The sequence below is a fragment of the Oncorhynchus nerka genome, linkage group LG20 (genome assembly GCF_034236695.1).
Source record: "Oncorhynchus nerka isolate Pitt River linkage group LG20, Oner_Uvic_2.0, whole genome shotgun sequence".
In the NCBI taxonomy this organism is placed as follows: Eukaryota; Metazoa; Chordata; class Actinopteri; order Salmoniformes; family Salmonidae; genus Oncorhynchus; species Oncorhynchus nerka.
In genome coordinates this window covers 74,927,957-75,504,672 of record NC_088415.1, presented here as the reverse complement: position 1 = coordinate 75,504,672, position 576,716 = coordinate 74,927,957, and the positions used below count along the sequence as shown (strand labels likewise).

Sequence of the window (576,716 nt, the reverse complement as noted above, 5' to 3'; positions counted from 1 at the left end):
GATACGCCTTCCATTTCAATATTATCGCTTGCACAGTGCTCCTTGGGATGTTTAAAGCTTGGGAAATCTTTTTGTATCCAAATCCGGCTTTAAACTTCTTCACAACAATATCTCGGACCTGCCTGGTGTGTTCCTTGTTCTTCATGATGCTCTCTGCGCTTTTAACGGACCTCTGAGACTATCACAGTGCAGGTGCATTTATACGGAGACTTGATTACACACAGGTGGATTGTATTTATCATCATTAGTCATTTAGGTCAACATTGGATCATTCAGAGATCCTCACTGAACTTCTGGAGAGAGTTTGCTGCACTGAAAGTAAAGGGGCTGAATAATTTTGCACGCCCAATTTTTCAGTTTTTGATTTGTTAAAAAAGTTTGAAATATCCAATAAATGTCGTTCCACTTCATGATTGTGTCCCACTTGCTGTTGATTCTTCACAAAAAAATACAGTTTTATATCTTTATGTTTGAAGCCTGAAATGTGGCAAAAGGTCGCAAAGTTCAAGGGGGCCGAATACTTTCGCAAGGCACTGTATGACACTAATTTTGACCAGAAGCCTAAGGGCCCAGGGCAGAAGTAGTGCACTATAGGGAATAGGGTGCCGATTGGGACGCACTCATAGCTATAGTGCTGTGTTGCGTCTATCCAAGGTAATAAATGATCTCCAGTTAATTATGCGCGTCCCACATTATATGACCGTCAGGTCGAGGTCGACGTCTGTAATTTACCTGACATTTTTAAATGCGCCAGACACAAATAGCTCACCAGAGACTCATGAAAAACAGGTGGCTCTCAAAGGCATCGGTATGGTCTCACCATGGTTGCATCCCAAATGGTACTCTAGAGTTTTCCCTATAAAGTGCACTACTTTTGACCAGGGCCCTATAGTGCACTATATAGGGAATAGGGTGCCAATTGGGATGCAGACAGGGATTCAGGCTGCAGCATTACCTGTTGACCAGGAGCCTAATGAATGATCTATGAGGGGAGTCGCAATGAGACTTTTGCCTGTGTGATGTTCTCTGGCACGTTGACTCTATTTGTGCTTCATAGACAAGAACATCTTTCCCCTCTCCTCCCATTAAATGTTAATAAAAACCTTGCCTTTAAGATGCAAATCAAGAAGTCATGGTAAATAGTGTTGGCCCCTTTTATGTTGCTGGCTTTGTATCCCTTTGAGGGAGTTTTATTGAGCGTGCTGCTGTCTATGTGGCACGTAGTCTTTCTGTTGTCTTTCATTTTGCATTTTTACGGCTCTCCTGATGGTGGTTAGCTACATTATTGAGCATCTTTTTTGGAGTAGATATTTTCTGATCACTCATGCAATCTTAAAGTCACAGGGGACACACTGACAGTCTTCAATAAAAAATGTCTGCACAAAAAAAGTAATTTCATGCCTTGTTTGGCAGACGCACCTTTGATGAAATACATTTGGTTTGAGAGGGAGATAAACTTACCAAGTAAAGCAAGGGAATTCATTCCTGTATTATTTGTTTATAGCCGCACTTTCTAGTCCCCTTCCTAAAAAAAACTCTAGCTGTTTTGTGACGTCTGTGATGGCTTTACATGGCAATGGAGCCCCTGGGGAGAACAAGGAGCCAATCAAGGACTGTCACTGAGTTAACATCGCCCGTCAATAGGGCTGCAAGAGTACAATGAACGACACTCAGGCAATTCAAACTCTGGGGTTCGACTTTGGAGCCATAGCTTTTTTTTAAATACGAGACACATGCTGTTTGGTTTCCAAAGTGGTACGAGGAATTACTGCATATAACAGTGATAACGAGTGTCTGCATATTGGGATTAATATTGTTCTGTGAAGTTCTTGGCACTGCCCATTAATTATGCATGAATGTTGGAGAGATTAACATTTATTTGGGAATTTTCGGCAACATTGTCAAAGTATATAATGATATTCCTGTCTATTATAACTCTAATTAATAATTTACATTTATGACAACACATTGCATTAAAGGAAGCTTTTTAGAAACTGCCACAAAGGTTTGCCTTTCATGACCATGGCATGTTAAATTGATATCGCTGTCAACTATTCCTAAAAATGTCTATGTGTCACTTCAAATGTGACACAAACACTGGCATTCATCAAGGATACAATGTCAGATCACATCACATATACTATTCTTTGTGATTACCATTTCAAAAACAACTGTTGGCAACCACATGTGGAGATGTAGAGTACACAAGGCCTACTATTAAAAAGGCTACACTACATGTGTTCATAATTGTACAATAGAGAAAGTTCACACCAGAACAGCAGGCAAGGAAGCCCAGAGCCAAATCCCCGAGCTGACAAGATACAAATCTGTCGTTCTGCCCCTGAATAAGCTCACTTAACCCACTGTCACCCATCTATCGTCGCCCATCTATCGACCTGGCCAAGGCTTCCGACTCTGTCAATCACCACATTCTTATTGGCAGACTCGACAGCCTTGGTTTCTCAAATGATTGCCTCGCCTGGTTTACCAACTACTTCTCTGATAGAGGAGTTCAGTGTGTCAAATCGGAGGGCCTGTTGTCCGGACCTCTGGCAGTCTCTATGAGGGTGCTACAGGGTTCAATCCTCGGGCCGACTCTCTTCTCTGTATACATCAATGATGTTGCTCTTGCTGCTGGTACACCTCTACCAAGATGACACCATTCTGTATACTTCTGGCCCTTCGTTGGACACTGTATTAACTAACCTCCAGACGAGCTTCAATGCCATACAACTCTCCTTCCATGGCCTCCAACTGCTCTTAAACGCAGGGAAAACTAAATGCATGCTATTCAACCGATCCCTGCCCGCACCTGCTCGCCCGTCCAGCATCGCTACTCTGGACGGCTCTGATTTAGAATACGTGAACAACTACAAATACCTTAGACTGTAAACTCTCCTTCCAGACTTACATTAAGCATCTCCAATCCAAAATTAAATCTAGAATTGGCTTCCTATATCGCATCCCTACTCATGCTGCCAAACATACCCTTGTAAAACTGACCATCCTACCAATCCTCAACTTTGGTGATGTCATCTATAAAATAGCCTCCAACACTCTACTCAACAAACTGGATGCAGTCTATCACAGTGCCATCCGTTTTGTCACCAAAGCCCCATGCACTACCCACCATTGCGACCTGTACGCTCTCGTTGGTTGGCCCTCGCTTCATACTCATCGCCAAACCCACTGGCTACAGGTTATCTACAAGTCTCTGCTAGGTAAAGCCCCGCCTTATCTCAGCTCACTGGTCACCATAGCAGCACCCACTCGTAGCACGCGCTCCAGCAGGTATATCTTACTGGTCACCCCCAAAGCCAATTCCTCCTTTGGTCGTCTTTCCTTCCAGTTCTCTGCTGCCAATGACTGGAATGAACTGCAAAAATCTCTGAAGCTGGAGACTCATATCTCCCACACTAGCTTTAAGCACCAGCTGTCAGAGCAGCTCACAGATCACTGCACCTGTACATAGCCCATCTGTAAACAGCCCATCTATCTACACACCTCATCCCCATACAGTATTTATTTATTTATCTTGCTCCTTTGCACCCCAGTATCTCTACTTGCACATCTACCATTCCAGTGTTTAATTGCTATATTGTAATTACTTCGCCACTATGGCCTATTTATTGCCTTAACTCCCTTATCTTACCTCATTTGCACTCACTGTATACAGACTTTTTGTTTTCTTTTGTTCTACTGTATTATTGACTATGTTTTGTTTATTCCATGTGTAACTCTGTGTTGTTGTATGTGTCAATATGCTATGCTTTATCTTGGCCAGGTCGCAGTTGCAAATGAGAACTTGTTCTCAACTTGCCTACCTGGTTAAATAAAGGTGAAATAAAAAATAAATGTAAAAAACTGCTCCTAGGCCATCATTGAAAATAAGAATTTGTTCTTAACTGACTTGCCTAGTTAAATAAAGGTAAAAAAACTCCCTGTATTTGCTTCCCGATTATTAGCATACATGTTACACCTGGATTGTATAATATTTGACCATTTATTCTTTAAAAAAAATATTTAAGCTCTGTCAAGTTCGTTGTTTACTAGAAAGCCATTTTCAATTCTTGCCATAGATTTTCAAACAGATTTAAAAACTGTACCTAGGCCATTTTGGAACATTCAATGTCATTTTGGTAATCAACAGTGTAGATGTGCCCTTGTGTTTTCAATTTTTGTCCTACTGAAAGGGGATTTTGTGTCTGTTGGAAAGCAGACAACCAGGTTTTCCTCTAGGATTTCGAATGTGCTTTTGTTTCTTTTATCCAGAAAACTCCCTAGTCCTTGCCAATGACAAGCATACCCATAACATGATGCAGCCACCACCATGCTTGAAAATATGAAGTGTGGTACACCATCATGTGCTGTGTTGCATTTTCCCCAAACATAACACTTTGTATTCAGGACATAAAGTTCATTTTTTGCCACATTTTTTGCAGTTTTACTTTAGTGCCTTATTGCAAACAGGATGCATGTTTTGGAATATATATTCTGTACAGGCTTCCATCTTTTCACTCTGGCATTTAGGTGAGTATTGTGTTGTAACTACAATGTTGTTGATCCATCCTCAGTTTCTCCTATCACAGCCATCAAACTCTGAAGCCGTTTTAAAATCGCCATTCCTCTCTGGCATCTGAGTTAGGAAGGATGCCTGTATCTTTGTAGTGACTGGGTGTATTGATACACCATCCTGTCACGCCCTGACCTTAGAGATCCTGTTTATGTCTCTATTTTGGTTTGGTCAGAGTGTGAATTGGGGTGGGTATTCTATACTCTATTATTTGTTTTTCTATGTTTTGGCCGGGTAGGGTTCTCAATCAGGGACAGCTGTCTATCGTTGTCTCTGATTGAGAACCATACATAGGTAGCCCTTTTTTCCACCTGTCTTTGTGGGAAGTTGACTTTGTTTAGGGCACATAGCCTTTAGCGTCACGGTTTGTTTTGTAGTGTTTATTGTTTTGTTCGGCGTCCAAATAAAGAGAAAATGTACGCCTACCACGCTGCACCTTGGTCCTCTTCTTTAACGGCCGTGACACATCCAAAGCCTAATTATAACTTTACCATGCTCAAAGGGATATTCCATTTCTCCTTTTGTTTATTTTTACCCATCTACCAATAGGTGCCCATCTTTGCGAGGCATTGGAAAACCTGCATGGTCTTTTTGGTTGAATCTGTGCTTGAAATTCACTTCTCGACTAACGGACCTTTTAGATCATTTGATGTGTGGGGTACAATCTTAGTAGTAATTAAAATATCATGGTAAGCACTATTCTTACACACAGAGTGAATCACAGACCTCTCACTCCTCTTTCTATTCTGGTTAGAGACAGTTTGCGCTGCTCTGTGAAGGGAGTAGTAGTACACAGCGTTGTACGAGATCTTCAGTTTCTTGGCAATTTCTCACATGGAATAACCTTCATTTCTCAGAAGAATAGACTGACGAGTTTCAAAAGAAAGTCTTGGTTTCTGGCCATTTTGAGCCTGTAATCGAACCCACAAATGCTGATGCTCCAGATACTCAACTAGTGTAAAGAAGGCCAGTTGTATTGTTTCTTTAAGCAGCACAACAGTTTTCAGCTGTGCTAACATAATTGCAAAAGGGTTTTCTAATGATCAATTAGCCTTTTAAAATTATAAACTTGGATTAGCTAACACAACGTGCCATTGGAACACAGGAATGATGGTTGCTGATAATGGGCCTCTGTACGCCTATGTAGATATTCCATAAAAAATCTGCCGTTTCCAGCTACAATAGTCATTTACAACATTAACAATCAATCAACAATCTGATCAATTTGATATTTTAATGGACAAAAAAGTAGCTTTCTTTAAAAAAAGTCATTTCTAAGTGCCCCCAAACTTTTGAACAGTAGTGTAACTCCACTTTGACATTATGAGGTATTGTGTGTGGATCAGTGAAACAAAATCTGAGACAACAAAATGTGTAAAAAGTCAAGTGGTGTGAAGACTTTCTGAAGGCACTGTAGGGAGTAGGGTGCCATTTGGGGGACACGCATGGAGATACGCAGTATCCGTTTATGGCTCCGAGGCAGCCCATGCAAAGCAAACTGGATTGGGAGCTCCTGACTGACTGAATTAATCTTTAGGGATCTGTTTTTGATCAAACAGAAGAATGAGACTGTCATTGGGGTCCAGTCTGAGGAGGATGATCCACTAGTAGTGAAACACAGCTTACTTTAATAAAAGTAATGTGAGAAACTGGTGAGATACAGTACAGTAGCTAATGGTGAAGCATGTGAATTTGCCTCAATGAAAATTTGGCTCTGAGAATTTGCTCTACCTTTATTTTTGTCACAACCAAGGCTGCTGTGAATGCTTGAGATAGCCAGGACATTTTAACATTTGAATGAAACTGGTCACAGACAGGCATTTGAAGAAGCTATTGAACTCTATCAATCTACCTGGCTCAGAATACAACAAGGGAAAGTGACTATTGGCAGTGGTGGGAAAAGTACCCAATTGTCATACTTGAGTAAAAGTAAAGATATCTTATTAGAAAATGAATAAGTCAAATTGAAAGTCGCCCAGTAAAATACTATTTGAAAAAAAGTTTTAAATAAAATAAAATGTTATTTGTCACGTGCTGAATACAACAGGTGTAGACCTTAGAGTGAAATGCTTACTTGCAAGCCCTAACCAACAATGTAGTTTTCAGAAAAAAAGGAATATAGATGTATAAAAAAAAAGATTGTAAAAAATGTTAATAACAAATAATTCAAGAGCAGCAAGTAAAATAACAGTAGCGAGGCTATATACAGGGGGTCCCGGTATTGAATCAATGTGCGGGGGTACTTTTTCTATATTTCTCGGGCCTTCCTCTGACACCACCTGGTATAGAGGTCCTGGATGACAGGAAGCTTGGCCCCAGTGATGAACTGGGCCGTACGCACTACCCTAGTCAAAATAAAACATAACAAAAAGTATGTTTGAATGACACTGAGGGGTAGTGTTGTTACAGTCCATGCCGGTTTGCCTGAGGCTGATGCCATGCAGATGTTTTCACACATGCAATATACACGCACTATCATTCACATGCACACGTGCACATACACACCCTGGTTGCTTCTGTGTGTCGCTCTGGATGAGAGGCTGTTTAGTTGTTGAGAGTCTTCACTGCAAGTATATTGTATGTTTTAAATATTCACAAAAAATAAAATAATAATAATAATAAAATGATGGTGCTGGAGTCCCACCTGGCCATGCAGTCCTGGGTGAACAGGGAGTACAGGAGGGAACTGAGCACGCACCCCTGAGGGGCCCTCGTGTTGAGGATCAGCGTGGCAAATGTCTTGTTACCTACCCTTACCACCTGGGGGCGGCCCGTCAGGAAGTCCAGGATCCAGTTGCACAGGGAGGTGTTTAGTCCCAGGTTCCTTAGCTTAGTCATGAGCTTTGAGGGCACTATGGTGATGAACGCTGAGCTGTAGTTAATGAGTAGCATTCCCACGTAGGTGTTCCTTTTGTCCAAGTGGGAAAGGGCAGTGTGGAGTGCAATAGAGATTGCATCATCTGTAGATCTCTTAGAGCGATATGCAATTGGGGTGGGTCTAGGGTTTCTGGGATAATGACATGCCATGACCAGCCTTTCAAAGCACCTCATGGATACAGACATGAGTGCTACGGGACAGTAGTCATTTAGGCAAGTTATCTTAGTGTTCTTGGGCACAGGGACTATGGTGGTCTGCTTTAAACATGTTGGTATTACAGACTCAGTCTCAATTAGACCATTTCCCTGTCCTGCTAAGCAATCAAAATGTAACGAGTACTTTTGGGTGCCAGGGAAAATGTATGGAGTAAAAGGTACCTTATTTTCTTTAGGAATGTAGTGAAGTAAAAGTAAAAGTTGTTAAAGATATAAATAGTAAAGTACAGATACGCCCCAAAAAACGACTTGATTACTGATTACTGGGCAAAAAAATATTTTTGGTATGTCAGATTGTTCTCCTGGTGATTTGCTACATGTACAATCTTAAACGAGTGTTGTGATTGGTTAATAACCTATAATGTACATTTCTATGTACCCACCTAAAATTGGTCATAATTAAAAGCACCAGAGAGCCCACTAGAGTATATTGTTACAAACAATAATGTATAAAAACAAGCTAAATCAAAAAGGGTGCTATTCATATTTTTTATTTTGGATAAATTAATGTGAACATTTTTATTTCAGAATCTAGACATACTCCATATTTTACAGCACAATATAAAGAGTATAACGACACAAAGATGTTGTCTGTATCATGTACAGTTCACAGATCATAGGATCTTACAGGAGGCAGGTATCAGTCTAAAAAGGGCCTAAAATTGCCACTTTCATTATGATTTTCTCAAAAATGGTTTGTGATACAAATGTAAAAAGCATGTCAAACATCCTTCCTCCCAATGAAGTTTACATGTGAGAATTGCCTCAACAAACTGAACAACCTGAGATGCCAAAAAATATTTTTGGGTTACGCAGTTCAAAACCCTAATAGGTTTGAACTCAAATAAAATAAAATCAAATTGTATTAGTCACATGCGCCGAATACAACAGGTATTTCACCTTACAGTGAAATGCTTACTTACGAGCCCCTAACCGACAGTGCAGTTTCAAAAAATACGGATAAGAATAAAAGATAAAAGTAACAAGTAATTAAAGAGGAGCAGTAAAACATAACAATATATACAGGGGGATGCCGGTACACAGTCAATGTGCGGAGGCACCGGTTAGTTGAGATAGTACGTACATGTAGGTAGAGTTAATTAAAGTGACTATGCATAGATGACAACCGAGAGTGGGAGTGGTGTGGAGAGGGGAGGGGGGGCAATGTGAATAGTCTGGGTAGCCATTTGACTAGATGTTCAGGAGTCTTATGTCTTGTGGGTAGAAGCTGCTTAGAAGGCTCTTGGACCTAGACTTGGCGCTCCAGTACCGCTTGCCGTGTGGTAGTAGAGAGAACAGTCTATGACTAGGGTCGCTGGAGTCTTTGACAATTTTCAGGGCCTTCCTCTGACACCGCCTAGTATAGAGGTCCTGGATGGCAGGAAGCTTCGCACTACCCTCTGTAGTGCCTTTCGGTCGGAGGCCGAGTAGTTGCCATACCAGGCAGTGATGCAACCAGGATGCTCTCGATGGTGCAGCTGTGGAACGTTTTGAGGATCTGAGGACCCGTGGCAAATCTTTTCAGTCTACTGAGGGGGAATAGGTTTTGTCGTGCCTGCTTCACGACTGTCATGGTGTGCTCGGACCATGTTAGTTTGTTGGTGATGTGGACACCAAGGAACATGAAGCTCTCAACCTGCTCTACTGCAGCCCCGTCGATGAGAATGGGGGCGTGCTCGGTCCTCTTTTTCCTGTAGTCCACAATCATCTCCTTTGTCTTGATCACGTTGAGAGAGAGGTTGTTGTCCTGGCACCACACAGCCAGGTCTCTGACCTCCTCCCTATAGGCTGTCTTGTTGTGTCATCGGCAAATTTAATGATCGTGTTGGAGTCGAACTGAGTTACTTCACATGCTATTGACCTCTCTGCTCTCCATTAAATCTCAATCTCACAAGCTACTGTTCATTGTGCTCTTACAATCTGTCAGATTTCTATATAGTGCCACAGTATGGTTTTTACTGCGTCCAAATGAAAGAGAACAGGACCCAGGGCCATTCGTCAGAGAGAGAAGCCATCTGAGGTCCATATGTGTTGAGTGGCTGCGGGAGGATATCTGTCCTGATAAATGTCACACTGAGATCAACTATAATATTTCAAACCAAACACATCATATAGAGAGAGAGCGCGTGAGAGAGATGCGTTCGGCTTGTGTGTGCACAGTGCAAGTAAGTGCATACTTGATAACCTAAAATGGTTGATTCTCTTCATTTATATAGTTGTGGGCGGGCTAGATGTGGATCAAACAGCTATAGCTCACAGGAAGACAATATCAGAATTCTGATCAATGCACTATATTGCGCAGATGCCTGAATTAAGATCTTGGGAGTCTAGACAGGCCTGTCCTGCATAGCACTGGCCATAAAAGCTGACTGTGCTAGCCTAGAGAGCACACTGTTAAGCACACCAATAATTATTGGGCTCTAGAGTTGTGTTCGAAAATGCTGCACTACAGACACTACTATGTAGGTTTCTACATAGGGGGGCAACTTTGGTTTTAGAAATGGGGGGGTACATAACTATTCAATTTTTGTTTTTTAATCCAAAACACTCCAAACAGCCTCCCCGACCGCTCTGAGGCATCCACATGGTCCTAAAGCACACCATTACCTCATTCACATTCCATGACATTCAAATGATAAAACTCGGAGGGGGGAAATGCTATTTCAGAATGTGGGGGGCGCCCCTGCTTCTACATAATCTTTAAAGGCCCACTTTTCTGAACAAGTTGTGCTTAATTTGTCAAGATTCAAAATATACAATCTGATTCCTCTACATACAACCTCTGTTGTACTGATACTGTGGTATTTCAATGGGATAGCTCATGTGTAGATGTCTTGTGTGTCAGAGGTCCTTGTATGATAACGTATACTACTCACAGGTGTCCACTCGGCTCCTGGCAGTGGCTCCATGCCACCAGCTCAAGGTCTCCTCATGCTGATGGTGGAATAACTTCAGTTTGCTGTCAATGGAAACGCACCGAATAACCCTGAGTGCATCCATCATGTCCATGCATTACATTCAGACCTAGTGAATACAGTAGGGTATTATATCATTAGGGGCTGTGATGAAGAGTACTTTATTTTCTCCAAGAAATAAACTGACATATTTGTAGTGTATGAGCAAATAGCCTAGTTTGTGACCTGCATTTGCATAAAGATACACACTTCAACATTACACACTGCAGAGATATTGTAAACAGTAAAGCAACAACTGAGCATGGGCTACAAAGTAACATGTTCTGCGTACTTCATAATACAGAAATGGACTGAAATTGCTACATTGCAGAGTCACACGAATTGACAGACATGACCCTCTGCCTTCATCTGCTGGTAGAAAGAGCAACTAACAGCCAGACTGAGAAATGGGAAAAGAAGACTGTTTATCTAGCTACTTTCTCTGCTGGGAACATGACTGGAAAGTGTGCACAAAATTAACACTGAAAAATAGAAAGATAGGCTAAGTATTGACTTGGTATTGTTCGATTGAATACAGTGATTTTACATTTGTATTCATCTGTGCTCGCAGAGATATTTAAAAGCCTGATACGGCAACTTTACTGTCGCTGACCGCAAGGCTCTACAGAGGGTGGTACGCTCAGCCAAACGCCCGCCCCCCCCCCCCCCCCCCGCCCCCCCAACAATGGTCATTTCATTATTGTTACAGTTGTAAATATGTATTATTATTTAATTCACTTCTCAAGAATGTCACTGTACCCTGCAATTACATCTCTAACTTGTGCATTGAGTTTCCACTAGTTACCACAAACACAAAGTCACAATTGGCTATATCATAACATTTTATGAAAACAAAATGTTGCTTTTTTGTCTTAATTTAAGGTTAGGCATAAGGTTAGCAGTATGGTTAACCATAAGTCTAAAATCAGATATAAGAAGAGGAATTGTATAAATAGGCGAGGTTTATTACTTTGTGGTAACTAGTGACGACCCTTTGCATGTGACTCCCTCAGACCCATCAAGCAAGGACTTGTTGTTTGGAATGTCGAATTTGGTCAACAACAACATGTCTTGTTTGCTAAGTGAGGTTTATTTGATTGAATCGAAGTTTTGTAATGCTTAGGTTGTTACGAGTGTGACATCTCCACAACTTTGAGAAAAAAAAACACTTTATATCGGAGTTATCTTGAGACGGCTATGAATGAGGCTAGTAATCAAAGTCCCTGTCTACTTTGAAAACAGGTTGCTGACGTCAACAACTCTCATCGAATATTCAAATATATATACAAATATTGAGATATATATCCACCAATCCAGAGAAAGAATAGACGGGATCTAGAAACTATGCCGAGTGGATTTGTGGACAACGACTACCTATAGTTTGGGTGGAGAGTACATCCACAATCTTTGTCTAACCATCTAATTAAATTTAGGAAGGTGTTCCTGTGTTGCGCGCATATTATTTGTTGTGCCCATGAAAACTGCGACAACGACTCGTCTTAATCACATTTTGTAGCAACAAATTAAAACGGGTGAAATAATAAGAACAGTCATCAAATTTGCGAGAATTAATCACAAACTCCACAATTAAACAATCCCCCTTCACAACGACGCCATATTGGTCCATTTTTTGCCCTTCGAAAACTTCCCGACGTATTGAATGTGTCATAATCGTCATACCCCGTTTACCCAATCATATTTGGTGTTATTACCAGTTTAGCCAATAAAAAAATAGATTGTACAACACTAAAAGCAATAGCCAGCTAGCTCTAAAAGCAAACCGCAGCTTGTGTAGATCTATAAACAGCATGAACCCACTCATACCTATACGAGCGTGTGACTTGCCCCATTGCATGTATTGGTTTGTCTGTAATATGCGCAGGTGTCACGTTAACATGTCCACTTCAATTTCAATGTGTCAACTACTGACAGCATGAGAGGATATGTATGTGCAGCAAACCAAATCGTGCTGACATTATGATAGTAAAGCTGTTCAGCGTATAGTATTCGGATATGCACGTTCATTGATAAATACCAATTAGATATATTGTCACTAAATTAAGGAAATAATGTTTAGGCAGAGTAAAACAGTTCTCCAGAAACTTCGAAATCTACGGTGAGTATACATTAGCTAGCCAGCTAGCCCTGGTCATGACTCGGTTACATCACATTGCACATAACCGTAGGATCTTTATGAGTAAATCTCACGTCCGGCACCAGAACTCAATCCGTTGAACGGGCATTTGATTTCCATAGGGGGATGGGGACATTTTATGTGGATATAGGCTATAACCTGGTGGGGGAAAAATGTACAGTTGAAGTCGGAAGTTTACATACACCTTAGCAAAATACATTTAAACTCAGTTTTTCACCATTCCTGACATTTAATCATAGTAAAAATGTCCTGTCTTAGGTCAGTTAGGATCACCACTTTATTTTAAGTGAAATGTCAGAATAATAGGAGAGAATGATTTATTTATTTCAGCTTATTTGTCACATTCCCAGTGGGTCAGAAGTTTACACACAGAATTATTAATTGGTAGCATTGCCTTTAAATTGTTTAACTTTGGTCAAACGTTTTGGTTAGCCATCCACAAGCTTCCCATAATAAGTTGTGTGAATTTTGGCCCATTCCTCCTGACAGAGCTGGTGGAACTGAGTCAGGTTTGTAGGCCTCCTTGCTCGCACACACTTTTTCAGTTTTGCCCACAAATATTCTATAGGATTGAGGTCAGGGCTTTGTGATGGCCACTCCAATACCTTAACTTTGTTGTCCTTACGCCATTTTCTACAACTTTGGAAGTATGCTTGAGGTCATTGGCAATTTGGAGGACCCATTTGCGACCAAGCTTTAACTTCCTGACTGATGTCTTAATATGTTGCTATAATATATCCACATGATTTTCTTTTGTCATGAAGCCATCTATTTTGTGAAGTGCACCGGTCCCTCCTGCCGCAAAGCACCCCCACAACATGATGCTGCCACCCCCGTTCTTCACAGTTGGGACGGTGTTCTTCGGCTTGCAAGCCTCGCCCTTTTTCCTCCAAACATAACGATGGTCATTATGGCCAAACAGTTCTATTTTTGTTTCATCAGACCAGAGGACATTTCTCCAAAAAATACAATCTTTGTCTCCATGTGCAGTTGCAAACCATAGTCTGGCTTAATGGCGGTTTTGGAGCAGTGGCTTCTCCTTGCTGAGCGGCCTTTCAGGTTATGTCGATATAGGACTCGTTTTACTGTGGATATAGATACTTTTGTACCCGTTTCCTCCAGCATCTTCACAAAGTCCTTTGCTGTTGTTTTGGGATTGGTTTGCACTTTTCGCACCAAAGTATGTTTATCTCTAGGAGCAGTATGACGGCTGTGTGGTTCCATGGTGTTTATACTTGCGTACTATTGTTTGTACAGATGAACATGGTATTTTCAGGCGTTTACAATTTTCTTTTCTGAGGTCTTGGCTGATTTCTTTTGATTTTCCCATGATGTCACGCAAAGAGGCACTGAGTTTGAAGGTAGGCCTTGAAATATATCCACAGGTACACCTCCAATTGACTCAAATGATGTCTAGCCTATCAGAAGCTTCTAAAGCCATGACAATAATTTTCTGGAATTTTCCAAGCTGTTTAAAGGCACAGTCAACTTGGTGTATGTAAACTTCTGACCCACTGGAATTGTGATACAGTGAATTATAAGTGAAACAATCTGTCTGTAAACAATTGTTGGAGAAATTACTTGTGTCATGCACAAAGTAGATGTCCTAACTGACTTGCCAAAACTATAGTTTGTTGAGAAGAATTTTGTGGCGTAGTTGAAAAACAAGTTTTAATGACTCCAACCTAAGTGTATGTAAACTTCCGACTTCAACTGTGTATATGAGTGATTCTACAACTACGGGCACTTCTATGTCCTCGGGGTCAATAAAAAAAATATACATGTTAAATTCATACTACAATCACCCCGAATGTTTTAACACATCAAGTATCTTATCTACTTTTCAGTTGCATTTTTTTCTACCTACATTTCACTGTTTTGCCCTTGTCCCTGACCCAGACTTTTGAGCTTCTACTATGTTTTTCTATGAGAAAACATTAATAATTACTCATATAATGTTATCTACTAGAGAAAGAGTCAATTAAATAAAATCTATATCAATATTTATTGTGAGTATGCCCTTTATCTTGTTATTTACACAAAATATACCTGTCCTTTGGTAATGGTGTAATTTACACCACTGAGGGCAAGTTCCTCATTAATATGGTTTTGTGAAGAGCATGTTAATTTAGCTACCATGGAAAATGGCTGCAGTGGGCAGTTGTCCAAAAGTTGAAGAAATATCTAGGTAAATATTGCTTGTGTAGAGAATATTTTTTTGTCAGTAATTTCCAAGCAGTCTATGATTTCTTTAATTTGTGGTATAATTTAGAAAAAAAATGTGTATTATGTATTTATTGTAAACTACAGTACTTGTCAAAAGTTTAGACACACCCACTCATTCAAGGGTTTTTCTTTATTTTTACAATGTTCTACATTGTAGAATAATAGTGAAGACATCAAAACTACAAAATAACAGCAATGGAATCATGTAGTTATCTAACCTCTACAGAATTGGTGGGTCCCCCGCGGGACGGTTGAGCTAAAGTAGGCTAATGTGATTAGCATGAGGTTGTAAGTAACAAGAACATTTCCCAGGACATAGATAGACATTTCTGATATTGGCAGAAGCTTAAATTCTTGTTAATCTAACTGCACTGTCCAATTTACAGTAGCTATTACAGTGAAAGAATGCCATGCTATTGTTTGAGGAGAGTGCACAGTTGTGAACTTGAAAATGTATTAATGAACCATTTAGGCACATTTGGGCAGTCTTGATACAACATTTTGAACAGAAATACAATAGTTCACTGGATTAGTCTAAAACTTTTCACAAACACTGCTGCCATCTAGTGGCCGAAATCTAAATAACGCTTGGGTTGGCATAATACATGATGGCCTTTTTCTTGCATTTCAAAGATGATGGTACAAAAATAATCTTTAAAAAATATATTTTACCAGATCTAATGTGTTTTATTCTCCTACATGAATTTAACATTTCCACAAACTTCAAAGTGTTTCCTTTCAAATGGTATCATCTGATGCAAGCCAGCAATAATCTCTCTCTTGGCAAATCCAGTTTCCAGTGGCAGAATCCTTCATGGAGGTTCAGGAGCACCTCAGCAACAGAGAGGGCATTGCAGTACCAGGAAGGACAGAAGATCCATGGCTTCACAGTTAAGGAGGTAAAATGCCAGGCCAAAAACTCAAATGTGAATCCCTTTGGGTCAATAGGATTGGAAAACACTGACCCACAACAAGAGTAAAATCCTGATTCTGATAAATTCACATACACTTCTAGTCAAGGTTTAGCATAAAGTCAGGATAAATGTGATATTATCCTCCTGTGTTTCTGCAGGTGGTTACTGTTCCTGACCTGTTCCTTACAGCTGTCAAACTGACCCATGACAACACAGGCGCCCAGTATCTACACGCAGCTAGAGATGACAAGAACAATCTCTTTAGGTAATAATCCCACATTTACTTTATTTGGCTAGGTTTGTATGTTAAAATGGAACCTTGTCCCCAGATTCAATTGCTTCCCTGATAGAGCCGGCTAGTTGAAGAGATTAGATCAAATTAAATGTTCTAGTTTAGTAATAAAATACTTATTCTAAGCCAGTGCTTTTTCTAACGACAGTGTTTCCATCTCTTGTCGTAACACCTCTGCAGTGTTCAGCTCAGGACGACCCCAATGGACAACACGGGGGTCCCACACATACTGGAACACACAGTGTTGTGTGGCTCAGAGAAGTACCCCTGCAGAGACCCCTTTTTCAAGATGCTCAACAGATCCCTCTCCACCTTCATGAACGCATTCACAGGTTGTGTGTGTGGTGTGTGTGTGTGTGTGTGTGTGTGTGTGTGTGTGTGTGTGTGTGTGTGTGTGTGTCTGAAACGTCATTGTTTTTTCCCCCCACAGCTAGTGATTTCACTATGTATCCATTCTCCACACAAAACGGGAAAGACTTCCAGAATCTCCTCTCCGTGTATCTGGATGCAGTGTTTTTCCCTTGTCTACGAGAACTTGATTTTTGGTAAGTGTGGTGTTTAAATAGATGCCTCTTTAATCAAAATCATTGACATCAGAAGTCTGCATTCATATCCTTGTGTTTTGTTAAAGGCAGGAGGGATGGAGACTGGAGAATGAAAACCCTACAGATCCTACTTCCCCTTTGGTCTTCAAAGGAGTTGTCTTCAATGAAATGAAGGGCGCTTTTGTGAGTTACTTCGTTCCAAGTTATTTATTTAGAGATTTGTTATTTAGATTTATTGTGATTAATTTGTGAGAATTACAGAATAATTTGGTCAGGAGATGGACAAATAGAAGTCACATTGGAATCTTACATTTCCACTCTGTATGTGATTTCAGTCAGACAACGAGAGGGTATATGCCCAGCACCTGCAGAACAAGCTGTATCCTGACCACACATACAGTGTGGTGTCTGGAGGGGAACCCCTGGCCATCCCTGACCTCTCCTGGGAACAACTGAAGCACTTCCACGCTACACACTACCACCCCAGCAATGCAAGGTACAGTACACTATGACATGCACAATACACCACCACCACCATGCTTCAACACGAGCTACTGCTCATTGTGATACGCCATGACCTGTACAGTACACTGTCACACATTACCACTTAGCAATGCACGGCACAACACACTGTCACACACCCCAATATTATATACTCGGCACAGTAGCACTGTGTCTCACACAACTCTGTTGGGCCTTGGCAGTAACAGGGTTTCCCCTTTTCTGCTCCTCAGGTTCTTCACCTACGGGGATCTGCCCTTAGAGCAGCACTTGAAACAGATCCAGGAGGAGGCCCTGTCCAAGTTTGAGCGCACTGAGCCTGACACTGCTGTCCCTAACCAACCCCACTGGGACAGGCCTGTGCGTCTGCCCATCCAGTATCACTGTAGCTCTTTCAGTACCTGCTGTCAGATATTACTTTATTCATCATCAGCTCCCACATATTACAAATCTATGCACTCCACTTGAGCAACTTTGGCAAGGTCTATGGTTTGGAAGTTTGAATTAATTTCACCATAATGCTTATTTGAATGATCTTGATAAGATCCTGTTTGATGTTTTAATGTCAGTTTTTTTTTATGTCTGACGCCAAAGACTTTTCCACATTTGTGTGGACAGAAGTGTTTCTAATTGTAATGGACTTTTCCACAGAGAGAGGACCATGTGACCTGCAGTCCCGATGCTATGTCTCCTGATGCAGCCAAACAGAACACGCTGTGTATGAGCTACCTGCTAGGAGAGTATGTAATACTGAGCTACTGCAACACTATCAGTTGTTTCTCTAAACTTGTTTCTGGGATAGTATACATTGATTTGTTTTAAAGTGACTTTAACCTCAATTGTTGCAAGTCGAGATTTACGTATGCATTTTGGTCATTTAAAATCCGTAAGCGACGCAGTAGTGGTCTCATTCAGGTGTCCTTCTCTCTGCAGCATCACAGATACATTTGAGGGTTTCACCCTGAGCCTGCTGTCCTCTCTGATGATCTCTGGACCCAACTCTCCCTTCTACAAGACCCTCATAGAACCCAAGATAGGAACAAACTTCTCCTCTGTCGTAGGGTGGGTTAACCTCTTTGGAGATGGATTTAGAAGCCAATGAACATTTACATTTAAGTCATTTAGCAGACGCTCTTATCCAGAGCGACTTACAAATTGGTGCTTTCACCTTATGACATCCAGTGGAACAGCCACTTTACAATAGTGCATCTAGGTCTTTTAAGGGGGGGGGGATTACTTTATCCTATCCTAGGTATTCCTTAAAGAGGTGGGGTTTCAGGTGTCTCCGGAAGGTGGTGATTGACTCCGCTGTCCTGGCGTCGTGAGGGAGTTTGTTCCACCATTGGGGGGCCAGCGCAGCGAACAGTTTTGACTGGGCTGAGCGGGAACTGTACTTCCTCAGTGGTAGGGAGGCGAGCAGGGCAGAGGTGGATGAACGCAGTGCCCTTGTTTGGGTGTAGGGCCTGATCAGAGCCTGGAGGTACTGAGGTGCCGTTCCCCTCACAGCTCCGTAGGCAAGCACCATGGTCTTGTAGCGGATGCGAGCTTCAACTGGAAGCCAGTGGAGAGAGCGGAGGAGCGGGGTGACGTGAGAGAACTTGGGAAGGTTGAACACCAGACGGGCTGCGGCGTTCTGGATGAGTTGTAGGGGTTTAATGGCACAGGCAGGGAGCCCAGCCAACAGCGAGTTGCAGTAATCCAGACGGGAGATGACAAGTGCCTGGATTAGGACCTGCGCCGCTTCCTGTGTGAGGCAGGGTCGTACTCTGCGGATGTTGTAGAGCATGAACCTACAGGAACGGGCCACCGCCTTGATGTTATTTGAGAACGACAGGGTGTTGTCCAGGATCACGCCAAGGTTCTTAGCGCTCTGGGACGAGGACACAATGGAGTTGTCAACCGTGATGGCGAGATCATGGAACGGGCAGTCCTTCCCGGGAGGAAGAGCAGCTCCGTCTTGCCGAGGTTCAGCTTGAGGTGATGATCCGTCATCCACACTGATATGTCTGCCAGACATGCAGAGATGCGATTCGCCACCTGGTCGTCAGAAGGGGGAAAGGAGAAGATTAATTGTGTGTCGTCTGCATAGCAATGATAGGAGAGACCATGTGAGGTTATGACAGAGCCAAGTGACTTGGTGTATAGCGAGAATAGGAGAGGGCCTAGAACAGAGCCCTGGGGGACACCAGTGGTGAGAGCACGTGGTGAGGAGATGGATTCTCGCCACGCCACCTGGTAGGAGCGACCTGTCAGGTAGGACGCAATCCAAGCGTGGGCCGCGCCGGGAGATGCCCAACTCGGAGAGGGTGGAGAGGAGGATCTGATGGTTCACAGTATCGAAGGCAGCCGATAGGTCTAGAAGGATGAGAGCAGAGGAGAGAGAGTTAGCTTTAGCAGTGCGGAGCGCCTCCGTGATACAGAGAAGAGCAGTCTCAGTTGAATGACTAGTCTTGAAACCTGACTGATTTGGATCAAGAAGGTCATTCTGAGAGAGATAGCGGGAGAGCTGGCCAAGGACGGCACGTTCAAGAGTTTTGGAGAGAAAAGAAAGAAGGGATACTGGTCTGTAGTTGTTGACATCGGAGGGATCGAGTGTAGGTTTTTTCAGAAGGGGTGCAACTCTCGCTCTCTTGAAGACGGGAGGGACGTAGCCAGCGGTCAGGGATGAGTTGATGAGCGAGGTGAGGTAAGGGAGAAGGTCACCGGAGATGGTCTGGAGAAGAGAGGAGGGGATAGGGTCAAGCGGGCAGGTTGTTGGGCGGCCGGCCGTCACAAGACGCGAGATGTCATCTGGAGAGAGAGGGGAGAAAGAGGTCAGAGCACAGGGTAGGGCAGTGTGAGCAGAACCAGCGGTGTCGTTTGACTTAGCAAACGAGGATCGGATGTCGTCGACCTTCTTTTCAAAATGGTTGACGAAGTCATCTGCAGAGAGGGAGGAGGGGGGAGGGGGAGGAGGATTCAAGAGGGAGGAGAAGGTGGCAAAGAGCTTCCTAGGGTTAGAGGCAGATGCTTGGAATTTAGAGTGGTAGAAAGTGGCTTTAGCAGCAGAGACAGAGGAGGAAAATGTAGAGAGGAGGGAGTGAAAGGATGCCAGGTCCGCAGGGAGGCGAGTTTTCCTCCATTTCCGCTCGGCTGCCCGGAGCCCTGTTCTGTGAGCTCGCAATGAGTCGTCGAGCCACGGAGCGGGAGGGGAGGACCGAGCCGGCCTGGAGGATAGGGGACATAGAGAGTCAAAGGATGCAGAAAGGGAGGAGAGGAGGGTTGAGGAGGCAGAATCAGGAGATAGGTTGGAGAAGGTTTGAGCAGAGGGAAGAGATGATAGGATGGAAGAGGAGAGAGTAGCGGGGGAGAGAGAGCGAAGGTTGGGACGGCGCGATACCATCCGAGTAGGGGCAGTGTGGGAAGTGTTGGATGAGAGTGAGAGGGAAAAGGATACAAGGTAGTGGTCGGAGACTTGGAGGGGAGTTGCAATGAGTTTAGTGGAGGAACAGCATCTAGTAAAGATGAGGTCGAACATTGAACATTGATAAAATACTTTAAAAAGACATAGACAGTCCCAGAATACAGGCACTTTATCTCAACGAAGTTAAAGAACTGTTGATATATACTGAACCGTAAAATTCTTTATTTACCCGTATCTTATTTTCCAGATATGATGGGAGCACCAAAGAGGCATCATTCAGCATAGGCTTGCAAGGAATGGCTGAAGAAGACACTGAGAAAGTCAAGCAAATCATTGTCCAAACCATTGATGAGATCATTGCGTAAGTATACTGCTGATGTGTTATGTACAGTAAAAGTATCATCACAATAATGTAATCTTACCTGTACCTCTCTCCTAACGATGCAGCAATGGATTTGAGGAGGAGAGGATAGAGGCCCTGCTTCATAAGATTGAAATCCAGATGAAACATCAGTCTACCAGCTTCGGGTTGTCGCTGGCCTCAGTGAGTACAAGGCCACAGTTTGTCTGGTGTCTCCACTGTGATGTTTTAACCATGAAAATGTTATTGTTTTCTATACACACACACTCTAAACAGAGGTGAAATGTGAAGGGAATTGAAAAGTATATAAAGACAGACTCACGAATATAAACATACCATAGTGATTGTCCTGGGAGCTGCATTTCCTGTATACAGTATGACCATATTAACCCTCTGGTAAGTTTACTATTCCATTAGTCAGCACCTCTCTAACTACACTGAACAAAAATATAAACTCAACATGTAAAGTGTTGATCCGATGTTTCATGAGTTGAAATAAAAGATCATAGAAATGTTCCAAATGCACAAAAAGCTTATTTTTCTAAAATGTTGTGTCCAAATTAGTTTACATGTGGCGGCAGGGTAGCCTAGTGGTTAGAGCATTGGACTTGTAACCGGAAGGTTGCAAGTTCAAACCCCCGAGCTGACAAATCTGTCGTTCTGCCCCTGAACAGGCAGTTAACCCACTGTTCCTAGGCCGTCATTGAAAATAAGAATTTGTTCTTAACTGACTTGCCTTTTTTAAATAAAGGTAAAATTAAAATAAAATAAACATCCCTGTTAGAGAGCATTCCCCCTTTGCCAAGATAATCCATCCACCTGACCGGTATGCATTTCAAGAAGCTGATTAAACCGCATGATCAATACACTTGTGCTGGGGACAGTAAAAGGCCACTCTAAAATGTGCAGTTTTGTCACAAAACGCAATGCCACAAATGTCAAGTTTTGAGGGAGTGTGCATTTGGCATGCTGACTGCAGGAGTGTCCACCAGAGCTGTTGCCAGATAATTGAATGTCCATTTCTCAGTATGGCAGTATATCCAACCGGCCTCACAACCACAGACCACATGTAACCACTCCACCCCAGGACCTTCACATCTGGCTTCTTCACCTGCGGATTGTCTGAGACCAGCTACCTGGACAGCTGATAAAACTGAGGAGTATTTCAGTCTGTAATAAAGCCCTTTTGCGGGGAGAAACTCGTTCTGATTGGCTGGGCTCCCCAGTGGGTTGGCTGTAGCCCTGCCCAGTCATGTGAAATCCGTAGATTAGGATCTAATGAATTTATTTCCATTGACTGATTTCCTTATATGAAATGTAACTAAGTAAAATTGTTGTATTTTTGTTCAGTATATTTTGGGTGCGTGTTGTCAACTCATGCTTTATACTTGTCTCTGCAGAACATACAGTAGCTTCCTGCTGGAACTACAATGGACACACACACACCTAGGTGCTGCTCATTAAATGAGTATGACCTTTTACCCTGTGTGTTGTCTCTCTGCTAACAGTACATAGCTTCCTGTTGGAACCATGATGGAGACCCGGTCCAGCTGCTGAAGATCAGTGACAGTGTGGCCCAGTTCAGACAAGCCCTGAAGGACAACCCTCGCTTCCTCCAGGAGAAAGTCCTACTCTACTTCAAGGTGAGAGACCAGACAGGATAAATACATTGAGTTTCTTTCAGTATACATAGCATCTAAATCTGAATAGCCTATGTAACAGTAAATTGTAATGGGATAAAGCAGTCTAATCAAGAAAGTTGATGTCATCATGCAGGGGTCATAGACCAGGGGGTTGTTGAAAGAAGGAAATTACATCAGTTTAATCATGTCACTGACTTTAGTGTAATGTCATGTCACATTAGCATCTTGTTTGTGCCCATGCAGGACAACACTCACAGGCTGACTCTGTCTATGAGTCCTGATGAGGCGTACCTGGAGAAACAGGTCAAAGCAGAGGAGGAGAAACTCCAGAAGAAGGTACAGGCTCTGTCTGAGAGTGACAAGAAAGACATCTATGAGAAAGGTAAGTTATACGCCAACAGCTATAGACTGGTTGCCTGACAACATCATGAAAAAGATGCGTTCTCATCGATGGGGCAGAAGGTTGTGTGTTATGAACCTGAACAGTCAGATGGCAAGCAACAATGACAAGAAGCTGCCTGTATCTTGTTCTTGGTACTACACTACATGACCAAAAGTATGTGGACACCTGCTTGTCAAGCATCTCATTCCAAAATCATGGGCATTAATATGGAATTGGTCCCCCTTTGCTGCTATAAAAGCCTCCACTTTTCCACTAGATGTTGGATCATTGATGCGGGGACTTGCTTCCATTCAGCCACGAGCATTAGTGAGGTCAGACACTGATGTTGGGCAATTAGGCCTGGTTTTGAGTCAATGTTCCAATTCATCCCGAAAGTGTTCGATGGGGATCAAATCCAAATTGATTGGTCACATACACATGCTTAGCAGATGTTACTGCGAATGCAGAGAAGTGCTTGTGCTTCTAGTTCCGACAGTGCAGTAATATCTAACATGTAGTCTAACTATTCCACACAACTCCCTAATACACACAAATCTAAGTAAAGGAATGGAATAATAATATAAATATATGGATGAGCAATGACAGAGTGGCATAGGCAAGATGCAATAGATGGTATAAAATACAGTGGGGCAAAAAAGTATTTAGTCAGCCATCAATTGTGCAAGTTCTCCCACTTAAAAAGATGAGGCCTGTAATTTTCATCATAGGTACACTTCAACTATGACAGACAAAATGAGAAAAGAAAATCCAGAAAATCACATTGTAGGATTTTTTATGAATTTATTTGCAAATTATGGTGGAAAATAAGTATTTGGTCAATAACAAAAGTTTATCTCAATACTTATCTCAATGTTATATACCCTTTGTTGGCAATGACAGAGGTCAAACGTTTTCTGTAAGTCTTCACAAGGTTTTCACACACTGTTGCTGGTATTTTGGCCCATTCCTCCATGCAGATCTCCTCTAGAGCAGTGATGCTTTGGGGCTGTTGCTGGGCAACACGGACTTTCAACTCCCTCCAAAGATTTTCTATGGGGTTGAGATCTGGAGACTGGCTAGGCCACTCCAGGACCTTGAAATGCTTCTTACGAAGCCACTCTTTCGTTTCATCTTCAATGCGCCGCCTTCACCACGCTGTCTGTGTGGGTGGACCATTTCAGTTTGTCTGTGATGTGTACGCCGAGGAACTTAAAACATTCTGTCCCGTGGATGGGGGGATGCTCCCTCTGCTGTTTTCTGAAGTCCACAATCATCTCCTTTGTTTTGTTGACTACGGTTCAGTCATGTGGTCAGGTGCCAGTCAAGTTCTTCCAGTCAAGTTCTTCCACACCGATCTCAACAAACCATTTCTGTATGAACCTCACTTTGTGCACAGGGGCATTGTCATGTTGAAACAGGAAAGGGCCTTCTCCAAACTGTTGCTACAAAGTTGGAAGCACAGAATTGTCTAGAATGTCATTGTATGCTGCAGCATTAAGATTTCCCTTCACTGGAATTAAGGGGCCTAGCGCGAACCATGAAAAACAGCCCCAGGCCATTATTCCTCCACCACAAAACTTTACAGTTGCCACTATTTATTCGGGCAGGGAGTATTTTTTTCTGGCATCCACCAAACCCAGATTAATCTGGTGGACTGCCTGATGGTGAAGCATGATTCATCACTACACTACAGAGAACGCGTTTCCCCTGCCCCAGAGTCCAATGGCGGCGAGCTTTACTCCACTCCAGCCGATGCTTGGCATTGCGCATGTTGCTCTTAGGCTTGTGTGCGGCTGCTCTGCCATGGAAACCCATTTCATGAAGCTCCCGACGAACAGTTATTGTGCTGACGTTGCTTCCAGAGGCAGTTTGGAACTCAGTAGTGAGTGTTGCAACTGAGGACAGATGATTTTTACATGCTTTAGCACTCTGTGGTCCCGTTCTGTGAGCATGTGTGGCCTAACACTTCGCGGCTGAGCCGTTGTTGCTCCTAAACATTTCCATTTCACAATAACAGCACTTACAGTTGACCGGGACAGCTCTAGCAGAGCAGAAATTTGAAAGGTGGCATCCTATGACGTTGCCACATTGTCACTGACCTCTTCATTAATGGTGTTTTACTGTCAATGTTTGTCTATGGAGATTGCATGGCTGTGCTCAATTTTATACACCTGTCGGCAACGGGTGTGGCTGAAATAGCTGGATGCACTAATTTGAAGGGGTGTCCACATACTTTTGTATATATAGTGTAGGTCTTGTTTTGAGGTGTTTTGACTGATGTCATATCTATGCTAATAAATATGCTAGCTAGCTAACCAATATCTGTAACAATGTATTTGAGAGACACCAAGTACTCATTGTGCAAATGTATTTGTTTTCAATACACATTTGGAGATAATATAATTCACTTTTTCAATAATCCTTGTTTTGCCCCAAAGTTGGGCACTCATTGGTTTTGTTGCTTAACAACCCACCTGTCTTTTGAGGAAAATGGAGAATACTCATTCACTTCATTATCAAAACTTTATAAACATTCATGATCATAACATTTTTCAGTATTTTTGTACTAATTTATGACTTTTTATTCAGGTCTTGAGCTGCTATCGGTTCAGAGCAAGATCCAGGATGCCTCATGTCTCCCTGCCCTGAAAGTGTCTGACATTGAGCCAACGATAGCAGTCACACCTGTAGAGATGGGCACTGCAGGTACAGTACTACCTGTAGTACACGCAGACGCTACACTCTAGTTACTCTAGGCTCCGAGATAACACTCTAATAGTGTTTCCCATTTCCAGTCCTCCCAACACTACATCTCCTCCTGTCCTCCAGTACCCCCGACACCACATCTCCTCCTCTCCTCCAGTACCCCTGAGACTACATCTACGTCGTTCTGCCCCTGAACAAGGCAGTTAACCCACTGTTCCTAGGCTGTCATTGAAAATAAGAATTTGTTCTTAACTGACTTGCCGTTAAATAAAAGGTAAAAAAAAACAAATTCAGGCCAATCTTGGTTTCATCAGACCAGAGAATCTTGTTTCTCATGTTCTGAGAGTCCTTTAGATACCTTTTGGCAAACTTCAAACAGGCTGTCATGTGCCTTTTACAGAAGAGTGGCTTCCGTCTGGCCACTACCATAAAGGCCTGATTGGTGGAGTGCTTCAGAGATGGTTGTCCTTATCGAAGGTTCTCCCATCTCCACAGAGGAACTCTGGAGCTATGTCAGGTTTACCATCGGGTTCTTGGTCACTTCCCTGACCAAGCCCCTTCTTCCCCAATTGCTCAGTTTGGCTGAGCGGACAGCTCTTGGAAGAGTCTTGGTGGTTCCAAACTTCTTCCATTTAAGAATGATGAAATCCACCACTGTTCTTGGGGACCTTCAATGCTGTAGAAATGTTTTGGTACCCTTCCCCAGATCTGTGCCTCGACACAATCCTGTCTCAGAACGGACAATTATTTATACCTCATAGCTTGATTTTTGCTCTGACGTACACTATCAACTGTGGGACCTTATATAGATAGGTGTGTGCCTTTCCAAATCATGTCCAATCAATTAAATTGACCACAGGTGGACTCATATCAATTTGTAGAAACATCTCAAGGATGATCAATGGAAACAGGAGGCACCTGAGCGCAATTTCGAGTCTCATAGCAGAGGGTCTAAATACTTATGTAATAAGGTATTTCTGTTTATTTTTAATGAATTTGAAAAAATGTCTAAAAACCAATTCACTTTGTCATTATGATTATTGTGAGGAGAAAATGTAATTTAATACATTTTAGAATAAGGCTGTAACTTGACAAAATGTAGATATGTTTTGATGTACAATTTCCAAATAAACTGGTCCACATGTCAAGACAGAAATTTTTGGAGTCATGGTTTAGTCTCCCTCTGACATTTGTCCTGTTCTACTCTCTTCACCCCACTAGGAGGCGTCCCAGTGCAGTACTGTGAGCAGCCAACCAATGGGATGGTCTACTTCAGGGCTATGTGTAGTCTCAACACCCTCCCTGAAGACCTCAAACTATATGTGCCCCTCTTCTGCAGTGTCATCACCAAGTGAGTCCAGACCCCATATACTATGACCAATCATTTGTGTATTGTCTAGAAGGCATAGCTTGTGTGGTTTGGTTTCATAATCATGTGTTGAAGGTAATGGAGTTAGTTGCAATTGTGATGATTATTGAGTTTTTGTCTTGAGAATGTGTGTCCGACTGAGTTACTAAGGTGATTGTGGGAAGGCATGCTGCGTCGGTCTAGGTTGAGCTACCGGTAGGTAGTATTTGTGATCAGTTAATGATCCGTGTGAATTGTGATCAGGTAATGGAGGTGTGTGTTATTTTAGGATGGGGTGTGATTTGATAAGGAGTATGTGTTGGTCCAGGCTGTGAGATGAGACATGCTAATGGGAGTGTGTTACCAGGATGGGCTGTGGAGGGCTGGACTACAGGCAGCAGGCCCAGCAGATGGAGCTGAAGACAGGAGGCATGTCCATCTCCACATCAGTCAACCCGGACTACTCTAACATGGACATGTATGAACAGGTCAGTCCTAGGGCTGGGTGGTACGTTGTATTCATCCGAATGTATGTTTTTGCGTGATATTCCAAATGCCTGTATCACAAGAATCAAGGTTTTGATATTTTTCATTTTTCTGAGTGTCTTCTTCGGTGCTGTGTGCAACTTCCCATTTACACCAGAGATCTGTATATAATGACGAGATGTACGTCTCCGCCCTAACAATGGGAGACGTTGTCCCAAAGGCGGGAAGGCAAGCTACAAGTTTAGGTCCAAAATATGCCCATACAAACGCATTGGCCTTACTTTGGACAGATTTTATTGAGAGCGAAACCTATTGCTTCGCCTCTTCTATGGTTTACACACCAAGCCCCTCCCCCTGCCGCTCACACCAACAAAGTTGAGAGATCACATTCTCCTCTCTGACATGCGGTTTCAACTCGCTTTTCCATTTGAGGTTTTCCAACATAATCGGTCATATGGACACAAACACATTAACACATTATTTAAACTTTTCGAACGATACCCTTTGTATGTCTCAACTACTCAAATTGCGCATCGCAGACACTACTAAAACGAGAATATCAATGAACATTGATTCTGTCAAATGAATGCGCAGTTTGTCGAGCGCTGCATTGGGGTACCACGTACTGCTAGCAGCATTTTAGCCTAAGACTGTTATACTAGCTTTCTAGTCTGTTTTATAAATGTGCAATAAGTATTAAATTATATGAATAATTTACAAACTCGTTCTAATTCTGAGAAATAAGGTAGGGCACTTGATTTCAACATCTGAACAAAGTGGACAGGCTAACATGCTGTTCAAACAGTTGGAGGCAGACAGAAGGCTGTGTTCATAGCAATTCAACTGTTCAACCTTGTTAGCTAGCAAATAGATCCAAGTTGGCTAAACTTGAAATATAAACATTAGCTGGTTATTTACTAGCACGTGGGCTTGAGAGATTGTTGATGAGACCTGTGTTCATTTTCTGTAGCCTAATGCCTGCTACAAGAGTTTAGTCATTATTAGTGAATGTGCATTATGCATGGTAATAGTTACATTTGTAACAAAAAGGGCATTTTCATAGACCGACTTGAAAGACAGATCAGGGAATATTGCAACAACAAAAAAAGCAGGTTAAACTATACTGAACAAAAATCTAAACGCAACATGCAACAATTTCAAGGATTTTACTGAGTTACAGTTCATATAAGGAAATCAGTCAATTGAAATAAATGTATTAGGCCCTAATCTATGGATTTCCCATGACTGGGCAGGAGTGCAGCCATGAGTGGGCCTTGGAGGGTACAGGCCCACCCACTTGGAAGCCAGGCCCACCCACTCGGGAGCTAGGCCCAGCCAATCAGAATTAGTTTTCCCCGCAGGTGAAAAAGCCAGATGTAGAGGTCCTGGGCTGGTGTGGTTACACGTGAGCTGCGGTTGTGAGGCCGGTTGGACGTACTGCCAAATTCTCTAAAACGAAATTGGGGGCAGCCTATTGTTGGTAGAGAAATTAACATTAAATTCTCTGGCAACAGCTCTGGTGGACATTCTTGCAGTCAGTTTGCCAATCTCACGCTCCCTCAACTTGAGACATCTGTGGCATTATGTTGTGTGACAGAACTGCACATTTTTAAAGTGGCCTTATATTGTCCCAAGCACAAGGTTTCTGTGTAATGATCATGCTGTTTAATCAGCTTCTTGATATTCCACACTTGGAATGGATGGATTATCTTGGCAAAGGAGAAATGCTCACTAAAAGTGGTGTAAACAAATTTGTGCACAAACTTTGAGAAGCTTTTTGTAGGTATGGAACATTTCTGGGATTTTGTATTTAAGTTCATGAAACATGGGAACAACCATTTACATGTTGCGTTTATATTATTTTCAGTGTATTTTGATAGAATAATGAAATTATTAGTCGGTCTTGTTGTGGAAGACTTATATTTAGCCTAGGTATGATTTTACAAGCCCTGAATTCATTAGATTATTGCTGACTGTTTGAAATGCAGTGTATTGACCTTTAATTTTACAACAATGCTTATTTAGAGAACGTTTTTTCCCCCGATATACTGTATATTGTGACTCGCCCATAAGTTTAAAAAAAAATCGAGATATGATATTTAGGCCATATCGCCCAGCCCTAGCTCAGTCCCCAGCCAGTCAGTCAGTTATAATGAAGTCTAATATATACCTTTACACAAGTATAACACAATTCGCTATAAGAAAGAGCATTGTTCATTCACAGTCTGGTCCACAGGGAGTCCTCCTCTCATCTTCCTGTCTGGAGAGGAATCTTCCTGATATGTTTCACCTGTGGAGTGACATATTCAACAGGTAGGGTCACATGTCCATCAGAATAACGCCATGGCACGTAATCCATCTATGGTCGCATGGTGACTAATAAACCACATGTCCATAGTTTTTTAATGACTCATTTGATTGATATTATTTAAGCCCTTCTCTCTCTGTGCTCTGACCTTTGAACCTTTAACTTGACCTACAGCCCGCACTTTGATGATGAGGAGCGTCTGCGTGTGCTGGTCATGATGTCGGCTCAGGAACTTGCCAATGGAATCTCTTACTCTGGTCACATGTACGCCATGACGAGGGCGGCTCGCAGCCTGACCCCAACAGGAGAATTACAGGAGACCTTCGGAGGGATGGAGCAGGTGCGAAGGGGGAGGACAATGAGGGTTTGGAAGCAAAGAAAAAGCTGTATGATGAAGGAAAATGGTTATTGTAACATCTGAATAGGAATATAATGCACTTCTGTACCCTCAAATGAAATGCATCTGTTTTCTTGTGTATCTTGAATATCAGGTCAAGTTCATGAAAAGGATTGCGGAGATGCCAGACCTCACCCAAATTCTACGGACACTTCCTAGAATAAAGAGACACATTCTCAACCCACTGAACATGAGGTGGGTATAGTCTTTACACGTGACAGCTACTTCAAGATTTTACTATAATTTCTCTATTTTTGACTTGAGGGTAAAGTATATTACAACTTCTCGTTGTTGGGACAGATGTGCGGTCAACTCAACTCCTCAGAAGATGTCTGATGCCGCTGGACAGTTAGATAACTTCATGTCTAACGTTGCTTCCAATAAGAAGGATCGCAAACCCGTCCGGTCCGATATCACTGAGGTATGAATTTGTCAAACTATCTTAGTACTGTACTGAGACTGCACTGTAACAAAGTGAAATACATACTTGGGATATGTCCCCAATGGCAGCCTATTCTCTACATAGTGCACTACTTTTGACCATGGCTCATATGAAGTGCACTATGTAGGGAATAGGGTCCCATTTGGGACATACCTGAATCTTGCTGTGAGTTGACAGGTTCTTTTAATCCTAACAGAGACCTCTTGACCCACTGGCAGCTCCTGGATCTGGCCCAAGTAGAAAACTAATCACTGTGCGTACCGCCTCCACTTTTAAACTAGACCTATGTGTCAAGCATCTCAGTAGGAATACTGATTGAGGATCATGAATAAGATTACATGTTGGACAGGGGGGACCTGATCCTAGATCAGCACTCCTACTCTGAGACACTTGATCCATACGGCCTCTGAACATTAGTTTGGTCTTCCTTTCATTATTGTTGAGTAAGACTTTTATCATTGGTTTCTGACCTTCTTAATCTACCATTGAGCTAATGTAAGTGTGTTTGATCATCACCCCACAGGAGCCCAACTTCAAGCCCTGCCAGATGAAGACATTTTTCCCAATGCCCTTCCCAATCAACTTTGTCAGCGAGTGTATCCGCACCGTGCCCTTCACCCATGAGGACTATGCGAGGTGACTGTCTTAAAGGGATAGTTTGGGATTTTGGCAATGAAACCCTTTATCTACTTCCCTAGAGTCAGATGAACACATGGGTACCATTTTTATGTCTCTGCGTTCAGTTTGAAGGAAGTTGCTAACTAGCATTAGCACAATGCTAGCTGTTTCTGTAGATCCATGTTCATATTTACTAGGGTTGCAAAAAACGTACTTTCCACAAATTCCCTGATGTTCCAGAAATCTGGTTTGGATATTCCTGGAATCAGGAGGGAATAAGCACAACATCCAGAATCCTCAAACCAAGATTTCTGGAAAATGTAGGATATTTCTGAAAGTTACAAATGTTGTAACCCCATATTTACCCATGCTCGTTCCCCTCTCTTTCCCTCAGCCTGAATATCCTGTCCCGGATGATGACTGCTAAGTACCTGCACAGAGAGATCAGAGAGAAGGGTGGGGCCTATGGTGGAGGGGCCAGGGTGGGAGGAGGACTATTCACCTTCTATTCATACAGGTGTGTAGTGTATTAATGTACTGTAATACAACAGGATTATACTGTAATTAAACAGGTTTTAACAGTAGTCATACAGCTTAAGACATGACAAAGCTGCAGAAAGACATGTTGCGGAAAATCTCAAACTAGAACTTTTCAGGAAATTGAAGAAACTGCCATATTTTACCATTGAACACACAATCACAAAACATCACAAGCTATTTTGAATATATTTTCTTGATCCTAGAGTCATGAAATGTTCAGAGTACATTAAGGGGAGTTACACATTTTAATTAATGTACTGTTTGAATACATGTATTAGATCACTTCTTGGCATATTTCATTAGCTTTAACCCATTGTTCCATGTCCCTGTGTTGATTTCAGAGACCCCAACTCGGTGCAGACTCTGTCAACCTTCCGTAAGAGTGTGGACTGGGTCAGATCAGGACAGTTTACCCAGCAGGACATCGACGAGGCCAAGCTGTCCGTGTTCTCAGCCGTGGACTCTCCCGTCGCCCCCTCCAATAAAGGTGAACAGGGTGTGTCCCAAATGGCACCCTATTCACTATATAGTGCTACTTTTGAGCGGAGCCCTTCAGGCCCTGGTTAAAGGTAGTGCACTATATAGGGAATAGGGTGGCATTTGGGCTGGGTGCCATTTGGGATGCTACCAGAGCCCAAATGCCAGCTCTAAACCTCTTCACCTGACATTTAACATTCTGTTATTTTATGTCCTGTTAAGTTTTACTGTAGTAACTTGTTATTATAACACATGTATAACATGAGGACAGTTCTACAGAGAGTCATTTACTTCGAGGTTGTCCCTTACCAGGGTCTCACTTTGGAAAGAAACATGACTGTCTTCTAAATTACATGTTTTAAATGGACCATGATAAGAGATGAAAAAGACCAATTGTCAAACCTTGTCTTGACATGTGATATCACATTATCATGTTGCAGGTATGGGTCGTTTCCTGAGTGGAATCACAGATGAGTTGAAACAGGCCCACAGAGAGAGACTCTTCGCTGTCACAGACAAGAGCCTGGTCGATGTGGCTGGCAGGTAATGTGGTTTTTGGTTTAATATTATTTCAGGTGTTGAATCTGTTTTTTTTGTGCTCCAACTCCTGTTTACCATGAATCAGTCCTTTTTGGATGTTCATTGAGCATGCCCTATTTTGGGACTTTGAATGAAAGTGAATATGAAGAGAATGGCCATTTTCATATTTTATATCCATGTTTTACACAGGTACCTTGGCATTGGACAGAGGACATGTGGAGTTGCTATTCTTGGTCCTGAGAATGACACCATCAAGAAAGATCCGTCATGGGTGGTAAAATAACATCAGGGAAAATGATCCACATGTATCTTCTCCAATTAAGAGACTTCAGATGCACTGTGTTTGATGGTAAGTGATCAGTGGTACTTGATTGTCCTAAAAAACTGGACTGTTGCTACAGTGTTATAATATACATTTATTATTGAATTAACCAGACAGTTGCTTTGGTTTTTGATGTTGTTACAGCTCTGTGTTACAAAGTTTAATATTCCATTGAGGTATGTGTGTAAAGCTATTTTGTAGGCAAACTGAATGCGCACAACAGTAAACAGATATCACGTCTAATCTCACCTGAATACCATATTCATAATGTATCAAATATGACAACGTACATTTCATTCAAAACATCAGAATTTCTTTATGGCATAGAACCCTACCTCTGGCTTCAGAATGTGTACAAGTATGTACAGCGATGGCTCCTGTTTACTGAAATATTGTATTTCTATAGAGTACATGTGTATACAAAAATATGACCATTAAATTATCATGTTGTAATCAATGTGTTATTATCTAATCCTGAACTCATATTTTCTGTACCAGACACAATGCTACATGCAGCTTTATCCTGTGAGATTTCCATGCCCATCCTCTGACCTCAAATGTTGAATAGTGTGGTGAGGAGAGGTGACGTGAACTTCACATTGAGGTTTCACAATTGTCATCACAATAAATATTCTTTAATACTTGGAGAAAACACTCGGATCACACAGTGAGTTAACATTCAAATGGGTTTCACAAACAGATCCTCAACTAAGCCACAAAATACAGCAGCGGAACTAACATGACCTACTCTTAGATGCCAACCCAGGATTGATACAAAGTGCAAGTACGGAGTGACAACACAACGTAACAATGGAGTAGACCTACAGTAGGTGGCGGGATAAACAGCTCTCCCTTCAGAAGAAGACGGAGAGGGAAGAAGCACCTATGGGAGTAGACTAGGGCTACATCCTGGTTCTCCACCCTTTTCCAAAAGTGTGCACTTGCACAAAGCCCATCATGAATTTAAAAGCATAGGATTGGTGTAAGCATTGGCTGGAAGCAGTTTCTACCAGTGTAAAATCCATATGAGAAAGTGTACAAGTGCATACTTCAGAAGAAGGGTGGGCATTTGAGCCCTAAGTAGCTTCTGAGGGGACATGAGTATGGGACGGAGTGAAAGTGTTGGTAAGAGTTACCATGATTGGAGCTAAGTTACACTGAAAGGGCCGGTCTGCTCTGAGCTGATCCAATCTAAAGACTAGCCTATCCAGACTATGTGCTGGTCTAGCCTACCCAGACTAGGTGCTGGTCAGTTCAGTCCACCTTCTTGGGCCTGACCCGGGTCACATGCTCCAGCTGGCCAGAGTCGGACACGTCGTAGCTGGTCTTGTATTTAGCCAGGATCTTCATCAGGGGGCGGAGCTTCAACCACCACTGTTCCTTAGGGATCCTGTGGCTGATAGGGTAGAATAGGACAAAACACACACACACACGAGACCATGATGACATAAAATAAACAGTTTGAAGCTTTAGTTAATGCACTCAATTTGGCACTTTGTTTTATACGGGTGGACATTCAGTTAAACTGAAAGAAGAATGTTTTAACCTTGTGCTACCATGGTCTACACAACATGTAAAAGTTGCCTTACACAAAGTCTGTTTGGTCTTTGAGCTGCACCACTGGTTGGAAGACCATGGCTCTGCGACGCATCCCCAGCAAACAGGCAGTGTCCTCTGTGTTAGCAAACACCTTCCCTGCACAAGGAGAACAAATACAGTCAGGCACACTTATTAGAGTCCAAATTACACCCTATTCCCCCTATGGACCATGGTCAAAAGTAGTGCACTATATAGTTGTATTTTTATTTTTTTTGTAATATTTTTAGTATTAAATTCAGAACATGTACTCTACCTTCTTTATATGACTCCTTGAGCTTTCTTGAAATCCATTGAATCGCTTTGGCTGCAATCTTCGTTCCAAAGTTCCTGTCGAATGGGGAAGGAGCACCTCCCTTTGGAAATAGAATAAATAATCTGTTTTACTCAGGTCAGTTTATTATGACATGAACCTAAGGTAATATGTGGATTACACAGTAACATGATCAATATACAGTATGCTGTCATTCAATTCACATCTGAGTGGTATCAATTGCAATCGGGCTACAGTGAGTGTGTCTGTAACCACACCTGCTGCATATGTCCAAGGACATTCTTCCTGCAGTCGAACACTCCTTTCCCCTCCTCAGAGTACAGCTGGTAGATGAAATCTGTGGTGAAGTTCTCATTGGAGTTCTCATTCCTGTAACGTCACACACACAATGTCAAGGTTCCATTTGTCCTGCTGCTGCGTTACAGGGTGATTCTTTCTATTGTGTTGAGTAATACTGAGAAATATTGAGTGGTCGCTATAGAGCCTCGATAGATCACCACAAAAGGTAGAGTATTTTAACATACAAATAATTTGTATTAGTAGCCTACACAGTGTGGCATAAATATAGTAAGACTATCATACATAGCTGGCTACGTACATGTGTGCCTTTATTGTTAACATACTGTACATTTGTAAAGAGGTGATCATGCCAGACATGAGCTCTTCCTTACCTCAGCACCAAGCCCCTCTGGATGCCCGTCTTCATCTTCTCTGTCAAATGCTCGACGTTGGACTGAAGCAGAGAGAAAAGCCTCACGTTATCTGTGATAAGTCTGAAGTATTCTAGAGTTTTCCACCTCCATCTGTAACCTACGTGAGCTTTCCGAGCTGCAGAACGAAGCTCATTTCTCTGCTGTGTCCCAGGGACAGAGTTCTGCAGAGTGCTCTGGTGACCAGGAGGTGGCACACTTCTTACTGCTGTTCTGACCCCTACTTGGATGAGTTGTCGCCATTCACTTCAATTAAAGTAGGCTACAGTATACAGCATGCCGATGGAACATATGCTAGACCACTGAATTACACTCAACCTTATCTTTTGTTTATAATGAGTGTGTGCACTTTGCAACACATGGGTAAATATCGACATCACCTTGTTCCACAATGGAGCATATATATAACATTTATTACCTTAAATAATAATGTAGCATATATATATAATATTCCTTGCATTAAACAATACAAATTATTTCATCTGTCATTGGACCAGGTCTTAGGAGACTGCATATTTTATCCATGATCTGAAGGGTTCTACAACATTTGTATACCTGACAACAGCAGAATGTCTCAGACAATAACTAGCACGACAACAACACTCTAGTGCTGTTGAGTAGGCCTCCTCAAACCATAACAATGAGATCTGTCTTGATCAGAGCTTAACACTCCTGGAATGATGATGCGTTCTACCTATTAATAACCACCATAGCTACGTACTGTAATCTGGGTAACTTGAGCACTCCTAAAATAGAGGACCTGTTGCACCGAGGGAGGAGAGAGTGATTATATGTACATCAGTTACTATAGATTCCAATGAGGAATTAACTTTGATGTAAATATTTAAGTTTATAACAGTGTATACTGTATAAAACTGAGATTCCACAATTGCCAGGTTTTCTATAATTCCTGGTTGGAGGATTCCAAATCAAATTGTATTTGTCACATGCTTTGTAAACAACAGGTGTGGACTAACAGTGAAATGCTTACTTACGGGTCCTTCCCAACAACGCAGAGAAATAATAGAAAAATAATAACACAAGGAATAAATACACAATGAGTAATGATAACTTTGCTACTGTCAGGGGTACGAGGTAATTGAGGTAGATACTGTATGTACATATAGGTAGGGATGAAGTCACTAGGCAACAGATAATAATAAGTAGCGGCAGCGTATGTGATGAGTCAAAAGAGCTAGTGAAAAAAGGGTCAATGCAGATAGTCCGGGTAGCTATTTAGCAGTCTTATCCAGCATATTCCCTCCTGATGCCAGGAATCCTCCAACCAGAATTTCTGTAAAACCTGGGAATTTCTGGAAAGTTACTAGAATTTTTCTACCTTATGTAAAACAATGTCCCTCACCTGGAGGTCTCTGATGTCGAAAGGTTCCTCATAGATGTAGACAGCGTCAGCCCCCGCAGCCAGCCCCCCGACACTGGCCAGGTACCCACAGTACCCCCCCATGGTCTCAATGATGAACACACGCCGCTTGGTCCCACTGGCAGACTGCTTGATGCGGTCACATGTCTGACACACACACAGATGCTCATAGTCAGATCAAATAGGCACACAGGATGTGTCCATAATGGCACCCTATTCCCTTTTTAGTGCATTACTTTTGACCAGGGCGAATAAGGCTCTGGTCAAAAGTTGTTCACTATAAGGGAATAGGGTGGCATTTGTGACACAAACCAATGTTACAATTATCAATAGCATGCAGACAATGTTGTTTTGTTAGGTAATAGCTACTGTACATACAAAATGCTCTGTATTGGTATCAAACATGCTCACACAATTACCCAAAACATGCTCCATGTCACAATATAATACGATCATAAAATACAAACAGCATTTCAAGATTTACCAGGATGCAGCTCTAGTCTCAAAGAATTCTTCCATAACATCAAACCAGAAACCAGTTAGTAAAGGAACAGGAAGTCTAATTCTAACTAGTAAAGCATGTATGTTCTAAGTGTACACAAATGGGGTTGTTTACATTGTGTGCGTGTGAATGTGGAAGAGAAATCATGGGAAATATCTGTCTGTTGCCAGTCTATATTCCCACAATAGTTTCACAATGTCAATCATTTCAACCCTGTTAAAAGCTGTGTTCTAGCCTGAGTGCCAGTCTGTTTGTGCTATCATGTCAACTCATTGCCACTCCTTGTCATGCTTGGCTTGACAATGACACCAATGGAGTTGGCAAAAAGCATAAACAGATCTGGGACCAGGCTATGTGAGTTCTACCTTACCTCCACGATGGCATTGAGGGAAGTGTCTGCCCCGATACTCAGATCAGTACCAGGCACATTGTTACTAATGGTGGCAGGCAGCACACACATCGGGATGCAAAAGTCCTCGTGGCTGGTCCGGGCCTCATAGAGCTGCAGCAGACACTCAAACGCCTGGTGAAGTGGTGCGGCACAAACGCGTTACACCACTAGGTGGAGCATCTCATACTCAGAGAGACTCTACTACACGGTACCCTAGTATGGGTCTTGTCCCAAATGGCACCCTATTCCCTATGTAGTGCAATATATAGCCCATAAGGCTCTGGTCAAAAGTAGTGCAGTATAAAGGGAATAGGCTCTCATTTGGGAGGCAGATCATACTACATGTTACCCTATTAAGGCCTGATGTACACCCTACCCCATGTAGTATCTGTGTGTGTAAGGCTCTTTCCGTGCAAGAGAGGAGTTGGCTTGGTATCCCATTGGCAAAGACGAGACCGAAGAGGGGCGGGGTTGGTTGGTCACCCTAGCTGGCAGACAGACAGAAGTGTTGTCGTGGAAACTACAGTAGACTCAGTCAGTCACAATGCAGCCTGGCGATACTGCACTTGACCTCACAACGTGAGGGAACTTTTGTACGCAAGTGGCAAAATGCTGGTCGTTATCCGTCAGGTCCACTACCCATGCAGACAATCGTGTTCAAAACAAAATGGTGGTCTGTCCTGGTTGAAAACAACAATTAGATAGGCTATTACTGTTCTATGAATAATTTAATCTCCCTTTATTAAAGTTATTAAAGTGAATTAACTTCTTTCTCCAATATAGTATAGTGTATATTTGTTTCAGATGCTTCGTGAGAATCTAGCTTTTGTTGATAATAGAAATAAAATCAACTAGATGGGTAAAGTAAAATGATTGGTTAGAGAAAACATCTAAATGTTAGTACAACTACGACTTCTACTTCATTCATACCCTTCTCTTCCAAACCTCCACCTCATCCACCTGGCTTGTAGCCATTTGGATAGCAGGATAGGAGTGTTATAGAGCTACGGGTTGTGTTAAACCAGACCAGGGACCAGACATCTCATCATGTTTAGTAAACAAGGTGCAGGGAGAACAATGGAAGTGGCAGGGTGCAAAACATGCCACGTCACTAGTGCATGCCCCTATCTACCACTTACCTGGGACCTAACTGAGAGCTCCACTATGACATTTACCAGCAGAAACAACAGACATCAGAGGCCTCAGACTGAAAGAACTAGCCCTAATATAGTACTACACTCCTAATATTACCCCAACCCCTAATACTACCCCTACCCTTAATATACAGTGCCTTGCAAAATTATTCATCCCCTTGGTGTTTTTCCTATTTTGTTGCATTACAACCTGTAATTGAAAAATATTTTATTTGGATTTCATGTAATGGACATACACAAAATAGTCCATATTGGTGAAGTGAAAAAAATAACTTGTTTCTAAAAAATAAAAAACAGAAAAGTGGTGCGTGCATATGTATTCATCACCTTTGCTATGAATCCCCTAAATAAGATCTGGTGCAACCAATTTCCTTCAGAAGTCACATAAATAGTTCAATAAAGTCTACCTGTGTGCAATCAAAGTGTCACATGATCTCAGTATATATACACCTGTTCTGAAAGGCCCCAGAGTCTGCAACACCACTAGGCAAGGGACACCACTAGGCAAGGGGCACCACCAAGCAAGCGGCACTATGAAGACCGAGGAGCTCTCCAAACAGGTCAGGGACAAAGTTGTGGAGAAGTACAGATCAGTGTTGGGTTATAAAAAATATCAGGAACTTTGAACATCCCACGGAGCACCATTAAATCCATTATTAAAAAATGGAAAGAATATGGCACCACAACAAACCTGCCAAGAGAGGGCCGCCCACCAAAACTCACAGACCAGGCAAGGAGGGCATTAATCAGAGAGGCAACAAAGAGACCAAAGATAACCCTGAAGGAGCTGCAAAGCTCCACAGCGGAGATTGGAGTATCTATCCATAGGGATTGGAGTATCTATCCATAGGACCACGTACACTCCACAGAGCTGGGCTTTACAGAAGAGTGTTTGTTTCACAAGAAAAAATATTTTTTTCATCTTCAAAGTGGTAGGCTTGTTGTGTAAATCAAATTATACAAACCCCTGAAAAATCTATTTTAATTCCAGGTTGTACGGCAACAAAATAGGAAAAATGCCCTACCCCTAATATACCTACCTCTAATATACCTACCCATAATACTAACCCTACCCCTAATACTACTCCTAATATACAGTGCCTTGCGAAAGTATTCGGCCCCCTTGAACTTTGCGACCTTTTGCCACATTTCAGGCTTCAAACATAAAGATATAAAACTATTTTTTTGTGAAGAATCAACAAGTGGGACACAATCATGAAGTGGAACGACATTTATTGGATATTTCAAACTTTTTTAACAAATCAAAAACTGAAAAATTGGGCGTGCAAAATTATTCAGCCCCTTTACTTTCAGTGCAGCAAACTCTCTCCAGAAGTTCAGTGAGGATCTCTGAATGATCCAATGTTGACCTAAATGACTAATGATGATAAATACAATCCACCTGTGTGTAATCAAGTCTCCGTATAAATGCACCTGCACTGTGATAGTCTCAGAGGTCCGTTAAAAGCGCAGAGAGCATCATGAAGAACAAGGAACACACCAGGCAGGTCCGATATACTGTTGTGAAGAGGTTTAAAGCCGGATTTGGATACAAAAAGATTTCCCAAGCTTTAAACATCCCAAGGAGCACTGTGCAAGCGATAATATTGAAATGGAAGGAGTATCAGACCACTGCAAATCTACCAAGACCTGGCCGTCCCTCTAAACTTTCAGCTCATACAAGGAGAAGACTGATCAGAGATGCAGCCAAGAGGCCCATGATCACTCTGGATGAACTGCAGAGATCTACAGCTGAGGTGGCAGACTCTGTCCATAGGACAACAATCAGTCGTATATTGCACAAATCTGGCCTTTATGGAAGAGTGGCAAGAAGAAAGCCATTTCTTAAAGATATCCATAAAAAGTGTCGTTTAAAGTTTGCCACAAGCCACCTGGGAGACACATCAAACATGTGGAAGAAGGTGCTCTGGTCAGATGAAACCAAAATTGAACTTTTTGTCAACAATGCAAAACGTTATGTTTGGCGTAAAAGCAACACAACTCATCACCCTGAACACACCATCCCCACTGTCAAACATGGTGGTGGCAGCATCATGGTTTGGGCCTGCTTTTCTTCAGCAGGGACAGGGAAGATGGTTAAAATTGATGGGAAGATGGATGGAGCCAAATACAGGTCCATTCTGGAAGAAAACCTGATGGAGTCTGCAAAAGACCTGAGACTGGGACAGAGATTTGTCTTCCAACAAGACAATGATCCAAAACATAAAGCAAAATCTACAATGGAATGGTTCAAAAATAAACATATCCAGGTGTTAGAATGGCCAAGTCAAAGTCCAGACCTGAATCCAATCGAGAATCTGTGGAAAGAACTGAAAACTGCTGTTCACAAATGCTCTCCATCCAACCTCACTGAGCTCGAGCTGTTTTGCAAGGAGGAATGGGAAAAAATGTCAGTCTCTCGATGTGCAAAACTGATAGAGACATACCCCAAGCGACTTACAGCTGTAATCGCAGCAAAAGGTGGCGCTACAAAGTATTAACTTAAGGGGGCTGAATAATTTTGCACGCCCAATTTTTCCGTTTTTGATTTGTTAAAAAAGTTTGAAATATCCAATAAATGTCGTTCCACTTCATGATTGTGTCCCACTTGTTGTTGATTCTTCACAAAAAAATACAATTTTATATCTTTATGTTTGAAGCCTGAAATGTGTCAAAAGGTCGCAAAGTTCAAGGGGGCCGAATACTTTCGCAAGGCACTGTACCTACCCTTAATACTACCGCTAATATACCTACCCTTAATACTACCTTTAATATACCTACCCATAATACTAACCCTACCCCTAATACTACTCGTAATATACCTACCCTTAATACTACCGCTAATATACCTACCCTTAATACTACCTCTAATATACCTACCCATAATACTAACCTTACCCCTAATACCACCCCTAAAATACATACCGCTAATCCAACCCTACCCCTAATACTACCCATAACCAACCTAGCCCTAATCCAATCCTACCTCTAATATACCTACCCCAAAATGACCTACCCCTAATACTACATCTACCCCTAATATGCCTCCCCTAATACTCTCCCTGCCCGTAAATGACCTACCCCAATACTTCCCGTACCCCTAATATACCTCCCCCTAATACTATCCTTACCGCTAATATAGCTACCCCTAATACTACCCCTACCCCTAATGTACTTACCCCTAATACTATCCCTAACCATAAATGACCTACCCCTAATACTACCCCTAATACACCTCCCCTAATAGTATACCTACCCTTAATACTACCCCTACCCCTAATACTACCCGTACCCCTAATACACCTCCCCTAATAGTATATCTACCCCTAATACTACCCCTACCCCTAATACTACCATACCCCTAATACTACCCGTACCCCTAATACACCTCCCCTAATAGTATATCTACCCCTAATAGTATGTCTACCCCTAATATACCTAACTTAATATACCTAACATGCTTCTACACCTGCATTGCTTGCTGTTTGGGGTTTTAGGCTGGGTTTCTGTACAGCACTTTGATATATCAGCTGATGTAAGAAGGGCTATATAAATACATTTGATTTGATATACCTACCACTAATACTACCCCTACCTCCGATATACCTACCACTAATACTACCCCTACCTCCGATATACCTACCACTAATACTACCCCTACCTCCAATATACCTACCCCTAATACTATCCCTACCCATAATATAGTACTACTCCCCTAATACGACCCCTAACCCTAATATACCTCCCCCTAATAGTACCCCTAATCTACCTCCCCCTAATATACCTACCCCTAATACTACTCCTACCCCTAATACTACTCCTACCCCTAATCTACCTACCCCTAATACTACTCCTACCCCTAATATAACTACCCTAATACTACTCCTACCCCTAATCTACCTCCCCTAATAATACCCCTACCCCTAATATACCTATCCCTAATATATCTACCCCTAAAACTAATCCTACCCCTAATTACCTACCCCTAAAACTAATCCTACCCCTAATTACCTACCCCTAAAACTAAACCTACCCCTAATCACCTACCCCTACCCCTAATACTACCCATACCCCTAACACACCTACCCCTAATACCCTCCCTACCCATAAATTACCTACCCCTAATACACCTACACGTAATACTACCCCTAATATACCTATTCCTAATACTACCCCTACCCATAATATACCTATCCCTAATACAACCCTACCCCTAATATACCTATCCCTAATACTACCCCTACCCCTAATATACCTACCCCTAATACAACCCTACCCCTACCCATAATATAGTACTACTCCCCTAATACTACCCCTGTCACTAATATATCTACCCTTAATATACCTCCCCTAACACTACCCCTAATATACCTACCCCTAATACTACTCCTACCCCAAATATACCTCCCCTAATACTACTCCAACCCCTAATATAACTAACCCTAAAACTAAGTCTCACCTACCCCTAATTACCTACCCCTAAAACTACTCCAACCCCTAATTACCTACCCCTAAAACTAATCCTACCGCGACCCTTAATTACCTACCCCTAATACTACTCCAACCCCTAATCACCTACCCCTAAAACTAATCCTACCGCGACCCTTAATTACCAACCCCTAATATACAGTGCCTTCAGAAAGTATTCACATGTTGTTGTGTTCCAGCCTGAATTTAAAATGGATTACATGTAGATGTGTGTGTCACTGGCCTACACCCAATACCCCATCATGTCAAAGTGGAATTATGTTTTAGAAATGTTTACAAATTAATACAAAAATGAACATCTGAAATGTCTTGAGTCAATAAGTATTCAAACCCTTTGTTATGGTAAACCTAAATAAGTAAAATGCTTAACAAGTCACATAATAATTGCATGGTCTCACTTTGTGTGCAATAACAGTGTTTAACATGATTTTTGAATGACTACCTCGTCTCTGTACCTAAGGTCCCATGTCAAGCAGTGATTTTCAACAGATTTGACCACAAAGACCAGCAAGGTTTTCCAATGCCTCGCAAAGAAGGGCACCTATTGGTAGATGGGTAAAAAAAAATATGACATTGAATATCCCTTTGAGCATGGTGAAGTTATTAATTACACTTTGGATGATGTATCAATACACCCAGTCACGACAAATATACAGGCGTCCTTCCTAACTCAGATAGGAAGGAAACAGCTCCGAGATTTCACTACGAGGCCAATGGTGACTAACACAGTTATATAATTTAATGGTTGTGATAAGAGAAAACTGAGGATTGATTAACAACATTTGGAATTACTCCACAATGCTAACTTAATTGACAGAGTAATAAAAGGAAGCATAATATTTGCAACAAGGTACTAAAGAAATACTGCAAAAAACCTGGCAAAGCAATTCACTTTTTGTCCTGAATACAAAATGTTATGTTTGTGGCAAATCAATATAACACATTACTTGTCATGGTTCCTCCTGACAGAGGGCGGCAGAGACCGCCCTAGAGACTTTTATTGGACTCCGGTATGTCTTATTCTTTTTTTTCTGTGGTCCTTTGCAGAAGCTTGAATTGTTTACTGTGTGTGGTCGTTTCCTGAGTGAGTTTTTGAGACTTAGTGTTTTTTTTGTTTTTTTTTCAAGTGTACTGTGGTCCTGCGGCTACTGTTTCTCAGTAAAGTATTATGTTTATCCTTAACCACTGATTCCTCGTCTGGTCTCTTCTCTGCACCTGGGTCCAACCTCACCACGTCACATTACTGAGCACCACTCTCAATACTTTCAAGCATAGTGGTGGCTGCATCATGTTATGGGTATGCTTGTAATCGTTAAGGACTGGGGAGTTTTTCAGGATAAAAAACTACATGGAATGGAGCTAAGTACAGGCAAAATCTTAGAGAAAAACCTTGTCAGCTTTTCACTAGACACCAGGAGATTGTTTCAGCGGGACAATAACCTAAAACACCAGGCCAACTCTACATTGGAGTTGCTTACCAAGACGACAGTGAATGTTCCTGAGTGGCTGAGGTAGTTTTGACTTAAATCTACATGAAAATCTATGGAAAGACCTGAAAATGGTTGTTTAGCAGTGATCTACAACCAATTTGACAGAGCTTGAAGAATTTTGAAAATAATAATAGGCAAACGTTGCAAAATCAAGGTGTGGAAATCTCTTAGAGACTTACCCAGAAAGACTCACAGCTGTAATGGCTGCCAAAGATGCTTCTACAAATTATTGACTCACGGGTGTGACTACTTATGTAAATGAGATATTTCTGTATTTCATTTCCAATAAAACTGCAAAAGTTTCTAAAAAACAGGCTTTCACTTTGTCATTATGGGGTATTGTGTGTAGATTGGTGAGAGAACCCCCCCGCCAAAATGTAATCAATGTTGAACTTAGGCTGCAACACAACAAAAGTGGAATAAGTCAAGAGGTATGAATACTTTCTGAAGGCACTGTACCTACTCCTAATGCTACTCCTACCCCTAATATACCTAACCCAAATTACACCCCTACCCCTAATATCCCTAATCCTACTACCACCACTAATCATATACTACTCCGCCTCTTTACATGGGTTGAACTTTAATGAAATCACTGTTAACTTCTTGCTGTTTGTACAATAGTCTCTTGCAACTGATCAGAGGATAAGTTGTCATACTATATCTAACTCTTTCACTTAGTGTTTACTATGGCTTTTTAAACTCTACCTAACTCTTTCACTTAGTGTTTACTATGGCTTTTTAGACTCTACCTAACTATTTCACTTAGTGTTTACTATGGCTTTTTAAACTCTACCTAATTATTTCACTTAGTGTTTACTATGGCTTTTTAAACTCTACCTAACTATTTCACTTAGTGTTTACTATGGCTTTTTAAACTCTACCTAACTATTTCCTTTCAGATGATCAAGTAGCACATGCATACCTCGGTCAACACAAATCAGTTTGGTGCCTTTAGGTAACGCTCAGTTACATTCAGCCAGTTGTGATGCTGGTAAATGTCACGCCCGAGCTGCGATCAGTGAAGCCCCCAATTCTGATTGGCTGGAGGGTGTTCTTAAAACACTTGCGACCTCTGACCCCCAGCCAGACTTACATCAGTAATAGCATTCAAAGCTGTGTCTGCGCCAATGCTGAGGTCAGAGCCCGGTATATTGTTGGAGACCGTGGCAGGGACCATAACCATGGGGACACAGAACTCATTATATTTCTCCCGGGCAGCGGACAGTTCCATGACTCCCAGGAAGGCCTACAGTACAGGGCAGAGCCAGGGCTTTAGAGCGGAGAGTTAATTGGGTAGCATCCCAAAATGGCACCCTATTCCCTATATAGTACACTACTTTTGACCAGGGCTGGTCAAAAGTAGTGCAGTGTATAGGATATAGGGTGCCATTTAGGACACAGCCATAAAGACAGGACAAGGTGGGCGGAGCCAATGTGAGGGAGCCGGGCCTATCAAAACGGACAGTGTGACATAGGAAGCACCACACAGTGTAACTGACACAGATATGGGGGACACAGGGAGGAGAGCCTGAAGGGTGCTAGGAATTGTGGAGAAATATGTTCTTAATAATCATAGGAGGGAATAATGGAGAATATTTTGTCACTTTAGATTGTGAAATGAATGAATACAACAGTGTGACAAACGTAGAAAAATATATGAGACAGGAGTATATTCCAGTGTATTTCTCAAAGATTATTATTAGTATTACTATTAGAGTGAATTACTATTACTAAAATGCAAAAAAAAAAATTCACATTTATAAAAAGTACTATATACAATTTTGTAATGCATAGTAGTGGTATAATACTGTAATAATATTAAACTGCTATTTCAATGTCCAATGCATTTGATGCTGTGATGAGCTGTACATACCTCAAATCCACCGATAACAAGCAAAGCATTGATGTTATGTATCCTGATTTGTTCAGCTATCTTATCAAGATGCTTCGCTGGAAGGGTTCTGAAATAAGGAATGAAAATCTGTGTTACTCTACAGTACCCGATATGTCAGTGTTGACTTTCCATGCTGCACGTTTTGAAACACTTGTTGTGTCCCAAATGGCACTCTATGGGCTCTGTTCATTGGCCTACCTCTTTGTTCCCAGTATGGACCCCCCTTGTCCAGTCCAACCACCTACATCTCCCCATTTAATCTCCTTTATCTGTGTGGACACAAACACAATAAAACTACGTTTGAGATTGAGGTTTCAAATGTGTTCTGAGTAGTCTCCATAAAGCTCTCCTAATTGCTAACATCCTCATTCATTACGTTCATTTCAATGGGACACAAAACATGCTAAAGGAAGGAATGACATTCTAAAAAACAATCACGCACATCAGATTTGCAGTCAATGATATAGACATATAACATCTATCCTGCTTTGTATGATAGCTTGATTGTACTGTATTATTGCTCATTGAAGCACACAGGCTCTAATCTACCAACAGTACTCTACCAAGGTCTCACTCATCCCTCAGTGTTGGGCAAGGTAAAGTAGCATTTGACCATTATTTTCAATCACTTATCCCTGCCATCATGCTTTCCTCCAGCTGAGTGCCCAGGGCCCTTGAAACAAAGACTGACCCAGCCAGTGTTGTTTGAGGTCTGGTGACAGAGAGCGTGGGTGACAGAGAGAGTGGGTGACAGAGAGAGTGGGTGACAGAGAGAGTGGGTGACAGAGAGGGAGTGACAGAGAGAGTGGGTGACAGAGAGAGTGGGTGACAGAGAGAGGGGGTGGGTGTGAGGGTGAGAACGTAGGGGTTAGAGGCCTAGGAAATGGGGATGAGAGTGGAAGTGAGAGAGAGGCCTGCATAAAGGAGAAGGGGTGAGAGAGAGGCCTGCATAAAGGAGAAGGGGTGAGAGAGAGGCCGGTGTAAAGGAGTGGGGGTGAGAGTGGAGGTGAGAGAGAGGCCTGTGTAAAGGAGAGGGGGTGAGAGTGGAGGTGAGAGAGGCCTGCATAAAGGAGAGGGTGTGAGAGAGAGGCCTGTGTAAAAGAGAGGGTGGGTGAGAGTGGAGGTGAGAGAGAGGCCTGTGTAAAGGAGAGGGGGTGAGAGTGGAGGTGAGAGAGGCCTGCATAAAGGAGAGGGTGTGAGAGAGAGGCCTGTGTAAAAGAGAGGGTGGGTGAGAGTGGAGGTGAGAGAGAGGCCTGTGTAAAGGTGAGGGTGGGTGAGAGTGGAGGTGAGAGAGAGGCCTGTGTAAAAGAGAGGGTGGGTGAGAGTGGAGGTGAGAGAGAGGCCTGTGTAAAGGTGAGGAGGTGAGAGAGATGCCTGCATAAAGGAGAGGGTGTGAGAGAGAGGCCTGTGTAAAGGAGAGGGGGTGAGAGTGGAGGTGAGAGAGGCCTGTGTAAAGGAGAGGGGGTGAGAGTGGAGGTGAGAGAGGCCTGCATAAAGGAGAGGGTGTGAGAGAGAGGCCTGTGTAAAAGAGAGGGTGGGTGAGAGTGGAGGTGAGAGAGAGGCCTGTGTAAAGGTGAGGAGGTGAGAGAGATGCCTGCATAAAGGAGAGGGTGTGAGAGAGAGGCCTGTGTAAAGGAGAGGGGGTGAGAGTGGAGGTGAGAGAGAGGCCTGTGTAAAGGTGAGGGTGGGTGAGAGTGGAGGTGAGAGAGAGGCCTGTGTAAAAGAGAGGGTGGGTGAGAGTGGAGGTGAGAGAGAGGCCTGTGTAAAGGTGAGGAGGTGAGAGAGATGCCTGCATAAAGGAGAGGGTGTGAGAGAGAGGCCTGTGTAAAGGAGAGGGGGTGAGAGTGGAGGTGAGAGAGGCCTGTGTAAAGGAGAGGGGTGAGAGTGGAGGTGAGAGAGGCCTGCATAAAGGAGAGGGTGTGAGAGAGAGGCCTGTGTAAAAGAGAGGGTGGGTGAGAGTGGAGGTGAGAGAGAGGCCTGTGTAAAGGTGAGGAGGTGAGAGAGATGCCTGCATAAAGGAGAGGGTGTGAGAGAGAGGCCTGTGTAAAGGAGAGGGTGTGAGAGAGAGACCTCTTCTGCATAAAGGAGAGGGGGTGAGTGAGAGGCTTCTTCTGCATAAAATAGAGAGGGGTGAGAGAGAGGCCTGCATAAAGGAGAGGGGGTGAGTGAGAGGCCTCTTCTGCATAAAGGAGAGGGGGTGAGTGAGAGGCCTGCATAAAGGACATGGGGTGAGAGAGAGACCTCTTCTGCATAAAGGAGAGGGGGTGAGTGAGAGGCTTCTTCTGCATAAAATAGAGAGGGGTGAGAGAGAGGCCTGCATAAAGGAGAGGGGGTGAGTGAGAGGCCTCTTCTGCATAAAGGAGAGGGGGTGAGTGAGAGGCCTGCATAAAGGAGAGGGGGTGAGTGAGAGGCTTCTTCTGCATAAAATAGAGAGGGGTGAGAGAGAGGCCTCTTCTGCATAAAGGAGAGGGGGTGAGTGAGAGGCCTGCATAAAGGACATGGGGTGAGAGAGAGGCCTGCATAAAGGAGAGGGGGTGAGAGTGGTGGTGAGAGAGAGGCCTGCATAAAGGAGATAGGGTGAGTGAGAGGCCTGCATCAAGGAGAGGGGGTGAGAGAGAAGCCTGCATAAAGGAGAGGGTTTGGAGTGGTGTTGAGAGAGAGGCCTGCATCAGAGGGTTTGGAGTGGTGTTGAGAGAGAGGCCTGCATCAAGGAGAGGGGGTGTGAGAGTGGGGGTGAGTGAGAGGCCTGCATCAAGAAGAGGGGGTGAGTGAGAGGTCTGCATAAAGGAGAGGGGGTGAGTGAGAGGCCTGCATAAATGAGAGGGGTGAGAGAGGGGCCTGCATCAAGGAGAGGGTGAGTGAGAGGCCTCTTCTGCATAAAGGAGAGGGGGTGAGAGAGAGGCCTGCATAAAGGAGAGGGGGTGAGTGAGAGGCCTCTTCTGCATAAAGGAGAGGGGGTGAGAGAGAGGCCTGGCCTGCATAAAGGAGAGGGGGTGAGTGAGAGGCCTCTTCTGCATAAAGGAGAGGGGGTGAGTGAGAAGCCTCTTCTGCATAAAGGAGAGGGGGTGAGAGAGAGGCCTGGCCTGGATAAAGGAGAGGGGGTGAGTGAGAGGCCTCTTCTGCATAAAGGACAGGGGGTGAGTGAGAGGCCTGGCCTGGATAAAGGAGAGGGGGTGAGAGAGAGGCCTGGCCTGCATAAAGGAGAGGGGTGAGTGAGAGGCCTGGCCTGCATAAAGGAGAGGGGTGAGTGAGAGGCCTCTTCTGCATAAAGGAGAGGGGGAGAGAGAGGCCTGGCCTGCATAAAGGAGAGGGGGTGAGTGAGAGGCCTGGCCTGGATAAAGGAGAGGGGTGAGTGAGAGGCCTCTTCTGCATAAAGGACAGGGCGTGAGAGAGAGGCCTGGCCTGCATAAAGGAGAGGGGGTGAGTGAGAGGCCTCTTCTGCATAAAGGAGAGGGGGTGAGTGAGAGGCCTCTTCTGCATAAAGGAGAGGGGGTGAGTGAGAGGCTTCTTCTGCATAAAGGACAGGGGATGAGTGAGAGGCCTCTTCTGCATAAAGGACAGGGGGTGAGAGTGGTGGTGAGAGAGAGGCCTGCATAAAGGAGAGAGGGGGGGTGAGAGACCTCTTCTGCATAAAGGAGAGGGGGTGAGTAAGAGGCCTCTTCTGCATAAAGGAGAGGGGTTGAGAGAGAGGCCTGCATAAAGGAGAGGGGGTGAGTGAGAGGCCTCTTCTGCATAAAGGAGAGGGGGTGAGAGAGAGGCCTGGCCTGCATAAAGGAGAGGGGTGAGTTAGAGGCCTCTTCTGCATAAAGAAGAGGGGGTGAGTGAGAGGCCTGGCCTGCATAAAGGAGAGGGGTGAGTGAGAGGCCTCTTCTGCATAAAGGAGAGGGGGTGAGTGAGAGTCCTCTTCTGCATAAAGGAGAGGGGGTGAGTGAGAGGCCTGGCCTGGATAAAGGAGAGGAGGTGAGTGAGAGGCCTGGCCTGCATAAAGGAGAGGGGGTAAGTGAGAGGCCTGCATCAAGGAGAGGAGGTGAGTGAGAGGCTTGCATTAAGGAGAGAGTGTGAGTGAGAGGCCTGCATAAAGGAGAGAGGGTGAGTGAGAGGCCTGGCCTGCATAAAGGAGAGGGGGTAAGTGAGAGGCTTGTATTAAGGACAGGAGGTGAGTGAGAGGCTTGCATCAAGGAGAGAGGGTGAGTGAGAGGCCTGGCCTGCATAAAGGAGAGGGGGTGAGTACGCAGCCTGTATAAAGGACATTGGGTGAATGAGAGGCCTGTATAAAGGACATTGCGTGAGTGAGAGGCCTGGCCTGGATAAATGACAGGGGGTGAGTGAGAGGCCTGGCCTGTATAAAGGACAGGGGCTGAGTGAGAGGCCTGGATAAAGGACAGGGGGTGAGTGAGAGGCCTGGCCTGGATAAAGGACAGGGGGTGAGTGAGAGGCCTGGCCTGGATAAATGACAGGGGGTGAGTGAGAGGCCTGGCCTGGATAAAGGACAGGGGGTGAGTGAGAGGCCTGGATAAAGGACAGGGGGTGAGTGAGAGGCCTGGCCTGGATAAAGGACAGGGGGTGAGTGAGAGGCCTGGATAAAGGACAGGGGGTGAGTGAGAGGCCTGGATAAAGGACAGGGGGTGAGTGAGAGGCCTGGATAAAGGACAGGGGGTGAGTGAGAGGCCTGGCCTGGATAAAGGACAGGGGTGAGTGAGAGGCCTGGATAAAGGACAGGGGTGAGTGAGAGGCCTGGATAAAGGGCAGGGGGTGAGTGAGAGGCCTGGCCTGGATAAAGGACAGGGGGTGAGTGAGAGGCCTGGATAAAGGACAGGGGGTGAGTGAGAGGCCTGGATAAAGGGCAGGGGGTGAGTGAGAGGCCTGGATAAAGGGCAGGGGGTGAGTGAGAGGCCTGGCCTGGATAAAGGACAGGGGAAGAGTGAGAGGCCTGGATAAAGGACAGGGGGTGAGTGAGAGGCCTGGCCTGGATAAAGGACAGGGGGTGAGTGAGAGGCCTGGCCTGGATAAAGGACAGGGGGTGAGTGAGAGGCCTGGATAAAGGGCAGGGGGTGAGTGAGAGGCCTGGCCTGGATAAAGGACAGGGGGTGAGTGAGAGGCCTGGCCTGGATAAAGGACAGGGGGTGAGTGAGAGGCCTGGATAAAGGGCAGGGGGTGAGTGAGAGGCCTGGTCTGGATAAAGGACAGGGGTAGATTGAGAGGCCTGGCCTGGATAAAGTAGAGTGGAGGTGAGAGTAATTGGCTTAGTTACTGACTTACTTACTGACTTTATTGTCCCCATGGGGATCATTTTGTTGCAGTGTCATGTACATGTTTAAATACAAAATACAAAACCAAATTGACAATACAATTGTAAGTAGTCCTGTTTATCTCCCCACACAAGTCTTATCTGAAAAACACCATCAGTGTCTGTGGCAGGGGACACAAGAGTAAAGGTGACTTACAGAGGCCAGCTACTTTTCTACTCTGCAAAGCCAGTCAACAAGGTCACTATAACCTTTAGCTTATCTGGCTTCGCTGTCATGTTTATATTAATCATTTTAAATATGTTCTTGTTATTCTAATGGCTTTCAAAATATGGTGTAGACTGCATTTCAAGGTTAATGGTGTAAACAATACTAGGGGACAAATATGATCAAATGTGTTTAACAGTGAGAAAACAACCTGGGGCCTGTTGCACAAAAGTAGAATTAAGACATCCGGGATAAATGACTCAGCTGAGCTCAATGAAGCCAAAACATGTGCGTCCAGGCTTAATTGGTTGCACAAAGACCAAGCCAGGATGAGCAGACACGGATTCATTAAGCCAGGTGAAACCAATCCTGGATGGCTCACGGCTCACTCAAAAGGACAGATCACAGATTAACTGATTTACCATGGTAGAGCCGCGTACTTTTCCCCGTCGGAAGCACAAATCCTCATGGAGGCATACGAGGAGGTAAAAGATATAATTAAGAAGAAAGGCAACACCGCCACAGTGATAAAGCAAAGAGAAAAAGCGTGGCAAAGTATTGCAGACCGCCTGAATGCGTAAGTAGTGCACAATTACACACTCACCGCTCCGCTGAAACATCACAATTACAATTCAAATATTTAATTCACATCTCCAAAAATGCAGTTGTACTGTAATTATGAAACGGTTAAATTTTTAATTGAAATGCACTGCAGATATGAGTGAAATTGTGTAAAGTAACTCCATCACACTGTATAAAGCTATGATACATTTTTTGATATTTTTACTGAAAACAAGACAAAAATACCAAGTAATTTTTTGCAGTGTGACTCCATTAAATGTGTGTGTGTGTGTGTGTGTGTAGATTAAACATGAACGGGCCAAAACGGACATGGCAGCAGGTCAAAATCAAATACAAGAACATTCTGCAGAATGGTATGGTCCCTGACTAATATTTAACAAAGCACAAGCATATATTGTACCCAGAAGGTGCCTGCTCACACATTGTCTGTACTGTTTTAGCAGTGAAAAAGAATACCCACAGACAAGGCACGGGTGGTGGGTCACCAAAGGCTGACCTTACCCCAGCAGAGGACATGGCCTTGAGCTAAATAAAGGCAGGCCCGTCTTAGAGGGGATCCCTGGGGGAAAGAGACGAGCATAGGTTCCTCCCAAGATGCCACCCGCCATTCAAGGTATGTCCTTCCATCTCTACATGGGATACAACCACATTCATATTGAATCAATTTGGACTGTCTGACTTTGGTTTACCTATTGCCTTGCAGTGCCTGGCAGCACTGTGTTCCTGTTAGAGCCACCAGCACAAGCACCAGACGATGCTGATCCAGTGAGTACTCCATCAAAGGCATACTGTAGGCCTGGCATGTCTTGTCTACTAGCTTCAATATGAATCCGATTAAATGTGATAGGGTGAAGGCCCCAGTGCAGCAGCAACAGCACATGATGAGGAGGAGACCATCTCTCTGGATTCCAGAAGGCATGAGGTATCATGTTAAGACTGTGAAAGTACTATTTACTCTACAATGGTGAGGAGTCTTCATCAAAATCGAATTTCTTTTACAGGACCCAGATGCTATACAGTGGGAAAACCAGCCTGGCAACATAGTGCGTATTAATAAAAGGACACCACATCCTGCCAAATTCCAGCTGCGCTAATTGTATTGTGTTCACAGAGCTCACAAGCTATCAGAAAGTTGTATGGCAACCACCTCCGGCGCCAAATAGAACTGGCAAACATAGACATTCAGTACAAGAAGAAAAAGATGGAAAATCTTGCACTGGAGTCCGAAATAAAAAAGAGGACAATTAGGAAACTGGACCTTGAAATAAAAAAACTTGAGAGGGAGGTGAGATATGCCTTCAATGTACACTGTATGCTAACTGTAACACAAATGTATTAATCATTATTTTTCTTTCCTCCCCCAGCTCCAAGAAGATGACACAGCTCAAAATAAAAATTAGGTATATTCTCGTAAAGTCAAGTGAGCCATGACATATGAGCTCTTATTGTGAGCACACAGGACGGTGGCATCTTTCTAAGTTTTTTTTTATTTTCCCAGCAATCAGTACAACCAAGTCATCGTTATAAGGCATCGCCCTCTTTTGCCCACCCCCCCAGCACCAGGTGTGGCCACTAGCCTATATGAAGGCCCAAAATGGTGTGTTCCTTTCTGCTCTGACAATGGCATGCCCATTCGTGCGAGATGTGGTGGATGAAGAAGCACTTGTGCTGAGGAGAGCCTTCAGGCGAGAAAGGGTCTTCAGGGACCGGTTGGACCCACTGGCCTTCCCTGATGACCATCTATATGAAAGATACAGGTTTTCTGCAGATGGCATCAGGTATCTATGCAGACTACTGGGTCCCAGGATTAAGCACCGCACTGCACGGAGCCATGCACTGAGTGTGGAGCAAATGGTTTGTGTGGCCTTGCGCTTTTTTGCTAGTGGAGCCTTCCTGTACTCAGTGGGGGATGCTGAACAAGGCCACAATTTGCCGCACAATAAGGAGTGTGTGTCTGGCTATCAAAGCATTAGCAGATGTCTTCATCTCCTTCCCTGGCCACAGAAGACTCTGTGACATCAAAGAGGAGTTCTATAGGATTGCAGGTAAGAGGATCTACAAATTACAGGACAACTGTTAACACATAGTAGGATACTCATTACTTTGTGTGACAGGGTCATTGGTGCAGTGGACTGCACACACATAAGGATAAAAGCCCCCTCAGGTGCCCATGAGGCCGATTTTGTGAATAGGAAATCCTTTCACAGCATTAATGTTCAGGTGAACATAACTTTTTGATATTGTCCATTGACGAACACTCTGCATTGCCAGTGATGTGCATTGATTGGTGTAATATTCCTCATCTTATGATTTCAGATGGTCTGCAATGCTGACTGTGTGATCAGCAATGTTGTGGCAAAATGGCCTGGCTCAGTCCATGACTCCAGAATCTTTCGGGCCTCTGAAATCTATCAGTGCCTATCACAAGGTAAGCCACACAACCCCTATTTATAACCATCATGGCTGTGTCAAGAATATCACTGTGTTTATGAGGTAGTAATGATGAGATTTTGTGTTGACAGGTGAATTCTCTGGTGTGTTGCTGGGAGACAGGGGTATGGCTGCCAGCCTTTTCTCCTGACACCTTTCACAGACCCCCAGGAAGCACAGCAGGCCTACAACCATGCCCATGCCAGGACCAGGGCCAGAGTTGAAATGACCTTTGGCCTCCTGAAGGCACGCTTTCACTGCCTTCACAAATTAAGGGTCAGCCCTGTTAGGGCATGTGATATTACTGTGGCTTGTGCTGTCCTCCACAATGTGGCCTGCCTGAGGAAGGAGAGGGCCCCCAGAGTGCCACCAGCCATGGACTGGGACAATCCGGCAATCTTCCCTGATGACGACAGTGGTCGGCTGCTGAGGGACCAATATGTGTTGAATTATTTTAGTTAGTATGTGTGCTTTCAATTTTGGTTAAATATGTCCTGCGGTGGCAGAGGAATTTGGGTTTTTTTTTTGGGTTCGTTTTTTGACGAATTTGGCCTCTTATGATCGGTATACTGTGTGTAATACAAGGCTGCAGGGAGGCTACTGCATCCATTCATTTGTCTGTTCAGTTGATGTGTATGGATTTGTCCTGCATTTATTTTAGTGTGCAGACATGCAGGGTGTGTTATATACAGACCTTTGAATGTGTATGTATCATTTTGTATAATATGCTTGGATTCTGTGCTTTCCATCTTGTAGAGTCACTGTGACTTCAGTTTCGAAAGGAGCTGATGGTTTACCTGCTTTGTTTTGTCCTTATTCAATAAAGGAACATAATGTTACACATTGTGTTTTTATATTCATATGGAATGTGTATTTGTTTATATGACAGAGTACTAGGGCCACACTGAAGAAAAAGGATAAAGTCATAAATTTATGAGGCTGGTTCTTTCTGCAGAAAAGCTACATATTGTTTTTACAGTTTTGATACTTATGACAATGTGATACTTAATATTCTGGCACATCAGCATGTCTTTGTTTATGAAACCATACTGAAGTACAATTTCACGAAATGCCCCACATCTGTCATTTTAACAACTGTCCTCCTTTAAAACAACTGGTTACAATATTATGACTTGTGTTTTTTTCCCCTCTGTGGCCCTAATATTCTATCATTTTATATATAGCCTTATAGTCTATGGGAAACTGTAAATTATCTAATGATAGCAACATCTAAAAATCATTGAAATTAATGATCACAAACGTTTAAATAATAACAGTGGGTCTAGTTATATGTGATAACAATGTATAGTGAGCAGTGAAATAACTATTGGTTTCCATTTGTGGTGACTGCTGACTGACATTAGGGATGAGATTAAATAGATCCTGGAATTTAGCCTGGTCTGGAGCAGGCTAGCTCCACAGAATAAATCTCCATGGTAATTTATACCATAACATATCCTCCTGCCCCCTATCCATCTTTAGTGCAACCGGATTACGGATCAATTGAGCCAGGATCACCAAGATATCCTGGCTTAATCCCTTATCCTAGTTTTGTGCAACAGGCCCCTGTTGATCATGTGGCAGTAAAACCATCATTCTCATTGGGCAAGAATACAATGACTATAATCATGTGTCTTAACTCCAGTACCTGTCCCTTGTAGAATCCCTCGAAGCCGTCGTTAACGGCGAACATCTTGTGCCCCTCGGTGATGCCCACCCTGACGGCCGAGCGGACAGCTGCGTTCATGCCCGCAGCAGGGGCACCCACGTTCAGCACCGCCACGTTGAAGGAGCTCTGAGGATCAACAGCACAGTCGTCACACACACACATTTAGAAATACACACACACAAAAATACATACACATTTTAAACCAGGAGAGTTGGGGTCATTTCAATTTCTATTCAGTAAATTCAAAATGCTCATTGATACCCATATCACCAAACCCCTCTGTATACATACATCTGCTCATAGTGGTTGATACTGGGTAGAGATGCTCTACAAGCCTGGCAAAGCTGTTGTCTCCGTGGAGAATGGAGCAGCATGCAGAGACAAGCCTAGCAAGGCCTCATGCTACGGCCCCAAAATGCTGCATCTGTATAGGCTGTTGTTGTACTTCACATAGACCACTGGCTCTGAGCTCAATCACATGATCACAGCGTGCTCATGGACAGATAGACCCCACGTATATGAGTGCCCTCATAGGCGTGGTAATCTCAAAGTAATCTCTTACTTTGAGCAGATCACAAGCATGTGTCTGATACTGATACTTCTATGCAGCAGAACTAGTTAGTAGGCTACTATGACAACAGCAAGCATACTGAAAGTGCAGGAACAGGGCACTTCTTAGAACACAGATCTACTGTGCTTCTACTAAGCAGAGTCATGACGAAATAAGCAATGAGGCTACAGTCGTTTTGTGGCACTATTTATGTTCAAAATGGTCTAATCCAACATGTACTGCGTCAGAAGCTGTCTAGTTCAATCATGGCTCTATGGAGGTATTATTCTATTCAAATAAATATGTTGTTAGAGAAAATGTAACCTAAAAGCTGTTTGTTGTTCTATTCTACAGGGCCATTGATGCAGCAAATTAGTATTTCAAACGAAGCCTGGTCCCAGATCTGTTTGTACTCTTGCCAACTCCATTGCTGTCATTGTCAAGCCAAACACGGAGAGTTGGCATGTTAGCACAAACGGTATACATATAGGAGAACTTAGCACTGATCTAAAGCTGGTATATTATAGTAGGTTACAGTACAGTACGTACATTATTTGGGAGCTCATCCTCTTCCTATCCCCTCAAGACAGAAAACAATTTAACAAACACACTCTGTTAGTGTCACAAAAAGACCTCAGTATGAGCCACAATGCACCTCAACAGGAAGTACCTGATCCTAACGCACAAATCTGAGAAACGCTGGAAAGACACAAACGTTAGGGAAAACACATGTGAATGTCACAGTAACTTTGTCAATGTACAATATACAGTGGGGCAAAAAAGTATTTAGTCAGCCACCAATTGTGCAAGTTCTCCCACTTAAAAATATGAGAGAGGCCTGTAATTTTCATCATAGGTACACTTCAACTATGACAGACAAAATGAGAAAAACAATCCAGAAAATCATGTTGTAGGATTTTTTATGAATTTATTTGAAAATGATGGTGGAAAATAAGTATTTGGTCAATAACAAAAGTTTATCTCAATACTTATCTCAATGTTATATACCCTTTGTTGGCAATGACAGAGGTCAAACTTTTCTGTAAGTCTTCATAAGGTTTTCACACACTGTTGCTGGTATTTTGGCCCATTCCTCCATGCAGATCTCCTCTAGAGCAGTGATGCTTTGGGGCTGTTGCTGGGCAACACGGACTTTCAACTCCCTCCAAAGATTTTCTATGGGGTTGAGATCTGGAGACTGGCTAGGCCACTCCAGGACCTTGAAATGCTTCTTACGAAACCACTCCTCGTTGCCCGGGTGGTGTGTTTGGGATCATTGTCATGCTGAAAGACCCAGCCACGTTTCATCATCAATGCCCTTGCTGATGGAAAGAGGTTTTCACTCAAAATCTCACGATACATGGCCCCATTCATTCTTTCCTTTACACGGATCAGTCGTCCTGGTCCCTTTGCAGAAAAACAGCCCCAAAGCATGATGTTTCCACTCTCATGCTTCACAGTAGGTATGGTGTTCTTTGAATGCAACTCAGCATTCTTTGTCCTCCAAACACGACAAGTTGAGATTTTACAAAAAGTTATATTTTGGTTTCATCTGACCATATGACATTCTCCCAATCTTCTTCTGGATCATCCAAATGCTCTCTAGCAATTTTCAGACGGTCCTGGACATGTACTGGCTTAAGCAGGGGGACACGTCTGGCACTGCAGGATTTGAGTCCCTGGCGGCGTAGTGTGTTACTGATAGTAGGCTTTGTTACTTTGGTCCCAGCTCTCTGCAGGTCATTCAGTAGGTCCCCCCGCGTGGTTCTGGGATTTTTGCTCACCGTTCTTGTGATCATTTTGACTCCACGGGGTGAGATCTTGCGTGGAGCCCCAGATCGAGTGAGATTATCAGTGGTCTTGTATGTCTTCCATTTCCCAATAATTGCTTCCACAGTTGATTTCTTCAAACCAAGCTGCTTACCTATTGCAGATTCAGTCTTCCCAGCCTGGTGCAGGTCTACAATTTTGTTTCTGGTGTCCTTTGACAGCTCTTTGGTCTTGGCCATAGTAGAGTTTGGAGTGTGACTGTTTGAGGTTGTGGACAGGTGTCTTTTATACTGATAACAAGTTCAAACAGGTGCCATTAATACAGGTAACGAGTGGAGGACAGAGGAGCCTCTTAAATAAGAAGTTACAGGTCTGTGAGAGCCAGAAATCTTGCTTGTTTGTAGGTGACCAAATACTTATTTTCCACCATAATTTGCAAATAAATTCATTAAAAATCCTACAACGGGATTTTCTGGATTTTTTTTCTCATTTTGTCTGTCATAGTTGAAGTGTACCTATGATGACAATTACAGGCCTCTCTCATCTTTTTAAGTGGGAGAACTTGCACAATTGGTGGCTAACTAAATACTTTTTTGCCCCATTGTAAATGTTTGCCTTGGGTTATCTGAGGATACTTACATTTGGGAGTTCAGAGTCTGCTTTCCGGTAAGACAGGAGTTTGTAGGTGTTCAGGTTGTTTTCGAAACTCCTGCAAAATATGAACGAAACATACTGTTATTCATCCATCTACCTTTTGTCCAGAAACCTCCATTACTAAGTTGCATAAACTTTTAAAGGCAAGAGGAAAATGAATCTGAATCCTGTAACGCGGTAATGGTCCTGCTAGACTAGACTGCTGGCCAAATAAAGATATGCATCTTAGAAATACAGAGATATCACTTTATTTGATCAAAGAATGTAGAATTGGTACAAGAGTCAGATAATGTACCTGCCACGCAGTCTCACAGCTTCCTCAAAATTCTTCTCGTCCATGGCTTTCTGGACATCTTGTGTCTATTGAGAACATAAATAAGAGTGGTTAATGTGTCTGGAATCAACAGCCTATCAATCGTCTTTATTCATAATAGATATATAATGTATACAGTAGGTAGAAGTACTTGATGCATTCTGTGAATGGTGTAGAACCTGAAAACATCACAAAGGGGTAGGCTATTACTTCATACGTGTTCATTACTATTGAGTAAAGCAATCTCACACCCACTATCTTGGCTGGCGGCCATCCCCATCTGTACCCTGTACAGAATACTAATCCAGGGTCCCAGCAGGGCCTGTATAGCATGTGAACACACAGTGTAAGTGTACCATCTGAACACACTCCATGAGGGGCAGACGGACAGCCTGGTTCCCACACAGAGACACTACGCAGGCCGGTGTGCTGGCTGACGCCTCCAACAGGGCCAGGACCGCCTCCACTCCCATACGACTGGCCTGGACAGACAGGGTGGAGGGCAAAGGTCAAATAATATTTATACTGGGGTCAACTTAGAATTAATGGTGATTTGGGACACTGGGAAAATAACTTCAAGTTCAAGTTAGAAATTGCATAACAGTATGAAATGACATGCTCTTTAAATTATGATTATCATACTGAAACTTCCTCATGGTTACTAACCAAAACAAACAAACCAGGGATATTATTCAGCTATTAGACAGACGGCAGCACAAATGGCTGTGCCTCTAACTGAAAAGTAGTGCATTATATAGGGAATAGGGTGCCATTTAGGAAGCAACCCAGTCTATAAGTGCCTTTTCATTGTATGTGAGTATGTGGGTAACACTCACCAGGATCCGGTCAAAGGCAGAGGGGGTTCCTCCTCTCTGGACGTGACCCAGGATGGTGACTCGGGTGTCAAAGCCCAGACAGCTAACAACCAACTATAGTAGGAGAGGAAGGCCAGGTATTGAGCAATGTACATTTCCTCAAATTAGCAGAGTAATCAAATAAAACGTACGTCCCAAATGGCACCCTATTCAGTACTACAAAAGTAATGCATTATATAGATCAGTGTTTCTTAATCCTGGTCCTGGGGACCCAAAGGAGTGCACATCTGATTCCACTAATCAAAGATTTGATGATGAGCTGAATCAGCTGTGTAGTGCTAAGGCAAAAACCAAAATGCGCACCCTTTTGGGTCCCCAGGACCATGATATAGAGAATAGGGTGCCATTTGGAATGCAACAATTGTCTATTTGTATTGTATGGTAGAAAGAGAATGACAATGGCATGCTATACCTTAGGAAGAAAGAGAGTAGGGGAAAGCACAAGCACTGTACACCCATGCAAAACAGTTCCTGTCATGTACACTGTAAGTGAGTCTCCAACACTTACACATGTGTGTTCCAAATGGCACCCTATTCCCTATATAGTGCACTACTTTAAACCAGAGCTGGTCAAAACTAGTACAGTATATTATAGAGAATAGGGTGCCATTTTGGACTCAGACCTTGTTCTTTTGTTCTGCCAGGTAAACTGTACTGTATGTTCTGCCAGGTAAACTGTACTCTTACCAGAACAGAGATCCTATAAGTTCTATATGAATTTCTATGCTTACCAGGTTAGGTATGCTGATGAAGAACAAGGTTGCAAAGGCACAAACAGGACAAAGAATAATTCACAGAAGTTCACATCACTAAGAAAGATCCAATAAAATACTTAGATGAAGAGTTAAAACATGGACAGCATGTTGTTAATGGGACAGAGAGATGGAGAGATGACGATGTGCAGCCAGAAGTAACCACGGCACACAGAAGTACTGTACCAGACCTGGGTTCAAATACAATATGAAATCATTTCAAATACTTAATGTGGGCTTGATTGAGATTGTCTGGCGCAATTAAACCAATAGAAAGTCGCAAAAAGATTTAAAATAGGATTTGAACCCAGGTCTGCAGAGGAGTACTCCACCAGTACAGGACAGCTGAGTACTTACTTCCTTAATATGGTCTGTAGTGATAGGCTTGTTGTGAGAATCTATCGCCCCCTCTGCTACAATAATGATATTGAGCCGTTTCTTATCTGCACGATTCTATAAGAATACAAACAAAGCACAGATATACAGTACATGACAGATCATTTTTGCATTTGGCTTTTCAAAAGCTGGACCTGGTTTATGCTGAAACAGCTGCATGCCTATCAGAGAGAGAGAAAGAACAGATCTGCCTACTACCTCTGTCCATCTCTCACCTTTCATCTGTAAAGCATGGAGCTATTCACACATCTGTAGGGCCTGCTTTTGGTTCCCCCTACGTTGCATATTCAGGTACTCACATCCTTGACATTATTAACAGTAATAGCCTTTCCTTGTCTGTCAATGGCTCCTTCAGCAACTATGATTATATTCAGCCTTGAACCCCTGGATCGGCTCTGGACATTAAGAAACACAATGAACACTGCTGCTTCTGCTATGGTTGAAGGAAATACAATACACTACAACGTGTTATCACTAAGCAATAAATCCTATTCAATGTGAGGTATAGATTGAAATGTATTTGTTAGATCTGCAGATGTCGGATGTTACCTTTGTGTGTGTGTGTGTGTGTGTGTGTGTGTGTGTGTGTGGTTACCTCAGACAGTTTCTGACACATCTGTTCCTCCCACCCGTCCTCAGGGGGCATCTCAGGGATCAGCACCCAGTCAGCCCCGCAGGCCAGAGCACTTACTAGGGCCAGGTACCTACACACACACACACACACACACACACACACACACACACACACACACACACACACACACACACACACACACACACACACACACACACACACACACACACACACACACACACACTTTTGTATGTATTATGTACAAACATTTTCAAAGCAGGACTGCTGAGAGTCCATTGCTAAATTGTAGCAAGTACAAGAATAAAGCAGGAAATGAAAGCAGAAATGAAATGCCATTCCATACCCACAATGTCTTCCCATGACCTCCAGCACAAACGTCCTCTGGTGGCTGAGAGAAAGGAGATAAGTTTGTAAATGTTGTATGTGTACAAACAACACCACTGAGCTAAATATGCCACTGTATCTGTCAGTACCTCTGTCTGTGTAAATGTTGGCTCATCTAAAAGTTAAGAAATGTACCATTCAACAACAATCATCTATGTCAGTACCTCTGGGCTGTAGTCATGATTGCGTCCACCACCTCTATGATTCTGTGCAGGGCAGAGTCTGTCCCGATTGTCATGTCAGTGCCACAGAAGTCGTTGTCGATGGAGCCCACCATTCCCACGATGTGCAGCTCTGAATTGTTCTGGGCAGCCTTCTCATCAATCAGACCTTTATTCACAATGCAACGCAACATGAACCCACTGGCTTCACTACTGAGTAGTGTACACTCATAGATGGAATGGCTGTATACAGGCTTTGGTAATACATAGTAGTACATGTTTTACTACAACATGTCAGGCATATAAATAAAAACATTTGTGTAGAAATTAATGATGGAGTAGATTACTGTGAACATTTGGTCCACTCCATTGACTATAACATTGAGATACCCTGCTGGACCAGTTCCTCCAGTAGTCCGCTCCACTCCTCTCTGAAGAGGTTGGCCCCAGTGAGGCTGCCGTCCCCTCCGATCACACACAGGTTGGTGATGTCACGCTGCACCAGGTGGTGGGCAGCCTTCAGACGCCCCTCGTGGCTGCGGAACTCCTTGCAGCGGGCACTGCCAATGACTGTGCCACCCTGACAGGAAAACACAACAGTCAAGAATTCAGATGAATGGATGAATGACAGTTGGAAAGATGGATTGATGGATGGATGACAACTGAATTGATGGATGACAACTGAATTGATGGATGGATGCCAACTGAATTGATGGATGGATAGGTTGAGGTTGGTGGATAGATGAATGAAGATTGGATGGATGGGTGAAGGATAGATGGAGGGATGGATGGATGACTGAATTAATTAATGTTAGAAGGATAGACGGATGAATGTGGATGGATGAAACCAATGGATGATATTATCTGACACAATTGAGCACTGCTGCATTGATAGGTGTCATTAATTCAACATCTCACATATTGTTTTAGTGTTGTGTTGTGTTGTCATTAACTATCAGGTTCATGCAGAATCCACCTTCCACTCTGTTTAGCATCGGCCAGAAATGCAGCTGCGCTCATCTGTCACATGCAATTTGTCAATTCTGGGACCACTGATATATTCAAACCATTAACCATCATATACTGTATAGTATACTGTATAGTATACTGTAGCCTCTGGCCAAAATATTCATTAACCCCTACGTATACTATATATATAGCCTGTGACTGTGATGATAATGTTAAACAAATCCATAGTATATTGCCTAAAGGCATTCATTGCACTACTTACCACTTGCAGCATGCTGGAGACACTTTCCCATGATGCCTCTTCAATGTTATCCCCACCATCTACCATACCCTGGTAACCCTGCATAGAGAAAATACATATTAACATCATCTCACAGCACAGGCCTATATTTCCTAATAGTAATATGAACATATTAACATTATCTCACAGCACAGGCCTATATTTCCTAATAGTAATATGAACATATTAACATTATCTCACAGCACAGGCCTATATTTCCTAATAGTAATATGAACATATTAACATTATCTCACAGCACAGGCCTATATTTCCTAATAGTAATATGAACATATTAACATTATCTCACAGCACAGGCCTATATTTCCTAATAGTAATATGAACATATTAACATTATCTCACAGCACAGGCCTATATTTCCTAATAGTAATATGAACATATTAACATTATCTCACAGCACAGGCCTATATTTCCTAATAGTAATATGAACATATTAACATTATCTCACAGCACAGGCCTATATTTACTAATAGTAATATGAACATATTAACATTATCTCACAGCACAGGCCTATATTTCCTAATAGTAATATGAACATATTAACATTATCTCACAGCACAGGCCTATATTTACTAATAGTAATATGAACATATTAACATTATCTCACAGCACAGGCCTATATTTCCTAATAGTAATATGAACATATTCATGAATTATAATGTTGTTACATAGTAACAGTCGTTGACTCTGCAACGCATCTTTGATAACATCAGGGATATTGGCTTACATTCATTTTGAGAGGACAATGCTAAATCATGCTAACTGCTACCTGTAGCAAAAGTAAAGAACAGATTATCATGGATGCTGTCTCTCAGTACCAAGTCGATGTGCAGGGGTAATTGAGGTAGATATGTACATATAGGTAGGGATGAAGTCACTAGGCTACAGGATAGATGATAAACAGTAACAGCATGTGATGAGACAAATAGTTAGTGCAAAAAGGGTCAATGCAGGTAGCTAATTAGTTAACTATTTATTTAGCAGTCTTATGGCTTGGGGGTCAAAGCTATTCGGGATCCTGTTGGTTCCATACTTGCATTGGTAGTGCTTGCTGTGTGCTAGTAGAGAGAACCCTTTGACTTGGGTGGCTGGAGTCTTTGCTTAAGTGTCGTCTATTGTTAGAGACTCCAGTGTTTGATGACCGATAAAAGGTATTCCATTGAGCAGGCTCACAGCACACTCACTGTCTGTGTCTCAAATGGCACACTAGTCCCTATATAGTGCACAGCTTTTTACCAGAGCCCTATGCACACCAAAAGTAGTGCACTATACGGAATAGGTTGTAATTTGGGACATACGCTCTGCAAGAGGCTAACTGTAACATGTTGTTATCTACTCTGTAGATAACTCAATGGCGGCGGGAGGATAAGAGCTCTGGTGTCAATGTCTAAATAATTGGATTACAGGAAGCTTCAGACGTCCCTGTAGTGCCATCGCCATGAGTCTGAATAAACAACAGCATGCTGTGAGATACATCAGTGTAGCTTTAATGAGTGGGCATCATTTGTGCTAGTGTTAAAGGGATGGCTCATCTCATTTTCATGTTTGGGCCAAATTGATCTTACCTCGAGTTGTCTATGTATGCCGGTACCCCGTGTATATACAGTAGCAAAGTTATCATTACTCGTGTATTTATTCCTTGTGTTATTATTTTTCGATTATTTCTCTGCGTTGTTGGGAAGGACCCGTAAGTAAGCATTTCACTGTTAGTCCATACCTGTTGTTTACAAAGCATGTGACAAATACAGTTTGATTTGATATTCTCACACAGTATTCCATCATGACCTCTTATGACCAGGCGTTACGTCATCCTTATAAAAGCATTAAGTGAATGTAGAGACAGAATCTGTAGAGACAGAATCACACCTAAGTTAATTCTTAAGCCCTGAAATGATTTTATTTGACCCCATTGTTGGGAAGGGCCTGTAAGCAAGCATTTCACTCTAGTCTACACCTGTTTATGAAGCATGTGACAAATACAATTTGATTTGACCCCAGTGGACAGGAACATTATTAAATAACCTCCAGAGTATGATTTCCTCAGCAAATGAATTAGCTGCTTATGTATGGGAAACTGCTCCCGCTACCAACACCATGACTTCACAAGTTTCCAATTCAAATACTTCTCATTTCCATGACCCTTAAATAAAATAAAAGTCATCTCGTTGAACATTTATGCCGAAGAATCGCTCCTCCTCTGTTTTATTTAAACATTACACATTCTGCATAGAGATCCTTTTAATCACCAATTTAATTTAGTGTTCTATTTCATTCTGTAACATTTTGTTTATCCAAACCACTACTGCTCAAAGAAAAAGCTTTGCCCTATGAGCACAGAGCTTGTCGGTGTTGATTTGTCTCAGTGTCAGTGTCAGTGGTAGGACAGTACAAGCCCGCGGGAGTGTCTATCATGATCTCACCTCATGGACGAAGTAGACTTTAGCTCCCACATAAATACCCATGCGGACCACAGCCCGTACAGCAGCATTCATACCTGCACAACAACAACAACAACACAGAGGCAGAGAGAGTCAGAGAGAATGAAAAATACATTCATTATATGACAATGCATGTTATATTTGGTAGGCTACAGGCTGAAAATACAAATCAGGGAGATGGGATGAATCATGTAAATCAAGTTAACATGGTGTGCTCCGTCCAGCAGAGAAAGATACTTGCATAGGCATTGACCTTGATTCAGTATCTAGTACATTTTCCATTGACAGTGTGGAAATTGGTCATAATGATTACAAAGACTTGCATCTTAGTTGCACCAAAACTATGTTAATATTGTTATACAAGTGTGGGAATAATTTTGAATGCAATATCTTTGGTCACCTTATTACGGACAAGACAATACACTCTAATCTAGTACCTACAGTAAAAGGGTTATCTGGCTGTCCCCATAGGAGAACCCTTTAAGGAACCATTTTTGGTTCCAGGTAAGAACCCTTTTTGGTTCCTTTTTGCTTCCCCTTCCACAGAGGGCTCTACATGGAACCCAAAGGGGTTCTACCGGGAACCAAAAAGGGTTCTCCTATGGGGACAGCCAAAGAACCCTTTTAGAACCCTTTTTTTCTAAGAGTGTAGCACTTACTGCTTACAGCTACATTCTCATTAGTCTGTACACGCAGCCAAGAACAGTAGGGCAGCCCTGTGGTGCCAAGACTGCTCTATGCTGATGTCCTTCCACTTCTCCCACACCACACAACAAGGCTGCTATTCACTGGCTTCCCAGAGCACTCTGAGTGTGGGCGGGAGCAGGCGCTGCCTTGGATGTCATTATTGTTAGTGTCAGCCTCCAAGAGCTTCTTAGGCCCACAACAATGAACTCACGTGCGTCTGAAATGGGACCCTATTCCCTATAGTGCGCTAGTTTTTTACCCCTATTCCTTATATAGTGCACTTACTTTGACCAGGGCCCACATAGGGTACACTATATAGGATATAGGGTTTCATTTCAGAATCAGCATGCCTTCACAGTAAACAGACTGTAGAGAGACCAGAGTGCATGGTTGGTCTGGCACAGATATTAAGGGTCTGTTGTCTGGGTCGATGCTAACGAGCACGGATTCTGGTACTGTGGGTTGGCTGGTGCCAGTCACTGTTGCTAGGATACCAGTAACAATATAAAATGAAGGAGACCTGTGTGTACACAGAAAATGGTGCATATATTAGCCAATGTAGGTTAACAATGATAAACACTGAATCCCACTGGAAGATTTCCTGAAGCATGGCCAATGGTTCTGTAAGTAATTTTAGGAATCACCCTATATACAGAACCAACTGATCTTTTCTGGCAGATAAGACTGCCAGAAGTCTTAGTGGTTTTTACTTACATCATGTGAATGTTCTAGTCTTCAGGGTAGGCTACAGGATGCTTTCTAACTTTGACCACAGCTGGATTCTGACGGGACTTTTGCACTATATTCCTGCTGTGTAGACAATGGTAGATTTCATGGTAGGTAGTCTCGTACAAAGTGCTTGGTCTAATGGTAGCCCACTGTTGACACAGCAGGAATGTTTGATTCGGGTGTTTATTTGATAGCGAGGGACAAATGTATATTTACGACGGCCAAGTAGTGTTCGTAGAGATTATGGATTAGGTATGTTTAGTTATGTTTGATTTCTCTACAGCAGGCAGTGGTGTGTATTCATGAATACCAAGGGACACCAGGCTTCCCCCAAAAACGTACCAAGAAAAAAATAAAAACACATAAAATAATGTATCTTTCATCTCTCTGTGTTTCATAATTTTCTCACAGGAGAAAGCATCCGAGCGATCAAAACAGTGCTCCTCTGTCTCTCTACGTGACAACCATCTACAGTTGAAGTCGGAAGTTTACTTACACTTAGGTTGGAGTCAAGAAAACTCATTTTTCAACCACTCAACAAATTTCTTGTTAACAAAATATAGTTTTGGCAAGTCAGTTAGGATCTACTTTGTGCATGACACAAGTATTTTTTCCAACAATTGTTTACAGACAGATTATTTCATTAATAATTCACTGTATCACAATCCAGTGGGTCAGAAGTTTACATACACTAAGATAACTGTGCCTTTAAACAGCTTGGAAAATTCCAGAAAATTATGTCATGGCTTTAGAAGCTTCTGATAGGCTAATTTACATAATTTGAGTCAATTGGAGGTGTATATGTGGATGTATTTCAAGGCCTACCTTCAAACTCAGTGCCTCTTTGCTTGACATCATGGGAAAATCAAAAGAAATCAGCGAAGACATAAAAAAAAAAATTGTAGACCTCCACATGTCTGGTTCATCCTTGGGAGCAATTTCCAAATGCCTAAAGGTACCACGTTCATCTGTACAAACAATAGTAGGCAAGTATAAACACCATGGGACCACGCAGCCATCATACCGCTCAGGAAGGATACGTGTTCTGTCTCCTAGAGATGAACGTACTTTGGTGCGAAAGTGCAAATCAATCCCAGAACAACAGCAAAGGGCCTTGTGGAGGAAACAGGTACAAAAGTATCTATAGCCACAGTAAATATCGACATAACCTGAAAGGCCGCTCTGCAAGGAAGAGGCCACTGCTCCAAAACTGCCATGAAAAAGCCAGACTACGGTTTGCGACTGCACATGGGGACAAAGATCGTACTTTTTGGAGAAAAGTCCTCTGGTCTGATGAAACAAAAATAGAACTGTTTGGCCATAATGACCATTGTTATGTTTGGAGGAAAAAGGGGGCTTGCAAGCCGAAGTACACCATCCCAACTGTGAAGAACGGGGGTGGCAGCATCATGTTGTTGGGATGCTTTGCTGCAGGAGGGACTGGTGCACTTCACAAAATAGATGGCATCATGAGTGAGCAAAATGATGTGGATATATTAAAGCAACATCTCAAGACATCAGTCAGGAAGTTAAAGCTTGGTCGCAAATGGGTCTTCCAAATGGACAATGACCCCAAGCATACTTCCAAAGTTGTGGCAAAATGGCTTAAGGACAACAAAGTCAAGGTATTGGAGGGGTCATCACAAAGCCCTGACCACAATCTTATAGACGATTTGTGGACAGAACTGAAAAAGCGTGTGCGAGCAAGGAGGCCTACAAACCTGACTGTTACACCAGCTCTGTCAGGAGGAATGGGCCAAAATTCACCCAACTTATTGTGGGAAGCTTGTGGAAGGCTACCTGAAACGTTTGACCCAAGTTAAACAATTTAAAGGCAATGCTACCAAATACTAATTGTATGTAAACTTTTGACCCACTGAGAATGTGAGAAAATAAATAACAGCTGAAATAAATCATTATCTCTACTATTATTCTGACATTACACATTCTTAAAATAAAGTGGTGATCCTAACTGACCTAAGACAGGGAATTTTTACTAGGATTAAATGTCAGGAATTGTGAAAAATGCATTTAAACTCAGTTTTTCTAAGGTGTATGTAAACTTCTGACTTCAACCTACTCATCTTGTTGGCTGACAAAAGTAAATGTGGACAGTTCTTCCAATATCTTCAAAGTTCACCTCGGAATTGGATAAGGATGTGCGCAGTTGTGTCCCTGGCCACAAAAGGCATGGATTCTTTTAGGGTGCATTACGGCCACACAAAGGGGATGCCGCCATGAAATTCTAGACATGATCAAGTGCTTGTCAAATTGTGAATGAGTGATTGATGTAGTGTGTACAGCCTAGGCAAAAAACAAAGCAGAGATCAGGCCTTTCAAGCAACTTTTTTCAAATCATCATTAGAGTCGCATCATGCAGCCTTAAAAATACAAAAATAAAAACATCCATCATACCGCTCAGGAAGGATACGCGTTCTGTCTCCTAGAGATGAACGTACATTTGTAGAACAACTAAAGTTACATTAATAACTCTAAATTAAGCATATAATAATACCCATTTCTTTGTTAACCGCTCAACACAGAATAGCTGCATGTGCGCACTCCCTCAAATCGGTTGGAGAAAATATTATTTCTGTCGCACCCTGATTTGTTTCACCTGTCTTTGTGATTATCTCCACCCCCCTCCAGGTGTCGTCCATCTTCCCCCTTATCCCCTGTGTATTTATACCTGTGTTCTCTATTTGTCTGTTGCCAGTTCGTCTTGTTTGTTCAAGCCTACCAACGTATTGTCTCAGCTCCTGTTTTTCCCTAGTCTCTCTTTTTCTCGTCCTCCTGGTTTTTGACCCTTGCCTGTCCTGACCAAGTACCCACCCCCCCCCTGATCACTCTGCCTGTCCCTGAGGCTGCCTGCCGTATTGTGCCTTTGCTCCTACTCTGGATTATCGCCCCCTGTCTATCTTGACCTGTCATTTGCCTGCCCCTGTTGTTACAATAAACATTGTTACTTCACACAGTCTGCACTTGGGTCTTACCTTGATTCCTGATAGTTTCTATTTTATTCAGCTTTGTTCAGTTGTATTCTTCATACTATAAAATAATGCCATGGAATTCTAAGCAAATCTTGTCTGCTAAATTCACTTTTGTAGCCCACAGCCATTTGGCTTAGCCAGATCAGGACCTAACATAAGGACAACTCAGAGTATGCTATTCTGTTCTTCTGAAATAGACAACATTTTATCATATCATGTTTCTTTAGACCTGTCTAAATTAAATCATGTATTTATTGTGGAGGTGTAGGCTATATTACATATATTTATTAGATTTTTTAAAATGTAGATGTTCAGAAGGTCAGCATCAGTGACTTGTGAAAGCCAGAAGATGGTAAACATGTTTATGTTAATTAACGGCCAATTACCGTGAGACGACAGTTATTTTCGTGACCGCCACAGCCCTAGGTGCGCCAGGAGGTAGCTGGCGGGGGGGGGCGCTTTGCTTCCCCAGTGATTTTACCCACGCACGCAACAGACAGCAGGGTTCCCCAACTGGTAGTTTATTTGGCCCACCCAAATTTCTTTTTTTGCATTTTCATTGTTGGACATAGAAGACAATAACAACACCAGGAAATCAGCCCTAGTGATTTTAATTTTGGTCATCTGTTCCCATGTATTCCCACACATAATAGAGATATCGTATACAACTGTAAGCAAGGTTTGAAATGATGTTTTAGTCAAATATTATGGTCTTCTTGTGGTCAATTTGCAGTAAAAAAAAGAAGTGTTATTATGTTCCGGCCAACTGACCAGCCACTCCAAGAAATACATTTGGACGCGGCTGAATCTAGTTGATGATCCCTGCTCTACAGCAACAGGATGCAGTGTATTTCTCAACACAGACATATGCATACAACCTCTTCCTTCCAGCACTACTGACCCTTCAAGATAGGATCAAGCAAATTAAAGAACAGCAGGGCAATGAAACAAAGCGACACAACAGTGTGTTTGAAGGCTTTGAGCAAGGTGAAAATATTTGGGCCATGCCAGTAACAATCTTTAAAGCTGTGAAGAGATAAAGCGTCATTACATGGTTACACGTGTAGGCATTTTAGAACTAGTACTCTGATGAGAAAGGGAGTAGCCTACTACTCTACTCCCCACTATGTCACACTTTAATGACAGATACAGTAGACTATTGTTGCAAATGTACTACAGTATCATAAATTCAGTGGAAATCTCAGCCTGCTGTAGTCTGCCAATAAGATAGTCCATGTAAAGAGAGTACAACATTATTAGTGAATGACAGCCAGGGCCAGGCATGGAACAATGAATGGCTGAGTCACACTTATTACTACCACAGTCCTTTACTGAGATGTCAGTTGTGTTTCCACATTATAGTGACGCATAGAGGTAGCCAAATTTCTCAACTCTGTGAGAGGTAGGCTACATTTCGGAGTTAAGAAACCCAGGGGACAACTCCACTACTTGCAGCGCCTCACGTAGGTCTACCCTATTCTTATCCCCATCCTCCTCTTCCCATGCTTGTCTGCCCATTAGTAATGCCATGCGCGCTACAATAGTCAAGATGTGTTTTAATTGGCAGCCACCTCTCCTTGTGTCCCATGATAAGGTGCACTGTGGTTGTGTCCCAAATGGCACCATATTCCATGTAAAGTACACCAATTTTTATCAGAGCCCTATGGGTCCTGGTCAAAAGTAGTACGCTGTATTGGTCATTTGGGACACAGACCCCGCCACTTCCTGCCAGGCTGGCACAAACGTTAATCCTCAGATGTTTTAATGCACAGGGAACTTTATAATGATAGTCACATTGAAATAGGCTGATATAAAATTAAATACATTACAATATTGATAGGCTAGTATGCAGTGGCAACCCATCATTCAGGACAGGTGGGGCAGAGCTGAAAAAAGTGCCTGTTTTGCATGCTATTGTGGCATTAACACGTGCTAATATCAGTTTGCAAACAATGTAAAAAATAAAAAATCATTGAGGTAATAAAGCCGCACACAAACATGGTCTGTTTTTTGCTTTCTTGAGTAAGGCAGCTCCAAAATTAAGGTGTTTCAGCCTAGCTCAGTGCTTTCTGTGGTGGTGAGGCAGCTAGTGGAAAATACAGAGCATAGGGGTTGGTAATGTTCTCTTGTTGCGCCGTGATTGGCTAAGTGTTCTGTCACTCACGGGGACACTACGTCACCGCAAAATCTACGGAGAGAACTCGAAAATTCTAGGCCCTTTGGTGCTGACATACAGTTACATTAGAAGTGCCCATCAAAGGCTCAAGGTCATTGACCACAGATAAAATTACATCAAATCACATTATATCTAGTGTAGCTTAGGTTGGACTGATCATGTCAACATCAAACTTTCAAAATCTTAGCTAGTAAGCTAGACAAGCAGTCATCCTCATGAATCAAGTCTACAATCTACTGGCAAATCCTTTTCATATGAAGATAAATTATAGATAAAACGTATCGGTGCTCATCGGCCATTGAACATAAACATTACACAACAAGATGGAAATTCAACAATGAGAGGCTTCGAAGGAATCAGTGGCAAACTGCAAGCATTGCTAAGCAATCACTAGCCTGCTATTCAGTGGAGTGGGTGTGTTGTCCAAGTCTGGGTTTAAGGGTCTCTTTTCCAAGCTTAAAAGGATACAAATTCACATGCAACAGACTTCAAGAGAAATGGGAACGCTGACAAAAACTAGCTCGGACTTGGAAAATACATTTTGAACGATTATCCAACTCGGATGTCGGGAACTTGGGCTTCTTTCTAGAGCTCCGACCTGAAGATCACTGACGTCATGAATCGGCCTTGTTTTTTTCTGAGTTCCCAGTTGTCTTGAAAGCAGCATAAATCCAGAACATGCCAGACTTTGATGACTAAATTTGCCCACAAGAAGGACCGCCGTGCCACCTTCCTGTTCAAGTGAGCACAGCACAACAAGGTGAGTCCCAAAAAATATTGTATGCTGCTGCATAAATTATGTAATATGCCAGGGAGATATGTATACTGTAGCTACGAAAGCAATACTAAGTGTATGTTGTGTAAATTAGCTATTAGTAGCCCATGTGGCGCACCCTATACATTTGGTCCCTTTCCCCCTCATAGCCTAGCCTACTGTTCTTACTTGGTGGTGCACATGTAGCCTATAGCCTGTTTGAGAGAAATGTAATCATTGAATATTTTAAGAGCTTTCATTGTCTGCTTATATGCCCCCTTCATTTATCCCACGGTTCTGTCATGGTGTACAGGGAAAATACTGTAAGAATGGCCCATGAACTTAATTCTATTAATGCGCATTTCAAAAGTGCTGAACAAATAGTTATATTGACTACGTCCGTCCAAGCTCGCTCATTAATGTCTTAATCAAAATGAAAAAAGCCTCTTATGCGCTTGTCGTCCCCTTATGCTATAGTTTGTACATCTCAATTGTTAGTAGAAACCACATTTGTTTAAGCAAGTCAGCTATATCAGCTGTTTTTTTAAGGCAGTAAATGAGGCTGAATTAACTGTTTAGCTGCCAGACAAGGCTCCTCTGATAGCCAGGTGTAGCAGTGGTAAGGATTCACTCCATGATGCTGAAAAGAAAGCTCTGCTCTTGGGACAGCTTTATGTAGGCCCTAACAGTTTGTGGGCACCGTTTGTCAAGGTTATAATGCAATTAATGTATTGTGTTGTGTAGTGCCTTTGCTGGCATGGATCCCAATTTTTTGTTTTTGTTGAGTTTGCCCCACCAAGATTTACATGCAAAAATCGCAACTGCTACTATGCACATATGCTTAGCTCTCTGCAATTGGCATGTTGAGTTTAACATCCAGGGCGTGCGCCTGCAGACGTGATGACATATCTGCGCCATAGGTTATCAGCGAATGGAATTCCGCAATGCAGGCTTCGGTGTCGGATAGTGCTATCCGGGATTCTTGGGACGTCCACACTCTTACCCTCACCCTAACCTTAACCATAAATATCCCTTACCGGATAGCACCAACCCTTCAGTATGATACACTTTTTTGCTCCGTGTTTTTGTTGATTACAATAATGCATCATCTCCCTTTTCCAATGGTGTGACAATTCTAACCAAAAATAGCCTACCAATTGCCTACATACTCCACAAATAATGTTATTATGAATTTTTATTTAATGTTGAACAGCTTTTTTTGGTCAATACTCAACTAGCCTACCTTATCTTTTGAATAATTAAGTCAAACATATGAGAACAAAATTACTAAGTTCCTTTAGGCTAAACACAATGACAGCACTTGCAATACTGATATTAACTCGACACTTTGTTTCCCTTTTAGTATCGTAATGATTACACAATTCCAGCGTTTATTTCAGTATCACTCTAATCCACTTGTAGCCTAACAGTAACTGATACCTTGAGCATCTCCTCCGCTTGTCAGAACGCCGATGGATTTTCCAGCACCGGAAAGATTCTCAAAGAATTTCTTGGTGTCCTGCCGCTTCGCCATGGCTCCCTCTTCTACCCTTCACAAGATTATATACGAAAAGTATTATTTTTTGTTGGTATGTAGGTTTTGAAATTAAATAGGTGTCGGTATTTGAGAGACCGACTGTAAATTAATGCAGTGGTTAACGCCCCCTTCCTTTCCCTGCTTCGCTGACTCGCTTCTGACAGTCACCGATGGCAACAGTGAGGTCAGGCTAGATGGGATACAGTTTTTGTCAAATTAACGTCTAAAGTATTTTTTTTTGGGGGGGGGGGTAGCTAACCCTAAACCTTTTCATAACCTTAACCTAATTATCATAACCTGATAAGTTAATTATCTTAACTTGCTGCTTAAACAAAATCTGTTGAATTATGATATAAACTGTATCCCATCTAGTCAAAACCCAGCGGAGAGCCTATTAAGCAATCTTCCTGTAATTAATTGACAGCGGTGTCATCCAATAGAATGCTGCATCACGTATATTCCTCCAACTATTCTGACCAATTGGGCCGGTAGAAATTACTAGCGCGACAACGCTAAGGCAGGGACAACGATGGGGTAGGGACTAGGAACAGTTAAACAGGGAGCAATGAAGTAGCTGGCATTTTACTCGTTTTTATTTTATTTTTTATAAATCTGTCCATAGGCATAGTTGAGTTTTAACCTCAAAGTGAATTTACTATGTAATGAAATATAGTCTCTAATATTGTCTGATTATAACTATTTTGTCCTGCATCACTCCTTCAGCCTAGACCAACTGCATCATATTACATAACAGGCCACAGCCCCATCATGAGCAAGAAACCAAGATGGCATCTCAGAGACTCAGACGATCCGCTGTCATACTAATAGCCCCCACCAAGCTTGTTACCATCCAGGCATCCTTATTTTCAGATTTCATCCAGACTGAAATTATACTACTCTGGAGAGGGGTGGCTATAGAATATTTACGTGAAGAATCAATTGCTTGGCCAGAAAAGAAAGAGTGGCACACCTACCTGGTAGAAAGGACATGGATGATGAAGAACAGACACAAGGATGTCAGTAGCATGCAATATTCTTCTGCCCCACACCACATTACCTAATTGGTTGTATTTACACAGGCAGCCCAATTTTGATACTTTTTCCACTAATTAGTATTTTGACCAATCATATCAGATCTTTTCACGTAAACTATTTTTCAGAGCTGATCTTACTGATAAAAATAACAATTAGTGAACAAGTTCAGATTAGGCTGCCTGTGTGAACGCAGCCGTACTGACACAAAGCTATTGTCTGCCTAAATGTTATATTATTCCTGGAAAGCCTCTCCTTACAAAGCCCTAAAATATTAATGAAAGTCCAGGTGGGGGAGTAGTAGAGCCTTTCGTGTGTATGTTATTCTCTGAGTCGACATGACAAGCAGTGATGCAGAACTTCTAAATATAGAGTAGCCTTGGGTCAGGCTGGTGCTGGAGAGGGAGAGGAGAGGGGAGAGCCCACACAGGTCTTGGAATGCCATGGTCTGATATTGCACATACAGCACCGAGCAGTTTTGGTCCTGCATTTCACAATGAGCTGTCTCTCGTTGACAGGCTTAACTGGCCAGGAGTTAGTGCTCACCCAAGATTAGGTTCTGGGTGCTACTCATATTTACTCATATTGAGTAAACATCTCCTTTGTTTTAATGGCCTGTCGCAGGTTGGTTGTTCAGTGTTGGTTATTTAACCCTGTCAAAAAGGGCAAGCAAAGCAGGCGTGAAAGTCCTCTAAACACTGGGTCTGAAATAATTTGACCAGCGTTGGTGTGATACTGCTAGATTTAATTAATGAATCAGCATATTGTCAAAAAATGTAAGAAAAAAAGGCATCACTGTTTTCCTCAATTTTACTGTTTTCCTTCATGTGCACATGAAGTCCAAATTCATTACTTTTGTCATAGAATTCCAGTTCATTGGTTTGTTTGAGGTTTGTTTGATGATGCATTTTTTTAAATGTGCATCTGTTTTTTTACTGTCAGTAAAGAGAGACATCTAGTGGTATATTGCATCTCTGCAGGCTGTTGTGGCCTTTTATGAATGTACTCTGCTTTCCAACCAGAAAGGGGAGCTCAACCCCCCAAAAAATTACTCTAAAATTAGACTTCGGAAAACTATGAGTGGCTTATCTTTTGTTGCTAGGACCAGGTTTGGGTAGGTTACTTTCTAAATGTAATCTGTTACAGTTCCTAGTTGCCTGTCCAAAATTATAATCAGTTATGTCATTTTTGGATTACCCAAATTTAGTAACGTAATCTGATTACTTTATGTTACTTTTGGATTACTTTCTCCTTGAGGCATTAGAAGACAAAAATGATCATCAAACACATTTGGTGTGTCATCATAGTGGTCTCTGACTTCTGGTCAGACTCACTCAGGTGGAACAAATTTAAACTTGTGCCTTTTTTCAATGCTGAATTCAATGTCATTGAGAAATCAGAAAGGTGTCATAATGGGTTTTTTTTCTCGAAAACATTCTTTCTGAATTTTAAAGTAATCCAAGGAGTAATCATTTAGTTTTTTTTAGTATCTGTAATCTGATTACAATGTTTTTGTTACATGTAATCTGTCACACCCTGATCTGTTTCCCCTGTCCTTGTGCTTGTCACCACCCCCCTCCAGGTGCCGCCCATTTTCCCCATTTTCCACAAACCGTGTTCTCGGTTTGTCTGTTACCAGTTTGTTTTGTTTTGTCAAGTCTACCAGCAGTTTTCCCCTCAGTTCCTGTCTATTGATTGTGCCTGTTTTTCCCGATTTTGACATTTTCTGTCTGCCTTGAGCCTATCTGACGTCCTGAACCTTTGCCCCACTACTCTGGATACCGACCTCTGCCTGACCTGACCCTGCCTGCCGTCCTGTACCTTTGTCCCACTACTCTGGATTATCGACCTCTGCCTGCCTTGACCTGTCGTTTGCCTGCCCCTGTTGCTGTAATAAACATTGTTACATTTGGGTCTTGCCTGAAACGTAATAGTAATCAGTTACTCTCCAACCCTGGCTGGGACAGTAGGATTTATCTGGAAAAACAACAACAAAAAATTTAGCCAGGACCCCCAAATAAATATTTTTTTCTGTCAGATTTTGTATCTGTGCCTGTATCTTATTGTCTTCAGGTTAAAGATGAGACAGACTGACTCTTTCTAGAACCAGCTTCTCCTAATCATGCAATCTTGCATCAACACACCCCATTTGGTGAGTCACAGGAAAACAACATCCAACATGCAGACTAAACATGAGATATTCAATGACACGTATTCTCTATTTATATATAGTTGTCTGGAAATGTTGCATCTAGAGGATGATCTTTCTCTTATGATCAACATAAAGTTGTCCTGCTTAAATGTCAAATGCTTGGTTCTGATCATCCCAAGCTGAGGATCGTATTCATTAGTGCACATTGTTACAAAACATTTTGCATGGAAAACAAAGCCTTTCTTATTGGATAAATTCAAGTAGGTGCCTCACAGTTTTGGCTCAATTGCTGCCATTTGGTTCCTAGTGAATACAACCTAAGCCACACATTCAAAGTTTACAAAAGTCAAGTTTCTCAAGTACAAAATGCCTAAATTTGCACATTTAGATGAATCTGGTTTGTGTTTTGTCTAAATCAGACAGTTTCTGGTCCACTTCTGCTCTAAGGATGTATTATTATTCAGAGCATGAAGGACTTTTTTTTCTCATCAGGTCAAGTGGTCAGGAAAAACTCAGGGCCAAACCTATCAACTATAATTTTGATATATTGTTTTTAGACAGCTGTAAATTATTTATTGTAAAACTCATGAAATTAAATAAATATTTGATAATGCAATAACAGAACATAAGAAATACTACGTAACTGTACACATCTGATCATCATGAGTTAGTAATAGAGACAGAGATACAGTAAGGAGTTTGCGAAATATGAAATGATACCTCACACCTCTAGAATTAAACTGCCTGTAAATATTTAATCAGCAATTTGATATGCCTTTCAAATATTCAGGAAATGTAATCAAGCTAATCATAATCTTTACTCCGTGTCTTAATGAAAGATCCTAGTATGGAATTTTCAATCAAGCATGACATGATTAGTTGACTAGTGGCTCATAGATAGAAAAAAAACAACCTTTGACAACCGTCTCCATCCAAAATATGAGGAACAAAGTCTAAATCTAATTCTGACAACTGTAGTAGGTTACATATGAAAATAGGTTAGAGTCAGGTTTCATGCCAAATGCTGCATTTAACTAAATAGAAAGCATTTTACCTTCACATTTCCACTCTGATGCCAAATCTGGTTGAAAAAAACTAAGAGATAATAGAGAGCCAAACATTATAGGGTAAACATCTCTTTAAAGAGAAGCACTTTTCCTCATATCTTGGAGGAAGAGACACTTCCATTGGAATTGAGTCAGATCTATATTCTCTCATCTGCTTGGCCTCAGGAGAGCGTATGCAAGATGTTGTACCCCATTTGGCTGAGCGGCCCATGGGCTCATTGTGAGAGCAGCTCATTCCCCCTGCCTATCCTCTGGGGTCTCAGACACTGGTTGGAGCATGTGTTCTCTGTTCCTTATGAGGCACGATGAGGCTTGCCTCTGATGCCAAAACAATGCTGATATCTCATAATGAATTCAATCTGAACTGAGGGGAAGAGAGGTCACATCACTAGCTATGTCCCAAATGGTACCCTATTTCCTACCTAGGAAATATAGGGAATAAGGTGCAATTTGGGAGCATCCTGGCAGTTACAACTAGGTGTAATTCCATAGGTTGTCTAATACAAAATCTGGGTAACACTTTATTTTAAGGTACACATTTTAGCCACTAATTTGTAGTTTCTAAGTATGTATACAACATATCTGTGGCCACTCATGTGTGTCTGTCTCCTTCAGTCCTGTTGGCATAAACATGAGGTTGGTTTGTTGTCATAAACTCTTGTGATTCAAACTGAAACAAAACAAATGGAAACGTCTGCAAACCACACACGGAACCTTAACTCATAATGCGATCTTGAGAACTCTCTCATGTGTCCCTTTTTCAAATGCTTCCCTTTGGCTGATATCTGGAGGCATGTCACTACTTGAGCTATTTCATGTGTCCCAATCGGCACCCTATTCCCTACGTAGTGCATTCCTTTTACAAGGGTTTATAAGGAGTAGGGTGCCATTTAGGATAGAGATATATAAACTACAGCTAAAATAATCTTCATGGCGTGGAGAAAACTACTCGTGCCTCTCTTACAGTCTGTGTCCATGTGGAATAATTTCAGGATACAAGGATAAGTCCCAACTTTGGGATGGAAATGGAGGGACAGGGTGAGATGAGAGATGGGCTGCATCACAAATGGTGCCCTTTTCCTATATAGTGCACTACTTTTGACCACTTCAGAGTGAAGTGTCAAAAGTAGTGCACTAAATATGGCATAGGGTGAGATTTGTGACTCAGTATCTAAAGGAACTGTGGGGTACAGACCACAGGAGGCTGCTGAGGGGAGAACGGCTCATAATAATGGGCAGAACAGAGCAAATGGAATGGCATCAAATACCTGGAAACCATGTGTTTGATGTATTTGTTACCGTTCCACTCATTCTGCTCCGGTCCTTACCGCGATCCTGTTCTCCCCAATTAAGGTGCCACCAACCTCCTGTGGTAGAGACTAAAAACACACAAAGGCAGTGAGGTAAAATGTTATCTGGAAGAAGGGTTCCAAAGGGCCCAACACAAACCCCCAGACACATAGCCAGAGGCAGAGATAAAGGAGGAGGTTACAGTATCAAACTAATCGCCTCTAGGAGGCTTATAGTTATAGTCAGCACCCAAACAACCTGAACCTGCATCTCTCCTCTCCATACAGCTGGAACTGAAACAAATATGACAGCCACAATTAGAAAGATATTGATGTGGTATTGTTACATCCCTGTGTACAAAGTGTGCCATAATTGGAACAATAATTGGGATATGATTTATGATCATTATCATTCTGAGGACAATAATGGTATGTGACTGGCAGGGATTAAACACCTGTTAATTAAAAGTAAAGTTTGAATGGTATTTATTGGGAGGATTATTCAAAATAGGTATTATGACACAAACGACATGAGTTGGAGGATTGCATGAACCACATTCAAACATGCGTCCACTGAAAAGTGATTGCTTCAGCATTCTTCATGGATGTGGTTTTTTAAAGCTGCGGATAAATGATAGCAGGTAATGGTTCCACCATTACGATAATGACTGTTTGCAATGCATGATTCAGGTAGGAAAGCAAATATGATTGCCTTAAGCCTGAGTTTCCTTGACCGGGAAGAGGGACTAAACTCTGAAACTATCAATGAAAACAGTTTCCTATTTACATGTCATGTGTTAATTCATTTGAATGGATGGTCCCTTGATTGTTGTAGGAGAAAATAATAGTCATGAAAAAGTGTTAAACAAATCAAAATATGTTTTATATTTGAGATTGTTTAAATAGCCACCCTAACAGCTATACACACTCTTGGCATTCTCTCAACGAGCTTCATGAGGTAGTCACCTGGGATGCATTTCAATTAACAGGTGTGCCTTCTTAAAAGTACATTTCTGGAATTTCTTTCCTTCTTAATGCGTTTGAGCCAATCAGTTGTGTTGTGACAAGGTAGACGACCAAGTCCATATTATGGCAAGAACAGCCCAAATAAATGCTTCACAGAGTTCGAGTTGGACCAAAGAATGAAGGAAAAGCAGCTGACAAGTGCTCAGCATATGTGGGAACTCCTTCAAGACTGTTGGAAAAGCTTTCCAGGTGAAGCTGGTTGAGAGAATGCCAAGAGTCTGCAAAGCTGTCATCAAGGCAAAGGGTGGCTATTTGAATTTATAAGTCCAAAATGGATGTAGCAAGTAGATATTTCCCCTTTAAGTCTATCAAAAGTGTGCGAGTTTAAACATGTGTCTATTAGGTCTATGGATTGAAACAATGTATCAGCATGAATTAGATTGAGCAATAATAAAAGCCACACTTTTATTCCATAGTCTGTGATCCGCAATGTGCAGCTGTTGCAAGAGCCATTTTTCACTGGCTGTCCACTGGTTTAAAAAACAATGATTGATAGGCAGCTTCTCCCATTATTGGGTTCAAATACACATTTAGATTTGTGAACAGCCACAATCTGTAAGGCGCAAATAGCTAAATGAGAGAGCAGCAGTGTGATTCACGTCAATGAGCTATATAGATATCAATAATAAGTGATATCCGTATCGCCGTAGACTACACCACTGCTGTCATCCATACCTCCAAGCATCTATTCAAATTGGATCATTTTTGGATACCGACAGCAGTCGTAACATTGGAAGACATAGCATGGACTGTAGCCTACAAAAGCCTATTCCCGCTCTTTTCCCGCGATCCATCAAACCCATTATGTGTGTCATCATAGTGTTCTCTGACTCCCTCAGGTGCAACAAATTTCAACGCAATTTTTTTCAAAGCTGATTTGGATGTCATATTTTTTTGCAAACCACCTTTCTGAATTTAAAAGTAATCCTCGAAATAATCATCTAGTTTTTCAAAAGTATCTGTAATCTGATTACAATATTTTTGCTGGTAACGTACCGGATTATAGTTACTGTTTTTCTGTAATCCATTACTCTAATCCGTTACTCCCCAACCCTGAATACACTTGCGCTATCCTGAGGATATGTGCAATTGCGCACATTCCCCCCAAAAACAGCATAAATGTGTTGCGTTCTTGCACATAAAACTATGTTTAATGCATATTATTGTTCATTTTGAAAAGGGAACAAAGCACACATCACTTCGCATTAGAGCAAAATACAGTGCTAAACCCTTCGAGCGTGTGCTGGTTCTCCTATCCAGTCTAAATGATGTCACTTTATAAAAAGCCTGTCACAGCAAGAATGTAGGTGGCCCCCCAAAACAGCAGCAGGGAGATTCCGGCGGTAAAACTCACACATCACTACCGCGCTTCAGCGAAATAGTACGGGACTTTACTTGGAAAGTCTCAGTTTCTCATTTCACCAGTTCTCAACAAGGGAACAGCCTTCCACGGCCACTGTAGGAGATCATTCTTGTGCCTCATGGCTGCGGTTCTTGGAAACAGCACCCGAACTATGGGAACTTCAGATTGTGAGCTGAGAAGCCAGTTCAAAAGGAGAAGGAGGAGGTCGACAAGAAAAGGTCAGTAGACAAATGATGAGTTGTTGCAAGGAGTTGAATGTGGACAGAAGATCAAACAATATACCATTTGATTTGTTAAGATTATAACGTATAATTGTCACAATAATTTGTCACTGATGGTTATTGTGAATATATTTATGTTATTTATGTTAAGGTTTGCCAGTGGCCATAAAAATAAATCTACATACATGATTACAAATAGGATCACCGTAAAACGAATCACCTGTGTAGCACAACTCATTTCCACAAGGATTAAAGTGATTTAAGAACTGTATAAATGTATCTCATGTTGGAGGCAACAAAAAAATGCACTGTGATGAATTTGATTCTCATATTGTTATACTGTAAGCAATGTTCACGCTAAACTGTGCGTGTGCGCGGTCGCGCACTTCCTCCAGTACTGCCGCGCACAAGAAATGCCATGCTGCGCAGAGACGTAAGAGATTGAACTTCACTGAGTTCGCCCCTTTAATTTGCACTATTTAAATACAGAAAAATCTGTGATCAACAAACCAAAACAAATCTAACTTTGCAAGATTGATTTTATTGTAGGCAGAGCCAGAGCGCAACGGGGTAGAATTCTATTGGCTGGGGTAGCCCACGAGCGGTCTTTCAATCACACGCGAGTGAATGCGCTTTTCAGATCGGTTCAGGTCACAGCGCAAAGCCAAGCGTGTGCACATTTGTTGATATTCTTTTATAGTTATCAAGTTATTAGCCCAGTTATGAATAATTATAGGTCATTAATAGGGAGTTACTGCTTCCTAGAAGAGCACAAAACGTGTAGGCTACATTTCAAGCTGTCTTTGAAAAACCCGTCAGATAAAAACTGTATGTCTAATTAAAGGGGCCGTGTTGTATTTTCAGACAGGGTTGAATATGCAAATAAGCCAATAGGCAGAGGGGTAGCCCACACTGTCTAATTATCTGTGTGGTAATAACAATCCATTGTATTTCGTAAACACAAAACAATGCCATTTACAATGCCATTTTATTTGGCCCATGGTTTTACAGACCAAGTAAAAAATCATTAATTAATGTCAAACCCTTCATTTTTTAAATTTAACTAGGCAAGTCAGTTAAGAACAAATTCTTATTTGCAATGACTGCCTACCCTGGCCAAACCCAATCAACACTGGGCTAATTGTGCAGTGCTCTATGGGATTCCCAATCACAGACAGATGTGATACAGCCTGGATTTGAACCAGGTACTGCAGTGACACCTCTTGCACTGCGCCACTCGGGAACCCCTTCATAATGTAAAAACGTTTTTAAAAGTCTCATGCAATGTAGGCCCGCAATGACCACCACATATAGGCTACTGTAGGATATATCATAGAAATCAAAAGCTATTTCCATGTGAAAATGTTATGTGATTTGCTCCATTTGTTTTGTTGGTAGGCCTACATTATGCTCAAATAGCCACAATAGCCTATTGGCTACTGTCTAAAACTGTAAGGGTACAGCCTCAGTGTTCACTGTAAACATGTGCAGGCAGTTGCACAAAATTGTCACAGTGTTCAAGTTTCCGCTCACAAGACCCAACATTTTCTCAGTGCCCCAAAATAATAGAGGGAACATTGACTAAGTGCTTTTGGCCCTGAATTGATCAGTAAGAATAGTATACAAATACGCTAACTCCAATCAACAGAATGCCTTTGAGCAATAATTCAAATGCTGAGGGTTGGGATGTGGAATTGGAGACAAGTGGGAGTGGAGTTGCTGTGTGGGAGATAGAATGATGGTCAAAGATAAAAGTCAAAAATAAAGTCAAAATAAAGATTTAAAAGTAAGTAAGTTTGAATGACACTGAGGGGCCGTGCTTTTTACAACTAATGCCGGTTTGCCTGAGGCTGATGCCGTGCAGGTGTTTGTACACATATACGCATATACACACACTCTTAATCAAATATACGCATACATTGACGGACGTAGTGCCAGACATGCACACAAACATATACAGTTGACATTGCTGTTATGATTTTAGTTGTCCTTGATATCCTTAGTTTATGTATTTATTTGTATTTATATATTTTTTTGCATTGCTGTTGGATGTTTTCTTTTGTCTTTTTCTTTTTAGTTCATTTTCTTGGCTGTTGGATGACTTGTGTTATGTAGTTGTTGGATGACTTGTGTTATGTAGTTGTTGGATGACTGGTATGATGTAGTTGTTGGATGACTGGTGTGGTGTAGTTGTTGGATGACTGGTGTGGTGTAGTTGTTGGATGACTGGTGTGGTGTAGTTGTTGGATGACTTGTGTTATGTAGTTGTTGAGTGGCTTCACTGCAAGTATATTGTATGTTTCGGATATTAAATAAATGGTCAAATATATATACAAAAATATAAACAATTAAAATGGCTTTTCACAGTTCTCCGCCTCAATCTCCTGTTATTTAAATTCACTCATTTTCATGAAAGCCCTGACAATCATTTCTATTGTCCTCTTGGCAACAGGTCATATTTTAGGATTACACAGCCGTTTGTTCTGGACACACTAATCCTCAGAACATGCTACAGATTATTTCATAAGGGGTTTTATATTAAAACCTATGCTCATTCAAAGTGCTTAAGCCTATTCTCTTCCATCTATGATCTATTGACCTTTTGCTGCTCAAGGTGAATTAATGGGAGAGTATATAAGGATACACAGGGTGAATGCATTGTATGCATCCCAAATGGCACCCTATCCCTGATTTACCTTTGCATTAGGTACATTTGTTGAAACAGAGCCCTGTGAAACCAAGGATACATCCCAAATGGAACCCTGCTCCCTATATAGTGCACTACTTTTGACCAGAGCTATTTGGGATGCAGCCTTGGTTTCACAGGGCTCTGTTTTAACAAACCTACCTAATGCAAAGGTAAATCTTAGTGCTGCATTATTTTAGGTATCCCCAAGGCAACAGCTACTCTTCCTGGGGTCCAAACACATTAATGCACTTACATCACACATAAAACAAAATATCAGATTCAGATGGTTTAATAGTCACATGTACAGGGTTGCAGGTGTGATTGCAGGGTACAGTGAATATCTTAGGCCTTGAGCTCCAACATGCAGGACTAGTGAAATAAAACATTTAAATGATAAAACAGTACATCATATACCATTATTACACCACTTCATATCTACAATACAACATGTATAATAAAACCATTCAACAATATTACAATGTACGCGTGTGCTAGCGTGGGTCTGTACCTATGTGTGTGTCTCTTCACAGTCCCTGCTGTTCCATAAGGTGTATTTGTATCTGTTTTTTGTTATCTGATTCTACTGCTTGCATCAGTTACCTGACGTGGAATAGAGTTCTATGTAGTCATGGCTCTATGTAGTACTGTGCACCTGGATTTGGGGATGGTGAAGAGACCTCTGGTGACATGTCTTGTCTTGTGGGGTATGCATGGGTGTCCGAGCTGTGTGCTAGTAGTTTACTTGTCAACACTTCTTACAAAAACAAGTAGTGATGAAGTCAATCTCTCCTCCACTTTGAGCCATGAGAAATTGACATGTATGTTATTAATATTAGCTCTTCATGTACATTTAAGGGCCGCCTGTGCTGCCCTGTTCTGAGCCAATTGTAATTTTCCTAAGTCCTTCTTTGTGGCACCTGACCACATGACTGAACAGTAGTCAACAAAACAAATGAGATGATCGCGGACTTCAGGAAACAGCAGAGGGAGCACCCCCCCCCCCCATTCACATCGACGGGACAGTGGTGGAGAAGATGGAACGTTTTAAGGTCCTCGGCGTACACATCACGGACAAACTGAAATGGGCCACCCACACAGACAGCGTGGTGAAGAAGGCACAGCAGCGCCTCTTCAACCTCAGGAGGCTGAAGAAATTTGGCTTGTCATCTAAAACACTCACAAACTGTTACAGATGCACAATTGAGAGCATCCTGTCGGGCTGTATCACCGCCTGGTACGGCAATTGCACCACGCTCAACCGCAAGGCTCTCCAGAGGGTAGTGCGGTCTGCACAACGCATCACCGGGGGCAAACTACCTGCCCTCCAGGACACCTACACCACCCGATGTCACAGGAAGGCCAAAAATAATCATCAAGGTCAACAACCACCCGAGCCACTGCCTGTTCACCCCGCTACCATCCAGAAGGCGAGGTCAGTACAGGTGCATCAAAGCAGGGACCGAGAGGCTGAAAAACAGCTTCTATCTCAAGATCATCAGACTGTTAAACAGCCACCACTAACATTGAGAGGCTGCTGCCAACATACACACTCAAATCTCTGGCCAATTAAATAAGCAGACTTAATAAAGGTATCACTGGTCACTTTAAATAACACCACTTTAATAATGTTTACATATCCTACATTACTCATCTCATATGTATATACTGTATTCTACACCATCTACTGCATCTTGCCTATGCCGCACGCCATGGCTCATCCATATATTTATATGTACATATTCTTATTCATTCTTTTACATTTATGTGTATTTGTGTGTATAAGGTAGTTGTTGTGAATTTGTTCAATTATTTGTTCGATTTTACTGCATAATCGGAACTAGAAGCACAAGCATTTCGCTGCACTCGCATTAACATCTGCTAACCATGTGTATGTAACGAATATGATTTGATTTAGTCCAGGTGCGACAAAACTAGGGCTTGTAGGACCTGTCTCGTTGATAGTGTTGTTAAGAAGGTAGAAACTAGGGCTTGTAGGACCTGTCTCGTTGATAGTGTTGTTAAGAAGGTAGAAACTAGGGCTTGTAGGACCTGTCTCGTTGATAGTGTTGTTAAGAAGGTAGAAACTAGGGCTTGTAGGACCTGTCTCGTTGATAGTGTTGTTAAGAAGGCAGAGTAACACTTTATTATGAACAGACATCGCCCCATCTTAGCTACTGTTGAATCAACATGTTTTGACCATGACAGTTTACAATCCAGGGTTACTCCAAGCAGTTTAGTCACCTCAACTTTCTCAATTTCCACATTATTCATTGCAAGATTTAGTTGAGGTTTATGGTTTAGTGAATGATTTGTCCCAAATACAATGCTTTTAGTTTTTGAAATATTTAAGGCTAACTTATTCCTTGTCACCCAGCTCTTTGTTAAGTGTTGCAGTCATTTCAGTCGCTGTAGTAGCTGACGTGTACAATGTTGAGTCATCCGCCTACATAGAGACAAAGCCAGTGGCATGTCATTAGTAAAGATTGAAAAAAGTATTCCTGATTCTACCTGGATTATGTTGGAGAGGCTTCCATTAAAGAACACGCTCTATGTTCTGTTAGATAGGTAATTATTTATCCACAATATAGCAGGGGGTGTAAAGCCATAACACATACATTTTTCCAGCAGCAGACTATGATCGATAATGTCAAAAGTTTTTATCATTAATTTCTCTCAGCCAATCATCAGTCATTTGTGTAAGTGCTGTGCTTGTTGAACATTCTTCCCTATACGTGTGCTGAAAGTCTGTTGTCAATTTATTTACTTAAAATAGCATTGTATCTGGTCACACACATTTTTTCCAAAAGTTTACTAAGGGTTGGTAACAGGCTGATTGGTCGGCTATTTGAGCCCGTAAAAGGGGCTTTACTATTCTTTGGTAGGGGAATTACTTTTGATTCTCTCCAGGCCTGAGGGCACACACTTTCTCGTAGGCTTAGATTGAAGATTTGGCAAATTGGAGTGTCAATATCATCCGCTATTATCCTCAGTAATTTTCCATCCAAGTTGTCAGACCCCGGGTCTTGTCATTGTTGATATACAACAATATTTTGTATTTTATTATAATTTTTTATATAATTATTGGTCCAGGGGTATGTCAGAAATATTCTTCACAGCTGGATTAATGGCCGGAGTAGCTGGCGGTGGCTCGAAGGGAGTTTTGATAAATTAACAAGTTGTGGGTGTGTAAGGCTTGGCCCCTCACTGGCCAATCAGAACGTGCTCCATGACTAAATATGTGGTTTCTTCAAGTTGTGTATTTATAGTCTTTTATGTATAGGGTTGTCATCAACTCCAATTTGAATGTTAGTCTGTTATAGCCTAGTTCATTTATTAACCTGCCCAATATTTGCAAAATATTTTAAACATGTTTGCAGTCCACATTGTTCTAATTACATTGTTTCAATATGGATACAGTTACAGGCACCATAATTGCTCCCTTTGGGCGTATAATCCAGACAAGGCAACTTAGACTATGGAGGGGTTTTTACGCACATCCAAACTTTTCACAGGAGTTGGAAAAATATCCAATATAAAGAGAATGGGTGAATGCCCACTCACTGTTATACTATACTCATGTTATTGGGAATTAGAATACAAATGTAATCCATTTGGTCTCAGAGTATTTCAGATTATTCTATTCTAAATCCGAGACACTCCATTTAGTATATGTTATTTTTCTTATGGTCTGCAGTACAGTGGAGACTGCTGGGGGGAGGACGGCTCATAACATGGCTGGAACGGCGCAAATGGAATGGCATCAAACATATAGAAACTATGTGTCTATGTATTTAATACCATTCCACCTATTCCGCTCCAGCCATTACCAAGAGCCTGTCCTCCCCAATTAAGGTGCCACCAATCACCTGTGATGTAGTAATTTGCGGATATCTATCACCTATTTTGTGTAATATGTTTTGAATTACAATTCATATTATATGCTATGAATTAGCAAAATGTACAATATGTTACGAATTTGCAAACCTAGTTAGTTGGTTAGGTGGCTAAAGTTAGCTAGGCTATGGGTTAGGGTTAGGGTGATGGCTAAGTTTAGGAGTTACGCTAAAGGGTTACGGTTAGGGTTAGGGGAAGGGTTAGCTAACATGCTAAGTAGTTGCAAAGTAGATACAAAGCAGTAAGTAGCTATAGTTTAAAAGTTGCTAATTAGCAAAAATGTTGTCCATGATGAGATTTGAACTTGTAACCTTTAGGTTGATATACAGTGCCGTTACATGCCAACCCATCCACCCCGACCAACAAGCCTCATTTTTCGTTTTTGCATTAAGTAACCTTCTGTCTTATGTAACCTTAACAAACTTAACTTATCATACTAATTTGGGTGTCTCAGAGTTTAGTTTACTATATTACATCTAATGTATGAGACCAGGCTGATTTAATAGGATCTCAATGGTCATACTGCTCAAAAATGTTACGTTTTATAACCGTCATGGAACCATAGATCATATTTGCACTTCTCCAGAAATAGCAGACAAAATTGCATTGCATTCGAGCAATGTATGTTCTCAACATAAACCCATGAATCTTTCGAATAAACAAAAAACAATCTGTTTTTAAAAACAAAACAACATTTCTAAATAGGACATTTATTAATTTAAATAGTATACAGTAACCCTACAATAGGCCTAGTTATAACAAACATGTTGCTAATTTTATTGGCTTCAACATGGAAATATTCGTCATTGCGTTCGCATTTCGAAAATGCACTGCATGTTTGAGCCATGGACATTTGGACATTGTCCCAAACATTATAATAAGATTAGTCTACCATCGTTGTTGATATGGGCTGTTAGAGAGTTAGCCACGTAAAACATAAACAGAGGAACAGGACAATAGCCTAGGTTACAAGCAGATTCAGCTCCAAGGACAGCAGAATTCACACCATTTGACAGTTAAGTCCAACAGATGAAAGTTGAAGTTGTCATATTTGAACTAAATGATAAAGGATAAACAATAAGCCGACCATTGTCTGAACCATCCATTCAATGGGCATCACACATATGCCTAATGAGTCCACAGAAGCTACATATGGACAAAAATTATATACAATATATAATGAAAAAATGGGAATGTCTGACTGTTTTGTTGCTTGTGATATTTCAATAAAGCATTGGTTATAGGCTACTGAATAGGCAACTGTGCGCCTCCACTGGCAAAATCGATACCATAACCAATTGCGTTACCGCTAAGACCAGCTTTTGGTGAGTTATCACTGGTAGCGCTGCTTGAAATTGGCACACGTTTGTAATTTAAAGACACACCTCACATGTTGACATTAGCGCCGCATTAACGCCAGCTGAACATAGAGCACATCATGTCTAAAAAAGTGGCATTCCATTGGGGTATTGTGCTGTAATGATTTAACTAAAATGTTAATCTATTTTGAATTGATATATTTACAGAAGGGTTGTGGGTGTGAATGTCATCCTTACAGTGTTCATCAAGAAAGAGCCAATTGGATGTTTGGTCAGAGGAGGATCCATCCAAAAACCGTTATTCCCAGTATGAGCAATTATGTATTGTGTTGTTGTGGATTCCTAAAGAGTGTTTTCCTACATTCAAAATACTTAAAAGCAGTCCCAGTCAGATGCGGTAAACATTTGAGTATACAAACATGCAAATTATGAGACAAATGTATGGCCTTGGAACTTTCCTTGGACATCATCTAAGTTTTCTTCAAAGACAATAATGGTTTGATGATTGGCAGAAGTTACTGTTAATTTGGAAAATGACTTACCATTTTCAATGATCAGACTCTCATGTTACAGTATATACACCATGCAGGGACTAGAGACTATTCAGTGCTATATACTGTACTTGGTTTATTTGGGAAAGTTGTGCAATATTGTCCTAAATTCAGGGCAGATTATCATGATGGAAGAACATGGAACAACAGCTGTGTTCTGTCATCTGTTGCTTCAACAAAATGTATTATGATTTGTATCCATATTTGTTGATTGGGCTGCTATTTTGATATAAAGGTATAGTATCAGAAACACAAAACCATTACTAGAGCAAGTCAACATGCAATTTTACTTCTGCTTTGTTTACAGATCTGTATAGTGAGTGCATCAGGTCTAGACAGGGAGGGAGGGAGACAAAGGCTTTTGATATGATTGCAGTGTTAACATGTCAGGTCTGCATTTAGCTGTATTGGTTGTGTGAAGTTGCAGTGAAACCAGACATAAGTGCAGTCAACTAGGCTGCATGCTTTCAAAAATACTGATGGACGGACGGCCAGACAGACAGACAGACAGACAGACTGTCTGTCAATCAGCACAAGGGAAATGTTTTCCTCTTATTTCATGCATTAGGGAAACCAGTCAACTTTAAATCTATATTGATGTAATAAAGCTGTAATTATTACTGTCCACTGTAACAGACGACAACTGAAACAGACTTTTACTCTTATTCTATTTGCTGTTACTCAACAACTTGTTGTATTATTCATTAATTAACCATTGCTGTAGTAAAGAAACCCATAACAATATCCTCAATATGTTATCCCAGACAGTGAGTAGATCGTTTGAGAGAGTGATGTTGTTTTGCAAAAAGAAAAAAGGTTCAATCAAGCCTTTCTTATTGATTGATTTCACTGACATTAAAAGCTACATTTAATCAGATGTTCTTATTCAGAGTGACTTACTGGAGCAATTAGGGTTAAGTGCCTTGCTCAAGGGAACACTGACATATTGTTCAACTATTTGGCTCAGGGATTTGAACCAGCAGCCGTTTGGTTACTGGCCCAATGTTCTTAATCACTAGGCTACCTGCCACCCCATTTGTTAAATTGCTCACTGTACTAGAAGGCAACATAGATTAGAGGAAATATAGTATTTGGTTTAATGGTTTGATGTCATTGGTGTTACTAGTTGAAATGAGGCCATTTTCACAGCTGTTGTATCAGCGGGGAGCCACAGATTTGTGCCACAGTATGCCATTGTTATTATCCCCTATTACAATGAAATTCCCATCACCATATGTTTTAGGAAAAATGTTCATAATTCAGTTCCAAGTGTTTGTGAGCGCTTTGATATAAGGTTTGGTTTTGAACGGCTTTTGTCTGTATTTGTTTTTGATTTGATCTACTGTATGATTGATTTGAGGAACAGAATGTGTGTGATCTGCCTGTCACAGTGAGGGTTTGCTCAGATATCAGACATCTCACTGCATGACTGGTTTTTACAACAATCACCCAGCCTGAGCCTCTGGTTGAGTGGACCTTATGAGATATTCTCCTCTCTAGTCCAAAGTTATGACCGCACAGGGTTCAATTCTTGGGCCGACTCTCTTCTCTGTATACATCAATGATGTCGCTCTTGCTGCTGGTGAGTCTCTGATCAAACTCTACGCAGACGACACCATTCTGTATACTTCTGGCCCTTCTTTGGACACTGTGTTAACAACCCTCCAGACGAGCTTCAATGCCATACAACTCTCCTTCCGTGGCCTCCAACTGCTCTTAAATACAAGTAAAACTAAATGCATGCTATTCAACAGTTCACTGCCCGCACCTGCCCGCCCGTCCAGCATCACTACTCTGACGGTTCTGACTTAGAATATGTGGACATCTACAAATACCTAGGTGTCTGGTTGGAATGTAAGCTCTCCTTCCAGATTCACATCAAACATCTCCAATCCAAAGTTAAATCTAGAATTGGCTTCCTATTTCGCAACAAAGCATCCTTCACTCATGCTGCCAAACATACCCTCGTAAAACTGACCATCCTACCGATCCTCAACTTCGGCGATGTAATTTACAAAATATCCTCTAATACCCTACTCAATAAATTGGATGCAGTCTATCACAGTGCCATTTGTTTTGTCACCAAAGCCCCATATATTACCTACCACTGCGACCTGTATGCTCTCGTTGGCTGGCCATCACTTCATACTCGTCGCCAAACCCACTGGCTCCGGGTCATCAACAAGACCCTGCCAGGTAAAGTCCCCCCTTATCTAAGCTCGCTGGTCACCATAGCAGCACCCACCTGTAGCACACGCTCCAGCAGGTATATCTCTCTGTTCACCCCCAAAGCCAATTCTTCCTTTGGCCGCCTCTCCTTCCAGTTCTCTGCTGCCAATGACTGGAACGAACTACAAAAATCTCTGAAACTGGAAACACTTATCTCCCTCACTAGCTTTAAGCACCAGCTGTCAGAGCAGCTCACAGATTACTGCACCTGTACATAGCCCATCTATAATTTAGCCCAAACAACTACCTCTTCCCCTACTGTATTTATTTATTTATTTAGCTCCTTTGCACCCCATTATTTCTATTTCTACTTTGCACATTCTTCCACTGCAAATCTATGTTTTACTTGCTATATTGTATTTACCTCACCACCATGGCCTTTTTTGCCTTTACCTCCCTTATCTCACCTCATTTGCTCACATTGTATATAGACTTATTTTTCTACTGTATTATTGACTGCATGTTTGTTTTACTCCATGTGTAATTCTGTGTTGTTGTATGTGTCGAACTGCTTTTCTTTATCTTGGCCAGGTCGCAATTGTAAATGAGAACTTGTTCTCAACTTGCCTACCTGGTTAAATAAAGGTGAAATAAAAATAAATAAATATAATATGGGTGGGCTGTTTTAAAAAAAGATCCAGGACTGTATGTGTCAAGCGTCTCAGAGTAGGACTGCTGATTTAGGATCAGTTTTGCATTTTAGATCACAATCAACAAGATTACATGGACGGGGGGGTTAGGGTTAGGGTTCCTACTCCTATTATGTAGCTCAGTTGGAAGAGCATGGCGCTTGTACCGCCAGGGTTGTGGGTTTGAGTCTTGCGGCCACCCATACGTAAAATGTATGCACGCGTGACTAAGTTGTTTTAGATAAAAGCTTCTGCTAAATGGCATATACTATACTTAATACAGACAGCCCCTGATTTTTCTCTTAAATACCAACTAAACTGGAAAGCCATTTTTTTCATTAGCTATGTTCATTGTGTAATGTCTGGTACATAACCAGTTCAAACTGAACTAATAGTGTCCGCTGTTGATGTGTCTAGAGTGACATATGGCTCCTTCTCTCTGAGAATATTATCATGAAGTTCTCTTCCTGTTTCTCTGATTCCTGCAGATGGGAACAACCTGCTTGTGAACAACAAACATCACAACTACATTAATAGTTTGCGGTATATTATGTATTATTATGTATTACTTGAGTCTGGGAAAAGTGGCATCAAAGTGAGCCCACGGAACTCACTTTGGCTCCCAACCATGACAGGCTGGCTGTGTGTCCCCCCCCTTCATTTGATGTCACTCTCTCGGTGGAGATGCAGACTTTTGGCAGACAGTAGCCTAGCCAATTGTGTCAGTTTCATAGTTTCATTCATGTTACTTGACTGTGTGGGTTTCCTCAGAGAGGCTGTTCACAGGTAAATAAGAGGAGGTTGTCAGCTGATTGTTCCATCACCTCTCATCAACATATGCAACAAAGTGATCAAAGAGGTAAATACGCTTCAGGAAAGATCTGGATGGGAAGTTTTTTTAGTGTTGGGGGACTAACAGATAGGAGACGAGCTTCATGTTCTGAAAAAACATGTTGCTTCACCTCTTCACCATATTGAAGTTGAATAACACTTTGTTCTTTCCTTATGAGCCTTCGTGGTTCCATGGAGTCTGAACCTCACTACAATGGGAAAACTGGATTGAGAAAAAGAAAAGCACAGAATTGGTGCAAGTTGTTTTGATGTACTCTCATGCCCCATGTACTCTACCTTGGCAAATAAAGGTGCAGCTCAGGTATGATTGTCTGTGAGACATTCTTTTTCAGTCATAACCAATACCAGGAGTATCAAATTCCAGTCTTTGAATGATGCTGTGTTTGCATGTATGTATTACAATTATACACTTCAACAGTATTTACCAATCCTGGTGCTGGGACATTAATGGTTACACATTGTAACTATGCAATAGACTAGAAACATGATTTAATGGGTTAAAGGCTGATTTGTAATTCCTATATACAGAAACAGAATAAAAAGAAAACAGTACACTACACTTCTTATTCATCATGTCAATACTCTAAAACCGGTTCATCTCAATATCTCATTTCCTTCATCTGCATTGATCTGATAAACACAGGATAACTGTAGTATTTCATCAAATGAGAGACTTAATTTCAACCAGTATAGAATGTGGAATGCTTTATTGAAAGAAGTTAATTAACCAAATATTATAAACACATAATACATGCATTATAAATATTCTAATTGTCATATTATATTATAAATACAAGTTCAAGTGCAGATCTGTTGTGCATTATAAAAACAGAGGAAGAAAGTGGTGGTGAGAGGTGTAAAAGACAGAAAGGGAAAGAGGTAAGAACATAGGAGCAGGGAAGGCAGCATATGATTAATGAATCACAGTGCTACCCTAATATTCTCTCAGTTCATCACAATTACATAATAGTGACTCTAGTGGTGTCTCTTAACCAGCCTTGGGCTCCCAGTCAGCCCGAAGGTTATCTTAAGAGCGGGTGAGGTGGCGATGACGGGACTGGGGGTTGGCATCCACTCTCACATCAAAACATGCCTGCAGACGAGAGGCAGAATGGAGAGAGAGAGAGAGAGAGAGAGCATGATTTAGCCTTGTGTTTTTTGTATTCTATCACTGTCAGTCATCATAATCAGGAGGTGAAATGCAAAGCTGACCTTGGATCATTAACTCTGGGACTACTACATCTCTATCTGTATTTCAATGTAAAGTATCTCTTTAATAATACTTCCTGTTGACCCAACCAAGTGATCTCTCACCTCTGATCATGCTGTGCCCTCTATGTGTCAGCCAGTTCAGATGCAGGAGGTGCTCACCGACACAGGTGATATAACCTAGAGGACTTAGGGAGAAGGGGGGAGAGGGATGAAGTAAAGGAGAGAGACTGTTATTGAAAAAAATAACACTGTCAGAGACAGTGTTCAACAAGAATCTGTGTGTGTGTGTGTGTGACTTCACTTGGTGTCCACACTAAGTGCCTGCAGAGTACTTTATACTGAAAAGTATAAAGTACTCCATTCTCATGAAGTTAGTCTTTGAAGGTGGAATGATTCACAGTTATACACCTGAGCTTGCTTACTGCACAACGAGCCATAAATCAGATTGATACATCAGTGTGTGGGTTATAGGGTGTGTAATTGTTCAAAGACATTTCTATACGGGAGACTTAAAATAGCCTGTTTTGTTTTTGTACAGACATCCCCCTTACCTAAACAGCACCCTCACCTGAGAAGTAGACATCAAAGGGAGAGAAACTGGGAATTGAATAACTGCAGTTGACATAGCTAAGTAAATGGAACATTCTGCAGAGCAGCTGACTTCTCCTCTGGCACATGGCGCGAGCTGCAGATCCCCTCCTGCTCCTCATGTCCATTCTCATGAAGTTATGCAGGACACAGGTAGCCTTCACACGCCTGAATACCTCCAGGAGGCAGTCCCAGATGGCCCTTGTCACCCAACCTTGTAACTATCAGCAATTGTTTTGAAGGAATCTCCAATTGCAAGGTATCTGTAGGTATATGGAAGATAATGTCATTATTAGACTTTTACATCACCAGGTCATTGTGAATGACTAAAGTATAATATTTTTTAATTTACTCTTATTTTACCAGGTAAGTTGACTGAGAACACATTCTCATTTATAGCAAAGACCTGAGGAATACTTACAGGGGAGAGGAGGGGGATGAATGAGACAATTGTTAGCTGGGGATGATTAGGTGACAGTGATGGTATGAGGGCCAGATTGGGAATTTAGCCAGGACACCGGGGTTAACACCCCTACTCATATGATAAGTGCCATGGGGTCTTTAGTGACCACAGAGAGTCCGGACACCCGTTTAATGTTCCATCCAAAAGAATATCTCTTATAACAAACCATGATAACATTGGATAGATGCATGTGTAGCATGTGACAACAACAGGATCATATCAAGGATAGCATCACAAATGAATACATAAATACCACTTGAAGCTTGATGATGAGTTGATCATTTGAATCAGCTGGGCAGTGCTGAGGCTGGTTTTGTTTTTCAAATCTGAAGTTACATGTGTGCAAATCAGATTTTTGTGTGTTCAGACAGCAAATCATTTGCTGACATGGCTACACTAGTTGTCATAGTAACTACGGGTGTGTCCACAGTGGTGTAGGCTGATTGGTGGTGGTGCTTGTGCTTACTATCACTCGGAAGTCATGTAACAAGCTAAGGAGACAACAATGCCTGCCAATGTCGTTTCCCAGTTGTTTTGAATGTTCAAAATCATAGTACAATAACGCTTTTAAAGCCTCAAAGTATAAGATGATCCAACTTTCAAAACAAGTAATTTTTTGCCACAGCACTGAGCTAGCTAGCTGTTTAGCTTTCTAGCACGTTCACTCATTTGTTTGTAAACAATTAACAAGCTAGTTAGCTACCACATGTTCTTGTCAAACTGTCAACAGAATAGCTAGCAAGCAACAAGATATGCCAAATAGCAGTCTAAAAACCACTTGAGCACATATTAATCAGAATTGCCCATTCAGACACAAGTCGCATGGCCAGGAATTAGATTTGCTTGAAATATTAGATTCCATGTGCTTTTTGTCTGTTCAGACTGCAGGAAAAAGAACAGATTTGGATATGCCAGAAAATAGGATTTGAGTCACTTCAAACTGCCAATATGAACAAGGCTTAATTGATATCAACTCTTGCAGAACAATATATATTTTGTTCACTTAGCAAGGGAGCTCCATATCCATCAAGGGAAGGGAGCCCCATATCCATCAAGGGAAGCGAGCCCCATATCCATCAAGGGATGGGAGCCCCATATCCATCAAGGGAAGGGAGCCCCATATCCATCAAGGGAAGGGAGCCCCATATCCATCAAGGGAAGGGAGCCCCATATCCATCAAGGGATGGGAGCCCCATATCCATCAAGGGAAGGGAGCCCCATATCCATCAAGGGAAGCGAGCCCCATATCCATCAAGGGATGGGAGCCCCATATCCATCAAGGGGAGGGAGCCCCATATCCATCAAGGGAAGGGAGCCCCATATCCATCAAGGGAAGCGAGCCCCATATCCATCAAGGGAAGGGAGCCCCATATCCATCAAGGGAAGGGAGCCCCATATCCATAAAGGGAAGGGAGCCCCATATCCATCAAGGGAAGGGAGCCCCATATCCATCAAGGGAAGGGAGCCCCATATCCTATACAGAGATCAAAATGGAAAGTCTAACAGCATCTTTGCAGCACTCTGTGGATATTTCCACCTTGATGAACAGAATACACTGGTGGTGGTGGTAGTGATGACTGACTTTCTCAATTTTCTTATCTTTTCGCCCACCAGGTCCTTTTGTCCACCATCCCCTCTTCATCCACTATAAGCCCTGGTCAAAAGTAGTGCACTACTGTATATAGAGAATAGGGTGCCATTTGGGATGCAGAAGCGGTTTATTTCTCACCTCATTTCCCCTTCCCCCAGCCAGACCCAAACCTGGCCCTGCTGAGCTGGTAAATTCTACTGAGGAGAAATGATGACCAATTTGTCACCGTTAAATGTGAGGCTGGATCAACTAAAAGTGGATCAACTAAGTGGATTGAAATGTGAAAATTGAATGTATGTACTGTATATTTAAACCATGTTGGCCTCAGCAAACCCAATTTGAAAAGATGATGACAATGCAAATATGCAAATCTTAAACTAGAGACATATAAACCCCGGTATCGATGTTTGTGCAAAGTAAAGTATTGTGTCTGTGTATGTTTCTCTGATGTTATGACTAGCACTAGTGACATATCAAAACATGTCAATTAAATTTTATATTGATTACTTTATGACAGTATATATTTTTCATATAATGAAAAGTTAGGCTGGAAATATTTTTGGAAAAGATCCGTGGATTTTTTTCTGGTCAGCCAATCAGCTCAATCAATGCATTTAGCCAGGAGGTGGAGGGTCCACTATGAGATAAAAATGAGTTATTTGCTCAACCTCTTAAAAAGAGGTACAGGAGGTATCCTTATCTCCCTAGCAGAACTGTCAATCAGGGTCTAGCAGAGATTAGTCAACTGAGCCACAAAATATATGCGTCCCAAATGGCACCCCATTCCCATTTTAGTATACTACTTTTGACCGGAACCCATAAAGTAGTGCACTAAATACGGAATAGTGTGCCATTTAGGATGCAACCATGGCCTTTCTACTCTCTTTGTGCCTGAACTGAATGAGAATGGCTTCCAATGTATTTAGATGTCTACAGGTTCAACAAAAACTAACTTGAAGAGGTGACACTGGGATGCTGGCCTTCTAGGCAGAGTTGCAAAGAAAAAGCCATATCACAGACTGGCAATAAAAATAAAAGATTAAGATGGGCTAAAGAACACAGACACTGGACAGAGGAACTCTGCCTAGAAGGCCAGCATCCCGGAGTCGCCTCTTCACTGTTGACATTGAGACTGGTGTTTTGCGTGTACTATTTAATGAAGCTGCTAGTTGAGGACTTGTGAGGTGTCTGTTTCTCAAACTAGACACCGTAATGTACTTGTCCTCTTGCTCAGTTGTGCCCCGGGGCCTCCCACTCCTCTTTCTATTCTGGTTATAGCCAGTTTGCGCTGTTCTGTGAAGGGAGTAGTGCACAGCGCTGTATGAGATCTTCAGTTTCTTGGCAAGTTCTTGCATGGAATAGCCTTCATTTCTTAGAACAAGAATAGACTCACAAGTTTCAGAAGAAAGTTATTTGTTTCTGAAAGTTATTTGTTTCATTTTGAGCCTGTAATCTAACCCACAAATGCTGATGCTCCAGATACTCAACTAGTCTAAAGAAGGCCAGTTTTTTTACTTCTTTAATCAGCACGACAGTTTTCAGCTGTGCTAACATAATTGCAAAGGGGTTTTCTAATGATCAATTAGCCTTTTAAAATGATAACCTTGGATTGGCTAACACAATGTGTCACTGGAACACAGGAGTGATGGTTGCTGTTAATGGGTCCCTGTATGCCTATGTAGATATTCCATTAAAAATCAGCAATTTTCAGCTACAATAGTCATTTATTGCCTGCATCCGTAATGGGTCAGCGGTCAAACGACCTCCACTCATCACTGTCAAACGCTCCCTGAAACACTTCAGCGAGCAGGCCTTTCTAATCGACCTGGCCGGGGTATCCTGGAAGGATATTGATCTCATCCCATCAGTAGTGGATGCCTGTTTTTTGTTTTTTTAAATGCCTTCCTCACCATCTTAAATAAGCATGCCCCATTCAAGAAATTTAGAACCAGGAACAGACATAGTCCTTGGTTCTCTCCAGACCTGACTGCCCTTAACCAACACAAAAACATCCTATGGCGTTCTTCATTAGCATCGAACAGCCCCTGTGATATGCAACTTTTCAGGGAAGCTAGAAACCAATATACACAGGCAGTTAGAAAAGCCAAGGCTAGCTTTGTCAAGCAGAAATTTGCTTCCTGCAACACAAACTCAAAAAAGTTCTGGGACACTGTAAAGTTCATGGAGAATAAGAGCACCTCCTTCCAGCTGCCCGCTGCACTGAAGATAGGAAACACTGTCACCACCGATAAATCCACTATAATGGAGAATTTCAATAAGCATTTTTCTACGGCTGGCCATGCTTTCCACCTGGCTACCCCTACATCGGTCAACATCACTGAACCCCCCACAGCAACTCGCCCAAGCCTTCCCCATTTCTCCTTCTCCCAAATCCAGTCAGCTGATGTTCTGAAATAGCTGCAAAATCTGGACCCCTACAAATCAGCCGGGCTAGACAATCTGGACCCTTTCTTTCTAAAAATTATCTGCCAAAATTGTTGCCACCCCTATTACTAGCCTGTTCAACCTCTCGTGTTGTCTGAGATTCCCAAAGATTGGAAAGCAGCTGCGGTCATCCCCCTCTTCAAAGGGCGGGACACTCTTGACCCAAACTGCTACATACCTATATCTATCCTACCCTGCCTTTCTAAGGTCATCGAAAGCCAAGTCAACAAACAGATTACCGACCATTTCGAATCCCACCAAACCTTCTCCGCTATGCAATCTGGTTTCAGAGCTGGTCATAGGTGCAGCTCAGCCACGTTCAAGGTCCTAAACGATATCTTAACCGCCATCGATAAGAAACAATACTGTGCAGCCGTATTCATTGACCTGGCCAAGGCTTTCGACTCTGTCAATCACCACATTCTCATCGGCAGACTCGATAGCCTTGGTTTCTCAAATGATTGCCTCGCCTGGTTCACCAACTACTTCTCTGATAGAGTTCAGTGTGTCAAATCGGAGGATCTGCTGTCCGGACCTCTGGCAGTCTCTATGGGGGTGCCACAGGGTTCAATTCTTGGACCGACTCTCTTCTCTGTATACATCAATGAGGTCGCTCTTGCTGCTGGTGAGTCTCTGATCCACCTCTACGCAGACGACACCATTCTGTATACTTCTGGCCCTTCTTTTGACACTGTGTTAACAACCCTCCAGGCGAGCTTCCATGTCATACAACTCTCCTTCCGTGGCCTCCAATTGCTCTTAAATACAAGTAAAACTAAATGCATGCTCTTCAACCGATCGCTACCTGCACCTACCCGCCTGTCCAACATCACTACTCTGGACGGCTCTGACTTAGAATACGTGGACAACTACAAATACTTAGGTGTCTGGTTAGACTGTAAACTCTCCTTCCAGACCCATATCAAACATCTCCAATCCAAAGTTAAATCTAGAATTGGCTTCCTATTTCGCAACAAAGCATCCTTCACTCATGCTGCCAAACATACCCTTGTAAAACTGACCATCCTACCAATCCTCGACTTTGGCGATGTCATTTACAAAATAGCCTCCAATACCCTACTCAATCAATTTGATGCAGTCTATCACAGTGCCATCCGTTTTGTCACCAAAGCCACATATACTACCCACCACTGCGACCTGTACGCTCTCATTGGCTGGCCCTCGCTTCATACTCGTCGCCAAACCCACTGGCTCCATGTCATCTACAAGACCCTGCTAGGTAAAGTCCCCCCTTATCTCAGCTCGCTGGTCACCATAGCAGCACCCACCTGTAGCACGCGCTCCAGCAGGTATATCTCTCCGGTCACCCCCAAAACCAATTCTTCCTTTGGCCGCCTCTCCTTCCAGTTCTCTGCTGCCAATGACTGGAACGAACTACAAAAATCTCTGAAACTGGAAACACTTATCTCCCTCACTAGCTTTAAGCACCAGCTGTCAGAGCAGCTCACAGATTACTGCACCTGTACATAGCCCATCTATAATTTAGCCCAAACAACTACCTCTCCCCCTACTGTATTTATTTATTTTGCTCCTTTGCACCCCATTATTTCTATCTCTACCTTGCACATTCTTCCACTGCAAATCTACCATTCCAGTGTTTTCCTTGCTATATTGTATTTACTTTGCCACCATGGCCTTATTTTTGTTGCCATTACCTCCCTTATCTCACCTCATTTGCTCACATTGTATATAGACTTATTTTTCTACTGTATTATTGACTGTATGTTTGTTTTACTCCATGTGTAACTCTGTGTTGTTGTATGTGTCGAACTGCTTTGCTTTATCCTGGCCAGGTCGCAATAGTAAATGAGAACCTGTTCTCAACTTGCCTGCCTGGTTAAATAAAGGTGAATTTTTTTTTTTTTTTTACAACATTAACCATGTCTACACTGTATTTCTGATCAATTTAATGTTATTTTAATGGACAGAAAAATGTGCTTTACTTTCAAAAACAAGGGCATTTCTAAGTGACCCCAAACTTTTGAACGGTAGTGTATTTTTAAAAATATAATACCTTCTTCATGGACTACAATATTCTCCATTATTTAACCAGGGTTCTATCCTTTAGGACCATTCCCCTGTAGTCCCACAGGGACGTTTAACACATTACTGGTGCAGCAGTGCTATGGGATGGTCTGGGTTGTTACATTACTGGTACAGCAGTGCAATGGGATGGTCTGGGTTGTTACATTACTGATACAGCAGTGCTATGGGATGGTCTGGGTTGTTACATTACTGGTACAGCAGTGCTATGGGATGGTCTGGGTTGTTACATTACTGATACAGCAGTGCTATGGGATGGTCTGGGTTGTTACATTACTGGTACAGCAGTGCTATGGGATGGTCTGGGTTGTTACATTACTGATACAGAAGTGCTATGGGATGGTCTGGGTTGTTACATTACTGGTACAGCAGTGCTATGGGATGGTCTGGGTTGTTACATTACTGATACAGCAGTACTATGGGATGGTCTGGGTTGTTACATTACTGGTGCAGCAGTGCTATGGGATGGTCTGGGTTGTTACATTACTGGTACAGCAGTGCTATGGGATGGTCTGGGCTGTTACATTACTGGTACAGCAGTGCTATGGGATGGTCTGGGTTGTTACATTACTGGTACAGCAGTGCTATGGGAGGGTCTGGGTTGTTACATTACTGATACAGCAGTGCTATGGGATGGTCTGGGTTGTTACATTACTGGTACAGCAGTGCTATGGGATGGTCTGGGTTGTTACATTACTGGTACAGCAGTGCTATGGGATGGTCTGGGTTGTTACATTACTGATACAGCAGTGCTATGGGATGGTCTGGGTTGTTACATTACTGGTACAGCAGTGCAATGGGATGGTCTGGGTTGTTACATTACTGATACAGCAGTGCTATGGGATGGTCTGGGTTGTGGCCCCTGAACCCAGAGACAACAATTTCACTGGGATTTACCTGCTGCCGCACCACCACCTAGCAGCACTGGGAGTCTGCATCCCAAATGGCACCCTGTTCCGTGTATGGTGCACCACTTTTGACCAGGGCCCAATATCGGGAATAGGGTGACATTTGGCATGCACATAGAGTCTGAGAGAGAAAGAAGATCAGGAGAAGTAGGAAAAAGAGGTGGCTGGATAGTAGGTCATATCCAACGTTTGCACCAGTTAAACTTAATCTTAGACAGAAAACCCCACCTCACCAACAACAGCATGTTTTTATTACTGTCATTTTCACAAATGAAAATTCAGATTTTTGCATGTCAGCAGACCTGATAAACTAATAATTATATTATAGAAAAGAAATTGGATAAATAATGCACATACTTTACTGTGACACCTTGCAGTTCCTGTGAAATTTGAGTAAATTAAATGCAGAAAAATGAAATGGGAACCAAAAACACAGAGAAAATTTGATGTGAATGCAATGATGTAATTCTAAGGCTTTTCAACTGGTGCGGCAGGGGACAGTTGTACTTTGCTCTTTCCTGGCCCTCATTCTTGCAGTCTATGGTGTCATTTACTCTGAAATCAAAAACGTATAACTTTATTTTGTCACGTAGCTGCTTAGCTAGTATCTCTCTCTGAACTCCATCATTGTTAACTGACTTGATAGAAGAGAATGCTTACTCAATACAAGCACCAAATTGTCAGTTTGAAAGCCAAACACGCTAGATAGAACTCTAGTCTCAATTATAAAGAATGTGAGGGTTAACATGAAGACTAGATACAACCAGTAATACTATAAGCTGACAGTAGCCTAGGCATTTAGCTCATCCCCATTCTGGGTGGATTACACGTGCATTAGCAAAATGTGTATTAGACTGTGCCTTTAGATTGAATTCAGGTTAATCTGACTATACCCTCACAGGAAACAAGGACTTAACTGTATACACTACCTGTAAGAGTTTAAGCTTAATGCTGTTAAATACAGTATACAATATTGAATACACTAAATACAGTACAGTGAATTCAAGGCAAACAGTCATATTTCTAATGAAACATTTCCCTGCTGCGTAATACAATACCTCAAAGACACTGCACTCTAGAAAGTAAGTAAGGCCCCTTACCACCTTGAAGTAGAGACATGTCAGTCGTTCTTCACCATAAGTAAGTAAGTTTGATTTGATTTAATTTGAAGTTGCCGCTGTCCTCCACCTGTCAAACATCTCGGCCTAGCCCTATCTCAGATATTTCTGGAGATAGGATCCTCTATTATTCTCATCTTGTGACAGTCTCCTAGTTGTTATGTTTAGTTATAGCTATGAGGCTGAATTGACATATTTCTCTCTCCCATGCATTGCCTTCTCAACCTAATGAAATGGCACCATTTGTTCCTACTCTAGGGCACTGTTTACACTTTTCATAATTTATCATCACACGATCACAGCTCCACAAACCCGAGGCTTCATTGGAGAATCATATTATGTACATTACATGTTAAGGGTAAAATCTGATATCACATCATCATATTCCAGTTTGATTATTTTAAAACTCCTGAGGCAAACGTGGTTAATCCCGTCATTGTTAATGAAGCATGTTTAATATAATAATGAAATTAGGCATGGCAAGGAAAGTGAAAAGCGCCCGCTTCCCATCCAATGTGTGAGGCCTGACAGCTTTGGATAATCTCATTTGCTAAGCATAATTGAAAATGTTTTGTGTGATTTTCTCTAATGCGTACTGTCTTTCCTCAAGGGCAAGAACATGCTGAACTTCTTGGACACTTTATAGCTGATGGTAGCTACAACAGTCACCAATGTTATCCATCTACAGAAGTTAAAAGAATTTGAGAACATTCCAGATGCAATATTATAATACACATCAACATAATACATATATTGTACATATATAAGTACATACAATATAAGTACATACAATATAAGTAATATACAATATACTTTTTTTTACCACCCTGTGCTTTTAACTTGAAAATTCATTGCGTTCAACTATTGGTCACTAAGGTGACCCACAATTGTCATCAGCATGCGATTTTTCCTTCTATCTGGTAAGATAACACATCTGCTCAAAAGAAGTGTGAGCAGATTGACAGTTCTTTGTCTATTAAACAAAGCATAATTGATAAAACAAACAAATAAACTGTTTGGTTGTCCATACAATCTGCAAACATTTAGGAGAGAACTAGGCTACATAAAACTAGTTTGATTTAGCTGATTTGTCATAAGGGATTCCATTAATGGGACACAGCCCCTGTGTGAAATCCTCTGGTCTTATCGGCCACACCTTTCAATTACTCCAGTTGGCTCTAAACCTGTGTTTTGTTTTCTCTCTATCCCTTCAGCCAGCATAAATCTAATGGACATTCAGATTTACACATTGAGTTTGCAATTATTACCATAAAAGTGTTTCAGTCCATTTCATAACTTTTATAGTATTTTTTTCTGGAAGTAATATTTGGGGTCTGAATATATGGAGCTCAATATAGATCATACAGTAGAGGTATTTCATATGTACATTATATGAATCTATATCTAATCCTCTTCCATCATGACAACTATTTTGGAGATGACATAATGGTGCTGTAATCCACTCTTATGTGGGTTAACATATCTGGGATTTTGTCATGCTTTGTGTGAATTCCCCAGTAACTGCTCGTCTCTGTTGTGTTTCAGAGAGAACAAGTATGTTGTCATCTTTCATCGGCCCCATGAAGTTTAGAGACATTGGGACAACAACATCAAGAGACCGTGGAGACACTTCAAGTCAATTATTTATATATTTCCCTTTCCATGTTATTCACTCACACTTTCACTTTCAATCAGAGTAACACACCAGCAATGTATCTGTTTATCAATTCTTAAAGCTTTAACAAGAGAAAGGTATTGTGATTCATTTGAAAACAGCATCACATTTTGTAAAGCAGAATATTTCAGGTCATCCCATCCCCGTAACCTTTTGCTAAGCTCTCCCATATCCTGTAGTTTACTTTTCTTGAAAATCTCATCAACCAAATGTGACAAGTCATAAAGGTTTCCTCAACTATGTTTCTTCTGGACTTGATTCGGGAACAGGTACCAGCAGCGTTGAGGTGAAGGAGAACCGCGACAGCAGAAACCAAGTGGACTATTCCACCGTACTACAACCTGGACATCATACATCATCAGCTCTTTGCACTGACATCTCCAAAAGAAAGACGACAGTGGACTGTACCCTGGTACCTGCACATCATACACCAGCTCTTAACACTGACATCTCCAGAGGGCTCTCCAGGACCACTGCTCTACAGAGGAAGCAGCCATTGGTGGAAGGAAAAGACAGGCTTCTCTACAAACTCCAGTTGATTTGTAAGAGGACGGCCCATTGTCTCACGTCAGATAGCGCCACGACTCCGTCTGCACGGTGGGTTGGGGGACGAGCGTCGCATGGGAGTGATGCCACCTGTCAGAAGACAATGATGACTTCCTGGTCTGGCACAAAGAAGAATGCCCTGGTGCATTTGAATGAGCTGAGACCAGGTCTACAGTATGAGATAGTGTCTCAGACAGGGCCAGTTCACGCCCCTGTGTTCGCTGTAGGAGTAGAGGTCAACGGACTCAGGTTCGAGGGCCAAGGCCCCACCAAGAAGAAGGCTAAGATGAGGGCAGCAGAGCTGGCTCTTAGGTCCTTCATCCAGTTCCCCAACGCCCATCAGGCTCACATCACCATGGGAAACCTCAACTTCATCAACACCACAGCACCAGCAGACTTCACCTCAGATCAGGCTGATCTCGTCCCCGACACGCTCTTCAAGGAGTTTCAGCCAGAAGCACAGGAAGACCAAATCCTTAATCACAGAACAGGGGGAAAGGAGTTGCAGTTCGAGGAACCACCAGCACAAGGACAACTCTACAGAGCAGTGAAAAAAGGACAGGAGTTGCTCTCCAGTATCTGTAACCATGGGAGACTAGTGCGCCTGACCCTTGACCTGATGTCCTCAGCCAATCAGAAAAGGCAGAGGATCGGTTCCTCTATCGTTGGGGAACTGAGGCCCGTGGCTCTGCTCAATGAGTTGATGCCAGGCTTGAGGTATGTCTGCCTGACAGAGAGAAAGAAAGGCAGGCCGATCAGGAGCTTTGTGATGGCAGTACGGGTGGATGGAAGGGTATTTGAGGGCTGTGGGCGCAGTAAGAGGCTAGCTAAAGCCGAGGCAGCAGCCTCAGCCCTACAGGACCTGTTTAACATCAGTCTGGGTCCTGAGAGGAGCATCAGCAATACTGCCAGCTGGGCCAAGAGCGCACAGCTACCTCAGGTGAGTACCATTACGAACTTAAAAGGATACTTCGGGAGGCCCATTATCTACTTCCCCAGAGTCAGATTAACTAGTAGATACCCATAGACTTCCTGTCATTGCTCTTACTTCCTTCATACTAGATGTAGAGACATAAAAATGATATCCACAAGTTCATCTGACTCTGGGGAAGTAGATAAGGGTTCTGAGCTGGAAGGGAAATTCTACTGTTTTATATTGCTATGGGAAGATAGAATTGTTAATCTTGCAATCGGTGTCAAGCCTGTGTATTCAATTTTGACTGATATTCAGTATTTTCTAAAACAAAGATAATGTTGAGATACAGTGTTTAAATTTGCTGTAAATTGGATATAACAATCACAGTGCATAACATTTTTTATTATTACTTTCATTCACATCCTCCTTGAAGTGCTCAGGTTGAACAGGGTTTTTGGACATATCCAGTCCTTTGTCTCTGTTGCTGCAGTATGAGCATCCATCCCATCTTTTAAATGGTCCTACTGAATTTGTCTGAGGTGCTCTGACTGCCACCAAATGTAGTGTATCGTATCAATATGCCTTCCATGTCCAGGAGCCTAAGGACTAACGATGTCCTGTCCTGCATGCCCAACCACAGCAGCTAAACAACCCTGTTATGTCTGTCTGGCCTCAGAAAAGCTGCACCTCTTGTCATCTTTTGCTGCTATGCACACGTAAAAAAATACAATAGTATACTATGGTATAAATACTATAGTATTCACCATTGTGTTTTTGCATACTTTACTGTAATATTCACTGTAGTGTTTTTGCGGCTTAAAATCTGCAGAAAGACTACAGTGAATACTATAGTATTTACTGTAGTATACTGTTGTATTTACGGTTAACTATAGTATAAATACTATAGTAAAAGAACTGTACTATATACTAAAGTAATTAATGTGGGGTTTTTGCGGATTGCAGTATACATTAGTATTTACTGTAGTGTTTTTGCTGAATGTAATTTAGTGTAGTATTTAATGTGGTGTTATTACAGACATTACTGTAGTATTTACTATAGTGTTTTTGTTTTATTATCTTTAACATAGAAGTGGAGGCTTTCTCCTTGAGGATACTCAAAAAGCTAATTAATATCCTAAACCTGTGTTTTTGCAGACATTACTGTAGTATTTACTACAGTGTTTTTTTGCAGATAATACTGTAGTATTCTACTACTACAACATTCTGTAGTAAGTACTACACATGATCGAGGGATACTTCAGTGTGTACTACAGTGCATTACAGAATTCTATACTAAACTGTAGTATTTTTTCATCTGGGTGCTTTCAGAATTACATTTGAAGACGATTTGTCCCAGAAGTTTAGTTCCATGATATCTGACATGTCAATGGAAAGGAAGGCAAGCTTTACCATGATGGAGAGTTTGTCCACAAGACATAGGCTCTTGTTTGGCTACTAGCAGACAAACTGGCTCTATCTCAAATAGTCTTTCCTTGATTCCTTGCATCCTATCTCCTCATCTCCTTCTCAAACGTATTGGAGGAGAAGATTTAAAATCCCTCCCTTCTGAACTTCTTCTCCAATTCGAGAAGGAGGTGAGGCGAGAGGATGCAAGGAATTCAAATCATATCAGACTTTATTTGTCACATGCGCCGAATACAACAAGTGTAGACTTTACCGTGAAATGCTTACTTACAAGCCCTTAACCAACAGTGCAGTTCAAGAAGAAGAAAATATTTACCAAGTAGACTAAAATAAAAAGTAATTGTAAAAAGTAACACAATAAGAATAACAATAACGATGCTATATACAGGGGGTACTGGTACCTAGTCAGTGTACGGGGGTACAAGCTAGTTGATGTAATCTGTACATGTAGGTGGGGCTGAAGTGACTATGCATAGATAATAAACATCGAGTAGCAGCAGTGTACAAAAGGGGGGGGTCAATGTAAATTGTCCATGGCAATTTTATTAATTGTTCAGCAGTCTAATGGCTTGGGGGTAGAAGCTGTTGACGAGCCTTTTGGTCCTAGACTTGGTGCTCCGGTACCACTTGCCGTGCGGTAGCAGAGAAAACAGTCTATGACTTGGGTGACTGGAGTCTCTGACAATTTTATAGGCTTTCCTCTGACACCGCCTATTAAAGTGAAGTACTGGGCCGTTGGCACTACCCTCTGTAGCGCCTTACGGTCAGATGCCGAGCAGTTGCCACACCAGGCAGTGATGTACTGGGCCGTTGGCACTACCCTCTGTAGCGCCTTACGGTCAGATGCCGAGCAGTTGCCATACCAGGCAGTGATGTAACCGTTCAGGATTGCATCACCTGGGTTTTTGGACACATCCTGGGTTTTTCATCAGACGGATCCCTAGCCCTCCAAAAAGTGCCTCAAAGTCAGGCATCTAGCTAGACACCTTAATGAACATTATCATCACAGCCTATTAGTGATCAAGGAGGAGCCCCAGACTGAAGGAGATTGAAATTAAGAGCGGAGGAGGTGTGAAGAGCATATTAATCTGACAGATAATTATTTAACACGCTCATTATGCATCATTACACATGACCTTGTGCATCCCCATTTAGACAACATATTTCCTTTCCATTCATCTCTCCAAGCTTGATATCAGGGGATGGGTGGGATGATAACTTGAATTATTATGTATTGTATGAATTATGTAAATAAAGTGGATGTGTTAGCCTATTAATTATTATTGTTAATCAACTAGCTACTAAAATTGTCAATATATCAATATATAAATATATTGTCAAAGTATCTCTCTTCTGAGATATACTTACCATATAATGCTCATGTAATACTGTATGTCCAGTATGTCTCCCGAGTGGCACAGCGGTCTAAGGCACTGCATCTCAGTCATTACAGTCCCTGGTTTGAATCCAGGCTGCATCACATCTGGCTGTGATTGAGAGTCCCATAGGGCGGGGCACTATTGGCCCAACGTCGTCTAGGGTAGGCCATCATTGTAAGTAAGAATTTGTTCTTAACTGACTTGCCTAGTTAAATAAAGGTAAAAAATATATATATATAGGAAATAGGGTACCATTTTGGATGAACCCTGTGACAGCTTTCAATAAATCTGACAGAGGTTTCTTCTTTGTCAACTCTCCCTGAGACATCTTTTTTTATTCAACATTTAGTTAACTAGGTAAGTCAGTTAATTAAGGATCCACACCTTCTTTTCAATTTTTGCCTAAAATGACATACCCAAATGTAACTGCCTGTAACTCAGGCCCTGAAGCAAGGATATGCATATTCTTGATACCATTTGAAAGGAAACACATTGAAGTTTGTGGAAATGTGAAAGGTATGTAGGATAATATAACACATTAGATCTGATAAAAGATAATACACGGGGAAATCAAACCGTTCTTTTGTATTTCTTTTGTACCATCATCTTTGAAATGCAAGAGAAAGGCCATAATGTATTATTCCAGCCCAGGTGCAATTTCGATTTTGGCCAATAGATGGCAGCAGTATTTGTGAAAGTTTTAGACTGATCCATTGAAATATTGCATTTCTGTTCAAAATTGTGTATCAAGACTGCCTAAATGCGCCTAATTTGTTTATTAATAACTTTTCAAGTTCAAAATTGTGCACTCTCCTCAAACAATAGCATAGTATTATTTCACTGTAATTGCTACTGTAAATTGGACAGTGCAGTTAGATTAACAAGAATTTAAGCTTTCTGCCAATATCAGATGTGTCTATGTCCTGGGAAATGTTCTTGTTACTTACAACCTCATGCTAATTGCATTAGCCTACGTTAGCTCAACCTTCCCGTGGAGGACCTACCAATCCTGAAGAAGATTTATTAAGAACAAATTCTTATTTACAATGACGGACTAGCCCGGATGACGCTGGGCCAATCGTGCGCCGCCCTATGGGACTCCCAATCACAGTCGGATGTGATTCAGCCTGGATTCGAACCAGGAACTGTAGTGGCACTTGGGAGCCCCTATATAATGCACTACATTTGACCAGAGCCCATATGGGATAATGTCAACTATTATCTGGTTGTTTTGGTAGGTAAATGTTTGTTTGATCCACTATGTGGATGTTTATGTGGATGTGAAAATAGATGTTATCTTGGCCGCTGTCTGTCTGATTTGACAGTGATCCATCCACTTGTGTGATAACAGTGCTTTGCAGAGTATATCTTCCACTTGGTGAGAGAGAAACACAGTGAGCTGGCTGACTGTTGCTGCACTCCCTCCCAGTCGCACAGGCGTCACAAAGTACTGGCAGGCATCGTAATGACCAGAGGTAGGCTATGGACTGCGTTCAAATGGCACCCTATTCCCTATATATACAGTTGCAGTCAAAAGTTTGGACACACCTATTCAGTCCACCTATTTTCATTATTTTTACTATTTTATACATTGTAGAATAATTGTGAAAACATCATAACTTTGAAATAACAGATATGGAATCATGTAGTAACCAAAAAAGTGTTAAATAAATCAAAATATATTTTATATTTGAGATTATTCAAAGTAGCCACCCTTTGCCTTGATGACAGCTTTGCACACTCTTGGCGTTCTCTCAACCAGCTTCATGAGGTTGTCACTTGGAATGCATTTCTATTAACAGGTGTGCCTTGTTTAAAGGTCATTTGTGGAATTTCTTTCCTTCTTAATGCGTTTGAGCCAATCAGTTGTGTTGTGACAAGGTATGGGTGACATACAGAAGATAGCCCTATTTGGTAAAAGACCAAGTCCATATTATGGCAAGAACTAGAGGTTGACCGATTAATCGCAATGGCCGATTAATTAGGGCCGATTTCAAGTTTTCATAACAATCGGAAATCTGTATTTTTGGACACCGATTTGGCCCCAAATTTTTTTTACACCTTTATTTAATCTTTATTTAACTAGGCAAGTCAGTTAAGAACACATTCTTATTTTCAATGACGGCCTAGGAACAGTGGGTTAACTGCCTGTTCAGGGGCAGAACAACAGATTTTGACCTTGTCAGCTCGGGGATTCAATCTTTCAACCTTATGGTTAATTAGTCCAACGCTCTAACCACCTGCTTTACATTGCACTCCATGAGGAGCCTGCCTGTTATGCAAATGCAGTAAGAAGCCAAGGTAAGTTAATCGGTATCGGCTTTATTTGGTCCTCCAATAATCGGTATCGGCGTTGAAAAGTCATAATCGGTCGACCTCTAGCAATAACAGCTCAAATAAGCAAAGACAAACGACTGTCCATCATTACTTTAAGACATGAAGGTCAGTCAATGCAAAAAAATGTAAAGAACTTTGAAAGTTTCTTCAAGTGCAGTTGCAAAATCTATCAACTGCTATGACGAAACTGGCTCTCATGAGGACCGCCACAGGAAAGGAAGTCCCAGAGTTACTTCTGCTGCAGAGAATAAGTTCATTAGAGTTAATTGCACCTCAGATTGCAGCCCAGAAAAATGCTTCACAGAGTTCAAGTAACAGACACATCAACTGTTTAGAGGAGACTGCGTGAATCAGGCCTTCATGGTCGAATTGCTGCAAAGAAACCACTACTAAAGGACACCAATAAGAAGAAGAGACAGACTTGCTTGGGCCAAGAACCACGAGCAATGGACATTAGACCAGTGGAAATCTGTCCTTTAGTCTGATGCGTCCAAATCTTAGATTTTTGGTTCCAAACGCCCTGTCTTTGTGAGACGCAGAGTAGGTGAACGGATGATCTCTGCATGTGTGGTTTCCACAGTGACGTATGGAGGAGATGGTGTGATGGTGTGGGGGTGCTTTGCTGGTGACACTGTCAGTGATTTATTTAGAATACTAGCATGGCTAACACAGCATTCTGCAGCGATATGCCATCCCATCTGGTTTGCGTTTTTCAACAGGACAATGACCCAACACACCTCCAGGCTGTGTAAGGGATATTTGACCAAAAAGGAGGGTGATGGAGTGCTGCATCAGATAACCTGGCCCCCACAGTCACCCGACCTCAACCCAATTTAGATGGTTTGGGATTAGTTGAACCGCAGAGTGAAGGAAAAGCAGCCAACAAGTGCTCAGCATATGTGGGAACCCTTTCAAGACTACTGGAAAAGCATTCCAGATTAAGCTGGTTAAAAGAATTTCAAGAGTGTGCAAAGATGTTGTCAAGGCAAAGGGTGGCTACTTTGAAGAATCTCAAATATAAAATATATTTTGATTTGTTTAACACTTTTTTAGTTACTACATGATTCCATATGTGTTATTTCATAGTTTTGATGTCTTCACTATTATTCCACAATGTAGAAAATAGTAAAAATAAAGAAAAACCCTTGAATGCGCAGGTTTGTCCAAACTTTTGACTGGTACTGTATAATGCACTACTTTTAACCAGAGACAATTTGGGATGCAACCATGATGACACATTTCATTGACTTTTAATATGGTAGTAAAATATTCAACAAGTCCAATTTTAAAATGGTGCATCTCTCCCTATACAACTGTAGATACCAGCAGAAGTCGTAAATTAATCAAGACTCTGAATATAGGTCTGTATAGAGTACAGTAAGCCAGTCGACTGGGAGTGCACATAAGAGACTTCAGTTGAAGCCAGCATGGGAAACTCTCATTCAAAAACATTAGAGATCCCCGGATCTTATAGAATACCTAAAAATGAGAGTGTGGGCACAACCATAAATTAGAATGAATTACTTTCTATTCATTCTATTTCTATGGGCACCGTGCTTCCCAGATATTGCTGCCCCAAAGGGCAGTGGTTCCAATAGGAATCCCTGCCAGCTCATTCATATAGAATTCCTCACAGGAAAATAAGCAGTTGCTCAGCTTGCTCTGCAACACAAGATGCAGCTTTATACCACTACCATTGATGAGATAAGACTGTCATTACGTCTTTGTAAATATTTCATGAGGTGCTGTAACAAGACAACAATATAGTAGGAGACTGGTGCATTATGTTCTGTCCTGTTAAGAGTAATTTCTTATTCAGAAGCCATTTATTTTGCCATCTTAGTCTATTACAGTAATATTTTACTGTAATATTTATTTTAAGTTCTTTGTAGAGAGAGCCACAAAAAGACAAGAGTTGGGTTGCATCCCAAATGTCATCCTATTTGATTCCCAATGTAGTGCACTACTTCTGACCAGGCCCATAGGGTCCAAATAAGTCAAACAAAAAAACAGTGCACTATAAAGGGAATTGGGTATCATTTAGATACTCACAAATCTATTGTATATGTCTACTGTGCTGATTTTTGTTTGTTGTTGGCTAGTAAGAGGACCTTTTGTCTCCTATTATGGTCAGGTTTTGATCTGAGGCGAGCCCAGGTGGTGTCTTTGGGGACAGGGACCAAGTGTATCAGTGGAGAGTGTGTCAGTGACCAGGGATGGGCGGTTAATGACTGCCATGCTGAGGTCACCACCAGGAGGGCTTTCCTCCGCTTCCTCTATGCCCAACTGGAGCTTTTCCTCTGGTAATATACTGTATACATACTGTCATACACTGTATCTGTACACAAGGGTTGCATTCCAACTAGCACCCTATTTCCTATGTTGTGCACTACTTTTGATTAGGGCCCTGGGCTCTGGTTAAAAGTAGTGCACTATAAAGGGAATAGGGTGTAATTTGGGATGCAATCAAGGTCGTAGCCTTGAGGATGAAGTTGAAGAATCTTTGCTTTTGTACCTTTGAATTGAAGTTACAAGTGAACAATGTAATATCAGCTATTACCTATCTGCGCTGATGTTTTGGTGCCATTTTAAAAAGAGCCACTTCATGTAATTGTTCTGTTATGCCCCTGAACCATCACTTCAAAATCACCTCTAGTATAATTTTGTACTAGAGGTTCTTTTTAAATACCTGAATAATTAAACGTGTATTCCCACCAACGTCAAGTGCACAAGGATGATTGAAGTAGAGAAATGTTGAACGTAAAAATCCCTTTTAATCTCAAAATATCTTTATTTGGGTGATTAGGCGACACACAGGGGCATCATTTCAGCTAAACCTAGGGTACGACAAAGTGACAAGGGCGCTGAGGGGGGGTGAGCCAAAGCCATTTACTACAGTCATCTTTACGTGTGTACTGTTTTTAGAAAAAGTTGCGCTGTTCCCTGCGAGATTCCCTAAAAATACCCCACTTCAATCCAGCTACGACGAGGTTGCGAGTTCTGTTCTCTGCAGCAGTCGCATTTTCCAAATGACTAACAGCCTCTCCTCTCGCTCCCGGGCGTCTGCATGGTCCTAAAATCAGTCCCTAATGCCGCTAAATTGCATTTGCCTTTCAATCAGGATTGCAATGATTTTAGTAGCCTATTTTAAATTGTTGGTGTTGAGCTAGGCTATTATACCCAATTAAGGCCCCTGGCTACACGTTACCACTTCTTAAAAAGTTCATACTCAAAATGATCATAACAACATCATTTCCTTGTTTAGCAACCGGCCAGGCAGTTTGGAGCAGTCGATTTTTGTGCGAGACAAAGAGTCAGTATACAGACTGAGAGACGGTATTCTGTTCCATATGTATGTGAGTTCATCGCCCTGCGGGGACGCACGCCTCAACTGTCCCTACGAGATCACAGCTACACGTAAGAAATATTGACATTTGTTAGTTCATTTTATTTAATTCATACTCACAGTCAACAAGACTGAATTATGCGGAATGCACAGTTACATTAAGACTATACTATAAAATGCTCCACCTGTCTGTACTGTGCTTTGTAGAGAAACTTAGCATTATATCAATTGTCTCCTCTCCCAGACCAGAGCGGGTATAGATTTGTGAGAAAGTTGCGCTGCCATCTGAGGATGAAGATGGAAGGCGGTGAGGGTACACTTCCTGTCAGCATACTGAGAGCCAATCAGAAATGGGACAGGAGGTTGCCGAGGGAAGCTCCCATAACCATGTCCTGCACAGATAAAATTGCCAGGTGAGCTCCAGATAGACAGTGAGAACTTTCCCACTGATTCACAAAAGTATAACATACTGTATAAAAGGGGGCTTGTCTGCTTGGTGTCTAGCCTCATTGTTTGTGTCTCCAGGTGGAATATTCTAGGTCTCCAGGGCTCTCTCCTGTCTCACCTGGTGGAGCCAGTGTACCTCCATAGCCTCACAGTGGGCAGCCTGTGCCACACGGGTCACTTGGGAAGGACCATGGCACGACGCATGGGGCACATCGCCCCTCTGCCCTCGTCCTATAGACGCAACAGGCTACTGCTTGGCTGTAAGTCACGCCCCCTGCCCTCGTCCTATAGGGGCGGCAGGTAGCCTAGTGGTTAGAGCATTGGACCAGTAACCGAAAGGTTGCAAGATCGAATACCCGCGCTGACAGTGTAAAAAGATGTCATCCTGCCCCTGAACAAGGCAGTTAACCCACTGGCCATCATTGAAAATAAGAATTTGTTCTTAACTGACTTACCAAGTTAAGTAAAAATAAACACAATAGACTGCAAGTCATGCCCCCTGCCCTCGTCCTATAGACACAATAGACTGCTCCTCGGCTGTAAGATACACCCCCCTGCCCTCATCCTATAGACACAATAGATTGCTCCTTGGCTGTAAGATACACCCCCCTGCCCTCATCCTATAGACACAATAGACTGCTCCTTGGCTGTCAGATACACCCCCCTGCCCTCATCCTATAGACACAATAGACTGCTCCTTGGCTGTAAGATACACCCCCCTGCCCTCATCCTATAGACACAATAGACTGCTCCTTGGCTGTAAGATACACACCCCTACCCTCATCCTATAGACACAACAGGCTTTTCCTCTGCTGTAAGTCACCCAGATATAAGAGGTTGCTTCAGATATTTAGGTTCACGTTACATGTCCATGAGTCACTTCATTTGGCAGAAGACTACTTAGTGCTAGAGACTTGACAAAGATAAATGTTAGTAGGAGGCCTGGTGGAGATGTTCCCTACCAGGACAAACAGCTTGTTCTTCCAGACACTTTTCATGGTCCGGTCTCTTCCTCTAACGTTATGCCTCTATTCTGGCATCTGAATAGGCATGTTAAGTATGTACCTGCCCCTCCTCTCGGGTCTCACTGAGTCCTGACCCCAGTCTGGTCTCTGTGTGCTCTCCAGGCCTCAGCAGCAGTGAGGGTCGGCCGCCAGGGAAGTCCCCAAGCTTCAGTGTGAACTGGAGTGCTGGAGATGGAGAGCTGGAGGTGGTGGATGTCTCCACAGGCAGGAAAGACTCAGGGACACCATCCAGACTCTGCAAGAGATCCTTCTTCACTCGCTGGGAGAGACTACACCACCAGGTTAGTTATGTATAGGGAAGCTGTAGATTGCTTCCCAATTGGCACCCTATTCCCTGCATAGTTGACTATTAGGGTAGTTTGACACATGTACAGTATGTATTGGATAAAGGTATTAACAAATGATTTGCTTACTGCAGATAGTAGAAAAGATCAATCTTCATTAAAATGTAGATGTGATCCATCTTTCTGTGTCCATCTAATGCTAATTATTATGACAATGTTTTTAAAGTACAGTTTCATTTCCATCGTGAAATTAAATATGTATGTGGAAGCGCGTTCCACTGTTCCAAATGGCAGCGGTTAAATTTTGATGACATTACAGAGTCATAATTATTTAGAAAAGCATTTGAGTAGCTTCCCACAGAAAGGCTTCCTGCACTCAGTATCACATGCAAGAATACACACAGTCATCTAAAAATCCATCCTGGCTGTAGTCCATTAAATATGTTTTTGTAGAGAGGGAGAGAGACAGAGCAATAGGGAATATAAAGCAAAGTCCACAGAATGTTAATTTGTTTGGTGAAATTTAAATGGAGGAGATAGCCCAGCTGTTGAAGTTTGCAGTTTATGTTGGCTCATTAGTTTTTATTCTGTCTGGGTGGTGTATTTTATTAACCCTTTCTTACTGTCTCCATCTACTCAGCTTAGCAGTCCAGGAGGAGTATTGGATGCAGAGGAGGCCCATTTTCTTATGTCAGATAGCACAACGACTCTGTCTGCACGGTCGGTTGAGGGAAGAGTATCGCCTAGGAGTGACGCCACCTGTCAGAAGAAAATGGAGGAGGCCATGAAGACGTACTGTGGTGCTAAGATGGCAGCAGGGGCCTACCAGAGAGCCAGGCAGAAGTTTGTCGTCTCGCTGCAGGAGGCAGGTCTGGGCATCTGGAACAGGAAACCACCAGAACAGGAGCATTTCCAGAGCAGGGTGTGAGGGGCTCTTCTAGAAGAAGCAGTCCAGGGAATTTTCTTTAGCCAAATTCCCACCCACCCACACACACACACACACACACACACACACACACACACACACACACACAAGCTGTTCCAATCATGGTAACTAAGAGGTTGTAAAATACAATGTCACCACGATAGGAACAGCACATACAGTGCCTTCGGGAAAGTATTCAGACCCCCGAGACAGGATTGTATCGAGGTACAGATCTGGGGAAGAGCACCAAAACAATTCTGTAGCATTGAAGGTCCCCAAGAACACAGTGGCCTCCATCATTCTTAAATGAAAGTAGTCGCTCTGGATAAGAGCGTCTGCTAAATGACTTAAATGTAAATGTAATGTAATGGAACCACCAAGACTGGGGGAGAAGGGCCTTGGTCAGGGAGGTGACCAAGAACCCAATGGTCAACCTGACAGAGCTCTAGAGTTCCTCTGTGGAGATGGGAGAACCTTCCAGAAGGACAACCATCTCTGCAGCACTCCACCAATCAAGACTTTATGGTAGAGTGGCTTGACGGAAGCCAACCCTCATTAAAAGGCACATGACAGCCCGCTTGGAGTTTGCCAAAAGGCACCTAAAGACTCAACAACAAGATTCTCTGGTCTGATGAAACCAAGATTGAACTCTTTGGCCTGAATACCAAGCGTCATGTCTGGAGGAAACCTGGCACCATCCCTATGGTGAAGATTGGTGGTGGCAGCATCATGCTGTGGGGGTGTTTTTCAGTGACAGGGTCATGGAGACTAGTCAGGATTGAGGCAAAGATGAATGGAGCAAAGTACAGAGAGATCCTTAATGAAAACCCGCTCCAGAGCCCTCAGGTCCTCAGACTGGGGCGAAGGTTCACCTTCCAACAGGACAACGACCCTAAGCACACAGCCAAGACAACGCAGGAGTGGTTTCGGGACAAGTCTCTGAATGTCCTTGAGTGGCCCAGCCAGAGCCCGGACTTGAACCCCATCGAACACCTCTGGAGAGACCTGAAAATAGCTGTGCAGCGACGTTCCCCATCCAACCTGACAGATCTTGAGAGGATCTGCAGAGAAGAATGGGAGAAAATCCCCAAACACTGGTGTGCCAAGTGTCATGACTGTCCTGTGAGGATCACAATGGATCAGATCAGCTTGGCAATGGCTGACAATAACCAGACCTTCTCTCACCCGCAGAGGGGAGGAGGGAACTGGTGTGGGAGTTTTGACACCTCCACACCCGGTCGTAAATTTAAGTAGAAGAAGACCTTCTTTCTCCCCCTTTAGTGTCGACCAAAGGAATGTCTTTGTGTCACAGTCTGTTCCCGCTGAAACTCTAACATGGTCCAATGTGGATAATGGAACAATATTTCTAACATAACAATGTGGGGAATGGTCAGTGGGGAAATATGGAAAACCAATGTAATATTGGTTTTCATTTTGTGATGTCATTATAAAACTGTATGGATGAAATACTATAACTTGGAAAGTATGTCCTCTTTATCTGTCAAGGTTTCATCCAATACATTGTGCATTTGATATGGTCAGCGACTTCAATGAGTTACGATGTTTTTTCATCCAACTTGGTCATTGTGTTCATTAATTGGATTGTCTTTGGTCTGCAGCATTTGGACTAGAACATTACTGAGTGTTGTTCATCAAAACTGCATGCATATTATCAAGTTGCAAGACCCTGTTTGTAGATAACTCGTCCGATTTATCTAGTTTTGCGTGGACTTCATTGTATTTAGTTTTGGCTAAATTGAGTTGTTCTTGTAGAAGACGATTTTGTTGAAGAGTTTGTGCTCGTCCGTCGTCATAAGTTTTTGTCATTACTTTTAATTGTTCAGTTTTCAAACGCAGTTCCACGGCTAGCAGTATTGTTCCCTTTTCTGCTTTTGTCATTCGTTTCCCGGTTCTCTCCAGCTGTCCCTTCATGTCAGCCGTTTCTCGTGCTTCTGCTGTGCACTGCGGTACTGGACAGATGTCAATCTCTGCTGGCGGCTATATATCAGGGCTAAACTGGAGAGAACCTTTACAGGGCCTGTGTCTGATGATCTATTTGGGAGGGCGTCTGTCGCAATTTCTGCTGTTTTCTTGCGTATGTCATAGTTTGGGTTTATATCGCTGCTGAGGTCAGCGATCAATCTATCTATGGGTGAGGGTTCACTGGGGGGTGGGTGGGTGAGTCGTTGGAAGCTGCAAAAATGATTTTTTATCTATCAGCAATGTGGGGGTTGGACGACAATGAATTTGCCAAAGCAAATTTAATTTATTAAGCAATGTTAATGATTAATCATACCTGATTAACCTGAAAGCGTTCCTGTATCTAGGTTAATGTGGAAAAGTTTAAAATGTCTCATTGGTTGGAACAAATTAATTTGGTCCTTATCCAAATGATCAACCTGGTAAAATGTTTGTTTGGCAATTTAACTTCCTTGTTAAATCGAATGAGACAATGATATCCAATCAGTTGAAATTGGTTGGACATTATATAAGTGTAACCAGTTGTTACAAATGTGAGAAGACATTGGCCCTCGCATTGGAATTCTTTAAAAAAATGTACTGTCGATTTTTCACCACAATGGGTCACTCACCCCTAAAATCTGAACTCACAAGGGATTCCAGCAGAGGCAGGACTTCTGTCCCCCAAGGCGCAGGATTTCGCTGTGAACAAAGGGAAATGGATGCTTCCTCTTTGTTAGCTTAACATCTAATGCAAAGCTAGCCGTCCTTGTACAAGAATGTTAACTTCCAAGCACACACAGTGTAGTGTCCCCTTCGATACGGAACCTGGGGTTTACTTACGACGACTCACGTTCAACCCAATCAGCATTTGGTGCTAGCGATGTTATTGGAACATGTGATAACATAAATAAATATTAGCTGTGTATACTCACGCTTCTGAAGCGCCATAGACAGATATAATAATCCACTTTGGCCAAACGAATATATCCTTAATTGGCCGGCCCATATGTCCTGGCTCTAGGAATTAATATTCCACCTTCTACACTGATCCTTACTCAGTATGCAACACCGGAGGCAATCTTTCTAGTATCTTGGTCAAAAGGAATCACAGTCCCCCCTTAACGATAATCCTTCCTACGGCTCCAATGGTGTATAACGTAATCTGCTACACAATTCATATAGACTGAATTCAACAGCAAGGCCTATTTCTGTTTTAGATTCCTCACACAGGGGCTCCAATATGTTGTGCCTTTACTTTCATTAATCTGATGATTTATTTAATCCACTAACTATGTTTAATTGTTACCCGATTAAATTAATCATGTAACAATTAACTCATTAGGAATTTGGGGCACCACGGAAGAGGTTGTTTAAAGAGTTACCATCTCCCGAATTAAAAACTATAAGGTATATATCTATTTCATCGATAAACAGTCATAATATTAATCATTACCTCTTACCATATCATCATTCTGAACAGTCGTAACCTCCTGCATCTCCCAAAAACAACAGCCTAGCTCATGATTCATTACTACACCAATTGGTTAATTATTTATTTACTAGCTAACTAAAATGAGAGATCAGGATAACATACACACATAATACATGAGACAAAGGTCCCTAATGGACTTTTACAATATGGTGGCTTTCCTCACCACAACATGGAGAGGGAGATAGAGAGATAGAAAAATACACATTATTCTCACATTAATCATATTGTTTGCATACGAACCGACGCTCGTTTGGAATAAGAAATCATTAATGTATTTACGTATGGGTGTCTTTGTCCGTCATGTAGTCCTGAACAGAAGTACAGAGTTCACTCTTCCATTCGCTTCTGAAGCTGCTTATTTGATGATAAGCCAGCCGTGCCGATGGTTCCAGTGGGGTGAGGAGGATAGCGTACGGTGATTTGAGACTCATAGTAGGATGGGATGGTTTGAAGAGTTTGAGATATTTGACTGAGGACAGCTAATCAGCTATACAAATGATTGTCTGAGAGGGGAGTTTTCTTTCTTCTTCCTCCTCGTGTTGATTATTCAGGATTCAGACCACTATGTGCTGCAGCTCTTCGTCTCTCTAGTCTAAAGGAAGGTGAGTTTATTTCTTCACCTCGTGTTGAGGTTCAAAGTTCCAACCATTTAAAAAATGTAGGTACCGCTCCACACTTTTGTGGTCTAATGTTAATTTCGTTACAAAGGCTTTTTGGGCACTCTGGCCAAAGGGGATGTCTCCATCAGTCTGACACGCTCTCTGACCTCACTTGGGGCGTGGCTACTTACTTATGCATAGTTTATAGGAAAGACTATATTATACCTTGTATACCTAAACAAAACTACTTTCATCATTTGTCATATTATATGCACAACGTATTGGATGGAAACTTGACAGATAAAGGGGATATACTTTCCAAGTTACAGTATTTCATCCATACAGTTTTTAATGACATCACAAAATTAAAAACAATATTACATGAGTTTTCCATAGTTCCCCACTGACCATTCCCCACATGATGTTAGAAATATTGTTACATTATCCATGTTTGACTGTGTTAGAGTTTCAGCAGGGACAGTCTGTGAAACAAAGACATTCCTTGGGTTGACACTAAAGAGGGAGAAAGAAAGTCTTCTTCTACTTAAATTTATGACCGGTTGTGGAGGTGTCAAAACTCCCACACCAGTTCCTTCCTCCCCTCTGCAGGTGAGAGAAGGTCTGGTTATTGTCAGCCATTGCCAAGTTGATCTGATCCATTGTGATCCTTACAGGACAAGCTTGTAGTTTCATACGAAAGAAGAATCAATGCTGTAATCACTGCCAAATGTGCTTCAAGAAAGTACTGTTTTTTTCTTTATTTTGACTATTTTCTACATTGTAGAATAATAGTAAAGACATCAGAACTATGAAATGTCACATATGGAATCATGTAGTAACCAAACAAGCGTTAAACAAATTAAGAAACATTTTATATTTCAGATTCTTCAAAGTAGCCACCCTTTGCCTTGGCATTCTCTCAACAAGCTTCACCTGGAACGCTTTTCAAACAGTCTTGAAGGAGTTCCCACATATGCTGAACACTTGTTGGCTGCATTTCCTTCAGTCTGCAGTCTAACTCATCCCAAATCATCTCAATTGGGTTGAGGTCAGGTGATTGTGGAGGCCAGGTCATCTGATGCAGCACTCCATCACTCTCCTTCTTGGTCAAATAGCCTTACACAGCCTGGAGGTGTGTTGGGTAATTGTCCTGTTGAAAAACCATTGATAGTGAGACTAAGCACAAACCAGATGAGATGGCGTATCACTGCAGATTACTGTGGTAGGCATGCTAGTTAAGTGTGCCTTGAATTCTAAATAAATCACTGACAGTGTCACCAGCAAAGCACCCCCACGCCATCACACCTCCTCCTCCATGCTTCACTGTGGGAACCACACATGCAGAGATAATCCGTTCACCTACTCTGCGTCTCACAAAGACACGGCGGTTGGAACCAAAAAAACTCCAATTTGAACCAAAATGACAGATTTCCACCGGTCTAATGTCCATTGCTCGTGTTTCTTGGCCCAAGTAAGTCTCTTCTTCTTATTGGCGTCCTTTAGTAGTGGTTTCTTTGCAGCAATTCGACTATGAAGGCCTGATTCACACAGTCTCCTCTGAACAGTTGTTGTTGAGATGTGTCTGTTATTTGAACTCTGTGAAGCAATTTCTGAAGCTGGTAACTCTAATGAACTTATCCTCTGCAGCAGAGGTAATTCTGGGTCTTCCTTTCCCGTGGCGGTCTGTTTTTGCTTTGTCATTGTGGGGTATTGCGTGTAGATTGATAAGGGAAAAAAAGGCTGTAACATAACAAAACGTGGAAAAGGTCAAGGAGTCGGAATACTTTCCGAAGGCACTGTAAAGTATACATACAGACACTTTATATTATTTATCTTATCTTGATTGAATACTGCATTGTTGCAAAAAAGCTTTGCGAGTAAGTATTTCACTGTACTGTTTACACCTGTTGTATCCTGTGTACATGACAAATAAACATAGAAACTTGAAACACATGTATGTCGTGAGTGTGAGGGAATTTGGCTAGAGAAAATAGTCTGGATTGCTTCTGTGCACTCTGACTTATCCATAACGAATATGTAGTCCTGAGGGGTATACTATAAAGCAGGATCAATGAGTTAGCTAGCTAACTTCGAGAAACAACCAGAAATAACTATTGATATTCTAATTCAATAAGAAAGCTAAAGTTCTGTGTGTTTTTGATTGAGTCAATTAAGCCATGCCAATTTCAAGCTTTTCTCAACTAAAAATCTAAACAGCCTCCTGAGTGGCGCAGCGGTCTAAGGCACTGCTGAGGTGCCACTAGAGCCCGGGGTTTGATCCCAGGCTGCGTCACAGCCAGACGTGACCAGGTGCCCCATAGGGCTGGGCATAATTTCGGGAATGTTCAATAAAGTATCAGGATCCTGCTTACATCAGTCACATGTGGGATCTATTTCTTGTCCAAACCTGGATCATTTTTCCTTTGACCAATTTGGGCGATGAACTATTTTAAATTGAATTACAGCATGTCTTAGATTACGAATGTATTCTCTGAAGCATACTCTGTTGTTCACCTAAATCCTCTTCCCATTGGTTCTTAAGAGAGTCCAGGGACTTCGCATTGTGCAAATGTAATAACATATAGACAAAACCTTTGATATAAGGATTCACTTCAAAAACAGTCTAGAAGGGAGGTAGGTAGATGTGAAGTGACTAGAGTGTGAAGATACAAAACTATGCAGTACCTAACCTAAATAAATGTGATCTGGGAATATTGAATTTATTTACTACCTGTTGAAAAGATGCAAAATCCATATCAATGTACAAATCGTTCAGTGAGATCCGTTTTCTAGGACAGATATGAAACGCCCTGTCTACTAATGGTGGAGAGAATGTATGGTTGTTTAATAACGGGGCAGAAGTTGAAAATTCACTTAGAGCAAACGATCGGCTTAACCATTTCCAGATTTTTTGAGAATGTTTCACAATAGGGGTTTTAGTGTATTTGGAAACAGGCTCGGCTAGTTTTGAGTAGAGTAAGGCAGCTAATGAGGTGGGGCCATAGGATGAAATCTATAAGGTCAACCATTTATGGCCTGCAACATCAGGAATTTCTGTCATCAATATATAATGATTATTATATTAGCTGCCCAGTAATAATATTGAAAGTTCGGAAGTGCTAGACCACCCTGGGGGCCGAGATCTCTGCAATAAGCTTTTACGTATCCAAGGGGTTTTCTTGTACCAGATAAACAAAAAGCTAGCAGTGTGTTGGCCTCTCCCGAGCCAGTTGGTGAGTTGCAGCGATGAGACAAGATCGTAACTGGATATTTTTTATTTTACCTTTATTTAACTAGGCAAGTCAGTTAAAAACAAATTATTTTCAATGACGGCCTAAGGACAGTGGGTTAACTGCCTTGTTCAGGGGCACAACGACAGATTTTTACCTTGTCCGCTTGGGGATTCGATCTAGCAACCTTTCGGTTACTAGTCCAACGCTCGCACTAGGCTACCCTGCCGCCCCATCACAAAAGTGCGGAGAAAAATATGGTAAAATTACAAGTTATTTCAGAATATTTAAGTAAATTAGCTGGCTAACTCCTTGATCCTGCTTTGTAGTATACATACCCCTCCACTTGTTTCCTCCACTGTGCAGTCATATACAGTAACAATACAGTAGCCCAAAGATAAACCTGTTTTCCTTTTAGCAATCCTTCACCTACACCTGTTGAGTTACTCACTTAAGCTCCCCTTTTGTAGTCTCCTTGCATTGCATACCATTTATCCTTTGAAACATTCAGTCAAGTATTTCTTTGTACTTTTTTGAGAAATTATCATTGTAGTACTGGGGAGCAAGTAAACTACAGAATGTGAATCTGGCCCTGAGAAATATGAAAGAGCAGGGACATCTAGTGGCTCAAAGAGAACATTGCAGGTTCTGAGATTATAACAATATTAAAATAGTTTTTTGCGGACAGACAGTTTTGACAGTAATTTACTCTCGTTAGTATTTTCCCTCTGTTACAATTGCACACATACACCTATAAACACATAGCAAATTAAACGTTATATTCATGTATTTCCTCTTTCCACAAGCAGTCGTATTGTTTGATATTTATTTCCACACAAAACAGACAACACCATCTCACAGACCAAAATTATTGAATGCTAACAGTAATGCAGAAGTACTTTCTATCTAGATCATTGAATGTAAAATGTAAAAGAGTAATTTATATTTTTATTAAAGTGAGTCAAATTGGCAATTTTAGAATAATCTACTTGGTCTTTGTCTGTTTTCTGACAACTGGGTGATAAAAGACAATTAATTAATTAAACAATTAATTTAACACTATCCTCATATCGCGGCACCAAAGCAATTGTCAGCCTTGCAAGACTCGAAGCAAGGCTGAACTATGACAAAGAAGAGCACACAATTCTGAGGGAATGAAACAGCACAACATTTTATTTGATTTCACAAGCTGCTGTTCCTTATGAATAGCCACCATGTGCGCGCACGCACACACACACAGCTAAACTGTTTAATGTTATGAGATGTGTACTTGTGGAGCTCCTCTTGTTAAAATTAACCTATTTTACCACATAAAATATCATTAGGTAGGTAAACCACAGTTTTACTAAAGCTTTTACACTGTTGATTTCTACTGCTAAGTTTGTATGATGTAATGAGAGTATGCGTCTCAAATTGCACCTTATTCCCTTTGTAACGCATTACATACGGAATAGCGTGCAATTTGGGAAACAAGCAAGCACTGTACTCCATTGAAATGAACACCAGGACCACATTTACATGACCAGCTGATAAAACCATGAGACTGAAATGTAAATAAATCCATGAAGAAAGTGTTGATAAACATGGTAAACTATCTATGCATGGTGGCTCAGGAGGTCAGGTAGTCTGAGTGGCAGTCTGTTTGTGCTACCATGCCAACTCCTTTTCATTCATTGTCATGCCAAACGACCAATGAAGTTGGCAAGCTCACAAATAGATCTGGCACCAGGCTAGACTTCACATTCACAGGCCATACTTCTTTGATATTTCAAACAAATTTGTTTCACTTAAATCACGGATTACAATCCTGGACAGCTACGGTCCAAGATACATCTCTTATTATACCAACCCATGTAACAGATTACTATAGTCACTTAATCAATGCCTCTAGTACTACATCATGTGGTATTAGTCATGCATAGAACTGCACAACCACATCTGCAGTAGCCTATTTTCAGTGCCAATATGTTTGTGCCATCATGCCAACTCCTTGTCACTTACAGTAGTGTCATGTTTGGCTTGACAATGACCAATGGAGTTGGTAAGAGCACAAATGGATGTGGGACCAGGCTAGGAGTAACCCCTAAGACATCCCTGATATAAACGGTACATGAGAAAGACTACATGCAAACCACTATAGATTAAAACAATACTTCAGCCAATGAAACCAAAGAGATCCAACTGATTTTAACTGCACAGGATGAAGAACTAGTGGAAATGAAAAGATCACCTCAAAGTTAAAAGGATAATAAAATATGCAGCAAGAATACACCATTAAGCCAAATAGGCCCCTTTGAATAGAGATGATTACATTTAATTTTCCCCAGATGTGAAATTTATTGTGGAAGGAAAGTTACGCTCACTTAGAACCGTGGGCCTACACCTGGAACCACTTTATTTTGTCACAATAACGATTCCATAATGGGATAAAAGATGTTCAACGTGACTTCTTGGATAAATATCAATAGTTAATATGTTGTTACAAGTTAGCAAAACACAAAGCATATCTAAGTCTCTAAAGAAGCATTTACGATTGCAATAAAGCTGGCTTGCCTCATGAGATACAGATGCATCATTTTGTATCATTTGTCTGCGTAAGAGCAGGAATGTAACCAAGTCAACTGTGCTGCCTGCCAAGTGACTCTCACAGACAATTACACTCAAAATGTTTTCAAGTCAAACATGGATTCTCTTTCTCTAAAAAACAGACACAGCTACTTTATGACATCACACTTACCTCAAACACATAATAATCTCTTCTTCTTTTAGTTTCCTATGAAGAAATTAACGCCATGATCACTGAGCACACCAAGCATGTTACAGCTATTGCATTAGAACGCTCTTAGAGATCCCACTTACTTACGCAAGGAAGTACCACGTGGTAACAAGTTACTGACCTATATATCCCTGTAACAGGTTCAATACTGACTAATTCTAAGAAACACTTCACATGTTATTATTGTTTGTAAACTCTACAGCAATTTCATGACGTCTTACTTTCTAAGACTCATTTATGATTATTACACATGAATGAAGTGCCTATTAAAATGGTGAAGACGATCAACCTCAACCTGAATGAAGTGCCTATTAAAATGGTGAAGACGATCAACCTCAACCTGAATGAAGTGCCTATTAAAATGGTGAAGACGATCAACCTCAACCTGAATGAAGTGCCTATTAAAATGGTGAAGACGATCAACCTCAACCTGAATGAAGTGCCTATTAAAATGGTGAAGACAATCAACCTCAACCTGAATGAAGTGCCTATTAAAATGGTGAAGACGATCAACCTCAACCTGAATGAAGTGCCTATTAAAATGGTGAAGACAATCAACCTCAACCTGAATGAAGTGCCTATTAAAATGGTGAAGAAGATCAACCTCAACCTCTAAACATGGGGTGTTTACACAATTTAATCCACTGGTACAACATACTGTCTAGGACTCAAGAGTAGGATTCTGTCAAGTCTGTACAAAAGCTGCAATGGTATTTAGGCTAAAACAGTTTAACAACAAATACAATTGTAACAGCTATTGGTTCTAAAAGGTGCATGACAGAGCCACTTGAACACTGTACTGTAGCAGCTCTGCATGTTCCTTATTCAGTGCTCAGTTGATCACCAATAGATGGTCAAAGTATGGCTCTGCCGAAATGGCACAGAGATATGCAGTAGACCTTGACAAAGTATGGCTCTGCCGAAATGGCACAGAGATATGCAGTAGCTTGGCTAGCTGTACTTCTGAGCGGTTAAGGTGGGTTCGAAAGCAGATGTGTGGCATTTCAGTACTAACACAAGTCTCCATGAAATGCTGCTCATTATCAACGAGGCTACACCATCAAAAAGGTGCCTGACCTATTCTGAACTGAAAATTAGGGTGACTACAAAATCCCCCCGTACCTTCTTTATGTCAGTGCTATTTATCTTCAGAAGGAAAGTCATGAATAAACTGATCAAAATAAGCCCAACAACAAAGCAGAGAGTAGTCCTTTACATTTTCTGTACATACATGGGCAAGTTTGAAAACCACCACACACCATCACACATGTATGTAGTATGGTATGTATATTCAAACTATGCAGACCAGACTGTGACCACATTTGGAGTGTGAGAAGAACATGAATACTTGACACAGAGAGAGAGAGTGGTCCTCGATCGATCTTCTCCCCTCCCTGTCTGAGGGTGGTGGCATCTGACTGAACTGACCAGGGATCAGCTCTTAACATGGGGTTCAGTGAGCAGATGGGCCAGGCGGATGGCTCAGGGCTGACACACAAGAAAACAATACAATGACATTTACATTTTGTAAATCACATCCCCCTTTCAGATATGTATAGAAAAGAGAAGTAATGTCAAAAATATATAAATATATGCAGTTGCAAATAACACAGAGGCGGTTTCGCGGGCACAGATTAAGCCTAGTCCTGAAGTATAAAGCACCTTCTATGGAAATTCCCCATTGAGTCTAGGACTAGGCGTACCAACAAAAAAACACAAGATAGTGAGTGAGGGGGAGAACAAACCTGTCTGGGCTGGGCTCACTTCTCCTGCAGCAGAGCTGGGATGTTGATGTTCCATCCGATGGCCTGCCTGTCGAAGCCACAGCTGAAGAGGTTACAGAAGGAGTTGTCCTCACACCAGGCTGAGCAGCACACCATGCGCCGGTGGCCCTGTGAAGCAACAGCCACATTAGTACACTAAAGGGTATACTGCAAAGCAGGATCAATGAGTTAGCCAGTGACCTTTGATAAACAACCAGAAATAACTGTTGATTTTCTGGTTCATTAAGCTAAACGTACATTACCAGTCAATAGTTTGGACACCTACACATTCATGCGTTTTTCTTTATTTTTACTATTTTCTACACTGTAGAATAATAGCAAAGACATCAAAACTATGAAATAACACATATGGAATCATGTAGTAACCAAAAAAAGTGTTAAAGAAAACAAAATATGTTTAAGAGTCTTCAAAGTAGCCACACATTGCCTTGACAGCTTTGCACACACTTGGTGTTCTGTCAACCAGCATCACCTGGAATGCTTTCCCAACAGTTTTGAAGGAGTTCCCACATATGTTGAGCACCTGTTGGCTGCTTTTCCTTGACTCTGTGGTCCAACTCATCCCAAACCATCTCAATTGGGTTGAGGTCGGATGATTGTGGAGGCCAGGCTACTTTGAAGAATCTCAAATATAAAATGTTTGATTTGTTTAACACTTTTTTGGTTACTACATGATTCCATGTGTTATTTCAAAGTTTTGATATCTTCACTAAATTCTACAATGTTGAAAATAGTAAAAAATAAAGAAAATCCCTGGAATGAGTAGGTGTGTCAAAACCTTTGACTGGTACTCTATATACACACAGTGTACAAAATATTAGGAACAACCCCGAAATATTGAGTTGCACACCCCTTTTTTGGGGAGCGCTTCAGCCTCAATTCGTTGGGGCATGGACTCTACAAGGTGTCGAAAGAGTTCCACAGGGATGCTGGCCCATGCGGACTCCAATTCTTCCCACAGTTGTGCCACGTTGGCTGGATGTCCTTTGGGTGGTGGACCATTCTTGATAAACATGGGAAACTGTTGAGTGTAAAACCCAGCAGCGTTGCAGTTCTTGACACACTCAAACCAGTGTACCTGGCACTTACTACCATACTCCGCTCAAAAGCAGTTAAATATTTTGTCTTGCCTATTCACCCTCAATAAAGTTAGCTGGCTAACTACTTGATCCTACTTTGTAGTATATGTCTCAGGGTCTTATTCACCAGGAAGTAAACTGGTCGAAACATGGAGGGACCTTTCTGAATTTGTCCAATAAAACCAACATTTTTGGTTACGGTGCAAAAGATTTTACTACGTTGTAAACTAATGAATATGATCCTGACTTATTATGTGCTATGATATAAATATCCAGCCCAATCTATAGATCAGTACAAAACCACTACAGATGCAGATTACAACTGGAAATGTATGTATTTGTTGCCTCTGTGTGTTGGTGCTGGTTACCTGTCTGTTGCTGTGTGGGAGTCGAGCCAGCCGCACTCCTGACATGTCAAACAGCCGAACTTGTCGATTGTCGTGAGGAAGAGCAATGATTCTTTGACTCACCGACACGCTTATCCTGTAAGAAGTAGTTCAAACTACAGTAAAAGGCTTCAAAACATGCATTTTTATTGAACCTTCTAAAAACAAAATTCCCAGTAACATATTTAGATTAGTTGGCTCACCGACATGCTCATCCTGAAAGGGGTTAAAAAATATAATATCAATTCTTAAATACCAGTCTTGACAGGTTCAAACCAATACTTGCCTACTATCTCAATTTGAAAGTCCTCGCTCTCACCTATTGACTGCAGAGTCTGTGCGGATTGTTGCTATGGGTGACCTCATGTTCTTGAGGTCCCAGACCTTGACGGTGCGATCGTCACTCCCAGACACCACATTGTCCCCCACAGTGAACACTGCTGATGTCACCGTGCTGGAGACGCATGACATGGCGGAAGACAGTCATTCAAAACAGTCATTCACGTGCTTTCCTTGCTCTTTGAGGCTTAGGCCAGATTACTGGAAAGCACTTAGTGAGAACTGTTGACGTTAAAAGTGCTTTATGAAATGAATGAGATTGAAGTTGACTGAATCACCCACACACTGATGTTGTCCTAGTGGAGGAACGCTGACAACTAATATCCTAGGAAATGTTGACACTTAATAGTATTACAGTTAGTTAGGGTTGCAAAGGGAGGGTATATTAGCAGAAACTTAAGTTTACCAATAAACTAACAGAATTTTGGTAACTTTCAAGGACTTTATGTAATTTACAACAAGATATCTAGTGGCCCTTTTGGGTAATTCAGAGGGTTTTTTTATAGGCAAAGGTTTCAGCATGAAATATCTTTCTTTTTATTTATTTTACTATGTCGGTATGTATTTGTTGTCAATGTTTTGGCGCCAAACTGGAGGCAGTTGCGAAGAAAAGTCAATAGTTGGAAGAGTTGCAGTTAATTGAAAAATAACGTCATTGTTGATTAGATGCTTTTTTTCATTAATTAGGCCATTTCCTCTTGAACCATATGGTCACAATCTTCTAGAAACTCATTAACAATATGGATACAGGTTACTAAAGTTAGCATAGTTTGCAATCTATTATCTGTTAATTACCCAAATTACAGAAGAATCTGGAAACTTTGGTACATTTCCAGTAGCTTTGCAACCCTAGATACAGTAGATTTGCAGTATGAGAGGAATACCTAGATATTTACTACAACACACGGATGCTGTCTTGGTAGGAATATTTGAGGCCTGAAGGTCACCAGCTACTTCATCCACTTGACTGACTCATGTATCACAGTATCATTTGTTCTGGATACTAATGGCTGATTAGCTGTGCCCTCATCCGCTACTGTTGGCAGACCAAATCAGCCCCCTGTAATCTAAACAGACACATTGATAATGACTGCAAATTAATGTCTAATTAATGTCATTCATATGGGTGGTGAGATGCTTTTTGCATGAATTTAGTAGGGGTGCTAGTGACAGATTGAAAGAGTGGATAAGGGGTCTCTGAGGTCCCACAGGAAGGTGGTGTGTGTGTGCAACTCACTCGGTGTGTCCCTGGAACACGTTGACAGAGTGGATGGAGGGGTCTCTGAAGTCCCACAGACGGAAGGTGGTGTCTCTGGACGAGGTGACCACCAGACGCTGGGTGGGGTGGGTGCAGCAATGGGTCAGCTCCTGGTCGTGGCCTGCGCCCGCACACACACAGAGGTGAGGTAGAGACATACGGCAGAGCAAAAAACTGTTGTAGAGTCCTCTTAAGGGAACATTGATTATGATTGAAAAGTGATCAGAGGCTCAATGGAAGACATACAATGCCAGAAAACAACCTAAATCTATTGATTACTCTACAGACACTTACACCACACATTAAGGGGTTAACCCTATTCCTGGACTAAAGAGCATTTTCAATAGATATTCTCCATTGCGCTTGCTTTTTAGTCCAGAACTAGGCTTAATCTGTGTCCCAGAAACCGTCCCTAAGAGAACGGCTGGTTCGTACCAGTGAGTGAGTGGACAAGCTCAGAAGTCTCCACATCATACAGGTTGGCAGCCCGGTCCCAGGAGGCAGTAACCACCTGCTTGCCCCCCACCAGCCAGTCTGCAGCGATGACAACCCCCTGGTGGCTCCTGAGGGTAGTGGAAGCCATGCGGATGGAGGGACACTCGTTAGGGCCCTCACCGTCCCCGTCAGCCTCGTCCTTATCTGAGAAGTCTATGTCGTCATCACAGGGCGTCTGCTGTGGAATCGGAGACGGAGACGGAGACGGAGACACACACACACACACACACACACACACACACACACACACACACACACACACACACACAGATCAGCATTTAGAACTAGACATCTGTAGATGCAGTGGGTTATAAGATATATGGTTTTGAGTTGCTTACACTGATGTCGGCTACAGGCTGTGGGGTGGGCAGCTGCACCATGTACCTCCAGATATGGGCTGTCTGGTCACCAGACGCTGTGGACAGAGCAGAGAGGCCTCAAACACCTCCAAACCAATAGACATCTGAACATACAATGGACTAAAATGTTTTTTTTCTGACCATTTTGGACATTGAGCATAATGTAAGAGCCACCTGTAAGAGCCATCTGTTCCGTGGGATGGAACTTGATAGAGTTAACTGGAAAGAGAAAACATAGGAGGTATTTGTTCATATATTTATTAATGAATAAAACTTTGGGCCCATCCCAAATCACACCCTATTCCATATTTGTATTTATTAGGGATCCCCAAGGTAGCAGCTACTCTTCCTGGGGTCCAAACACACCAAAGCAACCACAATACATATACAACAACAGATAAAACAGTCAACTACGTTTGTACTGAATGAGCTAAAGATAAAACAGTACACCATATAGCATTCCTACACCACCACATGTCCACAACACAAAATGTTCAATACCACCATAGAACAATATCACAATATGTGCATATGCATGTGTCTGTACCTTTGTATGTGTCTCTTCACAGTCCCCGTTGTTCCATAAGGTGTATTTTTACCTGTTTTTAAAATCTGATTCTACTGCTTGCATCAGTTACCTGATGTGGAATAGAGTTCCATGTAGTCATGGCTCTATGTGGAACTTTGCACCTCCCATAGTCTGTTCTGGACTTCTGGTGGCATGTCTTGTGGGGTATGCATGAGTGTCTGAGCTGTGTGCTAGTAGTTTAAAACAGACAGCACAGCACATTCAGCTTGTCAACACCTCTTACAAAAACAAGTAATGATGAAGTCAATCTCTCTTCCACTTTGAGCCATGAGAGATTGACATGCATGTCATTAATGTTAGCTCTGCGTGAACTTTTAAGGGCCAGCCATGCTGCCCTGTTCTGAGCCAAATGCAATTTTCCCAAGTCTCTCTTTGTGGCACCTGACCACACGACTGAACACTACTCTAGGTGCGACAAAACTAGGGCCTGTAGGACCTGCCTTGTTCATGGTGTTGTTGAGAAGGTAGAGCAGTGTTTTATTATGGCTAGATTTCTCCCCATCTTAGCTACTGTTGTATCAATATGTTTTGACCATGACAGTTTACAATCCAGGGTTACTCCAAGCAGTTTAGTCACCTCAACTTGCTCAATTTCCACATTATTCATTACGAGACACAGTTGAGGTTTAGGGTTTAGTGAATGATTTGTCCCAAATACAATGCTTTTAGTCTTTGAAATATTTAGGACAAGCTTATTCCTTGCTACCCATTCCAAAACTAACTGCAGCCCTTTGTTAAGTGTTGCAGTCACTTGGTTAAGGGCACTGTTGAAGTAGTGCACTTGCAAGTAAGCATTTCACGGTAAGGTCTACACTTGTACACTTGTATTCGGCGCATGTGACAAATAAAGTTAGATTTTATTCGAGTCATCACACACTGTCCTTACTCAAAGCCAGTGGCATGACGTTAGTAAAGATTTTAAAAAGCAAGGGGCCTAAACAGCTACCCTGGGGAATTCCTGATTCTACCTGGATTATGTTTGAGAGGCTTCCATTAAAGAACACCCTCTGTGTTCTGTTAGAAAAGTAACTCTTTATCCACATTATAGCAGGGGGTGTAAATTCATAACACATACGTGTTTCCAGCAGCAGACTATGATCAATAATGTCAAAAGCTGACTAACAAAAGTCTAACAAGACAGCCCCCACAAACATTTTATCATCAATTTCTCTCAGCCAATCATCAGTCATATGTGTAAGTGCTGTGCTTGTTGAGTGTCCTTCCCTTTAAGTGTGCTGAAAGTCTGTTGTCAATTTGTTTACTGTGAAATAGCATTGTATCTGGTCAAACACCATTTTTTACAGAAGTTTACTAAGGGTTGGTAACAGGCTGATTGGTCGGCTATTTGAGCCAGTAAAGGGGGCTTTACTATTCTTGGGTAGCGGAATTACTTTAGCTTCCCTCCAGGCCTGAGGGCACACACTTTCTAGTAGGCTTAAATTGAAGATGTGGCAAATAGGAGTGACAATATCGTCTGCTATTATCCTCAGTAAATGTACATCCAGATTTACAGACCCAGGTGGCTTGTCATTGTTGATAGACAACAAAAAAATTCACCTCTTCCACACTGACTGTAGTGTCAGCGTTTGCTACTGGCATATAATCCGTAAATGTGCTTTTCTTGCCAATTAAAAAGTAATTAAAGTAGCTGGCAATATCATTGGGTTTTGTTATGAATTAACCATCTGACTCAATGAATGATGGAGCCGAGTTGGCTTTTCCCCCCAAAAAAAATCATTTAAGGTGCTCCAAAGCTTTTTTTAACTATCATTCATCGTTGTTTCATAGTATAGTTATTTTTTCTTCTTATTTCGTTTAGTCACATGATTTCTTAATTTGTGGTACACTACTTTTTACCAGGGCCCCATAGTGCTCTGGTCAAAAGTATTGCACTATATAGGGAATAGGGTGCCATTTCAAATCAAATCTTATTTGTCACATACACATGGTTAGCAGATGTTAATGCGAGTGTAGCGAAATGCTTGTGCTTCTAGTTCCGACCATGCAGTAATATCTAACAAGTACTCACCTAACAATTTCACAACAACTACCTTATACACAAGGAATGAATCCTGGGGTAACAATGTAAGAAATAACACATAAATAAATAAAATACTGCATAGTTTCCTAGGAACGCGAAGCGAGGCGGCCATCTCTGTCAGCACCGGAAGTAAACATTTGGGACGGTCTCTATGAATCATTTAGACCAGTCACTTTCTTCATGACTCCACATAGCATGGATTAAATAAAAACAGTATTTTACCTGATCCTGCATGACCCACATACTTCAGGAGGCACTTCCCAGTCTCGATGCTCCATAGCATGGCACTGTGATCTGTGGACAGACATGTGGTGTACACACACAGTGGCTTAGAACAGTAGGCCATGCTCGCTTCATACTGTAATCCTTTGAGAGTCTCAAATGGCACCCTATTTCCAATATAAAGCACAACTTTTGACCAGTAGCACTATGGGCCCTGGTCAAAAGTATTGCACTAAATAGGGAATAGGGAGCCATTTGGGATACAGATCATGATTAATTCAGCCCGCACTACCATCATACTGTAACCATTGCCAAATTACATTTGTCCCCTCTTAGCGTATTAAAAGCACAATAAGCTCTCCGGTCTGAAGGCAATCATTACTAGACCTTATGATCGCTTTATCACAACCTTAACACAGACATGTTGACAGTTAAATGGATTGAATATTAAACCAAAGTCTGCAGTGAATTTTAAAGCCCTGTTAGGTTGTGACTCACTAACATGATTGTTAGTTTTGGGCCAGGAGGACAATAAGGCCAGCTGCCAAGACATTGGGAAGCACTGTAGCTAGCTAGGCGTGCAAAATTCTAGCTTGCAAAAACTTGACAGATTTTCCAGAAATACTGGTTGGAGGTTTATGTTTCTCCTACTTATTTCCTCCTGATTCCAGGAACCTTACATCTGGGATTTCTATAAAACCAAGGAATTTACTGGAATTTTGTAACCCTACCACAATGGCATTGGGATGTACTGTAGCGATCTACCTGCCGAAGCTGTGCCCAGCACCACGGGCTGTGTCCTGGTAACACTCAGGTCCCATATGCCATCCCTGTGACCTACATATTCCTTGACCAGCTGGCACACGGCTCTGGACGTGGTGGCTTTAAAACTGGAAACGATCTGAAGGGCAGCAGACAGGAGATGGTGTTAACACACAGGTGAATGAAGAGGAGGAAGCATAAATGGAAGCAGGGAGGGACAGCAGCACTGGGTGGGTGGGGGGGTCACAGGGTCATTAGGGTTACAAACAGTTAGCATGATACCTCTGCGATGGCTAAGAAGCTTAGGTTGTTTTAGGCTATGTCCAAAATGGCACCATATTCCCTATATAGCGCACTTCTTTAGTGCTCTGATCAAAAATAGTGCCCAATATTAGCGAATAGGGTGCCAGTTGGGACACAATGATCATTATTTATTTATTCACATCACCTCAGTATCATGTTGGGGACACAATCAATATGCAGCATTAATCAAAACTCCTTTTAAATGCAAAGCTGTGAAAGAAATAAGAGGGGATAAAGAACATATTAAGCAATATAAGGTTAAATAAAACAAAAAGACTTCAAATAACAATAGCGAAATGATTATCATCAGTCAGTATTCATGTTTACATCTAAAATGGAAATAAAACAAGTTGGACTTCGGAGTGGCAGGTGTTTGAAACAAACCACTAAATAAGTTCCCACTGTAAAAGCAAGAGGGCATAAAGTAGCAGGTCAGTTATCTCACCAAAATAATTCAACAACATACATAAACAGGGCTGCACAACTCTAGTAACTTTCCAAATATTCCAAGGTGTCCCAGAAATCCCAGTTGAAAGATTCCCAGAATCAACAGGGAATAACCAAGAAATCCAAAATCCTCAAAACAGATTTCTGGAAAACCAGAATATTGCAACCACATACAAAAAACATAAAATCATCCTTGAGAAAACTATGGAAAATAAAGTGTAAATTCAACCCTATGTGAACTTACAGTAAACATATAGGCCTAGTAACAGCATAATGGCACGATAGAAGACCAAAATGTTACCCACAACTTTGATTTGTTAAGTTGCAGGTAGTTCAGCGATTGGTAAACCAGGGGTTGTTTGTAAGCACAGAACAAGCCAACAGCACAACAGCCTAACCACACATAGCAGCAGCAGCTCTGTGTCTCAAGGCTGCACAGATAAAACATCTGCAGATACAGTAGCTGAGGGTCTCTCTCAAATAGCACCTTATTTCCTAAATAATGCACTACATTTGACCAGAGCCATTTGGGACGCCCCCTGAGGCTTTGGTGCGAGATACATGTGATGGTGTAATACAAAAAAAATAATATCAAAGGACTAACATACATATAGACATTTTAAATGTTCCCAGGTGTGATTTAATACACAGTTCCCTATGAAACAGGATAAGTCACATCCATTTTAAAAGGTGTGCATAAACTAAATGAAGAGCTATTAACAGTCAGTCGTGAATGGAGGCCATAGGAAAGATAGCAGTTCAGTTTATACTCAAAGAGCTGTTAAGGATTACAGAACCAATTTAGATGTAACACTGGCATAACATACTATATTTAACCATTAGGCAACAGGCAACAGGTAGTGTGTTAGATTCTGTAAAACATCGTTAAATCAGTAGGTAGGAAACTGGCCAAATATCTATGGCTCCCTGACCCAGTTTATGGGCTATAGCCTATTCAGACAGTGAATAGTCTGCAATGAGCATATCAAATTGTTGCTTGTTTTACATCAGTAAATCATCAGCATTCCAAGAAAGGATTAGTGGGTGCTTGAGGCCTTCCAAGAGGCATTTCTGAAAATGACATATAGATCATAAATGTTTTAACATAGAATGCAATGAATGCACGGTTTAATAGCATACATTGAACAGAGCAAGCTGTCAGCCTAACTTATTATTTGTAATGTTTGAAAATAATAACAATAATAATAATAATAGCCATTTAGCAAATGCTTTTATCCAAAGGGACTTACAGTTAAGCATGTATACATTTTACGTACAGGTGGTCCCAGGAATCGAACCCACTATCCTGGTGTTGCAAGCACCATGCTCTATCAACTGAACTATAGAGGAATAGGCTAGTTCTTTCTGGTAATGAGATTGTGTGACTGACTGCAGCTGAAAATCAACGGGCTGATGCTCAACGAGGTAATACCAAGCTGTTCCTAACAGACCATCACACTGTTGCCATGATAGCGGCTACTTCAAAGAAGAGTCTAATTTCAGTAACTGTGGTAGGTTTTTTTCTACTAAATGACTCAAATGTAAATGATAGAAAGAGCACAATATCATCGGTCATTGCACTGACTGGGAAACAAAAGAAGGCCCACAAATGCTATTTCACCTAAAACAATTAGTCAATAAAGGGATACTGCGAGATTCTGGCAATGCTACAGGAAGTCTACAGGTATGCTAGCATATGCTACTGTATCTGTAGTCATTGCGCTAATGCTAGTTAGCACTGGCTCGCGAATCTACCTAAACTTACTTCATACTGCATGCAAAGACAAAATGCCAGAATCTCAGAGTATCCCTTTAAGACATGTCGTGGCAGAATCATAATTGTTTAGGTAACATTTATAAATAAATGTTTTATTTATTTTATTTCATGCTTATGTGAGATATGTCATTAGAATGTCTATTTTTGGATAATACTGTTGGCCGGTTGCAGTTATCTGTTTTCTGTCAGGGTTCAGTTACTTGGGCCGCAGAGAGGGGAGAGGTCAAGCTTGTCTTCATATGTAAACATATCTTTTAAACCATGTTAAAGGATGATTGAGGGGGAACTAATTATCTCTTGGCTCCACAATGTCTGTGTGCCAGTCACTGTGTCTCTGTGATCTTGTCCAGGAGGGTGTATTTGATATATGCCTGTTGATGAGGTTTTGTTTTATGGTCCTGAGAGCGAGATAAGAACATAGTTTAGGAGACAAAGCTAAACGATAATTTATAGCCAATGCTGTCTGGCTATGTGTGTCGTTGCTATAAAGGATCTCAGTTGCAATGTGTAAGGACTCTCAGAGAAATCATTTATAGACACTGAATTGATCTGAGAGTCACAGGGTTGTGAAGGAGCTCATATAATTAAAGATAGACTTTATGATAACTCTGACTTGTGTGTGGTTAGCTCTCATGATTTGGTAAATACAGGAAATTTCCACTACAGACATTGAAGCTCAAGACATTTCACAGAGATCTTGTCAAACTTTCGGCCTAAGTGCTTGACAGCTTGGAAATCCAATTGAAATGCATTCTAGGGAATGCAGAAACAAACAAAAAACAAAATGCGTAGCCTTAATTGCTTAGAAAGCTTTAGTTAGTGAGATATCAATTGGTGTCTTTAATAAGTCTCACTGAAATTAGTCTGGAAAACAACAAGTCATACATTTCAATCACCAAGTGTCTTGGAGATGGTGCATCACCCCCATGGCTGGGCTGCATAGTGGTGGGGGGACACGGGGGACATGAAGAACCTGTTACCCATGAGTCTCTACCCCACACCTCCGCAATGTTTCCCACAGTGAAGGTGAGAAGAGGTCCATCACCTACTTTGTCATGGAAAGAATGTGAGCGCTATGACCCAGGTAAAAAAATAATAATAATAATAAATTGACAATATCACCACTTTCATATCTCCTGTTCAATGAAAACTTCACATACAGTACAAACCTAAAGCGATTGTATTTCAAATATATCCTTATATCTATTTCCTCAAAAATAAATAGAATAATTTTCATTTAAGATTGTGTTTCAATAGAACAGTGGGCTTTGTCCCCTCTAAGTCACCCCTTTGCCAAAATAATTATTGTAATAGAGAACAACTAAATTGTAAGTAGTGCTGAGCGATTAGTGTAAAAAGAATCACGGTTTTTGATTTCGATCATGTTTTTTTTAAACATTAAATGCACTATGTATTATGTGGGTTGAATGCTGTAATAAAGTAATAAAGTCTCATGATGGTAGTGACTGCCAATTACTGATTATCACCTAATAACCATAATTTATTTACATGACTTAGCTTTAATAAAATGTTTAAGTTGTTGTGTATATTACATTTGATGACTTTATTCATTTCTTCCAAGTAATCATCGCTCTAGAGCTGCCTATACTGTCTGACAAAATCACTATTTTAGTAGTTCTTCAAAGTAAATAAGGTTTACTTTTATAACTAACTGAATCACTTAAATCATGTATTAGGACATACCTCACAAAGCAACTGCACTATCCCTTAGGATCACACATTCTGTCCCTTCTCTCTCCATGTCTGCCCCACACTAACCTAACGTAGCAGGCGTAAAAGAAACACAGACAGGACAAGTAGGCGTGCAATGGATTATGGGCATTGCAGTTAATTACCATATTTTCTGAGCTAAACTATGTAGAATATTGGCCTGTTGCAAACTACATTTCTCTACTTAATCGCAGTTTGGGCTTGATGTGATCTCTACAGAAACTGCACAATGCACGCATTGAGCTCACAGAAAAAAACTGAAAGAAATCGAATTAAAATAATTTCACCAACTTGAGTCAATTAGTTGTTTTAAAACCCCCAAAATAACTGACATTTCAGTTAAATCGCTCAGCACTAGTTGTAGGTACTCAACAATAGTAACCCTTTTCTTTTAAACATCAGGACTAGTAACCGAAAGGTTGCAAGTTCATATCCCCAAGCTGACAAGGTCGTTCTGCCCCTGAATAGGCAGTTAACCCACTGTTCCTAGGCCGTCATTGAAAATAAGAATTTGTTCTTAACTGACTTGCCTAGTTAAATAAAGGTAAAATAAAATAAAAATGCAAGTCAGAGAGAAAGATAAGGCATTTTACCTTGCTTGTAGATGCCTTATAAGTAGTCTTCAGTTTTTGTGAAAGTTGACTTGTGCTATGACTTGCTGTGAGTAAAGAGAGAGCACATTATGAAAACAGAATAAGAAGTCAGAAGTCTCTAATCAAAATATTGTGGCTCCCTATCTAATTTTCTTTATTTGGCATTAAGGCCCATCACAGCAGTATTAACATATGTTGAACAGAAATAATGCTAAACTTTCTAACGTCAAAGGAAATTCTACTGTCTATAAACCTTTTGTTTTAAGTGCCCCCTTTGTCAAATCTCCCCCATCGATGGTTTGTCCTTCAGCTGTCAAACGATCGTTCAGTGTTTCAATCTCTCTACGCACTGCAAATGAATAGAAATGGGATTATCAAACAATCAATCAACACATTTTCACATATGGTTAGTGGTGTACACAGAGTGACATCCATTCCAATGATGACCACACATAAAAAGCTATAGAAATGTTATGCACCAATTCGTGTGCTATACTTACACTCAATGTTTTCAATGTAGAGGTTTTCAAACTCCCTCTCAATCTGGCCAAACAGGTCCAGAAGATTGCTTCTCAAAGACAATGGCAATTTGGAATCCTGCAGATGCATAAATGGGGGAGAAATTGATCATATTAATATTTTTGGTAAAATAAGAAAGAAATAACAGAATAAGTCACCCTTTGGTTTATAATGAGAGCAAGACTTCAAATTCAAAATGTGTGGGCCCCAGTGCTATAACAGCAAAATATTTAGCATAATATTCCTGCAAGACGACACTGAAAAGGTTATAATTTAATAGTGCTAAGGGGACTGTAACCCCTATTGGGTTACAGTCCCCAATAGGGGTTACAGTCCCCTTAGCACTATTAAATGATAACCTTTTCAGTATATATAGTTTTTTTAAATAAAAAAACATACATACATACATACATATAGACAAGCTTTTAAATGGATAGTAATTGGCTCAATGATTGGAAGTCTACGGGAACAGCTAGCATGTCATTGCGCTAATAGCAATGGAGAGATTTGCAATACTGAAAACAGATTTTCTGGATAGGAGCACAGAACATGTTGAATGAAGCTTGCTGTAGATTTAAAGGGATACTTCTGGATTTTTCCGCAGAGTCAGATGAACTTGCGGACACCATTTTTATGTCTCCGTGTCCAGTATGAAAAAAGTTAGAGGTAGTTTTGCGAACCATTGCTAACTAGCGTTAGCGTAGATACCCGTAGACTGTCATTACACTAGCGCAAACTGCACGCAGACATAAAAATGATATATTGGAGTTCATCGGACTCCGAGGAAGTAGTTAAAGAGCCTTATTGTCAAAATCCCTTTAATAGAACTGAACGTTTTGGCAAGGAGAAAGGAACTGCATAGTATGTGAATGAACCTAGGGAGAGAGAACACTACATTACACCTAAACTATTTAGTATGCTATTGAGAAGGTAATCTACATTATTTTTTTACCCCTTTTTCTCCCCAATTTCGTGGTATCCAATTGGTAGTTACGGTCTTGTCTCATCGCTGCAACTCCCGTACGGACTCAGGAGAGGTGAAGGTCGAGAGCCGTGCGTCCTCCGAAACACAACCCTGCCAAGCCGCACTGCTTCTTGACACAATGCCCACTTAACCCGGAAGCCAGCCGCACCAATGTGTCGGAAGAAACACTGTATACCTGGCGACCATGTTAGAGTGCACCGCGCACGGCCCGCCACAGGAGTCGCTAGTGCGCGATGGGACAAGGACATCCCTGCCGGCCAAACACTCCCCTAAACCGGACGACGCTGGGCCAATTGTGCGCCACCCCATGGGTCTCCCGGTCGCGGCCGGCTGCGACAGAGCCTGGACTTGAACCCAGAATCTCTAGTGGCACAGCCTTAGACCACTGCGCCACTCGAGAGGCTGGTACTCTACATTCTGGCACAGCTGCAGTGTTTCTGAACACCTAACTTACCTCAGGTTTCAAATGGTGACGCAGATTATCAGCAGAGTTAGACTAATCAAAGTAGCCAGAGTAAAAACAAAAGTTGGATTAAGTGGTTTGCCCCATGTCCCGAATAATTTAAGAGAAAGGTGAATTATTCCTCTGAAGTAACCCAACATGCTACCACAATAATATGCAGAAAAAGCTGAAAACATACACTACTATGAAAAAGGCATACTGAAAAAGGCAAGTGGCATTTTACAGTTGATCCCCATAGTTATCTGGGCATCAATTATCGTCTGGGCATGCCTTTAATGATCAGACATAGAATTGATCTTAATCTGTTTGTTCAGTGTTGGAGTGTAGAAAGTCTGAAGAAAATTCAGCAATAAAGCCCAAGGGAGTGTGGTATATGGCCAATATACCACGTCTAAGGGCTGTTCTTAAGCGCAAAGCGGAGTGCCTGGATACAGCCCTTAGCCGTGGTATATTGGCCATATACCACAAACCCACAAGGTGCCTTTTTGCTATTATACACTGGTTACCAACGAAATTAGAGCAGCAAAAATGTATGTTTTGTCATACCCGTGGTATATACCACAGCTGTCAGCCAATCAGCATTCAGAGCTCGAACCAGCCAGTTTATAATAGCTAACATAGAACTAAGATAATTGAATAAACAATTCCACAAAAATACCTACATTAACTTACTACTTGGATTACAACTGTTAACTAAATCAATGTTAGGCTAATTTATATTTTATGATAAGGGAAAGTATATTTTGGCTGTTGTATCTCATGTAGCCTGATGTATCATTCAACTGAATATGTTCTGTTCTTATAACTGCATCCATACACTTTATATCATATAATTGACTTAACTAAGTGATGTTGAAATAGATTAGCTTGAGTCCACTTGCATCACTTGGTCAGGGACAGAAGAGCACACATTGATTCTGATGGTTAAATAGCACAACAGCATTTCATGCTCTCTAAACTGATGGATCACAGTGTAAAGGGATTAGGCCTATTTTAGACTAGTGAACCTATTGGTTCAAACGACAGGGCCATTAGTGCACCCAAGATAAGAACACAACTACCACAGACATGTGGATTGCCTCATTCTATTCTATACCATTTTGAAATCTGACAAGGATATCCTGGTTTGTGTTCAGATAGGAAAATCTCTCGTCATGTTGAGAACATTCAGACGGATAAAAGCAAATGAAAACTCTACTAATCTGTGTATTGTTCTCATGCTCCCCCCCAGGCCAGTCCTCACCTGTCCCTCCAACATCTCCCTCTGTAAACCTGTGCGCTCCTGCTCTGTGCTGTTGGTCCGGCGGATGGACAGGCTGTGGGACTTGCGCTTCTGCTTGGCCTGGCGAGAAGCTGCACTGCTTCCACTTTCGACAGGCATCCCTACTCATAGACTCCCAACCTTCCTATGTGAAATTGTAAAGGAGGAAACAGAGTACATGGTTAAAATGATTAGCTATATTCGTTCAGAGCTATTCCAGAGGTCTTTACACAAGGCCCTATCCATACTAAGAGTGTCTTCCTTAGTCAGTATGGCCAAAGATTGTGGTATATACTGTTGCCTTTGGAGGTGTTCAGGTACACATACCCCACATGCAAACAGTATTTCTCATATTCTCATTCATATCTTTACAGCTCCCAGGGGCATCTCATTGATTTAAAGAGGACATCTTGAGGAGCATGTCTGACAGGTACTGGAGTCATCATAAAATAAATGGAATAGATAAAACGTTAGATTAACTTAATATCATGACTGATAATAACTATGTGATGTCCACATGTCAATATTGGAATCATGTTGCCCTTGAAGGGGTGTGTGAAGGACTGATGTTAGGCAAGAAAACGTTCAACGAATGTGACACAATACATACTAACAAACGTTACTGCAAGTTAACAATTACTGTTGGAGATTAACCTAAAACCAATCCCTGTCAAGCCACCCTGCCTGATTCCCTAGTAAGAACGTAGTTAGTTAACCAGACTAGTTAGTTGTCAAACTACCTAGCTAGCTAGTTATGACGCGAAATAACTCATGCTACCCATCTGACAAATGTTCATTGATATTACTGAGGTGACAGAACGAAGACTGTCTACTATCTAGCTATTTTGAACAAAATGTACACCGAAAATGACAACAAAAAATAGCTAAGGTGCGACCTACTACGACGCTAACTAGTTAACTGAATTGACGTACCGAGCTAGTTAGTGAGCTAGCGAACTCGCTAGAAGAGAACCGTGCACATACAATAAAATAAAAAATAATACATATTTACTTACAATACTAGAAATCCAGATATTTGTTCCAAGTCGCTCTGAAATTTATTCTGCCATAAACCCATTTGCCATTATCTACATTATTTACTGAGGTTCTTGTTGACGTCTAGCTTCCCTTCTTTTGACAGTCTATGCAGCTACCCACTGTCAAACAGATAGCAGCTAACTGACTGGCCGTTTCATCCGGGCCACCGAAGGAAGTTACGCCTAGTTCCGGGTTTATTACCCAATTTTTGTTTTCAACACCCCCTTTGGACAAACCCCATGAGTCAAGTAGGACCACAATATTTTTCTCATATACACAAGCTATGATTTTCCTAAAATTGTAGATATATCTATTTTTTCATCACACTGGAATTAACAGACAGCATAAGATAGTAAATTATTCACATTTATTTTTAATAAAGCACCAGTGAGACACATTTTGGTTTATACATGTACTCACTTCCCCCACTGCAGTGTACACAGTAGAAGAAACTCACATTTGTTGAGAGGACTTAACTGTTACGGTGTGTGCAGCTTCATCTTCTTTGTTTCTAGCTACACCAAAGCAATACAATTGATACATTCTAGGAGTTAAGGCAATACGTTCCATTTACAGTTTACAATTCAAGTACACTTCACTTGAATGCGCTTTGAGATTATTTATCACAATTGGTAGCCACAGCAATTGGAAGCTTTGACAGTGGGTGTTCATGTAAGTAACACAGAAGTCAAACTACCACTAAAATTGCTGGCTGATACCTTGTGGTGAATTTGGTTTGTGCTCCACTATGCAGCTTTCCAAAACCAGGAATGTCACTTGTGTCACTCATTACCTCAATATGATGAAAGAAAATTCAGAAAAAGGCAAACATTTATTTTCAGATTTACTCCAGTGAAAAGTATACAATTCTGACAGAAGCTGGATTACACTGAAAACTGCATCAACCTCATCGATCAATGCCTTTATCTGTGATCGTTTGTTCCGGACATTCTCTTGCCAGAGAAAAATAGGTTTTGGCTTGAGGTCAAATACATGTCTGTCTGCCTCTCCCTTCTTCCCCTGGCAGTTCATGTCCTTCTGTTGGCTCTTCATCAACTTCTTGGCCTTCTTTGCTATCTATACAGGAAAAAATACTTTCAGTAAACCCTTAGTAAAACACAGGTTGTGTCCCAAATGTCACTCATATCCCTATATAGAGTAGTACTTTTGACCTGGGCCCATAATAGGGTGCCACTTCAGACACACACAATCATAACATCTCCTAAGACTAAGTTTCTTTAAGCCAGGGGACTAACACTTTCCCAATATGCATTGTGCATATTTTTAACACAAGCCAATTCACCTGATGACAGGAAAAGATGAAGTAGCCCAGAGCTGCACATTTTGAGTTATGCCAACTTTTAGAATATTGTTCTAATTCTATACATTCAGTTACATAGCATTATTTAAATATTCCCCCATGTAATTTTAATGGGGAGCTAATATGGCTGCCATATAATGTTGTAGTGTGACGTAAATGCATTATAATGCTCATTCTAGACATTCAGTTTTATCGTATGTTTTTGTACATTCCCCATGTAATCGTGATGGGGAGCAAACATTGCTGCCATATAATGTTGAAGTGTCAGGTAAATGCATCATAATACATAAACCGGATAAACTCTCTAAATAGCCATCACAAAACTTAGGATCACGAACACCAGATTGCCTGTCGTCCCCCACTCTAACAATCTGGCTGCGGGTTCGAGAGGTGGGAGCTATGGATGCCTCACGCTTGCCTTTCTTGGCAACACCAACACTCCGGGATCTACGGGCATTCACCGCATAGTGGCTCTGAATGGGCATGAGCAGAAATGTGTGAATACACTACAGCCCTCAAACTAAAATCCGGACCTCGAAGCCAGTTCCAATGCTTTTTTCATTATTCCGCTCTATTCGGGCACTTATTTAGACCCCTGCACTACAGCATAACAGCTGTAGCATGTGAAAATATATTGTCTTTTACATACACAGGGAAAAATTAAAACAAACTTACATCATCTTTGCCAGTCATGTCCAGACCAAGGTCTCCCATTTCTTTCTCCAGAGTTTCTTTCAATCTGTAAAGGTATAATACTTTTTTTTAAAGACAGGCTATAAAACAAGATTAACTGTAAAAGTTATATTCATATAAACAAGATCTCAATCCACATCACCTTCTTGACAGTTCTGGGTAGTCTGGGGCAATGCACATCCTTATCTTTGGAGCACACAATCTTTAGCTTCCTCTTCTCTCTGATCTGTTTGGCCAGCTGGCGGATCTCCTGCATCTCCTCATCCTCACCAGTCTTGTACTCCCCTGCCTTCTCCTTCAGCTCCTCCTCCTTCTCCAGATCCTCCAGTATGGGCATGAGAGAGATGTTCAGGGAGGTGGCAATAATCTGAAAAGTTGTGACCCTCCCATTTTTCGGGAATCACATCATATTTCTCCTCTTTATTCATCAGACAATGATGAATGTCAATGTCCAAATACATACTCTGTAGGTCCAGGATATAATCATCTCCATTTCCCTCTCAAGGAATCAATGATGGAAAATTGGCAATTAATTAAATAATACCTTATTATGATAGCTAGATCTTGACAATGAACATTTATTACAACATAACCCACTTGAGTGAGCGGATTACATCCAAGGCTTTTCCAACATAATCCTTCTATAAGTGTTAATAATATATGGACATACTGTTTTGCGTTTGGGTGCATCCACCTCCACTGTTTTCCTGCCAATCCTAGTTCCCTCTGGAATGAATGGTGGTCTCACCTAGTGTTGAGAAAACAGTCTAATGAGCATACTTAAAAGGACATGCCCAATTTCCCCTGTTCACATTCAAATTTATATACCATAAAAAAAATATATAGTACAACATTAGTAAAATCATGCATACATGTTTAACTTTGGTGTGGAAAGACATGCACCTCTACAGAAAGTATAGTATTTTGCCTACCTTTTCATCCCTCTTAGCAGGTACTGCTAAATGCAATCTGTTGAGAACATCATGCACCTTCTTGCCCTTCATTTTGCCATGGACACGATCGGCCAGAAGTTTGCCTGAAATTCAAGAAAATATTAGTACGAATTATTAAAAACAAAGTCCAGAAAGGACATATGAATGAGAAAAAAATATATTCCCTCGTTATGTCGAGACGAAAACTTATTGATTTCATGATTACTACACAAAAGTTGTTTTGTCGAGATCACAAGATAAACTCTAAATAGGAGTGGACGTATTGATGAACAACAGAACGGCTGAGGTGGCACAGCCCAGAGGATTAACGCATACGGTTTTATTGATTGCTACACCAGTGCATTGCAATCAATGCAGTCACAGAGCTCCTTGATGAAGTGGTTATCGTGTATATGAACAAATGAATGGGTGATTTGTGGTACTTTTGATTGTCTCGTGATCTCTGTAGTGATTTGTTCTGTAGTGATGAGATAAATAAGCTGATGGACTTTTTAAAAATGTATTATTCATACAGTGCCTTGCGAAAGTATTCGGCCCCCTTGAACTTTGCGACCTTTTGCCACATTTCAGGCTTCAAACATAAAGATATAAAACTGTATTTTTTTGTGAAGAATCAACAACAAGTGGGACACAATCATGAAGTGGAACGACATTTATTGGATATTTCAAACTTTTTTAACAAATCAAAAACTGAAAAATTGGGTGTGCAAAATTATTCAGCCCCCTTAAGTTAATACTTTGTAGCGCCACCTTTTGCTGCGATTACAGCTGTAAGTGCTCAGCATATAGTTGAAAAAGAATTCCAGGTGAAGCTGGTTGAAAGAATGCCAAAAGTGTGCAAAGCTGTCATCAAGGCAAAGGGTGGCTACTTTGAAGAAAATCAAATATATTTTGGTTTAAAACTTCTTTGGTTACTAGATGTTTCCATATGTGTTATTTCATTGTTTTGATGTCTTCACTATTATTCTACAATGTAGAAAACAGTAAAAATAAAGAAAAACCCTTGAATGAGTAGGAGTCCAAACTTTTGACTGGTACTGTATGCATGCATATATGCATGTACACACACCTCTTTCCAAAGTATTCCAGCCAGATATAGCTGGCGTGAGGATCGTGTAAGTGCATCATGTTACCTGCCAACAAAGGTATTTGTAATCCATGTGGCCGACGAACAAGGACTTAGTGGTGAAGGCATAGGGCTGGACTTCAACATCAGCTCTGGTGACCTTGGAAAGACAGTTCAGCTCTGTCAACATCTTTTCTTGCACTACTACAATGTATTGTATATGTAGGGTTGCAAAGGGTCAGAAACTTTCCAGAAATGTTCCATGGGAAGTTAAGCAAAATTCCCAGAATTCACAGGCTTAAAATTCATCAAAAAGTTAGTTTATAACAGTGAAAATAAAATTGTGGGATACACAAGGCAATTCTAGGTCTTGAGGCATATTTTGGTTAAACTATCCCCAATTCAATGGAATTGCAACCCTCAATGCACAGCGCATTCTACCATCACATGTGCAGTGAACTCTTCTATCGCATGTACAGCCGATTCAAGATCTTGCACACTAATGAGATGCTATTGAGCCCACACTACTACACTGTCTGAGCCAAGGACTACATGCTTTCTGGTAAGTTTTGATTACAAGACTCGGTGGGGTGAATATGACAATCATGATTTTTTCTTTACTCGTAAATAGTAGTCTACAGCAGTGTGTTTAAATTATTTCTAACTTGTTATCAATTTCTGCTAGTTTGTTTTTTCTACCATGTGTGTTTTAGCTTGCTTGAGCCTGCTAACTGAAGAGTGATAATTCACCTGTTTCAATACATGTTTCATTGTAAAACATTTATCTTACAAAGGAGTTGTTTAATCTAACTAAACTATTTATCTGTACATGGAATTGTATTAGTTTATTTTTTAAACTAATTTATTTCTAATCTTTACAGGAAAATGCCACGGGCACTATCTGATGTGTGGAGACATTTCAAAGTGGTGTACATTTGCAAGTACTGTACCAAATCATATGTCAAGAATGCAACAAAGATACAGAATCATCTGGCCAAGTGCATAAAGTTCCCTCAGTGCTCACAACAAGCAACCTCTGACAAAAGTCCCTCTACTTTTATTCAGGGTGAAAATTATTAATCAGACACCTTATCGATAGCAACAGCTCTTGGTCCTCCTGGAAGCAGGAATGTAGTCAGAGAAATGCAGAATAATGTCTTACTCGGGCTGTGTATGCAATGTGTATGCAACTGGTTCACCTCTGATGCTCACAGGTAATGTGCATTGGAAGAGATTTCTGAATGTTCTTCGCCCAGCATACACCCCAGCATACACCCCCCAACCAAACCAACAGAGTTCACGTGAAGGTTAAGCAAATCATAGAGAAAGCAGACTGTGTTGCAATCATCTCTGATGGGTGGTCGAATGTTCGTGGGCAAGGAATAATTAACTACATCATCTCCACCAGTATTCTACAAGAACACAGACAAGGGACAACAGGCACACTGATCTCTACATTGCAGATGAGCTGAAGGCAGTCATCAATGACCTTAGACCACAGAAGGTATGTCCACTGGTGACAGGCAATGCTGCGAACATGAAGGCTGCTTGGTCTAAAGTGGAGGAGTCCTACCCTCACATCACACCCATTGGCTGTGCTGCTCGTGCATCGAATCTGCTCCTCAAGGACATCATGGCACTGAAAACAATGGATATACTCTACAAGAGAGCCAAGGAAATGGTTAGGTAAGTGAATGGTCATCAAGTTATAGCAGCAATCTACCTCACCAAGCAAAGTGAGAAGAATAAGAACACCACATTGAAGCTGTCCAGCAACACACGTTGGGGTGGTGTTGTCATCATGTTTGACAGTCTCCTGGGAGAGAAGGAGTCTCTCCAAGAAATGGCCATATCACAGTCTGCTAATATGGACAGCCCCATCAAGAGGATCCTTCTGGATGATGTATTTTGGGAGAGTGGTAAAGCAGCCTGAAACCTAAAGCAGTAGCCATTGTACGCTATTGAGGGAGACAATGCCATCCTGTATGATGTTCAGACTCTGCTTGCAGATGTAAGAGAAGAAATCAGTAGTGCCCTGCCAACTTCACTGTTGCTCCAAGCAGAGGAAACTGCAGTTCTGAAATACATCAAAAAACGTGAAGACTTCTGCCTGATGCCCATATATGCCGCAGCGTACATGTTGGACCCCAAGTATGCTGGCAAGAGCATGCTGGTGCAGAGGCCTATGGTGTCATCAACAAGGCCTATGGTGTCATCACTACCGTGCCTCGCCACCTTGTCCTGGATGAGGGCAAGGTTCTTGCCAGTCTGGCGAAGTACACTTCCAAGCAAGAGCTTTGGTATGGAGAGGCGATATGGCAGTCGTGGCAATATGGCAGTCGTGCCAATATATCTCATCAGCCACCTGGTGGAAGGGACTGTGGATCTGAGGCAATTTCCCTTGTTGACTCCATCCTCCAAATCCCACCAACATCAGCCGCCTCGGAGCGCAACTGGTCCTTGTTTGGGAACACACACCCACCAAAGCACGCAACAGGCTTACCAATACAAGGGTTGCAAAATTGGTGGCCAACTGGGCAAATTTGAGGCTTTTTGAGCCTGACAACGAGCTATCCTCAACAAGGTTGGAAAGTGACAGTGAAGATGAGGCCTCAGAGTCTGATGTTCAAAAGGTGGACATTGAGGAGGTCCAGGGAGAAGACATGGAAACCTGAGAGGAAGACAACTAAAGCTTTAGTTTCTAGACTAGATATATTGGCACGACTGCCATATTGCCACAACACGGTAGATGTATGTTGAAAACGTTTTTGGGAGATGCGATGGATCATTGGGGATCATTCAATATTCCCTTTTGTTGTTCAGTGAAATCATCCCATGTGAAGAGTCACCTCATTTAATTAAAGTTAAATTCGTAACTACTTTTTCTATTGGAAGGATTTAATCATTTGCAATTATGTCTACTTATGATAAGGTAAAAGGTTTATGTTTCTGTCTCCGTATGATATGTTACAATACCATCTACAATTAAATGGTATTAATATTAATTTGCATATATTTCCATTCATTCCCATATATTCCCACCGAAAGTTTCCATCTCTGAATATTCCCCAAAATGTGCAACCCTAATTGTATGACACATTTTTACCCATGTTCTGCAAATGTAACAAAATGTTCAAATAAACCTAAACCTATTTCCATTTAACAAGGTAAGCCATTGACAACACATTTTATAATTACGATCTGACCAAGATAAGTGTGATCCATCGTGCAGCAAAGCAGACAAGAACTTATCGCAATGCCTCTAACAATGGTTGCCCAAATTGTGCCATGAAACCATTGAACACTGTATTATAATCACAAATTACACAGCAAGGTTGTATCAACCATTGAAATGACAAAGAATAACAGCAATAGGGATGTGTACCTTGTTGATTAAACTAGACTTGCCCACATTGGGATATCCACAAAGCAGTAGAGTCCGAGTATTGGGATCAATCGTTTGTAAACAGGAAAGATGCTGGTGCACTAGTAAAACAACCATTAGATGTAAACAAGACACGAGTGAGAACACCAAGTTGAACAGTGTACATTATCAGTGGAAGCAAATAAATAGTGGAAGAAGTCAGCTTCTTACTTGTCAATCAAATTCTTTGCGATGTTGATCTGTCCCAAAACCAGCTTGTAATGGTTTTTGTCATACAAGACATTCATCAAATCAGCATAGAACAGATAAGTCATAGTGGGCAGAACAAGCAAGTAGGCATGCAGAGCCAAGCACGAGCTAGCGAGATCCTATTGGCCCATTCCAGCAAATATCTGCATATTTCTGTTAGGGAACGCCTACTCTGTGAAATGCGCGTGTGCAGTAACTCAATTCTACTTTGCGCTCCATTTGAACAACGCAATTTTTAAAATCAAATCAAATCAAATCAAATTCAACCATGCTGGTCATTTATGAACATTTGAACATCTTGGCCACGTTCTGTTATTATCTCCACCCGGCACAGCCAGAAGAGGACTGGCCACCCCACATATGCTCTCTCTAATTCTCTCTTTCTTTCTCTCTCTCGGAGGACCTGAGCCCTAGGACCGTGCCCCAGGACTACCTGACATGATGACTCCTTGCTGTCCCCAGTCCACCTGACTGTGCTGCTGCTCCAGTTTCAACTGTTCTGCCTTATTATTATTCAACCATGCTGGTCATTTATGAACATTTGAACATCTTGGTCATGTTCTGTTATAATCTCTACCCGGCACAGCCAGAAGAGGACTGGCCACCCCACATAGCCTGGTTCCTCTCTAGGTTTCTTCCTAGGTTTTGGCCTTTCTAGGGAGTTTTTCCTAGCCACCGTGCTTTTACACCTGCATTGTTTGCTGTTTGGGGTTTTAGGCTGGGTTTCTGTACAGCACTTTGAGATATCAGCTGATGTACGAAGGGCTATATAAATACATTTGATTTGATTTGATTTTTAAAACTTCTCCCACTGCCCGCCAGTGGGCTTGGAAACGCTTCATATTTATGCATCCAGTGAAATCACTGGACACTTTAATAAATGGATCACTTTAAACAATGCCACTTTAATAATGTTTACATATCCTACATTACTCATCTCATATGTATATACTGTATTTTATACCATCTACTGCACCTTGCCTATGCTGCTCGGCCATCGCTCATCCATATACTTATATGTACATATTCTCATTCACCCCTTTAGATTTGTGTGTATTAGGTAGTTGTTGGGGAATTGTTAGATTACTTGTTAGATTTGTTTGTATTAGGAAATTGTTGGGGAATTGTTAGATTACTTGTAAGGTATTACTGCACTGTAGGAACTGGAACCACAAGCATGTCGCTACACTCGCATTAACACCTGCTTACCATGTGTATGTGACCAATAACATTTGATTTGATTTGATTTGAAATAAAGGATAAAAAAAATTAAAAAAGTATTGAATAAAGCACTGGCAGTTTTTTAATTTTTAAAAAAACATTTATTTAACTAGGCAAGTCAGTTAAAGAACAAATTATTATTTGTTTGCATGTAGACATTATAGCTTAATTATTCATTGCAGACAACAAAGAAAGACTGACTGTCATTCCCTCTGGCTCCCCATTTGAGAATACTGCAGTGTCTTATTGACTTTATGTCATCCACCCACAACTTCAGGGGGTTGAGTCAAGATGGAACCTCTGTTGTTTATGTGTGCTGCATGTCCTACTCTATCTTCGTGCTAAATAATGCATGCCTATAGACCTATTGCCTCCTTCGTCGTTATCTAATTCCTATTCAGAAATGTTCATGAAGCCTGTTGCCTAAGAATCGGCCTATATTGTGCTATATTGTGCATGAGCACATGTATTGTTACGAGGTTGGGAATGTGTAAAAACATATTACACAAAACATTGGCTGGTCCAGTTTAATGTGATTTATTGAAAGACTCTGTTATTGAAGACACTTCAATTCAACCACCCAAACCTATACAAAAACAATTACATCAGTAACAACAACAACAACCTCATTCAATTGGTCCTGGTATTAATTATGCTATTAATTAATTACCTATTTATTTATTCATTATTTATTTATCAGAAATTTTGCTAGAATAAGTCTCTTGAGATGCACCGTCTTTTTTGCAAGTGTCCAAATACAAAAAAAATTACATTAACAACTACTAATACAACTAATAAAAACTACTGCCCCAACTTGTTACATCCGTCGTTAGATGAATTAGACCAAGGTGCAGCGTGGTAGGCGGACATCTTCCTTGATTTAAAATGAACACCGAAAAACAACAAAATACAAAACGAACGTAAAGTTCTGCAGGCTACACAGCACCTATACAAAATCAAGATCCCACATCCTAAAGGGGGGAAAAAGGCTGCCTAAGTATGATCCCCAATCACAGACAACGATAGACAGCTGCCTCTGATTGGGAACCATACCAGGCCAAACAAAGAAATAGGAAAACTAGAATGCCCACCCAAATCACACCCCGACCTAACCAAATAGAGAAATAAAAAGGCTCTCTAAGGTCAGGGTGTGACACAACTACTAATACAACTAATAAAAACTACTAATACAACTACTAAAAACTACTGCTACAACTACAAATACAACAAATAAAGTACCTATAATATACAGTATGCATACATACATATTTGCAAATATCTTCACATGGTTATGTTTCTATTAGTTGAAAACACAGTTTGTTCTTAACATTTGAAAAATGGCTTTCTTAAATTGAATGTGATTTTAATACCCTGATTTCAATAGGTAAATTATTCCAGTCAGTTGGGTCTTTGTATCTGAAAGATCTTACTCCATATCACGCCCTGACCATAGGAGCCCTCTGGGTTCTCTATGGTGTTTTAGGTCAGGGCGTGACTAGGGGGGTTTCTAGGTATTATATTTCTATGTTGGTGTGTATGTATGGTTCCCAATTGGAGGCAGCTGATAATCGTTACCTCTAATTGGGGATCATACTTAATGTGTCCTTTTTCCCACCTGCGATGTGGGATATTGTTTTGTGTGAGTGCCTATGTAGTGCATGATCGTTATGTCATCGTTGTTGTTTTGGAAGTCTCACTATCATTAAAATGTGAAACTCTACTCACGCTGCGACATGGTCCAATTATTCATACGACGGTCGTGACAGAATATCCCACCAAAGCAGGACCAAGCACCGTGCCCAGGAGGTGAAGGAGAGTTGGACATGGGAAGAGATACTAGGTGGATGGGAGACCCTTCCTTGGTGGGAGTTGCCCGAGGAGTAAGGGAGGACAGAGACAACACCGGGGTCCGTGACCACAAACAGCCCAAGGGCAACCCCAAGTGTTTTTGGGGGGGCACAAGGGGCTGTCTGCTGAGCTGAGGTGTCGGCTGAGCCCGGTGAAACCTGTGCCGGCTCCACGCACCAGGCCTCCAGTGCGCCTCCCCAGCCCGGTACGTCCTGTGCCGGCTCCCCGCACTCACCCTGAAGAGCGTGTCAACAGTCCGGTGCAACCTGTGGCGGCTCCCCGCACTTGTCCACCAGTGTGGGTGAATAGCCCGGAGCCTCCAGCGACGGTCCACGGCCCGGAGCCTTCCACTGCGCCGATGTCCAGGCACGGTGTCCAGTCCCGCTCCATGGCCGGAGCCTTCCTCTGCGCCGTTGCCACGGCCCGGAGCCTTCCACTGCGCCGATGTCCAGGCATGACGTTCAGCCCGGCTTCATGGCCGCCACCGACGCAAGTTGCCCACCCTAACCCTCCCCATCCTATAGTATAGTAACCCAAGCTTATTGGTAATTGTTTTTTCTAGTATAATAAACTGTATTTGTCACATGCGCCGAATACAACTTTTAAAGTAAGAAATAATAGTAAAAAATAATGAAAGAGCAGTAGTAAATAACAACAGCGGGGATACATACAGGGGGTACCGGTACAGAGTCCATGTGCAGGGTCACCGGTGTCGAGGTAATTGAGGTAATATGTACATGTAGGTAGAGTTATTAGAGTGACTATGCATAGATAATAACAGAGTAGCAGCAGCGTAGAAGGGGGAGAGGGCAATTGAAATAGTCTGGGGAGCCACTTGATTAGCTGTTCAGGAGTCTTATGGCTTGCGGGTAGAAGCTGTTTAGAAGCCTTTTGGACCTAGACCTGGCGTTCCCGTACTTGGCACTCCCGTACCGCTTGCCATGAGGTAGCAGAGAGAACAGTCTATGACTAGGGTGCCTGGTGTCTTTGACAATTTTTAAGGCCTTCCTCTGATACCGCCTGGTATAGAGGTCCTGGATGGCAGGAAGCTTGGCCCTGGTGATATACTAGGCTGTTCGCACCACCCTCTGTAGTGCCTTGCAGTCGGAGGCCAAGCAGTTGCCATACCAGGCAGTGATGAAACCTGTCAGCATGCTCTTGACGGTGCAGCTGTAAAACCTTTTGAGGATCTGAGGACCCATGCCAAATATTTTTTGCCTCCTAAGGGGGAATAGGTTTTGTCGTGCCCTCTTCACGACTCTCTTGGTGTGCTTGGACCATGTTAGTTTGTTGGTGATGTGGACGCCAAGGAACTTGAAGCTCTCAATCTGATCCACTACAGCCCCGTCGATGAGAATGGGGGCATGCCTTGTCCTCCTTTTCCTGTAGTCCACAATCATCTCATTTGTCTTGATCACGTTGAGGGAGAGGTTGTGATCCTTGCACCACACGGTCAGGTCTCTGTCTCATCGTTGTCGGTGATCAGGCCTACCACTGTTGTGTCATCAGCAAACTCAATGATGGTGTTGGATTCGTGCCTGGCCGTGCAGTCATGACTGAACAGGGAGTACAGGAGGGCACTGAGCACACACCCCTGAGGGGCCCCCGTGTTGAGGATCAACGTGGTAGATGTGTTGTTATCTACCCTTACCAACTGGGGGCTGCCCGTCAGGAATTCCAGGATGCAGTTGCAGAGGGAGGTGTTCAGTCCCAGGGTCCTTAGCTTAGTGATGAGCTTTGAAGGCACTCTGGTGTTGAACGCTGAGCTGTAGTCAATGAATATCATTTTCACATAGGTGTTCCTTTTGTCCAGGTGTGAAAGGGCAGTATGGAGTGCAATAGAGATTGCATCATCTGTGGATCTGTTTGGTGCGGTATGCAAATTGGAGTGGGTCTAGGGTTTCTGTGATAATGGTGTTGAGCCATAACCAGCCTTTCAAAGCATTTCATGGCTACAGACATGAGTGCTATGGGTTGGTAGTCATTTTGGCAGGTTACCTTAGTGTTCTTGGGCACAAGGACCATGGTGGTCTGCTTGAAACATGTTGGTATTATCGACTCAGACAGGGAGAGATTGAAAGTGTCAGTGAAGACACTTGCCAGTTGTCAAAATGCTTTCCAAATTATTTGCTAGAAACCATTTTTGTAACATGTTTAAATCATCTTGAGAGTTGCTTGTACTGTATTTGCAAAATATTTGAACCTGATGTATAGAGCACTGTATCATCAGCGTATAAATGATCATGTTCTGACAAATTAGATAAATTAATATATAGAAAAGACGAGGGGCCAATACTGAGCTTTGAGGTACACCTCTACTGAGAGCAGTAAGTTTGGATTTGTGTCCCATGAAAACACATTGCTATCTTTTTTTTGTATTTTACCCCCTTTTTCGTCATATCCAATTACGAGGTGAAGGTTGAGTCATGTGTCCTCTGTCGTGTCTTTACTATCATTAACTGAAGACTGATAGTTTTTTATCAAAGATTCTCTGTAATTAGTTATTACGCGATTAGACTGATTAATCATGTAACCGTAATTACTAGGAAGTCGGGGCACCAAGGAAATATATTCATATTACAAAGTTATCATTTCCTAAAATAACTTTTCAGATATTTTATCTGATCAATTAGTCTTCGAGTTAATGAATTATTTACTTTACCTCACGTTAGTCTCATTCCAAACGTCGTAAATTGTTGGTTATCTGCACGAACCCAGTCTCCACTATGAGTCATCCATACATCAATTGTCTTAAATCATTTATTTATTACCAACTAAGTAATTCACAGAAATGCATAAACAAACAAATAAACAAGGTAAATGTGGTTACATGAAATGATAGGAGAATGTGTCCTAGTGGGCTAAACCGGCATGGCGGCTTGTTAAACAAAAGGGGAAGTGGGGGTCGACTAAGAAGTCACTACAGAGTGATAATTATAACAATTGAAATGCTAATCCTTTGCACATGAATGCTCACTCATTCGGGAACACTTGCAATCAATCAATATATTTACACTCAGTGTGTCGTCTTGATCACTGGTGAAAAGTTCATTTCTTTTGTAGAATTGTTCGTCTTTCTCCCTCTCTCTCTCTGTCGTGGTTATAGTGGATAGTTCAGAGTGACATTCATTTGTTTCGTTATAGAATGGACGTTTCGGCCGTTGTCGTTCTTCGCGTTCAATGATACCGAATTCCTAGCTGCAGACTAGTAATTCATATCAAAGACTTGATCTTATTCTGTCGGTATCGATAGTCTAAGAGTTTAACCATGTGGTATGGTTAAAAGATTCAGCAATGGTCTACAACCTTTGGCCTCCTAATGGAGAAAAACATGGTCTGCAACCTTTAGCCATCTCGTAATAGAGGTAAGCTCGGTCTGCTGATCGAAAACCCAAGTGGGGGTTTTATTCGGAAGGGCCAAAAAGGGCTGTCCCAGGATGTCTGACCCTAACTGGGCTCAGGGGCGGTCCTCTAATTTAGTTCAAATCAAAAGGGAATTGTATTTTCCTTCATTAAACAGTCCAAAATCATATTACACAATTATACAAACAATATCATACTCACTCATTCATCTTATACAACAATTAGATGTAAACCTAATATCTGAGGCTATTATTTAAACAGCGTTATGGTAATGTGGCCACACCGTCTCCCATGAGCTTCCCCAACTTGTGACAAATGGACCAGTTTGTAGCTGGAATCTTCACCGATCTTTTATACTTTCTCCGGAACATGAAATTTGTTCGTACCTCAAGTTCTGTGAGGTGGAAGGATTTCCTTTGTCCTCTATGAAAATGTACTCTCTCTATACTGTGTGTCCATGAGGAGATCCTCAGGAATTGACGATGTCTCTCTGACCACAGCATCCTAGTTGAAGGAGTAAAGGGGGAGGCAGGGAGAGGGGGATGGGGATTGCTCTACCCAAAGAGGCCAATGTCATAACACCTCCGAAACATGACCCGCCAAACCGCACTTCTTAACACCCGCCTGCTTAACCCAGAAGCCAGCTGCAACAATGTGTCTGGAGAAAACACTGTTCAACTGACGACGAAGTCAGCCTGCAGGCGCCTGTCCCGCCACAAAGGGGTCGCTAGAGCGCGATGACTCATGTAAAGCCACCCGGACGATGCTGGGCAAATTGTGCACTGTCCCATGGGCAGCGCTGTGAAGTACTTAAGTAAAAATACTTTCAAGTACTACTTACAGTGCCTTGCGAAAGTATTCGGCCCCCTTGAACTTTGCGACCTTTTGCCACATTTCAGGCTTCAAATATAAAGATATAAAACTGTATTTTTTTGTGAAGAATCAACAACAAGTGGGACACAATCATGAAGTGGAACGACATTTATTGGATATTTCAAACTTTTTTAACAAATCAAAAACTGAAATATTGGGCGTGCAAAATTATTCAGCCCCCTTAAGTTAATACTTTGTAGCGCCACCTTTTGCTGCGATTACAGCTGTAAGTCGCTTGGGGTATGTCTCTATCAGTTTTGCACATCGAGAGACTGAAATTTTTTCCCATTCCTCCTTGCAAAACAGCTCGAGCTCAGTGAGGTTGGATGGAGAGCATTTGTGAACAGCAGTTTTCAGTTCTTTCCACAGATTCTCGATTGGATTCAGGTCTGGACTTTGACTTGGCCATTCTAACACCTGGATATGTTTATTTTTGAACCATTCCATTGTAGATTTTGCTTTATGTTTTGGATCATTGTCTTGTTGGAAGACAAATCTCCGTCCCAGTCTCAGGTCTTTTGCAGACTCCATCAGGTTTTCTTCCAGAATGGTCCTGTATTTGGCTCCATCCATCTTCCCATCAATTTTAACCATCTTCCCTGTCCCTGCTGAAGAAAAGCAGGCCCAAACCATGATGCTGCCACCACCATGTTTGACAGTGGGGATGGTGTGTTCAGGGTGATGAGCTGTGTTGCTTTTACGCCAAACATAACGTTTTGCATTGTTGCCAAAAAGTTAAATTTTGGTTTCATCTGACCAGAGCACCTTCTTCCACATGTTTGGTGTGTCTCCCAGGTGGCTTGTGGTAAACTTTAAACAACACTTTTTATGGATATCTTTAAGAAATGGCTTTCTTCTTGCCATTCTTCCATAAAGGCCAGATTTGTGCAATATACGACTGATTGTTGTCCTATGGACAGAGTCTCCCACCTCAGCTGTAGATCTCTGCAGTTCATCCAGAGTGATCATGGGCCTCTTGGCTGCATCTCTGATCAGTCTTCTCCTTGTATGAGCTGAAAGTTTAGAGGGACGGCCAGGTCTTGGTAGATTTGCAGTGGTCTGATACTCCTTCCATTTCAATATTATCGCTTGCACAGTGCTCCTTGGGATGTTTAAAGCTTGGGAAATCTTTTTGTATCCAAATCCGGCTTTAAACTTCTTCACAACAGTATCTCGGACCTGCCTGGTGTGTTCCTTGTTCTTCATGATGCTCTCTGCGCTTTTAACGGACCTCTGAGACTCTCACAGTGCAGGTGCATTTATACGGAGACTTGATTACACACAGGTGGATTATATTTATCATCATTAGTCATTTAGGTCAACATTGGATCATTCAGAGATCCTCACTGAACTTCTGGAGAGAGTTTGCTGCACTGAAAGTAAAGGGGCTGAATAATTTTGCACGCCCAATTTTTCAGTTTTTGATTTGTTAAAAAAGTTTGAAATATCCAATAAATGTCGTTCCACTTCATGATTGTGTCCCACTTGTTGTTGATTCTTCACAAAAAAATACAGTTTTATATCTTTATGTTTGAAGCCTGAAATGTGGCAAAAGGTCGCAAAGTTCAAGGGGGCCGAATACTTTCGCAAGGCACTGTAAGTCATTTTTTTGGGTATCTGTACTTTACTTCACTATTCATATTTTTGTCTACTTTTACTTTTACTTCACAACATTACTAAAGAAATCAATGTACCTTTTACTCAATACATTTTTGCTGACAACCCAAAAGTACTCGTTACATTTAGAATGCTTATTAGCAGGACAGGAAAATGGTCCAATTCACACATTTATCAAGAGAATATCCCTGGTCATCCTTACTGCCTCTGATCTGGCGGACTGACTTAACACAAATGCTTAGTTTATAAATGATGTCTGAGGGTTGGAGTGTGGCCCTGGCTATTCATAAATTAAAAAACAAGAAAATCATGCCATCTGGTTTGCTTAATATAAGGAATGTGAAATGATTTTTACTTGTACTTTTACTTTTGATACTTAGGTATATTTTAGCATTTACATTTACTTTTTATACATAAGTATATTTAAAACCAAATACTTCTAGACTTTTACCCAAGTAGTATTTTACTGGGTGACTTTCACTTTTACCTGAGTGATTTTCTATAAAGGTATCTACTTTTACTCAAGTATGACAATTGGGTAGTTTTTCCACCACTGCCTATGGGACTCCTGGTCACGGCCGGTTGTGACACAGCCTGGGATCGAACCCGGTCTGTAGTGATGCCTCAAGCACTGTGATGCAGTGCCTTACATGTTGACCACTCTGCGTTGCAAAATAAATTTACACATGCATGTTATTCATTCATTGCACCCACACTGCCCGTGCTCGTCAACGAGCGTCTGCGTAGCCAGGCACTAAAATAGAACTTGTTTCTATCTGTGACACTGGATGCGCTGCAAGCCCGCCTCTCCCATCTCCTCATTGGTTTTTAGGAGCATAGATTGAAAGATAAACTGAGGTCCACACTCCATTCCAGTAGGTACTGATAATGCACCTTGAAGTTGGTTGCCAACTGCCATACAAAGTCTGAAGAAGAGGAAGAGAAAGGAATATGCGGAGATGAAGAAATGGTAAAGGAGTTATGGACAGCATAAGGAAACACAGAGATGGCCCCCCCTCTTAAGGCTGTAGAAGGCGATCCCAAGTTAAATACACTCCAAACCAAATGGCTACTCCAATAAATGTTCTACATATCAACATCAGAGGGTTAAGGAAAAACGAGCAGGAGCTGAAGCAACTTCTTCTAGAAAAGCAAACCAGCATTGCCTCTATCAACGAAACCTTCCTAAGTACTAATGTAAGACTCCGTATTCCTGGCTTTAACATTCTAAGGAAGGAGCGACTAGAGGGATGCAGAGGGGGGGGGTGTGGCACTGCTTTTAAAAGAAGGAATAGAGTACTCTGAAGCCGTTTTCAACCTCACCAAAGAAGAACTCAACAACAACGAGTACACTGCAGCGAAAATACTCCTAAATGCACAAACAACTCTTCTGGTAGCCACCATATACTGTCCACCCGCAACAACACCCTCTGAAAAATTGATCGCCACCCTTGCAGACAACAACTGCCACACCATCATAATGGGAGATTTTAATGCCAAACACATCGACTTCAACTGTAATACTACAAACACATCGGGAAGAGTACTAAGGGATATCCTCGACAGCACAAACCTGGCCATCCTCAACACCAACGAGCCCACACACATCCATTCTGCAAACTCCACGGCAGACATCCTTGATCTTGTCCTCTGCTCCCCGGACTTGGCTGCTAAACTTCTTAGCTTCTCGGTCAGCCACGACGTGGGAAGTGACCACCTTCCTGTCCTTGCCTCCTTCTCTCTCCAACTCCAACAAGCACCTGAAAAGCAAAGATACAACTACAAGAAAGCAGACTGGGATAAATACAGAAATTGCATTACAGACAACATAACAAATATTGCAGTACCAACGCAGAACCCCAAAGATCTGGACCAGCTGGCGGAGAGAATAGGGAGTATCCTCATCCAGGCCCGGGAAGAGACCATCCCACTTACCACCACCAGACCACCACAACAACTCCCACCACACATCCTCAGTCTCATCAAGCAGAAAAGAAAGATCCGGAGAGACTTTATCAGAACAAGAGCACCCAACCTACAGAAACAGTGGACTGCCTTCTATCACCAGCTAGATACAGACACCAACCCCCAGACCTTCTGGCAAAAAATCAAAACAATCAACGGAGACAAATCCAATAACATCATACCTGTGCTAAAGTCCCAAAACCAACTCATCGAAGACAACAAAACAAAAGCAACACTATTCAGAAACCACCTACAAAATGTTCATTCTTGTCCCGACGATCCTCTCTTTGACAAAGACTGGAAAACCATTGTCGACAGAGAAATGCAGAAAACAGTGTACACCTCAAATCCGACACCAGTAGACCATCCCCTCACCCGCTCTGCGAGCATTGAAGAAATCAAGACCCACCTGAAAAAAACAAAAAACAAAGCACCAGGGGAAGACAACATTGACAGCACACTCATCAAACAAGCACCTGACGAATACCTGCACCTTCTTTCCAACCTCTTCACAGCATGTCTCACGGAAGGCTACTTTCCCCTACCCTGGAAATCTGCAGTTGTCACAATGATCCACAAACCTGGCAAAGACCCATACAACGTCACAAGTTACAGACCAATCAGCCTCCTCAGCCATGTCGGGAAGCTGTTTGAGCGAGTACTCACCCAAAGACTGAGCGGCCACACCGAGGAAATGGGCCTCCTTGGAATCCACCAAGCTGGCTTCAGGAAAGCAAGATCAACCACCGATAACATTCTAAGACTGTCAGAGGACATCCTTCGGAACTTCAAGAAAAAATCACTTACCCTGGCGGTTTTCTTTGACATAGAGAAAGCATTTGACAAGATGTGGCACAACGGACTATGTTACCGGCTCGCAGATTCCAATCTCAAACTACCGCTCTCCATCAGAAACATCATCACCAGCTTTCTCCACAACCGTACAATTAAAGTGAAGGTCTCCACAGCAATATCATCACCCTTCACCCCGGAGGCAGGTGTCCCACAGGGGGCAGTTCTAAGCCCGCTACTTTTTCTACTCTACATATCAGATATCTACTACCCTCCACCCACCGTAGAACAAGTCTCACAGTTTGCCGATGACCTCTGCTACTGGTCCAGCTCCAAATGTCCTCAACTTGCTGCAAAAAAACTACAGAAGTCTATTGAAATGATCGAGTCGTGGTCCAACATGTGGCGAGTAAAATTGAACCCACAAAAGACCCAATGTGTCCTCTTCACAAAAAGCACAGGGAAAAAGACCAGGAAACCCATAGATCTCAAACTCTACGGTGAAACAATAAAAGTAGGAAAAGAAGCAAAATTCCTTGGAGTCACCTTCCAGAAGAACATGAGCTGGACAACCCATATAGCGAACATAGAGAGAGAGGGACGAAAAAGACTAAACCACCTAAAAACGCTGTGCGGAAGAAAATATGGAGCCTCACCTCAGACAGTGCTGAAAGTCTACACCAGCTACATCCGCCCCCTCTTTGAATACGCCCTGCCAGCCTGGATAACAGCTTCACCGCAGCAGATGAATCGGCTACAGACAGTCCAAAACATGGCAGCAAAAATGGCTTACAGACTACCAAGATACATCAGCAACCACTACGTTAACAGCATATCTGGACTGACATCAATCAACAACAGACAGTCAGTCATTGGCCAGAAGTTCATCAACAGAGCCACTCACAACCCATCATTGAAGGAAGCCGTGGGACAGGCCAAATGGACCACAGATACACCCATGTCCATAATGCTAAAGCTGACCTAGAAGAGCGGAAAAAAATAAAAAATAATAATAATACAAAAAAAACACAAAAAAAATAAATTGCAAAAAAAATGTGTGTGTATGAAAATGTGTAGATATTTGTGAAAATGTGTAGATATATGTGATTGCACTCCTTAGCAGCCCGACCCCTCTCCCCATGCACAGCTGTAAGCTACAACTCTAATGAAGTCATTTTATCCCTCTTTTATTCCTCCTTTTTTAAAACATTTTTTATAAACAAAACACCACGAACTCATGTCGGGAAAAGCAAAAAGGTGAAACTGACCGTTCTGATAAAAACCCTAGGGCATTCAGCCTCGGGGGATGCCCTGCTGACCACACCCTTCTTCCTTGTTCCTGGCCTGCCCTGCCTCTTCCACTAATCCAATTGTTGCTTATGGACAGAAAAGAGCAGAGGCTCTGAGCTGTCCGATCAGGTCCATTGTTTACTAGCGGCAAATTACGTCATTAATTCAAGCCTGAAGGAGGAGAGATTACTAGAAACGAACTCGGTTTAGCCGTTTGTCTGTGGATTAATTGTTGCTGTTGCTAGCTGATTTGTCCTGGGATATAAACATTGGGTTGTTATTTTACCTAAAATGCAACAAGGTCCTCTACTCCGATAATTAATCCACAGATAAAAGGGTAAACTGAGTTTGTTTCTAGTAATCTATTCTCCTTCAGGATTCTTCTTCTGATTTTGACTTTTTATGTTGGTTGGCAACCAATTTTAAGGTGCATTACCACTACCAATTGGACTGGATTGTGGACCTCCTGAAAACCAATAAGGAGATGGGAGAGGTGGGACTTGCAGCGCGTCTAGCTTCACAAATAGAACAAAGTTCAGACCCTTGCAGAAGCTTGTTGGCCGTGCGAGCAGTGTGGTTGCAATGATTGAATGTATGTGTACATTTATTTTGCAATGAGCAGTGTGGTCAACATGTTAGACCGCTGAGCCACTCGGGATGCCAACACATTGTTTTCTATTGCTAAGATATGAATGGAACCAGTTTAGTGATCTGTTCGTGAAACCAAAGCATTGAAGTTTTCATAGTAAGATAGAATCATCAACTAAATCAAATGCTTTTGATTAATAAATAATAATAATAATAGATTGGGACTTAGCGCATTTCAAGGATCCAACGTCACTTTACAATTGTAGAAATCAAGATGACACAAGTAGTTCGCCTTGGTCCAATTAAGAATGTTTATCATCAGTACGTTTCACTAATGCTTGAGTGGCAGAATGGTTGGGTCTAAAGCATGATTGAAAGGGTGAAATTCAACAAAATGTATCTAGGTGTTGATACATTTGGGAATGTATTAATTTCTCAAATATGTTTTACTTTTGAACAGATTGCTGTTATTGGTCTGTAGTTATTTCGATCTAAGGAATTTCAGTCAGTTAGGCACATTTCCAAACAAAAGGTATTTCACCAGTCGTTAAAGACATGTTGAATCGATCTGCTAGAGAATACATTATAACATTAGCAGACCACTTTATAAATGTGGGTTCCATTCTATCTAGGCCAGCTACTTTGTCGATATTTATTTAATTGAGGAGGCAGTATATCAGTTGGATTAATATTTCTAAAGTTGAATGTCTTTCAACTTTGATTTGGGGTGTTGATCTCCTAGTTTCATGTATACCTAGCATTGTTGGAATTGTCGGTGATAAATTAGGCTAGATTTTTTAAACAACACTTCTGATTTCTTTATAATATGGTACAACCCTTTAAATTCAACCAATCCACGCCCATGTGGCCTGTGATCCACACCGTTGATCACGAGTGGATCCGTGAGCCACTGAATTTCGACCAACCGAGGAGCATGTTCATTGTGGTAGGAGGCGGGAGTTCCTTGCTTTTGTGACAGCTTTGGCTTTGCGTTCGGTGGTGTCTGAACTACTCCCAAAGGGAAGGGAAACTGCATTTTCTCCATTCCCCACTGGTATATCGTTGATGCAGCTAGCAAGCGAACGCTTCAAGTTAAATCCAGTATTTTAAGAGTTCAGGGTTGATGTTCCTTATCCACTTTCCCACTCGAAGAACCGCCGTTCGATACATTTCGAAGAATAATATTATTTTAGTCCGACTGAACAAAACAAATTGAAGTGCAAAGTTAATAGTTACATTTCTATTGATTTGCTAGCTTGCATTGCTAGTTGGGAAAGCTAAGGTTAGCTACGATATTTAGTTTTCTAAGATTTAAAAGGGCGGGTATTATTTTTAGCCATTAACAGTTTGTTGTTGCTAATTCGAAGACACCGGCTAATTAGTTAATCATAGCTAACTCGTAACTAGCTCGCTTTAATACTGTGCGTATTCAGCCTGGAAGCCAATTCAAGGCCTTGCTTACCACCAGTTTGCATCGCCGTGCAGTGAGAGCTGAAAGGTGAGTATCGCCCATTGCTAACTAACGAGTTTGCTATCTCTGCTAGCCAGCTCGCTCGCCGACTCGATGTTGGTAACGTAAACTAGCTACACCTATAATATTTGGCAAAGACGATGGCCTCGTAGCTAACGTTAACTAGCCAAATTCCAGTGAACTGAGGTGTCTGGCTAGCTACTGTACTAGCCATCTACAGTAACGAGTTGCTTGATGTGCGTTGTTTTTAGCATTGCATAGCTAACAGTAACTATCTAACTTAGCCAACGTAGCAAGCTACGTCTTCCCACGTCGTATCTTGTTGCTACCTAAACTAATATGAAGTGGTTTAGTTAGCCAAATATTTATTATAATGATTGTTACTAATTAAAATAATTTATTGCTAAACTGGCGAGCTTAGAAAAGTGTCATGCATGGCTGTGCACATGAAGAGTTGAAGACTATCCGTTTTGCCGTTGGACAAGTCTCCATCAACGATGCGAGGGGGTTGGAGGACCTGAATCACGCCGGAGGTCGCCATCTTTCACTGATTGTTGGTGATGGCATCTGTTTCTTCTAGCAATTTGTCAACTTTGTAGATTAACTGGCTTGACTCTGCTTTGCTTTATTGTTATTTGCTATGTGGCAGTCACATGCCACCACGATTCTAACCTGGTCCCAGATCTGTTCTTTTCACAAATATGTTTGTTCTTTTCACAATTCCATGGGGAGTTGGCAAGAGAGCAGACTGCCACCCAAGTTACCACGGCCATGTTCAGTAGTCGGACGTTGCAGATATGAATGCCACGAAAAGAGCTGAATTGTTTCCTCATTCTACATGTCAGATGCATGTTTCTTCTACATAGCGTTGGTTGCTGCGTTTGAACGCGCCCCATGATCCACTGTCTAATTGGCAAGTTTTTAAACATTGCCCTAACTAGTCAGGTAGCTAGGTTAACCATCGTCCAGTACACACACACACAATATAAATCCTCCTTGCTAGACTGTAGTCTCCCTAGGAGTTTTCTTGAAAATTTACTGAGAATATCAAAACTAAGTGCAAACAAGTTTGGTAGTACCAATCAAAGATGGAATTGTCAAATTGTCTGTTTACACTGATATGGGGAATGTTCAATAGGAACTTGTGAACTGTTGACAACCACTGGTAGGCTCTACCAAACACATCATGCCATCTATCACTTTGGGGGCGGCAGGTATCCTAGCCCATAGAGAGGCGAGCCAGCACCTGGAGAGTTTCCAGTTAGAAAACTGCATCCCATTATGAAAAATCTGGTGGGAAGTGAGCTGGCAACCAGAAGGTTGCTGGTATCAAATCCTAGATGCCACTGCCTGTTGTGCTCTTGATTAAGGAACTTAACCTCCCCCTCCACAAGTGTGTCTTTCGGAGTGGTTGGGTTAAAAGCCAAAGTAACATTTCGGTTGACCTTGTGTGCAATTGACCAATAAAGTGATCTTAAGCTTAATGTATTGCAGTCACCACCACAATTATGTAGTGAAAATATTTGTGCTAAAATGGCCATTTTTGTGGAGACCAGAACTATGCTTGCTTGCCTACTGTACAACAGCACAATCCTAAAACACAGATACACATTAGTCAGCAGAAAAGCAACAGGTTTATATGAATTTAATCTGTTGGCTTGTCTAATCCACAGGGGAGTTGGTAGAGCAAAGTTGGCACTTTCTATAAACACTTTTAGCAATTTGGCCACCTTTCAGATAGCATCTAGCTTCTGTTTCACAGAACGAGCAGGAATCGACTAAAAGACAGTTATATACATGGTCAACATTAAAACGATAACCAGTTTGGCCCATATATGTCCATGATGACGCAGTATTAAGTATGAGAGTTGTTAAATAATAGTGTGGGAATCTTGCAACCGTTGGCAAGGATCTCTCAATTACTCTCGTAACTGTGGTTTTCCTTGTTGTGGCTTGCTTGATGGAAAAGCATCTGTTTTGTCACGATACCAGATTTTGGACATCGACACTGATACCAGGTTTAGTATCATAATACTTGATACCAAAACGATAGTCTGATAGTGAATCAATACCATGGCAATAAAAACAAAGTGTATTAGCTAGTCACAGAATAACAACTGGGCTTTGTCTTAAACGTTGAACAATATTTAAAAATATATATTTTACCTTTATTTAACCAGGTCGGCCAGTTGAGAACAAGTTCTCATTTACAACTGCGACATGGCCAAGATAAAGCAAAGCAGTGCGGCACAAACAACAGTTACACATGGAATAAACAAACGTACAGTCAATAATAGAAAAGTATATATACAGTGATATGGTTTTGCATCAGGAAAATTGTTGATAACTGAAATATATTTTATTCAATTTCTTGTCAAAATAAAATGCCATATTAAATTACAGAATACCTTCAATTTTCTTTGCAAAACCATATCGGAGACAGAGTAGATCATTTTCCAATTACATTTAAGTTGTTTTAAAATGTAATTTGATACATCAGGGTTAATTTGCTGATCTTTGGCCATAATATTGTGTGAAATTACATTCATTACTCATTATAGCTAAATAATTTTAATGTATTAAGTAAATATTTTGCTTCCAAAACGACAACACTTTGAAGCTCATTTCTGAAGCTTGTTGCAGTTGTCTACACACCTTAGAAATACAATTGATTTTGTGCTTGCTGCAATTATTTTAGACTGGCTGGCTGGCTAGTGGCTACTGCTAACAAACCCAGACAAAAAGTCTAAATATATTAAATATATATAATAAATATATATTGCTGTCAAGTTATGAGTGCATTTGTCATTACATATGGTTTGTGTAATCATATTATACTGTCATCAACCAAAAATTAGTAGAACGTGAGACACATTTGACAGAATTACCAAAAGTAACAAATTGTAGTACAGAAGTGTTTCTTTATGTTCTAGTATGGAAAAAGTATGTACATTTTGCAATACTGATCTGTGTAGTCAATTACACTGGCCTGTTTAGCAGAGTTCGCACTGTCTGTGGGATTGAGCATGTATATCAAAGGTGGTATGCTTTACAGATATGCCATTATTTTTCTGTCTTGTTTGCAAACACAATGAGAGCTCATGTTAGACATGAGCAATTATCATTTCTTTACAAATGGGATCTATTGGATAGAAAGACATTCCCAATGGTGTTTATGCTATTTTTCTTTTATTTATTTATTTAAATGTATTTGACCTTTTATTTAACTAGGCAAGTCAGTTAAGAACAAATTCTTATTTTCAATGACGGCCTAGGAACAGTGGGTTAACTGCCTGTTCAGGGGCAGAACGACAGATTTGTACCTTGTCAGCTCGGGGATTTGAACTTGCAACCTTTCGGTTACTAGTCCAACGCTCTAACCACTAGGCTAACCTGCCGCCCCTCTTATAGATCTTATAGATTGTTTAAGTTTTGTTGACACTCATCGTGATGTCCAGCATGGTTCCTCTATATTGCGGCTTTCTTTTATTTGGCCCCCTAAGTTTTCTGAGTACAATAAGTTGTTTAATTTATTGTTGGAGTGTGCAAAGCTGTCATCAAGGCTTTAAATTGAACCTTTATTTAGCTATTTAAAGGGTGGCTACTTTGTTAAGCAAGTAAAACATTTTTTTGGTGACTTTTTTTGGTTACAACATGATTCCATGTGTTATTTCATAGTTTTTTTAATCATTATTATTCTACAATGTAGAAAATAATAAAAATAAAGAAAAACCCATGAATAGACTAAGTAGACTAGTAGACTAAAAACGCACCAGGAAATCAGCTTCAAGGGATTTTAATTTTGGTAATGTATTCCCACTCATCATTGAGAGAGGCATGTGATCATATACAAATGTAAACAAGGTTTGAAATGTTATCTTTTAAAAAATATGATCTGTTTGGGCTTCTTATGGTCAATTTGCAGTCTACTAATTCATCATTTGTAATTTCCGGTCCCCTGACCATCCGCTCAAGAGAAAAGCCTCCCTTTGTGGAATCTAGTTGATGATCTCTGTTAGTAATTAATACATTTTAAACTTAAGGAAATATTTATTTGGACCTCCATGGAGAGCTACAGCATTGGTTGTTGTAGGGTATTTTCTGTGCGTAATTCACAATAAATGAAATGGGACGAAACGGGGAGGCAGCTACCTGAATTTGTCCAATGAACACTTGGTTTCGTTTTTGCAATGGTGTGTGCTAATGAATAGAACCTTGGTAAGCGTATTTGTTTCTCTATCCACAGATTACTTGGTGACAAAGAGACTTCTCCCTGAGGAGCCAAGAAGTAGACGGCTCATGACTTCTGACCAGGATACAAAAGTTGTAGCTGAACCACAGGTGCAGCAAGTACAAGAACCAAAAGAGAGCTCTCATCTGGTAGGTACCCAATACTTGTGCCTGTAACAAAAATTACCTCTATCACCTGAACTAGAAATGCACATTTTCGTAAATTTTGCTACCGACTAACCAACCCTCATTAATGACCGTTTGGTCGATTTACATTTTTTCCAAACAGTAAAATGATGTAACCAACAGAAAATCCTATGCAAGCATACAAGAAACTGACATTTTTCATTAAAGGAGAACTCCACCCAAAACGATATTTTGGTATTTGTTTCATTAGTCCATTGTTGATATCGTCCCAAAATGTTTTGCGTGTCAACAATCAAGTTTTTGTTGACATATAATTTTCAAACATTTGCCAAGATGCAGTTCGCAGGAAACACACTTCTAAACAGCACACATAATGTGAGCGGTTCCATGTGTTAGAAACTTAGGAGGGGAATCTAATAGCAATAACTAAGATGGGTTTTTATTATGACTAGGATTGTGCCTTTGGCTTCTGGACAAAGAAAGATGTTTGATCTGAAAACCAATAGAACAAAAGAGAAATTTTGGTTAATGCCACGTGGAAGTCTTTGTAAAATAATTACCACCATATTTCTATGGCTGGAATTCGGCTAGGACATTTTGAAGAAGGTAAGACATGCCTCATTATTTGAAGTCAAGTAAAACATTCAGGTTTCAAACAATTATACTGCCTCAAGAATAAAAGTGATGGTGACATGCTGATAGCTTCCCTACTGTTGACTATAGCCTATGCACTCGAATGGCGAATGGGAGGAGCGCTTTAATTACGAGTTGAGATTGAGGAATAAAAATAGTAGGTATTTTTTAATCGTGGCCATCAAAACATTTTAACACACGATTACATTTGGAATTGTTATTTGTTGCACAATGACAGATTACAAAAGTACGTTTCATTCCAGTACCAGATTTTTGAGGAGCTGCTCTTGCGCCACCATAACCACCATAAACCACCATAAAAAAGCCAGCCTACGGTTTGCTACTGCATCTGGGGACAAAGGTTGTACTTTTTGGAGAAATGTCCTTTGTTCTGATGAAACAAAAATAGAACTGTTTGGGCATAAGGACCATTGTTATGTTTGGAGGGAAATTGGGGGAGTCTTGCACGCTGACGAACACCATCCCAACCGTGAACCACGGGTGTGGCAGCATCATGTTGTCCGTCCTGCAGCAAAGCACCCCCACATCAATCAGGATGGTCGCAAATGGGTCTTCCAAATGGACAATGACCCCAAGCATAATTCCAAAGTTGTGGCTTAAAATGGCTTAAGGACAAGAAAGTCAATGTATTGGAGTGGCCATCACAAAGCCCTGACCTCAATCCTATAGGATATTTGTGGGCAGATCTGAAAAAGCGTGTGCGAGCAAGGAGGCCTAGAAACCTGACTCGGTTACACCAGCTCTGTCAGGAGGAATTGGCCAAAATTCACCCAACTTATTGTGGGAAGCTTGTGGAAGGCTTCCTGAAACGTTTGACCCAAGTTAAACAATTAAAAGGCAATGCTACCAAATACTAATTGAGTGTATGTAAACTTCTGGCCCACTGGGAATGTGATGAAAGAAATAAAAGCTGAAATAAATCCTTATTGCTACTATTATTGTGAAATGTCAGATTCTTAAAATAAAGTGGTGATCCCAACTGACCTAAGACAGGGAATTTTTACTAGGATTAAATGTCAGGAATTGTTAAACTGAGTTTAAATGTAATTGGCTAAGGTGTATGTAAACTTCCGACTTCAACTGTAGCTCTCAATAAATAATTGAGTACTCAAACGGACGTCAAAGCTCGATCTTTAAACAGATATTATAAAACATTTAAATACTGTAAAACTATTTGGGGAATGTGCATTGTGGCTGACAGTTACATTTTGTCTTGAAGACACTGTTAATTTGCTTTGACTTCGTGTTCCATTTGTGCGTATGTGGAGCACAGCTAAAAAGACACTAAGCCAACCATCCAGGCCTGAAATGGTTTAATTTGAGGGGCAAGGCCTTGTGGCCTTCAAGAGGTGCCCAATCTGCCAGGGCACCAAGGCCATTAGCCAATTAAATTGATTTGAAAACTGAAACAGTAGCCATTTTATTAAGAAAAACAAGTGTGTGAAAATGTACATAAATAATTAGCCTACTTGTAGCCTAAGTGTAGGTGATGGGCTGTAGCCAATACACACAGGCTGTCATGTCCTGACCAATGCTGCCATGAGGGAGGCGCCTGAAAATGTAGCCAAACTTAAATGTGTGCATGCATGCTAAAACGCCAGTCATATGACAAATATAATGTAGGATAATTATTAAAATCTAAAGGCTTGATTGTGTCGACCATACTTGAGGCACTGTTTGTTCAGATCAAGGCCAGTGCCTGTTACACACTGCAACATCACCCACCTTGTGATCTGAGCAGTGGCAGTCAACATTTTGAAACGATTTGACCATAAATGTAATTGTTTAAAACCTGGATTGTTTTTGTTGTCCTTTTTATGAAGCATCTCTTACCATGTTCCGATCATAGGAATGTTAAAGGCTTTTGTATAAACACTTCCTCTTTTATGCCATTGAAACCAGTATTTCTCTCATGTTCTCATCTTTCTTTCATTGATGTCATCTGTCAGCATGCATTTTGGTGCGCTTTTGAGAACAGTGTTCCTGCTAATTGCATTTTGAAACACTTGCGCTTATAGCCTACTGCCGTGTGCGCATTGCTGTGACTATAATGTGAAGAAATAGCCTAATAGTTTATCAACATTTTCAACTAAACGTTCTGATCTGTTGCATCAGCCTGATTGCTTTTAAAAGTTTTTTTTATTTTTATGTACAGTGGTGGATTAATTGGGGATCTATCGCATCCACAACTCCCTGAGTACAGTATGTTTGGAATATTTATTTCTCGCACAGAAGGACAAGCTCACCAATAGAATAGGTCAACTTGTGTACTTTGATAGTAGATTTGTTTTTGCTGTTACTCCTCTTGTTTGCTGACAAAAGTAAATATGGACAGTTCTAATATCTTCAATATGAAGGCCGCGTGCCGTTGTCTGTCTTCACTTGTTGCCTACTTCGGCGCTGTGATGCCTTTGAGAAGGACCAGATCATGTGACGGGCATTGGCTAATAAGAATTGAGATCTGAGTGAGCCATGTGGAGTGAGGTGCTTTGGAGGGAATTATAATTATATTCAGCCCAAGGGCACAATGGCCACTTAATCAAGAAGCAAGTGGATGTAGGTAGGCGACACATTCATTGTGATTCCCCCTTGTCTTCAATCTCTTAAGTTGGAAAGAATGCTTAGTAGCCTAAATGGAGGGCCAACGGAAAGCTTTTTCCACCAAAGACCCAAAATTATGAAATGGAAAGACATTGCTGCCCTTTTCCAGTATCATTTAACACATGGCGAAAGATGTGAAACCAGTTTGGTGGCAAGTAAAAGTCCCCAATGGAGTCTTGAGTATAAGGTATTCACATATCTCAATCAGGGACTTTTGCTGTTTAGGAAATGATTTATGCCTCCCACAACTCCCCTTATTAAATAACCTTTATTACAACGTGCTTGTTAACATGTAGCGTGTGACGTTAAACATCTCATTCTGTGCTTCTAGGCACAGCGCTACTGTGCCATATGCGTTTTATCTTATCCAAACATGAAAGCTGTTACATTAATGAGTCTAATGCTACTGGTGTGCCTTTTAGGGTTGTTACGATTTAGAGGTTGACCGATTTTAATCGGAATGGCCGATTTTAATTAGAGCCAATTTCAAGTTTTCTTAACAATCGGTAATTGGCATTTTTGGACACTGATCATGGCCGATTACATTGTACTCCACGAGGAGACTGCGTGGCAGGCTGACTACCTGTTATGTGAGTGCAGCAAGGAGCCAAGGTAAGGTGCTAGCTAGCATTTAAACGTACCTTTATAAAAAACAATCAATATTAACATAATCACTAGTTAACTACACATGGTTGACGATATTACTAGTTTATTTAGCTTGTCCTGCGTTGCATATAATCGATGCGGTGCCTGTTAATTTATCATTGAATCACAGCCTACTTAGCCAAACGGGTGACTTAAACAAGCGCATTCGTGAAAAAAAGCACTGTCGTTGCACCAATGTGTACCTAACCATAAACATCAACGCCTTTCTTAAAATCAATACACAAGTATATATTTTTAAACGTGCATATTTAGTTAATATTGCCTGCTAACATGAATTTCTTTTAACTAGGGAAATTGTCCCTTCTCTTGCGTTCTGTGCAACAGAGTCAGGGTATGCAGCAGTTTGGGCCACCTGGCTCGTTGTGAATTGTGTGAAGACCATTTCTTCCTAACAAAGACAGCCAACTTCGCCAAACGGGGGATGATTTAACAAAAGCGCACAATCGTTGCACGAATGTACCTTACCATAAACATCCATGCCTTTCTTAAAATCAATACACGGAAGTATATTTAAAAAAAAAAACTTTCATATTTAGTTAACAGAAATCCAGGTTAGCAGGCAATATTAAACTAGGGAAATTGTCACTTCTCTTGTGTTCATTGCACACAGAGTCAGGGTATATGCAACAGTTTGGGCCGCCTGACTCGTTGAGAACTAATTTGCCAGAATTGTACGTAATTATGACATAACATTGAAGGTTGTGCAATGTAACAGGAATATTTGGACTTATGGATGTCATCCGTTAGAGAAAATTACGGAACGGTTCTGTATTTCACTGAAAGAATAAACGTCTTGTTTTCGAGATGATAGTTTCCGGATTTGACAATATTAATGACCCAAGGCTCGTATTTCTGTGTGTTATTATGTTACGATTAAGTATATGATTTGATAGAGCATTCTGACTGAGCGGTGGTAGGCAGCAGCAAGCTCGTAAGTATTCAACGTTTGCCAGCAGCTTTTCGCTGTGCTTCAAGCATTGAGCTGTTTATGACTTCAAGCCTATCAACTCCCGAGATTAGGCTGGTGTAACCGGTGTGAAATGGCTAGGTAGTTAGCGGGGTGCGCGCTAATAGCATTTCAAACGTCACTCGCTCTGAGACTTGGAGTAGTTGTTCCCCTTGCTCTGCAAGGGCTGCTGTTTTTGTGAAGCGATGGGTAACGATGCTCAGAGGGTGGCTGTTGATGTGTGGGAGTGAGGAGAGGGACGGAAGCTATACTGTTACACTGGCAATACTAAAGTGCATATAAGAACATCCCAATAGTCAAAGGTATTTGGAATACAAATGGTATGGAGGGAAATAGTCCTATAAATACTATATTAGCCACAGCCTAAAACCTCTTACCTTGGAATATTGAAGACTCATATTAAAAGAAACCACCAGCTTTCATATGTTCTGAACAAGGAACTTAAACATTAGCTTATTTACATGGCACATATTGCACTTTTACTTTCTTCTCCAACACTTTGTTTTTGCATTATTTAATCCAAATTGAACATGTTTCATTATTTATTTGAGGCTAAATGGATTTTTATTTATGTATTATATTAAGTTGAAATAAGTGTTCATTCAGTATTGTTGTAATTGTCATTATTACAAATAAAAAAATCGGCCTCTTATTTATCTGATTTTTCTTTTGTTGGCCTCAATCAGTATTGGCGTTGAATAATCATACTACGATAACAGATTTCCTATGGTGAAAAAAAGAACGTAAATTAGACTAATCTCTCGTCCTATAAAATCCTTATTTTATTTAAAAATGTTGGTGCTATAGCTTGCAAAATAATCTAAGTCACATAATGCTCTTTTTCTTACATTTAGTGTTGTCACGATACCAGAATTTTTACTTTGATACTGATAACCGGTTTTGTATCACAATACTTGATACCATCACAAAAAAGGCTTATCATCCGAAGTCACAGAATGGCACTTGATCCAGACAGATGAACTCAGTTACTGCTCTGTTCAATCGTTGGGCGTCTTGAGTCCAAGTAATTACATTTTGAGCATTTTTATGTCCATTTTTAGACAGCCATGTATGCAGTAATTTAATCCATTATACAATCGATTAGACTTTGTTTTGTAGTTAGGTTGTATTTTAATAGTATCTATTGATAAACTGGGTAAATCAAGATGCAGCCTAGGTCTATTCACAATACAGGTGAGTACATATCATTCAATAGGAGTGTGTGCATGCATTGAGTGAAGCTTATTTTAGCTGATTTCATGGGTCTCCAGATGACAAACAATCCCTTCCATTTAGGACTTATTTTATTGGCAACTTCTAAGAGAACATAGCTTTATTATACTGATTTAACAACATTTGCATAGAAGAAGCAATCTCTTTTATAAAAGTGCGTGTAGTCTTTTAAAGAAATGTATGACACCAATTGCGAGGCGGAATGTGGCTATGGAATCTAGTGGAAACCAGAGCGGAGGCAAAGGAAGACTAAGTCAATTCAGTTTTTTTTTTTTTGTGACAATCCGCTTTGAAATCAGCATGTTTTGCATATTATCACAAAATAAAGTATTAGGGTAGTGTATTCAGCCGTCAGCTAGCAAGTGAAGGTGACCTACTATTAAAGCAGGAAGCTACCAGTGTCGTTTTGCATTGTAAAAGTGTTCTAACCTGTATAGACATTGTTGAAGTTTTTTTTCCCCCTGGATCATTTGAATCCTGGGTGCTCAGCTCAACACATTTCCAGTCCACTGTCTTATCTTCCCTGGGTCTGGAGCTCAACGTGACCGAGGCCTCCCATCTATAGACGGGCGGATCAGTCCAAACTGTGTTTAGTATATAAGGGACTTTGACCTATCCCAGTCAACAAACAAAAGCTTCCCTGGCCGTTTGCCTAACTAGAGCTATAAAACCATGCTGTGTGCTCTGTCCACTATGACAGTGACAAAATCCTCCCCCCTCCCTGTCTATAGTTAGTTAATTATGATTCACATCCTCCCCAAAATAACATTTCCCATCAGGCTACTGGGGAAAAGTGAATCTCTCCCCTCTGTGACGGAGGGAGGGATGCACTGAGGCTTTTTATTGGGAAAGGTCAAGCGGACCTGAAATGCTCGGAAGCATTGACACTAGTCAGTGACGTCTGCCCAGTTTCTATAGCAGCCAGGTCAGATGTGAGCGGGAGAGTGGGGAATTATAGAAATGGATCGTGGGTTTGTCGTTCCTCCTTTCTTGGTCTCAGTGGCACTTGTTTGGTTTTGATGTCAGATTTCAACTTGCTCTTGGTGTGCGTGTGTTTTGTGTATGCTTGACTGGACAGAGTCCACTGAACTTGTAATGCAGCATTTGTGAAATATGACCCGGGCAAACAGACAGAAGCGCTCAATTCAAAGAAAGGGGCTTGTTTCATTATTGTATCAAACTGAAGAAAGACCCAAAGTAAACGTCTCCCTCTTGAATACTCACAGCCCCATGAATTGCCCACAGCTGAGAATCATTACTAAGGTTTTCCATTAAGGGGTTTGGCTCCAACTATGACTTTAACCTTGTAACTAGATTATGGATATTGGTGTGTTACTTTAACAGGCTAATCTAAGTCACACCTAAAGGCCTATTGGGTGTGGATTGCAAAAGGAGTAGCCTAGCGTACACAATGTGGATTATCCATTCCTCAAGCTGCCTCTGTCTGTAAGCTTTGGCTCAGGTGGATTTAACCATAACTCCTTAGCCGTCAGTCCATCTGTGTTCGTTTGTGACGTGGGGTTTGATGGAGAGAGAATGACTCTGAGGGTAGCAGCCAGCACAGAAGTGATGAAACCGAAGCCCATGAAATGGAAATTGGTCACTGCGACGAATCGGCAGCCGCCAAGTCAGAAGCTCAGACAGCCGTGTCTTTCTCATCAGAGTGCTTATTCCCTGACAATCTGATGCTTATCCGCTCCTCAACTCCTTGTGAGCCAGTTTGACAGCACAGATGGACAACCACCGACACAGCCTCGGAAGCATCAGAGAGGTCACAGTGAAGACGATGGGAGGTCATGCTGAATGTGATGTTTCTGAAAGCTCTGGGAGTACCCAGGTGATAATAGTAAACTATTTGTTGTGCGTTGACTCTGCCTGTGGTTGAGAAGGGTTCACAGGGACCGTCACTGTGTGAAGCTGGTGGAATGACTGAGCCCAGCGTGTGCAGGACTGGTGGAATGACTGAGCCCAGCGTTTGCAGGACTGGGTTGGATGCAGCGCTGGACCCTTTTCTGACAGCAGCCAGTGGAGAGTAACTGTTACAGACATGCTCCTTTGCCTCAGGACTTTCAGGGCTCTAATAGTAGAGCTTTCACCACAACCCTCCACTACAGTCTCCTCTTTATCCCAATCAGTTGTGCTCTATCTGATAGTTAGTAATAACTATTACCCCCCCCTGTTTTTAATCCCGACCTTCAGCTCCACTCAACCCCTCCATCTATCTCTTAACACCATCCATTTTTTTGTTCTATTTACTGTGATGTTTCACAAGTTGTAAGTTCACATACACTTAGGCTGGAGTCATTAAAACTCGTTTTTCAACCACTCCACAAATTTCTTGTTAACAAATTATAGTTTTGACAAGCCGGTTAAGGCACAAATTCTGTCCAAGACACAAGTAATTTTCCAATAATTGTTTACTGTCAGATTATTTCCCTTATAATTCACTGTATCGCAATTCCAGTGGGTCAGAAGTTTACATATACTAACTTGACTGTGCCTTTAAACAGCTTGGAACATTCCAGAAAATGTCATGGCTTTAGAAGCTTCTCATAGGCTAATTGACATCATTTGAGTCAATTGGAGGTGTACCTGTGGATGTATTTCAAGGCCTACCTTCAAACTCAGTGCCTCTTTGCTTGACATCATGGGAAAATCAAAAGAAATCAGCCAAGCCTCAGAAAAAAAATAATAATTGTAGACCACCAGTCTGGTTCATCCTTGGGAGCAATTTCCTGAACGCCTGAAGGTACCACGTTCATCTGTACAAACAATAGTACGCAAGGTTTGCTACTGCATATGGGGACAAAGATCGTACTTTTTGGAGAAAAGTCCTCTGGTCTGAAACAAATATAACTGTTTTTGGCCACAATGACCATCGTTATATTTGGAGGAAAACGGGGGAAGCTTGCGAGCCGAAGAACACCATCCCAACCGTGAAGCACGGGGGTGGCAGCATCATGTTGTGGCGGTGCTTTGCTGCAGGAGGGACTGGTACACTTCACAAAATAGATGGCATCATGAGGATTGAAAATGATGTGGATATATTGAAGCAACAGCTCAAGACATCAGTCAAAGTTAAAGCTTGGTCGCAAATGGGTCTTCCAAATGGACAATGACCCCAAGCATACTTCCAAAGTGTTGTCCTTAAGCCATTTTGCCACAAAAGTCAAGGTATTGGAGTAGCCATCACAAAGCCCTGACCTGCCCACAAATACTCCATAGGATTGAGAACTGAAAAAGTGTGTGCGAGCAAGGAGGCCTACAAACCTGACTCAGTTACACCAGCTCTGTCAGGAGGAATGGACCAAAATTCACCCAACTTATTGTGGGAAGCTTGTGGAAGGCTACCCAACACGTTTGACCCAAGTTAAACAATTTAAAGGCAATGCTACCAAATACTAATTGAGTGTATGTAAACTTCTGGCCCACTGGGAATGTGATGAAAGACATAAAAGCTGAAATAAATCTCTCTACTATTATTCTGACATTTCACAATCTTAAAATAAAGTGGTGATCCTAACTGACCTAACACAGGGAATTTTACGAGGATTAAATGTCAGGAATTGTGAAACTGAGTTTAAATGCATTTGGCTAAGGTGTATGTAAACTTACGACTTCAACTGTACGAATGCATAGTTTCAACACATTGTAAATTAAACATTTTGGCCAAAATTCTTATATTGTTGTTCAACTATGACTTTTCAAATCACCCAGTAGTATAATCGGCAGTGTTAGTTCCAGGTAAATGTTGCGCTTCAACCATTCCTGGACCTGCGACCAAAAACTAGCTTCATATGTGCAGTACCAAAACAAATGATCTGATTCGGTCTCTTCGCATCAAAATCTGCAGAACTGTTATGGTTGTATCCTATATTTATAGAGAGATTTTATATAGAGGGAGAGATTTATAGTTATACACAATTCCTGCAACCAATAGAATGTTATAATTTAACAATTCTACGTTTTGAATCCAGCCTTGTTTTGTGTATCAGTACATGAAAGATATCTTCCAAACTATTTTGGAATCTGTGGCACAGCTGTCAATGTTTTGGTCCTTAAATTAAACTGGTATACTTTAACACATTTTTTTTATTCATCACAATTTGCTTTATCCAATTTTGGTCTTTAATGCATGGCCAACAGACAAGTTCCTTACTTTTCCCCCTTCCACTTGCCTCTACCATTTTTGCAGTAATGCTACAATTAGTTGGTTGTGATTTTGGGTAGAGCTGACGTTTCCATTGCCCTAACAAGGGGCATAGGTGGTTGCCCTGTCAGGTGGTGTGGTTATGGTCGTGGTTGGTGCTGTTTTAAATCGGTCTGGATTTAGCAGCGAGGAGAAATGTTGCTAATTTCCTGCAAATCTATTAATTGTTTTCTCATTGTCGATGGGGTTTTCTAGTTCTCAAAGATTATATTCTTAAACAAATATATAGGTAAATTAGCTTTTCTACATACTTCCTGTCAAAATGACTAAATCCAATCGCAAAGCTTTTCTCCATCCCGGAAATTAATGTTTTTTTTTGTGTGGTGGCAATGACAGTGGTGGTGCGCATAAATGTATCTAAGTGGAAACACTGATTTTGTGTGTGTGTTGTGTTTTTCACAATGTCTTCTCTGGAACCGACAAGCAAACATGTACACTAGCATTTTCTCACGGAGTCTGTTGCCCCAACTCGGACTACTGGGTAACTAGTAATCCCAGAGGGGATTGTCTGCTTGCATAGTAGTGTCTTCATAATGGAGATCAGCTTTGTTTGTGTGGGGCTGTACTAAGATGAACTTGTGGCCATTTTCTATTTGCACATTGCTATTTGTATGGTCACACTACAAGCAGGCAAAGTTGACTTTAAAATAGGAATGAGCAGCTGACAAAAAGTCCTTCTGTAGGTTACCTTCTCATTCTTCCCTGATCCAGCCTATATTCCACTATGCTTACAGTATGCCTAATTCTGTATTTTGGTGTTTTTGAGCAGCATCCCTCCTACATTCCTTTAGTCTGCTGAAGTGTGGGGGCCTACCTGAACTCATGTTTATAATACTATCTTGTCTCCTGAAACAGGAATCTGCCAAGGTTTCTGACCTGAACCCCAATGCGAAAGCATGGGCCAATCACATGCTTAACCTGGACACCACCACTGGGACTGCAGATCCACCTGCTCTCCAGCCATGGAAGGGCGGCTGCGTTAGCAGCTCCGCTAACCCTGGGCCAGAAGGTCAGCCATTTTAAGGCTTGGATAAGAATAGTCCTTCTGTTAGTGTCCCTGTCTGAGTCTCAAATGGCACCCTATTTCCTACAAAGTGCACTACTTTTGACCAAAAACAGTGCAATATGTAGGGAATCGGGTGCCATTTGGGACACATTTAGATGGAGAGCTATGAATATTACCAAGCTATCCTTTCATCTAACTCATGAGCATAATCACTTATTTTAATGTGCAGAAGTTAAGATTAGCCAAGTTTAGCCGCCAAGGCAGTTAACAAGGGAATGGTGGAGACATGGAAATGATCAATTAGTTTTATTTTGATTGACACAGCTTTTCATTTATTTTATTTAACCAGGTAGGCCAGTTGAACAAGTTCTCATTTACAGCTGCGACCTGGCCAAGATAAAGCAAAGCCGTGCGACACAAACAACAACAGAGTTACACAAACAAACGTACAGTCAATAACACAATATAAAAATCTATGTACAGTGTGTGCAAATGTAGGGCGATAGGGCAATAAATAGGCCATAGAGGTGAAATAATTACAATTTAGCATTAACACTGGAGTGATGTGCAAGTAGAAATACTGGGGTGCAAAAGAGAAAGAGGATAAGTAACAATATGGGGATGAGGTAGTTGGGTGTGCTATTTACAGATTGGCTGTGTACAGGTACAGTGATAGGTAAGCTGCTCTGACAGCTGATGCTTGTTATGGCTGCAATCCCGCTAACAGGATCGGGTATGACAACTACCAGTGAAAATAGAGGGCGCCAAATTCAAACCACAGAAATCTCATAATTACAATTCCTAAAACATACATGTGTCTGATATCATTTTAAATGTAATCTTGTTGTTAATCCCACCACAGTGTCTGATTTTCAAATATGCTTTTCAGCAAAAGCACTACAAACGATTATTTCTCCACCAAACCACAATAAGCACAGTCAAAATATACCATTCACAAAAAGCAGAAATAGAGAAAATGAATCCCTAACCTTGAATTATCTTCATCAGATGGCACTCATGGGACATAGGACATCATGTTACACAATACATGCATGTTTTGTTTGATAAATATTTATAAAAAAATCTGAGTTTACATTGGCGTTTTAGATTCACTTGTTCAAAAAACATTAAGTGATTTTTGCATAGCCACATCGTTTCAACAGAAATACTTATCATAAATGTAGATGATAATACAAGTTATACACATGGAATTATAGATATAACTCTCCTTAATGCAACCGCTGTGTCAGATTTAAAAAAAAGTTTACGGAAAAAGCAACCCATGCAATAATCTGAGACGGAGCTCAGAACAGTAGCCAAATTAGCCGCCATGTTGGAGTCAACAGAAACCAGAAAATACATGATAAATGTTTCCTTACCTTTGATGAACTTCATCTGAATGCAGTCCTAGGAATCCCAGGTCCACAATAAATGCTTGATTTGTTCGAAAATGTCTGTTATGTCCAATTAGCTACTTTGGTTAGCGCGTTTGGTAAACAATCAGTCACAAAGCGCGTCCACTATACTGTGACAATGTCCAAAAGTTCCGTAACAGTCAGTAGAAACATGTCAAACGATGTACTGAATACATTTTTAGAATGTTGTTTACATACATCTTGAATAACGTTCCAACCAGAGAATTAGAATGACTTCAGATGACCGGTGGAATGCAGGTCCTTCCCCTGTGAACGTGCATGGTCAACTCGTGGCAGCGGTGACTATTTCCTGTCTCATTCGACGCCCCTTCACATTTAGTCATCAGACAAATTTCTATTGACTGTTGACATCTAGTGGAAGGCGTAGGAAGTGAAAACTCATCCATATCTCGCTGTAATTTCAATGAGAGCTTGGTTGAAAATCTGCCACCCCCAGAAAAAATCCAATCAGGAAGTGGACTTTCTCAGGTTTTTGCCTGCAATATGAGTTATGTTATACTCACAGACATAATTCAAACGGTTTTAGAAACTTCAGTGTTTTCTATCCAATACTAATAATAATATGCATATACAGTGGGGCAAAAAAGTATTTTGTCAGCCACCAATTGTGTAAGTTCTCCCACTTAAAAAGATGAGGGAGGCCTGTAATTTTCATCATAGGTACACTTCAACTATGACAGACAAGAATTAGAAGAAAAATCCAGAAAATCACATTGTAGGATTTTTAATGAATTTATTTGCAAATTATGGTGGAAAATAAGTATTTGGTCACCTACAAACAAGCAAGATTTCTGGCTCTCACAGACCTGTAACTTCTCCTTTAACCTGTTGCTTCTACTCGGGACGCTTGCGTCCCAACTAGAGCTCTGGAAATGCAAATGCGCTACGCTAAATGCTAATAGTATTAGTTAAAACTCAAAAGTTCATTAAAATACACATGCAGGGTATCGAATTAAAGCTACACTCGTTGTGAATCCAGGCAACAAGTCAGATTTTTAAAATGCTTTTCGGCGAAAGCATGAGAAGCTATTATCTGATAGCATGCAACACCCCAAAAGACCCACAGGGGACGTAAACAAAATAATTAGCATTTCGGCGTTACACAAACCGCACAATAAAATAGAAAACATTCATTACCTTTCACCATCTTCTTTGTTGGCACTCCTAGATGTCCCATAAACACTATTTGGGTCTTTATTTCGATTAAATCGGTCCATATAAAGCCTAGATATCGTTATATGTAGACTGTGTGATAAACGAAAAAAACATCGTTTCAAAACGTAACGTCATTTTTTAAAATTCAAAAAGTCGACGATAAACTTTCACAAAACACTTCGAAATACGTTTGTAATGCAACTTTAGGTATTAGTAAACGTTAATAAGCGATAAAATTCATCAGGAGGCGATGTAAAGATCATTAGCTGTCCGTCTGGAAAAATGTCCAGCTAGAAACTCAACGAAAATATCCGGTCCTAGACCGGATTAGATACGGTGTCCTGTATGTGTTTGACCAAGAAAAAACTCGAAGGGAAATGACAAGACTCTAGACACCCTGTGGAAGGTGTAGGTACTGCAACCTCAGGCAATTAATTGTGGTTCACGTTTATCAATGGGTTCAAGTAGCGCATGGATATATTTTCCCCATTTTCAGTGATCAGTTTTTCCTGTGCTTTTCGATGTAAATGCCGTTCTGGTAAAGCCACAGCAGTGATTTAACCAGTTTTTTTAAACGTCTGAGTGTTTTCTATCCACACAGACTAAGCAAATGCATATACTATATTCCTGGCATGAGTAGCAGGGCGCTGAAATGTTGCGCGATTTTTAACAGAATGTTCAAAAAAGTAGAGGGTCGACTGAAGAGGTTAAGAGGCTCCTCTGTCCTCCACTCGTTACCTGTATTAATGGCACCTGTTTGAACTTGTTATCAGTATAAAAGACACCTGTCCACAACCTCAAACAGTCACACTCCATACTCCACTATGGCCAAGACCAAAGAGCTGTCAAAGGACACCAGAAACAAAATTGTAGACCTGCACCAGGCTGGGAAGACTGAATCTGCAATAGGTAAGCAGCTTGGTTTGAAGAAATCAACTGGGAGCAATTATTAGGAAATAGAAGACATACAAGACCACTGATAATCTCCCTCGATCTGGGGCTCCATGCAAGATCTCACCCCGTGGGGTCAAAATGATCACAAGAACGGCAAGCAAAAATCCCAGAACCACACGGGGGACCTAGTGAATGACCTGCAGAGAGCTGGGACCAAAGTAACAAAGCCTACCATCAGTAACACACTACGCCGCCAGGGACTCAAATCCTGCAGTGCCAGACGTGTCCCCCTGCTTAAGCCAGTACATGTCCAGGCCCGTCTGAAGTTTGCTAGAGAGCATTTGGATGATCCAGAAGAAGATTGGGAGAATGTCATATGGTCAGATGAAACCAAAATAGAACTTTTTGGTAAAATCTCAACTCGTCGTGTTTGGAGGACAAAGAATGCTGAGTTGCATTCAAAGAATACCATACCTACTGTGAAGCATGAGGGTGGAAACATCATGCTTTGGGGCTGTTTTTCTGCAAAGGGACCAGGATGACTGATCCGTGTAAAGGAAAGAATGAATGGGGCCATGTAATCGTGAGATTTTGAGTGAAAACCTCCCATCAGCAAGGGCATTGAAGATGAAACGTGGCTGGGTCTTTCTGCATGACAATGATCCCAAACACACCGCCCGGGCAACGGAGTGGCTTCGTAAGAAACATTTCAAGGTCCTGGAGTGGCCTAGCCAGTCTCCAGATCTCAACCCCATAGAAAATCTTTGGAGGGGGTTGAAAGTCTGTTGCCCAGCAACCGCCCCAAAACATCACTGCTCTAGAGGAGATCTGCATGGAGGACTGGGCCAAAATACCAGCAACAGTGTGTGAAAACCTTGTGAAGACTTACAGAAAACGTTTGACCTCTGTCATTGCCAACAAAGGGTATATAACAAAGTATTGAGAAACTTTTGTTATTGACCAAATACTTATTTTCCACCATCATTTGCAAATACATTCATTAAAAATCCTACAATGTGATTTTCTGGATTTTTTCTTCTCATTTTGTCTGTCATAGTTGAAGTGTACCTATGATGAAAATTACAGGCCTCATCTTTTTAAGTGGGAGAACTTGCACAATTGGTGGCTGACTAAATACTTTTTTCGCCCCACTGTATATATACACACACACACACACAGACACACAGAAAAGAGTCTGAGAAAATGGCCTGAGAATTGAACCCTGTGGCACATAGACTGCGAGGTCTAGACAACAAGCCCTCCGATTTGACACACTGAACTCTGTCTGAGAAGTAGTTGGTGGACCAGCGGAGGCAGTCATTAGAGAAACCAAGGCTGCTGAGTCTGCCGATAAGAATACAGTGATTGACAGAGTCAGAAGCCTTGGCCAGGTCGATGAAGACGGCTGCACAGTGCGGTCTTTTATCGATGGTGGTTATGATATCATTTAGGACCTTGTTTGTGGCTGAGGTGCACCCATGACCAGCTCGGAAACCAGATTGCATAGTGGAGAAGGTACGGTGGGATTCGGAATGGTCTGTGATCTGTTAACTTGGCTTTTGAAGACCGTAGAAAGGCAGGGTAGGATAGATATAGGTCTGTAGCAGTTTGGGTCTAGTGTCTTCCCCTTTGAAGAGGGGAATGACCGGGGCAGCGTTCCAATCTTTAGGGATCTTGGACGATACGAAAGAGGTTGAACAGGCTAGTAATAGGGGTTGCAACAATTTCGGCGGATAATTTTAGAACGAGAGGGTCCAGATTGTCTAGCCCGGCTGATTTGTAGGGATCCAGATTTTGCACCTCTTTCAGAACATCAGCTGTCTGGATTTGGGTGAAGGAGAAGTGGGGGGCTTGGGGAAGTTGCTGCAGGGGGTGCTGAGATTTTGACCAGGGTAGGGGTAGCCAGGTGGAAAGCATGGCCAGCCGTAGAGAAATGCTTATTGACATTATTGTAGATTTATCGGTGGAGAGTTTCCTATGCTCAGTGCAGTGGGCAGCTGGGAGGAGGTGCTCTTATTCTCCATGGACTTCAGTGTCCCAAAACCTTTTGGAATTAGTGCTACAGGATGCAAATTTCTGTTAGGAAAGCTAAGGCTAGCTTTTTCAAACTGAGTATTTTGGTACCTGACTTCCCTGAAAAGTTGCATATCGTGGGGGCTTTTCGATGCTAATGCAGAACGCCACAGGATGTTTTTGTGCTGGTGAAGGGCAGTCAAGTCTGGGGTGAAGCAGTGAATAAAACAAACTTAGGGAGGAGGCTTCTAATGTTAACATGCATGAAACCAAGGCTTTTACGGTTACAGAAGTCGACAAATGAGAGCGCCTGGGTTATGGGAGTGGTGCTGGGGGATGCAGGGCCTGGGTTAACCTACTCCGTTGATGTACAGGTTAAGGGTACGGCTAAAGGCTATACGAACTGGGCGTCTAGTGCGTTTGGAACAGAGTAAAAGGAGCATATTTCTGGGCGTGGAAGAATAGATTCAAGGCATAATGTACAGACGAGGGTATGGTATGATGTGAGTACAGAGGAGGTAAACCTAGGCATTGAGTGACTATGAGAGAGGTTTTTGTCTTTAGAGGCACCATTTAAGCCAGGTGAGGTCACTGCAGGTGTGGGGTGTGGAACAAAAGGGTTAGCTAAGGCATATTGAGCAGGGCTGGAGGCTCTACAGTGAAATAAGACAATCACTAACCAAAACGGCAATAGACAACAGCAATAGACACACATGCCTCTCCCATATTGACATTAGGGAGAGACATGTGTAGCCGAGTGATCATGGGGTCCAGTGAGTAGCTAGGCGAGCTGGAGACAGCGGTCTGAATCGCCCTAACGGGTCAGGGATAGCAGCTGGGCCTCCGGGGGACTTGGCAACGAAAGAGCTTGTTGAAACCCCCTCGGACGGTTACGTCGGCAGACCGGTCGTGGTGGATCGGCGGGGCTCCGTGTCGGCAGTAAAAGGTCCAGTCCAATTGGCAAAAGAGGTATTGTAGCCCAAGAATTGGCTCATAGACCTCTTCGACTAGCTGGGAGATGGGCCTAGCTCGAGGCTAGCTCCAGGCACACTGGTGCTTGCTTCGGGACAGAGACGTTAGCCAGGTGTAGCCACATGGATAGCAGCTAGCTAGCTGTGATGATCCGGTGTAAAGGTTGAGCTTCCGGTAGGAATCCAGAGATTTGGTAGAGAAAAAGCAGTTCGATATGCTCTTGGTTGATATCGCGCTGTGCAGACACCTACAGCTTGTAATGTTAAGTTATTTTTAGGGATTGCACTTTAGGAGATCTTATATTAACAGTAATCATATTTTTATGGTATCCATTTTTACATCTAAATATTGACCGTGTCTAGATCAACTGATTACTACTGCATAACGTGAATTGTTTAGCCATCACAGTAGCTCCTAGCTAATGTTAACCACGTGGTTGGTTGTCTCCATGTTACTCTTTCCAGGCTGTGAAGCCAGCGAAGACGAAGTGTTTGAAGGGACCCTACTAGCTGACCCAGATGAGCCGCCGGCGGTGATACTGGCAGAGCCGGCTCCCATGGCTGCCACCGTCACCCTGGAGTGCTCCGACCATGCTGCATACCCAGAGTCTGGCCAGGAGGAAACTCACACAGGTGAGATCTTCATCCACTGGAGACAATTCATTTGAGTTGAGCAAAGCGTCTGTGAAAGTGATGCACAATTATAGAAATAAGTAGATGCACTGATCTCCTTGCATGTTTATAGACCAAAAAAAAGCTGCAGATGAGGAGCTGCGTGGGTAGGAGTGTCTGTTTCCTCAACTAGCAGAGGGACGGATAGACAAGTTTGCGCTCTGTCAGAATGTGCATCTCCAGTTCATATTTTTTCCTTACCCTCGCCATACTTGCTAGATATTATGCACATTGATAGCTTGTTAGCTAGCGAACATCCCTGCCCTTTGATTCATCATAGTATTAGGCTAACAAGAGGCAGCAGCAATCTAAATGAGCCGACCATAACATGCGAGGAGAAGTGATTGGATGAAATTATGTAACGAATTGAGTTGACGAGAAATACAGCTTTGCTCTATCCAATCAGAGCAGCAGGGTCAACGTACAGCCCTTCTCTTTACAGACATGAAAACTAGCCAGTTGAGTTATTTCGACCAGTGTTTCCCAACCCTGATAGTTTTTTTGTCTGAATACTAGGCACACCCCTCATACAAATGGTATTCAGAATTCACTGCAACATTATTTTTAGAATATTAGAGATGTACGTTATGCATCAATGATTTTGTTTTGACTTTGTGGAGTTTCCTGTAGAACAGGTATTTTATAATAATAGCCTACACGGTACTGCATGTAATGAAATGAATGGTCGCATGTCACAATAGTGCACTACATAGGGATTAAGCTGCCATTTGAGACTTGGCCATTGAGTTGAATGAAATTAATAGTCTCGTCATGGAAGTGGCTGAGTATTGGGTTGTCTATTCCCCCTGTGTGACGAATAGGCAGTGAGACCCAGCAGGAGATCCCTCAAGAGGACCTCCGGGAACACCTGAAGAAGACCCTGGAGTTCTGTCTTTCCCGGTGAGTAACAGCCATACTACACACTGGCTGTGTCACGAATTACATACTTATTCCCTGTATAGTGCACTACTTTTGACCAGACCCAATAGTGCTCTGGTCAATGGGCTCTGGGTGAAAGTAGTGCACTTTATACAGGGGGTTAAAGGTCTGTTGCTGCAGCGGATTGCCATCAAATGGATTTTTTTTTCCAATATTGAAAAGGACTGGAATTGGTCAAAACTCACAGTTGAATACAAAGTTATCCTCTTTCCCTAAAAGCATGAAGTTCATTACTATTTTACATGAAAGGGGAGGTTAACTTGGCCCCAGAGAATCGATCTGTCACTCAATGGATTTTGTCTTGTTGCTTTAACCCTTGTGTATAGGAAATAGGTTGCCATTTGGTACACAAGCATTGTCTACTACAATACAGCCAATAATGCAGCAACCATATAAACTACAGTCAAGCAGCACAGATGCACAGCTCTGCCATTACAGAACACCGAACCCGCCAGACAGAACTTTCATTAGGATTAATTTACACCACAACTGTACCATTTGTTATGCTCTTCCCCATAATTGTCGATCCCAGGTTGTAGTTTTTATTATTTAAAAAAAACTTTTCCTCCCCAATTTCATGATATCCGATTGGTAATTAGTCTTGTCTAATCGTTGCAACTCCCGTACGGACTGGCGAGACAAAGGTCGAGAGCCGTGCGTCCTCCGAAACCCAACCAAGCTGCACTGCTTCTTGACACAATGCCCACTTAACCCGGAAGCCAGCTGCACCAATTTGTAGGAGGTAACGCTGTACATCTGGCAACTGTGTCAGCGTGCATTGCGCCTGGTGGACTCTGGAGAGGTCGGCTCCACAGGAGTCGCTAGAGCGCGATGGGACAAGAACATGCCCGCCGGCTAAACCCTCCCCTAACTTGGACGACGCTGGGCCAGTTGTGTGCCGCTCCATGGGTCTCCCGGTTGTGGCCGGCTGCGACAGAGCCTGGGCACGGACCAGCATCTGTAGTGGCATAGCTAGCACTGTGATGCAGGGCCTTAGGCCACTGAGACACTCGGGAGGCCGGGCTGTAGATTTTGTTGATGGTGAATAAGTGCTGCCCATGCTAGAATGCAGCCAGTAAAATTGGTTGCTATGATGATGCACAGCGGTCGCATTCTCATTAGTTCTATCCCTGCCCTTTGTTGAAGGCGTGCTCTAAATGAAAGCTTTATTTCATGCTGTCAAAAATACACTTGTGGCTGCTGTAGGGAGGAGTGACTTACAGGGAGGGACTCAACTTTCTTGTCTTTTCTCTCAGAGAGAATCTGTCCAGCGACATGTATCTTATCTCTCAGATGGATAGTGACCAATATGTACCAATCGTGACGGTAGCTAATCTGGACCACGTCAAGAAACTCAGCACGGATGTGGAGTTGATCGTCGATATCCTACGATGTAAGTGACACTCTTACAAAAATAAAATGTTTATTTTTAATTTTTAACAAGACTATTAACGTTTACTTATAGCATTTTTTTGTTGACACCAAAGAGACATGGTTTCGATTTTAAATTCACTGGACTTGTATATTTCCCTGCCTCCATAGCTCTGCCGTTGGTCCAGGTGGATGAGAAGGGGGAGAAGGTGAGACCCAACCAGAACCGCTGCATCGTCATCCTCCGAGAGGTCCCTGAGAGCACTCCCATAGAGGTACGTTCACTGGCTAGCTTCTGGCCACGGTCCTTAGGGTTCTGTTCAAAAGTAGTGCGCTAAATGGGGAATAGGGTGTCGTTTGGGACAACGATTCAGTCTGGACCATCTGCTAAAGAAATCATGCATTTAGAATGACTTTATTTTAAACAATGCAATATGCTGACTACAAATGGTCAGTGGGTGTTGTGGTCAGTGGGTGTTGTGGTCAGTGGGTGTTGTGGTCAGTGGGTGTTGTGGTCAGTGGGTGTTGTGGTCAGTGGGTGTTGTGGTTAGTGGGAGTGCTCGCCCAAATGTTTTTTCCAATTGTGGGAAAAACCAAGTCCCACCCGATGCCCGGGCAGGCATAGAATTTAGCTACTCTTAACTGTCCAGGACCAGCACACGCATCACAGCGTTAAAGCCAAAGCATAAATTGTGAAACCAAAATGTACAATAATCCCATCCCCACCCTCACCCCTGATTGGAGGACCTTAAACATTTATACTGTACATTTGTGCATATAATTATTCTAACACATCTATTCCACCCTTCAGACATGCCACAGATCAACCGATCTTTCCCTATAAATCATTGTCATACCATTCTCCCATGGTGTCTCACTAGGGACTGGAACCTCCCCATCTGCAACATTTCTGCCAAAATTGCAACAAAAAAAAGTTTTACCCAAGAGCACAATGATATTTCCTGTTGACTGACTGACTGATCCTTCAAATCCTCCAGCAATACAGTTTGCAGTTTTAACTGCCCCCTGATATTATGGCATAAGAAACCAAATACTACATTAGACTGTATCCAGTATGGCAGAAAGTGGAACAAAATAACAGGTTTTTAACAAGATAAGGTCATTCTAGTACAAGCTCTTATGTGATTACGCTATATGTGTGTTTTAACCATGGCATTGTAGGTAATTTCCTGTTTTGAGTGCACAGCACACTACTCTAGCCTAATATTTGCTAAGAGTTGTTTTCCTGGCTTTGTTAACATTTCCTGGAATGGTGTAAAAACCTGTCTCTGCGTCCATGATTCGTTTGTACACCTTCCTCCTAGCCATGTTATAGACACCATGTTGTTGGACTTTGAGAAAGTAATTGTAATGGCACATTGTTTTGATAATGTAGTGTTTAGAGGTTTCATTGTGCCTCATGTGCCAGTCAGTACCATGTCGTGCAGTGTGACAAATTAAAGGGTGCAACATTTTAATGGTGTTATGGTCAGTTATTTCAGTCTGAACCGCACTCCCATCGGGGAATATTGACTAAATTTGACGTTGATAGGGCCCACTCCTCTCGTATTATTTGTTTATTACATAGATAAGAGGGAGGTGCTGAAAATATCAGTTTGCTAGATTCGACCGAATGCTGCAGCAATGTGTTCCGGAGGCAGCAGCTTAGACCGCAAAACCACCCGAAGCCACAATCGACACCAAGGAGTTTTGACGTTAAGCTTGACATGTGGTCTTGTTTTGCAGGAGGTCGAGGCTCTTTTTAAAGGAGAGAACTTACCTAAATTCATCAATTCTGAGTTTGCCTACAACGACAACTGGTTCATCACCTTTGAATCGGAAGCAGATGCACAACAGGTCAGAAACATTCAAGAATGTTGCACTATTGTAGGATTTAGTAATGGTGCATGAAGCACCTTGTTTCCCAAACACATCATGTTTTAGGATTGTAGGTCTGGGTCTGTGAAACTGCCATGTTACCTGCCACTAACTGCCCTGCTATGGGTTTGGTGGTCTGGTCTACTATTGCTAGTTGCTACCATACAGTGTTTCATACTGGCCATAAGCTTACATTCGTGGGTATTAAAAACAATCCTGCTCTGTCTGAAGTTTTCATTTATCCTATTTTCCAGGCATATCAGTATCTTCGTGAAGAAGTGAAAACCTTCCAAGGGAAGCCTATTAAGGTAAGCTAATTAAACTAATATGAACATGACCCATTAACTGTATACTATACTGTAAATTCTGGAGTATTTCCATTTAGTGTTGATGTGACATAATAACGCAGACAAATGTAGCTTTTTTTTAATCAAAATCTTTGTGCACAGGTTTGAAATGCTTACTTTGCTGATAGGTTTGAAATGCTTATGTTGCTGATAGGTTTGAGGAAAATGTTCTATTCTCAACTCTAATTTCAGGCACGGATAAAGGCGAAGGCAATCGCTATTAACACTTTTATGCCAAAGAATGGCTACCGCCCGGTGGAGGTTCACCCTTACGCTCAGCAGCAGCAACAACGTTACACCTCCTACTACATACCTCCAGTGTACAGCCCTCAGCAGCAGTTCCCCCTCTACAGTCTCATCACTCCACAGGCCTGGTCAGCCACCCACAGCTTCATAGACCCTTCGCTGGTGAGGACAACGGGCGTGCCCACACACAACCTAAAATCTAGTTTAGGGTTGCAAAATTCCAGTAACTTTCCCAAAAGTCTGGTTTTCACTCCTGATTCTGGGAATTTTCCAACTGGGATTTCTGGGAAACCTGGACATTTTTAGAAAGTTACTGGGATTTTGGCCACTTACCACACACAAGGCTATAATGCAGGCCATTCTTAATTTCACTGTATAATATGCTACTAGAACTCTTATAAAAGTCAATGATTTTGTGTTTCCTTTTCTAACAGGTTACCCAATTTCACAACACCCAATTTATCAATGGATTTACGACATCCCATAGTTTTAAACCAGCGACGTCTCCTCTTGCTGGTGTTAGGCACTACTCTCCCAGGAATAGGTGGGTACACTGAGGCTCACCATCTGATGTAGACAATACCAACCTGTGCCTGTATTCACAAAGCATCTCACAATCGGAGTGCTGATCTAGGATCAGGTCCCCCCTCGTATATAAGGTCAATCTGATTTGTATATACAGTATATCAGCACTCTTACTATTGAGTCGTTGTGAATTTGGGCCCAGAATTCTATATTGCTGTGCTTAGGATCTTCAAATATGATATCGTTTCTTTTCAGGAATCACACTCACAGTAAACCTCACCTGAGGCCCACAATACCTATCATGGACCAGCGCGGCACAGGGCTCCTTGACAGCCCCACCATCTTCAACTTCCCCACGGAGCGAATTCTGAACGGGGTACCGCGGGGTTCCCCCCAAATGACGCGCCTCCCGAGTCAGAACAGAACCAGGTTACCCCCCTCCACCATGACCTACCCCAGGAGAGACATCAGTACAGGTCGGTTGGAGCCCGTCAGCACTGACTACTCACTGGGCATGGGCCGGGGAAGGTAAGGTATCCTCCACTATCTGCATGATCATCACCACCATAGACCTTCATAGGCTGTTTCCCAAATGGTACCCTATTTGTTATTTAGTGCACAACTTTAGTCCCAGGCCCGTAGGGCTCTGGTCAAAAGTAGTGCACTGGATAGGGTGCTATTTGGGGCGGATTATAGTATTACAACAAAGTGAGCATGGTGCTCACGTTTTGAATTGTTAAAATTTCTGTTATGCTAAGTTAGGCTTCAAATAGTATACCATTTCTCAAATATTCTCTTAAAGGACAAATATTTATGTTTCTAGGAAAAAGAGGGACGACAACAAGTTTACAGTAAGTACAAGTTTTTAAAAAATTGATCTCCTCTTAGACTAGTCTTTGACTTGGAGAAAGAGCCATCAGTGGTGCTGCTGCAAGCTTTTCAGGCAGTGACATCTTCTGACTGAATTTCAATATTGCATGTCTTTTGTATGTACAGTTGGCTGGCTTTGTGGGTGTCCCAAATTGTACCCTATTCCCTATATGGTGCACTATATAGGCAATAAATAGGGTGCCATTTGGGATGCAGTCTTTACTCTGTGACTGACTGTTTGATGCTGTTGTGTAGAGTGGCTACCCAGTCTGACGGTGTTTGATGCTGTTCTATTGTATAGAGAATGGCTACCCAGTCGCCACCCCCTCCTCAGAAGCCCCCGTCCCCCAGCTTTGAGCTGGGGCTCTCCAGCTTCCCCCCTCTGCCTGGGGCCGCAGGCCACCTCAAAACCCCTGACGACATGTTTGAGAACAAACTGGCCAGCATGGTATTAGGAGCCACAAAGGACAGGGTCAGTATCTACCAACACAAGCGCTCATCTCTAGGCCACCATACTCTGTGTGTCCCAAATGGCACCCAATTCCATATATAGTGCACTACTTTTGACCAGTGAATATGGTGCCAATTGGGACTCAGACAAGCTCTTATCTCCAAGCCACCGTTAGTAGTATTGTTGTTCATGTCTTTTTGTATCGTTCCAGAATGTAAGCGTTGATGCCAGCTCTGCAGGTGCCCTCCCCTCAGGAGGACCCAAGGAGCCACTAAGGACAGACACTTCTCCACAGCCCCCGAACCTCCAGCCCTCTGCCCCCCCGAACCCAGGACCAGCCTCTGGCCCTGTCCATGTTTCCTCCCAACCTGCAGAGTGAGTGTAGGACATGTTTTCCCTTCATGTAACACTTTGCATCCACCCCCCCGTACACACTATTTCCATCAAAATGTGTAAGCATGCCCCCACTAACATGATTTGTATAGAAAAACAGAAGTGTGCTTTACGTCTCACTCTTGTCTCACCATTTCCTTGTCAGTCTGTCCCATTTGATAACGTGGAACACCATTGTTGTTGATGTCATCTGAATTTGTGTAGAACGAGAGAACATAACTGACTTAGAAGCATTTCATGTCATTCACATCATTGTGTGAAATGAATGTTTGTTTTTCAGGGAAGTGAAGGTTCTGGAGGTGAATCAGGAGACTCAGGTTTCTATGGAGCGCGTCACTACCGCTCTGTACACTGCTAGCAAATCTGTTCAAGTCAATGGTACTGCTACAGTAAGTTAGCTGTCTAAAGCATTTTAAACATAATCAAGCAGGTCCATTTTCCATATTATTAGCTGAAAGATGTTTTGATAGTCATAGATACAGGTAACTGCCCAAATACAGGAAACTCCAACATAGTGTCTTAATAGGGAGGCGTGCTACCACGAGCCAAAACCGCTTCAATACACCTTGGCATAGCATCTGGAACTCTATTGGAGGCATATGACACCATTCTTCCACAATAAATTCCTTATTTGGTGTTTTGTTGATGGTGGAAAAATCGGTCTTAGGCACCGGTCCAGAATCTCCCGTAAGTGTTTAATTGGGTTGAGATCTGGTGACTGAGATGGCCATGGCATATGGTTTACATCGTTTTCATGCTCATCTGACCATTGTGACAACCCGTGCCCTGTGGATGGGGGCATTGTCATCCTAGGGGGGAAAAGCCATGGTAGCCAAAATAATAATCTGCCCAGTATTTTTATACATGACCCTAAGCATGATGGGATGTTAATTGCTTAATTAACTCAGGAACCACAGTTGTGTGGAAGCACCTGCTTTGAAAATTATTTTTATCCCTCATGGGGCGGCAGTGTAGTCTAGTGATTAGAGCGTTGGACTAGTAACCGGAAGGTTGCAAGTTCAAATCCCCGAGCTGACAAGGTACAAATCTGTCGTTCTGCCCCTGAACAAGCAGTTAACCCACTGTTCCTAGGCCGTCATTGAAAATAAGAATTTGTTCTTAACTGACTTGCCTAGTTAAATAAAGGTAAAAAAATCAAATAATTTGCTGAAGTGTTTACATTATTTTGTCAGTTACCTGTAAATGTTGATTTGTGGCCGGTAGTAATCATGTTTTCTGGACTTTAATGTGTGTCAAACCAGTGGGCATAGTCAATGTCCTATGAAATGAATCACCTACAAGTATGTGTTTTGTTTTGTGGTTAGGAACTGCGAAAGCCCTCTTACGCTGAGATCTGCCAGAGGATTAAAGACCACGCTCTGACACTACAGGCCCCTAAAGAGGCCAAACCAGCCAGCAGCGCTGCCTCCGCAGGAGAGGAGAGGAAGTGCACTGACGCAGCCACAGGGGACAGGGGTGAGCCAAAGGTCCCCCGAGAGACATACCCATGCTCCTCCAAGTCTGCCACCCTCGGCAGACCCCGAGAGGTCCGGAGACCGACCGGCCGGTGGCCTTCACCACCCCCCAACCACCCAGGGAAGGGTGCCAGCAGCAAAGATCTCAACACTCCCCCAAAGTCCCCGCAGTAACCCCCCCCACTGCAATCAAGTCAATTTCAATACAAAAACGTGAGAGTGAAAGAAATCTGAAAAAGTCAGGGCTATTCAAATACAACCTATTCTAAAATCACCAGTCATTCATAGCATAGAGAGGATGCCTTTCTGGATCAGGGCTTTCAGACAATAGCACTTTAGTGTGCATATAGAGCACCGTTAATCATTTTTACTTATTTATTTTTGGAGGGTTTATTTTTTTCATTGCTTTTGTTATTTAGTGTCAATCTGAAAACTTACTCCTGTTCAGATTAGTGGGATAAATTCATATGTCCAAAGTATTGTGAGGTCATCAGTGGAAGCCAACAACGGGTGAATGAAAGGAAGCAGATGAGGAACAGAGTAGCTGTTGCCATGTCATTCGTTGTGACTGAGGGGGTGTCTGTATGTCTTGTATGCAGTCCTGTTAAGTGGTGATGTGATTCCATTGCCGGGTGTGATGATCACCATATCAGTCAGACAAGATGGCTGTGTCCCAAATGGCAACCTCATCCCTATATAGTGCACTACTTTCGATCAAAGTAGTGCACTACATATGGAATAAGGTACCATTAGGGACGCATCTATGATGTGTTTTACATATTTGTGTTCATATTCAAGGTCAACTAGTCCAGGCTCATTTTATGGACTTAACTGAAATCCTCAGAAGACTTCATTTCTGAGGGACTTTGCCACCGGTGTCATTTATCAAAACTAGATGACCTTTTTGCCAACATGGAACACTTTATCTCGTTAGAATACAAGCATTTGAGGAGAATACGTTTATTTGCATACTGGTTTTGATCGTTGGTACAAGTACTACTTGTTGCGTGCTGGTGTTTTTGAGAGCGCCTTAGACTTTCTTTATCTGGTGTTTCTTGTGGAAAAGAATTACATTTAGTCGTTTTCTGTTGTCCAATGCAGGAATCTGTTTCCTGGCCGTGTAAAGCACATAGCTAGTTAGTCCTCGTAGAGAGCCACTATCGGGGTCAGTAGAAATCTACATGCATTTTGATCTTGGGAAAAGCAGATGAGGGTCTTTCCAGCAATTCGGTGCCTTTTGGGATGTGTAACTTGGTCCAATTTAATTTCTTCACTTAATTTTTTTACTTTCTGTCATAAAGAGCACGTAAAACTTAACACATTTTCCCATCTCAACGTTAAATACAAAATTACTATAGTAAGTGACAAAATAAGTAACAGGGTTGACTGTCGCAGGGTTGACAATTTCATTTTCGATCAGCTGTGAATCCCATATTGAAAGGTGGAATGGAAGTTTGTTGTGTAACAGGTAGTGGCAATTGATTGCCACCTTCACAAACATTTTTAACGTAACATTTCTAGCCTGTCTATCTATGGGTAACAGGGTTGACATGGTATGCTTGACTCGCTCAGTTTTCTACAACAAAACACCAGAAAATGGCAAGAGTAGAACTGGCTCACCTGCTTTTACACTGTGATTTGACTAGATGTTCATGTTTCTTTTGGAAGAAAAAAAACATTTAAAAAAGGAATAGTTTTACTATAACAAAATGATAGTTCAGTTCGCGTAACAGGGTTTACCTTTAAATTGAGGGACACAGAAAATCACAAATAAAAAATCATCTTCAGATATGACTGTCAAAGCCACAAATTATCTAGGGCTTTACAATGATAGGTTAAAATATTCCTAGAAGTCACGGAGGGATTTTGAATTTAGGCACTAACAAGTCTTCATTCATATAAAGAATTTGATTTATTGAATTCCCATGTGGTCTATATTAAAGGGCACTTCATTTAATATAACACACTTTTAAAATTCAATATTTGTGCACCATTTATACATTAAATATCAAAGGGGTCCAAAAGTTTATCATTTTGTGGAACGACCCATAAATTCATCACATGGTGTCGATTGGTGCCTCTTGTAGACTATTTTCTTTCTTTACTATTTTGCTGTGAAACAAGCATGTCAGACTAGTTCAGCGGGCACATACGTTGGCAATGGATAGGCTATAGTGGAGGCTGCTGCGTGGAGGATGACTCATAATAATGTCTGGAACGGTGCGAATGGAATCAAACACTTAGAAAACAAGTGTTTTGATGTATTTGACACAGTTCCACTCCAGCCATTAACACAAGCCCGTTCTCCCCAATTAAGGTGCCACCAACCTCCTGTGCTCAGCTATTAGGAGTCGGCAATAGGGTTTTGGCAGGGTGTAGTGACTTCATTCAAACAGTGGGATGTTTTATTTTAGATAGCTATAGTGCTAGCTAGAGGATGAACCTGGAAATTGCTACTTCAAATAATCTGGTACTGTACTTAGATAATAATACTTGATACATGTTGTCAACTAAACTTTGCACTTTGTTTTGTTTCTGGATTAATTAAGAAATCCATATTTTACCTACATACAGAAGCAAAAGGGAACCTAACATGTAAAGACAAATATGGAAAGGTCTGATGGTCACATAAGTAATCCCTTTACAATTTCAGCTATACAACCAATAGATTTTTTCCCCCTAAAGAATTAAATTTCTTCTTGCCATTTGACTTGTGCATTATGTTGTCAGAGGATGATCAGCTTTCAGAATCTCTCAAATGTTGACTAATTGTATTAACCTCTATGCGGATAAATTCACACACGAGTTAAACTTTTTTGTTTACTCCCATGTAAATGCCTACAAGACATACTTCCGTGCATGCTGAGAATAACAACTTTAGTCTTGGTGTAGATAGTCATTTTATTTTGTGCACACCCTATGGAGTCTCACTCATTTTATTTTGTTTTGCTTTTGAGCTAGTCATTTGTGAAACCACTGGTGCGTGGTGTTTTTTGAAGCTGTTCTAGCTTATTCAGTATTACAGTAGTTAATTATAATGTGGGTGTACACCTTAGAATGTGTACACCTGGTGGCTCAAATGGGAAAAATAAGTGGAATTGGTTAAAAGGAAGAAGTACGATATTCTTTCCACTACAAATGTTATATTTGAAGGTAAACCATGATGCAGCCATTTTAGAAATAAGGTATTGCTTTATTCATTGGGTTACAGTCAAACAAACGAGTAGTGAACTGGACCCTGTGAGAATCCAGTGAGTGAATGAAATGACCTTAGACCTGTTTGCATACTGTGAACCTGAGCAGCTTATCGATGAGTCCTTTCAGTTTGGGCAAGAAAACGTTGTGCAGAGGGAGCAGCACTCTTGGGTCATTCCAAATCCTTCCCCCCTCACATACAGTAGAAGTGCCCCTGTTCACTGCAGGACTTACTCAATATTTATTTTTGGCATGCTTTTCTCTTTTTAGAATGCCTTCTATAGATTTTTCCTGGCTCTCCATACAAAAACCATATAGCTTCCAAATTCCCCTCTGTACTCTGCATAAATGTATAAGTAGAAAAACATAACTCATAAGTGGAACTTGTGCACTTCTTTAGTGTCTCATTGACGTCTTCCTGCAACAAGGAGTTGAATACTCTGCTTAGATAAGAGGACTCATTTTGGAGAGGAGACATTGCCTAAGTCACAGAATGGCCTGTACTGATAGTCATTGCTGCTTTTGATTTTGATTTTGGTTTGCAAAAACATTATTTTGTTTGATTTTGAAAGACTGGGATGCACTTGGGTGGACAGTCTTTAAATTGCAGTTTTTTTTTTTTTTAATTTGATTTTAATTTTTTTTCTGAGTTGGTATAAAAGACATGATGCACCATATCTGCTTATTTATAAACCAATGCTGTTTATTCCATAAGAGATCATAAATGTTTATTTTTAAGAAGAAATACACAATATACAACTGTATATTTTCCATCCAGTGTTTGAAAAACTTGAATTTTATTTAAACTTGAAAATGACTTTGCCTTAACTTTTATATGAGACAATGTAGATTATTTATTTTCAAACCCCAAAATGTTACTAAGGGTAACACATCTAAATGTTTAGTCATACCAAACATCACAAGTCTTACTAGGTCTTAAAGTACAAATCTGTCAGCATTTTTTGGGGGGGGGTGTAAAATTGTAAGAAAATGGTCTAATTTGATTAACTTTGTTTCTACTTCCTATTTTCAGTTGTTTTGGGGACATATAAATCCTGTAAATGCAAAATGGTAAATACTGTATCAAATATGTGCACTTTGAAGTGTGTGCTTTGCTTGTACAATTGTAAATAATCTGAAAAATAGAGGTACCTTAAAATGATTTAAAAAATATATATTGATCTTGTTGAAATATTAATGTCGCTTTTTGAGCTGGATGTAGGATAAAAACTAAATGTTGTGATTTGATTTTGAATATTTTTTTTCTATTGTTCTGGTGTGCAAAATTGCTTCTCCCTCACTTTGCGACAGGGAAGGTTGTCTGATTGTAACTTTTTAAAAGTCATTCTCATACCATGTCCTTGTGTTTTTCAACCCCTGGTAGACAATGTTTTCTGTTGGCCAACCTCTTCACTGTGCACAGTGAGAAAAGGGAAGAACCTACCTGTCGTACAAACACACATCCTTAAATGAAAGCACAGTCGGTACTATTATCTGACAGACTGTGCTTATAGCAGTCTGTGTGATTTAGCCCATACAAGAATTCTTTCACAGTAAAGCACATTTTTAAGCACAGGAACATCAAATCTTTCTCACACAACCAATTTCAAGTCCATAGCAGCATACTGTATAATTGTACCAGACATGAACCTTTCATGTTTGGAGTGAAGGTGATTTAAGCATTGTTGATATTCTGTTTAGTTTTTCTTTTTGAAGGTTTTTGTTTTTCATGAAGTTGAACGTCAACTGAACTTTCGTAGCCCCCAGCACTAAACTTGACAAATAAAAATTCCTTTGGTAGGCTTTACCAGTGTTTAGACTCAAGTATAATAGTGTAGATATTTGTACACATTTCAGCAAGAAAAGTAGTTTTCTGGCACATACTGTATAACATACTGTGCATTGTCTTTTTATCAGTTGATCACACATGTGGACTGCATTTATCGGTGCCATTAATTTGTTTCAACCTGGCAGTTTGTTTGACTTGTACTGTAATTAAACACTTGACATTATAATTGTTACTGAGGAAGTGTAGCTGGTCTTGAAACTATATAACTGGGAATAATAATCTGATACCACTGACATTAGACAAAGTACTCATAGCAACCTGCATCTGATCTGGCTAATGAAGTCTAGGTATGTACATTAAGCTAGTCTATGCTAGTAGGCCTTTCTAATGCAAAATGCTAATACTGTTGTCTTTGCAGATTGGGTATTGATATGTTATCTGGCTGGGCACTGAGTTTGTATGAGAAAGTGTTTGTTTGTGAGAACTTAACCAAACACAACTGCAAAATTGACTGACGGTTGAAGTAAAGTAAACCAAAGGGTGGTTAGCCAGCCAGGTTTGTGCAGCATGATCTGAAAATGATTCTGTTATTTGTTTCTCTCTCCTGAAGATGATTGCACTGCTTACAGTACGAAAGTGTTTAACTTTTTCTTCTTTTGCGCGCACTACTAAAGCCCTGTTGTAATGTTTGGCTGTTCTTGTGTTACTGTGCACAGACAGTCTCTCATATCAAGCGGTCTCGTTCTCCCTGCCCAGTTCGCTTCTTTCTGTTACGTCTCACCAGTTTGATAGTGCCATGTATTTTTTGCAAAGGTTTCAGCTTGTTGTAAATTGACTGTAAAGTGATGTTACAATGCACCAACTGACTGGAATGAGACGAACCAATTGTCTCACTATCAAATCACTGTGTTAAATTAACTCATTTTTACGCTAACAGCAGTGGACAATCGATGACTTGATGGGGAGAATAACCTAACGGGAACAGTTGTTCATCGAGGTTTCTTTGAGAGGGCTTTTGATTTTTGTCTTAACTTTTCTTCCATTTAAGACTGGAATCAAGCGTACATGTCAACTATTGATAATTTAAGTTACTCTTGTGTCATGATGTAAAACTGTCTAATTTGGAGAGAAAAAAATGTAGCTTATTGAAAAATAAAGATTTAGGCACTGTTAATGAGTTGTCTCGTGATTGTGGTACACACAATCTGGGGGTTGGTCCAGAAAGCAGGATGAATGAGTGTTAGCCAGCTAACTGTCCTAAATATTGTGTACAAAACATTAGGGCATAGACACCAGGTGTCTTTCCATTACATAGACTGACCAGGTGAATCTAGGTGATGGCTATGATCCCTTGATGTCACTTAAATCCACTTCAATCACTGTATGAAGGGGAGTGGATGAGTTGAAGGATTTTTAAGTCTTGAGATATGGATTGTGTATGTGTGCCATTCAAAGGGTGAATGGGCAAGACAAAATACTGAAGTGCCTTCTGAACGGGGTATGGTAGTAGGTGCCAGGTGCACCGGTTTGAGTGTATCAAGAGCTGCAATGCTGCAGTGTATCAAGAATGGTCCACCACCCAAAGGACATCCAGCCAACTTGACACAACTGTGGGAAGCATTGGAGTCCACATGGGCCAGCATCCCTATGGAACACTTTCGACACCTTGTGTCGACACCTCCATACCCTGACGAATTGAGGCTGTTCTGAGTGCTAAAGGGGGTGCAAACTCAATATTTGGAAGTGATCCTAATATTTTGTGTACTGTGTAGACTTGAAATGGTATAATTGACTCAACAACTTATATCAAAGTTTAATATTTCTAAATTAACCAGAAAATAAAGGCATATGACTGTCAGCTTCTTAGCTGGCTAAATGAATCCTGCTTTCTGGGACACCCCACAGCTTCTCTCCTATTTTATTTTCTAATGCTAGATTTGCGTTCTCACAAAAATTGCCTGGAATCCTGTGTTCTACCAGGGTTGGTTGTTTTTGGCCATCCTATTCAAACTGCACATGTTATAATGCCATTGTCCAAAAATAGAAAGGTTTTTCAGATATTCCTTTTTTGTCTGTTTTTTCAGCAGGCAAGTTAACACACACAAAGCCATTGTCCATCCACATCATATCGAAGTCTACGGGAATGCTGTTCTGTATTTTCATGCAAAATACTAGCCACAAGGTGGCAACATATTCACACAAGGACATCTTGGAGGATTTGTTCCACAGCACACCACAATCCTATTAGATTAAGCCAGTGTATCACTCCCCACACAACCATAGGCTTCTTCAAACATCTCATGGGTCCACAGTTTTATTTGATCCGATTGTCTTGCAGCTGCAGCCATTTTGTTAACAAGTAGACCTGTTCATAAGCAACTTGTAACCCCTCTATAAAAATACTTATCCAGTGGTAGGCCTTCTATTCAAGCACATGTTCCTCCCACTCCGTTTCCCATGTCATGGCTGTTTTTGCATTTTATGCGTAAGTCCCGGATGGCACCCAATTACCTATATAGTGCACTATTTTTGAGCCCCCACCATAGGTCTCTGGCCAAAAGTAGTGGACTATAGTGCTTTTGGAAAGTATTCAGACCCACATTTTGTTAGGTTACAGCCTTATTTTAACATTTTATTAAATGTCCCCCCCCCCAAATCTACACACAATAACCCATAATGACAAAGTAATAACAGGTTTTTTGAAATGTTCGCAAATATAAAAACAACTGGAAGTATCGCTTTTATCTAAGTATTCAGACCTTTTTACACTGTACTTTGTTGAAGCACCTTTCGGCAGCTATTACAGCCTTGAGTCTTCTTGGGTATGATGCTACAAGCTTGGCACATCTGTGTTTGGGGAGTTTCTTGCATTCTTCTCTGCAGATCCTCTCAAGCTCTGTCAGGTTGGACGGGGAGCGTCGCTGCACAGCTTATCAGGTCTCTCCAGAGATATTCGATTGGGTTCAAGTCTGGGCTCTGGCAGGGCCTCAAGTACTTGCAGAGACTTGTCCCGAAGTCACTCCTGCGTTGTCTTTGCTGTGTGCTTAGGGTTGTTGTCCTGTTGGAAGGTGAACCTTCGCTGAGGTCCTGAGTGCTCTGGAGCAGGTTTTCATCAAGGATCTCTTTGTACTTTTCTCCGTTCATCTTTCCCTCGATCCTGACTAGTCTCCCAGTCCCTGCCACTGAAAAACATTCCTATAGCATGATGCTGCCACCATGCTTCACTGTAGAGATGGTGCCAGGTTTCCTCCAGATGTGACGCTTGGCATTCAGGCGAAAGAGTTCAATTTTGGTTTCATCAGACCAGAGAATCTTGTTTCTCAGGAGATAGACTTTAGGTTCCTTTTGTCAAACTCCAAGCGGGCTGTCATGTGCCTTTTACTGAGGAGTGGCTTCCATCTGGCCACTCTACCATAAAGGCCTGATTGGTGGAGTGCTTCAGAGATGGTTCTCCTTCTGGAAGGTTCTCCCATCTCCACAGAGGAACTCTGAAGCTTTGTCAGTGACCATCTTCCCTGATTGCTCAGTTTGGCCTGGTTTTTGCTCTGACATGCACTGTCAACTGTGGGACATTTTATTTAGATGTGTGTGCCTTTCCAAATCATGTCTAATTAATTGAATTTACCACAAATGAACGCCAATCAAGTTGCAGAAACATTTTGATGATCAATGAAAACAGGATGCACCTGAGCTCAATTTTGAGTCTCATAGAAAATAATCTGAATACTTATGTAAATAAGGTATTTCTGTTTTTTTCTAGATACCTGTTTTTGCTTTGTCATTATGGGGAAGTGTGTAGATTGCTGAGGACTTTAAAAAAAAGTAATACATTTTACAAGGCTGTAATGTAACAATGTAGAAAAAGTCAATGGGTATGAATACTTTCCAAATGCACTGTATATAGGGAATAGTGTTTAATTTTGGGATGGGCCTTGGTCTGTTTCCTATTAAAGTACAGCTGTTGAGAGATCAGCATAAAGATATGGGCTTACAGTTGGTTTTCTTTACACAATGTTTGCATTACAGCTTTCTTTACATACATGTATATGGAACATGATAATAAGTCAGGTTTAGAAATGACCCCCCGACCTGCCTTATACATGCACCGACCCACCCACTCAAAAACAGTCCATTGTCCATTCCACTCCTTTCCCCCTTAGAGTATTCTTGCTGTGTGGGTAGGTAAGCTTATTTTACTGCACATGCACTTTTCATGTTGACAGTTTGTGTATGGCCATTTTAGCACCATCGTCATTGGTCAGCTGGCTCAGACAGGCTCAATCCTGGCCATCTGTCTTAATGTGTACAGGCATACTGGGACATGCATACCTTCCCTGCCTCCTTCAGAGGAGGCTGGAGAGCATGGGACTTGGACTGGGAAGCCTATTCATCAGAAGAAGTGTGCGTGTGTGGCAAAGAAACAGGATCGGGGGGTGGCGTTTTTAAGATGGTAGCATTCACAAGAGCCAGTGTGGTAATGTAGGCCTAATGTAATATGGTGAATTCTACCACTTTGCAAGCCCTGGGTGTGGCAGTGTTCAGCCATGAGACAAAAAGTCTGGAATCTGAATTTATGCATTGAAAGGGCCAGAGGCTTATTGTTATTGTTGGCTCTAATGATGAGGGACACTGTCAATGCAATGCTCTAAATGTGTCAGGTTTGATAGCTCACCTCTGGAGAATTATAAATCAAATTGTATTTGTCACATGCTTCGCCAACAACAGGTGTTGACTAACAGTGAAATGCTTAATTACAATTACACAGGGTACCAGTACCGATTCAGTGCAGTGGTACGAGGTAATTGATGTAGACATGTACATATAGGTAGGGATGAAGTGACTAGGCAACAGAATCGATAGTAAACAGCAGTGTCAGAGTTAGTGAAAAAAGGGTCAATGCAGATATTCAGGGTCGGTATTGGTTAATTATTTAACTATTTAGCTTTGGGGTAGAAGCTGTTCAGGGTCCTGTCGATTCCAGACTTGGTGCATCTGTACCGCTTGGCGGGCGGTAGCAGAGAGAACAGTCTGACTTGGGTGGTTGGAGTCTTTGACAATTTTTAGTGCCTTCCTCTGTACTGGGCCGTACAAACTACCCTCTGTAGCGTCTTGCGGTCTGATGCCAAGCAGTTGCCATACCAAGCAGTGATGCAACCAGTCAAGATGCTGTAGAACATTTTCTAGGATCTGAGGGCCCATGCAAAATCTTTTCAGCCTCGGGGGGGGGGGAGAAGGCGTTGTCATGACCTCTTCACGGCTGTGTTGATGTGTGTGGACCTGTGGTGTGGACAACGAGGAACTTAAAGCTCTCGACCTGGTCCACAACAGCTTTGTTGATGTGGGCATGCTAGGTCCTCCGTTTCTTGTCGTCCACGATCAGCTCCTTTTGTCTTTATGACGTTGAAGGAGAAGTTGTTCTGGCACCACACTGCCAGGTCTCTGACCTCCCTGTAGGCTGTCTCATCATTGGTGATCAGGCCTACCACTGTTGTCAACTGCAAACTTAAATGATGGTGTTGGAGTCGTGCGCACGCAGTTGTGGGTGAACAGGGAGTACAGGAGGGGACTAAGCACACACCCCTGATGTAATGCTCCTCAGGTTACACTTTGAGCTGGAGGTGAAATATTGTACATAAAAAAGGAGGAACAAGGCACTCTTCATATAATTGATTAAAATGCCTTTATTAGTATGGCATGTTCAATAGAAACAACGTTTTTAAAAACCGACGTGTTTCGGCTGCATGGCCTTCATCAGGGAGGTGAAATATTGTACATCTCTGAAGCAGACATTGTGCACCAGAGAATGTAAGAAGGCAGTGAGAAGACAGGGACCGTGACAGTCATACCCCACCCCGTTTCCCGCAACATTACTTAGCAATATTGCCTAAAAGAAATTGCCAGTGTACATTACATGTAGGCTTAACTAACTGCAATGCTATCGTGTGACTCGACTATTTTCATGTATGGTATTCATAAATGCATGAACAGGGTCATTCTACGAAAACGGTGGCTTTCCTGTCCCCCGCCTTAACCACCAGGAAAAATGTCAGATAATAACACAATGTTTCTGTTGTAATCCTTAAATCTGTTAGTGCACCCAATCGTCAATCTAAGTAACATAAGAAAATAATCCCCATCAAAATCCATTAGTTTAAGCTAGAGAGCTGTTTTTTGTGTGGGGGCTGCATCTCAATCCACTGCTTCGGCCTTCCGCGGTGGCAGGTGGTTGAGCTACAGCGGTGTTTGTCAGACCATGAGACATCTTTTCACAAAAACGTCTGTACCGTCCGAACGGTCTGAAGGTAACCTATACAAACAAATGGAGGTAGTTTTGTGGCCCAAAAAACATGGGGTTAAATGTGTGTGTAAACAAAATATTTACGCTACCGTTCAAAAGTTTGGGGTCTCTTAGAAATGTCCTTGTTTTTGAAAGAAAACCACTTTTTGCATCAAATTGATCAGAAATGCAGTTTAGACGTTGCTAATGTTGTAAATGACTATTATAGCTGGAAACAGCAGATTTTTTTAATGGAATATCTACGTAGGCATACAGAGGCCCATTATCAGCAAACATCACTCCTGTGTTCCAATGGCACGTTGTGTTTGCTAATCAAAGTGTATAATTTTTTAAAGACTAATTGATCATTAGACAACCCTTTTGCAATTGTTAGCACAACTGAAAACTGTTCTGATTAAAGAAGCAATAAAACTGTCCGCCTTTAGACTAGTTGGAGCATCAGCATTTGTGGGTTCGATTACAGGCTTAAAATGGCCAGAAACAAAGAACTTTAGGACAGACACTATGGGCTATAGTAGTAAGAGTCTAATTCAATATTTTGTCATCTTTTTTGGGGGATACCTAAAGGGGTCCAAAAATTCTAAATCCAATAGCTAAATGATATGACCATCTTAAAACAATTCCATATGTTAGCTTAGTACTAAAACATATAAAAGACAGTTATATTGCAAACATTTTCTATATTGAGATATATACAGTTGAAGTCAGAAGTTTACATACACTTAGGTTGGAGTCATTAAAACTCATTTTTCAACCACTCCACAAATTTGTTGTTAACAAACTATAGTTTTGGCAAGTCGGTCAGGACATCTACTTTGTGCATGACGCAAGTAATTTTTCCAACAATTGTTTACAGACAGATTATTTCACTTATAATTCACTGTATCACAATTTCAGTGGGCCAAAATGTTACGTACACTACGACTGTACCTTTTAAACAGCTTGGAAAATTCCAGAAAATGATGTCATGGCTTTAGAAGCTTCTGATAGGCTAATTGATGTAATTTGAGTCAATTGGAGGTGTACCTGTGGATGTATTTCAAGGCCTACCTTCAAACTCGGTGCCTCTTTGCCTCTTTGCTTGACATCATGGGAAAATCAGCCAAGACCTCAGAAAACAAATTGTAGACCTCCACAAGTCTGGTTCATCCTTGGGAGCAATTTCCAAACGCCTGAACGTACCACGTTCATCTGTACAAACAATAGTACGCAAGTATTAACACCATGGGACCACGCAGCCGTCATACCGCTCAGGAAGGAGACGCGTTCTATCTCCTAGAGATAAACATACTTTGGTGCGAAAAGTGCAAATCAATCCAAGAACAGCAGCAAAGGACCTTGTGAAGATGCTGGAGGAAATGGGTACTAAATATCTAGATCCACAGTAAAACAGGTCGACACAACCTGAAAGGCCACTCAGCAAGGAAGAAGCCACTGCTCCAAAACCGCCATAAAAAAGTGGACTATAGCGGTTTGCAACTGCACATGGGGACAAAGATTGTACTTTTTGGAGAAATGTCCTCTGGTCAGATGAAACAAAAATAGAACTGTTTGGCCATAATGACCATCGTTATGTTTGGAGGAAAAAGGGGGAGGCTTGCAAGCCGAAGAACACCATCCCAACCGTGAAGCACGGGGGTGGCAGCATCATGTGGGGGTGTTTTGCTGCAGGAGGGACTGGTGCACTTCACAAAATAGATGGCATCATGAGTGAGCAAAATTATGTGGATATATTGAATTAACGTCTTATTAAGACGTCAGGAAGTTAAAGCTTTGGTTGCAAATGGGTCTTTCAAATGGACAATGACCCCAAGCATACTTACAAAGTTGTGGCAAAATGGCTTAAGGACAACAAAGTCAAGATATTGGAGTGGACATCACAAAGCCCTGACCTCAATCCTGCAGAACATTTGTGAGCAGAGCTGAAAAACCGTGTGCGAGCAAGGAGGCCTACAAACCTGACTCGGTTACACCAGCTCTGTCAGGAGGAATGGGCCAAAATTCACCCAACTTATTGTGGAAGCTTGAGGAAGGCTACCCAAAACGTTTGACCAAAATTGAGCAATTTTAAAGGCAATGCTACCAAATACTAATTGAGTGTTTGTAACCTTCTGACCCACTGGGAATGTGATGAAAGAAGTAAAAGCTGAAATAAATCATTCTCTCTACTATTATTCTGACATTTCAAATTCTTAAAATAAAGTGGTGATCCTAACTGACCTAAGACAGGGAATTTTAACTAGGTTTAAATGTTAGGAATTGTGAAAAACTGAGTTTAAATCTATTTGGCTAAGGTGTATGTGAACTTCTGACTTCAAGTGTGTGTGTGTGTGTGTATATATATATATATATATCAAAGAACACGGTCAATACCATGAAAATCGTTGTCCCTCGGTTCATGAATCGTGGTTTTGTGACATTTTGAGTTAAAAAATATTTAAATGTCATAAAACAAAGTAAAGTATTATAGTTAGTTAGTGGATTACGTAACAAAAAAATTAACTACATATTATAAATAATTTACAGGGAATTGCTGTCCCTCAATTTCATGTCACTGGTGTTACCCCATTTATATATATTTAAAACAAATGCAACCTCCTTGCCAACTTCCTCCTGGGTCAAAGGTTAATTGGAGGTGGAGTTGTTTTGAAAAACATATGGTGAGTCTGCAATCTCTCTTCATATGCTAGCAATTTGATGATTCGTTTGGTAATTTCATGTGAAGCTTTAACAAAGATGTAACACAAGTGACAAAGTTTATAGTAAGGGAAAATGACATTTGATTGAAATAATTTATCAAATCACATGAGTAAGTCATTTATTTACAATTTAAGAAGTGCGGTTTGAGCTACTGTGGCCACCATCTTAGATATTCTATATTTTCTTCAGATTTGTCACTGGTGTTAATGTTCCTGCTGGTTTTAATAGAATAGTCTGACGGTTTGTCACTGGTGTTATAATAGAAAAAGTGTTTTGTTTAAAGTCAATTTATTACTAATAAAAACAACATGTAACATTATCATTAACCTTTTTCTCTCTGATTTATATGCAAAGTAAATAGTTTATTTATATTCTGGAAAGCCTGAATTGTCATTCAGATATATCTACAGATATAGATACAGGGAGAAGGCAACACAAGCATTTTTTATCTATTTAATGTAGTAAAAATACATTAAGATGTAATTTGTATTGATTAACATTGCTAAGTAAAAATAAAACATATATTTAAAAAAAATGACTGGTCAAAAGGCCACCATTTTCGTAGAATGACAAAATCAATATATGCATATGAATGTGATATCTGAAAGGGCCCAGCCTTAACTCGAACCCCTTTCCAAACCAACCCGTAAACAACAGCTCACTTCAACCCCTGATTTTTCACCATGAAGCCTCTGAAATATTTTATATTGGAACAGTTGGGGGGCAATGGGATGTTAAACCAACATAACGTTCTTCTGGATGGAGAGAGGGGGTAAAATCTCGAACAGTTCTTGAAAGTGGGTATTTGGCGCCCTCCACAGGGCTCGAATGTGGTCTCGTGTGTGCCTCAATGTGTGGCAGCAACGTTTATGTATCGCTCAGCAGCACTCAGAGCTCGGAATTACAGTAGCAGTACATTTTCATACTACATGGACAACCAACCATGGCTGGACTTGAATAAGAACGCGAGCAAAGCGATATTCGAATTCGCCCAAACGCTTTCCGCATTTCTATTTCCCACTCAATTCGCTACTCTTTTGCCTTATGCATCGGCGCTCTGCGGAGAAAGGACAGTCAGTGTTGAAAGACTTTACTGGACTCAGTGAGGAGAAGAAGAGCAAGACAATTTTAAAGCAGAATGGCGGACCGTGATACTTTACCCCTTCCTTTGGAGGTGCGAGACAGACTTGCTGAGCTGGAACTGGAGTTATCAGAAGGTAAGCAATATTTTAATGTCCCCTTAATATAGTTATTATATTTAGCAGAAAAACAGACATTTTTTGCTGCAGAGAAAAGGGAAAGCTTTGTGGGAATTCATGGATGGATCTTGCGCGCAATGAGCAGAGAGTACTGCCGAAAATTCATGCTGAATCAAATCACAGTACATTGCGACATATCAGTTTCATTGTACTTTTATATCACACCACAGAGTGCAATGTGTTATCAGATTTTGGCTATTAGAAATAGAAAGATTGTGACCTTGAAACAAATCATTACGCCAATTTAACATTGATATTGTCAAATGTATCAACTGATGGCATTTTTAGATTGATTCAAGGTATTATTGGGAACTCATTTTTCGGTTACAAAGTAGCCTAGTCCACTATTTAGTGTTGCCTAGACGTCACGTTTATCATGTGAAAGGTTCATTTCTAAGTGGCTGTTGAAGACCGAAGAACACATTATTTTGCTGTCAAGTTGACGATGGACAAAACTATAGCCATAGTCTTGAATTTGACATGTTCTTCCAAAATTGTTAGGGTAGGCCTACAAATATAACCGACACTATTTGTAAACTTCACTTTGTGTCATGTTTCCGGTGCAAGAGCCGTTACCAATGTTTTTCTAGTTTCTAATGGGGAGTCGTGAGCATAAGCAATTGTCATTTTTATTTGCAGAGCTCAGCCATTTATTCTGAATAATTTTTAAACACAAAATGCACATACATTCTCTATTTTGTGGTCCATTAAATGTTCAAAAGCAATGGAAAGGCTCTACACTTATTTAATTTTATATATGGGCATGTTGATATTGCCCTCTATTTAAAGAAAAAAAAGAGTTCCATTGTTCAGTGTATTCATATATATGGGGTTTGTCTAATTAAGTCTATAACTGTGAGGACAACTTTGGGGGATGAGATGCACAGACAACCAATAACTTTGAGTTTTTGAGCAATACAAGTTCAATTTAATTTAATTCACACTATGCTTGTGTGGTGTGAATGGTGGAATAGTTCTCATAACTAGATTTACTCACTAGACTGTTTTGGAAAACCATGAGTCTAGGTAATTATGAGAGCTATTAAGCATCAAATTAAGCTTCTGGAAATGGGTGCCTTACTGCATTATTTATTTGAATAGTTGACTGTCCTTATCCAGCACAACATGAAATGCATAGTTATTCACCTCTCAGACTTTGACCTATATTCACAGCTCAACCTCTTTGACTGGGGCTCCTGAGATCAAACGCCTTGGGTAGATAGTGATAGGCTACAACAGATCATAACTCAGTGCTGATTTAGGAGGGGGGCACTTGACATATATACGACCTAGGTGTGCATGGAATAGGGTCCAATTTCAGACTATATTTTAGGAAATAAGAAATGTGATAGTATTCTGGTCAAAACCGGTACATACATGTACATGCCCCGGCCTTGAGTCCTCCTGCTGTGAACCATGGAGATTTGTGATGTTCTTATGCGGATAGAGAGTATTAACGGAGGTCAATCAGCAAGGCCCGGCACGCCAACAGGTGTCCGGACCGACCTAATCTGATTGTCAGGTGATTAGGCCTGGCTCACAGTTGGCGTTCCAATTGATCCCAAAGCTGTTCAATGGGGTTGAGGTCAGGGCTCTGTGCATGCCAGTCAAGTTCTTCCACACCGATCTCGACAAACCATTTCTGTATGGACCTCGCTTTGTGCATGGGGGCATTGTCATGCTGAAACAGGAAAGGGCCTTCCCCAAACTGTTGCATCAAAGTTGGAAGCACAGAATATTCTGCAATGTCATTTTTTGCTGTAGCGTTAAGATTTAGTTTCACTGGAACTAAGGAGCCGAACCATGTAAAACAGCCCCAGGCCATTATTTCTCCTCAACCAAACTTTATATTTGGCACTATGCTTTGGGGCAGGTAGCGTTCTCCTGGCATCCGCCAAACCCAGATTCATCCGTCAGGACTGCCAAATAGTGAAGCTCCAGAGAGCACGTTTCCAGACTCCAATGGTGGCGAGCTGTACTCCACATCAGTTGACACTTTGCATTGCGCATGGTGATCTTAGGCTTGTGTTGGCTGCTCTGCCATGGAAACCCATTTCATTAAGCTCCTGATGAACAGTTCTTGTGCTGATGTTGCTTCCAGAGGCAGTTTGGAACTCGGTAGTGAGTGTTGCACCCGAGGACAGATTTTTATCCGCTACACTCTTCAGTACTCGGTGGTCCTGTTCTATGAGCTTGTGTGGCCTACCACTTCTCGCCCTATCACCCGGGTAGCTCGAGCAGGGCAGAAATGTGACCAAATGACTTGTTGGAATGGTGGCATCCTATGACTGTGCTCAGTTGAAAGTCACTGAACTCTTCAGTAAGGATATTCTACTGCCAATGTTTGTCTACGGAGTTTGCATGCCTGTGCTATTTGGCTAAAATTGTGGAAATAACTAATTTGAAAGGGTGTCCACATACTTTTGTGTATATATAATACAGTCAAAAGTTTGGACACACCTACTCATTCAAGGGTTTTTCTTTATTTGTACTATTTTCTACATTGTAGAATAATAGTGAAGACATCACCCCTATGAAATAACACATGGAATCATGTAGTAATCAAAAAAGTGTTAAAATATATTTTGATTTGTTTATGTTTGAGATTCTTCAAAGTAGCCACCCTTTGCCTTGACAGCTTTGCACACTCTTGGTTCTCTCTCAACCAACTTCACCTGGAATACTTTTCTAACATTCTTAAAAGAGTTCCCATATATGCTGAACACATGTTGGCTGGTTTTTCTTCACTCTGCACTTCAACTCATCACTAACCATCTCAATTGGGTTGAGGTCGGGTGATTGTAGAGACCAGGTCATCGATGCAGCACTCCATCACTATCCTTCTTGGTCAAATAGCCTTTACACAGCCTGGAGGTGTATTGGATCATTGTCCTGTTGAAATACAAATGATAGTCCCACTAAGCGCAAACCAGATGGGGTGGTGTATCGCTGCAGAATGCTGTGTTAGCCATGCTGGTTAAGTGTGCCTTGAATTCTAAATGAATCAGACCGTGTCACCGGCAAAGCACCATCACACCACCACCTCCATGCGTTACAGTGGGAACCACATATGCGGAGATCCTCCGTTCACCTACTCTGCGTCTCAGACACGGCAGTTGGAACCAAAAATCTCAAATTTAGACTGATCAGACCAAAGGACAGATTTCCACTGGTCTAATGTCCATTGCTCGTGTTTCTTGGCCCAAGCAAGTATTCTTATTGGTGTCCTTTAGTAGTGGTTTCTTTGCATCAATTAGACTATAAATGCCTGATTCACACAGTCTCCTGTGAACAGTTGATGCTTAGATGTGTCTGTTACTTGAACTCTGTGAAGCATTTATTTGGGCTGCAATTTCTGAGGCTGGTAACTCTAATGAACGTATCGTCTGCAGCAGAGGTAACTCTGGGTCTTCTTTTCCTGTGGCGGTCCTCATGAGAGCCAGTTTCATCATAGCGCTTGATGGTTTTTGCGACTACTTGAAGAAACTTTCAAAGTTCTTGACATTTTCTGGATTGACTGACCTTAATGTCTTAAAGTAATGATGGACTGTCATTTCTCTTTGCTTATTTGAGCTGTTCTTGCCATAATACGGACTTGGTCTTTTACCAAATAGGGCTATCTTCTGTATACCACCCCTACCATGTCACAACACAACTGATTGGCTCCAACGCATTAAGAATGAAATTCCACAAATCCACTTTTTACAAGGCACACCTGTTAATTGAAATGCACCTGATAATTGAAGCTTTTGACTGGTACTGTGTGTATCTTAGCCAGGGTGTATTAATTATCTGGATGCATTTCCTGTGGGCCCTGGTCAAAAGTAATGCACTATAATAAAGGGAATGGTGTGGTATTTGGGACACAGCTTCTGACTCTGTCACACCACTGATTTACATGCTAAGGGCCTATACTGTTTTCTAGTTTTACTGAAGCTGTAGGCATGTAGAACTTGCCTAGACTGTATACATACATAGTGTCATCACTAGTCAAATGTGCTATATCCGAAGCAATCAGATCGGTGAAGAAATCATGGTCATGCATTATCTTCTCCTGATAAGTGAAACGATTGACAGAGGCTGCTGAATGGCATATTATGTTAGAGGCAGTAGGCATGTTGGGCTATAAATACATGGTTTGGTTAATCACTAGTCAAATGTCTGAAGCAATCAGATTGGCAAAAACATTATTTGGTGCAACATGTACCTCCGTTATGTTTGGCTAGCATACCCCTTGACACATGTAGTGCACCCTTTTTATGCAAAAAACAAATCACTGAGCTCGATTATCACTATTGCCCAATAGTGTCATGACCTCTGCCTCAGAGATCAGTGTTATGCGGTGTCCTGTCCTAAACACGTTGTTTCATTAATTCATTGCTGTTCCCACAGCTGTACCCTATTGACATAGCTATGGCATAAATGTTGAACTGTCAATAGACTCAATTGATTAACTTAACTCACTTGGTTCCATCAAATGGAAGTTGTTCAACACCCGGGCCTAACACATGCATAAATATGATACATCATAGTACAAATGTAGGATCTTTCATTTGATCGCTCTGTTGTATGTGCAGACAGTGATGTTACATTTCCCCGACTAGCCGATTCTTCAATAAGGAAGAGATGTAGGAACCATTTTGACTCAAGGATAAGTTTCTCCTGTTGCTTACTCACCTTTTGGAGTTTCATACTTCAGCCTCTCCTTGGTCACGTCTGGGTCTGATATGATGCCTGTTTCTGTCAGACATTTGTCGTTTTAAAGCCATACAGCTCAAAGAATTCTCTCCCTCAATAAATACTTATCCTCACTGTACTAGCTAGCTACTGTTAATAACAGTTCTGTCTGCTCTGTTTTGAAGCTACAGGCCTACAATTAAAATATCATATAAATGTGGCCTGACCTTGATTGTTTGTATGCAATACATGCAGCAGACTACAATATGTCTAATGCACTTTATTTGGAATGCATGAATTCAGAGAATTACCCTGAATAATAAATGATACAGTAGCCAAGGAAAATATGCTAGGTGTGGTTATACAGTGCATTGCTACTTTTCGTTCAAGCTAAAATCAGACACTCTTTGTCTAAGTGAAGTGCATTGACACTTTTTATTTTTTTATGCAGACAACTCAGGATTCTTTTGTCTTCTGAAAGCAGAATAATATTGTGGCGTGTGGGGGGGATTTTGTACATTGATAAAACAACCTTGTTTTATTCTGGCAGCCGACCTAATGAGTCGTACAGCCTAGCTCTGACTAAGCCTGTGGCTCTCCCCCTCTGTTTGAATGTTTAATGAATTCTATCCTTGGCATTTCACAGAATATGTCACTGTTGCGAGTCAAAGTGCCATAATCACCCAACGCCAGACCGGTGGTGGTGAGTTATAATGACGCTCTGCGCTCTCCACTGTTTTCAGTTGAGATCAAAACGAGGTGTAGTCGCCGACCTTTGGATTGAGATTATGACAGGTGTCTTGCCGCCCTTCCTTTTGTGACATAAGGATTTTGAAACATGCCAATAATGACTTAAGTGCTCACTTCTCTTCTGCCCTACCAAGCAAAAAGGCAGTAACCGCTCATTTGGTCAAATTAGTTCATGTATTTTTTGCTACATTAAATACATACTTAATCATGTGGACAACTATCCTTCCTCTTTGTGTTTTGGAGAAAATGGAGGTCATGTTAGCAGTAAATGCATAAGGTTACTGTAAAACCAAGGTTAAATGAAAGCTGTTTTTCTCAGTTTGACGCTATGAGCAGTTACTGCCTTTTTGCTTGGTAGGGCAGAATTGCTTTGCCCTTATGATAAGGACACACACATCAGCGTACCTAGCAGCATTCACCGAGACTGTCACAGGTATGTCATTCAGATACAAAGAGAGTCAGTGTTTACTGTTTATCATGGATAATTCATTATGACAGGCCAGGGTCAAGGCTCACAGAAAATGTCAATGGAGACAGGCAGGTAGAGGTGTACACAAGAAACCTGATGTCTTCACTGCCTTTTTTAGTAGCCAGTCTGTATTTGCCTTGCTATATTTTTTTGCATCCTCCCAAATTCCTCTGTCTTGGCTTTCACTGCCTGCGTCCTAAATGGCATCCTGTTCCCTGTGTAGTGCACTACTTTTGACCAGGGCTCATAGTGCTCTGGTCAAAAGTAGTGTACTACTGTATATAGGGATTAGGGTGTTATTTGCGAAAGTGTCTGATTCAGCCAACCCATCCAAGTGCCTGGTGCTCTTACCTTTGGAGTGGCAATTGCCATAGAGATGTCTTTCTCCTCCTCCCTCCTTGGCGGTGAGTTGTGATGAGAGTGATGATGACACTGTTGGTTCCAAGATGTCATGACTATCTCTATGCTGAGGACACTAAGGTCCCAGGTCGATAATATGTAGTCTTGAGTTGACGCTTGCTTGTGAAAATGACATGAGATGCCAGGGTCTCGGAGGCTGCTTTGCCTGAGAATATTCTCCGGTCTGTATACGTTTTTAGAGGCTTTAGTTATTCATTTTGAGGCTTGAGTTTTACTGTCCTTGCCTCACCAATGAATGAACATGATATTCAGCAGCTTCAGAGAATTGTAATTATTGATTCACATTCGCAGTCGTGGTTACATAATACAGCCATTGTAAGTCAGATCAGATGGGTGTAGGTAAGGACTTTCTCTTAGTCCTCCTAGTCCTCCTTTTTCAGACAGTATTTAATCATCATTGATTCTGAAGACTTGTCAGTGATTTAAAACTTCAGACATGGTACTGTTAGTATTCACTCATTCGCTGTTCCGCTGGCAGCACCTCATTGACCGTAACATTTTTTTCCCTTCACCTAATCACTACATTCTTCACTGTGAGATGTTGAATAAGCCAGCTTGAGCAGTGTATTACTGTTCTTGAACCAGACTGCAGGAATTGGACAAAATGGCATTTATAAGACACTAAGAAAGTCCAGTATTTTTAGACCTGTATGATCTCTCTTTTGACAAAAACAACAAACTAAACATACCAAACCGTTACGGGAGCCCACCACCACTATACCTTTGCTGCCTTTCTGATTTCTCTCTGGCTGCGTCCCAAATGACTCCCTATTCCTTTTATATTGCACTACTTTTGACCAAGAACCGATATGGCACTAGTTACATGTGGTGCACTATGTAGGGAATAGGGAACCATTTGGGATGTACCCCTTAGGTATTAGAGGATGTCAACCTGTCCTCTATGTCCAGAAATCTGCCAAAGCCAAACAAATGCCTATTGTTCATCGTCTGACATTTCAGTGAGCCCTCAGGTTTGTGTTCTCCCCATGACAGAGGGGAAATGAATATTTACACCGTTGCCTCCAAAGAATACCTTCAAGCTTTTGAATTATGACAGTATGACATGTACTGTAGACTAGCTAGACTGTCTCTGTGCTGTGGAAATCCTGAAAGGTCTGTTACTGGTATTACCTACCTAGCTCTGTGGATATACAGCTAGCTAAATGCTGTCTTTAACAGTCAGTGTACCATCCTACATGCTTCATCCAAAATGTCACCCTATTCCCTACATATAGTGCATTATGGGCCCTGGTCAAAAGAATTGGCCTATACAGGGATTATGTTGCCATTTTGGATGTAGCCACAGCCTATTCTTGTTGTAGGGCCTTTGAGCCTCATTTCATTCCCTCCCAACTTCCAAATCAAAATGGTGTTCTTCCGTGCGTGAAGATACTGTATTTGGAAGGGTCTGTGTTGGGATGCAGTGGTTTATGTCCATCCCATCTGCTGGTGAGCATTTGTAGATCCAATCAACAGGGCTGTAATGGTGTGAATGGTTGGATACCCAGCATAACGCAAAATTGGCTGAAACTAGCAGGAACAACTATAAATATTGCGTTCTTGACTCTACTATTAATTGGCTGAATTTATGAGTTATATCCCAAATGGCACCCTTTTTCCTATGTAGTGCACTACATTTAACCAGGGCTCATAGGGATCTGGTCAAAAGTAGTGCACTGTGTGGGGAATAGGGTGCCATTTTAAAATGCATTCATGATTCCTCTCTCGTCATAGTTGTGTGTCTGATTTTGTTATCGCCTAGTCTATAGGGAACCTGGTGTTTGTTGGCAGGCAGTTTGACTGTTTTGCTTTTAAGGCAGTGTCATATTTCAATGCAGACATTTCCCATGCCACCCTGATAACATGCGGAATGGATTTTGGAAATAATAGGAAAAGGTAGGGTTGTTCAAAGTATTGTTTATTAAGATTTCCATGTTTTTCCATGAGGCAATTCTGAGTTGACAGTGACACACAAACTGCATAATTCTGAGATGAACTTAATGTCCCCTCCTGTACTCCCTGTTCACTCATGATTGCATGGCCAGGCATGAATCCAACACCATCATCAAGTTTGCCCATGACACTACAGTGATCACCGACAACGATGAGACAGCCAATAGGGAGGAGGTCAGAGACCTGTCCGTGTGGTGCCAGGACAACAACCTCTCCCTCAACGTGATCAAGACAAAGGAGATGATTGTCGGCTACAGGAAAAGGACTGAGCACGCCCCCATTCACATCAACGGGGCTGTAGTGGAGCAGGTTGAGAGCTTCAAGTTGCTTGGTGTCCACATCACCAACAAACTATCATGGTCCAAGCACACCATGACAGTCGTGAAGAGGGCACAACAACACCTATTCCCCCTCAGGAGACTGAAAACATTTGTCATGGGTCCTCTGATCCTCAAACAGTTCTACAGCTGCACAATCGACTGATATGGTAACTGCTTGCCCTCTGTCCGGCAAGCGGTACCGGCGAGCCAAGTCTAGGTCCAAGAGGCTTCTTAACAGCTTCTACCCCCAAGTCATAAGACTCCTGAACAGCTAATCAAATGGCTACCCAGACTCCTCTTTTACACTGCTGCTACTCTCTGTTAATATCTATGCATAGTCACTAACTCTACCTTCATGTACATATTACCTCAATTACCTCGACTAACCGGTGCCCCCCGCACATTGTACCGGTACCCCTTGTATGTAGCCTCGCTATTGTTATTTTACTGCTGCTGTTGAATTATTTCTTACTTTCATTTTCTATTTTTTACTTTACACTTATTTTTCTTAACTGCTTTGTTGGTTAAGGGTTTGTAAGTAAGCACTTCACTGTATTCGGAGCATGTGACAAATAACATTTCATTTGATGTGACTATTTTGGATAGTCAGGTTAATATAATAGTCCATTTAAAATGTTTACATGCTTTGCAAAATCCTGTTTACAAAATCCGGCTACTGATGGATCTTTTGATCGGCAATCAAAATGAACGTTCTACCAGAGTGAACATGTTTTTTTGGTGAATACTTTTTAATGTAAAAACTATTTCTAAGATGCACACTTTCAGTTTTTCTTTACTCACTTCACTCGCACCTAAGAGGGAGGCTTCCGCTACCCGGTGCTGGCACATGCACAGTTCAAATCCACTGCTGGAATGCAGATTTAAGCTGTTTACATGTCCTAATAATTTGAAAGATTGCTCAGAAAACCAGGTTTTAATCGGTTTAATATTGAATTATTAGTGTGCATGTAAACATACTCAATGACATGATTCTCAAGTTCACAACCTCACATGCTTCTTGGGTTCAACTTGTAATGAAGAACACTGTGTTTTCTGTGTACTGTAAATCTTTCTCTCCAGTGGAACTAAGCCCATAATAACTCCCTCATCCTGTTTTGACCCCCGCTCCATCCCCTCCAAATCAAAAAATGTAACACCTTTTGTTTTGCTTGGTAGGAAACCAACATCCAGCTCATGTTAAAACAGTGTGGAGGCCATGTAGGGAGAATCCCATTCCTTTCGTAGGGGAACCTTCACTGTCACATGGACACCAGTAAAGCCATGGTTTGTGTTCCAAATGACACCCTATCCCCTATGGTGCACTACTTTCGACCAGGGCCCATAGAACTCTGATCAAAGTACTGCACATTATACGGAATAGGGTGCCACTTGGGAGACACACATGAAATTTGCATTTCTCTGGAGGGCAGCTTGTGAATGTAACGTGCTTCAGATGGGTGGGTGATGTCATTCTTGGACTGGTCAAAGTGGGGCTGTCTGTCTGTGGCAGAAAGTTGTTACTTGAGGATTGCATCAGTACCCCGCTGCTCACAGGCAGTTTTTACAAAAAAGTGTATCTTTGTGCCCATCCTTTGATTCCTTCTCAGCTTGCTTTGAAGCCAGCATGTTGGAGGGCTCGTCATTTAAAGTCTGGGGTGAGAAAGAATCCAGTACTCCCCTGCTGTGAAAATAAATTAAACCGATATGGAGATGCAACCATGGCCTTATTCCCACTTTCAAAACATGGAGACGACAAATATTTGCTACAGATGCTGCGTTTCCCTTTTGAGGTCCCATCCCGTTGTATTTGTTATTGCTGCTAAAGGTGAGGTTAGTTTACAGTTCCAGTGACGACCCTGCCTCCCCACCCTCTAACCCCACTGGGCCTGGCTATGATGAATATTTTCCTTTCCATGTTAATCTCCACAGACCTCTCACTGCTCAACCAAAACTCGGTTTATAATTACATTTTAGCTAACTGTTGTCTGGGACCCTAGAGAACAATATATGCTGGTAATAGTGAAGTGTGACACAATCCCAACATGAGGGAGCGATCACAGAGCTCAGTGCAGATGAGCCCAAACCTTTGTCCGTCCAGACAGCGGCAGGCTGTATTGCAAAATAAGGTAGTTAATAAGTTTAAATAGATCAGGTTTATTAGATTCAGACCAGATGAACAACACACTGGCCTTTCAGTGATGCACGGTGAATGTATCCCAAATGGCACCCTATTCTCAATATAGTGCTTTGGCTCTGATCAAAAGTAGTGCACTATATAGGGAATAGGGTGCCATTTCGGACACAGTTAAACTCCACAGAGCATTTCGACTGCATTTTTTTTACCCTTCTGAAGATATCCAACCTAACTCTTCTGATGACATCACAATGTCAATAGAGTCTCTGTGTGAAACATTCTTTTCCTGCCTGGTTGTTGAACACATTCTAGTCTTCTACTGAACAGTGGATCTTTGTTACCTCAGACAGAGGACTGGGATGAACTCCCTTTATTGTGCTGCTCTATCGCTTCTTCCCCTCAATTCTGTTCTCTTATGTTGTGTGAACTGAACTCAGGTAACAGTGTTGATTGGGTGTTGAAGAGCATTGAAAATATAAGAAACAACCAGTCATTTTCACCCATATCTGATATCCTCACTCAACCAACCAATCTATGCATCAGGCATGTTGTCATTGTATCATTGTATTCTTAGTGTATTGCCTACTTTTCCTATACTATTAGAAACCGATTAGGTAATATCACAAAGTCAGACCACGCAGCCCACATCAAATTTTATTAGTCACAAGCGCCGAATACAACACCTTACAATGCAGTTTAAAAAAATACTGATAAGAAATAAAAGGAACAAGTAATTTAACAGCAGCAGTAAAATAACCGTAGCGAGACTATACCGGTACCCCCCTGTATATAGAGTCAATGTGCGGGGGCACTGGTTAGTTGACGTAATATGTACATGTAGGTAGAGTTAAGGTGACTATGCATAGATGGTAGCAGCGGTGTAAAAGAGGGGTGGCAATGCAGGTAGTCTTGGGATGCCAATTGATTAGATGTTCAGGAGTCTTATGGCTTGGGGGTAGAAGCTGTTTTAGAAGCCTCTTGGACCTAGATTAGGCGCTCCCATACCGCTTGCAGTGTGGTAGCAGAGAGAACAGTCTATGACTAGGGTGGCTTGAGTCTTTGACAATTTTTAGGGCCTTCCTCTGATACCGCCTGGTATAGAGTTCCTGGATTGCAGGAAGCTTGGCCGCAGTGATGAACTGGGCCATTCGCACAACTCTCTGTAGCGCCTTACGGTCAGAGGATCAGCAGTTGCCATACCAGTCAGGGATCCAACTAATCAGGATCCTCTCGATTGTGCAGCTGTAGAACTTTTTGAGGATCTGAGGACCCATGCCAAAACTTTTCAGTCTCCTGAGGGGGAATAGGTTTTGTGCCCTCTTCATGTCTGTCTTGGTGTGCTTAGACCATGTTAGTTTGTTGATGTGGACGTCAATGAACTTCAAGTTCTCAACCTGCTCCACTACAGCCTTGTCGATGAGAATGGGGGCGTGCTCTGTCCTCTTTTTCCTGTAGTCCACAATCATCTCCTTTGTCTTGATCACGTTGAGGGAGAGGTTGTTGTGCTGTTAGCCTAGAGACCTGTCGGTGTGGTATCTCGTCATTGTCAGTGATCAAGCCTACCACTGTTGTGTCATCGGCAAACTTGATGATGGTGTTGGAGTCGTGCCTGGCCCTGCAGTCATGAGTTAACAGGGAGTACAGGAGGGGACTGAGCACGCACCCCTGAGGGGCCTCCGTGTTGAGGATCATCGTGGCGGATGTGTTGTTACCCACCTGGGGTCGGACCGTCAGGACGTCCAGGAGCCAGTTGCAGAGGGAGGTCTTTAGTCCAAGGGTCCTTAGTTTATTGATGAGCGTTGTGGGCACCACGGTGTTGAACGCTGAGCTGTAGTCAATGAATAGCATTCTCACATAGGTGTTCCTTTTATCCAGGTGGGAAAGGGCAGTGTGGAGTGCAATAGAGATTGCATCATCTGTGGATCTGTTGGGGTGGTATGCAAATTGGAGTGGGTTTCTGGGATAATGGAGTTGTGAGTAGAGATCGACCGATTAATCGGAATGGCCGATTAATTAGGGACGATTTCAAGTTTTCATAACAATTGGAATTCGACAGATTTTTTACTTTGTCAGTTCAGGGATTCAATCTTGCAACCTTACGGTTAACTAGTCCACCGCTCTATCCACCTGCCTCACGAGGAGCCCGCCTGTTACGCGAATGCCGTAAGAAGCCAAGGATAGTTGTTAGCTAGCATTAACCTCTTCAGTCGACCCTCTACTTTTTTGAACATTTTGTTAAAAATCGCACAACATTTCAGCGCCCTGCTACTCATGCCAGGAATATAGTACGTTCATATGGTTAGAATGTGTGGATAGGGAACCCTCGGACGTTTTTAAAACTGGTTAAATCACGACTGTGGCTATTACATAACGTGCGTTACATCGGAAAGCGCAGGAAAACCTGATCACAGAAAATGGAAATAAATATCCTTGCGCCACTTCAAGCAATTGTTAACAGTGAGCCGAATTAGATAAGACCGAGCATTCAACTCCCACAGCATCCCCATGTTGTCGAGTATCTTGTGAATTTAATCATCTTTGATTCTTGGTTGAACCGAAAGAGGGGCACCGCTTACCTCCGGTCTCCGCCCAGATCATTCCGGAAGAGCTCTCTCCTGAAATGTTTTCCAAGACGACAGCTAATGATATCTACATCGCCTACGGATGATTTTTATCGCTTATTAACGTTTACTAATACCTAAAGTAGCATTACAAACGTATTTCGAAGTGTTTTGTGAAAGTTTATCGTCTACTTTTTGAATTTTAAAAAATGACGTTACGTTGTGAAATCGCTGTTTTTTCGTTTATCACACAGTCTACATATAACGATATCTTGGCTTTATATGGCCCGATTTAATCGAAATAAAGACCCTATAGTGTTTATGGGACATCTAGGAGTGCCAACAAAGAAGATGGTGAAAGGTAATGACTGTTTTCAATTTTATTGTGCGGTTTGTGTAACGCCGAAATGCTAATTATTTTGTTTACGTCCCCTGCTGTGCTTTTCTGTTGTAGTGTATTGGTGCATGCTATCAGATAATAGCTTCTCATGCTGTCGCCGAAAAGCATTTTAAAAATCTGACTTGTTGCCTGGATTCACAACGAGTGTAGCTTTAATTTGATACCCTGCATGTGTATTTTAATGAACTTTTGAGTTTTAACTAATACTATTAGCATTTAGCGTAGCACATTTGCATTTCCAGAGCTCTAGTTGGGACGCAAGCGTCCCGGGTAGAAGCAACAGGTTAAACTTAATCAATCATAATCACTAGTTATAACTACACATGGTTGATATTACTAGTTTATCTAGCGTGTCCTGCGTTGCATATAATAGATGCAGTGCGCATTTGCGAAAAAGGACTGTCGTTGCTCCAACGTGTACCTAACCATAAACACCAATGCCTGTCTTAAAATCAACACAGTATATATTTTTAAACCTGCATATTTAGCTAAAAGAAATCCAGGTTAGCAGGCAATATTAAGCAGGTGGAATTGTGTCACTTCTCTTGCGTTCATTGCACGCAGAGTCAGGGTATATGCAACAGTTTGGGCCGCCTGGCTCATTGCAAACTAATTTGCCAGAATTTTACGTAATTATGACATAACATTGAAGGTTGTGCAATGTAACAGGACTATTTAGACTGATGAATGCCACCCATTAGATAAAATACGGAACGGTTCCGTATTTCACTGAAAGAATAAACGTCTTGTTTTCGAGATGATAGCTTCCGGATTTGACCATATTAATGACCTAAGGCTTGTATTTCTGTGTTATTATACACTGCTCAAAAAAATAAAGGGAACACTTAAACAACACAATGTAACTCCAAGTCAATCACACTTCTGTGAAATCAAACTGTCCACTTAGAAAGCAACACTGATAAACACACAATACATTTTACATGCTGTTGTGCAAATGGAATCGACAACAGGTGGAAATTATAGGCAATTAGCAAGACACCCCCAATAAAGGAGTGGTTCTGCAGGTGGGGACCACAGACCACTTCTCAGTTCCTATGCTTCCTGGCTGATGTTTTGGTCACTTTTGAATGCTGGCGGTGCTTTCACTCTACAACCCACACAAGTGGCTCAGGTAGTGCAGCTCATCCAGGATGGGACATCAATGCGAGCTGTGGCAAGAAGGTTTGCTGTGTCTGTCAGCGTAGTGTCCAGAGCATGGAGGCACTACCAGGAGACAGGCCAATACATCAGGAGACGTGGAGGGCAACAACCCAGCAGCAGGACCGCTACCTCCGCCTTTGTGCAAGGAGGAGCAGGAGGAGCACTGCCAGAGCCCTGCAAAATGACCTCCAGCAGGCCACAAATGTGCATGTGTCTGTTTCTGACCGTTTGAGCAGACTCCATGAGGGTGGTATGAGGGCCCGACGTCCACAGGTGGCATTTGCCAGAGAACACCAAGATTGGCAAATTTGCCACTGGCGCCCTGTGCTCTTCACAGATGAAAGCAGGTTCACACTGAGCATATGTGACAGTCTGGAGACGCTGTGGAGAAAGTTCTGCTGCCTGCAACGTCCTCCAGCATGACCGGTTTGGCGGTGGGTCAGTCATGGTGTGGGGTGGCATTTCTTTGGGGGGCCGCACAGCCCTCCATGTGCTCGCCAGAGGTAGCCTGACTGCCATTAGGTACCGAGATGAGATCCTCAGACCCCTTGTGAGACCATATGCTGGTGCGGTTGGCCCTGGGTTCCTCCTAATGCAAGACAATACTAGACCTCATGTGGCTGGAGTGTGTCAGCAGTTCCTGCAAGAGGAAGGCATTGATGCTATGGACTGTTCCCGTTCTCCAGACCTGAATCCAATTGAGCACATCTGGGACATCATGTTTCGCTCCATCCATGCTTTAGTCCAGGTCTGGGAGAAGAGAACCCTCAGGAGACCATCCGCCACCTCATCAGGAGCATGCCCAGGCGTTGTAGGGAGGTCACACACACTACTGAGCCTCATTTTGACTTGTTTTAAGGACATTACATCAAAGTTGGATCAGCCTGTAGTGTGGTTTTCCACTTTAATTTTGAGCGTGACTAAAAAATCCAGACCTCCAAGGGTTGATACATTTGATTTCCATTGATAATTTTTGTGTGATTTTGTTGTCAGCACATTCAACTATGTAAAGAAAAAAGTATTTAATAAGAATATTTCATTCATTCAGATCTAGGATGTGTTATTTTAGTGTTTTGAGCAGTGTATTATAATTAAGTCTATGAGGCTCATAAGCATTCATTCAAACAGCACTTTCGTGTGTTTTGCCAGCAGCTCTACTGTTTATGACTTCAAGCCTATCAACTCCCAAGATTAGGCTGGTGTAACGATGTGATATGAAATGGCTAGCTAGTTAGCGGGGTGCGCACTAATAGCCATTCAAACGTCACTCGCTCTGAGACTTGGAGTAGTTGTTCCCCTTGCTCTGCATGGTTAACGCTGCTTCGAGGGTGGCTGTTGTCGTTGTGTTCCTGGTTCGAGCCCAGGTAGGAGAGGTACGGAAGCTATACTGTTACACTGGCAATACTAATACTAATCATTAGCTTTCTTACATGGCACATATTGCCCTTTTACTTTCTTCTCCAACACTTTGTTTTTGCATTATTTAAACAAAATTGAACATGTTTCATTATTTATTTGAGGCTAAATTGATTTTATTGATATTAAGTTGAAATAAGTGTTCATTCAGTATTGTTGTAATTGTCATTATTACAAATACATTTTAAAAATCGTCCGATAATCGGTATCGCTATCGATGTTGGAAAATCATAATCGGTCGACCTCTAGTTGGGAGCCATAACCAGCCTTTCAAAGCACTTCATGGCTACAGACGTCAGTGCTATGGGCCGGTAGGTTACCTTAGTGTTCTTTGGCACAGGCACTAGGGTGGTCTGCTTAAAACATGTTGGCATTACAGACTCAGAGTGGTTGAAAATGTCAGTGAAGACACTTGCCAGTGGGTCAGCGCATGCTCGCAGTACACGTCCCAGTAGTCCTTCTGGCCTTGTGAATGTTAACCTGTTTTAAAGGTCTTACATCGGTTGTGGAGAGCTTGATCACACAGTCTTCCGGAACAGCTGGTACTCTCATGCATGTTTCAGTGTTATTTACCTTCAAGCGAGCATAGAAGTAATTTAGCTCGTCTGGTATGCTCGTGTCACTTGGCTGTGCTTGGCTGTGCTTCCCTTTTGTAGTCTGTAATGTTTTGCAAGCCCTGCCACATCGTGAAGATCATCAGAGCCGGTGTAGTATGATTCAATCTTAGTCCTTTATTGATGCTTTACCTGTTTGATGGTTAGTCGGAGGGCATAGCGGGATTTCTTATAAGCTTCTGGGTAAGAGTTCCGCTCCTTGAAAGCGGCAGCTCTAGCCTTTAGCTCAGTGAGGATGTTGCCTGTAATCCATGGCTTCTGGTTGGGGTATGTAATGTATGTAATGTATGGATGGATGGATAGATGGTCACTGTGGGGACGACATCATCGATGCACTTACTGATGAAGGGTGGCAGGTAGCCTAGTGGTTAGAGAGTTGGGCCAGTAACGAAAAGTTGCTGGATCAAATCCCGGAGCCAACAAGGTAAAAATCTGTCGTTCTGTCTCTGAACAAGGCAGTTAACCCATTGTTCCCCGGTACACCGTCATTGTAAATATACATTTGTACGTAACTGATTTGTCTAATTAAAATAAAATGTGGTGTACTCCTCAATGCCATCGGCGTTGTTCCGGAACATATTCCAGTCTGTGCTAGCAAAACAGTCCTGTAGCTTAGCATCTGATTCATCTGACCACTTTTTTATTGATCCAGTCACTGGTGCTTCCTGCTTACATTTTTGCTTGTAAGCATGAATCAGGAGGATAGATTTGCCAAATAAAGGTGATGTAGAATTTTTTTCCCCCTCTGGTTGCACATTTAACATGCTGATAGACATTTGGTAAAACGGATGCAAGTTTCCCTGCATTAAAGTCCCCGGCTACTAGGAGTCTGTGGCCTCAGTCTGTGGTGGTATGTAAACAGCTACGAGCAATACAGATGAACGCTCTCTAGGTAGATAGTATGGTCTACAGCTTATCATGAGCTACTCTACCTCAGGCGAGCAATAGCTCGAGACTTCCTTAGATATCAAGCACCAGCTGTTATTTACAAATATACATAGTCCGTCGCCCCTTGTCTTACCACGCGCCGCTGTTCTATCCTTCCAGTACAGTGTATAACCAGCCAGCTGTATGTTAATATTATCATCATTCAGCTGTTATTTACAAATATACATAGTCCGTCGCCCCTTGCCACTGTTCTATCAGTTGATATATTATTATCATCATTTGCATTGATATATTAATCTTTTGCATTGTTCACCTATTTTATTCTCCAAAGATTGCACGTTTGCTCGCAGAATGGAAGGAAGTGGAGGTTTATTCGATCACCTAGAGGCAGCCCACCCTCTTGCCACTTTTTCTCCGCCTCCTCTTCACTGGGATCTGGGCCTGTTCCCGAGAAAGCAGTATATAATTAGTGTCGGGCTCATCAGACTCGTTAAAAGAAAAAAATAATTCTGCAAGTCCGTGGTGAGTAATCGCAGTCCTGATGTCCAGAAGTTATTTTCGGTCATAAGAGACGGTAGCTGCAACCTTATGTTCAAAGTAAAAACAGTCGCATCCGCACTTCGGTCTGCACTTCGGTCTGCAGGTAGTATAACTTTTCATTACATTTCATTATTTCATTATAGTACAACGGTTTGATTTGTCTAATCTTAGCAATTTCTTCTTAGCTAGCTACATAGCCGTCTTTGTATCAAAGATAATTGCGTAATTATCGTATTTCGTCGTCCTAACGTATCTGCCCAGCAGCTAGCCAGCTAGCTAACGCCCACCGTCTACATAGCTAGCTACATAGCCGTCTCTGTATCAAAGATAATTGTGTAGATAATTGTGTAGTCTAGAGCGATTTTCTAGGTTACCTAGCCAGCTATTGTCGTTCTTTTAACGCAACGTAACGTAATCAACACTGCTAGCTAGCCAGCTAGCCCCCGAATCAACAACGCAGCCAGCTATTTGTCGTCCTTAACGTAGGAGTCACTGCTAGCTAGCCAACAGCTAGCCAACGTCTACCGATTAGAACTCAACAACCCGGTCGCATTCCGCCTCGCTCCACAGGTAGTATCACATTTTCATTTCATTTCATTACAGTACAACGGTTTGATTTGTTTGATCGTAGCTAGCTACATAGCCGTCTCTGTATCAAAGATAATTGTGTAGTCTAGAGCGATTTTCTAGGTTACCTAGCCAGCTATTGTCGTTCTTTTAACGCAACGTAACGTAATCAACACTGCTAGCTAGCCAGCTAGCCCCGAATCAACAACGCAGCCACTGCCAGCTAGCCTACAAAGTCAACAACGCAGCCACTGCCAGCTAGCCTACTTCAGCAGTACTGTATCATTTTTTAATCATTTTAGTCAATAAGATTCTTGCTACGTAAGCTCAACTTTCTGAACATTCGAGACGTGTAGTCCACTTGTCATTCCAATCTCCTTTGCATTAGCGTAGCCTCTTCTGTAGCCTGTCAACTATGTGTCTGTCTATCCCTGTTCTCTCCTCTCTGCACAGACCATACAAACGCTCCACACCGCGTGGCCGCGGCCACCCTAATCTGGTGGTCCCAGCGCGCACGACCCACGTGGAGTTCCAGGTCTCCGGTAGCCTCTGGAACTGCCGATCTGCGGCCAACAAGGCAGAGTTCATCTCAGCCTATGCCTCCCTCCAGTCCCTCGACTTCTTGGCACTGACGGAAACATGGATCACCACAGATAACACTGCTACTCCTACTGCTCTCTCTTCGTCCGCCCACGTGTTCTCGCACACCCGAGAGCTTCTGGTCAGCGGGGTGGTGGCACCGGGATCCTCATCTCTCCCAAGTGGTCATTCTCTCTTTCTCCCCTTACCCATCTGTCTATCGCCTCCTTTGAATTCCATGCTGTCACAGTTACCAGCCCTTTCAAGCTTAACATCCTTATCATTTATCGCCCTCCAGGTTCCCTCGGAGAGTTCATCAATGAGCTTGATGCCTTGATAAGCTCCTTTCCTGAGGACGGCTCACCTCTCACAGTTCTGGGCGACTTTAACCTCCCCACGTCTACCTTTGACTCATTCCTCTCTGCCTCCTTCTTTCCACTCCTCTCCTCTTTTGACCTCTCCCTCTCACCTTCCCCCCTACTCACAAGGCAGGCAATACGCTCGACCTCATCTTTACGAGATGCTGTTCTTCCACTAACCTCATTGCAACTCCCCTCCAAGTCTCCGACCACTACCTTGTATCCTTTTCCCTCTCGCGCTCATCCAACACTTCCCACACTGCCCCTACTCGGATGGTATCGCACCGTCCCAACCTTCGCTCTCTATCCCCCGCTACTCTCTCCTCTTCCATCCTATCATCTCTTCCCTCTGCTCAAACCTTCTCCAACCTATCTCCTGATTCTGCCTCCTCAACCCTCCTCTCCTCCCTTTCTGCATCCTTTGACTCTCTATGTCCCCTATCCTCCAGGCCGGCTCGGTCCTCCCCTCCCGCTCCGTGGCTCGACGACTCATTGCGAGCTCACAGAACAGGGCTCCGGGCAGCCGAGCGGAAATGGAGGAAAACTCGCCTCCCTGCGGACCTGGCATCCTTTCACTCCCTCCTCTCTACATTTTCCTCTTCTGTCGCTGCTGCTAAAGCCACTTTCTACCACTCTAAATTCCAAGCATCTGCCTCTAACCCTAGGAAGCTCTTTGCCACCTTCTCCTCCCTCCTGAATCCCCCCCCCCCCCTCCTCCCTCTCTGCAGATGACTTCGTCAACCATTTTGAAAAGAAGGTCGACGACATCCGATCCTCGTTTGCTAAGTCAAACGACACCGCTGGTTCTGCTCACACTGCCCTACCCTGTGCTCTGACCTCTTTCTCCCTCTCTCTCCAGATGAAATCTCGCGTCTTGTGACGGCCGGCCGCCCAACAACCTGCCCGCTTGACCCTATCCCTCCTCTCTTCTCCAGACCATTTCCGGAGACCTTCTCCCTTACCTCACCTCGCTCATCAACTCATCCCTGACCGCTGCCTACGTCCCTTCCGTCTTCAAGAGAGCGAGAGTTGCACCCCTTCTGAAAAAACCTACACTCGATCCCTCCGATGTCAACAACTACAGACCAGTATCCCTTCTTTCTTTTCTCTCCAAAACCCTTGAACGTGCCGTCCTTGGCCAGCTCTCCCGCTATCTCTCTCAGAATGACCTTCTTGATCCAAATCAGTCAGGTTTCAAGACTAGTCATTCAACTGAGACTGCTCTTCTCTGTATCACGGAGGCGCTCCGCACTGCTAAAGCTAACTCTCTCTCCTCTGCTCTCATCCTTCTAGACCTATCGGCTGCCTTCGATACTGTGAACCATCAGATCCTCCTCTCCACCCTCTCCGAGTTGGGCATCTCCGGCGCGGCCCACGCTTGGATTGCGTCCTACCTGACAGGTCGCTCCTACCAGGTGGCGTGGCGAGAATCCGTCTCCTCACCACTGGTGTCCCCCAGGGCTCTCTGCTCTTCTCGCTATACACCAAGTCACTTGGCTCTGTCATAACCTCACATGGTCTCTCCTATCATTGCTATGCAGACGACACACAATTAATCTTCTCCTTTCCCCCTTCTGATGACCAGGTGGCGAATCGCATCTCTGCATGTCTGGCAGACATATCAGTGTGGATGACGGATCACCACCTCAAGCTGAACCTCGGCAAGACGGAGCTGCTCTTCCTCCCGGGGAAGGACTGCCCGTTCCATGATCTCGCCATCACGGTTGACAACTCCACTGTGTCCTCCTCCCAGAGCGCTAAGAACCTTGGCGTGATCCTGGACAACACCCTGTCGTTCTCAAATAACATCAAGGCGGTGGCCCGTTCCTGTAGGTTCATGCTCTACAACATCCGCAGAGTACGACCCTGCCTCACACAGGAAGCGGCGCAGGTCCTAATCCAGGCACTTGTCATCTCCCGTCTGGATTACTGCAACTCGCTGTTGGCTGGGCTCCCTGCCTGTGCCATTAAACCCCTACAACTCATCCAGAACGCCGCAGCCCGTCTGGTGTTCAACCTTCCCAAGTTCTCTCACGTCATCCCGCTCCTCCGCTCTCTCCACTGGCTTCCAGTTGAAGCTCGCATCCGCTACAAGACCATGGTGCTTGCCTACGGAGCTGTGAGGGGAACGGCACCTCAGTACCTCCAGGCTCTGATCAGGCCCTACACCCAAACAAGGGCACTGCGTTCATCCACCTCTGGCCTGCTCGCCTCCCTACCACTGAGGAAGTACAGTTCCCGCTCAGCCCAGTCAAAACTGTTCGCTGCTCTGGCCCCCCAATGGTGGAACAAACTCCCTCACGACGCCAGGACAGCGGAGTCAATCACCACCTTCCGGAGACACCTGAAACCCCACCTCTTTAAGGAATACCTAGGATAGGATAAAGTAATCCTTCTCACCCCCCCCCCCCTTAAAAGATTTAGATGCACTATTGTAAAGTGGCTGTTCCACTGGATGTCATAAGGTGAATGCACCAATTTGTAAGTCGCTCTGGATAAGAGCGTCTGCTAAATGACTTAAATGTAATGTAAAAACAAAGCAAATAAACAAACAAAAAAACAATCGGTTGGGAACACGTAAAACATCAGTCTTCTTTTCTGGCACCATTGTTACATCACATTAAGATAAAGATAATAGCAAATCTCATGTCTTGAAAGGAAAGTTAGCCCTGTGGTTTACAGTAGAATGATCATGCTTCTTTAGAACAACACAAGGCAATATGTAAGAGTTCAAGTGAAATTATAAGTTCCATCTGTCCCTCTACAGAATAAAGCCCCTCACTTTGCCTTATCCTTAGAATCTCTCTAAAACTGCTTTCTTCCTTGAAGACATTTTATGAACCAGTCTAAAGAACTTTTTAGATTAGGCTTGAAGAGAGAAAAATAGTGGATAACTGTGGTATTGTGCACTAAACATAAATGGTTCTGTATCTCACTGCTTGGAACTAACTTAGGGCTGGGTGTTTTAGAAGTTGGGCCTCTTGTTGTTTGCTTCACAGTGCATTGGGTAATAAATGTTGTGTAGAGTCGATGGAAACGTCTGCCAGGAAAGCTCCCTGATAAATTAGCTGCAGTATAGAGGCTACATGCTGCTAAATGTTTTCCATTAGAGAGACCACACTCAGAGAGTGGGAAGGAAAGACACTGTCTGACTGTCGTCCTTCCTGGAATGCAAATTTGTACATTATTGATTATGCTTTCACATTTAGAGCCTACTCGATAAACTTAAGTAACAAAGCATGAAATCACAGCATCAAATGTGGTGGCTGAATAACGGTGGTGTTTGGGAGAGATCAGCAACAGCATCCCTAATATTGGGTTAAAACTCAATGGGAAGCTATCCAACACTTTTTTTGAAAAGCTTTCCTAATGCTAGCGGCTAACATCTGCCCCAAAAAGTCCAGGCGTGTGAGCTGCGTGGTCTCCAAATTGTCTTGGAACTGTTGAATCCGCTTGCTCTGGGAGAGGTTTGATAGCACTGATTGGATCAAGGAAAAGAAATGGAGCAAAGCTGCCTTTTCCGAAAGCCAAACCTCTGCTTCACTCTTTGTTTGACTTTGAACCTTGTTGCTTTTCAAAATATGTTACAAAATCTTACCTGACTATTGGTAGTTTGGAGATGCGCCAAGCCGCCTCACCGGCCGTTGGAGGATAACTCCAGATGGCATCTTTTGTATTTGTAAATGAAACGGTCTGCTGTAGGAAAATAAAAAGCCCTCTTAGATGTAGGGACGACTTCCTCTGAACCTACAGTACCAGGTGTTGATATTGTAAGGTGGTTTGGAATGTGTGCTTTTCCTCTCCTCTGCAGTTTTCATCTGAGTAATCTAACTGCACAATCAGCACACAGTGAAGTGAAACACTGCTGCTGCCATTTACTCTTGATGTTTTGCATTACTGAATGAGGCTTATTTGCATATTTCTGTCATTGCTTCGGCTCCCTAACCAGAAGGCACATTTCCCCTAAATGTAATCAATTCCAACATGAAACAAAATGTGTAAATGGTTATAGAGCTATGAAAATGACTGCACATTGAGAAGCTACTTTCTCATCTGACAGTGGCAACATGTTCAGGAAAGGTGTTTTAATCTGCTGCTCAAATCATATCCCTTATCTTCAGTGATAATAAATGCACAATTTAAATGTTTTGATTTGCATTTTTTTAAAACTTGATATCTTTGACCAAGTCTTGTGCAACAGACTGGGAAACTTGAGGAACTCACTTGCGATAGTGTTGTTGCATGTCAGACCCCATTGAGTCATTGATTAACACTTGAATCGTATCCTCCCTTTGAACCATGTTTCTACTCCTCTCCTTCGTCTAAAGTATCTCAAAACAAGTTCCAAATGCATCAGGAGTTTTTCTCTTGTTATGTCAATCACTGAATATCACTCAATTAGCCCATGTCAGCTAAACAATTTTTGTTATTGTAAATTAGTCTTGCCAGATTACTACTAATTGTAGTAATCATGGTTGAATTACTGGCTGGGGGGCAAATTGATTTTGTTAGTCACTCTCACTCAGATATCATATAAAAATGGCAACATTTCTCTCCACCCTATGGCAAAATGGGTAGAATAACGGAGGTGCATAAATATGGCGGCCCCATGCACTTACCACAAATGCCTTGTTTGCTAAGTTCGCTGGATTGCACATTGCTCTTCTTCACTCTTTTTTTTTCTGTCGTCATTGGCACAGCATACATGGCCCTAATTCTAGCTCCAAGACGCAGGCCATTTGATAAACCCCAAAGTAGATTGTTGATTTATTGGCACTTTGAAACATGTCCCGTGGCGTAGTTAGAAAACTCAGTCCGTAGTGCTAAAACAATGAACTCCATAATCAAATTCCGACATCTTTATGCATCTTTGCCATTGCAGGAAATTAGCTGTAAACTGCACGTTTCTCACTGCCCCATGGCAGTGAGTAGAATTGCAGGAAATTAACTCTTAAAACATTTTTTTTTCTGTCCGCTGTAAAGAGGGAGGCCTTTATATTTTTTTGCGCACAAGGTGGTGAGACCCCCCCAACACGATTTCACTAAGGGCCCCCAAAAGGCTGCATGTGTGGGTATGGATGTGGGAATGCAGACCCTAGAGCCACTGCTGCCCCTCATAATGAGTTCAGATTTTTTGTGGCCCCTAGTGCTGAGCGATTAGTGCTTTTTGAGGCCGGTTTGATTATAAAAACACATCACAGTTTTCGGTTTTGATAATTGTTTACATTAAATGCACAATGCATTATTATGTTGGTTGAATGCTGTAACACAGAATAAAACAATTAATACATGTCCCATAATGGTATTGACTGCCCATTACTGCTATTCACCTACTTTTGCATGAACAGATACTGTCGCATGGTACGTCACGATTATCAGACAAAAAGCCCATTTAAAAATTTTTAAAAAATTCAGCTAGCTTACTAGCCCTGCTTTTATAGCTAAGATGCTAAAAAGTTGTTGCGTACCATTTTGTTTTAACAATAGTAGGAGAAAAGACCAACAAATTAAAAAGAAGTTTGATCAACTGCCAAGGACCAGGTTAGATGAACCTCATGGTTTCAGGCTATACGCCGCAATGATGATGAAGATGGAAAGCTGTGGGCTCCAGTTACTCGATACATTGGTGTGTTAAATGCACTTTGCATTTGTGTGTTCAATGCACGCTAGCTAATGCTTGTTTTTATCTAACAAGCAATGTGTATTGCATAAAGATGGCTAGTTAGCTTGTAATAAGGACTAGTGAGCTGTATCCGTTCAAATAACCGATCCTTGCACAGATCCAATGCACCCAGACTATGTTCCATCAGTCTTCCCAGCAAGACTAGCAACTGATGCTGCTTCTAAATTGAACAGATATAAGATGAGTCTATTCGAGCCGCCACGTCCAAAATGTACAAGCTCCAAACACTGTCTAGTGTGGTACCTAACCAGAGTTCAGTCAGGGAGAATCATTTGCTAACGTTAACTCTATAGACTAAGTAGGCCTATGTGCTTTAATATGCATTTGGATATTTATTCAAACCTGGACCAAGTAGATGTAGATATTGCTACAGGCTACTTTGTGCCATTTGGTAGGGTTGTCTCCCTAGCTTGTCTCCCCAGTTGAAAGCACATAAATGCAAGCCAACAAGATTAAACTTTTGTAAATACCTAGACTGTTCAAGGGCAACCAAAGACTGGAAGTAGTTGCTTGACATATCTAAGACTAGCAAATTAGATTCAGATTCATTTATCTCGCTAGCCAGGCAACTAACGTCAGCTAGCCGGTGAAAAACTTAGGGGTAAACAAACCGTGACATAAGTATAATGCGACAGCTTTACTAGATTTACTGTCAGTGTTATCAGGTCGAGTAACAAATTAGAGGCAGAATAAGTATCATGTAATTATTTTGTTACAGCAAAGAATGTAAACAACAAGTGAGGCTGCTGAATTTTTTTATTGAAACAATGAAGTGTCAGTAGTTAGAATGGCGCCAAAGTAGCGCTGTCCCCGACAATTTTATTTATTGTTTTGTCAACAGTCATCCTGTTTTTTTGACCAATCGATTGGTCTAAATGTTTAAAATTATTTTTCCATATATAGACAGACTCACCCTGTGTGTTTGAATAAAATCAACTACATATGCTCTGAGCTTTTCTGATGCTTTAAGCACACTTTGATTAAAACCTGTTATGGCGAGGTGTTCCCCTAGCCCCCCCCCCCCCCCCCCCCCCATTCAGCTGAAAAGGTGGCGCGGGGAATTCAAAAATATTCTTTAGAAATATTTAACTTTCACACATTAACAAGTCCAATACAGCAAATGAAAAATAAACATCTTGTTCATCTACCCATCATTTCCGATTTTTAAAATGTTTTACAGCGAAAATATATGTTGTGTTTCTGTTAGACCACCACCAAATAAAATAAAAAACATTTTTCCCAGCCAAAGATAGTCACAAAAGCAGAATTAGAGATAAAATTAATCACTAACCTTTGATAATCTTCATCAGATGACACTCATATGACATGTTACACAGTACATTTATGTTTTGTTCGATAATATGCATATTTATATCCACAAATCTCGGTTGATATTATTTTCATATATATCCAATAACGTTCCAACCGGAGCATATGTTTTCATCTGCAGCCAAATGGAACGATGGTGATATCAACAGACAAATGCGCAACAGGGAAATTGCATTCTGCCAGGACAGTGATTCATTCCCCTCCCATTCGATCAGTTCACACCAGAGGCTCCATTCCACGGTCTACTGAATGAGGACATCTAGTGGAAGGCGTAGGAAGTGCTAACAGATCCATATCTTATTTGGAAGTGAAGAGGCGATGACTTAAAATTATACCCGCATTCAGAATTTCACTTCCTGTTTGGAAGATTGCCTGCCCTATGAGTTCTGTTGTACTCACAGACATAATTCAAACAGTTTTAGAAACTTCAGAGTGTTTTCTATCCAATAGTAGTAATAATATGCATATATTAGCAATCTAGGACAGAGTAGGATGCAGTTCACTATGGGCACGCAATTCATCCAAAGTGAAAATACTGCCCCCTATCCCCAACAAGTTAAATAATTAAGACACAAATGATTCAAGAACGAGCCTGTTGGTCGTGTGCCAGTCACACAGCGAGTGCCTGTGTGACTGGCACACGTTGTCTTGGGCTCCTCCCGGCTGCAGTGAAAAAGTACCACAGCAAGTGTTTATTGCGCTGTCCGTGCTGAAGCGGTCAGCCATTTAGTATCTTACTTTTCTGACTGAGAAGTTCTGTTACCAAAATCCCTAATTTGTTTAGAAAGAACATTCCCTATTCCCTCAACCATTGCTCTCTTTATATGAAACGTGTACGAATCGCATGCATGTGACCAATAGGGCCTGACCTATAGCCTATCATCACATCAATACATTTTTTATAAATTCCAAACACAGTGACACGTGACAGCAAAATGGATGTGAAGGATATGAAAAAGAAACGGGCAAATGTTTACTGGTTGTTCAAGAGGGAAAGGGGAAGTCAAATCTTTGGAAGACATTTGACTTTTACTCCTGAGTTGCTGACTTGCTGACTTGCTGCACTACTGTGATTATTATTATTTGATCATGCTGGTCATTTATGAACATCTGAACATCTTGGCCATGTTCTGTTATCTCCACCCGGCACAGCCAGAAGAGGACTGGCTACCCCTCATAGCCTGGTTCCTCTCTAGGTTTCTTCCTAGGTTTTGGCCTTTCTAGGGAGTTTTTCCTAGCCACTGTGCTTCTACACCTGCATTGCTTGCTGTTTGGGATTTTAGGCTGGGTTTCTGTACAGCACTTTGAGATATCAGCTGATGTAAGAAGGGCTATATAAATACATTTGATTTGACTTAGTTGTGGAAACTACTGGAGAGCAAGAAAGAGTATGGTATAGGAGAAAGCTTTAGGTGAGTATTATGTGTGTCAAACAGTTGCTGTTAGATTACAATATAATGGACGGACGAAGAGGTTGGTTCTTTCAGTCAATGAGGCATGGGGTCTCAAAGGTTACATCACATCTCTCTGAGTAGTTATAAGGACCAGAGAAAAAGGCCTTCTCACTGCACATTTCATTGATAATCCATGTACAATGGATGGAGAATGCACTGAAAGGTACAGTAGAAAGGAATCTGATATGTACTCTGTTCTTCTCCAATCATGTCTCCCAAATGGCAACCTTATTACCTATTTAGTGTACTACTTTTGACCAGGGCCCATGGGTCTCTGGTCAAAATTAGTGCACTATATGTAGGGAATAGGATGCAATTTGAGATGATGATTCTGTGTACTTTTAGGACATTTTGTGTGTATTAATAGCCATGCAGCTTTCTAACCTACTTGATTCAGTCTCTCAACATGTAAACCTTAACCCTAGGAAACCAGGGCTGAATTTGATAGAGTAAAGTCGTCATGGGTTGTTACTGCAGCGTTTTCATTTTTCAGCTTATTACAAGGCTGAACGTAACCTCAATGTGAAAATGAAAAAATTCTTCCAATTCAAGTGCGACGTATTTTGCTTTGACTCATAAAGTGTATTGGCCCATGCATCACCCACTGAGTGATGTTGTGATGATATATGATGAGTTTTGTTGATTCATCTGGAAATTCCCACATCTTCTACAGTTTGACTTTTGCGACTGCTATTTACATCAGTTTGAGTTTATTTGTAAGTTATGTTTATTGAAGTGAGTTTTTCTCATATTGAGATGTTGATGCAAAAATCTTTAGATCCTTTTATGCAGCTCATCTTCAGCAGCTGCTAAAAAATGCTGTGATATGATACTCAAGGTAGATGCAGCCACCTATTTCAAAGAGTAATTTAACTTTTTGGTGATTACTGGGATGGAGTTTGGCAATAGAAATATATTTAACACACAATTAACAAGCTGGTTTTGATCTCCTTTATCGCCATAACAATAGGGTATTAAGTGTTTGGCATATGCTGTGTCATTAATCACAGAATCCAAGGGTTGCGTCCCAAATAGCACCCTGTTCCCCATTTAGTTCTCTACTTTTGACCAGAGCCCACTGGGATTATATAGGCAATAGGGTGCCATTTGGGACTCAGGCCATCAGATCTCAGGGTAGGGTGGTTTCTGAGGGGTGGTGGCCTTTTCGACAGGGACAACCACCACATCTCCAATATCCCTCTTTTGTAAAGGACTGTTCTCTCTCCCTTTTTCTTTCTCTCTCTGACCTCTTTGTCTTTCTGTTAACTTCCTCCTTAGAACTGAGGACGAGGGAAGAAATATATGAACTTTTTTGGGGCTCGCACTGTTAAATTCCATCTGCTCGATGAGATTTGAGTTCTAATTATTTATAAGAGTGTGCTTCTGGTCCCTCTCTTTTTAATGATCTTTTGAAATCACTTTTTAATCCAGCCACTTTATGTTAAATATTTAATGGGACTGACATGGCAAACTGAAGCTACACGAAATTTCCAAAAGTATGTGGACACTTGCTCCAAAATCACAGGGCTTAATATGGAGTTGGTCACTCCTTTGCTGCTATAACAGCCTCCATTCTTCTGGGAATGCTTTCCACTAGATGTTGGAACAATTCTGCGGGGACTTGCTTCCATTCAGCCACAAGAGCATTAGTGAGGTCAGTCACTGATGTTGGGTGATTAGGCATGGCTGACAGTCGGCATTGCAATTCATCCCAAAGGTGTTCGATGCGGTTGAGGTCAGTGCTCTGTGCAGTCCAGTCAAGTTCTTCCACACTGATCTCGACAAACCATTTCTGTATGAACGGGGCATTGTCATGCTGAAACAGGAAAGGGTCTTCCCCAAAGCACAGAATGGTCTAGAATGTCATTGTATGCTGTAGCGTTACGATTTCCTTTCACTGGAACTAAGGGGCCTAACCCGAACCATGACAAACAGCCCCAGACCATTATTCCTCTTCCACCAAACTTTACAGTTGGCATTATGCATTGGGGCAGGTAGCATTCTCCTGGCATCCGCCAAACCCAAATTTGTCTGTCGGACTGCCAGAAAGGCGATTCATCACTCCAGAGAGCACGTTTCCAGAGTCCAATGGTGGCGAGCTCTACACTACTCCAGCCCACGCCGGGCATGGCACATGGTGATCTTAGGCTTGTTTGTGGCTGCTCGGCAATGGAAACACATTTCATGAGGCTCCTAACGAATGGTTCTTGTACTGACGTTGCTTCCAGAGGCAATTTGGAACTCAGTAGTGAGTGTTGCAACCGAGGACAGACAATTTTTACGTGCTAGATGCTTAAGCACTTGGCGGTCCCATTCTGTGAGCTTGTGTGGCTTACCACTTAACGGCTGAGCTGTTGTTGCTCCAAGAAGTTTCCACTAAACAGTAACAGCACTGACACACCGCCCCAGACCATGACGGACCCTCCACCTCCGAATCAATCACACTCCAGAGTACAGGCCTTCAACGATAAACGCGAATCCGACCATCACCCCTGGTGAGACAAAACCCATAGGTGACATTGTTGCCGGTGATGTCTGGTGAGGACCTGCCTTAGAACAGGCCTACAAGCCCTCAGTCCAGCCTCTCTCAGCCTATTGTGGACAGTCTGAGCACCGATGGAGGGATTGTGCATTCCTGGTGTAACTCGGGAAGTTGTTGTTGCCATCCTGTACCTGTCCCGCAGGTGTGATGTTCAGATGTACCAATCCTGTGCAGGTGTTGTTACACGTGGTCTGCCACTGCGAGGACGATCAGGAGTCCGTCCTGTCTTCCTGTAGCGCTGTCTTAGGCGTCTCACAGTACAGACATTGCAATTTATTGCCCTGGCCACATCTGCAGTCCTCATGCCTCCTTACAGCATGCCTAAGGCCCGTTCACACAGATGAGCAGGGACCCTGGACATCTTTCTTTTGGTGTTTTTCAGAGTCAGTAGAAAGGCCTCTTTTGTGTCCTAGGTTTTCATAACTGTGACTTTAATTGCCTACATAACTGTGACTTTAATTGCCTACTGTCTGTAAGCTGTTAATTAATGTCTGAATGACCGTTCCACAGGTGCATGTTCATTCATTGTTTATGGTTCATTGAACAAGCATGGGAAACAGTGTTTAAACCCTTTACAAAGAAGATCTTTGAAGTTATTTGGATTTTGAGGCTGACCCTGCAATGTTTTTTAGACTGAGAAATGTGCTCTCTGCATCTGGAAATGCTGTGCAGTCTTAAATCAATAGCCTTATCATCAATCCATATTCCTTATCTATTCATATTGTTATAGGCTTTCATTGTAAATACTTAAATGTTTATTATCATATCTGCATTATGTAAAGTGGTTCTTTACCAGCTCCACCAGTACATTAGAGAGATCAAGTTGTAGTGAATTACAGGATCTCTATGTGTAATTCTATGGTTGTAGCTAGCTCTTATGTGAGAAATCCCTGGTGGGTTTATATTCTACTGTATGTTATGCTTGCCATATAGGGATGACAGTTAATGAGAATTAGGTCATAAAACAATGCAGCATCTGCTCTTATGCTCAGGGCATAGAGAAAGCAGCCATGGTCTTATCTACTTCGTGACACCTTCATTCCACTATGCTCTGAAACCAGCATCAACCCTCCTCTCTGTATTATGTACATAACTTCAATGGCTTGTGTCCCAAATGGCTATTTGGTCATGCCTACTCGGGTCTTAGAGTAGAGCAGCCATGGTATCATCCTCATCCACTCCATTATGACACCTTTCACCCCATTTAATGAATGTCTCAAATTACACCCTATTCCCATTAGTGCCCTATGGACCCCTTGTCAAAAGTAGTGCACTATAGGGTACCATTTGGGACTCAGCCTATGTTCAATATGCATCATCCCACACCATCATCCCGGAAAATCAGTCCACTTTATATGATCTGAAACCAGCTCTCTGTAACTTACATGACTGACTAACTGAGGAGGATTTGTTTTTTTTCTGCTCTCCAGCACCCCAACCCATAATCCTCCTCTTTCAGCTGCAGGCACAGATAGACACCTTATGGCTGCCCTTCTGTCTCTGTTACACTCAGCGTTTTAGGGGCATGCTACGAGGGGAGGTAAAATTGGGCACACGTGGGGGACGGGTGCCCTTGGGGCAGAGGCTGCTCCCAGTCCCACTCCCACCCTCCCACCATAGAAATGGCCACAAAGCAGGAAGAGGCATGTAGCTGCGTACAGGGCAGGCTGAATTTGACCTACATTTAAGCAAAACATCCTTGATGGCAGGACGGCAGCAGCGTGTCATCTCCGTGTGGATGGATCCGGCTTGAGGAGGCCACCACGAAGGGACAGACCGTGTCACCAGGGTGTATCCCAAATGGAACCCTAGTCTCTATATAGTGCACTAATACCCACTTCCTACTACCTGTACCTACAGTATAGGACCCTGGTGGAAAGTTGTGCGCTAAATAGGGAACAGGGTGTCATTTTGGACACAGCCTCGGAGCCAGAGGGGCTTTTAAGGTGAACGAATGCTCTCTATTCAGAATTCAGACCCTGTAGAGGAACGCTGTTGTGATTCTGCCTTTGCTCTTCATCATAACAGTGGCGAGGAGGGTGGAGGACGAACCTCTTTATTATGACCTTCAACCGATCTCTCTCCCTCTCTCTCCAGTGTTTCCCCTTGGATTTCTTTGAGCAGAGGTGGTGTGGTAGTGGCGTGACCCTCTTGGCCGCAGAGACAAAATGTAGCTGATTTATACGCTTATTTCCTGCAAATCCACGCATTTTGCGATGACTGTGTTCTTATGCTATCTGAGTGATACAAACATTACAACAAAATCAGTAGGGGCCCCATGACATTTTGGGAATATTAGATTCTCCCTGACTGTCTAGTTTTTGTTCTGGTCATTGTTAGTTCTCAAATATGTATACAGCTCCATTCTCTTTTCTATATAGTTTATATCCGGTTTTAGTCGTCTAAGAAGATATTGAAAACAATTTACAATCCGAATCTATTATTTGTTTTAATAAAAATACATAATAGAAATGTGCGTATTTTTGGTGGCGTGATGGCCACAGTTTAATATATGGAAAACACTGCTCTCTCTGTCACTGTCTCCGTCTGTGTGTGTCTCTTTCTCTCGCTCTCTCTCTCTGTCTGCAATCATGGTAATTATTTGAAGAGGTGCAGCTGGGAGAAGTGTTGTTCCTCTTCACACACACTCACATACTGCTGCAGGAAGCTGTGCCTCTAAATGTGACTGCAACGCCACCTTTAGCTCTCTTAATGACATTCTCAGCCTGAAGGGAAAAAATAGATTTGAATAATAAGTAGTAAGGCCTATTCAATCAAAACCACTAAACTAAGTTTCCGGGGCTGCTGAGTGGAGTAAGCATGTGGACATTCATATAGCAGCCTAAACAATTAAACACTGTTTCCAACAAAGAGAAACTAGCTAAGTCATGAAAATAGTATAACAACATGGCCTGCTGCTTCTGTTTAGCCCAGAAACACAGTTTCAATGCATTGAATAACCAAGAAAAAATAGCAGCATTACTGAGGGGCAATAGTACAGTAACAGTATACACTCAACTCGCAAGCTTTTTTTATATTCTGTGTTATTAGAAGATGACGCAGTGGGCTATGTATATGACAGACCCTTGAATTGGGCTCAGCCATTTGGCTGTGAGGCAGTCCAAGTAGTGAATCATCACGGCTAAATCCCAAATGGCACCCTATTCCCTATGTAGTGCATAGGGCTCTGGCCAAAGGTAGGTTGCCATTTGGGATGCTGCCCACATCTTTGCAAAGTGCCAGTTGGTGTTTGGTGGCTGTGCCCCAGCTCCAACCCCTACTCACTTCTCTTTTCATCTGCTGTGACATTGTACATAGACCCCTTGGCATGTTGTGGCCGCCTGCCCGGCCTCTTGTCGTCCCACGTGTTGACTTCTGTAACACTGTCCTACTGTGTGAGGACCTCAAAATTGCTGTCTGTCAACGTTTCTGAAGCACCTCATAACAGCCAGTTTAAGTATGTGTCCCAAATGACAGCCTATTCCCTATATAGTCCATTACTTTGACCAAGGCCCATAGAGCTCTGGTCAAAAGTAGTGCACTATGTAGGGATAAAGATGCCATTTGGGACGTATCCTACATAAGCAGCGTTGTTGGCAAATGAGCCGTATTACTTCATCAGAGTGGAAAATGTCTAGTGAGGGGGAAAGAGAGACATACCCATCCAGCAAATTAGGAAATCTTAATTAGCTAATTCTTCACAAAATCCCCCACATAATATGGGACTATTTTTAGCATAGGTGTCATATGACCTTTTTCTAGTTGTCCAATAGGGATTTCCCCCTGATGTTTTTATGACCTGTTTTGTTTATATTCGAGGGAAACTGGCCAAATATTTGGCTGTCATGGTTTTCCATTCACAATTCATCACGCTTCAATATTTTGATCCTAATGTTTCTCTGAGTATTTGGATGCACAATCTTTCTTAAAGCTATGCTCCGGAACCCTGATGACAATTTTTTTTAACCTCCCGCTTTGGGCTGGAAGTGTCAGTGTGTAGTTCATACATGCAGAATTACCTCAATTAGCCACAAAATCTACATGTTTCAAGCAGACCACCATAGTCCCTGTGCCCAAGAAAGCGAAGCTAACCGGCCTAAATCACTACTGCCCCATAGCACTCACGTTGGTAGCCATGAAGTGCTTTGAAAGGCTGTTCATGGCTCACATCAACACCATCATGCCGGAAACCACATCACCAACAAACTATCATGGTTCTATCATGGTCCAAACACACCAAGACAGTCATGAAGCGGAAACAACAACACCTTTTCCCTCTCAGGAGACTGAAAAGATTTGGCATGGGTCCCCAGATCCTCAAAAGGTTCTACAGCTGCACCGTCAAGAGTATACTGACCGTTTGCATTACCGCCTGGTACGGCAACTGCTTGGCATCCAACCGTAAGGCACGACAGAGGGTAGTGCGTATGGCCCAGTGCATGACTGGGGCCAAGCTTCCTGCCATCCAGGACCTATATACTAGGTGGTGTCAGAGGAAGGCCCAAGTCATAGACTGTTCTCTCTGCTACCGCACGGCAAGCGGTACCTGAGCGCCAAGTCTAGTTCCATAAAGTTCCTTAACAGCTTCTACATCCAAGCTTTAAGACTGCTGAACAATTAATCAAATGGCCACCCGGACTATTTACATTGACATCCCCCACCCCACCCCACCTACTGCTGCTACTCGCTGTTTATTATCTATGCATAGTCACTTTATCATGTACAAATTACCTCGACTAACCTGTACCACCGCACATTGACTACCGGTACCCTATGTATATAGCCTCGTTATTTTATTACTTTTTATTCCATTTTTTTTCAATCTATTTAGTAAATATTTTCCTAGCTCTATTTCTTGAACCGCATTGTTGGTTAAGGGCTTGTGACAAAATTTGATTTGAGATGAAATCCCAAGCTTGAAAGCGACTGTTTTCTGGAAGCTGTGCAGCACCATTTCCCCTACATTTTCCCACACGTGGGCCAGCCCCCTAGGTATTCGAGTTCTAGCCAATGAGCTTCAGACTAGAGGTTGACCGATTTTTATGATTTTTCAACACCGATACCGATTATTGGAGGATCCCAAAAAAGCCGATACCGATTAATCAGCCGAATTAATAATAATATTTTTTTTGTTTTTTTTTTTTTGTTAAAAATGTTCATTTATTTGTAATAATGACAATTACTGCAATACTGAATGAACACTTATTTTAACTTAATATAATACATCAATAAAATCAATTTAGTCTCAAATAAATAATGAAACATGTTCAATTTGGTTTAAATAATGCAAAAACAAAGTGTTGGAGAAGAAAGAAACATTTTAATATGTAAAAAAGCTAATGTTTAAGTTCCTTGTTCAGAACATGAGAACATATGAAAGCTGGTGGTTCCTTTTAACATGAGTCTTCAATATTCCCAGGTAAGATGTTTTAGGTTGTAGTTATTATAGGACTATTTCTCTCTATACCATTTGTATTTCATTAACCTTTGACTATTGGATGTTCTTATATGCAGATTAGTATTGCCAGTGTAACAGTATAGCTTCCGTCCCTCTCCTCGCCCCCTACCTGGGCTCGAACCAGGAACACATCGACAACAGCCAGCCTCAAAGCAGCGTTACCCATGCAGAGCAAGGGGAACAACCACTCCAAGTCTCAGAGCGAAGGACGTTTGAAATGCTATTAGCGCGCACCCCGCTAACTAGCTAGCCATTTCACATCGGTTACACCAGCCTAATCTCGGGAGTTGATAGGCTTGAAGTCATAAACAGCGCAATGCTTGAAGCAAAGAGCTGCTGACAAAACACACGAAAGTGCTGTTTGAATGAATGCTTACAAGCCTGCTGGTGCCTGCCACCGCTCAGTCAGATTGTTCTATCAAATCATAGACTTAGTTATAACATAACACACAGAAATATGAGCCTTAGGTCATTAATATGGTCGAATCCGTAAACTATCATCTCGAAGACGTTTATTCTTTCAGTGAAATACGGAACCGTTCCGTATTTTATATAACGGGTGGCATCCGTGAGTCTAAATATTCCTGTTACATTGCACAACCTTCAATGTTATGTCATAATTACGTAAAATTCTGGCAAATTAGGTGGCCCAAACTGTTGCATATACACTGACTCTGGGTACAATGAACGCAAGAGAAGTGACACAATTTCACCTGCTTAATATTGCCTGCTAACCTGCATTTATTTTAGCTAAATATGCAGGTTTTAAAATATATACTTCTGTGTATTTATTTTAAGAAAGGCATTGATGTTTATGGTTAGGTTCACATTGGAGCAACGTTAGGTTCACATTGAGTTCTGAATATTGCCATTTGTATGCAGCTCTACGTATGAACATTCTTCTCTGCATCCACCTTTGAAGGAAACAAAGTATCTTAGCTGTTAGTGTCATGTCTATTGTGCTCACACTGTCTGTGGTTACCATGGAGTTGACCAACTGTTGAGTTGACCCTTAGTTCCTCAGGGTTTTGTTCTGCTGGGCGCTGGTTCCCATGTTCCCCAAGAGGTCAGGGGTTAACTCCCTATTGAACCGCAGAGTTCCTACATCCTCGTTGTTCTAAGTGGCTCTGTTTGGGCTCTTGTGACTGACCCCATAGAAATATGCTCTGCCCCAAATGGCACCTTATTCCATATTTAGTGCAATACTTTTGGCCCTATCAGATATGACATGTTGGATATGACCCCCTGGTCATGACCCCCTGGTCCTATCCAACATGTCAGGTTTCTTGTAGCCAGGCAGGAAACCTTGCTCTGTGTTTTAATTGGACATGTGGTGGATTTAAAACAGTGTCTGCTCACTAGTAATGAAGGGTTTCCTTCCTTGACACTAATACTTGGGACAATCATTGGAGCTCTCTTTCTCCATAAACACCAGAGTTGTGATCAATTCCATTGTGTCGATAGTCCTTTGTGTATGTTCACTTTCCTCCGTATCTATTTGGACCATGAAGCAATCCAGCATTTTGGATGTGAGATCAAATGTTTCATATGATGTCATTCTGTACCGTCACATCTTTTGTTTTAGGGTATTTTCATACATATCTGTTTTTACCGTGAAAGCACTTACCTAGTCTCCCCATTTTTAAAGATGTCACAAGTGTTTGGACAAATTCACTCACAGTGTAGTAAAACGTGTAGTATTTTGTCCCATATTAATGCACACAATGACCATATCAAGCTTGTGACTTTACAAACTTGTTGGATCATTTACAGCTTGTTTTGGTTGAGTTTCCGATGATGTGTTGCCCAATAGGACGTGAATGTTGAATTATGTATTTTGTCATTTTGGATTCACTTTTATTGTAAATAATAGGTTTTGTCAACATGTCTACTTTAATGTGAAAGGTACAATGATTGTGAGAAAGGTACAGAGGGACAAACATCATATCCCCTCAGTAATGCTAATCTCCCGTTATTGGTAATGGTGAGAGGTTAGTGTTTTGTAGCCTCAACGTTCTCACTCATTATTTTTCTTAATCATGATTCATTTAGACATGTTCAGAAACATCTTATCTATTCACTTAGAAAGGCAATTACTCCAGTCATTGTTATTCACCTTTCACTTCCTATTGTGCAAAACGCAATTCAAAACACAACCGAAACTAGCTGCAAATGCATCTGAGTGTGTAGAGTCACACTCTTGATGTTGACTACTTTAATACAGTAATGAATTTTGTCCAAATACTTATATTCAAATGGGGTGGACGATATATATATATATATATAAGTGCTTTAATTTCTAAACAGTAAATACGATATGTATGAAAATAGACTGAAATAAAAGGTGACATTCTTTCACCTCATGAAACATTTAATCTCAAATCCAAAATAATGGACCAAAGAATTTTAGCTTCACTGTCCAAATGCATATGGAGGAGAGTATATATTTGTCTTTGTGTAGACCTTCAGAGCTAACTGAACTGTTTTAGTGCATGACACAGAGAAGGGAGCTGAGGCCAGGAGGACGAATCTAGCTTGCTGGCTTGGCTTTGCCTGGCTGGCCCTGAGTTGATCTCTCTTTCTCTCTCTCGTGCTCTTGCTCTCTCCTCTCTGATGGGCAGCACAGCTGGAAGGCAGGCAGCAGTTCCTCCCATCTTAATCCCTCTCTCTGTTCCTCTCCCCTCCACTCGGCCATTTGTGCTTATGCAGCCACTCACAGGAATGCGGTCATGTGCCTCCCTCCCTCCCTGTTTACCTCACCCATCAACCCTAGCATCTCCTAGCCTCTCATGGAAAAATGGGCCTGTCTCAGGCTGCCTGCTCTGCTCTGAGCTGTGTGCTGACTGCTGAAGTCCTGGCCCATCCTCTGAACATGGCTATAGTACTGCAGTTTCACTCTGCTCTGAGCTGTGTGCTGACTGCTGAAGTCCTGGCCCATCCTCTGAACATGGCTATAGTACTGCAGTTTCACTCTGCTCTGGGCTGTGTGCTGACTGCTGAAGTCCTGGCCCATCCTCTGAACATGGCTATAGTACTGCAGTTTCACTCTGCTCTGAGCTGTGTGCTGACTGCTGAAGTCCTGGCCCATCCTCTGAACATGGCTATAGTACTGCAGTTTCACTCTGCTCTGAGCTGTGTGCTGACTGCTGAAGTCCTGGCCCATCCTCTGAACATGGCTATAGTACTGCAGTTTCACTCTGCTCTGGGCTGTGTGCTGACTGCTGAAGTCCTGGCCCATCCTCTGAACATGGCTATAGTACTGCAGTTTCACTCTGCTCTGGGCTGTGTGCTGACTGCTGAAGTCCTGGCCCATCCTCTGAACATGGCTATAGTACTGCAGTTTCACTCTGCTCTGGGCTGTGTGCTGACTGCTGAAGTCCTGGCCCATCCTCTGAACATGGCTATAGTACTGCAGTTTCACTCTGCTCTGGGCTGTGTGCTGACTGCTGAAGTCCTGGCCCATCCTCTGAACATGGCTATAGTACTGCAGTTTCACTCTGCTCTGGGCTGTGTGCTGACTGCTGAAGTCCTGGCCCATCCTCTGAACATGGCTATAGTACTGCAGTTTCACTCTGCTCTGAGCTGTGTGCTGACTGCTGAAGTCCTGGCCCATCCTCTGAACATGGCTATAGTACTGCAGTTTCACTCTGCTCTGGGCTGGGCAGGGGCAGCAGGCCTGCCATTAAGGGGAGACTGGCTCATATTTCAGTGCCAGGAGGACGAGAGTTGGTTAGTTGCCCACTTCTTGGAAATAAGAGAAATGTAAGCCACATGGCCTCACACTGTGCCTGTGCCTTGAAGACCTCTCCAAGTCCCAGAGGAGAGGAAGAGTTTGTCTATGACGTGGTATGACTGGTACTCAGTAGAACAACGGCTGCTTGATATGACTATGGAATGTGAATGTGCAGAGGAACAAACGCCTCTTCAGTAAGTGATCCAATGAACAACAGGTGCAAGTAGTCCACACAGACATGTCCCTCCATTTAGGCTCTCTATTACCCTAGTGAAAATAACCAACCATTCATAATGGATATTTTTATTCTCAGTTCGCTCAGTTCAAGCAAACACAGTCCCTATGTACACCTAAAGCCCTGGATTTAACATGGTGAATCTGAAGAGGTTTTTAATGGAGTAGATTAAAGCCTACTGGGAAACCGATCCAAACTTCATGAATGTAATGCAAGTTAACAAGTTCCTTATGATCTCTGTTCACTAATGGTAAACATCTTCATCCGCTCCCCTGGTAGACTGCTGCCTGTGTCTCTATAATAGGCTTGGCAAGAATGCACATGAAAAAGCAGTGCAGAGGATAGGAAAAGAACGCTTGGCAGTTGGGCTTTAAAAAAATCTGCAGCATGTGAAGAAAGTGTTTTCTCTTTGTTTTTGGATACAGGTTGAGAGATGTTATTAAATCTAGAGCTGTTAGCAGTTCTGAGTCCCCCACCCCTCCACCCTTCTCTCTCTCTTGCTCGCTCTGTCTCTCTATTGTGCTCTCTCACTCTCTCTCTCTCTCGTGTGTGTGTGTGTGTTGGTGTAGTGCGTGTTGTTAGAAGGCGAGGAGAGGAATACTCTGCCTCTGGTCAGTGACAGATGCCCTCCGGGTCCATGCTGCCTAGCCCCTCAGCCAGCTGTGTGCTAGCTAAAGAATGCCACAGAATGCAGCCACTGGCCCCAGAGACACACTGGGGTGTGTGTCAGCTGGCTGACTCCCTGACGTTGACGGTGAAATTCTGGGCCCCGTTGTGGAGGAGAACAGTAACTAGCTAGGGCTCCATCTGAAATGCCACCCTATTCCCTATATAATGCACTACTTTTGACCAGAGCCCATATAGGGAATAGGGTGCCATTTCCAATGCAGTCTGGCTCTCATAAATACAGAAGAAAGAGCATGAGTGATGGAACTGGCCCAAGCCTAACAATCTTCTCCTGTAGAAGCTGGCCGCTTCGTTTAATTAGTTACTCAGGTCTGCCGGAGAGGGGGAGAGAGGAGGAGACTCCTGGTCATCATAGGTACCGTCTTATGCCGCTTTCTATTTCCATCCCTGTTTATTTTTTCAGAACTAAGTTATGATGATATGTGATTTGTCAAATGACCTTCAAAAGCATGTCCAATTTCAAGTGAGAGGGTGACCTTTTGGCAAATAAATAAATATTCAAAAGGAACATTGGCTCAGTTATTGATGTGATGTAATTGCCTCTTTTCAAAGTTTTAATTGTATAAGCTTATAAGAAAATGCCAGCGAGGTTATGAATATTTACCAGTCTGGTTAGCCTGCTCCATGCTGAGATTGGGTTTGAAAACCATCATTAAAGTTCTGTCCATTTGTAACAAGACCCAAGATCAGTTGATTAGGGCCCGTATTAATAGTGTCTCATAGTAAAATTCCTGATCTAGGATCATGCCCCCCCGTCTATTTTATTCATTTTGATCTAAAAGGCAAATCTGATCCTAGATCAGATACATTTTGTAAAATGTTCCTCTCCTGCTATTTCTTGATCCAGCTCTAATACCCTTGCATTGTACCGTCTATGGACAGTAGTGTGTTGTTCCTACAAGGTCCTCACACGTGGCACCAAAGGTTTTGGTCCTGTGTGGCACAGTTGGCTGAGAATGGGGCTTCCAACGCCAAGGATCCTGGGTTCGATTCCTGTTGGGGCCTTTCCATACAAAAAATGTATGCATGCAAGACTGTAAGTTGCTTTATATCTACTGCGTCTACTAATTGGCATATATTATTCAGTAGTCTTTCTCTAGATGATGAAAACCATGTCAATTGAGAGGGAAAAATGTAATCCTCTCATACATGTGTTTGATGTGACAGACTGACAGTGTCAAAACGGTCAGACATTATTTGTCAGATTCTATATCCTTTTCACTTTCTCCTGCCAATATGACAATGGTAAGGTGGAACAGACACAGGCTCTGAAACCATTGTCGGGCTCTTTTTTGTTTCTTTGGTCACCCCAACAGTGGTTTACCCAGACAGTGGTTTACCCAGACAGTGGTTTACCCAGACAGTGGTTTACCCAGACAGTGTCATGAGATGAGTCCCTGACTCTGCTCTACTGTTAATGATATTGTGTGCGTCCCAGATTGCACCCTGTTCCCTACCTAGTTTACTACCTTTGACCAGAGTCCTATGCACCCTGGTAAAAGGTAGTGCACTAAATAGGGAATAGGGTGCCATTTGGGATGCAGACATTCTGACTGCTGATCAGGAAGATATTTGTATTTATTAGGGATCCCCAGCTACGCTTCCTAGGGTCCAAACACATTAAGGCACTTGCATTACACCTGAAAGATAAAACAGTACATCAAATAACGTTATCACCATTACATATCTACAATACAAAATGTATAATACCACCGAACAACAATATTACAATGTACGTGTGTGTAGAGTGCGCGTGTGTTTGTGTGTGTCTCTTCACAGTCACTGCTGTTCCATAAGGTGTATTTTCATCTGTTTTTAAAATCTGATTCTACTGCTTGCATCAGTTACCTGATGTGGATAGAGTTACATGTGGTCATGGCTCTATGTTGTACTGTGCACCTCTCATATTCTGCATGTCTTGTGGGGTATGCATGGGTGTCTGATCTGTGTGCTAGTAGTTTAAACAAACAGCTTGTGCATTCAGCTTGTCAACACTTCTTACAAAAACAAGTAGTGATGAAGTCAATCAAATGTATTTATTTATAAAGCCCTTCTTACATCAGCTGATGTCACAAAGTGCTGGACAGAAACCCAGCCTGAAACTCCAAACAGCAAGCAATGCAGGTGTAGAAGCACGGTGGCTAGGAAAAACTCCCTAGAAAGGCCAAAACCTAGGAAGAAACCTAGAGAGGAACCAGGCTATGAGGAGTGGCCAGTCCTCTTCTGGCTGTGCAGGGTGGAGATTATAACAGAACATGGCCAAGATGTTCATAAATGACCAGCATGGTCAAATAATAATAATTACAGTGGTTGTCCAGGGTGCAACAGGTCAGCACCTTAACAGTGTAGCTATTCCCTCCGCAAGGCAATCAAACAAGCTAAGCGTCAGTATAGAGACAAAGTAGAATCTCAATTCAACGGCTCAGACACAAGACGTATGGGGCAGGGTCTACAGTCAATCACGGATTACAAAAAGAAAACCAGCCCCGTCACGGACCAGGATGTCTTGCTCCCAGGCAGACAAAATAACTTTTTTGCCCGCTTTGAGGACAATACAGTGCCACTCACACGGCCTGCAACCAAAACATTGCGGCCTCTCCTTCACTGCAGCCGAGGTGAGTAAAACATTTAAACGTGTTAACCCTCGCAAGGCTGCAGGCCCAGACGGCATCCCCAGCCGCACCCTCAGAGCATGCGCAGACCAGCTGGCTGGTGTGTTTACGGACATATTCAATCAATCGCTATCCCAGTCTGCTGTTCCCACATGCTTCAAGAGGGTCACCATTGTTCCTGTTCCCAAGAAAGCTAAGGTAACTGAGCTAAACGACTACCGCCCCGTAGCACTCACTTCCGTCATCATGAAGTGCTTTGAGAGACTAGTCAAGGACCATATCACCTCCACCCTACCTGACACCCTAGACCCACTCCAATTTGCTTACCGCCCAGATAGGTCCACGATGCAATCTCAACCACACTGCACACTGCCCTAACCCATCTGGACAAGAGGAATACCTATGTGAGAATGCTGTTCATCGACTACAGCTCGGCATTTAACACCATAGTACCCTCCAAATTGTCATCAAGCTTGAGACCCTGGGTCTCGACCCCGCCCTGTGCAACTGGGTACTGGACTTCCTGACGGGCCGCCCCCAGGTGGTGAGGGTAGGCAACAACATCTCTACCCCGCTGATCCTCAACACTGGGGCCCCACAAGGGTGCGTTCTGAGCCCTCTCCTGTACTCCCTGTTCACCCACGACTGCGTGGCCACGCACGCCTCCAACTCAATCATCAAGTTTGCGGACGACCCTACAGTGGTAGGCTTGATTACCAACAACGACGAGACGGCCTACAGGGAGGAGGTGAGGGCCCTCGGAGTGTGGTGTCAGGAAAATAACCTCACACTCAACGTCAACAAAACTAAGGAGATGATTGTGGACTTCAGGAAACAGCAGAGGGAACACCCCCCTATCCACATCGATGGAACAGTAGTGGAGAGGGTAGCAAGTTTTAAGTTCCTCGGCATACACATCACAGATAAACTGAATTGGTCCACCCACACAGACAGCATCGTGAAGAAGGCGCAGCAGCGCCTCTTCAACCTCAGGAGGCTGAAGAAATTCGGCTTGTCAGCAAAAGCACTCACAAACTTCTACAGATGCACAATCGAGAGCATCCTGGCGGGCTGTATCACCGCCTGGTACGGCAACTGCTCCGCCCACAACCGTAAGGCTCTCCAGAGGGTAGTGAGGTCTGCACAACGCATCACCGGGGGAAAACTACCTGCCCTCCAGGACACCTACACCACCCGATGTTACAGGAAGGCCATAAAGATCATCAAGGACAACAGCCACCCGAGCCACTGCCTGTTCACCCCGCTATCATCCAGAAGGTGAGGTCAGTACAGGTGCATCAAAGCTGGGACCGAGAGACTGAAAAACAGCTTCTATCTCAAGGCCATCAGACTGTTAAACAGCCACCACTAACATTGAGTGGCTGCTGCCAACACACTGACTCAACTCCAGCCACTTTAATAATGGGAATTGATGGGAAATTATGTAAAATATATCACTAGCCACTTTAAACAATGCTACCTAATATAATGTTTACATACCCTACATTATTCATCTCATATGTATACGTATACACTGTACTCTTTATCATGTACTGCATCTTTATGTAATACATGTATCACTAGCCACTTTAACTATGCCACTTTGTTTACATACTCATCTCATATGTATATACTGTACTCGATACCATCTACTGTATCTTGCCTATGCCGCTCTGTACCATCACTCATTCATATATCTTTATGTACATATTCTTTATCCCCTTACACTTGTGTGTATAAGACAGTAGTTTTGTAATTGTTAGTTAGATTACTTGTTGGTTTTTACTGCATTGTCGGAACTAGAAGCACAAGCATTTCGCTACACTCGCATTAACATCTGCTAACTATGTGTATGTGACAAATAAAATTGGATTTGATTTGCCCTGTTCTGAACAAATTGTAATTTTCCTAAGTCCCTCTTTGTAACACCTGACCACACAACTGAACAGTAATCCAGGTGTGACAATCTAGGGCCTGTAGGTCCTGTCTTGTTGATAGTGTTGTTAAGAAGGCAGAGTAACACTTCAGCAACACTACTGTTGTATCAACATGTTTTGACCATGACAGTTCTTCAACTTACTCAATTTCCACATTATTCATTACAATATTTAGTTGAGGTTCATGGTTTAGTGAATGATTTGTCCCAGATACAATGCCTTTAGTTTTTAAAATATTTAGGGCTAACTTATTCCTTGCCAACTGTTCTGAAATTAACTGCAGCTATTTGTTAAGTGTGGACATGTGCTCGTGGAATAAAAACATGACAGACACATGATCCTAATGGTGTAGAGAAGCCAACCCGTAACACAGATTGTGTTTTTGTGAGTCCTCCGGTTTGTTTGTACGTGCTACGGTCTGTGTGTGTGCGTGGTCCGTCTTAGTCTAACTGTAATAATATGCATAGCCCTAGAAGCGTCCAAGGACGTTAAGCTAGACTGTGTGTGGCGCCGGTTCCAGAGTGGCCCATAGTGGAAGCATTTGTCTGTCTCTGACTGTGTAGAGAGAGACCATAAAACTCACTTTGGGCAGCAGCAACACAGTGTGTGGATTTCTGACGCCCACCCCTTGAACCTTGACTATGGCTGACTGCCCCACAGCAGAGCTTGGTTGGCTAACTCAAAGCTGACTGAAGCTCAAAGCTGACTGAAACTCAGAGAGAGCTTCCATGGATTTCTGTTTATAGTTGCAGTGTTTGTTATAAAACTCAGGTCTGAAGGAAGGAGAGCGAAATCAGGAAGGACATCAAGACCTAACCATGGAAACAGTGAATTCAGGAATGTACACAAACAGTAAAATAAAAAATGAATAGCGAATCTATAATACAGTGAAAGTACTGGAACAACTATATACGCCCACCCAGTGAAACATCCCTAACAATGCTCTTTAATCTTCTTGGTCAAAGTTAAATACATTAGAACAGTACCTGTGCCCCAAATGGCACCCTATTCCCTATTTAGTACACTACTTTTGACAACGGCCCATAGGGAATAGGGTCTCAATTTGGACTAGTGATGCACCGATATGACGTTTTAAAAATGTATTTGAATTGTTTTAACCTTTTTATTTAACTAGGCAAGTCAGCTAAGAACAAATTCTTATTTTCAATGACTGCCTAGGAACAGTGGGTTAACTGCCTCGTTCAGGGGCAGAACGACAGATTTTTACCTTGTCAGCTCGGGGATTCGATCTTGCAACCTTTTGGTTACAATTCCAACGCTCTTAATTAACTGACTTGCCTGGTTAAATATGATTTTATTTAAAAAAAAGAGTTGGGTAAGGTTCTGCTATAGTTTGGCTTGTCATTGAGCGTTATGGGGGTGCTTGTCTCCATACTGTTTGTTTAGTATGTAATAACACACCAGTTGCCAAACATAAGGGTGTACTGTTGTGATAACACTATGAGACTGGTACTGTACTCTATAAGGACTAGCTTTAAAGAGGGACCTTCAGGCTGGGGGAATGGCCGTCATCTTGAATTAGATTTTATGAGATGCTGGAAACGTTGAGGCTGAATATGAAATGAAATTCCAGACATGGTTTGCGTCTCAAATGGTACCCTATTCCCCATGGGCCCTGGTCAATAGTAGTGCAGCACATAGGGAATAGGGTGCCATTTGGAACGCATCCCATGATGATGTCCAGAGCCTGGTTTGGTCCTGCTGACATTTCCATTGGTCTGTCTGATCGCCTTTGTTCTCCATCACTTATCAAGTCTGACTGTGGCTCTGTCATCTCATAAGGACCAAGTGTCTGTTGGAGCAGTAGAATACTGTGCCCTTTGTCCTGTTGCCAGAGACAAGCATGTACACACACACACACACAATTATAACCATACAAACATCCATATCGAGTTTCTTCCCGTCTCATTTGTCCCCGTTAAAATCAGTTATATATCTAATTCTCCTGTAACATCTAAATGTGTGCCTTGTCTTTACCCTGGCTAGCATATCCATGTTTGCTGTGGATAGCATTCGTTCAGTCACACATTCCTGTCATCTGAATGGTTGAGCTGGAACTCATTCCTCAGCTGTGTCTGAAGGTCAGATCGATGGACAGAGACGTACGGAGGAGAACGTCGGAGCGCTCTTTATAAACACGCATAGAGGCATTTGTGTTCAAGTCAAGGCCTGTCAAACGCTAGATTATATCCTCCGGAGGTCGCAAAGGGCAACGTGTGTTTGCTGCCGGCCGGGGCAATAAACATGAGCACAGTCAGTGTAGACCTACTGAATATATGCTAGGGCATTTAAAAAAAATGTCCTAATAAAGAGGCGCTCACATATCAGCTTCCCCTGATTTAAGCTTCAGGGTTTCTTAAGGGGTGAGGGAGTTGAGGCCGGGGGTTGTGCAAGCTTAATAGTAGCACAGGCCTCAAAGTACTGTGAAGGTTTTATTTTCCTTCAGAGAAAATATTTGATTACAGTAACAAATAGCTACACCATGTGGGGATTGTTCTGTAAAGGAAGAATGCTGTCCTCAACTGTCAAACTCTTGGCATTACTAGAACTGTGGCTGCGGCTAACATTCTGATGAAGAGACTGTTGTTATGTCTGAAGTGGCACTTTATTCCCTTTTTAGTGCACCTCTTTTGACCAGGGTCCTGGTCCAAAGTAGTCACCACATAGGGAAGAGCGTGCTATTTGGGACGTAGCCGTTGAGTGTAGAGGTCGACCGATTAACCTCTTGCTTCTACTCGGGACGCTTGCGTCCCAACTAGAGCTCTGGAAATGCAAATGCGCTACGCTAAATGCTAATAGTATTAGTTAAAACTCAAACGTTCATTAAAATACACATGCAGGGTATCGAATTAAAGCTACACTCGTTGTGAATCCAGGCAACAAGTCAGATTTTTAAAATGCTTTTCGGCGAAAGCATGAGAAGCTATTATCTGATAGCATGTAACAATACACTACAACACAAAAGACCCGCAGGGGATGTAAACAAAATAATTAGCATATTCGGCGCTACACAAACCGCACAATAAAATAGAAAACATTCATTACCTTTCACCATCTTCTTTGTTGGCACTCCTAGATGTCCCATAAACACTATTGGGTCTTTATTTCGATTAAATCGGTCCATATAAAGCCTAGATATCGTTATATGTAGACTGTGTGATAAACAAAAAAAACAGCGTTTCAAAACGTAACGTCATTTTTTAAAATTCAAAAAGTCGACGATAAACTTTCACAAAACACTTCGAAATACTTTTGTAATGCAACTTTAGGTATTAGTAAACGTTAATAAGCGATAAAATTAATCAGGAGGCGATGTAAAAATCATTAGCTGTCCGTCTGGAAAAATGTCCGGCTAGAAACTCAACCAAAATATCCGGTCCTAGACCTGAAGAAATGCGCTGCCTTGCATGTGTTTGACCAAGAAAAAACTCGTAGGTAAATGACAAGACTCTAGACACCGTGTGGAAGCTGTAGGTACTGCAACCTCAGTCAATTAATTGTGGTTCACCTTTATCAATGGGTTCAAGTAGCGCAGCAATATATTTTTCCATTTTCAGTGATCAGTTTTTCCTGTGCTTTTCGATGTAAATGCCGTTCTGGTAAAGCCACAGCAGTGATTTAACCAGTTTTATAAACGTCTGAGTGTTTTCTATCCACACAGACTAAGCAAATGCATATACTATATTCCTGGCATGAGTAGCAGGGCGCTGAAATGTTGCGCGATTTTTAACAGAATGTTCAAAAAAGTAGAGGGTAGGAGGAAGAGGTTAATCGGATTGGCCGATTTAATTAGGGCCGATTTCAAGTTTTCATAACAATTGGAAATCTGTGTTTTTGGACACGAATTTGGCCGTTTAATTTTTTAAACTTAATTGACATTTTTTACACCTTTATTTAACTAGGCAAGTCAGTTAAGAACACATTCTTATTTTCAATGACTGCCTAGGAACGGTGGGTTAACTGCCTCGTTCAGGGGCAGAACGACAGATTTTTACCTTGTCAGCTCGGGGATTCAATCTTGCAACCTTCCAGTTAACTAGTCCAACACTCTAACCACCTGATTACATTGCACTCCACGAGGAGCCTGCCTGTTATGCGAATGCAGTAAGAAGCCAAGGTAAGTTGCTAGCTAGCATTAAACTTATCTTATAAAAACAATCAATCAATCATAATCACTAGTTAACTACACATGGTTGATGATATTAGTAGTTTATCTAGCGTGTCCTGCGTTGCATATAATCGATGCGGTGCGTATTCGTGAAAAAGGACTGTCGAAGTTTATATTTTTAAACCTGCATATTTAGCTAAATGAAATCCAGGTTAGCAGGCAATATTAAGCAGGTGAAATGGTCACTTCTCTTGGGTTCATTGCACGCAGAGTTATTATTATGCGATAATAATAAACGTTTTGTTTTCGAAATTATAGTTTCCGGATTCGACCATATTAATGACCAAAGGCTCATATTTCTGTGTGTTATTATGTTATAATTAAGTCTATGATTTGATATTTGAAAGAGCAGTCTGACTGAGCGATGGTAGGCACCAGCAGGTCGTAAGCATTTATTCAAACAGCACTTTCGTGCGTTTTGCCAGCAGCTCTTCGCTGTGCTTCAAGCATTGCGCTGTTTATGACTTCAAGCCTATCAACTCCCGAGATTAGGCTGGTGTAACCGATGTGAAATGGCTAGCTAGTTAGCGGGGTGCGCGCTAATAGCGTTTCAAACGTCACTCGCTCTGTGACCTGGAGTAGTTGTTCCCCTTGCTCTGCAAGGGCCACAGCTTTTGTGGAGCGATGGGTAACGCTGTTGTCGATGTGTTCCTGGTTCGAGCCCAGGTAGGGTCGAGGAGAGGGACGGAAGCTATACTGTTACACTGGCAATACTAAAGTGCCTATAAGCACATCCAATAGTCAAAAGTATATTGAATACAAATGGTATAGAGAGAAACATTCCTATAATTCCTATAATAACTACAACCTAAAACTTCTTACCTGGGAATATTGAAGTCCCATGTTAAAAGGAACCACCAGCTTTCATATGTTCTCATGTTCTGAGCAAGGAACTTAAGTTAGCTTTCTTACATGGCACATATGGCACTTTTTCTTTCTTCTCCCACCCTTTGTTTTTGCATTATTTAAACCAAATTGAACATGTTTCATTATTTATTTGAGGCTAAATGGATTTTTATTGATGTATTATATTAAGTCAAAAATAAGTGTTCATTCAGTATTGTTGTAATTGTCATTATTACAAATAAAATTTAAAAAATTGGTCGATTTGAACCTTTCTAGCGCAGGCTTTCCGCCAGCGGAACCCCCTCAACAACATTCTGCTGAAAAGGCAGCGCCCGAAATTACATTTTTTAAAATAGAAATATGTAACTTTCATACATTAAAGTCCAATACAGCAAATGTAAAACTTCTTGTTAATCTACCCATCGTGTCCAATTTCAAAAATGCTTTACAGCAAAGCACAACATATGATTGTTAGGCCATAGCCAAGTCAAAAAAACACACTACCATTTTCCCAGACAAAGATAGGAGTCACAAAAAGCACAAATATAGATAAAATGAATCACTAATCTTTGATGATCTTCATCGGATGACACTCATAGGACATCATCTTACACAATACATGTATGATTTGTTCAATAATGTGCATATTTATATCCAAAAATCTCAGTTTACATTGGCGAGTTAGGGGCAGTAATGTTTTTATTCCAAAACATCTGGTGATTTTGCAGAAATACTCATAATAAACATTGATTCAAAATACAAGTGTTATTCACAGAATTAAAGATAGACTTCTCCTTAATGCAACCGCTGTGTCAGATTTAAAATAAACTTTACGGAAAAAGCATAATCTGAGAACGGCGCTCCAAGCCCAATCCAGCCAGAGAAATATCCGCCATTTTGGCGTCAACAGACGTTAGAAATAACACTATAAATATTCACTTACCTTTGATGATCTTCATCAGAAGGCACTCCCAGGAATCCCAGTTTGACAATAAATGACTGCTTTGTTCCATAAAGTCCATCATTTATGTCCAAATAGCCACTTGTTAGCTTGTTCAGCCCAGTAATCCATCTTCATGGTGCGCGAGCACTTTGTCCAGGCAAAAACTCAAAGTTCCATTACAGATTGTAGAAACAAGTCAAACGATGTATGGAATCAATCTTTAGGATGTTTTTATCCTCTCTGGGATAGGCGGGACACAAATGTCTCACCTGGCCAATTGCCAGGAAAAATGCAGAGCGCAAAAAAAAAAAAATGCTATAAAATTCAAACTTTCATTAAATCACAGATGTACGATACCAAACATGTATGATTTCAAAAAGGCTTTTCCGCAAAAGCATAATCTGATGATAGCACAACAGTAAACAAAGAGACAATAGCATATTTCAACCCTGCAGGCACCACACAAAACGCAGAAATAAAATATAAATCATGCCTTACCTTTGCCGAGCTTCTTTTTTTGGCACTCCAATATGTCCCATAAATATCACAAATGGTCATTTTTTTCGATGAATTCCGTCGATATATATCCAAATGTCAATTTATTTGGCGCATTTGATCCAGAAAAAAACGGCTTCCAATTTGCGCAACGTCACTACAAAATCCCAAAAGTTACCTGTAAACTTTGCCAAAACATTTCAAACTACTTTTGTAATACAACTTTAGGTATTTTTAAACGTTAATAATCGATCAAATTGAAGACGGGTCAATCTGTTTTCAATACAGGAGGATCACAAACTAACGCTACTTTTCAAGTCTTGCGCAACTCTCAAACAGTACACATAACGTTACCTTGTTTCAAGATGGCCGTACTTCTTCATTGCACAAAGGAATAACCTCAACCAAATTCAAAGACTGGTGACATCCAGTGGAAGCGGCAGGAACTGCAAACAAGTGCCTCAGAAATATCGTTTCCCAATGAGAACTCATTGAACAGACAGTGAACAAAAAAAAAAAAAAAATCTGAATGGTTAGTCCCCGGGGTTTTCCCTGCTACATAAGTTCTGTTATACTCACAGACATGTTTCAAACAGTTTTAGAAACTACAGTGTTTTCTATCCAAATCTACTAATAATATGCATATCTTATATTCTTGGCATGAGTGAGTAGCAGGAAGTTGAAATTGGGCAAGCTATTTATCCAACAGTGAAAATGCTGCCAATTCCCAAAGAGGTTAACATAAAACATCAATAAGGTTCCAACCGGAGAATTCCTATGTCTGAAGAAACGCACTGGAACGAGAGCTAACTCTGTCGGGAGCGCGCGTCACGAGCCTGAGACACTCTGCCAGACCACTGACTCAAACAGGTCTCATGAGCCCCTCCTTTATAGTAGAATCCTCAAACCAGTTTCTAAAGACGATTGACATCTAGTGGAAGCCATAGGAAGTCCAACTTGACTCCATAGACACTGTGTATTCGGTAGGCCAAGCAGAGAATGACCCCTTCAAGGGGAGGAATGGAAGGGCTGTTTAAAATCGCCCCCCACACTCGTTGGATATTTGATATGTTAGTAACTCAATTTGTTTGGGGGTCTTGTGTGCATGCGTGCGTGGTTGATGTGCTGCTTTGTTGAATATCTGCAAGGAGTCAGGTTTCTTGAGGAAAACAGTCCTAATGTTAGAAACAAAAGGAATGAAGTTGCCAAGAATAATGTTGTTTATTTTATCATAAATTATAGCACCCACAATTTTACATGAAGTAGTTTTTTATAGGACCATAGAGTTTAGACTAATTTGTGTTTTCGTTTTTGCTGGTATCATGACAACTAGGGATGCACAATATATCGTTGAATATATCGGAATCAGCCGATATTAGCTAAAAATGCCAACATCGGTATCGCCCCGATGTGTAGTTTAACACCGATGGTTTTTAACAATGTCCATGCCCGACTGGAGTTGCACAGTAATAGCGTCACTGCTATTAGCTTCACGACATGCATATTATGGAATGCCGATTGGGTCTTTGTGTGTCAAAAAATTATACAGTAACACTGTCAAAGCTGTACAAAAAAGTCTGCAAACACCGGCCACGAACGATGTGTTTACAATACCGCGTTGGTAATAAAGCATCATTTGTTAGACCCCGTCTTCTGGGGTAGCTAGCTTTAGCTTGGTACCTAGCTAGCACCAATACAACCAGCCTGAAAACAATGACCAGTAGAAACTGCAGTCAATTTCATTATTCTTAGCAATGATTTAGGAATCCTTGTGAGTACGTATTAGCTAGGTAGCCACTTGTTCGCCTATTGAAATTGAACTTCAGTTCATGAAAATAAATAGCTAAGCAGCTGATTAACCCTGTTGCCCAAAGCTAACGATATAAGCAGCCAGCTAGCTTCATCTGGCTAGTGAGGCTCGACCGGACCGCGTTATGTTGTGAAGCTATCCACAATAAAGATTAGGCACAATAGGGGATTTTGCGGTTTGCCTTCAAAATTAAAGCATGTCATTGACAGTGATGCAAATGAATACAAATAGTAGAATTATGCCATACTTTATTTTGAATGCTAACCACAAATTCCACTATTGTGGCTAATCCTTATTGTGGCTAGCTTCATATAGATGGGTCCTACCACCATTAATCAAATAAGAACGGTCCTATATATTAGGGTTATTTTAGATGATGACACCTAGCTATATAGTTAGCTAACCAACCATATAGCTACTGGAGCAGTTGTTGTTTTGCTATGTTTTTGGGGAAGAACATTGTTTGCATCCATAAGCTAGCTAGCTTTTTTTAATGACCAGCACTGTAGGTGCACGAGACAACTTTACCAGCATCATAGCATACATATCGATGAATCGTTGTGACATGTGAAATACGAGTGATAGTGTAATCAATGTGTAATAAATATGTAAAAAATATATGCACTCGTTAAATTATGTGACGTGCAGTCATATTCAGGTCTTGATTGGTCAACAAGCTTATTTGACACGTCAAATAGTGTTATCTACTGTTTGTGTTCATTTGCATCAATATCTTTTTTGACACGGAAAGACCCAAACGGTGTTCCATAGAACCCTGGTTGACAATGAAACGACTGAACAAATGAACAACGAAACAGCACAGCAAGTACGTGAAAGAAATAGGTTTTGATGATGTTTTACTGGTAATGGGGACATACGTAAATGCCAACAAAATAACTTTTTGGTCAGTGTGGTGTGTGTGTGTGTAACCTTTATTTAACTAGGCAAGTCAGTTAAGAACAAATTCTTATTTACAATGACGGCCTGGACGAAGCAGGGCCAATTATGAGCTGCCCTATGGGACTCCCAATCACGGCCGGATGTAATACAGCCTGGATTCAGAACCAGGGACTGTAGTGTGACGTCTCTTGCACTGAGATGCAGTGCCTTAGACCGCTGTGTCCATGTGTGTGTTTGAACTATTTAACTATACTAGAATGCTTAAAAGGCCACTAAAAGTTTAAATATTGGAAATCGGGATCGGCCGAAAAATGTCATATCACTAATGACAACCCTAGTCACATGTAGACTAGTGTAAACCAATATTGTACTGTATCGTAGACTATTGAATCGTTGTATTTTTGTTATTCTCATGAGCTTTAAGCTGTGTTTATATTTACTCTGTATTTCTGCCAATGTTTACTCTCTTTTATTTATTATTTTACCTTTTATTTAACTAGGCAAATCAGTTAAGAACCAATTCTTATTTTCAATGACTGCCTAGTGGGTTAACTGCCTGTTCAGGGGCAGAACGACAGATTTGTACCTTGTCAGCTCGGGGGTTTGAACTTGCAACCTTCCGGTTACGAGTCCAACGCTCTAACCACTAGGCAACCCTGCCGCCCCCCTCTTGACAAGGGGAGGATCTGTAAATGAATGAATGAATGAATGACGGCCCTGTCTCATTCCGTTCTGGTTGCCTTTTTCGAACTGGACTAGGACTTCTATAACGTTGTTTAGCCAAGAAGTCTACCTGATGTTCTAGCTATGTTTGGTGTCTGTTTTCATTTCAACATATGGCATAGGTTCCCCTAGTTATCAGAACCAATGAGAACATATAATATTTGGCCATTGCATATGACATTGGAGTAGGAGAGAACTGCAAAAGGATGTTCAAGGGAGAGGGAGGAGTAGCGTTGATGTATCAATCATATCTTTGTCCTCGTCTAAATATACAGAGTGGAAGTGAGACGGGGGGCTTCTCTGGCCCTCTGGCCAAGACCGTGTGGATCATGGAGATCGGGCAGAGAGGACAAGGGGGGCAGGTAGGAGCGAGGGGACAGACTATTCTCTGGCCAAGGCAGAGGGGAACGGACTACTCCTCAGAGTGGGGATCTGAGGAGTTATTAGCTTCCCTCCAGAAATAGCAACATGTTAGGCCCCTGTGAAACCATTGAGGCCTCTCTCTGTGAGTGTTAGAGAGGAGGCCGGGACATCTGTTTATGGTTTATTTAGTACAGAGGGGCAGCACAGTGCATATTCTCATGACCCCAACCCAAGGTTGAGTCCCATATGGCACCCATTTCCTATAGTGGAATGGTCAAAAGTACTCATGGTCTCAAAAGTAGTGCACTATATAGGGAATTGGGTGCCATTTGGGACTCATCCCAACAGTCTCCCTCTTCACCCGTCTGTGTCAGGTGACAGACTGACTGGGACGTCCAAAGGGGAGCACCTCAAAGGCATTCAGATTATGGCCAACAACACCCCCAATCTCACCCCTCACCCCGCAGACTTTACCCCTTTTACCATCCGTTTGGCCAAAAGCTCTGGGTCTTTTTCAAGGATGTGTAAACATCAACAGTTAATAGTTATGTTGTAGTGGCTCCTGGAAGTGATTGGAGTCCACCTGTGGTAATTTCAATTGATTGGACATCATTTGAAAAGGCACAAATCTGTCTATATAAGGTCCCACAGTTGACAGTACATGTCAGAGCAAAAGCCAAGCCATGAGGTTAAAGGAGTTGTCCGTAAAGCTCCAGAGACAGGATAGTATTGAGGCACAGATCTGAGTAAGGGTACCAAAACATTTCTGCAGCATTGAATGTCCCCAAGAACCCAGTGGCCTCCATCATTCTTAAATGGAAGAAGTTTGGAACCACCAAGACTCTTCCTGGAGCTGGCCACCCGGCCAAACTGAGCAATTGGGGGAGAAGGGCCTTGACCCAATGGTCAACCTGACAGAGCTCTAGAGTTCCTCTGGAGATGGGAGACCCTTCCAGAAGGACAACCATCTCTGCAGCACTCCATAAATCAGGCCTTTATGGTAGAGTGGCCAGACGGAAGCCACTCCTCAGTAAAAGGCACATACATGACATCCAATTTGGAGTTTGCCAAAAGGCACCTAAAGGACTCTCAGAACATGATAAACAAGATGTATTCGGTCTGATGAAACCTAGATTTAACTCTTTGGCCTGATTGCCAAGCGTCACGTCTGGAGGAAATATGGCACCATCCCTATAGTGAAGCATGGTTATTTATTTATTATTTGTATTTCTACTTTGCACATTCTTCCACTGCAAATCTACCATTCCAGTGTTTTACTTGCTATATTGTATTTACTTTGCCACCATGGCCTTTTTTGCCTTTACCTCCCTTATCTCACCTCATTTGCATACATCGTATATAGACTTGTTTCTACTGTATTATTGACTGTATGTTTGTTTTACTCCATGTGTAACTCTGTGTTGTTGTATGTGTCGAACTGCTTTGCTTTATCTTGGCCAGGTCGCAATTGTAAATGAGAACTTGTTCTTGACTTGCCTACCTGGTTAAATAAAGGTGAAATATATATATTTTTTAACTGGTGGTGACAGCATCATGCTGTGGGAATGTTTTTCAGCGGCAAGGACTGGGAGACTAGTCAGGATCAAGGCAAAGATGAATGGAGCAAAGTACAGAGATCCTTGATGAAAACCTGCTCCAGAACACTCAGGACCTCAGACTGGGGGGAAGGTTTACCTTCCAACAGGACAACAACCCTAAGCACACAGCCAAGACAATGCAGGAGTGGCTTTGGAACAAGTCTCTGAATGTCCTTGAGTGGCCCAGCCAGAGCCCAGATTTGAACCCGATTGAACATCTCAGGAGGGACCTGAAAATAGCTGCGCAGTGACGCTCCTCATCCAACCTGACAGGGCTTGAGAGGATCTGCAGAGAAGAATGGGAGAAACTCCCCAAATGCAGGTGTGTCAAGCTTGTAGCATCATACACAAAGAAGACTCAAGGCTGTAACAGCTGTCAAAGGTGATTCAACAAAGTGCTGAGTAAAGGGTCTGAATACTTATGTAAATGTGATATTTCAGCTTATTAGGGTTTTTTGCTTTGTAATAATGGAATATTGTGTGTGTCTGTGGATTGAGGAGAAAAACAAACATTTAAGCAATTTTAGAAAAAGGCTGTAACGTAACAAAATGTGGAAAAAGTCCAGGGGTCTGAATACTTTCTGAATGCACTGTATATGGATGAATCAGTAATCATCTATCGGTCTTTCCAACGCTGTTACGCCCGCTGGTCAGTTTAAGTTCATTTGAACACTTTAAACAACTAGCAGAAATCAAGAGATGCAATCTACATGTACTCTCTGTTCCCCAGAGGAATAATGGTGGTGGTCAGGGGGGCAGGATTTGGGTCAATATCACTAAAAGTGTTATTGTTTTGTCCTCAAGATAAATCATTCAAAATTGTAAATAAAAAATATACACATGATCAAATTTCAAAAGGATCCGTGTGTGTATGCCTTCATGATAATAGAAGCATAATAACAATTTGATACATTTTAGACAATTTTATTTCAGTGGAAGGAGGCAAATTTTCAATGCCCCAAGTACTGCTCAATCAACTTCAATGAGATTAATTAGGAATAAAATTATACATAAAAAATACATTTCTTAATTAGATTTTCTTCATTAAATGTTCTTATGTATGTTAAATGCTGCACTTTTTTATACGAATATTGACTATTTTCTGTACTTCGTCAAAGTCGTTGTCCACCCTGTTACATTGTGGTTACTGGTACTTTAAGAAAATATATATTTTCTACAATGACATCACAAACAGGAAATTCCTGGGATCCATTTGTACACTCCCTGCAGCAATGATGTAACCCAGAAAGGTGATGGTGGAGCGATGGAACTCGCACTTCTCTGCTTTTACAAACAGCTGGTTCTCCAGGAGGCGTCGGAGAACCTGTCGGACGTGGAGCACATGTTCTTTGGTGGAGCGGGAGAAGACGTGGATGTCATCGAGGTAGACAAGGACAAACCGGTTCATCATTAACCAGAGCCTGGAACACAGCAGGGGTGTTGGTAAGGCCAAATGGCATGACCAGATACTATTAGTGACTGCTTGCCGTGTTGAAGGCGGTCTTCCACTCATCCCCTTCCCGTATCCGCACCAGGTGCTAGGCGTTCCGTAGATCCAGCTTGGAAAACACGGTGGCCCCCTGGAGTGGCTCGAAGGCCGAGGGGTAGCGGGTAGCTGTTCTTCACAGTCATGTTGTTGAGACCCTGGTAGTCGATGCACGGGCACAGGGTCTTGTACTTCCTCTGCACCGGCGGGAGAGGAAGAAGGACGGATGAATCCCCAATATAAGTCCCCATCGCCTTGGTCTCTGGTCCCGACAGAGACTACAGTCGTCCCTGGGGGCGGAGTATTGCTAGGCAGAAGGTCAATCCCGCAGTCATATGGTCGATGCAGCGGAAGCGGAAACAATTGAGAGACCGCAGCAGAGGGAAAATGCTAGTAGGCTTGACGAAACCAAACGAACTGGCAACATGTATAAATACACAGGGGATAATGGGGAAGATGGGTGACACCTGGAGGGGGTGGAGACAATCACAAAGACTGGTGAAACAGATTATGGTGTGACACCACCCTGTTATCCATGTACACATAACAGGGTGGACATGCACTCAACAGGGTGGACAGATGGATATCTTGCAGTGCAAAACACATGAGAATGTACAGTTCATGGCAAATTCTCTTCACAGCCTTGGGCTTTTGTCCACCAAAAACCTTGAGGACATGGTCGACTCAAGTATGTGTGACCTGAAATCAAAGCTACGTGATAATTGTGAATGTAAGGATTGCTAACTCACCACTCATCCAACTCTGAAACCTCCTGAGAATGTAGAAGTTCCTCTGACAAAATAGACCTTGGAGAAGATCCAAAAACATGAAGAGAAGTGCTCTATGATAACCGTGAGGAGGGAGGTCACAATAACAGAAACTGAACTTGTCGGTCAGATTCAAGACAGGCTTATCAACACATCTTTAATATCAAGTGGCAAAACATGGCCTATAGGGAGCTTAGGGAGAGTCTGAAGAACAATGAATGATTGCTGCACATTGACTTCAGCGAAAACTATTCATGCAAATACAGTCCAGATCCAGTCCGTACCTTTTGGAGGATCTCACCAGCAAGCCACTCTCCACACTGCTGCAGACCAACCACCAATTGCTTTTTGATCCATTTCACCATCCGGAGACATGATCCACCCGCCATTTGGGACCACCTTGATCCTATTCTTGCTATGTTGAAGCAGAAGTACCCTAAAGTCAGCTGGCTTAATTTATTTTATGACGGGCCGGCTACACAATACAAGCAAAAAGGAAACTTCCACCTACTTGCCACAGAACCACACAAACAAGGCTTTCAAGAGGTCAACTGGAATTTCTTTGAGGCCAGCCACGGCAAGGGGGCACCAGATGGTGTTGGAGGGGCCCTCAAGAGATCTGCAGACACAGCAGTCCACCATGGAAAGGATATCCCAGATGCACAGGGCCTGTACAATGTCCTAAAGGGTCTTAACTCCTCTGTGGAGATGTTCTTCATTAGTGATGTTGAGGCAAGAGCAGAGGTAACCCTCCTTCCTCCCCACACACACATACATTTTTCTTGTACAGTAGCTGGTTGAGTATTGAAATGTATAAGGTGTTTGTTACTCTTTATATCTTATCATATGCTATCTCTTCTCACCTCAGATGCCTGCCTTAGATGCCATTAAAGAAATGAAGATTCATCAAGTTATCAGTGTCTCACCAGGCCAGATAAAATACAGGGACATTACTTGTCTTTGCAAGAAGGATAGTGGCATGTTGGACTGTCCTTGTTAAAAGCTCAAAGAGGCAATTCTGGGTGACCCTGCAGCGTCTAACCAGCTCCCTGCATCTCATGACAAGGCTGACACCACATGGCGACCTGGCACCATTGAACTTAATCACGTAGGGGAGTGGTGTGTTGTCAATTATGACCATGAAGGATACCCTGGCATCGTCATGAATATGTAACTAAATAGCAGTTCCAATGTTGTTACTATATGTATTACTATGTAGATGTCTATTCAGGGTTTAATTTATGTTCTGTCCCGTTATAGCGGTCCACTCTGTTATACCTTGGTATCTTTTTCAATTAATTCAGTTACATTGTCAAATATCAAGAATTTGTGTAATGTATTTTAAAGAGTAAGACACGGCCAACACCACACAATTATAAACTTAGATAAAATATCATTAATACTGGTCTCGATTTAGAAAGATAAGGTGCAAATGAGATGAAGTTCTGTATAAAACCACACATTGTATACAAAATCTGTTATTTCTTTATAATTTGACCAGAGCAAATGGACAAGGTTAAGAAAGGGACACAATATCTTTATGTAAATTGATTCAAATAGTCCAATGAGAGTAATTAAAGACAGGTACGTGCATGTCTGTAACAGGGTGGACATATCATATGCCTTATTGACTGAAAATGTTTTTATAATTCTCTAAGTGCTGGAGCTTGGCCAACATGTCGGAAAACAAGTCTAATATTTCCTTTTTATGGTGAAACATAAAATGCATACAAACCCTGGATAAAAATGTAAAATGTTGCATGGTCCAATTGGTACTGTTTTGTAATATTGACCCATTTAGTGTGCGAGTGCGTGTTTAACGACAGCTTTGTGTGGAAATACCTCATCTTTAATGAAGAGACTTAGTGAAAGATACCAGCAGTTATGGGGTTAATACAGCATTTCCCAAACTTGGTCCTGGGGACCCCAAGGGGTGAAAATGTAGTTTTTTTTTGTCCCAGCACTACACAGCTGATTCAATTAATCAAAGCTTGATGATTAGTTGATTATTTGAATCAGCTCTGTAGTGCCTGGGCAAAAACCAAAACGTGCACTTCGGATCCCCAGAAACGCTGGGTTAATGAATCAATTTGTCTGACCCTTTAACGCATTCCAGTAATGATCTATCAAAACTTAGGCCTTGTGCACTCCTGGGCTACGTCCAAAATGGTACCCAATTCCCTATGTACTGCTCTACTTTCGACCATGAGGGAAACCCATAGGTCAACAATGTCCTTCACCCAGTCATAGCAATATGTGGTGTTATTGGAACGGCCCACTGGAGAGGGGTGCTTAGGATATGAGATGGTTGCCTATTCCCTACATAGCGCACTATTTTTAACCAGAGCCCTATGGGAAATTTGAAATACAGGTTAATAATATTGCTGTTCAGAGTCTATTTTGTGTTACTTATTGCAAGTGAAACAAGGCAACAGTAAAAATGTCACCCTACGAATGATGCAGCAGCCTCCCTTGGGCCAATCAGTGTAAATCTGGCAGTTTTGGTGCGAATCGGTCATTCAGTGCCAGAAGAGTAGCGTTTTAACTGTTTTTCAAAAGATTCTTATTGGTCCGAGAGGCAAATGTCTTCCTTTGTTTGAAGAGGGACCTAAATAAAAAATAATCTAAGGAACCATACGCCGATTAAAACACCTGTGGCCTCATTTATCAATCATGCATAGGCACAAATCTGTGAGTAAACCATACGTGGGTTCCTTTCCATGCAAAGTGTGAGATTTATCAATATGAACGTTTGCTTGAGATTGTACGTATGTTTACGCACAGCCATGAACGTGCCTATGCACAGTGCCAAGTGGTGGAATAAGGGAAATGCTTGTCAAGTGTAAAATGGGAAAAATACATGTTGAAAAAACATTAAAATCGATTTCATTGTATTTCCATTGTAAATTCATGCAACATATCTTGATATCCTATATATACTTAACAAAAATATAAATGCAACATGTAAAGTATGGGTCCCATGTTTCATGAGCTGAATTAAAAGATCCCAGAAATGTTCCATACGCATGAAAATGTGTGCACAAATTTGTTTGCATCCCTGTTAGTGAGCATTTCTCCTTTGCCAAGATAATCCATCTGACAGGATGATCACTACACAGGTGCACCTTGTGCTGGGGACGAAAGGCCACAGTAAAATGGGCAGGTTTGTCACACAAAGTTTTGAGGGAGCATGCAATTGCTGACTGCAAGTATGTCCACAAGCTGCTGCTAGATAATTGAATGTTAATTTCTCTACCATAAACTGCCTCCAATGTAATTTAAGGGAATTGTTAGTACATACAGCTAGCCTCACAACCCCAGACCATGTGAAACCACGCCAGCCCAGGACCTCCACTTCCGGCCTCTTCACCTGCTCAATCGTCTGAGACCAGCCATTCAGACAGCTGATGAAACTGGGTTTGCACAACCTAATAATTTCTGCGCAAACTGTCTGAAACCATCTTAGGGAAGCTCATCTGTGTGCTCATGGGCCTCACCAGGGTCTGCAGTTCGGTGTCAACCAACTTCAGTGGGAAAATTGCTGATGACAATGTTGTGAAAAGAGTGCTCCATGGTGGAGGTGGGGTTATGCTATGGGCAGGCATAAGCTACGGACAACGAACATAATTGCATTTTCTCATTGCCATTTTGAATGCACAGAGATACCGTGACAACATCCACCTCCATCACCTCGTTTCAGCGTGATAATGCACAGCCCCATGCCGCAAGGATCTGTACACAATTCCTAGAAACTGAAAATGTCCCAGTTCTGCATACTCACCAGACAGCTCACCCATTGAGCATGTTTGGGATGCTCTGGATCTACGTGTACGACAGCATGTTCCAGTTCCCACCAATATCCAGCAACTTCGCACAGCCATTGAAGAGGAGTGGGACAACATTCCACAAGCAACATCTATGGACATGTTGCGCAGCTTGAGGCAAATGATGGTCACACCAGATACTGACTGGTTTTCTGATCCATTCCTCTTTTTTTAAGGTATCTGACCAACATATGCATATCTGTATTCCCAGTCATGTGAAATCCATAGATTAGGGGCTAATGTATTTATTTAAATTGACTGATTTCCTTATGTGAACTGTAACTCAGTAAAATCTTTGAAATTGTTGCATTTTGTGTTTATTTTTGTTCAGTATAACTTTTTGGCCGATCCGTCCAAATTCACATAGAAAGGTGTGTTATTGATCTATAATTCTCATTGAAAGCAAGTCTAAGACGCGGTAGATCTGTTCTATGTGCGCTATTTCTATGCTTCCTGTTAAGTTTTTTGTTTTTGCATCTTTTACTTTTGGTTTTGTACACCAGCTGAAAATACCATATTTTTGGTTATGAAAAAGATATTTCACAGCGGATTAGATGGTACAATGATTATCGACACTATACTTGCTTGTTTTGTCACAAACTGAAATTAGACAAATTATTAGAATTTTAGAAAGCAAGGAAATGGTGGAGCTATTTCTACGTAGTGCATCTTCAAGTCCCATCAGGTAGCAGGATTTCACGTGTCCATGTAAACAGGATTATTAGGGAAATTGTTCTTCTTGCAAAGCATGTAAACATTTTAAACTATTATATTATTCTGACTATCCACAATAGTTGTATTATTATGTGCATTTAACCATACTCAGTGGTTTCCTTTCCTCCCTGGCAGAGGTTTGTTCCATTTTATCAACACATCCAACACTGGTCGTTGGGTGAGGTGCTTGTTATGTAATTACACAAGGTATTTACTTAAGAGATAATCAACTCAGGGCTCTATGCGTTCTCTTGAAAATAATGCAACTCCATGGGAGGTGAGTTCCACTTCGCTAGCCTGTCATAGAACACACCTTCCACGTCATTAATTATTTTCCATAGAACGCGTAGCCTCTCGTTGATTATCTCTTAAGTAAATACCTTGTGTAATTACATAAACAAGCACTGCACCCAACGACCAATGTTGTGTGTGTTGATCAATCGCCACAGGGAAAAATGGCTTATCCTGTCTCCAGAAGAGTGTGGTTGCTAGGTAACCTTATCCAGCTGCTCTTTTCTTTGGAGTGCAGTTTGGAAAGAGTCTGTCTATTGGAGACGGATTGAAGTCTGTCGACTGGTTGAGTGAGAGGAGGGAATAGATATTCAGATCAGTATTCATAAAGTGTCTGAGTAGGAGTGCTCATTTGGTGTCAGTTTTGCCATTTAGATTATAATGAATAGACAGGGGGACCTGATCCTAGATCAACACTCTTACTTTGAAATGCTTTAATATGGGCCCAGATCTACTGTGATACATACTGGCCAGTCAGCCTTAGCCCCCTCCCTCCCTATGGTCAAAAGCAGTGCACTATAGGGAATAGGGTTCCATTTGGGATGCCGCTGTAGCTGTAGATCACAGGTTAAACGCATGGGGAGCCTGATTAGACTTGACATTTAAGCTGCTGAGGGGAATAGGACCATAAACAGACAGTAATGATCATTTTAAATGGTACTGTGACCTGTTCCATCTACTAATTTCACTACGACCATTTATTAGCTACACTTTGTGACCACTAACCACTGAATCCTAAACTGTGTCCCAAGTGGCACCCTATACCTTACATACTGCACTACTTATGACCAGGAGTGGCAAAAAAGGCTATAGAGAAGGGCGGTCTGTGAAACAAAGCCTCTATTTCCAGCCACCACTCAGTGAGAGGCATCCTGAGAGAAAGAGGGGCCCAATGGTCAAAAGTAGTGTGCTACAGTGAGGGGGAAAAAGTATTTGATCCCCTGCTGATTTTGTACGTTTGCCCACTGACATAGAAATGATCAGTCTATAATTTTAATGGTAGGTTTATTTGAACAGTGAGAGACAGAATAACAAAAAAATCCAGAAAAACGCATGTCAAAAATGTTATAAATTGATTTGCATTTTAATGAGGGAAATAAGTATTTGACCCCCTATCAATCAGAAATATTTCTGGCTCCCAGGTGTCTTTTTATACAGGTAACAAACTGAGATTAGGAGCACACTCTTAAAGGGAGTGCTCCTAATCTCAGTTTGTTACCTGCAAAAAAGACACCTGTCCACAGAAGCAATCAATCAGATTCCAAACTCTCCATCATGGCCAAGACCAAAGAGCTCTCCAAGGATGTCAGGGACAAGATTGTAGACCTACACCAGGCTGGAATGGGCTACAAGACTATCGCCAAGCACCTTGGTGAGAAGGTGACAACAGTTGGTGCAATTATTCACAAATGGAAGAAACGCAAAAGAACTGTCAATCTCCCTTGACCTGGGGCTCCATGCAAGATCTCACCTCGTGGAGTTGCAATGATCATGAGAACGGTGAGGAATCAGCCCAGAACTACACGAGAGGATCTTGTCAATGATCTCAAGGCAGCTGGGACCATCGTCACCAAGAAAACAATTGGTAACACACTACGCTGTGAAGGACTGAAATCCTGCAGCGCCCTCAAGGTCCCCCTGCTCAAGAAAGCACATATACATGCCCGTCTGAAGTTTGCCAATGAACATCTGAATGATTCAGAGGACAACTGGGTGAAAGTGTTGTGCTCAGATGAGACCAAAAGGGAGCTCTTTGGCATCAACTCAACTCGCTGTGTTTGGAGGAGGAGGAATGCTGCCTATGACACCAAGAACACCACCCCCACCGTCAAACATGGAGGTGGAAACATTATGCTTTGGGGGTGTTTTTCTGCTAAGGGGACAGGACAACTACACTGCATCAAAGGGACGATGGACGGGGCCATGTACCGTCAAATCTTCCCTCAGCCAGGGCATTGAAAATGGGTCGTGGATGGGTATTCCAGCATGACAATGACCCAAAACACGGCCAAGGCAACAAAGGAGTGGCTCAAGAAGAAGCATATTAAGTTCCTGGAGTGGCCTAGCCAGTCTCCAGATCTTAATCCCATTGAAAATCTGTGGAGGGGGCTGAAGGTTCGAGTTGCCGAACGTCAGCCTCAACCTTAATGACTTTGAGAAGATCTGCAAATAGGAGTGGGACAAAATCCCTCCTGAGATGTGGCAAACCTGGTGGCCAACTACAAGAAACGTCTGACCTCTGATTGGGTTTTGCCACCAAGTACTAAGTCATGTTTTGCAGAGGGGTCAAATACTTATTTCCCTCATTAAAATGCAAATCATTTTTGACATGTGTTTTTCTGGATTTTTTTGTTATTCTGTCTCTCACTGTTCAAATAAACCTACCATTAAAATGATAGACTGATCATTTCTTTGTCAGTGGGCAAACGTACAAAATCAGCAGGGGATCAAATACTTTTCCCCCTCACTGTATGTAGGGATAGGGTGCCATTGGGTTTGCAGTCCTATATTGGGCCATTGGGTTTGCAGTCCTATATTGGGCCATTGGGTAGTATAAAGCGCAGATTAAGAATTTTGGGACGCATATAGCTTTTCACAAAGGATAGGTTTGCTTGGGTTGTATGTATCATGTGTCTCAGATAGGTGCTGATTCAGAATCAGTTTTGCCCTTTAGAGCATGATGAATAAGATGACGTGGATGGGGGACTTGATCCTAGTGTAGATCAGCACTCTGACATACAGCCCTGGGCCTATACTGAGGTTAACTGTTCTATAAATAAAACCCATTCTGCATTGGTTGCAACTCTGCCATCAAAGTTTCTGAAAATGTAACTACATTGAAAATGTTATCACAATCAAATGTGGTTGAATAATAAACTGTAAATAATTTGTCTTAATGTTGTGACAATGATGTTGGTTATCATTAACAGGAGATCAGCTGTTTCTACCGCAATCAAATGTGTGAATCATTTGTGTTAATGTTGTGACAGTGATGTTGGTTATCATCATTAACAGGAGATCAGCTGTTTCTACCGCAATCAAATGTGTGAATCATTTATGTTGTGACAGTGATGTTGGTTATCATCATTAACAGGAGATCAGCTGTTTCTACCGCAATCAAATGTGTGAATCATTTGTGTTAATGTTGTGACAGTGATGTTGGTTATCATCATTAACAGGAGATCAGCTGTTTCTACCGCAATCAAATGTGTGAATCATTTGTGTTAATGTTGTGACAGTGATGTTGGTTATCATCATTAACAGGAGATCAGCTGTTTCTACCGCAATCAAATGTGTGAATCATTTGTGTTAATGTTGTGACAGTGATGTTGGTTATCATCATTAACAGGAGATCAGCTGTTTCTACCGCAATCAAATGTGTGAATCATTTGTGTTAATGTTGTGACAGTGATGTTGGTTATCATCATTAACTGGAGATCAGCTGTTTCTATTATTGTCTTAAATACCATCAATGATGACTGAATGCAGCATAACTACTGTGCATTACAATATAATTCATCAGTTGGATTCATAACCATTGTCATTTGGTGATATAACAATTTTTCAGTGAGATAATTGTTGTTGGGGGGGGGGGTAATTTGACTCATGTCCGTGGTATAAGGTTATATTGTTATCATGTCAAATCAAATGTAGGTCATTCACAAATCTGAGAGTGGCTCCAAGGCAAACCGGGGGGATTTGAAACCATGGCTGATCTGCCTGGGTGTCAGTAAGAGCAGAGCAGTCATTCACGACAGCCAAGCAGTGTTCCTGTAGTTGAATGAATGGAAGGGAATCTGAATAATCTCTTCATTCACATGTCATGGCACAGCTGCACTACCTGGTACACACTCACGGTGTATTTTTGAGGCCCCATAAGGTAGTACACTAGGGAATAGGTTTGCCTTTTGGAACAAAGTCAGTTTTTCAGTCATAACCTTCATAATTCATCTATTTGATTTAATCCATAACATTACTAATGCCTTTTTGCCACCAAATGTTCAAACTTACTTTCCAAGTGAAGAGAACTTTTGAGGGGCATAAGCTTGCAGCCCAAGGTGACATGGCTAATTTAGGCTGAGCCTCTCTCCTTTCTGTTCATTGATCTGTGTGGGAGTTGGGAGTGCTCCGTCAGGACTCTGTGTATTAGGGGGAACGGCTGCCTCTGACTTTGCAGTAGAGGTGAATGGGATCACATAGCAGCTCCAGTCTCCTATCCCCAACCACGCACAAACACACACCAGCCATGTCCCCCCTCCCCTTTTCCAGCTTACTCTAGAGGTCATTAGATATTTCACTGTGATTGACTGTGTCCAAACAGCTCTGCAATGTCAGACTAGCCCTGTCATCCCATGCAGGCTTTCATTTCAGCTGCTGGTCACATTTATATAATCATTGGTTCCTGAAGCTCTCACACACACACACACACACACACTTTGACTGGCCTGCCTCTGGCTTAGTGTGTGTCAATATGTGGTAGTTAATGGTGAACTCTGCTTTGGTTCCCCTCTAACCTCATTAGATCTAGGAGAGGGGGATGAGGAGAATGTAGAAGAGGGAGGATGAGGCGATTAGGATGGGAGGGTAGGAGAGGGGGATGAGGAGAGGGATGAGAGGGGGACCAGACCACAGCTTTTAGTCAGCATCATAGATTTTCAGAATCAATAATAGCAGCTGATCTCTGCTGTCTGGCTGGGCCACCCCAAGATGTGTCCCAAATGGCACCCGATTCCCTATATAGTGCACTACTTTTGACCAGAGCCCCATGGACCCTAGTTAAAAGTAGTGTACTGTGTAGGGAAAAGGGTGCCATTTGGGACACAGACAAACAGTAGTTTTACACAACTGAACCACCCTGGAGGAAAAACCTCTGAGCTGTAATGTTTTGGATGGAATAATTGATTCTGTTTTAGTTGATTTTATCACATGGCCAGATGATCGCGTACCGCCACATGGTTGGTGGCAGTTGATATTTTCTTTCTCATTTTTCACTGGCTGTTTTTCTACCCTGGACTTTTGTGGGTATGGAAATGTAGCGTTTTCAGTTCTTGAACACAGTGAGCATGTGCGTGCATTTGCGTGTGTGTGGGTAAAGATGGTGGTGTAGCTTTGCAGACATATTCCTTCCATGCAGTCCAGTGAGAGTAAGATGCCATCACCATACCAAGAAGTGTTTATTCTGAGCTCAGACCCATGACATCTCAGGGGACACCCACCCGGCCTGTTTCAGTCACGCAGCCACTGCCCCTCCCATGCCAACAGGGACCAGTCGTGTGTGTGTGTGTGTGTGTGTGTGTGTGTGTATTTCCACTGAAACCTGCTATAAATAACCCCCACCCCCAATGTGAAATTCCTCCTTATTTATAGAAACCAATGTTGACCCTCTAACATGGAAGGGTACATCTATACAGTACTTCTCTCTCTGTATGCAGCTCAGCTCACATGAGAGTGTGTGTGTGACACAGGAGACCCACTGTGGCTCTGTGCCTGGTTCCCTGGAGTTCCTCTGTGAAAGGAATACCTACTTGGGTTGCATAGGAAAACATGTCACGAGGGAGTGAAATACATGAACTCACAGCCCCAGTGAGTCTTATAGCGAGTGAGTAAAGTGGGGAGGGAAGAGGGGTACTTCTATCTAAAGCCATACAGCACATTACCCTGCGCTACACCACTACTGTACACTTATCACATTACATTACCCTGTGCTACAGTACATTCATCACATTACATTACCCTGCGCTACACCGCTACTGTACACATATCACATTACATTACCCTGTGCTACAGTACATTCATCACATTACATTAGCCTGCGCTACACCGCTACTGTACACTTATCACATTACATTACCCTGTGCTACAGTACATTCATCACATTACATTACCCTGCGCTACACCGCTACGGTACACTTATCACATTACATTACCCTGCGCTACACCGCTACTGTACACTTATCACATTACATTACCCTGTGCTACAGTACATTCATCACATTACATTACCCTGCGCTACACCGCTACTGTACACATATCACATTACATTACCCTGTGCTACAGTACATTCATCACATTACATTACCCTGCGCTACACCGCTACGGTACACTTATCACATTACATTACCCTGCGCTACACTGCTACTGTACACTTATCACATTACATTACCCTGTGCTACAGTACATTCATCACATTACATTACCCTGCGCACCACTGCTACAGTACACTCATCACATTACATTACCCTGCGCTACACCGCTACTGTACACTTATCACATTACATTACCCTGCGCTACACCGCTACGGTACACTTATCACATTACATTACCCTGCTCTATACCGCTACGGTACACTTATCACATTACATTACCCTGTGCTACAGTACATTCATCACATTACATTACCCTGCGCTACACTGCTACAGTACACTCATCACATTACATTACCCTGCGCTACACCGCTACTGTACACTTATCACATTACATTACCCTGCGCTACACCGCTACGGTAACTTATCACATTACATTACCCTGTGCTACACTGCTACAGTACACTCATCACATTACATTACCCTGCGCTACAGTACACTCATCGCATTACATTACCCTGCACTACAGTACACTCATCGCATTGCATTACCCTGCGCTACAGTACACTCATCACATTACATTACCCTGCGCTACACCGCTACAGTACACTCATCACATTACATTACCCTGCGCTACAGTACACTCATCACATTACATTACCCTGCGCTACACCGCTACAGTACTCATTACATTACATTACCCTGAGCTACACCGCTACAGTACACTCCTAACATCACATTACCCTGCGCTACACCGCTATAGTACACATCACATTACCCTGGGCTACACTCCTACAGTTCACTCATCGATCACATCCCAAATGGCACCCTATTCCCTTAATTGGTCACCACTATAAGATTTCACAGTGGGCTGATGTGGTGACACTGCTACAGTACAGTAGAATACAGTTTACTCTGCCCCAGGTGTTAAAACAGGCTCTCTTACCATGAATTAGAAATGAGTAGAGTCATGATGTTGAGGCTCTTAAGCCTGTCTGAGTGATGGTGAATCATCACTTACATTTATGGCTGTCCCAAATGCCATCCTATGGCGTTGGTCAGAAGTAGCACATTGTATAGGGTGTGTCATTTGGGATGCAGCCTAGGATGCTTCACAGGGAGTGGTGGTTAGAAATAGAGGCTTTGTTTCACAGCAGACCGCCCGGTCGTCTCTATGTCCATTTCCGCCACCCACACAACAGAGCAACAATAGACTGAGACATTAGACCCAGACCACCAGTACACATTAAACCTGACCCATATCAAGTGGATGATGTGAGACAGCAAGTGGAAGGGAAGCCCCCTTTTTAATTCAATCAATCACAATTATTTTATAAAGCCCTTTTTACAGCAGCAGTTGTCACAGTGTTTTACATATACCCTGCCAAAACCCCCAAAGAGCATGCAAAGCAGAGGCACAGTGGCTAGGGAAGAATTCCCTAGAAGGCAAGGGTCTTTTAAAATGTCCATGTTCCATTATTCCATAAAGCCTCTTCTACTCCCCCTGTCCCCCACAGAACACCGAACCTGTGAGTGGAGGTAGTGATGTCTGTGTTCAGTGAATGTCTTCAGAGCCCCGGTCACCCTCCCAGCAGACCTCCCATTGTTCTCCAATCAGTCATTGATCGCTCCATGACCACCTGAGAAGTGTCCATTAACCTTCCACACGTCATACACTCCCTTCCTCACGTATGTGTGAGTATGCGTGTGTCTGTTCTTCCAACTAGTAAGCCAGGCATTTGGCATGGCCCCCCCACTTTAAGGCAGTGTATGTAAGAGGACCCCTAGCGTCCCAAGAATGCAGTCAATGCCCATCGGGCATGTTTCAGTTGGCAGGTATGCCAGGCATGTGGAGGACTCTCCTCTCCACCAACATGTCTGTCTGTCTCTCCTCTCTCCAGTACTACTTCACAATGTGCCCAAACACAGAGACAGAAACAGCACGGCTGCGGCCGTTCCATCTCCATGTCAGCTACAATAAAAGGGCTTACTAGAACAGACTGTCCACTGTATGGGACAAAGACTGTATGGGACAAAGACGCGTGTACACACAATATTGCCATGATATTCAAAGGACCACTGGATGTCAACCAGGAATACCTATGTAAGAATGCCTTTCATTGACTACAGCTCAGCATTTAACACCATAGTACCCTCCAAACTCGTCATTAAGCTTGAGATCCTGGGTCTCAACCCCGCCCTGTGCAACTGGGTCCTGGATTTTCTGACGGGCGGTCCCAGGTGGTGAGGGTAGGAAACAACATCTCCACCCCGCCAATCCTCAACACTGGGGCCCCACAAGGGTGCGTTTTCAGCCCCCTCCTGTACTCCCTGTTCATCCATGACTGCGTGGCCATGCACACTTCCAACTCAATCATCAAGTTTGCAGACGACACTACAGTGGTAGGCTTGATTACCAACAACGACGAGACAGCCTCCAGGGAGGAGGTGAGGGCCCTGGGAGTGTGGTGTCAGGAAAATAACCTCTCACTCAACTTCAATAAAACAAAGGAGATCATCGTGGACTTCAGGAAACAGCAGAGGGAGCAGCCCCCTATCCACATTGACGGGACAGTAGTGGAGAAGGTGGAACGTCTTAAGCTCCTCGGCGTACACATCACGGACATACTGAAATGGTCCACCCAGACAGACGGCGTGGTGAAGAAGGCACAGCAGCGCCTCTTCAACCTCAGGAGGCTGAAGAAATTAGGCTTGTCACCAAAAACACTCACAAACTTTTACAGATGCACAATCGAGAGCATCCTGACGGGCTGTATCACCGCCTGGTACGGCAACTGCTCCGCCCACAACCGCAAGGCTCTCCAGAGGGTAGAGGGGTCTACACAACGCATCACCGGGGGCAAACTACCTGCCCTCCAGGACACCTACACCACCCGATGTCACAGGAAGGCCAAAAATATCATCAAGGACAACAACCACCCGAGCCACTGCCTGTTCACCCCGTTATCATCCATGCGAGGTCAGTACAGGTGCATCAAAGCTGGGACCGAGAGACTGAAAAACAGCTTCTATCTCAAGGCCATCAGATTGTTAAACAGCCATCACTAACATTGAGTGGCTGCTGCCAACATACAGACTCAAATCTCTGGCCACTTTAAATACATTTAATAAATGGATTTAATAAAGGTCACTTTATACAACGCCACATTAATAATGTCTACATATCCTGCATTACTCATCTCATATGTATATACTCTATTCTATACCATCTACTGCATCTTGCCTATGCCGCACAGCCATCGCTCATCCATATATTTATATGTACATTTTCTTATTCATCCCTTTTTTTTATTTTTTTATTTTACCTTTATTTAACCAGGCAAGTCAGTTAAGAACACATTCTTATTTTCAATGACGGCCTGGGAACAGTGGGTTAACTGCCTGTTCAGGGGCAGAACGACAGATTTGTACCTTGTCAGCTCGGGGGTTTGAACTCGCAACCTTCCGGTTACTAGTCCAACGCTCTAACCACTAGGCTACGCTGCCGCCCCTTTACATTTGTGTGCATAAGGTAGTTGTTGTGAATTTGTTAGATTACTTGTTAGATATTACTGCACGGTCGGAACTAGAAGCATTTCGCTTCACTCGCAGTAACATCTGCTAATCATGTGTATATGACCAATACAATTTGATTTGGTTTGACTTAAGGCAATTACATTTCTTAATTTGGTTAGCTCATTCATATACCCCCCCCCCCCACACACACACACACACACACTACACAGGCTGCTTACACTTTAATCCAGTTGACTGAAAATGAGAATTTTTTTCATGAATTGCTTGTGCAAGTTAAATTGACCTCACCTAGGGATTTGCAGTATAATGCAGGAAAGTTGGAAAGCGTTGCACGTCTTTGATTGATTCTCAGGTTTAAACTGCTTTGCTAGGTGTAATCCCATATGCCGTACTAAAGGCTGTTATCTTTGCAAGGAGGTTATGCATGCATACATTCCACCCTGTGCAAGGCAGTCCAGGGATGTATGGATCCACCACTGGATCATCAATGACATTAAGGAGCTAAGATATGGCTGTAGCTGCAGAAGTCCTCTCCTCCCCAATGTAACTGTTCAACCTCCTAGTCACAAGGCTTCCCTGCTAACCGCCTGGCCCTCACCACGATGCTGTGTCCCAGAGAAGGCATCCCAGTTGGCTCCCTATTCCATTTAAAGTGCACTACTTTAGACAGGGCCCATAGGGCTCTTGTCAAAAGTAGTGCACAATATAGGGAATATGGTGCCATTTGGGAGACATCTTCATAAGGCGTCAGCAAGACGTCATACCGTGTTGTTCAATGGGCCCTGCCGCCCCCGAGAGAGACACCCACAGACACACACACTGTTACTGTTCATTTATGGGGCTGATGACTGTTCATGGGATTGACACAGTGGCCCCCGGGGTCCAGACACCGCCTGACAATAACGTCTGGGGCATGTGATTCAGTCAGAATCCCCCCCAACACACACATCTCAAACGGTATCATACTTAGCTAGAATCACAACAAAACACATCTCACTGAGCCATTCTATTAATATCCTACATATATTGGTATTGATATAAGCTGTAAATCTGTATCCGTTAATGCAAGAATGATTGTGTGTGTGTCTGTGCATGTACATTGCTGTGTGTGTGTGCATTAGTGAAGAAAAATATCTATGCAGTTGCATATCGCAATATTATTTTGGACGATATTATATAGATACTGTGACTCCAATTATCGATAAAAAAAAACATAAACGTTATTAGAAATGTTTTTGCTTGGTAGCGTTAGCTAACTTTAGTTGGCTGTACTTGCACCAAAATAGCTTGTTTTCAGCACTTTTATTTCTCTGACTGAGAGTCTAGTTCTCATGGCTCTCTGCAGCAGACATATGGTGAGCAATATGTTTGGAACATCAAATTGCAATACATATAGAATTGTGAGAGTCGCAACACGTATCTTATCGGCACCTAATATAGTGATAACATCGTATCGTGAGGTCCCTGGCAATTCCCAGCCCTAGTGTGCATGTGTGTGTATTAGATAAGGATGTGTGAGGAGAGGGCTGATGGTCAAGCCCTGCTCCACTCTGTGTTCTGGTACATAGGATGACTTGTTGACTGGATGGAGAGAAAGAAGAGTGTGTGTCTACACACACAAATGAGTACACACACACACACACACAGACGCACAGCTGGTTGGACCTCATCCAAGTCAGATATCTGACTGGAGAGATCATCGTAGCTAAAAAGGAAACTATAACAGCTTCAGGAATTTGTTCAGTTATTCTATTCCATAACTCATGATTACAAGTGATTAAATTTTTCACCCTAACCTTTGTATTATGCGCTAAGTTATTAGGGTTGAATTAAAACATAATTCCATGGCAGTCATTGAACGTAAAGGCCAGTCTCTGTTTACGTCCCAAATGGCACCTTAGTCCCTTTATAGTGTACTTCTTTTGACCAGAGCCCTATGGGCCAAAACGTAGTTCACTATATAGAGAATATGGTGCCATTTGGGATGCAATCCTAAAAGGGATGTAGCCTTGGGCTGATTTTCATTGGCTGGGGGGCTTTAGTTAGGTATTGAAGATTGAACCCTCCCTTACGATGTTATTTCCTTCTATCATAATTAACCTTCCGGACATCGTTCCCTCTGTCCGCCTTTGTGTTGTCTATAGGGTTTAGGTGGCCAGGAAAGAAGAACATTATAGATCTATTACAAATGTCACTTTTTTAATTAACGTGGCCTTCCTGGATTGAGGGGGTAGGTGGAGGTGGTTGGGATTAGTTGGGGGTTAGGGGGAAATAACCATAGAGACCAAATGGCCAACCAACTTTGCCTTATTGAGTATCAGGAAGTTTCTGTGCATTGCATGTGCATTAATGCTGTCAGCTTGACTGTTGGGCAATAACCTGCGGGAGCATTCATTAGTGTGTGGGGATCTACCTTTATTTTCCTGTATCTGTGTTATCCCCTTGTGATTCATAATAACAAGTCACTTCTCAGGTGCTACACTTGTCACCCCCAAAAAACACTGATGGACACATACAACACATCAGCTCAGTCTCAAAGGTTGAACCATTCTCAGACGTGTAGCCTAACACTGTAGCTACTCTTTCCACTGATGGAGGACATTTCTGCTGCAGGCAGCATATCCAGTATTTTCAGTGAAAACCAACAACATTCCGCAGGAACCAAAACAGTCCGTTAATGTTGAGCAGTAGACTGAATGATTGCTATGCACATAACTACCTAGCTAGTTACTCCCATTGAATGTGTCAGATAAACATGCACTTTAAGGGCCGAATTCCAGGACCCAGATTAAGCCTAGTCCTACTCTAAAAAGCACTTCCAATGGAGATGATTTATTTAGAGTGCTTTTAGTGCTAAATGTGTAGGAATGGTATTACCAAAGTGGCCACTGGACAGAGGTAGATGGTAGTCAGTGGTAGCGTTTCCAATTGACATATTCACATGCCTTCCATCCACCTATTATGTATCGTTACCATGTTTCCATTCACAGTTTTGATGCGAGTAAAGTCATACTGTATTTTAAAAAAGACCGCTGTGATGGAAGTTTCGGTATAATTTTATAAATGCAGACAGATCATTTGGTTGTTTATTTTTATTTCACCTTTATTTTACCAGGTAGGCTAGTTGAGAACAAGTTCTCATTTACAACTGTGACCTGGCCATGATAAAGCAAAGCAGTGCGACACAAACAACACAGAGTTACACATGGAATAAACAAGCGTACAGTCAATAACACAATATAAAAAAAGTATATATATAGAGTGTGCAAATAGACTGAGGAGGTAAGGCAATAAATAGGCCATAGTAGTGAAGTAATTACAATTTAGCAGATTAACGCTGGAGTGATACATGAGCAGAGGATGATGTGCAAGTAGAGATACTGGTGTGCAAAAAAGTACATTTAAAACAATATGGGGATGGGGTAGGTAGATTGGGTGGGCTATTTACAGATGAGCTATGTGCAGCGATCGGTTAGCTGCTCAGATAGTTGATGTTTAAAGTTAGTGAGGGAAATATAAGTCTCCAGCTTCAGCGATTTTATGCAAATCGTTCCAGTCACTGGTAGCAGAGAACTGGAAGGAAAGGCGGCCAAAGTAAGTGTTGGCTTTGGGGATGACCAGTGAGATATTACCTTCTGGAGCGCATGCTACGGGTGGGTGTTGTTATCGTGACCTGTGAGCTGAGATAAGGTGGAGCTTTACCTAGCATAGACTTGTAGATGACCTGGAGCCAGTGGGTCTGGCGACGAATATGTAGCGAGGGCCAGCCGACTAGAGCATGTCGCAGTGGTGGGTGGTATAAGGCGCTTTAGTAACAAAACGGATGACACTGTGATAGACTGCATCCAATTTGCTGAGTAGAGTATTGGAAGCTATTTTGTAGATGACATCGCCGAAGTCTAGGATTGGTAGGATAGTCAGTTTTACTAGGGTAAGTTTGGCGGCTTGAGTGAAGGAGGCTTTGTTTTGCGAAATAGAAAGCCGATTCTAGATTTGATTTTGGATTGGAGATGTTTAATATGAGTCTGGAAGGAGAGTTTACAGTCTAGCCAGACACCTAGGTATTTGTAGTTGTCCACATATTCTAGGTCAGAACCGTCCAGGGTAGTGATGCTAGTGCGGGCAGCGAACGGTTGAAAAGCATCCATTTGGTTTTACTAGCATTTAAGAGCAGTTGGAAGCCACGGAAGGAGTGTTGTATGGCATTGAAGCTCGTTTGGAGGTTTGTTAACACAGTGTCCAAAGTAGGGCCAATGGTGTCGTCTGCATAGAGTTGGATCAGGGAATCACCTGCAGCAAGAGTGAAATCATTGATATATACAGAGAAAAGAGAGAGAAACTAAGGCTATTGAGTCTGCCGATAAGAATACAGTGATTGACAGAGTCGAAAGCCTTGACCAGGTCAATGAAGTGGTGAGATCTTTTTGTGTCAGTAAAATTGAATTATGCCAGAAATGGAGGTGGAAACAACACCTTTCTGCGCAAATATTGATATAATATCAAATCAAATATTATTTGTCACATGCGCCAAATACAATCGGTGTAGTAGACCTTACAGTGAAATGCTTACTTACAAGCTCTAACCTACAATGCAGTTGACCATTTTTTTAACTTAAGGAAATAAGGAATAAAAGTGACAAATAATTAAAGAGCAGCAGTAAAACAACAATAGCGAGGCTATATACAGGGAGTACTGGTACAGAGTCAATGTGGAGGCTATTTACAGGGAGTATTGGTACAGAGTCAATGTGGAGGCTATTTACAGGGAGTATTGGTACAGAGTCAATGTGGAGGCTATTTACAGGGATTATTGGTACAGAGTCAATGTGGAGGCTATTTACAGGGAGTATTGGTACAGAGTCAATGTGGAGGCTATTTACAGGGAGTATTGGTACAGAGTCAATGTGGAGGCTATTTACAGGGAGTATTGGTACAGAGTCCATGTGGAGGCTATTTACAGGGAGTACTGGTACAGAGTCAATGTGGAGGCTATATACAGGGAGTATTGGTACAGAGTCAATGTGGAGGCTATATACAGGGAGTACTGGTACAGAGTCAATGTGGAAGCTATTTACAGGGAGTACTGGTACAGAGTCAATGTGCGGGGGCACCGGTTAATTGAGGTAATATGTACATGTAGGTAGAGATATTAAAGTGACCATCATATTGACGTGAACTTGGAGTCACGCAACAATGTGGTGTGTGGTCCTCCCACTATGACTCGAGAAACCAAGTAGTTCATTAGGCTACAGATGAAATAAGTTAGGATGAACTTCACAGGGTGGTGAATATTCACATTGATGAGCTTGATGCTCTTTTCAATTAATATTGAGGGTCTCATTCAGTGACGCTGGACTGCCGTTTGGCAAATAAAAATGATTCTCTAGCTTATCCATAGTAATGTCATCATGTAGACTAGCCTATCCTCACAGCCTACCTACACTGTATCTGCCAGCTGTTGGCTAGAGCACTCATACCAAGACCAGAATGGGCACATTTGACTATTTAAGGCAAGTTGTCTGTGACAAAACTATCGGTAGTGTTGAAAATGCCATGGAAACACATTGAAATTTTTATTTTTATTCTGTATATGAAAACCTAAGCGAAAAAAGTCAATTTTGTGTGCGCAACATCATCACGCACAGTTTTTTTCATCTGCATGTTATGTTTATGCAGATTTTAGTATATTCGCATGAAAATCTGTCACCAATTGGATGGGAACCTAGCTAATGTGGAAAAGACCATCTCAAACCTGACATTTGATTAACAATGTCAGTGATCTAATTTCACACAATGCTACCATTTTTGTAATATGTTTTCAGATATGATATTGTGATAATCTCATATAATCCAATATGTTTTCTCTCTCCTCTTTTCTTTGGTGCCTCCTGATTCCTCCTTGTGCCTGCCTTCCCCTACATAGGTGAGTTTGCACATAATTTCTACTATCAGGCGTTGTTTCCAACGTGAATATTAATATTGGTAACTGCTGTACATAATGACTGTGTATGGGGTAAACTCTATTGCCACCCCTCTGTTCTGCTGTCCATGTATAAATAGGATTTCCTTCTCTGTGGATGACCACTGGGGTGGAATAGTCAAACCAGACTCTCTGGATTACAATATGCTGTGTACTTTGAGCTTGTTAAGTAGCAACCAGTCACACACTATTATTGGTTGTGATTTGTTAATACAATAACTAACTGCTCAATCCTATCACTAGTTATTTTTATCAGAAGTAAAAAGTTGAGGGACTGTAGGTGTCCTGGATGGCAGGTAGAAACCCCGCGTTGAGCAGACCGCACCACCCCCTGGAGAGCCCTGCGGCAGGATGCTCTCAATTGTGAATCTGTAAAAGTTTGTGAGGGTTTTAGGTTCCAAGCCAAATTTCTTCAGCATCCTGAGGTTGAAGAGGTGCTGTTGCGCCGCCTTCACAACACTGTCTGTGTGGGTGGACCATTTCAGATCGTCAGTGATGTGTAAGCCCAAATTGAAAACATCAAAAATCTCATAATTAAATGTCCTCAAACATACATGTATCTTATACCATTTTAAAGGTAATCTTGTTGTTAATCCCACCACAGTGTCCGATTTCAAATATGCTTTACAGCAAAAGCACCACAAATGATTATGTTAGGTCACCACCAAACGACAATAAACACAGCCATTTTTCCCAGCCAAAGATGGCAGTCACAAAAAGCACAAAGAGAGAAAATGATTTACTAAGTTGATGGTCTTCATCAGATGACACTCATAGGACTTCATGTTGCACAATACATGTATGTTTTGTTTAATAATGTTCCTATTTATATCAAAATATGAGTTTACATTGACGCGTTAATTCACTAGTTCCAAAAACATCCAGTGATTTTGCATAGCCACATCATTCAACAGAAATACTCATCATAAATGTAGATGATAATACAAGTTATACACATGGAATTATAGATATACTTCTCCTTAACCTCTTGCTGTTCTGATTTGGGAAAACTTCCCAGAATAAGCAAGCTCTGGAAATAATGCGACACGCTAAATGCAAAATAGTATTAGTTAAAACTCAAAAGTTCATTAAAATACACATGCAGATTATCAAATTAAAGCTACACTCGTTGTGAATCCAGGCAACAAGTTAGTTTTTTAAAATGCTGTTTTTATGTCGACAAGCATGAGAAGCTATTATCTGATAGCATGCACCAATACACTACAACACAAAAACACAGCAGGGGACGTAAACAAAATAATTAGCATTACAGCGTTACACAAACCGCACAATAAAATAGAAAACAGTCATTAGGATGTTCACCATCTTCTTTGTTGGCACTCCTAGATGTCCCATAAACACTATTGGGTCTTTATTTGATTAAATGGGCAAGTGGATATAAAGCCAAGATATCGTTATATGTAGACTGTGTGATGCCAAAACCAGCATTTCTCATTCAACAAACAGAAGTCTTTTCAAAATTCAAAAAGTAGACATAAACTTTCACAAAACACTAGAAATACGTTTGTAATGCTACTTTAGGTATTTAAACGTTAATAAGGAATAAAAATCATCCTTAGGCGATCAGAAAAATCATTAGCTGTTTTGAAAAAATTTCTCCTCAAGAGCTTTTCCGGAATGATCCATATGAGTTCTGTTATACAAGAATCACAGACATCAACAGAGAGTTTTCTACCCAATTAATAATAATATGCACAAGACTCTAGACAACATGGGATGCTGTGGGAGTTGAATTTGGGTCTTATTAATCCAAGCTCACTGTTAACAATTGCTGGAAGTGGCGCTTAAGGATATTTATTTCCATTTTCTGTGATCAGGTTTTCCTGCCTTTCCGATGTAACACACGTTATGTTATAGCCACAGTCGTGATTTAACCAGTGCGGAAAAACGTCCGAGGGTTTCCTATCCACACATTCTAACCATATGAACTGTACTATATTCCTGGCATGAGTAGCAGGGCGCTGAAATGCGACTCCACTTTTTTAACAAAATGTTCAAAAAGTAGTTCGACTTAAGAGGTTAATGCAACCGCTGTGTCTGATTTTTTAAAAACTTTACAGAATAAGCAAACCATGCAATAATCTCAGAACATTGCCATGTTGGCTTAAATAAACAAGGTGGTTTATTCCCTTACCTTTGATGATTTTCATCAGAAAGATGAATTTCAGTTCTCCACGAATGCTGCCATCTATTCAATCTATTCATGGTTTCTGATTAGGTTAGGTTTTAATAGTCCAGTGGGAAAGCATCTCCAGGAATCCCAGGTCCATAATAAATGTTGGTTTTGTTGATAATGTCTGTTATTTTTTCCAAAGCCTACCTTTTGTTATCCCAGTTTGGTATCAAAACAATCCAAACGCTCATTCTGGTCAGCATTACTTCAAATAGTTATATTACAGGTCGAAGAAACATTTCAAACTATAGGAAAAATCAATCATTAGGATGTTTTAACATATATTCAATGAAGTTCCAACCGGGGGATTCCTTTGTGTCTTGATGAGCAATGGGCAAGTGGATATCATGAGGAACGTGTGATCAGAAAATGGCTGACTGCCAGACACCTGATACATTCTGCCTCAAATTCAGTCCCACAACACAGAAGTCTCATTCAAAATTCTATAGAGTGACATCTAGTGGAAGCCCTAGGAAGTGCAACATCATATCTCAAGGGGATTTCAATGGGAACTGTGAATACATACATCAGACAGTGCTATAGGAACTTTAGAGTTTTCTTACTAATAATAATATGCATATATTAGCAACTGAGACTCTCCTCAAGATTTTGCCTGCCATATGAGTTCTGTTATACTCACAGACATCATTTAAACAGTTTTAGGAACTTTGAGTTTTCTACCCAATACAATTTGGTCCAGTGTATTCCGGGAGACTGGGAGCAGGTTGTTTACTTTGGGATGTTATTGTCCCATCCAAGACTCTTGTACTGCCCCCAGCCATAAGAAGTTAACACGTTTTAAATGTTTTACTGGCACATGGGTTACAGAGCAGAAGCCAACAGTCCTTGGTAGCGGGGTTGTTGGGTTGTTTCGGTGGCACAGTGTTATCATCAAAGCGGGGGAAGATTGTGTCTTAGCTTGTGCGGGAAGCAATGAGACAAGAGTGTCCGCAATACGTAAAATGGTATTAAATTAGTCCTTAGTCTGTAGACCCTTCCACGTAAGTCTCATGTCTGAGCTGTTGAAATGCCTCAGGACTGTGTCTCTATACTGAAGTGTTTTGTCATGGTATCAGCTGAGAGGGAATATACACGGCTGTGACTATAACCGAAGAGAATTCTCTTGGGAGGTAGCCATATTCCCAGTCACATTGCCATGGTTAAATGCGGTGGTTTGAGCTTTCAGTTCTCCACGAATGCTGCCATCTATTCAATCTATTCATGGTTTCTGATTAGGTTAGGTTTTAATAGTCACAGTGGGTACAACATCTCCTATACACTTCCTGATAAACTCAGTCACTGTATCTGTGTATTCGTGAATGTTTTTCTCAGAGCCTACCTGGAACATATCCCAGTTTGCGTGATCAAAACAATCTTGAAGCGTGGATTCCGATTGGTCAGACCAGCTTTGAATAGTCCTTAGCACAGGTACTTCCTTTTTGAGTTTCTGGCTATAGGAAGGGAGGAGTAAAAGGGAGTCTTGATCAGATATGCTGAAGGGAGGACGGGGGAGGGCCTTGTAGCCAGCCCGGAAGTTAGGAGCAAATAGCAACGTGGTCTCAAGCTTATGTTTCTTAACAACTGTGTCTCAGATTTTCAAAATTTGCTTTAGAACCAGAGAAAATCACGATTTGTGTAAGAGTGGTGATAGAACTTAGCGATTAGCATTAGCATTTAGCACGCAACATATTCATTAAAAACCAGCCAAGGAATCAAATACAAATAATTTACCTTTGAAGTGGTGCAGTGGTCTAAGGCACTACATTACAGTGCTATCTGTGCCACTAGAGATCCTAGTTCGAGTCCAGGCTCTGACGCAGCCGCCCGCGACCGGGAGACACATTTGGCCCAGTGTCGTCCGGGTTAGGGGAGGGTTTGGCCGGCAGGGATGTTCTTGTCCCATCGCACTCTAGAGACTCTTGTGGCGGGCCGGACGCAATGAAAGTGTTTCCTCCGACACATTGGTGCGGCTGGCTTCTGGGTTAAGAGGGCATTGTGTCAAGCAGCAGTGCGGGGTTGTTGGGTTGTTTCGGAGAATGCACGGCTCTCGACATTTGCCTCTCCCGACTCTGTGCGGGCGTTGCAGCAATGAGACAAGACTGTAACGACCAATTGGATAAAATAAATAAATTGCTTTGTTAAAATCCCCAGCTACAATAAATGTGGCCTCAGGATATGTGTTTGCATGAAGTCCAGTGAAGTGCTTTGAAGGCCGTCATGGTATCAGCTTGAGAGGGAATATACACGGCTGTGACTATAACCGAAGAGAATTCTCTTGGGAGGTAATACGGTCGGCATTTGATTGAGGTATTCTAGGTCGGGTTAACAAAAGGACTTGAGTTTCTGTATGTTATCACAATCAGTGGTTAATCATGAAACATACAGTTGATGTCGGATGTTTACATACACCTTAGCCAAATACATTTAAACTCAGTTTTTCACAATTCCTGACATTTATTCCTTGTAAAAATTCCCTGTCTTAGGTCAGTTATTTTAAGAATGTGAAATGTCAGAATTAAAGTTGAGAGTGATTTATTTCAGCTTTTTTCAGCTTTGATTTATTTCATCACATTCCCAGTGGATCAGAAGTTTACATACACTCTAAATTGTTCAACTTGGGTCAAACGTTTTGGTAGCCTTCCACAAGCTTCCCACAATAAGTTTTGAATTTTGGCCCATTCTTCCTGACAGAGATGGTGTAACTGAGTCAGGTTTGTAGGCCTGCTTGCTCGCACACGCTTTTTCAGTTCTGCCCACAAATTTTCTATGGGATTGAGGTCAGGGCTTTGTGATGGCCACTCCAATACCTTGACTTTGTGGTCCTTAAGCTATTTTGCCACAACTTTGGAAGTATGCTTGGGTTTATTGTCCATTTTGAAGACCCATTTGTAACCAAGCCTTAGCTTCCTGACTGACCTGTCTTGAGATGTTGCTTCAATACATCCACAATTTTCCAGCCTCATGATTCCATCTATTTTGTGAAGTGCACCAGTCCCTCTTGCAGCAAAGCACCCCCACAATATGATGCTGCCACCCCCGTGCTTCACAGTTGGGATGGTGTTTGCAAGCCTCCCTTTTTTCCTCCAAAGATAACGGTGGTCATTATGGCCAAACAGTTCTATTTTTGTTTCATTAGACCAGAGGACATTTCTCCAAAACGTACGATCTTTGTCCCCATGTGCAGTTACAAACTGTAGTCTGGCTTTTTTATGGTGGTTTTGGAGCAGTGACTTCTTCCTTGCTGAGCGGCCTTTCAGGTTATGTCGATATAGGACTAGTTTTACTGTGGATATAGTTACTTTTGTTCCTGTGTCCTCCAGTGTCTTCACATGGTCCTTTGCTGTTGTTCTTGGATTGATTTGCACTTTTCACACCAAAGTATGTTCATCTCTAGGAGACAGAACGCGCCTCCTTCCTGAGCGGTATGACGGATGCATGGTCCCATGGTGTTTATACTTGCGTACTATTGTTTGTACAGATGAACATGGTACCTTCAAGGAATTTAGAAATATCTCCCAAGGATGAACCAGACTTGTGGAGGTCTACATTTGTTTTTCTGAGGTCTTGGTTGATTTCTTTTGATTTTCCCATGATGTCAAGCAAAGAGGCACTGAGTTTGAAGGTAGGCCTTGGAATACATCCACAGGTACACCTCCAATTGACTCAAATGATGTCAATTAGCCTATCAGAAGCCGTAACATAATTTAATGGAATTTTCCAAGCTGTTTAAAGGCACAGACAGTCAACTTAGTGTATGTAAACCTTTGACCCACTGGAATTGTGATGCAGTGAATGATAAGTGAAATAATCTGTCTGTAAACAATTGTTGGAAAAATGACTTGTTATGCACAAAGTAGATGTCCTAACCGACTTGCCAAAACTATAGTTTGTTAACAAGAAATGTGTGGAGTGGTTGAAAAACGAGTTTTAATGACTCCAACCTAAGTGTATGTAAACTTCCAACTTCAACTGTACATCCCCGCCTTTCTTCTTCCCGGAGAGTTCTTCATTTCTGTCGGCGCAATATACTGAGAACACGTGGGTGAATGGACAAAAACAGTACATCCCGAGAGAGCCATGTTTCTGTGAAACAGTGTGTTACAATCCCTGATGTCTCTCTGGAAGGAGATTCTCTCCCTGAGCTCGTCTTCTTTATTATCCATAAACATTAGTGGGTAATATGCTCGGAAGCGGTGGATGGTGTGCATGCCTCCCGCGTCGGACTTATAGTCCTCTCCGAATACCTCTTCTCCGCCGGCGGTGTTTTGGATCAGCCTCTGGAATCAGTTTAATAGCCCTGGGGGGGTACTAACTAAGGATCCAATTCGGGAAAGTCTTTTTCCCGGTCATAATGCTGGTGAGTTACCGTCGCTCTGATATCCAAAAGTTATTTCCTGCTGTATGCAATAACACAAAACATTTATTGGGCTAATAATGTAAGAAATGACACACACACAAACAAATACTGCAAAGTTGCTTAGGAGCTAGAAGCAGGTCAGGGACATTTCTTTCATCAATAAAAAGGGTACGGGTAGGGCTTGGGTATCACTAAATTGATCAATAACATTTTGAAGCTGAGCCATATGCTTGTGCTCTGCTGCGCTGTACAGTCATATCTGACTAAGATCATAACATGGTGTCAGAAGTACAACAAGAAGTACAACATTACAAATCTTTTCCAAGATGTGAGATAATTAACTTGCTATCTGTGATATTGTGTAGCTTTGGAATCGTGACATTACGTACTTTTGAGGAAGATAGGCACGGTTCTTGTCTCATACCCTGACTTTGAGAAGTTATTGCATGACTACTAGCTTAGGAACCACGTGACGCAGCATGACAACGTGAACGGGATTGCTCGATAGTCTGTTGGGTGGGGCGTTATACGTTCCTCCATTCATTGTCCAATGGGATTCCTTTCTCCTCTTTCTCTATCTCTGGCAGAGCAGTTCAAGCAGAGCGATTGAGCGACAGGCAGAGAGGCGCAGTTAATGAATATTCTAACGGAGGAAGTTCTTTCTGATTTTGGGTTTCGGGTAGGGCAGTGCCGGGCCTTAAATTTGGCAGAAGCAATCAGGCCTGAGTAGGGAGTGTAAACGTTGCGGGCATGGGTAGGGCTCGGGCTTAAAATGAATGCCCCTGCACGGGTCAATACGTCGGGGTCACCATTAGTTGTACATAAAAACATTGCAATGTTATTTTGTGGTACCAAGTAGTACAAGTTATGTTTTTTCTCCCTCTGATAACTAAGGATCTTGGGATCTAGATATCAGTGCTTTAGTCTGAAGCAGTGTTGCCTTCCCGACTGAACACGATGCTGCCGGTCTGCCCGCTCGCCCTCCTGTCTCCCTGTCTGTCTGACGAGGACACTCCAACCCCCTACCCCCAGGGAGGGAGCACAACCACAGCCTGTTGCCTAGGCAACTGTTGCACAGACAGAATAGGAGGGTTACATGGTCCTCTGTAGCTCAGTTGGTAGAGCAGGGTGCTTGCAACACCAGGATAATGGGTTTGATTCCCGGGACCACACATACGTAAAAATGTATGCATGCATGACCGTAAGTCGCTTTGGATAAAAGTGTCCGCTAAATTACTTACTTTTATTTGTAATTTATTTTCTAGCTTGCCTCCCTTACTCTTCTCTATATGAAAGGAGTGGTTTTCTAAGTTTCCAGGGTTCAAGTTCTTGACAACACAGCAGCTCTTCACATCTATTTCAGGGGTTGCTTCCTAAATGGCACCCTATTCCCTATATAATGCCCTATGGGCCCTGGTCAAAAGTAGTGGACTATGCAGGGAATAGAGTGTCATTTGGGATGCAGACATGGTGGTGATGTGGCCTGCTCTCCCTGGCTGGTTTGTTCTATTGTGAGTCAGGTCCTCCCCTCCAGTGTTTGACTAGTCCACAATGGAGAGCCAGGTGCAAAGGCCTACTGTTTGTCTTCTCCCCTTCGAAAAGGAATATATAGCTTGTTGACATGACGATGTCACACTTTACAGCTATAAGCTAAAGATAAGGAATGAACCCTTTCCTCTACTCACAATGGGACAAACAGGGAAGACTAATCAGACCAGTACATTTCTTGAAGTTCTTCTTAGTGTTAAAAATGATAACTACTTGATTTATTTCTACCATTGTTTTATAAATCAGGCTTGGTAATAGTAAATTACAATACTGCAGTGAAGCAGCACAGCCTTTTCTCCTTGATGTTCGGTTGGTATTGTCTTTCAGAAGAAGCTTAGCAGTCCTCCGATTGATGCGTGTGTCAGACTGAAGCAGGCAGACAAGCTGAGAGACTGCAGACTACGTCTTAATGCGCTGCTCTGCTATTGATTTGTTTTTCACTGAGGCCATAATGAAGTATTCTGCAGCCTGTGAGTGTCAACACTGTTTAGTTCTGCCTTGAGGTGAGCAGGTACTCCTACTCTCCTGTCCGCTGGACTTAATTGCAACCAACTTATCATTGTGTTCTGTTCTCCTGTGACTACGGTGTTCCTGGTCTGCTGTTGACATAGGAGTTCAGTTGCAGAGTTGATAGAGCAGTTTGAAACTGTGTCTGTGTAGAGCCTTATAGATCCCTAAAATGGCATTCAAATACACCAATTTCTTTCTATATTGGCTGTATCGCAGTAGTGAAAACCAAGACTGTTCTCATATCATTCATATTTTATTGGTCACATACACGTGGTTAGCAGATGTTATTGTGAGTGTAGCAAAATGCTTCTGCTTCTAGATCCGACAGTGCAGCAGTATCTAACAGGTAATATCTAACAAATTCCACAACAAAACCTAATATCTAACAAATTCCACAACAAAACCTAATATCTAACAAATTCCACAACAAAACCTAATATCTAAAAATTCCACAACAAAACCTAATATCTAACAAATTCCACAACAAAACCTAATATCTAACAAATTCCACAACAAAACCTAGTACACACAATCTAGTAAAGAAATGGGATGAGAATATATAAGTATAAAATATATGGATGAGCAGTGACAGAGAGGCTAATATGCAATAGATAATAAAGAATAGATATTAAAGGATACATTATACATTATATACAAATGAGAGGAGTAATGTGAGATATGTAAACATTCTTAAAGTGGCATTATTAACGTGACTAGTGTTCCATTTATTAAAGTGGCCAATGATAAGTCTGTAGGTAGGCAGCCGCCTCTTTGTGCTAGTGATGGCTGTTTAACAATCTGATGGCCTTGAGATAGAAGCTGTTTTTCAATCTCTCTGTTTTGACTAGCAGAATTGTCTTTTCTTGGCAGGTTAGGAGACCTTAAGCAGGGTTAGGAGAATTAACGTGGCAGGTTAGGAGAATTAATGTGGTAGATTAGGATAAGGAAAAGGTTTAGAGTTAGCTAAAATACTACAATTGTCCCCGTCGTGACTCGAACATATCTAGCTACAACCAGGTCTGCCCTGAGAAAAGTCTTGGTTTCCACTAATGCGACGCTGTGTTCTTTTGACTGCATCTAGTGTCTTTGTTTTGTTGTTGACACAGAAGTTTGGTTGCAGGTTTGAAAGAGCAGTTTTAAGGAAACTGCCTTTGTGTAGAGCTGCGTAGAGACTCCGATTGGTTGCCAAATCCACCAGCTCTTCTTAGTGCCATAAAGATGGTTCAGCATGGTGGACACGGGTGTGAGGAATCACTTTACTGTGTAAATAAGTGCAATATAAACCTGAACCGTGCCATGCTCAGACCCCTCAAGTAGGCCTATTAGGACCCATGCTCAGGCCCCTCAAGTAGGCCTATTAGGACCCATGCTCAGTCCCCTCAAGTAGGCCTATTAGGACCCATGTTCACACCCCTCAAGTAGACCTATTAGGACCCATGTTCAGGACTCCTCAAGTAGACCTATTAGGACCCATGTTCAGACTCCTCAAGTGGGCCTATTAGGACCCATGTTCAGACTCCTCAAGTAGGCCTATTAGGACACATGTTCAGACCCCTCAGGTAGACCTATTAGGACCCATGTTAAATAACTGTTAAATAACTGATAATGATAATAACTGATAACTGATAATGATGTTCCTTCTCACAGGAAACCTCAGGGTTAGCAGTCTCATATATACTGTACAGTCACACATTGAAAAATCATTGCATAATGTATTGCATGCTGTCGACAACACGTGCTCCATAACTGTTCACATGGAGCCATATGTTTAGTCTTCCCTGAGTCACATTGTCACACTCCTGCTCAGGATCATCCTTGGTAGCATGTTGTGGTCTCTACCTCAGTTAATCTATAAATCTGCCTGGATGTATGCAGTAGGACATGGACAATGACAAGAAGGCGCAGGCCGTCATGTAAATAAGGATTTAGAGTGGCTGTGGTTTTCTATATGCTTCCCAAATGGCACCCTATTCCCTACCTAAAGCACTACTAATGACCAAGTAGTGCACTACATAGGGACTAAGGTGCCATTTGGGACGTATCCTCTGTCATTCCCATTTGAATGTGAATGGCATGTAGGTAATTTGTTTATTTGGATCAGCATTGACCTTTGCAGAATCATCAGCTACTCTTTCTGGGGTTACTGTCTAAACGGTTGAATGTTTTTACAGAGCCCATCAAGATAGTACAGCCTTACTCATTCTGTGTCAGAGTGTTGCTTTCCTGTATGTTCAGGTTTATTTGATATCTCAGTGTTATTTGACTTAGTAGAGAGAGAGAGATTTTGCTCTGCTCTGCACTCCTATTCAGGCTTCAAACTGGCTTACGTGGCCGTGGCTGCACTGCCATACATGGCCAAAATGCATGCAGCGAGCAGATGTCCACATTAGTTTTTACAGGGGGAGAAAGGGGAGGCCTAGCAACACAAGCACACAGGATAAATGAACCTGGAAAAAGTGAAGTATAAAGGAAACAAAGCTTGTCTGAATAGCTATGGCTCAGCCTGCAGAAACTGCTCAGCTGCTGTATCCTTGATTGAACTCTCAATAGTGTAAACCTATTCCGGCTCTTTAATAATCATATAATAAGGGCGTTTAAGGAATCGATTTATACAGATAGCGCCTTTGTTTATTAGCAAGGATTACAGCAGGAGAGTGAGCTCAGACCGTGACCTTGCGCTTCACTCAGACCAGACTAGCCGATCAAGTCCTCAAACCTTATCACAGAATATAATATTTAACCCAGACAGAGTTCCATTCAATCACATAAATTAATAAAAACGAATTAAATGGTCTAAGTGAACCAGTGTGTGAGTCTTGGAAAGATGGCTGCATTCTATGTGCATTAAATGTCCCTTTTAAACTAAACTGGGTTACGTTGGATATTTTTCCTGTGAGACTGGGTCCCTAAAAGCAGCGAGGAATGTGTCTGGTGTGTGTCCGGCTGGCCGGCCCTCTCTGTCACATGGAGCATACAGGAGGTGAAGTGACAGATTGGGATCCCTGGGCCCAGAAATATTTCACGTTTAAATAATCCAACGGGTCTAATTCAGGCCTGAATTATGAATGAATCAGAATGAGAGGTAGCCTATGGGAAGTCAGGAGAACACTGCCCAGAGACAGAGATCTGACTGGCTGTCTATGAACTCTGACTGTCTGGGTTCACATAGTGTAGCAACAGGGCAGATAAGACATCTGATCATGGTTTATAATTAGCATTATCACATCAGCGAACAATGGACAGTTTGATAACATTATTTTGCCTATACTTTAAGACAGTTTTCCTAATCCTGGTCCTGGGGACACAAATGGGTGCGATTATAGTCCGCAGAGACAGACTGACAGACATGGTGATGAGAACTGGACTGTTGTCTCCAGACAACATGGCACTCTCCTCCTCTCCTTTTAAAATAGTTCATTTTTTTCTTTGCAGAATCGCGGGCTGCATCTTTAATGGAACTCGTTTTACATAGTGCATTACATAGTGCATTACTAGGTAGTTCATTACTAGGTAATGCACTACATAGGGAATAGGGTGCCATTTCGTTCACAGCCATGTCCTTCTGTGCTCCAGTCTTATCAGCCGTTGGCAGCAGATTAACAATGAGGAGGCTTATGGATAGTGCTAATGAGACTAATGGCTGTCAAGGTCACCCCAATCCTGTCAATGGCAAAATGCCTGCAATTGAACTAGGGATGCACAATATATCGGTGAACATATCGGAATTAGCCGATATTAGCTAAAAATGCCAACATCGGTATTGGCCGATATCTAGTTTAACACCCCGATGTGCAAAAGCGATGTCAAAGCTGACGTGCATACAGTTGAAGTCGGAAGTTTACATACACCTTAGCCAAACACATTTAAACTCAGTTTTTCACAATTCCTGACGTTTAATCCTAGTAAAAATTCCCTGTCTTTGGTCAGTTAGGATCACCACTTTATTTTAAGAATGTGACATGTCTGAATAATAGTGGAGAGAATGATTTATTTAAGCTTTTATTTCTTTCATCACATTCATCACTTTCATTCACATTCCATTCCAGTGGGTCAGACGTTTACATACACTTAATTAGTATTTGGTAGCATAGCCTTTAAATTGTTTAACTTGGGTCAAATGTTTCGGTTAGCCTTCCACAAGCTTCCCACAATAAGTTAGCTGAATTTTGGCCCATTCCTCCTGACAGAGCTGGTGTAACTGAGTCAGGTTTGTAGGCCTTCTTGCTCGCACACACTTTTCTGCCCACAAATTTTCTATAGGATTGAGGTCGGGGCTTTGTAATGGCCACTCCAATACCTTGACTTTGTTGTCCTTAAGTCCTTAAGCCACAACTTTGGAAGTATGCTTGGGTTCATTGTCCATTTGGAAGACCCATTTGCAACCAAGCTTTAACTTCCTGACTGATGTCTTGAGATGTTGCTTCAATATACCCATATAACTTTCCAACCTCATGATGCCATCTATTTTGTGAAGTGCACCAGTCCCTCCTGCAGCAAAGCACCCCCATAACATGATGCTGCCAACCGTGCTTCACGGTTGGGATGGTGTTTGCAAGCCTCCCCCTTTTTCCTCCAAACATAACAATGGTCATTATGGCAAAACAGTTCTATTTTTGTTTCATTAGACCAGAGGACATTTCTCCAAATAGTACGATTTTTGTCCCCATGTGCAGTTGCAAACCGTAGTCTAGCTTTTTTATGGCGGTTTTGGAGCAGGGGCTTCTTCCTTGCTGAGCGGTCTTTCAGGTTATGTCGATATAGGACTCGTTTTACTGTGGATATAGATACTTTTGTACCTGTTTCCTCCAGCATCTTCACAAGGTCCTTTGCTGTTGTTCTTGGATTGATTTACACTTTCGCACCAAAGTACGTTCATCTCTAGAACGCGTCTCCTTCCTGAGCGAATGCTGCGTGGTCCCATGGTGTTTATACTTGCGAGCTATTGTTTGTACAGATGAACATGGTACCTTCAGGGATTTTGGAAATTGCTCCCAAGGATGAACCAGACATGTTTTTTTCTGAGATCTTTTGATTTTCCCATGATGTCAAGCAAAGAGGCACTGAGTTTGAAGGGAGGCCTTGGAATACATCCACAGGTACGCTCCTATTGACTCAAATGATGTCAATTAGCCTATCAGAATCTTCTAAAGCCATGAGATTTTCTGGAATTTTCCAAGCTGTTTAAGGAGAAGTATATCTCCAATTCCATGCATAACAGTTGTATTTTCATCAACATTTATGATGAGTATTTCTGTAAATTGACATGGCTCTATGCACTTTCACCAGATGTTTTGGAGGCAAAGCATAACGCGCCAATGTAAACAGAGATTTTTGGATATAAATATGAACTTTATCGAACAAAGCATACATGTATTGCGTAACATGAAGTCCTATGAGTGCCATCTGATGAAGATCATCAAAGGTTAGTGATTAATTTTATCTCTATTTCTGCTTTTTGTGACTCCTCTCTTTGGCTGGAAAAATGGCTGTTTTTGTGACTAGGTACTGACCTAACATAATCGCATGGTATGCTTTTGTCGTAAAGCCTTTTTGAAATCGGACACTGTGGTGGGATTAACAACAAGTTTATCTTTAAAATGGTGTATAATACATGTATGTTTGAGGACGTTTAACCATGAATTTGGCACCCCGCACTTTCACTGGATGTTGGTCAGGTGGGACGTTAGCGTCCCACGTACCCTAGAGAGGTTAATGCAACCACTGTGTCAGATTTCAAAAAAGCTTTACAGGAAAAGCACACCATGGAATAATCTGAGTACAGCGCTCAGAGACCAAAACAAGCAATACAGATACCCGCCATGTTATGGAGTCAACAAAAGTCAGAAATTGCATTATAAATATTCACTTACCTTTGATGATCTTCATCAGAATGCACTCCCAGGAATCCCAGTTCCACAATAAATGTTATTTTTGTTCGATAAAGTCCATCATTTATGTCCAAATACCTCCTTTTTGTTTGCGCATTTAGTACAGTAATCCAAATGCGCAGGCACTAGGTCCAGACAAAGTTTAAAAAGTTATATTACAGTTCGTAGAAACATGTCAAACGATGTATATAATCAATGTTTAGGATGTTTTTATCATAAATCTTCAATGTTTCAACCGGAGAATTCCTTTGTCTTTAGAAATTAAATGGAACGGAGCTAACTCTCACGGGCGCATGCCTGACTGAGCACATGGCCTTCTGGCAGACCCATGACTCAATCAGCTCTCATTCTCTCCCACTTCACAGTAGAAGCCTGAAACAAGGTTCTAAAGACTGTTGACATTTAGTGGAAGCCGTAGGAAGTGCAATATGACCCCACAGACACTGTATATTGGATAGGCTAAGATTTGAAAACCTACAAACCTCAGATTTCCCACTTCCTGCTTGGATTTTTTTCTCAGGTTTTTGCCTGCCATATGAGTCCTGTTATACTCACAGACATCATTCAAACAGTTTTAGAAACGTCAGAGTGTTTTCTATCCAAATCTACAAATACTAATAATATGCATATCCTAGCATCTGGGCCTGAGTAGCAGGCAGTTTACTCTGGGCGTGCTTTTCATCAGGACGTGAAAATACTGCCCCCTATCCCCAAAGAAGTTGATGGCACAGTCAACTTAGTGTATGTAAACATCCCATCCACTAGAATTGTGATACAGTGAATTATAAGTGAAATAATCTGTCTGTAAACAATTGTTGGAAAAATTACTTGTCACGCACAAAGTAGATGTCCTAACCGACTTGCCAAAACTATAGTTTGTTAACAAGAAATGTGTGGAGTGGTTGAAAAACCAGTTTTAATGACTCCAACCTAAGTGTATGTAAATGTACGACTTCAACTGTACCTATATAACGTACATGACGTAATGATGCCACATAACATTTTGCGCTATACATGCAACACAGCATTCCTAAACTAGCCCACATTGTCTGCTGTGTGGATCGAGCTGTCAACAAGTCGAGCAGTCATTTGAAAGAGTAACAACTCAAAGGCGAAATCCATTAAATCCAAGATAATGGAATTCATTGCCCTAGACAATCAACCGTTCTCTGTCATGGGTGATGTTGGCTTTCGCCAACTGGTCGAGCACCGGTACACACTACCAACTGCGCTATTTTTCAGATGTTGCCCTACCGGAGTTACACAGTAGTGTCACTGCTATTAGCTTCATGACATACATACTATGGAACGCCGTATGGGTCTTTGCGTGAAAAAAAGATACAGTAGCACTCTCAAAGCTGTACAAAAAAGTCTGCAAACAAGCACACAACGGCCATGAATGATGTGTTTACAATACCGCGTTGGTAATAAAACATAATTTGTTCGACCGTAACTTCTGAGGTAGCTAGCTTTAGCTTGGTACCTAGTTAGCACCAATACAACCAGCTTGAAAACAATGACCAGTAGAAACAAGTCATTTTCATTATTCTTAGCAATGATTTAGAAATCCCTGTGAGTAAGTATTAGCTAGGTTGCCACTTGTTGTTCACCTATTGAAATTGAACTTCAGTTCATGAAGATAAGTAGCTTGTCAGGAACTTAACCCTGTAGACCCAAAGTTAACGTTATAAGCAGCCAGCTAGCTTCATCTGACTAGTGAGGCTCGAGGCACCGGGTTATGTGTTGTAAAGCTAGCCACAATAAGGATTAGGCACAATAGTGGAATTTGCGGTTTGCCTTCAAAATAAAAGTATGTCATTGACAGTAATGCAAATTAATACAAATAACATACGTTTATTTTGAAGGCTAACCGCAAAGTCCAATTGGGCGCCGCGGTATGGAACTCCCAATCACGGCCGGATATGATACAGCCTGGATTCGAACCAGGGACTATAGTGACTCCTCTTGCATTGAAATGCAATGCCTTAAACAGCTGCGTCCGTGTGTGTGTGTGTGTTGTTTAACTGTACTAGAATGCTTTAAAATGCTGCTAAAATTGTAAATATCAGTTATCGGTATTGTTTTTTTGGGGGGCAAGGAAAATATTGGATATTGGTATTGGCCAAAAATGTAATATCGGTGCTTCACGATATTGAATCTATCAATTGCAGTGTGTCTGTAACAGGTGTGTGTGTGTGTAACATAAGCTAAGATGGAGTGCTGCTGAATCAGTGTTCCTTTTGTCCCATTAGCATGGTGTAATTAAAGATGGGAGGCATCATCATAGCAGGCTGTTATTTTAATAAGGCTGGTGTATTACAGGGGTGTGATGTCTGCATATCAGCAGCTTAGATAACACAGAGGTCTCTTAGAGCACTTATCTGGGAGTGTCAGTGTTAAATTGTGTTAGGGGATGAGTGCAGGGTATGGTCCGGTGAAGGTGTGAATATAACCCATTTGATCTGTCTGTCTGGTCAACACCTGTTCTGAAGAGTCGACAGAGATGGTTGCCTCCCTTCGAGTCCTTAGGAAACTATAGTATTTCATTTTTTTTAATGTATTATTTCTTATATTGTTAGCCCAGAAAATCTTAAGGGTTATTATGTACAGCCGGGAAGAACTATTGGATATAAGAGCGACGTCAACTTACCAACATTACGACCAGGAATACGACTTTCCCAAAGCAGATCTTTTGTTCGGACCACCACCCAGAACAGTGGATCTATTCCCAGAAGCCGACCCAAAACAACATCACCGCAGAAGATGCAGATGGTCAGGCTTCGTAGACGTGCACACCACCAACCGCTTTCCGAGTATAATACTCACCAATGTCCAGTCTATTGACAACAAGGTAGACAAACTTAGAGCAAAGGATGCCTTTCAGAGAGATATCAGAAATTGTAACAGTTTCTGTTTCACGGAAACATGGCTCTCGGGATACGTTGTCGGAGTCGTTTCAGCCACCGGGCTTCTTCATACGTTGCGCCGACAGAGATAAACACCTCTCTGGGAAGAAGGGCAGAGGTGTATGCTTCATGATTAACTAATCATGGTGTAATCATAACAACATACAGTAACTCAAGTCCTTCTGCCCACCTGACCAATAATTCCTTACAAACAAATGCCGGCCATATTATCTCCCAAGATATTCTCGTCAGTTATTGTCACAGCTGTGTATATACCCCTTCAAGCAGGCACCACGACGATCCTCAAGGAAATTCAAGGCCAGTTTTATTGCTTCTTTAATCAGAACAACAGTTTTCAGCTGTGCTAACATAATTGCAACACGGTTTTCTGATGATCAATTAGGATTAACTAACACCATTGGAACACAGGAGTGATGGTTGCTGATAACGGGCCTTTGTCGATATTCCATAAAAAAAACAGACGATTCCAGCTACAATAATAATTTACTACATTAACAAGGTCTACACTGTATTTCTGATCAATTTGATGTTATGTAAATGGACAAAACATATGCTTTTCTTTCAAAAACGAGACATTTCTAAGTGACCCCAAACTTTTGAACGGTAGTGTAGGTGTAATGAAGCATTTTGAGGTGCAACCTAGGTGTAAGGATATACCTCCTTCATGTGTGTTTTCCTGCCTTTAAAATTCAGTTGAGACGATGAAAAACCTATAATGTAACTGAAGTGATGCATGTTTAACTTTCGGGTGTAAGTTTGGAGTGTAGACTTGTTTGGAGTGTCTCTTGACAGACACCTAATAGCTGGAATCTGCTGATTGCAGAAGGCGAGTCGCGCACCATGGTAATCATTGGGTAGTGGAGAGGGATGAGGTGACGTTGCGTTCGCTCAGTAACACCCAGCACCTCCCAATGAGGCATGCCAGCCATTCTGACCACACCATTTTAATGTTTACACCTATAAATAAAGTGCTTTTTCATCTCTACAGCTTTTTACTTTCAGCTTTTACACAGTGTTTAGGTGTGGTTTCGTGAGGACCTGACATGTCAAACTAGAACCCTTTTCTCTACCTATTTTCCTCAGTGGGGCTCAGATAGACAGACTGGGGAACAAGCCCCCTCTGCATCCCAAATGGCACCATGTTCTCTTTATAGTGCACTTCTTTTGACCAGAGACCTATGGGCACTGGTCCAAAGTAGTCCACTATAAAGGGAATAGGGTGCCATTTGGGACAGACACCCGTCTGTCAGTTTCTGTGAGGAGGGGAGTAGTGCCTGGCCTGCCTTCCACTCCTGTGAGCCCTGGGTGGTTGGAGGTGGTGGTGGGGGGAACGTCTGTCAGACATTGAGGTCAGACAGAGAGACGAGACTCTGGAGACCAGAGAGAGACCGAGCAGCACATGGTGAGACGAGAGGAGTCTACTCTGCAGACGGTCAGGAAAGAGGGACAGGCCCCCAGTGTAGAGAGAGATGGGGGTGGACCCATTTCATTTCAATGGGAGGGCTGAACTGAAGTAGATGTGTTCTTTCCAATACATTTAATAGTGTTTTATTCTCCATGAAAGATTCATAGGCCTGGCTGGGCTGGCTGGCTGGTGAAGCACCCTTGGCAGATGTGCATCATGGCACAGTAGGCCAGGGAGCAAGTGACTGTGGGTGGACATGCTGCTACTCCAGCAGTTATATACACACACACACACACACACACACACACACACACACACACACACACACACACACACACACACACACACACATAGCTGCCTCTGGGATACAAAGAGGCTCTTAGATTTGTCCAAAGAAAGTGGCTATTTGAAATGTGATGTTTTACAGACTTCTTTCTTCTTAATCTGGTCCACTGAGTGACTATAGATGGCTTAGTCTGTGGAATTGGTGATAGTCCTTTAATATAGATATCTCATGTAATGTGGTGTTATCCATGAGAAAATGTATCTTCATTATATGAATCACAGTATTTAGGCTACAGTCTTCTTTATTCAAATTCCATGTCATCAGCGTCTTTACTACAGGATAGGTTTTGTTTGATTTAATGTATGGAATTCAACCATCCAGGACCACAGTTTAGTCTGTGTCTCAGAATAACTAGGATTATTAGCGTCCCAGTTGGCTCCCTAGTTATTTGCTGCTCTCAACGATTTATCATAAAGGAAATAAAGACCGTATCAGACTCCAGCAGCCTTATCAGCTGAGAAGAAAATATGAAGCCGGATATTGCTATAAAGTGATGTATTTATTATAGAGGTTCTGTGGAAGATTTATTGAGCCTGTCAATATCATGGAGAATCCTCTGAAATCAAATCACAGTCAGTCATATGGACACAGAATGAAGGAACATTGGTGAAAATCAGTCTGTAAATTATAGAGCTTCAAGTTGAATGGTGTCCTCTTCACTAAATGGAACATCATCACATGACATTTAAGTGATCCCTTATATGGATTTATTTACTTATTGTCGTCTACGAATGTGTTTAAAGTCAACATAGTTTCCCATCTAAATTTAGTCCAACATCAGATTATTCTAGGGACAGAAAAGTACATTCCATTGGTGTCTCTGTTCCTGGACCGTCAAAACAAAAATCTTGACTAACCTTTCCTGTTGAAGTAGAAAGAATCTGTACTCTGTTGCTTAGATAGGCAGTGGAGTATTTAAGGGCAAGGCAGAGTTGCTATGGAGAGGGTAGTCAGCTGTAGAAATGCAGAATGTACACGTTGGCATAGAGGTCTGGGGTTTCTTCACAAATGGCACTCTATTCCCTGTAGTGCCTATGGGCCCTGGTCAAAAGTAATGCACTATTTCAGGAATAGGGTGCCATTTTGTAATCCTACTGGGTCTGGGTAAAGCCCTGTTAAAAGCATGGACCGCTAGTTTCGCTGTGGTGGCATGCCTCTGATCTTCCCCAGGGTCTGTCCCAAATGGCACCCTATTCCCTATATAGTGGAGTACTTTTGACTAGTGGCCCATAGGGCTTTGGTCAAAAGTAATGCACTACATAGGAGATAAGGTACCATTTGGGACGCAACCCCAGTTTCTCCTCACATACACCACTGCAGACCACCTGCTGGACCCGGCTACATGCTGAGGTAATGTTTGTTACCCTTCCCTATCCAGCCATCCATCTATCACTGGAGCACTTTATACACCAGTCTATTGTTTATACTAGTTGGTGTTGTTGTTAACATTTCACTCAGGGAGAATGTGCTGAGGGACAGCAGTTCCAACAGCATTTTTCCAGTCCGTCTACCTTTACTATCTTACCTACCCTGGGGCGGCAGGGTAGCCTAGTGGTTAGAGTGTTGGACTAGTTACCGGAAGGTTGCAAGTTCAAATCCCCGAGCTGACAAGGTACAAATCTGTCATTCTGCTCCTGAACAGGCAGTTAACCCACTGTTCCTAGGCCATCATTGAAAATAAGAATTTGTTCTTAACTGACTTGCCTAGTTAAATAAAGGTAAAATAAATAAAAAACCTCAGACCATCTTTTTTTCTGACGGCCAAAACGTACCCTAGACTCTGTAGCAGACTACAACAGTACACTTCTCAATGGCAGGTCTCACTGCTTTGGTTAGAGTAGAGCTGAAACCTTTATAGCTTACACGTTGACACTGTTCTCTGTTCCTTCAGAAGCTTTGCCCAACTCAATGGCTTGCCAAGGGTTAACTACATCCTTCACAGTGTTCTCAGACATGGTTCTGTGGCCTCGTCTGCCTCTACATTGACAAGTTACTCCTGTCAACAGTTATTACCTGCCCTCTCATTTGGGCTTATTACACTGTTAGACAGACCATAATGATAATACATTGGCAGCACTGCTCCAGTGAGATCTCCATAATGAAACTGGTAAAGAGACTTCATATATGTAGAGTAATATGAAACAGTGAAATAGTCTCTGTCCTCTCCTACCCTTCTATATTGTTTGGGAGGAGGAAGAAAGGGAGAGGGAGAAAGACAGCGGGAGATATGAGGGCGGTTCGGAGATTAGGTCTGGGGGGGTTTGGAGCTGCTTTATCCCTGCTTACATTATGGACCAGGAGTCATGGTGGTGAGGAGATCATCAAATCAATTACACCAGCAGCCCTGCCACCGCCAGCCACCAAGGTCAACCCGCCGCAATGGAGTCACCTGAAGGATGACTCACAAGTTAGACGTTTATTAGCATGCAGGTTTATTTACCAGAGGCACATATAAATGTGAAATATCTGGCCTTGGCTTCCGCCTGCAGGCCAAGGTACTCTAGGACAGTGTTTCCCAACCCTGGTCCACCAGTACTCCCAACAGAACACATTTCTGTTGTAGCCCTGGACAAAGACACCTCATTCAGTTCATTGAGGGATTGATGATTAGTTGAGTTCCCCCTTTTTCTGGCAGGGTCTCCAGGCACGGTGGTCAGGCAGTCACACCAGATGAGATTAGAAGGTGCTGCAGTTTGTGGTTTGGCCGAGACACCAGAGATAAGACAGGAGAAACACTGACATGGCAGGCCCTATGGATCTATATAGCCGCCTCGTTCTGACACACACACACACACACACACACACACACACACACACACACACACACACACACACACACACACACACAGAGAGGCCTAGCTCTGAGATGCAGAAGACCCTCATCTTTGCTGTGGCTTGTCAGTCGATGTGACTTTTAACAGTGTTATAACACTGTAAGTAACATTGTTCACAGTGTTGAATATCTATAGTGTTTCCACATGAACCAGCCTTCATCTGATCTTTCACTATCAGTTGTGCTGACATTTGAAGTGTGGCCAGCACTCTATTCTGCTGCCCAGGAGCAGTATGGAGATAACAGCCTCCGTGACTGTGGAGTGTGGAGGTCACAGTGAATAGATAGTCCCTGCACTAACAGCAAAGCACTTAACTGCATGCCATTTGGGATGCAGTTAAGTGCAATACATTTTACCAGAGCCCTATATAAGGAATAGGGTGCCATTTCTAAAGCAGTTATACGGTATGTCACAAGGACACTGCTTATAATCATGTTTATGTAAAAGTGTCCCAATCAAAGTGGTCTGAACTTGTGAAGTAGCCAGTAGTGATGCTGCTGCTCTCTGCATGTATTATGATACTGTATGGCTCTGTTGCCAAGGCTCAGGAATTCTCAAGGGGAAATTGAGGCAGTGCAGACGTGTGGTGATTGCATCCCAAATGGCACCCCATTCCCTACATAGTGCTCTACTGTTGACCAGAGCCCTTGGTGAAAAGTAGGGATCTATCTAAGGAATTAGATGCCATTTGGGACGTAGAAAGTGTGGGGTTGAGTTTAACAGTAGGGGGGAGGAACATTTAGCCACTGCAGGCAGGGAAGGAAATCTAGGTTTACCCCTGAGCGCTGCGACAAAGTGCTGGAATGCTGACAGAGCTCAAACAGTGTTTTGCTCTACAGTATTTCCCCCGGTACTGTAGGACTTTTGTGTCAAACCCCCCTAGCTGCCTTTAGTGATATGCTTAGAAGAATACATTTAACTAAGGTCCTCTGCAGACCCTTTATCTCTAGGATAGGATAATAGGCCCTTTTGACACGCTGCTACACATCCTAAACTACACTGTCTTTTTACTGAGATTAAGCAGTGACATTAAGGGTTAACATAGTGTGTGTGTTTCTGTATATTCTGTTTTGTGTTTGATAGTGATACTGTCTGCAGTGCTGTGGGATCACAATAGCTCCGTTGTTTTAGCTCTTGGCTGAGTTGACATTAACACGAGACTAAAGGGTGTTAATGGGTTTATTTCACATAGGTGGGTTCAGGGGTCTGATAGTCATCTCACTTGGAAATGTGGTGCTTTGGCTGTGCTATTAAACCTAGTTCATATCCCAAATGGCACCCTATTCCTATGTTGTGCACCACTTTTGACCAGAGGTTCTGGTCAAAAGTAGTGCACTACATGGGGAATAAGGTGCCTTTTGGAACCCTTCCCTTCTCCCCAGCTCATGCGGAGAGTTGGTTCATAGACTCCATAGATTCCTGCTGTGAACGGTTTCAACACAAATGTTGTGTATGTACAGTAGTGGAGTAATTTATTAGTCTCTAACCCCTGCTGCCTTTGGTATTTCCACTCTGGCCTAAAGAAGGGATGCAGCGAGTGAGAATAACATTCTCTCAGCAGAGAATGTGACCACCAAAATGTGCATGTGTTTATGCTTGCTTGTGTGTGTGTTTGTCGGTGGTGTGTGTGTTTCGGAGTGTCAGTCTCTGGCAGGATGTCTTGACTACAGCCTCCTCAGTCCCTCCCCCTCTGTCTTCTGTCTGAGAATCCTGTTTTTATCCAGACACACAGCAGGACCCTCCAACCCCCTGCCCCGCACCTGTCTGTCTGTTCAAACAGACGGACTCGTATGTGATTTCTTGTCTCAGGTCACATAGCCTTATCCTCATGAATAAAGAGGCCAACAAATACTAATGTACACATCAGTGCACATCTGTCTGACTGGGTCGGATTCAACCCCAATGCCGACTCTGGCATGTGTGCCGGGGCCTACCGCACTAACGGCGAGACCCCACAGGCCAGCAGATGGACTCTTACATTATTTCCTGTCTTGGGTTACAGGCGTGTTCCTGTGTTACATAATCATCAGGAACACAGAGTATACACATACAGTATACAGGTGTACATAGCAGTGTGCTAACAGCTAACCCAGTTTCCTTTCTTTGTTGTAAGTTCCTTGTAGGGTCAAGTTCTCACCTAGTAACTTGACAAATTAGCCTACTTTTCACCTCCGGATTATGTCAAAGTGTGTGTTCCAAATGGCACCCTATCCCCTATGTAGTGCACTACTTTTGACCAGAGGCCTATTGACCTTGGTCAAAAGGCTGTGGGTCTTAATGTCAGACTGTTATAGTATTCAGGCTGATCTGTCCATGGCTTTGTCTAAAATGGCACCTTGTTCATTTTATAGTGCACTTATTTTGAGTGCATTGATTTTAACCAGGGCTCATAGGGCTTTATTTTATTTATTTTATTGTATTTTATTTCACCTTTATTTAACCAGGTAGGCTAGTTGAGAACACGTTCTCATTTACAACTGCGACCTGGCCAAGATGAAGCAAAGCAGGGTAGCCTAGTGGTTAGAGCGTTGGATTAGTAACCAGAAGGTTACAAATTCAAAACCCCGAGCTGACAAGGTACAAATCTGTCGTTCTGCCCCTGAACAGGCAGTTAAACCCGCTGTTCCTAGGCCGTCATTGAAAATAAGAATTTGTTCTTAACTGACTTGCCTAGTTAAATAAAGGTAAAATAAAATAAATAAAAATAAAATAAATAAAAAATTAATTCAATAACACAATAGAAAAAAAGAAAGTCTATATACAGTGTGTGCAAATGGCATGACAAGGTAGGCAATATATAGGCCATAGTAGCGAAGTAATTACAATTTAGCAGATTAACACTGGAGTGATAAATGAGCAGATGATGATGTGCAAAAGAGAAGAAAAGGTAGGATGAGGTAGGTAGATTGGATGGGCTATTTACAGATGGACTGTGTACAGCTGCAGCGATCGGTAAGCTGCTCAGTAGCTGATGTTTAAAGTTAGTGAGGGATATATAAGTCTCCAGCTTCAGCGATTTTTGCAATTCGTTCCAGTCACTGGCAGCAGAGAACTGGAAGAGAACTGGAAGGAAAGGCGGCCAAAGGAGGTGTTGGCTTTGGGGATGACCAGTGTGATATACCTGCTGCATCCAGTTTGCTGAGTAGAGTATTGGAAACTATTTTGTAGATGACATCGCCGAAGTCGAGGATTGGTGGGATAGTCAGTTTTTACTAGGGTAAGTTTGGCGGCGTGAGTGAAGGAGGCTTTGTTGCGAAATAGAAAGCCGACTCTAGATTTGATTTTGAATTGGAGATGTTAAAGTAGTGCACTATGTAGGGGATAGGGTTCCATTTTGGAAGCAGTCATTGACTCTTGCAGTTGGATAATTATTGGCCACTTTCTCTATTTCCTCTATGTAGCTACATCTCCATCACTCCCTCATTAGTCCCCTACTGCTGTATAAGCCTTACCAGAGTAGGTTAACAGTGAGTGGCTCTGTGAGGCTCAGCTTAACGCCTGAAAGGAAATGCAAAGTTGTGCTTAACAATGTGTTCAGTATCTCAAATGGCACTCTATTCCCTATATAGTGCACTACTTTGGATCAGAGCCCATGGTAAAAAGTAATGTACTATATAGAGAATAGTGTGCCATTTGGGACCCTGTCATAGTGGATCTGGAGCTGAACGCTGAGCTCCAGCTAAGGTGTATGTATTGTAGTATCTGTTTTAGAGAGGGAGCACAAACAAAGGCTGACGCTGTATGTTGTTCGTCATTGGCATGTTGTGATGACAATGATATGTTAACACGCTAGTGTTGTCTCCGATCTCCTTCATGTGCTTTGATAAAAGCCTCTTCCGTTTAATTCTGACTAATGGCTTTGTTGTTTTCTCTCCACCCGTATCCCAAAGGCAACAGAAATAGCCCGGGGTCTGCCAGCCAGTCACATTATGCATATGTCCCAAATGGCACCCTATTCCATATATAGTGCACTACTTTTGACCAGAGCCCTATGGTTACTATGACAGCGGTTCTTTGGCCGGTGGAGTTTAGCTGTTTGTGTTTGTTGTTGGTTGTCAATATCTGTCAGTCTCCGAAACAGGGGTTTGGAAATCATTCGGCTTGTGAATAATGCACCAAAACATCACCATTTTTCAGTGGAATCGATAAAGCTGTTTGTTTCTGAACGTGACATAGAGCCCCTCCTGTGAGCCAGGGTTGTTTTAGCACAGTCAGACCAACCTGTCTTCGGCCATGGCACGTAGATCACTTGCTGGGTGTTGGCGATTTTATCAATATGTAGAATCGTTGGGAAATTAGTGTTCAAAGACGATAGGATGGCCATTCGCTGCTAACAACTGTTCTTGGGCACAGTCTGTTTTCTCCCTCCCTAGAGGAAGCTGGTAGCAGGGAATAGTATTTTGACATTCATCTGCAGTACAGCTCTCTAACAGGGAGCATGCAGGCTGTGCCCACCTAGACATGCCTTTCCTAAGATCAATAAGATCAATCGTCTGTAGGACGATATCTGACTGTGGTTAGAAAGACTATGATGCTCAGAGCTCTGCATCATTTGTGTGTCACTGTGAGCCTGCATTTTCTGATATACCAGGCCATTCTCTCTCTCTCTTTGACTCTTTCTTTCTCTGCTGTGTCGCCCTTCCCGTCTCGCTCCCTCCCCTGGTAGCAAATGTGCATATTGATCCTCAGTGGGGGGTTGGTTGGGTGAGTGTAGCAGAGCTGTAAAAATACATCTACACTGCTGAGCCCCATGGGACGAGCCCCTGCCAGATAGATTGGTAAAGCAAAACCAAAAATCTCCACCGAAACCATCCAAGAGTCCCGGGCACAGTGTTCTGTTCTTCTGTCCCCTACTGTGGAGGGAGAGACACTCCCAGGCATTTTACACGTGGAGAAACACTCCTGTGACACCCGCCCCCCCCGCTCTCCTTCTGACATCGCACATCAAATTAAAATGACAAAATGAAAAGGGATCTGTCCCACTTGGGCTGGGGGTGCGTGGGATGCTTGTATCCACAGAATGGGAAACGTATATTAAAACCGTTGGGAGGGAAGGAGAGAAGGGATAGGAAGAGGAGAGAGAACCCAGGCGTTCTGGCTGTGAGTGGGTTCGCTGGGGGTTTGGTTTCTGGCTGTATTTACTGCTCAAGCTGGAACTGCTTGCCTCACTGCCTGGCTGCTTGCTGGCCCGAGGAGTCATCTGAAAATGTGCTTTCACGTCATCGTTATCATCTGTGCCAGGGCCTGTTTCTGTGACTAGAGTCTCTTTCTCTCTCTATTTCTCTTGCTCTCTCCCTCTCTCTCCTCTACGGGTTTATGTCTTCCCCTGCCATCAAATCTCCTCTCACTTCCTGCCTGGAAGGAAGCGTGTCTTTATAATTCCATTTTATTGCTCTTTTTCCCCTCCTCCGCCAAATCTTCTGCAGAGGTGTTATTGTACTCAGATGCATGGATATTGCAAAGCAACGAGTCACATCAATCCTTGTGTAAGGATCTCAGCAAAGCCTTTCCTTGTTGCGGAAGCCATATAATGTGTCAGGGAAAGAGCAGACTGTCCAGCGGTCCTGTTGTCTAACCAGGATTGAAGATGAGGTCTCTATCCCAAATGGCACCCTATTTGTGCACTACATTTGTCCAGCGCTCATAGGGTCAAAAGAAGAGCAATATATAGGAAATAGGGTGTCATTTGGAATGAAGCCTATGAGTCTTACCCACACACTAGGCCCAGAGCCCAGTTCATTGCCTTCTTGTCCCCTAGTCCCTAGCTTTACGACACTCGCTCCATTTCCCCACTACTGTTTAAATCACCAGACCACTTTATCTTTGCCTTCTGAAACGGCTTAGTCCATTGTGTGCCAGTGGGTCCCTTAATGGAGAGCATTGTGTAAAGGGCTGCCAGGCCAGACCGGGGGATGCATCCCAAATGTCACCCTATTCATCACCTACTGCACCACTTTTGACCAGGACCCGTAGTGCTCTGGTCAAACGTAGTGTACTATATAGGGAATAGGGTGCCATTTGAGACTCGGACCCCTAATCGATTCTCTGTATTTCAGACCCGATGGAATAGCGGGCAAGGCCTCCTCTGTCAGACTCTGAGACATAACTGATATTGGCATCTCTTGATTTAGAGTGCCCAGCCATCAGAGGTGATTGTTTCAGTGAGGAAAATATATTGCTGAGTTCTTCTGCGATATGATTTGTACCACACTTAAAGTGATTACCCAGGCCCTGTGATAAAGGATCAGTCTCTTTTTCCGTAGGTGCGACTAACTTATTTAAATCGTTATGTGAATGATACTTGATCTATCAATGTTATAGTGTAAGTCACACCTCATACACCATACAGTATTGTACGCAGACAAGGTGCATATTTTGCATATCCTCACCACGAATAGGAGAACTCTGGCTTTGCCAGGCATCACAGACAATTAGAGGCTTTCTTTCAGCCACAATAATGTCTAATCTTGTACGCAGAGAGAGAGAGAGATTGGTTGTTTGTTTTTCTGTCTACTGTGCATTTGAATATCCCAACTGATATTTTATCCCAACTGACATACCTGTGAAACATTATCAATGGACTGACCTTTCAGCTGCTTCCTGTTGGCTAAAACATTCGTTCATTCCTCATTAATCATTATTCATTTGCCATTTACATCAATACCTCTAGTCTGCCTCCTAACCCACTCCTCATGCATCAACGTCCGTTCTGATGGCTTCAACTCCCACACTCGGGATGCTTTTAAAATGGCACCCTATATAGGGAATAAGGTCCCATTTGGGATCTAAACATTTCTAGAGAACTTTTCTCTCTTTTTTGTTTATCTTCATTAGTATTCTCCTCTTGCCCCTCTGAGGAGTGAGTGTACTGTAACGTGATGTGTGTGTGTGTATGTGTGTGTGTGTGTGTGGGTCATCAGAGTGAGATTAGAGCTGCCACATTTGGAGAGAGCAGCTGACGGGGTTTGAGTCACAGCATTGGAGGAAGCATAACTGAACATGGCAGCTGCAGCCCTGCCTTCGGACTAGAGGTTCAGCCCTGCCTTCGGACTAGAGGTTCAGCCCTGCCTTCGGACTAGAGGTTCAGCCCTGCCTTCGGACTAGAGGTTCAGCCCTGCCTTCGGACTAGAGGTTCAGCCCTGCCTTCGGACGAGAGGTTCAGCCCTGCCTTCGGACGAGAGGTTCAGCCCTGCCTTCGGACGAGAGGTTCAGCCCTGCCTTCGGACGAGAGGTTCAGCCCTGCCTTCGGACGAGAGGTTCAGCCAGTCTCAGTTTCAATTAGCACTGGTTCTATGACTATTGATGACCTTTCACCTCCTACTCCCTCCTGTTGCCCCCATGCCCTCACAGCTTAACTAACCTGTCTGTCTGCCTGCCTGGCTAGCATTGCAACATATATACCCTCCATCTCATCCCTCACCCACAACCTCATCCCTTCCACCGTCTTATTTTACTTACCTTGACTAAATTTGTGTCGTCCATATTTATTTGAAGTGAAACCGATTGGAACTTTCCGGATCCCTTCTGAGAGAACCTTCTAATGGACTCATCTATATGTAAATGATCAGTGAGATGATGGGGTCTGTCCTGTTGCTGGGAAGGAGGAGGAGAAGCAATTAGTCTTTATGGAGGTAAAGGAGGTCTGGTGTAAAGTTTCTGGGTGGGGTACACAGTTTGGATTGAGTGAGAATGTTTAGGGGTCAGTGATCCTGTGAAATGGTCTCAGACACTGGTCTCAGTTATTTTAATAAGGTACACACATTGGTCATCTTTTGTGAAAAAATGTATAATTGGTCTTAGCTTAAGATACTTCATTATCATAGTAGCAAGAAATACCTCAATTGATTGCAGCACTTTCTGTCCCTCCAATGACAGAGGGCAGTGTTGGACACATGCATCCCCAGATGCCACAGTAACTCAATCAAGGGAGTTGGAGAGGGAGATTGATGTAGGTTCGGCTCGCTCGGCACCAGCTCTGGTCGAGTCAGTCAGTGGAGCCCAGGAAGGAAGCCTCTGGGGTCCAGAGCAGTGGACGGCATCCAACCTCAGAAATCCAGAGCTCCAGGCTGCATCCCATAGGCAATCGGGTTTCATTTGGGACATGGCCCCAGAATGCATCCTGCTCCACCCTGCTTGACCCGGCACGTGCCACAAGAGGTCTCCACTCCAGAGGGCGAGGCCATGTGTATTTATACCATCAGCACAGTCCAGTCAAGATGCTCAATGTTCTTCAGTCCTGTGAATCACTAGAAGTCCTTCTGTCTGTCTTTTCTGTCCCTGAGTTGATGGACAGACCGGTTTGCACCTTAGAGACTATCTGCTATCTACACTCCACACATCCAACTCACACACACAGTCAACGCTGCTGTTCTATTAAATAAATGATTTATTCAACAGCGAGGCCAATACACTACCCACTTTATATTTGGAAATACAGTCATAGCAGTCATTCACTATATATATACAAAAGTATGTGGACACCTCTTCAAATTAGTGGATTCGGCTATTTCAGCCACACCCGTTGCTGACAGGTGTATAAAATTGAGCACACATCCATGGAATATCCATAGACAAACATTGACAGTAGAAGGGCCGTACTGAGATGCTCAGTGACTTTCTACAAGGCAACGTCATAGGATGCCACCCTCTGTCTTTCCAACAAGTCCGTTCGTCAAATTTCTGCCCTGCTGGAGCTGCCCCGGTCAACTGCAAGCGCTGTTATTGTGAAGTGGAAATGTCTAGAAGCAACAACAGCTCAGCCGTGAAGTGTTAGACCACACAAGCTCAAAGAAGGGGATCACCGAGTGCTGAGTGAGTAGCGTGTAATAATTGTCTGTCTTCATTTGCAACCCTCACTACTGAGTTCCAAACTGCCTCTGGAAGCAATGTCAGCACAAGAACTGTTCATCGGGAGCTTCCTGAAATGGGTTTCCATGGCTGAGCAGCCGCACACAAGCTTAAGATCACCATGCACAATGCCAAGCGTCAGCTGGAGTGGTGTAAAGCTCTCCTCCATTGGATTATGGAGCTGTGGAAATGCATTCTCTGAAGTGATGAATCACGCTTCAAATCAAATTGTACTTGTCACATGTGCCCAATACAACCGTTAAAAGCTTACTTACAAGCCCTTAACCAACAATGCAGTTCAAGAAAGAGTTTTAAGAAAATATTTACTGAATAATCTAAAGTTTTAAAAAATGAATAAAAATGAAGAGTAAAATAACAATAAAGAGGCTATGTACAGGGGTACTGGTAATGAGTCAATGTGCGGGGGTACAGGTTAGTCGAGGTCATTTGTACATGATAAAGTGACTAAGCATAGATAATAAACAGAGAGTAGCAGCAGTGTAAAAACAAAAGGGGGGGGGGGGGTCAATGTAAATAGTCCGGGTGGCAATTTAATGAATTGTTCAGCAGTCTTATGGCTTGGGGGTAGAAGCTGTTAAGGAGCCTTTTGGACCTAGACTTGGCGCTCCAGTACCGCTTGCTGTGCGGTAGCAGAGAAAACAGTCTATGACTTGGGTTACTGGAGTCTTTGACCATTTTTTGGGCCTTCCTCTGACACCACCTTTTATATAGGTCCTGGATGGCAGGAAGCTTGGCCCCAGTGATGTACTGGGCTGTGCGGGCTACCCTCTGTAGCGCCTTACGGTCGGATGCCGAGCAGTTGCCATAACAGGCGGTGATGCAAACGGTCAGGATGCTCTAGATGGTGCAGCTGTAGAAGTTTTTGAGGATCTGGGGACCCATGCCAAATCTTGAAAAGGTATTGTCGTGCCTTCCTCACAACTGTCTTGGTGTGTTTGGACCATGATAGTTTGTTTGTGATGTGGACATCAAGGAACTTGAAACTCTTGAACCGCTCCACTGCAGCCCCCTCGATGTGAATGGGGGGGGGGTGTTCTGCCCTCCTTTTCCTGAAGTCTACGATCAGCTCCTTTGTCTTGCTCACGTTGAGGGAGAGGTTGGATCTTTTCCTTGCACCACATTGCCAGGTCTCTGATCTCCTCCCTAAAGGCTGTCTCATCGTTGTCTGTGAACAGGCCTACCACTGTTGTGTTGTCAGAAAACTTAATGATGGTGTTGGAGACATGCTTGGCCACGCATTTGCGTGTGAACATGGAGTACAGGAGGGGATTAAGGACGCACTCCTGACGGGCCCCCGTGTTGAGGATGAGCTTGGCACATGTGTTGTTGCCGACCCTTATCACCTGGGGGCGGCCCAGAAATCCAAGATCCAGTTGCAGAGGGAGGTGTTTAGTCCCGGGGTCCTTAGCTTAGCTGTCAGCCAATCCGCATTCATGGCTCAAACCACCCAGTTTGAGCCCGTGATGCACCGTGCCTAAGAACAGCCCTTAGGTGTGGTATACTGGCCATATACCACACCCCCTCGTGCCGTATTGGTTAATTCTATTACATGTTATCTTTTTATTTGACTCTTTATTATGGAAATTGATTATTGTACTGCTGCTAGCCTATAAGCATTTCACTGCACTTTTTATACCTGCTGTAAACTGTACGTGGCAAAATGTTTTATTTTATTTCATAAGTTGGACTTTGGACAGCATTTGATGATCAAGGGAACGGAATAGCTGCTCATTCTTCAACTCTGTGAATTAACTAGAGATCCTGTTTTCACTCAGTCTCTGCCTTTGAGCTGAGGGATGGGTAGATAAGTCCCACTTTAGACAGCATTGATGATCAGGACAACGGAATAGTGCTCTACTGTGGTTAAACACCCTGTTGGTATGAGAGTCACGTTAGACTTTTGATGTTATTATACTCTGGCTCCAATACCTCTGTATTCCACAGTGACAGAAATCAGATACAGCTGAATTTACAACATTGCCTTGGCCTGATCGCTATGCTTGAGCAGTAAAATGGCTGCTGAAGAATGTTGGCACCCCTGTAGATGATGCTGTGGTGAGCAGAGAGAGGCACATTCTCTCCAGTTCACACGTTTCCCTCCCTCGCCTTCCAAGACACAGAGATGAATGTCTTTATAAAGCCATGAGAAAAAACTTAACGTGTTTCTGTGCTCTTGTTGGCTTTTTAAAATATTTATTTACTTCCCAGTTATGTCTGTTGGATTTGTATCGTGATTAAACTTTCTTCTTTCCATTTCCTTCCATTTTTATATATTCATGGCTGTACAGGGTCATGTCTTATTATGAACAGGCAGAGTGTGAAGTGTAGCTGGAGTTTGAGGGAGTTTCAGTGTTTCCCTCTTCAGCTATAAGGTTCTGTGGCACTGGAGGCTGTTCATCAGCCTTTTTATTTCTACGTCACAAATGGCACCCTATTCCCTATATATATTGTGCCATCCACTAATATTGGCACCCTTGGTAATTATGAGCAAAACACGCTGTGGAAAAAAATGGCTTTATTGTTTATCCTCTCTGTCTTTCATTCAAAATATTCCCAGAAATCTAACATTTAATTAAAGTAAAATAATACATGTATTCTTATCATAAATCAAATATTTTTCTCAAATATATGTGTGCCACAATTATTGGTACCCCTTCATTCAATATGTTGTGCAACCTCCCTTTGCCAAGATAACAGCTCTGAGTCTGCCAAGATAACAGCTCTATGCAGTATTTTGTTTTTTATGTATTATTTCTTACACTGTTACTCCAGGAAATCTTAAGTCTTATTACATACAGCCGGGAGGAACTATTGGATATAAGGGCAACATAAACTTACCAACATTATGACCAGGAATATGACTTTCCCGAAGCGGATCCTCTGTTTGGTCCACCACCCAGGACAATGGATCGGATACCAGCAGGCGACCCAAAACAATGGCGCTGCAGAAGGGGCAGACGGAGCGGTCTTCTGGTCAGGCTCCGTAGACGGGCACATCGCTCACCACTCCCGAGTATACTACTTGCCAATGTCCAGTCTCTTGACAACAAGGTAGACGAAATCCGAGCAAGGGTTGCCTTCCAGAGAGACATCAGAGATTGCAACATTTTCTGCTTCACGGAAACATGGCTCACTCGGGATACGAGTCGGTACAGCCACCTGGTTTCTTCACGCATCGCGCTGACAGAAACAAACATCTCCCTGGTAAGAAGAAGGGCGGGCGTGTATGCCTTATGATTAACGAGTCGTGGTGTGATCATAACAACATACAGGAACTCAATTCCTTTTGTTCACCTGACCTAGAATTCCTTACAATCAAATGCCGACTGCATTATCTACCAAGAGAATTATCTTCGATTATAACCACAGTCGTGTATATTCCCCCCCAAGCAGACACCTCGACGGCCCTAAAATAACTTCATTGGACTCTATGTAAACTGGAAACCACATATCCCGAGGCTGCATTTATTGCAGCTGGGGATTTTAACAAGGCTAATCTTTTCGGCAAAACTGACCACGGCTCCATTTTGTTGCTCCTAGCCTATAGACTGAAACTAAAACAGGAAAAGCCCGTGCTCAGGTCTGTTCAACGCTGGTCCGACCAATTGGATTCCACGCCTCAAGATTGCTTCGATTACGTGGACTGGGATATGTTCCGGATAGCGTCGAACAACAACATTGATGTATACGCTGATTCGCTGAGCGAGTTTATTAGCAAGTGCATCGGTGGTGAGGTACCCACGGCGACTATTAAAACCTTCCCCAACCAGAAACCGTGCATTGATGGCAACATTCGCGCAAACTGAAAGCGCGAAGCACTGCTTTTAATCAGGACAAGGCAACCGGGAACATGACTGAATACAAACAGTGTAGCTATTCCCTCCGCAAGGCAATCAAACAAGCTAAGAGTCAGTATAGAGACAAAGTAGAGTCGCAATTCAACGGCTCAGACACGAGAGATATGTGGCAGGGTCTACAGTCAATGACGGACTACAAAAAGAAAACCAGCCCCGTTGCGGACCCCGATGTCTTGCTCCCAGACAAACTAAACAGCTCTTTGCTCGCTTTGAGGACAATACAGTGCCACCAACACGACCCACTACCAAAAGGGTGTGTTCTCAGCCCTCTCCCTGTTCACCCATGCACGCCTCCAACTCAATCATCAAGTTTGCAGACGACACTACAGTGGTAGGCTTGATTACCAACAACGACGAGACGGCCAACAGGGAGGAGGTGAGGGCCCTCTGAGTGTGATGTCAGGAAAATAACCTCACACTCCATGTCAACAAAACAAAGGAGATGATCGTGGACTTCAGGAAACAGCAGAGTGAGCAGCCCCCTATCCACATTGACGGGACAGTAGTGGAGAAGGTGGAACGTCTTAAGGTCCTCAGCTTACACATCACGGACATACTGAAATGGTCCACCCAGACAGACCGCATGGTGAAGAAGGTGCAACAGCGCCTCTTCAACCTCAGGAGGCTGAAGAAATTAGGCTTGTCACCAAAAACACTCACAAACTTTTACAGATGCACAATCGAGAGCATCTGTCGGGCTGTATCACCGCCTGGTACGGCAAATTCTCAGCCCACAACCATAAGGCTCTCCAGAGGGTAGTGAGGTCTGCACAATGCATCACCGGGGGCAAACTACCTGCCCTCCAGGACACCTACACCCCCCAATGTCACAGGAAGGCCAAAAAGATCATCAAGGACAACAACCACCGAGCCACTGCCTGTTCACCCCGCTATCATCCAGAAGGCGAGGTCAGTACAGGTGCATCAAAGCAGGGACCGAGAGACTGAAAAACAGCTTCTATCTCAATTAAACAGCCGTCACTAACATTGAGTGGCTGCTGCCAACATACTGACTCAAATCTCTAGCCACTTAATAATTAAAAATTGGATGTAATAAATATATCACTAGTCACTTTTAACAATGCCACTTTATATAATGTTTACATACCCTACATTACTCATCTTATATGTATATACTGTACTCTATACCATCTATTGCATCTTGCCTCTTGCCTTTGCCGTTCGCTCATCCATATATTTATATGTACATATTCTTATTTATTCCTTTACACTTGTGTGTATAAGGTAGTTGTTGTGAAATTGTTAGATTACTTGTTAGATATTACTGCATGGTCGGAACCAGAAGCACAAGCATTTCGCCACACTCGCATTAACATCTGCTAACCATCTGTATGTGACCAATAAGATTTGATTTGAAATGGGTATTGTCAAATGTTGAGCTATTTTCTTATAGCCATTTCCTGATGTATGCAGCTCAACAACCTTTTGTTACCATTACAGTATTCTAAGGGTCTTAGATGGATGACTATGGGAACTTGGCCTGTGTCACCTCTTATTTATACCCCAGTGAAACAGGAAGTCATGGTTTACCACTTAAGTGTTCCTAATCACTCAGGTGAATTTAAAAACATAAAATATGAATGGGAATATACTTCAGTTAGATTTTACTCATAAGAATTTCTAGGGGTGCCAATAATTGTGGCACACGTTTCAGAGAAAAATATTTTATTTATTTCACTTACATTTTTTCAATAATTTTACTTGTTGAAGGTTTGATTTTTGTGAATATTATGAATGAAACACCAAGAGGGATAGATAAACAGCAAAGAAAAAAAAATCACAGCCCGTTTTGCTCATATTTACCAAGGGTGTCAATATTTGTGGTGGGCACTGTAGTGCACTACAGACCATAGGGCTATGTTCAAAGTAGTGCAGTAGAAATGGGAATAGGGTACCATTTGGGACGTAGACATATCACACCTCCATTACTTCATGGTACATCATCTCGCATCACATCTCACAGTTCCAGCCAGGCACTTCAAAGTACACCCCGAGGAAAACGCAACAAGACGCGATAAGAGATGAGAAAAAGTAAAGGGATAAAACATTGATAAACAAGTCTTCACCAATCTGAAACGCTTGTCGTCGGTCAGTGAAGAGTTTTTTTTGATGCCAGGGGCCTCCATCTTAACTAATTAAAACCACATTGTTCGGAGTTGTATTTCCTCTTCTCTTGACAGCTAGGCTATGTCCCAAATGGCTCCGTATTCCCTATAGTACACTACTTTGGACCAGAACCCTGTGGGCCCTGGTCAAAGGTAGTGCACTATGTAGAGAATAGGGTGCCATTTAAGATAGAGCCCTATGTTGGGTGGAGACAGGAGACGAGGCCTTGCCAAGCACTGCAGAAAACCTTCCAAACTCTTTTATGAAAATCCTTTTGGTGTTAGTCTATAGGCGTAGCTTGCGTCCCAAATTGCACCCTATTCCCTGTTTAGTGCAATACTTTTGAACAGGTTGTGCACCATATAGGGAATAGGGTGCCATTTGGGACGTAGCCATAATGTGCCTATGTTATGAAACCTGGGGCACGAGGGATCACTGGTCTACTGGTGTTGTTCCTTCTACGTTTCTCAACCAAACTGACTGGAAAGTATTACAATACACTGGTTTGGACCTCAACTGTGTAAAATGGCTGCTGGGAGAGCTCAAAGACAGATCTGAAAACACAAGGAAAGCTGCATCGTGAGCTACCTTGTTTCAGAGCAACCCATCCTGCCCTGCATCTCCAGTCAAGGTTTAAATGAATCCCCATGCAGGCTGGAATGGCCTACTCACAGGTCAATGTAGCAGTGATGAGTGTGAAGCTATTACCTCTGGAACTAGCTAATCTGGCCTGCTGTGGTTGACTGAAGCCTCCGAGTGTATCATAAAAGGCACCCTGTTCCCTAGTTAGTGCACTACATTTGACCAGTGTCCAAAGGGATGTTGTCAAAAGTAGTGCACTATATAGGGAATATGGTGCTATTTGGGGCACAAACTCATTCATACGCCTCGACTTATTCCACATGTTGTGTTACAGCCTGAATTAAAAATGGATTAAGTAGATTGTGTTCGTACCGATTTACACACAATACCCCATAATGACAAAGTCCAACATTTTTTTTTAGCAAATGTTTTGAAGATGAAATGCTTTGTAGAAGCACCTTTGGTGGCGATTACAGCTTTGAGTTGTCTTAGGTATTTTGGTTTCAGTTTTGAACATCTGGATTTGGGGATTTTCTACCATACTTCCTTGCAGATTTTCACAAACTCTGTTAAATTATTTCAGCGGGGGTGGTGAACAGCAATCTTCATGTCTTTCCACAGATTTTCATTGGGATTCAAGGCTGTGCTTAGGCTGGGCCACTCAAGGACTTTCACATTCTTGTTCTGAAGCCAGTCCAGCGTTGCTTTGGTTGTATGCTTGGGGTCATTGTCGTGTTGGAACATAAATCTTCGCCTCAGTCTATGGTCTGAAGCAGGTTCCCATCAAGGATTTGCCTGTATTTGGCACCATTCATCATTCCCTCTATCCTTACCAGTCTCCCAGTCCCAGTTCCCATAGCATGATGCTACCGCTACCCTGTTTCACAGTAGGGATGGTGTTAGATGGATGATGAGCTGTGCCTGGTTTTCTCTAGACATAGCACTTTGCCATCAGGCCAAAGATTTACATTTTTGTCTCATCAGACCACATGAATTTAGGTATGTTCTTTCCTTTCCTAGGCGTGCTGTCGTGACCAGATTGGTGAAGTGCTGTAGAGACTGTTGTCCTTCTGGCAGTTTCTCCCATCTCAGCCAAATAACTTTGTAGTGTTGTCAGAGTGGTCATTAGGTTCTTGGTCACCTCCCTGACTAAGGTCCTTTTTGCCCGGTTGCTGTGCTTTTGGAAACTTTCAACACTCATAGAAATGGTTTTATACCCTTCCCCAGATCTATGACTCATCACAATTCTATCTCAGAGATCTTACAGACAGTTTTCTGACATGCACTTTCAACTGTGGGATCTTATATCGACAGGTGGGTTTCATTCTAAATCTCCAAATAATTGAATTGGCCACAGCTGGACTCCAAGTTGAAGTGACATCTCAAGGATGATCAAAGGAAATTGGATTCACCTGAGCTCCATTTGGACTGTCATAGCAAAGGGGTGTGAATACTTATATAAATGAGATATCTGAATTTCATTTAAAATACATTTGCAAAAATGTCTAATAAAATGTTTTCACTTTGTTATTATGGGGTATTATGTGTAGATGGGTGAGAAAAAAAATCACATTTAATCCATTTTGAATTCAGGCTGTAACACAAAAACATTTGGAATATGTCAAGGGGTATGAATACTTTCTTAAGGCACTGTATGCACTTAGTTCCATGTATTAACACATTGTGTTAGCATGCTGTGTTGATGCTGTTTGTTTACAGCTGATTGCGCTGGCCAATTTGTGGCAGAGAGCTGCTCCACAGTTCAACGCCTTGGTTCTCTGCCATCAATCAAACACACACCACATGGGTGGGACTGTCTGTCAGTTCGCTCTTTCTCTAAGCACTTTCAGGACTGCGCCTAAACACACACTATATAGAGCGAAGTGAGATGGAACCCTGTCACATATGTTTAATGGTGTATGAATGCGTAGGCCTATCACTTTGTCAAAACACATCTACCATCCCAAACTAATACTGACCTCCAAATCTGTGCCTGATGCAACATTCCCTAGAACACGGTTTCCCAAAGTTGGTCCTCGGACCCCAAAGGGTGCAGGTTTTGGTTTTTGCCCTGGCACTACACAGCTTATTCAAATAATCAACTAATCATCAAGCTTTGATCCTTTGAATCAGCTGTGTAGCAAAAAACTAAACATGCAGCCCTTGGGGTCCTGGAGACCGAGTTTAGGAAACGCTGCCCTAGAATGAAAAACAAACAGCGTATTATTTTTGACGGTATGAAACAACGGCGCTGCGATGGATGGAGCTTAACAAAATAACTCTGACTTTCCATATAAAGACTGGCACATAGAATCCAGTGTCATCACAGACTCAGTGATTACTTGGCTTTATTTCCTACAAGGAGGAAAAATACGTTTTGCTCTTCTCTTCTCTGCGCTGCTCTCTGTGTGGAAGGGAACATTTTGGATGTGGACAGCTAGATGTTTTATATAAAGTAGTAGAGGCCTAGAGAGAACCCCTGGGTCTATATAACTAATACCACACGCCGCTTTACTGACGGGATTACTAACCGAGGCTTTTCTCTGATTCTGTTCCAAATGGCACCCAATTCCCTATGTAGTACACTACTTTAAACCAGGGTCCATTGGGCTCTGGTGAATAGTAGTGCACCATGTAGGGTAAATGGTGCCTTTTGGCACGCAGCCTCTGATTCTCCCTCTGTGTGTGGAGCTAGCGCGGTACGCTAAAGAAATATTACAGAGCAGCATAAGCTGAGGGAGTTAGCCACTCCTGACGAGGTTTCATGCCATGCTAGCCAACTTCATTACCCAGTGGGGCTACTCCTTAGGCCTGTAGTGTACACACAGACACCACACACCACACCACAGACACAAATACACACAGAGAAGGAGAGAGATGGTAACTCTGCTTACATCTGCTGAGCTCTAACCCTCCTTCAGCCATGAAATGAAATCAATGAGCTGGCAGATATACTCATCTTGGCCTATTCGATTATATGTCCACCATTCAATTGTTTCCATATATTTAGCCTCTTAAGAGGTTTTTATTTGGTGTTCTCGGTGGGAAGGTATCATGCATCATGTAGGACAGGCCTAGTTGTCTAGCAGATGGAGTACTACAGTCACTAGATGCACCAGGTGCTCTTCCATGCTGTATACTGAAACAACTGAATATGAACCATAGTCCAGCCCTATTGAGTCCAGCCCACAGTTGGAGAGGCTCTCCTGAGACTTGACGCAGGCTGCACTGTAAGTGCACCCTATTCCTTTTTAGTGGCTCTGGTCTTGGTTACTGTAGTTTTGTCCTGTTGTCCAATGTCCTGTTTTCCATGCTGTTTTAGTACTATGGTCATTTTGAGTGAACGTTTCAGTTTGCTGTGTTGCAATGCCTGTCTCTTTAAGTATCTCCATTGTCTGTTGAAGCTGGGTTTGAGCTTGAAGCCTGTTTGACCCCCATGGTTAGGACCAATGGTCTAAAGGGTCACACACATCATAGATATGTGTGTGGCCCGAGATGGCATAGCAGTTCAGACGTCTTTTGTCCTCGTCTTGTCGTGTCCTGTATATATATATATTTACAACTTTTTTCACATACATTTTATTTTTATTTTCCATCAACTCATCTTCAAAACACTCTCCTGCAACCCGCCTCACCAATTTATATTTATAAATAAGTATTATTTACCTCAAATCTGCAATCCTCCAAGAAGCTAGCCAGAAGCTAGCCAGAAACTCCAAGAAGCTAGCCAGAAACTAGCCAGAAGCTAGCCAGGAGCTAGCCAGAAGCTAATCAGAAGCTAGTTCAGAAGCTAGTTAGCTTCTTTACTGGCAACTCGTTAGTATTCAGCTAACCACAGTTTGTGGTCATCAGCTATCCTTTAGCTCGAAAATCTATCGCCAGTTTTGTACGGCGCAGCGCGGCTCGGAACGGAACATACCGGACCAATTTTTCTCTCCATGTCCCTGGATTTCAACTGCTCTCTGGACACTCATTCCCGGATCTCACAGCTAGCTGGCTGCTATCCGTGTGTCTATCTGCTTTCGTCGATTCCGGAGCAAACATCAATTACTTCGGAGCTAGCCAGCTCCGTCAATCACTCCTGAGCTCCGTCAATCACTCCTGGGCTGCAGTCACCTATCCGGACCCGTTTTACTGCCTACGCGGAGCCCCACCGGGCCTTCACAACTGGACTGCCGACGTTATCTACCCGAAGGAGATCCGGCTGGCTCCTCCGTCGTGACGTTACCTGAACGCCCATCTGCGGCCTGCTAACCGTTAGCTGTCTTACCGGCTGCTCTCAGAATAGACAATCGGACAATTTATTTATTTTTATTATTATTATGTTTCTTCTTGGGCCTCTATAACTATATCTATTGTTTTTATTTTTTTGTTGTTGTGTGATTTGGACTAATCCCCTCTACCACACGGAACCCCACTAATCTACTGACGGAACGCAAGAGGTGGCTAACAACAGACCTCCATCCTATGCTAGCTTGCTACCGATGTCCTGGCTAGCTGTCTAAATCGCCGTGACCCCCAAACCAACCTCTCCACTCCCTGGACCCTTTTGATCACTCGACTAAGGATGCCTCTCCTTAATGTCAATATGTCTTGTCCATTGCTGTTCTGGTTAGTGTTTATTGGCTTATTTCACTGTAGAGCCTCTAGTCCTGCTCACTATACCTTATCCAACTTATTAGTTCCACCACCCACACATGCAATGACATCTCCTGGTTTCAATGATGTTTCTAGAGCCATCCTACAATCTAACCAGCCATCCTACAATCTAAACTTGATGCCCTCAATCTCACACAAATTATCAATGAACCTACCAGGTACCCCCCCAAAGCCTTAAACACGGGCACCCTCATAGATATCATCCTAACCAACTTCCCCTCTAAATACACCTCTGCTGTCTTCAACCAAGATCTCAGCGATCACTGCCTCATTGCCTGCATCCGTAATGGGTCAGCGGTCAAACGACCTCCACTCATCACTGTAAAACGATCCCTGAAACACTTCAGCGAGCAGGCCTTTCTAATCGACCTGGCCGGGGTATCCTGGAAGGATATTGATCTCATCCCGTCAGTAGAGGATGCCTGGATATATTTTTTAAATGCCTTCCTAACAATCTTAAATAAACATGCCCCATTCAAGAAATTTAGAACCAGGAACAGATATAGCCCTTGGTTCTCCCCAGACCTGACTGCTCTTAACCAACACAAAAACATCCTATGGCGTTCTGCAACGCATCGAACAGCCCCCGTGATATGCAGCAGTTCAGGGAAGCTAGAAACCGTTATACACAGGCAGTTAGAAAAGTCAAGGCTAGCTTTTTCAAGCAGAAATTTGCTTCCTGCAACACTAACTCAAAAAAGTTCTGGGACACTGTAAAGTCCATGGAGAATAAGAACACCTCCTCCCAGCTGCCCACTGCACTGAAGATAGGAAACACTGTCACCACTGATATAAATCCACCATAATTGAGAATTTCAATAAGCATTTTTCTACGGCTGGCCATGCTTTCCACCTGGCTACTCCTACCCCGGTCAACAGCACTGCACCCCCAACAGCAACTCGCCCAAGCCTTCCCCATTTCTCCTTCTCCCAAATCCATTCAGCTGAAGTTCTGAAAGAGCTGAAAAATCTGGACCCCTACAAATCAGCCGGGCTAGACAATCTGGACCCTTTCTTTCTAAAATTATCTGCCGAAATTGTTGCCACCCCTATTACTAGCCTGTTCAACCTCTCTTTCGTGTCGTCTGAGATTCCCAAAGATTGGAAAGCAGCTGCGGTCATCCCCCTCTTCAAAGGGGGGGACACTCTTGACCCAAACTGCTACAGACCTATATCTATCCTACCATGCCTTTCTAAGGTCTTCGAAAGCCAAGTCAACAAACAGATTACCGACCATTTCGAATCTCACCATACCTTCTCTGCTACGCAATCTGGTTTCAGAGCTGGTCATGGGTGCACCTCAGCCACGCTCAAGGTCCTAAACGATATCTTAACCGCCATCGATAAGAAACATTACTGTGCAGCCGTATTCATTGATCTGGCCAAGGCTTTCGACTCTGTCAACCACCACATCCTCATCGGCAGACTCGACAGCCTTGGTTTCTCAAATGATTGCCTCGCCTGGTTCACCAACTACTTCTCTGATAGAGTTCAGTGTGTCAAATCGGAGGATCTGCTGTCCGGACCTCTGGCAGTCTCTATGGGGGTGCCACAGGGTTCAATTCTTGGACCGACTCTCTTCTCTGTATACATCAATGAGGTCGCTCTTGCTGCTGGTGAGTCTCTGATCCACCTCTACGCAGACGACACCATTCTGTATACTTCCGGCCCTTCTTTGGACACTGTGTTAACAACCCTCCAGGCAAGCTTCAATGCCATACAACTCTCCTTCCGTGGCCTCCAATTGCTCTTAAATACAAGTAAAACTAAATCCAACCGATCCAACCTTCAACCGATCCCTACCTGCACCTACCCGCCTGTCCAACATCACTACTCTGGACGGCTCTGACTTAGAATACGTGGACAACTACAAATACTTAGGTGTCTGGTTAGACTGTAAACTCTCCTTCCAGACCCATATCAAACATCTCCAATCCAAAGTTAAATCTAGAATTGGCTTCCTATTTCGCAACAAAGCATCCTTCACTCATGCTGCCAAACATACCCTTGTAAAACTGACCATCCTACCAATCCTCGACTTTGGCGATGTCATTTACAAAATAGCCTCCAATACCCTACTCAACAAATTGGATGCAGTCTATCACAGTGCAATCCGTTTTGTCACCAAAGCCCCATATACTACCCACCATTGCGACCTGTACGCTCTCGTTGGCTGGCCCTCGCTTCATACTCGTCGCCAAACCCACTGGCTCCATGTCATCTACAAGACCCTGCTAGGTAAAGTCCCCCTTATCTCAGCTCGCTGGTCACCATAGCATCTCCCACCTGTAGCACACGCTCCAGCAGGTATATCTCTCTAGTCACCCCCAAAACCAATTCTTTCTTTGGCCGCCTCTCCTTCCAGTTCTCTGCTGCCAATGACTGGAACGAACTACAAAAATCTCTGAAACTGGAAACACTTATCTCCCTCACTAGCTTTAAGCACCAACTGTCAGAGCATCTTACAGATTACTGCACCTGTACATAGCCCACCTATAATTTAGCACAAACAACTACCTCTTTCCCAACTGTATTTAATTTATTTATTTATTTTGCTCCTTTGCACCCCATTATTTTTATTTCTACTTTGCACATTCTTCCATTGCAAAACTACCATTCCAGTGTTTTACTTGCTATATTGTATTTACTTTGCCACCATGGCCTTTTTTGCCTTTACCTCCCTTCTCACCTAATTTGCTCACATTGTATATAGACTTGTTTATACTGTATTATTGACTGTATGTTTGTTTTACTCCATGTGTAACTCTGTGTCGTTGTATGTGTCGAACTGCTTTGCTTTATCTTGGCCAGGTCGCAATTGTAAATGAGAACTTGTTCTCAACTTGCCTACCTGGTTAAATAAAGGTGAAATAAATCAAATAAATAAAAGATAGAGATCGACCGATTATGATTTTTCAACGCCAATGCCGATTATTGGAGGACCCAAAAAGCCGATACCGATTAATTGGCCGATTTTTAATTTTTTTCTTTTTAAATTTTATTTATTTGTAATAATGACAATTACAACAATACCGAATGAACACTTATTTTAACTTAATATAATACATAAATAAAATCAATTTAGCCTCAAATAAATAATGAAACATGTTCAATTTGGTTTAAATAATGCAAAAACAAAGTGTTGGAGAAGAAAGTACTGTTTGAATGAATGCTTAAGAGTCTGCTGCTGCCTACCACCGCTCAGTCAGATACTTGTATGCTCAGTCAGATTATATGCAACGCAGGACACACTAGATAAACTAGTAATATCATCAACCATGTGTAGTTAACTAGTGATTATGATTGATTGATTGTTTTTATAAGATAGGTTTAATGCTAGCTAGCAACTTACCTTGGCTTACTGCATTCACGTAACAGGCAGCACTCCTTGTGGAGTGCAACGAGAGGCAGGTGGGTTGAGCATTGGACTAGTTAACTGTAAGGTTGCAAGATTGGATCCCCCGAGCTGACAAGGTGAAAATCTGTTGTTCTACCCCTGAGCGAGGCAGTTAACCCACCGTTCCTAAGCCGTCAGTGAAAATAAGAATGTGTTCTTAACTGACTTGCCTAGATAAATAAAGATTAAATAAAGGTGTAAATCGGCCAAATCGGTGTCCAAAAATACAGATTTCCGATTGTTATGAAAACTTGAAATGGGCCCTAAGTAATCGACCATTCTGATTAATAGGTCGACCTCTAATCATAGACAATCTCCCGTTTGTCTACCAAGCGCGCTGTTGATGTCTGACTGCTGACAATTTCGCATGATGTCAAATCGGTTTGCACTCAGTTCACAAGTTCTCTCGGTAGGTAAACACTATCGGTGTGTTAGAGCCCTTACAGGGTATTACCACACATTTTCATTTTCACTAAAGTAGCTTTCATTTATAGCGTCAGTCTGAAAAGTACTTCTTCCAATATAGCCCATCACCACTCCTCTCAAATACTGAATGGTGATTAGTTGGTATTTTGATTCTACCTAAGTACCTCTCACAGTCCATTGACACAAAATGCCATGGAGCAGTAACATGTTGCAGTGTTGGCGGTCATTTCCTGTTTAATGTCATCCACCCAGCCAGTTCTCTGTTTGTGTATACGGTGTATATGGTAGCACATGAGCCTGGGGATGATGTTATTGGCTATATAACAATGTCCTCTCATCTGTAACCTCCCCTCTCTGACAATGTCTACATTCCCAATCGCAGCCTATTCCCTTTTAGTGCACTAATTTTGTCCAGGACCCATAGAGTAGTGCACTATATAGGGAATAGGGTGCCATTTGGGACACATATCCCTGCCCTCCGATAGGAGCAGCGTGTGTTTGTGTTGAATGTGAATACAAAGCCACAGCAGGACCCCAACGGCCATTATTAGTATGTTACCTTCTGCTCCATTTGGAAGGTGCTACCACAGCTATGCTAGTTTTGGATAGTACTGCTGTAATTCATAGGCTGTTGGCAGTTGGTGACGTGAGGCATCTCTCTTGTGACTTGTAGCAGTGACGTTGGCCTCTGGGTTGTGTGTGTCTGCACGCGTGCGTGTGTGTGTGCGTGCGTCGTCAGTTGGTATGTGGCCGTGGCAAGGCACCAGATCTTTGCCTTGGCAAGATTGCTGATCTTTTACTGGGGCTCTGGATGCACCGACATTGCCCCTTCTCTGTTTCTTTCTCTCTCGTGTGTTTGCTCTTTCTCATAACACGCACGCACACACACAGAGTTGTGTCAGTCAGACTGTATGGCCCCCCTAACCAAGGTTCTTACAGTGCAGCTGTGTCTTGAGTTTCTCCTCCCTTGACCTCTACTGCAGTTCAACACAGTCAGTCACACAGCTGATTGAGTCGAGCAGGGTTCATTCACTTAATTCACCTTACCTGCCCTGTCTGCACAGCAAACCATACCTGCATCCCAAATTGCACCGTATTCCCTATATAGTGCACTACTTTTGACCAGGGCCCATACTTTTGACCAGGGCCATAATGACACCCTATTTCCTATATAGTGCACAACTCTTGACTAGGCTTCTGGTCCAAAGTAGTGCACTATGTAGGGAATAGGGTGCTATTTGGGATGTTGCCTATGAGCTACTCTGACCAGTCTTTCAACCTCAGCATTACTCAACTCTCTGCTTCGTCAACTATAAAGGAAATCAAATCACCATTCTGCTTGGCTTTAGACACACAGTACCTAATATACGGGGGTCATAATCATTAGGCACCAAATGTAAGAAAGTGGACTGATACGGGCAGGGACTACCTCAATAAGAACAACTCTGTTTTTGTACGGTGTACCTTAATGAATATGGCCCAAGTTGTAATGATGTCTCATCTGTCTATTAACAGGCATCAGTCATGTTGATGGAGAACCTTTAAGGGGACAGCAGCATTGATTGACTGACTGAACAGAGCCACTAATAACAAGCAATGAAACCATTGTGAGTTAACCATTTTTTGCTGTGGCTGAATTGTGGTTAAACCTTCAGCCTAACCCCAGACTACCACCTCCACTCACTGACAGGGTGCCTCTATTTGAGTGGTCACAAAGATTTTGTCTCAATGTTAACAGGAACAGACAGACTTTTAATATTTTACTATGGTGACAATGTTGTGGATTAACCATAACTCGTTGTGTTCTCATCCTACATTCATCAGTTAGATATGAATTATTTGGCAATGATCTAGAAAGAAATAGTCTTGTCAGGGAAGCATGCAAATGTTGTCCGGTCTATATCAAAAACGTGACATTGATTACGCCTACAACTTAGACATGAACTTTTAGACATCTGGAAGTCAGCAATTTCATGTGAAATTATAGAGGAAGATTTACTTTACTTGCACTAAACAAAAATATAAACACAATATGCAACAATTTCAAAGTTTTTACGCACCAGTAAAAGCACCAGTAAAAGCACCAGTAAGCACCAGTAAAAGCACCAGTAAAAACGTTGAAATTGTTGCATATTGTGTTTATATTTTTGTTTATTGTAAGTAAAGTAAATCTTCCTCTATAATTTCACACAAGGAAATCAGTCAATTTAAATAAATTCATTAGGCCCTGATCTATGGATTTCACATGACTGGGAATACAGATATGCATCTTTTGGTCACAGATACCTTATTGGGGGAATAGATCAGATAACAGGTCAGTATCTGGTGTGACCATTATTTGCCTCGAGCTGCGCGACATGTCCTTCCCATAGAGTTGATCAGGCTGTTGCTTGTGGAATGTTGCCGCACTCTTCTTCAATGGTTGTGCGAAGTTGCTGGATATTGGTGGGAACTGGAACACGATACCGATTTATTGGAGGACCAAAAAAAAAACATACCAAATAATCGGACAATTTAAAAAAATAAAATCTAAATATATATCATTTATTTGTAATAATGACAATTTCAACAATACTGAATGAACACATGTATTTTAACTTAATATAATACATCAATAAAAATCAATTTAGCCTCAAATAAATAATGAAACATGTTCAATTTGGTTTAAATAATGCAAAAACAAAGTGTTGGAGAAGAAAGTAAAAGTGCAATATGTGCCATGTAAGAAAGCTAACATTTAAGTTCTTTGCTCAGAACATGGGAACATCTGAAAGCTGGTGGTTCCTTTTAACACGAGTCTTCAATATTCCCAGGTAAGAAGTTTTAGGTTGTAGTTCTTATAGGAATTATAGGACTATTTCTCTCAATCCCACTTTTATTTCATATACCTTTGACTATTGGATGTTCTTATAGGCACTTTAGTATTGCCAGTGTAACAGTATAGCTTCCGTCCCTCTCCTCGCCCCCTACCTGGGCTCGAACCAGGAATACATCGACAACAGCCACCCTCGAAGCATCGTTAACCCATCGCTCTACAAAAGCCACGGCCCTTGCAGAGCAAGGGGAACAACTACTTCAAGGTCTCAAAGAGTGTGACGTCACCGATTGAAATGCTATTATCGCTCATCCCACTAACTAGCTAGCCATTTCACATCGGTTACACCAGCCTAATCTCGGGAGTTGATAGGCTTGAAGTCATAAACAGCTCAATGCTTGAAGCAAAAGTGCTGTTTGAATGAATGCTTACGAGCCTGCTGCTGCTACCACCACTCAGTCAGACTGCTCTATCAAATATCAAATCATAGACTTAATTATAACATAATAACACACAGAAATACGAGCCTTTAGGTCATTAATATGGTCAAATCCTGAAACTATCATTTTGAAAACAAAACGTTTATTTTTTCAGTGAAATACGGAACCGTTACGTATTTTATCTAACGGGTGGCATCCATAAGTCTAAATATTCCTGTTACATTGCACAACCTTCAATGTTATGTCATAACTACGTAAAATTCTGGCAAATTAGGCGGCCCAAACTGTTGCATTAACACTGACTCTGCATGCAATGAACGCAAGAGAAGTGACACAAGTTCCCTAGTTTAATATTGCCTGTTAACCTTTTTTTCTTTGAACTAAATATGCAGGTTTAAAAAAAAATGTACTTCTGTGTATTGATTTTAAGAAAGGCATTGATGTTTATGGTTAGGTACATTCGTGCAACGATATTGCTTTTTTCGCGAATGCGCTTTTGTTAAATCATCCCTCGTTTGGCGAAGTTGGCTGTCTTTTGTTAGGAAGAAATAGTCTTCACACAGTTCACAACGAGCCAGGCGGCCCAAACTGCTGCATATACCCTGACTCTGTTGCACAGAACACAAGAGAAGGGACACAATTGCCCTAGTTAAAAGAAATTCATGCAATATTAACTAAATATGCAGGTATAAAAATATATACTTGTGTATTGATTTTAAGAAAGGCATTGATGTTTATGGTTAGGTACACATTGGTGCAACGACTGCTTTTTTCGCGAATGTGCTTGTTTAATCACCCGTTTGGCAAAGTAGGATATGATTCAATGATAAATTAACAGGCACGGCATCGATTATATGCAACGCAGGACAAGCTAGATAAACTAGTAATATCATCGACCATGTGTAGTTAATTAACTAGTGATTATGTTAAGATTGATTGGTTTTTTTTATAAGATTTGTTTAAATGCTAGCTAGCACCTTACCTTGGCTCCTTGCTGCGCTCGCATAACAGGTAGTCGGCCATGTAATCGGCCATGATCTGTGTCCAAAAATGCTGATTACGGATTGTTTTGAAAACTTGAAATCGGCCCTAATTAGTCGGCCATTCCGATTAATCGGTCGACCTCTAGAACACGCTGTCATACATGTAGACCCAGAGCATGCCAAACATGCTCAATGGGTGACATGTCTTGTGAGTATGCAGGCCATGGAAGAACTGGGACATTTTCAGCTTCCAGGTATTGTGTACAGATCCTTACGACTTGGGGCCGTGCATTATCACGCTGATACATGAGGTGATGGCGGCGGATGAATGGCACGACAATGGGCCTCAGGATATTGTCATGGTATCTCTGTGCATTTAAATTGCCATCGCTAAAATGCAATTGTGTTCGTTGTTTGTAGCTTATGCCTGCCCATACCATAACCCCACCTCCACCATGGAGCACTCTGTTCACAACGTTGACATTAGTAAACCGGTCACCTACACACTGCCATATGAATTGTCTGCCATCTGCCCGGTACAGTTGAAACCGTGAAGATCACACTCCTTCACTGTGCTAGTGGCCATCGAAGGTGAGCATTTTCCCACTGAAGTTGGTTATGACGCCGAATTGCAGTCAGTTCAAGACCCTGGTGAGGATGGCGAGCACCAGATAAGCTTCCCTGAGACTGTTTCAGAAAGTTTGCGCAGAAATTATTTGGTTGTGCAGTTTCATCAGCTGTCCGGGTGGCTGGTCTCAGACGATCCCACAGGTGAAGAAGCCAGATGTGGAGATCCTGGGCTGGCGTGGTTACACATGGTCTGCGGTTGTGAGGCCGGTTGGATGTACTGCCAAATCCTTTAAAACGATGTTCGAGGCAGGTTATGATAGAGAAATTAACATTAAATGGACAGTCAGCATGCCAATCTCATGCTCCCTCAACTTGAGACATCTATGGCATTGTGTTGTGGGACAAAACTGCACATTTTAGACTGACCTTTTGTTGTCCCCAGCACAACGTGCACTTGTGTAATGGTCATGCCGTTTAATCAGCTTCTTGATATGCCACATCTGTCAGGTGGATGGATTATCTTGGAAAATAATAATTGCTCACGAAACAGGGATGTAAAAACATTTCAGAGAAATAAGCTTTTTGTGCTTTTTGTGTATTTCAGCTCATGAAACATGGTAACAACACTTTACATGTATATTTTTGTTCAGTGTATATTCATTCTCCAGTTACGTTATTGTCTGCTGTCATCATACTATTTTCCCCATGGGACTTTCCTGACCTCTGAATTGTAAATGTAGTAAGTGAAGTGTGCACCAATTTGAAATGTGTCTTTTCTCTGATCACACTGAGCTGACTGAGATCTGACAGAATGAGTATGTTCATAATGCATGGACTTTAATAATGGAATTAATTTCTCTCTGTATGTTGGTCCCCCTCTCCCATCACCACTACCAAAGCCCATTGTATCCCAACGATGTCCTGAAAACAATAACCACTAACACTCAGGCTACGTCCCAAATGGCAGCCTATTCCCTTTAGAGTGCACTACTATGGGCTCTGATCAAAAGTAGTACACTATAAATGGAATAGAGTGCCATTTGGGATGCAATCTGAAATGGCTCAAATAAAACCTGGGAAATCAGGAAAATCTTGAAGTCAGGAAATCAGTATTATTATATCAAATAACAGTGTTTCAGTGTACTTACAAGCTCAACCTCACTAGGAATTCATCCATCTTACGGTCAATGCAGAACGTCTTCGAAAGAGAGCCGTTGTCTTTCTGTGAGTCTAACTGATATAAAGCAGGTTGCTATAAATCATAATAGTTTGGCAGCAGTTAAATCAAGAGCTGTCCTCCTCCCCTTCCGGTATAGAAGCTGGTCTGATGTTCTAAATCAAATCAAAGGTATTTATAAAGCCCTTACATCAGAAGATGTTTCAAAGTGTGAATACAGAAACCCAGCCTAAAACCCCAAACAGCGAGTAGAGAGAGAGAGAGAATTTAACTTCACACAGGACACCAGATTAGACAGGAGAATTTCACCACATAAGACAGACAGACCCTAGCCCCCTGGCACATAGACTATTGTCACATACATACTGGAGGCTGAGATGGGGGGTTCGTGGGATACTGTGGCCCTGTCCGACGATAACCCCAGACAGGGCCAACCAGGTAGGATATAACCACTCCCACTTTGCCACTAAAGGGATATCAACAGAACAACAAGTTACTACCCTGAGACAAGGCTCAATGTAGCCCACCAAGATCTCCTCCACCGCACAAGCCCGAGGGGGCGCAAAACCGGACAGGAAGATCACGTGAGTGACTCAACACACTCAAGTCGAGTATAGCGAAAAAATCCTGGTGTGACATGCCCCCCCTGTTCCTAGGAACAGCACTAGTAAGCCAGTGACTCAGCCCCCGTAATAGGGTCAGAGGCAAAGAATCCCAGTGGAGAGAGGGGAGTCAGCCAGGCAGAGACAGCATGGGTGGTTTGTCACTCCAGTGACTTGCTGTTCACCTTTGCACCCATGGGCCAGACTACACTCAATCATAGGACCTACTGAAGAGATGAGTCTTCAGTAAAGACTTAAAGGTCGAGACCAAGTCTGTGTCTCTCACATTTATAGGCAGACCATTACATACAAATGTAGCTCTATAGGAGAAAGCCCTTCCTTCCAGCTGTTTGCTTAGAAGTTCTAGGGACAATAAGGAGGCCTGCATCTTGTGACCGTAGTGTTCGTGTAGGTATGTACGGCAGGACCAAATCGGAGAGATGGGTAGGAGCAAATCCATGTAATGCTTTTTAGGTTAGCAGAAAAACATTGAATTCAGCCCTAGCCTTAACAGGAAGCCAGAGGCTAGAACTGGAGTAATATGATACAATTTTTGGTTTCTAGTCACTAACTGAACTTTATTAAGTGCTTTTCCAGGTTGCCGGAGAGTAGAGCATTGCAGCAAAGAAGGGAAAGCTAATTGACAACCTATCATCTGGCTCAAACAGTGTGTGTGTAATCAGTGAGGGAGAGGCGAAGCGAGAGGATTTACTCTGCCCAAAATCTGTCCTGCGAGATAAGCACTTTTTGTATTGAGCTCTATGAGAGTGTTTCTTTTAAGTGAGGCTTATTTGAGCCAACAGAAGTTGCATGATGTTTAGGCTCTAACAAATGTACTGATATAAATGGATGGACGTGGCATTTCAACAACTTTGAGAAAAACAACTTAGTTGTGGCTGTTGTTCACATGTGTATCAGCCCTCTCATTGGCTAGAATGGACCCACCTGATCTCTCATGCCTTCACTCATTCAGGACATGCATTTCCATCGTTAAAGCGGTCACTCGTAGGGCTGGGCGATATATTGAATTCATTTGACTGTGTTTTTGCGGTATATTCCAAATGCCTGTATCGCAAGAATCAAGGTTTTGTTATTTTTTTGTTTTTATGGGCGTTTATGTCCATTTTTGGTCTCGTCTCTTCTCTTTCGCTCCTGTGCTGTGTGCACCTTCCCAATTTTGGTCCAATAGAGTCGTTCATATGGACACAAACACATTGAGACATTATATTACTGTAATAGAGAAGTTAACTATTCTAACGATACCCTTTGTATGTCTCAACTACTCAAATTGCACGCAGAGCAGACACGACTAAAATGAGAATATCAATGAACATTGATTCTGGAAAATGAATGCTCAGTTTGTCGAGCGCGGCATTGGGGTACCACGTACTGCTAGCAGCATTTTAGCCAAAGACTTTTATACTAGCTGTCTCTTCTCTTGTTGGACATGTGCATTATGCATGGTTCTAGTTAAATTTGTAACAAAAAAGGGCATTTTCATAGGCAGACTTGAAAGCCAGATCAGTGATTTCTTGCAACAACAAAAAATGCAGATTAAATTTGTAAATTATTAGTGGGTCTCGTAGTTGTGGAAGGCTTACATTTATTAGAGTATTGCTGACTGTTTGAAATGCAGTGTGTTTTAACTTTAATTGTACGACAATGCTTATTTAGAGAACTTTAAAAATAAATCTCTAATACATAAATTTGAAGAAAAAAAATCTAGATCAGATTTTTTTGGGTCATATCGCCCAGCCTTAGTCACTCGGATATATTTTCAATATAATAGATCATCTTTGGTGTAGTGTGACTGGTTGCAAAGGAATTTTTAAAATAATAATTGAACTAGGCAAGTCAGTTAAGAACAAATTCTTCTTTACAATGATGGCATACCCCGGCCAAACCCAGACGACGCTGTGCTATGAGTCCTATGAGACTCCCAATCATGGCCGGATGTGATGCAGCCTGGATTCGAACCAGGGACTGCAGTGACGCCTCTTGCACTGAAATGCAGTGTCTTAGACCGCTGCGCCACTCGGGAGGCCAAGGCAGAAGAGGATTCCTTTTGAAATGGTGGTTTGTGAAATGCAAATAAGGGGATTGTTTTCCTGCGTTGCCTGCCTGAGCACTAGATTAGTATTTCCATTGTCCCTGTGGTGTGGCTGTGTGCTTCAGGTAGGAATACAGAGAGACAGGAGCTCTGCTGTACAGGGCAGCGCTTTGTAGACGGATCTATAGGTAGTTATTAGTTAGTCCTAATATCAACATATATTTTAGACTACCAACACTTGTTTCCCATTTTTTGGGCTGGATATGCATATGCTTGGTGAGTATAATTTGTGGGTTTCAAATATCAACCATCACCGAGGTGTATGCTGTGCAACAACAACGTGAATATTTAATAATATAACTGAGTGCTAACACTGCGATTAGCATGGTACTTGTAGTCCTCTGCACCTTTGATATTTTTATTGACACAATATTGCAGCTTAGCAGGCATTCTTGAACTGGTGTTTCTCCTTAGCTTTTTCACTGTTTAGTTGGTCCCGTTTTTTTGTGACTAGTGTGTGTGTGTTTGGGTATATGCACAGTCTGGATGGGTAAAGGATGGGCCAGCCCAGGGTCTTTAATGGGATTCTGGGGCCCTGGCCCCTTGCGGTGAGAGACCATATGCGAGGGGTTCCAGCTGTGTGGACTGTGTACCTGCATTCCTCTTATCTATGTCTACCTGTCTGCTGTAATCATACAGACAGACGTTGTCAAAAGTAGTGCACTGGGGAATAAAACATTTAAAAAGTGGCACGAAGAATAAATACACAGTGAATAACAAATACAAAATAAAGAGTAAAAATAACATGGCTATATACAGAGTACCAGTAATTGAGTTAGCTATGTACTGTACATATAGGTAGGGGTAAAGTGACTAGGCAACAGGATAGATCATAAACAATAGCAGCAGCGTGTGTGTGTGCGGCTTCAGTATGCATGTGTGCATGTTATGTGTGTTGGGGTGTTAGTTTATGTGTGTGTGTGTTAGTGCAAAAAAGGGTCGATGCAGGTACTCCGGGTAGCCATTTGATTAGCTATTTAGCTGTCTTGTTTAGAAGTCCTAGTGCTTGGGGGTAGAAGCTGTTCAGGGTCATGTTGGTTTCAGACTTGGTGCATTGGTACCACTTGCTGTGCAGTAGCAGAGAGAACAGTCTATGTCTTGGGTGGCTGGAGTCTTTGACAATTTTTGTTGCGCCTTTCTCTGGCATCTCCTGGTATAGAGGTCCTGGATGGCAGGGAGCTCGGCCCCAGTGATGTACTGGGTCGTACGCACTACTATCTGTCGCGTCCTCGGGTCAGATGCCAAGCAGTTGCCATACCAAGCGGTGATGCAGCCACTCAAGATGCTCTCAATGGTGCAGCTATAGACATTTTTGAGGATCTGAGTGCCAAATCTTTTCAACCTCCTGAGGGGGAAAAGACGTTGTGCCCTCTTCACGACTGTGTTGGCGTGTTTGGATCATGAAAAATCCTCCTTGAACTCGGAGCACTAACCTTTTGCTCACTGCGGATGTTGCCTGTAATACATGGCTTCTGGTTCTGATATGTACTGTATGTACGTACGGTCATTGTGGAAACAATGGTGTCGATGCACTTATTAATGATGCCGGTGACTGATGTGGTACACTCCTCAATGTTATCTAATGAATTCCGGAACATATTCCAGTCTGTGCTAGCAAAACAGTCCTGTAGCTTAGCATCTGCTTCATCTGACCGCTTCTGAATTGTGTGTCACTTGTACTTCCTGTTTGGGTTTTTGCTGGTAAGCAGGAATCCGGAGGATAGAGTTATGGATTTGCCAAATGGAGGCAGAGCTTTGTATGCGTCTCTGTGTGAAGTAAAGGGGATCTAGTTTTTTTCCCCCTCTAGTTGCACAGGTAACATTCAGTTTTCCTGCATTAAAATCACCGGCCAATAGGAGAGCTGCCTATGATGAACATTTTCTTGTTGGTATATGGCCCTGCAATTGGCTCCCAAGTGGTGCAGTGGTCTACGGCACTGCATCCCAGTGCAAGAGGCATCACTACAGTACCTGGGTCAATTCCAGGCTGTATAACATCCGGCCGTGATTGGGAGTCCCCATATGGTGGCGCACAATTGGCCCAGTGTCGTCCAGGTTTGGCCGGGGTAGGTCGTCGTTGTAAATAAGAATTTGTTCTGAACTGACTTGCCTAGTTAAATAAAGGTAAAACAAAGTAATTAACAATTAATAAAATAAATATAGCTTGTTGAGTGTGGTTTTGGTGCCAGCATCAGTTTGTGGTGGTAAGTCGACAGCAATGAAAAATACAGATGAAAACTCTTGGTAAATAGTATGGTCCACAGCTTATCATGAGGTATTCTAACTCAGGCGAGTAGAACCTAGAGACTCCCTTAATATTAGAGATCACGCATCAGCTGTTGTTAACAAAGAGACACACACCTCCACCCTTGAGTTTACGAGACACTGCCTTTCTGTCCTGCTGATGCATAGAGAAACCAGCTAGATTTATATTAACCATGTCCTCCTACTGAAACGACTCCATGAAGCATAGGATATTACCGTTCTTCAGGTCCCGTTGATATGATCATCTTGAACGGAGCTTGTCTAGTTTGTTCTCCAGTACATGTGCCATTAGAACAGAGGGTAGAGGCTAAATAGTATAATTAGCATGAACAAAAAAACACACAATAGCATAATTGGTCAGGAGCACGTAAAACGGCCACTATACACGCCAGCAACATTCCCACAAAAGAAAAAAAGGGAAATGATGCTGATTTTATTGTTCCCCCATTACACCCAGTGTAGATCATCATCGTGATGGAGAGAGAAATGAGTTCTTCCCGTTGTGCTATAAAAGCATTACATAAACATTCCTGGGAGAGGACTGGGTTCAGGGAGGCAGGCTGACTATGCCATTCCTACTCCTGCTCCTCCCCTTCCTCCTCCCCCTCCTATTCCTCCTACACTGTTCAAATACTATTTTACTCTTTTCTACACATGTTGTGGGTCTCCTATGAAAATAAACTAAGTGAGCTTTAATTTTAAAAACCTGCGCAAAGAAAGCAGGTATAATGGGTGTGTTTAGCATAGCAGTGTGGGTTACAACCTTTGTCAGCACTAAAACGCAGGAAGGGCATCTTTAGCCAGCTCACCATTTCCTCTGCAATAAGCATTTCATGTGTTGGAGCCAAAACTAGCACTGTGAGTATGGTGGCTACTCTGGCCTCACCCTGCAATTGACTGTGAGTATGCTAGCGTACTTCTACGTTCTTGCTCTTATATGGCCACTTTGGTGCATAGTATTTTAGAAACCAAAGGAACATCTATCTGAAAGTGAGAGTCTCTGAAAGGAAATATGAAATATAAGGATTGGATGGATTGAGTCTAGTGCAGTATGTGTCTTAAATGATTCATAGCATGAAGCAGCTTACTAAATAGACGTATAAAAAACAGCAGAGTGAGTCACTGTACTGTACACTGTAGGGAACTGTATGCGTATTTTAGTGTATTTAAGTCTCTGTTGTACTTAAACTTGCTGCTAATTATTTCAAATGATTCTTTCCAAAAGTAAGTTGTGATTAAAACCATATGCATAGAGGGTTTATAAAGTAATTATGTAGTAGGATGGCCTGTGTGTGTTGCTCAATTGGTATCAAGGGACTTGATGCCCAGAAAGTTGCCAGAAAGCGTTCCCGACACCATTACACCACCGCCACCAGCCTGTACCGTTGACTCATGCTGCTTACGCCAAATCCTGACTCTGCCATCAGCATGATGCAACAGGAACCGGGATTCGTCAGACCAGGCAATGTTCCACACCTGTTGATCATGTGCCCACTGGAGCTGCTTCTTGTTTTTAGCTGATAGGAGTGGAACTCGGTGTGGTCGTCTGCTGCAATAGCCCATCCGTGACCAGGACCGCCGAGTTTTACATTCCAAGATGCTGTTCTGCACACCACTGTTTTCCTGCACCTTTATTTGCCTGTTTGTGGCCCGCCTGTTAGCTTGCACGATACTTGTAATTTTTTGCCCACAGGACTGACGCTGACTGGATGTTTTTTGTTTGTCACGCCATAGACCCTTTTGTGCATGAAAAGCACCAGAAGTCTGCCGTTTCTGAGATACTGGAACAGGCGCGCCTGGCAACGACGTTCATACCAAACTCAAAGTTGCTTAGGTCACTCATTTTGCCCAGTCTAACAGTCAATCGAACAGTAACTGAAGGCATTGAAGCATATCTGTCTGCTTTATATAGAAACTACGGCAATGTCACTCACTGTCTGTAGGAGCGAACCATTTTCTTGAATGGGGTGGTGTGCCCAGTAAACCACTAAGTGTATATGTCAATTGTCATCATCTATGTCATCGTCTTCTTTCTATCAAAAGAACAGCTAAGTCATGTTTTTCTATGGACAAGGGGCCTCTTCATTGTGCTGTTGCTTCTCAGCTCAGAGGCTTGGGCTAAAGATGTCTCTCTGTGTCTCTCAGATGGGTTCTGACAAACAGCTGTAGCAGGAGAAAGAATCAATAGAGCGTATTTTCTGTTATTGTCCATCGGTGGCTCACTTTTGGATTCAAGTCCAGGAATGGTTATGTCATCACATCAGGTTTTAGATGGACCTGAAAATTGTATTGTTAGAGGATCTGAAAACCATGATCAGTCAATCAGCATTATACTATTGGGTAAAGTATTCATTTTTAGGCCAATGTCCGTAGAAATGTTACAAACAGGGAGGTTAAAGACATTCGTAAGGAATCAGTCATGAAGGGATCTATAGCAAAAATAAATAGCTATTATAGTATTATACTGGGAAAGATGGGTTAATCTGTGGATGTCGGCGAGTTGGAGTTAAGATCCATAAAATCCAGCAATTGCAGAAAGAGGAAATTGGTTAAAAAAATACAGTTGAAGTCGGAAGTTTACATACACTTAGGTTGGATTCATTAAAAGCTGTTTTTCAACCACTCCACAAATTTCTTGTTAACAAACTATAGTTTTGGCAAGTCGACACCTACTTTGTGAATGACAGAAGTAATTTTTCCAACAATTGTTGACAGACAGACTATTTCACTTAAAATTCACTGTATCGCAATTCCAGTGGGTCAGAAGTTTACATATACAATAAGTTGACTGTGCCTTTAAACAGCTTGGAAAATTCACGAAAATGATGTCATGGCTTTAGAAGATTCTGATAGGCTAATTGACATAATTTCAGTCAATTTAGCGGTGTTCCCGTTGGATGTATTTCAAGGCCTACCTTCAAACTCAGTGCCTCTTTGCTTGACATCTTGGGAAAATCAAAAGAAATCAGCCAAGACCTCAGAAAAAAAGTGTAGACCTCCAAACGTCTGGTTCACACTTGGGAGCAATTTCCAGACACCTGAACGTACCACGTTCCACTGGACAAACAATAGTACACAAGTATAAACACCATGGGACCACGCAGCCGTCATACCGCTCAGGAAGGAGACGCGTTCTGTCTCCTAGAGATGAACGTACTTTGTTGTGAAAAAGTGCAAATCAATCCCAGAACAACAGGAAAGGACCTTGTGAAGATGCTGGAGGAAACGGGTACAAAAGTATCTATATTGAGAGTAAAACGAGTCCTATATCGACATAACCTAAAAGGCCGCTCAGCAAGGAAGAAGCCACTGCTCCAAAACCGCCATAAAAAAGCCAGACTATGGTTTGCAACTGCACATGGGGACAAATATCGTAATTTTGGAGAAATGTCCTCTGGTCTGATAGAACTGTTTGGCCATAATGACCATCATTATTTTTGGTGGAAAAGGGGGAGGCTTGCAAGCCAAAGAATACCATCCCAACCGTGAAGCACGGGGTGGCAGCATCATGTTGTGGGGCTGCTTTGCTGCAGGAGGGACTGGTGCACTTCACAAAATAGATGGCATCATGATGATGGAAAATAATGTAGATATATTGAAGCAACATCTCAAGACATCAGTCAGGAAGATAAAGCTTGGTCGCAAATGGGTCTTCCAAATGGACAATGACCCCAAGCATAATTCCAAAGTTGTGGCAAAATGGCTTAAGAACAACACAGTCAAGGTATTGGAGTGGTCATCACAAAGCCCTGACCTCAATCCTATAGCAAATATGTGGCCAGAACTGAAAAAGCATGTGTGAGCAATGAGGCCTTCAAACTTGACTCAGTTACACCAGCTCTGTCAGGAGGAATGGTCCAAAATTCACCCAACTTATTGTGGGTAGCTTGTGGAAGGCTACCGAAAGCGTTTGACCCAAATTAAACAATTTAAAGGCAATGATACCAAATACTAATTGAGTGTATGTAAACTTCTGGCCCACTGGGAATGTGATGAAATAAATAAATGTTGAAATAAATCATTCTCTCCACTATTATTCTGACATTTCACATTCTTAAAATAAACTGGTGATCCTAACGGACCTAAAACAGGGAATTTTTACTCAGATTAAATGTCAGGATTTGTGAAACTGAGTTTAAATGTGTTTGGCTAAGGTGTATGTAAACTTCCGACTTCAACTGTATGTATAATTATTGAACTACTTATACTTTGAGCAAAAAATCCATGTTGTTGGCCGCTAGTTTACTCCAATGAGGGGAGGGGTGGTTGAATTGAATATATTTTTTTTGTAATCCGAGGGAGGAAAGACATGATGAGTCACCCTCACCATTTAAAGCGCCTCATGTTCGTTGTCTCCTGCTGTCTCCTCTCCTACTCTGGAGGACACAACTGAGGCTGTGTCCCAAATGGCACCCTATTCCCTATGGGTCATTGTCAAAAGTAATGCACTACATAGGGAATATGGTGCCATTTGCAATGCAGTTTGAGGCTGAGCTGTCTCTCACTGGCTAAAACAGAGCTTCCCCCCAAAGCTGGCTGGGTAAATGTACTAAAGCCATCAAACAGGCTGCATTCGATACAGACAGACAGCCACCCCCGTAATCTCAGGTTTGTCTGTGTCTGCCTGTCTATCGATCTGTGTCTCTGTCTGCCTGTTTTCCTGCATCAGGCAGCTCATCAGGAAATCTCAAATCCAGAGCTGGAGAAGAAGTTAATTTCAGTTCGTGGTGGATGACTTCCCCAAATATCAGCGCCTTGTGCCAAGAAGATGTTTGTCTATCTCTGTGTGCGTGTGTGTGTATGAAGCTTCAACGTGGGTTGTGTTGTATGTGGTTGTTTTGCAGTGTAGCCTATGGGCATTTCCATTGAAAAGGACCCATGAGCACCAACATGTGAAGTTCATAGGTGCATGTCAAATGAATGCTAGGAGTATTTGTTTTCTGGAAATTAAGGCATAGATACATTTTTCAACCATTTTCCATTTTAAGAAATGGGCTTAAATAAAGGCTTTAATTTCTGGATAAACAGATGGAAAAGGGGCCTTTAGAAAACATCTACCAGAAAAATTATTAAAAGGTATCAGAAATACAGTGCATTCGGAAAGTATTCAGACCCCATGACTTTTTAAAAATGTTCTTACGTTACAGCCCTATTCTGAAATGGATTCAGTACTTTTTTTTACCTCATCAATCTACACACAATACTCCATAATGACAAAGTGAAAACAGGTGTTTAGAAATTTTTGCAAATTTATGAAAAAACAAAAATAAATTATTTACATAAGTATTGAGACCCTTTGCTATGAGACTCGTAATTGAGCTCAGATGCATCCTGTTTCCATTGATCATCCTCAATGTTTCTACAACTTGATTGGAGTACACCTGTGGTAAATTCAATTGATTGGACATGATTTGGAAAGGCACAGACCTGTCTATATAAGGTCCCACATTTGACAGTGCATGTTAGAGCAAAAACCAAGCCATGAGGACGAAGGAATTGCCCATAGAGCTCCGAGACAGGATTGTGTCGAGGCACAGATCTTCGGAAGGGCATCAACACATTTCTGCAGCATTGAAGTTCCCCAAGAACCCAGTGGCCTCCATCATTCTTAAATGGAAGTATAGTGGAGGCATCATCATGCTGTAGGGATGTTTTTCAGCGGCAGAGACTGGGAGACTAGTCAGGACAAGTCTCTGAATGTCCTTGAGTGGCCCAGCCAGAGGCCGGACTTGAATCCGATCAAACATCTCTGGAGAGACCTGAAAATAGCTGTGCAGCACTGCTACTTATTTAAGCTGACAGAGCTTGAGAGGATCTACAGAGAAGAATGGGAGAAACTCTCCAAATACAGGTGTGCCAAGTTTGTAGTGTCATACCCAAGAAGACTCGAGGCTGTAATCTCTGCCAAAGCTGCTTCAACAAAGTACTGAGTAAAGGGTCTAAAATGTCAGTTTTAGACTTTAGCTTTGTCACAAAGTCATGGGGTATTGTATGTAGATTGAGGGTGGGGGGGGGGGGTGATTTAATACATTTTAGAATAAAGAAAGCTATGATGTAACAAAATGTGGAATAAGTCAAGGGGTCTGAATACTTTCCAAATGCATTGTATATATCTATAGGGATGCACAATATATCGGTGAACATATTGGAATCGGCCGATATTAGCAAAAAATGCCAACATCGGTATCAGCCCGATGTCTAGTTTAATACCGATGTGCAAAACCAATGTCAAAGCTGACATACCTATATAACATAGGTACATGACGTAATGACGCCACGTAAAATTTTGCGCTACACGTGCAACACAGCATTCCTAACTTAGCCCACAATGTCTGCTGTGTGGATCTAGCAGACAACAAGTCGACCAGTCATTTTAAAGCGTAAGAATTCATTGCACTTGACAATCAACCGTTCCCTGTTGTGGGTGATGTTGACTTTCGCGACTGGTCGAGCACCGGTACACACTACGAAGTGCACTATTTTTCAGATGTTGTCCCTCTAACAGTGTCACTGCTATTAGCTTCACGACATACTATGGAACGCCGTTTGGGTCTTTGGGTGTCAAAAAAAAAGATTTAATGCCCACTATTTGATGCGTTAAGTAGGCTTTCAATTTGACACGTCAATAACATACTGTAGAATGTTGTGTGTTCTGAATTGCACATGCAAGCCAAGCTCCACCACTACTATCAGTAGCACTGTCAAAGCTGTACAAAAAAGTCTGCAAGCAAGCAAACAACGGCCATGAACGATGTGTTTACAATACTGCGTTGGTAATAAAGCATTATTTGTTTGACCACAACATCTGGGATAGCTAGCTTTAGCTTGGTACCTAGTTAGCACCAATACAACCAGCCTTAAAACAATGACCAGTAGAAACTAGTCATTTTCATTATTCTTAGCAAATATTTAGGAATCCTTGTGAGTAAGTATTAGCTAGGTAGTCACTTGTTGTTCGCCTATTGAAATTGAACTTAAGTTCATGAAAATAAATAGCTAGCCAGCTACTTAACGCTGTTGCCCAAAGCTAACGTTAAAAGCAGCCAGATAGCTTCATCTGGCTAGTGAGGCTCGACCGGACCGGGTTATGTGTTGTCACGCTAGCCACAATAAGGATTAGGCACAATCGTGGATTTTGCAGTTTGCCTTCAAAATAAAATAACAGCTTTGAAGGTGATGCAGAAGGTTACTATTGGTGGAATCATGCCATATTCAGACTAGATAATGTTAAACAAGGTTGGAATGTGAAGCAATAAAATGGGGTATCAGTCTACTCGGTGACATCCACAGAACACAACTGTGAAGAGTTTACGTAAATATTAGCGTTGTAGTTCTTATCATGGGACTGTGACTGTGTGAAATCACCTCCCCAGTCAGCCTATTGTGTGTGTTGACATTCATATTGCACTGAACAGCTTTACCTAAGGATTGGGGATAAATTAAATGGTGTATCCATCTACTCAATACCCAAGATATTTTTTCCCAACATCCTCAGAGTTATCAGACTCCAACATCCACGCAGTATTGTTTTTCCTCAGGAATAGTGTTCAATACACATAGGTTGACAATAAATATGGCTCAATTCACAGTTGTTTCAGAGTCCCGCAACAAGAGCTACGACGCTAATGTTCTCTGGGTGTCTCTGAGTACCCTATGTCATTGATCCCCATCCATAGGTAAGGCTGTACAGTGAAATATGTATGCCCCCAACGCAATTCTAAATTCTACTATTTGTATTCATTTGCATCACTGTCTCTGACATACTTTTATTTTGAAGGCTAACCGCAAAGTCCACATTGTGGCTAATTCTTATTGTGGCTAGCTTCACATAGATGGGTCCTACCACCATTAATCAAGTAAGAACCGTCCTATAAATTAGGGTTATTTTAGATGATGACACCTAGCTATATAGTTAGCTAGCTAACTATATAGCTACTGAAGCAGTTGTTGTTTTGGGGGAATAACGTTGTTTGCATCCATGAGCTGGCTAGCTTTTTTATGACCAGCACTGTAGGTGCACGAGACAACTTTACCAGCATCATAGCTTATGAATAAATCGTTGTGACATACGAAAAACGAATGATAGTGTAATCAATATGTAATTACACTATCAATCGTAGGATCCGTCCCCCAGCCAGGGACCCTCCTATCCCCTCCCTCCCTGTCTCCGTCCCCCAGCCAAGCCCTCTCCTATCCTCTCTCCATCTTTCCGTCCCCCAGCGAGGCCCTCTCCTCTCTCCATCTTTCCGTCCCCCAGCCAGGCCCTCTCCTATCCTCCTCTCTCCATCTTTCCGTCCCCCAGCCAGGCCCTCTCCTATCCCCCTCTCTCCCACTCCAAGCCAGGCCCTCTCCTATCCTCCTCTCTCCCTCTCTCTGTCCCCCAGCCAGGCCCTCTCCTATCCTCTTCTCTCCATCTTTCCGTCCCCCAGCCAGGCCTTCTCCTATCCTCCTCTCTCCATCTTTACATCCCCCAGCTAGGCCCTCTCATATCCCCCTCTCTCCCACCCCCAGCCAATCCCCTCCTAATTACCTGTGTGATGGCCAGGGCAGTGAGGGCACCAGGCCTTGATGGGTAATACATGCTGGCAGCTGGGTCTCTGTCTCATTCATTACTGACACTCACTAAAGTGACTGCATGCACTATATATTCCAGCTGGCTGTCTAGCTACTTCCCAACCTGTACTTCTCTCCTTCCTTGTTTCTCCCCCCTTCCTATCCCTTTCGCTTCCTGTTTGTCCAAACTAGCTCTGAACACCCATCTGCTCCTTGTTCAGCACATAAAAAAAGACTAAGCATAGCAGCGATTAACCAAACAGCTTAACCTGTTGTATACTGTCATCTGCTGATGCCATGGATATTGTGGTTCAGTAACAGCATGCAGATCTGAATAAGAGCCCTAGAGAAAGAAATAAGAACGCTCTTCCGTTTCACTAACGGCAGTTTTCCTCTCCTCCTTTGGCAGGTGACATCACACAGAAAGGCTATGAAAAGAAGAGGTCCAAATTAATTGGGGCCTTCCTTCCTAAGGCACCAGGTAAAGGTAAATACCACTCGTCCAATCAAAACACTAACCGTGTCTGTCTCAACTAATCTGAAACAGTGATGGATTCTGGAATAGAGTTATGGGCTAATCTGACTCTGGAATATAGGTATTTGTTTTGTGATATAAACTGCATACTTCAAACCAAAAGCTTGATGTCTAACACAACAATAATCTCAGATTCTCTGCCCTCCCTGGGTGTATATAGATTCAAGTCTAGTGGGGGAAATTACTGATTTAATTGTTATTAGTTGAAATATACAAGGGCCTAACTCTTGCTTATGTATTTTAGTCATAGTTAAACTTAACTAATACAATCTTACAGACCTAGCCTAACTAATAATTTTCTCACTTGGAGGTAAAGCAAGTTAACAAAAGACAGAGGAACAGTGGATGTGACATTCCTTCAGTTTTCAATTGGTTTTCATTCATTTTCCATTTCATCCCATTTTCACCAAATTAAACAGAACTTTACTTTAATGGATGTGTGGGTTGCAGTTCAGCTCAGATATACTCTTCTAACTGATGTCTGGGATGTTCTACAGTGTCAAAATGTTGTTATCCAAGCGGCCATTTTGGAAAATAAATCCGGTCAGAAGAAGGGCTCATCATTGACCCAGAAGACACCAGTGACAAAGCTTATATGTGTACATTCTCAGAGTACTGTATAAAAATGGCCCCAACTGCATTTTTTTTTGAATGCTTTGTGAATTGTTGTTTCCCCAACATCTATTTAAATGATAAAATGAGGGTCTGTGTCCCAAATGGTACCTATTCCCTATAATGCACTACTTTTGACCAGAGTGTTATATGAATATGGTGCAATTTGGGACAAACACCCGCTGATGGAAGGGGAGAGGCTGACCCATTTGTTCTTCTGTGAAATGTGTCTTAAATATGTATTTTAACTGCCCATACATTGAATCCAAGCAGATCTAGTCCACTTGGCATGAACGGTAAGCAGGTATGGCAGCAGACCGCTTAGATTAAGTGTGTGAGTGTAATTGAGTATCATGCTGTATGGTGTCTACACACGGCCAGCCCGCTCATTAGGCATGATTATGTGGCCGCCTGCGACAACAGATTGACGAGGACGTCATTTTCGGAGTTAAACTGACCAAGATGCACCTCCAACAACAACACATAAAGCCTCACAGAATTCTGCCCCAAAACAACGACAATATCTCTCAACCGGTGGCATAAGATAAGGGCTTTTTAGGTGATCGTTGATACCACACTCTGATAAGCAGTGCCCATTTTCTCAAAGGCAGGGGCGCAAAATATTTTGCTTGTTCATTCTCAGGCACCTCTCCAGGGTGCTGTTCAAATCAAATCAAATGTATTTGTCACATACACATGGTTAGCAGATGTTAATGTGAGTGCAGCGAAATGCTTGGGGTTCTAGTTCCGACAATGCAGTAATAACCAACGAGTAATCTAGCTAACAATTCCAAAACTACTACCTTATACATACAAGTGTAAAGGGATAAAGAATATGTACATAAAGATATATGAATGAGTGATGGTACAGAGCGGCATAGGCAAGATGCAGTAGATGGTATCGAGTACATTATATACATATGAGATGAGTATGTAAACAAAGTGGCATAGTTTAAAGTGGCTAGTGATACATGTATTACATAAAGATGCAGTAGATGATATAGAGTACAGTAGATACGTATACACATGAGATGAATAATGTAGGGTATGTAAACATTATATTAGGTAGCATTGTTTAAAGTGGCTAGTGATATATTTTACATCAATTCCCATCAATTCCCATTATTAAAGTGGCTGGAGTTGAGTCAGTGTGTTGGCAGCAGCCACTCAATGTTAGTGGTGGCTGTTTAACAGTCTGATGGCCTTGAGATAGAAGCTGTTTTTCAGTCTCTCGGTCCCAGCTTTTATGCACCTGTACTGACCTCGCCTTCTGGATGATAGCGGGGTGAACAGGCAGTGGCTCGGGTGGTTGTTGTCCTTGATGATCTTTATGGCCTTCCTGTGACATCGGTGGTGTAGGTGTCCTGGAGGGCAGGTAGTTTGACCCCGGTGATGCGTTGTGCAGACCTCACTACCCTCTGGAGAGCCTTACGGTTGTGGGCGGAGCAGTTGCCGTACCAGGCGGTGATACAGCCCGACAGGATGCTCTCGATTGTGCATCTGTAGAAGTTTGTGAGTGCTTTTGGTGACAAGCCAAATTTCTTCAGCCTCCTGCTGCGGCTTCTTCACGATGCTGTCTGTGTGGGTGGAACAATTCAGTTTGTCTGTGATGTGTACGCCAAGGAACTTAAAACTTACTACCCTCTCCACTACTGTCCCATCGATGTGGATAGGGGGGTGTTCCCTCTGCTGTTTCCTGAAGTCCACAATCATCTCCTTAGTTTTGTTGACGTTGAGTGAGAGGTTATTTTCCTGACACCACACTCCGAGGGCCCTCACCTCCTCCCTGTAGGCCGTCTCGTCGTTGTTGGTAATCAAGCCTACCACTGTTGTGTCGTCCGCAAACTTGATGATTGAGTTGGAGGCGTGGGTGAACAGAGAGTACAGAAGAGGGCTCAGAACGCACCCTTGTGGGGCCCCAGTGTTGAGGATCAGCGGGGTGGAGATGTTGTTACCTACCCTCACCACCTGGGGGCGGCCCGTCAGGAAGTCCAGTACCCAGTTGCACAGGGCGGGGTCGAGACCCAGGGTCTCAAGCTTGATGACGAGTTTGGAGTGTACTATGGTGTTAAATGCTGAGCTGTAGTCGATGAACAGCATTCTCACATAGGTATTTATCTTGTCCAGATGGGTTAGGGCAGTGTGCAGTGTGGTTGAGATTGCATCGTCTGTGGACCTATTTGTTGGAGCTCCACCAACGTCCTGTCAATTTTTTTTAATCTAACATAAATAATGTAGCAGATATAGGATATGGTAGAAAGAGTATGTGGCCTTTTCTGTAGCCTACAGGCTGGAGATAAAATGTATGACGATTTAATGAGACGGACAATTTTTAAATCATGCCGATTTCTCCGATCAAAGAGCCTAACCTAGACACTTTTTACATCATGCGGGTTTCACCGATCAGCTTGAACACTGAACACACCAAGGTTAGCCGCTAATGTAGCTAGCAGGTTAAAAACGCAATCCAACACTTACCTAACGTTACCAGTCAATGAGAACGGTGGCCATTTCGGTGTCACTCTTCCACCTTTCAAAATTAATTCCAATGTTTCTGGATTGGTCATGAGCAGTCTTTTTCTCTTTTGGGGTCGAGTTGATTCAATTCCAAGAACCAAGAATAATACTTGTTTATTTCGTTCTTGCTACAAAGACAGTTTATCTGCAAAGAAGTTATCTATCTTGTTGGCTTTGTCGGCTCTGTGTTTGTTAGCAAGCAATTTATTGTTACTATCGCTCCGAGGCCATTGCAGCAAGGTCATGCGAGTAGGCGGGATTTAACGCAAAGACACACCTTGCCCAGAAGGCCATCCCAAGGCAATTCAGGCCTCAGACTCCTTGTCTTCATTCAAAGTGAAAACGCCATACAAGAAGTGGGGTGGCATAGGGTCGCCCACGACATGCGGATTCCTGCTTTATATCCCATTGAATACAATGAGTAAAATGTAATGCAATAAGGTGTCATTTGGGACCCATACTATGTCTTAAATTAGCAACAGTGTAAAAAAAATGGCTAGAGTAAAAGATGCCCCCATGTCCACTCATTGTGCCCATAAAAAGACATGGATAATGAACATGAGGCCTTCCATTACACATTACCTCCTGTAGCTCGTCACATTATGTCCCTCTGAACACAAGACCTGCTCACTAAAGAGCTTGCCCCATTAAGTTTTCTATGATAGCTAAGTGCTGTAAAATCTCACATCTAAAACAGAGCCATCACATTCCCTGCAAACCTACCGTAGTGTTACAGGTGTAACAGTAGCAGATAGCACATTCATTTCAGTGCTGTTCATGCCTTCAAAAGGCTGTGGGTCTTAATGTCAGACTGTTATAGTATTCAGGCTGATCTGTCCATGGCTTTGTCTAAAATGGCATTGATTTTAACCAGGGCTCATAGGGCTTTATTTTATTGTATTTTATTTCACCTTTATTTAACCAGATAGGCTAGTTGAGAACAAGTTCTTGTTTACAACTGCGACCTGGCCAAGATAAAGCATAGCAGTGTGAACAGTTAACAACACAGAGTTACACATGGAGTAAATAACACAGTCAATAACACAGTAGAAAAAAAGAGTCTATATACATTGTGTGCAAAAGGCATATGAGGACGTAGGTGAATAATTACAATTTAGCAGATTAACACTGGAGTGATAAATGATCAGATGGTCATGTGCAGATAGAGATACTGGTGTGCAAAAGAGCAGAAAAGTAAATAAATAAAAACAGTATGGGGATGAGGTAGGTAAATTGGGTGGGCTATTTACCGATGGACTATGTACAGCTGCAGCGATCGGTTAGCTGCTCAGATAGCAGATGTTTAAATTTGGTGAGGGAGATAAAAGTCTCCAACTTCAACGATTTTTGCAATTCGTTCCAGTCACAGGCAGCAGAGAACTGGAAGGAAAGGCGGCCAAATGAGGAGTTGGCTTTAGGGATGATCAGTGAGATACACCTGCTGGAGCGCGTGCTACGGGTGGGGGTATGCCATCGTGACCAGTGAACTGAGATAAGGCGGAGCTTTACCTAGCATGGACTTGTAGATGACCTGGAGCCAGTGGGTCTGGCGACGAATATGTAGTGAGGACCAGCCGACTAGAGTATACAGGTCGCAGTGGTGGGTGGTATAAGGTGCTGTAGTAACAAAATGGATGGCACTGTGATAAACTGCATCCAGTTTGCTGAGTAGAGTATTGGAAGCTATTTTGTAGATGACATCGCCGAAGTCTAGGATTGGTAGGATAGTCAGTTTTACTAGGGTAAGTTTGGCGGCGTGAGTGAAGGAGGCTTTGTTGCGAAATAGAAAGCAGATTCTAGATTTGATTTTGGATTGGAGATGTTTGATATGAGTCTGGAAGGAGAGTTTACAGTCTAGCCAGACACCTAGGTACTTATAGATGTCCACATATTCTAGGTCGGAACCATCCAGGGGAGTGATGCTAGTCGGGCGTGCGGGTGCAGGCAGCGAACGGTTGAAAAGCATGCATTTGGTTTTACTAGCGTTTAAGAGCAGTTGGAGGCCACGGAAGGAGTGTTGTATGGCATTGAAGCTCGTTTGGAGGTTAGATAGCAAGAGAAGTGCACTATATAGGGAATAGGGTGCCATTTGGGCCGCTGACTATTAATCCATTGGAAGATGGTTCCTCAGGATTGTAATAACCACTAGTACACACTCCCACTGTAGAACAGTTAGAAAGGTGTAATGTGAAGCGAACGCCTGGCCTCTGACTAGGGTTACAAATTACGGTAACTTTCCCCAAATTCCCACTTGGAAAAATCACAAATTTAGAAGGGAATAGACAGGAAATCCAGAAGACTCTAACCAGGAATTCTGGAAAACCTGGAAATGTTGGCATATTTACCAGAATTTTGCAACCCTCTCATGAGACCAAGCATTCGCATCACGCTTGCCTGAAGTCGATAAAAGGCTGAGACAGCAGACTGTTACACCAGCAGTGTGATGGTTGTTTCCTCTCTAGCCCAGTGCACCACAGTGAGTCTGAAAAGTCTGAGCACATACATAACCGATACTGTACTGGTCTCAAAAGGAAATCAGATATTGATTGGGAAGGCAAGGACCATTACAAACGGACTTAATGGGGTTGTAAGATGTACATTCATCAGGGGATTCCCAAAACTAGGTTACGTTAGTACTACTGTATCAGAGAGCGTGTTACTGTACATGCATGTGTATTGCCATTTAGAACACCACCAGCAACAAGCTTTCTCTATCTAGCCTCGACTCAAGCCATTCTAGGTTTATGGAGTGTTGTCTGGCAGTAAACCATTATCTATCACCCAGTATCTCTGTATTACAGGTATCTCTAATTCAAACCCTATTATAGGTGACACCCTTCAGGGGGAACAGTTACATTGCACATTGGCTCTAGCAAAACACCTTTCGGAAATCTTTACCAGTCTACGTATGTTGTTATTTCAGCATAGCGGTAGATAGTCCTCCTAAATAACACTGTCAGTGGAGAAGACGAGTGCAGCACTATTGAGATCAGACTCCTCCATCGAGCCTCTTATTGAATGTAGCATCTTTCCCTGTGTGAGGCAGATGGAGAACGGATGAGACTGAGATTGATTTCCTTCAAGGTGTGTGTGTGTGTGGGGGGGGGGGTCCTGAGTGTTCTCGATCGACAGGGAGAAAGAGGGAATGGTATCCTGCATCTATCATGTCTCTCAGTGCTAAACCAATGGCTGTTATAGCCCAGCAGAACGTAATCCACTTTATGGAACACTTACCTACAGTATTATAAGCTGCTGCATTGCTCAGACTGCTGCTTGGTGTTGAGGACTGGGAAGTGGGTGGCTCAGTGTTTCTTTGTCGTGAACCTGAGATTTACCTTCTGGGGTTGTTCTGTAATGTAGCCGTTAAAGCTTCAGTCATAGATCACTAGCTTTGTGTTGTCTAGCTAGCAGACTGTCTTCAAGACTGGAACAATTGCAGACAGTTTAAATGAAAGTAACTGGTGGGTGTTTGTTTGGTTTCTGTGTGTCTACAGCCTAGGATTTACGCTGAAAATCATCTCATCAAGAGCTCCATGCTGAGGTTCAGGTTTAGGGGCTGATTACCACTGCGCTGTAATTGACAATGAGAGGCTGGTTTATGTCCAAAATGGCACCCTATTCCATATAAAGTGCACTACTTTTGACCAGGGCCCATAGGGCTCTGCTCAAACATGGTGCACTATGTAGAGAATAGGATGCCATTTGGGAGGTAGAATGAGAGGCTGAGGGACCCAGTCCCCTGATAGATTGAATATGAAACAGGGTTAATTGCTGGGACCCTCCGTTTTAACTGAGCCTAACAATCCCTTGCCAGACAAAATAGAATAATGTCCAATAATGTCAGTTGATGTTTCACAGTCTATTGTGAAATGAAGTTGAGTTCAGGTGCCTGTCAGAATAAATAATACTCATACTCGGTTTGATGCAGACAGTATAATGAATTCATTTTCCTTGTCCATCTATTCATTTAATCATTTTACTGTATACTACACTACTATATGCTCATAATATCATCTATGATAGGCTAGTATCTACCGTGCACAAAAGAAAGAGAAACCTCTGTGCACAGCAGTGTGTAAGGATCCAGGTGCTGGTTTTGGCAGGAACAAATACGTAGTATCCAAAAACAAGTGTAAAAACGGCAAAATAGAGTCTGCATTGTTCTTTCTGTACCACCCATGGGAACTGCATCTGTACTGTAGTAACAGGTGATGGCGGTCAGGCTGTACTGTAGTAACAGGTGATGGTGGTCAGGCTGTACTGTAGTAACAGGTGATGGTGGTCAGGCTGTACTGTAGTAACAGGTGATGGTGGTCAGGCTGTACTGTAGTAACAGGTGATGGTGGTCAGGCTGTACTGTAGTAACAGGTGATGGTGGTCAGGCTGTACTGTAGTAACAGGTGATGGTGGTCAGGCTGTACTGTAGTAACAGGTGATGGTGGTCAGGCTGTACTGTAGTAACAGGTGATGGTGGTCAGGCTGTACTGTAGTAACAGGTGATGGTAGTCAGGCTGTACTGTAGTAACAGGTGATGGTGGTCAGGCTGTACTGTAGTAACAGGTGATGGTGGTCAGGCTGTACTGTAGTAACAGGTGATGGTGGTCAGGCTGTACTGTAGTAACAGGTGATGGTGGTCAGGCTGTACTGTAGTAACAGGTGATGGTGGTCAGGCTGTACTGTAGTAACAGGTGATGGTGGTCAGGCTGTACTGTAGTAACAGGTGATGGTGGTCAGGCTGTACTGTAGTAACAGGTACAGTGCTGATGGTGGTCAGGCTGTACTGTAGTAACAGGTACAGTGCTGATGGTATCAGGCTGTACTGTAGTAACAGGTACAGTGCTGATGGTGGTCAGGCTGTACTGTAGTAACAGGTACAGTGTTGATGGTGGTCAGGCTGTACTGTAGTAACAGGTACAGTGCTGATGGTATCAGGCTGTACTGTAGTACCAGGTACAGTGCTGATGGTGGTCAGGATGTACTGTAGTAACAGGTACAGTGCTGATGGTATCAGGCTGTACTGTAGTACCAGGTACAGTGCTGATGGTAGTCAGGCTGTACTGTAGTAACAGGTGATGGTGGTCAGGCTGTACTGTAGTACCAGGTACAGTGCTGATGGTAGTCAGGCTGTACTGTAGTAACAGGTGATGGTGGTCAGGCTGTACTGTAGTAACAGGTACAGTGCTGATGGTGGTCAGGCTGTACTGTAGTAACAGGTACAGTGCTGATGGTATCAGGCTGTACTGTAGTACCAGGTACAGTACTGATGGTGGTCAGGCTGTACTGTAGTAACAGGTACAGTGCTGATGGTGGTCAGGCTGTAATGTAGTCTTCTCCCTCTCCCCCCAAGGGATGGATCCTTCTGTGCCCCACGAGAGGAGAACTCCTGTCACCCCCGGCTCCTCCTCTCGCTACCACCGCCGCCGCTCCTCTGGCTCCCGGGACGAACGCTACAGATCAGGTACGCCAGAAACACCTTTCAACACATCACAAACAGTAACACAAAACTCAAGCTCATGGTATACAGTTGGAAACTTAATACAAATGACAAAAACCCAGTATTACCAGTGTGCTGTAGTTTCTCTTCTATTTTGAATACCCTTTTTTCACCATGCACCTGGTTGTACATTCAGCTCTGTGAGTTGTCTTCCTGAAGTACAGTTAGCAACTTGGCAGTTACTATAGGACAGTATAGAAGCACTAATGGAGAACTGCATTTTAAACACTAAATTACATTTGGTTTGTGGTAACAAAATTAATTTGGATTACCAAGAGCGTTGTTTTTTATTAGTCTCGCTATTAATGCTAAATGCATAAAAACAAGCTTTTTATTTACCACCCCAATGCTGTTTATCACTCCTATTTAGACCAATGAACCACTTGCTTCATTACCCACCCACCCATCCATTTGTCTCCCCCTCCCTCTCTCTCTCCCCCCAGGTTCTTTTTCTATTTCACTCTCTCTCTCGCTCCCTCTTTCTCTCTCTATATAGGTAGATAAATATATATATATATTTATCTACCTATCTTTTTATATACATTCATATATATATATATATATATATATATATATATATATATCAAAAGGCTAATCATTTCTGTGGTTTGCAGACAAATGACTCAACATACCAGCCACAGATTCTGGCACTGTGTTCTAGCTTTGTCTTAGAAACACACATTTTCTGTGCCCCAAATGGCACCATACTTCCTGTTGGTTTGCATCATGGTTTTGGTTGTATTTTACCAGTGCTTAGCTTTACACACAGCTATTGATGCTCTTAATAATAGCCTATTATAGGGCTGGAGACAATGATCTCACATTAAGCTTCAGTTGTCTGGAGACATTATTCAGACCCAGACATAGAGGGAGCAGCCAATGGGCACACAAGTTCCTAGAATACAGCCCTATAAAACAGGATTCATGTTGAATTAAAGAATACATGACAACCACAAAGGCTTTGGATGCGTCCCAATTGGCACCCTATTCCCTTTGTGGTGTACTACTTTTGACCAGAGTACATAGGGCTCCGGTCAAAGTGGAGCACTAGAAAAGGAATGTGGTGCCATTTGGGATACAACCAGAGTCTGTTCTCAATGGCCGTTACTAAACAGGGCCAATAAAGCATCGAGACATAAAGGGCATAGGTTACTGGCAATAGTTTTTCCTCACTAAAAACAAACTCTTTCTTTACGATCTTTTATAAGTTACATTACGGCACAATGTTTTATCAGCCTCTTGTTTGGTTAGATTAGTCCACTTAGAGTGAGATGTCGTCTTGCTTTTGTGAGAAGCCAACAGCGGTGAAGTCCCCAGTGTAGAAGAAGACAACTACCACCTTGAGAGTATCGACAATGAACAATGTTGCTTGTTACTGTACATACACTGTGGAACTTCTGAAGTAGTATTTTGGCTACATTCACAGTGATTATTTCATCCCAATCTTCTAAGCCTATGCTTTTCTAAAATAATATACTTTAGCAACAATATATACTGTAATTGTTGTCCTTGTTCTAATTATATACAGTATATATTGTTTAGTGAAATATACATTCCACAGACTCATTTAATTTGTCCCGCAATAAACCTGAAATCTGGGAGTTTGTCAGGTCTTCCAACATGTCCGTCCTGCTGTGTGTTGCAGATGTCCACACAGAGGCTGTGCAGGCGGCTCTGGCCAAACAGAAGGAGCGTGGTAAGATGGCAGTACCCATGCCCTCCAAGCGCCGCTCCCTGGTCGTGCAGTCCTCCATGGATGCCTACACTCCCCCAGGTGAGGAACATATAGGACACCAAGGTAATCATAGCAGCCTGGGACTGCTCCACTGCACTGTGTATGTGTGTGGCGTGTGTGTGTACGCCTGAAGATTGATGTAGGGTGACATTGTCCCTGGTCGTGATCTTGGGTCAGTTTTGCATTTTTCCCACTTATGGTTTAGGTTAGGATTGGGGGAGCGGAAACTGATCCTAGATCTGTACCTAGGGGAAACTTCACCCTGGAGGCGTGAATATGCCTCCAGCCTGTCCCTGCCCCTGTCCCTGTCCCTGCCCCTCACTAACTCACTCATTCAGTGTCACTAATGTGTGTTTAATCTGATGTCTAGTCAATCAGGAAGAGTAGAAAAGTATACACTCTGGATACAAAACATTAAGAACAGCTGCTCTTTCCATGAGACTGACCAGGTGAACCCAGGTGAAAGTGATGATCCCTTATTGATGTCACTTGTTAAATCCACTTGAATCAGTGTAGATGAAGAGGAGGAGACAGGTTAAATAATGATTTTGAAGCCTTGAGACAGTTAAGACATGGATTGTGTGTGTGTGCAACTTAATATTACGAAGGTGTTGCTCATTTTTGTTATACTCAGTGTGTGTGTTGGTCAGTTCAATCAGCCTGGGTTGGAAATACATCAATTTATCACAAATACGTTGTTGAATAGTATCTACGTTATTTCTTGACTGGATGTAATTACAACTAAATGAGTCAATATGAAAGCGTAATTGATGTTAATGTATGATTAAGTTGTTTCCTCTTGATATTGTGCATATAGAAATACTTTTTTAGGCTAGCATCCATTTAGATGCAACAGCAATTTAACACTTCAGTTCAGTAGTATTTTAGCACTAGAGTTGATGACACTCCAGAGACGTTACAGATCAAACGTCCCCAGTCTGTCAGTGACAGGAGCAGAAAGAAGCTAGTACTGACATGATGTCATAGATGACCATGGGAGGGGTTCACTCGACTTGAAGCTGTTGCTCATGCTGGCTACAAACAGTTGATAGATGACCATTTTGACCTTCTTCTATAGGATAATTGTGATTGCCATCAATTTCAGTCACCTCTTCCAGACCCTTGTCGAAAATAAAAGCTGAACTACAGACTTCAGTTGCATCTCAAACTATACCCTATTCCCTATATAGTGCACTACTTTTGACCAGGGCCCCGGAGGGCGCATAGTGCACTAAATAGAGAATATGGGACTTTTTTGCTCCATCACTCTTATGCTCAGCTTATAGAAGGAGTATATGGTTAATAATACTAGCACGTTAGATGCTAGAGCTCATTTCTCCCTTTGCCGTATCCCACTAACCAACATCTGGCTGTGTGCTAAATCACTGACAACAGCAATAAGGTGTTGACGTCATCGCCTGTTTTGTACTGTATAGCTATAGTAATGTAACACGGCATACCCCCACCCAGCCAGGGGTTTATGGAGTGGACAGTCTTTATGATAGAGGGCTGTGTTAGGGAGTGAACAGAGCTGTGTTATGGAGTGGCGTGGCGTGGACAGAGGTGTGTGTGTGTGACAGCGATATGAGACCATCTTATTTGCATTAGTGCTGAAGGCTGGGAGTGAGGCTTCTACAGGGATTAATTTACTGAACACACACACAATTGACATCCATTTAGGAATCGCCACAAGCACATTTTCACATCATTCCAAATTAGCAGGGCAGGCACAGTTCTTATAGGGACGCACAATTCTTCTAGGCAGAGCGAACAGCCCCTTGAGCGCTGGCGTTGTTTGTGCCTGACTGCCTGCGAGGCTGGGTGCATGTGGGGGAAAAGTCCCACACACACCCATCATACCAAGCAAGGCAAGCAGCAGTATTCCATTGGAGCACACTATTCTTCCACAACCTGCCAACTCCAATATGGACTCCACTCTTTATTTGTTTTCTTGTCTGTCTTTGTAATTAATTATTGTGGCGATTTTATTTTGTACATGTCTGTGTCCCAAAATAGCTCCCTATTCATTATATCACTATATAGTTTCGACCAGCATGCCAAAAGCCTCTGCCTCTATTCCCATCTAAGTGTGTGTGTGTGTTTGTGTGTTTGTGTGTTTGTGTGTGTGTGTGTGTGTGTGTGTGTGTGTGTGTGTGTGTGTGTGTGTGTGTACATAGTATCACAGTATCACAACACCTTATCAGCCTTAGCAGAAGAAGCATAATCAAAGTAATTAACATTGAAGGAGCACAGGACCGGCAAACCAAATGCTGATGTCCAGTACTGTATTAAGACCATACTGTATACATGGGTAGTCTTTTTCAAAACAGGACGCTATATACGATATACACACACACTCTTATCTGTCCCAGTGTCAACAACATAGGAGAGCCCAGGTGTGAGCTCTGCTGACTGACAGCTGTCACCAATTTGACTGACACTGCATACTGACAACACTTCTGGCCTATCAGGCAGCACTCTACATAGCGTTGGCCAATCAGACAGCGCGCTATGTGGCAAAATGCAAATGGCCAATGGCAGGGCAGAGCTGCCAGTGTTGTTGCCCTAGTCTACCCCCTTTTGGCTTCATTTCACAGGCTTCAGCAGACATCCATGTGGGCAGATGAAACCCCAGTGGCCTGCAGGGTGTTGGAGCCATAGAGATCCTATCATTTTTATGTAATTCTATAGTTTGAGCTAGCATACAGTATGCTGCATGCTGGAGGAGACCTCCCTCAGCCCAGCAAAGGTTACCGTCTCTCTCACTGCTGTCACTAGGAAAGACAGTGGGCAAACATTTACTGTGTACGTTTAGTCTGGCCAAGAAAAGACAAACTTATATTTTATGTCCACTCATAAAACCCATTAAGTAAATGTACACCTTTTACAAAGTTAGTCCATGCAGATTTTTATTTTATTTTTAGAAAAGGTCAATGTTTCAGGTTTGAGGCCACTGTATCACACACACACACACACACCTCTGTTGTTTATCTCTCTCAGTAGCTCGTTCTGAAATGAGTCGTCATGATCCCCGCACTTTCTCTGTTTGTTCCCCTCCCTTGGCCCGGCCCACAGGCAGACAGCCCTGTCCTGACACAGTATGTAAAACATATGCAAAATTGAGCACACGAAGAATCACACTCACTCATCCCCAGACTGAGCCACTACGACAGACTAGAGCTAAAAACATCCCTGGGTGAGGAGTTGTGATATTAACAGAACAGAGTGGATGATCTAAGAGTGTTTGTGCTGAGACTATGTCTGTGTGTTGCGGTGGATTTGGGTTCATGGCAGTGAATCAGCCTAATGGTGAGAGGTTCTGGGACTGTGGGTTCTGTAGGGGGCAATAGAGTTCTGTAGGGGGCTGTAGGGTTCTGTATGGGGCAGTAGGTTTCTCGAGGGGGCTGTAGGGTTCTGTAGGGCTGTAGGGTTCTGTAGTGCAGTAGAGGACAGTAGGGTTCTGTAGGCCAGTAGGGGGCTGTAGGGCTGTAGGGTTCTGTAGTGCAGTAGAGGACAGTAGGCTTCTGTAGGGTAGCAGGGGGCTGTAGTGTTATGTAGGGCTGTAGGGCAGTAGGGGGCTGTAGGGGCTGTAGTGTTCCTACAGTCTGACTCTGATACTGTGGAAGGAAGCCATTCTCCCCCTCATTGTCAGGATCAGGTGTCTGTCAACTCTCTGATTGGCATGCCTTCTGTGGACACACCTGTATCCACTGTATAGGTGGGGAGGAGGGGAATAGGAAAGAGGATACCTAGACAGTTAAACAACTGAATGCATTCAACCCAAATGTGTCTTCCGCATTTAATCCAACCCCTCTGAATCAGGTGTGGAGGGGGTATGTTAGGGGGGAGGGGAAATCCCCTCAGGGCCATGACAGAGTTTAGTATCTATTTGTTGTGCATATGTCCGACAGTGACATGCAGGTGTTTGTGTGCGCGCGTATGTAATTCTGTTCATGTGTGTGTTTCCCTGCTGTGTGTAAACCCTCTCTTCCTCTCTGCTCCACTCCCCCCTCTCTCCAGACACGTCGTCAGGCTCGGAGGAAGAGGGCTCCATGCAGGGTGAGGGCACACCCACCTCCAGCCAGGGCAGCATCAACATGGAGAACTGGATCAGCAGGGCCATCCACGGCTCCACCACCTCCTCCACCACCTCCTCCTCCTCCACGCAGAGCGGAGGGAGCGGGGCGGCCAGCCGGCTAGCAGACGTCATGGGCCAGACACACCTCGGTAAGTCAGGTAAACAAACCCACCCTTCAACTATAACCTTGCTTACCTACTTGTATCTACCTCTGTGTGTTAGGGTATGTTTGTCTTACTTACAGTGCCTGCAGAGAGTATTCATACCCTTTGACTTATTCCTCATTTTTAAAACCTGAATTGAAAATGGATCAAATGTATTTATTTTCTCACCCATCTACACACAGTAATCCATAATGACAAAGTGAAAACATGTTTTTAGAAATGTTTGCAAATTTATGGAAACTGAAATACAGAAATATCTCATTTACATAAGTATTCACACCAATACATGTTGGAATCACATTTGGCAGCGATTACTGCTGTGAGTCTTTCTGGGTAAGTCTAAGAGCTTTTCACACTTGGATTGTACAATATTTGCACATTATTCTTTAAACATCCCAGGTTTCTTCTCAGATTTTGCCTCTGCTTAGCTCTATTCCGTTTATTTTTACCCTAAAAAATCCATAGTCCTTGCCGATGACAAGCATACCCATAACATGATGCAGCCACCACCGTGCTTGTAAATTTGAAGAGTGGTACTCAGTGATGTGTTGGATTTCCCCCGAACAATAGTGCTTTATATTCTGGACATAAAGTTAATTTCTTCGCCACATTTCTTGCCGTTTTACTTTAGTGCCTTATTGTGAACAGGATGCATGTTTTGGAATATTTATATTCTGTACAGGCTTCCTTCTTTTCATTGTCATTTAGGTTAGTATTGTAGAGTAACTACAATGTAGTTGAGCCATCCTCAGTTATGTCCTATCACAGCCATTCAACTCTGTAACTGTTTTAAAGTTACCATTGGCCTCATGGTGAAATCCCTGAGCGGTTTCCTTCCTCTCCGGCAACTGAGTTAGGAATGACAGCTGTATCTTTGTAGTGACTGGGTGTATTGATACACCATCCAAAGTGTAATTAATAACTTCACCATGCTCAAAGGGATATTCAAATGTCAGTTTTTTTTTTTACCCATCTACCAATAGGTGCTCTTCTTTGTGAAACATTGGAAAACCTCACTGGTCTTTGTGGTTGAATCTATGTTTGAAATTCACTGCTCGACTGAGGGACCTTACAAATAATTGTATGTGTGGTGTACAAAGACGAGGTAGTCATTCAAAAATCATGTTAAACACTATTATTGCACACAGTGTGTCCATGCAACTTATGTAGCTTGTTAAGCAATTTTTTTTGCCACAACAAAGGAGTTGAATACTTATTGACTCAAGACATTTCAGCTTTTCATTTTTAAGTAATTTGTAAACACTTCTAAAAAACATAATTCAATTTTCACATTATGGGGTATTGTGTGTAGGCCAGTGACACAAAATCTCAAGTTAATAAATAAAAATTCAGGCTGTAACATGACAAAATGTGGGAAAAGTATCCCTGTTGTTGGCGTTCTCTATCAACACCCCCACAGTATGTATGTGTGCACGTGTGTGCATGTACATTCACGTGTGTGTGCTGCTCACATCACCCCTCACCTATCCTGTACCTCCCTTTAATGTTCCCACCCCTAAGGCATGCACACAACACCAGCCAGCAATGCTTCCTGTGTGGAAATATTTACTTTCTTTTTACTTGCATGCAGCCCATCCTCCTCACGAAGAGAAGCTCTCACTTTGGTTTATCTTCTTATACCCTAGACTTAGTTAACCCCTTAGTTGTAGTCACTGCATAATACATGTCAATTGAAGGACAAAATAACAAAACAACCATACTTAGAAGAGCTATGACCATGAACTGCTGTTCTCCAATGTTGTCTGTGTAAACTGTTCTAGTGGCTAGTCTGTTTTCATGCTGCTGACACAAGTTTGATGGCTACCAGAGTTGATGGCTACCAGAGACAAAGCACAGAACAGACACCACATTGAGGCTCCCGTGAGGTAGACACAGCTAGCGGACAGTCTGAAGTAATGCGCAGTGTTGGGAGTAGGGTGCCATGACAGTTGGGTCGCAGACACCGCTAGTAGCCAACTGCTGATTGGCTTCTTCTACTCAGTGTAGAGACATTTTAAACACTGAGATGTGATGTTTATCTGGTGTTTGTGCCAGTCCCTCCTCCTGCTACCATTACTTTGAAATGGGGACGCTTTGAAGCAGCACTGGAAGAACTGGGGACTCGTGCTGTGGTAGATGTAGACTTTCACTCAACTAGGAAATGTGATATCATGTATCAGTTATTAGGTATAGTTGACATGTAATGGAACACCACTTACAGTCCTGACGTGTACTATGACAGCCTGTCAGTAAGACAGTTAAGAGTTAGTCAATCAATCACTAGATTATTTTGGCAATCTATCAATCAAAACACTTGTCAACATCCAGTCGTTCTGATAGTTAGATTTAATTCCATCAAACTGTATAGTTGTGTATTAGTAACTTTATGAGTAACTCTCTAAAGCCTTGGTTTTAAGAGGTGTTTCCATGACATTCAAATAGCGTTTTGTTGTCACAACATGATGTTTGTGTGTCTCTCTCCACTAGGTGTGTATTTCAGAGGAGGATATCCTTTCCTGTGTGTGTGAATGTTACGGGTCTGATTTCCCTCTTGGCTCCCATTAGAGGCCAAAACAAACCAGCTCCCGTGTGTGTTGGCTTTTTAAAAGGCTAAAGAAAAAGCATTTTCCTTCCTTTCATCCCTTCTCCCTCCCTCCCTTCCCATCAGTGTGGTTCTGCCTGCCTGTGTAGATAAGTTGTTTTTCTCCATACCCCTCGCCACCCACATCTATGGATGTGTCTTAAATTGCACCCTATTTCATTTTGAGTTCACTACTTTTGACCAGAGCTGGTCAGAACTAGTGCACTATAAAGTCAATAGGGTGCCATTTGAAACACAGATTATATTTCCCCTCCATATGGCTGATGCCTCCTGCAGAGAGACCCTGCAGTGTGTCTTCCCTCCATCTGGCTACAGTAGTGACTTGGTTTGGCCCTGTGTGGTTGCCGTAGTCTGGATTTAAGGTTCTGGTTTTCCCCTCCTCACACGCAGGGCCCATTGCTCACCTCTCTCTGAAGAGGAAAACTAGGAAGGCCCCAGCTCTCCTGGGCACACCAGCCCCAGTCACAGTAGAGAATGGGAACTCATGTCCTGGTCCTGTGGTGAGGTGGTCCTGTGAGTTTGGATCAGGTGGATCGGAGCTCGTCTGGCAGCAGCCCCCCCTGGAGAAACAGGGTCAGTATCCCACCGTGCAGGGGGGCAGTCAACCCCTCCCTGCCCTGCTCTAGCCGCAGCCCCGCACCCATTTGCTTTCTAATGATCAATTGTGGCGTTCAATGTCAAAGTGGTGTCTTGCTCTAGCTACAGTTGTGTGAAAAGCTGGGAGAAGAGAAGTGATGCTAACCCATGGATAGCTTTGGCTAATGAGTACTGTGATCATATGAATCTGAGTGTGTGGAGTACCCTTTGTGGGTGAGAGCCACGTTGTTGATGGAAAATCAACATCAATATTGCAGGAAACCGGTAAGGTTTAGAAAGCAGTTTTGGTTGCTTTCATGGCTGTGAAATATGTATTGATCTAATGGTGAGAAATACATGTATTTATTTGCTGGGCAAGATAAGAGACTGCATGTTCAAGAATGCTTTTTGTCTTTGACACAAAGCAGATGGATGGCTGCTCCAGTTATGTGGAGGTGGTGCTTGTTGTAATATATGTTGTTTGATTTTAGACACTCCCTGCTCTCCCAATCCCTGAGTTTTTTATTGGGTAGTTGGAGGGTACACTTTGAATCTGAACTTTAGGCAGGTGCCACATTGTTTTAAGTAGTCTGTTTAAAATGCCCTTTGAGTTGTACTTTTCAGTGCCAAAACTCTGCTCGATGCTTAAAGAACCCACTGAACCAGCATTGAAGAATGCCTTGATTGAACCCATCCATTATTCCAACAGTCACTATTTGGCGGGGAGAGTGAATTAGTGAAATGAGTTATCCCTCCGTATGTAACAACTAGAGAAAAGAAAGGGATTCTACAATCCCTGGGTGGAAGTAGATGAATGTTCTGAAAACAAAGGCCTGGTCCAGACTATAATCAACCATTGATCAACGTCTGAGAACACCACATAACCATTAACATCATTCTGGAAGGGGTTCCTATTCCTAATGGAATGATGTTTTGCAGTCTATGGTTGCGTTCTACATTGCAGACGATGCACCTTTCCATGCATTGTGAAATATGGCTTGCGTCTGCAATGTAGTCAGCTTTGAACGCAGCCTATGTGACGATCCATAGATCCCATTGCAGTTCAGCGTTTCTTTCTCCGCCTGCCGTCGTGTACTGTAGTCTAGCTGTCACTGGATTCCCTATAGCTCATTATTGTTTCTGTAGGTGTTGAGCTATAAAAGGAGAGGGGGGGGGGAAATGCAATATCAATATGTCTGGAGAAAGCATTCTGGCCGTGTCTAGACTTGACAGTTCATCCAGCTTTTAGCATTGCGTTCTGATCATGCAGCTTTAGCTCTGATCATAGAGTTCTGATCATGGAATTCCAAAAGCGTCATGCATCTACACCTACATTTAAATATGTCTACTGTGTCCGGATTCCCTATTCCCGCGCTATAATCAAATGCCAGTATACAAACAGTGAAATAGGCTAAATAAGATAACACAACAACAATGGCAGTTGCTAACTACTGTAGCTAACTAGCCAGCTAACCTCTGAAGCTAGCAAGCAACGCTAAAGGGATTGCAAACAGGTTAGCATAACTCTAGCCAAACAAAAACATGTTTTTCTTAATATTAGCTAGTATTTATGAGGCCAGCAAACATGTTCCTCACACGCTAGGAACGTATTTCCTCCAACGTTAAAGATGCCTCTCGTCTCAAAACACAAGTTTTCTGGCGACTTGTGAGAGGAGTGCTGATGACGTCCCCACTGTGTGCGCTTTTAGAAATCCACACGCAATGCATCCCTGACCCCCTCCCGAAGTGGTCAGCCAGATCTGAACACAATCAGACAACAAGGCGACTTTTCAATACTACCTTCGTATTCTGATAGCAGAAGTCAAATCTAAGTGTCAACAACCTCTGTTATTGCAGCTGGTAGCTAGCTAGCCTAGCATTGTCTCAGTCTCACTCAGTCATGGAGAAGCATTTATCTTTTTCTCGCTGTCCCCCCCCTCTCTCGTTCTGTCTTTCCTCTCTCCCCCTCTCGACTCTCTGAAGGCATTGGGAACATGACTTTCTGGCACATTAGCACCATGTGTTTTAGTGAGCTGCAAAATCTGGCCCCCTACAAATCAGCCGGGCTAGACAATCTGGACCCTCTCTTTCTAAAATTATCTGGCAAAATTGTTGCAACCCCTATTACTAGCCTGTTCAACCTCTCTTTCTTATCGTCTGAGACTCCCAAAGATTGGAAAGCTGCCGTGGTCATCCCCCTCTTCAAAGGGGGTGACACTCTAGACCCAAACTGCTACAGACCTATATCTATCCTACCCTCTCTTTCCAAGGTCTTCGAAATCCAAGTTAACAAACAGATTACCGACCATTTTGAATCCCACCGTACCTTCTCTGCTATGCAATCTGGTTTCAGAGCTGGTCATGGGTGCACCTCAGCCACGCTCAAGGTCCTAAACGACATCATAACCGCCATCGATAAGAGACATTACTGTGCAGCCGTATTCATCGACCTGGCCAAGGCTTTCGACTCTGTCAATCACCACATTCTTATTGGCAGACAAGATAGCCTTGGTTTCTTAAATGATTGCCTCGCCTGGTTTAACAACTACTTCTCTGATAGAGTTCAGTGTTGTCCGGACCTCTGGCAGTCTCTATGGGGGTGCCACAGGGTTCAATTCTCAGGCCGACTCTCTTCTCTGTATACATCAATGATGTTGCTCTTGCTGCTGGTGATTCTCTGATACACCTCTACACAGATGACACCATTCTGTATACTTCTGGCCCCTCTTTGGACATTGTGTTAACTAACCTCCAGATGAGCTTCAATGCCATACAACTCTCCTTCCGTGGCCTCCAACTGCTCTTAAACGCAAGTAAAACTAAATGCATGCTATTCAACAGTTCACTGCCCGCACCTGCCCGCCCGTCCAGCATCACTACTCTGGACGGCTCTGACTTAGAATACGTGGACAACTACAAATACCTAGGTGTCAGGTTAGACTGTAAACTCTCCTTGCAGACTCACATTAAGCATCTCCAATCCAAAATCAAATCTAGAATCGGCTTCCTATATCGCAGCAAAGCATCCTTCACTCATGCTGCCAAACATACCCTCGTAAAACTGACCATCCTACCGATCCTCAACTTTGGTGATGTCATCTATAAAATAGTCTCCAACACTCTACTCAACAAACTAGATGCAGTCTATCACAGTGCCATCCGTTTTGTCACCAAAGCCCCATACACTACCCACCATTGCGACCTGTATGCTCTCGTTGGTTGGCCCTCGCTTCATACTCGTCGCTAAACCCACTGGCTACAGGTTATCTAGAAGTCTCTGCTAGGTAAAGCCCCGCCTTATCTCAGCTCACTGGTCACCATAGCAGCACCCACTCTTAGCACGCTCCAGCAGGTATATCTCATTTGTCACCCCCAAAGCCAATTCCTCCTTTGGTAGTCTTTCCTTCCAGTTCTCTGCTGCCAATGACTGGAACGAACTGCAAAAATCTCTGAAGCTGGACACTCATATCTCCTTCACTGGCTTTAAGCACCAGCTGTCAGAGCAGCTCACAGATCACTGCACCTGTACATAGCCCATCTGTAAACAGCCCATCTATCTACCTACCTCATCCCCATACAGTATTTATTTATTTATCTTGCTCCTTTGCACCCCAGTAGCTCTACTTGCACATTCATCTTCTGCACATCTACCATTCCAGTGTTTAATTGCTATATTGTAATTACTTCGCCACCGTGGCCTATTTATTGCCTTAACTCCCTTATCTTACCTCATTTGCACTCACTGTATATAGACTTTTTGTTTTCTTTTGTTCTACTGTATTATTGACTATGTTTTGTTTATTCCATATGTAACTCTGTGTTGTTTGTGTCGAATTGCTATGCTTTATCTTGGCCAGGTCGCAGTTGCAAATGAGAACTTGTTCTCAACTAGCCTACCTGGTTATATAAAGGTGAAACAGAGAGAAAGGGAGGGAGATGGAGAGGGTAAAGACCGGTAAAGAGAGAAAGGAAGAGGCTAAGTGGGAGTGGCAGTAATGTTGTACTTGGTCTAACATTGTCAATGCGAGTCTTTGTTTAACCTAGTGGGCTCTGGAGTGCTTTCCCTCTCTCATTGATCTCTTTATCTAACCTCACATGGACACTGGTGGTAAGAATATATATCTGCGTCCCAAATGGCATTCTATTGCCTCTATAGTGCACTAGTTTTGAACAGAGCCCTATGGGAATTGATGGAAGGTGATGACACATTCTTTGTCCATAAATAAATAAAGTTAAATCAGCTTTAGGAAGCTCTTATCATAAAGGCCTATGTGCTCAATAGTGCACTAAATAGGGAATTCAGTGCTGTTTGGGACAAAACCATAGGCATCTTCATCTAACATGATGAATTATCACTGAAAGGAAGATTACTCATAGCAGACAGTATGATGGTCTATGAATGAGATTGCTCTCACATACTTGTGGTTACCGGCCCTTATAGATGAGTGCTATGGCTAGCTAGTACCGGTGTTTGATCCACTTTAGCTTATGTATGGACCTTGACTGGGGCTCTATTGTTTTACAGTGGGAAGCTGAGAGATTGAGCCGGAGCACTAGGAATGTAAAGGAAAGACAGTGAAGGAAGTTCCTTGTGGTTTCTCTTCACAAATAGTGTCTGGAATGATTTCACACGCTCATCCACTTCAATCAGAATCTAAGTCTAGCAGGGGAAAAAAGTAACGGCTGATGCTTTTTGACATTGTCCAGGTCGGTATGATGGGAAGAAAATGGGAATTCACGGCATGATTAGACTTTCAAAAACGTCTGGCACTTCAAAGAATCTGAAAAGTGATACGTGTCGAGTGGGAGATGGAGAGTAAAAATGATTTATTTTTTACAGTGAATTTAAGGATAGATGTCACATGTGGGATGTCTCAGAGAGAGGGAGAGGAGGAAGTGTTGCATCAATGATGTAATGTTGAAGCATTTGGGGGAATTATGTTATGACCAGGGGATTGAAGAGGGAGCGGTAATGATTAAAAACACAGTTTCATGAAGTGCATCGAATCTCCTTCAGCTCCAGTACTGGGGCAATCTTGGATTGGTACATATATTTTTGGACAAGAATATAACTTATAAATGCTTTAATGATCATGAGCTTAGTTAAATTTGCTTACCCCATTGGAACCCAAACTATAAGCTTGTTTTACTCCGTCTCTTAGCTGTTTACCAAAAACCTAGCGGATGGCCGCTTTGTTTTGTTGTGGGGGACATGCAAGTGTCAGCTTGGACAACTTAATTCACAGCATTAGTTTATTTGACACGGTTGTCATAGATATTTGTGTATGTTACAGTGTGCTCCCACACATTCAACCTCACACACGTAGCAGAGACGTATGTGAAGCTAACGGCCTAGTTCACAAATGTAACATTGCCAAACTATTAGGAAAGGGTATAGGGATACCTAGTCAGTTGCACAACTGAATGCATTCAACCCAAATGTGTCTCTGGAACAGAGAGGTGCGGAGGGCTGCCGTAATTAACGTCCACATCATTGGCGCCCGGGGAGCAGTTGTTGTTGGGGGTTAACTGCCTTGCTCAACGGCCTTTTGGTTACTGGCCCAAGCGGTCATCTATCATCTTAGATAAAGTTAAGATGACATTTTCATAAAGATGAAAATAGGTTTTGGGTGGTTGCAGAGTTGCATCCCTTGTGGAGTGGATGGACTTAGGTGTTTTCATACACCTCAAATCTGAGTTCAAAGGAAAACTAGCAAGAGGGGTCCTTGAATGACAATGATGTGACATGAAACACTTTTCTCTATGATTTTAAAACGGATCAATTGATAAGGGCTGAGGTCTATGGAACTGTGGAAGTACCAAGAGAAACCCAGCACAGCAGCATATCAATCACTATCCTTCCTCAAATCGACTTTTACTGGAGTTAACCATTGTCTGTCTGTCTATTCTGCACCCGGGGACACTTGTTTGGATGCATGCGCCTCCTGACCTGACTAACCCCTGTGGCCTCCCGCCGTCTGTGTGCCCTGTGTCATTGGACCCTTGCCCCCGTGCCTCCTCCCATCCTAGGTTGCATCCTAAATGGAACCATATTCCCTATATAGTGCACTACTTTTGACCAGGGCGTATACGGATCTGGTATGTATGAGCCGTGTCCAACAGTAGTCCACTATACAAGGAGTAGGGTACCATTTGAGAGGCAGTCCTTCTCTTCCCTCCTCTCCTTACTGTTGTGCTGGCTTGGCTGTGGCAGCCTATGGCAGCCTGTGGCCCTTGGTTAGCTATAGGGCTGAGGGCTGGGGGGACTAACAGTAACAGGCTTCCTTCACCTTGCCTCTCCTCACATCCAGAGAACCACTCTACCCCTCCAGATGTCACCGGCTACACCACAGACTCCATACAGGTGGAGAGACCCCAAGGCTCCACCACAGCATCCAGGGCCACGCCCAAGTACGGCAACGCAGAGCTCATGGAGACCGGAGATGGTGAGTACACACAGGGGTTGGGGTAGTGTGTGTGTGTGTATCCATGACCGTGTGTGTGTCACCTAAATTTGTTTTCGTGGTGCGTGTCTTTTTTGACAATGAAGAGTATTTTGGGGTCATGTTTGTATTTATCTTGCTCTGAGCCCTTCTTTGTTCTGATATGTCTGTGTCATGGTGTCATGTCAGTTTGTTCTGATATGTTGGTGTCATGGTGTCATGTCAGTTTGTTTTGATATGTCTGTGTCATGGTGTCATGTCAGTTTGTTCTGATATGTTGGTGTCATGGTGTCATGTCAGTTTGTTTTGATATGATGGTGTCATGTCAGTTTGTTTTGATATGATGGTGTCATGGTGTCATGTCAGTTTGTTTTGATATGTTGGTGTCATGGTGTCATGTCAGTATGTTCTGATATTATGGTGTCATGTCAGTATGTTCTGATATGATGGTGTCATGTCAGTATGTTCTGATATTATGGTGTCATGTCAGTATGTTCTGATATGATGGTGTCATGTCAGTTTGTTTTGATATGATGGTGTCATGTCAGTTTGTTCTGATATGATGGTGTCATGTCAGTTTGTTCTGATATGTTGGTGTCATGGTGTCATGTCAGTATGTTCTGATATTATGGTGTCATGTCAGTATGTTCTGATATGATGGTGTCATGGTGTCATGTCAGTATGTTCTGATATATGATGGTGTCATGTCAGTATGTTCTGATATGATGGTGTCATGTCAGTATGTTCTGATATGATGGTGTCATGTCAGTATGTTCTGATATGATGGTTATGGTGTCATGTCAGTATGTTCTGATATGATGGTGTCATGTCAGTATGTTCTGATATGATGGTGTCATGTCAGTATGTTCTGATATGATGGTGTCATGTCAGTATGTTCTGATATTATGGTGTCATGTCAGTATGTTCTCATATGATGGTGTCATGTCAGTATGTTCTGATATGATGGTGTCATGTCAGTATGTTCTGATATGATGGTGTCATGTCAGTATGTTCTGATATGATGGTGTCATGTCAGTATGTTCTGATATTATGGTGTCATGTCAGTATGTTCTGATATGATGGTGTCATGGTGTCATGTCAGTATGTTCTGATATGATGGTGTCATGTCAGTATGTTCTGATATGATGGTGTCATGTCAGTATGTTCTGATATGATGGTGTCATGTCAGTATGTTCTGATATGATGGTGTCATGTCAGTATGTTCTGATATGATGGTGTCATGTCAGTATGTTCTGATATTATGGTGTCATGTCAGTATGTTCTCATATGATGGTGTCATGTCAGTATGTTCTGATATGATGGTGTCATGTCAGTATGTTCTGATATGATGGTGTCATGTCAGTATGTTCTGATATGATGGTGTCATGTCAGTATGTTCTGATATGATGGTGTCATGGTGTCATGTCAGTATGTTCTGATATGATGGTGTCATGTCAGTATGTTCTGATATGATGGTGTCATGTCAGTATGTTCTGATATTATGGTGTCATGTCAGTATGTTCTGATATGATGGTGTCATGTCAGTATGTTCTGATATTATAGTGTCATGTCAGTATGTTCTGATATGATGGTGTCATGGTGTCATGTCAGTATGTTCTGATATGATGGTGTCATGTCAGTTTGTTTTGATATGTTGGTGTCATGTCAGTATGTTCTGATATGATGGTGTCATGGTGTCATGTCAGTATGTTCTGATATGATGGTGTCATGGTGTCATGTCAGTTTGTTTTGATATGATGGAGTCATGGTGTCGTGTCAGTTTGTTCTGATATGTTGGTGTCATGGTGTCATGTCAGTTTGTTTTGATATGATGGTGTCATGTCAGTATGTTCTGATATGATGGTGTCATGGTGTCATGTCAGTATGTTCTGATATGATGGTGTCATGTCAGTTTGTTTTGATATGTTGGTGTCATGTCAGTATGTTCTGATATGATGGTGTCATGGTGTCATGTCAGTTTGTTTTGATATGATGGTATGGTGTCATGTCAGTTTGTTTTGATATGATGGAGTCATGTCAGTTTGTTCTGATATGTTGGTGTCATGGTGTCATGTCAGTTTGTTTTGATATGATGGTGTCATGTCAGTATGTTCTGATATGATGGTGTCATGGTGTCATGTCAGTATGTTCTGATATGATGGTGTCATGTCAGTTTGTTTTGATATGATGGTGTCATGTCAGTTTGTTTTGATATTATGGTATCATGTCAGTTTGTTTTGATATGATGGTGTCATGTCAGTTTGTTCTGATATGATGGTGTCATGGTGTCATGTCAGTTTGTTTTGATATGATGGTGTCATGGTGTCATGTCAGTATGTTCTGATATGATGGTGTCATGTCAGTTTGTTTTGATATGATGGTGTCATGGTGTCATGTCAGTTTGTTTTGATATGATGGTGTCATGGTGTCATGTCAGTTTGTTTTGATATGTTGGTGTCATGTCAGTATGTTCTGATATGATGGTGTCATGGTGTCATGTCAGTATGTTTTGATATGATGGAGTCATGGTGTCATGTCAGTTTGTTTTGATATGATGGTGTCATGTCAGTTTGTTTTGATATGATGGTGTCATGGTGTCATGTCAGTTTGTTTTGATATGTTGGGGTCATGGTGTCATGTCAGTATGTTCTGATATGATGGTGTCATGTCAGTTTGTTTTGATATGATGGTGTCATGGTGTCATGTCAGTTTGTTTTGATATGATGGTGTCATGGTGTCATGTCAGTTTGTTTTGATATGATGGTGTCATGTCAGTTTGTTTTGATATGATGGTGTCATGGTGTCATGTCAGTTTGTTTTGATATGATGGTGTCATGGTGTCATGTCAGTTTGTTTTGATATGATGGTGTCATGGTGTCATGTCAGTTTGTTTTGATATGATGGTGTCATGTCAGTTTGTTTTGATATGATGGTGTCATGTCAGTTTGTTTTGATATGATGGTGTCATGGTGTCATGTCAGTTTGTTTTGATATGATGGTGTCATGTCAGTTTGTTTTGATATGATGGTGTCGTGTCAGTTTGTTTTGATATGATGGTGTCGTGTCCGTATGTTTTGATATGATGGTGTCGTGTCCGTATGTTTTGATATGATGGTGTCATGGTGTCATGTCAGTTTGTTTTGATATGATGGTGTCGTGTCCGTATGTTTTGATATGATGGTGTCGTGTCAGTTTGTTCTGATATGTTGGTGTCATGGTGTCATGTCAGTATGTTTTGATATGATGGTATCATGGTGTCATGTCAGTTTGTTTTGATATGATGGAGTCATGGTGTCATGTCAGTTTGTTTTGATATGATGGTGTCATGTCAGTTTGTTTTGATATGATGGTGTCATGGTGTCATGTCAGTATGTTTTGATATGATGGAGTCATGGTGTCATGTCAGTTTGTTTTGATATGATGGTGTCATGGTGTCATGTCAGTTTGTTTTGATATGATGGTGTCATGTCAGTTTGTTTTGATATGATGGTGTCATGGTGTCATGTCAGTTTGTTTTGATATGATGGTGTCGTGTCCGTATGTTTTATATGATGGTGTCATGTCAGTTTGTTCTGATATGTTGGTGTCATGTCAGTTTGTTCTGATATGTTTGTGTCATGGTGTCATGTCAGTTTGTTTTGATATGTTGGTGTCATGTTAGTTTGTTTTTGATATGTTGGTTTCATGGTGTCTTGTTAGTTTGTTTTGATATGATGGTGTTATGTCAGTTTGTTCTGATATGTCTGTGTCATGGTGTCATGTCATTTTGTTCTGATATGTTGGTGTCATGTCATTTTGTTTTGATATGTTGGTGTCATGTCAGTTTTGTTTTGATATGTTGGGGTCATGGTGTCGTGTCTGTATGTTCTGATATGATGGTGTCATGGTGTCATGTCAGTTTGTTTTGATATGATGGTGTCATGTCAGTTTGTTCTGATATGTCTGTGTCATGGTGTCATTTGTTCTGACATTTGTTATGAATGAGCTGCGGTCAGATCATGGAGTATGCCAATGTGGGCCTCTCTGCTATTTTAATTTGTTCTCCTGAGGCATACGGCATCGCGCAGACGAATCTGTTCATCAGACGCTCCAGTCAATAGTGCTGAGGAATAGATTTGTTGAGCGCACAGAGCACACGTTGTCGAGTGTCTGCTTGATAGATCAAGTCCCAAGCTTTACAGATGGGGTTTACTGGACTACAACGCTCATGGAGGCTCTGAAAAGAACTACACCTTCGTTTTGTTTCGTTTTGCTTTTTTCTTCTTTTTACTTGATATATGTAGCCTAACACAGGTTACGCAGTGATCGTGCTTTACACAGATTTCGTTTCTTTGTGAAATCAGCTTTGGTCAGGACTGATTTTTACTGTGTATTGCTTTCTATCCACGGTTTAACCCTTGACTTTGACACTTTTCACTGTGTATGAAGGTTTATCCCCTCCAACTCAACTCTGGACCTCGAAGCCAGTTCCACTGAATTGTTTCATTGTTCCCCTCTAATCAGGGACTGATTTAGACCTGGAACACCAGGTGTGTACAATTAATTATCACGTAGAACAGAAAACCAGCAGGCTCTGGACCTCATATGATAAGAGAAATGGCCAGGGTTTAGTGTCATTGAAACTTAAGCAGGGGTTTGAGACAGTAGAGAAGACACTTTGGATATTGCCCAGTGAAGTGTGGATGTCTCCTCTCTGAAGACTTGGAAAAAGTGGCCTTGTCAGTCCAATTAGACATATAGAAGTTTCCATGAAGTATAGAAGTTTCTACGTGTGTGTATTGAGCTCTCTGTCTCTCTCTGTGTGTGTGTGTGTGTGTGTGTGTGTGTGTGTGTGTGTGTGTGTGTGTGTGTGTGTGTGTGTGTGTGTGTGTGTGTGTGTGTGTGACCATTACAGGCGTTCCAGTAGGTGGCCGAGTGTCGGCCAAAATCCAGCAGCTAGTCAACACATTGAAGAGACCTAAACGGCCTCCCTTAAGAGAATTCTTTGTTGACGATTTTGAAGAACTTCTAGAGGGTAAGAAGGCATCCATCCCATAGTGCTCTGGTCAAAGGTAATGCACTATATAGGGCACAGGGAGTCATTTTGGATGCACTCAAGACCTCTGAAGGTTGATTTTCTGAATGTGTAAAAACTCAATGAATTTGCTGTTACAATACAGAATGTTATTATATTATTACAGGTTATGAAAAAAGTTGTTACTAATTGAAAACCTCTTTGCCACGTTACAATCTAAAACATTGCGTTGTTCCTGTGATGCTCCAGTGCAACAGCCTGACCCCAACCAGCCCAAAGCGGAGGGGGCTCAGATGCTGGCGATGAGGGGGGAGCAGCTAGGGGTGGTCACTAACTGGCCCCTGTCGTTGGAGGCTGCTCTGCAGAGGTGGGGCACCATCTCTCCCAAAGCCCCATGCCTCACCACTATGGACACCAACGGAAAACCACTGTACATTTTAACCTACGGTAGGTGTTATGTCCACACAGTACGAGCAGTGTGTCACTCACATAATATGTTATTGTTAGTGTTTGACTCTCGGGTTATTGACATCAGTGGTCACGTCTATCATTCAAACGTAACAGTAAGGACACAGCCCGCTACACTCATCTAAAGGATTGGCTAATACGGCACATGATTGAAACACTAAAGACAAATCACCAGTGAGACGGCAATGAAAGTGTGTTCTGTACCAGTAATGAAAGTGTCCTATTCTCTTCTATAACGTTGACCTATAGCTTTGCCTTCATAATAATACCGTGACCCAGCCATCCAGGACTGTTTATTTATTCTGTGAGTGAAGCAGCAACACTTTTACTGTTGGATATGTTAACGATCCACTGAGAGACTCCATAACTGTGATTGATTCCATGGGTACATTCCAAATGGCACCCTAGTCCCTATATTGTGCACTATTTTTGACAAGAACCCTATGTGCCCTGGTCAAAAGTTGTGCACTAAATAGAGATTGTCATTTGGGACACAAAGCCATGCGTGCTGCAGTGAGTTACTCAGGAGGGTTTCCTTTATTCGATGCTGCTTCATGCTCAGCCTTCCCACCAACCTTATTAAGTACAGACAAGCACCAATCAATACTGCTACCTGGTGCTTAAGCATATGAATGCTATTAATGACAGCCACACGAGGAACGCAAATTACTTTATGTGGAAGAATACTTTTTGAAGAAAATGGTGCACAACACTGGTGCAGTGATTTTACTGTAGTTGTTTCATTTACATATACAGTACCAGTCAAAAGTTTGGACACACCTGCTCATTCCAGGGTTTTTCTTTATTTGGACTATTTTCTACATTGTAGAATGATGGTGAAGACATCAAAACTATGAAATGGTACATATGGAATCTTGTATTAACCAAAAAAGTGTTAAACAAATCCAATATATTTTAGATTCTTCAAAGTAGCCACCCTTTACCTTGATTACAGCTTTGCACATTCTTGGCATTCTCTTAACCATCTTCACCTGGAATGCTTTTCCAACAGTCCTGAAGGAGTTCCCACATATGCTGAGCTGCTTTTCCTTCACTCTGCGGTCCAATTCATCCAAACCATCTCAATTGGTTTGAGGTAGGGTGATTGTAGAGGCCAGGTCATCTGATGCAGCACTCCATCACTCTCCTTCTTGGTCAAATAGCCCTTACACAGCCTGGAGGTGTGTTGGGTCATTGTCCTGTTGAAAAATGAATGACAGTCTAAGCTCAAACAAGATGGGATGGCATATCGCTGCAGATTCTAAGTAAATCACAGACAGTGTCACCAGCAAAGCACCCCCACACCATCACACCTCATCCTCCATGCTTCACGGTGGGAACCACACATGCAGAGATCATCTGTTCACTTACTCTGCGTCTCAAGCAGACACGACAGTTGGAACCCAAAATCTCAAATTTGGACTCATCGGAACAAAGGACAGATTTCCACTGGTCTAATGTCCAATGCTCGTGTTTCTTGTCCCAAGCAAGTGTCTTCTTATTGTTGTCCTTTAGTATTGGTTTCTTTGCAGCAATTCGACTATGAAAGCCTGATTCACGCAGTATCCTCTGAATAATTGATGTTGAGATGTGTCTGTGACTTGAACTCTGTAAAACATTTATTTGGGATGCAATTTCTGAGGCTGGTAACTCTAATGAACTTATCCTCTGCAGCAGAGGTAACTCTGGGTCTTCTTTTCTATGGTGGTCCTCATGAGAGCCAGTTTCATCATAGCGCTTGATGGTTTTTGCAACTGCACTTGAAGAAACTTTCAAAGTTCTTGAAAGCTTCTAGATTGACTGACCTTCATGTCTTAAAGTAATGGTGGACTGTCATTTCTCTTTGCTTATTTGAGCTGTTCTTGCCATAATATGGACTTGGTCTTTAACCAAATAGGGCTATCTTCTGTATACCACCCCTACCTTGTCACAACACAACTGATTTACTCAAATTTATTAAGAAGGAAAGAAATTCCACAAATGTACTTTTACCAAGGCTTACCTGTTAATTGAAATGCATTCCAGGCGAAGCTGGTTGAGAGAATGCCAAGAGTGTGCAAAGCTGTCTTTTAAAAAATGTATATATATTTCACCTTTATTTAACCAGGTAGGCTAGTTGAGAACAAGTTCTCATTTACAACTGCAACCTGGCCAAGATAAAGCAAAGCAGTTCGACACATACAACAACACAGAGTTACACATGGAATAATCAAACATACAGTCAATAATACAGTAGAAAAAATGTATATACCTTGTGTGCAAATGAGGTAGGATAAATAGGCCGTGGTGGCGAAGTAATTACAATATAGCAATTAAACACTGGAATGGTAGATGTGCAGAAGATGAATGTGCAAGTAGAGATACTGGGATGCAAAGGAGCAAGATAAATAAGTAAATACTGTATGGGGATGAGGTAGTTGGATGGGCTATGTACAGGTGCAGTGATCTGTGAGCCTGTCTGACAGCTGGTGCTTAAAGCTAGTGAGGGAGATAGGAGTCTCCAGCTTTAGTGAATTTTGTTAGTTTGTTCCAGTCATTGGCAGCAGAGAACTGGAAGGAAAGGTGACCAAAGGAAGAATTGGCTTTGGGGGTGACCAGTGAGATATACCTGCTGGAGCGCATGCTACGGGTGGGTGCTGCTATGGTGACCAGTGAGCTGAGATAAGGCGGGGCTTTACCTAGCAGAGACTTGTAGATGACCTGGAGCCAGTGGTTTTGGCGATGGGTATGAAGCGAGGGCCAGCCAACGAGAGCGTACAGGTCGCAGTGGTGGGTAGTATATGGGGCTTTGGTGACAAAACGAATGGCACTATGATAGACTGCATCTAATTTGTTGAGTAGAGTGTTGGAGACTATTTTGTAAATGACATCGCCGAAGTCGGCTCGGTAGTATGGTCAGTTTTATGAGGGTATGTTTGGCAGCATGAGTGAAGGATGCTTTGTTGCGAAATAGGAAGCCGATTCTAGATTTAGTTTTTTATTGGAGATGCTTAATGTGAGCCTGGAAGGAGATTTTACAGTCTATCCAGACACCTCGGTATTTGTAGTTGTCCACATATTCTAAGTCAGAGCCATCCAGAGTAGTGATGCTGGACGTGCGGGTAGGTGCGGGCAGCGATCGGTTGAAGAGCATGCATTTAGTTTTACTTGCATTTAAGAGCAGTTGGAGGCCACGGAAGGAGAGTTGTATGGTATTGAAGCTCGTCTGGAGGTTAGTTAACATTGTCCAAAGAAGGGCCAGAGGTATACAGAATGGTGTCGTCTGCGTAGAGGTGGATCAGAGAATCACCAGCAGCAAGAGCGACAACATTGATGTATACAGAGAAGAGAGTCGGCCCGAGAATTGAACCCTGTGGCACCCCCATAGAGACTGCCAGAGGTCCGGACAACAGGCCCGGTCGATGAATACGGCTGCACAGTAATGTTTCTTATCGATGGCGGTTATGATATCGTTTAGGACCTTGAGCGTGGCTGAGGTGCACCCATGACCAGCTCTGGTACCAGATTGCATAGCGGAGAAGGTACGGTGGGATTCGAAATGGTCGGTAATCTGTTTGTTAACTTGTCTTTCGAAGACCTTAGAAAGTCAGGGTAGGATAGATATAGGTCTGTAGCAGTTTGGGTCTAGTGTGTCACCCCCTTTGAAAAGGGGGATGACCGCGGAAGTTTTCGATCTTTGAGTATCTCAGATGATATGAAAGCGGGGTTGAACAGGCTAGTAATAGGGGTTGCAACAATTTCGGCAGATCATTTCAGAAATAGAGGGTCCAGATTGTCTAGCCCGGCTGATTTGTAGGGGTCCAGATTTTGCAGCTCTTTCAGAACATCAGCTATCTGGATTTTGGTGAAGGAGAAATGGGGAGGCTTGGGCGAGTTGCTGTGGGGGGTGCAGTGCTGTTGGCCGAGGTAGGGGTAGCCAGGTGGAAGGCATGGCCAGCCGTAGAGAAATGCTTATTGACATTATTGTAGATTTATCGGTGGTGAGTTTCCTATGCTCAGTGCAGTGGGCAGCTGGGAGGAGGTGCTCTTATTCTCCATGGACTTTACAGTGTCCCAGAACTTTTTGAGTTTGTGCTACAGGATGCAAATTTCTGCTTGAAAATCTAGCCTTAGCTTTTCTAACTGCCTGTGTATTTTGGTTCCTATCTTCCCAGAAAAGTTGCATATTACCGGGGCTATATGATGCTAATGCAGAATGCCACAGGATGTTTTTGTGCTGGTCAAGGGCAGTCAGGTCTGGAGAGAAGCAAGGGCTGTATTTGTTCCTGGTTAAAAAAAAATTGAATGGGGCATGCTTTTTAAAGATGGGTAAGGAAGGCACTTTTAAAAAATAACCAGGCATCCTCTACTGACGGGATGAGGTCAATATCCTTCCAGGATACCCGGGCCAGGTCGATTAGAAATGCTTGCTCGCTGAAGTGTGTTTTAGGGAGCATTTGACAGTGATGAGGGGTGGTCATTTGACCGCAGACCCATTACGGATGCAGGCAATGAGGCAGTGATCGCTGAGATCTTGGTTGAAAACAGCAGAGGTGTATTTGGAGGGCAAGTTGGTTAGGATGATATGAGGGTGCCCATGTTTACGGATTTGGGGTTGTACCGGGTGGGTTTATTGATAATTTGTGTGTGATTGAGGGAATCAAGCTTATATTGTAGGATGGCCAGGGTGTTAAGCATGTCCCAGTTTAGGTCACCTAGCAGCACGAGCTCTGAAGATAGATGGGGGCAATCAATTCAGCTGGGGGCAGAGGGTGGTCTTTAGCAAGCGGCAACGGTGAGAGACTTGTTTCTGCAAAGGTGGATTTTTAAAAGTAGAAGCTCAAATTGTTTCTGTAAATACCTGGATAGTAAGACAGAACTCTGCAGGCTATCTATGCAGTAGATTGCAACCTTTGGCAGTTCTTCTATCTTGTCGGAAAATGTTATAGTTAGAGATTAAAATTTCAGGGGTGTTGGTGGTCTTCCTAAGCCAGGATTCAGACACGGCTAGGACATCCGGGTTGGCAGAGTGTGCTAAAGCAGTGAATAAAACAAATGTAGGAAGGAGGCTTCTAATGCTAACATGCATTGAACCAAGGCTTTTACGGTTAACAAATGAGAGCACCTGTAGAGTAGGAGTGGAGCTAGGCACTGCAGGGCCTGGATTACCCTCTACTTCACCAGAGGAGGAGTAGGATAAGGGTATGTCTAAAGGCTATCATAACTGGTCGTCTAGTACGTTCGGAACAGAGAGTAAAAGGAGCAGGTTTCTGGATGTGATAGAATAGATTCAAGGCATAATGTACAGACAAAGGTATGGTAGGATGGGAGTACATTGGAGGTAAACCTAGGCATTGAGTAATGATGAGAGATATATTGTCTTTACAGATGTTTAAAACAGGTGAACTAAATGGTTGGTTAAGGCATATTGAGCAGGGCTAGAGACTCTACAGTGAAATAAGACAAAATCACTAACCAGGACAGTAATGGACAAGACATATTGATTTTAGAGAGAGGCCTGCGTAGCTGAGTGATCATAGGAGTCCAGTGACTGGTTGGGCTGGCTGTAGACACGGCGATTCAGACAGCTAGCACGCCGGGGATAGCAAGCTAGCAGAAGGGCCTTAGAGGGACGTCGCGACGGAGGAAAGTCTGTTTAAGCCTCCACGTGCGGTGATGTCGATAGACCAGTCGTGATGGATAAGTAGGGTTCTGAGTAGCAGAGGGGTCCAAGTCCAATTGGCAAAATAGGTATAGTGGTCCAAGAAATTGGCCGATGGATCTATTCAGGTAACAGTCCAATAGGATCTAGACAACTAGTGGGCTGCGGCTAGCAGATGGGCATTCAGGGGACGTCACGGCGGAGGGGCCAGTTGAGTACCCCCTCGAGCAAATTACGGAAGTCGTGAAGGATCGGCGGGGTTCCGTGCCCCGTACCGGCAGTAGAAGGGCTTCGGGTATTGTAGCCCAAGAGTGGCCGATGGGCCTATTCAGCTAGCCGGGAGTTGGTCCTAGCATGGGCTAGCTCCAGGCTAGTTGGTGCATGCTTCTGGACAGACGTTAGCCAGGAATAGTCACTCGGATTGCAGCTAGCTAGCTGCGATGATCCAGGTGAAAAGGTTCAGAGCTTGCGGTAGGAATCTGGGGATATGGAGAGAAAATAGGTCTGGTATGCTCTGGTTTGAATCGCGTTGTACAAACTGGTGAGAGCTTTCCAAGCTAAAGGTTAGCTGATGACCGCTAGCAGTGGTTAGCTGACTACTAGCTAGTAGCTAGTGAGCTGGCTAGCTTCTGTTGGGGGATTGCGGTTCCGAGGTAAATAAAAATACTTTAGAGAAAAACAGATCCACACCACATTGGGTGAGGCGGGCTGCCGGAGAGTATTTTGAAGTTGAGGTTTAGAAAAATATAAAAAGATATGCAAAGAACAATATTAAAAGATGTATACATGGGACACAACAAGAAGGACAAAGACGTCTGACTGCTACGCCATCTTGGATAATTTAGCTATTTAGTTCAGTGGTATAATACGTCATCAAGGCAAAGGGTGGCTCCTTTGAATAATTAAAAATATAAAAATATTTTTTGATTTGTTTAACATTTTTTTGGTTACTACATGATTCCATATGTGTTATTTCATATTTGTGATGTCTTCACTATTATTTTACAATGTAGAAAATAGTAAAAATAAGGAAAAACCCTTGAATGAGTAGGTGTGTCCAAACTTTTGACTTGTACTGTGCATTTGACATTTTTGTCATTTAGCAGATGCTCTTGTCCAGAGACATTTTCATACTTTTTTCTGTACTGGTCCCCGTGGGAATCTAACCCACAACCCTGGCGTTGCAAACGCCATGCTCTACCAACTGAGTCACGCTGGACCCCCACATTTCTAATTTACATAGCTATTTAGTTGAGTGGTATAATACTTTGTCTCTCACTTAGAGGTCTTTAAGTTAAGTGTATTGTAATAGATTTCAAATATGAAAAGTTAAATCCACTCTTGTTAATAAATCAGTGGCAATCGAGAAGTGTATTGCATTATGTTTGCAGCCCTGCATTGTAATACTGTGACACTAGACACTCAGACTATTCCTCTCTGCTTACTTAGATTCAAGTTATTCTCCCAAGTCCCACTTTAAAAAAATAGTTTGTGGTCGAGGGGTGTACAATTATTTGGAGAGACAAGCTCTGCCTCAGTACACTAGCTTTTATGAATTTAGAACTTCTGGGGAGGGCCCCTGTGAAGCTGTGAGAATGAAATGACATGTAGTCTGCGTCCCGAATGGCACCCTATCCTCTATATAGTGCTCTACTTTTGACCAGATCTCTATGGGTCGTAGTCAAAAGTAGAGCACTACATAGGGAATAGTGTGCCATTTGGGGTGCAACCGTAGACAATCCTGCACACCATGTTACAGCTCCCCACCCGCTGCTAACTGAGTCATGGAGACATGACTGGCAGATAGGCAGCATCCCCCACAGGAATAACATAGGCTGCTTCCCAAATGGCACCCTATTTCCTATATAGTGCAATACTTTTAACTAAGGCCCATAGGGCTCTGGTTAACAGTAGTGCAGTATATTGAAAATAGTGTGCCATTTGGGATGTAGCCATAAAACCCCAGTCAGTTAGCACCATCATGCAGCCCAAATCAGGCCTCAATGGAACTAGTGCAGTGTCTGTCAGTCTGCTCTGTCTGTATGGCTGTCGCTGTGAACATATTGATTTATAAAGTGAGGTGGCTGATTGGACAGTGCTCACCAGACTGTGAAATGTCTGCAGCCAGCATACCCTGTGTCAGGAGCCTAGCTTCGAGGCCCAGCTCTCTGGGAGGGAAGAGACGGTTGGTCGAGTGAGAGAGGGCTACTGGGCCCTATGCTGTGTGAACAACTCGCTGTCTTCAGTGTGCAGTGCTGAATCTTAATCTGACTCTCTGAAGTGAACTTTGAGTGAGCCTCTGTCGTCTCTCTCTCTTTCTCGCTCTTTCTCTCTCTGTAGTCTCTCTGTCGTCTCTTTCTACTCTCTCTCGTGCTCTTCTTGCCTTACCCATTTCTCTTTCTACTCTCTCTCTCTATTTTTTTTCTCTATTCAATTAAATTTGCTTTATTGGCATGACGCAACAATGTACATATTGCCCAAGCTTACTTTGGATATTTACAATATGAAAATAATAAGAATCAAAATTGTCAATGGGGGGCCTCCCGGGTGGCCACCAGAGACTCTGGGTTCGCGCACAGGCTCTGTCGCAACCGGCCACGACCGGGAGGTCCGTGGGGCGACGCACAATTGGCCTAGCGTCGTCCGGGTTAGGGAGGGTTTGGTCGGTAGGGATATCCTTGTTTCATCGCACACCAGCGACTACTGTGGCGGGCCGGGCACAGTGCACGCTAACCAAGGTCGCCAGGTACACAGTGTTTCCTCTGACACATTGGTGCGGCTGGCTTCCGGGTTGGATGCGCGCTGTGTTAAGAATCAGTGCGGCTTGGTTGCGTTGTGTATCGGAGAACGCATGACTTTCGACCTTCGTCTCTCCCGAGCCCGTATGGGAGTTGTAGCGATGAGACAAGATAGTAGTTACTAATAATTGGATACCACGAAATTGGGGAGAAAAAGGTGGTATAAATTCAACAACAAAAAAACTAAAATTGTCAACGGGACAACAGTAACAACAATAACCAAGGGTCAAAATAACAATGGATTGAACAATAACAATAAGCATACAGTAGAGGACATGTGCAGGTTGATTGGTCTGTCAGAGACTGTCCCTCATCTTATGGCAGGCAGCAATGTAGTGCGCTGCCAACCCACAGCTCTCTGTGTCCTCCCCCAACAGGACTCTCTCTACCTCTCTCGCTCTCTACCTCTCTCGCTCTATCTACCTCTCTCGTTCTCTTCTTCTACCTCTCTCGCTCTCTACCTCTGCCTCTCGCTCTCTACCTCTCGCTCTCTACCTCTCACTCTCTACCTCTCTACCTCTCTCTTTACATCTTTCTTTACATCTTTCTCTTTACCTCTCTACATCTCTCTCTACGTCTCTACCTCTCTCTACTCGAAGTCAGATTGCTTTATTGGCATGAAATACAATTAGTAGATATTGCCAAAGCAGTATAGTGGTACAGCATTTCAGTAAATACAGTACAATGAAATGAGGATATTGAAATACAGTTCATTTTAGATGTAGTAATAATAGTACATACAGTATAATCACTGCTGGTACAGCAGTACTGCTGGTGTGTAATCTTTGGTCAATAATTGTCATTAAATAAATAAAAATAAGGAATGGAAAATAAATAAATGGCAACATGGATGATGGTTCCACTATGTATTACTTGTCAGTTATATACAATGTAAATACTTCAGGGAATGAATAGTCATGTGATGTCCCTCAGGCTATGGCAATCATATACATATCTGGCAGTAATATTTGCAGGTTCTCCCTCACCCAGAATAATTCCCAGCGTATTGTTATTAGTTAAATGCACAAAAGTTGGGAATACCCCTTTCGCTGTCTTTCGCTCTCTACTCTCTCTTCTCTCTGCCTACACACTCTACTATCTCTACTTTCTCTATTTTCTCTCTTACTTTGTCTCTCTACTGTCTTTGTCTACACTCTACTCTCCTATCTTTACTCTCTCTACTCTCTGTTTACATGCTCTACTCGCTCTACTATCTCTATCTCTCTACACTCTACTATCTTTACTCTCTCTCTTATCTCTGCTCTCTCTCTACACTCTACTCTCTATACTCTCTTTACTCTCTCTCCTCTCTCTGTCTACACACTCTACTATCTTTACTCTCTATCCTCTCTCTGTCTACACACTACTCTCTCTATACTATCTTTACTCTCTTTCTACTATCTCTGCTCTCTCTCTACACTCTACTCTCTACTATCTTTACTCTCTCTCTGTCTGCACACTACTCTCTCTCTACTATCTCTGCTCTCTCTCTACACTACTCTCTACTATCTTTACTCTCTCTCCTCTCTCTGTCTACACACTACTCTCTCTCTCTACTATCTCTGCTCTCTCTCTACACTCTACTCTCTACTATCTTTACTCTCTCTCCTCTCTCTGTCTACACACTATACTATCTTTACTCTCTTTCTACTATCTCTGCTCTCTCTCTACACTCTACTCTCTACTATCTTTACTCTCTCTCCTCTCTCTGTCTACACACCACTCTCTCTCTACTATCTTTACTCTATTCTCTCTCTGTCTACACACTACTCTCTCTACTCTCTCTACGCTCTCTGTCTACACACTACTCCCTCTCTTCTCTCTCTGTCTACACACTACTCTCTCTACTATCTTTACTCTCTTCTCTCTGTCTACACACTACTCTCTCTACTCTCTCTACGCTCTCTGTCTACACACTACTCCCTCTCTGCTCTCTCTGTTTACACGCTCTTTTCTTTCTACTATCTTTACTCTCTCTCTCTACTATGTCTACTCTCTACTCTCTCTGTTTACACACTACTCTCTCTATCTTTACTCTCTCTCTACTATGTCTACTCTCTCTACTCTCTCTGTTTACACACTACTCTCTCTATGTTTACTCTCTCTCTACTATGTCTACTCCCCACTCTCCTCTCTACTCTCTTCTCTCTCTGTCTACATGCTCTACTCTCTCTACTATCTTTACTCACTCTACACTCTCTACTCACCTCTCTACTATTTCTCTCTCTCACTCTCTCCTTGCTGTGCCTCATGCTCTTTACTCTCTTGTTAATTCCTCTGGTTTCTCTGTGATGCTTCATGACGAGGACAAGGTCATTTTGCTTACAGCATCAACTCCTACATGATAGCTTTATCGTAGTACAGATAGGATTGATTCCTCAACTCCTACATGATAGCTTTATCGTAGTACAGATAGGATTAATTCCTCCTAATCAGTGTCTCTGGGTCCAAAAATTTCATATTTTTTATTACATTTATCATCCAAAATTTGGCTAGTTAAATGCAAACACTGCACTGCAGTAAAACAGTGGGACTGTAGTCAATATCTATCCCATCCTTTACAAATGAGCACTATGTATTGTAGAAAGAGTGGTATCCATTTAAGCCTTCCTTAGATAAATGATTAGATTAGGATAATTTCATTTAACGTTGGGCCGACTAGAGATCACAGCACCATGATAGAACAACATTCCCTCCAGTACTGTATCCCAAATGGCACCTTATTCCTTATATAGTGCACTACTTTGACCAGAGCCCTGGTCAAAAGTAGTGTACTAAGTAGGGGGATATGGTGCCATTTGGGCCTATGTAATTTAAATATAAAATGACTGTTGACTGGGGTGCTTCATTACGTGATCATGGAAACATAGCGCTCCGTATCTAGGAAGGTAATATTCTCCATTATTCACTGTCTATGGTCCATTAATAAAGATAATAATGATAATGCCTAAATTATGCTGTATGCCCTCATTAGTTTAACTCAAGCTCCCAAGCTAAGTAGTTTATATAATAATCCAGTTCAAAATAATTCCAGAGGGAAACGTTGAAACGTTATTTTTGTACACCTTCACAGGACTGTAGGCTGAAATGTCTATCCCATGCAGTAGAGTGAATCAGTAGAGATCCACTGAGCTTGTAGAGCTGAGATCACCTAGAGATCTCTGAAAGAAAAAAACGCCAAACTGGTAGAATGAGAAGTTGCATGCGTGTGCACACACACACACACACACACAAACCTGACCATGTTTAGACAAACCAGGAGTTGGGTGGGGTGTAAACACAGTGTAGGTACGACACAGGCAAAGAATGACTCTTCACAGTCCCCATGTCACCACTGAGTCAGTTAGTCAGTCTCTCTCTCAAATGGCACCCTATATACTATATAGTGCACTGCTTTTGACCAGGGCCCATATGGCCCCTTTATAGTAGTGCACTATAAAGGGAATAGGGTGCCATTTGAGATGCAAACAAGACCAGACACTCCTGTCACCACGCTACCTCAGAGTCCTCCAAGGAACAACCTCAGCTCTCTCTTCCTCTCAGCATCTGGAGAACTGGTACCGTAACCAGGCAGATCAGAGCTGTGTCGTTTTCATTAGGCACCAAATGGAAGAAACTTGGAGAAACTACCTGAACTTGTCCAATAAGAAATGCTCATTTTTGATTTCCATTGCATAACATTTCAAAACAGTTTATGTTGTGCTCTAATGAATACAATGCTGGCAAGTCGTTTGCTTTCTCACTGATGAGTACAAATGTTTTTCTTCAAGCTTTAGTCGGTTCCGAGAAATGTTAAGTACTTGGCTCAAAATAACGTTTAGTTCACCATCCAAAAAGGGAGGTTCTAGTTACCTGGACCTTGATTATTATTACCAACCAATACAACCAGACATCCCCACAATGTACTGAAGATTGAATAAGAAAAACGGCATTGCCTTTTTTGTGCTTTTCGATCATTATCTATTCAAGCAACCTACATTGTATTTTTTCTCATGCTGCTCTTTGATGTGCTCCCTCTCTTTCCTCTTCCTCCTCATGTTGTTTGGAGTGGGTCTATAACAGTGATGCTGCCATCTTTGCCCTGGGTCCATAGCCTCTGAATCAGATCGATGACCAGTGTTTATTTTGATTTAACCCTGTAGGAAAACTTTGGGTGCGGAGTATGAAGGTGGCCTATAACATCCTCCACAAGCTGGGGAGCAAGCAGGAACCTATGGTCAGACCTGGAGACCGGGTGAGTACGGGGAGGGAGGTAATCCATAACAGAGGGAGAGAGGAAGGAATGGAGTTGGGGAGAGGTGAAGGGGGAGAGATGGATAGAGGGATGTAGTGAAGGAGGGATAAAGAGATGGGGGAGGGATAAAATGGGTGAAGGAGGGTGGGAGTGATGAAGGGAGGGATGGATGGATTAAGGGTGGCGCGAGGGGGAGTGTGGAATCGAGGGGAGAGAGGGAATGGTTGAGGGGAGGAAGGAATGATGGAGAGTTGGAGGAAGGGAGGCCTGTGGTTGAGCTCCAGCGTCTGTCTACATGCAGAGGGAATCTTACCCAGCAGCAAGAGCATCATGTCCACCCCAGGATCCAAGATAAGCACCAGCCATGAGGCTTAATGTTCCGTGTTCAGGCTCAGGACATGGCCTAGGATTGGGTACTTCTCTGGCCACTGTTACGTTATCTATCGTGACTGTATCTGAGAGTTACAGTACACTCTCCCTTTAGATCTTTACAATCTTTACTACTGTTATCTTTACTACTGCCATCTTTACTACTGTTATCTTTACTACTGTTATCTTTACTACTGCCATCCTTACTACTGCCATCCTTACTACTGCCATCTTTACTACTGCCATCTTTACTACTGCCATCTGTACTACTGCCATCTTTACTACTGCCATCTTTACTACTGCCATCTTTACTACTGTTATCTTTACTACTGCCATCCTTACTACTGCCATCCTTACTACTGCCATCTTTACTACTGCCATCTTTACTACTGCCATCTTTACTACTGCCATCTTTACTACTGTTATCTTTACTACTGCCATCTTTACTACTGTTATCTATACTGCTGCCATCTTTACCACTGTTGTCTTTACCACTGTTGTCTTTACCACTGTTATCTTTACCACTCTTGTCTTTACCACTGCCATCTTTACCACTGCCATCTTTACCACTGCCATCTTTACCACTGCCATCTTTACCACTGTTATCTTTACCACTGTTATCTTTACCACTGTTGTCTTTACCACTGTTGTCTTTACCACTGTTGTCTTTACCACTGCCATCTTTACCACTGTTGTCTTTACCACTGTTGTCTTTACCGCTGTTGTCTTTACCGCTGTTGTCTTTACCGCTGTTGTCTTTACCACTGTTGTCTTTACCACTGTTGTCTTTACCACTGCCGTCTTTACCACTGCCGTCTTTACCACTGTTGTCTTTACCACTGCCGTCTTTACCACTGTTGTCTTTACCACTGTTGTCTTTACCACTGTTGTCTTTACCACTGTTGTCTTTACCACTGTTGTCTTTACCACTGCCATCTTTACCGCTGTTGTCTTTACCACTGTTGTCTTTACCGCTGTTGTCTTTACCACTGTTGTCTTTACCACTGTTGTCTTTACCACTGTTGTCTTTACCACTGCCGTCTTTACCACTGTTGTCTTTACCACTGTTGTCTTTACCACTGCCGTCTTTACCACTGTTGTCTTTACCACTGTTGTCTTTACCACTGTTGTCTTTACCACTGTTGTCTTTACCACTGTTGTCTTTACCACTGTTGTCTTTACCACTGCCATCTTTACCACTGCCATCTTTACCACTGTTGTCTTTACCACTGTTGTCTTTACCACTGTTGTCTTTACCACTGTTACCACTGTTGTCTTTACCACTGTTGTCTTTACCACTGTTGTCTTTACCACTGTTGTCTTCACCACTGTTGTCTTTACCACTGCCATGATTTACAACTCACGGTATACATTAACACAACATGTCGCCAACTTTGAATTACGAGTAGAGGATTGTAATGAAGAACTATAAACTTTCCATATTGTTCCAATCTGTGTTCGCCAAGTCTCCTCGTCATCCGTCCTATTATAAGGACGTTGCTTTGTTCCCTTCATCTAGGTAGGTTATTCCCCTCTGCTTGCTTGGTAGGACATATGGGCCTTGGTCAAAAGTAGTCCACTATAAAGGCAATAGTATGCTATTTGGGACGCAACCAAGCTGGCGTCATGCCAGTGTTTCCTTGTTAACTAGAGGAGTGGTTAATTACTGTACAGAATGTTTCTTCTCCCACCCCCTCCCTGTAAATTACAAAGTAGCATTGACTAGACTTTTCATAAGGAGTTTATTGAAGCCTATAATAAGTCCCTCCAGAGCTGCGTGGAGGTTTATCAGAATGGGATGTGTCACGGCTCACACGGTAACAGCACGGTAATAGAGGGGAAAAGCTTTTTTCAGGGTGACATTGAACGCTCTGAAAAAAGATTTTACAGCACCCAGAAATGACAGGTATTTGTATTGACACAGTCTGTATGGAAAAGGGAATTCAAGGAAAGCATGGAGTTGTTTAACAACTAACTGTTCCTCATGTGACAACACTCTTAAATACAGGTAAGGTTACCTGCTGTAGCTAGCTATAGTAATCTTATCCTTTTGAACATGACCAGCCTGGTCAATGACTGTCTCAAATGGCACCCTATTCCCTATATTGCGCATAAGGCCATAGGACTCAGGTCAAAAGTAGTGCACTATATAGGGAATAGGGTGCCATTTGAGACTGTAAGTAGAGGACATGTGGTACTGTGTTCCATCCAGGGAGGTGCACTCTTCCACCCCCAGATGCTGTTCAGTCAGGGCTACAGTATGGTTCTCTGTCCAACATGGGAACCATTAACAGCACTTAGGACTACATTTACTGTTATCGGGCGCACACACACAGACTGTTATCAGTCCTACCACCAGGCCAGACATGCAAGCCTGGTACACATCTGATCCAACATGCAGTAACACCAGATAACAAGGACTCCACCATTGATCAAGTCGAGGGCACTAAGCACACATGAGATATAGGATCTAGGAAGTTGTCCTTTTTTGTGTTGAGATGCATTGTCATTTTGTGTGATCTGCTCCTCTCTGTTGGGGCCTGCTTGAGCTGAGAGAGCTGCATTAGGCAGATGAAAGTGTCTGGAGGAGATAACATCAGGTGTGTGTGAGAGAGAGAGAGAGAGAGAGAGAGAGATGTTTACTGTTAAAAAACAAAATGTATTTAACTTTTGTTTATTATCTATTTCACTTGCTTTGGCAATGTAAACATGTGTTTCCCATGCCAATAAAGCTCTTTGAATTGAATTGAGATAGTGAGAGAGAGAGAGGCCAGATGCTCAGTGAGAGGTCTGCAGCTCACCTTTCTGATAAGGCTGCCTGCCTTGCTGCTGACGCTCAATCGGCCCCTTTGTAGAAAAAGATTGCGTCCCAAATGGCACCCTATTCTATTTACAGTGTACTACTTCTGACCAAGGCCTATAGGGCTCTGTTCAAAAATAGTGCACTTTATAGGGAATATGGTGCCATTTGGGAAGCAACCAAACTAATTTTCTGACTCCAGTGTTTACATTTACATTTAAGTCATTTAGCAGACGCTCTTATCCAGAGCGACTTACAAATTGGTGCTTTCACCTTATGACATCCAGTGGAACAGCCACTTTACAATAGTGCATCTAGGTCTTTTAAGGGGGGAGGGGGAGAAGGATTACTTTATCCTATCCTAGGTATTCCTTAAAGAGGTGGGGTTTCAGGTGTCTCCGGAAGGTGGTGATTGACTCCGCTGTCCTGGCGTCGTGAGGGAGTTTGTTCCACCATTGGGGGGCCAGAGCAGCGAACAGTTTTGACTGGGCTGAGCGGGAACTGTACTTCCTCAGTGGTAGGGAGGCGAGCAGGCCAGAGGTGGATGAACGCAGTGCCCTTGTTTGGGTGTAGGGCCTGATCAGAGCCTGGAGGTAGTGAGGTGCCGTTCCCCTCACAGCTCCGTAGGCAAGCACCATGGTCTTGTAGCGGATGCGAGCTTCAACTGGAAGCCAGTGGAGAGAGCGGAGGAGCGGGGTGACGTGAGAGAACTTGGGAAGGTTGAACACCAGACGGGCTGCGGCGTTCTGGATGAGTTGTAGGGGTTTAATGGCACAGGCAGGGAGCCCAGCCAACAGCGAGTTGCAGTAATCCAGACGGGAGATGACAAGTGCCTGGATTAGGACCTGCGCCGCTTCCTGTGTGAGGCAGGGTCGTATTCTGCGGATGTTGTAGAGCATGAACCTACAGGAACGGGCCACCGCCTTGATGTTATTTGAGAACGACAGGGTGTTGTCCAGGATCACGCCAAGGTTCTTAGCGCTCTGGGACGAGGACACAATGGAGTTGTCAACCGTGATGGCGAGATCATGGAACGGGCAGTCCTTCCCCGGGAGGAAGAGCAGCTCCGTCTTGCCGAGGTTCAGCTTGAGGTGATGATCCGTCATCCACACTGATATGTCTGCCAGACATGCAGAGATGCGATTCGCCACCTGGTCGTCAGAAGGGGGAAAGGAGAAGATTAATTGTGTGTTGTCTGCATAGCAATGATAGGAGAGACCATGTGAGGTTATGACAGAGCCAAGTGACTTGGTGTATAGCGAGAATAGGAGAGGGCCTAGAACAGAGCCCTGGGGGACACCAGTGGTGAGAGCACGTGGTGAGGAGACGGATTCTCGCCACGCCACCTGGTAGGAGCGACCTGTCAGGTAGGACGCAATCCAAGCGTGGGCCGCGCCGGAGATGCCCAACTCGGAGAGGGTGGAGAGGAGGATCTGATGGTTCACAGTATCGAAGGCAGCCGATAGGTCTAGAAGGATGAGAGCAGAGGAGAGAGAGTTAGCTTTAGCAGTGCGGAGCGCCTCCGTGATACAGAGAAGAGCAGTCTCAGTTGAATGACTAGTCTTGAAACCTGACTGATTTGGATCAAGAAGGTCATTCTGAGAGAGATAGCGGGAGAGCTGGCCAAGGACGGCACGTTCAAGAGTTTTGGAGAGAAAAGAAAGAAGGGATACTGGTCTGTAGTTGTTGACATCGGAGGGATCGAGTGTAGGTTTTTTCAGAAGGGGTGCAACTCTCGCTCTCTTGAAGACGGGAGGGACGTAGCCAGCGGTCAGGGATGAGTTGATGAGCGAGGTGAGGTAAGGGAGAAGGTCACCGGAGATGGTCTGGAGAAGAGAGGAGGGGATAGGGTCAAGCGGGCAGGTTGTTGGGCGGCCGGCCGTCACAAGACGCGAGATGTCATCTGGAGAGAGAGGGGAGAAAGAGGTCAGAGCACAGGGTAGGGCAGTGTGAGCAGAACCAGCGGTGTCGTTTGACTTAGCAAACGAGGATCGGATGTCGTCGACCTTCTTTTCAAAATGGTTGACGAAGTCATCTGCAGAGAGGGAGGGGGGGGGAGGGGGAGGAGGATTCAAGAGGGAGGAGAAGGTGGCAAAGAGCTTCCTAGGGTTAGAGGCAGATGCTTGGAATTTAGAGTGGTAGAAAGTGGCTTTAGCAGCAGAGACAGAGGAGGAAAATGTAGAGAGGAGGGAGTGAAAGGATGCCAGGTCTGCAGGGAGGCGAGTTTTCCTCCATTTCCGCTCGGCTGCCCGGAGCCCTGTTCTGTGAGCTCGCAATGAGTCGTCGAGCCACGGAGCGGGAGGGGAGGACCGAGCCGGCCTGGAGGATAGGGGACATAGAGAGTCAAAGGATGCAGAAAGGGAGGAGAGGAGGGTTGAGGAGGCAGAATCAGGAGATAGGTTGGAGAAGGTTTGAGCAGAGGGAAGAGATGATAGGATGGAAGAGGAGAGAGTAGCGGGGGAGAGAGAGCGAAGGTTGGGACGGCGCGATACCATCCGAGTAGGGGCAGTGTGGGAAGTGTTGGATGAGAGCGAGAGGGAAAAGGATACAAGGTAGTGGTCGGAGACTTGGAGGAGTTGCAATGAGGTTAGTGGAGGAACAGCATCTAGTAAAGATGAGGTCGAGCGTATTGCCTGCCTTGTGAGTAGGGGGAAGGTGAGAGGGTGAGGTCAAAAGAGGAGAGGAGTGGAAAGAAGGAGGCAGAGAGGAATGAGTCAAAGGTAGACGTGGGGAGGTTAAAGTCGCCCAGAACTGTGAGAGGTGAGCCGTCCTCAGGAAAGGAGCTTATCAAGGCATCAAGCTCATTGATGAACTCTCCGAGGGAACCTGGAGGGCGATAAATGATAAGGATGTTAAGCTTGAAAGGGCTGGTAACTGTGACAGCATGGAATTCAAAGGAGGCGATAGACAGATGGGTAAGGGGAGAAAGAGAGAATGACCACTTGGGAGAGATGAGGATCCCGGTGCCACCACCCCGCTGACCAGAAGCTCTCGGGGTGTGCGAGAGCACGTGGGCGGACGAAGAGAGAGCAGTAGGAGTAGCGGTGTTGTCTGTGGTGATCCATGTTTCCGTCAGAGCCAAGAAGTCGAGGGACTGGAGGGAGACATAGGCTGAGATGAACTCTGCCTTGTTGGCCGCAGATCGGCAGTTCCAGAGGCTACCGGAGACCTGGAACTCCACGTGGGTCGTGCGCGCTGGGACCACCAGATTAGGGTGGCTGCGGCCATGCGGTGTGGAGCGTTTGTATGGTCTGTGCAGAGAGGAGAGAACAGGGATAGACAGACACATAGTTGACAGGCTAGAGAAGAGGCTACGCTAATGCAGAGGAGATTGGAATGACAAGTGGACTACACGTCTCGAATGTTCAGAAAGTTAAGCTTACGTAGCAAGAATCTAATTGACTAAAATGATTAAAATGATAGAGTACTGCTGGGGTAGGCTAGCTGCGTTGTTGACACTACCCTAATCAAGTCGTACCGTTGAGTGTGAAGTTTCTACAATGCTGCTTATCGGTAGCTAGCTGGCTAGCTAGCAGTGTTGGTTACGTTACGTTGCGTAGGAGAACGACAATAGCTGGCTAGCTAACCTAGAAAATCGCTCTAGACTACACAATTATCTTTGAAACAAAGACGGCTATGTAGCTAGCTATGTAGCTAGCTACGATCAAACAAAGGAGGAGAAAAGGCCCTCTTTTTGAACCAGGTTTAGACATCACCAATCATCTGTCAGCGGGTGAAAAGAAACTCCCTCAATAGGCTGACTTCACTGGGCTCATGGGATAATGTAAACGGCATGCTTTCATATCTTAGCATGAAGTCATATTTTATGAGATTTTGGAGTTTAGGCTGCATTTGGGACCTTGTCATCACAACACTTGTCACGAGTGTTGTTGGAAGTAGACTAAGGTGCAGGGTGGTGAGCGTACATTTTCCTTTTTATTTAAAATGTCGCCAACAAAACAAACAGGGCTAAGTGCCACAAATAAAGTTAACTACCCACACTGAATGGAGGGGAAAAGGGCTACCTAAGTATGATTCCCAATCAGAGACAACGGTAGACAGCTGTCCCTGATTGAGAACCATACCCGGACAAAACATAGAAATAAAGAAACCTAGAAAACAAAAAATAGAATGCCCACCCCACATCACACTGTGACAACACTGACCTAAAACGCCTCAGTTTACGATGATTGATGAGATTTCAGACATATAGATTTTCTGCTGCTTCTTAACCGATATGGACAAATTTACAGTTTACTAAAATCTCCTTTCTTTCAAGTCAGAAAGCATACCATGTTTTAGCTTTAACCACTTTTTCCACAAACCTCCCACCTTTAAAGTCAGAATGCCTATAGAGGATATCTATTGGTAACCTAACCAATTGTACATGGGTGGGTTAGTGGGTGATTTCCCATTCGTTATATAATGACCACTTCTGTCTAACCTTGATGTGATTTATCTGTCCACAGGTAGCTCTGGTCTTTCCCAACAACGACCCGGCTGCCTTCATGGTTGCCTTTTACGGATGCCTACTGGCCGAACTTGTCCCTGTGCCAATTGAAGTGCCACTTACGAGAAAGGTAAGGCCGCTCACATGTACACGCAAACGTGCACACACCACACACACACACAATTGTGTACGTGTGTGTCTTCCTCGGTCATCAAGGCCAGCCGCATGACAGGAAGGACAGGTGGAGTTCCCCTTTTAGTACATAAAGTGTGTCCCAAATGGTACCGTATCCCCTATGTAGTGCACTACTTTTGACCAGAGCCCAGGTCGGCGGTGATAGGATTCTCTTCATATCAGTGTTCAGAATTACAGTAGGCTGTCCAACAGTCATGTTGTCACACAGAGAAAGAGCAGAGATACTGTAGCCATGTAAATCTAGGCCCTTTGCAGTCAGGAGATCAGTCTGGTCCCTTCTCTAGTGAAGTTGGAGGTCAGAGTGGAGAATAGCTGTTGACCACGCAGTGTGTAGAACCAGAAGACTAGGGGGAATTTTTCACTAGTGAACTGGTCTGTCTTGTAAAAGAGATTTGATCTCAATGAGAATAAACCGATGTAATTAAAGGTTAAATAAAAATAGAAAAAATGGTAAAGAATGGAGGCTCCTGGAAGTTGGTGGTGTGTTCTTCTGTTATGATGCAGCTCACGTCCTAATGTGACTCAGTCTGCCTGCCCTGACCAGTTCTAGCTCTGTGGTTCAGTCAGAGGATCAACGCATGTAATCTTGGCCATAGGGAGGAGGTCTGAGGGAGGTGGAGAACATCCAGAGAGATAGCAGTCAGTAGCTCATTGATGTGTCCTATGCTACAGGGGCAAACAGAGCACAGGTTCTGTCCTATATAGGGAATAGGGTGCCATTTGGGATGTTGCCACTCTCTCCAACAGGGCCAGTCAGACAGAGGCAGACTCAGGCAGTGAGGCTGGAGCTGAAGTCATCCTGGTAACTGGAGGGTGATCAACAGGTAGAAGGGATTTGGGAGCATTTGGTTCTCTCTGGACGAGGCTGTTTTCCAAATAGTCACCCTATTCCCTATGTAGTGCACTACTTTTGACCAGGTCCCACAGGAATATGGTGCTATTTGGGACACATACAGATTTGTATTCATAGAGGAGGACTAAAGATATGTCACCGCTCTGTGCTGAGGGGGAGTAAACGTGGCTTATTAACACAGTTGTGGGCAAGTGTCCTCTTCCAGGGGTGTACTTTTACATCAACGCTTCCTCAAGCTACAGAAACAGGAGAGAGGCTCCTGCCCTATGGGCTGTTCTGGCTTGGACAAGGCTTACTTTACCTACAGTTATCATAGTGTAATATTTCTGGAAGGGGCCATAGAGAAACCAGACGGCCATGATGTCTCCACAGCATCTGGATCCAATAGGGATTGTAAAACAAGACTTTGTGGTTCCACTCTCTGTGGGAGAACATCACTAGTATCATGCTCAGATACGGTTATTAGTGTTACGGGCGGTAGGTATCCTAGTGGTTAAGAGCGCTGGGTCAGTAACTGAAAGGTCGCTTGTTCAAATCTCTGAGCCAACTAGGTAAGAAATCTGTCGACATGCCCATTAGCAAGGCACTTTACCCTAATTGCTCCTGTAAATTGCTCTGGATAAGAGTATCTGCTAAATGACAAAATGTAAATGTAAAATGTCCTCATAACATTGTATTATGTTATGCTGCAGTAATAATGGGGAAATATAGCAAGCAATGCATTTCAGCAATTTACAGGCACTGTATACACTGTGTACAAAACATTAAGTACACCTGCTCTTTCCATGACATAGACTGACCAGGTGAATGCTATGATCCCTTATTGATGTCAGTTGTGTTAAATCCACTTCAATCATCGTAGCTGAAGGGGAGGAGACAGGTTAAAGAAGGATTTTTAAGCCTTGAGCCAATTGAGACATGGATTGTGTATGTGTGCCAGTCAGAGGGTGATTGGGCAAGACAAAAGATTGAAGTGCCTTTCAACAGAGTATGGGAGTAGGTGCTAGGTACACCGGTTGGTGTCAAGAAATGCAAGGCTGCTGGGTTGTTCATGCTCAACGGTTTCCCGTGTGTATTAAGAATGGTCCAATCAGCCAAAGGACATCCAGCCAACTTGACAAAATTGTCTTGCTTTTACAGTATGTGGAGGTATCAGATATCTGAGTACTATACAGAGATAGGAGCCATACAGTACACCAAAGGCTCTGAATTGTACAAATCAGACGGATATCAGCCCCTTTGTGGGATCAAATGTTCTAAAATAAGCTGCATTACAAAAAGGAAACAACCTTTAATCTAACTGCACTGGCCAATTTACAGTAGCTATTACAGTGAAAGAATACCACGCTATTGTTTGAGGAGAGTGCACAATTTTGAACTTGAAAAGTTGTTAATAAAATAATTAGGCACATTTGAGCAGTCTTGATTTAAAAAAAATTGTAACATAAATACAATGGTTCGATGGATCAGTCTAACACTTACACTGCACATACACTGCTACCATCTAGTTTTGAATAATATTGCCAAAATCTAAATTGCACCTGGGCTGGAATAATACATTATGGTCTTTCTCTTGCATTTTAAAGACGTTACAAAAAAATACAAAAGAACGGTTGTTTTTTTTTCTTTGTATTGTCTTTTAGCAGATCTATTGTGTTATATTCTCCTACATTCCTTTCACATTTCCACAAAAAATGTATTTCCTTTCAAATGGTACCAAGAATATGCATATCCTTGCTGAAGATTTCACTTCACAACTTGATGAGGCCATTCAGAATGCACCATGCATTTCATTAGCTCTGGATGAATCAACCGATAACACTGATGCCCAGCTTCTGGTGTTTGTCAGATTTTATAACGAAACAATGAAGAAATGTTGTGAGGAGCTGTTGGGCTTAACAAATCGAGAAGCCCATATGCAGGGTGAGGATATCCATGAGGTCATCAAAGGGATGCTGACAAAAAGGGGGAGAGATCTGAAGTCCGTGGTCTCCATCACCACAGATGGCACTCCAGCCATAATGGGAAGAGGGAGGGGACTGGTTGCACGTTTGAAAGAGGACCACCCTGACCTGACATCATATCACTGCATCATCCATCAATTTGTCCTGTGTGCCTGGGAAAATAGTATTCTGAGGTCATGACAACGATTCTGAAACGGATCAACATTTGAGCGCAGCATCCTCCCTACAACACCGCCTGCTACGAGGCAGAGATGTTCCCAACCATGTTGATTTCATCTAGAAGCTGATGGATAACTTCAAGGCTCATTTTGATGACTTCACTGTTGGAAGAGCTCATCCAAACTCCCTTCTTGGTCACAAAGAAGCAAAACAGATCTTCAGATGGGTAGATGTTGCATCACTGCAAATGGAGTTGATTGAGCTGGAAGAAAATGTGTCTCCAGCGCAGGCTGGTGATTGTGACCCTGTCACTTTCTGGGGAAAGATGGTGCCTGCAGCTGTCCCTGTTCTCAAGAAACTGGCACTATACAGTACCACTCAAACGTTTGGACACTTTTTTTTTTTAGATTCTTCAAACCCTTGCCTTGATGACAGCTTTGCACACCCTTGTCATTCTCTCAACCAGCTTCATCTGGAATGCATTTAAATTAACAGGTGTGCTTTTAAAAGTAAATTTGTGGAATTTATTTCCTTCTTTATTGTGTTTGAGCCAATCAATTGTGTTGTGACATGGTAGGGGTGGTATACAGAAGATATCTCTATTTGGTTAAAGATAATTACTATAAGACATGAATGTCTGCCAATACTGAACATTTGCAGTCATAAAAACCATCAAGCACTATGATGAAACTGGCTCTCATGAGGACCGTAACAGGAAAGAAAGACCCATTGTTACCTCTGCTGCAGAGGACAAGTTCATTAGAGTTACCAGCCTCAGAAATTGCAGCCCAAATAAATGCTTCACAGAGTTCAAGTAACAGACACATCTCAACATCAATTGTTCATGATCTAATTGTTGCAAAGAAACCACTGCTAAAGGACACCAATAAGAACAGACTTGCTTGGGCCAAGGAACACGAGCAATGGACATTATACCGGTGGATTTCTGTCCTTTGGGAAATGTGATATTCTTGGTTCCAACCGGCATGTCTTTGTGAGACTCCGAGTAGGTGAACAGATGATCTCCGTCTGTGTAGTTCCCACCGTAAAGCATGTAGGACGTGGTTTAATGGTGTGGGGGTGCTTTGCTGGTGACAGTCTGTGATTTATTTAGAATTCAAGGCACACTTAACCAACATAGTTACCACAGAGATTTGCCATCTCATCTGGTGTTCGCTTAGTGGGACTATCATTTGGACAGTCCCACTAAGGACAGGACAATGACCCAGACCAAGAAAGAGAGTGATGGAGTGCTGCATCAGATGACCTGGCCTCCACAATCACCCGACCTCAACCCAATTGAGATGGTTTTGGATGAGCTGGCCCGCAGAGTGAAGGCAAAGCAGCCAACAAGTGCTCAGCAAATGTGGGAACTCCTTCCAAACTGTTGGAAAAGCATTCCAGGTGAAGCTGGTTGAGAGAATGCCAAGAGGGTGGCTACTTTAAAGATTCTCAAATATAAAATATATTTTGATTTGATTAACACTTTTTTGGTTACTACATGATTTTCTATGTGTTATTTCATAGTTTTGATATAGCTGTGTCCAAACCTTTGACTGGTACTGTACATCCGGACCATATTTGACTCCACATACAGCTGTGAATCAGCCTTCTCCACAAGTAACTTTATTAAAATCAAATACCGCACCAGGCTCACCAATGAACACCTGCACCAGTGTCTGAATTGCTCTCATACCATTTTTGCCAAAGTTCAAGCATTGGCAGGAGACAAAAGGTAATTCCTCTCATTAATCCAGGGCAAGACTTCTACATTAATATTACATGGCCCAGAGTGACGTTCTGTGCATTCAGATTATTATTTTTGCTCAACTCTCCTTTGTTCTCCAGAAAACATGCACTTTATTTCATTGAATTTAAAAAATAAATAAAAAATTATTTAAAGGTCGTGTACACTGGTTCACAGTGCATAGACAATTATGCAACCACTTTTGTACTTCAGTAATGTTGATGCGATGTTACATGTTTACATTCAAAATAAGTTGTAGTTACTTCAAATTCTTAATCTCATTTAATGTATTGAATGTACATTTGATTTCCTCAGTCATAGATGACTATGTTTGTTACTACGCTGTACCACAGCGCCGATAAAGGACGATATCCATCCGGACCTTTGCCACCTTGGAAATTTGTGTCACTGGACCTTCTCAAATAGTAGTACTCCTGCTTTAAAGCATTCACTTTAACAGGGTGTATTAACATTTGTCTCAATAAAACAGTTTGAATAAATCTAGATATTGAAGTAACAGTAGAATGGAAAGATGGATCATAGGATCTGCTAAATATTATATATTATATATTATGCCTATAAGACTACACTGCCTCTCAAGTCTGCATGCAGCCAGTAGCTCACACATAGTCGTCCCACACACACACTCGACTGTGATGGAACTCAAGAGAAGGAAAATCACCAGTTGAGTAACTAGCCTCCCTTCACCCTTCCCTCCCCCTTTACCCTTCACCCTTCCCTCCCCCTTTACCCTTCACCCTACCCTCCCCTTTTACCCTTCACCCTACCCTCCCCTTTTACCCTTCACCCTTCCCTCCCCTTTACCCTTCACCCTTCCCTCCCCCTTTACCCTTCACCCTTCCCCCCTTTACCCTTCACCCTTCCCCCTTCACCCTTCCCTCCCCTTTCCCTTCACCCTTACCCTCCCCTTTACCCTTCACCCTTCCCTCCCCTTTACCCTTCACCCTTCCCTCCCCTTTACCCTTCACCCTTCCCTCCCCTTTACCCTTCACCCTTCCCCCTTCCCTCCCCTTTACCCTTCACCCTTCCCTCCCCTTTACCCTTCACCCTTCCTCCCCTTTACCCTTCACCCTCCCCCCTTTACCCTTCACCCTTCCCCCTTTACCCTTCACCCTTCCCTCCCCTTTACCCTTCACCCTTCCCTCCCCTTTACCCTTCACCCTTCCCCCTTTACCCTTCACCCTTCCCCCTTTACCCTTCACCCTTCCCCTTTACCCTTCCCTTCCCTCCCCCTTTACCCTTCACCCTCCCTCCCCTTTACCCTTCACCCTTCCCTCCCCCTTTACCCTTCACCCTTCCCTCCCCCTTTACCCTTCACCCTTCCCCCCCTTTACCCTTCACCCTTCCCTCCCCTTTACCCTTCACCCTTCCCCCTTTACCCTTCACCCTTCACCCTTCCCCCCTTTACCCTTCACCCTACCCTCCCCTTTACCCTTCCCTCCCCCTTTACCCTTCACCCTTCCCCCCCCTTTACCCTTCACCCTTCCCTCCCCTTTACCCTTCACCCTTCCCTCCCCCTTTACCCTTCACCCTTCCCCCCCCTTTACCCTTCACCCCCCTCCCCTTTACCCTTCACCCTTCCCTCCCCTTTACCCTTCACCCTTCCCCCTTTACCCCTTCACCCTTCCCCCTTTACCCTTCACCCTTCCCTCCCCTTTACCCTTCACCCTTCCCTCCCCTTTACCCTTCACCCTTCCCCCTTTACCCTTCACCCTACCCTCCCCTTTACCCTTCACCCTACCCTCCCCTTTACCCTTCACCCTTCCCCCCCTTTACCCTTCACCCTACCCTCCCCTTTACCCTTCACCCTTCCCTCCCCTTTACCCTTCACCCTTCCCCCTTTACCCTTCACCCTTCCCTCCCCTTTACCCTTCACCCTTCCTCCCCTTTACCCTTCACCCTTCCCTCCCCCTTTACCCTTCACCCTTCCCCCTTTTACCCTTCACCCTTCCCTCCCCTTTTACCCTTCACCCTTCCCTTCACCCTTCCCTCCCTCTTTACCCTTCCCCCCTTTACCCTTCACCCTTCCTCCCCTTTTACCCTTCACCCTTCCCTCCCCTTTACCCTTCCCCTTTACCCTTCACCCTTCCCTCCCCTTTACCCTTCACCCTACCCTCCCCCTTTACCCTTCACCCTACCCTCCGCTTTACCCTTCCCTTTACCCTTCACCCTACCCTTCACCCTACCCTCCCCCTTTACCCTTCACCCTACCCTCCCCTTTACCCTTCACCCTTCCCTCCCCTTTACCCTTCACCCTTCCCTCCCCCTCACCCTTCACCCTTCATCCTTCACCCTTCCCTCCCCCTTTACCCTTCCCTCCCCTCCACCCTTCCCTCCCCCTTTACCCTTCACCCTTCCCTCCCCCTTCACCCTTCCCTCCCCTTTACCCTTCACCCTTCCCTCCCCCTTTACCCTTCACCCTTCACCCTTCCCTCCCTTTACTTCACCCTTCCCCCCTTTACCCTTCACCCTTCTCTCCCCTTTTAACCTTCACCCTTCCCTCCCTTATTTACCTTTCACCCCCCCCATGCTCTCTCTTGTTTTACCCCTACCACCTCACCTCTCTGCCTTTTCCCCATCTTGCTTACTCACACACATTCACACATCCCTCTCTGCTGTCTCTTCCCATCTCCGTCTATTTCCCTTCATCCCGGCTCAATTAGACATTTTGCTGACTCAGGTTCAGCTGATGCAGGAAGACCGGCAGGCAGGAAGACCGGCAGGCAGGAAGACCGGCAGGCAGGAAGACCGGCATGCAGGAAGACAGGCAGGCAGGCAGGGCTATGGGCCCAGTTTAAGCAGAGAGAAGGGGTCTGAGACAGAAAGGCTGCATACTGTAGTGTAGAATAGGAAACCCCCTAGCTCAGGTTTGCAGGGCTGTCTCCTCCATATGAGCTGGTGTGGGCTCACTCCTCCACCCACACACACTGTCAGAGAGGGGGGGGGGACCGCGCAATGTGTGTGAACGGTAGGATGATATCACTGTTTTTCTAAAGTAATATACCCTCTTAAAAGTCGTAAAACACCAGATAAAAAGCCTAATTAATGTGCAATATGAGAACAAAAGCAATGTTGACTGAGACTTTCCTCCTTTGACCATCTTCTCTCTCTCTCTCTCTCTCTCTCTCCCCCACTCTCCCTCTACAGGATGCAGGGAGCCAGCAGATAGGCTTTTTGCTGGGGAGCTGTGGGGTGACGGTTGCCTTGACGAGTGACGCCTGCCATAAAGGCCTTCCCAAGAGCACCACAGGGGAGATCCCACAGTTCAAAGGTCAGCAACTGTGTCAAAGCATGTGACGCACCACTGCATGATGTGGTCCTGTCATATGCTGTCGTATGTGATGCTGTGTCAGATGGTTTTCATAAGATACTACATCCACAAAAACAAAATTCCAATATTGCTGTCTGGTCACCCATCACAGACTCATTGACTTGAATAAGGATAACCACTCATTGACTTGAATAAGGATAACCACTCATTGACTTGAATAAGGATAACCATTCTAGGAATGATATTTTAGTGTGTCTAAAGCAGTACAAGGTTCTGTAGTACCAGGGTGTATTGAAATGAAACACTGATATCAAACAGGTTTTTAGTTTGGTGCTTTTATTGCTCCTCTCCAAAACAAATGGAGAGACTTGGAATGGAAGGATAAGCAGGCAGAAGAGTCATGTGATAAAATAGGAGGGCAGGTTTGTTTTAGTACACAGACTGCATATAGAATGGCTTAGTACACAGACTGCATATAGAATGGTTTAGTACACAGACTGCATATAGAATGGTTTAGTACACAGACTGCATATAGAATGGTTTAGTACACAGAATGTATTTAGAATAGTTTAGTACACAGAAGGCATATAGAATGGTTTAGTACACAGACTGCATATAGAATAGTTTAGTACACAGACTGCATATATAATGGTTTAGTACACAGACTGTATTTAGAATAGTTTAGTACACAGACTGCATATAGAATGGTTTAGTACACAGACTGCATATAGAATAGTTTAGTACACAGACTGCATATATAATGGTTTAGTACACAGACTGTATTTAGAATAGTTTAGTACACAGACTGCATATAGAATGGTTTAGTACACAGACTGCATATAGAATGGTTTAGTACACAGACTGCATATAGAATAGTTTAGTACACAGACTGCATATAAAATGGTTTAGTACACAGACTGCATATAGAATAGTTTAGTACACAGACTGCATATAAAATGGTTTAGTACACAGTAGCTGCATGTAGAATGGTTTAGTACACAGGAGCTGCATGTAGAATTGTTTAGTACACAGCCTGCATATAGAATGGTTTAGTACACAGAAGCTGCATGTAGAATGGTTTAGTACACAGGAGCTGCATGTAGAATGGTTTAGTACACAGTGGCTGCATGTAATGTAGAATGGTTTAGTACACAGTGGCTGCATGTAATGCAGAATGGTTTAGTACACTGTAGCTGCATGTAGAATGGTTTAGTACACAGCCTGCATATAGAATGGTTTAGTACACAGACTGCATATAGAATGATTTAGTACACAGACTGCATATAGAATGATTTAGTACACAGTAGCTGCATGTAGAATGGTTTAATACACAGGAGCTGCATGTAATGTATAATGGTTTAGTACACAGGAGCTGCATGTAATATGGAATGGTTTAGTACACAGTAGCTGCATGTAATGTAGAATAGTTTAGTACACAGTAGCTGCATATAGAATGACCCACTGTGTGGGGAACAGAGGAGTCAGGGAGAGAGAGCTCAGTGTAATTCTATTATTATTATTTTTCATTTTAGGCAGGTCAGTTAGAATAAATTCTTATTTACAATGACGGCCTACCCCAGCCAAACCCTAACCCGGACGAGGTTGGGCTAATTGTGCGCTGCCCTATGGGACTCCCAATCACAGCGCTGCCCTATGGGACTCCCAATCACAGCCTGGAATCAAACCAGGGTCTGTAGTGACGCCTCTAGCACTGAGATGCGGTGCCTTAGACCGTTGCACCACTCGGCAGCCCCATTGTGCATACTCCTCAATATTGATGCCAACCAGTGGATTTAAAGCTATCATTTTAGCATTGATGACATAAGTCAGGGCTGAGTAGAGGGCTGGCTATGGAAACCCTACATATAATACTGGGACACAGCCTGGGTCAGGCCCAGGATGCCTCCCAAAAAGCCCCCTATGGGCCCTGGTCAAAAGTAGTGCACTACATACAGTAGGGACGCAAAACCCAGCATCAATCGGGATGAGTGCTCATTGATCGCTTCAGGGTAATCACTAGACTAGCTGTCTCCATTGGCTTCGGCTAATGGGGATCCTAATAAATCAAATCAAAATCACATCACATTAAATGGCAGATTGTGACTGGCTCTCTAATGCCTTGATTGTCTTTTCTTTTGTCTTGGTCCTAATAACTCTCTTTGATCTGTCTGTCTGTTTGTCTGTCTGTCTCTCTATCCAGGCTGGCCAAAGCTACTGTGGTTTGTGACTGAATCTAAGCACTTATCCAAACCCCCCAGAGACTGGTTCCCCCATATCAAGGATGCAAATAACGACACAGCCTATATTGAGGTAACACACAGATCTGTTATGTCTTTGACTGCTTATGCAACAACGTGAATGTTTTTCAAGATGTTCCCACCTTGTACCAAGATAAAGTTCATCACCACAATAATGTTGTTTTTGCTGTCTGGTTTCTTCTCCCATTGATTTTGACTGCTATTCCCCTGGGTCTGTTTAACAAGTATCTCACTCTTGACAACACAGAGTGATTGGATTGACTGAAGTCTATATTGATTATATGAATCAGTCATAATACGAAGAGAGGTGTTGCTGTTATTGGTTAACTACAGCTAGATCATGTATTATATGCTCTGCTAAGCGCACAGCTCTCATTGGGATGTCTAGGCTAACTGCAAACAGCACTTGTTTGGTGTAGTTGTCAATCGATCTGCTTGTGATTGCCGATCAATATGCTTCATGGGGTTTGATTATCATTGTCTGTCTGGCGATTGGATATTCAGTTGTTGCTTCTGTATGGGAGACTAAATGTATTTCCCAAATGACACCGTTTCCCCTATATAGTACACTACTTTTGACCTGGGCCCTGGTCAAAGGTAGTGCACTATAAACGGAATAGGGTGCCATTTAGCAAGAAGCCGGAGACCAGTCAATCCAGTCAGATAATGTGGTTTGTCTTCATTTACTTTGGCTCTTTTTATGCAGCCAGGCGGTAATTTAAACCAGAGGTGTAGATATTCTATGTTGATTGTGAAGTGAGTGGAAAAAATCAGAATTAAATAGAGAGAAGAAGATGATGGAACATCATTAGAGCAGACAACTGGGATTGTCTGCATCCAAAATGGCACCTTATACCATTGGGGGCGCGGCACTGAGCCAGACCCTGAGCTCATCTGTGTGAATTGTTTGTTTATAGTTATATCGCTCAATTTTGTTTTGTCTAAATCCAGGTGCGTTGCAAGTTTGAAAGTGGATTGTACGTGGCATGTGTGACCTTCTTAATCCTAATCGGTGTAATATGAGGAAAACTTTCCAATCACTACCGGGGGTTGTATGGATTCCATTAGTAAATCAACCACAATCACCTACTCCCCTGCGTTTCTGCTCTCTTTCTGAGATGAAACTCACTTTCTCCAAAACAGCATTGCCTTGCCTGATGGTTGTTCTACAAAGGGAAACCAAGCAAAGGTGAGGCTCAAGAGGTGGTGTTAGGAACGGACTACGGAGGCGGGAAGCTGTCACCCGCTCCCGGTGACCACCCTGTCAACTATGCGGTCTATAAATAATAACCTGGATGAGTTAGCGGCAAGGGCTAAATTTGAAGGGGACTTTAGGACAAGTAATTGAATCTGCTTTACAGAAATGTGGCTCAAGCAGGACAATATTGATGTGAACATTGATGGATACACTGTCATTAGAGCAGATGGAGACAAAACAACGTCACATAAATCAATAGGCTGGGGGCTATGTATCTTTGTAGATAATACTTGGGCCACGCAGTGTAATGTGATTGAACAAGTGTGCACCAGAGACAGATTCTTGTTAAATCATTCAGGCTATTCTATCGTCCACGCGAGTTTGGACAGATGACCATTACTCTGGTCTATGTGCCTGGACCTAACAATAAGGAAGCTGCTGACAGGATTACAGACTGTTTTAATGCTGCTCTTTCATGATCAGCTAACCAGACAGTATTTCTGCTTGGGGATTTAATATGCTCTCCCTTTCCGCGCACCTCTCAACTCTGCAACAGTACAGTATGTCACCTGTCCAACTCCCTCAACTCACATCCTGGACCAGTGTTATGGCAACATAGAGGATGCATACAAGGCAGTGTGCAGAGCACCCATCAGGAAATCCGACCATAACGTTATCCATCTCCTACCGAGATACAGTCAGCAGATTAAACGTGAATAACCTGTAGAGAAATCCATTCAGGTGTGAACAGAGGAGAGTAGGGAGGAGCTCAAGGATTGCTTTGACATCACACTGGGAGGTGTTCTTTGACTCGTGCAGGGATCCCCACGAGATGACTGACAGCACCACATCCTACATCCAGTTCTGTGAGGATACTGTCATTAACAACAAGCCCTGGGTAGCTAAGGACTTGAAAATGTGCCTTTCAATGAAAGTTTGCTTTCCTGAAAGGAGATACTGATGCTGTAAAGGAGAAAGAAAATGAAATCAGATCAAAAATGTGTAATGCTAAAAAGGACTTGAAGTGGAACAGAGGTTCTGTCCAGCCAATCCAAGACAAGCATGGGAAGGACTTAATGCAATGGAATGGAAAAGAGGGAACAATACAATTGCAGACTTCTCATCCTTTGTAAATTACCTTAACTGTTTCTATGAAAGATTTGCCACTGTCGATTTCAAAGATGAATTTAAACAAATATGTGAGAGCATCCCCAAATCCTCTCCTGTCCACATAACAAAGATGCTTCTCACATATTGAGCCACACAAAGCAACGGGCCCAGGCGGTCTACGGGGCAAGGTACCAAAGGTCTGCGCTGACCAGCTCAAGGGAGTCTTCACATTACTGTTTCAACTCCAAACTCCTGAAGGTGTTGACCATTGTACCAGCCCCTAAGAAGTCACGGGCCAAATCACCAAATTACTTTCGACCTGTGGCCCTCACACCCCTTCTGGCCAAATGCATGGAAAGGGTTGTTAGTAAGCACCTTACCCTGTCCATAGCAGATCAACGGAGGCCTCGCAGGTTGGATCAAGGACTTTTTAACTGACCGCCCACCGTGTGTCCTCGTGAATGGGGCCCTCTCTGATGAACTGACCCTGAACACACCCAGGGGTGTGTCCTTTTACCAGTGTTGTTCTCTATCTACACTAATGAGATGAAGAGCCAAGGAAGCAATGTGAGCCTTTTCAAGTACACGGATGACATGGCTCTGGTAGGACTCTTTTTTTAAAGATGTTACATCAGATGGGGACAGCTATTTTAAACAGACCAACAACCTTCAAGAATGGTGCCGTCAAGTGCCCTCCACATCAATGTGGAATTAACAAAGGAGCTGATCATCAATGGCAACAACTTGCCAGTGTCCCAACCACTCTCTCTGAATGAGTGTTTCAAATACCTAGGGACACAAATTGATTGAACAGTTTTGAACAAGCTGAGTTTTACAGGGAATGCATACTATTTTTTTAAAGCAAGCCAGCGCCTTTTTTAAATCAGGAAATTTAAGGAGTTTGGGGTCAGTCAGGTTGTTCTGGGGAGGGTGTACAGCAGCTTGGTGGAGAGCATCCTCACGTTCATTATGTCAGTCTGGTATGGTAGACCAAAAAAAGCCGAAACCGATTAATCGGCTGATTTTTTTATTTTTTATTTTTTTTTTTGTAATAATGACAATTACAACAATACTGAATGAACACTTATTTTAACTTCATATAATACATCAATAAAATCAATTTAGCCTCAAATAAATAATGAAACATGTTCAAAATGGTTTAAATAATGCAAAAACAAAGTGTTGGAGAAGAAAGTAAAAGTGCAATATGTTCATGTAAGAAAGCTAACGTTTAAGTTCCTTGCTCAGAACATGAGAACATATGAAAGCTGGTGGTTCCTTTTAACATGAGTCTTCAATATTCCCAGGTAAGAAGTTTTAGGTTGTAGTTATTATAGAAATTAAAGAACTATTTCTCTCTATACGATTTGTATTTCATATACAGTGGGGGGGGAGTATTTAGTCAGCCACCAATTGTGCAAGTTCTCCCACTTAAAAAGTTGAGGCCTGTAATTTTCATCATAGGTAAACTTCAACTATGACAGACAAAATTAGAGAAAAAATCCAGAAAATCACATTGTAGGATTTTTTAATGAATTTATTTGCAAATTATGGTGGAAAATAAGTATTTGGCCACCTACAAACAAGCAAGACCTGTAACTTCTTCTTTAAGAGGCTCCTCTGTCCTCCACTCGTTACCTGTATTAATGGCACCAGTTTGAACTTTTTATCAGTATAAAAGACACCTGTCCACAACCTCAAACAGTCACGCTCCAAACTCCACTATGGCCAAGACCAAAGAGCTGTCAAAGGACACCAGAAACAGAATTGTAGACCTGCACCAGGCTGGGAAGACTGAATCTGCAATAGGTAAGCAGCTTGGTTTGAAGAAATCAACTGTGGGAGCAATTATTAGGAAATGGAAGACATACAAGACCACTGACAATCTCCCTCGATCTGGGGCTCCACGCAAGATCTCACCCCGTGGGGTCAAAATGATCACAAGAACGGTGAGAAAAAAATCCCAGAACCACAGAGAGCTGGGACCAAAGTAACAAAGCCTACCATCAGTAACACACTACGCCGCCAGGGACTCAAATCCTGCAGTGCCAGACGTGTCCCCCTGCTTAAGCCAGTACATGTCCAGGCCCGTCTGAAGTTTGCTAGAGAGCATTTGGATGATCCAGAAGAAGATTGGGAGAATGTCATATGGTCAGATGAAACCAAAATATAACTTTTTGGTAAAAACTCAACTCGACGTGTTTGGAGGACAAAGAATGCTGAGTTGCATCCAAAGAACACCATACCTACTGTGAAGCACGGGGGTGGAAACATCATGCTTTGGGGCTGTTTTTCTGCAAAGGGACCAGGACGACTGATCCGTGTAAAGGAAAGAATGAATGGGGCCATGTATCGTGAGATTTTGAGTGAAAACCTCCTTCCATCAGCAAGGGCATTGAAGATGAAAAGTGGCTGGGTCTTTCAGCATGACAATGATCCCAAACACACCGCCCGGGCAACGAAGGAGTGCCTTCGTAAGAAGCATTTCAAGGTCCTGGAGTGGCCTAGCCAGTCTCCAGACCCCATAGAAAATCTTTGGAGGGAATTGAAAGTCCGTGTTGCCCAGCAACAGCCCCAAAACATCACTGCTCTAGAGGAGATCTGCATGGAGGAATGGGCCAAAACACCAGCAACAGTGTGTGAAAACCTTGTGAAGACTTACAGAAAACGTTTGACCTCTGTCATTGCCAACAAAGGGTGTATAACAAAGTATTGAGATAAACTTTTGTTAAAGACCAAATAGTTATTTTTCACCATAATTTGCAAATCAATTCATGAAAAATCCTACAATGTGATTTTCTGGATTTTTTTTCTAATTTTGTCTGTCATACTTGAAGTGTACCTATGATGAGAATTACAGGCCTCTCTCATCTTTTTAAGTGGGAGAACTTGCACAATTGGGGGCTGACTAAATACTCTTTTGCCCCACTGTACCTTTGACTATTGGATGTTCTTATAGGCACTTTAGTATAGCTTCCGTCCCTCTCCTCGCCCCTACCTGGGCTCAAACCAGGAAAACATCGACAACAGCCACCCTCGAAGCATCGTTACCCATCGCTCCACAAAAGCCGCGGCCCTTGCAGAGCAACGGGAACAACTACTTCAAGGTCTCAGAGCTATTGACGTTTGAAACGCTATTAGCGTTTAGCTAAATATGCAGGTTTAAAAATATATACTTCTGTGTATTGATTTTAAGAAAGGCATTGATGTTTATGGTTAGGTACAGTCGTGCAACGATTGTGCTTTTTTTTCCGCAAATGCACTTTTGTTAAATCATCCCCCGTTTGGCGAAGTTGGCTGTCTTTGTTAGGAAGAAATAGTCTTCACACAGTTTGCAACAAGCCAGGTCACACAGTTCGCAACAAGTAATTTTAGCAGGCAATATTTTTAAAAATATATACTTGTGTATTGATTTTAAAGAAAGGCATTGATGTTTTTGGTTAGGTACACATTGGAGCAACGACAGTCCGTTTTCGCGAATATGCACCGCATCGATTATATGCAACGCAGGACACGCTGGATAAACTAGTAATATCATCAACCATGTGTAGTTAACTAGTGAATATGATGGATTGCTTGTTTTTTACAAAATAAGTTTAATGCTAGCTAGCAACTTACCTTGGCTTCTTACTGCATTCGCGTAACAGTCTCCTCAGGGAGTGCAATGTAAAGCAGGTGGTTAGAGCGTTGGACTAGTTATCCGTAAGGTTGCAAGATTGAATCCCTGAGCGGACAAGGTAAAAATCTGTCATTCTGCCCTTGAACAAGGCAGTTAACCCACCGTTCCTAGGCCGTCATTGAAAATAAGAATGTGTTCTTAACTGACTTGCCTAGTTAAATAAATAAAGGTGTCCAAAAATACCGATTTCCGATTGTTATGAAAACTCGAAATCGGCCCTAATGAATCATTCCAATGAATCTGTCGACCTCTACCCTCTACACCCTCAGTTAAAGAGGCTTCCCTCTGGCCAGCGCTTCAGATTGCCCATGGTCAAGAAGAACGTGTTCAAACATTAATTTGTTCCTTGTGCTGTTGGACTACTAAATGCAAAGTAGATTTTGTCAGTATATGTACTTATCTATCCAGTGCAGTTGGGACAGCGGTCGGCTGTGAGTGAATGTATCAATGTCCTCTGTTAGTGTATGCAACATGACTGGTTTAAATGTGTCTGATGTGAGAATGTATGTGATCCTTTTAATGGAAGGTGATGCCAAAGAAAAATGTCCATCCTGGATGGACAATAAAGTTTATTTCTACAGTGTTATATAGTGCACTACATATGACCAAAGCCCTAGTCAAAAGTAGTGCACTTTATAGGGAATAGGGTGCCATTTGGGATGGGTCCATTGTTTGTTGATGTCTAGACAGTATCCAAAATTGCAGTAATGGGTAGTGACCGTTTTGGTATTTTTGGCTTACTCAAAGTACTTTCCTACTCAGTCCCCACATTTTTTCTAGTCCTCTCCTTAGTCAAACGGACATTTACAAGAAAAATGTTCAGCAATGTGGCTTACAAGAGATGTCCTCGTCAATTCTACAAAGGAAAATGTCTCCAGAAATATTTTGTTCTGGACTTAATCTTTTAGACATGGTTGTTTTCGTAGTCATGCATCACTAGACATATGTAAGGCTGAGCAAATATCTGGATATGCTATGCATCACTCTTCTCAATGTAATACTACTTCAGATAGTCTGTAAGATATAGAGCATGAAGGTCTGTTATAATGACTTAGCCTAATGACTGTCTAACCTTTAAAGAGCGACTGCCCCTAAAAATCAACTTCTTGTTTTGAAAATCGCCTATGTGGCATTGATATGAGTGGTAAACATTTATTATCGTGCAACAAAATTGACTACAAAGTGTAAATAGAATAATTTTGGTCATAAAGTCAGTCTCATCCAAAACTGAGATTTGTGAGATGATAGGGGGGAAATGGTGTCACGGAATGAAGGGTAACACAACAGGTTTATTTGGGTTGGGTTTATTTGAATCCTGCCCACAACTAGCAGCACCCAAGTAATTATACATTCGTAGCGCAGCTGCACATGACCCTATCGTAATGCCCATGGTAAAATTGATTTGACAAATGATATCCCTATGGGGCTAGTTAGGGACCAATGCACAAGGGTCAATACTTTAAAAGGTCAATAACTAAAAATGTCAATGACTTAAAAACCTCAAACCAATTATAAATTGTAGAAATTCCTATACAAATATTGAAAGCATTTAATCAGACAACTAAAAGATGTGCAACATGAAAATATTGTCCCATTTATATTGTGTAATTTGATGGTTCCTAACTATCCCCAGAGATAGGCTATCCAAAGTCAAACCAACTTTGCCATGGTCGCACACCAGCCGACTGAAGCTAATTGGCTAAATAATTTGGCTAACTCTTCCCACCTGCAAACACACACGAGACACCCACATCAAACCACACCCCGAAACCAACGAATGTTTCAATTCAATCATGGCTGCTAGCATTTCTTAATGAACCAAGTCTAAAATGAGGCGAGATCAGGAAGTGCAGTCCACCTTTAATAATTTTGTTCCATCTCCCTGTCTCTTAGTGCAGATTAGATCAATGGTATAATCCATCTAAATGTCGAGTGCTGTTCTCCCATTAGTTAGGTTGAGATAAAATATACTGTGAATAATGAAAGTTGCTGCTATTCATTCCTAAGTGTCCCAAATGGCCCCCTATTCCCTATATAGCAGGGCTGTTCAATGTTGTTCCTGGAGGAACAAAACACTTCTGGTTTTCATCCTCAACTTCTAATCAGGGACTGATTCAATCAAGGGACACCAGGTGGGACACCAGGTGAGTTCAATTAACTACCGGGTAGAAACAAAAAACAGAATTGTTTTGTCCCTCCGGGACCAGATTTGAACAGCCCTGCCTTATACTGTAGTGTACTACTTTTGACTAGGGTTCATAGGGCTCTGGTCAAAAGTAGTGCACTATGTAGGGAATAGGATGCATTTTGGGAGGTACCCTCAGACAGACAGATGGAATGCTCGCTCTCTGTCTCTATCAATTCAATTTCAATTCAATTTAAGGGCTTTATTGACATGGGAAACATATGTTTACATTGCCAAAGCAAGTGAATTAGATAATAAACAATATTGAAATAAAAAAATGTACAGTAAACATTACACTCACAAAAGTTCCAAAAGGATAAAGACATTTCAAATGTCATATTATGAGTATAATAACGGTGTTGTAATGATATGCAAATAGTTAAAGTACAGAAGGAAAAATAAATGAACACATATTTTTCTCTCTGTGCTCAGTCAGGCAGTGGCTGAAGCTGACAGTAGTCTGTATAGTGTTTATGTTGCTCTAAGCTAGCTCTGTGGTCGTTCATCAGACTGACTGGAGGAGGCACCATGGCTTTATTAGAGTGAAGACTGTCAATCCCGTCCTCAGATCTAGTACTGTGTGTGTCTACTAGGACTGGGATGTCTGGTCTGAGAGAAAGGATGTTACTGCCTGATTGTTAAAGGCAGAATTTCAGTTTCAGAACATGGCAATAGCACTGCCCTACCCCAGGATGTGTGTAAAAAGTAGGCAGAACAACATCATCTGCTAAGAGGCATTATGTGTATTCTCAATACTAGCGACTGATAATTAATCAGATATATAACAGTAGAGTTGCTTTACAAGCAGTGTTTGAAATGGGCCATGGTTTGTCTGTACTGTACAGGTGGCGTCTAGCAACATGACCGTACTGTAGGTAGGGGAAATAATGGTCAATACAGCATATGTGTAATGATGGTCTGTGTTGCTGCTTTGTGACTGTGACACACATCCTAACGCCTGCTCTCTGTCTATCTCTCGCTCTCTCTCTGTGTGTGTCTATCTCTCGCTCGCTCTGTCTCTGTCTCTCTCCTCACCTCTTCCCTCTCTCACCTGCAGTATAAGACATGTAAGGATGGCAGTGTGCTGGGAGTGACGGTGACGAGGATAGCTCTGCTGACTCACTGTCAGGCCCTCACCCAGTCCTGTGGATACACAGAAGGTGGGACTCTGCAGCCCTCTCCGATAAGACATTCTACAGAAGTCATAGCACTAAGACTCTGCTATGGGAGACATAGACCATACGTTAGATATATACTTTTTCATTACAATTGGATTCTCTCTCCATCTTTCACTTGTTTGGGTGTTCTGCTTCTCACAACAGTCATTGGTCTAAACCCCATCTCTCACAGTAATGATCATGCATTGTGTACATAGAATCTAACATGTCATGTATCAGGGTTACTGTTTGAGATGTCTATGTTGGATTAAACTATTATGTGCTCTGTTATCTCTCTCTCTCTCTGCCTCTCTGCCTCTGTCTCTTTCTCTCTCTATCTCCCTCTCTCTCTCTGTGCCTCTCTCTCCTCTGCAGCTGAGACCATAGTGAATGTATTAGACTTTAAGAAGGACGTGGGGCTGTGGCATGGTATTCTCACGGTGAGGACCTTCCAGCAGGGCTTTGATACACACACACACACACGTGTCTGCACAGGGCTTAGAGGGCTCGTTAAAGATTATTATATTCTTACTATGTTTTCTTTGAGCACCATTTTGAAATGGGAATTATATTATCAGAGGGGATTTTACCACTGTTTAAATGTGTTCTCCCAAATCCAATTATAACGAACAGTGAATATATTCTAATATGTAGCCACAGGGTCTTTAGTCTCTGTTGTGTTAGAGCAATACAGTCTGCATCCCAAATGGCATCCTATTACCTATAGGGTGCACTACTTTTTACGAGGGCCCATCAGGCCCTGTACTATAAAGGTGAAAGGGTGCCGTTTGGGATGCATAGTGCATACACTAATTAATCAGTGTTTTAACCAATGAGATCTCATATCAGTTTTCCTAATTAGCCTAGAAAAATCCTGATAATTACCAGTCTTGATTGAGTCTTGCCTTACATGTAATAACGGCTCTGATTAATGTGTCTCTCCTGTTGCAGAGTGTGATGAACATGATGCATGTTATCAGTATACCCTACTCACTGATGAAGGTCAACCCACTGTCCTGGATCCAGAAAGTGTGCCAATACAAAGGTCTGGATTCACCATCTCTCCATTCACTCAAGCTTCAGCTAATATACTTTAGATACATGTGTATTTGACAATTGATACTGTTTAATAATATTGCATTTTACTTGGTTGTAAGGATGGTTTCATGTACAGTTGAAACTGTTACTTCACTGCATTTTGACCGATAACATTGGAGTAACATCAAAAGTGATATCTTCTGAATGTTATTGGGGTATTATAATAGCCCATAATATTGAACTTGCATTTTGACCACACTGATTGACTTCTTTTTTTTCTTCATGTGAACTGTCCTTAACCCTTCCCATGGTGTGATCCATCCCACAGCGAAGGTGGCATGTGTAAAGTCCAGGGACATGCACTGGGCCTTGGTGGCCCACAAGGACCAGAGGGACGTCAACCTGAGCTCACTACGCATGCTAGTGGTGGCCGATGGATCCAACCCCTGTAAGACCACACTACTCTATTCTCTCTCTCTCTCTCTTTCTCTCTCTCTCTCTGTTTTTCTCTCTCTGTTTTTCTCTCTCTCTTTTCTCTCTCTCTCTCTCTCTCTCTCTCTCTCTCTCTCTCTCTGTCGCTGTCTTTCTCTGTCTCGCTCTACCTCTCTCTCTCTCTGTCTCTCTGTCTTTCTCTCTCTCACTCTGTCGCTGTCTTTCTCTGTCTCGCTCTACCTCTCTCTGTCTCTGTCTCGCTCTGCCTCTCTCTCTCTCTGTCTTTCTCTCTCTCACTCTGTCTCTGTCTCGCTCTGCCTCTCTCGCTCTGTCTCTCTGTCTCTCCGTCTTTCTCTCTCTCTCTCTGTCTCTCTGTCTTTCTCGGTCTCGCTGTCTCTCTGTCTTTCTGTCTCGCTCTGTCTTTCTGTCTGGCTCTGCCTCTGTCTGCCTCTCTCTAAAAATGAATTCTAGAAATGTATCAGATGGGGTAAAATATTGTGCAGAACTATAGTACTGTAACTCTGTCCATGTTCATGATGCAGGTCTCATAGAATGTCCCTTTGTATAATGTAACCAATATATAATTGACCAAGCAGCTGCCATGTAGCCATTACAGTAATCTACCACGGGTGCTGTAAAAACTAACATTACATACCACTGCTACATTTGATTAGTTTAAGATACACTTGAAGTCAGAAGTTTACAGTCATTAAAACTCGTTTTTCAACCACTCCACCAATTTCTTGTTAACAAACTGTAGTTTTGGCAAGTCGGTTAGGACATCTACTTCGTGCATTACACAAGTAATTTTCCCAACAATTGTTTACAGACAGATTATTTCACTTATAATTCACTGTATCACAATTCCAATGGGTCAGAAGTTTAGTGTGCCTTTAATTTTCTGGAATTTTCCAAGCTGTTTGTCATGGCTTTAGAAGCTTCTGATAGGCTAATTGACATCATTTGAGTCAATTGGAGGTGTACCTGGGGATGTATTTCAAGGCCTACCTTCAAACTCAGTGCCTCTTTGCTTAACATCGTGGGAAAATCAAAATAAATCAGCCAAGACCTCAGACAAAAAAAGTAGACCTCCACAAGTCTGGTTCATCCATGGGAGCAATTTCCAAATGCCTGAAGGTACCATGTTCATCTGTACAAACAATAGTACGCAAGCATAAACACCATGGGATCACGCAGCCGTCATACCGCTCATGAAGGAGACGTGTTCTGTTTCCTAGAGATGAACGTACTTTTGTGCGAAAAGTGCAAATCAATCCCAGAACAACAGCAAAGGACCTTGTGAAGATGCTGGAGGAAACGGGTACAAAATTATCTACAGTGGGGAGAAAAACTAATAGGTCTGTGAGAGCCGGAATTCTTACTGGTTGGTAGGTGATCAAATACTTATGTCATGCAATAAAATGCTAATTAATTACTTAAAAATCATACATTGTGATTTTCTGGATTTTTGTTTTAGATTCTGTCTCTGTCTCTGTTCTCTCCACTGTATATCCACAGTAAAATGAGTCCTATATTGACATAACCTAAAAGGCCGCTCAGCAAGGAAGAAGCCACTGTTCCAAAACCGCCATAAAAAAAGCCAGACTACCTACGGTTTGCAACTGCACATGGGGACAAAGATCGTACTTTTTGGAGAAATGTCCTCTGGTCTGATGAAACAAAAGTAGAACTGTTTGGCCATAATGACCATTGTTACGTTTGGAGGAAAAAGAAGGAGTCTTGCACCCTCCCAACCGTGAATCACGGGGGTGGCAGCATCTTGTTGTGGGGGTGCTTTGCTGCACGAGGGACTGGTGCACTTCACAAAATAGATGGCATCATGAGGTTGGAAAATGATGTGGATATATTAAAGCAACATCTCAAGACATCAGTCAGGAAGTTAAAGCTTGGTCGCAAATGGGTCTTCCAAATGGACAATGACCCCAAGCATACTTCCAAAATGGCTTAAGAACAACACAGTCAAGGTATTGGAGTGGCCATCACAAAGATAATGAACCTCAATCCCATAGAAAATTTGTGTGCAGAACTGAAAGAGTGTGTGCGAGCAAGGATCCTACAAACTTGACTCAGTTACACCAGCTCTGTCAGGAGGAATGGGCCAAAATTCACCCAAATTATTGTGGGAAGCTTGTGGAAGGCTACCCGAAACATTTGAACCAAGTTAAACAATTTAAAGGCAATGCTACCAAATATTAATTGAGTGTATGTAAACTTCTGACACACTGGGAATGTGATGAATTAAATAAAATCTGAAATAAATCCTTATCTCTATTATTCTGACATTTCACGTTCTTAAAATAAAGTGGTGATCCTAACTGACCTAAGACATGGAATTTTACTGGGATTAAATGTCAGGAATTGTGAAAAACTTAGTTTAAATGTATTTGGCTAAGGTGTATGTAAACTTCCGACTTCAACTGTACCTATGGGTAGGGTAAGGGTTGAGTAATGCTGTTCTTTTCCAATGCTAGCCTTATAAATGTGAATCTAAAGAATATAATGGAAAGGAACAAATGGGTTAAGAGAATGGTTAAGAGGCAGTGAGATCTGGTAACGGAAGGCAGTGAAATTCGATAACGTCATTTGATAATGAGCAGTATGTGTGCTCAGCATCTGAGCTCAGCCTGACAGGGTTATGGTGGCGCTGACAGGCAGTGAAATTCGATAACGTCATTTGATAATGAACAGTATGTGTGCTCAGCATCTGAGCTCAGCCTGACAGGGTTATGGTGGCGCTGACAGGCAGTGAAATTCGATAACGTCATTTGATAATGAACAGTATGTGTGCTCAGCATCTGAGCTCAGCCTGACAGGGTTATGGTGGCGCTGACAGGCAGTGAAATTCGATAACGTCATTTGATAATGAACAGTATGTGTGCTCAGCATCTGAGCTCAGCCTGACAGGGTTATGGTGGCGCTGACAGGCAGTGAAATTCGATAACGTCATTTGATAATGAGCAGTATGTGTGCTCAGCATCTGAGCTCAGCCTGACAGGGTTATGGTGGCGCTGACAAGCAGTGCAAGCATGGAGCAAATCAACTGTGCCACAGCAATTAACCTGCTGTAACAGTTGTCCACATAATCAAACAATGCTGACATGTTAGATTGGTATAATGTATTGGATTTGAGTTCTCCTCCCCTCGCACAGGAGCTAAATATATTGCTTCCAACCCACTCGAAAACCGCACAACTTAAATTTGAATGAGCAAGTCTGTCAAGTCTGTTCAACATTGACTCTTATCTTATTTTATCTTTCTCTGTCTTCCTCTTTCTCATCCCTCTCTCTCTCTTTGTCTCTCCCCTCTCTCTTCCTCTCTCTCAGGGTCCATCTCGTCGTGCGATGCTTTCCTCAATGTCTTCCAGAGTAAGGGGCTGAAGCCAGAGGTTATCTGTCCCTGTGCCAGCTCTCCAGAGGCCCTCACTGTAGCCATCAGGAGGTACACACACACTCTTGTTGGTATTAACTTATATGCTCTTAAAAAAAGAAACTCTTACGTTTACTGTCCTGTGGTATTTTAAGGCCAGTGTTTTTTCATCCATCTGTTACATAGAGTAGCTCAACTTCAAATAGCCACTGCTTACACAAACGAGGGCAAGTTTAATTAACTTTTTCCTGTAATTTGAGATTTCACTCCCTGCTCTTGATTATGACACTGTAAAATGCTCACTGTGTGCGCCACATGCATCTTGCCATTACGGGTACTGTGGCAATTACATGATTTTATTTCCAGCAAACACAGTTTCAAACTCACAAATCTAATAAACGGCATGCCAATAAAACATATGGCAGTTTCTCTTCTGTTGCCCAGACACACACGCACGGACACACAAGCACGGACACACACGCACGGACACACACGCATGGACACACACGCAGTGTAACTAATGAAAGCACCCCCCATTGTGGCGTTGTCCTGTTTTTTTTCATAACCTTCCGTTGTCCCATGGGCGTTGAGCTTCGGGAACAGCCACAGCTCTAGCCCTCTAATTGGCTGTTGTTTGAATGGGATGAAGGTTTTGATTGGTGGATGTGTATTTTTGGAATTGCTGATAGTGGAACTACACTGTGGCTGACTCTGGTTTTGAACCCAAGCTCTCTGTGTATATTGTCCTTCTAGATTAATCACTTTTTGACCACACCCCTTTTCTGACCATTTCTACCATGGGCAAACAAGTATGGAAGGTGTTGTTTAAATAAAAAGGGTGCGGTCAAAAAGTGAATGAATTCATATGGAACGACCATATAGGTATGTACTGAATTCATATAGAATGACCATGTAGGTATGTACTGCATTCATATAGAACGACCATGTAGGTATGTACTGAATTCATATAGAATGACCATGTAGGTATGTACTGCATTCATATAGAATGACCATGTAGGTATGTACTGCATTCATATAGAACGACCATGTAGGTATGTACTGAATTCATATAGAATGACCATGTAGGTATGTACTGCATTCATATAGAACGACCATGTAGGTATGTACTGCATTCATATAGAACGACCATGTAGATATGTACTGAATTCATATAGAACGACCATATAGGTATGTACTGCATTCATATAAAACGACCATGTAGGTGTGTACTGAATTCATATAGAACAACCATGTAGGTGTGTACTGAATTCATATAGAACAACCATGTAGGTGTGTACTGAATTCATATAGAACGACCATATAGGTATGTACTGAATTCATATAGAACTGAATTCATACCATGTAGGTATGTACTGCTTCATATAGAATGACCATGTAGGTATGTACTGCATTCATATAGAATTCATATAGACCATATAGGTATGTACTGCATTCATATAGAACGACCATATAGGTATGTACTGAATTCATATAGAACGACCATATAGGTATGTACTGCATTCATATAGAACGACCATGTAGGTATGTACTGCATTCATATAGAACTACATTTACATTTACATTTAAGTCATTTAGCAGACGCTCTTATCCAGAGCAACTTACAAATTGGTGCATTCACCTTATGACATCCAGTGGAACTACCATGTAGGTATGTACTGCATTCATATAGAACGACCATGTAGGTATGTACTGTATTCATATAGAACGACCATGTAGGTATGTACTGCATTCATATAGAACGACCATGTAGGTATGTACTGAATTCATATAGAATGACCATGTAGGTATGTACTGCATTCATATAGAACGACCATGTAGGTATGTACTGCATTCATATAGAACGACCATGTAGGTATGTACTGAATTCATATAGAACGACCATATAGGTATGTACTGAATTCATATAGAACGACCATATAGGTATGTACTGAATTCATATAGAATGACCATGTAGGTATGTACTGCATTCATATAGAACGACCATGTAGGTATGTACTGAATTCATATAGAACGACCATATAGGTATGTACTGAATTCATATAGAATGACCATGTAGGTATGTACTGCATTCATATAGAACGACCATGTAGGTATGTACTGAATTCATATAGAATGACCATGTAGGTATGTACTGCATTCATATAGAATGACCATGTAGGTATGTACTGCATTCATATAGAACGACCATGTAGGTATGTACTGAATTCATATAGAACGACCATGTAGGTGTGTACTGAATTCATATAGAACAACCATGTAGGTGTGTACTGAATTCATATAGAACAACCATGTAGGTGTGTACTGAATTCATATAGAACAACCATGTAGGTGTGTACTGAATTCATATAGAACGACCATATAGGTATGTACTGAATTCATATAGAACGACCATGTAGGTATGTACTGCTTCATATAGAATGACCATGTAGGTATGTACTGCATTCATATAGAACGACCATATAGGTATGTACTGCATTCATATAGAACGACCATGTAGGTATGTACTGCATTCATATAGAACGACCATGTAGGTATGTACTGAATTCATATAGAACGACCATATAGGTATGTACTGAATTCATATAGAACGACCATATAGGTATCTACTGAATGCGTATGTCTATCAGGGTCAATGAGATATGCAGAGATGAGATATTTCTGTTGCTATGGACAATAAAGTAATAATCTTCTTAATAGGCCGACAGACGACAGTAACCAGCCCCCGGGGAGAGGAGTACTGTCCATGCAGGGTCTGAGCCACGGGGTCATCAGGGTGGACTCTGAGGAGAAGCTGTCTGTTCTCACCCTGCAGGACGTGGGCACCGCCATGCCAGGAGGTAAGCAAGGGTAGAAATCTCAAGGTTTCCAGAAGTCCTGGTTGGTAAATTCCCAGCATCAGATGGGAATAAGAAGGAATCTGGTAACCTGCAACATGTATTTCTGGAAAACCTGGGAATTTCTGGAAAGTTACTAGAGATTATGCAACCCTACAACAAACACAGTTTCATGTCTGCCTTATGCCCCTAACACAGCTTTATGTCTGCCTTATGCCCCTAACACAGCTTTATGTCTGCCTTATGCCCCTAACACAGCTTTATGTCTGCCTTATGCCCTAACACAGCTTTATGTCTGCCTTATGCCCCTAACACAGCTTTATGTCTGCCTTATGCCCCTAACACAGCTTTATGTCTGCCTTATGCCCCTAACACAGCTTTATGTCTGCCTTATGCCCCTAACAAGGATAGAAAGCATTATAACAAACAGAATGTGCGTAGATGTTTTGAATTTACCAGACACCAACACACACAATAACTTGATGTATGCCTGATTTAGACAAAAATGATTTTTTTTTAAAGTTATTATTTATGCCGATAATGAGTTTCCATTTATTGGAATCTTGTTTTCCATTCAAAAATCCTGACATTACTCACAGAAGCCTCATAAGTGACCGGCAAGACCACGTATAAAGAAGATATGTTGACCCCCTTTTCCTCCAAACGTAACAATGGTCATTATGGCCAAACAGTTCTATTTTTGTTTCATCAGACCAGAGGACATTTCACCAAAAAGTACGATCTTTGTCCCCATGTGCAGTTGCAAACCGTAGTCTGGCTTTTTTCTGGCGGTTTTGGAGTAGTGACTTCTTCCTTGCTGAGCAAGGATGTCGATATAGGACTCGTTTTACTGTGGATATAGATACCTTTTTACCTGTTTCCTCCAGCATCTTCACAGGGTCCTTTGCTGCTGTTCTGGGATTGATTTTCACTTTTCGCACCAAAGTACGTTCATCTCTAGGAGACAGAACACGTCTCCTTCCTGAGCGGTATGACGACTGCGTGGTCCCATGGTGTTTATACTTGCGTACTATTGTTTGTACAGATGAACGTAGTACCTTCAGGCGTTTGGAATTTGCTCCCAAGGATGAACCAGACTTGTGCAGGTCCTCAAAAAAAAAAAATCTGAGGTCTTGGCTGATTTCTTTTGATTTTCCCATGATGTCAAGCAAAGAGGCACTGAGTTTGAAGGTAGGCCTTGATAAACATCCACAGGTACACCTCCAATTGACTCAAATGATGTCAATTAGCCTATCAGAAGCTGCTAAAGCCATGACATCATTTTTGGGAATTTTCCAAGATGTTTAAAGGCACAGTCAAGTTAGTGTGTGTAAACTTCTGACCCACTGGAATTGTGGTACGGTGAATTATAAGTGAAACAATCTGTCTGTAAACAATTGTTGGAAAAATGACTTTCCCTGCATGTGGTGCCCAGATGAGTGTCTGGCTGCTCTGATAGTAGTCTATACAGGACCTGTACACCCACACAGAGACCCTGCAGCCATGACCCAGGGGCCCGGGCCACCCCTACCACCTCCCTAACCCTTTCTTAACCTGTCTCCTACCAGCAACAGATAAGGGTGAACGTAACCACCTCACCTACCGTCTGTTAAGGGCTTCCTGGAAGTGTGTTGATGTTGTCTTGAAGCACCCAACACCTTTCTACTGTCCTCTCCACCTCTGAACACACCAGGCTGGCGTCACAAATGCCACCCTATTCCTATATAGGGTATTATAAGGCCCTGGTCAAAAGTAGTGCACTTAATCAGGAAAGGGTGCCATTTTGGACGTACCCTCAGTTTCCTCAGCTATGTGCTGCAGAGTAATACAGTGACGATATAATGAAGTGCACTTGGCTTGATCCGGGGAGGTAGCTGGGCCACTTCTCCAAACTCTCTCCTCTCTCTCTCCGCTATTTGCTAATAAACTTTTGGCCTCAATCTCTCCCCACTTTTTCCCCTCCTCTCTTGAATTTCTTGCAGCTCTCATGTGCGTCGTGAAACCAGATGGGGTTCCGCAGTTATGCAAAACAGATGAGATCGGGGAGCTGTGTGTGTGTTCTGTCGCCACGGGGACGTCGTACTACGGTCTCTCAGGCATGACCAAGAACACCTTTGAGGTGAGGCCTAACAGCATGGGGCTGTGGGTTGAGCTACCCCTGGGTCCTGGCTAGGGACAAGTGAAGCTCCTGAGGATTGACTCTAACAACTGCTGTTGCTTCCGTAGTCTGAAAAACACATTCACAATTCCTCAAGTGCGCTTTAATCCATTAGTGGAGAGAGACTCATTTAATGGAATTGCACCCTTATGTGATTTGTTAGTTCATTCATTAATTTGTTTTATTTAGCCATTGGGCTAATTTAACCATCACTTTATCCACCTGAATTTCAGGGATTGTGTGTGATGCTTGTGTGTGTATTGCTGTTTTTTCTGACTGTGATAAAGGAATATGTGTGTGTCTGTGTACTCTAGGTGTTCCCCGTGAACAGTGTTGGGGCTCTCATCAGTGAGTACCCCTTCACCAGGACAGGCTTACTGGGCTTCGTGGGTCCTGGGGGGTTGTGCTTCATCGCTGGCAAGATGGACGGCCTCATGGTGGTGGGGGGAAGGAGGCACAACGCTGATGACATCGTGGCTACAGCCCTGGCTGTGGAGCCCATGAAGTTTGTCTACAGGGGGAGGTGGGTTCAAATCCATCTGTTGTGTATATAGCAACAGGAGTTTTCCTGAACATGTGACCTGACCAGGTAAGCCTCTGGGCCCTAGATATAGGTTATAGAATAGACTCTGGGCCATAGATATAGGTTATAGAATAGACACTGGGCCCTAGATATAGGTTATAGAATAGACTCTGGGCCCTAGATATAGGTTATATTTCTTGATCAAGTCAAGTGGACTGGTAAAACTCCTGACACTACTTAATGAATAAAGTATGGTGATTGTAGCTGATTGATTGATGTTGTGTGTCTCTGCTAATGCTGTGTTGGTAACAGTATTGGTCTGTGTCTCTCTGTTTTTCTGTGCTCCAGGATAGCAATGTGCTGACAGTGTTTGTCTCATAGAGATCATATAAGTCATTCTATATGTAATTATATGGTCTGTCTCCTGTCTCTCTGTGCTCCAGGACAGCAGTGTGCTGACAGTGTTTGTCTCATAGAGATCATATAAGTCATTCTATATGTAATTATATGGTCTGTATCCTGTCTCTCTGTGCTCCAGGACAGCAGTGTGCTAACAGTGTTGGTCTCATAGAGATCATATAAGTCATTCTATATGTAATTATATGGTCTGTCTCCTGTCTCTCTGTGCTCCAGGACAGCAGTGTGCTAACAGTGTTGGTCTCATAGAGATCATATAAGTCATTCTATATGTAATTATATGGTCTGTATCCTGTCTCTCTGTGCTCCAGGACAGCAGTGTGCTAACAGTGTTGGTCTCATAGAGATCATATAAGTCATTCTATATGTAATTATATGGTCTGTCTCCTGTCTCTCTGTGCTCCAGGACAGCAGTGTGCTAACAGTGTTGGTCTCATAGAGATCATATAAGTCATTCTATATGTAATTATATGGTCTGTCTCCTGTCTCTCTGTGCTCCAGGACAGCAGTGTGCTAACAGTGTTGGTCTCATAGAGATCATATAAGTCATTCTATATGTAATTATATGGTCTGTCTCCTGTCTCTCTGTGCTCCAGGATAGCAGTGTTCTCCATCACTGTGTTACATGATGAGAGGATTGTGGTGGTGGCAGAGCAGAGACCTGATTCTACAGAAGAGGACAGCTTTCAGTGGATGAGTAGAGTGCTGCAGGTATACACACACACACACACACACACATACACACACACACACACACACCAGTAGACTGGTGTAAAGCCCTGTACTGTAACCCAGCCCTCTAGGTTCTTGTCCATTGCTAAAGAGACTGTGGTTCACTAGTAAATCTTTCTGCAGCTTTATGATTGCAGTAAAAAATGTTCTCTTCCTCTTGATCCAGTTACACATGGCCTTGATGTCTGTACTTTCTTCACGACGTAGCCAAATCTAATCACCTAGTTCCACTTAAGTCGAATATTCACTTAGTCATGTATTGATGTCAATGGGAGACCTAGTGAGAATGTAACTTAAGTGGCAGTTAGGATCTGTCCATTAGCCATACTTTGCATGCCTCAAACACTAACAATCACTGTTCCTCCACATGCAGGCGATATATGGTATGTCTTTACTGCTGTAGGTCTATCTGTTTGTGTCACAAATGGCACACTATTCCCTATATAATGCACTCCTTTTGACCAGAGGCCTATGGGGCACACATCACCCTAAATCCCAGACCACACAACATTTTTGTGACCGTGTCAATTCAGATACAGTGCGTCGCATATGCCACTGTAATTGTCTTGAACATCCATAGTAAACAGTTGTATTCTTTCTCAAAATGGGTGTTCCTTGAGTTTTCCAGCCGTAGCCTGCCTAGGCTAAATGCCTGTGGTTGAAATCAACACAGGTAGGCAGTTGTTTTCATATGTAGCCTATTTGACTGAGATACCATATCTTACAGTCCAATACATTTTCAAGTACATCTTTAGTCTACTTAGCATAGCGGAGATCATAACAATTCTTCTAAGGCACACACTAACCATGCACCCTGTTTGAACGTCATCAACCAAATCGGCTGTAAGCTAAGACAGTGATAGCCTACTGGTAAGAAATGAAATTGACAACATGATCTATAATTCCGAAACACAATCCAGTTGGTAAATGTATACAATGTCGTTGCATTGCTACACCGTGTATCATAAAGCTCCAGACGTAGCAGTCTATTTTCTGACAGTTTATCAGCTCATTTTACCAGCATTGCTCCGCGGTGATGCAAGACAAATAGACTCATTTGACGCGCCGTTGAAGCTCGTGGCCCGTCGTTTTTCTCTCATTCCCTCCCATTCATTCCCTCCCCATACAGGCCATAGATGGGATCCACCAGGTGGGGGTGTATTGCCTGGCCCTGGTCCCCTCCAACACCCTTCCTAAAACCCCTCTGGGGGGAATCCACCTGTCAGAGACCAAGCAGCTGTTCCTGGAGGGCTCCCTGCACCCCTGCAACGTCCTCATGTGCCCTCATACCTGTGTCACCAACCTGCCCAAGCCCCGGCAGAAACAACCAGGTGAGACACTGTTACACCATAGCACACCATCCTGAGTGGGTCTGCCTAGGGGATTGATAGTTCATTTGTTGAATTGAAATCCTTAGTTTGTGTGGTTTTATTGGGTGCAATGAAGTCAGTGCAGAACTTGCAATTAGATTCACTTAGATGTATATTTTAAAAACCTGTACAGATAGGGAATAGAGATATCTACATTAATTTATTTCAACTTCTTCATATGTGTTTCTAACGTTGGATGAGGTGTAGAACTAAGATCATGCAGATTGAGAACTGTACAGGGAGTGTATTGTAATCTGGTCCGATGACTATTGTAGCATGTTTCCCATCTGATCCAACACATTCCATCCCGTATCTCAGCTGTCACCTCTCTCCATTAGTTTCTGGACTGTGTTCCTCCTAGATAGATCTTCCTTTACAGCACAAGTTTCTCTGGCCATTTCTGTCTGAAAGGCACTCTGTCAGAGTAGAATCCTCCAGTCAATTGACTCACCCATTCAGTTCCATTTGCCTCTGAACACAAGGTCAATCTCAGCCCACACTGTCACTGTAATTGTCTTCTGGGGATTAGGGGGAATTCACTGCACACACACAATGTGAGCCAGTGTATATCACTACAGATCACAGCCAGGGATATAGACCAACCGTGTGTGTGTGTGTGTGTGTGTGTGTGTGTGTGTGTGTGTGTGTGTGTGTGTGTGTGTGTGTGTGTGTGTGTGTGTGTGTGTGTGTGACTGACCCCTATGCCTCTGTCCACAGAGATCGGACCTGCCTCTGTGATGGTGGGGAACCTGGTATCGGGGAAGAGGATTGCCCAGGCTAGTGGCAGGGACTTGGGCCAGATGGAAGACAATGATCAGGCAAGAAAGGTGTGTGTGTGGCTCTCTGAGGGCTTGGTTTTCATCAACACACTCATTAAACCATCGACTGTGGGCCACTAGCTGAATTTGATGATGCATCACAAATGGCATTATTTTCACCTATAGTGCAATACTTTTGACAAGAGCCCTATGGTCCCTGGTCAAAAGTAGTGCGCTGTATAGAGAATAGGGTGCCATTTGGGACACATCCTGGCCCTGTTTAATCTGGCACGATCTTCATGTTTCATTTGACCATCTACGCTCGTTTGACCCCTTATACACAACAGTGTAGTGGTAGTTTGACCATTATTCATCTGTAGTCTCCTCAAGTCATTTGAATGCTTTATGTAACATCCTCTGTTTTCTATATATGATCTTTCTAATTCTATTATTTCATTCATGATCTCTAAGCATTTATATGGATGGAGTAATACCAACAACAGCCCCATAGCTCTGCAGTCCAGTCCGATGTATTGTTTGAGATCCACTCTGCGTTAGACTCAATTTAAAGGCTAAAACTGTACTGGTAACAGTAGACGGATGTTGTTATAGGACTAATATGGAACAAATCCTTTAAAAGCATCACAGAGACAGGCCACTTTAAGATATTTCGTAGGCACAGTAAGACATTTCACTTCGATTTCATAGCCTTAAGTGTAAGAGGCTCTCTGAGATACCTAATAATAGGGTGTGTAAGTGTACCCATGGACTGCACCCCAAATGACACCCTATCCTTATGGGCCCTGGTCAAAAGTAGTGCACTATATAGGGAGCCATTTCAGATGCACTCAGGTTAGTCCTAAAACCCTGAGGGAAATGTTCTGTTTGAAGGTAAAGTGAATGAAAACAACCAACCAAGACAACACAGTCCTTCACTAGTCTGTTTACTAGTCTGATCTGCCATCCACTATGTGGCCTGTCTTGGGAAAACCTGACCTAAATATGAAGTAAGGGCTTAGAGAAGCCCAGACCACATCCCAGTCTGTGTGACTGGGATGTTGATGAAGGGATTGTTCAAACACTCTGTGGAAATAGAGGGGAAGCAAAGGAGACAAGAAACCTGGAAGCCTAGTGTCAATACACAGAACCACTGCGAGAACACACCAAACTGTGTGCCAAATGGCTCCTTATTCCCTATATAGTTAGTGCACTACTTTTGAGCAGGTTCCATACGGCTTTGGTCAAAAGTAGTGCACTACAAAGGGATTAGGCTTAGCCATTTAGGACGAAACCCCTGTCAATAGAGGTGTACAAACATTAAGGGTGTGTAGCTATGTGATTTGTCAGACTAGATTTGATAGCACTTTCTTTTACCATGGCAGTGGTGTGGAAAGTCATTATTAATAAAGAAATGTGTTGTGCCCAGCTGGTGGCGCTGAACGACGGTGAGGGTAGCCGTAGCGTAGCGAAGACAGAATTGATTTCTACTTTCTCTAATTCAGAAAAATCTCATCATTTACCCCATCTGGCTGCCACTTAGGCAGTATGCCCTCTAATGTGAAGTGACAAGGCAAACAACTGTGACAACACAACAGACACAGATTTCTTCTGTTTCTACTTTCCCTCATGAGGACAGGACACATTGGCTTGTATCCCGAACAGCATACTATTCCCTATATAGTGCACTACTTGTGACCAGGGCCCATAGCGCTCTGGTTAAAAGTAGTGCAATATATATAGGGAATACAGTGCTATTTGGGATGCAGAAATTGTTTGTGGTGTGGCTCGGATTCCTCTGACTCAGACTGTTCATGTACACTTTCATGTGATCTAATCCCCCTAGCAACCATCAGTCTGTATCCCTTCCTCTGTTCTGTTCAGCATGCCAACCAAACCATAATACTATCTCTGCTGCTTCTCTCCATCACCTTAATGCACCCGGATGGACCATCTTTCTGTCTGTCTGCTCATCCATCTGAAAATCAGGCCTTCTGTGTGAATGGGTTTTTCTTATTCTTCGTAGCTCGATTTCCCTTATATAAAATGTTGTGATTTTTTTTTTTTTTTTTGGGGGGGGGGGGGGGGGGGGGGGATCTAGCCATGTGTGGTAGGTAATGGTTGCTGCTCTAGCATGTTTTAACAATGTATGCAATATGAGCGTTGCTAGGGCAACTAATACTTTGTGGTAAACTTCATGTTACTGTTGCTGAAAACGTACACCACTGACCACCTCGTGGCATAACACTAAAGACTCTGAAGCTGTCCACTTTGATCATGACAGCGGATCCTCTTAAACTCTGGAGTCACAGACTCTTTTAACTAACAGATGAAGCTCTTCTCTGCTGATTCTAATCTAGGCCCTGGAATCTGAGTTACAGACAGACACTGACTGCCTGGGCTGATTAAAGACAAAAGGTCTTTGTACTATTCTGTACCGTCGCTCTCTGGTCAGGCTTCACTGGAGCACTGGGGGAATCTCAGAGGAGAGGGTGGGCCGTCACAGTTCAATACAAAGCTCAGCACTTTCTATCAGTCTCTATGTCTTCTAGCTGTCGCAGCTCTGACAATACCGGGGCTGCATCCCAAATGGCACCCTATTCCCTGTGTAGAGCACTACCCAAGCCTATAGGCTCTTGTCAAATGTAGTGCACTATATACTGAATAGGGTGTCAATTGGGATGAAGCTTGGGCCTCTCGGTCTCCTACTGATCCAGAGATATGTAGTTTCCCCTCTACAGTAGTGGGACGGTTTCCTGTGACCAGAGAGCGAACAGAATACATTTGTTTTATTAAATTATCCACAGGGCTAATGGCAAGTTCCTGAGTGATGTTTTCATCAGGAAAGTGTTTGTATTTTCCTAATGTTGTTGAGGTGTTGGCAGACTGGAATAAGTTCCTGTCTTAATGTTTGTTTGGGTGCAGAGAGGGATTCACTTAGTCTCAGGCAGCCCCTCACTTGTAGTGCACTACTTTTGACCAGAGCCCTATGTGCCCAGGTCAAAAGTAATACACTATATAGGGAATAGGGTGCAATTTGGAACATTTACGGGGTTCACAGGAAGTAGTCTGTTTTGTGTGTCTGTTGAAAACAGGCCTTCCTATGGAATTAGACAGGAAATATCAAATGACTGTGTTTCAACAGGACAACATCTGTCCCTACTTAATGGCAAGAGCCCAGTGTAAAACTAAACACTTTCAACGGCTCTAATTTTCACAGCCTTTTTCAAAAACTAGACACACATGCTAAGATGACTGTTGGTGGTGGGTGGATTTTGCTCAGGCCCTGGAGTGCAGAGCAGCGAAGTACTGTAAGTCCTGTCGTCTGTGATCCTCTATCTGTAGCAGTTGGACCCGGTGGATTAAAACGGTGCATATTGTATTTCTAATTCATCACTATAAAACCAGGCATGAAGACAGGCAATATTACACTACAGACTCCTAACTGTCCTGCTCCGTGCCTCCCACAGATCCAAACTGCAATTGACATGAATTACACTACCTCTATTTACTCCTCCACTGCCCGCGCGAATCAAACTTTGAAAAATGCATAAAGCTGAGACACGCTTGGCCCCTTCTCATTCCTCACACTGTCTTTTATATCTGCTGCACCAATATGGAGCTCATGTGTTGTGTGCTGGCTACCCTTTCTCTCTCTCCCTCAGTGTTGAAATATTATGAGTGCAGTTCATTGTGCTGCAAGAATGCTATGTTTTATTGAGAACTCAGCGTGTCACCTTCTAATATGAAAGGGACTGTAAACATCTTCTCCTCAAAAGGCTAACAGGTTTTGTGAAATGGTACCCTATTCCCTATATAGTGCACTGCTTTTTACCAGAGCCCCATGCATGCCCTGGGCGAATGTAGTGCACTCTAAACAGGGAATAGGGTGTGATTTGTGACACCTAGTTGTCTTCCTGTCAGAATGTCCCCTCCTCTCAGTGTGACCTGGCCATCCAGCGCCAGGCTTACTTTCCTCTTTCTTTCTATTTCTTTAGTTCCTCTTTCTCTCTGAAGTGTTACAATGGAGGGCCCAGACCACTCCGGACCATGTGCTTTACACACTGCTCAACTCAAGGGTAGGTGTGGTCTGGCTGTGTTGTGATTGTTCACACCTGACTCCTAACATGTTTCGTAAACATAGCAGTAGCAACTGAAATAGTCGGCATTGTTGCCGGCTGTTAGAGAAACACATCAGGATTTTATTTGAAGTAGCCCTATCAAAGACCCATTGAAAATGTTGACTGTAAATCAAAATTTTCTTGCTATCTAGTATTGATTCAGCAGTTTTGCATGACACTGTATATCTGTGGTAATTTCTGATTGTCTGTCTCTCTCTCCGTCTCTTTATCTCTCTCTCTGTTTTTCTCTCTGTCACTCTTTCTCTCTCTCTGTCACTCTTTCTCTCTCTCTGTGTGTTTTTGTGTGCGCGCGCGTGCGTGTGTGTGTGACTACAGGGGACGATAGCCAGCTCGCTGTCATGTGTCCAGTTGCATAAGAGAGCAGAGAAGATTGCTACCATGCTGGCGGAGCGAGGACACCTGCAGGACGGGGATCACGTTGCGCTCGTCTACCCCCCTGGTATGTCTGGTGTACAAACACACACACACACGACATGTCCGTCACTGGGTTTGTGTGTTGTCAGTTATTGTGCATCACAATAACATGTCCCTGTCCATTCCCACCTTTCGGTTAGCTGCCTACCTCATCCATACAGCATAAATTAGCGATGACGAACTAAGCTAAGATTTCCATCCCATCATGTGTCGCTACAATAAAAAAACATCTAAACATCTACACCCCACTGGTGCGCAAATGGGATAGGTTCTGTTTTCTTGTTGTCATTCATCAACCTAGAATCATTCAGTGCTGACAAGAGGGCCTGAGCCACATCCCACTATGATAGAATAGTACTTCCAGCAAGATTGTGCTGATCTTTAATGGCACACACTGTGTGACGCCAAAAAAATCAATTTTTAAGGCCTTTGGCGAGAGACAGGACTGAATGTTCCAGGTTTTAGAAGGTAGAACTCTAATTTGGAACTCCATCAGCATTTGGGAGCCAGAGACATTCAAGCGTTCAGAGTGAACCATAGGTCCATAATGAAGAAACTCAGTCATGCAGGACAAATCCCGACAAGGGTGATTGCCTGAGAGCCATTCAATTAACTGTCTCTAGGACAGCCAGCTCAATACTACACCTTGTCCTGAGAGCTGTCTGTCTGTCTGTCTGGAGGCTGGCTCAGATTCAGCACGGGGCCTCATGGACAGAGGGACGGGAACTAATATTCTTTATGCCTTTTGACTCGTCTTTCCTCTTCACTTATCTTCCCTCCTCTTCATTCCTCTTCCCTCCTCTTCACTCCATTCCTCTTCTCTCTCTCTCTCTGTGTCCTTCATGCAGGGATTGACCTGATCGCAGCGTTCTACGGGTGCCTGTACGCGGGCTGTGTGCCAATCACCGTGCGACCTCCGCACCCCCAGAACATCGCCACCACTCTGCCCACGGTGAAGATGATCGTAGAGGTAAGTGCCTCGTTGACATCCATGTGTCAAGTCATCGCATCACAACGGACCTTTTATTTGGAGAAGGGAAATGAAAATGTAAAAGGAGACGCACCGTGTAGGAGGTGATATTAGAGCAGGAGTTTCCCTTCTCACTCATAGGCCATTTCTGGAGCATTTTGCAGTGTGTGCAGGTGCGTACATGCGTGTGTGTTTGAACATGTGCTTGGGTGTCTTAACCGTTTTGTGTCCCAACGTGTGTGTCTTTCCTAACGTGTGTGTGCCCCCAGGTGAGCCGCTCGGCGTGTATGATGACCACAGCGGTGATCTGTAAACTGCTGAGGTCGAAGGAGGCGTCGGCAGCAGTGGACGTCAGAACCTGGCCTCCTGTTCTGGACACCGGTAAGAGACTACATTACCCACGCTGCATCACTCGCCTCAGAGAGAATCCATTAGCCACCTCAGCCAGAGGCTCTGGAAGAAGTGCTGGCTTCTTTACAACAGACACCGACGCAAAGATCTTGCGACCAATCGAGACAAATGACTATGTCAGAAATATAATGTATCATCTACTTAAAGTGCATTAGGATAGTATTCAGACCCCTTAACATTTTCCACATTTTGTTATGTTACAGCCTTATTTTAAAATGGGTTAAATAAAAAATGCTCGTCATCAATCTACACACAATACCCCAGAATGAAAAAGCGAAAACATATTTTTTAGACATTTTGGCACATTTATTACAAATCTATGAGACTCAAAATTGAGCTCAGGTGCATCCTGATTCCATTGAGATGTTTCTACAAATTAATTGGAGTCCACCTGTGGTAAATTAAAGGGTCTGAATACTTACGGAAATGTGATATTTTCATTTTTTATATATATATATATATATATATATATATATATATGTGTGTGTGTATACAAACGGAGGGGAGAACAAGTATTTGATACACTGCCGATTTTGCAGTTTTTCATACTTACAAAGCATGTATAGGTCTGTCATTTTTATTATAGGTACACTTCAACTGTGAGAGACGGAATCTAAAACAAAAATCCAGAAAATCACATTGTATGATTTTTAAGTAATTAATTAGCATTTTATTGCATGACATAAGTATTTGATACATCAGAAAAGCAGAACTTAATATTTGGTACAGAAACCTTTGTTTGCAATTACAGCGATCATACGTTTCCTGTAGTTCTTGACCAGGTTTGCACACACTGCAGCAGTGATTTTGGCCCACTCCTCCATACAGACCTTCTCCAGATCCTTCAGGTTTCGGGGCTGTCGCTGGGCAATACGGACTTTCAGCTCCCTCCAAAGAATTTCTATTGGGTTCAGGTCTGGAGACTGGCTAGGCCACTCCAGGACCTTGAGATGCTTCTTACTTAGTTGCCCTGGCTGTGTGTTTCGGGTCGTTGTCATGCTGGAAGACCCAGCCACGACCCAATTTCAATGCTCTTACTGAGGGAAGGAGGTTGTTGGCCAAGATCTCGCGATACATTGCCCCATCCATCCTCCCCTCAATACGGTGCAGTTGTCCTGTCCCCTTTGCAGAAAAGCATACCCAAAGAATAATGTTTCCACCTCCATGCTTCACGGTTGGGATGGTGTTCTTGGGGTTGTACTCATCCTTCTTCTTCCTCCAAACACGGCGAGTGGAGTTTAGACCAAAAAGCTCAATTTTTGTCTCATCAGACCACATGACCTTCTCCCATTCCTCCTCTGGATCATTGGCAAACTTCAGATGGGCCTGGACATGCGCTGGCTTGAGCAGGGGGACCTTGCGTGCGCTGCAGGATTTTAATCCATGACGGCGTAGTGTGTTACTGATGGTTTTCTTTGAGACTGTAGTCCCAGCTCTCTTCAAGTCATTGACCAGGTCCTGCTGTGTAGTTCTAGGCTGATCCCTCACCTTCCTCATGATCATTGATGCCCCACGAGGTGAGATCTTGCATGGAGCCCCAGACCGAGGGTGATTGACCGTCATCTTGAACTTCTTCCATTTTCTAATAATTGCGCCAACAGTTGTTGCCTTCTCACCAAGCTGCTTGCCTATTGTCCTGTAGCCCATCCCATCCTTGTGCAGGTCTACAATTGTATCCCTGATGTCCTTACACAGCTCTTTGTCTTGGCCACTGTGGAGAGGTTGGAGTCTGTCTGATTGAGTGTGTGGAAAGGTGTCTTTTATACAGGTAATGATTGGAGAACAGGAGGGCTTCTTAAAGAAAAACTAACGGGTCTGTGAGAGCCCGAATTCTTACTGGTTGGTAGGTGATCAAATACTTATGTCATGGAATAAAATGCAAATTAATTGCTTAAAAATCATAAAATGTGATTTTCTGGATTTTTGTTTTAGATTCCGTCTCACATTTGAAGTGCACCTATGATAAAAATTACAGACCTCTACATGCTTTGTAAGTAGGAAAACCTGCAAAATTGGCAGTGTCAAATACTTGTTCTCCCCACTGTGTGTGTGTGTATATACAGTGCCTTGCGAAAGTATTCGGCCCCCTTGAACTTTGCGACCTTTTGCCACATTTCAGGCTTCAAACATAAAACTGTATTTTTTTGTGAAGAATCAACAACAAGTGGGACACAATCATGAAGTGGAACGACATTTTTTTGATATTTCAAACTTTTTTAACAAATCAAAAACTGAAAAATTGTAGACCTGTGAAATTATTCAGCCCCTTTACTTTCAGTGCAGCAAACTCTCTTCAGAAGTTCAGTGAGGATCTCTGAATGATCCAATGTTGACCTAAATGACTAATGATGATAAATACAATCCACCTGTGTGTAATCAAGTCTCCGTATAAATGCACCTGCACTGTGATAGTCTCAGAGGTCCGTTAAAAGCGCAGAGAGCATCATGAAGAACAAGGAACACACCAGGCAGGTCCGAGATACTGTTGTGAAGAAGTTTAAAGCCGGATTTGGATACAAAAAGATTTCCCAAGCTTTAAACATCCCAAGGAGCACTGTGCAAGCGATAATATTGAAATGGAAGGAGTATCAGACCACTGCAAATCTACCAAGACCTGGCCGTCCCTCTAAACTTTCAGCTCATACAAGGAGAAGACTGATCAGAGATGCAGCCAAGAGGCCCATGATCACTCTGGATGAACTGCAGAGATCTACAGCTGAGGTGGGAGACTCTGTCCATAGGACAACAATCAGTCGTATATTGCACAAATCTGGCCTTTATGGAAGAGTGGCAAGAAGAAAGCCATTTCTTAAAGATATCCATAAAAAGTGTCGTTTAAAGTTTGCCACAAGCCACCTGGGAGACACACCAAACATGTGGAAGAAGGTGCTCTGGTCAGATGAAACCAAAATTGAACTTTTTGGCAACAATGCAAAACGTTATGTTTGGCGTAAAAGCAACACAGCGCATCACCCTGAACACACCATCCCCACTGTCAAACATGGTGGTGGCAGCATCATGGTTTGGGCCTGCTTTTCTTCAGCAGGGACAGGGAAGATGGTTAAAATTCATGGGAAGATGGATGGAGCCAAATACAGGACCATTCTGGAAGAAAACCTGATGGAGTCTGCAAAAGACCTGAGACTGGGACGGAGATTTGTCTTCCAAAAAGACAATGATCCAAAACATAAAGCAAAATCTACAATGGAATGGTTCAAAAATAAACATATCCAGGTGTTAGAATGGCCAAGTCAAAGTCCAGACCTGAATCCAATCGAGAATCTGTGGAAAGAACTGAAAACTGCTGTTCACAAATGCTCTCCATCCAACCTCACTGAGCTCGAGCTGTTTTGCAAGGAGGAATGGGAAAAAAATTCAGTCTGTCGATGTGCAAAACTGATAGACATACCCCAAGCGACTTACAGCTGTAATCGCAGCAAAAGGTGGCGCTACAAAGTATTAACTTAAGGGGGCTGAATAATTTTGCACGCCCAATTTTTCAGTTTTTGATTTGTTAAAAAAGTTTGAAATATCCAATAAATGTCGTTCCACTTCATGATTGTGTCCCACTTGTTGTTGATTCTTCACAAAAAAATACAGTTTTATATCTTTATGTTTGAAGCCTGAAATGTGGAAAAAGGTCGCAAAGTTCAAGGGGGCCGAATACTTTCGCAAGGCACTGTATATATATATATATATATATATTTATTTATTTGCTAAACTTTCTAAAAAACAGTTTTGCTTTGTTATTGTGTAGATTGAAAAGAATACAACAGTTTAATGAAATTGTTTTTAGAATAAGGCTGTAATGTAACAAAACGTGGAAAAGGTCCAGGGGTTTGAATACTTTCCAAGTGCACTGTATGATGGTATTGGTGATAACAGTGGACTTTTCCTTTCTCTCGCTCTTCTAGATGATTTGCCAAAGAAGAAACCTCCTCTGTTGTACAAGCCCTCCAATCCAGACACACTGGCCTACATGGACTTCAGTGTGTCCACCACAGGGATGCTAGCAGGAGTGAAGGTAAACCACTTCTAACCAGAATGTGGTTCTCCTATCAGGGAGGCTGATATCTCGAAAAGCATATAAAGTGAAACAGGAACAAGCTGTGTGACGAACACTTTGAACTTGATCATCTGAGTGAAAAGATAGTGATGACATTTCAAAAACATGAAAGCAGTTATTGATCCCAGCCCTCTGCTGTGGATGAAAAGCTGAATCTCACTGTACTGCACAGTGCTCACTCAGAATGCCTATTCTCCCTGGTGCCACAGATCCAAACACATACAATGGAAGGTCTTGTTCACAGTTAATCTGGCCTTGTTGAAACCTTTGTCTGTCTGACGAAGCTCAGTAGGAAATCCAGTGAAACAGCATCTTGTGAAAGATTTATATTTTCACTGGTCAATAAGGGAAGATTTGCTATCAGTTCCTCAGTGGACGAAGGCTTAGTGGATTGTCTTCCTGTTTTGTAAGCGGGTATTAATTTTCATCAAGAGGCGATTGTCTATTCTGTTCCTCCCCCTGCTATAAACACATTGAAGAAATAGTGTTGCCTTAGGTGGTGGGGGAGAATTGTTGTGGTGTGTGGGGCTCTCTTATGTAGATTACTAAAACAAAATAGCCTCGTTGGGATGTTCAGCAATGCTAAATAACAATGTATTTCGTGCTGTACACTAATTACCATAACAAAACCCTGAATCTGGGCCTCTGTGTGAATATATGTTTGCTCCTACCACTGGTCTGGGTCCCAAATAGCACCCTGTTCCCTACTAGTTTTGACCAGAGCACTATATAGGGAATAGGGTGTCATTTGGGATGCAGCTGTGATTGCACTTTAACAAGGTCTTAGGCTGGAGTGGAACTACTGTTTAATAATGGGACAATAACAGCTTTATATCGACTAGAGAGGATACACACACACACAGTTCTGACAGCATTAACCCACCGTATATACAGTCGCTTGTGTTGAGTCATTGTTTTGCCATTTAATTCATTCATTCATTAAGATCAAGGATTCAGGCAGTGGTACTCACAGTAGCAGCTCATGAGAATATTTGGATGAATTGTTTTCTGAAATGCGTTTCCTAATTCTCATGCGGTTCAATTGAAACCTATTTAATGAATGACTGAAACACGGTCCTGTTGTGCTTCATTTGTTTACATGGCTATAATTTGCTAAAGCACATGAGATGACAGCATGGGTACAAATGATACCAATATGTAGCCTGTCTTTGTTGGTTTGTGTTGTAGCCAAGTTAGCCAGAGTACCAGTCTGTATGAGCCATCATGCCAGCTCCTTGTCACTGGTTGTCATGTTTGGCTTGACAAGGACAGCGATCGGCTAGGACCCCAACTCTTGCCAAGTAGAATGATAAAACTACATTTGTAACCCGTTTGTGATTGTTCTTGTCTTCCCGACTGTGTAGATGTCTCACACTGCCACCAGTGCCTTCTGCCGTTCTATCAAGCTGCAGTGTGAGCTGTACCCCTCCCGTGAGGTGGCTATCTGTCTGGACCCCTACTGTGGCCTGGGCTTCGTCATCTGGTGCCTTTGCAGGTGAGACAGAGAGAGAGATGGACCCTCCTAACCTCTTCACTGCCCACTCATCGCCTCACACACACATCTAGCTCTGCTTTGTCCACGTACACACACACACACACACACACACACACACAGCTACCACTGTACCTCTCTGATCTGAAGAAACCCTGCTATGTTCACCCTGGTGGAGGGGGGAACCCAATGCAGCCTTATGCATTATTCTGCTGTGTTTAGCCTAGCCCTCCGCCCGTCTCCTTGTGATGATGTATCATTATTCTGCTGTGTTTAGCCTAGCCCTCCGTCCGTCTCCTTGTGATGATGTATCATTATTCTGCTGTGTTTAGCCTAGCCCTCCGTCCGTCTCCTTGTGATGATGTATCATTATTCTGCTGTGTTTAGCCTAGCCCTCTGTCCGTCTCCTTGTGATGATGTATCATTATTCTGCTGTGTTTAGCCTAGCCCTCCGTCCGTCTCCTTGTGATGATGTATCATTATTCTGCTGTGTTTAGCCTAGCCCTCCGTCCGTCTCCTTGTGATGATGTATCATTATTCTGCTGTGTTTAGCCTAGCCCTCCGTCCGTCTCCTTGTGATGATGTATCATTATTCTGCTGTGTTTAGCCTAGCCCTCTGTCCGTCTCCTTGTGATGATGTATCATTATTCTGCTGTGTTTAGCCTAGCCCTCCGTCCGTCTCCTTGTGATGATGTATCATTATTCTGCTGTGTTTAGCCTAGCCCTCCGTCCGTCTCCTTGTGATGATGTATCATTATTCTGCTGTGTTTAGCCTAGCCCTCCGTCCGTCTCCTTGTGATGATGTATCATTATTCTGCTGTGTTTAGCCTAGCCCGCCGTCCGTCTCCTTGTGATGATGTATCATTATTCTCCTGTGTTTAGCCTAACCCTCCGTCCGTCTCCTTGTGATGATGTATCATTATTCTGCTGTGTTTAGCCTAGCCCGCCGTCCGTCTCCTTGTGATGATGTATCATTATTCTGCTGTGTTTAGCCTAGCCCTCCGTCCGTCTCCTTGTGATGATGTATCATTATTCTGCTGTGTTTAGCCTAGCCCGCCGTCCGTCTCCTTGTGATGATGTATCATTATTCTGCTGTGTTTAGCCTAGCCCTCCGTCCGTCTCCTTGTGATGATGTATCATTATTCTGCTGTGTTTAGCCTAGCCCTCCGTCCGTCTCCTTGTGATGATGTATCATTATTCTGCTGTGTTTAGCCTAGCCATCCGTCCATCTCCTTGTGATGATGTATCAACGCTCTGCTCTGCTTTGCTCCACTCTCTACTGGCTCTCTCTCTATTTGCCTTCCCAATGGAAGCTCTCTCTCTCCGGCATGGCATCACTCAACTTGTGAAATATTCATATGGAAATATGATCAGCGGGGGGCTGTCCAAAAACCAGGCCCTTGCTGAAGAACAAAGCTGTTTTATATGGCGGATTGTAAATGGTGCCACTTAATACATAATGTCTTGAAGTGTGTTGTTTAGATTGGTAGTCGTCGGAAGTACATAATGGCTCATGCCACTGGTGTGAAGAGTAACGTTTTTATGTTGGAACTCTGTTTCCATCTCCTGTGTGTAGTGTGTACTCACTCTGTGTAACCTTTGTGTATTCACTCTGTGTATGTGTATTTGTATGCTCATATTTTCTGTCTCCTGTGTGTACTTTGTAGTGTGTACTCCGGCCACCAGTCCATCCTGATCCCGCCTTCAGAGTTGGAGGTGAACCCTGCTCTGTGGCTGCTGGCTGTCAGCCAATACAAAGTCAGGGACACCTTCTGCTCTTACAGCGTCATGGAGCTGTGCACCAAGGGCCTGGGCCTGCAGACCGAATCCCTCAAGGTAAGTATCCATCCGCCAAATCACCACAACAATGATACTTAGATAAGATCAAATGTTATTGCAATGTGATGATCTGAGAGTAAAACACTTTGTGACAACCTCTAATGTAAAAATATTGATTGACTTATTGATTGATTACAATCTAGTCCATCAGCCCAGACTCATCTTGCCTGGTTAGTTCTGGTTTGATCCAGTTTAATGCATTTTGTTTTGTCCCTCCCCCTTCTCCATCAGTCTCGAGGCCTGGACCTGTCACGGGTCAGGACATGTGTGGTGGTGGCAGAGGAGAGACCCAGGATAGCTCTGACTCAGTCCTTTTCCAAGCTCTTCAAAGACCTGGGCCTCCACCCACGAGCAGTCAGCACCTCGTTCGGCTGCAGAGTCAATCTGGCCGTCTGTCTGCAGGTACAGTCAGTCCCTTCCACCTCTCTGCTCTAGTCCACAAACTCCATGCCCTCTCTGTCCCTCAAAAAGTTGTATAAAATGTGCAACTCTTACTTAGCTCAGTATTTGGCAGTGAGACTTTGGGTGCTGTCTCTGTCTGTCCCCCACTCTGTTGCCAGTGGAACTCTGATAGACTGAATAAAAAGGAAAGCTCTGTCTGCATCCCACATTTTAATGGATATTATTACCAATGTTTCTACCCACAGTAGACAGCATGCTCTTTCATACATGTTAGCCAGTGGGTGTCTATTGTGGCTCTGTTGTAGTCTTGTGTTAGTTGAAAGGCTTGCTACTGTTTCTTGTTGTCCTTCTCTCTGCCTTCAGTATCGTTTGCATAGCCTATTCCTCAGGTTGAAAATGGGTTGTTGTTTTATTTAGAGACGTTGTTAACTCACTAGTTGCATTGTGGTTTATTTGTTTTTTTGGGGTAGGAGAGATTAATCTGATTTAATTTAATGGAGTATAGTCATTAGTCTGTATTTGTGTGACTTAACCTGGGAAGCAACAGTATTCTCTGTGAGCCTACACACACACACACACACAGACAACCATGCGGTTCTGATGAGAAACATGATACCTTGGAAACACAACACAGGTTATTTCTCCAACAACATAAGTCTTCTCCACATCTGGTCATGATGCAGGCAGAATTGTATTTTTGGGGGGCTTGGGGAATTCCATGTTTCTCTACACTGGCTTCAGTGAGTCCCAAATGGCACCCGATTCCCTACATACACAGAGCCCATAGGGCTCTAGTCAAAAGTAATGCACTATATAGGGAATGGGGTTCTATTTGGTATGCACAAAGTGGGTTGTACAATAATGCTAGCTGATCTAGCTGAAAATGGTGATGTCTGAGATTTCCTCTGCATCTTGGAGTGTTGAGATTTTCCCAGCAGGTATTTGGCTACAGGCCCTGGGGCCTACAGTAATAATCCTCCTATCAGGGTTTACATGATGAAAAGCCAACATACATAGATATCCTGTACATATCTCACCCTCTCTACTGCTCTGCTTTTCATAAAAACAACAGCAAATTACCAGACACAGCCCAGCGTATCCCTATTACCTAAATAGTGCATGACTATGGGCCCTGGTCAAAGGTTGTGCACTATATAGGGAATAGAGTGCCATTTGGGAGGTACCCTATGTCTCTGGAACACCGCTGTCCATAAGCATTGCACATGCTGCTATGTCATGCTTTCATTTTGGGCTGCTCATTCTTTTACATGATTCAACTTATTTTGCAAGCTTTATTATTTAAATAAAATCAAATTGTAAGCGTTACTATTCAAATGTCAATGAGATAGTGATAAGTATACCATTTGCACCCGTTTCAGGTCTACATATCTGTTCAATCAACCAATGAAATCTGAATGGATTGATAAAAAGCCCAACCGAGAAGCCTGTTTAAAATGTTTGTTGTATTTAACATAATTATTTAGCATGTATAGATATTTCCCTTTGAAACTTTATTGTAAATAAGGTATTAGCCTACCTCTGTCTGACACATGCTTCTTAACTTGAGAATACATGGATGTAATCATGTAAATGTAACTTATTGTATTTTAAATGTCCCCAAATGTTCTAACCTAACATTGATCTATTGGCTATTAATAAGCCCAGTTTGTAACATAGTTTCTTATTAGTTAAGACTGCTTCTCAAAAAAAATTGTTTTTCCATTTCTATATTTGACATTTTCGTCCCCCCTCCCCCTGTTATTTTGCATAACCCCACCCACATATCTCATACTTGGTTTTGTCTTCACCCCCCCTCCTCCACCCCCTAATTTCTCCTTCCTACCTCCTCTTCACTCTCCTCCTCCTGCTGCTGCTATAGCCTCACAGGCTGGGGAAGCTTGCTGACCAGGTAGGGGATTTTCATGTTCCCTAATCACCCTCTTCATCAGGTGTTGCAAGCAGACAGGAGGGATAGGGTGGACAGGGTAGGAGGGACAGGGCAGGGGGGACCGGGTAGGGACCAGGACCAGTAGCATAGCCAGGCACAGCTATGGTCAAGGCTCCTTAGTTGCTTATGAGGGCCCTCACAGGGGTTTGATTGAGAGCCTAGGAAAAGAAAACCGTGGCCATTCTGGGGAGCTATAATAGACTGAGTCCCAAATGGCACCCTATGACACATTACTTTTGACCAGGGCACAATGGGCTCTGGTCAAAAGTAGTGCAATATATAGGAAATAGGGTACCATTTGGGATGCAGGCTTTGTTAGCAGCAAGTTGTTCTACTGCAGCGGTAGGCACTACACCAGACCAACTGAGCTAATTTGAATAGTTCAGTGATTGCCTGAATTCAACACACCTGGTCTTCAAAGTTGGCTAGATCAAAAGCATGAAGTGCCGTGGCACTCCAGGACCAGGGTTGCCTACTCCTGTTCTATTGTCTAAAGGTACCATATGAGACTCTTAGCAAAGCTCTTTGCACTTAGAAAAGGTCAGCTCTTTAATACTACAACTCTGCCGTACAGAAACATTAACATGTCAATTGTGGCCTCTAGTTTGGAATAAATACTGCCACAGCTCATTCGGGCTGCTTCTCCTTAGTACACATAAAGGCAGGGTTTCCTAACCCTCTCCTTGGGCCCCTCAACGTTTCACATGTTTGTTTTAACCCTAAACTGTCAAACCTGACTCAATTAGTCAACTAATCATCAAGCCTTTGACTAATTGAATCAGGTGTGTCAGTTTATGGTTAAAACAAACATGTGAAACGTCTGTGGGGCCCAAGGAGAGAGTTGGGAAAACCTGCATTAAGGGTTTGTCTGAGACCTAGAGAGGGGATACAACTTCTTAACTACGGAGGAACTGTTAAACTTAACACCATATGACTCTAGCCCTGTGGGACAATTGTAGTGTAGTACTAGCCCGGTCCAAATCGGTATGTGCTTTAGCCAACTCTTCTAACTAGTGTTGTAGTGCCATGTACACTGAACATAAATATAAACACAACATGTAAAGTATTGGTGCCATGCTTCATGAGCTGAAATAAAAGATCCCAGAAATGTTCCAAATGCACAAAAAGCTTATTTCTCTCAAATGTGTTTACATCCCTGTTAGAGAGCATTTCTCCATTGCCAAGATAATCCATCCACCTGACAGGTGTGGCATATCAAGAAGCTGATTAGACAGCACGATCACTACACAGATGCATCTTGTGCTGGGGACAATAAATGGCCACTCTAAAATGTGCAGTTTTGTCACACAACACAATGCCACAGATGTCTCAAGTTTTGAGGGAATGTGCAATTGGAATTCTGACTGCAGGAATGTCCAAACAGAGATGTTACCAGAGAATTGAATGTTAATTTCTCTACTATAAGCATCCTCTAATGTCGTTTTAAAGAATTTGGCAGTATGTCCAACCGGCCTCACAACCGCAGACCACCCGTATCGCGTCATTTGGCCTAGCGGTTTGCTGATGTCAGTGTTGTGAACACAGGGTTATAGGGTTATGGTATGGGCAGGCATAAGCTACAGACAATGAACACAATGTCATTTTATTGATGGTAGTTTGAATGCACAGAGATACCGTGGCGTGATCCTGAGGCCCATTGTCGTGCCATTCATCAGTCACCATCACCTCATGTTTCAGCGTGATAATGCACGGCCCCTGTAACTCAGTAAAACCTTTGAAATTGTTGCATGTTGCGTTTATATTTTTGTTCAGTATAGTTGGCTAAAGCACATCTGGACAAGTTTAGTAGTAGTATGATTGCAGTATTTGCTATATAATAAGTATTTTAGTATTGTCCTACATTAGTAGGACTGGGTATAGTTTGGAGTGACTGTAGTGACTTTTGGTGTGACTATTATTTGAGTGACTACCGTACTGCTTTATGATGATGCCTTGTGCTCTGGGCTGAGTCAGTATCTAGCATGTGTAGCTCTATGGCTGTCTGTCTATGGCTGGGCTGAATCAGTCTAGCATGTGCAGCTCTATGGTTGTCTCTGCTATGGTGGTGGGTGTTGGGTGGTGATGCTTCCTCTGCCGAAGCCTTGGCCACACTATTAATACATGCTACTGAATCACAGGTGTAATGCAATCTGCCTGGGGAGGAGAGGGGAGTGGATTGAGGATAGGTCTGGTCCAGTGCGTTGAGGAAGGCTCAGCATCAGCAAGCTGTACGTAATGCCTTGGACCAGAGCTAGGCTGGGGAGGGCTGGGGAAAAGTGGAATCAAGGAAATGCAATTGTGATTCTGCGTTTGTATTCTCTTTATTCTTCCAATTAGTTATTTAGTTGTTCACTAACCTATAAGATAGAAATATGCTATTGCTATCACACACACACACTACTGTTCAAGTTGGTGCCTATGTGGCTGTAATGTATGTTGACATTAGGTTGTTTTTTCTACTGTGGGTTTTCTACTGTGGGTTTTCTACTGTGGTGTTGGTTTCTCGTGTCTGGGCAGTCAAGCCTCTACAGAACTATCAGATTTCAAAGCCTTCTACGGTCTATTGAAAGGGACAAATACAGATTCTCATGTATTTGAAGTGTCATTCAGACATGATTCAGTATATCACCATGCCCACCTCCACTCTATGCACTTACTCCTTCCATATGGCTATGTATTCTCTTCTCCTCCCTCAGTGGATTTCACATCTCCCTCCCTCCCTTTCACAACTCCCTCTCTCCCTCTCTCCCTCCCTCCCCCTCCCTCTCTCCCTCCCTCCCCCTCCCCCTCCCTCCCCCCCTCCCTCCCCCTCCCTCCCCCTCCCTCCCTCCCTCCCTCCCTCCCTCTCTCCCTCCCTCCCCCCCTCTCCCTCTCCCTCCCTCCCTCTCTCCCTCTCTCCCTCTCTCCCTCTCTCCCTCTCTCCCTCCCTCTCTCCCTCTCTCTCTCCCTCCCTCCCTACCTTTCCTCTTTATTTATTTTGTTTAGTTTTGTGGTTTCCTTCTGTTTGCATGATGTGGATCATACTGGATATGACCTCTGACTGTTTTGTGATGCACTTTGTCATTTTACTTCTGCTCTGTCCTGTTCTTTTGCTTGAGTTTTAATGCCTTCTTGCTTCTTCATCGTTGTCTTCCACCACCGTGATCTCAGTTTGAGTGTTGTAGCTAGTAGCCCAGTATGAATCTTTTGTAGAATAGTTTCTTCATTGTATTGTTTGTTGGACTTGTCTCAAAGCTCCCATTCGCAACCAGTGTGAACTGTAGGCTTTTCGTTGACCACTAACATGCTAGTAGCATCTAATAGTACTGTGTTAGTGGTAATGTAGTGTAACAGACATCTTAGCACGGACACTAACCCTGGCATGTTGTCATTCTGCAGGGTACTTCAGGACCAGACCCAACTACTGTGTATGTGGACATGAGGGCACTGAGGCACGACAGGTAAGGACATGCTCCTATCAGAACATCCATGTTTAACTGTGTTATCATCAATTATTAAAATACTTAGCTATGGTTGAAGTCGGAAGTTTACATACACTTAGGTTGGAGTCATTAAAACTCGTTTTTCAACCACTCCACAAATTTCTTGTTAACAAACTATAGTTTTGGAAAGTCGGTTAGGACATCTACTTTGCATGACACAAGTAATTTTTCCAGCAATTGTTTACAGACAGATTATTTAACTTATAATTCACTGTATCACAATTCCAGGGGGTCAGAGGTTTACATACACTAAGTTGACTGTGCCTTTAAACAGCTTGGAAAATTACATAAAATGATGTCATGGCTTTAGAAGCTTCTGATGGGCTAATTGACATCATTTGAGTCAATTGGAGGTGTACCTGTGGATGTATTTCAAGGCCTACCTTCAAACTCAGTGCCTCTTTGCTTGACATCGTGGGAAAATCAAAAGAAATCAGACAAGACCTCAGAAAAAAATAATTGTAGACCTCCACGAGTCTGGTTCATCCTTGGGAGCAATTTCCAAACGCCTAAAGGTACCATGTTCATCTGTACAAACAATAGTACGCAACTATAAACACCATGGGACCACGCAGTGAAGATGCTGGAGGAAACAGGTACAAAATCATCTATATCCACAGTAAAACAAGTCCTATATCGACATAACCTGAAAGGCCGCTCGGCAAGGAAGAAGCCACTGCTCCAAAACCGCCATAAAAAAAGCCAGACTACGGTTTGCAACTGCACAAAGATTGTACTTTTTGGAGAAATGTCCTCTGGTCTGATGAAACTAAAATAGAACTGTTTGGCCATAATGACCATCGTTATGTTTGGAGGAAAACGGGGGAGGCTTGCAAGCCGAAGAACACCATCCCAACTGTGAAGCACGGGGGTGGCAGCTTAATGTTGTGGGGGTGCTTTGCTGCATGAAGGACTGGTGCACTTCACAAAATAGATGGCATCATGAAGACGGAAAATTATGTGGCTATTTTGAAGCAACATCTTCAGTCAGGAAGTTAAAGCTTGGTTGCAAATGGCTCTTCCAAGTGGACAATGACCCCAAGTATAGTTCCAAAGTTGTGGCAAAATGGATTAAGGACAACAAAAGTCAAGGGTCGCTCTGGATAAGAGCGTCTGCTAAATGACTTAAATGTAAATGTATTGGAGCGGCCATCACAAAATCCTGACCTCAATCCCATAGAAAATGTGTAGGTAGAACTGAAAAAGCGTGTGCGAGCAAGGAGGCCTACAAACCTCACTCAGTTACACCAGCTATGTCAGGAGGAATGGGCCAAAATTCACCCAACTTTATGTGGGAAGCTTGTGGAAGGCTACCTGAAATGTTTGACCCAAGTTAAATAATTTAAAGGCAATGCTACCAAATACTAATTGAGTGTATGTATACTTCTGACCCACTGGGAATGTGATGAAAGAAATAAAAGCTGAAATAAATCATTCTCTCTACTATTATTCTGACATTTCACATTCTTAAAATAAAGTGGTGATCCTAAATGACCTAAGACAGGCCATTTTTACTAGGGAATTTTGCTAGGATTAAATGTCAGGAATTGTGAAAAATTTAGTTGAAATGTATTTGGCTTAGGTGTATGTAAACTTCTGACTTCAACTCTATATAGTAAATCCAGTTGGTGGTGAATTTTCCATAGTATATAATCCGTCAGTTGCCTAAATATGATAAATAGAAGCTCTTCAGAATCATAAGTATGGCATCTATGCCAATGAAATTTTGCTCACAAACAAGAACAATATCTTAGACCATGCTGACATGACATTGAAGACCCATTACCTCTGCAGTGGCCATTTACATTGGATTAGTTTCACTGCATTGTGTGCATAAAAGTTGGAGCCAGACACATTCCTTGTGACACGCGTGCCCAATATTTGACTTTAAGATTAGAAAGACGGCCCGGGGTTAGAATAGTGAGCCTGGGTAGTGTATCATCCTAGAACATCCCACACCCAATCAACAGATCAATAGGCCCCAGCCTGCAGTCGATAGATGGATAGATAGATAGATATCCTACAGTAAACTAATAAATGCTTTTGTGTTATTTGAAATATTTGTTTTCGTATTCTGTTACCGAAGACATTCGTAAACGCAACCAAGTCATTTTTGCGAGAGCATGTATGAAATGCAGTAATTCCACTGCTAGGATATTGCAATCGAAATGACTGCTCATTAGCCTCGATGCCCAGTGGTAAAAGTATTTTTTAAATGTGTGTGCGTGCACACTTAAGAGGGCCTGTGGGAAGAAAACGTGCCGCCTTAAATGCCCGTCCGGCCCTGGCAAGGACACATAACAACATGCTGCACACTGGGCCCACAGCTATTCACATACACACTGTGTAATTCTAGACAGTCATTTTGGTCTCCACCACTGCTCTTCTCCCTGGGATGTAGCTATTGTGTTTGTGTTGAAAGTTCAGTTTCATTTGTAGACTAAAAGGACTTGTCTTGTACTCACAGTGCTTGTCTCAAATGGCACCCTATTACCATAGGGTTCTGGTCAAAAGTAGGGCACTATATAGGGAATAGGGTGCCATTTGGGACAGAACCACAGCATTGACTCAGCAGCCCAGTAACTTTTCACTTCTTCCCTTCCTCCCTCACAGGGTTCGTCTGGTAGAGAGAGGGTCTCCACACAGCTTACCACTCATGGAATCTGGAAAGGTGAGTCCCTGCCTGACTTGCTGAATGAATAAACAAATGGTAGTCATTTGCATAGACAAACTTTACAATTAAGTATTTTTAATCACTGAGACTAAACTAGTGTAAACTGTTTGTTTGTGCTGTGCTGTGCTGTGCTTTGATTAGTCTAATTGTGTATTTAGTTTCCACAGCAACCCATCCCCATAATTGAGGAAGTGTAGGTGAGAGAGTAGGACTGTTATGGTGACCGTATTACCGTGTCATGAAGGCAGTCAAATTCCACATGACCGTTTAGTCACAGTAATTAGTTTTATCCAAGCTCTGATACTACTGATGTTCATTAGTAGCATACCAAACTTGCTAACTGTCTGGTACTCGGCACTCTATTGTCCCTCTAATCACTCTGACATCAATGCAAATGTAAACAAAAATTGAATCAAACTCTTCATGAGAGTTCATGTTGGACAACATTTCTATAGGCTATCTAATTGCGTGAGAAAACAGGGTGATGGCCTCATAAAAAGAGGAGGTTCCCATCAGCTTTCTATTGGCTAGGTCTATTATATTTATTTCACAACTTTCGCTATTTAAGTGCATAGATAAAAACAATTCCCCTGCCCCTGGGAGAGGTGCATGATAATGGTCCATTCTAAATCAAAACAAATGTCACAGATAATTTTTAGTATACCAATCAAAAGTTTTGGACACATGTACTCATTCAAGGGTTTTTCTTTATTTTGACTATTTTCTACATTGTAGAATAATAACAAATATGGAATCATGTCATAAGCAAAAAAGTTTTACACAAATCAAAATATATTATAGATTTTAGATTCTTCAAAGTAGCCACCCTTTGTCTCGATGACAGCTTTGCACACTCTTAGGATTCTCTCAACCAGCTTCATGAGGAATGCTTTTTCAACAGTCTTGAAGGAGTTCCCACATATGCTAATCACTTTTTGCCTGCTTTTCCGCTTCTCCCGGGTGGCGCACCGGTCTAAGGCACTGCATCTCAGTGCTAGAGGCGGCACTACAGACACTGGTTAGATTCCAGGCTGTATCACAACCGGCCGTGATTGGGACTCCCATAGGGCGGCGCACAATTGACCCAGCGTCGTTAGGGTTTGGCCGGGGTAGGCCGTCATTGTTGTGACTTGCCTAGTTAAAAAAATGTAAAATCCTTCACTCGGGTCCAATTCATCCCAAACCATCTCAATCGGGTTGAGGTCGGGTGATTGTGAAAGCCAAGTCATATGATGCAGCACTCCATCACTCTCCTTCTTGGTCAAATAGCCCTTACAAAGCCTGGAGGTGTGTTTTAGGTAATTGTTGTGTTGAAAAACAAATGATAGTCCCACTAAGCGCAAACCAGATGGGATGGCATATCACTGCAGAATACTGTGGTAGCCATGCTGGTTAAGTTTGCCTTGAATTCTAAATAAATCACTGACAGTGTCACCAGCAAAGCACCATCACACCACCTCCTCCATGCTTCACGGTGGGAACCACACATGAGATCATCCGTTCACCTACTCTGCGTCTCACAAAGACACAGCGGTTGGAACCAAAAATCTAAAATTTGGAATCATCAGACCAAAGGACAGATTTCCACCGATCTAATGTCCATTGCTCCGGTTTCTTGACCCAAGCAAGTGTCTTCTTCTTATTGGTGTCCTTTAGTAGTGGTTTCTTTGCAGCAATTTGACTCATGAAGGCCTGATTCACGCAGTCTCCTCTGAACAGTTGATGTTGAGATGTCTGTTACTACTCATCCGGAGTGTGCTATTCTGTTCTTCTGAAATTGACTACATTTTCTTCATATCATGTTTCTTTAGACCTGTCTAAAGTAAATAATGGATTTATTGTGAAGGTATAGGCTATATTACATGCATTTTTGTCTAATAAATGTAAATGTTCCAAAGGTCTGCATCAGAGGCATGTGTGGATGCTAGGAGATGCTAAATGTTTGTTAATTAACGGTCAATTACCGTGAGACCGGCAGTCATTTGCTTAACAATCACTGGCTGACGAAATTTCGTGACCGCCCTAGGTGAGAGTGAATTGTGCTCCGGGTCAGACAGCGTTCTGCTCTGTGTTTCAAAGGGACCAGCCAGGAGATCAAGATCAGTCTGTCACTCAATAATAAGGCTTTTATTTCTGTTTGCGTTCCAAATGGCACTATATAGTGCACTACTTTTGACCAGAGCCATAGGCACTATTAATCGAATTATGGCCACATACTGGGAGAGAGCGAGTGGACCATTTCAGTCCACTCTACTCGGGGCTCGGGGGTAAATTAGTTATATAAATGGCCTCGCTGAAGGGAGAGAAATAGAGAGGAGTGAAAGGGAGAGAGTAGTGGAGAGATGAAATCTCTAATTGTCTCATCCTTATTGCCATCAGATTCTACCTGGGGTTCGAATTATCATCGCCAACCCGGAGACCAAGGGACCACTGGGAGACTCGCACCTTGGAGAGGTCGGTTCAGACATAATCACGCTCTCATTAGAATCCATACAAACTACAATACATCAGGCTACAAATCCGTCTCTCTCTGTACTTTAAGTGTCATACCTCATTGGATGTGTACTCTCTCATTAGACTAAACTGCAATAGTCTCTCTCTGTGTACTGAAAGAGCCAGTCCACGTAACTTCCAGACACATTCATTTCTTCGGTCTATCCAGTCTAATGCTAAGTTCAGTAAGTGTTATATAATTGGTTCTCGCTGGATTGGTCTGTGGCCAAATGCACTACAATAGAAGTCCAGAGCAGAGTTGTGCTGAATTGATTTGGGTAAAAATAATCAAACTAGACGTGTATTGAACCCCAGAGGATAGCACATTAAAACACTTGTTTCAAAAGTTGTCCTCAATGGAAAAAAATATTGAATTGTTGTCCTGTTCACAGATCTGGGTGTGCAGTGGACACAATGCCAGCGGCTACTTCACGGTGTATGGAGACGAGGCACTGCAGTCAGATCACTTTAATTCCCGTCTGAGCTTTGGAGACACACAGACAATCTGGGCCCGCACCGGATACCTGGGCTTCCTCAGGAGGACCGAACTGACTGATGCCAGCGGGGGTACGTTAACTGTTCCCATCACTACCAAATGTACTTATTACTGCATACTTTCTCTGTTTTACTGGCGAGGTCAACATACATTGTCTGAAGTGTTTGTATTTACGTGTGTGTGTGTGCGCGCAGAGCGACACGATGCCCTGTATGTTGTGGGGGCACTGGATGAGGCCATGGAGCTGAGGGGAATGAGGTACCACCCCATCGACATTGAGACCTCCGTCATCAGGACACACAAGAGCATCACAGAATGGTGAGAACTGTAACTCATTTCATAAGGCTACAAACAGTTAATTCAGAAGGTATTTTACACATTTTGTTACATTACAACCTTATTCTAAAATGGATTAAATAAAACATTTTTCTCATCAATCTACACACAATATCCCATAATGACAAAGCAAAAACAAATACCTTATTTACATAAGTATTCAGACCCTTTGCTATGAGAATTGAAATTGAGCTCTGGTGCATCCTGTTTCCATTGATCATCCTTCAGATGTTTCTACAACTTGATTGGAGTCCACCTCTGGTAAATTCATTGATTGGACATGATTTGGAAAGGCACACGCCTGTCTATATAATGTCCCACAGTTGACAGCGCCTGCCTTTATGGTAGAGTGGCCAGATGGAAGCCACTCCTCAGTAAAAGGCACCTGAAAGCCCACTTGGAGTTTGCCAAAAGGCACCTAAAGGACTCTCCGTCCATGAGAAATAAGATTCTCTGGTCTGATGAAACCAAGATTGAACTCTTTGTCCTGAATGCCAAGCGTCACATCTGGAGGAAACCAGGCACCACTCATCACCTGGCCAATACCATCCCTACGGTGAAGCATGGTGGTCGCAGCATCATGCTGTGGGGATGTTTTTAAGCTGCAGGGACTGGGAGACTAGTCAGGATCGAGGGAAAGATGAACGGAGCAAAGTACAGAGAGGTCCTTGATGAAATCCTGCGCCAGAGCACTCAGGACCTCAGACTAGGGCGAAGGTTCACCTTCCAACAGAACAACGACACTAAGCACACAGCCAAGACAACGCAGGAGTGGCTTCAGGAAAAGTCTCTGAATGTCCTTGTGGCTCAGCCAGAGCGCGGACTTGAACCCAATCGAACATCTCTGGAGAGACCTGAAAATAATTGTGCTGCGACACTCCCCATCCAACCTGACAGAGTTTGAGAGGATCTGCAGAGAAGAATGAGAGAAACTCCCCAAATACAGGTGTGCCACGCTTGTAACATTATACCCAAAAAGACTCGAGGCTGTAATATCTGACAAAGGTGCTTTAACAAAGTACTGAGTAAAGGGTCTGAATACTTATGTAAATGTGAGATTTCTGTTTTTATTTTTTGTCTAAAAAACATTTTTTGTTTTGTCATTATGGGTTATTGTGTGTAGATTGGGGGGGGGGACTATTTAATCAATTTTAGAATAAGGTTTAACGTAACAGAATGTGGAAAAAGTCCAGGGGTATGAATACTTTCCGAATGTACTATAATTAGTGTATTGCCTGTATCCCGGGTTTCAGCACCATGAAAAATTACTTGAGGATTTGTAATTCTGGTGGGTGGATGGCGTAGCTCACCACTTTATGGGCATTCTATCTAAACAAATGTCATTTCTGTTCAAATATCATTCTGATTTTGTCCAATTTCAAATTGTTAATGTTGACCAATTAAAATGCCACAGATAAACGAAGTACTGTACTGAATGTGTTTGAAATGTCAGAGTGAGTAGCTAGCTACGTACTTACTGTACTGTATGCTGTTTCAGTGTGGTGTTGACTAAGTACTGTATGTTGTTGTTTCAGTGTGGTGTTGACTAAGTACTGTATGTTGTTGTTTCACTGTGGTGTTGACTAAGTACTGTATGTTGTTGTTTCAGTGTGGTGTTGACTAAGTACTGTATGTTGTTGTTTCACTGTGGTGTTGACTAAGTACTTTATTTTTTGTTCAGTGTAGTGTTGACTAAGTACTGTATGTTTGTTTGATGTTGACTGTTGTTGTATGTATGTTGTTGTTTCAGTGTGGTGTTGACTAATAATTTATGTGTGGTGTTGACGAAGTACTCTGTTTCAGTATCATGTTGACTAAGTACTCTGTTGTTTCAGTATCATGTTGACTAAGTACTCTGTTGTTTCAGTGCGGTGTTCACATGGACCAACCTCCTGGTGGTGGTGGTGGAGTTGGATGGTTCGGAGCAGGAGGCCCTGGACCTGGTGCCCCTGGTGACCAACGTGGTTCTGGAGGAACACTACCTGATCGTGGGAGTGGTGGTGGTGGTGGACATCGGGGTCATCCCCATCAACTCTCGGGGAGAGAAGCAGAGAATGCACCTCCGGGATGGCTTCCTGGCTGACCAGCTAGACCCCATATATGTGGCCTATAACATGTAGCCTGCAGCCTGCCATCTGTAGACCTACTAGACCATAGTACAAGGCCTTGTATGGACAGACAGTGCTTTATGTACATACAGCAATGCAACAGGACCTCTGGTCTCTGACAAGAGCAGGGAGAGAGATGAGAAGAGGACGTGAGTGCGTAGACCCAGGCGCTCGCTGATTGTGTGATGTTGTTGCTAGTTCAAAAACAAAAGCACCTAAAATTGGAAGAGCAGGTGACGGGTTAGTGAAGTGTTGGATTGGAATAGGAGGAGCTCCAGATGATGAGAGTCCCAGTCTACTTCAGATTCTTGCTTTTTTGGTTGTTGCTTTTGAAGTAAGTGTGTATATATTTTCATGTTGAGTATTGCTGAAGTCGCTTGTTTTTTTAATCTGCCCTCTAAGAGGTTAGGGTATTTTTTAAGAATATTTACAAACTGTGGCAAATGGTATTTTATGTTGACCTTTTTTAATATCAATCATTACACATACAGATATGTTTTGATACAGGACATATCAATGTTGTTCTTGAACTTTACAATATGTTGTTTTATGTTTGTTGGTTCATTTTTTCAACCAAGTTTTTAATTCTGCGCGAACATTTATTTTTCTGTAACAACTGTCCCGACTACAAGGGGGAACCAGTGTGATTATTTTAACTACAGCAATCTTTTACTCTGTTATGTTCAATATCATTATACATAAATTAAAGGAAAACACGTTATTTCATATCATGTAAGTATGTACAAAACGGATTTAATTTATTTTGTTCTCTTTAGAAGTATATGAGAGAAGACATTCAAGAATGTTTTAATCTTGAATATTTGCTAATATAAATCAAAGCATTGTATTACCTTGAGTGAATAGTATCACATCAAGTATATCAAATATAGATCTATATTAATTAAAAGACCTAGGATTCACTGGCGAGGTCAACGTACATTGTCTGAAGTGTTTGTATTTGTGTGTGTGTGTGTGTGTGTGTGTGCGCGCAGAGCGACACGATGCCCTGTATGTTGTGGGGGCACTGGATGAGGCCATGGAGCTGAGGGGAATGAGGTACCATTCAGTACTTCTCACTTGCATGACGTAGACAGAGCTGAAGTCCTTGTGTTGTTTGAAGGACATAAAGGGGAGGAATATAAGGATTCAGACTGTCCTCTCAATAACTGCACACAGACAAATAAGAGCTCTGAAAGGATCAAAAGCAATTTTGGAGAAATTATGTGTGTGTGAGGAGGATGGTACAAACACCTCTGGTGGGAATGATGATAATGAATATGTCTGTGCTGGCGTGTCACACTCTGAAACAACAGGTTGTAGATGGTCACCAGAATTGTAAATAGAAAGTTTAGTCCTTCATATTTTTGCATTGAGAGATCAATCAGGGCTCCTATATTGATGTCACCGGGGGGAAATTATGAAAAAGTTAATTGGGAAAAAATCATTTTACAGAAACCCTTTAAAGGAATACATGTTGGAGCAACTCAAGGTGGAAGAACAGATTTGGGGGAGCGTGACACCTTATCTGTGGGGAATCATATATGATTTATGGTTAAAGTTCAAGGCTAAGAATGTTTTAGTGAAAAACGTTAGAACCATTAAAAGCACTTTCTACACATTTTTTTTTTTTTTGGCAAGGATGTCCCTGACATGTTTTTAAAGATTAAATGTCTTAACTGAGTTGGCATAAGTCTTTCAGTTAAATAAATATTTCAATGATTTTGACGATTAAATGACATTTGTTTGTTTATTTTTGCAGCAGTACATGTTGTTTCACAGAGGTTTCATCTCAATGTAATTTTATTGTATGCTCAAGCATATTAGATATGTTACATACACTGAGTATACAACACATTAAGAACACCTGCTCTTTCAATGACAGATTGACCAGGTGAAAGCTATGATCCCTTTTAATTTAATTATACCATACATTATAGGAATTATACAACGGGTGGGTCTAATCATTGACGCTGATTGGTTAAAACCGCATTCCAGCCAGTGCCTATTTAAGCAATAAGGCCCGAGGAGGTATGGTATATGGCCAATATACCATGGCTAAAGGCTGCTCTCAGGCACGATGCAAAGCGGAGTGCCTGGACACAGCACTTAGCCATGGTATATTGGCCATATATCACAAATCACTGAGGTGCATTATTGCTATTATAAACTGGTTACCAACGTAATTAGAGCAGTAAAAATACATGTTTTGTCATACCTGTGGTATAAGGTCTGATGTACCAAGGCTGTCAGCCAATCAGCATTCAGGGCTCGAACCACCCAGTTTATAATACACAATCTACCATCGGCTAAAGCTATGACTGCGCAACCACTGTTTCATCAGCACAGCCAGACAATTTTTTAAAACTTTAAAACTGTAAAAAGCATCTAGACATTATCTCCCATTTCTTTTAAACTAGCAGTTGGTTTTCAATAGCGGAAATGTGTATGAACCTTGCTGTCTGTCTCTGACATTTGCAACATTTCAATATCTCCAGCTGTCCCATAGTAATGAACGTGTGGGGTCGGGACAAGACACAGGCAGCTTTTCTCAGCCAGTCAAAATCATGAATCAGCATCATTTTATGAATATATAGAAATAAATGTCAATGTAAAACGAAACAATGCAGTTAGTTTGCAGTCTTTCAAGCTTCAGTCTGGAGTGTTTGTGTTAGCTGTGTTATTGGCTGGCTCCTCTGAACAACTGTGTCCTGGCGGGGAGCACATGTACTGGGTGAAATCACGTATCATTAGCTAATCATTATGGATGTATCCAAATAAACATCACCAGAAAACAGCTTATTGCAAATGCAGCTACTTTGCTGTTATTCTGGCAGCACTGTTTGACATGACTGTTAGCAAAAGTTGGCTAGCTAGCAATCAAGGGATAATAATGTTGCCAAACACCATGGCAGCGACACATTTAGAACAAACGACCGGGTCGTGTCCATAGATGCAAAACAAAAAGACTTAGCGACTGGGTCCACTCTCCGGCAACCGAACCAATAGAAAGAACGACCAGCTAGCTTGAGTAGCAACCCTAGATGTGTGTTTGGACTATATCCCGTGGAAGGATGAGATGGTATGAATGAACTCATCAAAATAACTCTGATGAAAATGTATCGATCATTATTTGAATAGGTTGGTAACCTGTTGTATAACAGTGATAATGCCCTCGAAGCCTATGTTTGGAGGATAAATTGGCATGGTTTTCCGGCCCAATAATGTACGCTCTAGAATGCCCTTCAAGCCAATCAGAAAATAGTATTCAACAACACCAAGGTATAAACAGCTAGAATTAATGAATAAATCAATCAATCAGGTTGCTCTGTTACGAGATGACGTTTAAAAAGCTATGTAGCCAAGAATGGTTGAAGCAAAATAACATACTGAGTCAATCATTGTTTCATCAGAGCATTCTGTGCACATCTGAACTTTGTTCTGTTTTGCCACTTTTCTGAGGATTAAGACTGAGGATTAAGACGTGTAGTATATTTAGATTGTATATTTATCTCATCAAAGTCAGTGAATTTTAATTAACAATCGTCACAGTGAACAGGGTACAGTTTGTGGATATTTACAAAGTAACTGTGAGATAATTATGTGCTTTGCTCAGATCCACTTTTAAACTGGTTACCTGGCCTCCTGAGTGGCGCAGCGGTAAGGCACTGCATCGCAGCCGGCTGCGACAGGGAGACACGAGGCGGCGCACAATTGGCCCAGCGTAGTCCTGGGTAGGGGAGGGTTTGGCCGGCCGTGATGTCCTTGTCCCATCGCGCTATAGCGACTCCTGTGGCGGGTCGGGCGCATGCTTGCTGACACGGTCGCAATTTGTACGGTACAACTGCAGCTGGCTTAAGGGTTATGCAAACAGGGTGTCAAGAAGCAGTGCGGCTGGGCATGGTCGTGTTTCGGAGGACGCATGGCTCTCGACCTTCGCCTCTCCCGAGTCCGTAAGGAAGTTGCAGCAATGGGACAAGACTGTAACTACCAATTGGATACCACAAAATTGGGGAGGAAGAAGGGCTAAACAAATAAATGTGGTTATCGTATCTGCTCATTGAAAAATGATAATTGCCCCATCCAATACTCATCACAGTGCTGTTATTCGGTGGCTTTCATTGAAGAGGTATATATCTGAGCCATTCCTATTATGAAAGCTGGACACAGGTCTACCCATATGAACATCGATAACACTTGACACCCAGTGTCATAAACAGCTGACATAACTTGTCATAATATGGTCATAACACTGTCATGCACACATATATTTATGTTGTGACATATATTGCATTATTTTGTGGCTGGTTATGACCTACATAAGAGTGTCAAAACCCACCACACAAGGCAAAAGGTTCCTTTACCTCGTAGCTTCCGTGTCAACATTATGATTGTTATATTTTATTTTATTGACCATATTCAATGATCATTGTAATTGTACCTACCCAAATGCTCTGTTCCTGTTGACTGAGAGGAATGCAGGAGCAGATTTCAGGAGCAGGACAAGACACCCTCTTTTTGACTGATGAATGATATAAGGACATGTAAATGACAGGCCCAGCTGTCTTATATGATTATGATGGTCCTGACAGTGTCATAAAGTGTATTTCCTTAGTCCAAGTAAAGTGACACAGGATGGTCATAATGCTTCATGAAAGTTATTTAAAATATGAAATAAAATGACTGGAAATAATTACAACTAAGGATTTAAGAAACAAACTTTCAAACGAAAGGAAACTTTGCGCGGGGAAAAATATTTTAATAAATGTTGGTTTTGACACTTATGTAGGTCTCTACTGGTAACACAGACTTTTGGCCTCCCATCCTATTCTAAACACAGCTCGCCGGCTTTGTATTCATGTTACCTGATGAAATTGCTGTACAGTATGATCTTGTTGCCATCTGATGCATATTCAGATGTCATAAATCAGTACTGCAGAGTTCTCCCTGTCCTATGCTGTGCTTTGATTGTATTACTGTTGATGATATCTGGAAATGTGCATGTACACCCTGGCCCATCTACTGTTGATGATATCTGGAAATGTGCATGTACACCCTGGCCCATCTACTGTTGATGATATCTGGAAATGTGCATGTACACCCTGGCCCATCTACTGTTGATGATATCTGGAAATGTGCATGTACACCCTGGCCCATCTACTGTTGATGATATCTGGAAATGTGCATGTACACTCTGGCCCATCTACTGTTGATGATATCTGGAAATGTGCATGTACACCCTGGCCCATCTACTGTTGATGATATCTGGAAATGTGCATGTACACTCTGGCCCATCTACTGTTGATGATATCTGGAAATGTGCATGTACACTCTGGCCCATCTACTGTTGATGATATCTGGAAATGTGCATGTACACCCTGGCCCATCTACTGTTGATGATATCTGGAAATGTGCATGTACACTCTGGCCCATCTACTGTTGATGATATCTGGAAATGTGCATGTACACCCTGGCCCATCTACTGTTGCTAGCCCCAATTCTGACTTCTGCTCTCTGCTCTGATATCTGCTTCACTGATTTTTGCTCTGGCCCCCCAATGGTGGAACAAACTCCCTCACGACGCCAGGACAGCGGAGTCAATCACCACCTTCCGGAGACACCTGAAACCCCACCTCTTTAAGGAATACCTAGGATAGGATAAAGTAATCCTTCTCCCCCTCCCCCTTAAAAGACCTAGATGCACTATTGTAAAGTGGCTGTTCCACTGGATGTCATAAGGTGAAAGCACCAATTTGTAAGTCGCTCTGGATAAGAGCGTCTGCTAAATGACTTAAATGTAAATGTAATGCTCTCGTAAAAGCCTGGGTTTTCTGCACGTTAACACTAGAAGCTTATTATCTAAAATGGATCAATTGAAAGTGTGGGTTCAGAGCGGCAATCCAGATGTGTTGGTCTTTACTGAGATGTGGTTAAGGAAGACTGTTTTGAATACTGATGTTAACCTTTCTGGTTATAACCTTTTTCAGCAAGACAGAGCTTCTAAAGGTGGGGGAGTGGCAATCTTTACCAAGGATCACCTTCAGTGCTCAGTTGTCTCCAAGTCTCTCCCCAAACAATTTGATTTGCTGGTTTTAAGTATTACACTTTCAAAAAGCTCTTTGTTGACTGTTGCTGGGTGTTATCGTCCTCCATCAGCACCGGCTTGTACCCTACTGCCCTAAGCTCTCTCCTGGCCCCTTACACCAGGTCTCAATGTGTCCTGCTAGGTGACCTAAACTGGGACATGCTTAAACCACCTGACCAAGTCCTAAAGCAATGGGACTCCCTTTCTCAGATTATTGCCAATCACACAAGGTATGAATCCAAACACCCAGAAAAGGCTACTCTTCTTGATGTTATCTTCATAAATAATCCTGATAGGTACCCCTTTTTCTCCCCAATTTCGTGGTATCCAATTGTTTTTAGTAGCTACTATCTTGTCTCATCGCTACAACTCCCGTACGGGCTCGGGAGAGACGAAGGTTGAAAGTCATGCGTCCTCCGATACACAACCCAACCAAGCCACACTGCTTCTTAACACAGCGCCATCCAACCCGGAAGCCAGCCGCACCAATGTGTCGGAGGAAACACTGTGCACCTTGGTTAGCGTGCACTGCGCCTGGCCCACCACAGGAGTCGCTGGTGCGACAAGGATTTCCCTACCGGCCAAACACTCCCTAACCCGGACGACGCTAGGCCAATTGTGCGTCACCCCACAGACCTCCCGGTCGTGGCCGGTTACGACAGAGCCTGGGCGTGAACTCAGAGTCTCTGGTGGCACAGCTGGCGCTGCAGCCACTAACCACTGCGCCATCCAGGAGGCCTGAACCTTCTTTTTTATATATTTTCAGGTGTATTGTTAAACACACCCCTTTAAAGAAAATTATAATTAAAAACAGGTTCAGCCTCTGGTTCGACTGTGATCTTGCAGAGTTACTCCACCTCAAGAATTGCATTTGGCAAAAGGCTCGGCACACGCATACTCAGGCTGACTGGCTCTCGTTCAGGCAAATGAGAAATAAGCGCACTCAGGCTATCCGGAAAGCCAAAGTTAGTTACTTTAAATAGCAGTTATCTCTCTGTGGGTCTAACCCCAAGAAGTTCTGGAAAACGGTTAAAGACCTGGAGAATAAACCCTCCTCCTCACAGCTGCCCATGTCCCTTAATGTTGATGATGTGGTTTCTACTGACAAGAAGCACATGGCTGAGCTCTTTAATCACCACTTCATTAAGTCAGGATTCCTATTTGACTCAGTCATGCCTCCTTGCCCGTCCAACATTTCCTCATCTCCCACCCCTTCTAATGTGACTATGCCCAATGCTTCTCCCTCTTTTTCCCCTGCTCCGCTACAAAGTTTCTCCCTGCAGGCAGTCACTGAGTCCCAGGTGCTAGAGGAGCACTTGACCCCAAAAAAACATCTGGGTCAGATGGTTTAGAACCTTTCTTCTTTAAGGTTGCTGCCCCTATCATTGCCAAACCTATCTCTTGACCTTTTTAACCGGTCTCTCCTTTCTGGGGAGGTTCCCATTGCTTGGAAGGCATCCACGGTTCGTCCTTTATTTAAAGGGGGAGATCAAGCTGATCCTAACTGTTATAGGCCTATTTCTATTTTGCCCTGTTTATCAAAGTGTTGGAAAAACGTGTCAATAAACTGACTGGCTTTCTTGATGTCTATAGTATTCTCTCTGGTATGCAATCTGGTTTCTGCCCAGGTCATGGATGTGTCACTGCAACCTTAAAGGTCCTCAGTGACGTCACCATTGCCCTTGATTCTAAGCAATGTTATGCTGCTATTTTATTGACCTGGCCAAAGTTTTTGATACAGTAGACCATTCCATTATTGTGGGCTGGCTAAGGAGTATTGGTGTCTCTGAGGGGTCTTTGGCCTGGTTTGCTAACTACCTCTCTCAAAGACTGCAGTGTATAAAGTCAGAAAATCTGCTGTCTCAGCCACTGCCTGTCACCAAGGGAGTACCCCTTGGCTCAATCCTAGGCCCCAAGATCTTCTCAATTTATATCAACAATATAGCTCAGGCAGTAGGAAGCTCTCTCATCCATTTATATGCAGATGATACAGTCTTATACTCAGCTGGCCACTCCCCAGATGTTGTGTTAAATGCTCTACAACAAAGCTTCCGTAGTGTCCAGCAAGCTTTCTCTACCCGTGACCTTGTTCTGAACACCTCCAAAACAAAGGTCATGTGGTTTGGTAAGAAGAATGCCCCTCTCCCCACAGGTGTGATTACTACCTCTGAGGGTTTAGAGCTTGAGTTAGTCACCTCATACAAGTATTTTGGCGTATGACTAGACAGTACACTCCTTTTCTCATCACATATCAAAGCTGCAGGCTAAAGTTAAATCTAGATTTGGTTTCCTCTATCGTAATCACTCTTTCACCCCAGCTGCCAAACTAACCCGGATTCAGATGACCATCCTACCCATACTAGATTGCGGAGACATCATTTATAGATCGGCAGGTAAGGGTGCTTTCGAGCGGCTAGATGTTCTTTACCATTCGGCCATCAGATTTGCCACCAAAGCTTCTTATAGGACACATCACTGCACTTTATACTCCTCTGTAAACTGGTCATCTCTGTATACCCGTCGCAAGACCCACTGGTTGATGCTTCTTTATAAAACCCTCTTAGGCTTCACTCCCCCCTATCTGAGATATCTACTGTAGCCCTCATCCTCCATATACAACCCGTTCTGCCAGTCACATTCTGTTAAAGGTCCCCAAAGCCCACACATCCCTAGGTCGCTTGTCATTTCAGTTCGCTGCAGCTAGCGACTGGAACGAGCTGCAACAAACACTCAAACTGGACAGTTTTATCTCAATCTCTTTATTCAAAGACTCAATCATGGACACTCTTACTGACAGTTGTGGCTGCTTTGCAGGATGTATTGGTGTCTCTACCTTTGGTGTCTCCTACCCTTTGTGCTGTTGTCTGTGCCCAATAATGTTTGTACCATGTTTTGTGCTCCTACCATGTTGTTGTCATGTTGTGTTGTCATGTGTTGCTGCCTTGCTATGTTGTTGTCTTAGGTCTCTCTTGTCGTGATGTGTGTTTTGTCTTATATTTATGTGATAGATGTATTATAATCCCAGCCCCCATCCCCACAGGAGGTCTTTTGCCTTTTGGTAGACCGTCATTGTAAATAACTATTTGTTCATGACTGACTTGCCTAGTTAAATAAAAAATAAAATAAATGAAACCTGAACATCTAATCTGAAGATATGTAAATTGTTTTCAATATGTCAATGTATTACAAAATGCATCAACTATGACAGCTTTCATATGTGTCTTCAGAAACGATTTATTTCCCCTGTCTTTTCCCACATTTTGTTGTCTCACAGCTTCAATTCAAAATGGATTAAATAGATTTTTCCTCACCTTCCAACATACAATACCCCATAATGAAATACAGTTGAAGTCAGAAATGTACATACACCTTAACCAAATACATTTAAACTCCGTTTTCACAATTCCTGAAATGTAATCCTAGTAAAAATGTCCTGTCTTAGGTCATTTAGGATCACCACTTTATTTTAAGAATGTGAAATGTCAGAATAATTGTGGAGAGAGTGATTTATTTCAGATTTGATTTCTTTCATCACATTCCCAGTGGGTCAGAAGTTTACATGCTATCAAATTGAGTGTATTGAGTGTATTGCCTTGAAATTGTTTAATTTGGGTCAAACGTTTCGGAAAGCCTTCTACAAGCTTCCCACAATAAGTTGGGTGCATTTTGGCCCATTCCTCCTGACAGAGCTGGGGTAACTGAGTCAGGTTTGTAGGCCTCCTTGCGCGCACATGCATTTTCAGTTCTGCCCACACATTTTCTATAGGATTGAGGTCAGGCCTTTGTGAATGGACACTCCAATACCTTGACTTTGTTGTCCTTAAGCCATTTTGCCACAACTTTGGAAGTATGCTTGGGGTCATTGTCCATTTGGAAGACCCATTTGCGACCAAGCTTTATCTTCCTGACTGATGTCTTGAGATGTTGCTTCAATATATCAACATCATTTTCCTCCCTCATGATGCCATCTATTTTGTGAACTGCATTAGCCCTCCTGCAGCAAAGCACCCCCACAACATGATGCTGCCACCCCCGTGCTTCACGGTTGGGATGGTGTTCTTCGTCTTGCAAGCATCCCCCTTTTTTCCTCCAAACATAACAATGGTCATTATGGCCAATTTTATTTTTGTCATTAGACCAGAGGACATTTCTCCAAAAAGTACAATCTTTGTCCCCATGTGCGGTTGCAAACCGCAGTCTGGCTTTTTTACGGTGTTTTAGGAGAAGTGGCTTCTTCCTTGCTGAGCGGCCTTTCAGGTTATGTTGATATAGGACTCGTTTTACTGTGGATATAGATATTTTTGTACCCGTTTCCTCCAGCATCTTCACAAAGGTCCTTTGCTGTTGTTCTGGGATTGATTTACACTTTTCGCACCAAAGTATGTTCATCTGTATGACAGCTATGTGGTCCCATGGTGTTTATACTTATTATTGTTTGTACAGATGAAAGTGGTACCTTCAGGCGTTTGGAAATTGCTCCCAAGGACGAACCAGACTTGTCGAGGTCTACAATTTTTTTCTGAGGTCTTGGCTGATTTCTCCATGATGTCAAGCAAAGAGGCACTGAGTTTGAAGGTAGGCAACAGGTACACCTCCAATTGACTCAAATGATGTAATTTAGCCCATCAGAAGCTTCTCAAACCATGACATCATTTTCTGGAATTTTCCAAGCTGTTTAAAGGCACAGTCAACTTAGTGTATGTAAACTTCTGACCCACTGGAATTGTGATACAGTGAATGAAAAGTGAAATAATCTGTCTGTAAACAATTGTTGGAAAAATGAATTGTGTGATGCACAAAGTAGATGTCCTAACCGACTTTCCAAAACTATAGTTTGTTAACAAGACATTTGTGGAGTGGTTGAAAAATTAGTTTTAATGACTCCAACCTAAGTGTATATAAACTTCCAACTGCAACTGTACATAAATATCTAATTTACAAAAGTAATCATACCCCTGAGTCAATCCATGTTAGAGTCACATTTGGCAGTGATTACAGCTGTGTGTCTTTCTGGTTAAGTCTAAGAGCTTTGCACACCTGGATTGTACAATATGGCCCAGATTTTGTGCGCGAAAATGGAACGTAATTCCCTCACACACCCTTTCACAGTGAAATTTAAAAAATAACTTGTTTAAAAAAAAAAAAACGGAAAATGGTGCGTGCATTAGTATTCACCCCGTTCATTATGAATCTACTAAATAAGATTTGGTGCAACCAATTACCTTCAGAAGTCACATAATTAGTTAAATAAAGTCCACCTGTGTGCAATCTAAGTGTCACACGATCTGTCACATGATCTCAGTATATATACACACACACCTGTTCTGAAAGGCCCCAGAGTCTGCAACACCATTAAGCAAGGTGCACCACCAAGCAAGCGGCACCAAGAAGACCAAGGAGGTCTCCAAACAGGTCAGGGACAAAGTTGTGGAGAAGGACAGATCAGGGTTGGGTTATAAAAAAATATCAGAAACTTTGAACATCCCACGGAGCACCATTAAATCCATTATTAAAAAATGGAAAGAATATGTTACCACAACAAACCTGCCAAGAGAGGGCCGCCCACCAAAACTCACAAACCAGGCAAGGAGGGCATTAATCAGAGAGGCAACAAAGAGACCAAAGATAACGATGAAGGAGCTGCAAAGCTCCACAGCAGATTGGAGCATCTGTCCATAGGACCACTTTAAGCCGTACACTCCACAGAAGTGTCCAGAAAAAAAGCCATTGCTTTAAGAACAAAATAAGCAAACACATTTGGTGTTCATGTGGGAGACTCCTCAAACATATGGAAGAAGGTACACTGGTCAGATGAGACTAAAATTGAGCTTTTTGGCCATCAAGGAAAACACTTTGTCTGGCGCAAACCCAACACCTCTCATCACCCTCGAGAACACCATCCCCACAGTGAAGCATGGTGGTGGCAGCATCATGCTGTGGCGATGTTTTTCCATCGGCAGGGACTGGGAAACTGGTCAAAATTGAAGGAATGATGGATGGCGCTAAATACAGGGATATTTTTACGGGAAACAGGTTTGTCTTCCAGAGATTTGAGACTGGGACGTAGGTTCACCTTCCATGACAATGACCCTAAGCATACTGCTAAAGCAACACTCGAGTGGTTTAAGGGGAAACATTTAAATGTCTTGGACCTCAATCCAAATGAGAATCTACGGTATGACAAAGATTGCTATACACCAGTGGAACCCATCCAAATTGAAGGAGCTGGAGCAGTTTTGCCTTTGAAGAATGGGCAAAAATCCCAGTGGCTAGATGTGTCAAGCTTATAGAGACATACCCCAAGAGACTTGCAGCTGTAATTGCTGCAAAAGATGGCTCTACAAATGATTGACTTTGGGGGGGGTGAATAGATATGCATGCTCAAATTCTGATTTTGTGTTTCACAATAAAAAATATTTTGCATCTTCAAAGTGGTAGGAATGTGGTGCAAATCAAATGATACAACCACCCCCCAAAAAAACAAAATAGGAAAAATTCCAAGGGGGATGAATACTTACGCAAGCCACTGTATGTTGGCTCATTCAAATTTAAAATGTCAAAGGCGCCTTTTTGGGGATCTACCGCTGATCGGATTGAATCCCATTCTATGGTAAGGCCAACAATATGAGAAAGTATGTTTGAAAAGATCTGAAATTGAGTTTACTTTTATTGCACAGTGAACATTGTTCTACTGATCAAAAAAAGTACTTTCTTAGTTCCAGAAAAAAAAAACATCTGTCTTACCCTGTAAACATTTCCCAGGTTTCATTGAGTATATTGTCTGAGTCCCAAAATGCATTACTTTTGACCAGGGCCCATAGTTACCGAGTTATCCCCCGATGGACATAAAAACGAATACTCGACTACATGAACTTGTTGATACATTTATTTCTCCATGTTAGCACATAGAATATATGTATATACATATTGCTAGCTAAAGCGTAAAACAAAATGCCGGGAGTATAAAAAATGTTAAGCCACTATTAATAGTGTGCATATGGACAGGGTAAAAGTTGACCAGGTCAAAGAATCCTATAGATGTTGTCATGGGTGAGACGGTAAACTTTATTTTCCTCACCAAAGTTAGTGTTTACTCAATTAAATGGTGAGAAAATTTGCTAGACTGAAATTTCAGAGGAAAAGGAAATATCATTGTCATATTGCATCATTTTCAGGAAGTGCAACTGTCTTTTAACATGAAAAAAGGACTGTAATACACACATCTTACTCATGCAAGTTACCAGAAATACTTTACACAAATTGGAATGACATCAAAATATTTCCACATAGGGAAAAGAAAATCACAAATGAGCATCATACAGGGATGGACAAATATAAAATACATACTGTAGTAGAAGCCGAGAGAATTCACAAATTGGATCTAACCCCTATGTAACACTTTCCAAAGCGCAGACAAAGAAGTGTTTGTAACAAGTGGTTGAGGTCTGGACAGTCCGTCACCTCAGTAATAGATAGACAATTGGCCATATGTGAGGGGACAACTGCAGGGTTCTGCTGGTTTTCAAGTTAACATATTTATAGATAGCTTAATTCCACAATTACATTAGTCCTCTCTCTTAGCCTTTCAAATAGAGGGCAGCGCACAGGTGGGGAACTGGAGGTACAAACCTCAGAAATGTAAATAACTTCCATTAGACTGTACCATCAGTGTGTGTAGTTTATAATCTCATGAGAATTACATGGTGTAAGAGAACAAGTTTATTTACATGTAGTGCAACCATGACAAACAGAATATGATTTTGTTAAGAACGCCATGAGAGATTGAGAGAGAAAGAGATTGTGGCATTCGTGCAGGACATGCATGATTCTGTTCATGGTCTCCTGAGGGAGTGCATCAGTATTAAACTGAGAACATAATTCAAACATGTCCCAAATCAAGCAGTTTGTTAATTACTTCTAAACATTACGCTGCTTCTCTGATTGAAAAATAACAAAACGTAGAATATGGTTAAGGAAAGAGAAAAATACATTGAAAAAAATGTTCAAAATAAATCATATTGTTCTAACTAATACAAATAATTGTGTTAGTTCTGAAAAGTGATGCACTTGTCAGAGCTAACGGAAAAGAGAGTTGCCATCATTGAAAACTGAGTGTCCAAAACTAGGCAATAAAATGAATGAATGCAGGTGATGACATTTCCTCTGTTCAGTCGGCTCTTCATAACTAAGGAAACAGTCACATGGACTTCCATTATTGTCTTACTTCCCAAGTAGCCTCTTGGTTAGTACTTCTGTTCAAAATCAAATTGGCAATTACATTACCCTTTAAGAAATGATCCAAGACAAGTCAAAAAAAGGATAATAACATTGCACACCATTCAGACTCAAGAGAAAAATAAAAATGACTAAAAGATAACAAGCCTGATCATTCATATTTGCATATATTTTATATTGGTCCATCCGTATTCATTGTCTATGGGAAACCAAAATACTCTGCAAGCTTTTTTCCCTAGTAATAAAAATGTGAAACTATCAAACATGCACATCCCTTTACTCAGAATATGAGGATGGAGTTGAAACAACAGAAACTAACCACCAACTACAGCATATGCAGTGAAGAGTCTCATAACTAGTCACTGAGTATTCGAAAAGTGTACTTACAGTGAACATCACAATAACCATGACACTGATGCCAACCTAAAAAATGAAAGGAGGAGGGAAAAAACAGCACGCAACACAGTTTCTCTGTTAAGATAAGGTTCAACAAATGTTGTTTTTGGCAATATTACAAGCATTTGGGTTATGAAAAGAAATGAAATGTGCAAACGGTCAAATTAGGAAGGAACCTCTCTAAGATCCAGCTCAGTAAAGATTGCTATATATTCCCCCAAGAAAGGTTGTACTTTTTCTTTGATTCATAAAAAGTACAATGTATTCAAAAAGCCAACCCAAAATGTGCATAATAACAAACGGAAGATTTTTGTCAGCTTCTTTATAGCCGACTTCATAACCCTGTTCCCAATGATGTTTTAAGTGACTTGAAGATGATAGATGCATGTAAAAACAATAAACAAGGTGCCGTTCACCAAACTATGTTCATGATAAAATCATGCTAAATGTTCATGGGTCATCTACACTTACCGTTTTGCAGTTTCTTTTCCTCATGTTTTTTTTATAGCATTTTTTAAATATTTTCTGTATGAAAGCAGAGCTTATTCAACATTGCAATAGTACTTACGGTTTAAAATCGACTGTCATATTAATTGTTAAACATGTACAGTAAGAAAAGTGATAAAAAAATTCAGGTAATAAAATGTATTCAGTTAATGCTCATTGGTTATTACAAACTTAAATAACACATTCTCCAACATAGGTCAAATTAGCACAATAAAAGAAATCATACCATGCTATGCATTCGAGCCATGGTCTTGATTCGGGAAAAAAATAAACAAATCAATACACTGGGTATATTAAATAATAATGTAATGAAATAAAATGAAGAGACCATTTTTTCAGACGTTGAGCAAAGATTCGGTCCACAAAGTGTTCAGGAAGGCAGGTAGGGGTGTGGTTGGGTGAGTGACAGTGGGGCGAGCCAATGGGAAGGCGAGCTAGGGTAGGGGGTGCGGTTGCTCATCTCTTCCTACGGCAGGTGCGTTTGTGGTCGGCGTGCCAGTGCTCCTGTTGACACTTGATGGAGCAGTAGGAGGTGTTCCAGCAGCAGTGGTACATGGCTTCCTCCTCACAGTTATAACACTGGACGATACACACACACACACACACACACACACACACACACACACACACACACACACACACACACACACACACGGTCAGACTGACATAGTCCCTCCTTAGATTTGGATTTTTTTTTTAATTACTATGAGGGTTTGTGAATGCCAATATTACAATAACTGACTTGCTGTTGTTCAGTCATTGTCATATTCAATTGATACATTATATTTTACTATGTTTAGTACTGCTCTAATTATGTACTTTTGGTTATGGAGTTAAGAATCCGAAAAGGTCAAGGATGTGCTTAGTTTGGTAGTGGGGCAAATCTTAGCTAGATAGTGATGTCCTTTGCCCTGCATGTAGCTAACACAATGTAAAAACTTTGCATGTCCAAATATATTATGGATTTAGCCCGTGAGACACTGGTTTGAACAGACAGCTGTGTGTGGTAGAGAACGAGGGAAAGGTCTCACTCACCCACTGCTTCTTCTTGGTGGTGGAGAGTAGCTGCTTGTGCTGGGCCACCATCTTCTTCACCTCCTCCACCAGCTCCTCCTTACACTTCTCCTTCACCGTCTTACACTTTCTCTCCATCTCAGCCTGGGCCCCCGACACCGCCTTGCTCACCGCCTGCCTCTTCTCTTCTTCCATCTCAGAACGCAACTGGAGACACACCACAGAGAAGGACCCTCAGCTCAGGAGCATATTCTGAACTTACTGTAGGTGCTTTTGGATCAGGGGTTATTACTGTCATTTTAGTGCAGGTTAAAGTCTTGATACATGTCGTATACTCATGTTTTAGCTGGTTTCTTTTCTTAAAATTCAATAAAACCTTTTCTCAGTGTCAGTCTCTAGATTCCCTCGCCTCTCCTGGTACAACCCCAGCTTCACTCAGACCCCCCCGTCTCAGTCCCCCAGTCCCTCACCTACTCCAGGGCCTCTCGAACCCCCCGTCAGTCTCAATCCCCCAGTCCCTCACCTACTCCAGGGCCTCTCGAACCCCCCGTCGTTCAAAATCCCCCAGTCCCTCACCTACTCCAGGGCCTCTCAAACCCCCCCATCGGTCTCAATCCCCCACCTACTCCAGGCCTCTCGAACCCCCGTCGGTCTCAATCCCCCAGTCCCTCACCTACTCCAGGGCCTCTCGAACCCCCGTCAGTCTCAATCCCCCAGTCCCTCACCTACTCCAGGGCCTCTCGAACCCCCGTCAGTCTTAATCCCCCAGTCCCTCACCTACTCCAGGGCCTCTCGAACCCCCGTCGGCCTCAATCCCCCAGTCCCTCACCTACTCCAGGGCCACTCGAACCCCCATCGGTCTCAATCCCCCACCTACTCCAGGCCTCTCGAACCCCCCATCGGTCTCAATCCCCTACCTACTCCAGGGCCTCTCGAACCCCCTGTCGGGCTCAATCCCTACCTTCTCCAGGGCCTCACGAACCACACGCTCAGTCTCCCTCTTGTTGTCGGCCTTCATCATGTCCTTGACGTCGTTGAAGATCTTGGTGTACTTCTCGTGGCACATGTTCTGGCAGGCTCCGTCAGAGGTGGTCTGGGTGCTGCGGTGCAGGCAGCGTGGCGAGGCAGCTGAGGCCTTCTTGGTCTGCGTGGAGACAGACAGCTTCTCTGGCTGGTGGGGCGTCGTCACTGGGATCTCCTGGCTGCTGCTCACAGCCTCTATCTCAGGCTCCGGGTCCTGGGGGTGAGAAATAGAGAAATGGACACACAGACATTAAAACGAACACAATAAAAAAAAACACTATAGCAATACAATGGCTGAGGTGACCATACAACAGCAGTGTGTAAGGATACTTACACTGACTTCCTCTTTGGGATCCGGAGCTTGACCGCGACGGCTCTTCTTTGCTTTAGGCTCCTGACTGTCTGTCTGTCGGTCTCGGTCTGCCTGTCTGTCTGCTTTCTGCTGTGGAGAAATTACAGAACTGCAGTATCTAACAGATTTCTAACACCTCTGTTAGATACACTGTTTCTGTCACTACGGCAACGATCAGAGCTAGAGCCATGACAACACAGATGGTGTAGGGATATGAAGGTTTGTGTTGATCTTCACATTCTCAATCATTAAAATTCAATAAAATACAGGCCCTGTAATATCAATCAGCCACCAGGTGGCGCTGCTAAACATACATACCAGAGTAGCTGTTAGTGAGCTGTGGGCCTATATGCAAACCGCAGTGTGTGTGTGTGAGAGAGAGAGGCAATTGCAGCGCAGCATACGTACATGTTTGACCTGCTCGTTGGTGTTGCTGGTGGATGAGATGGAGGACTCGGCCTCCTCCGGCCTCTCTGTCAGCCTCTCCTCTCCGTCTCCTCTCCTCTCCTCCAGCCTCTCCACCATCTTGGTCTTCCAGAAGCGGCCCTCCCTCTGGAAACGCTGGGATAGCTCCAGCTCATCACAGGCCTTCTTCCAGCCCGCACTGCGCTTCACCTGCAGCTGTTGCACCGACACTTTGATGTCCTGGATGTTGTCTGCCGGGATCCACGCTCTGGGGACGAGGAGACAACAGTCAGAGCAACCAGGGCCTCCCTCATAACTCCATAGCCAGGGGATATTACAGCTAGAGATTCTGGAAAAGAAGCGCAAGATGATCGACTATTTTTCTGTATACAGCTGAGTGCCCAGTGTGATGGCTGACCTCTGGTGCTGGTGGCCAAAGAAACGGACGTCCACCTGATTGTCCTCCCTCTGCAGGATCTTGGCTGGCCAGTAGCCAAAGCCCTTCATCTTAGCCCACACCACCTCGTGATTAGGAGTCTGCAACAACAAGCACAAGCAAAGATAATACATACAATTCAATCAACTTTCTTTGTCCCCTTAAGGCAATTCTATTGGGGCTATATTGGTGCTTCAACAATCAAATCCGCAGGGGCATTGAAGCCAAAACAGTTTCATACTCACACAGGGGTAGCAGAACCAGTTGTCAGGTCGAGCGTTGGACAGGTAGAAACAGTTCTTACATAGCATTAACTCGTTTAACTGGGGAGAGAGAGATTAAATTAAGAGAATAGAGAGCAATAAACAGCTTCCATGCCACTCAGACACAACCTCCTAGAATACTGCAATACAAATGTCATTGTGTGCTGAAAATGTGCAGATATTTTTTTTTTTACTGTTTACCTCATGGCATGTGTCACTGTAGAGCAACCGTGCTATTTCAGCCTGGTCACTATGCACTGCAGCAAAAACAGGTTTTGTTAACGTTGGGAAAATAACATTCAAGTACATTTAAAAGACTTTGTTCTATTGAACATGCCATCACAAGAACGGCATTTCAACTACATGAAGAGAGCCTTGGTTGTCCAATAACACATTAGACTGGGTCCTACTAAAATTACATTTCTGCAACAACTATACAGTCTTATGTTACAGCTGCAATTAATAATAGGAGGGAAATCTGATAGCAATATGCTCTTCATGGATGTGTCCCAAAAGGCACCTTATTACCTACTTTTGACCAGAGCCCCGTGGTCCACTATAAAGAGAATAGGGTGCAATTTGGGACGCAGGCCATGATAACAGAGTGGTTGTGAACGCCCCCCCCACCTCCAAACAAAATGGCGGTATTGTGCACGATCAGCTGGGCATCTGCCTTGAACTCGTCGAAGCTCTTGTATTTCCCCTCGGTGAGGTTCTGCAAAAGAGAGAGAGCGAGAGCACAAAGAGGCCTATTCACACTGGGCAGGGCAGAGGGGGCTGTGGTGTGGTTGCAGTACCATAAGAGATCAGAGGAGGGCAGTGCACCACACATCCAGGGCAGACCCAAGTGCTGTTTTCCAAAGGCCTAGATTGTATTCACTAGACACCAAAAGGAGTGAAACATATATACTAGGAACATCTCCAAAAAAACAAAACTATTTTTTGTTTTCTGTTGCAAAACGTTTTGATACATTATGCACTCATGAATACAGTGGCAGGGAGCGCTCTGCTGTTTTCCAGCCTATTTGGCAGGCAGGGTTTGGCCGGCGGAATGCACCAGTGATCACAGTGCAGAGGAGACCTCACTGACCCCCTCGCTGTGAGGAGAAGCAATCTGATAGCCTGTAGCGTCGGCTACACAATCACAGCTTTATACTGGGGCTACATCTGACATGCCCTTACACAGACCCTTACCAAACAACATAGGGCCGAGTGCCAAATAGCACCATATGTACAGTGCATTCAGAAGGTATTCAGACCTCTTAACTTTTTCCAAATTTTGTTACGTTACAGCCTTATTCTAAAACGGATTCAATTACATTTTTTCCTCATCATTCTACACACAATGACAAAGCGAAAACAGGTTTTTAGACATTTGCACAAATGTACCTTATTTACACATTTATTCAGACCCTTTGCTATGAGACTTGAAATTGAGCTCGGTTGCATCCTGTTTCCATTGATCATCCTTGAGATGTTTGTACAGCTTGATTGGAGTCCACCTGTGGTAAATTAAATTGACATGATTTGTAAAGGCATACACCTGTCTATATATATCAGACCACGAGAAACAAGATTCTCTGATCTGATGAATCCAATATCGAACTCTTTGGCCTGATTGCCAAGCGTGTCATCTGGAGAAAAGCAGGCACCACTCATCACCTGGCCAATTCCATCCTTACGGTGAAGCATGGTGGTGGCAGCATCATGCCATGGGGATGTTTTTCAGTGGCAGGGACTGGGAGACCAGTCAGGATCGAGGGAAAGATGAACGGACCAAAGTACAGAGAGATCCTTGATGAAAACTTGCTCCAGAGCGCTCAGGACAACGACCCTAACCACACAGCCAAGACAATGCAGGAGTGGCTTCGGGACAATTCTTTGAATGTCCTTGAGTGGCTCAACCAGAACCCGATCAAACATCTCTGGAGACCTGAAAAAAGCTGTACAGCGACGCTCCCCATCCAACCTGACAGAGCTTGAGAAGCTCTGCAGAGAAGAAGGGGAGAAACTCCCCAAATACTGGTGTGCCAAGCTTGTAACATTATACCCAAGAAGACTCGAGGCTGTAATCACTGCCAAAGGTGCGTCAACAAAGTACTGAGTAAAGGGTCTGAATACTTTTGTAAATGTAACATTTCCGGGGGGGTTTTTGCAAACATTTCTAAAAACCAGTTTTTGCTTTGTCATTATAGGTTATTGTGTGTAGATTGATGAGGGGAAAAACGATTGAATCCATTTTAGAATAAGGCTGTAATGTAACAAAATGTGGAATAAGTCATGGGATCTGAATACTTTCCGAAGGCACTGTAGTGCATTTGGCCTGGTCAGAAGTAGTGCACTATGAAGGAATAGGGTGCCATTTGAGACAACCGAGGGATCCTTATTGCATTATGAACAACATGAAGAAGATCGGATGGCAGAAGACGTTAGTGGACATGGGTTTTTTCCAGACAGTAGCCTACATTCGACATTTGATAAACTAAAGGATTCAACAGTATACAATATATCATGAATGGTTCAAAGGGCAGGGAATTCAAATCAAAGTTTATTGGTCGCAAACACAGTTTGGCAGATGTTATAGCGGGTGCAGCGAAATGCTTATGTTACTAGCTCCTAACAATGCAGTAAAATGTCAAATCAAGCACACAAATAATCAAAACATTTTTTAAATGTCACTCAAGAAACATCATAACGAATCTAATTAACAACCCAAATAGCAGTGTAAAACGAATCAAAATGCAATTTATACATATATAAACACTGATTCATTTACACTAGATATACTAGGAATGATATGTACAGCAGTAAATATATGAGTGTGAGCTCTGTCAAGAATCCAGCATAAACATACAAATGCAGTGTGCATAAACAGTGTAACTAAAATCCAATGTACAGTAGTAGAAATGTTCGAATGAACCATGTGGAGAATACAGGGTTTAAATACAGTGTGAAACGTGACGTATCCAGTGGTTTAATTCCTCTATAACATGGGACAGCAGCGTTGGCTGTGTGTGTGTGTGTGTGTGTGCATGTTCGTGAGTATGAGGTATGTATGTTATTGATAGCTTGTGTGTGTGTGTTTTGTGAGAGTGAGTTTCTGCGTCACTTGGTAGGCGGCTAGTGATGGCTGTTCAACAGTCTGATGGCCTGGTGATAGAAGCTGTTTTTTAGTCTCTGTCTTGGCTCGGTCTTCCATAACTAAATAATAGTGTGAAATCCCGAATGCGTCCCAAATGACTCTGGTCAAAAGAAGTGCACTACACAGGGAATATGGTGCCATTTGGGACAGAACCACAGTGTGAAACCCTGTGTTCAGCAGTGTATTAAGGCCACTTAGTTACCTCCTGAATGTTGGTGACGTCCAGCGCGGTGTGGATGAGCCTTCTGTACATCGGGTGTCTAGTGTCTTTGCCTTTCTTGTTCAAGTCCACGGCCTGCAAGCCCGAAAAAAAAGAATTTAACATCACTTTTATGGACGACAAGGAGTAGGAAGAGGCTGGGGGCTGGAATCAACCCAGGCCTTTGTGGTGGGAGATTTTACTGGCTTTGATTTTAAGTAATATAAAACAGTGCTCTGATTCAATATGGTGTTTAAGTCCCAAATGGCACTCTATACCCTACATAGTGCACTACTTTTGACCAGAGACCAATGGGAGGGCTGGTCAAAAGTAGTGCATAATATAGGGAATATGGTGCCATTTGAGATGGAACCAGTGCCACAGCCTGGCCCTACATACATACGCTGAACACAAAACTAACTGTTTCATGGAACACTCACCCTCTCTTTCATGCGCTGAATGATAAAACGCAGGTATTTGCACATCTCCTGCTTGTTCAGGTTCTTCTTTTTACTACCCTGCAGAATGAGAAAGAGCAAGACAGCGAGAGAGAGCTCAGCATGATGCTGTAACCAATCCAGCGCTCTATTCAAACCAGCGGTGGGAAAAAACTGATGAGAGCTGACTGTGTACAATATATTGCATATCATAAATTATCCCAACAATAAAAGGAGGAAAAAGACCGCCTGCAGCACAGTGGAGAGAGAGAAGAGAGCGAGAGCAGACAGGCCAGGAGACAGAACAGACAGGCCAGGAGACAGAGCAGACAGGACAGGAGACAGAGCAGACAGGACAGGAGACAGAGCAGACAAGACAGGAGAAAGACCAACAAGAAGGAGAGCAGACAGGGCAGGAGACAGAGCAGACAAGACAGGAGAAAGACCAACAAGAAGGAGAGCAGACAGGGCAGGAGACAGAGCAGACAAGACAGGAGAAAGACCAACAAGAAGGAGAGCAGACAGGACAGGAGACAGAGCAGACAAGAAGGAGCAGACCGGACAGGAGACAGAGCAGACAGGGCAGGAGACAGAGCAGACAAGACAGGAGAAAGACCAACAAGAAGGAGAGCAGACAGGACAGGAGACAGAGCAGACAAGAAGGAGCAGACCGGACAGCAGACAGAGCAGGAGACAGAGCAGACAGAACAGGAGACAGAGCAGACAGAACAGGAGACAGAGCAGACAAGAACAGGAGACAGAGCAGACAAGAACAGGAGACAGAGCAGACAAGAACAGGAGACAAAACAGACAAGAACAGGAGACAGAGCAGACAGGACAGGAGAGCAGACAAGAAGGACACAGAACAGACAAGACAGGACAGGTCACAGGGATGGTACTGGTCCCATGAAAATAATAATATTTATCTAATAAGTGAAAAACAGCATGATCAATTATGGGTCTAGATAATACATTTGAGTAATTTGATAAAAGGTACTATATAGCTTACACCCAGACATAGGCTAGACAGCACCAGCAGACTAACATGGAATACCTACCCTGCACACCACACACTGCCAGTTGGATCCACTGTCCCGGGGCTTGTACTCGTCAGACAGGCATTTGAGGTGATAGACACGGAAGCAGTTGTCACACACCAGCACGTCTCCGGGCAGGTGGCACTCGAAGCAATACCAGTCGTGGCTCTCTGCCTCCCATTCCTGAAACATACGGAGCACAGTGATCGGTGCCCCCCCTCCGCACCGACCTGACGGCTGGGCTGCTGGAGACTAGTCTACACCCCCAGCCAGGGGGCCACTCCTGGACCCACTTCACCAGCTGTTCCACAACACACATCACAGTTCTTTGATCTATGCATATTTATCTTATATCCAGGTCGCCCTTGGAAAAGAGGTCTTCTGACCTCAATTGGACTTCCTGTATAAATAAATGTTAAATAAAAACTATTCAAAATCACAATCCAGTTTTTACTGGTAGCCTATACAAACATTATCTCACAACAACAGTTATTGAATGTTTAGTTAGTGAATTCTGACTGACCTCCTCCTGCGGCTCGCTCTCCGTCTGCAATTAAACACCCCCATCATTGATTAATTAACTAGCAAATAAACAGTGTGTGTACAGTGGATTGTGTAGCATAACCCCTGTGCAAGCCAATTATTTAAAGGGCAATCTCTTAAATAAACCTCTTGGGAAGGAAGGATGAGAGTATACAGGCCTAAGGCTGATGTTTGACCATTGCGGAAACGCTTGCTTACTGGAATGTAATTATTAGCACACACATCTAAGATATTTCACATCAACTAAAGTTCCCCCTCTGTGTTCTGAGGCTAGATGAAGTATGCCTCCCAAATGGCACCCTATTCCCTATTTAGTGCCCAACTTTTGACAAGGGCCCTGGTGGGCTGTGGTCTAAAGTAGTGCACTATAAAGGGAATAGGGTGCCATTTAGAAAGCAACCAAAGTTCATATTAAACCCTGATGTGGCCGTGCATGCATGAAAGGCTGATGGAAGCTAGGGAAGGGTGGGGGAAATTCCTGCCAACCTGAACCTGCTGCTCAAAGCATTACTCATGATTTACTATAGTCTAGTTACAGGTTTCACTAAGACGCATAGAGCTAGAAACCATCTGCCTGCCTGGGATTCAAACCAACAACCTCCTCATAGTCTGGAGTGGTAAAGGAAGTGAATAAGGACTTATTATTGCAACTAGCCTACACCTTCCCACAAAACCCTTTCTTTCAGATCAAGGAATAAAAACATCCTAGTTGAGGTGGTTAACTCAGGACAACCTAACCTACGACACTCCATCAGTGCAGAATCCTTGTGTCCTTCCCTCCAACTCTATCCAGCCTCTGTTGCACATGCTCTGTTTAAACCTAGTGAGCTGGAGAGCACTCCATCACAGGGGAGCAGAGAGGAGCCCAAACTAACACACAGAGCCATAAATAGTCATAAAGGACAAAAGGACAGTGCATAGACGCAGCAGTGCCACTGCCAGCCTAGAGGGAGAGCCTGATGTAAAGCAAGCTCTGCCAGAGGCAAATCATTTTTATTTAGGCCTCACCCCACCAAGGCCTCCACAAGGTCCCTCCATATCTTTTCCTGTCCAGGGCTATTTTGGATGGCTCTTTCCAGTTGAGACCTAGTCTGTTGGTGGTGTTCAGCCCTGCTAGATGCGCCTGGCCCAGTCCCACTGCACAGTCAAGTGTAGAAGGGTACTTCACGGTCCATGCCGTGTCCCTGTCCTATTGTATTCTGAATGAAAAGGTGAGGCCTATGGGGAAGCACTGTCTGATGATGCTTCCTACAGTGTAAAATTGCCTACCTCACTTGGAGTGTTAAATATCCCCACCACACTGGCATGATGTTACAGTGTGGTGGTTATTGCAGAGATTAAATCAAGTGAAGGACATCCAACATCCTCAAGTAAGAAAACAAAAGGCTGTTGCACATGTATAATAACACAAGGGAGAGTTGTAACATTTTTTTATACAAATATATCATACGTTATTGACAATATTAACCAAAGCAATTATATCTATTTTGTAGAATTTTTATAATTGACCACCCAAAACAGCAGAGGGGGAACTTTTAGGGGGGAGAATGAGCCTTGTCTAAAACGGTCAACAAAAGCAGAGGGGTTGTGAGGGGAGGTGCTAGCTAGTACCCGTAGGGCCGACCCAGTTTGGCTCATGCTGTCTCCCAACCCCAATAACACTGTCAAGAGTCTCAAGCTGGGACACGCCAGGCAGAGAGAAAGCAGGCTGAGCAGAGATGTGCCTGGAAGCACAGGTCCATCTATTACATAAGCCAGCCCGGGGATCCATCTTAAATAGCACCCTATTCCTTACATAGTGCACTACCTTTTACCAGAACCTTATGGGCCCGGGTCAAAAGGAGTGAACTATATAGGGAATAGGGTGACATTATGCAGGCACCAGCACTCTGCACTGCAAAAGGCTAGCTGAGCCAACCTCCCTATAGACACACCACATACCCATTCCTCTCAGGAGAGCTGTAGAGATCATTACAAATACAGGACACACTGCCCTCCCTGCATTCACAATACATAACCATGAAGCTACTAGCTAAGGCCAGACATGAAGACACTGTATATGTCCCAAATGGCACCCTATTCCATATATAAAATTGCACTACTTTTGACCAGAGTGCTATGGGCCCTTGTCGTGCTTTAACTAGGGGAAAGGGTGCTATTTGGCCTTCCCCACTGAGCTTCACCTCAAACACATCCATCAACAAGCCATTCTGCCACTCTCTTCTGATTAACTGAACAACCCAGAGATAAGATGCACCGTTCAGGATATGGAATATCATAAACAAGAAGAGTCTAGATAATAATAATGGGCGTGCCTGGATTAAACCCACTCTGACTTGGGTCCATTATCTATTTACTTTGGAACGTATTTATCAAGGGTTGATCCTCTAACATGCTGATCAAACCGGCCATGTTGCGTGAATGAGTGTTGCAAGATAAATTTACACAAAACATGTTATTAAATAATTTCTTCCAAACTGCTTGGGCGTGTCTGCATAACCAGGCGCTAAAATAGAATTTGGTTCTATTTTAGGCGCTTGACCCGCTTCAAGTCCCACCACTCTCATCTACTCATTGGTTTTTACGAGCATATACCCACGTGGGTGATTGAAATACTGTATGAACGAGGTCCACACTCCAGTCCAGTTGGTGGCGGTAATCCACCTTAAATTTGGTTGCCAACCGCCATCTAAAATCTGAACAAGATTAAAAAATTGACCAAAAAACGAACTAGGTTTCTCCTTTTCATCTGTGGATTAATTATCGGGAGTAGAGAACACACAATTTTGTAACACTCAAAATGGGTCAGAATTCTACAAAGATCCAGCAACAACAAAAAAGGACCATATGAATTTCCGTTAAAATAACAACCCAAAGTCTCCCAAGACAAATTAGCCAGCAACAGCAAGCTACCTAAATGGCCATGAATGTTTCATTTGTGTTTTGATCTGGCCCCAAATGAATATAGTTGGTTTTGGTATTTTAACCTGCGCGTCATGAACACATCTGGTGTGGACAGACAAAACCAGCATGCGTACACAGACACACGCGCGGTGCCGGTTTGGTCAGCATGTACGTTAATGATCAACGGTGAGGAATATCAACAAATACTGCTGCTGTTGCAGAAGAAAGAAACATTATTGCGTCTAAAATTGCACCCTATGGGAACGGGTCAAAAGTAGTGCACTATATAGGGAATAGGGTGCCATTTGGGATGCAAACCCTGGTCACATCCAAGGACACAAACATGACAGTTGGAATGAATCCAGGCACTTGAGACAACGGAACTTCATAATGTACTGTAATTACGTCGACATTCTTCAGATACACAATACATCAGCGATGCTGACCTATGAAATCAGCCAGCTAACATTTCTAAGGACAGTCAGGCATAAATAGTCTGTATCCCAAAGGCCCCTATTCTCTATAGTGCACTACTTTTGACCAGGGAACCCCATAGGCCCTGGTCAAAAGTAGTGCACAACATAGGGAATATGAGTCCATTTGGGATGTAACCATAGTATAGACAACACACCACCCTGTTCATCAAACCAAAGTCATGCTGGAGTCACAGAGATCATAACACACAGAGGAATGAAGGTACACACCCCTCCCTGAGGAGTTACTACTGCTACCACCATCAGCAAAACTACATCTACTACACACATCATATATGCTTGCTACAAACCTGCGGCTATGCTGGCGTTGCTGGTCATTTCACGCAAAAGACATGACATTGAAATGTGCTACTATGATTCTGAAACTTTTTCTTCAGAGACTCTCTTTGGAGAATTGTTTTGAAGTATGTGTGAAACAAAGCCATGAAGACAACAGCTTTCACTGTATGGAACCCTGGCCATGTTTATTCATTTTTTTTAGCTGTTTTTAAAGCAACGTTACATGTGTAGATAAGTAGCGAGCAAATATTTAAAGGAAGTGACTGATCCATTCCGCAAGAAATTGGGCCACCGAGACACAGCGCTACACCGGGCTTTCTGGAAGCTTTTCACATGGAATATCAGCATCTCTCGTGTTAAAACTACTGGCTATGACGTAAATGGTTAACCATTACAACTGAAAATACTTTTGAAATCATATTTTTTTTAAACAGATAATTCAATTAGTCTTTTATTGTCTGATTTTATGTTAAAGAGTATGCAGCTCTAAAAAGATTCCATCAAATCCCAGATTGCGCTGCAGAAGTGGCAGAAGTGATTTGAAGCGGAATGATGTTAGTAAAAATAAATTTGAGATAAAAAAAAATAGAAAACAACGATGCACCCTTACCTTGCTTCCTTCGGCCTTCGGCTCCTGTGTGATTGCAAGTGATCCAGAAAGCAGTGTTTAAAGTCCTGCTGCTCTAGTCAATTGAGTTCTCTTTGAGTAGTGCTAAATTTGACTGTACTGTGTGGGGCCAGTGTGTTTGGTGCATAGCAGAGCTACAGTACTAAAGGAGTGTGTGCATGGTCATAATACCTACGACTTTAACGAGTCAGCCTCACATACAAATTGGTAAGGGAGCAGCATGAATTGAATCACCAGGTCGTTATAATCAATGCTGAATTCAGTGCTATAGTTCACAGCACCTCTGAATGACTGATGTATTACTAAGTTGTCTAGCATAGCAGATATACAAACAACTCCTTACAAATAAAAGACGTAAAAACATTGAATAAAAGGGAGAATTCTTTGAACTAAGTACATTTTCTTCTGAACCATAGAGGTGTTGCTGAGGGAGATAGGAGAAATAGGTGTTGATGATGAAGAAACCAGCAAGGACTGCTGGGGTTTGGGTTATCACTACTTGGTAAAACCCCTCTCTTACCTGCTCGTCTCCAGGCAGCCAGTAGCCCTCCTGCTCAATGCCGGCCTTGGAGCCCTTACAGCCCACAGTGAGAGTCTCCACCACCAGGCCATCCTTCACTGCCAGACTCAGCTGCCTGGCTGTCTCCTTGGGGTGCATGCCAAACACACGGCTCAGGTACCTGCATAGGCACAACACACCAACATCACTGCCTCTGCCTGCATTCTCTAACAACTCAACCAAGGACAAACCCATTCACCTCAGAAGGAGCTGCCAAATATGCAATTCACAAGGAAATGGGCAAGAATAGAACAAAACAGAAGCAGGCAAGAGTGCCAAAGACATCCAATTTTAAATCTTGAAGTAGGGCCTAGCCCCCAGAAAAATATTGCTACCTGCATTGGGACCACCACATCATCACAATGCAACCCATTACATGGACTAGTTGGGACAAAACCACTAATGACTGTGCCACCAACCGTTTTATGTTCTGCAGACAGACAGACTAAGCCTTTCCACATCCAATGTAAAGAGATAACACAACCTCCCCTCCTGTACCAACTGCCTTCATTTTCATATTAAACTCTATTTTCCTGGACTCTCAATGTCACCACCTCATCCATTCAAATACAAAATGTATTTTAAGACATTAAGACAGTTCAGCAGTGCCTGCCATTGAATTTCATCGCTTTATCTCCATGACAACAGCCACTCTGTGTCATTCATTCAGCTCGTGGACAACTTCCACGGCTCTCTGTTTGCCAGAGGACTCCAATTAGCCATATTCCTATTCCATTAACTGAAAATAAGGACTTATCAGGCATAAGTTTCAGCATGACTTAATTTAGATTAAACTGTAAGAATATTACATGATAATCATAAAACAATATAATAGGACCTAAATCAGTCTAAATAAATAAAAAAATTCATATAGGTGCTACAATGGAAGCTGCAATATAGCTTGGTTGAAATAATTTATGGTCTGAATGGCATTAAGCAAAAGGAATTTAATGTCAAGTATTGAACGATGAAACCATTTAAACTATTGATCAAGCATGACCCTGAAAGCAGTAGCTAAGACCCACTACCATTCATCCATCAATCCAAACACAATATGTATTGAAAGTAAATATGCATAGAAGGTGCATCACAAATGTAAACAACTGGAGACACCTTATCATTTAGTCTACAAAACGGCCGGGTGTCTCCACTAATATTTAAGACTATTTTTTGGGGCGTTTGTGACGTCTCCACTTTCTAAGCGTCTTGGAATATAACTAGAATGAGTGGAATACTTACTTTGAGATCCTGTCCATGTTGGCAATTTGTTTCTGGTTGCGGATGACCTCAATGGCAGCCCACACGTACTGGACCACCTTCGGATCCGCCTGCCTCTTCTTCACCACACGCGACATGATCTCTTTATTCATGACACCTGCAAGGAATGGGAGAGAAGTAATGTTTCAAACCATTAGGCTACTTCTAAACACTGCAGAACATACTTGGAATGCGTCAATTTCAAATCAGGAAATGAACAACGAAAGTTGTTTTTCTTCCCCCTCTCAGCTCAAGTGAAGAAATCCTCATCAAGACGCACCGCCCAGAGGGCATGGGTAAACTACACCTCCAGCCTAGCCTGGTGGCACCATCCTGATCGCTACGTTCACCATTCTATTTCACTGACGTCAACAGAACGGTGAACGCAGCGATCAGGATGGTTCCATCAGGCTACCTTTAGCCATCTTCCTAGCTTAAACAGCCAGGATAAGAAACAACAAGAATCTGCAGGTTCCAAAGCCTTCCAGGACCAGGATTTGTCAACTCAATCAAGACAACAAAAACGATGTCTATTCCCATGTCAGAAAGGCCTCAGAAACGTGCTTTGACTGGCCTAATAGATGTCCATGACACAACATAGCTCCAATGACCATGCGAGTGACACAGGGGGCTTCCCATGGTCAGCAGGTAGCCTATCGGTTAAGAGCGTTGGCCCAGTAACCAAGAATTTGCTGGTTAGACACCCCGAGCCAACTAGGTGAAAAATCTGCTGCTGTGCCCTTGAGAAAGGCACTTAACCCCAATTGCTCCTGTAAGTAGGTATGGATAAGAGTGTCTGCTAAATGTAATCCTAAAATACACTATTATGTATGGCCAAGTCTAGTTCTATTGGGCTTTGTTTATCATTCCCTTAAACACTGCAATGTAACAGGAATCAGCACTTAGGGAGCTGTAGTAGAAATGGCCAACATCTAGATTCCAGGCCAGGGGTAGGCAACCCTAGTCCTGGAGTGCCGCAATAAGCGGCACTCCAGGAACAGGGTTGCCTACCCATATTCTAGGCTATTCAGTGGAAGAAAAACAGAATAACCCCCCCCCCAAAAAAAATGTTATTGCAAAAGAAATGAAGAAAGCTGTGCCATTTCACAGAACTATCATAGAACAAGTCTACTGTGAGGGAATACAATATTACTCAACAATAGCAGTTTGCCTCATCCTGTTATTAATAAATAACCTTATTTTAACTAGGCAAGTCAGTTAAGAACAAATTCCTATTTACAATGACGGCCTACCGGGGAACAGTGGGTTAACTGCCTTGTTCAGGGCAGAACGACTGGCTCAACGCTCTAACCACTAGGCTACCGGCCGTCCCGTTAACTATGTTTCAAATCCAATTTTGCACATTACTCTTCTTAAAAGATGCCCTCCAGCATTTTTGTTTTTACTTTGAAATGTAAAATGTCAATTTAAAAAACTTCTGTTCCAAGCTAACCATATGCTAATGTTAGTCCACAGACTTCACAAACAGAATGCGAATCCATACATTTTTTTGTTCAACTAACATTTAAAGACCAAAGGACAAAATGATGTGTACGGTTTACTAACTGTTCACACCAGTTCACTGAACATTTTGGCACCTCATTGGGCCAGACAGGAGGAAATAGCCTAAATAGATATCATGTAGCCACTTCATATTTCGCTTCAATTCGTCATAGTCAAATTTAAAAGCATGTGATATTGAAATGTGAGACAAATTTCACAAATTAAGGCCCCGCACATCCACTGCTTACAATAACCATGTCATCTTGTACGTGAAGCATACATATTGAGTTTACATGTTTATATATATATATATTTTTTTTAAAGTGATTTAAGCAAGCGAATCACTTCTCTAAAAATGTAGGCCTTCTTGTTAAAAACCTATAGCAATCATAGTTCAACACTTAACCTAACCAAGAGATTTTAGCCTATTGGAGGCTCAAAGAGGCATAGTTCAGCTATAATCCAAGAGGAAGTTGAAGGAAGAGGAAGCGAGACATCCCACGTGCAATTTTTTTTATGGTTCATATAGAGTCAATAAACTAAGCAGACCAGATCAACCTGCTATTGCATTGGTGCCTATGGGAGAGACACCCCGTTAAGACTGGAACTGACCATTTTTTTCAATGGTGTAAACGGCTTTAGGAAGACATCTTCATTTATCCACCACCTAATGGTTGAGTATCTCTTTACAGGAAGCTTGAGAACATTATGTTTCCTATAATCACACCTTTAAAAAAAAAACATTTTAAAATATTTTTTTAGAAAACAAAGAGGAGCATCTGTTAAACATTTAATAAAATTTGTACGCCTTAGCAAGACAGTACAATATCTCAATTTCAGGCCTATACCACTCCCACAGTAGGCTTATCTTGGGGCAAACATTTCACAAAAAGAAAATCACATTTCCTTGCAAACCTGAGGATTGACGACAGACTCTAAATCACTGTAATATCATGTCTCTTCCCATGTCTGACTTGCAGCCTGCTGACAGAAGGTAAATAAGAACTGAGAGGAGTAGAGGTGACAGTGAGCGGTGATATCCCATGCAATGCAAACCAGAGTAGGTGTTAATAAGAGTCACCAGTGCCTTGGTGCCAGGGCACCACTACTTTGTGCTCCAACTCCACATCCGCTGCCACCTTACAAAGGTAGCGTATTTCCCATATTTATTTATCTATCCATTATTTTACCAGGTAAGTTGACTGAGAATACATTCTCATTTGCAGCAACGACCTGGGGAATAGTTACAGGGGAGAGGAGGGGGATGAATGAGCCAATTGTAAACTGGGGATTATTCTGGTTAAAAGTAGATCACTAAATATGGAATAGGGTGCCATTTGGGATGCATCCAGAGGTAACAGCAACGCTCACAGCTGCTACCTGAACACACCCCCGTCTAGGGACTGACACTACATAATGTCATGACTACAGAGGTTCTACACTCCCCAATCAATTAGGCTGCTAGGTGTCCAGGTGCACAACACTCCCATAATCAAAATCAAGAGCTTATAATCATACAAGGTAGGGCTAGCAGTGGCAATAAGATGAACTTTATTATTTAGAGTCTTTGTTTATCAAATGTAGCTATGAATCATGAATGTTGTCTTCCTCAAGGTCCAGCTGTGACTCTGTTTCCACTTTTACAACACAATCAGTGCTCAACAGAGGCAGACAAATTATATCTACTGTGTATATAGTATGGGCAAATTAGCCAAACAATCAATCCACTAATACGCGTGTCAAACTCAACATGAATAATAGTATGCGAGACAGACATCCTAAAGGAGAGGTCCTGTGAATGAAAATGCTGATGGGCTAGCTAAAACTCAGTTAATAAATACTATTTTGAAGATGTAAAAAAACAAACACGAAAAAACAGCAGGATTAGCTTATTGGATACATGAATGCATGAATGAGCTTTTTCGTGGCGGTGTTTTCATTTTGTCTGACCAACTATTCACACATTGATAGTGTAGTTGGGACAGGCGGGTAAATGTGCCTTCTCTTCCCCAGACCAATCCCTGGCCTGATTTCCGGATTAAGTATTCAGCACAGTCCGTGGCTATTTCAACAAAGGCGTCCAAGGCCACACGACCAAACTAGCTAACTGGTAGCTCCCACTCCCAGTTTGCTAGCTGGCTAATGTTGTCAGTTTGATAGTTAGCTAGTACTAGGGAGCTAGCTATCTAGTTAACGTTTGGTTAGGGTAATCGCCAAAGCGAGTGTCAAAGAAAGCTTGTCAAAACGTTAGTTAGCTAAAAAAAACGAAATAATCATGGTTTGTTATAAACTGCTGAAGCTATCAACCTAGAAATGGTTCGACAACATAATTGTTAGCAAGCTAGCTAACGTTAGTTAGCAGGATCTGGAAAGCAAAGCAGTTCTGTAGCAGCTACCTAGCTATTTAACGTACGCTTTCAAACATGCATTTATTAGCCACGTAGACAAATACAATATAGTTGTTAGACGGTAACAAAGCAACTACCAAAACGTATACAGAAAATATGAATGTTAGTTAGAATCATTGTTTTCAGAACGCGCCATGTTCATAACAGGTACAGCTACAGTAGATAGCTAGCTGTTAGCTAACCGTAATATGTTAATTTAAGTAATACATTTTATATTAAATAAATGTCCAACTTACCGTCACTACAGTATTAATAATATATGTCACTGTATAAATCCGCAAAGGATTCAATGTAAGATACTTTACATTTGTATTTCCGGGATAGTTTAGACTGTCTGAATTATGGTCAGGTTTACGTCCAGCTGGCCTGGCCACACAGCACAGGATTGGGGAGAGGTAAACACAGCGCCAACATTAAAATAGCAGGACAGATTTTTACACAGGAGAACTCTAGTGGTGGAATTACGATTTGACACGTACTCTTTTGTTTTTGTTATTTTTGTGAGCCAACTTTTGAGAGTACATTTATTTTTAGTATTAGAACGGGCATCTGGCCAAATGGTGAAAAAAAGAACATATCCACCTGTACAAGTATTTAACCAATTAACATTTTGTCACATTATCAATACTTCTCAATAGATTACATAGCAATTGCAAGTGCTTTATACATTGCAACATATCAGGAAATAATTACATACAAATGGTATTAAAGATATTCGGCAAAAACTATGGAAACTCATTCTCTCCACCCCCAAAAATATGAGATAACGAAGATGTGTATAACTAAACCAAGATACACCACAGCCAGCCGTTTCCGATGGGAACAAATGAGTCATAGTGGACAGAACAGGCATGGAGGTGGGCAGAGCCAAGCACGAGATAGCGAGATCCTATTGGCTTGTTCTAGCAAATATCTGTATATTTCCGTTAGAGAACGCCTCCTCTGTGAAGTGCGCAGAAGATAAAGTCTATAAAAACATCGTTCCATCTGTTCATAACTAATTCTAGTTTTGAGAACAGAAAACTGTATTGATATCAAATGTGTCCTCGATGAGAACATTTGCAGAATGTTGGCCAAAATCTATCTCGTTCCATCTTCTCCCAATGCCAGCTAGAGGGCTTCCTCTCACTACCATATTTGGTTGTGAGTGGAAACGCCAAGCAGATGCTTGGGGAAATTATCTGGGGAAATGTATGTCTCACAGTACTGTATCTCCACAGATAGAACAATCTCAATATTTTGAGATATGTATGTCAACATTTTGTTAGTGTATCTAAGAATTTTGAGATAGTAAGTCGACATTTCAAGATACATACAGTACCAGTCAAAAGTTTGAACAAACCTACTCATTCCAGGGTTTTTCTTTATTTTGACTATTTTCTACATTGTAGAATAATAGTGAAGACATCAAAACTGGAATAACACATGGAATCATGTAGTAAACAAACAAGGGTTAAAAAAAAATCAAAATACATTTTATATTTGAGATCCTTCAAAGTAGACACCCTTTGCCATATGTGTACTGGTACTGTAAGTCAAACATCTTGGATACTAAGTTGATATTTCAAGATGGTACATCGGAATTTTGAGATGGAAATCATTTTCTATATATGATCTACAATCTATTCACGGACAGGAAATGTTAACAAACACTGTATAGCCTTAAAACTACATGTCTATCAATTTGAGAATGGTTCCATTTCTCCAACCCCATCCCTCAGCTTTTTAACAGAACAGTGGCGAGGAGGACGCTTTATGGTTGTTTCAACTGCTGATTTCAACTGAGATGTGATCTGAGAAATAATAAGAGCCAACAGAGTAAGTTCACAACAGCCACTATGTCCTTTTAAATACCAGAAGAGACATAATATAACTGTATGTCCTCACATTTTGTTTATGACCCTAAAGGAGATCCTTTCTTCAATAGTATGAGTTTAAAAGTGCCAAACTCTGGGTGACATTGTAGGTCATGTCATGGTCATGGTAGGAAAGGAGGACTGATGTGTTATGTGAGTCATTTGCAACCCTCTGTATTGTGTTTAGTGTCAAAGCAACCTTATCGCTTTATTCAATAAAAACAACCAAACTTTTTATAATAATAATTTTAACGTACAAACATGGTCAATAACATTGTTTCAAGGACAAGTATCTCAAACTGGCACTATATCAGGTTTTGTTCAGCATGAAAAATTATACAATTTTGCCAATTCTCACTCTTCTATACCTAATTGAACAATTGTCGAGCTGATCTACTGGACTACAGCACAAATTTGGTTTATATTAAAACTTCAGGTGGCTAAGCTACCTAGACATTTTCACTATAAAATGATTGACTGGAATTAATTGACCAACACAAGCGTGATGACATACTGTCTGAGTAACTTTTAAATTGCAGATGCAAAGGCCTACACAATGCAACCATGCATAAAGCAAGCTCAGCCATATTAGTTATATTGTCCAGTTGCAGTTGTTGTCTCTTTGGTTGGAAAGAGAGTGGCGCAGCGGTCTAAGGCACTGCATATCAGTGCAGGAGGTGTCACTAGAGTCCCTAGTTCAAATCCAGGCTGTTTCACATCTGTCCGTGATTGGGTGTCCCATAAGGCGGCACACAATTGGCACAGCGTCGTCTGGGTTTGGCCGTCATTGTGAATAAGAATTTGTTCTTAATTGACCTGCCTAGTTAAATATATACTGTATATTTTTTTTAAATATGCACAATGACTACTTTTAACAATTTCCACAGATTTTTTTTTACAAAACACAATTACTTTGAAGAAGAGTGCAGATGCAAAGTTTGGCAAAAGAATCACGGTTTGTGCTGTTGGTGCCTTCATTCGGTTAACTAACTTTGCATCTGAACTGTTCTTCAAGTAAATGTGTTTTTGTAAAACATTGAGTGGAAATTGTTTAAAGTCATCCTTGTGCATAGAATGTTTTGTTTGACATGCATGTGAAAGATCTGTCCTAGCATCACTCTGTTATCAAGGAATTGCCCTATTTCAAAACTAAACTAACTGGGGTTCTCATGCGAGAATCAATCACCACTGGGCGGCGATATAGTAACACTGAATGACATGCATTACACTGCACATGGGGCACGTTGAGCAGGACATAACGTTTTGGAATGTTCAGAAGAAATAAAAGGAAAGGCAAAGGGGGGATACCTAGTCAGTTGTACAACTGAATGCATTCAACTGAATTGTGTATTCCACATTTAACCCAACCCCCCCTTTCCAGCCCTGACTTTGCTACTTTATTGAGGAAGAGTGTACTTACTATGCCTGTGATATGTGGTTGTCCCAGCTAGCTATTTTAAGATTAATGCACTAACTATAAGTTGTTCTGGATAAGAGTGTCTGCTAAATTGTAAAAATGTAAATGTCTGTTACCAAACATTTTGCAACAGGATCCGATTGAATAAACTCCTAGGGTGTAATTATTAGTCCAAAACATTTTGCAACAGGAACCGTTTACTCCAGACAACTTGTAATAGACTGAATACTTAAATCTGCCATCAATGAGTTTGACATCAATGTGAAATTGGGTGATTGGGCCCAGTCATCATAAATGGGTTATGTGAATATCAGTGGAGGCTGCTGAGGGGATAATAATGGCAAACCATGTGTTTGATGTATTTGATACCATTCCGCTCCAGCTAGTGTCACGAGCCCGTCCTCCCCAATTAAGATGCTACCAACCTCTTCTGGTGAATATATATTCACTCAAATACTTACAGTATGTCAGATTCAAGTGCCCAGTGTCAGATTCATGTGACCGGCCTGGTGCTTGCCAACCAGGCAGTGAGGTGAACATCTCTCTCTCCCTGCGGGTGGTGAAGACATTATCCAGCCAGTCTTTAGCCTGACTCACACTGTAAGGCCAAGCTGAGCTGCACTGGGCTGGCCCGATTATGCATAACTGTGCTGGAAAGGACATTGTGAAAATAAAATATGTGCAGGCAGAATCGTTGCGCTATTGTATGAGCTATTTGACCTAAAACCATTGTTTACTTTGATCCCATGGCAACCCCATCCCTGACATTCTTTCTGGTCATACCCATAGAATTAGAATTAATAGAACAGAGTTCCCTTATTTTAATTATAGGTTCCTGCCTCCTCCATAGTCAGGCCCATTATTGGTGGAAGTGTCTTCCTCTGGCAACACAGCCTGTAAAAGCATGTTCTATCCTTGTGTTTGTGCCCTTTGAACAGCCTCCCCCCCCTCATATCACTCTGATTATGAATGCTATGGCTACTTACTTCTGTTGTTTTGCTTGCGTTCATAATACAAAACACAAACCTGAATTTATCTTTCAAGAAAATAAGTATTAGTGTTAGTATTAGTGTTGTATATTCCAGCAAAGACAGTTGCTGTTAATCTCCTAACTCATTCGGGAAGCATGTATGTCTTTTTTATTTCCATCAAGGATGGAATGTTTATGAATGTTTATGCTTAAGAATGTTTCAGAAACTAGTTTGTAAAAAAAAAACTAGAAAGCATTTTAAACAGACTGACATCCTAAAGCCTGCATTAACTGCATTAACTCATTGTGAATCATGCTTTCATCAGCTTGATACTGTATACATGAGAACAAACAACATAACAGTGTATTAATAGAGATGTGGTGAACTGCAGTATATTCTAATTCACACAGCCACGTATGGCAGGTGGATGAGGGCAGAAAGTGAAGGAATTTGAACAGACTAAATAGACAGGGAAATTCAACTCATACAGAATCTTTAGTACACAGTTTTCGTATTAATACGGACATATTCATCAATAGCATTTGATTCAAAAGCTATTTTGTGTGTGTGTGGGGGGGGTGGTTACCACTCAGTTCAAGTGATCTGTTTGACATTCATATGTCTGTGTTTCAGTTGTGTCCCCTGTCCCCTTATACTATGCAGATATGTCTGACTAAGGCACACACAAATATACACACACACACACTAACACACAGCTTAAATGGTAACCCAGTCTGTTTAGTATTTATGGGTATTTCAGAAGCCCTCTATCCTTACAAGGAAACAAGTATTACTTGACATAGTGCTACACTTTGTCCTCAGCTAGTTTGTGAGAAAGACATGTTAAACACAACTTTTCTTACAGGACAATAGAAAATAAAAAAGGCTCTGCTGTTTCAGTAAACACAGAACCCTGTAGTAAGTCATACTGGAGTGTTAAATTATTCTGTTGGCTGACAAGTCCAGTCATTTGTATTCTGCAGTGCAGAGTTTCAAAGTTTTATAATTTTCTAATGAACTTCATGTAAGCCGTTTGGTCAGTTCACATTGCGAAGTCATCAAAGTTTTATGGAATAGGGTAATACTGTTCAGACTGTCATGGCACTCCATTTGGAGTGACAGTATAACGGCCCTGCTACACTACAGTCATCAGCCATTGAGGGAATGCTTCCTTTGAAATCAATGAAAGCTTCTATCTATACTATCTATAAGAATCGTCAAGGTTCAATTCTCGATGGCTGAGGTGCACGTTCATTCTATCTTGTGAATTGAAATAATGAGGTTGGTTTTGGTTGGTTTCTGGTGTAGCAGGTAGAACGTCCCATTGACATGATGCTGATGGAAATGCAATGTGATGGGTGTAGTGTAGCTGAAGTATCAGGGTTAGGGTTGCAACATTTTCCAGAAATCCTGGTTGTAGGATTCCGGAATTTCTGCTTAATCCCTCCTGATTCCGAGTATACTCCAACCCGTGATTTGGGGAAAACCAGGGAATTTATTGTATGAGTTAGGGCCATAGGCATACTCTATAATAGCACTTAGGGTCAGAACACTGCCACTACCTCGCTCTCCAAACAAGGTGTATAGCACTTAGGAAACATGCAAATGATTTTTAACATTGATGTTAGAGGGTGTCAACAAAGCACTAAGCAGGAGACAATGTATCTGTTTTTTGAAGAATTTGACTTCATTCAAAAGTCAGACTGACACACAGGAGGCTGCTGAGAGGAGAACAGCTCAATAACGGACGGAACAGAGCAAATGGAATGGTACCATGTATTTGATACCATTCCGCTATTTTACTCCAGCCATTACCACGAGCCACCAACCTCCTGTGGACTGACATGCCATCCTCTGCACTTCACTAGGTAAACGCATTAGAGGTCTGTATTGTTCATTCCACAACCTCTATGTTCCAAAATCTATTGCATTGTAGAGAAAGTCTGCAAATAATTCCACACCACTACAAGCTATAGCGATCAGTGCTTACACAGGCAATCGTCTAGTATTTTCAAGCCCAAAAAATGATATTCAAACTTTGGGAGTATTTGAGCTATTCAGTGGCAAATCTTATTTTCACTACCATAGATGTCTCCCATTTCACATCAATGTATGACTAAGTAAAAATTAATTGAATTTAGGATTTTGGACAGTTTAAAAAAAATGTATTATCCATGATGTAAATTGTGTATGTATTTATACGGTCAGTGCTCTACATAGACCATCGTGAACAGACATGTGGGCTATGTTTGTCTGACAATTTCCGATGATTACCTCCTATGTTGAAGGGCAGCTACGTACCAACTCCTTTCTCAAGGCTTCTTCAGAAGTATTATATTTCCATGGCCTCTGATACTGTAGCTATGTCTGCACTGCTTTGAAATAGAGAAAGGAAATGTCATTTGTTTTCTTTTTTTGTAGAGAAAAATCACATTCATTATATTTCCCAACATGAGTAGCAGGCCTTCATTGCTTGCTCTCGTAACGATAAGCCTAAGTACGAGGGCCGCGATGGAAATGAATTTGATCGTGATGATGTAAAAATCACTCTGCGTTGTTTTATTTGGGATAGTTGAATCCCTGTAGTACAGCTCATTACTTCACATGATATTTACACTTCATGTGACTTTAAAAGTTGTTACATTTCTTGACCTTTCACAATTTATCTCACTCAGAATATATATCATTTCTTTCCCTGGTGTACAAAAGTATTTCATTCCCCTTTACAGCAAGCTAAATACACTAGTTAAATTAACTATAGTTTTATGAAGGTATGGCTCCACATATTTATAGCCCATGTGGAGTATTCACACACTTATTTTTATTTAACCAGACAAGTCAGTTAAGAACAAATTCTTATTTACAATGACGGCCTACCCCAGCCAAACCTGGACGACGCTGGGCCAATTGTGCACCGCCCTATGGGACCACCAATCACAGCCGGATGTGATGCAGCTTGGATTCAAACCAGGTACTGCAGTGTCGTCTCTTGCACTGAGATGCAGAATCTGGGACCACTGCGCCACTCAGGAGCCCCTGGATCACACATGATCCAGCATTCACTCTGTGAGATTTGCGATTAATTACTAACATTTAAACAAAACCCATATCATGAGTGAAACCTCCTCATTCCAAAATGTAATGGTTTGGGATATAGTCCAGCTGCATATTTTAAAGTAATCTTTCAACTCTTTATCAGTGCAGACAAAGGTCTCATATTAGTGGCCTGTCTACATTGCTCTATTTCAAACTATTGTCTGGATGCTGGAACTTCTCAGACATTTTTGGTCACCACCCAGTTGTGTTTTATGCCGTTGCTAGTAAAGTAAATTAAAGTATCTGAATGTATAGTAATATTCAGTTACTATATTTACATCAAAACACATTTAGACAAGGTGAGAGACGTTATACAGTTACACATGGTACTATGTTTATCATGGCAGGGAACAATCAATCTTCCTACATTAACAGGGGGACTGGTCATTGCCTTAGTGGACCTCACTTAGTAGATAATATAGTATTCTCCCAGACTTCTGGTATACTTACTCAATATCATACAAGAGTACTGTCTAAATACATGATAAAAGGGTGTTATGGTTTAGTACTTTGCTGAAATAAACATTTAACCCACTTGGAATGTTAGCTATGTTAAATAGCTACATATTTAGCCATATATTATTACATTTTGCGCTAGCTCATTTTGTGAATCTGCTTCCGAGGTACCGAGACTCAATTGATGAGAATAGTATACAGCTTCTATGTAAATGGTAGCTTGATATAAAATGGATACATTCTAAAATGAGAGGAGTGAGGAGTCTGAATTGGAAGTTTGCCTGACTTGGAGGAGGGTTAATTCGAATGTTTAGTCTAGAAACCTGAAAAGTTATTTGAAGTACATTTTGGAGAGGTGAATACGTTCATACACTGTACCTCATCATGGGAAGATATTGTTGAACTAACTGACAAAGCTTTTTACGGCAGTGAATAATGCAAAGCAATAAAAAAACATTACACTAATGTGATACAAATGGAATGACAATGACAAGTCTACAAAACGTCTAGTCTAAAGCCATAGTATTTTTTTTTTATCTCAGGACCACTAAAACAGCACTCAGACACAGATTTGAGAAAAAATCCTTAGATTTGGGGGAAAGTGTTCAACTTTAGGAACAAGGGAAGACAGCAAAGAACTCCTTCCAGCCATGACACCAGATGGTGCAGAGAGGAAAGGATCAATGTTCCCTGAGCTGCTTCTCTTCCCAGGGGAAGATATTACTTCCATAAATGGGTCAAGTTGTCCTCCTTTAAGGAAGGGTTATTTGAGTAAAATGCAGTTCTTACAGTGGGGTCCAAAATGATTGACACCCTTGATAAAGATAAGCAATAATGACTGTATAAATAAATCATTCAAATACTGAGCTATATTGTATACAAAATAAATACATGGGGAAATGTTGAGTTTATACTAATACAATTGCTTAGAGAAAGATTTTGTTAAACAAGTCATATTTTTTTCAAAGATCATACCCCCAAGACATGCTAACCTCTCACCATTACCAATAACAGGGGAGGTTAGTATGTCTTGGGGGTATGATCGTTGACCCTCTAACTTCTTCACTCATCATTTATTCACGATACATTCAGGATTATCCGTAATCATGGTAGCATCTAGAAGTGTTTAGAAACATATTATACTCTTATTTACAATAAAAGTGACTCCAAAATGACACAATTAATTTCACTCATTTCTATTTGGCACAAAATGATCTGAAAAACCAAAACTAACAGCAAATGCATCCAGCAAGTAATATTTAAGAATCTTTAGGGGTGTCAATCATTTTGACCCCTACCTTTTTTATGATTTTTTATTGCTAAACAAAAATCTCTTTCCCTGAGCAATTTTATTAGTAGGCTTATAAAATAATACAATTTCAAAATGTTTTGGAGCATACAATATACCTCAGTATTTAAATGATGTATTTTATATTTATTAAGGGTGTCAATAATTGTGGACCCCACTATGTTGTTAAGAAATAGCTGTTGTTAGAGTAACAGGTTTTTGGATCTAATGTTGTCCCATCAAGCACTACAACTAATGATTTATTTCTCATTATGGCATTAAGCTTCTTCTTGTGGTTTTGTATTGAGTTCTTGTTTTTCAGTGGTGAAATGCCATCCAACAGAATAACAGCAGAGTTCTCCGAATGGGCCCAAATTTTTCAACTCATTTATTTGACTCCACTCACTGAACTTATTATCTTACTTTTTGGGCCTCCTGTGATTATAAGTGCTTAATTGCGTGCATAAAATAAACATTAGATAACACACAAAGTTGGGGAATTTGTGTAGTTCTTTGTTTGAGCCTTCAGTGGGTTACAGACTGGCTAACCTTTAGTTGATTGAATGTTCTCTTTCATGCTCACATCTTTTCTTTTTTTGAGGGGAGGGGGGGGGGGGGGGGGTGAAACTATTTTGGACATTACAAATACAGCACAGTTAATGGAGCCATTCCAGAGTCCCCATGCAATTGACAGACAGGTGTTTAAATTAGAGCCTCGAATCGAATGCCAACAAAGTCTTCAAATTCAACCAATGTAAGGTGGTTGGTCAGGCATTTAGGATCCCTTTTTTTAGGGTGACTGATGTAAGGTTAGTGTCTCATCTACCTGTTCAGCTCTTCTGGAGTTTTTCAATGAAAAGCGCTCCACTTCAAAGAAACAAAGTTGTGAAATGACTGAAATGTCCCCCTGGTGTCTAGTTGTGCTGACTGTTGACAAGCCTTCAAATGAAATAACCTTCCTTTGTACTACATCCTTTACCATTGGAGAAAATGTGTGCAGACATCTTCTGATATCCAGGTTCTCCACCGGGGTCAAACCAATCATATTAGAGATTAGTCCAGGTCACACAAACAGAACACTCATCTGCCTCTGTGGAGTGGAATCGATTGCTATGAAATGCATCCCCCTCTGAATAAACATGATGGCTTTTACATTTGAAAATATCACATTTTATTCTCACATATGATCTGGCATATGGAGGGTTAACAGTACCAGTTAAAAAATGCATTGCCTTAAACGCTAAATAGGAATGGCAAAATTATAAATCGATTTTTCTTTTCATATTAGTGTGCATGAGTCATGCCACAATTAAATTGCAAAGTTAAAATGAAAATAGACAATGGTTAATTGAAAAAACAAATGGTAAACAGAAAATCGTAAATGCAAAATTAAACTAAAGTGTCTGTTTTCATTTTCCAACTACCCAATTAAGCATTTTCTCATTTTCAAAAGTGTATACAAATTGCTTCTTGGAGGCGTGAACCAAGAGAGCAACACACCCATATGTAATAGTACATCCTAGCCATTGATTTTAGACTAGTGTAAACAGGTCTCCTGTGTACCAGAAAAGCATAGGCCTGTTCAACTGAAGCCTAGCAATTGACTCACGGAGCCAATGCAACTCTTCAGGTCTCAGACAGGGTAGGGCCTACTCTTCATGCATGTGTGGTAACTGAACCACCTCAGTTACAATTCATCATCTTTTGACCTCTTCATCAGAGACCCATCTGAGCCACAAAACAAATATGACTGACAGGGTTCAACCAAGGCTATTCTGCACATCAGAACAGCAGATTAGCCTGCTAAACCAAAGCCTATAGCCAATGCAACTCTTCAGGTATCAGGCAAGGTTACTCATCATGCGAACAAGTAACCAGGAAGAACGTGTGTGATGAGTACCTTTGCTTAACGTTGAGTAACTTTGCCAGGGACCAGACAAATTGCATTAGCTCCCCAAGCTAAATTGCCTAGGCTTTGGCTTGGCAGGCTAAAATGTTCTTCTGGTGTACAGCACACCAGGTTTGAAACATGTCAGTTACACTAGTCTAAAATCAATGCACAAAGGATGTATTACTGCATGGTGGTGTCCTGTTGCTCTCTGGTTAATGCTTCCAGGAAGCAATTTAAATAAATGTTTAAAATAAAAAGAGAAAGCTAAATTGGGCAATTTGAAAATGAAAATGGCCAGTTTCCATTTCACTTTGCACATTCATTTGACTATTTTCTGTTAACCATTTTCTGTTTTCCTTTTCCCATTTTAATTTAGAATTTTCATTAATTAACCATTTCCAATATTCAATTAGCCATTTTCATTATTAACATTAACATTAGAATTTAATTGTGTCATGAATCATGCATACTGATATGAACATATTTAAGCATTTTCGAAATGTCAAGGATCACCCTCCATACTAACACGGTAATAGCATAACATGTGCTCCAATAGGTCAATATAATTCACGTTTTTTAAAACTTGCGTAACAGCACAGAGCTGGCTTCAGTCATTTCAAAGTTCATAAGGAGAAAGCATCCCTCCACGGACGCCAGTGCTGCTGTAGCCTACCAGCACACAATTGCCCCGTACGTGCAGATAGTACTCTGGTTCGATGGCTTCAGGGAAACGGAATTTCTGCATTTGAGCTTCAGTTCGGTGATTCGGGACTTTCGGGAGCTTTCAATGTAATATTTGACACGGCTGCTGCAGACCGGTGACTTCTTCCCAAAGACCAGACGAAGTGCCAAGTGATGCCAAAACAGTGCGCGCGGACAACCAATCAGTGCGTGTTTCTCTCTTTATCAAGTATTTGGATTTGGCAAATCAAAGCCTTTCAAGGTTCATTCCTTCAACTAACTTCATAGTTTGCTTGAATTCTTTTTTAACTTGGAATATTGGATGTTTTTCTTCTTCATAAAAACCCTTTTAGTCACTTCAATGGGATTGTGACCTCTCATCAATGAAGTCCGGCAGGTGACCAACTAATTAAATATGAGAAGTTTGATTGTTTTTATTCTATATTTATCAACGTGTCTGTCAGCGGTAAGTACTACAACAGTACTTTTAATGTATATTTCGTTTTGTGTTAGGCCTATGCATGATGATAAAATGTGCACAAGGATGAAGAGATGGGCATTCTAGTGCTTGAAAATATAAACTAACAAATGTGTGGCATTATGATTGATGGATTTGGTAAGAAGAGGGTTTTGCCCATATAGGGTAGCCTAGTGTACAATGTTCTACTTGTTTACTCTCATTTATTACACCAATTTGCTCTCTGCAGTTTACAGAAGTTGAACTCTTGATTTAAGCATGCAGCATTTTTCACAGTCCAAAGAGATATGGTATAAACACAGGCAGATGTAGGATCTTAATTTGAGCCAGTTTGCTACAACAGGAAAATAATCCTGCAGCAACAGAACATTTTAATTGTTATGTGGAGTCTAATTAATATACATTTTTATAGGGGTTGATACATTTTTCTTAAGAGAAAATCAAGTAAGAAAATGCTAAAGTGGAATTTCCAAACGTCAGAAGCCTTTTTAAACCTCAAATAGACTACAACTTTACAATTCCTGCACTGCAGGAATGTTCTACAACAGGGTGATCACATTAAGATCCGACAGCTGTAGCAGTAATGAATAGGCTTGTGCTATTCAAAGCATCAAGATCTAATTTTGCCATGAAGCTGTCATTGGAGTGCTCTTTACAGGGCAAATGATAGTCTAGGTAATTTCATATTTCCGCTAAATGTGTGAGCTGTGATGCAGTGGATTCTGATGTAATGATTTGACTGAAATACAGCTATGTAATGTTTGAGTGAAATACAGCTATTTTTAAAAATTGTCTGCAACAACGTGGAAAGTAGAACCCAAATAGATTCTATATACAACTCTGATAGAATGCCTTTCACACAGGATGATGTTGACCTCTGAAAAAATGGTTAAATTGGACTGTCAGCCTCTACTGTCTGCATGGTCTTACAGACTTTTATAGTTACAGACTTCGATTTTTACATTGTTTGGAGGCACAAATAATATGAGTCACCTGAAATGCTCCAGACTGTCTATCTCAGAGGAGCTACCCAGGAAAGGGCTGAAAATAGCCATTATTAATATATGTAGCCTTAGAAATAAGGTTAAAGAAATCAATAACATTAGATAATATTTATATATTAGCCATTTCTGAGACTTAGATAATGTGTTTGATACAGCAGTAGCAATACAAGGATATAACATCTATAGAAGGGACAGGAATGCTTATTGGGGAGGTGTTGCTCTATATGTTCAGAGCCATATCCCTGTAATGCTTAGGAAGATCTCACGTCAAGTGTTATTAAAGTGCTGTGGTTGCAGGTTCACCTGCCTCATCTAAAGCCTATTATTTGGGGGTGTTGCTATAGGCCACCAAGTGCTAACAGTCAGTATCTAAGTAATGTGTGTGAAATGCTTGATAGTATATGTGATGCAAACACAGATGTTTACTGTCTTGGGGACCTGAATATCTGTCCGCTCAAGAGGAAGCGTTTCACTGTAACCAGTGCCTGTAATCTGGTTCAGGTTATTAATCAACCTACCAGGGTGTTTACAGACACTACAGGGATAAGATCATCCACATGTATTGATCACATTTTTACTAATACTGTAGAACTTTGAAATTATCACAACATAGGTTGCAAATGGCTTTTTTTAATGGCTTGGCTTCCTTAGTGATTTTACCCACACACTGCTATGGTTTCCTGGATATAGCCCCTTTGTGATCACTGCACCAATGGGTACGGATACAGCTCTAGAACATTGTTTGCTCTATAACCATAAATTCATACGCCACCGTGATATACAATAAGGCTGTGACAACAAAAAGACAACAGTCACACAGTGGCCGAATAAATTAAACTACACATGTTTGTTTCATCACAAAACCAGAAAGCCTCAACTGTCCGCTGATGTCCACAAAGCAAATATTGCATTCAAACAGTTATATGGTCAAGCAAGTTAATGTTTTCGACAGTTCACTAAACAACTACTGATTTAGAACCAAGGAGTTATCTCAAGTCAGCACAAAGACAACAGGAGCACTGCCTCTGCTATTCCAGCACCATTTCAACTTAACCATTTAAACATCAAATCAACAAGGCTATATATGTTTAGTTTAATACACTGAAAACAAACCTCCACATGTCTGGTTCATCCTTGGGAGCAATTTCTAAACGCCTGAAGGTACCACGTTCATCTGTACAAACAATAGTACGCAAGTATAAACACCATGGGACCACGCAGCCATCATACCGCTCAGGAAGGAGACGCGTTCTGTCTCCTAGAGATGAATGTACTTTGGTGCAAAAAGTGCAAATCAATCCCAGAACAACAGCAAAGGACCTTGTGAAGATGCTGGAGGAAACAGGTGCAAAAGTATATATATCCACAGGTAAATGAGTCCTATGTTGACATAACCTTCAAGGCCGCTCAGTAAGGAACTGCTTCAAAATAGTTTGCAACTGCACATGGGGACAAAGATCGTACTATTTGGAGAAATGTCCTCTGGTCTGATGAAACAAAAATAGAACTGTTTGGCCATAATGACCATTGTTATGTTTGGAGGAAAAAGGGGGAGGCTTGCAAGCCGACGAACACCATTCCAACTGTGAAGCACGGGGGTGGCAGCATCATGTTGTGAGGGTGCTTTGCTGAAGGAGGGACTGGTGCACTTCACAAAATAGATGGCATCATGAAGATGGAAAATTATGTGGATATATTGAAGCAACATCTCAAGACATCAATCAGGAAGTTAAAGCTTGGTTGCAAATGGGTCTTCCAGATGGACAATGACCCCAAGCATACTTCCAAAGTTGTGGCAAAATGGCTTAAGGACAACAACATCAAGGTATTGGAGTGGCCATCACAAAGCCCTGACCTCAATCCTGTAGAAGATTTGTGGGCAGAACTGAAAAAGCATGAAAAAGCAAGGAGGCCTACAGACCTGAATCGGTTACACCAGCTCTGTCAGGATGAATGGGCCAAAATTCACCCAACTTATTGTGGGAAGCTTGTGGAAGGCTACTCGAAACGTTTTACCCAAGTTAAACAAAGGCAATGCTACCAAATACTAATTGAGTGTATGTAAACTTCTGACTCACTGGGAATGTGATGAAAGAAATAAAAGCTGAAATTAATCATTCTCTCTACTATTATTCTGAAATTTCACATTCTTAAAATAAAGTGGTGATCCTAATTGACCTAATATGGAATTTTTACTAGGATTAAATGTCAGGAATTGTGAAAAACTGAGTTTAAATGTATTTAGCTAAGGTGTATGTAAACTTCCGACTTCAACTGTTTGTATGTGTGTGCGTGCGTGCGCCCTCAAGTAAAGCAAAAAATGTTGACTCACAGTATTTGTAGACTAGTTGAATGCCAATGCCGTCCTCCTCTCTTCATGTTGGCAAAATGGTCTATGGCTCTGTCCAGTGGCAATTTTAGTATGTAAATCTTTGTGCGGCAAACTATTTTTTTTAGATGCATGCCAGCAAAGCCACTACACAACATTAACAATACATTTATTGGACTATAATGGTGACAAACGGGGCCCACAAACTGTTAGGGCCCACATAAAGCTGTCCCAACAGCAGAGTCCCAACAACCGTCCCAACACCTTACCACCGCAACACATGGCTATCAGCGGAGTCTTGTCTGGCAGTGAAACCGTTCATTCAGCATCATTTTAAATTTATTGTAATTTTATTTCACCTTTATTTAACAAGGTAGGCAAGTTGAGAACAAGTTCTCATTTACAACTGCGACCTGGCCAAGATAAAGCAAAGCAGTTCGACACATACAACGACACAGAGTTACACATGGAGTAAAACAAGCATACAGTCAATAATACAGTAGAAACAAGTCTATATCCGATGTGAGCAAATGAGGTGAGATAAGGGGGGTAAAGGCAAAAAAAAGGCCATGGTGGCAAAGTAAATACAATATAGCAAGTAAAACACTGGAATTGTAGATTTGCAGTGGAATAATGTGCAAAGTAGAAATAGAAATAATTGGGTGCAAAGGAGCAAAATAAATAAATAAAATAAATTCAGTAGGGAAAGAGGTAGTTCTTTGGGCTAAATTATAGGTGGTCTATGTACAGGTGCAGTGATCTGTGAGCTGCTCTGACAGCTGGTGCTTAAAGCTAGTGAGGGAGATAAGTGTTTCCAGTTTCAGAGATTTTTGTAGTTCGTTCCAGTCGTTGGCAGCAGAGAACTGGAAGGAGAGGCGGCCAAAGAAAGAATTGGTTTTGTGGGTGACCAGAGAGATATACCTGCTGGAGCGCGTGCTACAGGTGGATGATGCTATGGTGACCAGCGAGCTGAGATAAGGGGGGACTTTACCTAGCAGGGTCTTGTAGATGACATGGAGTGAGATGGAATGAGAGCGTACAGGTCGCAGTGGTGGGTAGTATATGGGGCTTTGGTGACAAAACGGATGGCATTGTGATAGACTGCATCCAATTTATTGAGTAGGGTATTGGAGGCTATTTTGTAAATGACATCGCCAAAGTCGAGTATAGGTAGGATGGCCAGTTTTACGAGGGTATGTTTGGCAGCATGAGTAAAGGACGCTTTGTTGCGAAATAAATTCTAGATTTAACTTTGGATTGGAGATGTTTGATGTGAGTCTGGAAGTAGAGTTTACAGTCTAACCAGACACCTAGGTATTTGTAGTTGTCCACATACTCTGGACAGTTCTGACTTAGAATATTGATGTTGGACAGGCGGGCAGGTGCAGGCAGCGATCGGTTGAAGAGCATGCATTTAGTTTTACTTGTATTTAAGAGCAATTGGAGGCCACAGAAGGAGAGTTGTATGACATTGAAGCTTGCCTGGAGGGTTGTTAACACAGTGTCCAAAGAAGGGCCAGAAGTATACAGAATGGTGTTGTCTGCGTAGAGGTGTATCAGAGACTCACCAGCAGCAAGAGCGACATTGATGTATAAAGAGAAGAGAGTCGGTCCAAGAATTGAACCCTGTGGCACCCCCATAGAGACTGCCAGAGGTCCAGACAGCAGACCCTCCGATTTGACACACTGAACTCTATCAGAGAAGTAGTTGGTGAACCAGGCGAGGCAATCATTTGATTTACTGCCTTTAAAAAAAACATAGCTGATATGGCTGACTTGTTTTAACAAATGTGGTTCCTATTGACAATTGAGATGTACAAACTATGGCATAAGAGGACGTTGAGTGGATAAGAGGCAATCCGTATTTTCGATTAAGACAATGAGCTAGGACAGACGTAGTCAATATAACTATTTGTTCAGCACTTTTGAAATGCACAGCAACAGAATGGGCTGTTCTCCCAGTATTCTCCCTGTACACCAAGTCAGAACTGCATGATAACTAAAGGGGGCATATAAGCAGACATTGAAAGCTCTTACAATATTCAATGATGACATTTCTCTAAAACAGGCTATAGGCTACATGTGCACCACCAAGTCAGAACAGTAGGCTAAATTATGAGGGGAAACGGGACTGAATTATTAGGGTGAGGCACATGGGCGACTAACAGCTTACTATACAACATACACTTACTATACAACATACACAGTATTACTTTCTTAGCTACATTATACATATCTCCCTGGCATATTACATGCATCAGCATACAATATATTTTTGGACTCACATTGATGTGCCGTGCTCATGTAACGGATGTGAAATGAGAGCTTAGTTAGCGGTGGTTCGCGCTAAATAGTGTTTCAATCGGTGATGTCACTTGCTCTGAGACCTTGAAGTAGTGGTTCCCCTTGCTCTGCAAGGGCCGCGGCTTTTGTGGAGCGATGGGTAATGATGCTTCGTGGGTGACTGTTGTTGATGTGTGCAGAGGGTCCCTGGGTATGGGCGAGGGGACGGTCTAAAGTTATACTATTACATTGATGCTGTTGACCCGGATCACTGGTTGCTGCGGAAAAGGAGGAGGTCAAAAGGGGGGTGAGTGTAACGGGACCCTCTGCACACATCAACAACAGTCACCCACGAAGCATCGTTACCCATCGCTCCACAAAAGCCGCGGCCCTTGCAGAGCAAGGGCAACCACTACTTCAAGGTCTCAGAGCAAGTGACGTCACCGATTGAAACACCATTTAGCGCGATCCACCGCTAACTAAGCTAGCGTTTCACATCCGTTACACTCACTTCATCAGGAAGGTGAGACGGTGGTCCTTTTGAGGGCAAGTTTTGTCATCAAAGTAGGTCATTCTCTGGATTTATTGTGCTTTCAAGTCAACTGGGAACAATAACAAAAAAACAATGTCGAATCATGATGTTAGTAATCTTCAGGTCGGAGCTCTAGACTTGGTATTTGTTCAAAACTTATTTTCCCAGTCGGAGCTTGTTTTTTTCTGAGTTCAAAGTTGTCTTACTAAAGTCTGAGATTTCCCAGTTCCGAGTTTCCAGTTGTTTTGAATGTGGCAGCAGTCATGCTGGATTGAAAGCATGGCCAATTTAGAAAGTTTATCTTTTTAAGCTTGGAAAAGAGACCCTTAAACCCAGACATGGACCACACATCCACTCCACTGAATAGCAGGTTCATGATTGCTTTGCAATGCTTGCAGTTAGCCACTGATTCCTTCCAAACCCCTCATTGTTGAATTTGCGATTTCCAACTTGTTGTTTAATGTTTATGTCTAATGGCCGATGAGCAGAAAAAACTGAAATACCTTATTTACATAAGTATTCAGACCCTTTGTCTATGAGATCCAAAATTGAGCTCAGGTGCATCCTGTCTCCATTGATCATTCTTGAGATGTTTCTTAAACTTGATTGGAGTCCACCTATGGTAAATTCAGTTGATTGGATATGATTTGGAAATGCACACACTTGTCTATATAAGGTCCCACTGTTGACAGTGCATGTCAGAGCAAAAAAAAGCCATGAGGTTGAAGGAATTGACCGTAGAGCTCCGAGACAAGATTGTGTCAAGGCACAGATCTGGGGAAGGGTACCCAAACATTTCTGCAGCATCGAAGGTCCCCAAGAACACAGTGGCATCCATCATTCTTAAATGGAAGACGTTTGGAACCACCAAGACCCTTTCTAGAGCTGGCCACCTGGAAAACTGAGCAATCTGGGAGAAGGGCCTTGGTCAGGGAGGTGACCAAGAACCCAATGGTCACTCTGACAGAGCTATAGAGTTCCTCTGTGGAGATGGGAGAACCTTCCACAAGGAGAACCATCTCTGCAGCACTCCACCAATCAGGCCTTTATGGTAGAGTGGCCAGATGGAAGCCACTCCTCAGTAAAAGGCACGTGACAGCCCGCTTGGAGTTTGCCAAAAGGCACCTAAAGACTCGCAGACCATGAGAAACAAGATTCTCTGGTCTGATGAAACCAAGATTGAACTATTTGGCCTGAAGGCCAAGTGTCACGTATGGAGGAAACCTGGCACCATCCCTATGGTGAAGCATGGTGGTGGCAGCATCATGCTCTGAGGATGTTTTTCAGCGGCATGGACTGGGAGACCAGTCAGGATCAAGGCAAAGATGAACAGAGCAAAGGACAGAGAGATCCTTAATGAAAACCTGCTCAGGACCTCAGACTGGGGCTGAGTTTTACCTTCCAACAGGACAATGACCTTAAGCACACAGCTAGGACAATGCAGGAGTTGGCTTCGGGACAAGTCTCTGAATATCCTTGAGTGGCCCAGCCAGAGCCCAGACTTGAACCTGATCGATCTCTGGAGATCCATGAAAATAGCTTTGCAGCAACACTCTCCATCCAACCTGACATTGCTTGAGAGGATCTGCAGAGAAAAATGGGTGAAACTCCCAAAATACAGGTGCGCCAAGCTTGTAGCGTCATTCCCAAGGTTTCATACCCGAGGCTGTAATCGCTACCAAAGGTGCTTCAACAAAGTACTGAGTAAAGGGTCTGAATACTTGCATGAATGTGATTTTGTTTTACATTTTATTCTAAAAGTCAGCTTTTGCTTTGTCATTATAGGGTATTGTGTGTAGATTATTCTAATTTTCATAAATCTCTCAAAGGTGTAACGTAACAAAATGTGGAAAAGTCAAAGGGTCTGAATACTTTCCGAAGGCACTGTATTTAATGTGATTTGATGTAATTTTATCTGTGGCCAATGACTTTGAGGCTTCTTGGATGGACACTTCTAATGTAACTCTATGGCAGCACCCAAGGGGTTTGAATTTTTGAGCTCTCCCCATAGATGTGGCGGTGACGTAATGTCCTCATGAGTGACAGACCACTGAGCCAAACACGGCGCAACTAGAGAACATTACCAACCCATACGCTCAATATTTTCCTCTGGCTGCCCCACCACCACGGAAAGCACTGAGCTAGGCTAAAACACCAGCATTTTGGAGTTGCCTTACTCAAGAAAGCAAAAAAATACCATGTTTGTATGCAGCTTTAATAACTAAATTATTATTATTTTTTCATTGTTTGCAAACTGATATGTGACACGTATTAATGCGAAAATAACATGCAAAACATGCTAAACAGGTGGGCTCTGCCCCACCTGCCCTGAAAGGCAGGTCGCCACTGGCTCTGTCAAACAGTACACTTTTTAAAGTTTTTGTCATAGCTAAAATGCTTGCTAGCCTGACTTCCTTGCATGTGCAACAATGAACCAGCTATGTTAGCTAGCTAGCTAGTTTATGTGAGCCTACTATCATCTCAGGCCAGCGGCACAACATATTTAGTTAAAGGTAGATCAGAATCGGCGTACAGAGAATTAAGTCAAAACCACAAGTCCAAATCCCAATCTCCATCCATGACTTAGGAAAGGGACGATTTAGCAGGCTAGCTACTGTAGGACATCAACACAAGCAGACCATAAACTTTTTTCTGAAAATGACGTTTTGTAAAGGAAGTAATTTGATTGGTCTGAAGCCAAATCCAAACTGGCCTCCCTTGGGCGTTTTGCTGCACCAGGACAGACAACTCACAGTTGAGTTCAGCTAATTCTTTTATAAAATGTTTTATCAAGGGGAGCCAAATGCTTGCTGGCATCAATCAATCAAATGCTATGGCGGCAACAAGTTATACTCTTTTGTTCCAGACAGTATCAGATACATGGGTTTCCCATACTGAGACAGATGGGCACTGTTTCCCTTGCTCAGATGATTTAAGCCACTTGCGAATTGATGGAAAATTATGAAAACCGAGAGAGAGACTAAGAGAGATTATGGATAGAAAGACGAATTCAATTCCATCTTTAATCGAATCAGATGGCTTATTAATCACAACCATTTGATGTTGCCAATTATTTGAATGATTACTTCATTGGCAAAGTGGGCAAAATTAGGCAGGAAATGCCAACAATGAACAGTGAGCCATCATACTCATGCATAAAAAAAAGAATAATGAACAAAAAGCATTGCACGTTGGAATTTTGTAAAGTTAGTGTGAGAGAGGTGGAAAAATGATTAATATTGATCAATAATGACAAACCTCCTGGCATTGACAACTTGGATGGTAGCTGACTCTATAGCCACTCCTATCTGTCATATCAAAGCCTAGAGGAATGTCTTTGTCCTCAGGCCTGGAGGGAAGCCAATGTAATTTACTGGTTCTAACACTGGCATTAAACAAAGCCTGTGTGTCCATGTATGCTGATGATTCAACCATATGCATGTCAGAAACCACAGCCAATGAAGTCACTGAAACCCTTAACAAGGAGTTGCAGTCAGTTTTGAAATGGGTGGCCATTAATAAACTGGACCTGAACATCTCTAAAACTAAGAGCATTGTATTTGCTACAAATCATCCCCTAAGCTCTAGACCTCAGCTGAATATGGTAATGAATGGTGTGGCTGTTGAACAAGTTGAGGAGACTAAATAACTTGGTGTTACCTTATATTGTAAACTGCCATGGTGAAAACCATATAGATTCAATAGTTGTAACGATAGGGAGAGGTCTGTTCATAATAAAGAGTCACTCTTCTTTTTTGACACCACACTCCAAAAAGCAAGTCCTGCAGGCTCTAGTTTTATCTTGATTATTGTCCTGTCATGTGATCAAGTGCTGCAAAGAAAGACCCAATTAAGCTGCAGCTGGCCCAGAACAGAGCAGCAGGTATTGCTCTTCATTGTAATCATAATATAAATACTATGCATGTGTCATGTCGTTGGCCTGGGGGTAGGTTTATGACAGTCATAAATACCCCTTTCCCCCTTTTTCCTCTCTCTACCCTACTGATGTTACATTTGCAAAACCCTTGGTTAACTTAGAGATTCTGGGAACATCAGAAGGTGGGGGGAAATGAACTATATTCTGGTAATCCGTCCAATTGAACATATGCGGTGGTACTTAATGAGTATGATGTCAGTTCGGTTGTCATCTGAGAAATTCTCATCAATGATAAGACGACAAACTCTACAGTGGAAAGTCTCTTCTAAAATGTGAGATTTGGGTTTTCATAAGGTAGGGGCTCTGCTCAATCAGTAGCCCGCCCCTGTGAAGGGACATGGGCTATAAAACTTTTCAAACACGCCTTCCTCTCCCTTCCTATATAAAGCCTTGACGACAATATAACCTCCTGTTCCGAGGATGTGAGGACGACAGTCCGATGTCAGAATGGTTCAGATAATACCTACAGAACGAAGCCAACATCAGCGTGAGCTTTGGTTGCGAATGGTATGAACTTTGAACTCTTATTCACTACAGAAGTGATACCTGCTAGCCGTTGAATTAGCAACAGCAGCTGCAAACGCAGGTTAGGAAGGAACAGACAGAGGAACCCGTCTACCACACAACGATGTTACTACAAGGTATCCAATTTACCACCAGAGACATTCTTCAAAGGACAAAGGACTCGGTTTGGCAACACGGCCTTCCATCTACCACCAACCTACCGAAAGGCAGCTCAGAGTAAATATTGATTGCATTTTCCTTTTCCAAATGGGCGGTAAATTTAGAATGCGTAAGATACTGTATTTACGATAGCACAGCTTCTTCCTTTGTTACAGTCTTCCCGCTCTTTCACTCAAACCCAGCCCCTTTTCTTTTGTGTAACAAGCTGTCATATCTGTTCCGCCCGCTAGCGACGTTTTCCTTTGTGACGTAATTTGTATTCGAGGTATAATTTATTCTTTGTATATGTAATTCTGTGTGATTAGTTAAGTATTTAGTAAATAAATATTTAAACCCAATTTTGTATTGCTGATTCAACTTGTTAGCCAGGGTTTGAGCAGATAACCAAGAATTTACAACTATCAGATGAGACTGAATTAAGGTAACGATTAATATTGACTGCCATTGATATAAAATATTACTAGGTCTTTAAGAGTTTATTCGGAAGATAACAGCTCTATAAATATTATTTCGTGGTGCCCCGACTCTCTAGTTAATTACATTTACATGATTAGCTCAATCAGGTAATATTAATTACGGAGAAATTATTTTATAGAATAGCATGTCATATCACTTAATCCGGCATAGCCAAAGACACGACACATGCTAGGCTCACTTGGCTAAGAGTTGAGGAGAGACTGACTGCATCGCTTCTTCTTTTTATAAGAAACATTAATGTGCTGAAAATTCTAAATAGTTTGCATAGTCAACTTACACACAGCTCTGACTTACACACAGCTCTGACACACACACTTATCTCACCAGACATGCCACCAGGGGTCTTTTCACAGTCCCCAAATCCAGAACAAACAATTGCATAGAACTTCCTTCCATCTCGTATTGCTCAAATAAACCGGAAACCCAGTTTCAAAAAACAGATTAAGCAACACGTCACGGCACCACGCCTCTCCCGTATTTGACCCAGATATTGTGTGTATGTATTGATATATGTGCCATTTTTTAATTATATGTAGTTCTGTCCTTGAGCTGTTCGTGTCTATTAATGTTCTGTATTATGTTATGTTTTATGTTTACTAATTGGTCTTTTCATGAATCAGAGTAGCTCTGAAAAAGATCTGATGTGAAAAGACCAATTAGTGGAAAAAATATCAGAATTGGGCTGGCTGTGTAAACACAGCCTGTGTGCCCCAGCCTAATCACTGTTGGTTTGGTATGGTGCCAATATGCTTGATGCAATTAGGGCAAAATGGGAAAGAAACTGTACTGTATCATGAAAGTGCTAGAGGACTTTTTGCCAGGGCAAATGAACCCCTTCTCTCAAAATATGTTGAATATTTGATGTGTAATAACTTTTCTTCTCCATCAACCAGATGCGAGCAGAGCAGAGTGAATAATCATTAATTTATCCCATATTAATATGGGTTATAAAGATTCAACAATTTCAGTAGCTACTGAGAATTTTGACGAGTGGAACTGTCTTAAATACATTGAATTCAATATATTTAATACATTGAATTCAATAATTGTAATGACTAAGCAGGAACAAACTTGAGGAAAGTTTCAGAGCCTCTAGATAAGAGATGGAGTCTGTTTAGCTATACATATTTTGTGTGTACTCCATCTGTATACAGTAGAGTGTCTTAGAAATACTTATGCACTGTATGTTGAGCCAAGTATGGAAGCTCTTGATAAGCTCTTGGGCTCCCGAGTTGCACAGCGGTCTAAGGCACTGCATCTCAGTGCAAGAGGTGTCACTACAGTCACTGGTTCAAATCCAGGCTGTATCACATCCAGCTGTGACTGTGAGTCCCATAGGGTGGCGCACAATTGGTCTGGGGTAGGCTGTCATTTTAAATTAATATTTTTTTCTTAACTACTTGCCTAGTTAAATAAAGGTTAAATTAGATAAATAATATAGCCTGTCTATACAGTAGGTATTAATGTTTAATACAACGCAGTGCTTCCTTCCTTCCAGTGCTTCCTTTGTAATACATGTACTGCACAGAAATACCTATCTGAGCATAATTTGTATGCACTGTCTGTAGGCATCTACAGAGACTGTTGCCAAAACAGATGTGGTAATAGGCCTTCTCTTTTCCAAGTGGACTCTTTTCAGGTCATTAGCAAAAGCTCATAATTATCTTGTACCTCAATCAACATATCAAGATCAACAGCTGCCTCATATGCGCAATTAACTTATATATGATATTGAAGTGGTTGCTTATTGCAATGATATGTCCTTGACTCCCAAGTATAAAGTACATTGGATTCGTCACACACAAAGTAATTCTGTCTCATTCAATAGTCAGTGCCCTGGTATCTCATTGATGAAAGGGATTTTTTTCAGGAAAACAGCTAACTTCCTGCATTTCAAGACAATTTATGCTGAAAAAAAATGCAGTTTTATAATGCTATTCTACACTTTTTGCTGGTCTGTTTTATCGCTCATCTCATGCCTTTGTTCATATTTTACCACGAGGCTGAGAATTTTGAATTTAAGCTAGTTTCCTGCAATTTACAGCTAATTTGCTATCTGAGGGTCCCCCGAAGAAACATTTGGTTGGCGGACCCCTGGAGGTAGGGGCACGTGCTCTGCGTGCCTGTTTGTTAATCTGGCCCTGAAAATAGTAAGGTCTAGTCACTGCCTTTCATCAAATTATAACAGATTGAATACGGTATGTGGGTTAGTTACCACCCATACGTAAAATGCATGCATGACTGTATGTTGCTTTGGATAAAATAATCTACTAAATGGCATATATTAATATATACCAGTCCTGGGTTCACAAGTCCATCTGGTTATAGACATATATAAACCATTTTAAACATGATCACTGGACACAGATTTATCTGTTAGGGGAAAGAGGTAAACATTAGGGTTTTATTTGATATTATTCTATGGATCATACTATGCTGCAATTCGAATCATAACAATATTGGATAAAGGATAATCAAATAAAAAGCTACAGAGGCTTACTGTGTGTCCCCAGTGTTTGTGTTTTTAACATTAGTTACAAAATCAGCTGTGGGATACACAGTAGTAATATTAGAAGTTTTAGGCTTTCACATTTTAGCCTGAAAGTCTGCGTTGAGTTGCATTTACTAAAATTATATTACATTTGGAATGTATCTACTCTGCATCTCCTTTCTCTGACAGAATACTAGAAATGAATCATAGCAATATCCTACAATGCCAATGGCCTTTCAATGAATATGTCTGTCTGCCACAATTTGGTTTAGCAAAGAAGCGTTTAAAAATACATTTGGTTTAGCAAAAAATAGATAGGATTGCTGCATTAACATAACTAAGGCGACACACATTAGTAGTGACAGCCGAGTTGACGCTGGGTGAAACCAGTAATTAGTGGATGAGTGCTGAGTGCATCCTCATTTAAAAGGCCCTTTAGCATGCTAGGAGTGAGTCACTAACTCTCTCACAGAGATGCATGCCCCAGCCACTGACCTGGCAATCTCTTCCATTTTGGGCAATGCTGTGAGCGTCCCAAGTCAGAGTGATTATTTCTGCTCACACGAGACCGCATACTCACGAAAGGTAGCAGTGTCCTCAGTGCCCATCCTAGCTAGCCAGGGGAAACGTTCTGTTTAAAATGAAAACAGTGCTTTTAAGGTTTCTCTCGGCCTGAAGGGAGAGAAAGGAGAGGAGAGAAAGGAGATATGCGTCCCAAATGGCATCATATTCCCTTTGTAGTGCACTACTTTTGGTCAGGGCCCTTAAGGCTCTGGGCAAAAGTAGTGCACTATGTAGGAAATAGGGTACCATTTGGGACACGATCAGAAGGACCAGTTGCCAGTCAGTTCCACAGTGCGATGTAGTTTCTTTGGATGCGTTTTGGACTGTCAGTGTAGATACAGTAGGTGTGTTTGCCTTAACAGAGGCCAGGGGTCATATCAGTCATTATTTGTGTCCCAAATGGACCCATATTCCCCATATAGTGTACTATCAAAAGTAGTGCACTATGTTGGGCATAAGGTGCCATTTGGGATAAAGCATTAAGGGCCCATTGACCCAGTACGAGGTCTCTTCCGCTTGGTGCCCCTGATTGTTTGTTAACGCTTCTGTAGCCTTTTTATAGACATTGCTGCCTGATGCCGTACTGTGTGTGTGTGTTCCCCCTGAGGCACGCTCTCTGTGTCAGACTGTGTGGCTCTCACCCTTTCTGTCACATGCCACTTGTTTCTCCTGGCAGGGATTGGGTGCGTTTAACAGAAAAAGACTAACGTGAAACAAAAGTTAATTCTGACAGTTTGTTTTCAAGCCACTCTCTTCCTGCAGCACACTGACCAGTTTGACTATTATGTTCTTCAAACTCAGTCCATCATCACCTTTGTATTGCTCCTCCTGAAGAGACTAACATGTCGGTAACATACTTACACACTCTCTCACACAGACGTCAGAAACCCTTTAGGGATCTAGGGGAATGTATACAGTTCCCATTTAGGGTGCTGAAGGTGTTTGTCGAGGAATTCTCTACTACCCCATAACCACCAACCTACACAGAATATTTAGAGTGCAAATTCATGACGTGGTTATTATTTTTTATCCCCTTCTTTCTCCGAATTTCAATTCAAATCAAATCGAATTTTATTTGTCACATACACATGGCTAGCAGATGTTAATGCGAGTGTAGCGAAATGCCTGTGCTTCTAGTTCCGACAATGCAGTAATAACCAACAAGTAATCTAGCTAACAATTCCAAAACTACTACCTTATAGACACAAGTGTAAGGGGATAAAGAATATGTACATAAAGATATATGAATGAGTGACGGTACAATGCCGATCTTGTCTCATCACTGAAACTCCCCAACAGGCTTGGGGTCAAGTCATGCGTCCCCCAAAACATGACCCTCTAATACACATTCTAAACACCAGCCCGTTTAACCTGGAAGCCAGCTGAACCAATGTGTCGGAGGAAACACTGACGACACAAACCCTCCCCTAACCCGGATGACGCTGGGTCAGTTTTGAGCCGCCCTATGGGACTCCCGGTCACGGCCGGTTGTGACACAGCCTGAGATGAAAACTGGGTCTGTAGACCGCTGCGCCACTCAGGAGGCCATTATGTTGGTTATTCTATCCATCTCTCCATTTACTTTTTTATTTAACCTTTAGTTACTCATGGAAAAAAATCACATCCATTTGATTCTATTTGTAATATAATGGAAATCTTTCCCCTCCAGTAAACCTACTCATTATTTTATTAATTTATTCCCTGTCTCAACTTCGCATATAGTTAGGAAGGCAGAAATTCGGTGCTCAGATGTCATGCTTTTTTAAAAACAATTTCAAACAAGATAGTGTCAAAGCACCTTTAACATGATACTGTAGATCAGGGATCATCCACTGGATTAAGCCGCGGGCCGAGTGGATGGTCAGGGGGTCTGGAATATAATTACAAATCATTTGTAGACCGCAAGTAGCCCAAACAAATATCATATTTGACTGAAACATAATAACCTTGCTTACATTTGTACACAATCACGAAATCCCTCTCTATTATGCGTCAGAATACTTTAGAACAGATTCCAAAAATGAAAATCACTTTGAGCTGTTTTTCTGACATTTTTAGTCTTTTATGCCCCCGGCCAGATTTGTCCCACGGCACGCCAGTTGGATTAATGTCTTGTTCACTGGTCTTTGCCTGCCATTCTGCTGCCTATAAGATACGATGTCCTATGAATAATTCATTGAATTCAGAATATGAATGTGCATGAATGTAATTACTGTACACCTTTCTTTCTACTACACAACGGACCTATTAAAATACTAACATCTAAGGATGAGTTAATTAAAGTGAATCAAACATTGAATTTCTTTTTAATTAGGTGAGTGGAAGACATCCAACATGTAACTTCCTTCTGGAGCTTGAGAAAGACCAGGAGGAATGTCTTGTGAAGCTGAGGGAACAAGAATCTTCAAATGCCTCCAAAGGTGACACCATTACGGCATATTTTGATTATCACATTTATCTCCTCATCTGACAGTTAAGATAAACCGTGGCTTGTGAATAGATTTCCGAATATTCCGGGAATGGAAACAGACTGCATATTTTGGTGAATGGTGCAAGATTATTTTTATACATCGATTTTTAGGTCACTCGCCTAAATTATTTTTATGAAACTTTTAAAAGAATATGTGAAATCTCATCTTTTCAAGTGCCTTTGAAAGTAATGGAAAGTAAATCCCATTTGCTACTCCCCATTGCCTCTGTCAAATTAAATGAAGACTTTCAATAGTTGTAAAATTGTTTCTTAGTCCAGATAAGCATCACAACTCAGATTGTGACCACGAACTTTGATGTATTTTCAATTTCCATTAAAACCAGAATAGCTTGCACTTTAACTATCTTGAAGTAAATGTCGAACATGTTGAAGGTTCTACAAAACGTTTTGCCTGCAAGCCCCACCATGCTGCCGACTTACGATGTTGAAACTTTACTGTGAGTTATAGCCAAGGCTGTGCTACATAAATTAAACTAATTGGGTAGAGAAATAATGTTAATTGTCAAGGGAATTAGTGTACTTTATCAAAGACAAGACACTCAGTCTTTGGCTTTCTCTTGAGTCCCGACACAAAAAACAATGTGTATATTTCTGAGCCTGTGTTTGTGTAATGTTAATTTAATATTCGCTGTCTAGCAGACACCTTATCCGAAGCGACTTACATCAGTGAGTGCATACATTTGCGTATGGATGGCCCCAGTGGGAATCGAACCCACAACCCTGACATTGCTAGCGCCATGCTCTTAGTCAACTGTGCTTCGAAAGCATAGAGAGCATCCAGGTCAACATTAAAGGGAGAAGGTTTTTCATGCATCAGTTGCCCTAGCCTAATATGATTATGAAACATTTAGGATAAAAAAAATGGTTTGTTAGCGCCAGTAAACACTGTGGGTGGCAATATACGCAGCATTTTGATCTTATAGTGTGGTACTGCACTGCCATTGTCATACACTGTATCACAGATATGGAGATACCATAAAGCAGGAGCTGCACTTGAAATAATATCCCCAGAGCCCTAGGCACGATAAATTGAATAGTGTGCCATTTGAGACACCGAGAGACACATATTATACCACTACGAGAGTTCAGAGATACTCATGTGGGTCGCATCGTGAATATGTATTTTGTTGTCCGTTTTTCACAGTGTGTTTTCATTTCATTAATTATATCTGATGTTAATAGCTTTCTTTTTATAGAGCTAGCTATGTTGTTTACATATGGAGGCTTTCTCTGCAGTCTCTCTATCTCTGGAAGGGAGCGGAGCTATGTTTTACTGAGCTAAGGCTAAGCGCTCCATTTTCACAACTAAGATGTGGCAAGTGAGACTTTGCTTCTTGAATGTCCAATATCTTGAAAACTTGACTGCTGACATGCAAAACATTTAGGGACTGTATCAAAAGTGGACTAATGAAAAAAACATCATATTTTGTGGACTTTTCCTTTGTATGCCATTTTCCTTTGTACACCCTTTTGTTGAATTAATAACAAAATATTTCAGGAGTCAAGTTTCAGAGAGGCTTTCTCAGCCTTGGCCTTCCTCCTGACATTGGTGAGACAAATAGATTCACACATTTAGCCACTTCACCCCACACGGAGAGTCTATCATAGTCCATTAGGCTACTGGCACTATGAAACTCTATCATTCATTCTGAAAGAGCCTAGTGCACTGTATGCTGCACTATGTATGTGAGGCATTTATCACATTCAATACTGCTACAGTATGATGCCATCCATAATGAACAACTTGTAGGGTGAGAGTATGGTCTTGAATCCCCTATGGCAAAGTAGATTTGCTTTGGGAAATTGTTGCATGAGGTACGCAACTACAAATTTCACAAATATGAGACAAACAAACAACTGTCTTGAATCGTTGTATTTATATTAAAACTCTGCTGTCTAATCTCTTGACAGGAGCGGGATGCAAAGCTATCTGGGATAACATAGCATGTTGGGGCCGTGCAGAGGTTGGAGAGACCGTCTCTAGGGAATGTCCCAGAGTGCTCAAGACATTCTTTGGCAGAAATGGTACAGTATTGTAGCCTCTAGTTTTCTTCATATATGAATTTCAATGTCAAAGTCACATTTCTGGGTGGATTTCTTTAAGCGTTGTGTCCCACATCATGCAAATGTTAGAGACGTTTGAGACTTTCCTCAAGCAATGTTCTCATATTGTCTGTGATGACTACAGCTCAGTAGCGGTGCGTGAGTAAAATCACCAGGGAAGGCAAGCCAGAAAAAAAGACATATTACAACATACCCTACCAGTCAAACGTTTGGACACCTACTCATCCAGGGTTTTTCTGGAAGTAGTCACCTGGAATGCATTTCAATTAACCGGTGTGCCTTAAGTTCATTTGTGGAATTTCTTTCCTTCTTAATGCATTTGAGCCAATCAGTTGTGTTGTGAGAAGGTAGGGGTGGTATACAGAAGATAGCCCTATTTGGTAAAAGACCAAGTCCATATTATGTCAAGAACTGCTACAATAAGCAAGGAGAAACAACAGTCCATCATTACTTTAAGACATAAAGGTCAGTCAATGCAGAACATTTCAAGAACTTTGAAAGTTTCTTCAAGTGCAGTCGCAAAAACCATCCAGCGCTATGATGAAACTGGCTGTCATGAGGACCGCCACAGGAAAGGAAGATCCAGAGTTACCTCTGCTGCAGTGGATAAGTTCATTAGAGTTATCCGCCTCAGAAATTGCAGCCCAAATACATGCTTCACAGAGTTCAAGTAACAGACATATCTCAACATCAACTGGAGACTGCTTGAATCAAGCCTTCATAGGCGAATTGCTGCAAAGAAACCACTACTAAAAGACACCAATAAGAAGAAGAGACTTGCTTGGGTCAAGAAACAAGAGCAATTAGGCTGGTGAAAATCTATCCTTTGGTATGATGAGTCCAAATTTGAGATGTTTGGTTCCAACCGTCGTGTCTTTGTGAGACGCAGAGTAGGTGAACTGACGATCACCACGTGTGGTTACCACCGTGACGCCTGGAGGAGGTGTGATGGTGTGGGGGTGCTTTGTTGGTGACACTCTCAGTGATTTATTTAGAGTTTGAGGCACACTTAACCAGCATGCCTACCACAGCATTCTGCAGCGATATGCCATCCCATCTGGTTTGTGCCTAGAGGGATAATCATTTGTTTTTCAACAGGACAATGACCCAACACACCTCCAGGCGGTGTAAGGGCTATTTGACCAAGAATGAAAGTGATGGAGAGCTGCATCAGATAGCCTGGCCTCCACAATCACCCTACCTCAACCCAATTGAGATGAGTTGGGATGAGTTGTTTCGCAGAGTGAAGGAAAAGCAGCCAAGAAGTGGTCAGCATATGTGCGAACTCCTTCAAGACTGTTGGAAAAGCATTCCAGGTGAAGCTGGTTGAGAGATTGCCAAGAGTGTGCAAAGTTGTCATCAAGGCAAAGTGTGGCTACCTTGAAGAATCTAAAATCTATTTTGATTTGTTGATCACTTTTTTGGTTCCAACATGATTCCATATGTGTTATTTCATAGTTTTGATGTCTTCACTATTATTCTACAATGTAGAAAATAGTAAAAATAAAGAAAAATCCTTGAATGAGTAGGTGTCCAAACTTTTGACTGGTACTGTATGTGTTGTGATAATTGCTTTGTTTGCTCTATAAACTGTTAGTTCATATGCCTTGTGACCGTGATATATATGCCTAAGGCCGAGACAAGAAGACACAGTGGACGAATATATTCAACCACACCTTTGTTTTAATCACAAAACCGGTGAAGTCCACAAAACATATTGCACGAAACAAACAGTTACATGACCTACAGTGTGGTCAAGCAAGTTAATGTTTCTGACATTTTTGGACTACTTAACAACTGCTGATATAGAACCGCTCTGGCCCCCCAATGGTGGAACAAACTCCCTCACGACGCCAGGACAGCGGAGTCAATCACCACCTTCCGGAGACACCTGAAACCCCACCTCTTTCAGGAATACCTAGGATAGGATAAAGTAATCCTTCTCACCCCCTCCCCCTTAAAAGATTTAGATGCACTATTGTAAAGTGGCTGTTCCACTGGATGTCTTAAGGTGAACGCACCAATTTGTAAGTCGCTCTGGATAAGAGCGTCTGCTAAATGACTTAAATGTAAATGTAAATGTAACCGCTATTCCAGCACCATTTTAACATCTTCTAATCACCTATGCTTAGTCTAGTACAGTGACTACTAAAAGATACCAAAAACAATTTAGTCCAATCAACGTAAGCTAAATATGATGTGGCTGTCCATAGTACTGATTTATGTGTGTATGTGTGCATTTAAGTAGAAAAAACATGTTGACTCACCCTACTTGTAGAGAAACGCCAATGGCATCCTCCTCTTTCATGTTGCCTAAATTTGTCTGACTCTGTCATACAGTACACACAAAGTTTTTGTTGTCCTAGACTACCTGGCTAAAATGCTTGCTCACTAGCCTTAACTTATTTTCATATGGGCAACAATGCGCCAGGACAACTAGTTAACATTAGCCTAAAGTTGCTACATCTAGCTACACACTGAACTTCCATCCTCTCAGGACAGGGGCGCAATGTATGAATTTATGGAGAGTTAGGTAAAACCAAATGTTCAAATCCCTATCTCCATCCATGGCTAATTTAGGAAATGGACGATTTTAGCTAGCTAGCTAGCCGCCAGAGGACAACGACACAACGAGCTGCAACAATTCAAGTTCTCTGTCAATGACATTTGGCTTCTAATGTGATTGGTGTGAAGCCAAATCCAAACAGGCTTCCTTTGACACATTTTTTTTTTGGTGCGCCAGGACCAAAGCTGAACTCGCTCAGTTTAGCTCAACGCTGATAGGCTTCTATTTTAAATATTTTTTTATCATGGGAGGCAAAATGCTCGTTGGCTTCCCTTGTACACAATGCTACGGGTGGCAACAATGTCATACTCTTTTTGACCAGACTGCATAGATGGGCTACATATACTAGACAGAAGGGCGCTGTTTCGTTCGCTTGGATGCTTTCTCCGGTGAGATACATTGAACCTCTTGCGAGTTGAAGTACATTTATGAAACACAGCGAGATGAAAGAAATTATCTTGTATTCTTTTTTCCTGGTCATCTATGAATACAAGCCACTGCTACAGCTACACTACAATGTTATGTGTGCATCTTTCCAGGTAGAGCTCACACCATTTTCAGGATTTGGATTCACACCAGACCAATGTTCCTAATTTCACAGAATTACAGAGGTGCACAGACCAGTGTAATGTAGATGTTCTACAGTTGGAGAGCATTGAAAGCCAGAAACGTAAATGGGCCTCAAGTATACAGTGCATTCAGAAAGTATTCAGAACCCTTGACTTTATTCCACATTTTGTTACTTTACAGCCTTGTTCTAAAATGTATTAAATAAATAAAAAAATCCTCAGCAATCTACACACAATACCCCATAATGACAAAGTGAAAAAAGGTTTTGAAAAGATTCCAAATAAAAAACACATACCTTGTTTGCACAAGTATTCAGACCCTGTATTCAGCATCCTGTTTCCATTGATCATCCTTGAGATGTTTCTACAACTTGATTGAAGTCCACCTGTGGTAAATTCAATTGATTCGACATGATTTTGAAAGGCACACACCTGTCTATATAAGGTCCCACAGATGACAGTGCATGTCAGAGCAAAAACCAAGCCATGAGGTTGAAGGAATTGTCCGTAGAGCTACGAGACAGGATTGTGTCGAGGCACAGATCTGGGGAAGGGTACAAAAACATGTCTGTAGCATTGAAGGTTCCCAAGAACCCAGTGACCTCCATCATTCTTAAATGGAAGAAGTTTGGAATCACCAAGACTCTTTCTAGACCTGGCCACATGGCCAACCTGAGCAATCGGGGAGAAGGGCCTTGGTCAGGGAGGTGGTCACCAATGGTCACTTTGACAGAGCTATAGAGTTCCTCTGTGGAGATGGGAGAACCTTCCAGAAGGACAACCATCTCTGCAGCACTCCACCAATTAGGCTTTACTGTAGAGTGGCCAGAAGAAAGCCACTCCTCAGTTAAAGGTACATGACAGCCTACTTGGAGTTTGCCAAAAGGCACCTAAAGGACTCCCAGACCATGAGAAACAATATTCTTTGGTCTGATGAAACCAAGATTGAACTCATTGGCCTGAATGCCAAGCTTCACATATAGAGGAAACCTGGCACTATCCCTATGGGGGAAAGATGAACGGAGCAAAGTACAGAGAGATCCTTCATGAAAACCTGCTCCAGAGAGCTCAGGACCTTAGACTGGGGCGAAGGTTCACCTTCCAATAACGACCCTAAGCACACAGCCAAGACAATGCAGGAGTGGTTTCGGGACAAGTCTCTGAATGTCCTTGAGTGGCCCAGCCAAAGCCCGGATTTGAATCTGATCTAACAGCTCTGGAGAGACCTGAAAATAGCTGTGCGTCCAACCTGACAGAGTTTGAGAAGATCTGCAGAGAAGAATGGGAGAAACTCCCCAAATACTGGTGTGCCAAGCTTATAGCGTCATTCCCAAGAAAACTCAAGGCTGTAATCGCTGCCAAAGGTGCTTCAACCAAGTACTGAGTAAAGGGTCTGAAGACTTAAGTAAATGTGATATTTGAGTCTTTTAGCAAACATTTCTAAAAACCTGCATTTCTAAAAATGTTGCTTTGTCGTTATGGGGTATTGTGTGTTTAAATTTTTTTAAATTCAATTTAACTAGGCAAGTCAGTTAAGATCAAATTCTTATTCACAATGACGGCCTAACTGCCTTGTTCAGGGGCAGGACAACAGATCTTTACCTTGTCAGCTCGGGGATTTGATCTAGCGACCTTTCGGTTACTGGACCAATGCTCTAACCACTAGGCTACCTGCCGCTGTGTGTAGAGTGTGTCGATTGATGAGGGGAAAAAATGATGTAATCAATTTTAGAATAAGGCTGTAAAAAAGTCAAAGGGTATGAATACTTTCCAAATGCACTGTCTATCGTTCTTTTGTAGCCTATATACTATGGCAAAATTCTCCATTGAATCATGGTGAATTGCACCAAGCCAAATTGCACCAAGCCAAGAATGATACAATATGTTCTGCACTGCATGGACTAGAGGCCAAATTAATCATGTCTGCTCACTCCACAATCTCCAATGGCCCATGTGGCAGACTAGGATTCTGTGGAGCTCTCTTCCTACCCATCACTACTGGTGGCAGTCTAGACGAATCTGTACTGACACTTCATTCATTATAAACTAATTACCCAGACAAAGAGTATGATAGATTACTGTAAGATCATTGTATTTACATTAAGACAGGTTCCAGTCTTATGATGAACGTCCCACATTCAAGATACCTCCGACTAAATGTAGCTGTGGGAAATTGAATTGGAGAGGATGAGTTGGGCATGTCAATTGGAAGATGTATTTGTAACAGAAACCTCTGGGATCCCTATAGCACCCGGCAAGTCTACAAGTAGGTAGGCTGCTGTGGCAGGGTCTGTGTAGAGTAGACTGATGGAGTGTGACACTCAAAGGAGCGGAGAAAGAAAGAGGCCTGTGGTTGTAGTCCTAAATCGTGTGTAGTAAAGTACATTACACACAGGGTTCATTCAGTACTCAACTAAGTCGAAGGCTTCTTTGAATAAACATGGAACCCTTTCGCTTCCCAGAGAGAGAAGTTTTTGTGAAAAAACGCTGAAAATGACATCTATTTGCTCCTTAGAAGACTGTCTGAATGTTTTTTAGAATAATTTGACAACACTGTAAACAAGAACCAGTTGAAACTTTAATGGAAGCCATCATGCGTCATGCTCAAAATGGAATCACAGCCACTGAGCAATCACTTAGGGTTGTGTGTGAAGCCATGTGTAGCAAATCACACAAACTTTTTTGGTTGACTTGAGTGGGCATACAAAGGAGGATGATCTTAGCAGAATAAATATCATTCATCAGACTCACTTACCAGAGAAATCAAATAATTGTGTCTACAAAAAACATGCTGCAATTTTCTTTGACTATGATTTATGAAAGGAATAACCAAGTCTTTTAGAGATGGGGCAATACAAACATTTAACTGACAAAAGCAATGTTTTTCTCCTACCCACAGGAAACATAAGTAAGAACTGTACAGAGGACGGATGGTCTGAAGTTTTTCCCCAAATAACCCGTGTGTGTGGGGCAGAGGAAAAGCATGATAAGGTAACCAGGGTGATGTTCTAGGTCTCTGGTCTCTCTGGTGTTTTAGATCTCTAGGTCTTTGGTCTCTCTGGTGTTCTAGATCTCTAGGCATCTGGTCTCTGGTGTTCTAGATCTCTAGGCATCTGGTCTCTCTGGTGTTCTAGATCTCTAGGCATCTGGTCTCTCTGGTGTTCTAGATCTCTAGGCATCTGGTCTCTCTGGTGTTCTAGGTCTCTGGTCTCTCTGGTGTTCTAGATCTCTAGGCATCTGGTCTCTCTGGTGTTCTAGGTCTCTGGTCTCTCTGGTGTTCTAGGTCTTTGGTCTCTCTGGTGTTCTAGATCTCTAGGTCTCTGGTCTCTCTGGTGTTCTAGATCTCTAGGTCTCTGGTCTCTCTGGTGTTGTATCATTGTTCAAAGTTTGAGCAAGAAACAATACATGATGGCATGCAAGTAGCTGTGTTTGGAAATACAATACTGTAGGTATTGGGTATTGATACAATGGACATTATAGAGAGGAACATGACAATGTTATTGTGAGTGATTTATGATTGTTTTTATATAATATAACATTTGATTTAGTTTGGTCTGATTTCTGGGTGTGAAGGACCTCATGCTGATAATGAAAACTAGCCGTATAACCCTTTGCTAAATGCATGGGAATTCTGTCCTCGGTTTGGTGTAGTGTGTTTTTGTATGTGTATGTTTTTGTGTGTGTGGTGGGTGTGCATGTGTGTGCTCAATTCCACCTGATGCCTTGAAATACAGATGAAACACAGGTGCCTTAAAAGCTAAATAAAAAATCCTGTTCACCGTGGCACCCAGCTGTCTCCTCAATCTAAACATTGCACCATGTGTGTCCCAAATGGCACCCTGATATTTCCTATATAGTGCATTGCTTTTGACAAGGGCCCTGTGGGGAATAAAATGCCATCTGGGACACCGACTCCAAATTACTGTCCTGGTTGGCCCAGTACAGCAGATGTTAATAAGAGGCCAAGTAGCAGCAATGTTCCAGGAGGAAAAATGAAGAAGACTGATGGTTCATACGGCTATTCCACTGCCCAGCATTTGATCAGAGCAATCTTTTTTGAAGAAAGCTGAACCAGAGATAAGCCCCACAAAAAAGAGCAATGAAACTCAAATGACCCATTCATTTAAGGGTCATTTAAATAATACTCCCAACAGTAATTATTGTCTGGCAAACTGACTGTAGTTAAATTGCTGGCCACAATTCCCTACGATTCACTTGCTTCATTCAGATTGAGGAATGACCTCGAACAGCCTATTGTGCTCTCTGCGCTCTATTCTCTTGGAGGTTATCTAAGAGGCCCCACTGGTCTGGATCACAGAGCCACCGGTGGCACTCTACTGATCTCCATATGAAAATAAAACTCCTACTTTCTTAAATATGTAATGCACTAAAATGTTTTCCTCTAACTGAGTGGCCATTAATCTGTGAAACTCACCAACTGTACTCTCACCCAAGCCTTTCCCCCTGTTTGCCCATGTTAAGGCGAAGTCCAATCTTTCGGAATGGAAAATTCATCTTCTCTCACTATGAAAAATAGATAGGAACACATGTTTCCTGTATGGCTTGTTTCACACAGAGTTCAGAACTTTTGCAATGCCTGCAATACTGTGGTGAAGCCAGGAATTCTTGAAATTGGTGGAGGGGCAAGAAGTACCAAACGATGCCCCTGCCATTACCAATACAGTGCAAGCTCTTCGGGAACCCCTTTCTAGGATGTAACCTCTAGTCCGAGTGCCAGTCTGTTTATGCTATAATGCCAACTCCTTGTCACTCCTTGTGTTTGGCTTGACAATGAGAGAGATCACCTAAATATGAATTGGCTTTCATCAAGCCGTCCACTCAAGAAAAAGCTGTAACGTGGTTCAGGTTATCAGTCAACCTACCAGGGTATTTTTTAAACAGCACAGGAATGAAATGGATCACATCATTACCAACGCAGCAGAAATCTGCTCCAAAGCAGTATCCAAATCCACTGGATGTACAGTAGTGATAATACTGTAGTCATATCTATAAAAAACTCAGTTCCAAAGGCTGGGCTTAATATAATGTATAAGAGGTCATACAATGCGTTTTGTAGTGATTCCTATGTTGAAGATGTAAAGCATATTTGCTGGTCTCTGGTGTGTAATGAGGAGCAACCAGACACTGCACGTGACATGTTTATGAAATCTCTTATTCCAGTTACTAATAAGCATGCACCCATTAATAAGAAAATGCACAACCAATTGGTAAATGTACTGTAAACTGAGAAATCATGTTACTAAACTGAACAAAAAGGAGAAACTGTACTATGAAACAAACATAAAAAAGATAAAGGGCTATATTTTAAGTGCTCCATGGCAAAATGTATGGTTGCTTCAAGTTTTATGTATTTTATGTCTTTTACAGTCTTATGTATTGCCTTGGAATCAACTCCAATTCCAATGTTAGTCCGTTAGTTTGTTAAATGGTTTACAGAAACAAAAAACAAAAGGTAGACCTATTTTTGCTAAATACATGAACTTGAATCCATTTGCAGTCCACACTGTTCTAAGTAATTACATGGCTTACACTGATGTAGGGGCTAAGCCTACTGTACATTTCATTATGGCTGAGCATGGACATGAAAAACATTGGCAATAAGCAACATTAAATGAATGATTGATGAGGCCTAAAAAGAGAACAAATAATTATAATCAAATTCTAAACAAAATAACAACTAGTTTTAAATAGGCTATATAGTATATCACACTTAAGGGAACCATCATCTCTCCCTCTGGGCATATAATATTAAAACAATGCAGATTATGGAGGGTTTTATGCACCTCCAAACTTTTCACAGTTGCTGGACAAAGATCCAATAAAAATATATAGATAGGGGGAATGTCCACTCACCGTTATACTGCTCCCAAAAAGGCCTGTTTTAATGAACATAATCACAACCATTTTACAGATCAGATCGCATTCACACATCTCCAGAAGTAGCATTGCATGCGCGCCGCGGACGTTGTCACCATAAAACCAGGAAGGTGAAATATTCTAATAAGTTAGGTTGTCATAAAGTTAAACGAAAAACAAGCAGGTTTTATAAATACTACGTAAAATGTAATGATATCATGAAATGGTCAGGATAAAAAAGACAGGCATTGCTGTTGAACTAGACTTCATCAAAGTAGGAGGACTCGGTTTTTGAACAGATGAAACAGAAAACATGCAATTTTACGAGGTTCACTGGTCTTCAGAGGTTGAAATCTCTCGTTTCAGGAAGGGCGTAGATACGTGAAGAGACACAGACACGCACACATGATAACATATGCACTATACACACACGCCCACATGGAGATTGTGTTGTACTGTAGATGTTTGGTAGTAGAGTAGTGGCCTGAGGGCACACACTTAATGTGTTGTGAAATGTTATTGTATATACTGTGCATGCTTGTTCTAAAATTGATATATTTGTTTTTTTCCTCATCAATCTACACACAATACCCCATAATGACAAACATCACATTTACATAAGTATTCAGACCCTTTACTCAGCACTTTGTTGAAGCACCTTTGGCAGCGATTACAGCCTTGAGTCTTCTTGGGTATGACGCTACAAGCTTGGAACACCTGTTTTTGGAGTTTCTCCCATTCTTCTTGACAGATCCTCCTAAGCTCAGTCAGGTTGGATGGGGAGTGTTGCTGCACAGCTATTTTCAGGTCTCTCTAGAGATGTTTGCTCGGGTTTTGGCTGGGCCACTCAAGGACATTCAGAGACTTGTCCTGAAGCTACACCTGCGTTGTCTTGGCTGTGTGCTTAGGGTCATTGTCCTGTTGGAAGGTGAACCTTCGCCCCAGTCTGAGGTCCTGAGCGCTCTTTAGCAAGTTTTCATCAAGGATGTCTCTATGCTTAGCTCCGTTAATCTTTCCCTCAAGCCTGACTAGTCTCCCAGTCCCTGCTGCTGAAAAAGATCCCCACAGCATGATGCTTTCCTTCCGTTTGGCATTCAGGCCAAAGAGTTCAATCTTGGTTTCATTAGACCAAAGAATATTGTTTCTCATGGTCTGAGAGTCCTTTAGGTGCCTTTTGGCAAACTCCACGTGGGCTGTCATGTGCCTTTTACTGAGGAGTGGCTTCCGTCTGGCTACTCTACCATAAAGGCTTGATTGGTGGAGTTCTTCAGAGATGGTTGTCCTTTTGGAATGTTCTTCAATCTCCAAAGTGGAACTCTGGAGCTCTGTCAGAGCGGCCCTTCTCTCCCCGATTGCTCAGTTTGGCCGGGTAGCCAGCTCTAGGAAGAGTCTTGGTGGTTCCAAACGTCTTCCATTTAAGAATAATGGAGGCCACTGTGTTCTTGAGGACCTTCAATGCTGCAGAAATGTTTTTGTACCCTTCCCCAGATCTGTGCCTCGACACAATTCTGTCTCAGAGCTCTACGGACAATTCCTTCAACCTCATGGCTTGGTTTTTGCTCTGACATGCAACTGTGGGACCTTATATAGACAGGTGTGTGCCTTTCAAAATCATGTTCAATCAATTGAATTTACCACAGGTGGACTTCAATCAAGTTGTAGAAACATCTCACGGATGATCAATGGAAACATGATGCACCTGTGTTCAATTTCGAGTCTCATAGCAAAGGGTCTGAATACTTATATAAATAAGGTATTTCTGTTCTTTATTTTTAATGCATTTGTAAAAATGAAATGAACAGTTCTCACCTAAATTATGGGGTACTGTGTGTAGAGTGATGAGGAAAATGTGTTTATTTAATACATTTTAGAATAAGGATGTAATGTAACAAAATGTGGAAAAAGGGAATGGGTCTGAATACTTTCCTAATGCACTGTATATTTATTGTAACAGCCTTAATTTTGCTGGACCCCACAAAGAGTAGCTATTGCCTTGGCAGCAGTTAATGGGGATCCATAATAAATACAAATACAAAATGGCAGCAGTGGAGTTGGCAGGAGCACAAACAGATCTGGGACCAGGCCTTGTAACCTCAACTTTGGCTGGATAACTTTTTCTTATAGTTATATTTGAAGGGCACTTAGGATCTGATGTTAAAATGTGCTGTATATTTTAGAATAACTAAAACAAGGACTGATGTCATATCAAATGTCTTGTGCGCGCATGCACATTTTGAAGAACAATGAGCAATGGATAGTGTGAAGTGCAGGCGTAGAAGAGGTCGCTGCAGAACAGGAGCTCTCTTCATGCTTTTAGAGAGAATGATTGTTTTCGTAAGATAATGTATATTTGGCCCTACCTCAAACTGGGAGTGTTGGTGCGTTGTTAGGGTCCTTGTCTGACGTTTTCAAGAAAGTCACTGTTTTTCACTAGACAGTGGTAAAAAGGTGGAAATCAAACATTTGACACATTTCCTGGGGAAACAATATTAGAGAGCAGATTCACACAGGTCCTTTTAAGATTTCAATCTCTTTGAATCAACCTGTGAATCACCCTTTGAGCAGGTTGAAATGATTTAGCAGTAGAAGCACTTTTTTTCGCCCATCTCTACAGTACACTTTTGTGAGTTTAGGAGTCTCTAAATGTCTCTCAAAATGTCTCAATGATTCTGTACCTCTGCTTTTCCTACCTCTGCTCACGCAGATCCTTTTAATGACATAGTAAATCCCTTTGAATCAATGTGTAGGACTAGCAAAAGAGAGAGAAGAGATAAGAAAAAGCAGGAGCACGGGAAAACTCATGCTGGTTGACTTGACAAGAAGAACTGGCAACAGAGAGACAGGAAACACAGGGATAAATACACCGGGGGAAATAAGCCACACCTGGAGAGATCAGGGCGTGACAGAACAGGACTGGCAACAGAGAGACCGGAAACACAGGGATAAATACACCGGGGGAAATAAGCCACACCTGGAGAGATCAGGGCGTGACAGAACAGGACTGGCAACAGAGAGACAGGAAACACAGGGATAAATACACCGGGGGAAATAAGCCACACCTGGAGAGATCAGGGCGTGACAGAACAGGACTGGCAACAGAGAGACAGGAAACACAGGGATAAATACACCGGGGGAAATAAGCCACACCTGGAGAGATCAGGGCGTGACAGAACAGGACTGGCAACAGAGAGACAGGAAACACAGGGATAAATACACCGGGGGAAATAAGCGACACCTGGAGAAATCAGGGCGTGACAGAACAGGACTGGCAACAGAGAGACAGGAAACACAGGGATAAATACACCGGGGGAAATAAGCCACACCTGGAGAGATCAGGGCGTGACAGAACAGGACTGGCAACAGAGAGACAGGAAACACAGGGATAAATACACCGGGGGAAATAAGCGACACCTGGAGAGATCAGGGCGTGACAGAACAGGACTGGCAACAGAGAGACAGGAAACACAGGGATAAATACACCGGGGGAAATAAGCCACACCTGGAGAGATCAGGGCGTGACAGAACAGGACTGGCAACAGAGAGACAGGAAACACAGGGATAAATACACCGGGGGAAATAAGCGACACCTGGAGAGATCAGGGCGTGACAGAACAGGACTGGCAACCCCCTCGGAGCCTGGTTCCACTCTAGGTTTTTTCCTAGCCACTGTGCTACTGCCTCTGCATTGCTTGCTTGCTCTTTGGGATTTTAGCCTGGGTATCTGTAAAGCACTTTGTGACAACTGCTGATGTGCTTTATTAAATACATTTGATTGATTGATAGAATTGAAGGAGTTGGATTTGCTGACGCATGCCAGTTTCACGGAAGAATGGTTTAGTATTTGTAATGATATGTTTACCTGCTGAGGATGTTTAAAAACTATTACAACCTATAATCTGTCCTTCCTTGTTATTCATTTGATGTTAGAATCAAGTACATTCTGAAAGTATACACACTGTTGATGTTGCACATGACTTGCACATGTTCTTTATTCTAACTTAGCTTCTATATATGTTGAAGTAATTGCCCATAGTTTTTTTTTTACATTTAATTGAATTGAATATATACAGCTTTGATACTGCCAATAACTGTACTGTTTGTTCTCTCTCCTATAGCTGGTCTTCTTTATGGTGGTGAAGACTCTGTACACCCTGGGCCACAGTTTGTCTTTGATCGCCCTCACAACCGGGAGCGCCATCCTCTGTGTATTCAGGTGAGAGTTAGGATGCATCCCAAATGGCACCCTATTCCCTATATAGCGCACTATGTTTGCCAAGGGCCGTGGTCATAATTAGTTCTTAATATACGAAATAGGGTGGCGCTTGGGACACAGCCTTAGTTATGTACAGTAGAGAACACCCTCTGTTCAGAGCAGCAGGAGTATTGGATCAACACACCAGAGATCCTCTGCTTAATAATTACCTCTGCCACCCCCTCTATAGAAAACTCCACTGCACGAGGAACTACATTCACCTCAACCTGTTCTTTTCCTTCATCCTGAGGGCGGTGGCGGTCCTTGTGAAGGACGACATCCTCTTCTCTCGCAGCAATCAGTGTTCTGAGCTGCCTTCACTGGTGAGCCAGGAGGTTTATCAGCCTGCATATCATCTCTGGTTCTTATAGTTCATTCACAATTCAGACTGATAAGTATTTGTACAGATTTGTTGGAAACATGTTTCTTTCACTTATTCTTTGAGATTGAGGTACAGAATTCAGTTTCCATTGGACACATTTTGGTTATTGTACCTTCAGTTCACTCTGATTATGTTTGTGTGGGTATACTTTAAAAATGTGTGTTTTCCACTTCTTCGTGTATCAGAATAAGGACATGGAATTCAGTTTCCATATAGACACACACGTTTGTTCTTTGTGTTGAGTGTCTGGTATTTTCTCTTTGTATAGCAACACAAGTGATGTACTACAATGTTGTTCCAGATTGGATGCAAGGCGAGCCTGGTGATTTTTCACTACTTTATCATGGCCAACTTCTTCTGGTTGCTGGTTGAGGGCCTCTACCTCCATATGCTGCTGATTGTCATCTTCTCTGAAAATAGGCACTTCATCGTTTATCTTCTCATTGGCTGGGGTAAGCTACTTAAGCAAAAAGTCCTGAGGGGGTGTGGTATATGGCCAAAATAACATCGCTAAGAACTGTTCTTATGCGCAACGCTAGTGCCTGGACACAGCCCTTAGCCATGGTATATTGGCCATATATCACAAACCCCCGAGGTACCTTATTGGTTATCAACGTAATTAGAGCAGTAAAAATAAATGTTTTGTCATACCCTTGGTATACGGTCTGATATACAACGGCTGTCAGCCAATCAGAATTCAGGGCTCGAACCACCCAGTTTATAATTAAGCAATAAGGCATGAGGGGTTGTGTTGTATGGCCAATATACCACGGCTAAGGGCTGTTCTTATGCACAACGCAATGTGGTACACGGTTTAATATACAACAGCTTTCAGCCAATCAGCATTCAGGGCTCGAACCACCCAGTTTATAATCATTAATATATACTGTGTGCAATGTATCAACAACAGTGAGGAACATACAGTACATTCAATCCATTTATACTTTCAGATGTATTCTCCTCTCTGTTTCAGGAATCCCAACAGTGTTTGTTTCTGCATGGGCTATTGCAAGGGTTTATTATGAGGATACTGGGTGAGTTACCTTGGAAATCATAAATGTACATGATTGATGTGTTGGATTATGTGATTGCCAGACCAATGTTTGTCTTGGTTTGCATGTTATAATCTGTGACTTCAGATTCATGGGATTATAAAATTAATCAAGCATTTGGCAACCTTTATCATTTTGATTTAATGCTCAAATAATTTTGACCAGCACAAGGTGCTGTGCTTAGATTAGTATGGGCAGGGATGCATGGAACGTGTTTACTAACATTCTCATATAGGTTTTACCTATTTCTTCAGCTGCTGGGAACAGAATGATAACCCAATCCCAATGTGGGTGATCAATGTGCCCATAGGAATCTCCATCATGGTGGGTATCCAAAATCTATCCTGACCCATTGCTGCTGCTGTAATTCCCTTTACCACATGCAGGATCCAACTACTGCTATATCCAGGCATTAACTAAACAGGTGTCCAGATAAGTAAATGTCATACAGAGGATGCGTCTCAAATGGCACTCATTCCCTATATAGTGCACTACTATTGACCAGAGCCTAATGGGCCCTGCTCAAAGGTAGTGCTCTGAAAAGGGAATAGGTTTCCATTTGGGATGCAGACAGAGAATATTCAGATCTGTCAATCTAGCGCATACTGGGAGCTGATAGGACTGTAATAGCAAGAGCATGCTACATTTATGTAGTTACTCTGCATGCATGTGAATTAATGCAGTTCCTGGATATAATTCAAGGTTGATCCTGGCTTTATTGACATTTCTCCTGTCCAAACATAGTTCTTATTATTTTTATTTAACCAGGTAGGCTAGTTGAGAACAAGTTCTCATTTACAACTGCGACCTGGCCAAGATAAAGCATAGCAGTGTGAACAGACAACAACACAGAGTTACACATTGGAGTAAACAATAAACAAGTCAATAACACAGTAGAAAAAAAGAGGAAAAAAAGAGTCTATATACATTGTGTGCAAAAGGCATGAGGAGGTAGGCCAACTTCAGCGATTTTTGCAATTCGTTCCAGTCACAGGCAGCAGAGAACTGGAAGGAAAGGCGGCCAAATGAGGTGTTGGCTTTAGGGATGATCAGTGAGATACACCTCCTGGAGCGCGTGCTACGGGTGTGTGTTGCCATCGTGGCCAGTGAACTGAGATAAGGCGGAGCTTTACCTAGCATGGACTTGTAGATGACCTGGAGCCAGAGGGTCTGGCGACGAATATGTAGTGAGGACCAGCCGACTAGAGCATACAGGTCGCAGTGGTGGGTGGTATAAGGCGCTGTAGTAACAAAACGGATGGCACTGTGATAAACTGCATCCAGTTTGCTGAGTAGAGTATTGGAAGCTATTTTGTAGATTACATCGCCGAAGTCGAGGATCGGTAGGATAGTCAGTTTTACTAGGGTAAGTTTGGCGGCGTGAGTGAAGGAGGCTTTGTTGCGGAATAGAAAGCCGACTCTAGATTTGATTTTAGATTGGAGATGTTTGATATGAGTCTGGAAGGAGAGTTTACAGTCTAGCCAGACACCTAGGTACTTATAGATGTCCACATATTCTAGGTCGGAACCATCCAGGGTGGTGATGCTAGTCGGGCATGCGGGTGCAGGCAGCGAACGGTTGAAAATCATGCATTTGGTTTTACTAGCGTTTAAGAGCAGTTGGAGGCCACGGAAGGAGTGTTGTATGGCATTGAAGCTCGTTTGGAGGTTAGATAGCACAGTGTCCAAGGAAGGGCCAGAAGTATACAGAATGGTGTCGTCTGCATAGAGGTGGATCAGGGAATCGCCCGCAGCAAGAGCAACATCATTGATATATACAGAGAAAAGAGTCGGCCTGAGAATTCAACCCTGTGGCACCCCCATAGAGACTGCCAGAGGACCGGACAACATGCCCTCCGATTTGACACACTGAACTCTGTCTGCAAAGTAGTTGGTGAACCAGGCAAGGCAGTCATTAGAAAAACCGAGGCTACTGAGTCTGCCGATAAGAATATGGTGATTGACAGAGTCGAAAGCCTTGGCCAGGTCGATGAAGACTGCTGCACAGTACTGTCTTTTATCGATGGCGGTTATGATATCGTTTAGTACCTTGAGCGTGGCTGAGGTGCACCCGTAACCGGCTCGGAAACCAGATTGCACAGCGGAGAAGGTACGGTGGGATTCGAGATGGTCAGTGATCTGTTTGTTGACTAGGCTTTCGAAGACCTTAGATAGGCAGGGCAGGATGGATATAGGTCTGTAACAGTTTGGGTCCAGGGTGTCTCCCCCCTTTGAAGAGGGGGATGACTGCGGCAGCTTTCCAATCCTTGGGATCTCAGACGATATGAAAGAGGTTGTACAGGCTGGGAATAGGGGTTGCGACAATGGCGGCAGATAGTTTCAGAAATAGAGGGTTGAGATTGTCAAGCCCAGCTTATTTGTACTGGTCCAGGTTTTGCAGCTCTTTCAGAACATCTGCTTCTGGATTTGGGTAAAGGAGAAGCTGGGGAGGCTTGGGCGAGTAGCTGGGGGGCGGAGCTGTTGGCCGAGGTTGGAGTAGCCAGGAGGAAGGCATGGCCAGCCATTGAGAAATGCTTGTTGAAGTTTTCGATTATCATGGATTTATCAGTGGTGACCGAGTTACCTAGCCTCAGTGCAGTGGGCAGCTGGGAGGAGGTGCTCTTGTTCTCCATGGACTTTACAGTGTCCCAGAACTTTTTGGAGTTAGAGCTATAGGATGCACATTTCTGCTTGAAAAAGCTAGCCTTTGCTTTCCTGACTGACTGTATGTATTGATTCCTGACTTCCCTGAACAGTTGCATATCGCGGGGACTATTCGATGCTATTGCAGTCCACCACAGGATGTTTTTGTGCTGGTCGAGAGCAGTCAGGTCTGGAGTGAACCAAGGGCTATATCTGTTCTTAGTTCTGCATTTTTTGAACGGAGCATGCTTATCTAAGATGGTGAGGAAGTTACTTTTAAAGAATGACCAGGCATCCTCAACTGACGGGATGAGGTCAATATCCTTCCAGGATACCCGGGCCAGGTCGATTAGAAAGGCCTGCGCGCAGAATTGTTTTAGGGAGCGTTTGACAGTGATGAGGGGTGGTTGTTTGACTGCGGATACAGGCAATGAGGCAGTGATCGCTGAGATCCTGGTTGAAGACAGCGGAGGTGTATTTGGAGGGCCAGTTGGTCAGGATAACGTCTATGAGGGCTTTATAGTTAGGATAACGTTTATGAGGGCTTTACAGCAAGGGATTTATATGTGACGGCTTCTACTGTTTCCTCTTATCTTATCTGCATCACATTTCCCTCAAATGTATACCATTACTGGTCATAGATGACCTAAATGCCCTTCAAAAGCAATGCAGTGAACAAATTTGACTAAATATACAAATATGTGTCATATTTATATGATATTATATATCATGTCTGTTGACTGGCTTTTCAGGTGAACTTCCTCCTGTTCATCAGTATTATAAGAATCCTGGTTCAGAAACTGAGGTGTCCTGATGTGGGTGGCAACGACCAGTCACAATACAGGTATGTGCTCTTGTATCCAAGTAGGCATGTGTTACTTCACTCAGGCAAAAGACAATGAGTACTCAACAATGGAGTGTGTCAACATTCCTATGTCACCACACTTAAATGCCACAGTATACGATTGCATGCCACTGACGTGGTATTTTAGTTGCCTTCTCAGGCCAAAGACATGCAGCCTGAAGGTGTTCTATAGTGCAGACTGCTGAGTGACGCAAGATTCAGGCTAAGCTATAGAGGTGGTCATCACAGCACGCCTTTGCCTTCAGGGAGAAATATTACCATCTGTTCAGCGAGGGGATTTTAGGGATAAGAGGCAGGTGGTGATGCTAAGACTGGATGAGCTGGTGTCTATTGTTACAGCATAATCCACCTTAGTGCTAAGAATCACAGGTTGGCACTTGGCAGTCAGATTTAGGAGGCATTTCAAATGGCACCCTATTCCCTACAGGGTCCAAAGGCCTCTGGTAAAAAGATGTGCACTATATAGGGAAAAGGGGGCCATTTGGGATGCAGCCTTTACTCTCACTGCAGCACAAAGCCAGCCATCCCTGAGTTCAGACCAGTCTGCTGATGACTATCTGCTTCCCTGAAAATCTTCTGAGGAAATTCTCAGCAGCCAGAAGGGTAGCATCACCAAAAGGGACTAATACACTCTGTAATCTGTGCAGTCTGTTGAGGTTTTAGAAAGGCTAAGATGCTGCTTCTTCAGAGAAATATATCCCTAAGAATATATGTAAATCTGAATGTCTGCTCTTATGGCAAAAGGCTGTGGAATGATGGGTAAAAACTTAGATAAAAACTCCGGTTTATTTTGGGTGCCCTTTTGTTGGTAGGATATTCCCTATGCCGCTCTATACACATTGCACGTTATTGAGCTGCATATTTATGGGATTCTAGAGAGACTCAGACATGCTTTATGTAAAGAGATCATCAACATGGGAATGTGGAAATAAACCATGATGCCGGGTGTGATGTTGACCTGACATCAGTGGAGGCTGGTGAGGGGAGGACGGCTCATAATAATGGCTGGAATGGAATGGCATCAAACACGTGTTTGATACCACTCCATTCCAGCCATTACACACCATCATTATGAGCCGTCCTCCTCTCACCAGCCTCCACTGCCTGACGTGCACTGGCACAGACCCTTATTGATTATCCCTTACGTATTCCATTGATGTGTATATGTACAAAAAAGTATGAGGACGCACACCAGAAATAGTTAGAGAAGTGCCAACTCAACAAAAAATGTAAGGAAGTCTCATGCACTACATGCTCTCAATCATTTAAATGGGCAAACACCAATGTTTCGGTACCAAAGTTTTGTGGACATATAACCAGCAATTATTATTATATTAAACAGTATATTATTGAATATAAGTAGTCTCTAGGTAGTCTCTAGGTCCCCTGCATACAGTATCTCTGTAATATTGTGTGTGTTTTCAGGAGGTTGGCCAAATCCACTCTCCTGTTGATCCCTCTGTTTGGCATCCATTATGTTGTCTTTGTGTCTCTCAATGAATCCATGGTAGATTACAAAATCTTCTTTGACCTCGCTATCGGATCCTTTCAGGTAAAACGGATCATTTTTGCATAATTTAATCATAATATCTTCTGGCTATATTTGGCAGTTTTGTTGGGAATTGTTTGTTTTAGGTTGTCTCTCATTTACGGGATTTTCTGTTGATGGTCTATTGGCAGGGCCTGGTGGTTGTCATCCTGTACTGTTTCTTAAACAGTGAGGTAAGCCGTTGTCTTTAAGCTCTTGACTTAATTGTTGTTTCTTTTTTTTCTGGAATTAAAGGGTTGCCTTGGGGACTAATGGCTCAATGAGGAAGACAAATAGCAGTGTTAATGATTAGTGAATCAGTGTTGACAGTGTCTTCCTTGGGTCAATTTGGGAAGAAAAGTGGGGGCTTTGATGAAAGCTATTTTGGAAAACAAGGTTTTAACTGATTTAAGATATTTTTTTACAGTCTAATTAGGGAGGTCTTTTATTAGAAGTTGATAAACATTGACATTTTAAATGTTGTCTGCTTCATTTTCATTGTAGTAAATCAACGAGGACAGGATTATATTGAAACATTATATAGTATTGCTATGAATTGACAGATGTTGACTAGTTTTCGCTTTGTGCTAAGAGATTTATCTTCCTACTTCAGGTTCAAGGGGAACTGAAGAGAAAATGGCAGAGTATATGCCTCAACTGCCATATGGCCAGAAACTACACCCAGCACAACACCTCAGCCTCCAGAAACGGCTCAGAGAACATGGCTCAGTTCCAACGTAACTGTCGGGCCCAGTCCTTCCTGCAGACCGAGACTACTGTACTGTGAGGGCTGCGGGTAAAGAGGCATCTGTCTCCATTAAAACGCTATAAAACTCTGCTATTGGCCTAAATACACACTACAGCAAGCATAGGCTACAGTTGTGGGCACTAAAAAGTTAGGTTGGCCCACAGTATTGGCAGAACAATTACGGAAATGGCTTTAGGATCTTCTAATGAGTCTATCTATGTCTATTAAACCTGTACCCTTTATTGTGCCTGCAACTTATGGCAGATGTCATAACAGGGTATTTTTAACAGATATGAATAAATTGGTCTTTCTGCAGTAATGCCAATGTTTTTAAGTCATTGGTTAGTTTAAATAAACCTTTCATTAAACGATGCCAGGGTGAAGTGCTGTGCATGGCTAGTATACTTCTCCCTCTTCCTCTCTCTTTCCCTCTCCCTCTTCCTCTCTCTTTCCCTCTTCCTCTCCCTCTGTGGTGAAATGGATTTCACACTGTGCATAATGAAATGACCTCATGCAGCCCTCCACCCATGTGTTCTGACACTAGTCTAAATGAACAATGTCTTTCAAGTTAATATCTGAGTCTCAAATGGCACCCTATTTCCTATATAGTGCACCACTTTTGACCAAAGCCCTATGGACCCTGGTCAAAAGTAATGCACTAAACAGGGAATAGGGTGCCATTTGGGACATTGACACTATCGTTTGAGTCATTTGTGATGACTTTCAGAGTGAAAAGAACTAAAGGGTAAGAGATTTATGGATTCAAATTAACAATGGTTTCATCTTGACCGTCAAACATTGTATCTACTTTCGTAAATGTAAAACAACTGTAGCATAGATTTAGTTTTCTTCATGGTTCATTTGCTGTTTAAACAATTAAGCAATGGGTTGTCGAACTGAACTGGGGTTCTAGTAGATCTAATTTTGTAAAACATGATTACAAGGAGACTAGGATTGTCATGGCAAAGATGTATAGATATACAGTATGTACATTTGACATGTTGCTTTGTATTACCGTCGAGAGGATTAAAATGGATATAGAGACTTAAATGAGATAGTTGAGAACAAGTACAATATGAGCAGGTAGGAGAGGAGATGAATTGTAAAGGACCATTGTGTATATTAGAGGGTCTATTGACCTACTGCAAAGTCTAAAGTACTGGTATGTCATTTTTGCTAAGATATTACTCAGCATTATTTTCTGCAAAGACACCATGAATGTCATACCACAACATGATTGATGAACAATCTCTTGTTAGTATTGTATCATGAATGTAATTTTCCTCTTTATCTTTTACAGTATGTTATGCTTTTGTGTGTGTTCATTCCTCACTAAGACAACCAACCAAAGCCATCTCTGTTGTAAGTTATGTAAGTCGCTCTGGATAAGAGCGTCTGCTAAATGACTTAAATGTAAATGTATGTACCTATCCTGTCTATTTAAATTTTAACTCAAGGTATGAGTTCTGTGGTAGATCCATGCTCCTGTCTGGACTGCTATACACACATCCATCCGGCTGAACAAACTGACCCTGAACCAGACCGGGATTTCAGGTGCTTCGTGTAGATATGGAAGACAGATAGGAAATGACTGCTGATTACCTCACAAAGGTGTTTCCACTGACAAGGTGACAATGTTTAGACTTGAGGTCATATGAGAAGGAGACCTAAGCTCCAACACGGTCATCTTTTGTGTTTCCTAGAAAAATCCGCCCAAATGTACTATTATTCCCTGATCTCCGAAGACATTTCAAATGTTGAGCGAACTCATGTATTTGCCATGTAGAAATCTGCCAGGATTGTGTTTTTTGCATGTTTGTCATTGATGTAGTCAATCAAAATGTTAACAGTGCCTAATACTTTCTATTTCATCTTAGAGTTATTTTATTCTACATTCTGTTGCTGTCTCCTTCCCAAATGGCACAATATCCCCTACATGGTGCACTACTTTGACCCTCTCTGGTCAAAAGTAGTGGACAATATAGGGAATAGGGTGCCATGTAGGGTGCATCCTATGTGTATATTAAAGATCCAAGGAGATGGAGAAGTGGAGTAATGTCATAGCTACCACAGTTAATGTGTTCATTTTGTGAACATTAGTGATGTATCCTTGTATTGATGAGCCTGAACACCAGTCTGTTTGTGTTTTCATGCCAAGTGTCATGCACATTGTCATTGGCTTTACATGGACCGCCATGGAGTTGGCAAGAGCATAAACAGATCTGGAACCAGGCTATGTATTGATGTCCTTATGAGAACAAAATGTATTTTTGCCTTCATGGTCAAGAGATATTTCCATTAGCTGATTTCTCACCGCTATACAGTGGACATGCTCTAACACTTTTATATATTAGCAACATGCTTTCGAATGATGCTTTGTTTAATGTCTGGGTATGTATGTTATGAGCACATGATGAATAAACTTGACCTTCAATATTTAATCTTTTCATGACTTACATATTGATGAGACTAGTTCTTAAATAAATGTTATTATTGTACAGTATAAATGTTCTCTGATTAAACCTCGGCCCTTTTGCTGGTTCATAGATGGTGTACTGTCAGAGCTCCAGCTTACTTTAGTTTCCAGGACTGCATTCCAAATAGAACCCTATTTCCCTTATTGTGCGTCAAGGTAGTGCACTATTTTTGGAACAGGGTGCCAATTGGGACGCAAGCCAGGATTCGGGGACGCTAGCTGAACGTGTCGCTGACTCTGAGATGAGGCGCTGTGATGATCTGAGCTGACAGAGCTGCTCCGGGGCGGAGGCAGCAGCACTAATTGGAAGAGAAGATGCTGTCCAAGAAAGAAACAACCTCTGATCCACACTGGAGTCACTATTTCTCTACACACCCTGATTGTATTCTTGCATTTGGGATATGAGTGGATGGGATATGTGAATGAGTGGGTTTAATTACTTCTTCAAAAGGAGAATGGGTTCATTCTGGGACAATATTTTGGCAAAATATCTGTGTCAAAGCTTTAATGAAGACTGAGAGGCCTCAGGCCAAATATCATTATTAGCATACATTTGAGCCACATATGGAGACCTCTAACCTTAAAGGTCAAATGTAAACTCATAACAGTGAGCTCGTACTGGAGAAACTGGATAGAAAAATGTAATGGGTGGAGCGGAGCACGTTTCTGCTCTTTTTCCTTTGTGACCGTCAGTCTAAAAGTTATCTTCTTGTTGTACTTCATCCTCAAAGCTGTTGAGAAGCCTCTTTACAGCTTGAGTGAACCTCCCACATTACTGGCTACACTCAAGGATGTCGAGCAGCAGAGACAAAACAAGAGGCTCCTCAGCAATTATTGCAAACAGGTAATGTACAGTTGGATTTGGAAGTTTACATACACCTTAGCCAAAAACATTTAAACGACATTTTTCACAATTACAGACATTTAATCCTAGTAAAAATGTCCTGTCTTAGGTCAGTTAGGATCACCACTTTATTTTACGAATGTAAAATGTCAGAATAATAGTAGAGAGAATGATTTATTTCCACTTTAATTTCTTTCATCACATTCCCAGTGGGTCAGAAGTTTACATACATTCAATTAGTATTTGGTAGCGTTGCCTTTAAATAGTTTAACTTGGGTAAAACTTTTCAGGTAGCCTTCCACAAGCTTCCCACAGAGCTGATGTAACTGAGTCAGGTTGGTAGGCCTCCTTACTCGCACACACTTTTCAGTTCAGCCCATATATTTTCTATAGGTTTAAGGTCAGGGCTTTGTGATGGCCACTCCAATACCTTGACTTTGTTGACCTCAAGCCATTTTGCCACAACTTTGGTAGTATGCTTATGGTCATTGTCCATTTGGAAGACCCATTTGGGACCAAGCTTTATCTTCCTGACTGATGTCCTGAGATGTTGTTTCAATATATCCACATCATTTTCCTCCCTCACGTTGCCATCTATTTTTGAAGTGCACCAGTCCCTCCTGCAGCAAAGCACCCCCACAACATGATGCTTCCACTCCCCTGCTTTATGGTTGGGATGGAGTTCTCCGGCTTGCAAGCCTCCCCCTTTTTCCTCCAAACATAACGCTGGTCATTATGGCCAAACAGTTCTTTTTTTGTTTCATCAGACCAGAGGACATTTCTCCAAAAAGTACGATATTTGTCCCCATGTGCCGTTGCAAACCGTAGTCCGGCTTTTTATGGCGGTTTTGGAGCAGTGGCTTCTTCCTTGCTGAGCGGCCTTTCAGGTTATGACAACATAGGACCTGTTTTGCTGTGAATATAGATACTTTTGTACCTGTTGCCTGCAGCATTTTCACAAGGTCCTTTGCTGTTGTTCTGGGATTGATCTGCACTTTTTGCACCAAAGTACGTTATTCTCTAGGAGACAGAACGCGTCTCCTTCCTGAGCGGTATGACGGCTGCGTGGTCCTATGGTGTTTATACTTGCGTACTATTGTTTGTACAGATGAACGTGGTACCTTCAGGCATTTGGAAATTGTTCCCAAGGATGAACCAGACTTGTGGAGGTCTACAATTTTTTTCTGAGGTTTTGGCTGATTTCTTTTGATTTTCCCATGATGTCAAGCAAAGAGGCACTGAGTTTGAAGGTAGGCCTTGAAATACATCCACAGGTACACCTCCAATTGACTCAAATGATGTCACTTAGCCTATCAGAAGCTTCTAAAGCTTTACCTAATTTTCCAAGTTGTTTAAAGGCACAGTCAATTTAGTGTATGTAAACTTCTGACCCACTGGAATTGTGATATAGTGAATGAAAAGTTAAATAATCTGTCTGTAAACAATTGTTGGAAAAATGACTTGTGTCATGCACAAAGTAGATGTCCTAACCGACTTGCCAAAACTATAGCTTGTTAACAAGAAATTTATGGAGTGGTTGAAAAACGAGTTTAAATGACTCCAACCTAAGTGTATGTAAACTTCCTACTTCAACTGTAAGAGGGGGAGGTGGCAAATACCATCACTCAAGCTTATCTGCACTTGAGGAACAATATTATGGGGATTACCACCAATATGGATGTTTTATTTCATCCTCTTCAAACAAACTCAAATTCACAGACAAATTCCACTCACTTAGAAAGTTGATTCTCAACTGCAGTCACAAGTTCCCTTCACTTAGAAAGTACTGTGCTGTTCATAGTTCCAATATGGATGTTTTATGTTAAATAAGATATGTCATTAAATGTATATGAATGTTGTTTAATTACCTGCATTTGGGTCACTGACAAAAATGTGTGTATTTTGGTTACTCCAAAGGGAAAATAATACTGTATTACAGATGATGGAATTGCCCACTTTAATTAGTTGTAAAACTATTCTTAAACATGACAAAAATGAACAGATGAATGCCACTGCAGAAGGCCATTTGTTAGGTAATATTCACCTGGACCTGTCTAGATAATTGATTCCCCATAACTTGCCGGCTGTAGTCTCTGACTCAGTCCCAACATGCTTGAGGGGTCAGTTCATTTCTTTGAAAAACACCAGCCAATGAGTTCACTGCTGACATTTAGAACATATTTTGATCATGGCAACCAACATTTCTCAAATGGCTGTAATGCAACAGAGGGTTGGATGTCCACGGGTGCGTCCCATAGGGACAATGTGTTGGCGACGGAAGGCAGCCGTCTTATCGGCTCTTACTCTACCTCAGGCGAAAATAGCATGGTTGACTATCTCATGATAAGCTGTAGACAACACTATCTACCTAGAGAGTTTTCATCTGTATTTGTCGTAGCTGTCTACATACCACCACAGATCTATGTTGTCACTAAATCCACACTGAATGAGCTGTATACCGCCATAAGCAAACAGGAAAACGCTCATCCAGAGGCGGTGCTCCTAGTGGCTGGGGACTCGTACTACATGTTCGTCGAATGTGGCAGGGCCTGCAAACTATTACAGACTACAAAGAGAAGCACAGCCGGGAGCTGCCCAGTGACACAAGCCTACCAGATGAGGTAAATAACTTCTATGCTGGCTTCGAGGCAAGTAACACTGAAGCATGCATGAGCGCATCAGCTGTTCCGGACAACTGTGTGATCACGCTCTCCGCAGCCGATGTGAGTAAGACCTTTAAACAGGTCAAAATTCACAAGCGGCAGGGCCAGATGGATTACGAGGATGTGTACAACGAGCATACGCTGACCAACTGGCAAGTGTCTTCACTGACATTTCCCTGTCTGAGTCTGTAATTTCAACATGTTTCAAGCAGACCACCATAGTCCCTGTGCCCAAGAACACTAAGGCAACCTGCCTAAATGACTACAGACCTGTAGCACTCACGTCCGTAACCATGAAATACTTTGAAAGGCTGGTCATGGCTCACATCAACACCATTATCCCAGAAACACTAGACCCACTATAATTTGCATACCACACCAACAGATCCACAGATAATGCAATCTCTATTGCACCACACTGCCCTTTCGCACCTGGACAAAAGAAACACCTATGTGAGAATGCTATTCATTGAATACAGCTCAGCGTTCAACACCATAGTGCCCTCAAAGCTCATCACTTTTTATTTTACCTTTATTTAACCAGGCAAGTCAGTTAAGAACAAATTCTTATTTTCATTGAAGGAACACTGGGTTAACTGCCTTGTTCAGGGGCAGAATTACAGATTTTTACCTTGTCAGCTCAGGGATTCGATCTTGCAACATTTCGGTTACTAGTCCAACGCTCTAACCACTAGGTGACCCTGCCGCCCCATCACTAAGCTAAGGACCCTGGGACTAAACACCTCCCTCTGCAACTGGATCCTGGACTGGCCGTCCCCAGGTGGTAAGGGTAGGTAACAACACATCCGCCATGCTGATCCTCAACACGGGGGCCCCTCAGCGGTGCGTGCTCAGTCCCCTCCTGTACTCCCTGTTCACTAATGACTGCACAGCCAGGCACAACTCCAACACCATCATTAACTTTGCCTGATCACCAACAACGATGAGACAGCCTATAGGGAGGAGGTCAGAGACCTGACAGTGTGGTGCCAGGACAACAACCTCTCCTTCAACGTGATCAAGACAAAGGAGATGATTGTCGACTACAGGAAAAGGAGGACTGAGCACACCCCCATTCTCATCAACTGGGCTGCAGTGGAGCAGGTTGAGAGCTTCAAGTTCCTTGACGTCCACATCACCAACAAACTAACATAGTCCAAGCACACCAAGACAGTCGTGAAGAGGGCATGACAAAACCTATTCCACCTCAGGAGACTGAAAAGATTTGTCATGGGTCCTCAGATCCTCAAAAGGTTTTACAGCTGTACCATAGAGAGCATCCTGACAGGTTGCCTGGTATGGTAACTGACAGGTTGCCTGGTATGGTAACTGATCGGCCTCCGACCGCAAGCCACTACAGAGGGTAGTGCGTAGGGCCCAGTACATCACTGGGGCCAAGCTTTCTGCCATCCAGGACCTCTATACCAGGCGTTGTTAGAAGAAGGCCCTAAAAAAGGTCAAGGACTCCAGCCACCCTAGTCATATACTGTTTTCCCTGCTACCGCAAGGCAAGCAGTACCAGAGCGCCAAATCTAGGTCCAAGAGGCTCCCCCAAGCCATGAGGCTCCTGAACAGCTAATCAAATGGCTGTACAGACTATTTGCATTGCCCCCCCGGAACACTGCTGCTACTCACTGTTATATCTATGTATATTCACTTTAATAACACTACCTACATGTACATATTATCTCAACACCATCTCCCCCGCACATTGACTCTGTACCGGTACCCCCTGTATATAGCCCCGCAATTGTTATTTACTGCTGCTCTTTAATCATTTGTGATTCTTCTCATACTTTTTTTGTTGTATTTTCTTAAAACTGCATTGTTGGTTAAGGGCTTGTAAGTAAGCATTTCACTGTAAGGTCTACACCTGTTGTATTCAGCGCATGCAACAAATCAAATTTGACTTGATTTGATAGGGCTCTCTGGTCAAATGTAATGCACTACGTAGGGAATAGGTTGCCATTTTGGGACGCATCCTATGCAATGGATCTCAACACATTATACCAGTCCATTCCCTCCATTCGTTCTATAGAAATGAGCAGGAACATAAGCATCCCTGTGCAACTGAGGAGACTTTATGGAAATATCATTGCATAACAATACAGTGGGGCAAAAAAGTATTTAGTCAGCCACCAATTGTGCAAGTTCTCCCACTTAAAAAGATGAGAGAGGCCTGTAATTTTCATCATAGGTACACTTCAACTATGACAGACAAAATGACGAAAAAAAATCCAGAAAATCACATTGTAGGATTTTTAATGAATTTATTTGCAAATTATGGTGGAAAATAAGTATTTGGTCACCTACAAACAAGCAAGATTTCTGGCTCTCACAGACCTGTAACTTATTCTTTAACTTGTTGAGGACGTGGTACCGAAGTGGGGACCACAATCAGCAGAAATGCTCAAGAGCGCCACCATAGAGGTTGATAAACCTCAAACTTTCATTAAAATTGACATACAATATACTGAATTAAAGCTACACTCGTTGTGAATCTATCGACCAAGTCAGATTTGTGAAATGCTTTTCGGGGAAAGCATGAGAAGCTATTATCTGATACCATGCACCCTCAAAATACTGCACCGTCACCTAAAACTACAGATTTTGCGTTAGCTGTCGCAAACGAAAACGCTGAAATAAAATATAAAACATTCATTACCTTTGACGAGCTTCTTTCTTGGCACTCCTAGATGTCCCATAAACATCATTTAGGGTCTTTTTTCGATTAAATCGGTCCATATATAGCCTAGATATCGAACTACGACTCCGTCGCGAGTAAAGAAAAAAAATTAGCATTTCATAACGTACCGTAATTTTTTTAAATTCAAAAAGTCGACGATAAACTTTCACAAAACACTTCGAAATACTTTTGTAATGCAACTTTAGGTATTAGTACACGTTAATAAGCGATAAAATTCCTCAGGAGGCGATGTGGAATGATTAGCTTGTCTGTGGAGAAAATGCTGTCTTGAAAAGGTCGAACCAAAATCTGGGCGGGGACAGTAGGAAAGGAGTTCCCTTATTTCGGTTAGACCAAGAATCAATTGCGCAACAAATGACGTGACTCTAGACAACCTGGGGAAGCTGTAGCCAATGAAAACTCGGCTCTATGTAATTCTGTTCGCTTTTAACAATTGCCTGTAGTCGCGGAAGAATATATTTTTCCATTTTCAGTGAACAGATTTTCATGCACTATTCGATGAAACGCACGTTCTGTAAATGCCACAGGCGTGATTTAAACAGTTTTGGAAACGTCTGAGTGTTTTCTATCCACACACACTAATCATATGCATATACTATATTCCTGGCATGAATAGCAGGGCGCTGAAATGTTGCGCGGTTTTTAACAAAAAGCTGCGAAAATCTGCTTGAATTCTGAACATCCCTAAGAGGTTTTAAGAGGCTCCTCTGTCCTCCACTCGTTACCTGTATTAATGGCACCTGTTTGAACTTGTTATCAGTATAAAAGACACCTGTCCACAACCTCAAACAGTCACACTCCAAACAAAGAGAGCTGGGACCAAAGTAACAAAGCCTACCATCAGTAACACACTACGCCGCCAGGGACTCAAATCATGCAGTGCCAGACGCGTCCCCCTGCTTAAGCCAGTACATGTCCAGGCCCGACTGAAGTTTGCTAGAGAGCATTTGGATGATCCAGAAGAAGATTGGGGGGGAATGTCATATGGTCAGATGAAACCAAAATATAACTTTTTGGTAAAAACTCAACTCGTCATGTTTGGAGGACAAAGAATGCTGAGTTGCAGCCAAAGAACACCATACCTACTGTGAAGCATGGGGGTGGAAATATCATGCTTTGGGGCTGTTTTTCTGCAAAGGGACCAGGACGACTGATCCGTGTAAAGGAAAGAATGAATGGGGCCATGTATCGTGAGATTTTGAGTGAAAACCTCATTCCATCAGCAAGGGCATTGCAGATGAAACGTGGCTGGGTTTTTCAGCATGACAATGATCCCAAACACACCGCCCGGGCAATGAAGGAGTGGCTTCGTAAGAAGCATTTCAAGGTCCTGGAGTGGCCTAGCCAGTCTCCAGATCTCAACCCCATAGAAAATCTTTGGAGGGAGTTGAAAGTCCGTGTTGCCCAGCAACAGCCCCAAAACATCACTGCTCTAGAGGAGATCTGCATGGAGGAATGGGCCAAAATAGTATTGAGAGTACTTATTTTTTGAGTACTTATTTTCCACCATAATTTGCAAATAAATGTGATTTTCTGAAAAAAAATCTAATTTTGTCTGTATATCTGCTCACTTTGCTTATGCAGGGGTGGAATTTGGGAAAAATTACTCTGAAAACCTATAACTGTAAAACACCAGGAATCCAGCAAAACCTTTACATTTCATCCCTGCATCTACAGTATAATTAAGCAATAAGGCCAGAGAGGGTGGGCTATATGGCCAATATACCACGGCTAAGAGCTGTTCTTATAAGCACGACGCAAAGCGGAGTGCCTGGATACAGCCCTTAGCCGTGGTATATTGCCCATATATCAAAAACCCCTGAGGTGCCTTATTGATATTACTGGTTATGAATGTAATTAGAACAGTAAAAATACATGTTTTGTCATACCCATGGTATTTGGTCTGATATACCACAGCTGTCAGCCAATCAGCATGCAGGGCTCAAACCACCCAGTTAAAAATATACAGTATACTATTATGTCAAGAAATTGGAATTAGGCTTTACTCATGGGCCAGGTTATGAGAAATGGGCAAGTGCCTTGTCATTTTGGTCAGAAATCCTGATGCAATAGCTAGAAGAAATAAAAAACATGATATCTACCCAAACCACTCCAAGCCTTTTTAGCTGCTGCTGACACAAAAGTGGCTGATTGCCCTGATGGACAGATTCATATCATATTTATTTATAGTATTACAATCCTCCTCATTAGGCCATAGCGACGGTAAGTGTTTACATATTGATGGGTTCAGTCAAAAAGCAGATTAGAATGTCTAAGTCCCAAATGGCAACCTATTCCTTAACAAGGTGCACTTGATCAGGGCCCATAAGGCTCTCGTCAAACGTAGTGCACAATGTAGTGATTAGAATTGGGGATGCAGACAATCTCTTTCCACATAAGGGAAGTAAGCCTAGCCTATAATCTGTGCTGTAGGTTTGTTGTTCAGGCTGCAAACACACAGAGTAAATTAACTGAACATATCAACACAGCTTATCACAGAACTATTAAAGAGCTGTCCCCTGCGTTTGCTTTTCATGTATCAGACAAACAAGCTAAAATAAATTGTAATTCTGAAAAGTGTTTTCAGAACGTTAAGGAATCTCTGATGTTGATGCCTTTGATTTTAAATATATGCCTTACAGTACAAAGTTGATAACGTGAAATCTTACTCTCCTACATTGATAATTTAGAAGTATAATTGTGCATGACAAATTACACAAGGTTTAAATTAGTTCTTGTCCTAATAGTTGAATTATTGAAAATACATTTCATATTTCTTAACACCCTTTTGCGAGTGACTCATATGGTCCTTTTAAATATGGCTCTGGTCCTTTTGGATGGAATATACTAATGTAAATATAATTGACATATACATGTGTAGGATCTTAATTTTAACCAGTTTGCTACAGCAGGAAAATAATCCAGGAAATGTGAATTATTATGTGGATTATAATTGAAGGACATTTTTGTAGCGATTGATACATTTTTGCAGGGAAAATGAAGTCTGATATTTCAAAGTGGAAATGACAAACTTCAGAATCCTTTTTAAACCTAAAATACACTGCACGTTGAAAATGTCCTTAATTGTAGGAAGGTTCTCCTGCAACAGGGTGATCAAATTAAGATCCTACATCTGTATGAGTTAATTGGCTTCCATTACACCCCCACAATCCATTTATCCATGAGCAGAAAGAGGTGGGGTGTACAGAGCTATGATGTCCCTTTATACCTGTTGAGTATACTTCATAGATACCGAGCCACAGAGGGACTTCATCAGACACTGTGGTTGAGGCTAAAATGACACCCTACTCCCTATATAGTGCACTACTTTTGACCAGGGCCCAAAGGATTCTGAATGAGGTAGATAATAATGCCATATGGGACACAGACAATATATCTGGGGGGGTTGGGGAAATTCTTGGAAATCAGATGTGCCAACGCGAAACTGCGGGAGTCCTCTGTATATTGTGTCATGTTTGCTTTGCTAATAATCACTGGGGGACAAGCTGAACGTAGAACCATGGAGAAGTAATGCTTATTCAGATCTATGTAATACATCACACACACCTGGAGTTGGGTTGGCTGAGTTTCCCTCAGCACTAGGATTAATTCAATTAAAGGGCAATGGTTTTTGTGTTCGTGCCATTCCTGACTTTGATGTCTTCAGCAAAGAGGAGAAAATTAACTCCCTCTGCCTTTATTGGTGCTTTCTTTATCACTGCTGATACCAAGGGGATGTAGTCTGTATTTCAAATGGCACCCTATTTCCTATGCAGTGCACTACTTTTGACCAGGGCCCATAGGGGTCTGGTCAAAAGTAGTGCACTATTGAGGGAATAGGTTGCCATTTGGGACGTGGATGTGGATGTCTTCATAGGTGCAAAATCTTTCTAGCCTTGATAGGACTCTCTCTCTTCCTAGATACGCTCTAGAATTTCCTGATGACTTTCCTACCTTTTTAATAGGATACTCACTCATTATTGACTTTCTTCCAGGACAACGGATAGCAACCGACCATAGAAAATAGATTTGGAGCTAATATGGTCTGCTCATCATGATCCAGCATTCTTGGTCAACCTTTCCATTTTCTGTGTATATTCCCAAAAAGCACTTTATCTTCACACATTTTATTACCCTTTCGCAACTGCTGCTGTGGAGTTCTGAATCAATAAACATTATATTTTAAAGAGGAAATCAGCAGTCTCTAGATCAAACTTTTTAATTACATGTCAAATGTATTCAGACCCCTTGAATTTTTCCACATCTGGTTACGTTACAGGCTTATTCTAAAATGATTCAATTGTTTTTTCTCCTCATCAATCTAAACACAATAACCCATAACGACAAAGCAAAAAACACATTTTTAGATTTTTTTGACAGAGCTCCAGAGTTCCTCTGTGGAGGTGGGAGAACCTGCCAGAAGGAAAACCATCTCTGCAGCACTCCACCAATCAGGCCTTTATGGTAGAGTGGCCAGACGGAAGCCACTCTTCACTTAAAGGCACATGACAGCCTACTTGGAGTTTGCCAAAAGGCACCTGAAGACTCTCAGACCATAAGAAACAAGATTCTCTGGTCTGATGAAACCAAGATTGAACTCTTTGGCCTGAATGCCAAGCGTCACTTCTAGAGGAAACCTGGCTCCATCCCTACGATGAAGCATGGTGGTGGCAGCATCAATCTGTGGGGATGTTTTTCAGCGGCAGCGACTGGGAGACTAGTCAGGATCGAGGGAAAGATGAATGGAGCAAAGTATCGAGAGATCCTTGATGAAAACCTGCTCCAGAGCGCTCAGGATCTCAGACTGGGGCGAAGGTTCACCTTCCAACAGAACAACGACCCTAAGCACACAGTCAAGACAACACAGGAGTGGCTTCCGGACAAGTGTCTGAATGTCCTTGTGGCCCAGCCAGAGCCTGATGAACCCGATCGAACATCTCTGGAGAGACCTGAAAATAGCTGTGCAGCAACACTCCCAATCCAACCTGACAGAGCTTCAGAGGATCTGTAGAGAAGAATGTGAGAAATTCCCCAAATATACATGTAGGTGTGCCAAGCTAGTAGAGTCATACCCAAGAAGACTTGAGGCTTTAATGGTTGCCAAATGTGCTTCAGCAAAGTACTGAGTAAAGGGCCTGAATACTTATGTAAATGTGATATTGATGTTTTTTTGTTTTTTTGCAAAAATGTTGCTACAATTTCAAAAATATGTTTTTGCTTTGTCAGTATGGGGTATTGTGTGTAGATTGATGAGGGGGGAAAAATAATTGAATCCATTTTAGAACAAGGCTGTAATGTAACAAAATCTGGAAAAAGGTCAAGGGCTCTGAATACTTTCTGAATGCACTGTACCCATTGATTCTTGAAGAATATAACTAATAGATGCCTCATGAGCTTAGTTAAACTGTTGTACCCCATCAAAATTCTAAATATAATCTTGCTTCACTCCAATGTTTGTAAACAAAGTCAATGTTAACAAAGACTGTTTAGCTATTTCCAGTGGTTACATTTCTCCTAGATAGACCGCATGAGAGAGGAATGTACACAACACAACGACGAGAGGGACAGACAGTTTGTGAAAGTATGCTCTTATCTACTTTGAAAAACTAGTAAAATGATTTTGTCAGACAGCTCTGCAGCATACCTAGGCAGGCTGTAAACATACAGGACATCAACTCTGCTTGTTTAGTGAGTACCACATACCTGCTGTGAACTCGGGACCTCTGCCTCGCAAACACGTGCGACCTTTCTCCCTCAAGCGTCTTAGCTGAGGAGTAAGTTTCACACAACCCCATGTGCTACATAATGACAATACAGTATGGGGAGCACAACACGTTAGATGGTCTGTCTGTCTGGCTGGCTGGCTGCTACTGCCTGAGCAGAGATGAGATTATGACTTCAAAGAATGAAAAATAATGAAGTCATCAAATTAAAACACTACTGAAATATTTGATTATTTCATATTAATTTCCTATTTCTCTATTGATGTCAACCCAATGTGGACCTGACAGAGACAATGAAATATTTTCAATGTTTTGGCAATTGAATTCTCACTATTTTTGGGGTTTTGGAATTTCCATTAAAAAGCTCTAAATTAAATTAAATTATTTCATAATGCATTTAATGTGTAAAAAATAATCGATATTGTAATCTAAAGCTTAATGATTTTTTATTATAAACTGGGTGGTTGGAGCCCTGAATGCTGATTAGCTGAAAGCTGTGGTATATCAGACAATTATTTTTACTGCTCTAATTACGTTTATAATCCATTTATAATAACAGTAAGGCACCTCGGGGGTTTGTGGTATATGGCCAATATACCACGGCTAAGGGCTGTATTCAGGCACTCCGCATCGCGTCGTGCATATGAACAGCCCTTAGCCGTGGTATATTGGCTATATATCACATCCCCTCGTGCCGTATGGCTTAAATAATCAAACCGAAACCGAACCACAAGGTTGCAAGTTCAAACCCCTGAGCTGACAAGGTACAAATCTGTCATTCTGCCCCTGAACAGGCAGTTAACCCACTGTTCCTAGGCCGTCATTGAAAATAAGAATTTGTTTTTAACTGACTTGCCTAGTTAAATAAAGGTAAAATAAAATTTTAAAAAGCAATAATCGCTCAACTCTAATTTCTTCAGCCTCATCCCTCAGCTTTTTA

General features: G+C 42.3%; 10 protein-coding genes and 1 long non-coding RNA gene across 42 annotated transcripts; 7 read left to right on the top strand and 4 right to left on the bottom strand.

Moving 5' to 3' along the window:
* Positions 1-12,528: 12,528 nt before the first annotated feature.
* On the top strand, positions 12,529-33,679 carry LOC115103139 (presequence protease, mitochondrial-like). Its single transcript, XM_029623828.2, has 27 exons — positions 12,529-12,736; positions 15,795-15,900; positions 16,074-16,180; positions 16,388-16,539; positions 16,638-16,752; positions 16,839-16,935; positions 17,088-17,248; positions 17,487-17,613; positions 17,905-17,993; positions 18,187-18,315; positions 20,904-21,017; positions 21,104-21,200; positions 22,526-22,660; positions 22,904-23,042; positions 25,632-25,748; positions 26,970-27,099; positions 27,464-27,584; positions 29,819-29,895; positions 30,065-30,230; positions 30,382-30,482; positions 30,588-30,708; positions 30,926-30,982; positions 31,253-31,365; positions 31,742-31,864; positions 32,229-32,374; positions 32,805-32,907; positions 33,094-33,679. The coding sequence occupies exons 1-27, from the start codon at positions 12,690-12,692 to the stop codon at positions 33,185-33,187; spliced, it is 3,084 nt and encodes a 1,027-aa protein (XP_029479688.2). The 5' UTR covers positions 12,529-12,689; the 3' UTR covers positions 33,188-33,679.
* Positions 33,680-33,839: 160 nt separating this feature from the next.
* Positions 33,840-76,435, bottom strand: LOC115103140 (ATP-dependent 6-phosphofructokinase, platelet type-like). 9 transcript variants are annotated; one of them, XM_065005777.1, is made up of 24 exons: positions 76,175-76,435; positions 67,381-67,454; positions 64,925-65,002; positions 64,084-64,273; positions 63,697-63,862; positions 63,492-63,536; positions 63,149-63,257; positions 62,853-62,948; positions 61,367-61,459; positions 60,887-61,012; positions 60,513-60,577; positions 60,203-60,272; positions 58,343-58,366; positions 57,223-57,369; positions 47,308-47,378; positions 47,089-47,176; positions 46,309-46,461; positions 38,060-38,212; positions 37,170-37,334; positions 35,768-35,829; positions 35,354-35,465; positions 35,079-35,178; positions 34,816-34,921; positions 33,840-34,622 (listed from the first exon to the last, which is right to left on the bottom strand). In XM_065005777.1, the coding sequence occupies exons 1-24, from the start codon at positions 76,266-76,268 to the stop codon at positions 34,481-34,483; spliced, it is 2,529 nt and encodes an 842-aa protein (XP_064861849.1). In that variant the 5' UTR covers positions 76,269-76,435; the 3' UTR covers positions 33,840-34,480. The 9 variants fall into 9 exon arrangements, with proteins under 9 accessions (XP_064861849.1, XP_064861848.1, XP_064861851.1 ...); XM_065005776.1 differs by lacking the exon at positions 62,853-62,948 and adding an exon at positions 62,515-62,610; XM_065005779.1 differs by lacking the exons at positions 38,060-38,212; positions 62,853-62,948 and adding an exon at positions 62,515-62,610.
* LOC135562723 (uncharacterized) lies at positions 53,846-56,095 on the top strand. 3 transcript variants are annotated; one of them, XR_010460076.1, is made up of 6 exons: positions 53,846-53,909; positions 53,992-54,066; positions 54,146-54,187; positions 54,256-55,189; positions 55,461-55,572; positions 55,667-56,095. It is a non-coding gene; the product is annotated as an uncharacterized LOC135562723 (long non-coding RNA). The 3 variants fall into 3 exon arrangements; XR_010460074.1 differs by having other exon boundaries at positions 54,146-54,429; positions 54,509-55,189; XR_010460073.1 differs by having other exon boundaries at positions 54,146-55,189.
* Positions 76,436-84,294: 7,859 nt separating the features above from the next.
* On the top strand, positions 84,295-123,425 carry LOC115101577 (double-stranded RNA-specific editase B2-like). Its single transcript, XM_065005077.1, has 10 exons — positions 84,295-84,418; positions 108,519-108,608; positions 108,918-110,134; positions 114,266-114,389; positions 117,386-117,554; positions 118,517-118,668; positions 118,842-119,010; positions 119,123-119,304; positions 120,172-120,350; positions 120,994-123,425. The coding sequence occupies exons 1-10, from the start codon at positions 84,319-84,321 to the stop codon at positions 121,279-121,281; spliced, it is 2,670 nt and encodes an 889-aa protein (XP_064861149.1). The 5' UTR covers positions 84,295-84,318; the 3' UTR covers positions 121,282-123,425.
* A 6,288-nt stretch (positions 123,426-129,713) lies between these two features.
* Positions 129,714-149,921, bottom strand: LOC115103138 (WD repeat-containing protein 37). Of its 4 annotated transcripts, none has more exons than XM_029623823.2 (15): positions 149,747-149,920; positions 148,713-148,875; positions 146,003-146,099; positions 145,756-145,851; positions 145,503-145,567; positions 140,655-140,790; positions 139,890-139,961; positions 137,212-137,256; positions 137,017-137,093; positions 136,619-136,856; positions 136,163-136,304; positions 134,906-135,040; positions 134,569-134,683; positions 133,083-133,229; positions 129,714-132,825 (listed from the first exon to the last, which is right to left on the bottom strand). In XM_029623823.2, exons 2-14 carry the CDS (start codon positions 148,848-148,850, stop codon positions 133,098-133,100), a joined length of 1,488 nt encoding a protein of 495 aa, XP_029479683.2. In that variant the 5' UTR covers positions 148,851-148,875; positions 149,747-149,920; the 3' UTR covers positions 129,714-132,825; positions 133,083-133,097. The 4 variants fall into 4 exon arrangements, with proteins under 4 accessions (XP_029479683.2, XP_029479686.2, XP_029479684.2 ...); XM_029623826.2 differs by having other exon boundaries at positions 136,619-136,853; XM_029623824.2 differs by having other exon boundaries at positions 148,713-148,871.
* A 204-nt stretch (positions 149,922-150,125) lies between these two features.
* On the bottom strand, positions 150,126-183,515 carry LOC115103137 (GTP-binding protein 4-like). Of its 2 annotated transcripts, XM_065005774.1 has the most exons (7): positions 170,383-171,990; positions 167,931-170,095; positions 152,715-152,818; positions 152,453-152,530; positions 151,925-152,104; positions 151,765-151,828; positions 150,126-150,845 (listed from the first exon to the last, which is right to left on the bottom strand). In XM_065005774.1, the coding sequence occupies exons 3-6, from the start codon at positions 152,784-152,786 to the stop codon at positions 151,766-151,768; spliced, it is 393 nt and encodes a 130-aa protein (XP_064861846.1). In that variant the 5' UTR covers positions 152,787-152,818; positions 167,931-170,095; positions 170,383-171,990; the 3' UTR covers positions 150,126-150,845; position 151,765. The 2 variants fall into 2 exon arrangements, with proteins under 2 accessions (XP_064861846.1, XP_029479682.1); XM_029623822.2 differs by lacking the exons at positions 167,931-170,095; positions 170,383-171,990 and adding an exon at positions 183,391-183,515.
* LOC135563114 (probable RNA-directed DNA polymerase from transposon BS) lies at positions 167,838-170,099 on the top strand. The gene has a single exon (XM_065006084.1). It carries the CDS (start codon positions 167,838-167,840, stop codon positions 170,097-170,099), a length of 2,262 nt encoding a protein of 753 aa, XP_064862156.1.
* Positions 172,008-209,971, top strand: LOC115103136 (la-related protein 4B-like). 2 transcript variants are annotated; one of them, XM_029623820.2, is made up of 17 exons: positions 172,008-172,490; positions 176,710-176,843; positions 188,027-188,180; positions 195,112-195,279; positions 196,140-196,218; positions 197,514-197,650; positions 197,800-197,903; positions 199,375-199,485; positions 199,761-199,814; positions 200,046-200,261; positions 200,534-200,643; positions 200,880-201,152; positions 201,448-201,475; positions 201,796-201,966; positions 202,157-202,320; positions 202,619-202,727; positions 203,664-209,971. In XM_029623820.2, exons 2-17 carry the CDS (start codon positions 176,763-176,765, stop codon positions 203,985-203,987), a joined length of 2,283 nt encoding a protein of 760 aa, XP_029479680.1. In that variant the 5' UTR covers positions 172,008-172,490; positions 176,710-176,762; the 3' UTR covers positions 203,988-209,971. The 2 variants fall into 2 exon arrangements, with proteins under 2 accessions (XP_029479680.1, XP_029479681.1); XM_029623821.2 differs by lacking the exon at positions 172,008-172,490 and adding an exon at positions 172,765-173,016.
* Positions 209,972-218,641: 8,670 nt separating this feature from the next.
* Positions 218,642-477,521, top strand: LOC115103135 (disco-interacting protein 2 homolog C). Of its 12 annotated transcripts, none has more exons than XM_065005772.1 (39): positions 218,642-219,012; positions 364,931-365,008; positions 373,533-373,643; positions 375,325-375,453; positions 379,435-379,650; positions 382,649-382,831; positions 389,146-389,280; positions 394,172-394,291; positions 394,541-394,738; positions 407,341-407,432; positions 415,071-415,181; positions 423,138-423,261; positions 425,462-425,571; positions 434,749-434,851; positions 435,224-435,288; positions 435,800-435,893; positions 436,215-436,334; positions 439,663-439,777; positions 442,424-442,563; positions 444,543-444,679; positions 445,033-445,241; positions 446,255-446,369; positions 447,520-447,721; positions 448,478-448,578; positions 452,514-452,594; positions 452,973-453,096; positions 453,920-454,041; positions 454,311-454,422; positions 458,367-458,476; positions 459,883-460,013; positions 461,678-461,846; positions 462,081-462,251; positions 464,131-464,160; positions 467,578-467,639; positions 470,295-470,352; positions 472,735-472,809; positions 473,241-473,415; positions 473,539-473,662; positions 475,548-477,521. In XM_065005772.1, exons 1-39 carry the CDS (start codon positions 218,934-218,936, stop codon positions 475,798-475,800), a joined length of 4,884 nt encoding a protein of 1,627 aa, XP_064861844.1. In that variant the 5' UTR covers positions 218,642-218,933; the 3' UTR covers positions 475,801-477,521. The 12 variants fall into 12 exon arrangements, with proteins under 12 accessions (XP_064861844.1, XP_064861836.1, XP_064861834.1 ...); XM_065005764.1 differs by having other exon boundaries at positions 448,478-448,587; XM_065005762.1 differs by having other exon boundaries at positions 375,325-375,477; positions 379,435-379,641; positions 448,478-448,587.
* Positions 477,522-488,741: 11,220 nt separating this feature from the next.
* On the bottom strand, positions 488,742-510,290 carry LOC115103134 (zinc finger MYND domain-containing protein 11-like). Of its 6 annotated transcripts, none has more exons than XM_029623813.2 (17): positions 510,128-510,290; positions 505,963-506,098; positions 504,685-504,844; positions 504,147-504,170; positions 499,840-499,863; positions 499,338-499,499; positions 498,283-498,360; positions 497,846-497,938; positions 495,129-495,216; positions 494,703-494,758; positions 494,484-494,561; positions 494,221-494,339; positions 493,806-494,070; positions 493,380-493,487; positions 492,984-493,259; positions 492,044-492,229; positions 488,742-491,587 (listed from the first exon to the last, which is right to left on the bottom strand). In XM_029623813.2, the coding sequence occupies exons 2-17, from the start codon at positions 506,091-506,093 to the stop codon at positions 491,465-491,467; spliced, it is 1,971 nt and encodes a 656-aa protein (XP_029479673.2). In that variant the 5' UTR covers positions 506,094-506,098; positions 510,128-510,290; the 3' UTR covers positions 488,742-491,464. The 6 variants fall into 6 exon arrangements, with proteins under 6 accessions (XP_029479673.2, XP_029479674.2, XP_029479675.2 ...); XM_029623814.2 differs by having other exon boundaries at positions 493,380-493,484; XM_029623815.2 differs by lacking the exon at positions 499,840-499,863.
* An 11,208-nt stretch (positions 510,291-521,498) lies between these two features.
* Positions 521,499-563,797, top strand: LOC115103133 (vasoactive intestinal polypeptide receptor 2-like). Its single transcript, XM_029623812.2, has 13 exons — positions 521,499-522,013; positions 538,641-538,746; positions 540,729-540,842; positions 546,916-547,007; positions 554,009-554,106; positions 554,336-554,468; positions 554,829-554,979; positions 555,501-555,561; positions 555,834-555,903; positions 558,975-559,066; positions 560,513-560,639; positions 560,768-560,809; positions 561,229-563,797. The coding sequence occupies exons 1-13, from the start codon at positions 521,963-521,965 to the stop codon at positions 561,400-561,402; spliced, it is 1,311 nt and encodes a 436-aa protein (XP_029479672.1). The 5' UTR covers positions 521,499-521,962; the 3' UTR covers positions 561,403-563,797.
* Positions 563,798-576,716: the final 12,919 nt, after the last annotated feature.

Coding starts and splice junctions, on each gene's coding strand:
- LOC115103139 (XM_029623828.2), top strand. CDS start 12,690: ATGTTTAGGCAGAGTAAAACAGTTCTCCAGAAACTTCGAAATCTACG. Junction 17,994..18,186: donor ATGAGCTACCTGCTAGGAGA/GTATGTAATACT, acceptor TTCTCTCTGCAG/CATCACAGATACATTTGAGG. Junction 30,483..30,587: donor CTCAACCCACTGAACATGAG/GTGGGTATAGTC, acceptor TTGTTGGGACAG/ATGTGCGGTCAACTCAACTC.
- LOC115103140 (XM_065005777.1), bottom strand. CDS start 76,268: ATGGCGAAGCGGCAGGACACCAAGAAATTCTTTGAGAATCTTTCCGGT. Junction 60,578..60,886: donor TCATGGAGTGTGTTCAGATG/GTACACTTACAC, acceptor TGTTCTCAATAG/ACACAAGATGTCCAGAAAGC. Junction 60,273..60,512: donor GCTGTGAGACTGCGTGGCAG/GTACATTATCTG, acceptor CATATTTTGCAG/GAGTTTCGAAAACAACCTGA.
- LOC115101577 (XM_065005077.1), top strand. CDS start 84,319: ATGGCTGCGGTTCTTGGAAACAGCACCCGAACTATGGGAACTTCAGAT. Junction 84,419..108,518: donor GAGGAGGTCGACAAGAAAAG/GTCAGTAGACAA, acceptor GTTGTGTTTCAG/AGAGAACAAGTATGTTGTCA. Junction 118,669..118,841: donor CTACGAGATCACAGCTACAC/GTAAGAAATATT, acceptor CTCCTCTCCCAG/ACCAGAGCGGGTATAGATTT.
- LOC115103138 (XM_029623823.2), bottom strand. CDS start 148,850: ATGCCTGTCGAAAGTGGAAGCAGTGCAGCTTCTCGCCAGGCCAAGCAG. Junction 136,857..137,016: donor AGCCTGTAGCCGACATCAGT/GTAAGCAACTCA, acceptor CCGATTCCACAG/CAGACGCCCTGTGATGACGA. Junction 136,305..136,618: donor GCTTGTCCACTCACTCACTG/GTACGAACCAGC, acceptor GTGCGGGCGCAG/GCCACGACCAGGAGCTGACC.
- LOC115103137 (XM_029623822.2), bottom strand. CDS start 152,786: ATGAAGGGCAAGAAGGTGCATGATGTTCTCAACAGATTGCATTTAGCA. Junction 152,531..152,714: donor CTGCTAAGAGGGATGAAAAG/GTAGGCAAAATA, acceptor TCTCAACACTAG/GTGAGACCACCATTCATTCC. Junction 152,105..152,452: donor ATGCACCCAAACGCAAAACA/GTATGTCCATAT, acceptor CCCATACTGGAG/GATCTGGAGAAGGAGGAGGA.
- LOC135563114 (XM_065006084.1), top strand. CDS start 167,838: ATGGGAGATTTTAATGCCAAACACATCGACTTCAACTGTAATACTACA.
- LOC115103136 (XM_029623820.2), top strand. CDS start 176,763: ATGACTTCTGACCAGGATACAAAAGTTGTAGCTGAACCACAGGTGCAG. Junction 176,844..188,026: donor CAAAAGAGAGCTCTCATCTG/GTAGGTACCCAA, acceptor CTCCTGAAACAG/GAATCTGCCAAGGTTTCTGA. Junction 200,262..200,533: donor GCTTCATAGACCCTTCGCTG/GTGAGGACAACG, acceptor CTTTTCTAACAG/GTTACCCAATTTCACAACAC.
- LOC115103135 (XM_065005761.1), top strand. CDS start 218,934: ATGGCGGACCGTGATACTTTACCCCTTCCTTTGGAGGTGCGAGACAGA. Junction 375,478..379,434: donor GGAACATATAGGACACCAAG/GTAATCATAGCA, acceptor CCCTCTCTCCAG/ACACGTCGTCAGGCTCGGAG. Junction 435,289..435,799: donor TGTGGCATGGTATTCTCACG/GTGAGGACCTTC, acceptor CTCCTGTTGCAG/AGTGTGATGAACATGATGCA.
- LOC115103134 (XM_029623813.2), bottom strand. CDS start 506,093: ATGAATAAAGAGATCATGTCGCGTGTGGTGAAGAAGAGGCAGGCGGAT. Junction 498,361..499,337: donor GGCAGTGTGTGGTGTGCAGG/GTAGGTATTCCA, acceptor CTCATTCTGCAG/GGTAGTAAAAAGAAGAACCT. Junction 493,260..493,379: donor ATCCCAAAGAGGAAGTCAGT/GTAAGTATCCTT, acceptor TCTCACCCCCAG/GACCCGGAGCCTGAGATAGA.
- LOC115103133 (XM_029623812.2), top strand. CDS start 521,963: ATGAGAAGTTTGATTGTTTTTATTCTATATTTATCAACGTGTCTGTCA. Junction 554,469..554,828: donor GTTCTGAGCTGCCTTCACTG/GTGAGCCAGGAG, acceptor ATGTTGTTCCAG/ATTGGATGCAAGGCGAGCCT. Junction 555,562..555,833: donor GTTTATTATGAGGATACTGG/GTGAGTTACCTT, acceptor CTATTTCTTCAG/CTGCTGGGAACAGAATGATA.